The sequence below is a fragment of the Falco cherrug genome, chromosome 5, assembly GCF_023634085.1.
Source record: "Falco cherrug isolate bFalChe1 chromosome 5, bFalChe1.pri, whole genome shotgun sequence".
Taxonomy (NCBI): Eukaryota; Metazoa; Chordata; class Aves; order Falconiformes; family Falconidae; genus Falco; species Falco cherrug.
This window is the reverse complement of record NC_073701.1, coordinates 28145089-28721804: the sequence shown is the minus strand read 5'-3', so window position 1 is coordinate 28721804 and position 576716 is coordinate 28145089. Positions and strand designations below refer to the sequence as shown.

Below are 576716 nucleotides of genomic sequence, written 5' to 3'. Positions count from 1 at the left end.
CGCCAGAGTGGCACCAGCAGGGCCCCAGGCCTGGCAGACAATAGCTCTCTCCCTGCTCTCTCTCCCTCCCAGCCGCATCTGTAGTCCCCAAGACGGAGGAGTCTCATGAATCAAGTCAAACACCCAGTGACAGGCTGGAGAAATCCATTAATATGCACCCGCCGCAGCACGTCGCCAGCTCCCTGCCTCGCACGCCGCTCACCTGCCTGTCTCACCCCTGGCAGGCAGCGCGGGAACAAAGGAGCAGGGGAGGACAGCACCGAAGCGGAGGGAGGCAGCAGCTGGAGACAAAGCTAATTCTCTGGCCGCCATGGGTGTGAGGAATGCTCCCGCTCGCCCTATTGTCTGGGGTCCTTTGTGCTTCTCCACCCCACCAGTCCCCAACTGCACAGGCAGAAATATTGGGAGCAGGACAGAAACGGCTTTGTTGGAGGAAGCCCTCGCGTGCGAAAAGCCTCCTGCCCTGGCCCTGCCGTACGTGCCTGTCTGGCACACGGCTGTGCCCCTGCTGCCCCAGAGCGCAGGTAGGGAGCAGGGGGCTGCGCACAGGCAGATGCACCCCAGGGGGTTGTTATTCTAAACCTACAGGGCACCTGGCGGCCCCCTCCTGAGGGTCGCCTGCTCCTTCCAGAGATTTGGCCCTGCGACACCTGTGGGAGATGAGGAATGGTCACCTGGTCCTGCGGGGGGGGAGCAGTAGGGCTGCCCTCCCCCCACACCACCGATACAGGGCCAGCAAGCCCTGCTAGGCTGCATTAGGGAGCAGATCTGGCAGCAATGACTGGTGTACACTGAGCACCCACCACGCTCCACCGCATCCCTCCCGGCCTCAGGAGTGGCACAGATGCCTCTGCCAAACCTCTGCTGCTTTGTCAAGTGGCAGCCGTGGCCCGCTCTGTGCGAGCCACATCTGTGGCTGCAGCATTACAGCCCCTCAGGTCCTGCAGGGCTGGTGGCAGGACCCAGGTTCCCCTGTTTCAGGGCAGAACCATTAACTGCCAAGCCCCTGGGGGTCAGTCCCCAGCTGCAGCACACTGCTTGCCTCTTCTCCCACCACCCCTGCAAGCTGGCATTGGAGGCACCAGATGAAGAGAAGCCGGGTCCTTCCAATGTAGGGAGCAGGGTGACCCTGTGACACCCGTGCCACCGCCCAAGGGACTACAATGCTGCCTGGCCCCACGGCAGCTGCAGCACATAGGCCAGCTCTAGCAAGCAACCACAGAGAGGTACTGCTCGTCCAGGCATGGCACACTGGCTCACGTAGTCCCTGCCCTGGCCACCCTCAGCTGTCTCATACCTCCCCATTGGCACTGCTTGCACAAGCAACCTTAGCCACACACAGAAACAACAGCAAGGTGGGTATCCTTCAGACAATACGACCAATGGGACATAAGCAAAGAAATAAAGATAAGGTCCAAACCCAAGGGAAAAGCTTGCTCCTGAGGGTGGCACCTGGGACCACAAAGGAGCTCCGGCACGTGCCCGCTTCACTGCCAGGAGGCAGTGCCAGGCGCTCCGGAGCAGAGAACGACAGGGTCCAGGAATGAGCCAGGCAACTCACTGTATGGAGGCTGCTGATGGAGCCTGAAGTGTCTATAAGGGTGACTATATGGGTGAGTATAAGGGACAGGAATGGTAAGGAGGCAGCTGTACACATACAGTTAAAGAGAGCATTTGTCAGTTTTTTGCTGGAAAAACGGCTTCTGGCATTTTCTGGTACTAAGAAGTGCACATCGAAGAGGAAGGCTGTATCCAAAGTTCAGTTTCTCTTCCTATTTGTTGTTGTATTTGGTGTAGTTAAAATAAATTCTATGTAATTGTTGCAAAAAAAGCTCCTAGGGCCATCAACAAGAAGGTCTCCAAACAAGCCTTGTTCAGGAATACGTTTTTGCTAAACTGTAAAATTCCTACTTTAGGAAAAAAAAACCAAACCCAAAAGTAGAAACCATGATATCTAAACAGCATTGCTTCCTTCTTTGGGTTTTGCACTTCACAGTGAAGCTTCAGCAGCTCTTGTAAAGTATACTTGTGCTTTATAAGCAGGAATCATACTGAGTTCAGTGGACAGGAGATTCCCAGCAACTACTAAGTCTCAGAAGCAAGGCAGTCATTCCCAAAGCCACCAACTAAGAAAAGACTTCAACGGCAGATAAAGCAAAAAGCCATATAAAGCAAAAGGCCTTTAACTTGGGCTATGAAAAGTCAGAGAAAAGAGAAAGACTGGAGGTGGACAGTGCGTCGGTGGCAGAGCTCCCGGCCTCTCTTCTCCATGGCTCTTCCATGACACCTCCCTGCTTCCCCGGGCAGATGGGGACATGGCAGCTCTGCTCCCCCGAGCCTCGGGCCTGCACCATGCTGCAGTTCCTGCACAGCCACATTTCAGCAGCTGGTTGCACCAGCCCAGAGCTGAATTAAAGTGACTAAGAGAGCCGTCCTGGCATCCAAGCTGGAGAGGCTGCCTGAGTTAATGAAGCCGATGCAAATGGGATGGGGTGTAACGAGGTGCCTCTGACTGAAAAGCAGGGAACTTCCCCCAGGCTGCCTTCAGCTCCTGCAGAGCACTTGGGTCAGTTTGTAACTTATTAACGCCAACACTCGCACGATCAAAGTTCAGCACATGTTTAGTTGCTCTTCTGGAACAGCGGACTTGAAAAGCCTATCACGCAGGTTTCCTAGGAATAAAAGAGATGTCCACAGAAAACATCCCCTACTCCATCTGCCCAGAGACCTCCACTGCACCGCTGTGCGTTTGGGTCGTGAGACAGCGTTCATTCACCACCCGGCACCTGAGGAGCCGGCTCTGCCCAGCTGCTCGCCCATCTCCATCAGGCCACGGCTCCCTCCTCTCACCGTGAACAACCTTTGCACCCCAGCAAAGCCTGAGAGGGTCCCTGGGTTTAGGAGGGAATTCTCTGCCAGGAAGGCAGATTTATTTGCTTTCTGGTGAGATGAGTGTGCTGTTGGCACACGCACTGCATGTTGTGTGTCCCCTGCAGCTGGAACTTAACCCTAATCTAAATTACACCTCCAGTGCCCTAATTTAAAGAAGTGTTCAATAGACTATGCAACTCGGAAAATGAATTGCTTTGCCACTGGACAAGCAGAGATGGGTAATGGAGTCAGCGTTGCACCTCAGCATCAGATGAGAGCAGTGAGAGTCGTGTGCAAGGGGACCACTGTGATTCCTGCAGCCAGTCTATTGTCAAGCCATTAAGCCCACTCAAGCCAGGTCACCTCCAAAAGAAACTTCAAGATCCCAGGGGTGATTTTCTGTCCGCTGCCTGCTGTGCTGACCACTGCTCCCGAGGAGCCGTTCCTTCAGAGGCAGAGGAAGGGAGAGCAGCCCTGGCAGACGTGGACATGGTCACCCCACTGGTGGGCAGAAAACACCCCACTGGAGGCAGCGAGGGCACGTGCAAAGGAGCTCCATGAAAGGCACAGAGGAAAGAAGAATCTTATGAACCAAAGCAGAAAGGAAGGTGAGAGCCCATCACTGATAAAACCAGAAAGAGAAGCGCTGATGGATGGCACTGCAAATGTAGTCTTTCATAGGTTTCACTGGGCAGGGTAACACCAGAAAGAAAATCAAAGCAACAGAGAAGCTGAGCAGGTGGCATGCTTTGAATCCTGGGTGGCCTGGGATCAGCACTACTTACCCCAGCATACGCCTGTTGCAGCAACCAAGTTGCCCAGTGAAAAGGGGTCACACAGAAATTATAACCACCTCCCCAGCAGCGGAGCAGCCAAACACCCGCTGCTACCCCCAGCTTCCCTGCAGGCTCACAAGCAAAAGAGCCAAACATGTTTCATTTACTTTGCAGCTGCTGCCCAAACCAGTGTGGTAACTGCGCTGGACCTGATACCCAAGAAGCAAACCTACACTGACTTAAAGGATGATGCAAAAGCATGCTTGCTTGCTTATCCAAACCTGTAGATGTCCAGAGAGCATATAGCTCTCTGGTTTAAAGTATTTTCATTTGGATACTTTATAATGAACAGTATCTGTGAATTATTCTTTGTAAGTATCTGTGCTCCCTGAAGGTCAGAGTTAAGAACGTCCAAGTAAAGTTACTGGAAACATTCCTCATTTCTGAGCATTTTATTGGAGTGATCAGTGATTTATCAACCACTTCTGGCACCGGCTGTGAACATGCAACTATTGCTTACTCTGACCCACAGAGTGCCACTATTTTAGCCCTATTAGAAGCAAGATGTTCGTTGCTATTCAGATGGTACCAGCGCCTATTGCCAGACCTGCAAGGACACACCATTTGCCACCTTTTAATCAAAGGCCAGGTTTTGAGGGAATGAAGTTCAGAGCTGATTTCTTACTGTGTATTGAAAGGCATCACTGAAAAATTCACTACATTCCCAAGTGTACTTCGTGTCTGGTGGGAGCAGGCATCCCTTCTCCCTCATGTCTGCAGAAGCAAATACAATTGAAGAAAGGAACAAAGTTCCACTTCTGCAGACACTTACCAGAAGAAATAGTGCATTTTGGCCATCACAATAATTTGTTTTCCCTGCAAAGACATAAAGTCCCTGCTGCTCAGTGACTGAGGAGGAGGGAAAGGGAAACCTTGACTGCAAAGAGGAACCCAGTCTCTGGGAAACAGGCAAAGAGGATGCTGTTAAACATTTCAGGAAACACTAGGGGAAAGATGGGGACAACCAGAAGCTTTGAAAGTTTTGATTTCGCCAAGATAATGAACTGCCTGTTCTAACTAGAGGAGAAATAGCCTGTAAGGCCTCTCTCCTGGAGAGGTTTCCCCTACAGCATTCAGCACTGTAAAGGGCTGTAGAGGAGGGAACACTCTTGGCTGGATTAATATACAAGGTAAAATTATTTTTTTTTTCCCCGGAGGAATTAAACTAGACTCATGTCCTTGCTTCCCTGGCGTTGATAAAGAGTGTTTGAAACCCTCCTGCTTGCACAAGCAGGGCAGGAGCATCTCCTGCTCCAGGAGCACAGGCGCTGCCAAGCCCAGGACCACCCCAGGAACTGGGGAATTGCCCAAGCAGCGTCTTTGTGGGAGAACTTAAATACTTCAGATTCCCTTTTCAACCAGGCTGCTTAAGCTTTGGATCTGTTTTTGTTAAAGCCTTCTTATTTTAATTAAGAAAGTCCTTGTTGAAATGCAGTACCCTGCCCCTTTGGTTACCATTAACATGTGTCTGCTGAGATCACCAGCAAGCCTTCAAGATGCAGCAAGGCTGAACTTCAGTAGTTCTCAAGGAGTAATAAAAACCCTTTAAATGTAGCATGGGAGAAAGATCATAGCCTCAGCAAACGGAGGATCCAAAAAACCCTGAGAAACTCACATTCTGGGTCAATAGCAGCCTCACGAAGCACAGGAAGGGGAGTGCAAAGCTCTGTCTTGGGATGGTATAACAGCAGGCATCAGCGCAGGCTGGGAACAGGCTGGCTGAGTAGTCACCCAGCTGAAAGGGACCCGGGAGTTACAGGCATGCCAGGCTGTGAGAGTTAGCAGTGTGCTCGCATCACAAACACCACAAACCGCAGAGCGGGCAATGTCAGAGGCAGTGTGGCCAGCAGGCCAAGGGGAGGTGATAATTCAACACTGCTAAGGCTGCACCTGGAACTGAGCTGGAACAGTGGGCTACATCAATATTATAAGCCCCAGAGCAGAGTTAGGGCTTCCTGGAAAATCCATTCATTTTGATTATCAGGTGAGAGAAAAAAAAAAAAAGGAGGAAAACAAAAAACACCCCGGAAGTGACAATTTCCTCCCAGTTCCCCTGTCTATAAATGGCCCTACATGACCACATTTAGGATGCGTATCTGAGAAAGCAAGAATCTCTTCTAAAGAAAAGTTTCTTGTAGGAAGAAGACTTGAAAAAGGGAACCAAGCTCTGTGCTGTTCAGAGCACAAGGCCGCGCTGCTGGCACCCTCCCTGCCTGCAGGATGTAAGGAAAGGACAGAAGCGGGGGGGGGTTAAATATCAAACAGATTGCTGACAACCTTCCTGCTCTCCTACAACCCTAGAGCATCACAGCAGGATTCATTTGAGGTGGCATGGACTAATAGGTGGTTTTGACAGGGTAAGGTGGAGAAGATCAAATAGGAGAAAATACAGCTGCACTGAACTGGCTGCGAAATCCTTGATACCCTTTGGAGAAACGCATTGCTTTTAGCCGCCGGGTGCCCACCACCAGTGCAAGCCCAGTAGGTAAATAGACACAGGCGGTGTTTGCAGCAGAAAGCTTAACCAGAAAATAATTTTATCTGTCCGGAGCAGGCGCCTGCCTGGGGCAGCTGGGAGACCTCTCTAGCAATCAAACACTGACACCACTTAAGGTCTAACCTGCTCATGTTGCCTACTGCTTCTGTGCTCTTACAGCTCCTGTGCTGGCTGGGGGCTGGTTTTCACTGCTGGAAACAGAGACATCCATCTGCATTGACCAAAAAGGAGTGTTCAGCAACAACTATTAAAGGCAACTGCTGCCCAAGCAGCACCAACAAGCATTTGGCCTGGCCAGGCTGAAAATATTACAGTTCAAGTAGGCAAGACCCCCTGCTTAGTCCAAGGGGAACAGCCCTCAGTTCAACAATTTGGGCACTTCCACATAGCCTGTAAATCTCAGTTGCTTGACTGCTGCTCATGGATATTTATCCTCCCCTCTCTTCTCGCCTCACATCCCTCTGTGAGCATGCTGTCCCTCCAGCAGAGAACAAAGTTTTTTTCTGGAGAACATCAGTAGTTCCCCACAAGACCTCCCAGACACCAGAGGTGATGGACAGCAAGATAGCCAAGCCTAATCCCCACATGCTACGTGGGTTTTTTAAATCCTATTCCCTTCCTTTTACAGTTTAAGTGGGAGAGACTCAGGCTAGATCTCAGTCTCCATCTGCAGCCTGGGATTATGATCTGAAGCATAATATTTCTTTATGAGCAAATTATCACCGAGACTTCAATGCGCTGTTGGCCTTTTAAAAAACTAAGTGTTTAGTATTTTTATTTCTTTCTGCTTTGCAGTTTATGGCTCCCATAAATCAGGTGACAGGCTGTGGTGCAGAGGGCTGATCTGATCTGTGGGAATGAGAAAACAGGCAGGAGAAGGGAACACCGGCTGAGTCCTTAACCAGGGGATTTCTGCTCCCTGCTGTAAGCATCCCCATGGGAGAGGCAGGGTGCTGCCCACCTGAGGCAACGCTAACACCATGCCAGCCCTTTCTTCTCTGACGCTAGGTTAAAAAAAAATCTTATTTCTTCTATGCTGCATCATGTACTTGTAAAACATGAAAAACAACTTCTTTCTTTCACAGGAGCAAGAGCAGTGATAAATCCATTAACAGTTCACAAACTGTTCCATCAGTACAGGAATTAGAGCTATGCGGGGACAGACACAAGCAAAGCACTGACCCACTACACTGGTAAACCAACCCAACTGGTTGTTGTAAACCAACAATCAAATCTGACCCAATGTATTGCTGATCTAGAGGTCTTACCTTGTAGCAAATGAAGGATGCTGCCATGGTTAAAAGACTACTTCAGAGTCAAAACTTGGTGTTGAACTCCCAAGTCTCGCAAGTCAAAGACTAACTTTTCAAGGACATTTAATTACTCAGAGATACACCAAAGGCTGTGCTATGAAGCATCCCAGCAAGCGACCCATCAGGGAAACCTCCTCCCTCCTTCTCTGTGCTTCCAAATATTATTAAAAAAGTCTGTCCTGTAGTCAGCCTACTCCCTGTCAGGGAAATGGGATCCATCAGCCTTCCTTTCCCTGCCCCTTGCCCCTGTCTTGTGCATTTGGACTCTAAATACTTCAGGTCAGATGCTTTCCTATATGCATGTGTGTGCCTGTTTAACACCTTGCCAAGCAGGCCACCGTTTTCACAAAGACCTTAAGGCTCAAAAGACAAATAATATATAATATTGCAAGAAATTGCTTGGATTTGAGCTTGCAGGGTTTTTGGTGCTAGTTTTATTGCCAGCCGTACTGCTTTGTTCATTGATAAGAACTGGTCTTTCTCCCTACTCTTTCAGTGCTGCCTCGCCAGGGGACACATCGGTACAAGTACTTTGTCCTCCACTGCCTGGAGGATGGGAGCACAGGCAGCTTGCTGCTGTTTCAAGGGATGGTGTGTAGAGCAGGGCGAGAGGACTTCTGCAAAGTCGAGCCCTGACGTTCCTTCTCCTGGTTTGCATAAGCCCAGGAGGTGACATAAGTTCACACAGCAACCCTCCCTTGAATACTCCCACTGTCCCAATCCTTCCTTTGGCATTTCCAAAGCTGGAAACCACCACCGGTCAATCATTGGAAGTCCCACGGACACTTTGTCTACTGAGGCAAAAAGCAATGCCTATCATTGCCCTGCTTTCGAGTGGCTGCCTGTAGCCCAGCTCCCACCACTGGTCCTGCACTCAACCAGGAAGGTTTCACCTGCTACGGAAGGCTGTATAGGAGGCAGGTGATGCTGCCACCCTCAGCAGGAACCCATCTTCTTGGTGGGTGCTGGCAGCTCCGGGCTGTGCACCCAGACTGCTGTCAAAGCTGTGTTACTGACTGGGTAGCCAAGTGCCAATAAGCACAAAGGTGTGGGGGTATGTAATTTTATACGTGTTTTACCAACATTTAAATGCACAGAAGAGTCCCATCCCGCCCCATAACCTGTACACAGGATTGTATGAAAGGTACAGGGAGGAAGTTAATTGAGCGTGCATAAATTCACCTAATAACAGAGCTGGCAAGAGTCTGAGGCGCATGCCTCGGCCCCAGCCCCGGCCGGGCACCTGGCCCTGCCAGCCGGCTCAGTCCTGCTCCGCAGCGGGGAAAATGGCCCCGCTTCCAGCTGGAGCTGAGGAACAGAGGGGAATGTGGCCCAAAGCGCAGCCCTTGCACAGGCCTCAAAGCGCCTGGGAACCTCTAATCCACATGAAGAGCACGCTGGATTCGGGGAGGATGGGGACAATGGTAATTTCAGTCCCTTCCAAGAGTTCACAGAGCAATCTGCAGAGCACACTGATTTACCAGCTGGGAAAGGGAAGGAGGGCAGGCAGGCTCAGGGTGGGGATCCCAAAGAGCATGGCCCCTTCCCAGGGCTCTCGGCCAGCACCCTCGGGAAGGACATGGTCGCTGTTTCTCCTGTTTGGCAATGCTTGAGAGCAGAACATGCAGATGCCCTTGGAAAGGCCAGCGGAGAGGGCCCTCCACGAGCAGCAGTGGGGCCCCTGGGCCAGGTCCCTGCCCTGAACTCCCACCCTGCTGATAGCCAGGGAGAAGCCCCCTGACAGGTTGTGGCACGTAAAACCATACGAACAAGCAGCTAACCATACCGAGGTAGCAGGGGTCTGACTGCCGACACTAAACCACACAAGTTGTTCCAGTAAATCTGAGATCAGATGATAAGCAGCAAGCGGTTAACAGTGGGAGGACATACACACATCCACCCACCCACAGTCATCAGTACACGACTTGGTGTGACAACTGGAGCCAGGCTGTGACATTAAGGACTCCCAGTTGGAGAGTGCAGGCAAGACAGAGCCCTGCCAGCAGCTCACCCCCATGGCTGGGGCTCTCACTGGAAGTAACAGGATTAGCAGAGAGAAGAGAAAGCTTCCAGGCTGACACGGAGTAGGCAAAGTACCTAAGAAGTTCAAGCCATGCTTTTAAGTGAGTTTTAGAGCATTAGAGAATCTCTTCATCAATACTAAGAATCCAGTATTTAAATAAAAATAAAAAAAAGGAAAAAAGTAGCAGGAACCCGCTGTCTCCCCAGGGAAAACGTGTGCTGCACAGAGCAACTCCCAAACACAGACACCAGTCTTGTCCTCCCAAAACCCGGCTGTAAAGCTAACAACTCTTGCACTATTAAAGTGTCAGATAAGACAAACAAAAGTGCCAGCAAGACTCCTGGAGCTTCAATATGCTCTGGGATCACTTGGACACATCAGGTTTTACTTTGAAGGTATCAAGGTCTAGGAGTGTTAAGGCCAGAGGTAAACGTTATCAGGAGTTGCTCTGCCCTCCTTCAGGAACTACAGCTGACAGCTGCAGAAGGACAGGCAGGAGGCAATGGCACCCATTTCAGAAAGCCACTTACTCTCTCCTGCAAAAGAGTTCAGGGAAGTGCAAAATTCACTGCGTGCCTCCGAAAGTCATGCAACTGCTCTCAGAGCTGCAAACGTGCATCTTGTTTCTGATGCAATATTTTCGCCATTTTCCCCTCCAGTCTCCAAGCTGGCTGTGGCTGCCCCTGACGGGCAGGAGAGCTGCCTGCTGCAGAACGTTTTGCCCCCAGATGGGTGCTGGCAGCCTGGAGCCTCTCACCACCCAAGAGCACCTCTCCCCCCCACTGAGTGGGGTGGCACGTTAGGATAGAAAAAAAAAAAAAAATGACCTAAAGCAAACTAAAAGCCCAGGGAAAGTGCGAGGAGGCAGGATGTCATTGCCAGAGCTGGAATTTGGCCTGGGTGCCATGGAGATGAAACACGGCAGATGGTTAAGGTGTACACGGGAAGCGTGCACGCAGCACCTGACTACAGATTTAAGACCAATTAATACAACAAAAGAGAAAACTTGACAAGGAAGCCAGAGACCTACAAAATGAATAAGTGAACCATGAAAAGAGGAGGCGCACTCATCCAAAAAAAAAAAAAAAAAAAAAAAAAAAAAGCAGCAGAGGGTACAATACCTACAGAGCCATGAATAAACTGAAGTTGGAACAGATGGAGACAGAAACAAACCACCGTGTGTATTAGTTGGCTACCAAGTAAAAGAGCTGGCATGGGGAAAGAGCTTCCCCACAATTCAGGGTGAGAACAATAGGCTCTGGTTCTGCAGCAACCCCTTCCCGAGGTGCTCAATGTCCTTCGTATGGCTTAATTTAAGGCTCACAAGCTGCAGCACTCTCAGATACAAAATCCTAACAAACGACTGCGAAAGCATATTCTTTTAAATAATAAACCACGTGTCTCCAATTAAAAAAGCCCAGGCACTATGCAGCAGAGACAGAAGCCTTGCCTGGCAGCCCGTCACACCGTAACAGACACCAACTACATGGCCCTGCCTTGGACCCGACCCGAAACAGATCAGGGGACAACAAACAAGGGCTTTCCAATGGACAGCGACTGCCCTGGAGTGGCCGCAGCCGTAGCTAGCTGGGTAAATAGTAAACCCTGGTGCTACCTTGGAGGCACAGAGGTGACCTTTATCTTTGCAGGCGAGAGCGGCTTCACACACAAACGTTTCCATTGAATTTTATGTCATCGCCTGTGAACTGAAGCCCTGACCAGGTCAGAGATGAGAAAACAAGCAAGGAGACAAGCCAACACACCAAGGGAATGGCAGCAGGGAGAGGTTAGTGTCATGCAATTAAGCACAACGAGAGAAACCCCTCCCTATAAGCGCATTTAAAATCGCAGCCACAAAGACGAGGAGGCAAGCATCCCAAGGAGCACAGGGTGCTGGTTTCCCAACAGTCACCCTTGCTCCAGCCTGAGGGCGGCTGTGGGAAGGCTGAGCCCGGGCAGCAGCAGCCCCCTCCTCAAGCCGGACTGGCAGGAACGGGTGCTTAGCTCCAGGTCTGCAAACACAGGACTGTCCTACCACTCTGTCTGTGATGTAAATCCCAAAGATAAACAAGTCCAGCTCTGCAGACAACATTTATCACCCGCTTTAAAGCGGGCGGCTGGGGGCTAAGCCCCCTGAGAGGCATCCCCCACCCATGGCAAGCTCAGCCTGGAAGCAACAAGCTTTTCATGGCATTAAGTCCTACCTTGAAGCCAACTGGCCAAAACTTAACTGACTTCAAAGAAAGAGGGTTTTTGCAGAGCGGTGTGCTCCCTGAAACCCCTGCCTGCAAAGGCCCTTCTTTTTGTCGGTGGTCTGGGCAGACCCTGGAGCACCGCTGGTTTGTACGGCAGCAGGCGTGCTCGTGCATCAGCTGCTCCGCTTCTTGCAGCACTGAGGAGACACCAGAGCATTTCCCCCCCACCACAACCAAGTTTACAAACCAGTGCTGGCTAAGAGGCAGCACCTGCAGTGAGCTCAAGCTATAAAAAACCCTCCCCCAAATCTCTACCCCCACCTGATTCCCTCTGTGGCTTTAAGCAAATCACATAACTTTTCCTCTTTAGTTTCTGCACCTGGGAAAGAGTAATATTTACCTACCCCAGAAGGGTGTTGAGAGGATTAGTTAATGTTTGCCCAGCATTTTAAAGGATAAAATATTCTGTATTAATTCCTAGCTGCTGAAAAGACTGATATGTATGGCTCTCATTAGCTCCAGTGGAAGATTTTTGCTTGAGTTGGGCTTTACCACTTCAGAAAAGTAGAAGCAAGACGATGTGATATTAACATTTCAAAAAGTGCCTGCAGCATGCGCTGCAAAACCTCCTCTTTTTTGACTACCGCCAGCCTCCTGCTCCGCTGCCTGGGTTGCGGAGGTGCACCTGCACCTGTTAAACATTAAAGCAATGCAAACTCAACACGGGTCCCTGGGGCTGTGCCAGCCGCACTGGGTAACCCCCTCGGAGGGGGTCCCTTTGCAGGCCCTCATGACGGGCAGCTGGCCTCACCTGCGAGATGTCCTCTCATTGATGAGAAGCAGCCGTTGCACTGGGATTGCCCTTCTGCTCGGATTTATCAGCCTCGCCTAGCTCTTATTTGGAAAACAGGAGCCAGCACAGGTTTTCTTGCCCTGATGACTGAGCCATAGGTGAGGTCTGTGTAGCGCCGTGTCTCTGTGCTGGCGGGTGCGTGGGGCGGGTGGGCATCCCCTGCGCGCTGCCATGCCACTGCTCAGGCTGTTTCCCCTGCGACCTGGTACCGGGCAGAAAGAAAAAGCCGTCGATAAGAACTGGGCTCTGGCAGAGCACCGGGCAGCCTCCGCACCCCTTACAACCCAGGGCACACACAGCACTAGGGAAAATATATCTCTGCACACCCCACAAGTCAACCCACGTACTGCTCAGGCCCTTTACCTTCCCAGCAAGGCACCAGCGCCACCGCAACGTCATTGTTCCCTCCCTGTTCTCTGGGCACCTCATTTCAGAGAGTGAGGACAGCGAGGTGCCACCTCTGCATGGCGTTGCACCCTCGGGCTCGTTTCCCTTGGCTGTTTCCCATCACAGCTCTCCCCAGTGCTGGTGTCCCACAGGTGATGGGTGCCCACCCCATCCAGCGGCTCCGCTCTCGCGGACAGCGAGTGGAAATGCCAGCAGCCCCCGTGGGTTCCCAGGACGGAAGCAGCAGAGGAAAGGGACTAGCTTCAGCCCACAGGGTCTGTGGCTTGCTGGGCTAAGCAAGCTGCACCGGTCAGGGCTGTGGGCACAGCAGCCAGCGAGCTCCCACCTCCTGCCAACGCTGCGGCTGTCCCCACAGCCTGTGGGTACGCCCACCCCCAAAAGCAGTATGGCAGGGCTGAGCCCGCGGCAGTGAGCAGCAGGGACAGGGGCACACAGAGCCTGCCAGAAAGGGATTTCGTTTTAACTGCTGGTTTACTGCTGGCAGAAGTATATGGCTGTACAATAAGGGAACGGATGGAGGAAGGTGTTTGAAAATCAAGCTAACCCACCCCCAGATGCATGAAAGAAAAATGCCACCAAAGCAGTCCCCCACTGGCCCCACAGTTTCGGGGAAGGGGAAGCAGTTTTGAAGCCCAGGAACAATGGGGCGACCTTTCCCTCCTTTCTTCTGGCCAAGGTAAAAGACCTCCCTGTGGAGGTGTCCACACTGGGGAAGCCGCTGAATGAGAAGCCCCAGACCAATAAAGCGTCCCTTTGTGCCTGCAAACACCATGTCCAATGCGCTTCCCAACCTCCATCGCTCCTGCCTGCTGGCAGCGCCAGCGAATCTCAGCCCTCAGCAGCAGGTCACGGTGCAAATCCCTGACCATGGGCCGTGGCACGGCCGTGCTGGAGCGGAGAGCTGCCTGCCGGCGCTGCGCCCTGCACTGCCCTTGCTTGCGTGGTGGGGCAGCTCAGGGGGCTCCGTTTTCCGTTCTGGAGGAGACAGCCTACCGCCGTAACTCTGCTTCTCCCATCTTGCCTGGCAAGGACAGCAGGCGGAGGCCGAGACACCACAGACGGCTGCTAAGCAAAATCAGAAGCACAGACCAAAACATGACTAATTTCTAACACATCACAGCCTGGGAGTCATTTTGTTTGTGAGCCTAAATCGCTCTCTGCTGCTTTCATACCGGCTTGTTTCAAGGGTGAGTAAGCAGACAGTGGCAGACATGACTTTTATTATTCCCAGAGCTTTGAAGCTGTACCATTTCACTGTGGTTAGCTGACTGCGTCAGCCGTTTGTAGTGGCACATTTCGAAGAACTCAGCAATGATGCATAGGTAGCCAGACTGAGCTGAGCTGGAGCTCAGCATATTCCATTGGCGGTGTTTCGTGGTGACTCATTACTTGCCCACCCTCTATTATTCATTGTTTTTATCGCATCATTTTATTCAATATTCTCAACAACTTCCAAGAAGGCCCTTTCACAGACAGAGGTCAAGGGCAAAGAAAACAGCTTCAAGCTGTAATTGAACCCCCTTTCTGTTAAATTAGCAGTGCACAAGTTAAAGTGGATTTTGTGATTAATATCCTCGAAGACTAAAGAACGCCACCTGAAGAGGGAGAAATATGGAAAAACTGTTCTATCTACAACAGTGTGAGCATTTCATGTATTTATAAATGTGTATGTACTCATACATATGCAAAAGGGTAAACACAGAGATATGCATCTCAGATGGGAAAGTGAAACTTCGTGCATTTCATAATGACTCATTTAAAACAGCTTATTACGTAGATATTTTTAAAATTTAAAAATACAGCACACATATGCACATTTTTGAGAGAGAATTGTGTGTTTTATTTGCATCCCAGGTTAAACTGCTATGGCACACTTTTTCCTGCTGCTCCAGAGTCCCACATTTCTCATCTGTATTTCTACATTCAACCACTTTAGCTTGAATGGCTGAACATCAAGAAGATTCTTTACATAACATGAAGCAGCACAGTTCGAAAGCAAGTCGCATTTTTAGCGACAAAAGCTACGTCAGCTTCAGCACAAACATGAACCCTTTGTCAATCAGAGGCATCACAGCCAGTTCCCAGGAAAAGGTGGCACCACGAACACCAAAGTCTAAGCAAAAGCTCTGGATTGTGATGGTGGGGTTATTTACACAGACCAGTTCAAATTCTACTTTTAATTCCAGTGCTAAAAGTTTAGGGCTCAAGATAAATCACTCTCTCCCCTTGAAAGGGGTTGATTGCATTTATGGCTCATTTCAGAGCCCAAGGGCCCAGGCCGAGATGAAAGGCTGGGGCAGAGCGGGGCGATGCCCCACATCCCGCGCGGCAGAGGGCAAGAGCTCCGGCAGTGGGGAGAGGAACTGTCAGATTCGGTTCCCAGCAGTGCTCAGCCCTCTTGGGTAACCTCAGATGTGTCATTTAGCCTCCCTCTGACTCAGTTCCTCATTTGTACTGTGGAAATAACACGACTTCTTTATTTCGTAGGAGTTTTGGGCAGACAGCTATCTTTGAATTCACTATCGGAACCTGCTCAAGAAGCGTAACTAAAATAGAGATCAGTTACGATTTAAAGAAATGACACAAGCAGGGGCTGGGAGGAAGGAACGAGATGTACAGTACAAATGCAGGGCGCTCTCCGAACGGAGCTGATTTCTCGTAGCACCTCAGGGTACATTCAGAGGGAGAGCCTTGGCTCCCCGTACAGCATGGAAAATTCCAGGGACCAGACAGTTCCCCCTAAGAGTTAGGGCTCGCTTTGTCAATGCGGTTTCCCTTCTCTCCCTACCACACTCAAACGGGCTCGGCCGTGAGCTGAAGCACAGGAGAGGTGACGGATGCTGGGTTGGGATCCCGACGGGGTTCCCACTCCCCTGGAACTCCTTGGGTCCCTTCGGAGTCTCCTCAGTGCCTTTGCCTCCTGGCTGTGAAGGACCAGCTGCGTGGCTCCCGCATCCCTGAGGGGGGCTGCTCAGTCGCCTGGGGAGGGACACAAAAGATGGGACACCCCCCCCCCCCCCCAAACCTGGTGCACCTCTGCCCCCGCCCCGCAGACCACCGAGTTCCCACTGGATGGGCATTCGAACCCCTGGGCCACGCCAGACTTTTGAAATGGCGCTTGGTTTGGCATGTCAGAAGGCCACGTGATCCAGATTCTTCTACCAAACTGTGAAGCAGGTGCAAGGGCAGGTCCCAGCCCTGTTACACTGGCGAGGTCAGCAAGCTCTGTGGCTGCCACCTAGGGCGAGCGGCACAGGGCTGCCTGGGCCAGCGTGCCTTGCCTGCTTGTGCTCTGCGTCACCACCCCATCACACAGATGTGGTAACTACTGCAGAGGAACGTGCACGGCCGGATGGGATTTGAAGACAAACGACCTTGTGGCCCTGCCCCAACACAAGCGTTTGCTCCAGGTGCCACACGGCTGACCCCAGCCCCCTTCCTCTTCGGCACGTATCGGTGGGGGAGCCAGGGGAGGTAACAATACTTCTCTTTTTTTCACAGGAGACAAAGCTGTGGAAGACACCGATTCCCATGGCAACAAAAGCAGAGAAGAAGTGTCCCAAGATGTGATTTGCTGTCACCATACCCACCTCGCGGCAGATAAGGACAAGCAATAGCTCTGAAAGGAACTGTTTCCATGGGACCCTTCCCAGCAAGCCCACGCGATGACAGCCCAACCGTCAGCCACAGCTTTTGGTGTCAAACAGGTCTGACTGGTAGAGAGCAATGCTGTTTCCCATAGAGAACGCTGCCTGTGTCTCCTCCTCTGGTGAGGAACAGTGCCCTCCTGGCTCCCCTCAGAGCCTGCCTAACCCCAACAAGCCACGCTGCTGCTGCTAATCCACTTACCCAGGCAATTACACTGGGACAGCAGCCTGCAGAGAGCCACGCTCAACTTCGTCCCGGGTTTTTTTTATCCATTGAGTGCTTCCTTCAGCTACGTTGAAAGCTCCTCACAGAGCACACGTTTATGCCCTGGTAGCGTGTGCCATGTAAGTGCATTTCCTTCCGACACTTTCATTTATCATACTTCTCCCCTCCCAACCCTGCCCCTTCAGTTCCCCGGGGAAAGTTAGTGAATTTATGCAGGAACAAAGTCACCTTGAGCTTTAATCCACTCCCCAGCAGAAGGAGTATGTTTGTTGGCAATCACATCCACCCACTCTGCAACTGCATTACAATGCTCACTTTGTTAGCACAGAAAATACTGGCTCCTTTTCTAGTCTTGGAGACAAGCTACCACAGGGGCTGGACCAAAGCAAATGGACTGAGGACAGAAGAGGGAGGAATCTGGTCCTGTACATTCAGAACTGAACAGGTAAACTGAGGTGAAACAGCAGAAGCAGGAAGAAAAGAGCAAATCAGGCAAAACGAGTCCTTCTCTTACGATAAACCCTCCAAAACAACTCCCTGCTTGCTTCCTGTGTAAGAAGTGAAGGCAGTTGAGAAAACTGCAGTCAACAAAGTCACAAAAGACAGGCAGGGATCCTCATCCAACTGATAGCAAAACAGCAGCCAAAGCAAGTGGCAAAGTACAGCAGAACCAGGCACATAAAGCAATCTGGATTTTGCCATCTGGGAGCAAAGGCCAGATTCCCTCAGAGCGAGGGTGGCACCCAGCTGCCGGGGCCGTGGCTCCGTGTTCCCTCAGCACCTTCCTCCGTCCCTCAGGGAAACCAGCCCTGATGCTGCCTGAGCACAGAGGGCCAACGCAGTGTTTAAAAACAGGCCTGGGAGTTCCGGTAGCCCCAAACAGCATCACAGATGTGCACAGAAACAAAACTAAGCAGCAAGAGCCACCTCCAGCAGAAACTCTACCAGCCCTGCACACGTGCTCACCTGACGTTTTGGAGGCGTGCACTAGTTCAGAAGCCACTTGTGCTGGTGCAGTGCTGACACGCCTGCTATTGCAGGCAGGGCTCCCACCTTTGCCTCTCCCCCCGTGTAACGGCTCCTTTGCATTCAACAGCAGGAACCGCAGCTGCCTGTTGCGGTCTGCCTTACTTGTTGCCGTGCCTTGCTAAGCAGTCCTGGGATGAACCTGCTTCTGACTGGAAAAAATGAAATATTAATATTCCCAGAAGGATGCAAGAGTTACAGCAGAGGGCAAGGAGGCTGAAGAGGAGGTGAATGGATAGTTGAGCCAGTCCCGATGAAACTGCCTCTCGGATACTCCCATCCTTCCGGCTGAACAGCACGGTCAGCTATTACCCAACTGCTTTGTCATCTTTGGCACTCGCTGCAGGCAAGCACCAGCTTTTGTCAGCCTGGTGCAGCTTTGCCCTGCCGCGCACCCCAGAGCGGATGAGTGAGTTTCTAGAAACTGGTCCCACCTGACAAACCGTAGAAAGGGTGAGGATGTCGGTCTCTGGGTATACGCATCCTCTTGAGCTAGTGTTGGAATCCAGGAACCTGGAGAAATCAGCCCATCGTGAATACCCAATGCTTTGCTTACCACAGGATAAGGAAAGATTTAAACAGCACATCCAAGTAATCTCATCCTTATCCGCTGTCATTCCACTGGTACGCTCTGGATTACATTGTTACTTGTGCAGCCCACAAGGATGAGAAGTGGTGGCGTACGGATTTGCTATCCTTCACAAATGAGCAAGAACACCAACGGACACAGACTTCACCAATTCACCTACAGGTCCATCAACTGCCACCAGTGCTTTAAAAACTGTTCCAAAACAAGACAGGTTATCCCCAAATAGCTTACCTGGGCTTCTGTAATCTCAGCAGAAATCTTCCTTCTCCTGGCAGTAAGCTTAAACCTAACGAGAGCATCACACAGCTGGCTACCCGCTCCCGCGCCCCGGGAGCACGTCCTGGTTTGCCCACTGCATTTGTTTTCATAGGCACCTGCACATGGTTGCAGAGGCGGTCAAAGGAGACATTCCAGGAGAACCTCCTGGGATCCAGATGTGCACAGGCACGACCGCCAGCGCAGGAGAACCAAAGGGGACATTCACAGCAATTGCCTAATTTCTTCTTCTTTGCATTACTGTAAATGCTCATCTAAGCAACCATCATTTAGGAAGGGCTCTAATAGAACCAAGATGCTTTCATGGGCCCGTACATTAACACACAGCCCTGATCCAGCCCCACAAAACGGTCTAAGCCTGTATTTACAGCCCTCAGAGAACGGTAAGCTGTTTACTAAAAGGATTAGATAAGGCTTGACAAAGATGTAGGAAGGTGGGCATGCTGTGCCTTAGAAAACGTTTGCAATACAGAACCCAAAACAGCCCTGTAGGCACTTTCAGTTAGAAAAGGCCCTAAAACAGAAGGGGGAAGAAACTGCAAATAGGTTTGGCAGAGCACTTCGGCCACCGCTGGAGCGAGGGCAAAATTACACGGAGTAACCAAACAGCAGCGCGTGAGACAGCCCTGAACAACCAGCGCTGTTACTGGAGACATCTGTGGGACTCTCTCAAAAGATACTTTCTCCTTTTATCTCAGGTGAAAAACAATAAACCTTTAAACATGCCGCTGCTTCTCCTCCCACTTCCCTGCAGAAGGGAAAGCTACTCTTCTGGGTTCGGCGAGGACAAGCAGCTCTGCTCTCTGAGGCTGCCCAGCAGAAGCCCAACTCCCCCACCTCTGGAGAGCACCGTGGCACTGCCGGCAGGCAGGCTTCCACACCGCCGCGCTCCAGGCTTCTGGGAAAACCGGGACACAGTATCACTGCTTGGAGGGCAGCTATTGCAAGGACCTTCCCAGATACAAAAAAGCATGACAGGGCTGAAGGACACCAGTTCTTTCATAACCAGCTTGGTCAGTCTGTCACATCCTGGGCTACAGCCAAACACACAGAAATCGGCTCTTAACGCGCTTCCTCTGCACGCTGAAGTGATTTCTACGCTTCTGCTTGCCCAAACGCGGGGCTTCGGCGATTGCAGTCAGTGCCGGTGATGGGAACTGCTACTGATCCACATTTTCAAACAGACACTCAAGCAAAACTCTGCCCCTTAGAGTACTTCCACAGTAGGCAAGTTCTTTGTAAGTAGGGAAAAAAAAAAAGTCACAGAAAAGCAGCAGAAATATGGATTTTTACTCTTCTCAAGGGATGGCATCATAGCACCACCAAACTACTTGGAGTTGAGGGACCAGAACATGCAGGCACAGGGATTTCTCCAGCACTCCAGTATGGCGCTCAGCTCTGGATTTACAGTAAACTATAAAACACAAACACAGTTACGAAGTTCCCCGCTGTGTCCATTTAAACACAGCCAAGCATAGGTGTGGATTTGTGTTTAAAGAAACAAGCCACAGGAGACAAGGCACAGCAGGGCCAGCAGCCACATGGCACATTTAATTTTAAGGGAAGCACACCTGACTTCTACATGCAGATCAACAAATAAATAAATAAAACCAAGTATATATTCTGGCTTCTTTATTTAAGACCATTAATTACACTGTTATGGACATCTCTGTTAGGGGAGCCTCACAAAGCTTCTCGCGAGGCTGATCAGGAAGAGGGCCAAACCGCAGCACATGGGAACACCGTCCCCTTTTAGGCTGGGGTGAGGGGTTGGTTTCGGCATTAGTTAGAGCTCAGGTCTTCACAGCAGCCGAGTGAAAAACAGGAGCTAGGCCTATAATGAGCAGGACGAGAAGCACGCTCAGCAGAACCACAGTGAGAACAGCAGAATAAAGCACATGGAAGAATTAGGCCAGATCAAGTCAAAGTAAGTTTATTCACGTGAGATGTTTGGACGTGATCAGACTGAAAACCCTTCTCCATCTGAGCACCTTGAAAAAATAAACAGAACCCAAAATTCAGGGCCACAACAACAACACCCTGAAGTCATAGGCATGCCTCACTAATTGAGGGTGGCCTCAAAGCACCGCTGCACACTTACATGTGAGCTGCTGGGCAGCTTGTGCTCGCAGTGCTCACAACACATCTGACACTTACCAAGAGGGGACAGAACAGTTTACAGGAAACCATTTGTTACGGGGCCTGCCTCTCCTCCCCCCGACCCCAGCGACGCGACGTCCTTTTCCCACCCCACCTTTCATCAGAAGCTTATCTAGTGCCCAGACGGTCGCCCAAAAAGCTCATCCAGGCTGGAATTTGAAACCACAGATTCTCAGACGCAGCGGCTGGGGCAAACGGTGCTGCCATCAGTTTTAGAACTGAATTTTAGGGAGTTTTGATTCTATTTGTACAGGGGCTAATGAGTAGCTTGGGATGCAGACACTAACCCCAGGGCGTGATTCTGAGAACAGGATGACAGTTTCTCAGTCTCCTGCTCTAATTATACAGGCAAAAATCAGAATGGGAATGAGAAGAGAAAAGGATTCAGGTCCCTCACCAGCTTGATAGCACTGCTTTCCCAAGCACTGAATTTTTTCAAGGGTTAGCAAAAAATGCAAGAATCTCCTCCACCAAGAGACTGACTCAAAAAAAAAAATATAAAATGGAGCAACTGAGTTTCACAGTAAGCAAAGCTGTGCACAGAGCTGTCACTGCACAAGCTGCAATCACCAAGCAACCATTCAATACAGTAAAACCGTAAGGCACTAAATGTTCCACTCATTACAATCAACACATGACTAAAACCTGACATTCATAAGTTTAAAAAAATAATAAAATCACTGTACATTTTGAAAAGGCAACTTTTCCCATTTAAAAAGTTTCAAATTTTCAGCTCCAAGAATTTTCCTGTCCCCCACCCCTGTCCAGGCATTGCTGAGTAGTTAAGATTGAGTGTTTGATCAGAAGTTCTGCTGGTTAACACATACCTATTACAATCAAACATCCCAAGGCATAAGCAGAAAGCAATTTGTTGTGAAGTTACCTGATGATCCCATTAACATCACCAACAAATGTTAGAGGTGTCAGTTGCTCACCGTGCTTACCACAGTACTGCAAAATACTCATATACCGCCACAGTAAGCGCAGTCATATGGTTTTAGTGCTGACTTGCATCTACACCTTTCTCTTCAAGGTACAACTCAAGCTTTAAAACCCTGGAGCCTGAGCCCCCCTGTGCAGCCACAGGCAGAGGAGCACAGGGAAGACAGCAGCACGTGCTCCTTCATGCTATCACAAGTACGCTTCAGTCCCTGCCTGGAAGCCAGCGTCCGAGAGCAGGCGGGTCCCTTAAACTCCTTTAATTCCATTCTGGTTCACCTTTGCTGGATGAGCAACTGCCCCACGAGTATGAAATCAGGGACACCAGCTTCCTGCAGAGGGTCACCTGACAGTCCCATTTTGGTCAGTATTGATCAGACTTCAAATAACAAAGCAGTAGTGAAAGTACTTGTGTCCCATTACTGATCCCCCAAAGCCATTCAAGGATCCTTTAAACACAAAGGATCTATTAAGGCTTATTCTCAGAGATCACAGTAAAGTATTGCACACTATTTGTCTACTTAAATAGTTAAAAACTGAAATCTCATTTCCCAGAGATTAGTAATATTACTATTTTAAAATGCTAAAAACAGATACGGAGGCAAGTTCTCCGTGTGAATCTAATGGAATATGTAACAGTTAATAGCTAGGGATAGCAGAGGTCTGTCTGTGTAGATTTAGCAACAGCATTTTTTTAAACAAATAGCGCACATTCCAAATAATTATTTTTGCCCTTTCTAAAAGCTAAAGTGGTCATAAATTTAGACTACCCATGAAATGCACTGTAGGATTTCAACAGCACAACTGAGCATCAAAATACATTGCAAGACAGCCTCTCCACCGTCAGTTTTAAACACTTGACCTTTGGTCAGGACATCCAGAAATAAATAAGAAAGGGTATAGCAGTGAGACCACCCAACACAAGACCCTAGTGTGACCACTGACATGGAAGTCTGGTAGGCCAGGACAATCCGCCAGTCCCATAGATTGTCTAGCTTAAGTCAGCAGCTCCATGAGGTGGGTGGTCTCAGGACGGGTATTTGGTACTTCACTATTGAGCTTGCCAGAGGCAGGTCAATCAAGTCTTGCAGAGCCGTTCTGAATTAGTTCAAACCTGGAGGATGTAAGAAACAAGTCTCCCAGAGTTTTGATTAGTCAGGTCTGTACAACAGTCCTTCCAGCAGCAAGCAGAAGTCACTCAGCCAGCATCCGCAGGCGCCGCTCATGCAGAAGCAATCTGATCTCCCTCACTATTAATGGTGAAATGAACAGGATTGTTGAACTCGTCTGTGGAAAAAAGCATATCCAGGACAATTAGCACAGAACAGCCATAGCCGCAGCCATCCTGCACTCCAATGTGCGTTCAAGGCCTCCCCAGAAAGATACAGACTAAGAGGAGCAAGGACAAAGTAGCACAGCAGATGGAGGGACTGTGCCTGCCGGAAAGCTCATAAGCTCTACAATTTCAGCTGTTGTGATCTTTTCATAAAGAAGCTGAGCTCTTCACCTCCTCAAAGGTTGTCCTCCTGGCCACCTCTGCCGGCTACCGAAGTGGCCTTTTCCCTTGTTAGCACAGACACAAAGACAATTCCTTTTTTTGGAAGAACAGGTGAATTTTAACACCATTCACCACTGTGGCAACACTGAGGATATCAGGGCCTGAACGATCTTCTCCCCCAGTGGCATAGCACGGCAAAGTCATTTTCATTTTAGTTTCAAGGTCCTCATCACTCCTTCCACTAATCTTCAAGGGCTAACAAACAAGCAGCTTCACTTCAGCTCCCTGAAAACATTAGGAACTACCTATCATGGAGATGAACGAGGCCTTGGAAGTCAGTCAGGTGGTATGAGCTTTAAAAAATTAATTCCGGCGTTTTTAAACAAGTACTTTTGCATCTCTGCCACAACCTCAATTCCTCTTGGGCAACATGACTTCAAAAGGATCCATATGAACGCAGCTGATTTAGACACCCTGAGGCAAAGGCACACCACAATACCACTTGGAGAATGGCATCAGAGTTTTCAGCTGTTGCAGAAATAGATTGCATGCCTAAGTCACAATGTTCAGGTTCTCACAAAAACTTTCTATTGCAAACAACTTTGACAAAGAATTTTTTTTTAAAAAGGAGATTGCTTACCATTACAATAAAGAAATAGAAAACCCACATCCATCCCAGGTTCTCCTGGATCAAAGACACTAGATACTAAATAGAAAGGGAAAAAAAAAAAAATTATTCAAACTGGGAAGATAAGCATGACTTTCAGGCATTACTCTCATTTTTTAGAATTTGTGGGCTGTCGACACTCCATACAGAGCTGATCACAAAACCTTCCAGCTGATCTTTTCCTGTCAGAAGAGATGACGCAGGACAGCAACCCTTCTGTAAAAGACTCACAGTCTCAGCAAAACGAAGACACCATCCTGAAGCTTTACAGTAACTCATAGCAGCATAAAGACAGAACTGAACTACAGTTTCAAAGGGTGACAAATTGACTCCGCTGAATACAAGGTTTTCGCACAGCACACTGGGACATAAGTGGATGTAAGTACTCTCAGAAGAACTAAAAGCTCTAGAATGGCTTATAAATTACACAGGACGCATTTTCAAGAGCTGTGCAACCACTAACTACTTAACCCTTCATCGTAGGCAAGACACTTGAGACCACAGTCTGTTCTGAACTGCACCCTAGTTCAACAGGACTATACAGACTACAAAAGAAAATGTATTCCCTGTTAGCAGATTTATATTCAGATGCTGTACAAGGGCCTCCCTTCTTCACTATGGGGTATATTAGCACAAAACAGGATCTGAATTTCTAACATGTCCATTGTGCATTTGCTGTTATTCACACACCCCCAGAATGACATCATGGTTGTCTCTGTTGAAATAAACGCAATGTTAGAATAGGAGGCAGGTGGAATTTTTCAGAACTAAAGACCCAATTTTTATGATGACATGAGTTTGAATGGTATGTGTGGGGGAAGACAGAAACACTGTAGACAATGCAAGAAGAACACTGAGCATAACAGTGCACTTTAAGATGTCCACAAAGCACTTGTAATTTTCCAATGTTTAATGGTGCTAAACAGCATCTTTCCTACAAAATAGAGACTGAATGATTGTATTTATTAGGCAATCAATGGCAAGTACAAACAAATCCCTCTCCCGAAAAGAAACTTGTATGCCTTGCCTGCATCCTTGGTATTTTCCAGCATTAGAGGATGCCTGGAACAGAACCGCCTCTGATCTTTCTACTAAATCCTCCCTTCCCCAAAGCACCACTGTGCTCCTCCACATAGTTAACACTTGTATTTGAGAAGAAAGAATGTCCCCAGTGGGCACACTGTCAGCTTCCTTTTCTGCAACAGTCTAGTCTTCAGACCTCTGGCAGCACACTGTAAGGACTATCAAAGGCAAGTGGTGCTGGATTTACAAGGTGTAAGAGAGATCCATAGACAAAAAGGGGAACCATAAATAAGAGCAAATTTTAGATTACTTTATAAACACTGTAACATTCATCATAAGTATTCTAATTTTACTCAGTTATACAGCTAAACTTTTCTGTAACCAAAGGTTTTTCTATTATTTGGAAAAAAAATCCCAAACAAACTTCAAAATGTTTTATTTTGACTCTTTGTGAAGCTGACCTTTATTTGCTTTTTGGAGCTCAGGATACGAAAGTCTCTAAAATTCATTTGAATTACGAAAGTCCTGTAACATTAGCACTATGAATACTTAGTTCTTAATTTAATTGCTTCCACTGGAAGCTTAAAACAGACATGCTCCCTTGGTTGTTTCTTAAATAAATAACTTTTAAAAAAACCACACAAACCAAACCAATCAACCCTCTCTTTCTCTCCATGTGACTTTGGAATGAGGAATGAGCTAACATCTCTAACCACACCAGACTCTCTGCCTCCTTCCCCAGACCTCTATATTTTGTTGGTAGCCTCACCTGGCCAACTGCAGCACCAACGCTGCCAGTTCCATCCACAATTCCCGTGACTGTTGCCAGAGCCTCACTGCTGCCTTTCACCAGATCCTGACGCCCCAGGTCAGCAGAAATTGCAGAACTGATCATGTTAGATGGGCCTCCGATGAAAAATCCTGAAAGTACCGAGAAACTAGCCTTAGTGCAAAACAAGCGTGCAGGCAGATTCTCAACAGAACATCTTCAAAACACAGGTTTTCTACCATGCACAGCTCAGGAAAAGGATTAAGTCTAAGGACAGTGACCACAGACTAATTGTGTGTAGAAGGGTACCCTCACAGCTGAAACATGCAGTCATGGAACACCTTGCGTACCTGGAGTACACACACAGAAGTTGCCAACAATCATATATTCATCCCACAGCAAAAATGAGGTCATTAGCTGTGGCACACTCTGCAAGAAATCAGGATGCATCGAACTGCATTCAGAAAGCTAGTTTTGAACAGCATGCACATACAAACCCTCAACATGAATCAGGTTTAGACACATTTCTACTTTGGAGTAGCATACCCCCATGCTACAGCCTCAGTCTCCAGGGGTTCATGCAGAAGATGGAAGGCAGAAAAAAAACCACGAAAGGACAGAGTTCTGAAGTAGGAGCGTTTGAAAAGAAAGGCTCTATTCATGCAAGCTAATCTTAATTCCATAGCACAGCACAGTATGTCTGGTAGCACACAAAGCTTGTGACCTCTCACAGTACACAGGGCATTTGGGGTTCTGACAGACAAACGCCCTCAAATCTGAACTGCAGCTCATGACTTTGCCATATATCCACTTCCTCAGATACCAGACCACTGCTAGGTATTTTAGCATAAATCTGTCTCCATCGTACTGCACCAAGACAGACCCCCTTAGTTCCAAGCCATTATTCTATACAGTCTATATTCTATACTTCCCTTTGTAAGGCAATTTTCCTCCAGCTGTATTCCAAAAGCAACAGAAATTGGGCCCCAGCTTTTGGTCTTTCTGCAAAACCAGCAGAGGTGGCACACAAATGTATTACCACCACCTGAGGTTGGCGTTACTGATTTTTCTGCAATGTATATATATATGTCTACTAGCATAACAGTGACATTTGATAAGATACCTGTAATTGCCATGATCACAGCATTGATAGGTTTGCTGTTTGGAGAACCTGCAAGAGAAAGAGACCAGATAAGTGTGAATAAAACAAATGAACTTGAGAAAGCCACTTATTTAGGATCAGAAAGAAGCATGCAAACATCCAGTTTGAACTGCCTGTTCAGTTAGCTAGATAGCAACAACAATAACTTCTATTTGACTAGATGACTAGAGACGTCTACAGAGATTAAAGACAGTAAAGACCCAGAAGTTTCCTAACAGCACTTTACAGTAGAGCCACCTCTGCCATTAAAATTTTGTGCCCTATTAGGAGACCAGATTTGTGTAGCTCTGGGTTCCAGTCCTTGTCATGCCTCTTTCTGTGACACAGAGCTTGCATTTACTCTCCTTGAAAGTCCTTCTGAAGAGTAAGAGAATCCTCCTGCTGTCTCTCTGGGGAAGGTAGATTAAACTCAAACTCTCCCACCATAAAGTATTCAGCACTTGAATCACCCCTTCCTGAATTTTCCAAAATATTTTTTTAAATACAGATACTAGATCTGGAGGTAGTAATCCAGCAACTGCCTAAACAATGCTGCACAATGAAATAAAAAATGCAAAACCCCACATCCCAATTCCTCCTCACAAAGCCACATTTGCATGCCTACAGGTTCTGCTTCCCTTTACAGGAACAGCTTCATAGTGTGTACATGCAGCAGGTTTTCCACTATAGCCCCTCGGTGATTTTCAGACACTGTTTTCCCCAATATCTCACTTCCAGGCATCACCTGAATTCCTTACTCACCACTTCCAACTTGGGGCCCAACATGGTCAAATTCCCATGTGTAAGGCAAGTTGCAGCCCTTTTCCCATATTCTTGGGGTTGTTATTACTCTTACGTACAACACACTAGGTGCACAAAAAAAAGTTTCCTGGTTTGGCTTATGGAAATTAAATTATCACACTGCAGTAACTTCATATAGCCTGTCTGAGCCCTCTGCATCTGGCTGGACATCAGTGCATTTTGAGCTAAGCACAAGACACCTGGACCTCTGGCTGCCCTGCTATATCTAGTACAAACTTTAAACTTTTTCAGCAGCAATTTTATATTTGCTTCCAATTCACTTTTGAAATAACGAGTGAGCACAAAAGCCCACGAAACGCCACCAAGCCCAACCTTGCTATGTAATGATTACACTTTATTGACCTTACTTTTGAGACTCTCTGAGTAAGCCCACATACTTCTGAAAGGCACACTTTGCTTCTCATGTCCAGCTCTAGCAGTGATTTCTGTCCGCAGATCTCACAGTGCTCTACAAAAGCTTGTCTGTATCACCACCCCACTTTGGAGGAAGACACACAGAAGTCAAATGACATCCCAGTGAGTTAAAGCACTCTGGTACCACAGGACACCATGTCTGAAGACACGAAACTGTTACCCTTAGCAGAGCTCCATAGATGTTTCACAGAAATCAGATCTGCCTGTCTCTTTCTACTCAGTTTTCATGACAGACTCCTTTCAATAACCAGTCACTGAGAACTGTGTTGTAAGAGGCAGGAACTCTTCAATTTCATCACTTACAGAAGCGTAAGTGGTGAAGTGCAAGAGCTTCTGCCTCTTTGTAGCATATATGTACGCCAGCACAGATCTGTCCCCAGATTCTCTTTCCTCTTGCTACAGAAGATAAGATTTCCTGAGATTTCCTGCTCTGTCAGTTGTGGTGTTGATACAATGACAATGCCAAAAATCTCACTGACACTGGAGAAGGATCAGTACCATAACTCACCAGTACAGGGAAATCCAACCACTCAGCTAATTCTTTTCCACCTCATTAACCTGAGAACAGATTTCTTTCTGTGCAGCACCATACTTCAGGCAAAACAAACTGAAAGGCAAAGCGGTTTCAAGACCAGAAAACATAACTGGAAAAGGCTGCGCTCTGGTTTTCTTTAGGATGTACCAAACGAACCTCTTATCACTGTAAAAGCATACTCACGGCTGTATCCAAAAAGAGAGCCTACAGCAAAGAGCAGGCTGATCGCTAGCACTGGGGCTCTCTTCTGTAGCACATCAGAAATCAAGCCCTGGATAGTCCCACCTGCAAATAATAAAAAAATAAAAATAAAAGTCATTGTCAGGCTCAGGATGCTAACACCTTGAACAAAACTCATTTCACCGAGCGCATCGGCCTTTTGCCTTCTCATCAATACTTATTCTCTCTAAAATCCTGGAAACTAAGTCACCTGCTGTGACTGCCCCAGACACAGAGACCACAGTAAAATTAAGTGGCTCAGATAGAGCAGGGAAAACTACTCATACTGCTTTCCCAGGAATTTATTACTTCTTTTTTTCTGGCATGCTACTAGCCAATGCTCCTGCTTTCCTTTTCCTTCCCCTATAGGGCCATCACAGCTCTAGGATCACTACAACTCTGGATGTAAGCAAGCTTAACACTGTTGCTGGTTTCTTTAACAGAAAGTGCAAGAAAAGTCAGTTCTTTTCCACAAGGAAAGTATTAGCACAAAGGGGCCTCACATTCCCTGCTGTCTCACCTACTTAGGGTAGGTGCAACTAATTGTAATAAATGCAGATAACTGATAAAAATCACCTTATGTATCATTGCTACCTCTGTAGGAACTGCTCTGCTGGTAAAAACTAGAGTGTTGAGAGAGCCAAACAGAAAAGGCCACAGAGGCAACAACAACAAAAAAAAAAAGTGTCCTTGAACAGACCAAAACAAGGATGTCTGTTCTAGGAAAGCTAACTGGACAAGGTAATAAAGCAAGAAACTGAGCACAGGAGAGTGGAAGTCTAAACAGATATACAGTATGTTCTTTATTCTGGAGGAACAGGGTCAGATTTTGCAGCCAGCAGAAACAAGTGCAATAACATTTTATTTCTGAACATAATACAGTTGTGTTTACTCTGCTGAGATCTGTGCCGAGTCTGTTCTTAAAAATACAGGACAGAAGGGACAGTATAGAACCCAGTAGGCCCGGATCTAAATTCCTCCTTAAGACTACCTGTCAGAAAGGAAGCAGCAAGCAGCGGGGACACCACTTTGTACACGGCACTTTTCAAGAAGTCCTCGTGAGTAAAGAAAAATGCCTGCTGGGGGTAGTGTCCAAGAATGTGACAATGCTCTTTAAATTATAAGTAAACTCTTTAGGGGGCTCACATACTCTGTGTTTTAGAAAAAATCCACCAACAAACCAGCCGAGCAGCCACATACGTAACTAGACTTCTCATATATTCAGTAAACAGCTAGATCCCACTGAACTTGACTGCTCTGAGCTGCATTATCTGTCCTTCATCTTCAAATGCTAGCAGGGCAACTGCAGGAAGACGTTATTCACTTGTTTACTCACCTATGATTCCTCCCACATCATACCAGATCGAGAGCTGGTCAGCTTCTGCTTCTTTCCATCCAAAATTGTTGCTGAGGTAGAAGGGCAGCCAGAAGAAGAATGAGTAATTCACCAGCTTCAAGCAGGCATAGGCCAAAGAGTACTGGAAGAAAGGGAGGGCCAGCAAGCAGTTAGCACTTGAGAAATACAAACAACATTTCTGCTTCTTCCCATAAAGCTCTGTATCCAGCTACAGCTTTCAGGGGAAAGTACTTCTGCATTTCACGTAAGAAGGCAGCATTATGAAAGCTTAATGCTGAACATCAAAGAGAACCCGAGAACACAAAAATCAAAGTCAAGATGTTATTTTCTTTTCACTGAATGCAATGGGTTAAAAGATTACACTTTCAGCGTAATCTTGAAAGAAAACGACACCAGGCTTCCAAAAAAATGATGGAAATTTAATTCACCTTCTCAAGAGCAGGGAGCCAACTATGTGACATAAAAAAAACCTAGAGGTTTAGTTATCTGTGCATCATGCTGAGAAAAGTTAGGTGAAGTAGTTCCTCTATCTTTTACTGCTCAGAAGGCTCATCTGCTTACAGCACCAGAAGAGAAAGTTTCATTCATAATCCCTAGGCAGGTATTCCAGGACAGAAGATGAAAGGTTTGGCCAAAGCTAAGCACATGCTTCCAAACCCAACAGCTGAGACAACCTCCTGCTTTTGGCTGCTGGGCTCAAGTTCTCCTTAGCTAGGAGATCTCCTTGAGAGCTTTCATGTGTGTGGCAAAGATTTGTTCTCTGGGATTGGTGGCCCAGCATGCAGAGGGACAAGGCACACTATTTCGGTAAGGCCTCCTAATAACACACTGACACAGCAATTCAAGGAACCCACATTTGGAGAGGTAAACAAGGATGAAGACAGAAAACCCAACACGTTAGAGTCACAGCTTTTGAGACTGTCCGTGTATGTACACGCTTGTCTTTGAATTTCAGAAAGCAGATCTTTTTATATATTAAACTCCACAAAAATCACCTCTTCTGAATTTACATTATTTTAACAGATACAACCTCTTTTACTGTATTATTAACTCTTTTTCACTTTCACAGGACAGAATACAGGTACATGTATTGTATCGCCACAATACATGTAAGACACAGGTATGTTTGGTAGAGTTCTCCTGCTGCTGGGTGTGAAAAGTGCACTGTATGAAGTGATATTTATTACAACATGTTTAGAAACTGTCTACCAGACTGAGTGATTAAACATTGAATTTCTAGAGGCTCAGGGGAAAGCTGTCTGTGCTAAAACTCTTCCACCATATCACTCAGCAGGAGAACAGAGGAACTACAGAAAAAATGTGTCAAATAAAGCCTTTGTAGAATCTTGACAAGGCTTTGGAGGTTCTCTCTGTATTTGGTCTCTCACTGATCTGCCATAGTGTCCCAGTTTTGCTTGACACTGATCTGACATCAGGTAAAACTCACAGACTCCGAGGTGTTCATGTTGCTGGGTTAATGCACAGAACAAGTCCTCAAAATCCCAAGTACAGAAACAGCGACATCAGTTGTATAGTGCCTCCTCACGTTCTGGCCAATGAAAACAGTCGCATGTCAACTGAGGCGGCCTCCACCACTAAAAAATGTTGCCTGAAGTACATCGGCCTATTCTTAGCACCACCAACACCAAGCCAGAGTTTATATGGCATTTAGCCATATGGGTATGCTTTCTGTCGCCATCCCTCAACCAAGGTCTTAACAACAGAACAGTGGTTGTCCAACACTTTAAACTCCGACAGTCCACCCATCCCTTCTACATTTTGTGCTGCCTTAATCACAACTAACCGCTTTGCGCATAAAGAGTACCTGACCATACTGTCCATTCAGTAGTTCTGCTTCATGATCAAATCTAGACAGTTCACGCTATTACTGAGCCAGCCACTCTGTCCCCTTTCTTGTATTGGTTCTAGTATTCAGGGAACACACAGAAAGTTAACATTGTTTTTTAATGGCAGCTTAATTATTCAGCTGAACCAAATCCATGAATTGGGCAATACTGCCTGATGGAGAAGTACAAGTTCTCATAAAAGGGACAGGATGAGAATATGTGGAAACTGCATCACCCGGACTTGTTTCCAGTTCATTCCAAAAAAGAAACCTACTTTGCCACATTACATCATGCTGATTAATAAGACTTTTCAGGACAGCTTTCTGCTTTAACGCAACAAAAAACCCCATCAGACCCCAGTATCAGTGCCACAGTTCTGTGTGATGCTCTCCTAGCAGTAAGAATACCATTCCTCAGGGCAGCATAGTCACCTTAGCAAGAAAGCATCTTACAGACGCCTTTGCTCATGGCCTCCCTTCCAAATTCTGCAGCAAAAAGGGCAGGATCTCTGCTGCCCATAGTTGTCTCATTACATACACCAATGAAGCAGGAGTCCAATGGGAAGAGCAACAGGCAACCACACACCCAGACAGTATTACAGTCCACACGCGCACAAGGATAACAGTCCCAGCCCCGAGGTTTTAACAGCGTAAAAAGTCAGTTGTCAACAATTACAACACATATTGACAATGTCGTCAAAAAATGCTGACAACACAAAAAATCAGCTTTACATTTAACAACAGAAGTCAGATCTCGCTCATGAATCTGTGTCCTCACCAGTACTACACCCGGAAGGCAACAAGCCTGGAAAAAGCCAATGGCCTTTGGCTGGTTGTCGGTGTCAGTTGCTTGAATATTCCGGTCGTCATCATCTACATCATCATTGCTCATTAAAGGTCTGTTGGCATCTTCCTCCACACTGCCATCTTCATCTGCTCCAAGCTCAGGGAGTCCTAGGTTTTACAAGGGATATGCAACAGGAAAAACGGACCACAGACTCTTCACCCTCTCCCACTCTAACGCTACGCTCGCTTCTTTTAAGCAATTCTCCCTTCTAGCAGTTCCCTTGCTCTCCCATACCTCCATCCTCCTTTGGCTTAGAAACTCTTCTAGATGGTGTTCTGCAGTGTCGCCAGTTTCTACCCTTTGTCTTCTAGCGCTCTTGAAAGTATTCTGTCTGATCCTGGCGTCGGCTTTGTCTGTTCTGAGTGTCTGGCCATTAGTTGGAAGACAACAAATTAGTGCATTTCCCCCCTTATTTAGTGGTTGGGATCCTCAGCCCTGGCTCCTGAGTACCACTTCTCTTGAGTGTGGAGGCTGGGTGTACTAGCAACTACTCAGACAGCTGCTGCCTGTTAACGCCTCCACTGAAACAGAAGATCTAGGAACTGCACTGCACTTTCTGGGCTGCTGAGTGCTCTAAAGGGCACTCTTTATGGTAGCTTTAGTGCTACCAACTTTATAGCCTTTGCAGACACCTGGGAAAACTCCTCCATGGCCCTGTCAAAACCCAAAAATTCTTTTGTTTTCCTGTTACGCTTTGGCTTGCCTACCATCTTCTTGGAGAAGGATTATATCCAACTTGAGAGCTATTTAACTGGCTGTGGAAGACCTGCAGATGAAAATTACTTTCCCTTCCCACTGCACAGTTAAGGCTTGCCATAGTTTTCTCCCACAATAGCCAGTTCCAGCAGTTTGCCTGCTGCTTCTTTAAAAAAATACTGAATTTCCAGGTGAAGAAAAACTGGTAATTAGGCACACCGTAATGGAGATGTTGAGCCAGGCTGTTTTATTTTGCTTTTTAAAATATCCAGACACATGTATAGACACATGATGCACGCTGGCATTTAGTGTGATCTTGGCGAGTAAAGCATTTGCTCCAAGAAATACACTAAAGTGCAACACCATTTTATAAGAGCCCTAAGGATAAGTGCTGTTGAAATGAGCAATACTTTTAGTACTACATGGAAAGCTGCAGATCTGCTTTCCACGAAGGGACTGAAATACTACAGCCCTCCTTCTACTTACCCACTTCCTTTGGTGATGTCAGGAGCCCAAAGAACACAATGACTCCTCCAGCAAACTGCACAGAGGCAGTCACCAAGAAAGCATACTGAAGATAAATAAATAAAAGATTACTTTTTTAAACATTTTCAGTCTCATAAGTTTCCCTGACTAACGAGGGTTTCCTTACATTCCAGCCTTGTCAGAGAGTAAACACAGCTACAACAACTCAGACTACATCCATAAGACTTGGAAACAAGTGATCTCTGCATCTCCTGAACAGACTTGATTCTATCTAGGCTGAAAGACCACATTGAAACAGTTGTTTTAGTGTACTGAAGTAACAGCAGTGAGGAAGGAGTTCACCCAACACAACCACAGATCCAGCTATATTGGAAGGGACTCCTCAAAGAAGGGTCAAACACCAAATTCAGCACTTTGTTCAATCAGGTCTTGAAAGACCTCCAAAGACAGATCCTCCAGGCTCTGGCCCTTCGTTTTAATGCTTACTAACTACATAGTGAAAGTTTTCCAAACATCCAGTTGGAACAATCTCTGCTTCACTTTATAATCATTGCTTTGTAGCTCTCTCTCCATGCAACCCAGGAAAGAGCCTGGCTCTGATTTCCCAGCAATCTCTTGACAGGCTTTGGAAGGCTGCTCTTTGGTACCCTAAGCCTCCTCATCTCCAGAGTGACAAGCTCAGCTCTGTTAGCCCATTATCGCAGGTCACGTGCTGCAAGATGCACTAGTTCACTTGCATTCCCCATATTCAATGGCTTGTCTGCCATATTACAGCAATATGGTGCACGCCTGGCCTCTTCCCAGCTACGGAAGCTATGCCTCCATGCCTGTCAGAACCTCACCACCATTCAGTAGCAGCGACTTCAGTCATCCATCACAGGTTCTAAACTGAAGAGCACTTCAAGCCACACAAATCAGGAGAGGGTATACGATGACATTAAGGCTCTTCAGTAACATCAGTCCCATTTACAGAGAAGTCTCAGGCTCATTTCTCCCACTTGGAAGGGTCAGGAAAGCAATACCCTTTCTATTTTGCCTCCTACTCACCACCACCAGGATTCAGGAAGATGAAACTGGACACTCTGAGCCTGTTATCTCTCAGAGACAGGATAAGAAGCTAGTCTCCCGTAACCCAATCTGACATGCAGTCCTAGCTAGAAGCCAGACAGCAATACCTACCTCATAGCCATATTTGAGAACGCAGGAGGCAAGGAACGCCCCAAGGATATTTCCCACAGATGCACAAGCACTCCAGAGTCCAAACACAAAGCCTCTCCTGCAGAAGGAGAAGAAAATTTGAAAAAGGCAATGTGGGGAGAGATTACATTAGGAGCAAGACAAATTTCTAACATTCAAGTCAACTTCAACTTATGAATAAAGTCTCAGCATTCTCCCAATCCACTTCAAAGACTCAAAGGTCACTTAAAACACAGAATAAGTTGGAGGTACCAAATAGAGATAAACGAGGAATGTTCTCTCCTGGAACGTCTCTGTTACAGCAGAGGTGAGCTGGCAACGACAGGATTACAAGCTATGGCTAGAGCTCATCTGCAATACCCCAAAGTGACAAAGTTGAACCTACAATGAGTTAGCTTCCATTCAGTCTCTTCAGTGGTAATCAGACAGAAAAAGGTTTTCCAGTGGCATGAAAAACGGCCACTCTGCACTATGGAACTTTTGAAGTTTGAACATCTACCTTTAACATATTCAATTGTGTTCACACCAAGTTGTTGTGTGGCTCCAGGGGAAAAAAAACCAACCCAAACAACAAAGAAATAGTAGTAACAAGTAATGTGTATTTCATCCCATATAACTTTAATTCTGACCTAACAGTTGGCCTTTTTGGTTTAACACTTTTAGCTCAATCTGCTACTCAGCAGGCCAGATAAGTGAGTCACTGAAGAAAACTCAACTTACCCAGCTTTTCCAAACCAATTGCCCATGACAGCAACCACACAGGGCCAACCAGTAGACTGCAGCAAGCCATTCACAACCCAGAGACAGCAGTAGAACCACTTGTTGTAGAAATGCAACCATTCCGTAAGTGTGCCAAAGAAGAATACCTGGTGGGGGAGGGAAAAAAAATCACAGAGAAGAAACCCTGAGGCTGAGAAGAAACCCTGCTGAAAGCCAGGAAGGAGTGGGGTCCTAAAAAAGAAATAACATTTCAGAGAGAAGGTCCCCCACAGGGGTCAGGCCAGAGGCAAGCCTGGCATTGTTTAAGAAACAGCTAAAAGGTAACAGCACCATCTGCCGAGCCACCCCAGCACGGACTCCAGAGCCCAAACACTCCAGCGACAAATGTGCGTCATGGCACTTCCCCTCCTAAAGACTTATCTTCATAAACAGCACAGTTGTAACAGGAGAGGAGAAGAGACAAATACCTTCAGTAACAACGCTAAAAATACAGTAGCCTCTTGAACTGCTATTGTACTGACATCCACAAGGCTCTATGCAAACACCAAAACCTCAGCCGTCATTTATCTTCACAAAATTTAACATAAATACTACAGCCAGGTCTCAAATTACTAAGAGCCATAACCCAAACTAGCCAAAATAAACACGCTTTGTGGCACACTGTGCTTGATGCATGATTGTGGCCATGTGTTTGCAGAACACAGTAGGCCATAGCAGCATTTATAGCCACTGGGTAAACCAAAAGCACTCCACACTTTTACCACTACTTTAATAACCAGAAAACCACAATGAGATAAAACTGATTCACACTTATCTGCAGTGGCTTGAACCTGAAGAACCCTTTTGTTTTGAGTGGACATTCTTCTTTGACACATGCCCTCCCAGTAATTACAAAATAAGTAAAACGAACGCTTAGTATTGTTAGCATGCCCTTCAAAGAAGAGAGCAAAGATTGCGTTTGGAAGCAAAAGCCTTGATGACTACATATGTGGGCTGGGAGAACAGTTATAATACAAAACAGTCTCAAAAAGTCCAGATACACCAATCTCGTACAAAAGCTGGCCACCAAGTCTCTAGACGGTGCCTCAAACTTAGGAATTTCCTTCTGACATGGTATCCATAAATAGATATTTCAGGAAGAGGTGAGTCATCTAGCATAGCTCTATGCTTTAGACAATGCACTAAGTGCATCCAGGACAGTTTTACACGCAAACTTTGTGTCCATTGAGGTACAGCTACAGCCCGTGGGCAGATTCACACAGAAACAGAACCCCTTCTCCCTTAAAGTCAAACCCCATCCAGAAACCGTAAAAGAGATTTCTAAATTACACTCGTATGTTCCGACTTACCACCAGAGCAGAGGAACACATGCCAAAAGACAAAACCCAGCGTAAATTCAGGCGATCCCCAACTATGCCACTGACGAAGAGACCCTAGGAACAAAACACAGCATTAAATAAAGCCACAAGATTTAAATCTGTTACCTGCAAGAATTAAAATAATGTAGAAGGGTCAAGCTGATCCAAGCATTGCTGTTGTACCAACATACAGTCTCATTCTAACCACTTCTTCCACCACCTCATATGCTCATAGTTGTTCATTAAATTTCTTATTTTTAAAAACTTCAGCTGAGAACTCTTGGAAAGATGGAACTAGCCCTCCTACCCGCTGGTGACAGGGGTGTGAGAAATTCTGAAGTGACAGTATTCCTCTGGCATTTGTTCACACACATCTTCACATGGTGACAGGCACAGGCAGAACTAACAGAAATTGAAGGAAAAAAAAACCTGCTCCTGAATTAAGCTTTTAAACTGCATTAGTGCTAAGCAAGTCCAAGAAGATCCTATTCATCCCCTCCAAATGTGGGTGTGATCATCGCAATAAGATTCAACCAAAGCTTAGCAGCTTTCAGTTAGTTTTACTCACCATAGCATAGGAAAACAAAAAGATAGTGTCCAATGTCCCCAAGAAGAGAGTTGCTTCTTCTGCATTTGGAAATAAATGGCTGCTGTTCCAGAGCTACAGAGATAAAATTTTAACAAGTAAACAGGGAGAGGCATAGGTCGTTCTACTCTTTTTTTGATAGAAACCCCAACTGCAAAGCAGAACGGCATCTGCCCCCCCCAGCCTCCCATTCCTCCAACACTTTCAGTATCAAATCAAGAACAATTCTGGCATTATGTACTGCAGAAAACGTCCACTGCCACTTCATTCACTTCTAAAGGGCAAGCAGCAACCAGAAGCAAGAAATATGCATTCCACCTGTATCAAGACAAATGACTGGCAAAACAAATGCTACCACTAACAAGCATGCAGCTGTTCGCTTCTTACACAGAAACACTGAAGAGCATCTTAATTAATAATACAATAAAGACATATTCTGTTTCATGTGCAGTGTCTCTTCTGTACTTATCTTGCTGTCTTCACTACATGAAACTTTGCCTTCAGCAGCAACCATATTAAGAAATCACAGACCACAAACAGAAAAGAATGAACACAAAAGGAACAGGGGGAAGAAGCAGACTGGTTGGAAACTACAGTGAATTCCAGTCACTAATGTTGTTATTTTTTTTGCTTACCCTGAATTTCATTCTCATATGATCAAAAAAAGGGAAAATGACTCAGTTGTCCCCAAACTAAAATTACTGACATCAGCTGAAAATAGCAAGCTTTGAGGATGACTTGAAGAATGAATCAAGTTAATAAGGACAAACTTTTCTTCCCTTCCCACCATGCCCCCATTAGAACACAAACAAATAAACCTAACAGAAACCTGACCTATGGACATGCTTAACTCAAATATCATCAGTTTTAGTTTGATTCCACCTCTCCAGGAGAACATCTTGTACAGACAAGACTACACATTCACTCAGTTTAAAAGACGTAACATAAGGCCTATTGAGACAGCTTCTGCTTAAGTCTCATGTGTCCAAGAAAACTAGTAAATCCCTTGAAAAATACTTTTTGCCACTTGAGGCCACCAATACCTACTTACACCAACAGCTTTCAACTTTTAACCAGAGATCCCTGGAGGTTCCACAAGCTATTAAGAGCCTTTGAAAGATAACAGAATCAAATCTTTTGTCTTAAGGCTTAAATTCATTAAACAACCTCTGCAGAACTCACAAATCTTTAAAGGCTGAAGTATAGATCTAAGCTGTCCTCCTAATAAAATCACACTAGGGCTTACTCACGAAACAACTGCAAAACATTTTTTGTACTTTAAAAAAAAATTAAGTATAAAAACAAAGAACAGCTGTGGTTAAGAAGATACATGAAAGCTCAAAACTGTTAGCATGTGATGACTATGTTCATGCCCTTAACCTGTTCTATCAATTTCTCAAAACTCACTTTACTGTTAGCTGATATAACAACATAAATTGATACCAAAAGGGCCGTTTTTCTTGATCAGACACATACACCTCAACATCCAGCAAACACTAAATCATCTTGGGGCAGGGGGAGGCGGGGAGCAGAGGGGGGAATCAAACCAGCTTCCAAAATATACTAGTTGCTCGAACGCCAGTTAAGGAACTAAATATAAAACATCTTGTAGTTCATTTCAGCATCCCTGATATGCTCACTCCTTTTTGCCATACTATAAAATCCTGAATACATTACAGGCCCAATTTACTGTTTCCACATATCACAAAGAGTCAGCATTTATCATCTCTCAGTCAAACGTTCAAATAACTGATGATTTCTAATGGAGACAATACCCAAGCAACTGACTCCAGAGTCCCTGCTACAATAGATCTCATGGCCAGCAACCAAGGTGTTAATGTAAGATTTCTCCCACTTCTCAAAAGCAAAAGAACAAGCCACTGCTAAAAACAAGCACGCCCCTAAAAGGGCCACGAGTAGGAGCCAGGAGGTAGCTCTTGCATTCCCACTTGTGAGATGCAAGCAGTATACAACTTCCTTTTCTGCAAGCAAACACTGCCAGAACTCTCACCACTTTCACTGAAGTTAGGCTTTTACAGATGAGGGGTACTCAGGATGTTCAGCAAAGGAAGTCAGACCTTTCAGATGCAAGACAAAATGTCATTCTGCAGTATCAATTTAGGATAAGCAGCTAGTTTTTTCAGATTGCTTTCTTCTCTCCTAATTCTAACAGACTGGCAGCAGCATCGCCACCACAAAGCCACAACCAGGGTTTTCCAGGGATCTCTAATCCCATTAACTGCTCTCATTTACTGTCTCCAACACTTCAGAAGCAGGCTCCCTCTTTCCCCCTCCTCTGTGCTGCTGGCTGCTATGGAGACCCTCCTGGGGTCCCCATTTCCATTAGACCACTGTAACTTCTTGAGAAGTTTCTCTCTTGGGACCACTAGGAAAGATTTCACCATCACCTGATGATCCAGAAAACTACAGTTCAGACACCTGAAGTTCCCACCCACATTCTGAGGAGTGTCCTTGATTGACACTTTTAACAGGACGTCTTCAGCACCACAAGCTCAGCATACTGGAAGTTGCCCGTCTTCCTTTGCACTTGCCTATTCCTTGTGTCCTTACCTCGTATGGCCGGAGCTCAGGGGTCGTGCTGTTCAGGCAGAAGGGAGTCCACTGGCTGGAAATGCTGACTTTGACATTACTGAATGTCTTCCTGGAAGCATGGAGCAGGGAATAACTGCCAGAAAACACATAAGCACAGATTGGCTAAATCTCCTCTGGAGGTCAAGTGGGAAAGGGTAGGACTCAAAACAGAGATAATGCTATCACAGCAGGCAGCACAGCAGAGGACTGGCAGTTTTGGAGATACTAGCCAGCAGCAGGAACCCCCAAATTATGGGTAGATACAGAGATTTTAGTAGGTTGTGAAATATGCTCTTGACTGGAAAGGACCTCCTCTATTTTCAAAAGAGGAGGTGACTGTGCAACAACAGTTAGGTACCTCAAGGGGAAAAAAAATAAAGAGAAAAGAAGATGCACTCATCTGGCTAAGCACCATTACAAGTGCTCTTCCAGAGACAGATTAGGTATCAGCGGCAGTATTGCTGTGAAGATCAAAGGGTATCAGCGAGGCAAAGTTTGTAAGGACAGGCAGTACGGTATTCCAGCCTTTGTCAGGTGGCATAACAGACAAGCTTTTAACATACAAGTCTAGCAGACCTTCAGATATGAAGCAGTGAGAGGGTGGAAACAGTACTTCCAGAAGAGTACCCCAGAAGCAACAGCATGTTCCATCAGTCAGAATGGGCATTAAATTGAGTTCTGAGCATCAGGGTTTGCTTCCTTCCTCATTTCAGGTAGTTCCTCCCCACAGCCACCCACATTCACCCTTCTGCAACAGAAAGCTGCTGGCTTGGCACAGTCAGGCTCACCTTTGGTGCAAGCCCTGTTTGTGGTTGGATTCCCCAGGGGTATAGCAAACTTGGCTCCACTACCGCTTGACTCACAGACCGGCCGGTACTACTAGCTTTTAAGCTTGTTTTCAAGGCTCACAGCCACAGGTTAAGACTATTTCCCTACTTTCATTCTCTTTTTTTGGACATGCCCTCACCTCCCCAAATCCAGTGAGATGAATGCTTCTCTGTGCAGAGATACACTCAACTTACCTGAAGAAGGTCAGCAGGAACACAACAACATGATGGTGGGTGCAATGGGACACAAGGCCTCTGTTTGCAGGCTGCCTCCGTAAACTCCCAGGCAGAGCCATGCTCCTGGCAGCCCTATCCCTGCTCTTGGCCACAAAGGCTGGATGGTGCTTAGGTCATTTTTCTTCACATGTAAACAGAAGAAGGTGGGAAGGGAGGAGAAAAGAAAATATATTTGAATTAAAACACATGTATAAAATACCTCTGTGTCCCCCAAACCTCTGGAATTCATCAGGAACAGCTCTATGCCATTCCTTCCCAATTTGTTTCATATTGCTACCCATCTCATGACCTGTACCTCCCTTGACACCTAAGCCCAGAAATGTCTTTTTACTCTCCTTTTCCCAGTACCCTCACGGTTATCCTCCAGCTCACTTATTTTTTGTTCCTCTCCTAGCAGATACCTCTTCAGTGCCCATCACCAAAGGAGTTCCCCCAGGGTCTATCAGCTTCCAGTGTTCTCACGTTAAAGACCATTCTGCACTATTTACATACACAGTGCGCTACAGAGTGGGCATACATAAGCTAACTTTCCACTGCTACCTGGCTGGTCAAAGACTGGTGATTAAGTACCCTTGGATACTGGTGGAGAATGGTTTTGGATCTAACCCCCTCTTTAAAATATTGTTGAAAGAACACACCCAAGAGTGGATTTGCACAGCTGGAAAAAGAAAAGTAACTGCGAGGACAGTGCTGAAGTCCAACAGCTAGATTCCCTGCCTATTCATTCTCAAGCCCTGCATTATAGCTCCATCTGTCACTAACTTTTTAGTTATTATTATTAATAATAATAATTCGTATATTATTATTAGACTTGTGGTAAATCATACTTTCCTGTCCCTACTATAGGGCATGGGTGACATCTGCCTAGACTTCTAGATACCAGATATTACCAGTACTGAGGAAAGGCTATGACAGACACACAGCTTCTCAGTAGTGGCTCATGCCACACTGCTTCACTCCCTCAGCTGTGCTGGTGTGGCTGAAGGACTGTTTCTGCAAACTGAGTCTGGGAAACAACCCTGCTGGGCAGTGAGGTGGTCAACCTCTCCAAACTTCCCTTTTCATCTCTTGGCAGAGATCTTTTCAGCCAGATTTCCCTGCCACAGCTCATAAATGTGACTACACAAACGTGTCCCTGCAAAGAGAGAGCAGCGCAGAGAAAGACACACTGTATACCCACACCACTGCTGAAGGCAGAACTTGATTTTGTTCATGCTAGCTGGCCAAAGACAGCCAACAAATCAGTTGCTAGGAACTGCATTTTCAGTTATGTGTCTTATTTAAACACCACACGCATTCTGAATGCTGAGGAGAGGTAAACTAACACACCACACTGTTCCCCCAAAGAATCAGAGTTGAAATAAGATGTAACATAATGCCTTTGTGTTCTTTTGTGTCCACAGGTGGCTTTTGTAATGATTTGTAAATCTGACAGAAGACTTCTCAAGTTCAGCTTCTTAACTTCACTTGGAGAAATTAAAAGCCATGGCCCAGACTCTTTTATCTGAACTTCTGCTGCTGAAAACCCTGTATTTCATAGAGACTTTCTGCTCTTCCTTCTAATAACTTTTAAAGATTTTTATCAAGACAACTTTCACCGTAAGAAGTCTTCCTTTCCTGTTCTCTCAGTGATGATGCACACCCGACCGACAAACAGATACCAGCTACCACCATGAAAACTGAAACATCTGACCTCCAAAACAGAATATGGCACGGAGATCCTCCAAGTAATAGGGAACCAGCTATTACACCTTTGAAACACTGGAGTCACACTTATCCCACACCATGCTTAAATGCCTCCATTCTCATCCAGGACAAACACAGCAGGTCTATACAAGATCTGAGGCCATCTGCATCTACGCAGCCCAGACGCATTTGAGCCATGCTCCCACCGCTCCAGCTAGCACAGACCACCTAGGTGTGCCAGCGCCTTCTCACACGGACATGCTTCTAGACTTCTTGGGTTCACACAGAGGGAAAAAAAAGCACCTACAGCTGGAGCTGTGGGAAGGCAAGGCTAGCCCCTGGAAGAAGCAGCTTCTCAAGCAGCCTTGATACTACCTCCACCTAAGGTCCCAGGCCATTTCTCAACATCAGTGAATGACAGCTCAGCACCCACACAATCTACATCACACAATGCTACTCCCTTTCAGGCGGCAGTAAAACTGCTCAGGACTGTTCCCTACACCGGCTGCACGAAGAAGATCAAGGAACCCAATGCATTCCAGTATCCCAGCACCACGGGCCTTACAGGCCTGTGAACCACACAGTCTGCTGGCCAAACACAAGAGCTCCTTCTTCCTTGCCTCTCCCTCCCCTCCCACCAGGCAGGTAAACAGAGCTCTCCCGAGGAAAGCAAATCACCGCTGGTTGCGCAACAGAGCAGGAAAAAGTTCCTTGGGGTAATCAGTTCACAGCCTGAAGCACAAGATTTACTACTCGCTTCATGTCAACATGTGCAAATAAAGACCTTACTTGTCTGAGATATCAAGTCTTTTTAAAGCTAAGACCTGGTTGTGACCTTAAAGTGACCTTTTTTTTTAATAGCGTTTACTATTGAAACTATCTGTTTCTCAGAGCTTTTCAATCTCAGCTAGCTTTCTGGAAGACCTTCTGGCAGAGAATGGCATCTTTCTTTCACTTATTTACAGTGTAGAGGTGAATATGAAAGATTTCTTTTTCTCTTTTTTTCTTTCTTTCTCCTCTCCTTTTTGTATTAAAAACTGGCATTCTCCCTAGGCTAGAAGGATGCGCAGCTAAGAGCTCATCCTTACCCATCAGTCTTCTCATTATTTTGAGAATACCACATTAAATTTGTAGTGGAAGGGAAGCAAAAACTAGGAAGCTGGATAAGCCACAGAGCAGCGAAGCACAAGCCTTTAGGAAAGGAAGAGGACTCCTTTTAGGGTGTTAGACTGCCTTGTCTGCTTGTTTAACTCTACTTACCTCCAGCTAACCGATATTTTGAATAAGCTTTTAAGCTTTCCGCATTCTCCCTTATCCCTTCACTTAAGGCCAAAAAAACAACATAAGTTAAAAATGAACGCCCTTTTAACACCATGCTACTGCTCTCCAAAGCTGGCAGGAAAAACCAGAATTAACACCCCTGGGACTTCGAAAGTGCAAAACAAACGAAGTAATTTTTTTTTTTTTTTCCTAATAAACCCCAACACACTCTCAACACACTCTCTCATACCGCCTTTCGAAACAGACCCAAGAAGCACAAGCCCACGCGGGCCCTGGGCAGCCTGGTAGCCCCGCTCCAGCGGCGCGGCCCGGCGCACAGGCCGCGCTCCCGCCGGCGGGCACGGCTCACCCGCGGCCGGGCACGGCTCACCCGCGGCCGGGCACGGCTCACCCGCGGCCGGGCACGGCTCACCCGCGGCCGGGCACGGCTCACCCGCGGCCGGGCACGGCTCACCCGCGGCCGGGCACGGCGCCGGCACCGCACGGCTCGGCTCGGCCAGGCCGGCTGCCCCGCTCAGGCACCGCGGCCGGCGAAAAGGACGCGGCTCCTTCCCCTCAGCGAACCCCGCCCGGCTCCCGGCGCAGGTGGCCCAGCGGCCACGTCCTCAGCGGGGCGGGGTGAGGTGAGGAGCCGAACGGGCAGCGGCAGAGCACCCACCGGCTCCGCCGCAGCCGCCAGCCCACCGCGGCCGTTACGGGGCCACCCCGCCCCCCCCCCCCGCCGCCTACCCCGGGAGAAACCGCCCGCCCCCGCGTACCGGGCCCGGCGGCCAGCACGGCCCTCAGGAAGTCGGGGGAGGGGGCTCTTCCGGCGGGAGGGACCGGCGGGCACGGCGGGAGCTGTAGTCTGGCCTCTCGCCGCCGCCAGGGGGCGCCCTCCGACCCTGCCGCCGCGCCCCCCTGCCCGCCTACCGCACTCGGGGAGCGGGCAGCGCCTGCACCGCCCCGCGCCGGGCCCGCGGGGCTGGGAGCCCGGGCAGGGGGAGGGGGAAGGGGAGGAGGGGGAGGAGAAGGAGGGGAAGAGGAAGGAGAAGGAGGGGAAGGGGAAGGAGGAGGGGGAGGAGGGGAAGGAGGAGGAGGAGGAGGAGGAGGAGGAAGAAGAACTACATTTCCCGCCGGCCCCGAGGGGGTCGGGGCGGGTACAAAGCGGGCGCTACCTGTGCTACCTGTCCCGGCAGGTGAGCACCGACAGGTGAGCGGGCGGGCTGGTCGGGACCCGGACCGCTTCCCTGGCCCGACTGCCGCCAGCTGGGCCGGGGCGGCTGCTTCTCCTCCTTTTTCTCCACCTCCATCTCCTCCTCCTCCTCCCCCCCCCCAGGCCCGCCCGGGAGCCGCGATGCCTTTCCCCAGCTCCAGCGCGGACGATGCCTTCGACTACCTCTTCAAGATCATCCTGATCGGGGACTCCAACGTGGGGAAGACCTGCGTGGTGCACCGCTTCAAGACGGGGCAGTACAACGAGAAGCAGCAGAACACCATCGGCGTCGACTTCACCGTGCGCTCCCTGGACATCGACGGCAAGAAAGTGAAGGTCGGTGGCCGGGGCCAGCCGGGGCCGCCATTGCCGTGCCACCTGCCCGCGGGGGTGCGCGGGGGGTGCCCGGCGCCTCCGGCTCGGCCCCGCTGAAGGCAATGGCCGGAGCTGGCTGCCCCTCCGGGCAGGGCCGGCGCCCCGGGGAGCTCCCCGCGGGATGCCCGGGCAGCACCGCCCCGCTGTGCGTACGCGCCCGCGGAGCTCCCTGGAGGCTGGCTGTGCTTGGGCGGGGGGCGCCTCCCTCCCCTGAGAGATGTGGGGGGGCGAGCAGGGACACCAAGGAGGGAAAACCCTCTGGTTTGCAAAGGCTTCGCTTCGATGCGTGCTTGGCTTGAGGGAAGACAAAGACGTGTAAGACAAACACCGTAAGAAATTGATAGCTAGAACTTACTCCTGTGTGCAGATGAAAAGTTCTTTAGCCTTCTCTTCTAGCCTGAAAAAGCCTGCCCTTTACACAGCTTTGCTCTGCCCAGACCTCCGCCGGGGCTTCTTAGCTCTTATTCCATTCCCTGTTAAAGGCTGTATCTTTCAGTACAGTTGCTGAAACTTTGCAAAGTTTGTCCTCTTTGCAAAGCCGAGTTTACGCTTGCAGCTCTTTGGTCTGTGTAGGTTGTCTTCACAATCCTTCAGATCTAGAGAGAGCAATGCCACGCTGTGGTGTGGTAGTGACCTGGGACAGGTCTGGCTGCCTTCTAGGCAAGGGGTTTCAAAAGCGGAGGCAAACATCTAGCAAGCGGCATTCGCTGGTCTTCACAGCTTCTATCCTTTCTCTTACAGATCCAAGTGTGGGACACAGCTGGTCAAGAACGCTTCCGGACAATAACCCAGTCTTATTACAGGAGTGCCCACGGGGCCATCCTTGCCTATGACCTTACTAGGAGGTCCACATTTGAATCCATTCCTCACTGGATTCACGAAATTGAAAAGTATGGTGCTGCAAACTTGGTCATGATGTTAATTGGTAGGAATCTAATTTTAATGTTATGTAGCTTTTTTAATATGCATATAAAATCTTCCTCACTTCCCCCCGCTACTTGAAGCATCTATAAACTGTATCTTAAAGAAGAACACAGCTTTAGTTACAAGAGAACAGAAAGTGTATCAATTTGACCTAAGCTTAAAAAATTAGGAAAGTCACATCTGGTCCAGACAGGATCAAGCCCACTACAGACAGTGAAACCTTTTCACTTGTCCCTTTCTTGTTGGAATAATGCAGCAAGCTTGCTTTTGCTGCTAGTCTAGCAGGCAGGGACAACCTTACTAAGGTTAGAATTGCAGTAAGTCTGACCCTATACTCACGATGGGCAGGAATTTAGTGGCTCAATAATTCAAGAGGAAGGGGAATGCGCAGAGCAACACAACTCCTCATTCTCATCTTTCCTCTCTGTTCTTTTGATATGCATGCACATTGCTCTGTAATGGGACTCTTGATCAGGTAAGACAGTAGATGGGGACATGGGTTTTGTTGAGCATGAAGTAGTCTGCTTGCATTCCCCCTTGTTTATTCCACTAGCATTCAGGAAGCTTTGTCCCTTGAGGAAAGGAATCGGTAGAAGTTGCTGAGAGTGGAGCTGGTAGGAAGCAGTGTGGTTCTTTCCCCTTGCGTTTCAGGGTATCATTGCTCTTCCCTCCTGCAAAGAGGAAGCTGCAAATGAGAAAACTGGTGTAGTAGGATGACAGAGCCTCTTATTTGCATCCCACTGCTTCTGCCTGTTCCACTGTGGCACTGTGCTGAGAGCAATGCATGCAGCCGCAGCAGCCCAAACTGGCTTTTAAGGACAGGCAGCGCTGAGCCTCACAGCACAGCAGGGATGGGACCTCAACTGCTGCTTGTGCTTCTAGCCATCAGTTACTTCTGCTGTGGTGGTTCTTCCTGTTCTTCCTCTGAAGAAACAAACAACAAATTCTGACCTGCATATAACTGCAGTACTTGGAATGAGTAAGGAGGAGGGGAAAAAAAACCCCATAACTAAACTTCAGGGGTTTTCTGTATTTTCTCATGAATCTAAAGAACAAGACCTAGCTGTATGTGTGGTGGTGGGGGGGTGGTAAGAAAGAAGTTCTAAAGTTGGTAAAAAAAAAAAAAAAATTTTTTGTCAACGACCTACCTTTTTGCCACCTTCTCAAACTGGTGCTGTTTGCTTTACTTTGGCAGGAAGGTTTTGTACATTTCATTACACACAGTCATGTTATACATCTTTCTAGCATGAGATAAAGGGTAAGAAATCTAATTTTCCCATCTGGAACTGAAGGAGAAGGTGGCGGTGGGGGCCTCTTTTTAAGAAGGTAAATAACCCTCAAGCAACGTGATTGAGGTTTTTTCAGGTGTTTCCTCTGTTGTGTGGGCTGCATTCCCCACCCCCACCCCACCCCGAGAAACTGAAGGGGACTTAATGGGAGGGGAGTTGGCTTATATATGCTTAAAATTCAAGATCTGAATCTGATGAAGGGTTGTCTTCAAACTATGAATTAGGCTTCAGCCAAGTACTGCCAAGTACCAGAACTGATAATTCCATGTGTGCTACAAATACTTAAATATAGAAAGGTATTTTATCTGAGGTGTTTCATGACTTTTGACAGATTGATTAAACTGCTTCAAGTAAAATTTTATTTATACATGCAGAAACTTTTGAAGTACATGTTTTAAGCATTAGGGTAGATGGTGTGAATTATTGGATTTTTTTAATCTTAAAATGACTGACTTGTATAAATAGGTTATGTTAAAATCTAGCAGTTGGGCAGATTCTTCCTGGGTTTTAATTGTTGTTTTTTTCCTGAGACTTGCTTTAGACTTAACAACATTCCAGATCTTCAGAGATGAGCATTCACTTTGAGATGTGTCAAGGTAGCCTGACAATAGAAAAAAACATGTGGCTTCTGCTTAAGGTTGAGTGAGGAATAAACCTTTATGCAACATTGCTTTAGTTTACTGTGTGCAATGACTGTAGCTACAAGATTTCCATTTTTAAAAAATATTTCTTAAATGCTACTTAACGTTTAAAAATAACAAGGGAGTAGGGACCTACAGTTGCTTCCAAATCACCTTCTAGCACCACTACCTACAGCAAGCAACTAGATGAACACAGGGGTTTAGTTTTTGTTTGGATTTTAACTCATTTGATGATTATCATTGTATGATTAGCTGCAGTTTTGATCCACATTCTGTGTTTGTGGCTCTGATATGCTCACATCTTGTTTTTACCAGTAACCCCAATTCCTGAGAAATCTGTTGTTTAACAAAAGTGAATTAATGTATTGCACTTAAAGATGAATTTCTGAGATTACATTATTGAGTTACTTATTTGCCCTCTTTTTAAGGGAACAAATCTGATTCACTGGATCAGCGCCAAGTCCTGTTTGAAGATGCCTGCACACTGGCAGAGAAGCACGGGCTCTTAGCTGTACTGGAGACATCAGCAAAAGAAGCTCAAAACATAGAGGAGGTGTTCACATTAATGGCTAAGGAGCTAATGGCCCGAAATACCTTACAGCTTCATGGAGAGAACCCTCCAAACAGCATCTATCTCGATTCCAGGCCAGTGATTGCCAGTCCAAATGTAGAGAAGAACCAGTGCCTCTGTTAAAGAAAGATTTCAGGAAGAACTTGGAAGCTGTCTTTCTTCTGAGGCTGTTTGATTTCATTTTAATCAGTTGATGAAAGTATGCTATGTGACCTCAAGCCACCTCTTGATATCTCTACCTTGCAGTTTGGTTTGTAAGTATCTTCAGAGATTGTTGTTGCTGTTGGTAGCACAGGTTGCTTTGAACATGGCAGCTGACACAACACAAAACTTCTGACTGAGAGGACCTGGAAAACTGCTGGCCATTGCCTTAACCAAAGCAAACTATAAAAATGACTGCCTTTAATTACATCCTTAAATGAGTTTCTGGCTGTGTCAGAAGATAAATTTGTAGCAAAGCACTGCATTGATTTGACCCTTCTAAGCTATGTTGGTTGTTCTAGTGCAAGCACTTTACTCTCTGCCAGTACCTTTAAATGACACGTGCTTGGACAGCCCTAACCCTACTGCTGCTTAAACTTCCATTTAGGGATGGTCCTGATGTCAGGCATGTAGCCACCTGGCCCAGGGAATTTAGTAACATTTGTGAAAGTACATGATTTCACATCTGTACCAATTTCCTCAGCAGAAAAACCTGTAGATGTCCCTGGAGTTTCATAGCAGATGGAATACGATACGTTAGTGATCCCAGCCTTCTTTCTAGGGTGAGAAAAGTTGTCTTTCATCTTGCTCTCTAATTATAGGGATTGTTTCCAGTAGTGATATCTTGCTATATAGACTTGCTAGGAGTAGCGAAGCTTCCAAGGCACCAGTAATGGTCTGAATCAATGCTGAGGGGAAAGGACTTCCCCCCTGACACTCCCCAACCTTGTCTTGCTTTTGATGTGTTGATTTTAATCAAGAGTCTTCAGTAGTTTGTGTGTCGGGCCAATGGCACCTTGAGAGTACAGCTGTAGACTTTTCCAAGGGAGTGTGAAGAAGGGATTCAAGCTCCTGTAAAACTCAGCAAGGGATAAGATGGTTTAATTATGTAACCTCGCCTTAGAGAAGTAAGGGAATGGTACGGCTACCCCTAGGCAAGTATATATGCTACTGCTATGGCGACGGAACGTCTTGGTAGCAGTGGGTTTTGTATTGCTCCTCCCAAACGCAAGCTCTGCAAATGGGGCTCGCTTCTTCTAATGTACTAGAACTGAATGAAGGGTTTAGGGGTTTGGGGTTTTGTTTCTTTTTGCTTTTGTTTTTTTAACAGTAGATGGAAACAGGGAAGGGGATGGAGGAAAGAAATATGATAAAGGAAGCTTTTTTTACTGCAGTCCATGTACCAGGATGTATTGCTTACTGTTAAGCTATGAACCAAAACTCAAACTTTGCAATGGTAAAATACAGTCTGGGTTACATGCAAAAAAAGCCCTGGGAAGGCTGGTATGCTGCTAGCTTACCAAATGGGAGTCTGCCCATTTCACAAGTTCTTAAAAATTAGGGGAAAATATGTAGCAAGTATTTCTGGAAAATCTTCTCTGGGAAACACAAAAAATAAAGCTGCGTAAGTCAATGATTTATAGTCCAGCAAATGTTTCTGTACCGTTAATGCTTCCTCTGGCCAGGTTCTTTGCCATCACTTGCAAAAAGCAGGGGCTAATTCAGCTATGTGTAAACTGAGAGAGAAATCTTCAATGTTGGCCTCCAAGCCTTTTGCTATAGCTTGCTGTAGACAAAGCTTTGTTTTCTTCAGGCATCTTCTTTCTGCTGTTTACTACTTAAATATTTCATCTTTATTTGGTACTAGTCTACTAGTTGCATGTCAGTTTGCATCTTTAAGCAACGGTAAACACCATAACCTTTCAAAGTAGCTGAACAAGTAGCAATCCAGCTTCTAAACAATTTCAACACCTCTTGTCACAAGGAAAACAGTCAAATAGAAGTTTAATATTCTTGTGTATTTAAAATCCAAACTACTCCTGGTCGTAGCTTGTAATGTAGCAGTTTTTACTTTTTTTTTTTAGTATCCACACCTAAGACGGCTAGCAAACTTTGTTCTATTTCAGATACGCAAGAGAGAGTATTTGCTACAAATACTAATCTTCCAGAAGACCTTAACAGAGAAGTACTGTGTTCATCTCATTACACTCTTTCATTAGCCAAGAACTGGAGGAAAGCATTCGCCACTAGAAAATTAACCTTTGTAGGGTTCATTGGGTTTGCTGCCTTAATTAGAGATTACTGTACAAAGTTATTTTGCCTACCCTCAGTATGGAGGCTTCTGCAGATTGATGCTGTTGCAGCACTCTCCAGACTATCAAGCTGCAATAAGGTCTTTCACCACCTCATACCAGCATACTCTTCACACAGTCCCTCTGCTGCCTTCTCTTCTTCTCACCTCATCTAAGGGGTGTGTTCTCTCTCCTCTTCTTCCTCGGCTGCTCTCCACCACTTAAGGTGCAGCTGTGGCTGGTTAAGTTATCTACATCAGCCAACCACCCACCTCTGAAGCCAGCCCACAGTTGTATATTATCAATAATTAACCCAGCTTCATTGCTCTACAATGCTCCCTTAACTGCCCAGCACTGCCAAGGTACAGGGCTCTTGCTCTTCTCACACACATGGAGCTCTTGCAAAGTCAGTCCTTCCCTGACAGGAGGTTGTGCAACACAGGATCGGTGAGAACAGGCTCGTGATTGTGCTTTGAGCAGCACAGTTTCCTTTAACAGGTGTAACAGGCTCCTTCCTACGCTTTTTCAAGAAACTATAGTCTTAAAGGTCTACCCTTTGGGCAGTTGCACTGACTGGTTTCCACTGGGTCATTTTTAAAGCTGTCCTCATGGGAATGAAGAATGAGCTGGAGGAGTTTAACTAGAAGGTTCTTCAGAGTGCATATGAGTAGACAGTATTATTGAGATAATACAGGAAGCTATAAACTTGTAAAAAAATCCCTTCATCATAGCATGTTACTCTAGACTGTAAGATAGCAGCCACTAGGTTTAAAAAAAAAAATGCACAGTGTAACTTCGGTGGTTGTGACTTTCCACATCAAAGAGCAGATGGAAGCATGCAGCTCCAACAATGCTACTTGCATTAACTGCCAGGGAACCTTGTGTTAATGTTTTTGTTCCCTCAGCATCACATGCAAACTCAGTATGCTTCTCCACAGTATCATTAATGCACTTGTACAGACTGCAGCTCATTGTAATGTTGTTTATAAAGCTATTCTTAAAATTACTACTGTCCCACAATTTTAAGAGCTGCATATCCAGCTTGAAGGTGAGCTGACTGTTACATTTTTACCTATTTGGAAGTATTTGAATTTTACCTGTGGCATGTAACTTGCACTGGTGTCACAGACATGCCAGATGAGACCAAAGCAGCACCTATCCACAAAACAGGGTAACAAAAAAACCTACAAGTATTTTAAAAAGGGAGCAAACTCTGACACCTCCCAGACTGGCTTAAAAGCAAACATAACAGCAGTCCAGTGATGGGGAAGGCACACAGCACTGCCTATACGTGGTCAAGCTTTTCTTCATACATAGAGGACAGGCTCTTAGTAACAAAAGTTGAGGTTCTCATCTAATCATCCCAGCTAAGGTTTAAGTGTAGTTGGAAAGGAGACAGAGAAAGCAGTTTTCAGGCTCTGAACAGAGATGGAAAGCTCCATCCTTCAGCTCCCTGTCAGGAACACTTGTGCTTTTGGGCAGGGAACTGACACTTCCCCCAGCCAGATGAGTGCTCTAAGCACAGCCCTGTTCAGAGGTGCCCCTTCCCAGCTGTGGGCTGCCAACAGGCAGATTTTTATACACCTCCGTTCCCAGAACACCACATCTGGCTGCTGCCAGGGGGGCTTTAATACTCACTGCTTACTGTACTGACTCCTGAAGCCATTCTCAAGCATGTTCAGCACTGGAACTACAGCAGGCGGTGCTGGGCTATCAGAGTCCTTTAGAACCAGTTTTAGACAGGCCAAGAGCCCTTTTACCTGAGAGTACTTCCACTTTTAATAGAAACTTAGAATTTGAGTGAGGACTTTATAAAGTCTCTTAAAGCATTTTTTCTAGTGCTGTTATTAAAAAAAAAAAAAAGACAAAACCAAACTTAACTCAGCTGCCTGCACAGGTTCTGTCTATGCAGTCACAACAAGCTGTTGCCAAACAGGTGCAGATTTTGGCTCCACTGCAGGTGACAAGCAGCACACCCATGAGTAAGCAGCAAGTAGGTGCTGAAGTTTAGCATGTTTGCAATCCCAACTTCCTTGCTACCACTGTGTCCATGAACATCACTGCTTATGAGAGTCTTCACTGCCAAGTCTACTTTTGCTTACCTGAAGTGAGGCTGACCATAACTACAGTTTAATAATGCCTCCCCAATGCTAGCATCAGAGTTAAAACTGACTTGATCCCTACAGCACAGTCCTGTATTCTATCTCAGTCCTAAAGGACTACATGTGGATTCCTTCTTGTTTTAAGCTGCTGCAGCATTAATACTGCCATCTATACAAGTTTTGTTCGGAATATGAGACACCCCCATACCTCAGGCTATCCTCTGAACAGAAATCTATTTTGCACCTGCTGTATCAGGGAGGAGTTATTTTGTATTTCATTAAATGAACCAGGTACCCCTTCAGCAAGGCTGCAGTAGACCTTGCACTACAATCAAAATTTGAACTAAAGCAGCAGAGGCTGTAAGAAGCACTCTTTGCTTCTAGGATCACATTCAGACCAAGCAGAATGGGCAGCCATATGCTTACCACAAGATGCAAAATTTTATGTCAAACCACATGTATGTATTCCTGTATAGGGAGTAAAGTCAAGGCACTTCAAGTGAGAGCATGCATCTTTAAGATTTTCATTTTGAAACCACTATTTTGCTGGTGGAATTTTATGGATTTTTACTTTTTTAATCTTGACACTACCCTCATTGGCCTCTTCCGTTTCTATACCTTAGGCTGTGCTACATTTTCTTTAAGCAAGTACCTAAGTCATCACCCTCTGTATTTTTACACTGAAAGCTTGCCTTAGTTCTAGTGAATTTATTCCTGTTCTAACAGGGGAAAAACATAGCAGCTTACTAACATACTTATTTCAAAGGCCCTGCTCTCTTTAGTCATTCCAGTTTGGGGTAGAAGGGTGGAAATCAGCCCAACAGCAAGCTTAGGAACAGGCCTACCACCAGCAAGATGCATACTGGAAGTCACACACAGCAGTGCTCCCCGATGACAAGTCCTTTAACTTATGGAAGAACCACGGCACACTTCAAAGCAAGAGATCAACAGAAACCACCTACCACAATGCACCTGACAACATCAGTCACCTTGTAGCTAGACAGACCCAAAGCCAACCACTTATTTGTATATTCTCAGCTTCCCCTGTTACGACACACAGAAACAAGGTTTAAAAGCAGCAGCAGCCATTGTGCCACACACACCCCCACACAAAGAGTAAAGCATGCCGTTTCTGACCCCTTCTGAAGGAAAGCTGAAGCATGTGCTCTGTGGCTGTTATATTACCTTTTTCCATCTTACCAGAACATAATCTTTGTTAAACTTACATTTGAATACAGCTTTCCAATAGGATGCTAACAACTCACATTCACTATATGTAAGGGAGGAAAGGCTAGCTCTTATTCAAAGCCCTTCGTTTTTCTCTGTTTCTCCCTGTATCAGCTTCAAACATCCGTTGCGCAAATTACATTTAAATCCTTTTCGCCCTCTGCTACTTGCCTCTGGGAAAAATAAACCAACCAACCAATGATGGTTTTAGACTGTTCGGTTAAACTTTTCGGTTGACTATGTGTCTAGTATTTTACTTCCAACTTTATGTAATTCTGCAGAAGAATGCCTCTTTCTGAATATACACAAGCTTAAAGCATGTGGATTCTCAGGAAGTGGCCTGCAGCAATGGTTGGACTGGCTGTCCAAACAGCATTACAACAGGAAACTATCAACAGAATATGTACCACAATCGACCTTCTTTAGGACAAATAAAGTGAACACCACAGTGCGGGACTTACTTCGGAGAAAGCAAGCCATGTCTGTTCCCCACTAAAGGCCCCGTATATTCCTTCAACAGTTCAACTGTCCCAGCTGTCTGTTCAGAATGCATTCCTTATGTTACAGGCTCTGCTGGAAAGGTTACAACCAAGGTAAAATTCTGTATTAGTGTGACATGATCCTGCGGGAGTTAAGAAAAAGTGGCATAAATGCCTTTGTATTTACAGAAACACACATGCACACAAATCAAGCTGAAAACACAGAAGCTTCAAACTTAAAAGAACAGACAGGCTTCTGTTTAATTTTTTTGATTTTTTTTATTTGGGAAAAGTGCTTCTTACAAAAGGCAGCTGCAAAACAATACGTTATAGACCTCAGAACAATTTCTCATTCCATTTAAAAGTGAAAGGAGAGGCAGTCTAGGGGACAAGAGCAGCAGGAGAACAGATCACGGGGCATCCACAAGTCAATAAAAAACAGCAATAATGTAATGCAAGGTTAAAATTCTTGTGCTGGGGCTTTGGTGGCAAAGTAATTTCTCAATGCAAATTACAGCCAGAAACTGCATGACTGCCTTTGTAAGCAGTAACTCACATAAACTGAGCAGCTTTACCAGGCAACCTGCCCAACTCAGATGCCAAGAGGCACGTGTACCTCAAACCAGCTGAGAGGCACAGCTATTTCCTAGCAAAGCTTACAGCTTAAGTGGTTACACCAAGTTCTAAAACTTACAGAGCAATAAAGCTAAAGGGGCTTCTCTGTTATTCCTCTGACCCCACCTTGGCTAACCGGATTTCTGCTCCTGAACAACCCTAATCATACACATGAAAGAGAGCTGGTGTATTAGGGAGTGCCATGTATTAAGTTAAGCAATAGTTAGTTAAGATCACTGCCACAGACTGGGCTGAGACCGCTAAACCAGTTTCATGTCCAATTGGAGGCTAGACTTCATGCACCAAGAGGGGATGAAAGATGGTTTTGTTATTTTAATGTACACAGAGTCTCCCCATCCTTGAGGTCCAACTCTACATTTATCTGTATATACACATAGAGAGTTCTCCTTTCACAAAGACATCTTCCTTTCATGCTAAACACAGTAAAAACCCAGAACATTCACACCTGGTTCTGGTTACACAGTAGTAATAGTAATGTGCAAGTAAACAAGAGACCAAAATCACAAATGAAGATGTGTACATGAGGGGGCTGGAACGGAGCTGATGCCAGAAAGAGTATTTTTATCTGGCCTGAAGTCAGAAATACCAGTACAAAGTCAGAAGAAAGGCCATCAGCCAATTTACATCCCCACTGCATGGCCACTGCTCATTTTTGTATCTGGGCTCTTCAAAATGAGTGTGGAAGTCCTGTAAACACTTTAACCCTGGAACTGGGTGAACTCTGTTGGGTACACAGATGAAGCAACAAACCTAAGCTAACTGTTTGACAGTTAAATTTATTTTTACAAAAACTAACATTTTAAAGATTTATTTCTTGTTATTTGTTTAAACAGAGGAAAAACAACACTCCTGGGGTGGGAGGGGATGGGAGGGGATGGGAAGAGACAGACCCTGGGTAAAAGTTATTACAACAGCACCTGGAATTGATCGGCCTGCCTAGGAGAAACACAGGCACTGCCACAACACCACAGGTAATAGCTACTGCCTGAAGCCAAGACAACAGTCCACATGCCACTGACAGGTGCTATAGATCCAAGTCATAATAATCTTCCAGCTCATCATGAAACAAGTCCCACTCATCTTCTGAATCCGTTAGCTCATCGTCACCTCCGGCTGCCAACAGCATAAGCAACATCTCACCAAGCTCGAAGGTCACCACCTCATCCTCGTCGGTCTCAAACGGATCCCCATTCTCCCGCTCCTCAATGAATTCCCAGAACCGATTCCTTCGCTGGGCCTGCGAATTGAACACAAGTATTTCCCCAGGTGACCAAGCAGCACAAGGTAGTAGTCTTCCCAGAGGCTGACATGGTTCAGTCCCCTGGTGTACTTTCTGACATGCAAGAAATCATGTTTCTCTTCTGGGGAGATACTGACTTCCAGTAGAATTCACCCTTTACACAACCTACTAATGCTAACCAACATTTCTACTTCAGTATGTTTGTGTACTACTAGGAAAGTTTTAAAAATTTACTCTTTCCATCTCAGCCTCCAGCATTCACAAACTTCAGACCACTGCCTCCTTCAAATTCACCTTTACAGAGGTCTAGCAGAAATTAAAAAAGCCAACATTTCCCTCTCCTCTTCTCAAGGCAGCTGATTTAACGCAAAACCCTCTTGCACTCTGTATAGAAAGGACAAAAAACAGCAGCACTGACCCGGCATCTACTTGATGTTCCCACTTTGGGTCTCTGTGGCTCCTCTCGGCGGCCATCAGGGTAGGCATGCTTGTAAAAACAGTTCCCTCCAAACGGACAGCTCCCACGGCCTTCATCAAAATACCTGCATGGCTTGTTGCTGGAAAGGAAAATATCGCAACCCTTACTCACAGCAGACCCCAACCAGACTTCAGAATTGCATTTACCTGTAGTCCAAGAAGATCTCAGGTACCATTTGGAGCTGAAGGCATTTTGTCAGTGTAACACCTATGTGCAGAAATGATGTATTACAGTGTGTGGGCCGATGCATGCACAGGGACACTGATGGCTCGCAGTGCACAAGTTCGTACTACCTTACGGCTACACCACCAGTGTTTTGCAGATAGAAGGGAAAAACGGAGGTCAAAGAACACAGGAACAGCTTTGCGACTGTATGGTTGCATGCATCTGTGGGCCAATAGGCAAGGACGCACTTCACACGTGGTGGTGGAAAGGAGGTGCGAGAGGGCTTTACATCCACACCCTTCTTCTCCGGATGTGCCTTTATCTCTGCAGTCTCAACTTGCCAAAAGGCTGCAGTACTCATACCTCATTGCCTCCTTGTATTTCTGAATGAGTTTCTGCTTCTCTTCCTTCTCTTCCACCCAGTACTCACTTGGAATGACAAAGTTAGATGTGATCCGACATTCTGGGCAGGACCTGGGGAATGAACAGACTGTGCTGCAAAATTCCACATTACAGGGCGCTTTCTCCCCTATATAACAAGTCATGGCATATATCCATCTTTAAAGATATATTGTACCCACACACTTGCTGTATGAGCTTTTCAATCTAGATTCTCTCTTACACATGAAGATAGCCTAAACTCTCTCCTTCAAGAACTCAATGGCAATGGCAGCTGGTCAGCTTGTCTCAGAAAAGCTTGAAATAACACTTCACACAACTCCTTTTTCTTTAGAATTAAATACATTTATTTTGGTATGATTTCTGTATTTATATGATTGGAACTTTGTTGGTTTTTTTTTAGAACAGCCTTTAAATGGAGAAATGTTCTGTCAACTGATTAATGATCTAGGTCAGTAATGAATTAAGAAGCATACATTCTGAACTGGTTAACCTGTTTTCAGGTTCCTGGCTAGATGTCCAAAATGTAAAACAGTAACCATTGGACAACATGCTACTAAATAAATGAAAGTTATTTGCTACCATTACGTGAGTTTTGCAAACTTAATCCTCGTTAACCAAATCTGAGTGTAAATGTCACCCCTAAGAATTATTCCACTTCCAAACTAGTTAGTACGCATTAAATACAGTCTGCATCTGGAAGTCTGTTGCAAGTTGTCACAAGTTACTAAGTTCTTCCACAGTAACAAAGCACAATCGAAATGGGAAAGTGCCTCACTTTATAATCTTGCTCTCAAATTGTTTAGCACTCCTCCACTTGCGGATGCACTTGAGACAGTAGGTGTGGCTGCAGTTGGAGAGGATCCCAAAGCGGCGCTCACTAGGATTAGCTTTCTCATACACCACTTCCATGCATATCCCGCACACCATGTCTTTACTACGTTGGACAGCAAAGGAAAGCTCCATGTCCTTCTCATGAGCTTCAATGCAAGACTGAAAAGGAGAGACAAAGAGAACAACTACAGAGACAACTGGTCATCTGGTGAACCCTAAGCAGGTTTTTAAGCTCAGTTATACTCTGCTGTTTTGCATAACAAACGGAGTATGATTAAGCTGAAAAATCTTCATCCTCAAAAAGTATTGCTCATATAGTGGGGAACAATCAATTCAGAGTTCAAATTCCTTTCTTCACGCACTGCCTTTAAACATGAAAAAGGCAATCTGAAAGACCATCCAGCTTTACTGGGCAAAGAACAAAGCTTTAGTATCTTTAAGCAGACTGCTCTCCCAGCACAGATAAGGAAACTCAACTCCTTTTGATTATGGCCCTAACAGGAAACAGTCCAGTTTACAACAGGAATTTCATTCACTGCCTGACCTGCATGCACCTTCGAATGAAAGGGAACTGGTGATAAGTGATGGTAGGGAGCTAGGAAGCAATAACTTAAAGCTGTTTAACACCAGACAGTTGTTTGCTTACCTTTATGTGCTGGGATCTTTGCGCAGCATCAATTGGATGCAAAACCTGCAGCCCACACATATCACACACATCCCCATGGATATACACGCAGTTTTCTCCATAACGGCATTCTCCTACTGCAGCATAGGGGCACAGCTCCTTCTTCATCTCCACATCTGCTTGCTGCTTTTCATATTCTTCCTCAATCACCATTTCCTGCAAGGGTGCTTCAGCACAGGAAGGAGCAGCTGGAAAGAGAATTAAGGACAGTAAGCAATACATTCAAATTTAGATCACTGGGAGCAAGAATACGTTGTTTTAATGTAATCTTCGGGTAGCCCTGCTCAAGTTATCCAAATAGAATAATATAAACAACCAAGGTTCATTTCAGTCCAAGTTTCACATACTCTCAGCCTGAACTAACAGTTATTTTCCCACTCAAGAAAGCATGACCAATTTCTTCATCCTTCAACCCAGACAAGATTAAAGCTGTCAAAGTTTCAGTGGTCAGATTCAGATCCATTTACAGACTAGGTCTGCACTAGAAAAATCTCACTAGTCCTCACAGCAGCGTAAAGGCATTCATATACAAACTCTGGTTCAGCAACAATTAAGGTTACAAATCTCTCACTGCTTTGAGAATCGATTTCATATTGGCTAAGTTAATAGGCTTTTTCCCATAAATTACACAGTTGAAGCAATAAAGGTGTATCCAGCATTATAAAACACCAGTAGCTCCTTATGTGCAGGTTAATTAGCATGTCACTGTTCAGCCTGAACATCAGACTTTCACTTCTAGACACCCATGCGTTTCTATGAATTATACAAAAGCTGCATCCACTTCTCTCACCCAACTAACTCAATTCTAGGTATCTGCCAAAAAGACTATCCTAAACAGGTATCTGGTCTATCAGTCAGACACGTAAACCTAGCTTTAAGAAGCTGAAATTCAGGGTGTCTTCATTACATTCTAAGCTGGCCTTCAGTTTCGCAAAATCCTAAGTAAACTCCTTTATCTAATTCTAAACTGAATTGAAATTCATATCATTTCCCCATTTAGAGAGCTGCTGTTTAACACTTCTCCCCATGCCTCTTGAACATATGCTTGTCTGTGTCAGCTCAAACAGCCTTTGGAGATCATTCTATAAAGCAGGATGATAAACTAAGTTACAAGACAAAGAGCAGTCAGTTTGAAACTGAAGATGTAACACACACAGAAGGACAACAAAGTATTACTATATTCAGAATAAATACCAGGACGAAGAGAAACTGGACTTCATTTACACAACCAGTACCTGTTACAAGAGTAAAGTCAATACCACTATAAAAAAAGTGTATAACTGTTTTAGGCCATTCGAGCACTAGATTTGGAGAAGCTGTACACTCGCAGTTTTCATCTCCATGGAGCAAAGAGATACAATAAGCATGTGTCAGTCAGCCTGTTAGCTTTTGGACATGTAGAGAAAAAGGAAAAGCAGGTCCCTCAGAGGTCATAGTTTTGGGGGATAAGCGAATATGGAAGATTCTGAAGCAGAGGAAAATATTAGCTCTCAAAATAAGTTTGAATCTGCTTCTAGAACAGTCTCTGATTTTAAAGGTCACTCGCCACTGATCCTGGATCAGTCTGTTTGCTGGAAACATACTTTTCAAAAGCAAGTGAACAAACAGAATAACAAGTCAACTGTAACCTCGTTTTTTGGTAAGACTCCCAAGCAAAAAATCTTCATTACCTCTTCTCCCCCATGAATTCCAGTTAATTTTCTTGATGCCAGTTCACAAACAACCATATACTAGGCTCTACCTACTCTTCTGAGTAGCTGAACACAACATGAAAAACTGAAATCTCGCCCACCCCCCCAATTTGAAATCCTTGTCTCCATTTCAAAAAGAAGTAACAACAACAACCACAACTACCAGTCAGCTTCTATTCCCTCAGCTGTCATTTCTGCAAGTGCTTTTTTTTCTGGTTAACGTTACAGATTTTTGTACCTAATTGATTCACATGATTCTGGAATCTTGTTTGACCCTTACCAGGGAAGGTGAGTTTGATACATCATAGTATGGGGATGGGCAGAAGCCTACTAGACAGACAAATGCAGCTAAGTTTCAAAAGAACCGAGCGATACAGTACTTCTTTTAATGGGACTGGCAAGATGATCTTTGCTTAAGGCAATCCTATATCCCTGGAAAATGCATACTTTGATGAAAGAGGAGGCACATTTGAAGCTTCTCTTAATAGAGAATTTTTCCAGAGTCACCTGCACTCCCCCCCAAGGATATTTTTTGTCAAAACTTTATTCACAAGGGTTTTATTCATAGGACACACATATTACTTGAGGTTCTTTGAGAATAAATGCTTCGAAGTCTCACACACACACATGCCTTTCCAGAGACTGACTTAGAAACCCATATGCTGGTCCACTGAAGGAGAGGGCAGAGCTTCACGTCTTGGCAGAAAAAAAGTACAAAGTACAGAGCTGTTAAACAAACCAACAATAACTACTTAAGTCAACAGGCACAGTACAGCTACCAAATTCTAGCCCAGTCCACAGTACCATCTTTGCACAAAAAAAGTCCAATCAGTTCTTAGTGACTATAGACATCTAGAAAACAAGATACAGATCCACGCACGTCAGTTTTTAATAATGGCTCTAGGTACTTCTACAGTATGAGAGGGTAGGAGAGGGAAAAACATGCAGAAAGCGACACCAGTTTTCCAGTCCCAGTCTTCGTGCTGTTCCAGCACTTCCCCTCAGCAAGTGTTGTTTTTCTATGAAATACAAATTACATTAGTATTTCCATTTCTGAATATCTTGGCTTCCATAACCTAAAGCCCTGCATGCATGTCTCCTCTATCTACTGCACTGTATCGGCTAGTTTTGCTTCCTCTTTGAAAGCAAAATTAGAGAAACTCGCAAGATTTCACTGCCTCAGTAGCCCTGAATCCAACATCCCTGAATAACATTTAGTCTCTACAACTCGGCTGCTTTCAAAAACCACTACCATCCAGTAGGTGGACCCAATCCCTGTCTTCTCACTGCCCATCTCAGTCAACAGGATGTGGTGAAAGTTGATTAACTGATGATTGAATACTGTTTATGAAAGTCTTTGATCAGATATTTAATTAGGAATTGATTAACTTGGACAGTGAACTCAAGGAGCTCAAAGACAATTTATAAATCACATTTAATGAAACTGACAGGTGGTGCTTATTCCAGGCTCCCTGAACAAGCAGGATGTGAGCAGGACCATCCATCCAAATATTCTGTGCAGCTGTGTCAACGACAGTAACGTGACCAAGCTCGGACATCTGGCCAATGTCCTTGGCATGTGTGGACCTTATGGATCATGAGACAGTGCATGTCTGCACTTGGCACAAACTTAAAAGCTTGCACACACTAGGTATGTAAGCTTTTTTGTCTTCACCGAGTATAAAGGTGGGCAAGCTCTGGGACTGGGTCAGAAGCCCCACCCACAGGTGGATGCATCACATAGGAACTTCCCAGTTACCGAGAGACTCCTGGCACGGCTGCAATGGGGCTTCCCAGCCGAAGTGTGGGCCTGGATGATGTTATGAAGGTGGTAATTGGTGATGCATCCTTTTCTTAATTACTGCATCACATCATTACTGTGAAGTGTTACAATGCTCTTATTACTTTTATCATACTGTGCATAATAACTAGTACTGTTTCCTTTTATCATACTGCATGATATTTTCCTTTATTATATTGAAATATAATAAACTACATTTCTTTTTATATTTGGAGTCCATTTTTATTCAGTATCCAGTCATGCAGCAAAACACAGGGTTAAATTCATACTACTGGAAAAACCAGTTCATTACCTTCAATTCACACACCACCTCCTTTCACTCTAGAACACACCTGGTAGCATCAAATGCATTCATCTTGTAGCAGCAAGCAACAGCAAACCAATTCAGTGTTTCTTTTATTTCTGCCTTTCTACTCTCCCTCGATTATTCCAGAACATCTAGCAGCAGTAGCAGCAGAACAAATGTGTAAGTGCGGTGCATCTGTACATCAAACAAGCGATTACCTGAAGAATTGTCCCTATTTTCTTTGCTAGGCCCCAAGGTCATCTTCAAGACATCGTGTTTAGTCCCAAATCAGAGAATCATTTGCATTAGCAGAATGTCTTGTCTCATAGTAAAAGATTAACGTTACAACCCAAGCTGCACATAGCTGAACTGCCAACCCTGAATCTGCACCATTTGTAAGACAACTTGAAACACATAGGCTTCTAGCTTAACTTGTGAAACAGGTTCAACTTTAAAGTTTCCAAGCATCTGTACGTTTCTCCAGGCATTTAACAAGAGTAATCTGTAAGGCTTTAACATATACACTGTGGAACACACTGCACACATATTCCTGATGACTACAGCAAGGTTCTTCACTTTTATAGCTTAATCAAGACAGTGGCTTCAAAAAAGTTTTTAAAACACAGCTTTTAAGAAGTCACCAGGGGAATTAGCATCATGTAGCACTGTTCAGAACAGAAACAGCTGAGTACGTTTGTACATTAAAACACACCAAATTTCAAAGGATACAAAAAAGATAATCTGAAACAAGACTCGGAAGAGAATGTTACTTAATCTGTGGCTGCCCCAAGTTTCCATGAAAATAAGCCTGACCCTCTAAAAAAGAAACAGCTTCAGTAAAACTGAGCAAGCTAAAGGTATAATGAAAACCTTTAACACTTAAATTTAGGAGAAAGCACCAGCTCTCCTATAAGAAGCAGGTGTACTTGAAAGATCTCTGGCTATTCAAACTAGCAATGAATTTATTCCAGTGAAGAGCCACCCAGCCATTAGGGGGGGTCTGAAGCTCATAAAAAGAGGCTCAGGAAACCAGACTTGTTCAGCCTAAGAAGCAGTCTTATTGCTATCTTCAACTACCTAATGGAAAAATGAAACAAACAAGAAACCGAACAAACAAAAAACCACAAAACCAGAGCCAGATTCTTCTCAGATGTTCACAGGACAAGACACAGAAGGCAAGCTGAGGCAGGGAAAAATCCAATTACATACTAGGGAAGACTTTTTCCTTGTGGAAAAAAAGTCAAACACTGCAAAGGTTGCCCAGCAGTTATGGCATTTTGAACATCTCCAAGGACGGAGATTCAACTAAACAAAGACTCTGGTAACCCAACATAGCTGACCCTCCTTTGATCAGGAAATCAACTAGATGAAATCTAGACGTCCCTCCCAACCTAAATTATTCTATTCTGATTAAAAGAGTAAAAAACAAAGATCCTTTGTCTCAATGTACAAAGAAGCTGTATCCCTTATGAGACAAGGTGACATATTAACAGGTAGAAGACAAGTTTTCATTCCTCTGCACTATACCCAACTCACAGATAGACCAAATTCCATAATCAAACTTCTCAACAACACTAGCAAAATGTCACTCGACCATTTCTTTCCTCAACTCAGATCACAACAGGCTCCAGCAGCACCCTGTAATATTGAGAATGTAATCCTCTTTTCAGATGTGAGAATCCAAGTATTGCTGTGGAGACAAAGTAGTATAATCTGAATGCTGTACAACAACTTCAAACTCTTCTGGACACAAGGCGTCCGTTTTGGATTCAACCATTATTTGAGTACTCATGGTTGTAAGCCTTCAGTTTTAGAGAGCCACATAATCAGAAATTACACTAAAGTAAACATCTTCAGCCTACTTTTAAGTGAAAAGTTTAAATCTTTGTGCTGTCTTTCTGCAGGGAAAGCAGATGACAAGTATGCTACCCAAACAGTATGGTCCACATATTGAGGTTCTTCAATCTCATTCTCAACATGAGCTGTCACATGTGAAAGGTAACTAGAATAAATTATTTTCAACCTCTGGTTCAAATTGCCAGGGGATTAATGAAAGCAAGCATTAGGCATCAATTCATTCTAGAGGAACCTGTACGTCCACTGGAAGAACCTTTAAAAGACTGCAAAAACAACAAAAAAAAACCCCGAAACCAACCCACCCCAAAAACAAAGGCAAGATTATCTTTCCAAAGCAGCGCTATGAATTGCACCCCGAGTATTTTCTTCTCCTATCACATATGCAAACTAAACTTCAAAGAAGGATATTCTCCCAAGTCATTCAGAGCCATAACAAGAGGAAGTCAGTTATGCAGAGACTGTCTTTAAGGATAGCTGGTTTTGGAACGTAAGGACAGCAGTAGTAACTGATATGGAATGGTCCAACTATTCACATTGGAATATTCAAGCATAAGTTAAGGACAGATCACGTGAAATGAGTAATAAGTATGAACAGCTGTACTCAAATGCATTAAAATAAATGCATTACATATAAATTGTCAACCCATGACAGAAATTTATTGTTAACCCATGATCAGCTTACCACGTCCACAGTATGGCTGCCCAGGGATAAACTCTACAGCATTCACCCAGTCTTCAGCACCTACTCCTGCAGCTGCCAGATCTGCATTTTCATCTTCCATCTCAGCAATAAATTCTTCAACTGTTTCAGGGAGTGATGCAAAGTCTGAGGATACCGAGGGATAAATTTTTGCATCTGGGTCCACATCAGTCATTTCCTCCTCTTTCAGTGGCTTGGTGTGCTCATATCTAAAACGTTAAAACACATCATGTCAACTCTTCACAAAAAAATACTTCCATTAAGTGGCTCAAGGTACTGGAAATAAACAGATTAAGATGTAAACACAGCATTCAGAAGGAAAACCTAGAAATGGCTTGAAAGAGAAAGCCACTGATGACCCATTATCAACACATGCTTCCACTCGTGTAATCTGTCAGCACTGCTTAAGAAAACAGTAAGATTCTCAATGATTTTGGAAGAAACGGAGCAGCATACACAATTCTTACTTAACTGACATAGAATGAACTTGAGTTATGTCCAAAACTGGTCATGTACCTATTACACATGCGTAGTATTACCAAATGAGATTAATCAGTTCATTCAGCTTTAGAAAGAAAAGACTAAGAGCAGAAACTGCCGTCTTCAGCTACCTCATGGGAAGCCACAGGAAAGATGCAGCCAGACTCTCCTCAGAGGTGCAGCGATAGGGTAACAGTACACACAAGCCAAAAAATCGGAAGTTACAATTAGGTATTAGGGGGGAAAAAACGAAAAATCACTGTGAGAGTAGTCAAACACTGGAATGGGTGCCCCGAGAAGCTGCATAACCTTCATCCTTGCACATAATGAAAACTTGACTGGACAATGCCTTGGGAAATATGACCTAAACTGCTCAACCTTCAGCAGAGCTCCAGAGATCCCCACCAACAGAAATGAGTCTTCCTCTCTACCTGAGCGTCTTTCCTCATTCAGATTTTATGTTGAATTTTAGTAGTTATTTCTAATGCCAGTTTCAACTTACTGTGGAAAACTATGCTCAGAACTCTTTGATCCCCTACCACCCACAGAGAAGTGCTATTTCCCTCAAAAATCTGTCTTCCAGCAACTAGTAGACTACATAGGAAAATAAATTACAGGTGTACCTTTGAAGTCTTAAGACACTTGCTGACTGATTTCCAGGACAAACAGAGGGAATTTTTGGAGATCACACGTAGCTTTTAAACAACTGTGATTAATTAACCGTGTATCAGACTGAAGCCAACAGTGTCATGAAATCATGAAAAATGAAACCATGACACAGCTTGGGTTGGAAGGGACCTTCAAAGATCACCTAGTCCAAACCCTCCCCAATAAGCAGGGACACCTTTCACTGGATCAGGTTGCTCAGAGCCCCATCCAACATGACCTTGAATACTTCCAGGGATGGGGCATCCACAACTTGTCAGTTCTTGCATATTAAAGAAATGCTCCCAATGAAATGTCAGCTTTGAAATCCTAAGGAAGCTATGAAGCACAAATTTGAAAGTCATGCCTTCAGACCTTTATATTAGTGGCCTTTAAAGTGGTATGCAAGCACCCTATGAGGCAAGCAAGACAACCCATTGGGGTGCAGGAAGAAAATACTAGAACTCCTGTCATTTTTTTTCCTAAAAAAATAAGTTTTTTCCTAAAAAATAAGTTTTACTAATATTTAACATAAAAATTAACAGCAATGTCCTCAGTCTGTATGTCAGAGGATCTCAAGTATGGTATGTGCAAGGTGTCCTGAAGGACAAGTGGGTGTTCCACCACACAGTGGGGCAGATGCACCCTCACTTGTTCGTTCACTTTCAGCATACTGCAACACAATGCAGTCTGCTTGTGCTCAATTGAACGGATCGACAGATTATCTTGTTTTACCTAAACTAACCCTGACAAAGTCTGATCAAATAGCTTAAAAAGATTCCTGTGGATTGAAGACAACACTGGTAATGCGAGCAAAAGCAAACAACCAGGAAATGTTAGAGCTAACACTTCTATTATGAGCTCTTCATCAGCCACGCTGCAAAATAAAGACAAAGCCAACTTACTCAGATCTGACAAGAACTTGGGGGGGCTCAGTGTATATTGTGCCTTGGGATATTAGCCAATGGCAGCATGAAGCCATCACAATTAGCAAGACACTGAAAATCTAAACACCCAGATCATGAAGACAAACCTCTACAATTTTTTCTGAGATGCTTCAAATCATGCGATACTCAATCCTGTGCTTTACAAAACTTCACAATAAATGTTTATAAGCCTCTTTTGAGAACTTCTTACATAACAGTGAAAGACAAAAAGCCACATACTATTGGACTACTTGTTCTTTCTGCTGTGGTAAAAGTTACTGAAATAACCTATGGAAAACAACATGGTGACAAAGTAAAACACATTCCTTTGTCAGCAAAGATTGTAGGGAAATGCACAGAAAACACTGCTGAATATTGGAAATGTTTTCTAATACTTGTTTCTTCAGAGTGGGAAGTTTGCTGCACACCTGGATGAAAGTCCAGTTGTTGGTAACACGTCTCAGCTTATGGTATTTGCTAGGTTCTGTTTCAATAATAAACCTTTTTGTGACCCACTAAAGAAAAGACGTACCAGAAGAGATAGATATATTCTCAACAAATTACTTCTTTAATAAAGACAAAAAGATGAACTGGAAGAGATACTTAACAGTCAACAACTTTAATAAAAATTGTTCAAGTGTAACCACTGAAGGAGCTGCTGCTTTCACTGGAATGAAAAAACAAGGATTCCATGGTAAGGTTACAGAGATAGCACCACACCAGTACTGAAATAAACTGAACTTAGAACAAGAGCTTCAAATCACTGTATTACAAAATGTTAAATGAAGTTTTTAAAAAATAATGGAAGCATACTCAATCAACGTTACTGTCAGTAAAAAAAATATTAAGGCTTTCAATGAAAGTAACAATGGGTTTAGACTGTCAAAACATCTATAAAATATTATTTCATATTTATTACAGTCTTTCAAATTCTGATTTTTGTGTATGTTTCATAATGTACATAATATATTAGTAAAGTAGCAGATATATATAACCTATAAACAAATAAATAGGGAGTGCTCAAAAACATTTCACTTATATGGTGGCATGATCAAGTTTGGAGACCACTGATCTACATGATCAAGAAAGCAACAATGGCAGAGAGAAGGCTACAGAGATGCTTATTTTTGTTATCTTTCTTGTACATAGCAGCCATATGTTAAACATGAACGTAAAGCTATGAACTAAATATTAGTGTCATGACTTCATATGGTAATCATGTATTAGAGCTGCTGCAAGACACAATGTTAAAAATCCTGATAAATTTTAAGAAATTGAACTTACGATGATGAGCACACCCCTAACCCTTTGTAAAGCTTTGTTATGCTAGGAGTGCAACAGTTTCCTTTCTTCACATTTTTTTCTTTTTAACAATTTCAGTGGTATAAGTTAAGTCATGTTTTCATAACATAGGGCCATTTGGTACAGGCAACACGATAGAACCTACAGGACTCCACTCCAGTTTCAGTTCCAAGATGACAGTTCAACTGTCAGAGTAGCAATTCCTGAAGACACACACAACGGGGGGGCATGGTGGTGTGGTGTGTGTGAGAATCTTACCTGTTCAGGCTTTTATGATCACTTACCAGACCTAAGTCAGTTCCATCAGTTCAGCTAGTCTGAATGTAGCCTCAGACTTCAATTAATTCATCTACTCATTAACAAACACACAAACCCTGACAACTAGCCCTTTTACAAAAACCAGTTCTCTTCTGGCCTTGCCTTTGCTTATTTATTTGCATAGCAAAGCAAACACTACAGTATTTAGCAAGAGAAGGCAGTTTGTGAAAAGAAGCTATTTTTATAAATTTTTGAAGTTGCAATGAAAGAGGAAAATTAAGATTTACTGGTTTTCTGTGAGCTCTCTACTGAAATGACTCCCCTGAAAGATGGTAAATGGCATTCCTTTACCTGCAACGATCTCCATAAGCACAGCATCCCCGCTGATAATACCTGCACACCATAGCAGAATGACTAGTGGAGAGGTCATGGGAGTAGCGACAGTTGTCTCCTTCCTTGCAAACTCCATGCATGAAATATCTGCAAGACACAAGATTACTGTTAATTAAGGAGCAGCAGTGAAGCTGTAAAAGTATTTCATGACTAGTTATTCTGTAAATCAAGAAGTGGCGTAAGACCAAGTCCCAGTATAAACATACAAGTAAATGTCTGAGGAAGGATGAAACCTTAGCTATTCCAGCAAATTGCACTGCACATTCAGGACCAATGCTTACAAAGATCTGAAAAAAACTGCAAAGCAAACCTTATGCTGGGCTATGACACAGAGAGGAAAGAGGCAAGGACAAAGCAGATAGGAACAAAGTTTTATTTGTAGCCCCTGTGTTCTCACACCAACAAAAACTTTTGAGAAGCCCACTACTGAATCAAAGATTCAAAATCAGCCACACCCTAAACAGTTTTCCTGAGGGCTTTAATCTATTTAGCATTTGTAAATAATTCTAATCAGAAGTAATTTCCTCTCCAAGAATGCAAAACATGTTTGTGATAGATAATTACATCTGACAAAACATAGACGTTAGTTTTTGCCAGAGGAGCCAAATAATCAGTAGGACCACCCTGCTTCAACACTGTGCTGCCCGTCTTGAAAGAACTGCATGGTTTCAAAGCTTTTGAGGACAGTTACTAAGTTTTAGCATGTCAAATAATGGAAGTTTAATTGAGCATCCTCAAACTCAGCTGTTCAAGAAAACCAAACAGTCATTTTCAACTTGTTTGTGTATTCTAGGTTAACATTTAAAACGTCTTTAAATTCAAGGCACCGTACTCACTATGTTCACATCAAAACCACAACTGAAAACACAAGCCTAACTACATCTATCCCAATCCACATAGAAGTCAGTCAAGCAAAAAGAGAAAAAAACCCTAAACCTCCAAACCTATGTAAGAACTGAATCTATCAACATGTTTACTGACACATTGGTTTAGAAAGCGAAGCACTGGCCTCCAGATACCAAGTCAGCTGCAAACTCTGAACTCATTGGAAATACCAAGACCTGGTAAACAATAAAATTTGTTAGGGGTCTCATACAAAACACCACTCAAGAAAAGACTGAGAAGCAGATTACACCAGTCTAAGTTTATCTTGCTGCTGAAAGGGGCAGCCCTGCCCTCCTCCTGTTGCATACTTCCACCACTTACCACCAAAGCCACCAGAACCACGTCCTCCAACCAGCTGACTGGGCAGCCACACAGCAGCACAGCCAGCAGGAGACAGAAGGATCACCTTTCAGCAGTCCAAACTAAGATTAGGATAGCTCTTTATAAAACAGCACATTCAAGCTGATATTCCTAAACTTAAAAGGCATCAAGCTGTTGAAGTGCACGAACTTCTACATAGGTACTTAATCTACTATATTTTTGAGAAGTCAGGTAAATCCAAGGGAACAATTCACCAAAGGACATAAGCAGAGCTACATTTGTAACCCAGTACTGGGGATATTAGAACCTGAGGTGAGTTTTAGGAGGGCTGATAACCCTCCAAGGGCAAAATCAGTGGCGTATTCAAGGTACTAAGAACAAAACCATCTGAAGTGGTTTTATAAACCACCAGCTGATAACTTGCCATCAGGCTACAAACCACACTCAAAACCGTCCACTGCCTGTATACTGAGGCCACATAGTAGCCAGGTAGGAAATGTGGTTCTACATAACAATAAGCGGTGTAAGACCAAGGTGAGGCTCTGCAGGATCTTCTCCCCAGAGAGAGGAGTACCTTAGTCAGGTCTGCCAGGTGGATGTAAACAGCTATGCCATCACACACCAGGAATGAGGTGCTGCGACAATAAAACAAAAAAAAACCCACCCTCCATAACCAGCACTTTCCACTGTTAACAAAAAGGCAAAGAAAAACCCCAGCTCTTTCACCACCCACACACCAGACTACCTCACTCAAAGCCAAAAAACAACTACCCGCGAACTCATGAAACCAGAACATAACTGCAATTTCTGGCTTGCTCTTAAGAAATAAGAGTCACACCAATAGGTTTAAAAAAATCATCCAGGTTGTTGAACGTTTGCTCTTTTAACAAGTGTTATCTCTACCCCTTGCTTATTGCCACACAGCATTGCTTCCCCCATGTGTTGGGGCATGCAATTTCACAGCCACCTGTTGACTCAGATCAGGAAATGGCTTCAGATGTAACCTGACATTCCTTTTGCTGCCCCCATGGTTATTTTTAATCTAGATCAGATCACTGCTCAGCCACAGCACACAGCTACACTGCTCCTTAAGCCAACAAAGTGTTGGGACATCACCATGGCTGAAGTAAGTGACTAAAAGAAAGGCACCAGCCTGGAGTGAAACCTTCTGTTGCAAAGTACTCGGTCAACATAAATACTCTAAATACTTCTCAAAATTAGGCTCTCCCACTGCTGCTTAGACAGAGGAAACTCCAAGTCCCCTTCCTCCTTTCTCAGCTTATGTTAGAAAATCCTCTGCAAATACAGGTTCTGTATAACCCTGAAAGTTGTTGTAATTCATTACATAAAGATGGTAGGCTATGAAGGGAAAAAAACCTGAAACACTCACAAGCTCAATTTAATCCACATGTCACTTTAAAAGGCCTGCAATCCTACACAGCAAACTCAGCACCCTTTCAATGAGAAGGCTGGGGTGGGAGGAGAGAAAAATTTATTTCTCTGAGGCTTACACCAACCTTCCTCTGCCCCCACCCAAAAGGTAAGACTTTTTACTTTAAGGTCACAAAGAATTTAACACCTTACATGTGAAATTGTGCCATTTGGCTGAAGTGTGCTTTGGTCATGTCAAAATTAAACAGAGTGAATTACTTATGGTGAAAGGTAACAAAACTTCTGTTGGAGTGCACCTTTACACACACAGATTATTCAATTTAACTGTAACTTTACGCAGCAGGAATACCAGTCTCTTGTTTCTCATTACAGGAAAAAAGGATCCTTAAAACTGAGAAATACATTAATTACCTGCCTCACTCAGTGATGCCCAGAACGCTACCTGAAATTTGCATTCTGACAAGTAATAAGAACACATATAATTTCATCTCAAAAAAGCAAAACTTGATCAAGTATTGGAACTGATCTTCTCCGACTGCCTGTGATGCTCTCATCCAAAAAGCACTTATTCTGGTAGTGGAGCGCTTTGTCTTTCCTGTTCAGATATACCAGTGTGATTTGGTGAGTTTGCATGGGGAACCAGACCAGAGAACTGACAGGGGTCCAAACCCAGATGATCTCCCCAAATCGGTTCATTGCACAACTGTACAAAACATGAGTGATACCAATACACAAAACCACCACCCAAAAATAGTAATTGCCTGCATTGGCATTTTATCATTGAAAAACATTTCAATTCATGTCTAGTTATGGATGCCTTGATCAAAATAGAATCTCCTGATTTTCATGGGGTACTTAAAAAGAGGTCACAGAAATCAGGCTTTATGCATCCGAAAGTCTCAAATTGTACACAAGATCCTGTGGACATTTTTTGGAAACTGTATAGAGAAAACACTTGCCCAAGGCCATAAACCTAATCATGTCTCCAACTGCTGTAGGGGGATCAAGTGTTACAAGTGCTACAATTCATTTACTAGAATGCCTAAAATGTCCCAAGTTTATCCAGGTTTCAATGACCTTGATTTCCATGATGCTTTAAAGTATAATAACCTGCTGAAGATTTTGTTTTCCACTGTTACATGAATATTATTTCTATTACTTGCCATAAGCTACAGAAAAAGAATTTGTAATGCCTTTATCAAAAAGACAATGCAGTGTTAAAACACATATAACTCCAGTCTAAAATCCTGACCAGCACCAGCTTCTTTCAGATACTCCCTCCTATGTATTAAGTCATTACCACTGTAATCCTATTAGTGAAATCAATACACAATACTTCTTTCCCTAGCTTTTGAAGCTTGCAATGGGTTTGCTTATTCAGGTATGGTTTGTTCAGGTCCACTTAATTCTGATTTTAGGTAACCCCATTTTTGTTTATTAAACGACGGGTTTTGCTGAATTAGAATGTCACATCAGCCAACAGACCTCCCTCAAAATTGAGACATTGCCACAACTGGCAGACAGGGAACCTCAGAACAGCAGCCAGCTGCAGTCATTAGCTTCTTCAGGTGTCACACAGAGACTGAGAATTCTCAGGGAAGAAGGTAGCGGGGAAGAGGCCAGGCACGTTGTTCTAGCACAGGAGCCATCAGCCATGCGAGTGGCCAGTGAAATTCTACATGAATTAGTAGCCTTAAGAAAAAGGAAAAGAAACAAAGTAGGTCTCAAAAGCATTTACCTCCTTGCCCCTTCTTCTCCATAATGTCCTTCAACAAGAAGCTACTGGGAGATCCAGAACAGAGCAGCTAAGAAAGGGGCAATACAAGCAAGCTGTTAAGAAGTTTGCACCCCACACCTTATGACTAGAGCTGCAATGAATTAAGAAGCCATACTTTACCTATTCAGAGTCTTCATATTAAAAGACAGATAATACCTGATCTAGGTTTTCAGAAAGAACAGCAAAAATACAAACATGTAGACCACTTTTCAAAGTACACCAATTAGTTGCTAAGGGTTTTTATTTGTATTCAGGTATTAAATAAACAAGTGAAATGTAACATATCTACATCAACTTGATGACCTTCATTACTGCAAGACATCTGGAAAATGCAAGTACCTGGAGCTAACAGTGTCAAGTCTCTGGAAAAAAAATGTTTGCTACATCACTGCTCAATAAAACCACGTATCCTTCTGAAACTGGAAGGACAGAGAAGCTTGGTAAGAACATTTTTCTTACCATTTCAAACATATCAATAACAAAAGGATCAGAATATTAAATAAAAAGTATTTATAAATTAGTTTTATTCCCCTGTTTATTCCAGACAAAAGGATAAATTATTACACACTACAAAAGCCTTGAACACTGCTGAACCACAGAAGCAATGCAAGAAATCTATTTTTCATCATCTCTTAAGGAACATGGTACATTCCTATGTTTAACCATGAGATTGCTACACTTTAGCTGCAAGAAAAGCAGAAGGGTAACATCTGCAAAACTAGATGTCTAGGAAAAACTCAAGTCCTTCATCTTAGTCATTGTGTCTCTCACTCAGATACCATCCCAAGGATATCACGCTGGCATAGTAAAAATCATTAGTGAACTAATTTACCATAACAGGTATTCAAAGGAGCGGCAAGAACTGAAACAGCAGTATTACTTCACCAGCCATGAAGTGTTAAGTCCTTATACTGAAGAGACTATTTCCCCGAAGTTTTTCAGGCAGCATTTACTGTCACCCATATGATGACTGAAGTAAATAAAGCCTATGAAGAAACAGAACTGTGCTGTTACTCAAAACAGAAACTGCTCTACCTACTACCAAAAAAAAATAATTGCGTTTTGAAATTCAACCCCTTCATCTCACAGTTAAATCCTCAAGCTCATTTACAAATGTAAATCAAAATTTAATAATAAATTTATTTGATTGAATACAAATGCATCCTATTAAAACTAAACTTAGAAAACCAAAGTTATTATCACACATTCCCAGAAGCTCAAGTCAGGGTTGTTATTTTCACTTTGAAGCCTGAGAAAAGCTATTCTGCCTACAACCTGAATAGCCCTGTAAAAATATGCAAGCAAGCAATGGGATAACTAGGAGGATTAGTCAAGAAGAACAAAGAATAGAGACTTTCATTAGGTCCAAAGCTGAAATCTCACTGCTGTTTAAGCTCCCATTAAAACAAATTAACCATTAAAAAGAAGAGTAGCTTTAAGTTCCCACTAATCCTGTTTGTAAATAAATATATTCATTAGACAGACTCACTGCATGACACATTACAGACTCGCTCCACTGCACACTACCAAACTTCACTGCTTCTGTAATACAGCAGTCGCTATCTTCAATAAATTGATTCATTGTGTTTGTTACCTGAGAACATCTATCTATCTATCTATATCTCTCCCCAATCCATTTCACTTAACTGAGCCTTTCGATCTTCAGAGGCATTCTATCTAAAGGGAACACCAACCTATACCCTTGCAGCTCACTTAAAAGCTGAGCTAAGCATCATTCCCGGTCATTTCCTCACCACTGGCCTATGTTTAACTACCACACATCAAATATTAACCCGGCTATTAACAGGGAAAACTCTTTATATGCAGAAGTACTCAGAGCTGAGAAACAGTGCTTCTCATCAAATGGATACATTAACAAAAAAAACCCAGTTACCAACAGTTAACAGGAATGCTTTAAAAACTGCAGGGCATATTTAACAGCACAAGAGAGACACACAGCAAGCAAGTTCCCTGCGAAAGCCAAGCAACGGTTCTTAATAGAGCTCTTTCAATCTGCAATTGGCACAACTGGAAAAATACGCAGACAACAGAGCTTCTTCCTTTCTGCCCAAGGGATGCTCCTTTTTGCTTTCAAGTGACTTGGCAAGTTATTTGCCCAGGGACATATTCAGGTAAATGTAACTTACAATTTTATTAATAAAAAAACCCCAAAAACAGAAGATGGTTCTTGATGCTAATCTTAGACTACCGCTTGCTTTCATACAAACTGACAAATGTATTTCTGTATTCAGAAAACTGGTTTATATTCCTTTCAGCCTGCAAACAGAACAGCAATAAACGTTTAAAAATAGCCCATCTGGCAAGCTTTACAATATGCAGTACGATTTGCATAATCCCATATAAAGATTTATCAGAAATACAGTTTAAAGGAGAAACACAAATAGAAAATGACGCAGCATATAGAACGTTAGTGTAACACAAGTAGCAGCACTCCTCACATTTCGCAGCCTATCACGACTTTTTCCATTCTCTGGTTTAAGAAGTTATTGTTCTATCAGTCACGAATTCAGTTCCATTTTAAAATTTTATTCAGAGGGGCCAGAACTTTAACCGTTTCCCATTTCCTGCTTAACCGCATTTTCTGGAAGGCGGTTGCAGGCCTGCCGTCCCACAGTCTCCTTCACACCGACCACTGCGGTCGCATTGCCACACAATGAGGAGCGGCCCGCGGCACCGCACGAGGGGCCAGCACCGCTCCCCGCCCCCGCCCGCCGCACGGCAACGGGTCAGCGGCCACACGCGACCCTCACGGAACACCCCCCGTCCCGCAGGGCAGAGGCGGCAGCCAGGCCGCAGCCCGCGCCGCCCCGGGCCCGGCTCGGGGAGCCTAGGCCCGACGCGCGCCCGACGAGGCCGGTACTTCCGCAACGGCCCGCGGCAGCACTACATCCCCCACAAGGCCGGCCGCGCGCCGCCTTCCGCCCGGGGCCGCCGCAGGGCGCGGCGCGGCCCGGCCCGGCCAGCTGCGCAGTTTGCCGCAGGCCTCCCCCCAGGGCGCCGGGCGGGGCGGGGCAGGGGGGAGGGGGCGCTGCGGCCCCGCGCCGCGCGTACGTGACCGTGGGGGGAGGGGAAGGGCGCGGCGCTGAGGGAAACGGCCGCGCGCTGGGGGGAAGGGCGGCCGCGGGCCGGAGGGGGAGGGGAGAGCAGGGCGGCCGCGGCCGCTCCCGCCCGGGTTGCGGACAACGCGTACCTGCAAGTGACCTGCTTGGTCCAGCCGCCTCCTCCCAGCCCCATGGCGGGCGGCGGCACGGCTGCAAAGTCGAAAGCCGCGGCTGTCGCTCCCGCGGCCGCGGCGGCGGATGTTCCCAGGGCCGCGGCGGCCGCCGCGGCGCCCGCCGTTGTTCCCAAAGCCACCGCCTCCGCCATTACTGTTTATCCCACACAGCGGCAGCACCGGAACTTCCGGGAGCGCATCCTTCCGGCCGGGCGGACGGGGCGCAACCGGGCGGCGCCGGGGACGGCCGGCAACGGACAGCGGGGCGGCTGAGGCGCGCGTCGGCTCCGCCCCGTCCCGGCGGGGGGCGGGCACCGCCCCCCAGCCTAACAGCGGCTCCGATTGGCGGAGGGGAATGCCTGGGCGGAGCGTGCGGGGAGGGTGGTGCCGCGGCCGTTGCCCCCGCGCGGCCTCGGCAGCGTAACGGGCGTTTGGGCCGGGGGGGGCGGCGCCTCGACTGCGCCGCCGGGGACCGGGGCCGGGCGTGGGCCGGCAGGTGGGCCTCGGGCTGCCTCGCCCCCAGCCGGCCGCGAGGAGCGGCAGCGCTGGCCTGATGAGGTGCGGCCTTCAGGAACGGCCCGCGGCCGGCCGGGGGACGCCGGCTGGGCTGGCCTAGTCAGCGGCGGGAAACGGGCCGCGCACCTGCCGGAAGAACGCGTAACGGCAGCGTGGCGCCGGCTGCGGGGGCGGGCGAGGGGCGCCAAAACCCGCCAGGGCCGCCTCGGGAGCCCAGACCGAAAATTGGCACTAGGCCACCAGAAACTTCAGTCTGGTAGTTTGGGGTGAGAAACAGCACGCCCTTATGCCGTAATAAATCCTGGTTGTGCAACTGCCGTTTGTTGTCCTTGTGTCCTTGCCTTCATACTGCCAGGAGTCTTAGGCCAAGTATAAGACACAGCCCAAAAAGGCAGAGTGACAAACAGGTACGCAGGGCCAAGGTGAAGAGAGAAGTCTGGCAGTGCAATGTTACTGATGCTGTGCATGTCTATTTGAAAATAACAAACATCTAAGCCAAGGGGCACTTGAGAAAATACTGAAATTAAGCCTTTGTTCTAAACGTAGACAGTAGGACACTATCATAGGATGGCAGGACTTTAGGATGTGCACTGGGGAGGTTGGAAGAGGTAAACCTGTGTCAGGCTGGCTTGAAACAATGACTTAAATGCCCTCAAATGACCTTGAGCAATGAGGTAATGTGAATGCACTTGCTGGCATCCTTTGGAGCGTGCAGAACTGTGACCTGGGCAAACAGAACTCTGAAAAGGAGGTGAAGTATACATACCGATTTTAAGGCACCTTAAACCAAGATAAAGGTATGCATCAGAAAAAAGGATTGCCAAAAGTTGAACTTGAAAGGATTCAGCAGACAGATGTCTGGCCACAGAGACATTTAATTCTTAGGAATGAGCATGGTTGGTTTTAAGGAGCTGGTATCACATAAACACCCTGATCCAGGTTCTCTATGCAGCATTGATAGTCAGAAGCAGCAACTGACTCCATCTTGAAATTAGCAGTATAGTGATCAATACCAGGTAGTTTGTAAATTCAGTTCCACAAATCCCTGTTATGAGAAAGCCGGCATGTTCAATGGAAAACTGAGCTACAAGAATCAGGAAGATCTTTTTAAAAAGTTCATATTAAAAAGAAGAAAATTACCCTCTGCACCTAGCTCTATCACACAGCATTTTTCATACAATGTTCAATACTGAAACATTAGTTCAAAAACCACACCAGGTTTGTATGTTCACTGTTACATTCTGTTAGAAACAGCAGGAGAAAAATACATTTCTTATTAGGAAAAAATGGAATTAAATACTTTATCATCAAGCCATTAAAATAATCTGGAAAGTTGGAACCATTAGAATGATCATGAAAATCTGCTGATGAAAGTGCAAGGATGTATCTAAGCCTCTAAAGATGGGTTAAATCAATAAAGAGCGATTTTGTCAGGCCTTCATATTGGTTACATTGCTGCCTTACATAGCAGCCCTGGCAAGGCAGCCTGTGCCAGGCACCGTAGTTCACACAAAGGTGAAATAAATAAATGGTGGAGTGTGTCCTGTATGATTCTGCATGTCCCTAGTACGTCTCCTGGGCACTGGCAGCCTAGAAGCAAGCCTCAAAACAGAGGAACACATAGAAGCAAATTCCAGCCTTCAGAACCGTGGCAGGTTATATAGACTCTTAGAAATCAGGTACACAGGGAAGGTAAAATACTGACCCAAGGCAGACGTGCCAATGTGACAGCATTAATGTGGAGCTTCTTATTTCCCTAATGCATTCAGTAGTGACGCCCCTGAGAGAGAAAAGGTTTCTGGGGAGATGGTAACTCTAGTAGGAATCATTCACAGATGAAAATGCAAGGGTGGCCTGAGAGCACAGCTCCCAGCAAGCAGTAGGAATTTGCCATGGTGATTTCTTTGTTCCCAGCCGCTACCATTTTACCCAGCAACCTGTTTAATATTAACCTCTACTTCTGAGACCCAGAGGGGGAAGTACCAGTAGCAAGCTCTGTGGGTCACCGCAAGCAGACAGGGCTACAGTCAGCTAACACTGCAGCAAGCAGAGGAGCAAGTTATATGCAGCCTCCATGGTTTCCTACAAAAACTGTCTCCAGCTGCTCTGGGGCTTTCTCTTCTGCCAGTCACCCATGCACTGTAGTCCTGACTGCTGCTCAAGCCCCTATACCAACATCAGCCATACATCACATTTCAGAAACTTGCCGGGAACAGCACAGCCAGCTTGCCTCTCAGGGGCTGGCCAGGTACCAAACCGGCCCATTCTCTTCCTCGTTCAGCAAGCCTCAGTGGCTTTTCTAGTAGAGCAAACCCCCTTGAAAAGTGCTCATATAAGCTCTTATTTTCATTGTAATAAACCCAAAAGACAAATCCAATACTTGGGATGCACATGAGACTTCAGGAATACCCTCAGAAATGTGCTTCAGCGGCCCTGTTTTGCCTCATGTTCATATTGGAGAGCTGAGCTAGAAATCCAACAGGCTGATTTTCCACTTGGTTTGAGGAGAAAAATGGCAAATCAAGCAACACTCTTACCCCTGACTTACCTGATACATCAGACTGAACTGGGTGACCACTGAATAAGATCATCTTGAGATGATCTTGATGTTGAGAATTGGAAACTGAGCAACCAACTTGATCACTAAATCGTCTTGAGCAGTAGCATGGCCAAAAATGTGATAGCCCATATAGGTTCCTATAGTACTGCAGTCTTTCCAAATAGATTTCACTGAAAGTAAAATGATATCATTATAATTTGTGTATATTTTTTTTAAATGTTATTTTCCTACATATTTTCTTTTCAGTACATCTGGCTACCCATCCCCCCCAGGGAAAAGATACCATTCACAAAATCTTCAGCATCCATTTATGGTATCTAATGATGAAATCTATCATTCCTGCAATTAAATTTCCTCCAGACCAGGTAGCAGAAGTCAGAGGTGGATTGTCTTTAACTCAGGAAGCTTTGTTTGAAGTGGCCTTGAATGTGTTTAGTTGTAGAGACTGGAAGGATGTAGAAAGTAAGATGACATTCATTACTGCTGAGTTAAACAAAAGTTGCAGGAAACTTCTTTTGAAAGGGACAAGTGTGAAGTGCAAGTACTGCATTAACAACCTATATTTTACAGTTTCCTGATTAATGGATTGCAGTAAAACCAGTTCCCTGACACTGATTACTGCAGCAATACACTAGCAATTACTTCAGCTAGTTTTATGTTATGCATGGAAGCTACACAGAATCGTGTCTGTCTTTTATCCTGTAAATCAATTCCTTCATGGGTAACCATTTAACTCTGAACTCTGTTTTTTTCTGCATAATATAAAATCAAAATACATGTAATATCAGTGCGTTAGATCTCAAAATATCATGGTGTTTTTTTTTTTTTTTTTTTTTTGAGGAGACAAAGATTTATTAATTTCAAAGTCTTTGTCCAAAACCACCCTAGAACTGCTAGAACAGATTGTCTTTACAGTAGGAGACTACGATAGTTTTTCTCTGTAAACCCAGCTTGTGCTCTCAGTGCAGCCAGGTGTCTGCATGACATAGAGTATTGTCACAACTGTCTTTAGACCTACAGATTTCCTCGCTCGGGAGGCCGAGAGCTGGGTAGAGCTGCTAGAAGAAAGAGCTTAACCACTTTGTTTGGCAAAGTTGTGGGGGAGGCATGAATGCAATTCCTCTGCTTTTTAGGAAGAAGTACAAAGGGGCTCAGTCTGCAGAGGCATTGTTTTAGTGAGCAATTAACTCACTGATAAAAAAAAAAAATCTAACAGCAAAGGAATCTGAAAAATGAGAAAAGTCTTCAAAAGAGCGAGGGGAGGAATCTGGCACCATGTGAACAAAAATAATCACAGAAGCTTTCTTCACCCCGTCATGAAATGGACCCCTGCACCCCAGGCAGCGAGCGGTTGCAAAGCTCAGCTGCTGCCTGTGGTTAATAATAAATGGGCTCTCCCAGGCAGGAGCGCCTGGCTGCGCACCCCCATGCTGCTGCCGCCCCTCTCCTCCCGCCTTCTCCCAGGGCTGCCCAGGCACTGCTCTAGCACCCAGCCAGCCTTCCTACGTGAGACGGGCGCCCAGAGGTAAGAGACTCGCCAGGCCATTGCTCCGTGAGGTCAGATGTGCTGGATCAGTCACAAGGGGAGATGAGCAGGGATGGTTTGGAGGAGGGACGAAAGGTGGTCTGTGATAAAGCTGCCGGAAATTTGCACTAGGACTCTGCAAAGTTTCATTACAAGGTGGAAGGTCAGATGGGTCTTGCTGCAAAACTTGCCAAGCTTCAAAAATCTTCCCACCAGCCCCGGCTGATTGTTGGCTGGGTTTCCAGCAAACACCAGCTAAGTCGTATTGGGTTTCAGGTGGTGACCAGCTGGGTTTTATCCACCTGCCAGCACAGCTTGGGCACTGCTGGCTGCTGTGCTTCAGAGTTTGGGGAGCTGTTAAAATTCAGAGCACAACTCGAGCAGCTCAACTGATCCTTGGTGTAACCTTGTTGGCTTAATGAATTTATTCCAAAGCTGACTTCGCCCCGGAGAGGGGTGTGTACGCACACGGCGAGTGATACCAGAACATTGAACTGCTGAGCTTAGCGCTGACTGCACAGGCAGAGGTTGTAAGCGTTAAGACCGAGCTTCTGCCACTTTTGTGCCATGATAGGATTCCATAAGTAAGATTTTTGTTTTTAAAAAGGGTTTGGAAAGTGGAAAATCTTACTGTGCATTGTGTCTAGCCAAACCAGTCTCTCTTTCCTTGTGTCACACTACCCAAGCTGTCCTGCATAGCTGGAATTTTTAGATTTGGGCAAAAATACTCTTCCTGGGTATAAGATATCTATCTAGCTGTAGCGCCACACACTGTACTGAGACCAGAGCCATGTTCTGCTAAGTGTAACATGAACACAGTACTGTATTTTAATTAATTTTCCATCTAAATTAACAATAGGTACAAAGGACTGAAGAAAGGAATCCTTTTCTTCTGGTGAAGGGGTGAGGAATGGAAAGGCTGGAGGGATGTGGCCAAATGCCCAGTGAAAATATGTGAAGCAGCCAGGCATTGAGTGAAACTGCCCCGGGGCCCAGACCAGTCTTAACGTTTGCAACTCTCTCCCCCTCTTTCTCTGTTTGGAAATGAATTTAATTAAAGTGAATAGGAGTTGCTAAGAGACCAGAGGAGTTCTGGAGTTTGTTGCCAGGGCTGAATTGCCACTCTGCTTCCAAGGTTTCTGCTAGGAAGGATGATGTAAAGGGAGCCTACATAAAGCACTCCCAGCTCCAGGGAAAGCTGCTCTTTCCTCCTTGCACAGTCTGGTTTACCAGCTCTCAGCTCCTTTATTTTGTGGAACTGCTTGTTTCCTCCTAGACACCAACAAAAACCAGATTCATTTCTTTATAGCATTCCTCCGCCTGCATCCGCCTTGTAGATTTCTCCTTGTGATCTTTCAGATTGGAGGTGGCAGTAGCTGAGCCTGCAATCTGTCATGAGCAAGTAGCTTTGGAAATTAAAACGTTGTCTACGTCTAAACTCTCTCTAGTTCATTACTCTTCATCCTTTCCACTGCTCCACCATGATTTCAGCCCAGCATCGACAATGGGCCAGGCAAACCTTTCCAAATCCATTTCTGCAGCTTAACATTTTGCTTTGACACCCTGGCTCATGCTTGAAACACTAGAAGTCTCCAGACAGTCTGCTGAGCAAGGGTTGTTTACCTTCCAAGGTCAAGGCAAGCAATGATAGTTTAGCTTCACCAGGTCACATCATTGCTAAATTACTTCTTTCATATTTACTCAATTTTTGTTATCTCAGGACCATCCATATGCACAAGATGATTAGGAAGATTACCTATAGCCTGGGAAGACACTTGCCCACTGTGGCATGTGGGACCACCCAGGTGAGAAGATTTCTGCATGGTGAGTAGTGTATTCTGAAAAGGTTCCTGGGTGGAAAGCATTTTCCTCATCTGAATGCAGCAGGGACTTTGCTAGCAGTGTTCTGGGATCAAAGAAAATAGCAACACAGGTCTTGATGCACAATAGTCTTATAATATATTGAGTTACTGTGCTATCCTTGGTGTTTCCACTCTTTTAAAACATGTTCTTTGGACATGGTTGCAGGGCTCAGTTCATTCACAGTAATGTTCATTTAAAGTAATGTTACTGGAGCCAATGGCAATACAGCTGCAAAAATGGTGGCAAAGGAACACTCAGTGATGATGATGAGGATTATTATTCATATTAACAGTAGAGATATTTTGCAAATATTTGACTTACATAAAACACAGCTTTAGTCTTCATGAAGTTCTTTGTGAACTCACCCCAAAAACAGCTGAAGACGAGGATAAATTTATTGTGAAGATGACAATTTGCCTTTTATAAAACAGTTCAGTAGTTACTGTAAATACCTGTACAAATAATTAACTTTTCTATGTTTATCCCCAGGTGCTTACGTCAGAATTCAGCCCTTCGTACAGGAAGCCCTGATGAAGGGGAGACCAGTTGTAGCGCTGGAGAGCACCATCATCACACATGGGATGGCCTATCCTCAGAATCTGAGGTGGTGAATTTTGGTGTTCCTCATTTCAACAAGGTTGTAAGAATGAGGCATATAACTGGTGGATCAGTATCCTTAGTCAAGCCAAAGCCCTTGTAAGAGCAAAGGGAAATGTCAGGTTGCTAGGCATGCAGAATATGAGCTCTGGTGTAAAACAATTGTATTTGGACTTTTGAAGATACATACGGGGTACCTATTTACCTCCTTATCCAACACCTTACATTTCTGGCTTCCTTGAAAATGTGGCAGCAGATAATGTCATCTCTTGCTCTAAGAGAGACCTACCAGCCTTTTTGGCTGCATGGTTTGTACAGACACTGAAAACACACTGCAGTTTCTTTTGGTATCTTTTGTAATGTAAAAAGGATTGGAGCACAACAGTGAAATCTGTTCCTCAGAGCAGTTACTGTGAGAGCTGCAGGTCCCTCTTGCTGCATTCTGTACCCTGTGCAGAATGCCCCATCCCTGTACCCTTTATTTATTGATGTTCAGTAGATTGTGTTTCATTGAGTTACAGTGCCAGCAATCATTGCACTCTCCCCTCCATCCTTGCTTCTGGAAAGCAGAGGAAGGTTTCAGTATTGATTTTCCATCTTTTTATCTGGCCATCATTCTGCCTGACATTCTGTCTTAGGATGAAGCTCTAAAAATTTGGTTTTGGGGAGGAGGTAGTTTCAGTAGTCAAGAATTGCCTAGCATATATACGGGTAGCTCAGAAATGGAGAAGAAGCTGCTTTTAAAAAGGATAGTGTAAGCTTTTAAAAAGCTTAGAAAGACCTAGTCTGCAGCCCTACAGCATCCTCAGGCTGCAGTTTTTTGGCACTGTTGTTATTCTATATCTAACTGCCTGTATTGTGAAAAATATACCCCGGTCATTTGAGCAGGGCTTGAATTACCTGGGGTTTCTGTGAAGGTCTGTGATCTCAGAGAAGTAACAGGAAATAGATTTAAAAAGGTCCTATTTTGAGAAGATCCCTTTTTTCAGTAATCTATTGTACAACCAGATTGGCCTGTAAACCAAGTGATTTTTCTCAAAAATGAAGCACAGAGCTTAGACATTGCTGCCCTGAAAATAGGAGCTCTGTACTTCCGCAAATTCAAGTGCAACGACTTCTGGCATTGTGAAGATACAGAAGAGGAGCTGGACTTAGCTGAAATCACAAGAACTGTATAAAACTGGAAACTGGGAATCATGACCATCAAACATGGCAGTTTTCTTGTCTGATTGTTTGCCTCACTAATTTTGTGATTGTTGCCTGGTTTATCTTACTCTAGCATGGCCAGAGAAGTGGAAGAAATTGTGACAACAAATGGAGCAGTGCCAGCCACTGTAGGTATTTTAAGGGGTCGAATCCATGTGGGACTCACAGATGAAGAACTTCAGTTCTTGGCAAGCAGTAAAAATGTAGTTAAAGTGTCTCGGAGAGATCTTCCTTTCGTTCTCAGCCAGGTATGGTATGCAGACTTTCTATTGTCGTGTTCTGTATACAGCAATAGTATGGTGCTCTCCAGCTTCAAGCTACTTTTTAAACCTCTTGAAAACATCTTATTGGTAAGCTCAAACATGGTCCTATCTAGAGTCAAAATACAACAGAGTAAGGGAATAGCAGCCCTGAAACAGGGCTCCTGAAAAGTCATTCTGGATTGGCTGGCAAGCCATGAGCACTTGGCTAAGAATATTCTTATTGGCATGATAAGGCATCATCATGTTACGTGTAAACTATGTGACACACAGGCCATCACGAGCTTAAGGTGACACTAGCTGCCTGTGAAGCCGCCTGGCTGGAAAGCCCTGGGGAGCAAAGGCCTTTGCTATCATCAGGGAAGAACAGCTTACATATCAGGGACGATGATTCCTCTGTGTTTTTGCTGAATAGAATATTTGTATCAGAATTTCACTTGTCAGCTGGGGAGGGCAGGCTGTTGTGACATTGCTGCATGTGAGACCACAACCAGAGCTGCCTGCACGTGGTATTCTCTGTGTCACCCTGGGTGCTGACCATGACTTGTCCTCTGACAGGGCTTGTCTGGTGGCACGACCGTATCTGGAACAATGATTGTTGCACACAAAGCAGGAATCCCTGTGTTTGTGACGGGTGGCATAGGAGGTGTCCATCGAGGAGGAGAGAACAGTAAGAAAATCAATACATTCTAGTTTTCTCTGTGTTGCTACTGTTTTATTTAATTCCATCTTTCTGTTTTCCCAGTCTGTCCTGCAGTAACTGCCTGTTCAGAAGAGTAAGGTTATCATTCTTGACTGTACTGTGGTTATTTTATCCCCAGTATCTCCTTTCCAGAAGCTTTAAAATACTCCTCTTGAGCATTGGTCAGTTGTTGAAGAGGGTGGGAGTTTCTTTTTATCCTTTGCTTACACGGGATTTTGTGGATATTTGCTGATGCAACAGGAGCTGACTGTACCTCCCACACTTTGTAGTGGCTGGATAACCTGATACTGGCTACCGAGCAAAGTGTTTATTGACTCTCTTTTATCTGAGGAGAGGGAGAGTCTCATCACAAGAGAAACCTAGGCCCTGGTCCATGTCAGAGGTGCATGCTCCTCTCTGGAAAATGGCCCAGCCTTGGCAGTGGAGTTTGTGACCTTTATGTACATTCTTTCTTCTTAGCCATATATATTCCTATCACAGCGTATGTGCACTGCACTGCTGGGTGCCATCCCTTTCAGATGTGATATAAATTCCAGACCAGGAGGTTTCTTGAGGTCAGCAAAGCTCCTATGGCATTTTTTTTTTTGCCAGTGATGTCAATACCAAAATCTAAATCTACTGAAGTTATATTCCATCTCCTTGAATTTTGTCCTTGCTGCATGACACCTTCTTTCTTTTCTACCAAATTTTTGCACACTGTTTATCAATGTGGCAAAAGAACTGAGAGATACAGCGCAAGGCTGCACCTCTGCCCACTTTGCGACTTCTTTTTGTCGGTATCTCTTTCAATCTCAACACCTAAAGGCATGTCTAAACCTGTAATATTTGTTTGTGGATCTAAGTGGTTACAAAAGCAGGCAGTGGCATCCCAGGCAGGTACGGCTTTTGAGGAGGGCAGATCACATCAGTTTGAAGTAGAACACAATCACCAACACAATGGCTGCTTGTCCCTTGACAGCTCTGGATGTGAGTGCTGATTTGACAGAGCTAGGACGAACTCCGGTTGCTGTTGTATCTGCAGGAGTCAAGTCTATCCTTGATATTGGCAGGACACTGGAATACCTGGTAGGTAGCATGGGCTGCTGAGCCTTGAAAGCAGATGATGTTGCACTTTCTGTACAGAATGCCCCATGGTGTTGGGGTAGGTATTAAGCCTAAGATTTTTAGAAATTACTGTTGAAAGGATGTGAAGCCCTATTTACAGTTTTCTAGCCCTGGGGCTGTACAAGCACTGGGCTGCTCCCTAACATGTATCTATCCAGGCCCAAGGGGCTGTTCCAACAGCTGTTCTAATTGATGCCAAAGGCAGCTCTAGCCATGACCTCTTTCTCTGGCATTAGACTTGGTTTTCTGGGACAATGCTCCAGAACTGGTGGATCAGGCAAGCTAGATCCATCAAACACTAAAATAAAATCAGAATTAAAATGAGAAACTTTTTAAGGTCTGGTATGTTGGAAACCAACAGGGCTAGCACTTCAGGTGACAGCCAACATCAATACTTCTCAATCTCAAAAAGAACTCATTTATATTCCTGTCAGCTCCTGACATGTCTTCAGATCACAGGTTGTTACCTTGGACTCAGTATTGTGCTAATGACAGCTGCGTGGCTTTTGATCAGCTCTGAGCACAAGCAAAGGATGTACGTGTCTCCTGTGTCTCAGTAAGCCAGATTCTGTCTAACCAGTTACTGTGTCTGGCTCTTTGCTTTGAAAACTGTTGGTGATAGAACAGAATACAATGGAACATACAAAAATAACCAAACCCTGTGCTAAAGAAAGGCAGTTTCTAGCTGGACAGAAGGAAAAAGTTCCATTCTTTTCGTGGGTCCCTTTTCCCTCTACTGATTACCTACTTGTACGGCCTCTACTACTGCAGGAGACGCAGGGAGTCTGCGTGGCTGCCTTTGGAGAGTCAAGAGAGTTCCCAGCCTTCTTCTCGCGCCAGAGCGGCTTCCATGCACCATATCACGTCCGGGACGAAGAGGAGGCAGCTGAACTCATTGGTGTGTTTCAGAAGGCAAAGGCCTATATAGGACCCTGGAGAAGAAGGACACAAAAATCACCTCGGATGAGGCACTTATTTTTTAACTTTGGAGAAGAGTTTGCCCCAAAACACAAACTATCCCACTTACCCCGCTCCAGCTTCAGTGCTTTGAAAATAAAATAGCAGGAAAGTTCAGTCTTTAGAGCAAGTTTTTTTAGCTAGCTGCAACCACCTTGGCATGCTCATACATGTTTTGTTCACAGTGGTGAAGTGGAGGCAACACGTATGTTAATGTGTTTACAAAAATACCGTCTGGGCCTGCAGAAGTGGAATTAGTGTTTTTTTTTAAAAGAAAAAAAATATTTGCCCCTTTTATTGTACAGAAAGAATTGTACAAACATTATTGTACAAAAAGAAATAGGCAAATGTAAATTGATTGGTATCTGGAAAAGACCTTGTCCTTGGGTCATCTAAAAACAGGAGCTCCAGCTCTGTGGGTTCTTTGACCCCATCCCCACTCTCCTCTGTCCTTTTCCTTCAGCATTTAATTTATCCAAGGAGAACCACTAACGATCTGCCTGTCCTCTCCCAGCCAGTGCTCTGGGGCTAGGCCTGAGCAGCGGGGTGCTGATAGCAGTTCCCTGTCCCCAGGAGCGAGCTGCCTCAGGCCAGGTCATCGAAGAGGCCATCCAGCAAGCTCTTGGCGAAGCCAGGTGAGAAGCAACTTAAGCCCTACCCTTGGCTCATCCTGTGGTCTTGGGGAAGTAAAGGACTTCAGGGACTCTGCTGCAGGGCTATAGCACAGCTTAACCTTGGGCATGGGTGAGCCCACAACATGGTTCCAACCATAGTTTTATCTAAACTGAAGCTTGTTTACAGGACTTTTTATGGTATTTGGTTATGGAGATAAATTATCTGCTAGCAACAGTGCTTCTCCTCTGATGCCGTTTCAGCTCAGTCCTTCTCATCTGCAGGCATTTTCTTTACATTTGCAGGTCCAAAGGGATCACAGGCAAAGAACTGACCCCTTTTATGTTACAGAAGCTCAATGAATTAACTGATGGGAAATCACTGGACTCCAGTATCCTTTTACTGAAGGGGGGGGGGGAGGGGGCGGTGGGGGTGGTGGGGAAGTACTCCAGTGTGCTTCATATCTGTTCTGGTAATGCTTGGTGGAAAATGCTGTCACTTTATTGACAGTCTAGCAAGGGGAAAACACTTCAGTATCTGCAAACAGATGAGAGCTTAGTGGCTGCATCCTGCTTTTTCAGGAACACCCTTACTGTCTTCATCCACTTTTGCATTAAAAACTGGAGGGCAGCACAGCAAATGGTCCAGAGCCCAAAGAGATCCCTCACATCTCATCACCGAGCTTGCCTGCTCCGTGGTAGAGTTTCAGGACATTGTCATCCGTGGTAGGGTTGCACACTGGAAGGTACCAGGGCTTCCCAGAGCACTGCTCTGTACATCACACTGCCTTATCCAACCCTTCACACGGGTGCAGAGTAAGAGAAACTTGGAAGGAAAACTCCCCGGGTGAGCAGGAATTCTCTTGCACAGTCAAAAGAAAAGCAGATCTACTGGGTGGGATGCCAGTGTAGGATCTGGGAGAGCCAGGTTCACATCCAGGCTCTGCTGCCAGCCCTCTAGGAGGCCTGGGTCAGTCAGGACAGATTGGTAAAGGTATTTTTGGATACTAGAGCTGTATGGAGCCACAAAGTGGGGCTTTCAAAGCCTCTGATGCTCTGATCCCAATGAAATTGCTAAAAAAATTGCTTATAGAGACTTGACAAAAATCTCAGTAGGCATCTCTTTCTGGGAAAGCTGTCCAAGATCCTCTGAGATTTTTAGACTCTTGGCTCTAGTTTAAGCACTTCACCTGCTCTTTTCTCTGTGAAGCCTTTGCTTCCCAATCTGTCAAATGGAGATGGAATTGGTTCCCTATCTGTCAAACGGAGATGACAGATTTCCTCTCCAACACAGGGGGAGGAAGGTGAAAAAGCTTTAAAATTCAGAGTGTTCATTCAGTATTGCAACCCAGTATGTGTGCCCCCAAAGGATTATGTTATAGAGCAATCAAATCAAGTCTCGCAGCATGTATTTTCTGCTTTCTCCCTGTAGGTAGTTCTTACATAGGCTTCTGACATATCAGTCTTGCTGGTACTTTTTCTTTTCCTCAAAGAAATGCCAAACAGACCTTGCACTGATCCAGAACAATGCCAGAGTGGGCAGCTGCATTGCGGTGGCCCTGAGCAAACTACAGAAAGCCAGAAGGAAGGGTCACCTGCCTCAGCAAAAGGACACAGCCCCTCCTCAGCCAGTGAGTCCCCTGCTGCTCTCCATAGAATGCCTCTCTGCTGACAGCACAGGATAAATTTATATCTATGCCCAAAAGTAAAAGGTGACTCAGATAGAGACTAATCTTCCTGCTTCACACTGGCAGACATTCTCTCTTTAGTATTCTTTGCTCTTCTCAGATAAATATCCTCAGTCCGCCTCCCCCTATCGACATTTACAGGGAAAAAATATTGACAGCGGCCTATTCCCCTTAAGTCTTAGACCATCAAATCCATTAAAACTATCATCACCTTTTCACCTTTTACTATGCCCTTACATGCAGCCTCAGCTGTGTTACTCTGAGTCCCAGGGAACTCGTGACTACAGGAGTAGATCTGGAAGAGGGTGGAGGAAGATATTTTGAGCTGCTGAGCCATACACATTTTATAAATATCTCTTTTTGTTGGCCTCCTGCTTGTCATTGCAAAAATTACGAGAGGTACAGCATATCCCAAACAAGATCGGTTATAACCCTAATATTCTATTCACAATCTTGGATTTTTTGTGTGTGCCACATAACTTAACAGGAAATCTATTTTAGGTAGTCTTTAGAGAGCTGAAAAATTTTCTAAAATTCATTTTCAGTAGGATGTGTCAACATAAAAGAGGGCTGTGACTCCAGAGGCAATAACCCCACATGTGATGGAATGAGAAAAACCATCTGTATATCCCCAAAGAATCTGGAAACTTCCTGTTTGTGGAGCTGTACTGCTTTTTCTGGCTTTGTAGGACAATAAGACAGTGATCCATAAAGTGTCACTGGGTACAGCAGTTTCTCCTGGGAGCTTGCAAGAAATGAATGCATTTTTCTGCCCACTTTTTCCTTTTTTTTGCTTTTTTACACAGCAGGGCTTGAATGTTTCTGAAGTTTGGTGTGTCAGAAATTGTCCCAAGAGAGATGGCTTCAAGAGGACTGACATGACCAGACGCATGCAGCTTCTTATGTTTCTCTATCAGCACACAGTGAAACCACCAGCACCCATATGTGTATACAGTAACATCCCACCCGCCATGCTGGGGCTGGCTATGAGCAGGCATAATTCAGAAACCAACACAGAAAAGAGATTTCAATTCTTTCTAGCTGGAATTGTACAGACATGTGTCTAGCCATCCAAAATAAGCACAGGCCTTCACACTGTAAATGGGATAGCTTTCAAGAGGGTGGGAAAAGTGACTAGGAGAAGCAATGAAGACTTTGAAACTTTTTCTTCAAGCCCCTTCCAACCACTTTTCACTTTTTTCTTCCCTCTCAAAGGTGGTGATTGGAGGTATCAACATTGACTTTATAGCCAAGGCGCAGAACCCTGTCATCCTGGTACTGTATCTATAGCAGTTTTCTTAGCACCACTGCCATTTCTAGCTACATTTACAGGAGTGCCAAGCCAAAGAGGGTGGGTGGGGTGTGGGGGAAGGTGGTATACATGCATGATATTCACATATCTGTACGGACACATGTGCACTAATGTGGGAGGCGTAGCACTCCATGTTCGGTGTGTTGGCTAGGTGGGTAGTGGGGAGATACATATTGACCTACTCTGTTCCCGTGCTATCCCTACCACTCAAGACAGGTACAGACTAATGTATCATCCTTACAATCTCCAGATATGACTCTGGCCTCTACGGTTTATGTTAAAGTGCCTTGGAGCTATTCTTTGATGCCGTAAGTCTAAAATGTTCTTTTTGCAGAAGAGCAGCCCAGGGCACTCTTGAAGCACATGTGCAAAGAGCTAGAAGAAATGGGTGAAGATCCTCACTGTGCTATGACAACCTCTAATTCAAGGACATACCCTATAGGGAGGAAATCCCCATGTAAGAGCCAGCTCTGGCTGACTGGGACTCTCTTAGCTACGGAAAGCAGCATGAACAGGAGTAAGAGTCTCCGTTTAGAGTACCCACAGTCATAAGAAACCTTTGAGAAAAGTAGTACTGACACAGTTACAGCCAAACAAGAGCCAGCTTCCTCAGTCATACAGGATTTGAGTCACACACAAAAAAGAAAAAAAAAAAAAAGCAAAAAGCAAGCTTTAAAAAAATAGAACATTTTAAATGTTGCCAGACCCTCTCCCTCTTCATTTGGTTTGACTAAGAACCAAGAAGCTAAAGTGGAACAAACCTGGGAATTTCCCATTCGCATGGTCCATACAATTCTTATTAAGCTATATGAAGTACACACAGGGGTGGTGAAGCTTGCTCAGAAGTTGTTTTGTGTCTCAACTTACTCTATGCTGATTGCTGAGGCATGAAACTCCTGTTGTTAGATGGGGCAGTCTGTGAACACCTCTCCGTCAGACAGGGGAAAGACGTGCTGGGGAAGCTGTCCTTAAGGAATTTGGCTATCCAGTGATACAGAAGCAGAGGCAAAACAATATTATAATGGTCAAGGGTGACACGTGCTGGGGCATCAGCTACAAAGGCTTGCAAAACCCAAAAGTTTAACTACTTCAGTTGTGATCTAACTGCTAACATACCCCATTCTCAGCTATCAGGACAAGGAGCTAAGCTGTGTCCAAGGGTGGACAGCCACCCTTTGATGTGTCAGGCAGGAGAGCAGATCTCTGGACCACCCACAGCACGGTAAGGGGCCAAGGGCAGCTATAGACTCTACTGGGAACAGCTGACGGGGGGAAAAGAAAAAGGACATTTTAATGTTGCATGAAAAAGTGAGGCATGAGCTGCCCTTCTGTACAGCAGTGAACCCTAGAGCTGATGCGTCCATCGTGGCAACTTCCCAAAAGTTAAGCTGAAGGAGGATTTGGGAACTGACAAATAAAAATGTTCCCACTGACAGCTTCTGTGGTTAGGCACAGAGGAAGAGGCGCTCTTAACAGCATTTCTTTTAGCTGTTAAAGACAGATTTTTTCCAAGAACTCAGCACCTAGGAGGTCCCACCCTTATGCATGCTGGATTTGTTGCAGAGCACTGGGGTACCACTCAGGTCTCTTGCTGTCTCACCAAGAAAGCAGCTGTATTCTGTCCTGGTTGTAATTCCCACATGGCTTTCAAGGCTATCCAAAAGCAAAGCGCTTTATAAGTGACCTGCAGAGAAGGATGCATGGTCTTGCTCAGAAAAAGGTACTGGAAGAAACATCACAGTTATAACTCTCAGAGTACCCAGAATTTGAGCTGAGTCTCTTTTTTACATTAGACATTCAAACCCCTTAGGACATAGAAGAAGGTTCAAGAAACTCTCTCAGTTCTCTGAAATATTGCCAGAAAGCATCAGCCCAGTCTTGTTTCAAATCACCTCAGCAAGCCCATTTTCACGCAAGTTCTTTCATCTCAGCCAGCCCCACCTGAACACAACACAGAAGAGATACTCAAGTACCGCTTAGACTTGGGGTTACCAGCTGAGCTGGCAAGGTGCGATAAGAGCCAGTCATTTATTTTTCTTAAAAAGCAGGCTGCTAGTTTCTTACTGCACCTACCTGCTACTTTAAAGAGAGATTTTGCATCTTCATTTCTTTTAGGCCCTGTGGGGTTGTACAACAGCAGAGATCACAGCTGGATTCCCTGAGCGGGAGTCTGGTGCGCCTGCTGTTAGGGCAAGGCTTGGCTTAAAAAACCCTGCAACTCTGCCTTTGTGATGTGTGTGGGACTAAAAAGGAAGATCAGCATGCTAGACAACAAAAGGAGCTCATGAGTATTTTCAACATTCCTGCAGGCATCAGTTTTGAAAAACAGATAGTGGAACTGCATAAAAAAAAGAGTTTGTGCAGTTTGTGCTCATTACTGATGGCAGTTAGTACCCTCTTTTAATATTGAAATAGGGGCTAGAGTTCAAAGCCATGTTGTTAGACTTGCCTAAACAAGCATCCTTGCTTTTTACTTTGGAATTTTTAGGGTTTTTTTCTTCCTTGGCTGCCTCTATTATGGATAGTGAGCTTCAGAGTTAAAATAGCCAAGCTGAATGCTCGCAAAATCTGCAGCACTCAACAGGAGGCAGTTGCAGATATCCATTCCTGGCAGTACCAGTGGCAATTCCCAGGGAGCATGAGCAAGTGTAATGGAGGGGTACTTGGGTTAATGAGGAGTGACAAGTAGTGGAAAGACGGACAGAAGCCATAGGTTGCTTATATACAGGCAGTTCTGCTCAGGTGGTCTGGAGAACTGCCAGACAGAAAAGCAAAGGCATCGAGAATTAGCACAAAGTCTTACAGACTACGGAACCGGGGAGAGTCAGGGCAAACAAAACCAGCTTGGAGGTCAGAAGAGAGTTACGAAAGAGCGTATTTAGATGGGAGAGCAGCCTCTTACAGTCATAGCACTGGATGCAGAAGAAAGCATTGTGTGCGAAGGACAGTTGTGCAGCTTCACACACAGGCAGAAGAAGGGTCCTTGGGAAAGCTTCAATATGAGTTTTGAGAACGCCCAAGACCAGTGATGGGTTGGAGGCAGGATGTTTCTTACTGTGAGTTGGCAATACATTTACTTGTTTCAGACAGATAGTGGTGTGTACAAGCAAGAAAAACATATGTGCAGGGGTATTCTGGTGCACCTGGGCTAACACAGGGTGGAGAGAGTCTGGGCCAGGAGCTGCCATGTACAGGCATGCACACTCCTCAGCGCTTGCCACCCAAATGCTCAACATACTCTTGAAAGCTCTAAGTCATCCAGAACTGTGAAGATCATTATAACCATCAGTGGCAAGCTGTCTTCAGAAATGGAAAGCATGTCTCAGGGTTTTATGAAACAAGAGCTTCATCTGATAGTCACATGAAGCCCAAATTGATCTGAGCACTTACTGATGTAATTTGTCTGGCAGAAGAATTAGAAGGAGATGGGTAAGGGATTACCTGTGTTCTGGCAATTTGGCTGTTTGTGACAGGCTGACAGATGAACAGAGGAGTGGAAGGCAGATGCAAGAGAAAAAGAAAAGGTGATAACCACACAGGTGGAGAAGAAGTGTATATTTGGTGTGGGGTATGTTTGGGAAGAGACAGTTGAGTGAAACAGTATCCAGGCACTGAAATAGATCTTTCCATGAGTAAAGTACAGAGGCGGTACTGACAAAGATAACAAATCTCATTTTACCTTCAAAAATGAAAATAAATAAAAAACCCCAAACCGCTTTAGGGGAGAGGTAAGTAGCAGAAGGAAGGTAAGGAAGGCAGCTGCAGTGCCCATCAGGTCTGGGTCAGCAGCTCTGGAGTCCTAGCACTATTGTGAGCAGGCAAGTTCAGACGGCTGCTCGTATTGACTGAAACACTCATTAGTATTGTTCGTATATAAACTGAGAGGTCTTAGCAAGTAAGACCAAGCGAGAAATGTATAGGGAGATTAAGTGGACCTCCCTTCCTAGGAAGCAGACCTTTGTCATCAGGGTTGAAGTCTTTAGATGGCTGTAGAATTTGTATTGTCCTAGATGCGGTAGCTAGATGCCTTCGGCTCCCTCTAATTGCTGACCTATATTTCAGCAACATCAACTCCACTTCACATGTTAATGGAGATGTAGCATCTACACCAAGCAGCCCTTTCAGTTTTGCCAATTAACAATTTATTCTTCCAGGGCGGTGGGCAAACAAATGCTGGAAGAGTGAGACGAACCTTTGGTGGCGTTGGAAGAAACTTGGCAGGTGCCTAGTGCTTGGGTTTGCCTGTGGGTGCATGCCAGCTGTGAGTTGTCCTTTGGTATTCCTTCAACAGCAGGAGCTCTTGAATGCTGTTAAGACCTGGGGCACGTTAGGCAATATACCGTTGGGCAGACTGCCTGGAAAAGGCAGGGGCCATTCCAGAAAATAAGGGGAGGGAGTTGGGATCAGTAAACGAAAGGTCCCCGAATAGTTAACTAGCGTACAGCACAGTGACCCCAAATCAAAGTTAAATAAACATCAGTGATCTCCAACGACTACTGAACAGTGTGGCCCTTGGCACTGAACTGATGCCAGGTTAGCTATAGTTGCAATAGAAGTATGTTTTGAGCAAGAATTTGAAAGGAATAAGCTTATTCAAAGATGATCATCTTTGCCCCATGGATGAGAGGAACTGGGGCACAGGAACTGCTGTAGAAGAAAAAGGGCTACAGTCCTTTGCAATAGGAAAGGATCACACTGTACCTGGTGCTCCACCACAAGAAAAAAATACCTGTGACACCCACTGAGGTAGAATTTGTGGTAACTTGAAGGGAGAGAGGAAGGGTTTCCCATTAATCCATTCAGGTTCAGTTCTAGTAAGATAGCATGGTGGGAACAGCAGCGTGGGAAGGCCAGCAGCAAGAAACACTGTATGCAAAAGCAATGTGGAAAAGCCCACATGCCTGTGGTGGTAAAGGAGATGATGCCGGGGAAATGCAGAAGTCTCTTCCCCCTTCTTTTTTCCTCCACTCCCAGATGTTCCAAAAAATCCAGAGAATTCAGAGTGACAGTGCAGCAGACAGATGCAGATGGCCCCACTCAACCCCAGCCAGTTATTTGCAGCAGCTGTGGCTGAGTTTTATCCCGAATGTCCTTCTAGACAGGAATTGATGGGCATTAAGTTTTGCAGGAGAGGACTTTCCTACAGACATTTACCCTGCACACGCTGTCACTGTGTTCACAGGGCTCTGCTGGATTTAGTAATATTTTTTGTTTCCATTTGCTTTTCAGACTGCTTAAGCCGTCTTGGACAGACTCCTCTCTTTTTATCAGCTGTGGGGAAGGATGAACATTCAGAGTCCGTCCTGCACTACTGTCACCACATGGTACGTTGCACAGTAGTGGCACCTCAGAAGCATGGAAGCAATGACGTTACATAGAGGGGAAAATCTCCTCAACCCTGGCAGACATAAGAGCCACTTTCCATCAGGTTAAGAGTAGGAATAATTCAGTGCTCCTTTAGTTACAGGCAATTAGAAGGCAAGGACCCACCCTGCAGAAGACAGGCTAGATGTATGTGGCCTTTGGAGCCTGAACTGTGGGGTCTGAGCTCAGCTCCAGAGTGGTGCTTGAAGGAGAAATCATGAAAAATTCTACTAGGGCCTAAGCACAGCCAGAAATATGAAACCCTGACCCTGAGGACAGACAAAGCAATGCCCAAATCAGTCTGGTTTGGGTAAAGCATAAGACAGAGAAAAGCTGGAACTGGGAGCTCAGGCTGGACACCTCCCAAGTTCAGAGGAGTAGTGTCCTCCACATCGCTGCACACCCCTACCCGTGCACCAGAGCAGTACCTGGCTGGAGCAGCAGCTTGTCCACCGAGGCCAGGGAGCCAGGGGCAGTGGGAGCTCACCAGGGGCAGCAAGGCAGAGCATCATCACCCCAGCGGGGAGCAGAAAAAGCCAGGAGGGCAACCCTAACCTAGGGCACCAGGCACCTCCATGGTGGAGAGGCAGGGCTGAAGACAAGCCAGGGGTGTGGGCAGAGCCCTCAGGTGGGGCTGGTCAGGGCCATTAAGGCCTATTACTGCCCTCAAGGCCCTGGTATCCAAATAGAACACATGGGTCCATAGTTCTGCCTACCTGAGCAACTCAGTAAATGAAGCGATGAGAACAAGAACTCTTTTTTTCATTTATAAAGGCTTCATAGCACCATGCCTATAATTCCTCCTTTACCCACCACAGCACAGCTTGTGCCATCAAAGGGAGTGGTTTCCCAAGGGAAGATGGACTTGGTGGCCAGCTGCCATGCAATCCTTGCCTGTAACAAAACACATTACCAACAGCATTGGAGAGGACCCTTTCCTTAAAACCTCTGACTTCCCTGTGAACTACTGGGGCTGACGCGTTCCTTCATCTACATGTATATTCCATGAAATGCCCTGAGTTCTCTAAGATGATCATTCACAAGACCCACGGAGGAAGGACAGGACACCTGTAGCTATATCTGTGACACTGTTGTAAAAATGGCCCCAAGGCTGCCCTCAAAATCAGGCTGTGCAGTCAGTGAGGTGGCTAACGTAACCACGAGCTGAGGTGTGCCACCAAGGCATGCCATCATGTTAGTAGGCCATCAAAGGGTCACACCAGCCACGGCAATGGATGACGGGAGTAGGCAGGGCTGCAGACCACTCTTCCATTATGCCAGAGACACAACCTATGGAAGTGCATGGCAGAGACCTGTCACTTTCATTTACTAAATGTTTCCTGTAACCTTGTTGTGTTGCAAATACAAAAAAAAAAAAAAAAAAAAGCCATCTGCCAGCACTGTGTAGACCGAGATACCTCTGCAATGTTGCTAATCTCAAGGGAGAAGGGAGGCTGAAGGGGTAACAGCAAGCTGGGCTGCTGATCAGATGGGCCCAGGGAAGGAGTGAGCCGAGCGTGGCAGGGAAGTGAAGCATGCTCCGTGTGTAACTGTCCTCCCTGTTTTAGGACATGAGCGCTGTCCTTCAGCTGGAGGGGAAGAGCACAGCCACTTACTGTGCAGTGATCACTAGTGCTGGGGAGCTCAGCATCGGCTTGGGAGATATGGACATCCACCACCAGATAACAGAGCAATACGTATGCATCCATCTGATTTGTAAACTTTTTCTTACGAGCAGGTGTGTGGATGTGTGACAAAAGGCAACGGGTAAAGCTGTACCAGGAGGGAGTGGGTGTGCAGAGGGGACATGGGGAATCCTAAAGTTAAACCCCTTTAACTTTGACCACTGAGACAGCAGCAGGGTCAGCTACCAGAGCCCTCTATTGCTGCTGACCCAAATGGAGCTTCTATCTGTTTCTGCTTCATACAGTATCACCACTACTATCATCCCTGACATGTAGACCAGTACCCTCTTCGTTAAGTAGTCTCAGCTAACCCGTAATTTTTGGCGCCTTAAAGCCAGCAATAAATCCAGTCCACCTGCAGAAATGGTGGACTGCATTTCTCCCTTTAGGGAAAAACAAAAAAAAAAGTGGGCAGAGCACTGGTTAAACCAAGTTTTCCTGTTCCATCCCCACCATCCCTGTTGTGTCTACAGGCTGAGTCGTATCAACAGGCACCGCTGCTCAGCACATCCAAACCTTCAAAATGTCAGGGCTAATGGAAGCGGTGATTAAGGACTGATTCAGTGAAAGCCCCATTACTGCACCCTCCTTCCCTGCTAGTTCTTTTATCAACAGAACAAAAGCCTGTGCTTCGTGACTGACAGCAACATGGAAGTTAAGTGCAATTTACTTACCAGTGGCATCCCCATGAGGTGGAGTCTTCCTAGGGAAAAACACGGTCATTGCTCCCACTTCCATCCCCACCCTGCCTCTCCCAAGCCTTGGCTTGGCACAGAAAACCATTACATGACAGATTAATTCTCCCGAGCTTTACGAAACAGCTGTGGCCAGTGGAAACTCTGAACCAGTCTGCTGCTGCGAAGTGCATTCTGGCAGCCCTTCTTTCCACCAGGATTAGCAGAGACATGGGAGGGATTCTGCAGGAGTGCCTATAGCATTGCCTTGGCATTCAGGCAGCAGTCATGCAGCCTCAGAGCGCCAAAGGAGGGAACAGAAGCTCCCCACTCTACTGCTCCACTGTCCGCCATCCCTACACCATTGAGTTGGACCCAGGAGTAAAACACTCTGATGAACAACCTGTCTGAGGAGGCATTGGGCCCAGAGGACATCTAAATAACCTGCACAGCTAGCAAAAGCATAGTCAAGCAAGGCAGAGCACAGGGGATCCTACAGTGGCATTAAGCAGCAGCGTTCCCTTTCCCTGTACAGCTCTGACTGACCCACAGGTGCCAAAGTGGTATAGTGAGGACCAGCAACTATCTCTCTCTGCTGGAAGGGTCCTGCTGGTTGAGTTCAGCTCTTAATGTCAGGAAGCAGGGGAAGGAGAAGAAGGGGTGGAAATGAGACAAATGGAAAAATCCGTTTTCCTTAGGAAATCAGTCTTTTAGATTCGTGTCTGCACCCAAGGGCTGCAATACAAGTGAAAATCCTACATCTCGAGTCTGGCCAGCAATCATTTTGTCCCTCTGCAGTGACTCAAGCTGTCTCTACTCTGTGTCCTGGATTTTCACTAGGTGTCCCAGTTCAAGGAGAACCTGTGCCAGGCACCCCTAGTTTGCATTGATGGAAATGTGCCTCTTTCCACTATTCAGTATGTCTGCCAACTAGCCAGAGAGCATCAGCTAGCAGGTAAGGAGAAGTCGCCCAACCCTGGCCCCGTAGCTCCTAACAGTGTTTGTGCCAAGACACTTTGGAACACCCTGAGTGCTCTCCACTGCTGCTTGCTGGAGATGCCCGGTTATTGTCTGACATGCTGTGTTATTCAGCACTCCTTAGGGTACCCTGCTACTCGGTTTCAAATGGATGAAACATTTCTGCTTTCTCTTGAGTTTTTCTCATTCTGCAGCTAAATCACATTTCCTGTAGCTATAGCCCCTGGGCGCTGCCAGAAAGCCAGGGAAAGCTGCTCCCTTTGCCTTTAATCTTAAGGCAAGCAAAATATGTGTGCTTCTGCCAGTTCGAGTGGCAATATAGTTTGCTGCTCAGAATAAGCACTAAAGCATCTTTTGAGAGGCTTTATCTCCCATCCCACTTCCCATAAACCACCACACCCCCACACCCCTCTGCCCTCCCAGTGTCCTGGGGACCCTTCACAAAGCTTCCTATTGGATTTATGCCTTCATTTTAAAAAGCAAATCCTAAAGGAGACAGTGTTCTTGAAACCTGGCAGAGGCTCCAAAACCAGCCAAGAAGAGTAACAAAACTGAAGTCTGATTATATCACTCCAGAGCCAGAAGCAATTGTCTCGTTGCTGAGCACTGGAAAGGAAACCTTGGGGGACCTGGTCCCAAGCATGGGGGAAACAGTATTTAAGTTTCTAATAGATTACAAGTATAACAAGCCCAGCTGTGCAGATCATGCTAAGCCTTCTACACTGCATCTTGCTCTGACATAGAGATGAACCACTAATGAATTAATTATCTAACCAATCGCAATGTTGTTTTGAAGTGTGCTATGAGCCAACAGATGAGAACAAGGCCTCTAAGCCATTCCTCTCAGACAGCTGGAAAGCGCTCACATACATTTCCCCCAACCTGCAAGAGCTAAGAGCAATAAACCGGACCCTTGGGAACCCTCTGCCAGCAGGTATTGAATACTCAGAAGGGTCAGTCACACTTTTAGATAACCTAGATCCTGGAGAAGAGCATTTTCTGCTCCAGCCCCCATTTCAAGCAAATTGGGTTATAACACAGCGGGAATTCATAAGCACTCCTGGTGTCTTCCACCTTACAGCCATCTCTGCGTGGTTTGTACAGCCCAGGCTGGCCTGATGATCTATTAGATAGCACTGTAGGCCTAGGATGGCTTCTTTTCCAAAATCAGAGATCCCATTTGCCTCACTTCATCAGCTAAATGGGAACAATCTCTGGTTTGTAAACAGATCTCTGAAGCATGGTGCTCTGAGGGCACATGTCCCAGCAGGATCACCCTTTGCAGAAATGAAATACTCCACCACATGCAGGTGGAAATCCAGCAGCATTAGGAAAAGGAAGTCATGCTTCAGGACAGGGTTTTGATCTCTACTGACACATCTTTAGTCCCATGAGGGGTGGTTTCCTCAGCATAAGATAGAGGTATGGTATGGTATGGTATGGTATGGTATGGTATGGTATGGTATGGTATGGTATGGTATGGTATGGTATGGTGCATGGTATGGTATGGTATGGTATGGTATGGTGTATGGTATGGTATGGTATGGTGTATGGTATGGTATGGTATGGTATGGTATGGTATGGTATGGTATGGTATGGTATGGTATGGTATGGTATGGTATGGTATGGTATGGTATGGTATGGTATGGTATGGTATGGTATGGTATGGTATGGTATGGTATGGTATGGTATGGTATGGTATGGTATGGTATGGTATGGTATGGAAGTCTAACGTTGGAGAATTCCATATTTCCCATGATTTAAAGAAAAAAATATACATCAACCACATTGCAGAAGTGCTCATAAATAGTAGTAACAGCGTTCATAAATAGGCTGCCAACCCACAAAAAGACTAGTTGAGGACCCTTGCAGTTATACCACAGTTTTTCCTCCTCACTTTCTGAAGAGCTGCCATCCAGCTTGGAGGATGTTGTCCAGACTGCAGTGGCCTTGGCCTGCCCTTTGCTGGCCCACCTGCACTGTGTGGTGGTGACCCTCGGCGCTCACGGCATCCTCCTTTGTGGCAAGAGCCTAGGAGGGAGCATCTTGCTTTGTTCAGGAGCTCATGAACAGGTAAGGGCACAGAAAACTAACTGCGAGCTCTCAGTTGCTTCTTTCTTGGACCATATAGCACCGTTGCTATTTCTGGTGGCATGGCAGTAGTCCTGGGGAAACGTGGCATCACTGCTGGCAAATGTACATCTTTGGGGGGTGGAATACACAGCTCTGAAAGAAAACCGAGTTGTCTGTCTGTATACTGCTGGCTCCTAGTTTGACCAGTGTTTATGGTCAACTAGTTTTAAATGTGCTTACATGAATATTTTCAGGAAGCTTCATTTAAATCACTGCTCTCTTTCAAACTGTTAAAAAAAGATTACTGCCTTTTTTTCCCCCCTTTTCTTTTTTTGGCATCGTGCAGGTCTGGATGGCATCAGCCACATCAGGCCTTACCAGCTTGGGCAATTCCCACTAACTTCTCTCCCCTCCCCTCACAGACTGCTGCTGCCAGCCTCTGTGCCACCCACTACCCCGCCATCCACATCAGCAGGGAAGAGATAGTCAACGTCTCAGGAGCCGGCGACAGGTATACTGCTTGCTACTTTGCCTTCGTCAGCTAGATGTGGAAGGGCCATAACTGAATTTCTTTGAAATTCTGCTGCAACGGCAAATGACCTTTTGCTGCTTGAGGAACAGACACTAAGGACACAAACCTGGACTGGTTATGGTGATTCCTTGCAAAGCTTGCTTAAAATGTCCCCCTAAGCACCTGGGAAGCCAGTATTGCCATTATTAGTTTTGCTTTTCTTTAAGGTCCATGCCTTTCATGGCAATCTAGTAGTTCTGAATTAGTCCAGGCTGAGCTGCTAAAAGCAAAGTAAACCACCTTACATCAAAGCTGTCTTACTAGCTACTTTATTTCCACACTTCTCCAGTGGAAGTGGGACTGACACTCAGTAGCTAAAACCGTCCTATAAAACATTTCATCAGGTTCTGCATTCGCCTCTGGCGATAGCTCATGCTTCAGAAGAGCGCTGTATAACCTGCCTGGCTGTTCACACAACACTGTAAGTAGAGGTAGGAAATTACAGGTAATTATTCCTAGCCCCACTGATCAATTCTCAGTCTGTCAGAGTAATATTTTATTCTGCTCCTTGCTAACTTGTCAAACTATATGTAGTAGTCAGGGTTTTTTTCTTCTTGCTTTGTACACGACAGTAATTGATTGCCTTTCATTGCCTTGGGCTAGACCAAAAGGCTGCATGTGACAGATACTGTTTCCCTTTGTTTTGCTACTCTTACCTACCAATAACTCAACATAGCAACACTTCTTTTATCTTTTATGGTTGGGCAGAATGAAAAGTCTTTTTTTTTTTTTTTTGAAACCTGTAGCATTTCCAATATTTGAATTAGGATCAATCAATAACTTTTTGCCCAGCTAGTTAACCTGCATAATGCCAGGATGCACTCCTTGTGTCCCACATCACCACTGAGATGAGTCGAGTGCAACTGCAAGTTGGTCTTCTCCAAAGAAGACCGAAGTGTTGCTGGGACCAGTATGTGTAGCAGCAGAGAAATGGGGGCTGGGAGGAACCTCGGCGGGGTCAGCCTGCCCCAAGGCAAGTTCAGCTTTGCTCACTGCTTCTAGCAGATGTGCCCAACCTCTGCCAGCCCCTCCAGGGACACAGCCTCCTCCCTGCATCATCTGCTCAGTACACAACTACCCCTTACCGCAGGACAAGTTTTTCTAGAGGCTAGTGTAAACTAAACATCTTCTTTAGGGTTTCCTTTCCCTTTTCAAAAGCTTAATTTAAGGGAAGACCAAGGGTGAGATAAAGTATGCCACTGCCAAACACCTCCACTGAAGGTGGAGTCGAACAAACTTGACATTTGTTTTTTGTTCCAAAGCTATCTGAAAGTTTGGGGCCCGTTACTGCTCCCATTCCTGAAGTAATATGGGTTTGGAAATCCCATTTCCCAGAGTCCCCAAGTGTGTATGGGAATTTTCATAGTCCTCTTGTTTGTACAGGGGTTTCCTCCCTGGTAACCCCGGCTGCTCCACTGAGCTGCAGAAATCCCTGTTCTACAGAGTAGGAGTGGCAAAACAGGTCAGAAATGCCGGGACACTACATTGACATACATGTCACCTCCTCAGCATATAAACTGGTGAAGTCACCCACGGCCAGCCTGGTGGCACTTCCAAGGGACTATGCAGCAGGGTGTAAGCCAGGGCTGTAACCCGTTCACAGTTCAGCCCCCGTGAACCCTTGCGCTTTTGAAGCACTGCTCAGGGGACACCGTGCACCCAGAGGCAGTGACCAAGGGCACCTCGCGCCATGCTCTGACCCTGGGGCTCTCCTACAGCTCTGGAGACGCTGCCCAAGGAGCTGCGTGTGTGCAGGGAGCAGCAGCTGTTTGCTCTCCACACCTGGCTGCTGTGACAACATAACACTGCGTGCCTGCACGTGGCATTGCTAGGGGATGCTCCCCCAAATATTTACTCTAAATTTCTGGAGCTGTTGAGAGATTGAATGGTTTATGGGAATCATAATCGTCTGTGCCTTTGTTATGGATAAAAAGATGTTGAGGTAATTAGAGCACACACACACAAAGAGTCTTTTTCCCTTCCCTGTAGATTTGCTCATTAATCCTCCATGCCATCACACTTTCCTGTCCTTCCTTCTTCTCAGATATTATCTTATCCCTCCTCTTTTACTTCTCCTTTGTCCTTTCCTAGCTTCTGAGCATCATTACTGTATTTAGCCGTGAATAAACAGCAGTTGTCCCCAGTCAATCACAAACACCACCCTGCATGTATCCATGCCTCAACAGAGCCTTCCCCTGCAAGCCAGGCAGATGGCAAGGTCATCCCCTTCTCTTGACGGCCTCCTCGGTGCCTTGTGAGGACCTGTGGGTGACAGCTGTTGTTCCAAACACTCACATTGTTTTCACAGGGAAAGCTCAAATGGAAAGCCACAGCAAAAGTTTACTAAAATCTGAATCTACAACCTCATTTCAGCTTTGGATTTCTCATTCCAGCTGTGTCTGTTGCTCCTTTCACATACATATGGAAACTTTAACTCTCTTCCCACCCATCCCTCTGGGGACAGAAGGGAATGTAACGAGGTACCAACAAGGAGCAGAGAAGTGACAAAATGATCAGAGAGCAAGGGAAAAATAGATTATTCCCTTTTTAGACTCCTTTCTTTTCTCCTGCCTCACCTGGAAAACTGGGAAGAATAGAAAATGTGGTGGAATGGGCAAGTACCTCAACTTCTCAGATGAGAAACAAATAAGATGCTAATAAATAACACTATTTGCTACTCTAAATTTAAAAATAAGTACAGAAAAAGCAAAAACTTTTCCTTATAACCTCACTCCTCCTGTGTGACATATTCTGCTTCTGTAAGTGTTGGTTTAGGTGCAAATGAATGCTCTTACAAACGAATGGCCGAATGGCCGTGTTCCTGAGAGCAAAGCTGATCCCCCGGTGTTCAAAACTGCCTTTCTTTCTTTCTCTCCACAGCTTAATGGCAGGAATCCTTGCAGGGATGCTTGCTAAACATGACACAGACACCTGTGTCCGGATGGGTCTGCTCGCTGCTAGCTTGTCTCTCCGTTCCTATGAGCCCATCTCCCCAGCAATCAGCACTTCCAGTGTTAGCCAGGAGCAAGTCAAGAGCAGGAGCTGGCCAGAGGTGAAGGTATGGAAGATGGACTAGAGCACCATGGCTTTCTCATCGATCACCATCTTGCACTGCCAGCATTGCTATTTCCAGGAACTGGCCTGTGTTTTGAGCTTTGAGCTCAAAAGCTGGCTGCTGACCAGATAGACTTTCAGTGCACGCTACCTTTCAGGAGGTCAAGTGTCAGTGGAAGGCATTTGGTGATAACTTGTATTGCACTGTTCACATTTATGTTTGTCTGCTGTTGTTTCCTCTTTTTTTTTTTTTCTTTTTCTTTTTTTAATTTGGTGGGTTACAGCAACCTCAGCTTGGTTCTTCTGTCTGCTGCTTGTTGGTAGTGTATCTCACTCCCTCATCTAATGTTTTGGTCTTGAGTAAATCTTCACAGAAGGAGGCCCCAACCTAGGGAACTTCTTTGTAAAGAAAAGCTGGTTTCTGGTCTTTCAGACCTGCTTCCCTGAACCTTCAGTCCTTCCAGACTTTCTGTTGAGGGAATTTTCCCTTTCTCCACCTTGTGTCACTGCTGTCTAGTATCATGGTAGCTCCTCTGTCATCAACTCCTAGATCTTCAGGACCATGTCTCTTTAGGTGGGCCCAGCAGCAACATCCTCTCTTGCTGCTTACTCCTGGTTTCCATCCAAGAGGTTCAATGGACCATAACCTGTGGCCAGGTGCAGCTGGCAGGCACATAACAGCGTAGGACAACCTCATCAGTCTTCCCAAGCCAGACAGCAAAAGCTGCCCTTTCTTGCTCTGAAGTGCAATGCCCCTGGAGAAAGCAGGCAAATCTAATCAGAAAGGGGTAACCAGGGGCCAGCTGGTGGCCTTTAAAAGATGACTGCCCCTTGTTCCACATGCCTCCCGCTGAAACTGGGGCTTCCTTCACCCTCAGCCCAGAATGTCAAGCCTGAAGCAAAAGTCAGCAAGCCCCCCCCACCTCACCTCCATTACTGACCACCTGGAAAACCGCTGAGCATTTTGCAGAGAAAACTTCCCGCAAGTGGCTGGCTGGAGAGGAGCACTGGCAGGGATGCGATCCTAACAGAGCACTGCGTGCTAGGACCAGAATGTTTAGTCACACCTTCCTTTCCCTCTGGAACAAGGTGTCTCCTGGTACCATCGCGGAAGCTCAAGCTAAGGATATTGTTTTGAGGGAGGAGGGGAAGCACAGCCCTTCTTTACAGGTGGACAGGCAAGCCATGTAGCTCAAGTGATTCTGCGAATTTCGCAGTGAGTACACAGCAAAGACAGGAGCAGAGGCAGACCTTCCTTGTCCCTCTCCAGGCTAAAGCTGCACGGTTATGCCTCTGCCTTTAACCCCTCCAGCATCTTCATTGGCAAGGACGTCTACACTTAGATAATTTTATGCAGATTAAGTCTGGTCCACAGCCTTTTGAAAATTAGCTAATGTAGCCAGCTTAGCTATGGAAACCAGGTTCTCACTCTTCTGTTGTGTAACTCATCTCCTTCTAGATATCTTCCAGCCCCTGAGTGACTACACTTGAGGGTGGGAAGACACCAGCTCTACCTGTGGTTTTCCAGTGTTATGCAGGACCATCAGTGGCCGACAGGGGAGTAAGGGGATGGCAGTGGGTGAGTGGCCAGAGACCTCTGTGTGGGTCTTACAGGGATCCTTGCTGGCTCAAGGCTGCTGAGCCATTCCCACGTTAGAGGTAAGAAGGCCAGGGACCACATGAACTCATCCTTGGTCTACAGGGGAATGCCCACGGTGCAATTACAAATGCCAGAATGATGTCAGGGGGAGAGCAGGACAGAGAGGGTCCAGCACAGGCTTCAGGTACAGTGTCTGTGAAACAGCCGCCCTCTCCCTTACAGGTTCACACCAGCGGTGGTGTCCAAGGTCATCAACACAACAGCGATGCATAAAAATATCTGTGCTTTGCTAGTACACCTTTGCTGTCTATACAGAAAATAATAGCAGGAGGTGTGTAGAAATCAGCTCTCTGGTCTCCTGCCTGGTCTCCTGCCTTCCTTTTGCTCACACCCAGGGGGGTGGGCTAGCAACTCACTACACCCTCGAGTCCTTCCTCCCACCAGGAGGATGCAGCACAGCAGGCAGGACCACAGACAGCTTTCACACTGGAAATCTGGTCTTGGAGCAGTCAGAGGTGGTGGTGGCTGCAGTGGTGGGACTGGTGCCCATCCTGCCCAGTGTTTTAATTCAGGGCTCCCCACTGGCTAGAAACCATGACAGCATCCTACTCAAATGCTGTGTCCAAAGCCAGCATTGTCAGCCCTTCCTCAGCAGGCACACAGAGCAATTTTGAATGAAAAGCTTCTCTCCTCCAGCCCCGTGCATGTGCCCTTTGGTGGATGAAGAGACAGGGCTCAGTGGAAAAAGACTCTGGGGTGACCCTTCCCACTAATAAATGGGGCCGAGGGGAAGGGGACAGCGATAGACTATCACTATCTATAGACTATCACGATAGACTGTGACTATTTCTGCCAAGAGGGTGCTGATGGGGAAGCTGTGATGTGGTGAAGGGTGCCATCCCTTCTCCATCCAAGAAAGATGCCAAATATGGACAAGTATTAAGGAGCAAAGGCATTCCTGATGGAGCAATGAGGAAAAGTCACCTCCTCTCTCCCAGCACGTGATGTGCACAGGATGCAACTGCCGGCACCAACAGTTCAGTAAACACTGAAACTCATTAAAATTAATTTCCAGTGGAGTTGGGTCTTGGTGCTGGCTGTTTTTTGAACCTGATTGATAGTAAGCCTGGAGTACAGACTCACCTTTCCTTTCATACAGAGGCCACCCATCAGCTGACTAAAGCTTGGTCAGGGCAGCTCTAGTGCAGCCCACCTGGGTGGGCTCTGCTGTTTAATAAGAAGTGAGATCCCACTGCAATGGATGGAGGCATTAACTGGGTGTCTTTCCTCTACCCAGACCACTTTCACCAGGCTCATAGCAACTCCTTCTTACCTCTGAGCCTGCCACCTTCCCATCAGATTTGGCTAAAACTGGGCAAAGAGCTGAGAAGGTACGAGGGGTGGGCTGGAGAGCTGACAAAGCTGTATCTCATCAGTGCTACCTCCTCAGGCAACCGAACTGAAAATAAAACGGCTGCCTTTTCAGAGACTGAAGGGACTCATTTTGATCTTATACACCCCCTCTCCCCCTGCCACGCACAAACATTCACCGGCAGCCCTTCCCTTTACTAAGACCTTGCTTGCAAATGTGATTTAGCTAAAAGACTCTTCGCTCAGCGGTGGGAGATGCTGCATGCAGGCACACGTGTACCCATCAGCAGGGATGGGGTGGCCGTGGTGGGAGGGTGCTGGGGTGTTTGCGAGTGCAAGGGTGGGGGATGGGGGCTCACGCAAGCAGCCGGGTTTGTTCACAAGTAGGGAGGTGGGACACAGCAGGGGCGGGCGAAAAAGGCTGTGCCCCTGGGATATGTCCCTGCCCTATAAAAATGGCTTTGGCTGGATCCAGCGGCAGGGAAGATAGGCAGCTTCTGCCTCTGTTCCTGCCTCCAACAGCCTTGTCTGGGCAGGTGGACCCCGAGCAAAGCCAGGTCCTGAGGATGAAGGTCCAGGCGCTGCTGGTTGCTGCGCTCCTCCTGGTGCTGTTCTGTTCAGCCCTGGTACCATCTGAGGCATTGGGAGGCCAGGCCGACACCCCAAAGAGGCAGCCAGGAGCTGGAGGCCCTGGAGAAGATCCTTGGCCACCTGGAGATGGAGGGGACAACCTGCCTGGGAAGGGCTCAGACAGGAGCCGCACCCCAGCCGGTGCATGGGAGGTGATGGGAGAGGCCCCCCCTGGATCCAGGTCCCCCAGCAAGGCCATGGCCAAGCCCCCGCTGGACAGTGGTGAGCAGGACCCCCCCGGCAAGCCCCAGAGGGTCCCGCCACAGCCCTCCCGCAGCAGGAGCCTGGGGCTGAGCCATCACCTGAAGGGCTACGGGAAGTTCAACGGGGACACGGTAAGCACAGCGCAGCCAGCAAGAATGAGCTTTTGCATGGAGGGCTTGCAGGGGGACCAGGAGTGAGGGGAGACACCAGCCCCCCACTCCTGACCGTGGGGCAGGCAGCTCGGTGAGCCCCTTCAGCTGACCTGCCTGCAGGGCATGGAGGGGCTGTGCATAACGGCGTTATGAGTGCCGAACAAAGAGGATGGGACCAAAGAAACAGGCCCTTCCCTCTGCTTCACAGCTCTGCGGGTTCCTCCAGGGCGAGCGGGCAGGATGTCATCAGCCCCCGGTGCTTTTTGTAACAGGGAGCCAGCAGCAGCTCTGGTAGGTCTGTGCAGCACAGACAGCGAAACCAGGCAGGACAGCCCCCAAACGCACTGCCTTGCTGCAATGCAGAGAAAGGAGAGCATCCTCCCGGCACAGCCCCGCGACCCGAGCTGCCAGCAGCTTCACCGCCCAAAGGCTTGCAGCTGTTTGGCCATACGCTCATGCTAGGCAGCCAAGGCTGGGGCCTTGGCAGAGCAGCACTGGGGTGGCACCTCCCCTCCAGGCCGAGGGCTGCTGCACCCACACCGACCCATGGGCTGCCACTGTTTGCCCTCACATTGGTGGTACCTGCCTGAGCAGCTCAGCCAGCTCTCCAGCTTCAGAACGGGGTCCCCCATGCACACCTGAGCCCCAGCACCCCCACACACAGCCTCACTGCCTGACAGTCCCTGTGGCACTGTGGGGACATAAAAACCAGGCAGGACTAAGTGCAGCAGGAGCAGGTGCCGAGTGTGCCATGACCCTGCAAACATCAGGCAGAAAAGCTGCTTTTGGGCTATTCCTCGTGAGCCAAGTGTGGAAGTACTTGGTCACAGCGTGGCCTTACAGCACTGCTTGGCTTGTGGTGCAGTGACACCCAGCACCTGGTGAGGCTTAGAGCAGAGCTGATGGCCATGCATGCAGGTGACAAGCACGTCAGGAGGTGAGCACAGATCTGGCTGCACTTGTCCCCCTGTACTGTCCCCAGAGCTGAGGGACAGTCCTTCTCCAGCCCCAGCAACACTCCCCTGCCCCCAGTCTCGCATTCACCGCCCCACCAGCACTGCTATGAAGATCTCCCAGCTCAGCACCATTCCCTGACACCCCCTGCTGCACCGATGGGCACCGCTCCTCGCAGCGCTGCCTGGAGGGAGGCACAGACCTTCACTGCCCGTGGGAAACCTGCTCCACAGGCTCAGCACTGCATCCCACAAATAAGCAACTTCTCATTTATCAAACCCAAAGCAGCTCTGAGTCTGCGACACAAGCAGAGCTTGCCTTACCCAAGAAGTACCGGGTGATGCTCTGCCGGGGTAGGTGACACTGCAGCAAGAGGGTAGAGGCAGTGGGGCAGAGGCTGTGTCATGGCTGTGGGGGGCAGCTGCTTAGCGTGCTGTCTGCCAAAAGTGGTAATGAACTGCTCCTGGAACTACTCCTTCGGGCCCCGACTTCTCCAGCTCCTTGCATGAAGCTGTTGCTCTATAGCCTGGTGAGTAGCTTGTCCTGCTACTGCAGGTTTTACTGCATTATTTTGCTGTTTTAAATGGAAACCAAACATCCACCAGCAAATGCTCATCCCATCATATCACATAATCTTCTGCAACTTGGCTTTGCTTTCTAACAAGAGCCTCTCCACCCGGCCCAGCTGGGGGAGATGAAGAGGCTCTTTTGAGCTCAACTCACCCCCCCCCCCCGACATCACACCACTGTCAGCTTGAGCATCTGGAGCCAACAGCCCCTGGCAAGCATGGTCCCAGGGCTGAGCAGTTCACATCACCCCAAAATAACTGACACACTGACTGTGGGACATGCACACCCCAAAAGGAAACCTTCCAACTTCATGAGAGGCTGCTCTCGGGCAGCCCAAGCTTGTGCAGTAGGTACTTCTTTGGGGCTGCGTATGGCACGGGCTCCTTGGGGCCAGGGCTCTCAGCAGTGTGAGCACAGTGGTGACACCCCTGTGACTGGGAGGGGGTCCTGGGCCAGGAGCTGGGCAAGGCTGGATGGTGGCACAGTGGCCACCACTCTCCCTCCCTCCACAGCACTCCTGCCGCGGCATCCAGTCCCGGCCCTGCCAGAAGCCCCCAGACTGCAGCGGCTGCCTGGGGCTCTACACCTGCAAGCTGCCCGCTGGCACCTGCGACCTTAAAGCTGTCTCCAGGCAGAGAGGTAGGTTGCAAACCCCTCGGCCACTGGTACCGGGCACACACCCACCCCCGCAGCTGCCCACGACCACAGCCCTGCGGCTACACCCCTCCAAACCCAAATCAGACCCACCCTGGCAGGGCAGGGTCTCGTCCCTCGACTGCACAGGGCTCCCTGTCCTGCTGGCACGGGCCACCATCAGTGATGAATGGACAACTGTATGGTGAACGAGGCGTTCCCGTAAGTACCTGTAAGAGCCGGGATTTGCCCAGTACCCTGAGCTCTCGCAGGACGCCGACAGCCTGCATGGGGAAGCCAAGGAGGGGTATAGGGTTCAGGGTTTAGCCAGCGGCTTGGGTGTCAGCAAGTGCAGCTCCCCTGGGCATCACAGGCCCCACAGAGCTGCTCACATCGGCATGTGCAAGCTGCTCGATTACTCAGGGACCAGCAGGGAGCAGAGGTGGTGGCTTGTAACATTTAACTTTGCAGAGTGAGTGTCGCGGTTCTCCAGTACCCTTTGGTAAATCCGTACTGCCCCCAAACTGGCCTCCTGCCTTAGCACGTTTGTCTACACCCATGCACACACAGTCATGGAAGAGAAACTCATCCCAGGCTACTAAACAGAGACACCAGCTCTGGTGCAGAAGACCACTGGCTGTGGGACGTACAGGCAAATATAACGCTTTGGGTATTTATAGCATATATATAGTATATCGGGCATACCCAGCATACAGGCTCTATTCATAGTCTTCTCTGGCCACCTGCTGTCAGCAGCCTCCACAGGAGGGCACACGGATCTGTAGTCAGACAGTCTTACGCATTTCTTCACAGGTGGGTTCCTCCCAAACTTCCAGAGCCCTAAGGGACGCAGGGTCCTTCTCATCCGGGGGCAACACCACCTGATATAAAGCTGGAGAGGCTGTCCTGCAGCTGGAGACCAACGCTTTCTGTCCCACTTTCATTGTAAATCCTCAATGACACAGCTGCTCATGTTTCTTTCATTGCACTCCTCATGCTGCTGCTTTTTAAGACCCTCCTTGGATTCTGTACGCTATGCAGGCTTGATTCCCACTTTCCTGAGAGCTGCCAATGAAAGCACTGAGCGGCCATAGAGCCCAGTGCTGGCAGAGACCGCGTGGAGCCCCCAAATGAGATAAATGGGGCTATTTCACCACCCTTTTTAATTTGAGCTATTAGGATATTTCTGTAAATGCTGCCAGTATCTCAGCATGCTCACACATGAGTTCAAGCTGAGCTAAGGAGCTTGTGAGCATCGGGCATCCCGGGAATCCCTCCCAGCTCCTTACCACAGCACCCACTGAGGAAGGCGAAGTTCCATGCTGTTGAAAATGTCACTCAAGAAGGGGAACATGGAGCCCCGAGGAACAGGCTTGGCAGCTGCGGGCCACGTAGGACACCTGCTTCTGGAGGCCTGAGCTGAGCCACAAGATCAGCTTCATTTAGCACCCCAAAAAGCTTTGCAGGCATCCTGGCTGCCTTTGCATGTGTGGGTGCATCCCAGCTTTGCAAACCCTCATTTTGCTACCATTAAAAATAAAAACACCTTTTAAAAAGAGAACCAAAACACAGCATTTGATTCACCTTGAACTCCACTGCAGTTTCCTTTGGTGGGCCACCACTGCGTCCTGTGACAAACTGGGCTTTAAGTAGTGCCAAATTTTGCTCAGCACACCCGAGGGGCAGCTCCCCATACCCTCCACCTGGTCACCCCTGTGGGAGCCTGACCCTGGGGAGGGGGGTGGATAAATGCTGCTGGCTTCTCCGACCCCCTCTATCACTGCTTCAGCTGTCCCTGCACATGGGTTAGGGAGCACAGAGCTGCAAGTGCTGCCTACCTCCCCCCTGCCCCTCGTGGCATTACTGCTCTTCAGTATTTATGGTGCTCATCACAGAACCACAGAAAGGCTGAGGTGGGAAGGGGCCTCTGAGGCCAACCCCTGCACAAGCAGGGCCATCTAGAGCCATTTGTGCAGCTTACCTGGTCCCCAGATAGTAGCAGGTCACAAGACATAACAAGCCCCTCAGTGAAGCACCCTCTCCCCAAGCACTCAGCCCTCCATCTCTCCACGCACCCAGCTGCCTGCTCCTGCCACCACCCATCACAACCCACATCCTCTGTCCTTAAACACAGCACAGGAAGAGGCTGCAGGAAACTTCGGAAATGCAGGATTCAAAAGATTCAGAGCAGCACTGGACCCACGCTACCGTGTGGAGGTGAGCCCCCTTGAACCCCACTACTCGTCAACAAGGGGCACACGGACCATTTTCAAAAACTCTGGCAGCCCTGTGTAGCCCAGCGTAGCATGGCTGCCCACAGCAAAGGTACCCACACGCAGCTCTAACCCTGCAACCCCCCAGGCCCTGGGGAAGAGATTCCCCTTCGGGCCATAGAAGAGTTACCCTCTGGCTTCCTCTCCAAAGAGCAAAGGAGACCCAAGGATGTTCCAGCTGCTCTTGACTGCCTTCACAAGTGGTGCAAGGGAACAGCTTTTGCACCAGCTGGAAAAGCACCCTCATCCCACCCTCAACCTCCATGCGCCTCCCCAACACCTCCTCACCTCTCCTCCCCACTGGAACAGAGAGGCAAGCAGAAGGTCCTCCCTGCTCCCTAGCCGGCAGCACAGAAGGTAGCAGCAGGTACTCTCCCCTTGTCCACTTCCTACCATGGTTCCCAGCAGCAACACTTGAGCTGGGAGAGCACATCCCACTTTCAGGAAGCGGGTTTCCCTGGCAAGACCCTGCAGATGAGCTCCACTTTGGGCTCCCCTTGCAAGTGGCCAGGCTAGGGAATAAGGCCATCCAGGCTGTGAGGCTTAAAGAGAAGCCAAAGGCTTGGCCAAGCCAAGAGTTCAGCTTCTAAATGTCCTCTCCGGCTCACACTTGGCACCAGGTGGGCCAGTGGGCAGACACGGCTTGTCCCCTTCCCCAAAACACCAAGGGTCTGCTGCCTTTTACACCACTTGCTTTTAATTACACTGCATAAGGAAAGACCTCTTCTTGTGCCAGGACCCCCTGGCACAGCCACCCGGGAGCTGGCTGGCCCATCAAGTCCTCAGTAGGTTTAGTGGTTCCCCCTCACCCTTCTCCCTTGCTTGGAAGCTCCTCCTGGTCAGTCCACATCATCCCTGCAGCCCGCAGCATCCTTACTTTGCAGAGACCTATTTCCATACCTCTCTGTTCCTCCCCTCCTCCATGCCTGAGCTTTGCCGGCTCAGTCCCGTGGGAGTCCCACTTTGTCCTCCTGCAGCATCAGGCAGAGAGGAGGCAGGGCAAGAGTCATTGGTTAATAATTGTTCTAAACCCAATATAAATAGAAAAATACAACAAAACAAAGAATTGACTAGCTAAGAGATCCAATCTGCTGGGATGCCTGCAACGTGCTAGTGCAGAGTTCAGAGAGTGCTTGGTCCAGTGCATGGTACTGTAGTTATCCAGAAACCTGTCCCGGCAGCCCCGCAGCCATCAAATCTTCCTGTGGCACCACACGTCTGTGCGAGCACGTCCTGGCTGTGGTCAGCTCCCCAAAGCTGTTGGCTCCTGGGAGCAGGCTGAATCGGAATGGTTGATAATAGTCTGATTTATTGCTGTTAAATGGTAAAGCCATTCTCTTCTGTGGAATGATGTGCTTTGCTCTTACTTTTTGTGGAGGAATTTCATTTTGCTACCTGGAGAGACAGAGAAAGGAAAACGGACTCCTCACAGTAACAGGCAAAACAAGTGTCATTCCTCACCACGACCAGCTGAGGAAGCCTATACAGAGAATCACTCCTGCTGCCAGCCCTGGGTCCTTACCCACAGCCACCCGCCCTGCAAAGCTGGAAGCAAGTGCCAGCAGAGCAGGCCGTAGCTCTGCCCACCCCCTGGAAGCAGCGTCAGACTGGGACTCTGCCAGCCCCACAGCACACCCTCCAGAGCCCACTTGCTCAGTGATCCTGGAAGGTGAACTTATTACTAAGCTCACCTGGCCAAAGCACATGTGGGTAAGAGGCAGGGCACACCAGCCCCACAGACACTGCTGCTCCTAAATGGCCAAGAAGAGGCAAGAGGGCCAGGGATGTGATCTGAACAGAAGATCAAACTCTCTTAGCCATGGCGTCCAGTGACTTAGCAAGAACTTCTAAGCTCAGCCTGGAGCTCTCATCTAGCTCTCCTTACAGCAGAACATGGATTCAGCCTTGGGATGCTCCTGGGCAATTCCCACTGCTGATCCCTAAATGCAAACCTGAAGGCAATGGAGACTGTGTCACTCCCCCCGCCAGGACATGCATCCACCACTCACAAGTCACTGGCTGCTCCGTTGCCTCCTTTGGAAGATGGAGACATAGCCCATGGCCCAAATCTTTGGTTCTCCATCAGCCTCCAGGTCAGTGGCAGATCGGGGGCAGAGCCAACAGTGTGCCAGAGCAGGGATACACAGCCAGGCGCTGCTCACTCACAGCTCAGAGCACGGCAGTCAGTCACCAGCAGAGCCCTGCCACCCTTTGGCAGCTTCTCTGCTGCCAAACCTGAAGGCAACAAGAATCCCAAGCCTCATGAGAAGCCAAGGGGGGTGCTGGTTCCTTACCTAGGCCTTTCAGGAACCTATTGACTCCACTCTGCTCCCCACTGGGAAGTGTTTCCAGGTACTCCTGAGCCCGTACCTCAAACAGTCCTGCAGAAAGAAAGAAGTTAACAACTTCTATTTTGTTTCCCTATAAATAGAAGTCAGACTGCCCATCTGAAAGCGTACTGCCCCAAGCTTACCAATAAACTATTGCACACAGAGGGAACAACTTACTCCACCTCTTCTACCAGCTGAGCCCAGATCTGGGACAGGAGCTCCCTAACCCACTGCAAGGCTGCCTGAGTTTTTGTACCTCACACAGGGAGAGACAAAAACTCCGTTCATTCTGCTACAGACACAGCTAAGTCCAGAGAGTGAGATCAGCTGTGGAATCATCACATGGGATGTACCACCCTGTAAAAACTCTTTGAATCAGCCATCTATTCGAGTGTCCACTGCTTATGAGTGCTTGGGAGGAAACTGCTGAGGCAGGGATGAGAAACTTCAGTTGCCTGTAGAGCCCTCAGGACTTGGGATAACAGGAGTGAAACAACAGAAGCAGCTCTGGGAGGGACACGAGCATTCACATTTTCTACTAGCCAAAAAAGCCATAACCAATACAGCCAGTTCTTCCTCTAGACACGGGAAGGGGACATGAGGGACTGCAAGAATAAATGTTGTTCAAGCAGTGTACCCCTTCTATGACAGTCCTAATGAGAATTCAATGTGGAATGAGGAGGCACACACATGGAGGATACTGCTTATGTCCCTTACTGCAGTGGTGAAGGGTGCCTGTAACCCCAACCTTGATAAGAAGCTACCAGGTCACACACAAAAAGCCTCCGATCTTCAGCAGCCCGTTCCCAGGCACTGTGCAAACATTACGCCTCACCACCTTCCTGTGAGGTGATGCTCCCCTTTGGGAAGATAAGGAAACAGAGAGAAAAAAAAATCCCCAAATGGCTTCCTGAAGGCCACACAGGGGTGTCAGAACAAACTGTCAGCCTATGCTAGCACTTCCCTGCCGTGTCCCTCCCAGTGTCCCTGCACAGACACTGCAGTATCTAGCCATGGGGCTGGGGCTGGGGCTGGCAGCTGGTGAGCATCTCCTGGCTCTCGCAGGAGCAACAGCAGTTTCCGCAACAGCAGAGCCCCTCACCTCTGACTCCCTGCTTCCGCAGCTCCCGCTCCTGAATGAAGCCCCCGAACATCTGTGTCTCCATGAAGACCTCCAGGAAGTGTCGGAGGCTCTTGGAGGAAACGGACTTGCGGAAAGCCTCGCGCTGCAGGGTCCGCTCCTCTCGCTCGGTGGGGGTCAGGAAGAGGGAGTAGTGGCCCACAATCTCCACAAAGAAACGAACAAAGGCCTCAGACACCACCTCATTCAAAGGGCTGGTCTCTAAGGAGAAAACAAAGAGGCAGCGGTGAGGATAGTGCTGTAAGGACATGCTAGGAAAAGCCCTGGGTACAAACTCCCTGGGTTTTTTTCAGATCTGACATAAGCAGAGAAAGCTGCTCAAGAGAGACAGCATCCTAGGAAGTGCTTGCCATGGAAGAGGACTGGGCTGCTACTACTTTGAAAACCACCAAGCTTTGTCTTGGTGCTCACTCCCCCCCAGTGGGATGGGGGAGAGTATCCAAAGAGTAAAAGTGAGAGAACTCGTGGGTTGAAATAAAGACAGTTTAATAAATACAGCAAAAGCTGCACACGCAAGCAAAGGAAAACAAGGAATTCCATTCACCACTTCCCATGGGCAGGCAGGTGTTCAGCCATCCCCAGGAAAGCAGGGCTCCGTCACACATAACAGTCACTTGGGAAGACAAATGCCATCACTCCAAGCATCCTCCCCTTTCTTTTTCTTCCCCCAGCTTTATATGCTGGCCATGACATCATATGGTATGGAATATCCCTTTGGTCAGTTGGGGTCAGCTGTCCCAGCTGTGTCCCTTCCCAAGTTCTTGTGCCTGCCTCAGTCTGCTGGTCTTGAAAAGGCCTTGACTGTGTAAGTGCTGCTCAGCATAACTAAAGCACCCCTGAATTATCAACACCGTTTTCAGCCCAAATCCCAAACATCGCCCCATACTAGCTACTGTGAAGATAACTGACCCTATCCCAGCCCAAACTAGCACATTCTGCACGCTCCCCTCCAACCAAGAGATGCTCATACTGCCCCGCAAAGAGCTGTCTCAGCCCTGTCACCTGTGAGCCACACGGCCACCTCCGAGCCTGCAGCTCTGCCAGTGGACTGTCCCCAGGAGGAGCCTGCATCTCTCACACTGGCAGCAGCAGAGAGGTGCCTGTGGGTTCCCCTTGAAAGGAGGACAGGTGTTCCCTGCAGCCGTAAGGGAAGGATGGACAGAGCCAGGAAGGGATAAAGTACTGTTTCTCTTCACCCAAAGAGAGCTGACCCCGGTGCAATGGAATATTTAATACAGCTTCCACCAAAATCCTGACCTACCTCCTATTTCTGTGGTGTTAAATTCAATACAAGCCTAACTCTCCCCTAAGAAGCGACAGGAGAAAAAGGGGCAGGAAAAGACTTTGAAAAAGGTGCAGGAAAAGGTTTGAAACTGAAAGGCACCATGCTTTACCCTGCTTGCCATTGACAGGGCCCTCCTCCTTGTCACTCGCCAGCTCATTCCTCTGTTCCAAAATGTGTTCTAGGGCAGCCTGCAGCTTGCGGGGCAGGATGGAGTCCTCATCTTCCATCTGTAAGACAGATCCACCTCCTCAGGGCCTGGGGCCGGGAGATGGCTGGCCCCTGCCCTTCTCCTCACCAGCTCCTATCCTGTCCCCAGCACAGCAGGGGGAGCGCTAAAAATAAACTGTGAGGAGAGGAAGAGGGAGAGGGAGAAGGCGTAATATGCTTGGCATGTTCCCAGCACCTCCCAGTGCAGGACTGTGAAGAAGCACGAGAGGACGGAGAATGGGGGTGTCTTTTTCCCAAATATTCCCCTATTCTGGAAGAATTTCAGGTGTTTGACCTGAGAGGCTACCGGGCAAGGCTCATCCGTGGCCCTACCATCTGCCTGGGAGCATTCGCAACACCTCAGAGACTACATATCTGAACAATGCTGGCATGCAGTCAGGTGAGCACAACCCCTGCTCAGCTCTTCTCAGGCACGATTGCGTTATGGAGGCATAACAAGTTCCCACAGAGCAACAAAGCCAAGGAACTGCTGGTGGCTGTGTTCGAGCTCCAACCAGCCCCAGCTGAGACAGCATGATTTAGCTTAAACCTCCCAAAAAGAGGTGCAAGGTGAAGCGTATCACTGCAGCTAAGGCAGCTGACAAGCAAGAACCGCACTGAAGGAGTGGCCTTCACCCACACACCACTTCCTGCAGCAGGAGGTGCACTTGCCCCATCCTATCCATGGGACCTGAGGGACGGCAGGACCAATGCAGCCAGTGTTGCTCAGCAATCTGCCAAAGAGCTCTGGGGCAAAAATAGCTTCCTGGGCCAGGAGTATGTTCACTCATCTATCCTCTTCCCTTTAATATCCCATTGTTTCTCTCTACAACAAAGTGAGGTAAAAATCGGCAAGCAATCTTGTCTGCGGAGCAACACACAGACTCCTGTGTACCAGCTTCCTACTTGGGACCCACCCAGTGCAAGGAGTGAGGAACCACAGGCTCACTGGGCAGGAATGATCTGACGAAATCATCAAGGCTCCCTTTCCCATCAAGGCTGGGTATGCAATAGGAGATGTGACTGACAGACACAGGCTGGCAGAGCCTGCGCTGCTCCCCAGCAGACAGCGCTGAGCTGAGGCTTTCCAGCTCTGCCCTCAGCCTTGCAGGACGCCACTTAAGGACCCACTGTGCTCAAATGATAATGAGCATGAAATGATAATGAAAATGAGAGATAACGGACAATGATTTGGTCTTTAACAGCGGTGGTTTGGGATGCCCATATTATATAAGTACACAGTGACCCCTATAATGCTGCCAGCCACAAATCCTGCCTCAGTTTGCGCGGGGAGTAAGCAATCCATCCAGCCAGGCAGGTCAGCAAACAGAGGGAAGTAAGGTGTGGTGTAAAAAAGGGGGAGAAGATGAAGGATAGGCAATAGCCCTGCTCACCTGTCTCAGAAACCGGTTATTTACAAGGTCAACGACGAGGACCTAAGAGTGGAAGAACAAGAATAAAAAGGGAACGTTGTTATTTCCATCGTCGGAGTTCATCTTAATCTGTAACTGCCCTGGAGGAAAAACTTCAGCGCTGCCCCTACTCCACCGACCCACCCCTGCAGCTGGAGGAGGCGCCCAGCATGAGCCCAGAGCGGAGCCCTGGCTGCAGCTCTCTGACACCATCGCCACGGACCGCAGAACAGCCGGGACAGCAGGAGGCTCTGCTCCGAGGCCCGGTCAGGGTCAGAGCTCCATCTTTTCTCCCTGTGCGCTGCACCACTGTCCCCTGGGTGGGCAGGGAGGGAGATGCCTCCCCAGCCACGTTCAGCCTTGCTGCGTTCACCTTTGTGCACCGTGAATCCCATTCTTAATCATGTATTCCTTTCCTTAGGCGCCTGTGCTAATTAAAGGGGCAGCTATTTGTAGCAATCGCATTTCAAGCCTAGCAGACCTTGTGCTCTGCCCCTAGGCAGCACTGTGCAGAAACTAACAGAAATTTTAATAAAATCATCTCCTAACCACAGCAGCCCCACGGTGGGAGATCCCAGCCCCCCGTCTTCCCAAGCTGCGGCCAAGGCAAAGCGCAGCCCTCTGCCTCCCTGGGGGACATCTGCTTCCTCCCCCACCCCACACTTGCAGGAGCCAGAGGACGAGAGCTCGACTCCTTCACGCTACCGGCTGCCAAAGCGGAGTCTCAAGAGCAGCCTTTCTGCGACAGGAGACAACTCAGCCCGCTGGAAGCAACGGAGACCAAGGCCGCGGTGTGGCTGCAGGGCTCACCTCCTCCACCGGCAGCTCCTTCAGGCGTGGCAGGGAGCTGGAGAGCAGGCCGATGAGGAAGGGGGTGGGCGAGCACACGATGTCGATCATGGAAGGGGGCAGCACGGGGATGTAGGTGTGCTGCCAGGTGAAGGGGTACAGCAGGGCCACCGTGGCGTGGCAACACTTGGAGAGAGTGCTGGAAGATGAAAAACAACCAAGGGCAATGGCCGGTCAGTCAGGAGATGAGTGGCGTGTCCTAGAAATCAAGGCTCTTTCAATCGTTCCCTGAGTGATCTTGGTAATTCCTAGGGGCTTTCCCAAATTTCTGATCCCGTTTATCAGCTTCAGGAGCAATGACCTGAGGTATGAGCCCAGGTTATGAAAGATGATCCTGGCCCACATGCATGTGGCAAGAGATGGGTCCCACTGAATCCGGCATCTGCCACTCCAGTGCCCTGATGGGAAACACCAGACAGACACAGGGTCTTCCATGCCACCGCCTTTCACTACAGACATTGGTTTATTCTCCCACAGCATGCCTCTGTGGCTGTTCCCATGGGAAAGCCACAGTTCCGAATGCACAGGGGCACACTGTCTAGCACAGACTGCACACAGCTGCGGGGTGCAGAAGATGGCTCCACCACTACAGCAGCTGTCTGCTGGGCTGCACTGGGGCCCAGTGACCTGCTGGCTGTACTCTTGGCCTCATCAACACAGCTGGATGGCCTGCTCGGACCCCTGGCAAAGCCCTGGGCACAATGTGCAGCCACAAGGTCTCCAGGTGTTCCTTGCAGGTCGTTCAAGCCATGGTCCACTGCTGCCCCTTGGCTCGAAACCTGTGCAACATACGTGCTTTGACCCCGGGAAACCCTTAGGAGGAATAATTGCATGCCGGTGGCATCCTTTTCTATGCATCCCAATCGTACCAATAGCTCCCAGCAGCCACGCCACAGCACGGGGGAAGGAGGAAAGCAATGGCCTCCAGCCAGTGCTATCCAGGCACCCTGCAGCCCGTGGAGCTTGCCAAGGCTACTCAGAGCCACGGGACAGTGAAATCATAGGAGGGGAGCACACAGCTGGCCTCTGTAGGAAGCTGCCTGTGGCTCACAGGACCACAGCCTTCCTTCTTCCCCCTTCAAATGCCACCAGTGGCTCAGCTCTAAGCACCTTTGCTGATGACTTCCAGTAGGGTCCCATCCAGAAAACCCATCAGCTTTCTGGCAGGAGGCAGGCTGGGTCTGCAGTCAGACACAGCAGAGCTCACGGCAGGGCACCAGTTACTCATCCATTCTGAGTCTGGAAGCATTTGTATGCATCAAGCGAGAGGGAAGGCTCGCCACTATAAACCCTGCGTATAATGTAATTTTGTTTTACTAGCATCCTGGTCTCAAAAGGCTGGAGGAGGGGAGGGAGGCTGGTGTGGCCGGGAGGAGTCACATTGCAAGGAAAGATGCCCAGCTGGCTCCTGTTAAAGCCCACAGGGGAATTTACACTCAGCAACCCGGATCTGGCAGTTCATTGCTGAATTGAGAGGGAAAGGGTTTAATGGGTGTGGACTCGAGTTCACTCCGAAAAGTGAAGCCTGGTTTGCCTCCCTCCAGCGAAGTCTGGTAGATTTCAATCTCTGTGCCGTTACACTAACACATGCTGAGCAGAGTGGCATGGCTGGGCTACAGCTCACTGGCTTTCATCAGGTAAGTTCAGTTTAGCAGAATACAGTTGGGGTTGCTGGTACATCAGTGTGACCATATGAAGTAATCAGGCAGCAAACAGTGTTAAGCACATGATGCTTTTTGGAGGCAAGTAAATCCCAGGGGAGAGGCCAGAATCTGCTTAACATGAGAATTTTATCTGGGACTGCAACAGGTAGGGAATGGGCGCCCGGGATCTCTGTGCTGAGAAAGTCTCTTTACAAGATGGGGACAGTTTCCTCCCCCTGCGCTCCCAGAGGCTTTTTTTTTCTTAAGGGGATACTCTATGAGGACCCTTCAAAGGCTGTGTCACAGACTGGTAACTTTAAGCCTTTAAATGGGAGAAAATGCTCAGTTCCACATCCTTGTTTAGGAACGTCTTAAAGTATCCCCCTCCCTTCTCCGCATTCATTCTGCTGGTTGTCCCTCTGTCACTGCTCTGAAGCTGTGCCTGCCCTCATCACAAGCCTATGTCTTGCTGTGTCTACCACACACACAAGGTAGATAATGAGTCAAAACAAAATGAAAATAATGAGAAAGCATAGAGCTAGTAAGAAACAGGAAAATTTACAAAAAAACATCCCAACATCAAAAAAACCAGAAAAAATGCAGGAACATTATCAGAGAAGATAATTTTTCTTGTAATCTTTCATACAAGCTAATCTTGAAAGGAACTGCAACAAAAGTGAATGTGCCATCTTACAAGTGCACTCCAAGTTAATGGGATCCTTTAAAAACTGTCTGCTTCAAGTTTGTGCTACTTTTACACCCATCCATTCCAGGCCATGTTAGCAAATGCAAAAGCAGGGGCTTCTCTTCCCCTCTGTTACTGCAGAGCATATTTTCCACTTCTCAATTTCTGACTGATAATAGCTCCAGTTAAAACAGCAGCAGCAGCATGGAGAAAGTCAAGAGAACTCCGCCCTTCATCACTTGTGCAGAGCACTGTGTCATTACTCATGGCCTACCACTGGACTTACTCCTCTTTGAGGAGAGGTTGAATGTGGAAGCATTAGGAGTTTCACCTTTGCCACAAATCCTCGATCTTGAAGGCACATCCAACTTTCCTGCCTAAAGCTGGATGTGTTCCCAAAGGAACTGACTTTATAGATAGCACTTGAAAACCAATGGAAAAGATCTCTGTGATTCCAGGTAGCTCCACAGAGGAACACTGAACAGCTGAAGTACATGGTTATTTATGGCATGGTGAGATATTATGGCATGCTCTCTCCTACTATATTTATGGTGGCTTGTTCTTCCCTCAACCCTGCTCTCAAGTCCCAGTGAGCACACATGGTACGTGAGAGATTGAGTGGGAGGAAAGATGGCTGAGGTCCAGTTAGTGGAAGTCACAGACAGAGCTGCCTAAGTCTGAAATTGTATGCACTGCACCACGCAGTGGGAAGTAAAGACAGCTTCCCTTTCCACCCTTCCATCTGCGCCTGCCTCATCGCCTCCAGGATGAACCCTAGTGATCTCTGCTCTGAAACATTCCTCACCGTGGAAGGCATTTTCAGGGTACAATACTGATAGGGTTGAGGACCGTGAGCTTCCTTTGAAGGCAGAGCAGTTAAGGGATGGACACAGAGGAGGTAACATTGAGGTGTCTCTTCCACATGTGATGCAGTCAGACTTGCTCTGCAGATAGCCCCAGGGAGCTGCAGTTTGCCAGGAGCCCAGCAGAACCTCCGTCCTTTGGAATGACTCAAGCCTAAGCTCCCTCCTTCTCTTGCATAGGCACTGCAACGAGCACTGAAGGACTGCTGATTCACACCATGACTACTGAGCCCTGCAGAAGAATCCCATATGATAAATTCCCTTTATGCCATCTGTGTGACCATGTGCTCTTCAGTCAGCAGTGATGGGGGAGGCTGCCCAAATTACACCACAGTCATAATGTGGCAGGCACCTGTCTGTGAGAAGGTGAATATGGCCACTGAAGTTCTGGCCACTGCTCAAGCTGGACGCCGCTTTCTATGAGATGTGCACAGAATCAACCACAATTGATGTGCACAACACAACCAGAACAGTTTAACGCGCTCTCAACACACTGTTTCAGTGTCAGTCAACATTTGAGGGCTCTTAAACTAAACAGGCAGCCAACGCCTTCAGGTAGCTACAAGGTAATGTCCCTGCTGAAATTCTGATATCCCAGGACGCTTGCACCATAACCATTACTGCTGCCACTGGAGTAACACTGATCCAGGGTGCTGTGTTTTGCTTGGCACACTCCTGATGCCACCAGGAACGAAGAGATCTACCCAATGTGATTGCAGTGTGCTCTGGGGAGAGGCCACAGACGTTCAATGCCAGTTGTTCAAAGGGGATACAGACACCACTTTTTAAGGCTTTTGGTTTCAACAGTAATCCTTACAATATTGTGTGGGTCTTCAAAGTACACTTTCAAGACCCTGAGCACGTTTTCATGTGTTCATTCAGCCTTCTGTAGGGAACACGGCTGAGCTGCACATCTGATATCACTTGCACAGAGGCTTGCAGGAGAGACTGAGGTATCACTAGTCGAGAGGTTAAAAAGTGTTGACGTACACAAATAACGGTGTCAGATCTCTCCCTAAAGGGCTGCACTGAATATAAGCTGACACACGGGTATCTCTGGCTGAGCACTCCCTTGGTCAGAACAATGATATTACATCAATTCATGACATTTGTTTGCTTGAACAACAGGCCTTCCCATCACAAAGCATCATCTGCAAAATCCTACACAGAACAGCCTATGAAGCTGCTGCTTCCTGGTAGCCGCCTTGAACACAGGGGGCCAATACAGAATCTGAATGCAGCAGCTGCAACTACACAGAAACTCGCCTTCCTCTACTGGGAAAATTTACTCCAAAATACATGAGTTACTCCAATTTACATGACTGGCTCTAAAAAGACATCTTGACAACTTGCAACAGCTCCTAAGGAAGGATACTGGCTGCTCAGTTTGGTTGTTTCCTCCCGAACTTTAAAGTGACTATAGGGTTTCCAGCTTTCTGCTCCAAAGGCAGGCACCTATGCTAAAAAGCCCCCCAGGCCAAATCCCTCTTTGGGTTTAGGAGACTTCACGATTTCTGAAAACCACAATTGATTCAATTCAATAATGCCAGGCAGCCCTTTGCTCCCTGTGCTGACCAAACTGCTGAAAAAACGGTGGTATTTGGCAATTTAAGACAGTTTGATTACGTGCTTTTTTTCTTTTCTTTTTTTATAAGCTCTGTTACAGTAGGATTCATTTTACAAACACCTTTGGATTTCTTACACTGTGTCACAGCTGGATTTACTTATGATGGATCGCAGATCTGGTTTACAACATTTAACAGGCACAGGAGCTTCCAACCATTGCCCCACAACTTTGTGCAGCATTGCTGCAAATCCTGCCAGGAGGATGCCACATTCCACCAGCTGTGGGGACTGTCACTGCCTCCCACTGATGTGGCAGGTTAGTGCGGGTGGAGAAGTGAGCACAAAGATGCTCTGAAGAAACAATGACACTATCTGACATCCAAACTTCATCTTTGGGTTTCTTTTTCTTCCTCACCACAATACAAAAAGGAGAAACCTGGGAGGCTGGGATTCACGGTCCCAGATTTGTTTTTGTAGCACACAGAAAATGCTTCTTCTTGATGATTAATCACCTTTTACTGGGGATGACCACATTTAAAGTGTCTACTCTAATTCTTTCAGATCTGCCTTTGATAACAATGACCACTTTGTGTTGTTGACACAGCTGTGGTTTCTGGCAGGGACAGAGGCAATTGCTCAAGTTAGTCAGATCTACAGCAGGCTTTTGAGGAGATCTGGAAGAAGGATGCCTTGATTTTAAGCCCATGCAAGTTTTCCTGATTGAAAAAGCCCTCTGAACCTAACACTCCTCCCCCTCAGGCCAGTAAAAACTGCCCACTCTAGGCACCTTGTGAAATTAGGCCACTTTTATTTGGAAATGCGTTCTAAAAAATGGTTCTACGGTGCCTTGAACCACATGCCAGGCAGCATCACTTGGAAACAAAAGCAGCTCTCTGCTGCAGTGCCTAACCTGTGCCATGACCTCCACTGCTCCAGGACTAAAATTCACAGCGAAGGAACGAACAAAAGCTAGGGAAGATTACACAGACCAACACGGTTTTAACAAAGTCATTTTCCTGGGTTGCGAGGCAATGTCTAACTCCAGTTTCCATAGCGATGGGAGGGGGAACCCCACCCAAAACCTAATAAACCAGATTCTTTCCTTTTCCTCTGCCAAGCTTTGGATTGACATGTCTTTAAAAAACACTCAATGTTCATTCTAAAGATGGAAAACACAAAGTATTTCACTTGCTGTACACTTGTTAGATGCATTTTTTGGCTCAGCTCAAAAACATTTCACAGTCCACACAGTATTTGGCAAAAGACCTTTCAGCTTTCTTTTCCCACGGACTGATTTCATAGCAATTAAAAGATGTAAATAAACGGCATACATTATTTTCTCTGTCACTCACACCCAGACACACCTTTACACACACATACAGACACTGATAGTGCCCACACAAAGAACTACAAAGATGAATGATAAACGCGATTTATTATGCATCTTTCACCATGTCACCTGCACTCTCCCTGTTAATCCATCTCAGCTGGATTATTTCTAGCATTCCTAACCTCTGAGCAGTTTCCAACAGCTGCTTTTATCATTTTTTTTCTTCTCTTAAGCTATTGCCAAAAAGGTTTTTTCTTTCCTCTGAAACTGGCATTTTAACCCTAAAGTAAATACTTAATATTCATTGAGTTCAATGTTTCTGTCTCAGGAACAGTATCATTTGGACAGAAGATCCTGTATCTACAATACCATCAGTTTTCAAAACACGGATTTTCCACCAACAAGTAGAAGAGACTGCTGACCTTTTGAAAGGCTCACCAATCCAGCGCACTCAAGTCACTGGACTGAATTAGAATACAATAGTTTACTTAATTATTTTGTTTTCTGTTTTTCAAGCCTTTACAGACCTTTGGGTCATTTTCAAGTTTTTTCTCCACAAAAATGAGCCAGAGAAACTTCATATTTTGTTATTGGAAAAGAGAAAGACTCTTCCACAATTTCTCAGAGCAAAGTCTTCTCAGAAACATCAAGTATTAGAAGTCTTGTAGAGAGATGGCAAATCCACGGTAAATATTTGAATCTCAGCCCTGTGGCCTAACAGACTCTGGATCTTTAAAACATAATAATCCTTTTTTTCACAGAAGGTGGCTGTTTATGGTATATTTAGAGATTCTAGAAACTACGATTCTATAGCTCTCTCCCATTCTCTTTTACAGGTCTGGGCAGCTGGGCTCATTCTTAAGGACCCCAGATATATGGACAAAAGATACATGGGGAAAAAAAACCCAGCACAAAACCCATTGAAGTGCTCTGAAAAGAGATATTCTGTAACATACACCATGCTTAGAATACGTGTTGGTGTGCTGTCATACAAAGATGTGATAGGAAAAGATCTGGTAAATAAAGGTTCATTCTAAAGTGATGCTTTAAAAAAAAAAGTTCCCTACCATTTTTACTCTTACGACCCAGCCCTCATGTAGAGATTACAATGTCATCTGTACCCTTAACAGTTTTTCTCAGAATATAAAATTTGTCCTACAGAGGAGGAGAAAAACCTTTGAAAACAAAGCCAGTCATCATAAATTATCACATAAATCATATATGCTATGTAGAAATATAGCATGGATGAATTATCTTATTTGCAATGCAAGTCTGGATGCTCTGCATGGAATGTGTGGCTTAAGTATCCAGAATAATAAGCATCTATGCATATAATATATCAGTGATAACAAAGAGGCAAATCTTGTCTCTGACCCAAGGCAGCTCCCAAAAACTGCAAGCAGACAGTGCTGCCTGGATGCTACGGCCTCCCTCTCTCCAGCCTTCCTATTCCTGTAATGAGGATGCCTGAGCCCTGTCTGCAGAGAGCCCCAGATCCCTGCAGGATGAATTTTTCCCTTCGCTTTCCTGTTGAAGGGGCCTCCCCATTCTTTGCCCCAGAGCTGCAGCCTGCTGCCTGGAAGTTGTGAAAACAGACAGCTTAGGGGCATTGTACACTGCTGAAACCTGAGCGTGCTCCTAAGTGTCATTACTCATCCAGGCAGCTTTTCTTTCCCCAGCCTTGTCGAACCCTCCTCTCTGAATCCTCAAGTGCTTCAAGGGCTGGAGAGCTGCCAGCCACCAGCTGCACAAGATCTTAAAGAAACCTGGGCCTATTTTCATAATTCAGGAGAACAAACAAAAAAATTTAAAAAAGCAAATTGAGCAGACTCAAAAATAGAAGGGGGAAGTCCTGTATCTCATTCCCCCTCGCTCTATCCTTCACTTTCATCCCCCCCAAGAAAAAAGGTCTTTAGAAATCAGCATTAAAACACAAGCTGAAGATTAAGAAGATTTTGTGACATCAGGGAATAAGCCAGAAGGGACTGTGATCTCTGCCCAAGGCTTGATCCTTGGAAACTCTAGCACAGCTCAGTGGGAAACACTGCAGCATGATGGAGCAAAAGGAGGGGGGTTGCTTCCTTAGCACCAGGTATCTACTCTGAAAATGTTTGGAGAAAAGGGAATTTGGTTCTCTTTGGGGACAAGAAGCAGCACAGTCTTTGCAAGCTGCAAAACGAAATTATGGTGCATGGCCTAAGTTCCCCACTCCTGGGAAGTACAGCCCTGCTCACATCAAACACAAAGTCGGAAAAGAGCAGAGAAGAGAAAAAGAACAAAGCAGAGGGATTAGTCACTGCAGTCTTCTCAGCCTCCCTTCCCTGGCAGCATTTTGTTAAGGAAGTGCAAGGGGGTACCTAAGCTTGTCTGCGATAAAGATGACCCTCCTTTCCAGAAGCAGGGAGGCAAAGACTCTGCTCAGATGCCGCACGCTGAGGGATGTGAACAACGACTCAAAATCAACATGCTCGAGCCTGGAATCGAGAGGCCGCCGCAGCTCGATGACCTGTTGGAGAGAAAAAAGGCCACAGGTCAGCTCTTGCTGCCCAGCCATGCTGTGGCAAACAAGGAACTAACAGGTATTTTCACAGCTAACAAGCCTTACTGACTGTGCTGGCAAACGCTGCACAGTGTTAAGCCCTCAAACACCATCTTTCCAAAGACTTCCCATAAATCCTTCTTCCAGATGAGGAAGATCCAGAGTCCACTCCAATGGGCACAGCATGAGACCAGCCACAAGTTCTCCCCACTGGACTGAGGACAGAGAGCTCTTCATAAAGAGGAAAACTAGTTTGTGTCCAGCTGGGAGTGGTTTCCAGCCTTTCTGGCATTCATGCAGCAGAATGGCATGGAGCCTTTCAGATCTGCACTCTTACTTTTACAGTTATGATTTATTTATTTATTTTTTACTGCAAGAATCTGGATGCCTAGCCTACTGACTACAGATATTTTACATCTGTTACAGAAGAGAACAGCCTGTGGGCATTCTGCTTTGTTCATACCTACTTAAGTAATTCCTGTCACAGCACCTTAGCACTTCATACTCCTTAAGACCGATGCTTATCTAAACTCTTCTTAAAAGCCTCCAACACCACACATTTCATAAATCCCACAAGAAAATTACTCTAGTTCCAAACCACCCTTACCAACACCAAGCCTGCAGCTGAAACATGTCAGTGGCAAATTACTTCAACTAGTTGTTATCTTACTAACAGTATAAACTCAGAACAACTGGTCACCTTCCTCTCTGTAGGAGACTCCTTGTGTAGTTACAGGTTATCATCATGTGTCCTCCTTTGTCCTTTGTTTTCTATATTAAACAAACAATTTTCTCAAGCTTTGCCTGTATTTTCTAAACCACTTAGTAAGTGGAACTACTCTTCTGGGGCTTTCTCCTAGTGTTTGTATTTTTTGAAAAAATGATACTTCAAATATAAATTTCCACCAATGCTGGAAAGTAGAAAAAGTGCTTTTATTTATTATCCATCCCTTCATTTTCTTTCACATTGTGGGAGTTTGTCTAAACAACATCATACTGCTACTTCTGCTCATTGTACGGCCCACTATGCCGCCAGATCCTTTTCTGAAGTACTGTGGCTCACTCATTTACTTCCATGTTACATTAGACTATTCATTTCTTCTACCCAGCATTTTGCTCTTGTCCATATTGAATTTCAGACTAAACCTTCAACTTAGCAAGGTCATTTTGAATTTTAATCCCTTATTCCCCAAAGTGCCTGCAACCCGTCCCAATGCTGTCACTTACCCATTGCATAAACATAGGGTTTATGCCATCAACTAGATAACTAGTGAATCATAGAATCGTTTAGGTTGCAAAAGACCTTTAAGACCATCAAGTCCAACCGTTAAACCAGGACTGCCAAGTCCATCACTAAAGCATGTCCCTAAGCACTGTATCTATGCATTTCTTAAACACCTCCAGGGATGGCGATTCCACCACCTCCCTGGACAGCCTGTTCCAATTCTTGATCACCTACCCTTTCAGTGAAGAAATATTTCCTAGGATCCTAGGAAAAAACAGCCAAAACATTCTCACAGCCTAACGGCACACCTCTGGGACTCTGCTCCTCAAGTGCAGATTTTGCAGTCATTTCATTTAGTTTGGACTGTTTTCAGTTTGGTTGAGGAGAATGGCACCATCCAGTGCCATGCTAAAAGCCCCCAGACACAACCTCTCTCAGCTCGCTGCCCAACAGGACGAATAGCAAAGACTACCCTCAGTTTGGCTCTCTCCATGTTCCCACAGTCCTTCAATGCTACGCCCAAAAGCACTCTTAAAACCCTCCCAGCATCCTCATACCACACTGTGAGATGCAATACGTACCCTCACCCCCACGCTGTGCAAATGCCATTCTGAAAGGCTGCAACATTGCCCTTGTGTAGTTTCAGGTATTTTTTTGACCAGAATCCCGTGTCCTGACCCACACAAACAGTGGTTCTGTATTAAGGACGCTGGAGCACATGCTATGAACCCTGTCTTCAGGAAGCCAAGTATGGGGGTCCTTGAGCAGATCCAAGGTCATATGCTGGGCAGCATGGGGCCCGCCAGCCTGTGCCACTTGGCCTCAAGGCCAATACCTTATTTCATTCTGCCATATTAGCATGGTTGTGTCTTTACATTAATTTTTACCATATGATTTCTCTGTCGATTCTGAGGTCACTGAACTCTCTGTGCCATCCCCTCTGGTTCCCTATTTTACTCCCTAGCTTCCTCGCACAGTTGCCAGACAATCTGTCCTTGAAGATCTCCAGTGCTATATCAAAGTTCCAACTTCCAGTTGCCAGTCCTGCACCATGTGCTGGCCTAAGTCTTGCTCTCTCTAGGGTGGTGTCTTTACCTCGGTTCCTGAGCCTGGCAAGAAGTTCTTGACTGTAATTGTCCGGCCCAAAGCTGGGAAAGGTGCCTCCATGACACTCCTCATGAGAGGCTGCACCAAGGCTGGGGAAATGCCTCGTCTTTTCTCAACCTCATCCAAGATCTGAAATAAAGGCATGAAGATACAAAAAACATGTAAATCAGGAGGAGGGAGGCAACACCAGGAATTAAGTGCACCAGCATCTGCATTCTCTCCTTAACCCAGCATTAACATGGAGCCTTGAATCATAAGGAAGAAGGTAAAAGGTGCATCTAAAGACCCTCTGTTTCCTTCAGCAAGAGAAACCCAGCTCCAGTGAGGTTACTGGAAAGCTTGCAATTTGCAAACTCCCCACCACACTCAGTGTCAGGACTCCCTGCCTTTTAATCTCTCAGCACTTGTATTCTGGTAGTACTGCTGAAAGAAGAAGGCAACAGCTGACAATCTAGTTTTCTTTTCAACTGTGTTTTTCCTAGGTGCTGGAATTAGCATGTGCTTGCCTTGACACCACTGTTTCAGGCCCTTTCTTCAGCTACCACGTTCCCTAATCCCCATTCTTCTGGTGTTGACTTCACCTTCAGGTCCCTCTGGGACTACAGCACAAATTCCCTTTCTTTCCCCTCCTCACCTTAGAGAAGAGGTTGAAGCATCCAAGGCGACTCACAATGCAGTAAACTTCTGGGAGACGCTTTCCCTTCCCACTGGGCTTTCAAGACAAATGCAAATACACACACAGAAACACCAAAAAAATGTCAGTTACAACTACTGCAAAGAAAGTGTGATCAGTCTCTTAATTCTGCAGTTTGCTGGTTGGCTCAGAAACTGGCAGACGTTTGACAGCATGCTGCTGCTGACAGTATCTTAAGCCTGACTCAATCTCTGGTATGCTAGAAACAGTGGGGAGAAATGGGTACATCCACAGTATGGTGCCAACCTTCCCAAGGCAAATGACTAATGCAGGGCAGACTGCTCTACAGAGACAACTCTGAGCCTATAGGACCAGCACAGGTTTAGACAGCTCTTTAGTAGCTATGTAAACCTAAGGGAGACAAACCGTGTCTTCAGCTTAGTGGTGAAACAACAGTCCATGGTCATAATGTTAAGTGCTGGTGTAAGGAGAAGACAATAAGCTATGCCTGGAGCAGAGGACGGTACTCAGAGAGGGACTTTGGCAGTGAGAAGAGCAGAAGAGAGCAAAAGCTGCTCTGTTGCTGCTCTTTCTTTCCACACTGAAAGAGAAGAGCAGTCAACTTTCCACTTTCCAGAGAGGGTGCCAGGAACACCAACCCCACAGAAGGCAGCATCTCTAGGAAAAGAAAAAAACAGGGATAATTACCAGCAGCCTTCTACAGTATCCGAATCGCCTGCTTCCATCTTCTCCCGTCAAGACAAATGAGAACGTCTCACTGAAGAAAGAGAAGCCAGAATGACAAGAAACCCATCACCCACATTAACAGTCTTTGACATACAAATCCAATACACCCACAATATTTTTGCATTTCCAGTACACCCCTCTCAGGGCTTTGCCCAGTTTTCTACTGTAACAGCTCTCATATTTAATTAGCTTGCAAATAAATCTGTTTCTTATGAATCAGGATACAAAGTACAGTACTTACCTGGCAAACTGATGGATGGGGGCCCAGTCCTTTGCATCAGGGAAGCAAAACTGGGGAATAGCTTTCAACTGATCTTCTGCCTCACGCATGAATTTGAACGAGCGCTCAAGCTAGCAGAATAGAGAGAAGGAATGTTTCCAATTAGTCATGTGGGGATGGAATGACTTCAAATATTTTTCCTGTGACAAATGAAGAGGTGATGACAGAGGCTAAGCTTCTGCCTGGAAGATATTAAAATTTCTGTGATTCTGGCTCACCTAATCTTTACACATCTTAAAGTAACTCTGTGCCCCCAATTCCGCCAAGCCCTGCATCTGCAGCACCTGCCCCTGCTACACTGTGCCTCTAATTGGGACACATCTTCCAGCAAGGGGTAAGAGAACTGAAGTCTGAGGGGAGCTCTGGTTACACCCCGTTTACAAACACACTGTCACACTGGCACTGTTTCACCCATTCCTTGTTCCCCATTTTGAGCCAGACTATTGGTGAAAGCTGTGCCTTCCCTTTAAGAACGTATGTCTTCTCCCAAGTGTCAGTTTTCTTTAAAGAGAAAAGGGGCAGAACGGGAACAGCTACATAAAAGTCATAGCCAAGGGCAGCAAAAGATCTAAATCAGCTGCTCTTTCAACAGTGAGAAATACCATGACAATTCTCAGGGACTGACTGCAGCCCCTCTTACTTTAGTCTCACTGAACACTGACACAGCACAGTGGTTACTGATATAACATGTGGTCAACAGAGAAGCTGTGGCTTCTCCAGCTGTGCAAGCACACCATGCTATCTGAGACATGTCAGCCAGACCCTCCTGATGGGCACCGTACCTTCAACGGGAACTGCTGGGTAACCTCAGGGACATAGGCAGCCCCAGCCTGCTTCTTGTGCAGTGACACCACTACGAAGTACTCAAACAGCTGCCTCTCTTGATATTCGATCAAGTCCCGTTCCAAGGTTTGGTACCGTGGGGTTTGCTTCAGGCGAGATTTCACATGCACTAGGCGCTGGCTGTGAGCTATGAAGAAAAAAGATTAGAGATTGTAACGATCTAGCTCTTTGCACAGAGCATCAACAGCGCTTTGCAGAGACTTACAGATAAACTCAAAACCACCTCACTGCATTTACTTTGTCAGTGGCTGAGTAAGAGGCAGGAACCATTTGGAAGCTGCGCTATAAATATCAACAGAGACAGGGCATAATCTTTCGAGTGCCGTCACCTTGAAGAGTTCTGGCAGCAGCAGGATTTCATGGATAGCTTTTACAGCTGAAGACAACGCAAACGGAGATCCATATGGGACATGGTGTAACAGGTAACGTCTGGGCACTCATCCTAGCATTCATTTATGCATCTTTCAAAGCCAACAGTTAGGTGATTGATCACCTTGGTGCAGAGGAGGCTGTGGGTAGCAATCCCCATGGTTTCACAAGACCAGCACTTGGGTCAGGTTAGGGTTCCACTGGCTGAGTAACACTGGGAACTCCCAGCTTCAGTAACACAGGCTGGGCTGTAGGCCAACAACAAAAAAGTGTGACAAGAGGTGCAAATGAAAAAGGCTGGCTCGTGCCAGTTCTTCCTGTGTCTAAAACTAATCTCTCAGGACCATGTTTCTGCAAGTTCACCCAGGACAATGGGAAAACAAGAAAAACTGCCAAGCAAGCTATAACTGCAACACACATGAGCTGTGGGACAATAAACATTCCAGCATGGAAAGTAATGAAAAGCTGCCTGCTGAGAAGAGACCAGATGAGATTCCCTAAGACCACCCCCTTGCTTTGTTTTACAGTCGCATCCAAAATTAAATATCCATGATGTCTCCCTTACCCCTACTACAAAAGAAAGAATTAACTACAAGCAGAGACCACAGCACATTCTCACAACTGTGCTTTTTACGAATGCGAGTGGCAACGCAACGTTTTGACAGAAACAACCACACAGATGCTGCAGGAACTCCAAATACATGAGATGTCTGCTTGGCAGAGAGGGCTTCCTGAGAGATGCTATATACTTTAGGACAGACACTTGACCTTTTGTCTGGTAAAGTTGTGCCACTCACAGACTATTCCGGATAATGTAATTGAAAGCAATCTTGAGGTGCCTTTTAAATCAGACAGCGTAACAACCTCTGGACAGTTGAAGCCCTCGAAAGATGCCTCAGACTCCTTTCTCTCATCACCTATTATGTGATTTGCTCTAAGGCTTTAATTCTTCAAAAGTTTTCAGAAGTGGTTTCTGGTTTACCAGGGACTTCAAAAAGAGCAGTGTCACAGCAATGCTGAGTGCTTCTGAAAAGCTTGCTCAAGCTCTGCATTGTTTATATCCTGTGCAACCTACTAAAGATATCAGGATTTTACTGCTGTCATCATGGCAGAGGTTGTCTTTGAACATTTTTCCTTCCCAAGGGTCAGCACTTACGGCTCTGACATGCAGTCTGATTATTGCTGTCTGATGATTTACTGTGTCTCAGATGATGTACAGTGACTTGCTAAGCCGAGGTAACTGGATGGTGTGTTTGGTCTATTAAGTAAAACATACAAAATTGAAAGCGCCAGACAAAAGAGACTTGCTAAGTCATCTCACTTTCCTATTTAAAAATAGGAAAGTCAACAGTTCAACAAGGCATAAAGCAAAATACAGGTGTAGCTAAAGCAAACAGCAAGTGCCAGAGCTCCTGTTCACACTTATGTAGGCTTGCACAGTCACTCAGACCCACATATGGATCTGAATATTGTTCAGTCCAGCGCTGTCAGATTTGAGATGACTTCACACAATCTCCATCATCCCCTCTAAAGGCAGTCCCTAGCTGCAGTTACACAGATGTTACAGAGAAACATAGGATGATGCACACGATTTGCTATGGCAACCAGTAACAGACAAGAGTTTGAGTCTTCCTGGACACATCTAGACTGTTTTTCACAGCTACATCTGAACACAGACTATATTTCACAACCTCGTTTTACAAGACGGTTGCAAATGTAATTTCTGTGCAATCTGGGAGCAAACCCTCCCTCCCCATCTCCAGCGTAGCCTGAGAACCTGTCAAAAGGTAGGTGGTGGCAGCAATTTTCAGCTTGATCTTGCTAACACAGCAGTACAGATGAAAGATTTCCCAATGCAGAGGAGTGTACGAGTATACAGTCACTCTTGTATGGGAAGCTGTGCTCACAAGAGGGAACTCATTCTGAGGTTTCTGTTCTAAAAACCTGAAAGAGGGTAAGAACGAGCACTCCTAAGCACAACACACTGTAGTTGACACAGAGCTCACTGCTGCTTATGCCTGTCTTTTCAGCTTGGGAACTGACCTGCGACCCAGATCAGGTGTGCATGTGAGTCAGGAAACTTTGGAATCTGAAGAAGATTCCATCTTGCATTCTAACTCTACAGGAAGGTTTCAGAAGAATATTATAGAGACCAGTATACCATATAGCTGAAGTAAGCAGTGCAGTGCTTTATCCCAACTTGGCCAGCGCAGAAGAGTTTAACTAGCAATAAATCATAGACTGCAATTCTGTTTTCCAAGCTAGGCGGTCTGGCTGGCGGTTTTTCTCCCTTGGTAAACATGTAGTGGGGTTTCTGAACACTCTGTCCCATGCAATACTGCTTCTGTCAGCCTGGTCACACATCTGTGACTGTGTACTTAGAAAAATCTCACTGTATTTCCACAGTGTCCAAGCCATCTCCTAGGAAAGTCAGTGCAAGGAGCTTTAATGGGAAATGGAACAATGTTTGGTTTGGACTCTTCTAGTTCTCTGCCCATGGATTTTCTTCTGTGGTATTGAGAACTTTGTTTTCTCACTGTGTTCTGAGTGAAAACAAGCTCCTTTTCCGAAGGCAGAACACAGAGGAGAGCTCTTGACCCAGGATCTCAGTGCAGAGTTGGTCAGGAGCCTTTTGCTCTCATCACACATTTGCCTTACCTTTCAGCTTCTCTTCAGTATCACTGTCTGATTCACTGTTTTCATCTGTAACTAAGAAAAAAGAAAGGGGAAGATGAATCAAGTAAAGCCTGTTTATAACTGTGCATTTCTTACCACTGGCATGAGAAACCCAGGCCTGGCAACTTCAAGGAAGACAATATAGATCCCAAGGGATTTGTTCTTTTCAAGGGTGCACATACCCGCAGACATTTAGCTTACCAACTTTGGTATCTTCCCATTCATTCAGGGAATAATAAAAACACCAACAAATTAGATTTTGCCCAGCCAGGTGAGCTGCATAAAGAATAAAATGCCAGAGCAGTGTTTTATCCAAGTCTGTATAAGCACAACACCAAGGCAAATTACTGATTAATATGCAGTAGTTTGCAGGAAAAGGGATAAAAAAATAAGCAAACAAACAAAAAAAACCAATTTCCAGACTGAATCAGCCTCAAGGTCTATATGGCCCAATAGCCTGTCTCTGTCAAGGATGCCTTAGATGCTCATCTGGGACAGCTTCAGAGAGGAGTATAAAAAACAGTATAGAGACAAGTCTGGGATGCTTCCCCTGAAGGTGCATATAAACACACTCATCCATTCTGCAGGTGTATATCCTATATAAAATAGGATAAACAGTAAGAAGCAATTGTGGGAAATAAATAATGCTGGTGGTCACCTTTTGCTGGCAATTAGGGTGTTTGGGAAAAAAGTACTGTGTTGGAAAGACATAATTATAAGTTTTACAGAGATGAGATGTTTAAAAGTAATGGCTCTGAAGTACCTGAACACTTCTGGCAAGTTGTTAATTGACAGTGGAAAGCTGAAAGTCTCAATCTTACTACGATGGAGATGGTCCTACAGTCAAGTCTAGAAAGCCTGATTCCCAACTGAGGCTATTTGTTTATTGGGATGCTGAAGGAACCACGACTGTTGCAAAATCTGCTACGTTCCATTGGACAGTTCACTGAAGTGACACATTCCCACAAAATATTTTGATCTCAACAAACGAGACTTTTTGGACAGAACATTCCTCTCCAAAGCTTCCAGCCTGTTCCAGAAATAAACATCAAAAAAGGGAGACATTTTTGGTGCGACCTATAAGGTTATCATGCAAAGCCATGGAATGAAAATGAAGCAAGAAAACCAAAAAAGTTCTGTTTTAGTGAGTCTTTTCAACAGAGGAACAGCCTTTATCTTTCCAAAAGAATGGGTGGAAGCCCCAACTCAGTCTCACTCTGGACTGGGAGAAGCACTAGAAAACGTCACATAAATCACTAAGCCTAAACTCTAAGTCAAGTCCTCAAAAAATCTTAGATATATGATTCAAAGTTCCTTTACCTTTCCCTGAATTGCTCTCTGTAGACTGTGATAGTCTCTTGACACGCTTCTTTCCCCTTCGTGCCTCATAAATGGCATTGATTTTCAACACAAGCTGCTCCGCAAACACAAACAAACAAATGTTATTTTCCTCCCCAGGCAAGAAATAAAGTTAGAATTTCATGCAGAGTGCTCTGTTTCCCATCCCTGGCCACACTGAAACTCTTCGCTTGACGTCCCAGAACTGACAATTACCAGCATCTACCTTGCACAGCAATCTGCACCTGTGCGGCCAATGGCCACACTCTGGTACAAAAGCAGTACAGTCATGCTGGCACAGCGGGAGCCCAAGGTAACAAGCCCTGATGAAAGGCCAGGTCTTTCTGCACTGTGTGACCATACAAACTTGACAGTGCCTTCCTGGGCCTCTCCATACAATGGTCCATACTCTAGGGAGCATCAGGTGGTGCCCTGGGAACCTGTCCTGGTCTGCAGGTTTGAAGCAGAAAACTGGTTGGAGAATGACAGCAAACTTTAATGTCTTATGCCTTTAACATCTGCTGTGAGATGTGCTGGAAAAGCCTTCATACCAAGCACGGGGGAAACACATCATACAAGGAACACTGAAGAAATTGAGATGGGTAGGCATCAATGGTGCTGAAGTACCTTGTACTAGTGGTTTTCTTTGCAAATCCTTTAATCTCTGGCCCCCCAGCTGGCCAGGAGAGAAGACACTTCAGTTTTGGGCATAGCTGCGCTTAGTGGTTCATTCAGTGTCTCTGGTCTCCCTATCTGTCCCTGAAGGAGAGTGGAATTGCAGAAGGACCATGCCAGGCTTCCCCAAACCTCCCTGAGCAGAGCTGACTCCTTGCCAAGGTCGCAGGCAGAAGCAGGAGGACATAGCCACAGCATTCAGATTTATTCCAGAAAGTCTGGGATCCCTGCACACACGTGCTGAGAGCTCAAGGTAGAACAGGTCCACCACACACTTGGTCAGGGAACTTTGAATCCAAATGTTTAAGTGAGAGGCAGGATACTCTGGTGTGGAAGTACAGCCTCCACCCAGCTGCCCAGCTCAAGTCTGAGGTTGATCTTGCCACTGACACAATGGATCAATCTGTTCTGAGCTTGCTCTGCACAACTGCTCAGTGGCACTGCCTGGTAAATACATACTTGTAATCCTCCCTTCAGTTGACATAAAGTATGTGTGAACACACTGACAGAGCTCAAGCACATGCACAGACGTGTCAGCGTACTGGGAAAGAAAACCCTAGACATTTGTAGTCTTTGGCTCATTCCTGAAGAGCTGACCTATACAGAGAGGGCATTAAAAAAATCAGATACGCAAACATGAACACAGATTTGGCAACCAGGAAACAAAGAAGATACACAAACATATCCCTTTTCCCCCAAATGAAAACAGTGGGTTCAGAAAAAAACCCACCACAGACAGCCCCTGGTAGCCTCTGCTTCTCCTGCAAAGACTAGGATAAGGAATTGTGTTTTTGAAACATTCAATAGATAGACTGCTGCTGAACCTCATTTGGACTGAATACACTTCCAGCTAGATCTAAAAGAAATAAAATTGAAATGGAGTCATGCTGTATCTAGATATGAAGTAGGAAACATTGCTCCAGAAAATGCTCTTGACTACAGAGAACTCCTTGTGTCACTCAAATGTTAGTATTTTCATTGTTCATCTACAATCACACCCTACCTTGAATTACAACCAACCAATGCATCCATAAGACCTAGCAAAGAACAAGATTGCCAGGTGGGAACATCACAACACAGAGACAATTTCTGACTGTTCCATCCACGAAGCAAAGAAAGATATATGACGGGGTACATCTTTTGCAAAAACACTAATTGCTTTTTTTGCCTCTTACAAACTTCAAGTTTTATCCAAAAATTAAAATGCCTTTTTTCTTCTTGTTATTATTATTCTCTCTCCTGATAACTATGATAACTCAGACAGAAAAATAACCGCTTCAAAACTTGCAGAGATGTTTGTGAGCCGCCTTCTTCAGGCAGAAAGGGGGTTAAACAAGTCAAGTCAACCGCCAGGACAACAGCTTTGTTGCAGGAATGCCACACTGCAAACTGAAAAAAACCATTGTCTTGTACTCACATTCCTGTCTGGAATAAACATAAAAGAGAAAGCCCTAGATTTACCTTGGGAATCTTCCTTCTCCTCTTCCCATTCTGAGGGTCTCCCAAGGAGAAGAAGGTGTCATCTGGACTGCTGGGGGTCGAGGGAGGGCTGATTTTAGATGGTGACCCAGTCCCATCACGGCTCAGTTTTCGAATGTCTGGCAGTTTGAAACTCCGCCGCTCTGAGTTTTGTCGGAAAAAAATGGGCTTGGAAAGCAACTGGAAATGGAGGAGAAGGAACGAATGAACACAGTACCTCTCGTACCTTTGCTTCATTGCTAACACTGTCATGGCAGCAAATCCAGTGGGGCAGCCATAGCACTCAGCTGGCAAAACAGCCCTGAGAACTTTCACAGATTTCTGCACATGCAAAGAACTCATCCAGCTGCCAGGCTAGACCAGGACTATCTTGACCAGCAATTTAACTATCCCATATTCATTCCAGACCAGAACACAATCTCAGGGGTTGGCCAAGAAGCCTTGCTCCAGTTTGAGAAAACCCACAACTTCTCAGGACTTGTGTAATCCAGGCTGGAACTGTAAACAGGACAAGACTAACCAACCAGCCAACCACACACATTTGGGATAATCAGCAGCAACACAGAAGCAGTGAGACCAGACAAAACGCACTGTCAGTATGGCTGTCTTTGACAGTAGCCAGAATTAGATATTTCAGATGAGGGTTCAAGAAATGCCATGATAGACAATTGTGGAGACTGGCTTCCTCCCAAGCTCATTAGCAAGTTCAGTGGGAGCACAACAGATATTTAAGCACCAAAGTTCTTGAAGTCCATGTCCAAAAACAGCACCAGAGAAGCAGAAAGCTCAGCTGCAGTTGCAAACCCGTTAGTTGGCAAGAGAGCTGCAGCACTTCTTTTCTGACTGATGCAGATCACAGCCTTTAGATGTCAAAGTACTGTAGTGTAACACAATTACTCCCATTCAGCCCTTTACTAAGTGTCTCCTACCGGGAACCATATCTACAGTGAAAAGCATTCCTGTGTAACACTGCAGCCCCCTTTCGATAGCAGAGGTGGGAAATCAGGATACACAGATGATTACAAAGCTCTCCGAGGGAAATCGACTCCACCCTAATGTTCACAGACCCTTGCAGATCCTCATCTCACTAGCAACAAGGAGAAGGGATTGAGAACCACAGAACAACTTTAACTTTTAAGTGTTGAATTATCCAAAGAAACCTCAGTTGCTGATTAAGCTGGTTGGAAAACAGCAACACATCAACAAACACTGCACATCAAACTTCTGAAAACACTGGGTAACAGCTCTAATAATAGCTGCATGGAGAGCATAAGAAAACCTTTTGGTCAGGAAAACCATGTTTAGATCCCCGTTATCCACTCTGAACCCAGCTGTTGCCAAGATGACTTCTGCTGTGACATAGTCCCTGCTGTTCCAGGCTTGGACTATCTAAACAGACAACAGGAACCAACCAGAACGGCTTGGGAGGCTGAGGGCAAGGCTGGCCTTGGTAAGCCCTGAGCTCTGAGCAAGAAGTGCAGTCTGATGCAATAAATCCCCCCTCTTATCACACTGTACTCTGTGGTAAAAAACAAAAAGGAAAAAACCCTAACATGATGAAAGTCATTGACAAAACTCCACCTTTTCCACACAGGGCCTGGATTTCACCCAAAAACCTTCTGAAGCAAGAGAGGTGGCCACTTGAATCAAAGTACCTTAGTGGGAGTCCCAGGTACAGAAGAGGTGGGTGATGCTGGGAAGGTCAGGACACATTTCTTCCCCAAACAGCGGCTGTTGGTCTCAATGTCTTCGTAAGGGTTTTCCTTCGATGGTGGATCTGCAGCAAAAAGCCACAAGCAAGAAACTGTAAGTGCAGAAAATCCTTGAGGTTTGCCATAAAAATCTGTTTTGGGATCTGCTGGCCTTCTCCCACCTCCCACATCAGACCAAAGACCTGTTCTCAAGCATTCCTGCATTGCTTCATTCTCTCCATAGCCCTAGAAGTCCAGCTGCTTGCTGGACAGTGTCCAAACCCTGACACTGACATACGCAGCCATAGGAACATGTCACAGATACTACAGATGGAAAAGACCTAGTGAGTCCTCAAGTTCGTTTCCCTGTCTTCAAAGGAGCTGTGAGATTCTCATGCACGTTGGCCCATAGCTGTATTTCCTTCTTTCCAGTCTTCTGCTTAGGATTGTCTAAATGAAACTGTGAGCTGAAGGCTAGCATAAAGGTCCTCTCTCTTCTGTTTAAACCTCACATTTACAGGGACCTCTGGTCATCATTTAATTGGGCTGAAGCAACGCACTGCTCTTGGGCTGACTCTGCAGGAAGATTTAATCCCTTCTCTGAACATAGATGTTGGTCACACAACACAGGTTTTCAAACAAATCTCAGGTGCCCCACTTTAGAAAGCGAGAAGGATTCGCCTCATCTAACCCAGGCCACCTAAAAGTCAGGATGCTCTCCCTCTACAGGAGGCGGGGTAGGGAGGGACACTGCTGAAGTAACGTTCAGCTCATTCTTACCTAGGATCCCCTCAAAACCACAAGGCTTGAATGACCACACAGAGGTGTCACTTTCCACTGATTCTGGAGATGAGGCACACAACTAATCTGAGTTTTAAACAGCCAAAATTACATATAATGTATTTCTTAAACCCCGTTCTTCAGCAGTGCTGGGAAATGCAAACATAGGCATGTTCAAAAAGGACACACAACTCTGAAAAAGCAGGTTGTGACATCTCCATCCAAGCATCTAATAAACCAATGACAAAGGCTTAGCCCAAGCACCTGTATGGGCAGGCAATCTGTTACAAGGTTTCTCTCTTCATTGCCACCATTTCATGCCATCCCAGTGGACAGCTGGGGCTCCGAGCAGCTGCCTTTTTCTTACTGTCATGAATGCTTGGCTGAGAGCAAAGACTGGAGGTTGGTGATGCTGCAGGCCTCTGGAGTGGGCACCGGTAATGGCTGTAGGATCTGTCCAACTGCTGCATTCCCACCTGCCTGCAAGCAGGAGTGCAGCGGAAGTCTTCAGACAAGGACAGAAACCCAAGTCTTTTCCAACACTGTCTTCTACAGTGGTTTGATGATGCCCATCACTACAGTGGTGGATCTGAATTCACCAAGGAGAAGGAAAGCATGTGCAACACCAGCAAAGCAAGTCTGCATGAACATCCTGTAAGCAAACACGCTCCTGCCCCTGAAAGTGACTCCCCTTTCTGTCACATACCTGGACAGATAGGAGAAAAAAGAACAAGCTTGGGTTCTGTTGCCTACCCATCCTCAAACTGCTCAGCAGCACATCCAGTTAGTCTCAGTCTGGAAGAAACACCATTTCCCTCTTTTTGACAAATAAACCTTCTCATCCATCTGCCCAGTACAATTTACAATACTCCAGGTAAGCAATGGCAAACAGGTAAACAGATGGTGCACGCAGGGAATCTGTGTGACTTCCTGGGAAAGGGAACAGTTCTCCCACCAATAGCTGAACCCCCTGTAAGTCACACATATGAATATGGGGTGTATGTACGTGCTTGCATGCCGTGATGGACACACATGATTATCTGTGTGTCAGCACTAGTGTCCTGTGGCTGAAGGTTCTTTTTTGTTCCCCCTCCATCGGTGTGGTTCTCATATGTTGTTTTGTGGACTACACCCATCTGTGGTCTTGTGAAAAACAAAACTGCAGCTTTCTTTATTATCCCTGTCGACCCCTTTTCCCAAGCTTTCATGGTAACACCACCAGGACTGCAGGAACCAATTAAAGTTCACTGACTCCACGCAAAGCCTAAACATGCAGCAAGAAAACAAAAAACCAAACATGCCCCATTAGCTGACAATTATCCGTAACTTTGTTTTCTTCTAAGCTTTGCAACTAAAAGCTGGAGGGGAGAGAGATTTCAGCCTGGTATTTGAGTTCCCTGCAAGCTTGGGACACAGGGGTTTGCTTGTGTTTGAATGGATCGATTTGCCTATACAGCCACTCTGTAACGTTATCCATGTTATTCCAGCTGATGAGGTGACCCTTACACAGTGGTTTCTGAGACCTCCCACCCCGCCCCAACACAAAAAAGTCCAGTAGCTGCTCAGGCACTCCCTGTTCCTTTGCCCCCCAAGTAAAGAGAAGAAAAAAAGCAAACACAAGGCTTCGAGCTCCACAAATGAGGCCAACAGCTTCAAAAAATGTCAAAAAGGATGGACTGGCATCACCTTGTCTGCCATCAGTCCCAAAGGAAAAACAATTCCTTTAAGAGATCTTTCTCATCAGCTATGATCAGATTTTATTCATATCCAACTAGTAATGCCTGGTCTACTCCTCAGAAAGCACAGCTCCTCCCATGCTGAACAACACAGACCACCTTTGTAGGATTACAGCTGCACAGCGTGAGCTGATACAGCTATTCTCTTCCTATTCTGTTAAAACACAGCCATGAGCTTTACACAGCACCAGCCTACAGCTACTAAAACTTATTAGGGCTTTTTCAAGAGGGACGCTTCCATTCTATGTTCTGTAAAAGGCCATCTAACTCACAATATTCAAAAACACCATATAAATGGAGAGGGTTACAGGAAATAATCTTTAAAATGGCATTGATCTGCTGCTGAAGTTAGAGAATTAAATAAAACTCAGTTTCAAAGACTGTAGGACCTGGTTTCTTAATTTCAATGGTACCTGGAGCCATACACAATCCTACTTCTGAACCGTGGAACTGAATTCAAGCCTATGTTTTCAGACTGTTTGCATTATCTCAGCAGTAACAAGCTCACCACCGTGGACAGACCAGAGCTGCGAGAACTAGTCTAGATGACAAAAGGAAGACAGGGGAGAGATGCCAGCAAAAAATTAAAGCTGGTTCCCACATGTCTAAGGTTCACCTTTGAAGCTGATGTGTTTTGAAATATTCCATCCATTTTTCTTATCACTTGCCAATAAACCGCATAAAATGTGTCTTAGTTTGCATTTGGATAATAAACATACTCCATTCAGCACCTGTGGTGAGTGCCTGTTGGCCACGAGTCTTCTCAGTTACTCAGCATTAGCAGTCAAATACCTTCCCTGTCCAAAGCTCCTACCCAGTATGTCCTGTCCAAAGCTCCTACCCAGGATGTCTTCATAGACGTTCTCCTCAGATAAAGTGCGTGTGAGGGCCAGCTTGGTCTGCGCGTACCAATCCACCCGGCCATTCTCTGACGATGACTGCAGCAAGTCTTCAAATTCATATGACTTCCTGCACCATTGATGGGAGGGGAGAAGGAGCAAAGAGGAGGGTGATACAGTTAACTCCAGCATTTATAATCAAATCACAGCTAATTCACTTCAACATGCCACACGGTTGACAAAATGAATTACTGAGAACGTTTCACAGCCTCATCCCATATAAGGCATGAAAAAATGACCCTGAGATTGGTTATTTTTATCAGCCACACAAATAAAGGCATTTTGGGGATGCCGTAGATAATCTGGGTTGTCACGGCAATAACACACTGTGAAGATGCGAGTGTTAAGTGGCACATCCTGCAACACTGCACAGAACCTTAGGGCATGAGCGGTCCATTTACAGCGCAGATCCCACCCTTGGCAGGAACAGAGGCGGCCCAAAATCAGCTCTCTTTGAGCAGTACAGGAAAGCAATACTCACATGCAGGATGGTAGAAAGGGTAAAAGCAATTAAGTGTCCTCCACTAACAAACCTGGAAAGTTTCAGTTTCCTTCCTGCACCCAAGCCAAGAATTTTTAGGTGACAGTTTATGCAGAAGTCACTGGAAACAGCTATGCATTTTATGCTCCCTACCCCAAAAGTGTGACAATCATGTGGGAGGGGAGAAAAGGCAAGAAAGCACACCAGAAGAACATGTAGACATCAGATTCAGTCAGAGGAATAGGTTTACTATGAACAGTGAAAATGGTGAAGTAGAATCTAGAGATTATCATTCCAGATGGAAATTATCATTCCAAACTGCTGCAGCTGTAGCAGTTTTGTAATGAAATAGATTTTCTGCTAAAAAAACCAAAACCCCAAACCTCTCAATCCCGGGCTTGAAGGTTAAGCCACATAATATAGTGACCTTAAAGCCCAAATCTGCCATGACTTATCCATTCACAATTATCCTGTGAAGTTGTGCTGGCCACTCATACATTCTCAGAGAGATGGCTGAGTGCTGGTTATGGCCAGCAAGGCTCTCTGGGGATTGGGGATTACGGGTGACCAAGGAAGATCCATCCCTCCCAGAGAGATACAGGAAGGCAGGACTCCACCATCAAGACCAACACCTTTGTGAAACACAGCCCGAATACCTGTGGTCAGCGTTGTTCTTGTGCTTCCCACTCCAGAGCCTCCTGCTGACAGCTGACGGGGGAGGAGAGGAGGGTAGAGGAGGGGGAGGGATGGATGGCAGAGGGGGTAAGTTTCTTTTATTCCTAGCTGCTGGCACCCAGTCCTCTTCCCCCTCATGTTTGAAAGTCCGCCGGGGCTTTGGCAGTGGGTTGATGAAGGGTTTCTTTTCTGGCACCCCTGGCTCTGTGTACACATTCTCCACTGTGCAGTCCTTGGATTTCACGTGAGAAGTTCTTACCTCTTCTAGGGTCCCAAAAATCGGCTCACTGATTTCAGAGTCCAAGCCAAGAAGCTTTTTATTGAGCTCAGCCCCACATACGCTCTCATGGCCCTCAGGAGCAGTGTGACCTTGTGCCGCCTTCTCCTGCAAGCACTGTGGGGAATAGTAAGTACCAGGCAACTGCGGCTGCAGCTCTGCTGAGCCATCTTTCAAAGCCTGCTCCAGCTTCTTTACCTGACTAAGCACTGAAAGATTCTCCTTCTGGACCTCCCACTTCCCACCTTTCACCTCTTTGCATTTTCCAGGGCTGGATTCCACTTCCTCATCCTTTTGCGCTTCCCCCTTTCGCTCTGCCGCCTGCCCTGTGCCTTTCTGAGTTCCTGCTTTCCGTTCATTCTCTTTGCCTGCTCCTTTGCGTTCCAGTTCCCAGTTCATAAGTCTCTTGGTCTCCACTTTCCGAGTCACCAGTGCTTCCCCACTTGTCTTCTCAGTTACACAGGGCACCTTGTGCTCCTCCTTAAATCCCTGCTCCTCCTCTCTGCGAGGAGCACACTGTGTTTCCTTTTTCCCTTCCCACTCTGAAATTTTGTCCTTGATGCTGAAGGACTTATTCCTCAAGCCAATTTTTCCAGGTGACCGTATACTCTGAGTGCCTCCTATCTGTCTCCTGATGATTTTACTGTTTTCTTTAACATTCAGATCCACAGACGGGTCACTGATGATCATTTTGGGACTAAGCATGTTCTGCTGAAAGCAGTCTAGCCTTGGATCCAGCATCAAGTTCTCCAAGGCTCCCAGTGGGTTCTTCACCACAGAAGAAACTGGTTCAGCTTCAGGTATTAAGCCCAGGGTGACAGACGCACCTTCAGAACATCTGTCACTCAAGAATCCACACAAAGGTCTTTCTAATTTCTTCACAGCTGCTATGTTGTTTATATCTGCAAGCTTGATCCTACACACCAAAGACAAAAAGAGAAGAAACATTCACTGCCATTTTTCACCCCTGGTTTAGTCCATCAGCTCCACAAGCTCTACTTGTAAAGCTGGTAACAGCAGAGGATGCTCAAACCAAGCACTTGAGAGATGGGCTTAGTAGGGAGGATGCTCAGGGAAAGGTCCTTCTAGCCAGAACACAACGCTCCCCTCTTATTACAGCTAAGACACAGTTTGAAATGAAGCCTTTCTTTGTGGCAGAAGTAGGTGGCAGGTGAGAGAGGTATTTTTTTTGTACATCAGACATGCTGATACCAATGAGCATTCACCAGCATTTGTGTGTGTGTGTGTTCAGAAGTGCTGTAGTTTTGGACATTGTCAGGGCATTAAGCAGGTCCACTGCAAGTAAATGCAACATGGACCATCTGCAAACAGCAAAATTGCTGCTGTTAACCAGAGGAGAAAACACATGATACAGCTGGCATTCCTCTAGCGCCTGCTCAGGGGATCTCTCTTGGTCCATACAAAAGTTCTCTAAATGCATATCAATGCACAAAGACTGCACTTTTTTTATTACACTCCAGTGGCCATACCATCCTGGGCCACACATGAGCTTGGGCTCCCATGTACCCAGACACACTCCCTCAGCCTAGAGCACTGATGTAGCACCTGGACAGCAGATTCAACACTCTCAAAGCAAAGGATTAAACGTCTTCACTGTTTCAGTCCAAACTGCACCAAAAATCCTGAATATATTTAGTTTAGAGATTTCCAAGTGTGTGATATCACAGTATCAATACTGTGACATTTCATCAATATAATAAAGTTCCAGCTGAACAGATAGTTATTCCAACACAAAATGTTTCTGAACCAAAGCGCTTGGCCATGTCTTTGGGGTTTGCCTGGGCTTGGGAAAAAGCACCAGGACAACACAGGGTAGTTACCAGCACGCAAAGCTACATCATTAGTCCCATTTAACCATGATCCCAACCGTGAGATTCAACTTGGAAAATCTGCTCCATTAACTTGAACTTATCAAGCATGCCTCTTCCAGAACTCAGCGCTCTTGTAAGAGCATTCATGTGGATACCCTGTGTGCTGGCAGGCCTCGAGCTTTTTCCCGAGTTAAGCAACGCTGGCAGCCATTGCAGACTCAGTTGTAGTGCAGGCTGAGTCTGGGATAGGTTTCTGAGCAGAAATGGGACCTGAGCCAGATACTGTCCTTCCCTAGCCTCACAGTTATTTAACTCCTGGCTGTCTCAGTGACAACTTTGGTTAAGACAACAGCTGTGGTTAAGAGCTGGCACTGTGAACACCATGGCCTTTCCCAAGGAGCAGGGCATCGCAGTGCCGCTGGCGGTTGGACTGCAGAGTAGAAACCAAGGCTGGACACTGGGAAAAGCCTGCAGTGGGTGGGGACAGCAGGGCTTGTCTGCCCAGTCTCCAGCACCGAAGATTTCAAGCGCAGGTGAGGCAAACACTGACAGGGATATCATCAGCACAAATGGCCTTGCCTCGAGGCAGACCTCTGTGAGTCTAGGACATTACCAGTCTGACTGCATGCTAAAATGCACAATGTCACAGTCCTGAGATGGTGATGAAACCACCCAAGATCTACAGGGATGTGTTTTAACATGTGAGGAGAGAGGGACAGTGCAGAGCAGAGAGAACGTTTCCCTCCTTTGGTTTTCTTTCTGTTAAGGCCTAATAAACACAAGCAAGACACTCTGACACTGAAACACAGAAAGCTCTCACCTCTCAACAGACTTGCAGACACTGCTTTCAGACTTGCTGCTCACATCGGCCGCCTTGCTAGCTGTCATCATGTCAGCACACAGCAGGGCAGCAGCTCACCTGCAGACAGACACAAGGAAGAGGCGTTGCTCTGTGCTCAGCATCCCTCTCTATTCCTTATACACACACACACGCATGTTTCTCCTTGAAATCCAGAAAAACTGAAGTGAGACAAGACATCTCTCTGAGGACACCCCCAGTTTCCTCCTCTGCAAAATGGAAAGAGGGTTGATAGAATTACCGCTCAGAAGCCCAGGGAGGAGTCAATGGGTTTTGAGGGCAAAAATTATCTTTGATCCAATATCAACTGCTGTGCCATGACTTGAATACAGAGCACGCTTTATGAAGGCTGTAACTGTTGCCAAAATCTCAGCAGATTTAATTTTTTTTTCCTTCGCATAAAACTAAAACAAAAACAATTTTAAAACTGCCTGTATTACGGCCACATGACCAAAGTGATTCCTGTGCATGCAACACTATCACAACGTCCCCAGCTTGGGACAGAAAACAATTTATGCTGAAGAGACACTGTGCTGCAGCCGCTGGTGTCCTTCTCTCTGGTGGGCCACATTAGGCTGCTACTGATCTGACTTCAGAGGACAATGCCTCATGGGGGTAAGATAAATCAGTCACAAAAATGAGTCATTCTGCTTGCCTCATGATTTCTGACATTCATGGAGGGACAGTCTGTCTCTTTCTTTTGAGTACTGCTCCTACCCAGTCAATGCAACAAACTTTGTCCTTTTTATTGCCCCACAATACTTGTCCTTGTTAAATAAAAAATAAAATAATTACTCTGTTACTCTACAGCACCACCTTTCCTCACGTCTCGGGGTGGTCTGCATGCTCTGCAGCACTGCAATGACAAAAGCTCACCACCTTGTAGTATATTTAGAAAATCTGAAGACTCTCAAATCTGTCCACTTGGCTGGTCCGCCAGATGCTGCTCCACCATGCCTAGCACTTGGCAAGATGAGTGCCTCGGGAAATCTAGTAGGTTCTTGTCGTTAAACATATAAAACCCACCACACCAGAAACAGTAAAGAACAAAAGGATCTCTCATTTCCACTGTTCAAGTATTTTGGGCAAAGAGGGGAAAAAGAAAAAAAAAATATTTAAAAATCAGTCTTGTTTGTTCGCAGTTTTCTCTCCTTCCCTTTATCCCACACTGGCAACGTTCCTGAGGCGAGGAGTGAACTCTGGGTCAACTCAATGTGTACACACTCAGGGCAGCTCATTGCTAACCATTTAGCAGATTCTCTTTCCCCAGACAATAAACCCCTTTGGCTTCTCTTCCTCGTTAGTAACTGGAACAAACACTCACTTTACTTCTAGACACAGAGCAGCCTTGCAACGCTGTCAAGAAAATTTACCGGCCTTAGGAACAAAATCTATTCATCCATCCGTTAACTGTTATGGATTGAGAATAACGAAAAGCTAATGATTGCTCACTCCCTGGCCAAAGAATGACTCACCCAGGCAGCCAAAGCAGATTCCTGCAAAACTGCAACAGAGGCTGCTCTGCACTTGGCTTACAACATCCTTAGAGCAGGGATGGTCTCTTCACTCATCATTCAGTGCCTCGCAAAGCAGGGTCAGTGGCCGGACTGGCTCCTCGTCACTGCCTTTAGCAGCAAGAAATAGCACAGCAATGGGAGTCGGCATACACGCAACCCCTGTGGCTTTGCTGCCACACCAAAAGTTCACTTAGGATGAGTTTCTCTGTCTTGATAAACTCACACAATTTTCCCATCAGGAAACTCCATCTCTGAGCCTTTTCCAACAGCCCCTAACAAACACTGCCTTGACAATGATCATCTAAGTATGAGGAAATGTGTGCTGGTGCTCAGCATAATCACGTACCTGATGCACCTCCTGCGGGAGAGGCCAAAAAGGAGATAATACAGAATAAGACATGGACTTGTTTCTTCATCTGTAGTGGATGGAACAGACCCCCATCACCCTTGGTGAGCAGAAGCAAGGCACAAAGCAGTTGCTCAGTGCTGCAAAAAGTCTCCCATGAAAGAAGCACCAATCAGCAGATCAGCATGACTTGGAGCCAAGGCCAGAGGGACATCTGTCCCCCCAGGCACTATGTGTGGCAATAGTAACGAAAGCAACATACACTAGGCAGATTAAAGAGCGGGCCAAAAGCTTCCAAAGCAGCAACACATCAGACGCTGCAACATGGCAACAACCAGGTACCTACCAACACACCCACTGACAACACAGGCCACTTAAGGGGGTAAAGTACCCTAGGAGAGAGACAGATTACTGTGCCTTCACCCTTGAGCAGCAGGGTATACAGGGTGTCCTCAGCATCACCCAGGGGATTATTGTAGGATATCAGCTGGCCCTGCCTAGAAGAGTGGATATTTATCCAAACACACTGGAAGACATGAGGGGGGAAAAAAGAGTCACCTCTGGAATAAAATAGCAGAAAACAATAAGGTACCCTCCAATTAGTCTAAGAGTCAGATAATTTGCTTGGGGTTGATCCCAAGCCCAAATGAACTTCAGAGGTGATGGGATCATCTCTTCCATTAATAAGGTCACCAGAAACAACTTGCAGGCCTGACCCACAGGCATTGCTAGCACCTGATGAGGAAGCTGGGATGGCAGTGATGGAAAATTGCCTCCAGTAGGAAAACAAAAGGTAGTTGATCTCTGCTGAGGTTTGACTCCACGAGACACCAAGAGCTAACATGACAGTTCACTGCAAAGGGCAAGGGGAGCTCCTGTTCTTCCTGCCTCCCCATACCTCTGCTACGATCAACCACACGCCACTCTGTTTGCTGGCTCAGGCTCTCTATGGAGCACCTCTGTGACCTGCTATAGCTTGCTGAGAGTTTTAGACAAAGCAGCTAATGGAAGGGGTCCAACATGTACCCAGTCTGGTAGAAGGGAGGTGATAAGATTGTGTGGACAGGAGGGAAAGAGGGAAGGAAGTGGAGAGAGAGAACTTGAGAGAGTGTGTGTAGGGATGGGGAAGAGAGACTTGCCAGAGGCTCAGAAGTGTCATCTGAAATGCTCTGCTTTCCTGCCTCGTGCAATGTGACCAGGTCCCTACAAACTGCCTAGAAGAAACTGGAGTAGGGCCGAGTTCAGTTAGCAGGCAACCTGAAAAGGACATACATACATCAGTCTGGTACTTCTTGACTGATTGCTGCTTTCTCTAAAAAACACACAAGAATTTTCTACCAGCAATGCCCCACAGCAACCCAAGCCCAGGGCTGCTCCTCCTGGCACGTACATCCTGGAGCAGCATGGCCATAAACAGAGAGAGAAGATGCGGAGCCCCATTTGGAGAGCCTTGCCACTGCAATTTATTCAGTAATGCCTGCCATTGTTTGGGGGGAACAAAGCTGTCATCTGGTATTGTTTCAAAATTAAACTGGGAAAGGAAGGACAGGGGAGGAGGTGGGAGGAAAGAGGGAGGGGAGGGAGCTCTCAAACCTGTTGGCCAGACCCTGGGAAGGATGTGAAGTCTCCCAGCAGAAGCCTCTCGGCGTATCTCCCACATGCACCCGGCCTCACAATTCCCAGGGCCATGTGATAGGGGCTTCCTGCTACCAAGTGAAGCGAGACCTACCCCGACCTCTCTCTTCCAAACAGAGTTCCTGCCTGCTTTGTGTTCGCAAAGAGGCGTTTGTTTACTGATCTATCATTGGCATGCAGGAAACAGCCTTGAAATGAGCTGTAATCATCCGTCTCCAGCAATAGCTGTTTGGCTTTCTTCTAATTTAAGTTTTCCTCCCGCCCCCCCTTTCCCCAATGCCCTCTTCCCCACTTCCGATCAAAACGCTTTTGGATTACGCACATCTGGTTCAGGGCACTGGATACTATGCGACGTTTCCAAAGCAACCGGTGAATAAAAAAGAGGTGCTGACAGTAGGCACGCTCCCACCCCCGAAGGACAGAGAAGCCTTCTAGAGGAATAAGAGCTAAACTCCTTCAGGGAGAGAAAGAAACCAGCTTTGCCCACTGCACTTGGTGCAGCCACCAGATGATACCAAAAGCCAAAGGAGCACCAAATGCCCTGTAGCCTACATCATCAGAAACATATACAGCCAGCACATGGGTCACACACACGAAGTCTTGCACCCAGGAAGGTGAGGCTGTGATGGCAGCAAGCTTACCAAGCCTCCTTTCTTTGCTATTTCAATTGTGGGGAATAAACCAAGCCTCCCTCAAAGGGTCTTGTGGTTTGAAGATGGGTATTACTATTGCTGCATGCTGGAGGTCATGTCTCAAGATTTTCTTTGCTCTGTTTACTCTGTACCTCACACAAAAACTGGATCCAAGTCCGTAACTAGATACTAGCCACACCACCAGCACCTATAAACAGTAAGGCTTCACAGCACCTCGGGCAACCCACAGCTGGTCAAACTCTCGTCCAAGAAGAAAAAAAGACACACTGCGTTTCTTCTCCTTGGTGCTCACAGAAATGGTCTCTCCAGTTAACTTTCATGAGTAACCCCAAGCAGCCAGCCAAAGCCTGCAAGTAACACCTCTCCGCTCCAGTGCTTTACAGAACAAAGGACGCAACATACAGACAGCGATGAGACAACAATATATAACATACATATATAAAGAACAGGAAGGATACCAAGAAGACAAAACACTAACAGGAAAATTGTGAGTAAGGGGGAGCCAAGAGTTAAAGCCTTCAAGGCTCCCTCCCCCAGCCCTGGCTCTATTTGGAGCCTGTTTCCCTTTGGGGGAAGCAGCAGAGTATTCGTGCTTGTGCGCACACACAGAGGCCACTGTGATGCCCCTGTGCACAGCCCCAGCACCAGGCAGCATTCCTGGGCCTGGGTATGAGCACACTGCCTTCCCGAGGTCCCCAGCAGCAGCGTGACCTGAGGAGGTGAGCCCCTGCAGAGCAGGAAGGACACTAGCCAAGCAGAGACGTGGCTACAGCCAAGAAGGCTAAGACTAGGCTTCCTTGGCAAAACAAGATGCTTGCAGTGGGGGAGTCACTGTTTTGAGGTGCCCAATGCCAATCCAGCAGCAAGACAAGGGTTTTCTGAAACGTGAGCTCAGGGTGTTTGACCCAAAGCTCTGTGACATGTGCCATGAGCCTTCCCAAGCTGATAATAGCAACAGTTTCTCCTCAGAGGACTTCCATGAAGTCCACTTCTTTCCTCTCCCAGCCAGCCCTCCAGATGAGTGTACCCCAAGGTCTGGGACAAAAGGCCACCTCCACAACAGCAGAGCTTCTCAGTAGCATTCAGTGAAAAGACAATTCAACTTATGCATGAGAAAGACTTTTTTTACCAAGAGGGTCACTGAGCACCAGAGAGGCTGTGGAGGCTCTATCCTTGGAGATACTCAAAATGCAACTGGAGAGTGTTCTGAACAAGCTGCTCTGTGTAACTCCACTCTGAGCAGAGAGCTGGACTTGGCCATCTCCAGCGCTGCCTTCCCACCTCAGCTACTCTACCACCCTGTGCTGGTCACAGTTAGTTCGGGACAAGGTGAGCTGTCATCTCTTTGCAGGCACCAATTGTTCTGTCCTGGCCACACAAGCCTCCTGTGGGTCAGAGATTAAAGACACTAACAGCAGGATCATTCAGTTCATCACACTCATAATGGGGTCCTAATCGTAGATAGTCAGGCCCAAGTCACTTATTAAATAAAGAAAAGCAGAATAAACTTATGCAAACATATTCATGGAGGACCAGTGACTGGGAAGCTGTAAGCTCCTACAGTATCTTTTAGAGTTAGATCCCACACAGCCTCCTACACCCCTGCCCTACTCTGTCCTAACTTGTCCCTTTGATCTATCATATCTTACACCACAGGGCTTACAATGAGGTCAGGAGAATCCCATGTGTCAAAACAAACTGTATTTTCAAAAAACCCAAGTGGAATCAACGTACTGCAACCTCTCTCTTTGTGCATGCACCCCATGTCAGAGGAACAACGCTGCAATGCAAGGAATGCAGAAATCTGCAGTGTCAGCATTCAGCCTGTGTGCAGAAAAGCTGTGTTGTGTGTTATGTTTTTAATTTTATTATATAATTCATTCTACTGACCTTCTCCCTCGCTAAGCCCACAGAACAAACACTGCCCACTTATAAGTCACTAACCTGATTTAAAGGATTACTACGGTTAAAGGGACTGCCCTGTTTCTCCCTCTCCCTGGGCCCCTGCTCCTCCCTTGGCTGCCGGCAACGTGGTCTCATCCCTGTCCTTGGTAAGGGACATGCCTGATCAGATCTAAGTTGCCATTGACTAAGGGTGTGCCTACGTTTTCCTCCCTTCTTGCTCCTGCTTCCTTTATCAGCTCCAATGCTTTTAAAGCCCTTTCTGAGCTAACATGGGCTAGCAAGCTGGCTAGTTCAACTTACTAAACCAGCAAAGAAATAAAAGCAGGGAAAAGCAAAATGTTTCCTGCTCAGATAGCGATGTCAAGTCACCTGTCATGGAAAACCTGATGAGCGCTGAAGCACATGGAAGGGAGGGGATGAAATCACATTGCTGGGTCAGATACACTCGATATTTTGCTTTCTCCCTCCCTTCAAGGACATTTGTTGCTTACCATATAACCATATAACTAGCAAACTGGGCTGCACAGGCTACAGGCAAAACTACAATTTGTTCTTAGTACAGGGACAAGCAAGATTTCATTTTTCAGGCTTCACAAGCAGCTGTGGGGCCAGCCCCATGGTCCCATGTCTGGCACCCAGGCCAGGGAACACAGAGCTGGCAGCAGCTCTGCTTTCAGGGTTTGTCTGACACGGCAGTGAGCTGGGAAGGGCAGGTGAGTAGGTTCCCAGCCATTTCTCCTTCATTACCTGCCAAATTAAGGAAGAACCCCCTGCAGACATTCATTTCACTTGCTACATTACCCAGATCCACCTGTAGAGCTGCTCCCCTCTGTTGCACTGAAGCAGATCACAGATGCACAGATGACTGTAAGTGCCCAGGCAAGCCTGCCAATTATTTTCAAGTTTGACCCCACCTTCCAAAAAACTTCGCTGTTCTACCCCCACCTCTGTCCTCTCACCTCTTCACACTAGATCCTTGTTACATACCATCTTCCTCACCTACTCCTGCTTGCCCAGACAGCCTGGGTTTAACTGTCTGAGGTCACGATTCGAGTCCCAGTTCCCTCACTCCCTGCTAATGTCATGCCCACTACCAGCTGTCCCAGCCAGGCCCTCTCTGCCCCTCCCCATCACCACTTTCTTTGTATCCCTCTCTTTCCAGACTTGTCCCCTCAAATCATTGCTTAGCCAGTCCTTCTCTACCCACAGCTCCTCCAAATACCTTCCTGCCATCTTAAGGACTTTCTGTGATGGGTTCTAGGTGTAGACTCTTCTTCCCCTCACTTCCCACTCCCTGCCCAGACTAAGGGCTTTCCCAGATCTACCCAGCCCTCAGCCTTGCCTCAGTTTTCCTTGTCCACCCCTGTCCTACCTCCGTGTCCTACCTTCTGCTCCAGCAGAAACAGCCTCCCCTCCACACTGCAGACTCAGGAAGCCTCCACCATTCAACCTACTACCTTAAAAGCTGCTTCCCTACAGCATCCAGTGTGTGTTTGGTTGTTTGTTTTACTTGCCCTCAGGCCTAGTATCACCAAGAGAAAGCCACCTGACACCAGACTGGCTTAAGCACCTTTTTTCTGCCTGCCCTTACGGGGCAGAACTTGAGCAGCTTGCACAATTCCCCAGGTTTTAGATCCACTACTGCTCTCTCCTGGCTACCAAACACCCTAAACTCCTGGATACAGCTTCTGCATGTCCATAGTGCTTATCTAGAAGATGCTTCTCCACACGGATGGTCTGCACCTACATGCTGAAGACACTGGACTCCAAACATGCATTTCCATTGTCAATATCCTGAGTGGATCCCACACTTTTCCCTCACTGCATACCCACGCATGAACAGTGCAGCAATGATGTCTTCAGAAGCAGAACGACTGCATCTTTATGTCCAAATCATTGACCTTGACTAGGACTGAGGATCTTTCCCTTTCTCCCTAGTCCGGGCTTTGCCTCTACTGGATGCTAGTAAATAAAGCAATTTCTGCCTCTATTCTGCTATGGTGCCAGCGGGATAACTGACGGCATGGGAAAAATAAAGTCCTGGCAGTCTGGTCCCCTGTTTCTGGGCAGATTTATAAGGTCTTGCTAAACCCCAGAAATGTATTCTGTACTGCTGGTCAGGTGGCCAACCTTTGGCTCTGAACTGCAGGTGGCATGTATCCATCCACATATGACTCCCAGGCTGGGGCTTTATCATAGGCCCAGTGTTAGGATTGCACTGGCAAGACTCCGCTTGGAAAGAAACGAACCCTGGTGGGTCACCCTGGGTCTCAACTGCATCCTTAGGCCATCCCTGCTCTGTTGTAAAGCAGCTGGACCTCTGAGAAACTACTCTCACCTCCTGTCTATTACTGCCTTCCACCACCCATTTGCTGCAGGTTGCAGGCCAAGCTCCACAGGGATAGCTCCAGCATCAGCTGCCTGGCACAGGGAGTTGGAAGGACAGGACATTTGGGAAGAAGGTAACTACTGAAGAAGGTAGTTGCTAAAAACAAAAACCTCTGCTGACAATGTGCCAGACGACATTTTCTTCTCACAGAGCCTTGGAAAAGTTAAGGTAGAGATGACATAGGAGTGGCCAAGGACAATTCCTGATCAAAACAGCATGTAACACTTCTGTTTCAAAGCACAGGATTAGCCTTCATAAAAGACAAGCCTGATGTACTTTCTAACATAGGGGAAATGGCACATTTTTCTCACCTAGCTTCACTCTTTGAAACAGCTGAAACATTTTGGCTGAAGGCTTTCAGAAGTAATTCAGCCAGAGGCAACGCTCAGCATGAAAAACTGCAGACTGAAACAAAAAAAAAAAAATGACCTGAGGACAGAAATAAAAAACAGGGTCTCACAATGTGAATTGTCTTCTGTTAAAGGTGGGGCACGTTGCACCCACTATTATTAAACTCGTCCCACATTTCCTATTGTCTTATTTTCCCTTTGTTCCTCCCTCTAAACACATAATAAACAAAAAAAGCTCAACAACTCAAAGGGTATTCAACATCCCTCCAGTTTCCTTCAGGCAACCACACCCTCAGCTGGAAAACACAGCATTTCCAGGGTTAGCAGCGAGATGTTACATGACCATGTCAAACAAAACAGCAAGCTCTTTTTCCAATTCACTGCTTGCAAGCACAGATTAAGTCCTGCAGGTGTAGAAGGTAAATACCGTTATTCTTTGTGTGGCAAGTACGGTTTGTATTACTGCTTAGAGACACAATGAGTCTTCACTCCGGCAGGTAAGTTAACAAATACTATGAAAATATTAACATGGGAAGGAAGAGAAAGACTCAGTTACTACCCAACTGGGCTGCTAAAACGAAGTCTAATGACAACGTTTAGTGGAATGACATGTTTCAGGCTAAGTTTTCTACAAGGAAGTAATGAACAATTTTTTTTTAAAAAAATACAATTCCAGATGGAGAAACCAAGACCCTGGGAAGTGAAGGCAGGAGTAGAGGACAGCTCTTCTGTGATGGTTCTTGGCAATACTAGACCATCTCCTTGTGTTTTAGATCTTGCATTAGTGCAAGTCCACACAGTGGGGTTCCTCAGCCACTTTCAAACTGGGATACTATTTACTTATGCTTTGCAGCCTAATAAATGAAAATTCAGTTAGTTTAAGTCAAGGCTGAAGAAGACATTAGCGGTGAATCCCACATTACTGAAGCGAACATGAGCTTGGTGATGACATCAGTGGAGCCAGTGTTTCATATACCTGTTTTCTTTGGCTTTGAAACTACTCACATACAAGATGACTGTAGTCAATATGGACTAAAACAAAAGAAATATGGACCAGATTTACACAAGCACACGTTTGCCAGCAGTACTATCAGCCACATGGAGAGGCAGGATTCCTAGCAGATGCAGTGGCTTCAGTCCCCGACAAAGACAAAACTACATTGGCAAATGCACGTTTCTACCAGCGTAGCCAACTGGTGTAGATACTTTCTCTCCTTTAAGAGGAATGCTGTGTTACAGATACACCAGTCCTACTACAACAGTAAATCACTTCTAGTGTAAAAAGAATTGGAAAGAATTCAGGGTTATTTTTACGCTTATAAGAAACCCAAACATTTGACAGTATAGGAAACAACCTGCCACTAAAACACAGTGTTCAGCTCATGAACCACACTGGAATTAATTTTCGATGTGGTGAGATAACCTCTGCTATTCTAGCATAAACAGGACCCAAAGAGGTCCCTTCGAGGAGCAACTCTGCAAAAAGTTTCCTGGCAGGAAGACAAATTGTCTCACATTCAGAAAGGAAATGAGAGCATTAAAACGAAGAACCTCAACTTCTTCCAAAATAAGTTATCATCAGGGAAGACAAACAGAGCCTCAGCAAATCTCTCCTTCGGTGGCCTTCACCCTGCAGGATGCTGGCTCTTGCCCCTCCTGATGAGGATTTAGCACACAGCTTCCAGAATCGCCCATCGCTACAACCTTGGGGCACCATCTGCAGAGCCCTGGTAGCTGCGTGCTCCAGCAGACCTTCCTGTACAAGTTCCGAGTCCATGACCTGCCACTACAGTCTGTCTCTATTAAGCATCATCTTTTGAACGCAAGCAAAAAGTCACCTGTAGATTCCTTTCTGGTTCCGAAGACCCTGCCTTGCTCAACGTCCTCTTTCCTCCCACCCTTGCTCTCCCACGTATCTTAGCCACCACAAATGCAGGACCTGCTTATTGCAGATCTTATTCCTTATTGAAATCTTTCAACCACAGCACAGCACACCATCCCCTCATTCAGCTTTCCTCAGCAAAAAGCAGGGCCCAGGCAGCACGTGAGCCGCCAAAGATTTACCCATCACGGGGAGGAAACCTGCACAGCTCCAAAGAAAAACCTCTGCAAAAAGGGCTTGCATTTATTTATTTTTCCAGGAGGAAAGCTGCTCTCTGTGGGTGTGTGCGTGCATGTGTGCGTGTGCTTGTCAGGACAATAGGAAAAAGGACATTGGAGCAGAGCTGCCAGGAAACAGTCGGCCATCTGCCCGTATGGAGAGCAGTTTTTCCTTTTCTTTTGTACTAAGAGGAATGTAGCTGAGAGCCGCCATCCGCCCGCGCTGGGAGGAAATCTGAGAGCCTGTGCTCTGCCAGGGAGAGGAAGGTGGGGGAGGGCGCACGCCCGGGCCGTGTGGTTAAGCGGTCATTGCGCTCACGGCCAATAAAAGTGGGGAAAAACACCCTAACCAAAACCCCCAAATCGTAGGGAAAAATCGCTCTTCCACCGCCACCCTTTCACTCTCACATGCGGTTTGATACTCTCTCCCCGGGTGATCCCGAGCACAGGAACAGCTGACGGGGCTCGGCAGAGGAGGGTGTCAGAAGGGCAAGGGCCTGGGGAAGAACAAGGGTTTCCCCCTGCGCTGACACCTGGCATCCCCGGAGGAGAAAGCAACACAAACAGAAAACCAGCCCACATCCCTTGTGGCTTGTCGGCCTGCGCCCTCTCGGTAACCGGGCACTTGGCAACCTGAGCACCAAAGAGCTTGAGGAAGGACCCTCTGCTCTTTTGGCTCCCCAAACCACCAGACAAGGGTAGAGCACAAGAAGCAAACCCATTGCATATAACCATCCACACATTCTTCCCCAAGGGCTTTGGTACAGCTTCTGACTACAAAAGAAAACTATGTAACAGGAGGGGAAAGAGATCTGATCTCCTGGTACTGTCAGGCAAAAATGCTGGCTTGGTGGTACATTCTTCCACCACCTTTGTGGCAGAAGAGCCCTAGGGAAATAAATAAAGGTAAAATTTTCAGAAGTGACTACATGACTTTGAAGTTTAAGACCCATTTTCAAAGCCAACTGAGGATCAGATTTTTTTAAAACAAACACTGTAGAAGTGGCTAACATTTTCAAAGAACTGTAAGCACATGTTCCTTATTCACTGATTGCAACAGGGGAAGTTGTCTAGGTATCGCTAGGAAAATTGAGAGAACATCTATCTGCATCTGTGTGTGCCTGCATAACTTGCAAACTGGCACTTATCAGGTGCCACATCCAGTTCCCCACAGCCAGCAGAACTCGCTAACATGGGAGATGTCCAAGATTACAGGTCACAGGCCTGGAAGAGGGCACTTCCAGAACTGATTAATTGAGGCATGGTCTAAAGAGGTTCCACCTCCCAGCAGCTTGGAAGATGGACAGACTGACTCAGTGACACTCTGCACCTCTGCATGTCTAAGTCAGATCTGGACTACCACCCACACAACCCAGTCCCTTTTAGAAACGAGACTCAGGTTTCCAGACTCTGTTGTGACTTTTTAAACATTTTACTTCTCATAAAAACAAAATCATTGGTGTAGCACACCTGTTTGACCTGAAGAAAATTCTTTGGCTGCTTCTCCCTTGGATGACAGACAACGGTAACAAGTATAAACAAAGCAGAGACTTGATACAAGGAAAAATCTTTTTCACCATGAGGATAACAGCTCTGGAACAGCCCTGCTGTCCTCATCTCCGGAGGTTTGCAATACCCAACCAGACAAAGCCCTGAGCAAGCTGGTCTGAGCTCAGTCCTGAACTTCTTTGAGCAGGAGGCTGGAGCAGAAAGATACCTCCTGCAATCCCTTCTAACGTGGATTATCCCATGATGACCCGTCATTAATTACTGTAAGAGAACATTCACTCTCATTTCCTCTGTGGAAAACAAACAAACAAAATACAAAACCTGCAAAAAATACTCCCCTTCAAAACACTATTAGTAGGTGCCCCACCCCCCAATATTTTTGCTTTTCTCCAAGTGACCATCAAGTGAGCAATAAAAAATGGCTGCTAAAACAAGATAAACAGTTACACTATCCCTAACACATTTCCATGGTCTTTTGTCCCTACTAATTCTGTAGTGCCTAACCAACTTCAACAGTTTGGTGGAAGCTATTAGGGAGGCCACAAATCCACCAGCAAGGCTGCCTTGGCAAATACTGACAAGTGCTGTAAATTCTTACTATTAGAAAAAGAACATATTTTCTTCCCAAATTCATTCCACTTTCAGAGAGATCAGGATACAATTTTTTGAAAAGCTTAAAGTTATTTCATAACTAAATTAAAAAAAAAAAAACAAAAACAACAAAGAAAACAAAACTGAGAAATACTGAAAGCATTTATTTGGACGATGTGGGTTTTTTCTTTGCTGAAGCATTTCTTTGGGTTTCTCATAGCAGAAAACCTAGAAAATAGCGAGTATCAAACAAGCACATATTGTTCAATACTGTCTTCCAAGGGATGTGCTAAAGGCAGTACATACTCTAGAGGACTTTAATTTTCATTGTTTACTTTCTTTCATATATATCAGACTGTCTGATAACTGAGCAGAAGCATAGCACCCACGTACAATTCCTCCATCAAGCCCTTACTTCACAACTGAAGCAGAGTTTTTCTTACAGAAGCTTCCAACCCAGAGAACGTGCATCCAAGTTTTGTATTCCAGGGTAACCACAAGGGTATACTCCACCCAAGATGCTTGAATGTTGTCCTGGACTGGGCCCCAATACTGTTTATTGTGCACAGGAAAAACTCATTACTACAAAGCAGCCAGCACTGAATGCATTTCACAAGGGCGCATTTTACAGGACCCAGAACAAACTATCAAAGTAGGAGTCTCCTGGAGTCAAACCCTTTGCAGAAGCCCTTATCCCCTGAACTATTCAATAAACATCATCCCCTTTCATCTTAAATGCTCATAAACATCTCATTTCCAGTCCAATGCAAAGAGAAATCCTAGCTGTACTGAAGATAGCAATTTGACTCCAGTGATTATGGTGTGGCTTGCATTTCACCCACTAAACCCTCCACACTCATTTCTGCTCCTCACCAACACAGGTCTACCTACAGAACCTCAAGCATAGCCTCCTCAGCTCAAGTCCTATCATAAAACCTCTCCAGAGAGGACAAGTCTTACAGGTCCTCCTTAAAAAAATGCAAGTGTTTCCCGCCAGGTGAGAGACAAGGTCTCTCACAGTAGATGACCAGCACTAGGAGAGAGGTGACCTACTAGGTACAACACCCTGGTGATACACAGGTTCCTCTGTGAAGTTCCTATCCCCACTGCCCCAAAAATCACACTCAGCTCTAAAGGTCTGGCTCAGGAAAGAGGCTGTCCATAAATGCTTTTCTCCCTGCAGAAGATGGTGAATTCAACAAATGCACGTTCTCTAGCTTAGACACCCTGTGAGCAGGCCAGTCAGGTATTCCTCACCAGAACCACCATCTTCATGCAAAGGTAGAAGCTGCACTACATTGCTTCAATTACCATGGCTGAACACAATGGATCTTTTGATAACTAGATTTTCTTTATTGAAAAGAATGTCTACAGACATTACTGGCAAACTAAACCTAAACTCGATCTTTTAGGGGAAATTCCCCAAATATTTTCTTCAATTAGAAGAAGTGCAAGAAGAGCTTATGTAATGCTATACTTGATTTACTTCTTGGCTGGTAAGAAAAATATTTGGCATTCAAGTAGGCGTTCCTCTTCCCATCTCTTCCACATGTAATAACTCAAACATTCAGATTTAGTTAATAAAAACTGTCATCCACTTCTCCAAGTGGGTTCACTGCATTCATATTAAAAAGAAAATAAGACAGAGGAGAAATTTTGGCACTAGAAATAGGTTAGCAAGAAGTTATCTTTGCTTATATGCCTTCCCAAGCAAAAAGAATATTAGAGATACATACTGTTTGTAAATACAGTTAGCATACAAAACTAAGAAATCACTTTTCTTTAGACCTTCTTCACACAAATCTGACTTTTTATGACAGGTAAAAATGATATGAGTAAGAAATCAGTCCTACAAGTCATATCTTTGGCAAGACTGACCTTTCAAAATATCGTACACTGAGATAAGAGTAAGCAGTTTATATGGCAAAAATACTCCCAGATACCTCAGATCAACACAATTTTCTACACAGGACCTAAACTGGAACAGTGGGCCAGTCCACCTCAGCTAAGTCTTGATGTCCACACATGAGCTACCGCTCTTTAATACTTGCAAGAGATAATCTGTGCTCTAGAAGTAAACTTTTCCTGGGACAGCCATCTCACAAACTCTGAACCGTCCGGTAAAGGCATCTGTTTCTCTTACCTGATCAGAAAGGGTCCAAAACCTAACTTATTTGGGCAAGGTGCACTCACAAACCTGAAATACAGCTGTATAGTTTCAGCAACTCAATTTGCATAAAGCACAAACAGGTTTGAGTGTTGCTGGATGAGTAAATTACTTGTGGTTTCTGATCAACTGAAACAATTTTTGCCAAGTTCGATCTAAATTTGGTATGCCAAAAAAACCCCAAGCAAACCAACAACAGAGAGAGAAACTTCCAAGAAAATGTTTGATGTAATCTGAAGGAAGCTTACAAGAGTCAGGTTCTTTACTGTGAAATTATATGACCTACTTAAATTTAGCTAGATGGGGGGGTGTCTTTATGCAAATTTGCTTTATTCTGCATTCAAGGATTTCATGGTAATTCCTACCAAAGTCTCCTCCACTGAGAAATATTGTTCATAAGTTTAAAAAGAAAAAAAGTTACATTTGCAACAGAAACAGTGAGGCAGCTGAACTTCTTAAGTTCTTCACAAAAAAAAAAAAAAGGGTTGTCGATTAAAAAAACCCAACACCTGGAAACAGGTAATTTTTTTTTTTTACTTAAAAAGAGAAAGAAAAATCAACATAATCCAAGGTCAGGCTTGATATTTCAAAAACCAATCTTTACCAGGAACCTGCAGTAAAAATAAAGTACTACTACTGAATGCATCCAGAAGAGGGAAAAAAGCTGGTGAAAGGGCTGGAAGCCATGTCCTATGAGGAATGGCTAAGGACTTTGGGCTTGTCTAGTTTGGAGAAGAGGAGGCTGAGGGGCAACCTCATTGCTCTCTACAGCTTCCTGAGGAGGGGGAGTGGAGAGGGAGGTGCTGGTCTCTTCTCCTTGGTACCCAGTGACAGGGGGTGTGTGGATGGTTGAAAGCTGCCCCAGGGGAGGTTTGAACTGGACATTAGGAAGCACTTCTTTACTGAGAGGGTGGTCAAACACAGGAACAGGCTTCCTAGAGAGGCGGTCAACGGCCCAAGCCTGTCAGTGTTTAAGAGGCCTTTGGACAACAACTTTAACTTTCGGTCAGCCTTGAATTGGTCAATCAGTTGGACTAGATGATCATTGTAGGTCCCTTCCAACTGCAACAGTCTATTCTATTCTACTAACTATAATAATAAAAATCCAGTGGAAGGCTGCCTTGAGCATGAATGAGCAGAGGGACTGGGATCAGCATATGTGAATAGTTTGAAGAACAGAAAAGCTAGAATTTTTATTTCTACAGCGATTGCTGGTCAGAGCTGAAGTCCTTCACTGCTCTGACAATGCAAATGTCTGTTTCTGATAATATTTCCTCATTTCTTTGGATCAGGAAAATAATTTTACCCCATGCAAGCAAACATTAAGCAAGTGGGACATGAAGCAATATATTGCATGTCAGAACAAGTTAGTTTAAAAAAACCCAACCCCATTGAATTCTGACAATGTTTTATGAAATTTGTGCCTTTTAGAGGCAATCCTATTTTTCCTTGAAATACACCCAAATGTCTTTCTTTGACTAGTATTGGAATTCAGGAATTTAACAGGGGAAACCTTGGTTTCCTACTGAATTTGTGTACACTAAATCATCCTACAAGGAAAGTTTCTTACTTAGAGGATACCTAAAAGGCAAGCTTCAGGACAGAGTTAAGTGGCAATAGCCATGAGTATCTTTCACCAACACAAGTACAGGACTGTTGTATGTGAGAGGTGACACTGTGGCAAAACTTCAATTTGGAGTCACTCATCACAATCTCAGGGGACAGAGGCAGAAACCTAATGCAAAACACAGTTATCACATGTTGATTTCCCAGTAGGAAAACTCTCAGCCTCTCTCACAGTTTGACAAAGCCGAAAAATGGCAGCCAGCTAGATCAGGGCTTCCAACATCATCTGGAAAAAGCTCAATACCTTACTCATCTCTTTTCAGTAAGAAATTCTCTTGCAGAATCTGACTACAGATTGCCGCACACACAGCCTAGCATAGCAAGGCAGGGAAAAACAGATTCTCAATTACAGCCTGATCCCAAACTCCCTGAACTCACGGAAAAGCTCCCATGAACTTCAGTAGGCTGTAGAGGATGCTTCAGGGTCTGTTTTGGCCAGATGCTGATTTCTGAAGTGCTACATGTGCTGAAGAAGACACCCTTCTCAATTTTACTACGAGGCATTTATTTCCCTTTGCTACTATGCCACTCCAAGCTCTGGATAACCCAAGACTCCTCTCTTACCCAGAAGAAAACATGACGCCTATATTCACCGCATGCTTTGCAGCTGAAATATGTTGTATTTTTGTGTGTGGAAAATCTACACATCTTCGGGGGGGCTTAACATTTTTAAAGGAAAAGCTCCAACAGTCTGAAAAGTCTCTGGGAGCTCTTTCTTTTTTAATTTAGCAAGGTAGTGTTTGGCTGACACTAGCAAGTAAACTCATATTTTTAAAGTGCCCTCACAGTGCCCTGTGAAATTTGCCATTTCCCTCCATGACAGTCAGCACTATCTATCACGAGAACATAATCCCCTAGGAGACCCGAGCCCCTTCGCTGCTCTCCTCTGCAAACAGATGTGTGCACGTTCCCCAGCTCTGAAAGTCACGGCCAGCTTTTGGCAAAGAACTACAGCAGCTGCACATCTGCAGACGGGAAAAGCTTTCAGCAAAAAATACAGAGGGGGATCTCATCCTCCCCCCCGCCTGCAAAGCAAGCTCAGCATTTGTTCCTCTCCAGATGACACCCTGATGGGTTCATTTAATCATTCACATATGCATGCCTATTCACAATGCTAGCAAAATACCAGGGCTGTGACAGCATCTCACCTGAACTGCTCACAGTAACACAGCTTGTCAGCAAGCACTTGGCAAGAAGTCTCACAGGAAATTAAGAGGAAAGCAATGTTCAAGGACATTGCTAATATAAAATGATTCTGCAGAATACAGCTGAGTGTGAGAGACACCACTTGTGATGAGGAAGACACCTAAGCAGGTGTTTAATTTTAAGCTTATGCTCAAAGCCCACTATCTTCAATTAGATTGCACGAAGCCCAGCCTAACTTCCCTGAGCAGGAACGATGTACTGCACTGGCAGCCAAAGTGTTCTGCTGGGTGGATTTAAGCATGCGCTTAGACCTACACGTCTGCTTGAACAATTTGCCCAAGTGGGGGTACCATACAGAATATTTAAGCATAGCAGGATCACAGAAACACTTCACCACTTTAATTCCCGAAGGGAAATTTAATTAAAACACAGAGCATCTAGCCATTTAAAATTATTGTGGTTACAAAGAGCAGTAAGTCCTTGCCCTCTGAAACAGTCTCTCTGGTGGATTGCCGGAGTCCCCAGTAAGTTTCTGGAAACACAACTTAGGTGCCTGAACTTGGTCAGGAGCCATCTGCTCTCAGGGATCTGCAGGATCAGGAGTCTCAGTGCCTGGCAAGGTCCCACCCAGAACTCTTTCATCCACTTCCAAGTGAGGTGGCACCCTTCCCCACTCAAGCTGCCCCTAACTATCATCAGCTCTCAACTTCTGAAGTGTCTGGCCCAGATTTTCAAATGAGCTCACAGCCAAGCTTTTCCAACTGCTTCTTTGAGATCAGATTTGCTCCCAGGCACAGTCTCCTCCTGCACGGGTATCTAACCAAGGCAAGACCCTTCCAAGCAAGGCCAGAACCCCATATCCTGAACTGTTCGGCAAATCTGATAACTTACCATGATGCTTAATGAGGAACTGGGCACAGGAAAATACAGCTGCCAGCACCTACTTGCAGAACCTATCTGTACACTAGTCTCAATCCAGATCAATAGCTCTCTACTGTACATGTGCTAAAAGGAACAAGAGCAGTGAAACAAACCTCCATCAGCATTAGCAATACTATTTTACAGAGGAGACAAGGCAATGCTTGCTGCAGTAAAGGATGCCACACTTGAAAACAAATGCCCCTCTAATGGCTCACACAGTGGCATCTGCCTTATTAGTGGCACAGCACCAGCAGCAACTCACAAACCTCACCTCAGGCATCAGAGAGCGCCAAATAACAACTAACTTACCCGTCTAGCTTCCTCCCTTTTGCCTTGTACTCTGACCTTCCATCATGCATCTCAAAATGATCCATGCCTCATACCCACACTTCTAGGTGAAGCCTTGTCAGTGATGCACGTGAAGCCAACTGCGTGAAGAACCCAGGGGATGGCTAGGCCCATCTGTTAGAGGCTTTTCTCTGCGTGGGTTGGTATTTTTATTTTAACTCCCTCTGCTTCTGGGCCCCCTCTCTTGTCTCTTGCCCCTCCCATCTCCCTCTCTCTGCTCATGAGGACAGAGTTTCCATCCTGGCTCTGGGCCAGCACATGTACGGGCAAACGCAGCGCTCAGGAAAAGCCATCTTCTGCTCCCTTTCATCGCATAAACACTGCCAGTTCCCAGGCCAGGAGCACAGGGCTGAGCAAGAGCTTCGGCTGCAACGCAGAGGGGACTGAGGACCAGCAGCTCCTGCCCGGGCTGAACACGGTAGCCTAGCTGCAGGTCAACTGCCTCATCTCCTGTCCCCCTTGCTTCTGATGAGCAATCTGAGGCTTTACCCCAACTACCCATGAGTCGCTTGTCAGACGGCCGACACAGATCTCTCGCATTCAGTGAAGGACACGTGTAACAGCACATAAACAGGAAACATTCAGCCAAATGTACAGAGGCATACTAACTCACTCCTACCAAGTTTAAGTGGTAAAAACTGACCTTTAATCACCACTGTAACTATTAAATCTGCCCTGTTAAATCCCCGTATACCAGCTGCAGCTGGTTTCCCTAACCTGGAGAGGGGAATAAGCACTGAAACAAAGGATGAAGATTATACCAGCACTCACAGCGTTCATTCCAGTAGGACAACTACACTTTCAAGCTTCTAACTTCTCAACTACAATTGACTTCCCCTCAGCTTTACCATGGGGCAGCATTATTTGCAGAAAAGATGGGAAAAAGGTTCTTAATACATGTTATCTGCATTAAAGAAAGGAGTCCTAGGATTTCAAACCTCTTGATTTCTCGTGAGCCCCCTTTTGAGGTCTTTGTTGCACACACATAGTGCCCCACATTTGACCAGCAAATATTTAGGCAACATTTACCTCAAAACAGTACAAACCCAGGGGGTTTCAGCATAGGATTACCCTGGCCATCACACCAGGATTATTCCAAGAGCACTACCTCTGTTGGCAACTGCAATGTTGACAGCCTGGAACCACATGATATGGTTCAGAGCTGCTCAGAGCCATCTCAGCACAGGAGGGACAGGACCATCATGATGGCAGAGCCCCAAAAGGTGTTTCACTGCAGGTTCTATGCCGTGAGCTCCCGGCTCAGTAAATAACATGAGCTGGTAAAGACTCACATAAGCAGCAAGCAAGTATCCATTGCTTCGATCAGGAACCAGACTGGGGATTTACGACTTTCACCTCATCAGTCCCATGTCTACAGACAGAGTACCTTGTCCCAGTTGGGTGGTGAACCATGTAAAGGTTGGGACAGATCTTGAATAGGTCTGGCCTGTAAGACCTGAAGTATTTACTTATGTAAGGTAGCGATGATGCCTTTTCATGCTATATCGACAACAGGGACCTTCAACTTGTCCTCAGCCTGTTCTGTGCCAGGCTTCCACCCGAGGACACGGTCCTCGGTTGAAAATCCAGGTTGTAGAGGGTCAGCAGCTCCAGGGACTCTAGCTTCTTTCTTCTCTTCGGCACTCAGGTTCAGGATCACCCAAGGTGCCTGCAGAAGCCTATATTTCAAATGCACAGCCTTCATGAAGTCAGGAGCCCGGAGTTCAGTCATACAGTGTACACAAGGCTGACCACAGACACAGAGAATGAAAAGTGGTCTTCACTAAAACCTGGGCTGAAGCCACCAGCAAATGGCATGCATATTCACGCATTTCAGCCTTTGCTTTCATTTCCAGTAGTTGGTAAAGCTGCTTAGAGGTGGAAAGGAGAGAAAAATCCCATAAGCAAGATGTGTGCTATTGTGCTTTCTACTGCACTTCAGAGGTGCAATCAGGAAAACACTGTCTCTTCTCCAGCCCGGAGTAAAACAGTGCCTACAGATCAGTACCCCTCCGATGCAATGTACATGAGCTCTATCTAGGCAAAACTGAGCTCACTCATTGTCAGAACTCAAATGCAACAAGGAATTTCTTTCTAGCTATGTCCCACTCCCTTCCTCCCTGTGGAGAGCGTTCTCAGTCTTAAGGAACTGCGATGCAAGTTCATTAAAAGTCCTATTTCAGCATTTCCTTCATAGTAGAGGCCTCTTCCAGCCAGCTCTTGGGATCCCGCCAACAGACATATCAGCCACTAGTACTTAAATCCTTCCGCTAAAAAAATGCTTCCCCAAAGAGCTTATACCCCAGTTCTGGATGCCTATGAGAGCTGATCATCACAATTAACCAGCTTCAACAAGAGTTTAAGAGAGGTACTTCTCCTCTCTGATGGGCTTAATGATGCACTACAGAACCTTTTCTCCCCTTGGTCTAGCCTCCATTTAGGAAGAAGCAGCTTCAGCACAGTTCCAGTCAATAAATAAATGTCAGGTGCTACAAAAGGAAGACAGAACCAGCTGCCTTGGACAATGCATTTGGGGGCATTATCAGGCACTTGTGAAATGCCCAGCATCTCTCCATGTTTAAGAATCTGGCTCTTTCGCGTCAAGGTCTCATCGGCAAATATCTTAAACTTGAGGCAAGGTTTGCATTTGCCTCTGTGCCCCCTGAGCACCCAGCAAAACAGAGGTTTAATTGCTATCCATATGAATTAGCTATTACAGCTGATATTCAGAATAACGCAACGGAAAAGCTCCAGCTTCCTACTGAATTAAGACCATCTCTATACCCACAGCCTTTCACTTAAGTGGTCTTTATTTATCATCTCCTTGTCAAAACAAACATTTCTAACACATAAATACACCAGGCATGGGAGACAGACAAGCATATTATAAGTGCTTGACAAAGGATCTAAATGCCCTTCTTGTTTTTGGAGAACAAAAAGCATCACATGGTTGTGTTTGCAGACAAAATGTCCTAAAAGATTTCCCAAGGCAACAAGCTAGGGACACTACTGAAAACAATTTGGGACACTCCATGCACACTTGTGGTCTACAAGGACTACTATACTTGGGGATCTGAGCTGATAAACACAGAACAACTTCTGTGTTGACTGTTGGGACAGGGACACCAAAGGCCAACCTGGGCTTCAGCATACAACCTTCTCATCCACAGGCAGAGAGAGGTCCCAGCTGAGCCATAAATCTTTAGCCTGCTTTTTACATCTCAGGTCACTCCAGCGCCTTGTTTTCAGTGTTTTCTCTTCTGTTTCTCAAAGAGGCACTGTATTACCCTGGGAAATCCTGTGGCTTTCCTCTCATTTCCATACTTAGCATTTTCAGTTGTTTCCAAGTCTGTCCCAACATGGTAGATATCCATTCTCACATGCTGAAATACTGTTTGGATTATTTTAAAACAACCAACCAAACAAAACAAGAAAACCCCAAAGCCAACCACCACCAAACCCCATAAACACTACCCTGATGACAACAATTCAGAATGTAACACAAGGGTCGAGGAAACACATTCCTTTCCTCTGGCAGGATGCAGTAACAACTCCCTTTCTGGTGATTCAGAAACAGAGCCTGTACACTTTATTGGCCTTTGCTACCACACACCAAGAATGAGTGGTCAGTAAGGTGGCAGCCAACACAGAAACCAACTTTTTAATCCATCAGCAACACCAGCAGCTCCCCTCCCAGAAGCAAATGAAAGCTCCATGGAAATCCCTCTGCCCCTCTATGCTCTCAGCTGAGCTCCAGGTCAGAGATGCTCCTTTCCAAAAGGAACAACGCTGCCTAAATAGCAAGGGCAAAGGTGGTGGGGAACACCTCAAGGTCAGGAACAGCTCCCACACAACTTGTTGACCTGTCCAGGAAACAAACTGTGCTCTTGTAAAGAGCAGGGACAAAGCAACCCATGCTTAGCATTCACTACCTGCTCCTCTGAGGCTCCAGTGCAGCCCCAAGCAGTCAGAAAGCCATATTGCCCCCTACACCATCCCTCTTCCAGCACCGAGCATCAAGAGCAAGGCTTCTTGAAGACTCACAATCAAAACCTCTGAAAGAATCCCCAAACCCTTGCATAGTTTACCTTTCCGTTTGCATTTGACACCCTGGGACCACAGACGCAGACAGCTCTAAGTTCTTTCCTGTTCCCTTCCCAGCCACTGTTCCCATCCATGCCTAACCCATTAGCACCCATCATCCCTGGGTACCACAGCAAGAAGGCAAGCTGGCGTTTCTCTCCCCAGGACAGATGAATATTCTCATGGATCCTAAGCAGGAGTCAGAAATGCCACCCTTGGTCAATGCATTTAAGGTACAGGCTGCACGGCCGTGCAAACGTTTTCTCCTGCCGGAGGCAAAGTAAGAGAAAAGCAAGCTATGCAGAGCAGAAAGAAATGCAGAGCTATGATCACGGAGAGATTCAGGGCTTTGCTGCAGCTGAGGACTCTGCTGCTTGCTCCAGGAGGGCCCGGGTTTCCCCCAGGGAATTTGCTCAAAGTTTCGCCTTTTTTGTTGCCGGAGACCGAGGCAGGGCTGAGTTGACCCAGGGGCCCCGTGCCGGCTGGCTGGGCTGCCGCTGCTCCTCTACGCCATCGCTCCCGAACCACTCGGGTCGGCTTTTCAGCAGCTCCCCACGTCCCCGCGGCCCTTCTCCCACCCGGCCTCGGCCGAGAGCCGCCCCGGCAGCCCACCCGCACCCGGCGGGGGACGGAAGGGAGCAGCAGCCTTCCCCGTCCCGGCGGGAAAGCGGCGGGGACGAACGGCGGTACCCTCAGCGGCTGGGAGGATGGGGGGGGACTCGGCTCACGGCCCCCAGTTTCCGTCTCTGCAGCGAATACAGTACCGGGGGGAAGAAAAACCGATCGGGGGGGGGGGGGGGGGCGGGGGCGAAGGGAAAAAGCGATAAGAGATTTTTTGGAGCGGCACCGATCCCCCGCGCCCCGAGAGACGAGCGGTCTGCAGGCGGCGGCAAGCTGCCTCCCGGCACCCCTGCCCGCTCTCCCCGCTAACGCCCGCCGCTGCCCCCGGCCCGCTCCGCGCCCCCCTACCTTCCTCGGCAGCGGCAGGGGTGGGGGGCCGTGTCCCGGCATGGCGGCGGCGCCCAGCGCCGGGCTGGCGGCGTGCGGACGCGCGGCTGGGGGCTTCCCCGCCCGCCGCGCCATGCAGCGCCGCGCCGCTGCCACCGCCCCCCGCCGCCCCGGCCCCGGCCGCCCTCCGGCGGGAGCGCCGCCCCGCCCCGCCGCCATGGCAACCGCGCCCGCCCCCCGGGAATACCGCGTCCTGCGCCGCCGGCCCCCGCCCAGGGCGGCGGGGGGCTGGGGCTGCGCGGAGGTGAGGGGGGCAGCTGCTGGCAAGGCCAGAAATAAAAATAATTAAAAAAAACGGGGGCGCAAAGGCGCCTTTCTGGTTGCAAACAGAAACACCCGAGGGAAAGCGGAAAGTCCCGACTTGCCACCAAAACAGCACCAGGTACACCAACAGCTTCCCGCTGCTGCGGCGAACCTGTCACGGCATCCGATCAGCTCACAGACGCTTCACGGGAGAGCGGCTGGCCAGGGAAACCTCAAGTCTGCAAAACAATTTCCATCAGCTGGTCTGTTCACCTGTGTGGGGCCATAATCCAGCTCCCTGTTAGCACAGATGTGCTCGGGTCAGGTCTGAGCTACCCATTAAAGCCAGGGAGGGATCTGGATTGGAAAATGAATTAATTCTTCCTACAGGCTTTTTTTTCGCAGTGTACATTAAAATGGAAATCCCCCTCGCAGAAGTGTGCAAATACACCCAAAGCTGGGAGCCAGCTGAACTCCTGGTGTGAAAGGCCACAGCTCCCAGCCCAAAGCATCCCCGCACAGGACAGCGGCTTTCCTGAATCGCCATGATAGCAGCGCAAGTTGCAGCATCACCTCTACGGTGGCTGTCTCCTGACACAAACTCTTTGACAGGCTGTGCTCACACACACCAAACCTCTCAAAGGGGGAGCCACAGATGATGTTGTCAGCTGCATCCTCAGCAGTGGGTACATTAGTTTCGATTTTTAAAAGGCACATGTCCTTTGCAAAGGAAATGAGCAATCCTCTGTATCTGTGTAATTACAGACAAGGTTAACACGTTGCCAGCTGATGCAGGAATAAGCAGGAGACCCAGCACTGCCATCAGCAGACCTTTTGTGGGGCAGAAGGCCCAAGTTCCAGAGCAAGCCTGGAAAGTGAAACAGCTTGTTAAGTCTACTCAGCTACCATCACCTCAGGAGGCTTTTGCTTTTAGTTTCTTTTACTAGTATGGATGAATCATCATGTGCCCTCAAAGACATTACTCAAAGCACTGATTACTTCATTAGTACCCTGCTAAGGAAACCACTAATAATCACAGCACTTCACCTGCCAACATATGGCCACCACTAGAATGCCACAACTTTTGCTTAAAAATAAAAGGTCATTGCTAGCTTCCTACATCATGGAAGAAAAAGGAGAGACAACCAACACCTTACAGTGGCTGAAATACACCTGGTGTGTGTCAGCCCCATTGCTTCACCACACCAGTCTGAACCGGGGTAGGCTCAAAACCAAGAGGGCAAGAGCCCACCTTAACCATCAACAGGGAGGGAGGCATGAAGGCCTCCAGCCCTAGCAAGGGCCCTTTCCCTCTCATCCTCCTCCGGTACGCCCAGAGCCCAGAGCCCAGAGCCCAGAGCCCAGAGCCCAGAGCCCAGAGCCCAGAGCCCAGAGCCCAGAGCCCAGAGCCCAGAGCCCAGAGCCCAGAGCCCAGAGCCCAGAGCCCAGAGCCCAGAGCCCAGAGCCCAGAGCCCAGAGCCCAGAGCCCAGAGCCCAGAGCCCGACGCTCCCTGCGAGGCGGGAACAATCACCTCACAGCTCGCCGAGGCGCTCGCTCCTGCCCCTTTAAGGGGCGGGCCGCCACCGCCCGCCGGCGCTGATTGGCCCGCCCCCCTTCCCCGGCGGCCGTTGGCGGCGGCGGGCGGACCATGGTGGCGGGCGGCGCCGTGCGGCTGCTGCCGCTCCCGCGCCCCCTCCTCGGGTGGGCCGCCGGGGCGAGGGGGGCGCTGCCCGGCTGGGCGGCCGCGGGGCGCGGCGGGCTGCGTGCCGGGCGCTGGGTCGCGGTGGCCTTGGCGGTGCCCGCCGGGACCGGCTGGAAAGAGAGGCCGGGGCAGCGGGGGCCGGTGTGGGCGGGGGAGCGCGGCCCAGAGCGGCCGCCCCGCGGGCTGCTGCGGCGCGGGGGGCTGGCGCTGCGGCTGGCGCTGCGGGCCTGCGGGTTGCTGCTGCGCTTCGGCCCGCTGCTGCTGCTTTACCCGTTGAGCCGCCTGTGGCCTGGCCTGGGTGCCCTGTGGCTGCGGCTGCTGCGGAGGGCAGCCGAGGCGGCTGGCCCAACCTGTATCAAGCTGGGCCAGTGGGCCAGCACCCGGAGGGACCTCTTCTCTGAGGCCTTCTGCGATGAGTTCTCTAAGCTGCACGTGGAGGTGAGCCCACACCCGTGGGGCCACACCGCCGAGCTCCTCAGGAAGGCCTTTGGTGAGGACTGGACGGGAGTCCTCAAGTTCCGAAGCCGGGAGCCGGTTGGCTCGGGCTGTGTCGCGCAGGTGTATAAAGCCTATGCCGACCTCACGGCTGTTGCCGGCTGCCAGGCCGAGGAGCTGGTGCGACGCTCGGAGTTAAGGTCTGCTTTTGAAGCGTGGGAAGTGTCAGGCTTTAGAGGTCTCCTCAGGTGGCTGAGAAGGAGGAAGAGCCGGGAGATGTGGGGTGAGAGGAATGGGGCGGAGCTGAGCCCAGCAGACTGCTCCCAGGGAAGGCCTGCGAGCCGGGTGTCCTTCATGGAGCAGATGGCCAAACCACTCCTGAATGCAAATCCTTCATCAGCCAGGCATCTCGTACCTGTAGCTATTAAAGTAAGTCAAACGTGTCTGGTAGATGGGTGAAAACAAAGCGTGCTGGATGAGGCCAATCCGATTTTAATTCCCATGGAGATGGGTAGCTGGCTAGGGCCAGGTGGAGTGAGAAAAGTGATGCTTGTCTCCATTGGTGTCTTTTCCTCAGCATTTGTGTTCCAGCCAGCTGTGATCCAGACTTGCAGTGGCCCCAGCTCTTCCCTGCCGGGAGAGCTTGTGTACACATACTGCCTATGGCACCATTTGACATGACATGTGGATACCAGAAATGCCAACAAGGGCCCAGTTTACATTAAAAGAATGAATATTAAGCTTCATTTCACCTTCCAGACAATGAAAGCCCTTCTCTGCTCACATGAAGAAATCTGGAACAGATAAGTTCTTTCCAGCAAAGTTTATTTACAGAAATCTTGTATTTGAGCTGTGCCAAATACTAGTCAGTACTACATGGCAGGGACAGGGCAGGAGCATGAAAGCAGTAGAAAATGGCATTGGGTGAGACCGTAGTCTCCAGCACAGATATAGTCCATTTGACAATTATACAGTGTTTCTCCACAACTTAATCCATGGCAAATGTGAATTTTTTTTGAGGACTAGCTGGGGAAGCCTTGTTAGCTCCAGTCTAATAAGCTGGGTTTTGTCTATTTGGAATGTATCACTTAAGATGATTGAAATGAAGCGTTTCAGGAGTTGATCCTGCCACTGTTCGTTCTTGTGCAGGTTCTGCACCCTGGGCTGGTCCACCAAGTCCAGATGGATCTGTTTATAATGAAGATGGGTAGCCACATCATTGAACTTCTCCCTGGATTCAAGTGGCTCAGTTTGACAGAGATTGTCAAGGAATTTGAGAAGCTTATGATTCAGCAGGTGCGTGCCATGCCATGGTCCCCATGTACTGAAACAAAACTGCCCTTTGTCTTGCTTCTGGCTGGCTCTAACTCTGTTCTTAGCGCTATTTTTTAAAGGGTTAGATGAAGGCTTGCTTATTCTTTATTCTTGTCAGTCGCATAATGTTACTGTAGGAAAGTTTATATGCTTACAGCGTTAAAAAGCAAAGCAATTAAAAAATCTAACAATCTTTATTAGATGTAAAAATCTTTTTTTAGACTTTGAGTATGTTTTCTCGTGAACAGCCCGAACAGCCAGCTAGCCATAGTCACAGTCCTTTTTGCACCATTATGAAAGACGAACACTGGTGAGAGACCTCACCTTAGGAAAAGAATCCAAACAAGTGCACAGATGTGTTTTTTCTCTTTAATCCTATGCATATGTTTGCAATCTGTACTCACTGGTCATGTTTGTTAGTGCTGAGATATATATACAGGCATAACTAATGTACTTTCACATAAGTTATTAATATGTTTTATGTTGTATTGTCATCAGGCTTATAGTATTGGTAAAGTTAAGCTTTTCAAATAGATCTGAAAAGTCCTGATTCGCTAATGTCTTCTAAAGACACAGTCCTGAAACATCCTTACTACCAAACTTGCAAAGATTTCACTACAGGCTTAATTAGGCTTAGGTTTCTATTAAAACAAACGATTACCTGCTAATTCTATTTTTGCATCTAGACTGCAGAGTCTGAAGTCTGTTACGAGCTTTTGAAAGCTTTAATTCTTTTCTACTCTTGCAAAAAATCTGCACAGTAAATCCATGTTGTAAACTGTTGACTGTATTCAGAGGTTACTCGAGGTCATTAGTACCAGTTTAGTCCAGCAGAGTTTTTGGTGGATGCACTGAAGACTGAGAATCAGGAGAGCATCTGATATGCTTGTTGTAATTTCCTTTCATTTCTTTTTGAAAGAACAAGAAGTATTCCTGGGGTATTTCTCCTTGCTGGATGAGGGAGGTGAGGCCTCCTTGAGCAGCAGCAGTGGGCAGGAAAGATACCCTTGTGTCAAGGCATTGGATCACTGAAGAGCTAGGGCCAGGACTTTACACAATGGGGTTTTTTGTATGTGTTCATTAAATTTCTTCCTGCTATGGCTGCCTAACTGTAAAACAAGGCAAGGGCTGCAGTTCTTCTAGCCTGTCTGCCTGCCTTGCTATTTGGACAGTAAGCTTTGGTTCAGGATCTGTCTTACCCTTGAAAATGATGTAGTCCTGGTCTTTTTTGAGACACCATGCCTATAGTAAGAGTCACATGTACTTTGAAGGTGCTGGGTTGTGGGCCATCCGCTACTTAGTCTGTTACTCTATTCTTCCATCAGGAAAGCCTTATAGCTTTGAAGAAGCATGTAAGAAGCACCACTCTATTTTGTTTTCATTCTAGCTTTTGGACTAGTTTTGTTGGTATTGAGTATTGCACCGTACGGTCATATCCTCATACAGGATCCTGAAGATCTAATTCGAACTGAATCTAGTTTCCAACCTCCTTTTTTTTTTTTTCTCCCTTGAGATTGACTTGCGCTATGAAGCCAGAAATTTGGAGCGCTTCCGACAAAATTTCCTAGATGTTGATTTTGTGAAGTTTCCAACTCCCCTTTGGCCTTTAGTAACGACAGATGTTCTAGTGGAAACATTTGAGGTAAGAACTGCAGGGTCTGGGATTGGTGGTAGCAGTGAGAAGGCCTATAAGAGAATAAGCCAAGGAGGTGTTTTTTTGAGGAGGAGTGATCAGAGGCAGAAGGATGTTTTCTCTTATTTGCTTAAAGAGATCGCTGTCCTTCCTCAGTGTCTCTTCCACTCTCTTTGTTTGTAAGCAGTGCATCCCAGAAGACAGGTGGCAGGCAGCTCCACATAGAAGTGAACACTTGGCCTGAAACCAAGCAGACCAGCAGTGTGTCCAGCCACCATGTGCTTGCCTGTGCTTGCAAACCAACACCATGCCTCAACTCTCCTTTGTGGTGGGTCAAAGCAAGGAGCTCAGCAATCTGACACTTTCTGATGCTTGCCTCACTTCCCTTTGTGGATGTCTGAGTCACAGACCAAAGCTACTCTCAGCCTTAGGTTTTGTGCTGTGATCCTGGCAAGAGTATTTCTGCCCCAGGCTATATCACACCCCCTTTCCAAAAACCAAACACTTGCTTTTCTCATCTTCTCCATCACATTAGGTACAGCCTCTATCGAGCAGGTCCTTTCTACGGTATTGTCACCTTTCCTCAACTCTTGGCATCTAGGTTAAAGTATGGTTGAAGGTGGGACACAAGGTGTGTTTGACTCCAGCTCTGTCTTTTTCAGGAGAGTGAGCCTATTTCGCACTACCTGCATGCGGACATTGCCACAGAGCTGAGGCAGAGAATTGCAAAGATGGGCATGGACATGCTGCTAAAGATGGTAGGCACTTGGCTGAGGCTAGAAGTAAAGGTTGTTTTCCTGCAGAAGTTATTCATTTGGGGTAATAAGACAATATGGCAAAAGAGAGAACCATTTTGCTTCCCACATCTCCTACTGCTCTCCCCATGGACTCAGATATATGGCTGTACCTTTTGGAGATGCTAGGTATCTCGTGGTAACCCAGGACTTGGGCCGTTAGGGCACTGTGTAGCTCCTGAGCTGGCTGAAGGAGGATCTGTACCTCATGTGCAGTGTAACACGATCTGAGTAAAGCCTGGGCTAGATACACCACTGCTTTTGACATGGAGATTTTTCCACTGTAGAAAGGCAATCTGCTTGCACGCAGTAGGGTCAGCCTATGCAACTTGATCAGTGTATTGCTTAGGAAACCCACTAATCCATTTAATGAATATTCACATATTACCCAAGTACTGTGAAGTGCAATGTAATTGGCAAATACCATGTTCTCTGCAGAGACTATGGATGCAACTCACAGGTAAAACAGCTAGCTAGTTTCTTCATTTATTGACTCCTCCTCCAAACTGCCTTTTTTAAAGAAAGAACTAAATACAGAGTAAAGAAAACAAACTTAGCCAGATTGAGCTTATGATTCAGCTTCAGGCTGTCTAGTTCTTCTGTGGTTGAAATAATCACACATGATCTGGGAGAGGGTGACACAATTGTCTTGTGAGGAGCCATGAGAACTAGCAGGGAAGAGTTGCAAAAGAACCTCACAGTACTGAGTGCGTGGGCAGTAAGTGTCAGATGAAATTCAATTGATAACTGCAACGTCATGCTAGGCTGGTGGCGAGGCCTGCAGTTTTGACTCCATGTAGTATAACAGACTCTGAAATAGCTCTTACCACTCTGAAAAGCAATGCTGGAACTAGAATAGTTTTATGCTAACACTGGATTCAATGGTTAGGAGCAAAGCAAAACCCCCAAATTTTAGGAGTAGAAAAGAATTATAGAGCTAAGAAACAACATTATGGCTGTAAGTATAACAAATAGCTGTTTCTTGAACGCTCTGTGCAGTTCTAGTCCCTCACTGTCCAGGACTCTCCTTTCCAAGGGCTGTAACAGAACTAGAAGAGGTGCAGAGGAAGGCAGCCAGGATGATTACTGGTGTGGAAAGACTTCCATACTGGAATGGTGAAATAATTTGACTCTGACTATGGAAAGCAGGTAAATTAGTAGTTTCTGACAGATATCTATGCAGTCATGAATGCCTGAGAGTGAGTAATGGATCTACGGTGTATGGTTTCTCAAAACAAGACCAATGAGAAGGATATAAAATTATCAGAGGTTACTTTTTCAGGCAACACCTAAAAAAATCTTTTTTCACACAGCTCTTTTTACCTGGCAATTGGACAAATTCTTAGGAGAAATCCATGAAAGACAAAGATAACCTCCTTGGGGCAGGAAGTTCAGCAGTCCCAGGTGGCCAGGAGGGTTGGTGGGGAAGTTTTCTGTGCTTGCCCTCTTGCTAGTCCTTTCTGGTGCTGAATGCTAGCAGAGGCAGAGAAATGCTATATATTTGTTTCCTTATCTCTTGTTTTCCTTACTTTTCAATACAGTTGTAATGTGGGTTGATGTCCCAGACCAGACAAACTTAACCATTCACTATAACTCATGCCACTGAATGGCAAATGGCCTATTCTTACTGCATTACTCCTTGCCAAGGCCCACCAGTGTGCCCCCAGTTTAGGGTTAATTACCAAAGAGCACTCCTGTTCCCTGCTGGGACTCCTGGCTGTGCTACCTGATCTCTAGCAAAGACATAGGATTGCTTCATACAGCTCTGCTGACTCCCCTACAGTAGTACCCATGCCATCTCAGCACAGCTGGTCTTCTGCAGAAGCCATTTGCTGTGTTGCTGCCTAGGGTGGTGCACATTAGTAGTGACAGTGAACGGACCAGAAACAAACCTCTGCTGTTTGCCTGGGAGTTTTGGCAGGGGCAGGTTTGGTTGGAATGAGCTGCTCTAAGAGTTGTCTGTCCTCTAGGTTTTTGTTGACAATTTTGTCCATGCTGACCTGCACCCTGGGAACATCCTGGTTCAAGGCATGGCCCACGTCAGCACTAGCTGCAAGGAGCAGACGGCCATCGTGGACCTGTGTGACACTCTTGTGGTGGAAGTGAAGCCACCCCTGAGGCGGCTCTGCCTGGTGCTGCTGGATGCAGGGATCGTGGCGGAGCTGCAGAGCGCTGACATGCAGAACTTCCGAGCAGTTTTCACGGCTGTGGTCCAGGGCCAGGTGAGGCCTCTGTTGTGGGGCTGGGGAAGGGAGACAGATGGGAATCCTGATAGCCAAGGCGATAGTTTTCTATTTCCCCTTACAATCCTCCGTAAGAGGGGAGAGGAGACTTGCTAGCCTGGAAGCTATACCAGACACAGGGATAAGATAGCTGCAGCAAGGGGGCTGCCAGAGTGGAGTGATTTCAGTGACACAGGAGATGGAAGGTGTTAAATGGGAAGCGCTTGCCGGCACTCCCTGGTTAGCAGTACTTCTGGTGCATGGTAGGACTGCCTGGGAGCCACTTGCAGTTGGGACTGTTGCAGAATCTGCCAGGTTTTGCTAGAGAAGAGGAGGGGATGGATTAACAGTTTCCACAGTTGCAGACAACTCTGGAAATCAAGAGAGACATGGTGGTCTTCCACACGTGCTCCCTTCTGCAGCCTTGCTGCTGGAAAGCCTGTACGGCATCCTCCATTTGCTGCTGTGTCAGCATCTGTAGAGAAGAGGAAGCAAAAGAGGTGGGGAAAGGGTCTGGCCTCTGCCAGGCTCCTCTGTATAAGGTGAACTACTTTGTCCTTCTTCACACTTTTTTAAAATGAACTCTCAGATGGACTAGGGAATCCAGTGGTGGTGTTTCCTGTTCATTTTGAGAACAAGCATCTGTGCTTATAGTTGCATGTTGCTGTTTCTCAGCTGTGAGTTGGATGGTCCACCAGCATATCTCAAGGGACATGTTTTAACTCGGTCTGTTCAATCTGCCGAAGCATACCGAGGAGTCAGTGCTAAACTGCGTGTTCAGGCCCATCCTGTGCTGCCAGACTTCTCAGACACAAAGCAAAAACTGCAAACGTTTGATTGCAAGTCCTTAGTGGCTTAGGCTGGGTGTAATTCATGATCTACAGGTGAAAAACTTCTACGGTCTCTGCCAAACCTGGGCCTCTGGCTCTGCGTTGGTGTCAGACATGTCTTCCAAGAAGATCTATAGAGCCTCTCACAAGTGAAGCTTGGGTATGGCTCCTCCCATTTCTCAGCAAGCGTCTGCTGTTGCAGAATCAGCTCACTCTTCCTCTGCAGTTTGCAAATGGAAGGTTGGACTTGGCCCACAGGGCAGGTTGATATACTTTACACCATTATCTCCTCTGCTAAGAAGAAAATGCCAATCCTGTGGGTTTTACTTCCCCCCCGAAACTTCTGATTGCCTGAGAGATCTTTGTTGTGTTCTACCCAACAAGATCTGCAAGATACCAGCTAAGATTTTTGGACTGGTTCTGCTCTTCCTGCACCCGCTTCTGTTGCTTCATTGGGTCTCTGTTGCTGGAAGAGGAAGGCATAGCCCTGAGAGTTCTCCCCTGCCTCCTCCAGGGACCTTCGCAGCAGAGCCCTTCCAGGGACGATGATGTGCAGCTCCCTGTAGGCCTGCTGGCACCAGTGACCAAGTTCTGATTCTCCTTTTCAACTTGTCTCACAGGGGGAGAGAGTGGCAGAACTGATCCTTCATCACGCCCGTGCTAACCAGTGCCAGGATATTGAGCGATTTAAAGCTGAGATGGCGGAACTAGTGACCAAGGCCCGGGGGAACACCATTGCCCTAGGAAAGGCAAGTGCACAACGTCCCACCCTCACTTACCTGTAATTCAGTGCAACTTGGCTTTCAGAATGGTCCGTGTGGGAAGGCCGGCTCTGATCTCATCAGCACCGCCAACCAGTACTGGGTGCTTTTGGTCTCCCAGGCGCAGCAAAAATCCATAAAATACTTTCTTATTTCCTCCTAATTGAAAAATGTATTTTGTTCATGTGGGTGTTGTTGGTGGCGTGTTTTTGGGGGTTTGTCTTTTTGTTGGGGTTGTTTGTTGATTTTTATTTTTTTTTAATCGAACATCTGCAGCTCCCTGTGAGGAGTTGCTGAGCCTGGAGTTACAGCTTGGATCCTGTTAGCTAAGGCCAACCTGGGCACTTCAGAGAATGTAGTGTGGTGGGACTGAGTGAAGTAATGCATGTTGTGTACTGCTGTGAGGTCAGACGTTCCCAGCCTTTCTGGGCTAGCGGGTAGGCAGAACCACAGGTCACAGCTGAACTCCTTATCCCAGGCAGGGTGTGAGGGGGATCATACCTTGATGCTGGCTGTTGTCAGCCCAATAATCTTGTCCCACCACTAGAGCCAAATGCTAACAAACACTTAGAAGAATCCTGCCTGTCACGCACATGGCTCAATCTTCTTGACCACAGTTTTTTTGATCAGTTAACTTCTTTTGTATTCCAGCTTCAGGTGGCAAATCTCCTCTCGAATGTCTTCAAACTATTGATGACCCATAAGGTGAGGTCCTGTCACTGTCTGCCTTCAATAGTTGAAAGTTCATTTGGGGAGGGAGAACTACTGCGAACATGAAGGGCTGACAGGGAGCAGGACTGTGACTTCTGAAATGAACTGCTACAAGGGGAACTGCAGGAATGCATCCAAGTGTTGGAGACGTGCTGTTTCTCAGGTCTTGATGCACACCCTACCAGGACCAATTTCTGTTTTGTTGGGTTTTGTCTTAATGCTGCATTTAATGGTTGATACTATTTACTAAAACGAATGTTTTTGTAACGCAAAGTTTTTCCTATCTTTTTTTTTTTTTTTTTTTTGTCCCTTAGAAGCAGAAAATGAAATTTAATATGTGTTCCACTTGTATATCACTGCATGCTTTCCTCCCTGGACCTATTTCTTGATATGGGGTTATGTAACAGCACCAGGCCATTTTACTGGTTTGTTAGAGGCCTCAAAAGTGAGAAGCTGCTCACAGGACAGAGGTTCCTTCTTATAACTGATACTGTTTGAGGGACAAGTTTCCACAGTTGCAGACAACTCTGGAAATCAACAGAGACATGGTGGCCTGAACTAGAGTTGATGAGAAGGTTGTCGGCAGGCTGGGCAGCCCTGTGGCTAAGAGTCCCTCTAAACATTCCTTAGGTAGAGGTTTTTGTCATTAAGCTGGTTTCTAATAACATGAAATGTGATTTAGGCTCTTATAAAGCAAGTTCTTCCAGCTCCATAAATTCTTCATGCCCTGGTATGCCTTGAAACCGTCGTGGTGTCTGGCTGGGAACTGGGGGGCAGTTTGTTGACATGCAGAGCAGAGGATAGTTTCCTCTGTGATCTGTGGGGGTCTTTTGTGGCCATTCAGAAGGTGAGCTCCCCCTCACACAAATGCAAGTGTTCAAGTATGTTAGATACCACCGCAGCTTATAACTACACTAGCAATAGCGAGCACTTTCTAAGCTCCTGCTGTTCCAATATGGAAGAAAAAAAATCCCATTCCCCTTCTGGGAATTGAAAAACAAACTCTCAGGTTCCCTTAGGGCCCTTGCCCTGAAACTGTTGTCTTATTTTTGGGCCTGCTGCTGGATTTCAGTGAGTTTTGAAACTCCCAAGTGATGGAGTTGCAGTATAGTTTCAGGTGTGCATATCTTCTCTCCAGCCTCTTCCCTTCCCTTTCAGCTTAGCTAGAGCTGGTACCTCTGTGGAACAGGCTCAGAAGAAAATAAGGTCTGCTGAGACCATTTAGTCTCTTGTGGTTCTAGGTGAAGCTCGAGAGCAATTTTGCTTCCATCATCTTTGCCATCATGGTTCTGGAAGGACTTGGTCGTTCACTGGACCCTGAACTGGACATCCTAGAGGCAGCTAAGCCACTGCTCATCAAAACTGCAGCTTCTGTCCTTGAATAGACTCTTGTGACTGCTGCCCTCTCACTGTGCAGGGTTACCTGTGCTGTCTGTGAGCTGACAGAGAAAGAAGCTGAAGGTGAGAAGTCACACGTATTTTGGGGACACACCATGCAGTGGTTACTCTCCATTAATGTTGCCTTCAGTTGTTTCAGCCACGCACCAGGCATGGGATGATGAGAAGGTCTATTCCAGAAACTAGGAAGGCTTTGCACAATTTGAGAGTTCTGACTCATTACACAGTTTTAAGAACTAATGTATTCTGGTACTTTTTAAACTGACATATCATGTAGTTTAGGTGCACAAGATCACTGCAGACTGATGAGAAAAGCTGTCTTACTTGTCTAAAAGTCTTTAAAAAGGTGTTCATTGATCAAATCTGTTTTGAAATATATCAGGTTAAATATTTATAATTTACTGACTTAGCTGTCATAGTGGTGTGAGAAATGATGTTCTAACGCCACCTAAGCAACTAATTCAGTCTGAAAAAAGCCAGAAAATCTTTTTGTCTTTTGTACTTTTAACTTCTACTTTTATTGTAGAATTATCCTGAGATCTTGCATGGAGTGGTCTGTTCTTAGTCATTTTGGATGATAAAAACAGACCAGTCAATTTGATTTTTTTCAAGCTTCCATACTCCAGCACAATACTATAGGAGTTTGGATTATAAACAGCAAAAGAAAATATTTGCCTAGACAGAAAACCTAATTCTATAATAAAACCCAACTTTTGGAAATATTTGTACTGGTCTTTTTTTTTTTTTTTTTTTCCCTGAAGCTCAAAAAAAAGTAGGGTTTTTTTTGTGTGCGTACTTCCTTCCTACTACCCTCCTTCCTGCTCCCCTAGTCTCACTCTAGTTAACTCAAAACCTTAACTAATATGCAAATTCTTGAGTTTTGTTACCAATAGTTTGCAAAACAAGGAGTCTAAGCATTTTCCTAATGGTTAGAAAACACATTGTAAATGTTTAAAATTAAATAAAGCCAGCAAAAGAGCTAGATCATACATGGCTTTTACAGTCAGTTATTTTAATAGTAGTATTAAAATTATTTTATGGCTGTATTTTAATAGTGAGAAACACAGTCTATAAATGATTGGAAATACTGTAACACTAAATATGTTTCCAGATATACTGTATGTGAAATTGCAGCAGCACAGGGTGTCTGCAGTGGTCTGTTTTCAGATGGTTAAGCAATGAAGAGAAAGTATATCAGCAGACAAGCTGCTGTTTTATGGTGATTATAAAATAATGATTAATGACATACAATTAAAGTCTGAAAAATAAGTTTAGATTCTGCTCAATCTATTTCATGTACTTCCCATTAATCATTTCATATTCCATTTCCAAATGTTTAAGGACACAAACAGCAGTAGAGTTTAATATCTTTTAAGTTTTAGGCTTGTTTCTCTAAGTCCAGTTAGATTTAAACTCATAACTAGGTACACTGTTGTCCTAACTAGCACATGATTTTGCATAAAAGAGAACTCAAAAAAGAAGAAAAGCAAGCTCTACATTGAAGAAATTCTCCATGTGCTGCCAGGACCCACTTTCCTGCAGTCATGTGCGTGCCCCCTCCCATTTCCATCCAGCTTGGGGGGTAGAGGTGGCAGGCACACCACGCTGCAGCGTGTGCAGCCTGGGCTTACTCTATTAGTCACACAGGACTTGGGCAGTCACCCATGTTCTTGCTGAGCAAATTTCAGCCAACTTTCCCAGATGCTAAACAGCATTTAAACCAAATGACAAAATGCCATTTTTAAAATGCAAAATTGTGCCTCGCAGGTAATTTCCATATATGCAGTAAGTTAGAATTTTTTTCAGACCTTAACTTAAACAAAATGTCAAAGCCTTTACTTGTATTTAGGTTCATCTTTCCTTTTCCTTTTTTTTTCCTTTTTTTCTTTTTTTTTTTTTTTAAAAAAAAACCAACAACCCAAAAATCTCAAGACAGTTCATGCATATTCTGGATCCTAAATTAAGAATACCCCTTTTAGCTATTTTACCTTACAAACCTTAGAAGAGTTTGTAGACATCTGGATGAGAAACTTAACTTTAACTGTTTTTTTGGGGAGAGCTGTGAAGGCATAACCTCTCAGTTATCTCTGGAGGTATGTAGTCTGAGACTTACTGCTAAGAAACTGCTGGCCATTCAAAAGATTTGGCGGAATGTCAAAGGAGCTCCCTTTTATAAGTTTTCTTAATTTTACATATTTTTTTTAAAGAAACTGCTATTATCACTGGTGCCATGTTCCTGCAAAAGGGGTGAATTTTTATAAAACTTACACTTTTTGCCAAGTGATGTGCCAGAAAATGCGTAACATGTCTCTAAGTGTACACAGAATGTCAGGCAACAACATTTAAATTTTGCATCTAGTTTGGTTCTAGGTATTAAAACAAGGTATTGCAAATACTATATTTTAGCACAGTTTTATGTAAAATAAGAACATCCTTTGATACAGCTTTCAATGTTCCAGCAAGTAAATTGTGCCAAGTCCATTCTCCTTTTGTAAATACCCATGTGAAAAGAAGTTACATTTCTGGCTACCCAAAGCTGATAATAAATAGCATTCTCTGTGACACAGCCACTGTATTTTGTATCTCTAATGATATGAGGAAAAGGGACAGCACTTCAGGATGTGAAAAGCATAACCTCCTCCTCCCCTTTGTGAAAGAAGGCACCTCCACTCATCAGAGTAAGATGCACTAAAACCCCTCTTCTCTCCTTTCCTGTTGCAGAAAACTCTCTTGATGGGCCTTATTGTTTCCTTTCGGGGGAGGGGAGAAGGCCATAGCTTGTCCGTGTGAGTGGCTGACACCACATGCTTCAGTAAGGAAAGTCAGTAAAGCACTTAGAAACAGGGGAGGCATGAGTAAGTTACACTGTGGACTCCAGGTGGTAACTATGTTTTTACCCTATAGCCTGAACGGGGAGCTCTTCTTGTTATAGCACTGCTGGCTACCTTGGAGTCTTACACAATTTCTTAAGTGTCAATTTACCAGTTTGCTTGTCGTTGTAACATTCTCCTCCTTTGTTCATGGTGAACAAAAAGTCTGTTTATTCTGACCAGGCACCCTACCGGCCAAGGTATCTGAGTATGTTCCTGACATAAGATTACCTGCTTTTGGAGACTGCCAGCCTGAAAGCTCGTAAGGCAAAACAGACCCCCAAGCCCACCATTGGGTTTGGTGATTCTCCAAAGACATGTAATTTGGAGAACAGACATTTTTCTCATCACAATGCCTAGAAAGGGTGGCTTGTCACCAGAAAAGCATCTTCCTTTTTGCATTTTGGGCTTCTATAAGTCATTCCTCCTCTAGAGGAATGGCCTATGTATTCCAAGGAGTATGTACACCCTGACAGTAGATTGTCTACGCTTACCTGAAGCCTGAGTTGGAGAGTTCCAAACCGTCTTACCAGGTTTTCTGAAACACCTCTCCTGTCACTGGATCCTGCCCTGCCCTCTACAGCAGTCTTGGCAGAGAGTAGCACAACTCTGTCACATGTATGGAGACTTCTCTGTAGATCTCTGCAACTCGTGTGCATGGGACGTTTGCAAGAGTCAGTTGTTAATAATGGAAACTGCAGTGGATAATATACATTGTATTTTAGCATGTACATTTTCATTGCTGCAGGTGTTTGGGTTTTGTTGGGGTTTTTTTTCACATCCATCTGGTGTCCAGCTCTCCTTCCCCATTATTTCATTGACATAACATTGACACGGCAAGGTAAGTCATACAACAGCATCACGTAAACTACAATTCCTATTTTATGTGGTCCATGACCTTAAAGAAATGTGGTCTTTTGGCACTGGTCTGGAAGGAACACAGCAGGACAGAAAGTTCCCAGAATGCAGCAGTGGAAGCCTTTTCAGGCCTGGATTTAATTTCCCTGCAGGCTTGTATTAGCAGGACATAACCTGCGCCTGCGCCTCCACCGCTTCACTTGAGGCACTTATTCCCAGGGCATTTCTCCTGACCTTCGTTCTTGTTCTTCACCTCCTACACTATCATATGGCCTGTGCCCTCACTTAACAAATTCCTTTCTCTGTCATTTACATCTTGAAAGCAGTTGCAACCTGATGCCCCTCTGCCAAGCTATAGGTCTTGTGGCCATTGCATCACTTTCGTAACTCCCAGGTCCTCTGTTGCTCCACTCTGGGTTGCCCCATTACGCTTCCACCAGCCTCAGACTCACTACCCAGCACTACAGGTCCTGACTCCTTGGAGTCCCGTGGAAAGAGCCAGCCCCTTCCAGATGCCTTTGGAGCAAAAAGCTGGCACTGTGGCTTTGTCTCCTATTAAATACCAAAGCAGCTCTTGCTCGCCGAATTGGGTCTGTCGGATGGGTCACTGCACATGCTTAAGTTGGAAGAACAATTTGACAGAGGTGGACTAGAGCAGTAACTCCAGAAAGAAAGGCATGTAAAGGACAGAGCAGTGAAAATGCACTCTGGCTGCAATGAAAGGGAGATTAAAGACCTCTCCAGGAATCATAATTCCACTGGTCACAACTGCATACAAGCACCCAAGCTCCAGCACACTGACTCACACCTACAAGATACAGATCGGGTCTGTGAACTGCTCAAGGGCCTGCTTACCCACTCTGCAGCTTCCTTACGCTAGCACTGATGCCTGCAGCATTAAAGATTCTGTTCTCTGAGATACTGCTGGAGGTCACAGAGGTTTTGGCCACCTTTTTTCATCTTCTGCTGTGAATGGTCTCTGCTCTGGAACACTCCCCCTTTGGCAGCTTGGTGCTGGTTTTGTTGCCTGTCCTGCTCCCGTAATACTTGTTCCAACATTTCCTGCCGTGACTGCATTCTGCTCCTGAGAAAATCCTACATACAAAGAAAGACATTACAATAGTACAGCCAGCTTTCATGCTGAATTTCTTCTGCAGTTATCATTGGCAGAAGTCAGAAATTGGTATAATCTATGGAAGTTCATTCCTTGCATGCAGAAGTACTCCTGTGGCAGAGAAGGAGAATTTTACTTCCCATCTTTCATTCTTTATACATGTGTCAAAAAATGTTACCCTTTGTTTATTTATTTCTGAATGATATACTTATATTGGATATAAATCAGGTGAAAGACAAATACTCTGGATGGCGCCAGTGCTGCAAACATGGTAGTCAGGAAAAACATTTCTGGAATTGCCCTTACCAGCCTTTCTTTCTCTTGTTCAGAGCTCCTTTCATTGTGTTCTGCCTGCAACTCCTCTCTCTGCAAACGCTGTGTCTTCAAGAACTGTAGCCTCTGACTTGCCTTCCTCTTCTCTAGCAAGAAGGATTCCTTCCTGCTCCTCTCTGCCCCAGCAGCCTGGAGCAGTGCCATGTGCTGCAAAGCCCTGTCTTTGTGCTCCAGCTGTTTCTCCAGCCCTTGCAATGTTCTCTGACACAACTTCTGCCTGTTTCCAAAACAAAATTTCTCAAATTTCTCAGAACGAAAGAGCAAAAAATGAAAAAGACAGTGCATAAGACACAAAGCAGATATCCTGGCGATCTGCACTCAATATTCCAGTACTCTTTCTTAGGTTATGACGGTTAAACCTGTGTCCTAAACAGAGGTGGCAAAAACCCCAAATGAGCTGGTGCCCGATGTCAGCTAACTGCAGTCATCTGTTCACCTGACTACATCACCTAGTGTGGCCCTGGAGACCAGGAACCAGGGAACTGGATTATCCAGGCAGGGCTGTAGGGCTGATCTGGACAGCTGCGTGGTGATGTGTGCCACCCACACATGGTAGAGCCACAGGGCCAACAGAAGGGGGTGGGTAGGGCAAGGGGGCAAGGACCTGCTAAGCTTCAGTGGACTGTGGGGCCAGGGCCAGGGAAAAGAGATTTGGGAGGCATAAGGACTTTGGGTCTGAGGACAAGACTGAAGGGAATTTGCCCTTGGAGGTAATGCTAAAGGTCCATGTGGGTACTTGCCCATACCTCAAGATCAATTTTATTCCCATTAGTAAACCACTGTGACCGCTCTGCAGAGACTAGCGTAAGGCACAACATGTGATGTTCAGAGACTGAATGAGAGCACCAGGGAGTAGACATTACCAGCCTTCCGACATCTACTACAAAAAACAGTTAGCTCCCAGGTATCACCTCTGGTTGCCCCTGCGCAGCTGGCGTCGAATGCCATCTGCCTCTTGCTGCTGCTTCTTCTTCAGCTGCCTATGTTCCTCTTGCCACCTTTTGTGCTCCATCTCGGCTCTGTTGAAGTCCATCTCTTTCCGTCTCTCCTGAGATGCACCATTAAGGATTGATTTCTAAGAGAAAAAAAACCAAACGGAACCCTTAATCTCATCAGTATATTTTTCTAATGTAAACTGTAAACCTACAAAACCAGAACAACTTAGTCTTCTAATGTCACTCTTGAGCTCTGGAAGCCACACTGGCTCATGAACGTTATAGCGTCACTTCCCATCTGTGCACATGCTGAGTGTGATGCTAAAACCTGTACAAAATATTAGGCTTAACCAACAAAGGGGTGCCTGAAAATCCAATTTTTAGAGCTCTTTATAGGTCAGTAGGCTGTGTTGTTCTGGTTGTTCTGGTGTTGAGCCAATGCTTAAAACTTCCAGTCTTTGTAAAGTCAGCTTCTGGATTGGATAGAAAATACAGGTTCTGACCACATATGGTATTACAGATTGCTTGTGAGATTTTACGAGAAATATCTGCCTCCTCCTGGCCAAACACAAAATCTTCCTGGAGTTCTGTGCAGGCGTACTAACTCTCCACTAACTGTTGTCAGAGATCTCTACCCACGGTCAAGCAGTCTTTGTTTTCTTCAATAGCAGCTGCATTTCTGTGCTGGGCAGTGTTCCTAAGTTGCACTTTTTAGTGCAGTGTGCTGTGTAAAGAGATGAAGGAGCACCTACAAGGCTTCTTTTCACAGCCATAGTGAAATACTGCTTTTGTACTTGCAGTGCCCTGTATGAGGGAAGGAGCAGGGAAACATCACCAAAACTCAGACATGCATTCCAGTTTACATTGCTAGAGCTGTTAGGGGCTGGAACAGAGTTTCCACAAAACATTTTCCTCTCTCAAATGCATTCTCCCTTCTCCTGTTCCCCCCATCTGCAATTAGCATGTTCCTGCCATTAACTGCACTGCAAACAGAATGTCTCCTTCCAGTTCTTTCCTGAGGACACCTCTAATACCACAAGCTGGAAAACACTGTGGGACCTTCAAATAATCCCTGCTGGTCTCGTGTAGCATTTTGACTGATTTCTCTTAACCTATTGATCTGTATGGCTTCCTAGGAACAGTAAACACCTTTGTTCTCCAATGTATTGCTATTCTTTGCGAAAACTGTACCTTGTGGGTGGTTTATGTTTAATGACATACAGAGGGAGAGATCAAAAAAATGAATCGAAGGCGGTTTATAGGTGGGAAGTGAGCAAATGTTGTTTTCCAGCAAGTAAAGGACCAGCCTAAGGATCAGGAGACTTGAAGTTCCACCCCAGCCCTGACAGGCACTCTGCTATGGGATTCAGCTGACTACCTAGACTTTCTCTTTTTTAGCTTTCGATTATCTGTAAAAGAGGAGTAGATTTTTTGCTATCTAATAGAGCTGGCTGAGAGGTTTATTTATAGAACATTAGATCTAAAATAAAAAACTCTTATAAAAAATGATGAGCTCAAATACTAGAAGTGCCGTTCCTGTACAACACTGATTCTCAAGTGGAAACCTTATGTTTCTATTTATGCATAGCCATTATTCTACATAGTCATAATTTTTGTTGCAGTAAAAACCTTTGAGAAAGAGATCAAAGGAGAGTATATTCTCACATGGCATAAACAAATCATTTGATCCTAATAGCTAAATCTAGTTTGGACCAAATACTTACTGTAATGCTTTTGTCTTTTAAAAGATTTAGAGGATTTGTGGATCTCCTAGTCTGCACATTGGAGGCACTGAGTGGTCTCTGTGCACGTAGAGCTGATTTGATGGTCAGGCTGTCTTTCTCTAGTGATTGATTCACTTGGTCAAAGAAGCTTTGGCGCCTGAAAGGAACCAAAGCACTGGTTCCGAGGGAAGAGCTCCTTTGGGAATGCTGGATTGGAGCTTCTGTTGCTCTGGACTCAAAAAGACCTTTCAAATAAATCAGGGCAGGGACATAAGAGGTTATAGGCAGCTTATAAAAAGAACACCTTTTTTTTTTTTAAAAAAAAAAGGTTTTCTCATATAAAAAATATTCAAACATGACTTTTATAACATTCTTCTCTGAGGAAGTGGGACATTTTTAGTCTCCATAAAACATGCCCCAGCTTTCAAAAAATAAGTCTGCCATTGCAATCAAGCAAGAGTTTTGCCTAGTAACACAAGATCACCGACTGTACTTACAGCTACCTCGGCTAAGGGATTGCTTACATGGTATTTCGCAGACAGACATAAGCTGCTTCTGCCAATGCTCTGAGACAGGAGAAGTTAGTTTGGGCACAACACTGTGTTAGCAGAGCTTTTGGGTAACTGAGAACATGAGCAGAGTTTGCTTGCACCTTTCTGCTAAAGACAGCATGGACCTGAGTGGCAGTTGTTGCACGGAATGATGCTGGAACACCAGCTGGGAGGAAATGTGCACTCCTGTTTCATTTTTCATTCTCCCTCTACTGGCAGTGACACAGAGCAAAGCAGTAACAGAGAAAGCTTTAGGCTTTCAGAGTCATCACTTAAATGTCTGTAATTCTCACAAAATAGCTTAAATGAGAACAGCAACAATTGATTAAAATCATGATCCATCCCCTTTTGGATCATAAGGGAACAAAAGTTTACTCAATGACATTATAAAGCAATCAATTTCAGCACAGATAAGAGAAGGAGTGTTTTGCAGAACAGTCCCAGTGAGATCTTTCTGGTATAGGCAGTCATAGTTAATGCTACAGATTATTTTTTAAAGTAAGGAAATTGTATAATAAATAATATTTATAGTGAGCATTACAAGGAAGGTTAAGAAAACCCAAAAGCTGCTACTGCAGTAGCTGTAAAAGCCCCAAGCCCCCAATGCCTCTGAAAATATTTTCATCTTGAGAAACTTCAACTTCTCAAGCCATACTACCATTAATACCTACATATAATACTATGTAATGGTGACTATATTCACAGCATGGCATTATGGTGTCTTCTTTTGAAACATCAAGAACTATGGCAGCAGATTTTAGACATGATGGCCTGCAGCACTGATACTGTGTGACAAGTGTTATGTTTGGATAGAAGAGCTACAATTTTAATACCTTGCTGGTGTTTAAAATTAACCTTGGTTTCAGCATCTTGTTGTCTGCTGTCTGCTTCTTCCTTGTGGACTACCTCCACTAACCAGCTATCTGTGTTGACAGCAGCATCAACCATAGTGTGAGCAATCTCTCTCTGAGGACTCTAGAAATAACAAGAAATGCAATCGTAATCCAGATCTGATAAGGAAAAGGTTAGTTTCATGAATTTACATTGTAAGATAAGTTGCAACTGAAATTTAAGAAAGAATAACAGCTCTGGGGGAGTTCTTTACTAAAGAAACAACTCTTAAGTAGAGTAATTTCTGATCACTTTGAGGGTTTCTCTACATCTTCAAATGACCTAAAACTGGCAGTACTTCTGCTTGGAAGGGTCCAAGCTGGTACAAAAGAGATCAGGCCAGAGGAGCTCTGGTTGAAAGACAGTCACCTTTCTGGCACATGCCAGAAATCAGGATTCTAACCCTCGCAGGCCAATGGAGAAAAGCCTGGCAGTATCTGGTGCACATTAACCTCCACCTTTCTGATCCTCATCCAGTACCCTGCTCACAAGCAGTAAATCAACTACCGAGGATCACAAAAGCCTCTTTTGGTCTTTGACTGCGAGAGATGACGCCTTTAAGAGGGTGGAGAAATATCTTAATAGAATTATGCCAGGGACTGCCTTGATATGGAGCAATCCTTACTGTAATCCATATCTGGTCTAAAGTCTTCTGTCTGACACTTTTTCCTGCCTCTATCTCCTTCACGCAGAGGTAAGATGTAGAGGAACTGGGCTACGCAACACTTTCATATTCTGCATCCATGGAAGAGGTACTAGGAGTCTGCTCCTATGACAACTTCTCTTTCCCCAGTCAAAAGATCAGAAAGACAGCACAGAGCAACGTCTCTCCATTCTTTAGCAGGCATACCTAAAAGCCAGGCCCAAAACCTCCAGTAATTTTTTGGCACCAAGAGCAGAAAACCTGAGGTAACGAAGCAGACATTATACAAATAGCAGACCACGTGTTAACAGAAGAGCCAGGGTGAAGCACTTTTTACCTTCTTAGGTTCTGTAAGCTCATTGTCCTCTTCCAAACAAGACTGAACATATTTTGGAACATCTTCTGTCTTCAATCTCTTATCTTCCTTTTTCTCTTCCTCTCTGGAAACACTTTCTGGAGATGAAATCCTCATTTCAGACAGTTGCTCTTCTATTTTCTTGCTGAGCTCTTCTTTAGTCAGGCTCGATCCTGGGATGAAGGCGTCTTCCTGCTGCATTTTGCATGTGTGTTCCCAGGCTGCAAGGCAGCAATGGGGAAGCAAGGTACACCTACAACTGCACTTAGCACATGGCTGAGTCAAATACAGACCCCTTGACCAGCAGTCCAGGTCTGAGTGACCTTGTCTGTAATGGCCTGAGGCTCTATAACCCGGTGTCACAACATATGGGTAATCCAAGCTTGACTCTACCAACATCTGCCTGGCTGCTAGAGGCATCTGCAGTTCTAGGATGATGCGTTCACTTAAGGGCAGAGGAATCTGCAGAGCTTGGTCAGAAGACACCTCCTTAGTCTGCCCATTCCAGAAATTCACAAGCACTACCCTTCTGTTGTATGCTGTGCATATTAGGAGGGGGGGGGGGGGGGAAAAGGAGGCAAAGAATGTATTAGCATGTTAACCTGTGTGATTTATCTCTTAGAAAGCAGGAGATAAAAGTAACAGCTTATGTTTCAGACAGTTATGTAACAACTTCCATGACTTTTTCTTTATAGGTTTAAAATTTGACCTTCTTTTGAACTTCCTATGAAGACACAGCAGATAGCAGAATTCTTGCTTGTCACAGCGAGCCAGGATTTTGCCCTGCAAAAGCTGGACACCAGACTAACAGATAGGCAGGTGAATACTCATGAGGGCCAGGAACATTTTTTTCCTTGCGCTGGGAGGATGTTTCCCCTCCCCCCCCCCCCCCCAACTTTTTAGGAAGTTTCCACTCACAGAACAAAGCAAAGGCTAATTTTGTGAGGTGCATTAATTCTTAATTCTAGCACTTTAAAAACACAGGCTTAGTGCCAACAACAAAAAAAGATCATGAAGAGAGCCCAGGCAGCAAGTGGTGAATCCTCCATGACTGAGACTGTCCTCTTTTCTCTACAGTGACCAGCAACTGTGGCAAGTCTAGGACTATTAAGAATACCAATACCCGTACCTAAATGTGCCTCCTTGTTCTCCATAACCTTTAGCACAGTGCCTGGGCCAAAACGTTCAGCTCTAGCCTCCCATGGTGCCAAGACCCTGTCTCCCGGAGCAAGAGGCTGTTGCCTGGCATCGTCATAGTGGAGAATGTCGTAGAGAGGCGTTTCCTGCAAGCAGAGCTGTACCTTGCCTTTCAGACTGCGGCTTTTGTCAAACTCAATTAAAAAGCGTTCCCTGGAGGCCTACAAAAGTAAAACATGCGGTTTGCAAGACAGACATCTGGGTCCAATTAACAGCCAAACATAAACGCTAAGAAGGAAGTGGCAGAAATCCCAGGAAGCAGAACGTGATCTGGGAATGCAGCTTTCCTCTTCTACCAGGTTTCTCACTGTGTCCATATTGGATTTTAAAAGTAATTGAAAAGCGGGGCTTACGGGGCTGACAGCCTTTCCCTTCCTTTCATTATGGACTTAGATTTTAGTATGAACACAATTAGTACCCTAAGGCAGAACTTTACCAGGAAAACCTCCCATCAGAAAAAGAGTAGCCCAAAAAAATTGCTATGTATGATGCAGTTTGTTACATAGTAATCAAAATGATAACAAACTAGTAAAATGTGGTAACTGTCATGAGTTTAAATGTTTTATTTTAAGCCTTCAGCAATGGATGTGGGGGAAGCTCTATTGCTTAACAACATGGCTTCGTGGTAGATTTGGCAGTCCTGGGTTAATGGTTGAACTTGACAACATCAAAGGTCTTTTCCAACCTAAATTATTCTATGATTCTACTGAAATCTCAGCCTTCTCTTCAGCTCTATGAGTGCACTTACACAAACAATGCCGTCAGCTAATGTCACTTATGCTTTTAGCTGTCCTGATCTGTTCCATCCCGCACTGGAGCTTACAGCCGTCCTCACCTATACTGGCATCACTATTTATTTAACTAACTTGCAAACTGCAAAATGAACTGGATTTTTAAAGAAAGCCTGCAGGGGGTGGATTTTCTGTCTGGCATTCAAAATCATCTCACAAATCCCAGGCGCATAGAGGGAAGAGGACAAGGAAAGCTCTCAGTTTGGTAAGGAGGAGGTGGTCCCTGGAGGCAGACATTTTGGATTACTATTATGCTTTTTAGCTAATTAACTTTGCCGCTAGACTGCGCAGAAGTAGACAATAGGGATAAGGGACTTGTTTTGTTTGATTGTCTCTGAATGACAGCCTACTATACTACTATAACTACTAAAATGGATCGCGCTCCAGGCTGCTTTTGCTCACAGTAAACAGCCAGTCATCCTCAGGCTGGGATGAAATGGGATGTGGGGAGACAACAGCGGTTATGAAGTGCACTGTCTCACAGGAGAGCCACCCCACAGCAAGGGCATGGGACTGACGAGGCATGGGAAGAACAGGGAAAAGACACACAGATCCTCTTACAGCACAGTTCCCAATAAACAGCTACTGTTACCTCTTGGGCAATGTGGCCCAGGTAGTAATGGCCATCAGCTTCTCTCCTTGCCAACACACGAGCCCCCCTCACGAGACTAGAAGCCTCTGGGGATGAATCAATGAAATTCCTTTTTGCTAAGGATATCAAGGGCATACAAAGGGAATCTGGGTTCCACGCACAAACAGGAAAGCTGTGGAAAACAAAAATACAAGAAGTAATGAAGACCTTGGCAACAGAACTTCTGCAACTTGCTGCAACAGAAACAAACTAAATCCACATGTGACACCCGCCCCACCACACAATAACTGCCTTTGTTTCCTAGCTTTTTTCTTCTCTGCATTTCCAGTGACTCACCTATAGATTTTGAACTTACTCTGTTACTGGACATCTTGGCAGCAGAGAGCCACAGGGATCTTTATTAGCTGTGTGACAACACTGGGCATATAAGTTAGACCTGGAGCTTCCCTGGAGGGAGAAAGGTGGAGATGGAAGCAGAAGATAAGCATGATTTTTGAACAATTAAATCCTTAAACAGGAATATTATTTATAAAATTTAAATTTACTTTCCAGTATATTACATCTCTCTTTGTTTTAAATCTTCCATCATATCTTGCGATAATATGCTGTTTATCTGTAAGCTCATCACAAATGGTTTTAAGAAATCAAGCTTGGAAAGAAATATTAAAAATACAAAATACAAGAACTATATGATAAAAAAAACCCCTTGTGCTTCCGCTGCTTTCTATTCAGCTGCTAGATATGTAGCAGGTATAGCAATGTTTCTTCAGTTGTGGTGGGATATGTTGTTCAAAAGACAATGGGTCATTTCAAGTATACATAAAGCTATAGTAGATATCCATTTTAGTCCATCTCTGATCCTATCATCATTTTATTCTACCGTGTAGGAGGCACTAGGTGTGTGATTCTTCAGAACAGTTTTACTTTCTTACTAATTCTTATGACTTTTATAGTAAAGAGCTTTGAACCTGGAAAATACACCAGTTTCTCAGGACAAGGCACAGCTTGGAGAATGGAGAAGCAGAATGGAAACAGGGTAGGGGTTCTGGAGCTGCCTCTCGCATCCCCAGGTGCAGGTGCTCAGTGATGATGCAGGCATATCAACCCTGCTGGCTTCCTCCCAGTCTGTCTCCCTGTGACTCTCAAACAGTAGCTTATGGTCAGCCAGTGGTCATCTGTGTATTCCTTCTTGTACCCTGCTTCTTACGCAGCTTTCCAAAATCCCCAGGCAAGCAAGAGCTGTAAGGTCAACGAAATGATCTGAAATCAAGGAAGAATGAAGGTGGGGATTGAGTCTAGGAAGACAAAATTGCCTCTGCAGGTCAAAGCCAGCAGTGGAGACATCTGGCCTGAGTAGGATGGAAAATGTGAAATATCTGAGAAAATGCCATGGGGAACAATATGCCAGGGACTACAAGGGAGAAAGACAAAATGCAAGGGAGTTGGGAGGTGGAGTCGACAACAAAACTATGAACCTTATATTAAAGTGTTAAGCTTTTATGGAAAAAGATAAACTCATGTTGCATTAATCATGTGTTAAGTAAAAACAGCGGTTGAATGGTTTGCTGCTATTCTCTGTGAACTGTTGCTGAAAATGCATTAGGGCTGTTACGAGACTCAGAAGAGCAGGAAACTTAAAATCCCTTAAGTACAAGGGCATCCACAGGGTAGACAAGCAAAAGCTCTACTGTTTCAGCTGACGATGTCATATGTTTGGGATGTTAACAGATTCAGAAGATTTTGTTATTTATTTAAAATACAGAATTTGACCACCCTCACCTAAGAGTAAACCAACACTGAAGTCTGTGAATTGGGATATGTTGTAAGCAAAGCTGTACAGTCACCTAGCTAAGAAATGTAAAATCAAAGCAAGGCATTTGTTTTTTCCTTCGGGATCTTCACTTTTACCTGTCAGAAACACTTCTTTTCAAGTGCTGGTCTGTGAAGTTCAATAAAATCGCTTTACAGGGCAAGCTTTTCCCTGCAAAAGTAAATGGAGCTAGACCAAGACATACCCAAATTTGACTCCAAGTGTTGGCAATGATGCCTTTTGCTCAGGGGCTATGTGAAGTGCTGTCTTTCTTCACAAGCAGAGATTTAAGGTACAAGTAACATACAATTAAAGGGTGTTTTCCCTTTTTCCAGCTCAGGATGTCAGGTACAGCCTGTCACAGAGATGCCAAACCTATTTTAAATCTTCATCCACAGACTGCTTTGTTCACTAGCTGCCAGGCTAAACAAGGTTACTCTTCCAGAGGGTCACCGAAACTCTTCCCCATTTCTGCTTTTGAAGTGTCATCCCATAAAGATTCAGGAGGAACTGATGAGTGTGCACTAATTTTATATTAGCGGCATACCTTTCCAGGAGCAGTAGGGAGGAGCCTGATTGCTTGAAAGGACCCCCCCGATTGCTTGGCTGCTTTCTCCGTTATGTTTTGCATGTTTCTTTCATGAGCACCTGAATCTCTCAGAAGACACGCAACATGTACTGGATATGACTCGTTCTCCATAAGAAGTTGGCAGGTTTCCTCTGACTCTTGCTCTGGGAGTCAGTGATCAGACGCACCGACTGGCAGGCTGGGTCTTCAAACGCCACAGCCCAGCCGCTCCAGCTTTCGTGCCATTCCCAAGCCACAGGGACCGGACCCGGCTGCTGCTGCAGCGACGCTCCCGGGGCGAACGCCTGCCTGGGCAGCTGCAGCGCTCCGCCACCTGCGGCGGGGAGGAGGAAGAAGAAAAGCCCACTCACACGTGCAGGTCCTTGCTAACCTGGGAAGTTTGTGGAGAGGGTGGGACAGGCGTGAAATTCTTTATTGGGCATTTGTGTGTCCGCCGCTGCACTGCCTGTGGGGTGGCCGGCCCGCAGCGGGGCCTCGCCTGGGCCCCCCGGCTAGCGCCCTCCCGCCCCCCGCCCGCCTCGCCTAGCCAGGGACGCCACAACGTCGCAGCAGGCCGAGGCTCCGCACCAGCTGCTCCTCCAGGAACGTCCCCGCCGCGGGGGAGAGCCTTCGGGCCCGCGGCGCGGCGCCGCCACGGCGGGAGGGACGCAGCCCGGACGGCTCCGGCCGCACCGCGCGCGTGCCCCGTTGCCAGGCAATCAGGTGGGCTGGACCACGTGGGCCGCCGAAGGGAGAACAGAGAGGCAGCTTATTTCTTTACCCCCTTCCCTAAACACGAGCAGCCGGCGTCGCCTTCGTCCCCGTTGCCAAACGAGCGGCTTGGCTCGGGAGGCGGCCCGCTCCCTCCTGTGCGCCCTCCGCGGGGGACGCCAACTTTTGAGGCTCACGAGGAGCTCCCCGCCGGGGCATTGGTGCGGTCCCGCCGCTCCCAAGTGCCGGGGGAGGCGGGGGGCAGGGCTGCCCTCGCAGCCACAGAGGGGCGCTCCCTCCTGCGGCCCCTTCGCCCCTCCGCAGCCCGGAGTTGGTAGGCGCCGGGGCGGGCCAATCGCCGCGGCTGTTGTTGGGAGGCGGCAGGGGTGACATTGCGGGAGCGGGGGGGCGGCAGGGCGGCCGTCATGCTGGCGTCGCTGGGGCGGTCGGCGGGGCGGCTGCTGCGGACCGGGAGCGGCGCGACCGGGCTGCGGCAGTGAGTGGGGCGGGCGAGGGGCAGGGGCGGGCGAGGGGCGGGCGAGGGGCAGGGGCGGGCGAGGGGCGGGCCGGGGGCCGGGAGTGACACGGCGGCGGCGCGTTCGTTGCAGCGCGGGCGGCGAGGTGCACATCCAGCCGCGGTACCGGCAGTTCCCGGAGCTGACGCGGGCGCAGGTGATCCGGGGCGAGGTCCTCAGCGGCTTCATGTGGTTCTGGATCCTCTGGCACTTCTGGCACAGCTCGGACATGGTGCTGGTGAGGCCGGCAGGCGGCGGGCGGGGGGGCAGGGCCGGGGCCGCGGCCGGGCTGTGACCGTGCCTCTCTCCCAGGGCCACTTCCCCTACCCCGACCCTTCGGCCTGGACGGACGAGGAGCTGGGGATCCCTCCGGACGACGCGGAATAGGCGCCTGCGGGTGCGGGCGCTGCCGGCGGCACAGCGGAACGGCTCTGCCGCCCCTCCCGGCGCAGGCCCCGGCCCCCGGGAGCGCGGCCAGGCCGGGCTTTGCGTTACACGGCAATAAACACAGTCACCAGTCCGCACGCGGTCCGGGTCGTGTTTTAACTTGGCTCCGAAGGGCCCGGCTGGGATGCAGGGCCGGGGCATCGTGCCTGGCCCTGCTCGCTGGCCGCCCTCAAGCCGTACTGCCAGAAGTGCCCGTCTTCCAGCAATTACTTCTGCACTTCCGAAGGTAAATGGCCCAGTTCTCTGCTGTACAGAACGCAGGTGTTTGTGCTGGTTATTGCCTTCACCTGCTCTTGGGTAGCTGAGTGCTGGAGTCCAGGTAGTCTCGTTTTGGGAGTATGAGCCTGCAGTGTAACTACTTTTTGGTGAGTTGTAGCTTAACTGCTGCCAGTTCAAAACTACTTTCTTTGCTGTGCTGTAGACCCAGCATTAGCTAACCGTGAGGACACATTCCCTCTGTGCTGAGAGACCTGTGCTGTTGTCCCCTTAAAGAACTGAGGCTTTTGCTGGTTTCTGTTTCATTACCCTGTCTCTTAAGCTGCTGTGTTCACATTATGGCTCTAAAACCAACAGCTTCAACCACTGCTGAGGGCAGCATGGGCACTGTGTCAGGGAGGTCCTGTCCCTGCTCTTAGCAGTGGTGGGGGAAAAAGAATAGGTTGAAAACGTTCTCAGGATTCTGTTCTGCTACTTGCAGGCCCCTGGAACCAAAGCTTTAGCTCCTCAGTCCTAATTTCAATAAACGTTAACTGTAAACAAACTCTAAGTTGTATTTTGAGTGCTGTAGGATTTCTGGAGAATGAACATTACTGCTTTAGAGGTAGGGTACTTGAATCCACATAAGCTTCTGTAATGTTTTCGCAATACGTAAGGTGCTGCCCCTAAGAAATAAGGTGATCTGTCCATGTTCAGTTATTTAAAGCTTACCTACTGTGGATTCATGGAAGAATCCTGTCAAAGCTCTGCCAAATAGCCATTAAAATGGTGGGGGGAAATAAAACTTGTCCATGTTAGAAACACAGAGAAGCTAACTTACAAGATGTTTCACTGAGATCTTGTCACCAGAAACCAGCCCATGTAACAGCTGTCATAGAAGGAGGGGAAGTTACCCTGAAGAGAACTCAAGACCAGCTTTTCCCAGGGGGAATTGCCCTTGGGTATTACCAAAGCTCAGAATAATCCTTGTGAATCAAAACCCTCTGCAAAGGTAAAAGTGCCTCAGTGCTATGCGCAGCAGTTCAGGAGGTAGCAGTCCAGCGTAAGGAAGATCAGTTACTCTAGGCATTCCGGGGTTGGTTGGTTTTGGGGCTCTCCCCCCTGCCCCCTTTTTTCCTTCACAGAGTTGTATTCTAAAGCAACAACAAAGTACATTTTTTCACACCCCTGAACCACCTCTGGAACTTCATGGAGAGGAGTTGTGAATTAAGTGATAAACAATATCCTTCAGACCTTTCCATGCAGTCAATCTTTATTATAGCAGTATTCTCGTATTCACATCAAGTACATAGAACTTTTTGCCTTTTTTATAATACAGAGTTCTTTAAATAACTTTACACAGAAATAGTTTTCTTCAATCTGAATTCAGCTATCAAATTTTAATATGTTTTAAGTCTCCATGCTCTCTAACCAAACTGGACAATATTTCCCATTGTACAAATTTACATGAGAAAAACTCCAAAGTACAAATGAAGGGAGAACAAAAGTAAAGGGGGAAGGAACAAACAAGAAAAGTTGTATTGGCAATTACAAGGGAAACTTGAGAAGGAAAGAAGGGGAGTTGCCATGACCTATGTAACAGGAAACTGAAAATAAACATTTTGTTACAAACTGAAAAAATAAATACAAGTTTCAAAACAATTACTCCATTGCAGATTTTAAAAAGCAGCTATGGAAACTTACTAACCCAATTGGTTGTTTTTTTTTTTAATTAAGCAGACTGAACCTTCTACTTTGCAGTCATAAGCCCCTTGCAAACCTCTGGTGGTCAAAAAAAATACACAGCTGAAAAGGAATGTGTTAGCACAGAGTTTAAATTGGTGGGACATACATTTCATTGCACTAAGGAACAAACAAAAGAAATCAAATCTGTATATAAATTTCCCTTTCTTCTCCTTACTAGATACTTTGCTTCTCATAAACAAGCCTCTGTACTATGAGGTAATGCCATTGTCTTGACTATATATAAAAATAATAAAGTTTAAAGGATATAGATGTGTGTATCTATAAACTTTAAACAAGCCAGTCCTCTCTCACTCCCCCACAGGGTCCAAGTACTGAGTGCTACACCTTCCATCGCTTTTCAATGAAACGTGTGCCTTGTGCCTCTTGTGGAAACCCCCCCAAGAAACCAGTGCACCTTTCCTAATCTAGGAAAAGCAGCCTGTGCTCAAGTAAGACAGACAGTGCAAGTCATGCACAACAGATTACAAACACATAGACCTGCTCCTTCAAAACAAGGCAGTCGCAGAAGGCAACAGTGGCCAGCCTGCATGTATGTTTTGACAAAGGGGAAAAGGGATCCAATCAGACAGCTGATGACTGATTACTTTTGCAATTGCTGAAGAAAAAAGTCACCTGCCCAGCCCTGGGGACCATCACCACACCTGAAATGAAGTTAGAACTGCAGGTCAAAGGGCCAGAAGGGACACTGCACTTGCAGCCGGTCCCAAACAGACCCTGCTCTAGTGGCACAGGTCAGCACTGGATCCCAAAGGGTTTTCAAGGGTGGCAAGAAGTAGCGGGCAGGACTTTCCCCAGTCCCAACAAATGAGATCAGAAGAAAAGCAACATTAATTGGGGTTGCCAACACATGCAAATTGGCCACTGTCAGGTTTCTGTCAGTCGAGGAGAAGTGGGGGGGAGGGCGGGGCAAGAAGGGGAGGCAGGTAGGACACAAGGCTCATGAAGGAATGATGTGCATTTTTTTTTTGTTGGGTTTTTTTTTTCCCCTAAAGGTTCACAGCTTTGAATAAAAAAGCACATTTATTGCACTTACATTTGATTTTAGACAGAGTTAATTTAAATTATGCCCTCAGAACCCCCACTGATCCCAAATAACCCAACACCCAAGTTTGGTCCATTTTGCCCCCTAGACCCAACATCCATGCCCAGATGGTGCGATTCATTTCTTCTCCTAACATTCCACTGAACTCCCAAACACACAGACAGACTTTCTTTTCAACTAGGGTGAATACAGAAATGCAACACAGAATGACATTTATCAAAACAAAACCCAACCATTTTCCCAACCTGAACAAAAAAGAAAACAGTTATTTTTTTGTGGTTTACTTGCTCAAAAGTAAATGTCACACAAGGCTTATTCTAAAGTAGAGCTGCTGCAAAGGTGACAAACTAGACAAAACGACCTGACAGGCCACTGTTGGCGCTTAAGGAGCTGGATGAGCTGAACACGCTGCTGCTGTGATGCTATGAAGCAAATACCTAGGTAGTTTAGAAGTTTCTAAACCCTCCCATCAGCTCCCTTCTCTTAGGGAAACAGTTTCCTTGTGATTTAATAAAAAAAAAAAAAAAAAAAAAAAAAGGACAAAATACGATCTTCTCACATGTACTTTTAGTGCAGAATTTGGGGTAGGTAGAAGGATTCCAGATAGTTCCTGGAACATTCGTAAAACGTTTTTACACTTTACTTTCTAAAAGGAACAAAACCAACTTAAAATTGGTCTGATTTTTCATATGAATTGTGCCTTTAGACATAACTTTATGATCTACAATTACGTCCAAAGTCTTGCCCCAAAGAAGAAAAGGAAAAGATCTGAAAAAGCACTAATACCAAAACCCATTATTTTGTCCTTTATGGACAAGTAGATTAAATATGACACTGGTACATAGGTACTGCCAGAAGTCTGCGTAACCGGTTTGAAATCTGAACAAATTCAAACAGACTGGTTGTCCCTCAGCTGACAAGACACCTACCATCTCCCACAGCTGATGTGCAATACAGTATGCAATCACTGAATTACAACTGCAAGAGGCCCGAGGAAGAACTGAGGAAACCTGCTGATATTCCAGAAAACAAAATCAATTGTGGTTTCTGGGCCAGGGAATTATTTGTATGGTCTGGTATATATGGACTTTCATTACATGAGTACTCGCCATCAGTTTCTCCTCATCTAGCTGTTGTTTTTCATCTACCATCTCATTCCAAGATGCTGTGACAGTGTAACTTTGGGCCTCTTCGGAGCTTTCCATTACCTTTCTTTAACAAGATCTTTGTGTCTCGCAAGGGGGAGGAGAGATTATTTGTTTTTAAAGTAAATTAACCTCATTTAACTTTTGATAGAGCAGATTTCAAGCAGCAGGTTTACTGTAACTTAATTAGGTATCCTTCAATTCCTAGCTTTGAAATGGTTAACAGGTATTTTGGGAAATGCTCTCTGCCCTCCTTGCTCCTTTACAGAAGTTTATCAGCTCCAAAACTACCTATCTACAGTAATAGCTATATACAAAACTACTGCATCAGAAGTAAACCAAAGCCACTGTTCTAGTTACAAAGCACCTGGTTTACATTCTGTTGTACTTCTTAAGGTTGTAAAGGCACATGATCATTTGGCAAACTGCAAAAATTGTTTTGGGGGATCCCTATGTAAACCATTTAACAGTGTCTTGGTAGCTCGCTTTTCTAAAGAAAAGAGATAATGCTAGTTTTCATCATAATTTGTTCTCAGTATACTCTAATTCTGCATTTTTTAAAGTTTCCTCCTTCCAGAGTTTCGTAGTTATATGCTGCTGTCATGGTGCTGACTTAGTAACTTCTGTGTTAGCATCCATGAAACTTAAAATGCTAAGAAACAGTCCTAACAGCTTTACTCTGCTCTGCTCTTCCGGTAATTTTATTGACTAGGTAAGACATAAATGAAGCAATGGAGAAAGATACTTAAAATGCATGCCAAAACAAAAATGAAGTGCAAATGCATATTAACAAGGCTACAGTAAACAGAAAATTTGTTTCATAAACTTCTATGTAAAATGCGTAACAGAAAAACCAGAAAATCCAGCACCTTCAAAGTGATGCCATTAACAGTCCACTCATGCACCTGCTTTTTAACTGAACTTGACTGTACCTAGAAGCTTTGCCTGTCAAATTGTGCTACCGGTGATACTTTTTTCAACAGACAGAAGACACGTTGTCTACAGTACTATGAATAGTTTGTGCTACACATGCTGCACTCACAGTCAAGAAGGGAGTGAAATCTATAGGCTGCAAAACTGTGAAATGTCTACATGCTTCTTCCCTAAATTTAGCCCCTCCAGCCATCAAAACTTCCACTTGAACTTGTTCGCGAGGTTTCTGAGGATCTGGCTTCCCCAAATGTTCTGTAAAATGCTGGATACATTTACATGACCAGGCAAACACAGAAGCAAACCTATCTACGCATGATCTTCGATGTCTTTTTTTTCTCCTGATTTGGGCATTTGTGGACAGATGTGGTATTTATCAACAGTCACCATTTCACTGATTTTATGTCACAAAAGCCAAATTCTGCCTCTAATGAGCACATACTAATCTAAGCAATGTTGAGTGGCTATGATAAGATGGCTGTATTTGGCCTCAATCAGTGTGCATCATCAGCTACTAGACCACTCAAGTGCAAGAAAAAATGATTTTAGGTAAGCATAAAAAGCAGAAGTGGATTCATTTAATGACCTGCATGAGTTTCACAAAAAAGAAGTGACGGGGTAATTGTATCTGGGGCCATGTAGGACTTAATTCATGCATAAATTACTTTCAAAATAACCAGGCCTCTATACTCGTAGTATTTGGTTTAAGCTCCACTACAACGTTCCAGTTCCAGCAAATACGCTGCAGGAAACAATCACATACTGACAGGGAAGATGCAACAAGGGGAACAGGGCTCTAACTGGATGGAAAATGAAAGGCAGAGGGGAAGGTGTACATGTGGTTCATACAGACATGAATAGCTGAGATTGGATACTGGTATTTTTGCAAGTAATTATTAGATACTAGACACTGTAGAGCCAAAAGCAGTATGGCTGTCTAGGTGTTTGCCCCAACATGCACACACAAAAATACATACTAATATTTCCATAGTATGGTATGTGCTTGTGGTTGGGACACCACAGAAACGCTTTAGAAATCTGGTGTTATGGACATGAACTGGTCATTTCAGTTTACCTCCTTCATCGCACTGCTACACAGGGCACTCAGTTCTTGCCTACTCTTATCTCCCCATTCACTAAACAGCTACAGGGAACCTTTAGGACTGGTTCTGATGGCATGCAAGACATCCAGAAAAACTCCTGAAGGAAAAGATTTAAAAAAAAATTAAAAAATAATCCTAATTATTTACAAAGCAAATTTCTTCCAAGTTTTGCCATGAGTATTACGTGGGACCTCTTACGGACAAACACACATTACTACAGCTAGCTGGAGGGAAACAAACGTACATGAAAACCAGTAGAAATGCATCCTGAAAGGACTTCTCTAAACAGCAGCCAAACAACTTGCACATTCCTCAGGGAAAAAAAAAAAAACCCACAAAACAGAAAAACAAAACTACAAACAAACCAACCCCAATACAAAAAAAAACCCCAACCCCAAAAAACAACAACCCAGAGATCATGTGTTACTTATAAAGTGCTTTGCATGGACAAGGATAGCAATTTTCCTTGTGCTTTTCCTATGGGCTCAAGAAGCATATTGTAGACTAATGGGTAATGAATCTTCACAAAAATAAGTTCATTTTAAGCAAAGACAGAATGAAATTCCAATCAGTTATATTTTAGCAGATAACCTTCTGCCAGCATAACCCTGTGGAAGGAAACCAGGGCTTTTAACAAGCTCTGTGAAACAAATGAACCACCTGTACATACTTGCTCCAGTAACAGTTTCTTTTGAGAGAACACTAATTTCCAGTATGCCCAATACGTACAAATGAGGCCACACCTCATACAGGGGCTGGAGCAATGCGTGGGGTGAAAGGAGAACGAGCAGTGACTACTTCACCGTCTGGGAGCCTGTATCTGTAAATGCTCTCACCTGCCTGCTGACCCCAGTGGCCCCAGGCTCCTTCCACCTCTTGGGTACTGTGGTATTGGCCACAGATGGTCACCAGGGAGCACTGGATTTCACTGGTCTGCACACCACCGCTCGCTCATCAGCTTCTCCACACTGGAAAGTGGCTATTGCTACTATTTAAATTCCTGCCAATGTCAATAAGGAAAAAAACCTTACAGCATCTGAAGACCCACAGCAGACAAGAAAAAAATAATTGTGCTTTCTTTTTTTGTTTTGTTTTTAAACGCATCCTGTACACAAAATCAATTCTATTCATGTACCAACATGAATCACTTCATTTTTGTAGTGACTATTAAGTCATTCGCTATTGCTGTCTTGCTAATGTTTGTGGAATTAATATGGAATACACAGTATTTCAGTTATAATTCCCACTTCAGATTAGTCCGGTCCCTATAACCCCAGTAAATATTTACTGACAAACAAAACAGACTACCAGCAACACCGCAGAACTCCAGGGTTTTAAAAGCACGTTCCACTACCAATGTGCATTTCTCCCTTCACCTGGGAACAACCTTCCACAGACAGGAACAGTCCGATTCTCCTAGGGAGGGAAGGACAGTATCCTCACCCAATACATCCATGTTTAGCACAGACACCACATTCACACACATTTAACTCCTTCATTTATTTGCTAAGATTTTTTCTAACACCCCCTCCACCTGCCCCCAGCAAGAACCTCCCTGCTAGAGGGGGGCAATTTCTCCTGCCTCACCTGGAGTGGTACAGGGCAGACAGGAATCAAATTCTGAAAACTTCTGAGCTTTAATCTCTTTCTAATGTGGTCTGACTTGCCTCTGTACAAATAATTTACATGTAATACCACATACCAGAGAACTCTGCAAACAGATCACATCACAAGATACTCTACTAGAGGTAAACGATGTGCAGAACTTTGAGTTGTTTTTTCCCTGACTGGGTAACTTGTCAAAAAGCTACCAACCATTTGAAAACCAGGATTGGAGGACAGGAAAACAAAGCATTCTAATGGAGATACCGCCACCTTCATCCTAGTTTGCAAAGTGTACAAAAGAGAAAGACAAATGGAAGGGAAGAGATGACAGGGACGAAAGCAATGAGAGGAGAAGTAGTCAGCGTGGATCCAGCAAGTACCGTTTTGTTTTGATCTAACAACTTGCCATTAGGACAAGATGCTCCACATTTACACACACACTTATCAGAGGACGTTTAATTAGCAGGATAAAAATCCTTTAAAAAAACCTCTTGAAAGTACCAAAACATAATTTTCGGAATGTCTAATTCTAGGGGGTTTTGTATTTGTATTCAATTCAACCTGAGAACTTTTTTCCCCATTTATGAAAACATTACATATTGGTAAGGTACCTGGCATTAACCTGCACCCTCATTTAAAATAAAACTTTTAAAGTAGGTACATACACCATTCACAGTCTGTATCAGCGATTCTTCTACAGACTTCAGATGCTGTGGTAGCATCTTTGATAAATACATTGTATCGTATGATACAAAAGAAAAAAATAAAAGAGGACAATCTTGCTACTTTTGTTTTTTTTCAACTTCAGTTTGTTGCTGGACCAACAAAAGAGGGATCTACCTAATCCTTCTAAAGATGTTTTATATGCACACACCAAGAAAATACTGGAAAAGGAAAAAGGTTAAGGTTGGTGGTGGTTTGTTTTTTGAAGTAGTAATAAAGAAAATCTGAAAAAAGGTGCAGCAGCATCCCCTTTTCCTTCAGATTAACCTCTTTGCCTTTAGAGTAACATCTTCTACAGCTCCCATGACCCCACACTTTTAATTTTACTGGCATAAACCCCAATAATATAGACAGATTTAGGTGTTTGACATTGTAATACAGTGAAAAGGGGATACTGCATTGTCCATAAATCAGTGAGTACACCAGGAAAAAAAAAAAGATCAGAACGGAGCATGATTCTTTTATATTAGCACTCATCAGATTTTCAGCCTCTGATGGTACGTTGTTAGAGGGAGAAAGCCGACCGGCAGACCATCCAAAGCAAGTCTCTTAAGTTGCAGCAGCAGTTCCATCCCCTTATGCCCGAGCACCACAGTCAAACCACGAGGGCCCTCTCCTCTCTCCTGGGAATGATGCCAACGGCACAGGCAGCCACTGCGGGTCTCCGAATGCACGTGGTAGTTTGTGTTGAAGGAGAAACACTGGCAGCAGAGGATTCTGGTTCCCAAAAAGGTACTTTTTCCCATTGTGTTGGACTGGCAGTTCCATTCTGCTCCACTTTTAAGCTTATGGGTATCTTTTTCTAAATTACTTTAGGTTTTGCAGAGCAGAATAGAGTTTTGATGTTAAGAAACTGTAGGAACACAAGACTTAAATAACAGAGTGGGTGCTGCCATGGTGCTGTGGCTACTTGAACGCTGCAAATTCTCCTGTAGAGGGAGGACAAGAGCTTGGTTTAAAAAGGTAATTTCAGTCACTAAATGGTCAGAGATTTTCTCCAGACTAGCTGAACATTAGGTTGAATGTAAAAGATGTTAAAAAATGCAAACTGTTAAAATTAAAGCATAAAAGAATACATAGTGAGAGATCACTGAATACAGACCCAGCATATTTTTTTACTGCAAAAGAATTTCTTGCAAGCAAGCTGTACCCATTCTTCCCAAGACAAAGGTCTGAAAAGTTCAAGCAAAGTCTAATTCATCATGCATTTGAAAATAAAATGTATCAGTTTAATTTCACTTTAAACTCCTTATTGCACATATATCCTCCTGAAAAGCAACAAGTGTAATAAATGCGTCAGACTGCAATCTGATTTCTATTCTGGTGTAAAACTGGTTTAATAACAAAGAACTATTTGACACACCCGTTAACCGTTGAAGACTATATACAGTAAAGTGCCTGAATATTAAATCAGTACTAAAAAAACCTGCCAGGATCTGGTTTAGAGACCAACGTAACAACCTACTGTGGAAAAATAAGAATGGTGAGATTGTCTATTCACTCCCAGAGCAGAAATCAGGCCTTGCTAATAGGGAGCACAACAAATAAAGCAACCCCATGCTTCCTTCACAATTATGAAATAACCAATAATTCTATGCATTGCTTTCACATGCAACGACCTCCTGAAATTCTACATAGCTTATTTAGTGTCAGCATGCCATGAGATAGACTGGTAGTCCCATTTCAGAGATGATGAAACTATGGTATAAAGTAAAACAGCTGTCCAAAGTCTTACAAAGTTTGCCAGAACACCAAATAGAAGCTGAATCTAAGATATTCATTCTTTTAACCTTATACTTCAGCCAAAAAATATCCCTGCCATCCACAAAGAAATTGTATTCTATAGGATTTTTAGGGAGGGGTGTCCAACTATCCTTGACCAAAACGACTCAGGAGAAAGAGGAAAAAAAGAAACGTACATATAACTTCCCTGTGTTGGGTTTCACATGAATTTTGGGTTAGTTTATGCCCTCAGAGCTCTCCTAATAATGAAGGACTGATAAGCAGGCATAAGAGACCCTTTGTTCTGTTCAACAGAGGTGTGCTGAATGCCATTACATCCAAACAACTGCTCTGCTATCTTGGTGTCCTTCCATCCTTTCAAGAGTGAGTGTTTTGTTGGCTTTTGTTTTTCTTAAGATTCCTATTCCAAATATTGGAAACAAATGAGAAACAACCCTGCAAACAGAATTTTAGGCCGACAGCATTAATTCCATGGAATGTCTTGCTCTATGAAGAGAACCAAGAAGAATGATCAACAGTCTGCATGAAGAGGGGGAAGAAAAGGCATCTACAGGACCTGCCTGGTAGGAACAGCTGATACGGCTGATCTAAGGGCACTTGAAAGGAGGGAGAGAGCAGAGGTCTCTATGCATCATAGGAAATGAGAAGGAAGTACACCCAAGGTCTAAAAGTAAGGGCGGCTGGCACAGGGGGCTGTGACATTCCTCAAGCTCTGTGTGTCTTGATAGACTGTGGTGGTAGGTTTAAGTTGTAACAACAAAAGAATAAAAAATTCATGATGGATCTAATTGTCTGGTTTACTAGTTCTACCAACAGATAAGATACCCTTGCTCCAAAATACTTTATAATTTTTCTTGCTTCTCTCTGACTTTCACTGATCTCCCAACTCTCTTCACAGCATCTTCTAGAAACATGCCTTTTTAAAAAAATATTTTTCTTTTAAGAGAAAGACAAAAAAAGTAAGCAAGTATTGCCTGTGAGGCTAATTTTTAAGAATGACATTCATGCTTAGCTACACTTTCAAAACATGCTCTGCTTAATTTATTTTTCAGTCTGCCTTCCTAAACTGCTGATTAAAGATCAATTTATAAACAAGACATGGTTCTTTCATTACTCATCTTGTCCTTCTGCCCATTTCTGGTAATAATTCAGCTTTTAATAGTTGTACAGGGATTTCAGAAGATAAAAGATGAACCATTAATTGGGAAAAGGCAATGGAAAAACAGGATCAGAAGTCAAGAAGCATTTCAGATAGAATGGTAGCTGTAAAAAGGTGATTTTCAGACTTTTCTGCCATTTAAATAAAACCTTAGCAAAGACATTTTCTTTGACAAGCTAATGCTAAATCTTCCCTTTCAAAATTCAGGTGCTAATCCGATCTCAAATCAACAGGCGACCCAAATAGGCAACATGTTCACCCAATAATGAGATTACGTCAGTTGAGCATGCATGAAATGCAGTCACCAGTAACAGCTTTCCCTAGATGAGGAACGCAGGTGGCTATCCCTATCCACATACAGGCATCTCCCATCCTGCTACGTGTCAACAGGACTTCCTGAGCAGCAGCTAAAATGCTTTAGGTCACCCCTTTCTATTCTGAAGATGCAAAATACCTGTACCTAGTTCTTTCATCTTCTGAAAGAAACCTCACCTACAGGAGAGGAAGAGAGAACACAGGCAACCTCTTCACGAGACTTAGATGTATACAGATCAATGAAGTAACCTGAACTGTGAATTCACCGTTTGCTAGCAGGACAGGAAGGTCTTGCCTGAGAGCAATAAATGCACAAAACGAAGACTGTTTCAGGCACATCACCCACGATGCTCTGCCCTGCAGGAAGAGGATCATATCGATTCTGCCCTGCTAAGTCTTTGGACATAGTTCTGTAATGGCCAATGCTAATCTAAACTGGGACTACTGCAGTCCCACTCTCCCTCCTGACCCGAGCTGCAGAGCAATGACCTGCCTGTTGTGCCACACAGGCACTATCTGGCCCTGAGGCAAGATGGCTCAAGCAGCTGACCTAGCAAATGCTAGCTCAAGCTGGTGGGCAAGGAAAGTTTTCCAACCAGTTTTTGGAGAGCTGCTCCGTTAATGGTGGGGGGGATCCACTCAACTGTGCCGTACCGACTTGTGAAATTGGAGACCATCTGCCAGTACAAGGGTAAGGCACTGAGCCATGGATGCTCCAAATGAGGTCAGCTTACCCTAAAGCTATGAAACCACATACTTAGCAATTTGCTACGTGAAAAAAAAGCAATACATTTTTATTAATTGTGGGCCAGACGGCTGATGTGCTTTTTACCAAGCAGAACTTCAGATACTTGTTTTGACTGGTAACAAATTCCTTTCCAAAGGATGGACAGCATTTGAAAATGTACACTTCTTAAAGAACCCTTTCCAGTTAGCTACTAGAGTTTTGTCATGCTCGTCACGTGCAAAGCAAGTGGAAACTATTTTAAACACATACTTTCAAAAAATGATGATCAAAAAAAAAAGATGATCAAATTCTTTCACGTTGTGTCCAAATAATATATTATAGGGGCATGTTCTGAGCGAACCTACTGCCCCTGATTGCTGGAAAGATTTAAGACAGTTACCGATCTCTACTCTCACAAATTTCCAAGTTACCTGGATTCGTGAGGTTACTAAGGCATATACACAACACCTTAACTGTACTTCTTATCCTGGGGTAGATGCCACATTTCTCAGAAGAATCATAAGGAGAAGAATGGTTCCCTTCCAGGTCCATGCCAGCCTTGTCTACTGAAGCAGAGTGTAATGGACTTATCAGAGGGAAAATCCAAATTCCAACACTTTGCCTGGATTACATTCACAGACACAGAAAAATGTGACAAAACCGCAGCTGGATCTTGCGCTGAGCTTTTAGTATGGATACCATCCACTGGCTAAGTAAAAATCTGGAACATACACTGATGTGGATCATTAGTATCCTTGGAAGAACATAGCAGTGTTTAGGAGAATCTAGTCCTTCTAAAAGGTACTGAGATAGATTTTGTTTCTATACTGAGATGCAGGGAAGTAAAGAAAAGGAAGAATCTCATATAGTTTTATAAACTACCACTGCAGAAAAGCCTGCAATCCTACAGACCTGTTTTCAGGACCAACAGGCATCTGTTTCTAAACCATATAGTCAAGTTGCATCTTTGAGAACAGACCCAAATCCACAGGTGTATTTAGGCATCTTCATCCTACATACGTTCCCAAATCTCACTGAAGCCACAATTACAAACTACAGAAGTGAAACCCCTAAATACCTTTATGACAGAGGTTAATGATCCACAAAATCCAGCCTTCTTTTAGGCTTCATAAAATGCTTAGTGAGATGCTAAGATCACATTCTGGCCATGGATCCCAAACCGTGCTTGATGTTTACAAACAGGTGACACAGGAAGAAGTTTAACGCACTGACCATCCAGCAGGAAACAGGGCTGCTGTGTCTGAGGATGGCAGCATTTTTTCCCCCCATCACTGCAGTTCCTATAGCACAGAAGAACACTCTTAACAAGGAGGATAACACTATTCTAAGGAATAACTTGTTTGAACTGATCTGGCAGTTCCTGAAAAAGAGTAAGCCTGGGCAGGGCAGTGCTGATGGTTCTGCACTCTCCGTAACTCCTCAGGTGGATAAGCCTTTTGTGTGTGGGATGCCACATTAGATCTAGATTCTGCAGGAGACCCAGCATCATCATCTTGCTCTTACTGACAGGGGCATTGTAGCCTGTACTGGATACCACACCCCAAAGCTTAAGAAGCATTCCTCTTCACTGTCCAGAATAATAATTAAAAAAAAGTTGGTAAGAGAGGAAAAAAAAATTAAAACCTGTTTTCATTTTCAGATAAGCCTGCCAAAATGAGGTGAAGCTATCAGAAAGATGGGAAACAGATTTTCTAGAACAATAACAACTTCCATTCTCCATAACTATTTCCATAGAGATAGATTTCAACAGCTGAATTTTCTTGACTAACAAAATGAGAAAAGTTCATTCCCAAACTGTTTCAATAGCAGACACTAAAAAGACCCCTAGAATCTGGGCAGAAAATGCAGAAATTTTCTCTTGCCTATATCTCTTCAAGTTCTCTAACTCCACTTTCTGCTTCAAAAGGCTCAGATGCCAGACAACAGAAAAGAAAACCTTGAATTCCTGGTCTACTTCAAAAACCTATTGCTAGCAACATGCAAACGTCTCTGTAAGCATGTAAATCAGAAGCCACTAAGAACACTCCTGGCCATTGAAGTCCTAACAAGAGCAGCAATAGCTTGCTTCTGATACAGAAGAATCTGTGAAAATTAATAGCTTAGCAGTTTAAAACAAACAAAACTACATAACTAATTTAAAAAAAAAACACAAGAACACAGTCAATAATAACGTTGTTTTTATATCTGACATCAAAGACTGATATAACCTGAACCACTATGTTTCACCTGTTCCAGAGGAATGCTCCTGAGAAAAACAGAATCTTTAAAAGTGAGCTGACAGGATCCTGGTAAGGTGTCTAGCTTTCTTAGCTAGATATCTAGTCAAGTGATTCACTTTTAGTCAAACTAGCAGCATTTTTTGTGAATAAAACCCAATGCGTCACTGAACAGAAGCATGTTCAGGAGTATTCCTAACAATATTGAAGTAATTAAAATCTTTCATCTAACAAAATTCATGGTGTAATACTGATTTCCATGAAAACAACTGCTTTTTCAAATCCTCTTTTCCTATTATGGGTGTTAATAGCCTTTTTCCCTTAAAGCATTTGGTTATGCTTGGGATTTAAAATGTTGGTTTTAATTTTTAAATCCATGCTAATTAAAGGATACAGGCACCGTTACCAGTTATATTCTTGAAGTTCAGCAAAAGCAGGTTCAGAATTCCATATGTAATATAACATTTTGAGATGGTCTAAACTATAGCAGATCAGAGTATTCAAGGAAAAATAGAAAGTAAAAAAAACCCAAACCCCAAATAAAACCCATACCACCACTCCTCTGCAGGAAGACATGTTCTCTAAACAGCACTATTTTAAACTTCAGCATTCAAAATGAGACACACATCACTAAGATCTTTCTTTGGATTCTGTGTTGTATCTGTTCACTTCTGCTGACCACAAGAAGTTTTGACTGTGTTCAGCCTCGAAACTAAGTTTATTTTTCCAATTGTTTCCCACATATGAATAGCATTACTAACTGAGGAATCTAAAACCTATTGCTCAAATATAATGACTTCAACTGAAATAAAAAAACACCCACCATATTTTAAGTAGACTAAAATCAAATTCAATCCTGAGTAACTAACTACAAACATTAAACTAGGCAAAAATGACACAGGCAAATGAAAATGACACCCGACGACCTTAAGAAGATTTTTTCTTTTTGCCTGTTTTGAAGTGACCTTTCCCATTTCTCTTATGTGACCTTATAATTCTTGTGCCAGCTTTTCCTATGACAATCATTACCAACACAGACTTTATGTTTGGGACGTTCAAAGCCCAGTGTTAGGAAGTGAGTCTTCATTCCCTCAGTAAACCTTAAAGACATAGCCAGTAAGAACTGAGAGCGTACGTGTGTGTTGGACTCACAGGAACACACCAGCACACGACACACAGGCACATCCTTTCACATTTCTTTTCAGCGTACTGGAAACCCACCGTATCCCCCTGCTTGGATAGGCGTTTTTGGAGAAGCACAAGCATATAGACTAAAATCCTCTGTCTGGAAGCCAGCCCGGTTTAATGAGGGCTCAGATGCACTGCGGTGAATTTTTGGCAATGACCGGGCCAGAAGCTCAATGGAGGCAAGAATCTAAAACAGGTAGAAAATAAGCGATCACGTTTGTTGTTGCAAAGTTGTAACACTCTCAAAATCAAAGGCAGAACCATCAATTAACTACAGAAAAATATTTATGCACATATTTAAACAGAAACTTTTAAAAACAGATTACTGCATTGCACTCTGATGTTCACATCCTCAAAAAGTTAAAAAGGACATTTTGGGAAGAAACTGTCTCGTTTTCCCGATTAAAAGGGCATACTGATTTCCCTCTGTAAGCATAATGCATACAGTTACCTTTTATGTGCCTCCTTGTTTACGCACTAGTACCTATACCTACCATCGCTGCAAATGAACAGCCTTGGCAGCAGTTCGCTTACCACCACCTACCGCAGAGCCAGCAGGGGGAGCGCCTTGAAAACGCTTGGTTACATTCACAACAAAACCAAAAAAAAGGTCACCCCCAATCTTTTAGAACCCAAACCTTCCTCAGCAGGCATGATAAATCAAGTTGTTGTGACAAAACTATCAGTTTCCCTTCGTCAAGCCTGGGGGAGAGCAAGGAGGGGGTATAAAGATTTGGATCATACACCAAGTTCTAAAGTTTGTGTGTCTAATTGAGATTATTAAATTTCACTGTCTCCCAGTTTGAAACGTTCTCTAACATGATTTTTTTTGAACTACAAAGGTCATTTTAATACCTGCTTTGAATTGAAAATAGACTTAAAAAAACTTCAATTTTAAATTAAACAGCACTAGCCAGGCGCTGAAACAGTACTCTCATGAAGTCATGCTATAGCACTAATCAGAAACATTTTGAACTGGCCAGTGAGTTCATAACTGATTTTTATTTTTAATATTTGAATTGTAAAGTCTACTAAGAACTGAACAGGAACATATCTCACCTGTGGAAAAAGGGGTCTCTCATCTCTTTTCTTTTTTAAGCATTCTGCCATTAGTCTCTTCATAGCTTTTGGACAGTTGCTCCGTACTTTGCTGAGGTCTGGAGATAGGTATCCTCGTCCCACCATAAAAATTATCTTTATTTAATAGGAAAAAAGATGAAAGGGGAAGATGAGGATTCCATAAAACTAAAAGTAACAAAAGATTAACATTTTGCTAGACCATTTTAGTCCCAGCAGCAAGTTTTCTGCTACCGGGAAACATTATATGGTATTGAAATTGCGAAGTTTCTTAGACTAATGCTTGCTAACCTATTCAGTACAGAGAAAAAAAATATCAGATTTTTCCTCCTCCTCCTCAGAGATATTTCTGTGCAGCCTGAACACTAGTAAATGGTTACCATTTATAGCAATAACCATCTAAGGAGCGGTTCTTCGGTGTCAAAAACTGTTACAAAACCAAGAATAAGCAACTCTGTGGCAGGAACAGAACGTCTGAAAATAAATATTCTGTAAAAATAAATATTGTGTTTTATATTAAAAGTCAACAGCAAATTCATACTGAAAGGTATTTTAAGAAACACACGGACTTACGGCCTCAAGTTGCACAGGAGGTTCAGACCGGGTATTAGGGAAAATTTCTTCACTGAAAGGGCTGTCAAGCATTGGAACAGGCTGCCCAGGGAGGTGGTGCAGTCACCACCCCTGGAGGTATTTAAGAGACATGCAGATGCAGTGCTTACAGACAGGGTTTAGTGCTGGACTTGGCAGTCCTGGGTTAACAGCTGGACTTGACGATCTGAAACGTCTTTTCCAAACTAAATGTTTCTATGATTCTGTAACTTCAGATATTAAAACCCTTACCTTTTGAGAATAAATTCTGTCATATACTTCACCACCACAAAAGCTTATTCTTGACATCTGACAGCCTTCCCCACCCCCCCGAAAAAAACCCCAAAAACACAAAAGAGAAACTGCCTCTCCTCTGCGGAAGACGAAACAGACAGGCTTTGTATTTTTACAGTAGTTCCTTTACCATGGAAAGTTTATGTTTCACCTAAGGATAAAACTTAACCATAAGACAAAGTAAACTAATAGAAAGCAGGAAAGCAAAACAGATACGGCTAATGTTCTCTTGGGTATATTAATTTATTATTTTTTTTAAAATCAAACAAGGTCAGATGCAATGTGGTTTGAGTACTGCAGTTGCTCTGACACTAAAAAGCCCTTTCAAACCAGCTGGTCAAGGATCCATTCATGCTGCAGCAGATAATCGCTACCTCTTCTGTATACTCAGACAGACCCAGCAGGTGCATCACACCTTGTATTTAATGAAATGTAACTATTTCATATCTTGACACTGGGAAAAAAAACCAAACAAAAAACCAACAAGAGAAACCCCCCACATCTCAAGCAAGCTATACATGTTATTTATACTAACACAATCCTTGTCCTTTTTAAACTTTCCAATTCGGTTGCATCTGTGTTGGCATCAAGGAGGAGTATAAAACTCCCATATGGTTTCTTTATAAATCCCCATGTGCCAGAGTTGCATTTCGTAGTAAAGACTTGTCTACCCCATCCTTTACCTCTGCTGCAATGAGACTTACCATCACCTAAAGTTACTCTTTTCTAAATATTTACACTACTTAACTTGAAATTTTTCAAAATTCATTATTGGTTATGTTTCTGATACTCTCTTCACAAACATACAGGGATTAAACTTTTATTGCAACTGGAGAAAAGAGAATTTCACTACAAGAACACACCTAGTCTGTCTAGAAAAATCTGTTAAATGAGAGAAACACTCTGAGGTATAACAAGAACACAATGCTTTGTTCACCAAGAATCTCGGTTGTCTTCATAGCAGCTGATGTAAATGCACCAACAGAGTGAACAATATTTACAGCTTTTCAGACAATAGACTGGGAGTGACAAAACTCAAAGACATTATATCACATTTTATATGTTGGCTTCACTTGTAATTTAAAATTTGTTTCAGCACTCAGTCGTAAGCACCCACATGACTGGCTTCATCTTTCAAATCTCAAAAGGTAAAACCAAAACAATGCCTTAATACTGCTTTTAGAAGGCCACGTCCATCTGGCCAGGACTTTGGATAGTTCCCTTATTTCATAAGGCGAAACCAATTCAAAATAATAATAATAGAGTCACTAAATCTGATGAGTTGGGATTAAGTATTCTGACAGATATGGAAGCAGCCTTATAAAATGGCATTCACAGATGAACTGTTGCTATGGTTGCAATTCTCAAGTACAGACAGTGAAAAAACAAGGGATGTGGACACAGAAACAACATAAATATATCACTGCCCAGACATGGAATAGTTTACACCAAAGATCTTGATGCATAGATACTTTTTTCAGACTAGACAGAGAAATAACAAATCAGATATGCCTTCGCAAATGTGCCTGTTCTGTGGAGATGTAATACAAGTGTGTGGTATCATTAGACTTAAGGAATATTTGTTCACAATTAAGTGATCTTCTTACAGGATTCACACATTCTGGAAAGTCATATACTCTTGATAAATGCCAATATCCTGAAATTCAATTAGATAGCACATGCATTTTTCAAGACTGAAATGAATATAAAACATTCAGCAAGATGATTGCTGTTCCATTTTGTCAATCCTATTGCTGAACTACTGTTCCATGCAAGGAGAGGAGAGGGAAAAGGAAAAAAAAAAAAAAAAAAAGAGACAGAGAAATAATTGAACATATGGAGGATCATTTTGCCTTTGCAGAACTAATCTAAACTAGATTACTATTAAGGAACCTGCTCTCTCCCTAATAAATATCCTGGCAACCAGCTCAGAAGCTGAAAATCTATACTTGAAGTAAAAAGCAAAAAGAAAAATACCTCAAGAGACGTAAATAGGTACTACGTGGCTGAGGCAGATCTAAGGATCGCAGAAATGTCACATCATAACATGAGAATCAGAAACACAAATCAAACACACAAACCATCAGAACGTGCGCTTTGCAAGGCTCAGTCTGTTTCAGGCCACAGCTGACTGAAGTCAGTCCCTTCCCTTACCTGGTCCCTGTTGTTGATGTTTGAGTATGGTAACTGTCCAGTCATCAATTCATAAAGAACAATCCCAAACGCATACACATCCGACTGAAAGCTATACGGGTTTTTATCTTGCATCCTAATAACTTCTGGTGCCTGTACCATAAAAGGAAAGAATTATTTTTTATTTCACCACACTGGGCTGCACCTTGCAGACCAGGAACAAAACATGGACTTGTCCAGAATGTAACAAGTTGCAAGGCCCACTCTTGGCTTCAGATGTTACTGGGTCCTAATATAGACTGGATGTTGATGTGAATCTCAAAATCCGTTGTTTTTTTTTAGCTTGGTGACCCCTTTATTCCTCTATGGCAGAACAAAATGACCTTGTCTGAGTCGAGAAGCTGTTTTGAAACTAGAATTGTAACAACACTGAAAATAATGCCAACTAGCAAAGCCTTCAGGTTTTTCAGGGAGAAAAGGAGAAAGTGGAGTTGCACAGGAGGTCGTAACTATACTTTTTGTTACAACCTCTGGAGAGTAACCACGTTTGGATCCTTAAAACTTGAAGAGCGTCTTACTTTTAGCTGAACTAGTTCCTTTGCTCCTTTGCAGGATGTTTTCCATGGCTTTTCTCACTTTCTCCTCAACCCTGGATTAAGCCTACCTTTTTGCCATAGCCATCATTTTGTTTTCAGTTTAAACCTCATAATAAGGGATGAGAACTTTGCTGACTACTGGAAAACATATGCTTAAAGAACTGAAAAGCATTCATTTAGTATTCTTATTACTGCTTGTCTTTTCCAGCTTAAGACAGCTTGTATATGTCAGTGTGCTAGAGGGATAGTCTTGGAAACTTTGGCTGAAGGCAATTAAATTTATTGAAACAAACTCACCACTTCGCCCTTGCTTACCATCCATAGAATAGATCCAGACAACTGTTCAAACTGATGGGACCCACTCCATCGTGATTTCACTGTAGCTAGACCAAAATCACCTATTTTTACTGTGAGGTCTTCATGAAGAAAAATATCTAAAGGGGGAAATGTTAAGGAAAAACAAAGAGGTACTGATCCTGTCCTGCAAGAAGAGTAAACAGCCACAAGTTTGCAACATTAACATTTTTAACCATCCACTACCACTGGAGAAGATTTTCATGTAATACACATTCTAAGCAGTCAGCATGGTGAATTATGGTACTTAAGGGTTACATACATCATGACTGGGCCAGTGCTGAACAGACCATGGCACAGGTGGTTTTCTTGAAATGCCAAGTACTCTCTTGAAATAGTAAGTATAAGAAAAGCTGAAAATATTTAATGAGTGAACTGGCACAATCTTTCATTACATGTAGAAACCAAATGATGCAAAATCTTAATGATATCACAATAAAACTTGCTATGTTGCTGCAATCACATCAATAGAGACAGTAAGTATTCCTTACTTGGCTACCGGTGATATTAACCCTTCTTAGTGAAATTTCAGCTCAGCAAATGTTCACACATTAACTGCTTTTCACATCAGTAAGTTCACTTCTGGCAGAAAAAAAACCAAGCCAGGAAAGCTGTCATGTTCCACAATCATAAATTCTAGGAAAGGATACTATTACTCTTGAGGTCTCTGTGGATGATTGACTTGGCGTGCAAATAACTAAAAAGGAACATCATAGATTAGGTGGGTTAAATGATATTTCACTAATCAACTCCAAATTCACTGTATTACTGAAACACAAATTCTGTAGATATTCAAACTGCACATATTTATCAAGGTGGCAAGACTTCAGTTACCCATGACAGTTCCTGCAACAGTCACAGGAAAAAAACAAAAATAAAATAAAGCTTAGATTTCCAGCTCAAACCTGATGCTACTAAGAACGAAATAAAATTTATGCACCACTTCTGCTTTTCACTAACTAAATACTCTGAATAAAAATAAATGAACTTCAGTAGTTTTTGACATGCCATTCACTGCTGAAGGTTCTGCCTCCTAGCCTTAATGGTGACTGTCAAGACACTTTGCAGGCTAAGTCACAGGTTTATGTAAGGTGTTTCTGAATTATGGGAGCTAAATGTGCTTCCCAGTCTCAAATGTGTACTCCAGTATGCTGATGGCTTTTTAGTATGGGACTGGAAAAAGGATCCCCTAATTTCAGACTGGATAAATAGATTGCAGGGAACAGAGAGGAGAGTACTTGCTCCACAGCATAGATGTAGCCTAAATTAGGCAACTAGCCTCCCTTGGCTCTTTGCTTAGTCAATGAGATTGGCACAAACCTGCTGGAAAAGTCCCAGTTTACATCTCTGCCTTGAATCATGCTCATAAAACAGCTTCTGCATCCCCAGTACCTACAGAGGGAGCCCAGGGAGATGAGCAGGCTAACAGAAGGCTGAGACTGCTTGCTGCAAAAACCTCCCCACCTCTTGACTGAAAATGTAATAGAATACTTGGTAGAAAACCAGCACAATGAACTGCAATCATCATAGCGGGTTTCCAGCTGGAGGGTGATTTGTCTATCTTACATCAGTGTTCTGATTTTGACACACAACTTTGGGCTAGTTTTGTAAATTCTAACTCAAGTCAATTGCCCTCTATGGGAGTAAGGATTATTTACAGTCCTTAGAACAAAATAGGTATGTTTTTCTCAAATGCTGAAATTTATTATCTAGAGAGCTACAATACTCCTAAGAAAAGGAGGGGGGAAAAATCAATTCTTTTTGCTAACAGGACTGTGCTTTCTGTGTTATCTCACAGGACTCTGTCCTTTCATTTGCTGTGTGTTTCTTTTTAAACTAGTTTTGTGTAGGAGGTAAAACATATCTGCACTGAAGATCGTAAAGCCTGGAACAGAAATCTTTGCTTAAAAGATTGCAAGTTTAACTACACTGTAATTGTCTTTACTATCTTAGACCATATTTTCTCAAGAATTTGTATTTTCCTATGTTCCAAAAAAAGAACGCGAAGTCTGTTTTACAATAATAAACACTTTACCAAATGCTCTGATCATCAAGGCAGGACCCTGGGCTTGGCAAAGCAAGCAGATAGCTGGCATTACTTGCTGGTGTGAGATGTGAAGAGGGTAAGTAAACATTGCCCCAATGCTCAGATACGATACTTACTCCATGCCTTGTGCAGTCTGTCGTGCAATATCAATTAGTTTGATCATTTCAAATTTGGTCTCAATGATGTGTAGATGGTGATATAAGCTGGACCCCTCACACCATTGCGTAACAATAGCCAACTGGGGTTTTGTTGAATAACCCATAAAAAGCAGGATATTCACATGTCGTGTTTTCCTGTTGAAAAGAAAAATCAAAAGGAAATCAGGTGGATCAGGAAATCAGGAAAAACCCAGGCAGATCTATCACAATCTGAATATGTATTTCCAAATAGAAGTTGCTGGGTCAGTCTCAACTTCTACTAAGATAACACGATAACCTGTTGCTAGATTCAATTTAATGAATTATTCCAGCAGTTAGTCTTTCTTATCATAATGACATGGAATAGCAACTCTGGGGTAAGCTCCACTTCCTCTTGCTTTTGCAAGCAACACAGCACACGACTGCTCGGAAGATGCTGTTACCACTAGGCCCCCATGGAACAGTGACAGTTTGCAGGCTGGTCTGCTTTTGTGTAACCCCAGTCCAGCTATGAGATGTTGCTCTCTTAAGGAGGACATCCAAAATGAAATTCCAGTCTCAGAGGATTCCAGAAAGGACAACCCTTTTGTTCAGAAACCATCAACACACTTCCTTGACAAGGCTTCAGTTTTTCTTAGTGTTTTATTGCACAAGAATTTTGTACTCTCTCCGGAGCCAGCACACAAGAAAGGATGGAAACAAGTATGAAAACTCTATCTCAATAACGTTACGATATGAAATTGTTTCCAAACAGCACTGGGAGAGACTGGAGTTCACCACAGAGATCTGGCCAGATTAAATTAAACCTATTTCAAAGATGAAGCAACTCCAGACAGAAAAGCTTCACAACGAACAATACAGAGAAGATTATCTCAGTAGATATCCCAGCACATTCAAGGCCCAAAAGAATCTACTGACGCATTGTGAAATCTGAAAGATTATCCTCACCCTCCAGGAAAAGTCAATCACATTCTTATTGCCATCATGGCATCATGGACATGAAGAACTAGATACCTCCAAACGTACCAACAAGATATCACAAAGATGAGGCACCTAAGAATTCTGGACTATTTCCTAGCTTTCCCAGGGGCTGAGGAGAAATAAAGGCAATCTTCTTCCAACACAGCTCGGTTCTGAAGGCAGTCAGCTCCCTGCTGATGAAACCTGGCAGATCAAGCTTAAAACCTGTGGTAGCTTCTTAAAGCTATGCTACTGTGGAAGATGGCTCTTTATGTTTTCTTATATTAAAAAAATAATATGGGAGCCTAGATTGTGAACCCCTTTGTCCTCTCAGCAACGTAGACTAGGACAGTTCTGTATTATGAGACTGTGCCTTTCCCAGGTGCAAGGATTTGTCAAGTGATACTGAGGGTAACTGCTGAGTGAACAAAACTCAAGTAGTTTTTTGCAAATCCTACCTCAAAGTTCAGAAAGTAATGATGAAGCATCATCGAAAGGGTAAAACTACAGGTAAATCTGACTTGTCTGCATCAAATGACAAGACAACTATTTACTGTAAGTGCTGAAATGATCAACAACAGAAAAAGACTGGACTCCAGCTATGAGACTGCCAGCAGAAATCTGGGCTAGGTAGGAAATACAAGATTTTTTATTTCATGCAAGTTCTCCTGAGCAGTTATGTCAAAAATATGCAGAGATATCCAAAGTAGCATAGCCCAGAAAGCCTCTATTTCCACAACTATGGGCTTAAGAGTTTTCAGAACTAATATTTCCTGGGGAGAAAGGCTGACCATCCCCTTTCCACTGTGCAGCTTATTGGGGATGCTCCTCCAGCACAGGCACCCAGCTCAACACAGCAGTCTTCCAGAGGCAAAAGCCTTCTTTCTCTTTTGTTTCTTAAAGCAAATTATGCTTGAGACTGCTCAAGATTGTACTTGGATGCTAATGGTCTTCCCCAATATTCTATTGTATTGTGTAGACTGATCCTCTTTTAAGAGCTGAGCCCAAGACAAACACTTCCTCTGAGAAAGTACAAGTAGTCGACAGAGAAAAGGAAATCAAGAAGTGACTTTGAGAACTACATTTTAAAAAACGCTCAAACAAGTGGTACTGAACAGAAACTATTAAACAACAGGTAGTGTGGGCAGTGCTGTAGCTCAAAACCAACAATTAGTCATGCTCTCCTTCAATCTCAAAATGCGGATGAGGAAAGAAAGGCCTACAAGCTCACACTTAGGCTTGACTGTGCCCTTGGGGTAGTACAAGGGCAAAACTCGGTGCTGTCTTGAGGGTTTGGACATACATATATTTACAACATAGGTGTGCAGGCAAACACATACAGGGGAAGGAAGAACTAGCAGCAGATACAAAGAAATATCTTTAAATGGCAAGTTGTATTTTCTGCCCAAAGTATCATCACTGAGGAATAAGAGCAATGTGTTCTAATGGAAATCTAAAATTCAATGATTAATGAGGCATAAATCTACACACATTTTGTGCCATTACAAATATTCTTACCTGAGCACTCCTACTTCATTTTTGAAAGCCTGTAACTGTTGAGGTGTGGGTGCCGTAACATTCAACATTTTCACTGCCACATCACCTTTAAAATAGCAGGTTTTAATAAGTGCCATTGACACATACTCCTCTATTGAGAAAATGCTATATAAAGCACCAGAGATCTTAAAATACCCTATTTTCTAGCTTTGTGAAATAAACCAGTACAATACTAAAATAAGCAAATATTCCATAAAATGTATAAACACTATTCTTATTTTACTCTGAGAAATCCTAGCCAAGTCAAAACTTTCCAAATAAACAATTGAAATCCTCATTCATCACGTTGAGTACTTCAGACTTTATAGTAACTGTTTCATCTCTACCCTAATACATACTTAATTCAGAAGAGCATGCAACAGTTGAGTTTCTAAACAGTTTGATGTTCTAACATTACCTATTTAGCACACTACTTATTAAAAGTAATGTTTACGGCCCTTCAGTGGACTCTCCCCAGTATCCCCCTGTCTCTCTCTCGTACTGAGTAGCCCACAGCTGGACCCAGAGCTCCAGGTGTTGCCTCACCAGTGCTGAGGGAAGGATCATCTCCCTCAGCCTGTGGGTAATGCTCTGCTTAATGCATCCCAGGATATCATTAGCCTTCTCTGCGGCATGGGCACACTGCTGGCTCATATCCAACTTGGCATCCACCAGAATCCCCAGGTGCTTCTCTGCAAAGCTGCTTTCCAGCTGGGTGGCCCCTAGCAGGCAATGTTACCCGCTTAACAATAACTGTTTGCCATGACAGCCACATACCGTGCCACTTTCCTTTGTAGACTGTTCCAAATGATCCAGATCCTATCCTTTGTCCAACTGTGATCTGGCCATCTGGTATCTCCCAATCATCACTTGAATCCCGTCGACCAAGGGTTTTCTTTTCATATATGCATAAAGAACAAAAAAGGAAGAAAGGAAGTGCATTAATGGCTGCGAACACAGCTCCTTTGTTAAAGATTTGGTATCAGCATTTCATATCATTGAAGTCTTAAAAGAACTTTCTTTTTCAGATATTGCATTTGACTCTTCAAGTCAATTATACACAAAAGCTCAGCATGCAAGTATACCAAATTATTTCCTGGCATGAAATATTTGCCACAGGCTTCTGGCAGTGTTAAAATCAGTAAATACTAAGAAACTCTTACGAAAAAAGAAAGTCTCATTTATTTTCCGATTCTTATTCAATCATAATGCCAATTGTGAATTAAAAAAATGCAAATATTTTAATGTATTACATTATTACACGTTACATTTGAGAATCACTAGAGAACTTTCAAGGTTCATGAAACATAGTGGAAAAAGTTAAGCTGTTATTTGAAGGGAAACTGGCATTATAATGTGAAGCACACCAAGACATATGGGTGCAATGAAGTAAAAGTGAGAGTAGTCAGTTATTGAAATGATCTATGTATCAGTCACACCATTTTAATATTCCATTATTTATTGATTTTAAGTCCTTCATCATTACCATATTCATCTTCAAAATAATTCAGAAGGCTTTGATGAAAGAAAAGTGAGAGGAACACGGTTGTGCAGTATTTCTATACTATGAATATACCATACTGTGAGTGAAAATAGCTGATCTTTCCCTTACCATTCTATTTCTGTCTTCTGAGGATGAGGATGATTTCCTTTCCCGCTGGGGTCCTGGTGATTTCTGTAATGCTTTCACATTGGTGAGTGACCCAGGCAAAGAGGCTGGAGGCGTTGCAGACAAACCTGCAGTTGAACCTAAATTTCAGAAAGAGGATAATTCTTATCTATACGAAGTCAGCTTACGAGAATGTATTGATATTAGGTGCAAGAATTGTGTTTAAGATGCAGTATCTCCAAACATTAATGTAAATGTTAAGAGGGAACAAACATATACTAAGAGTATTGTCCTAATATTAGATTAGTGCTCAAGGCTTAGATTTCAGGAAGAGACAAGTCTATAGCAAACATCCCTGTATACCAGATAGTTCCCAGTCCCTGGTTCATGAATTATCAGAAGGACAATGTCTCTTTAAGTAGAAAAAAAATAAAATTTAATTCCACCAGTTTCTTTGAGAGGAAAAGTAGTAGCATTTTAATTAGCAGCAGCTAACTCTCACATTTCTTGTAGCTAACCTTTTAGGGACCCAATAAATAGCTGCAATCCTGTACTTTGGAATAAAATTGACTAAATGCAAAAAATTGAGAAGTTTTCTAGTTGAGTCTCCAAGTGCCACCTGAAAACCATTTGGCTGTTTTAAAGCTGTTAGCAGAGAGCTCTTATTTAAAAGTATTAGACTGTAGAAAAGATTAAAAAAGAACAAGTACTTTAGTTAGCTATTTGAAGCATATTCTATTAAATACAAAAAGAACAGTACATCTGTAGCCTGTATGTTCTCTAAACAAATCTATGCAGGAAAATGTCACTAACAGAGCTGTGTTTCAGAGCCCCAATGGCTTTCCAAATAGAGCACTTCAACTAGACACTGCTTTTTAAAATACACCATAATTATTCATAACAAGGTTATGCTGACCCTCCCAATACAAAGGACATAAAATAGGGTCAACTGTTAATTAAATTCACGCTGCTCTGCTAAACAATGTATGTCATTGTACAAGGCCTCCAACATTCCAATGCCTTCTCTCACATCAGTGCTCTGGGAAATGGCAGAAGATGATACTCCTCCTCCTATTCCTTCAGAAGCCCCCTTCTTACCAAGAAAGTGTCTCTTAATGCCAACTTGAGTTCAAAAACTGACTTTGTGACTTTTAAAACTGTTGCTCTATTTCAGTCACTCAGAGTACGCTAATTTATCAGACTACATAAATCCATCACTGCCTGTCTTCACTGATAAAATCCATACATTTCATACAAGTGGAAGCACAAAATAATGACATATCAACACACAAAAAATGGGACACAGCATCCATGAACTTTGTCCCACATGCTAAAGCAAGAATAATTAAGTATATGGGGCATCCTAACTACATTTACAGGCAGCTCAACGCCAGTGACCTGAAGGATGGACTTTTGTTCATGTTACGATCACTGTGTTGTCATATGTTTATTATATTATTTGTCTGAAATCACACATATATGGAATTAAATGCATGATGTTCCCAAAAAATAAGCAATTTTCCAAAATCTACCATGTTACAGACTTTCTCTGCAATAGCCAAGCTCTACTAGAATGCATTTTCTTTAGAGTTAACTGAAGTCTCCTACTTAAATTTTAACACCATGATACAGAAACACTAGCACAATAATCACCCTTCACCAAAAACGCTTACAGCATATGGTAGAACATTAATCTGTTCATAATAATACCAGATGGCCTGTTTTCCAAGTTATTAGAGTAGAATACTTCAGATACTGTTGGACTTAAGCCATTAGCTTGGACTCTGAAGTTGTATGTAACGTGTTCCATTCTGTAGCCAGTTTGCTTGTTGGGAACACCTGCCTTCTTACAAAGACTTCTGGAAGAACTTTACAAGTTCATAAGGTGAACTGCTCTTGATATATTCTGAAACAAAAGTCTTTGAAACAGCCAAGATGGTAGCATTTGAAAACCACACTACATGCACTGAACTACCCATTTCTACGTGTATACGTATAGACACAAATATTTACATTTCATGCTATTACTCAAGAGTTGGTTTCTCCAGCATATGAAATCCCACAGTCTTTTGGGATTTTGTGCAATACAACAGATCCATTGACAACTTTAGGCCTGAATTACCTCCAGAGTCAATGATGTAAAATTGGAAGAGTGTCTTATTTAACATGGTACAGGACACAAATACTGTTTCACTGGAAAATTACTAACTAAATAAAACCTACGTGGTCTAAACCATCTAGGGCTCCAATGTGGTATCTATCAATAGCACATTCTCAAAATGAAGTATTTGTTGAAAGCTAACACGACATGTTATTTGAAAAGCTTGAGACCTAACAAGATATCAATGGAAATGTTTGTAATTCACATTTGATTTCCTAGATTACTTTTCAAAACAAAGAATATTAAATATAGAAAACTATTAAAGCACTGAACTGACTTAAACTAAACAGTCAAGGAAATTCTAAGTTAAGGACATCACTTTGTCTTTAAAATCACTACAATGCAATCCAAGCACCCTTGTTTAGAAAAATTGTATTACGGTCCACACAAAAACCTCAACTATGAAATTCCTTGCTTTTGAAGATTTAAGTCAGATTTTATTTATAGTAATTTTCAAGCGTGTAAAGGTGAAAGTGAGTATGTGTGAAAAGCACATTCAAAGCATTCCAGCCAGGCCAAGCAAAAAACAGAGGTGTTCTGATAAACTCACACACTTACATACACACGGTGTGAGGGTGAGGCACAAACAGCATCTGTGGTTTTACTTATTTTGTTTGGGTGAAAACAAGAAAGAAGAGCCCAACTACCTCTGAACACTGGGCCAGGCTCAAAATCAAACACTATTTCACTGGGGACAGAATGAAGGAGGGGACTGGGAGTCCGGGATTGGTATTTCCGAAGACAGCGCATCAGCTGGTTCAAAGGGGCTGTTAGAGAGAAAGAGACGGGCAGGCAGAGACAGAAAGACAGACACATAGAAGAAATGAAAGAAGTCATGGGAAATAACTAGGATGCTTTGACTCCTATTCATAGATTGCTTCTGTACTTGAAGGAAAAAAAAAAAAAAGTCAATTACTAATAACACTGTTTCAGGACTGGGAATAGCCAATTGTTTTCAGATGCCAAGCAGACAGTTTATGATCAAAAGTTAAAACCAACATGATAGCACAACATTTAAATGCTGGACAAAATGGGCAAAACTGTGGAGAGCCACACCTATCAACACACACAAAAATAGCTAAAACTGGCAACTTTAAATTAGTAGGCTTGCAGAATTAAAGGAAATTTTGTTTTAAAAAGCGTTATATTGCTGGCATAACAATAAACCAACTCCATCAAACACAATGCAGTAGGTAGGTACCATCCCACCAACTACCAGATTTGGATGGGAGAAAGAAGGTCAGTGATAGCCCATAGCACAAAACCTTAGAGATCAGGATAGAGTGTATTAAGGTAATTCAGTCTTAATGGCCGAAGCAAGATGTAATTAGTAGGAGACAACTGTGTTAATGGTTTGAAGTTGGAGAACCTGTCATATGCCTGCTCTACTTACTATTTCCTTATTTCTATTATTTCTATATCATTATTACAATCATAGGAAAAAATACAGCACATAAGAAGCCCTCTCAGGACCTTGACAGTCAGTGGGAGAAGTGACTTAATAGGCTGTACATAACATGAAGAGAACTAAATCTGGCACTACTTCTGACTTAACCGTGAATTAGGACTGTGTGTTACTGAAGGAATCATAAAAAGACCTGGCTTTAACATAAGGTCCTAACAACCTGGTTCCAAAAGTAGCACAGGCATGCAGTACAGCAAAGCAGCATCTTCAGCAGGGGTAGAGGGGGAGAAGAACTGGAGTATTTCATGCTGCTTTAGGATGCAGCAGTTTGTATGGAAGGTCCATCTGCCATGTCGATGGTTTTCAATTAAAACCCCCATTGTTGCCATGGGTGGAAAGGTAACAAGAGGCACAAAAATCTTTGAGAGAGAGTTGGGAAGTCGTAGCATATCTCTGTGCAGCCATGTGAGTGAGTGTGTGCATGTGAGAGCAAAAAAAGTGATGGTGCAAGATAATTTTAAAACTAAAAAAACTAGACACCACTTCAAAACTTTTCCTCCTTCTGTCTCCCCCACTCCCAGAATGACCAGCAAATGACTCAAACCTTTGTCAGACAAATACTAAGGTCATGGACAAGCAAATGCAAATTTATTTTTTGTTCTAGTCATATTTTCCTTTGTGCCTGTGTTTCATACAAGTAGAACAAAGGGAAAGGACAGTGCTGTTGTGTAATTAAACATAGCACAATAGCTAGTTTAAACACTACTTACCTCCCTCTCCTCGTAAACCCTGGTCTCTAATCAAGTCCTGTAAATAAAAAAAAAAATTAAAGTGTTTAATTTAGGTATTAACATTTACATTCCAGAATCAATTGAGATTGATCAAATAGAAAATCCATAAACACATATGTTGTTCATGAAATAAAAGCTGTTTCCTACCCTGGCTTACTAACAGCAGTGACTCTAAAGAACTATTTATAACAACTACCAAACTTTTCAAAATTAGTTGCTTTAAAACAGCATCTCTCAGTAGTAAAGCGAAATGTACACCACCCAAAATAGATGCTGACATGAAAATATTGATTTTAACACACAGTTGGCCAAAATGCATAAAGAACTATCGAACCAAACGTTCTAGTTAGAGTGTGGCACAAATTATTTGTACTGTCGTATCAGAAGCTGGGACATCAATTTCCTGTACATCAGTCAAATGAGTTCTGCTTCATTTTTTGTTGTAACAAAGCACCTCATTTGCATAGTCAGGTGCACTCTGTTCTTCTCAGAAATGGCAAACTGTGAACTTGCAATCCACTGTGACCTGAGAGTATCTGTTACAACATACACAGACTAAAACCAGGCTACACTACGGATTTTTCTAAGCAGAAAAAACTTAGAAAATTCTAGCAGTTTCCCTCTGTATGTCCCTTTTCACCATCAAGTGGTTTTTTTTTGGTTTTTTTTGGTTATACAATTATATTATTCCTTTACACATCTGCACTGCTGCCGAAAGCACTAGTCCTGCTCTCAGCTGCACCACTGCCATACACCATATGCAAATGTCTATGCAGCCACGCTCTTAACAGTCAAGTAACATTTCACCTTTCGCTCAGTTCACATGCAAAATAGATTTTGTGCCTCAGTGTTCAGGCAGACTTCAAGACTGCTCATCTAACAAATGACTAATTTCTAGAAAGTAGACTTCAGGGTAAAATACAAGCCATACACATTAGCAAAATTAGAAAGAGGCTGTTGTGACCAACATTTTGACAAGACCTAGCCAGCTTTATAGCTAGCATCAACCATTTTTATTATTCAAGATTCAGCATCCAGAAATCTCAAAAATGTGGAAACCAAGTTAAGTGTAGCAGTTTCTGAACATTCCAAAAGAATGCTCAGAATAACATCGATGAGGCTCTTGAAATCCTAAGGAACATTCAGTACATCTGAACTCAGCTTACTGCAATAACTAGATTTTCTTCAATGCCAGAAATATTACTTGCATTTCAAACACTAAAAAATCCCTCTCTGACATATAAAGAAACATGCTTAACAAATAGCATGGTTTGCAAGAGCGGTGACTGACTTCTGTATTCTTAACACCATGGTACCCTTAGCAGCATGAGCCTTGCAAACAACAACAACAAAAATAGCGCAGTGGTTTGTAGCAGAACATTTCTTTGAAAATGAAAGGACAGGATTGTCCAAAGGCAGTTTCTGCTTTTAAAGAACGCGTTAGTTGCATCTTACAGCTCTGAATAGCAAAAATGTTTCAGGCGGGATCTATGAAGATTCTGACAGATTACCAAAGATTATCTCAGAAACACAGCGGTTGCATGTACACGATATATTTAATGCACTGATATTCATAAGGGAGAAATCAAAACTACTATAACTGATCGAAATGTTATTAATACTTACATCAATATTGACTGGCTCGATTGTATTGATGTGAACATTGGGAGCTGAAGAGGATCGGTCACGTTGCCCAAATTGATTCCGATGGTCTTCATCTGCTGGTCGGAGGGGCTGTGGGATTGGAATGGATTTTGAAGGAGAAGGACTAGGGAGAATTGGTGGTCTGAGAAACAAAGTCAAGGAAAAAGAGGATTTAGGTCTACAAATGGCTTCAAATACTGCATAGTGGGTGTGGTAAGTCCTTTTCAACTATAATAATACATACATTAAAAAACCTGATCTAAAGACCTGTGCATAAAAACAATTTATGATGAATGATCTCTACTCCCTTAAGATCAATTTCAACAACCCTCTGCTGTACAAACTACCTAATTACATGGCTGTGAAGTGCTGAGTTAAAACAAAACAAAACCCCCTAACATACCATATCAAACTAGTAATAATAAATCCTGATCTGAAAAATTCATGTAGCCCAACATGCACTGCAGATAGCAAGATACTCTGCAATTTCCTCACTTCAGAATTAACGCAATACACTCTTCTTAATGGCAACCTACTGAGAACTAAAAATGCTTAACATCCCACATCAATATTACAATCAGAAGATGTCACAAACCAAACTGTATGGATGGCATTATTGTTCAGTGAAGACAGACTGAAAATTACACACTGGTCAGTCAACATAGTTGATTAATATTATGACCAATGTAATAAAATATAATGTAATAAAATATAATGTAATAAAAAAAATAAACATATCACCTCTTAACCTCAACCTTTAAGAAATAACATTTAAAGTGTTATTTACAGTGCTAGTTAGGCAATGCAATAGTTTTGACTTAAAAGATAAACGTTCAGACTACACAGACAAGTTTTCTGAAGAAATGCAAATGCTGTCAGTCATAAAGATAGATAAAGTCTTTAATTTATAGTATCATGAATCATGTATTAAAAGACAAAACATCTAAACACTTGCCTTTTCATTTGTAAGAAGACAGAATGTCACTACTTTGGTTACCCACTTATTCAGTTGAAGTACAATAAATGGGCTTTTATCTCTTAGTCAAGTCAAAGTCAGTCACTGTTAAGTGTAATGATTCGATTTAATGGATATAAGGCAAAAGGTCAATGAGAAACATCTACCACCTTTGTCAAAGAAAACTTCATGTTAAAATATATGTGATATCTGACAAGGTTTTTAGAACTTACAGAAAACACAACTCCTAAGAGAGAAGTCCTCCAGCCATTTAATTACTCATGAGTTCATTACCATACCCACAAACGCAATACCCACAGGGAGAAACTTCAGAAATAAACCATACAGAAGCATATATAACAGCAGCAGGTCTTGGTGCTGACTCCCCTAAGCGAATGCTCCTTGGCCTCTCCAAAGATCTTTAGGGGCAACTAACATTTTCCACAGGATCTCTTGACATTTTTTCAGAAATGTTTCAGAAATGACTATTACCCTACCTTTCATTGAAGAGTTTATACAGTTTGGCACTGACCCCAGAACTCAATGCTACCTGTATCCTAAGTACCTGCCATCTTTTCCTTCCTGGCCAACAATCTCACAATTGAGCATGAGGAAACAAGAGTACTTGCGAGTTAATTCAAGTAACAGTCTAATAAGTCTTGTAATAAAATTCTTAGATTATGTTTGGGAAGAGGAATAAAAGTAGGGTTAAACCCCCTACCTAAACTGTTTTTAAAAACAGTTACCTGTTGTCACATGACAACATATAAACATGCATATAAATACTGCAGAAATACTGGGAAGCAATGAACCAAAACTGTCAACAGACAAATCTCTGAAAGGGCCCTGAACATTTAAGATGATGCTCAGTTTTGGAAACATTTTTTAAATGCAGATAACATTTTATATATATATATATATATATATATAAGCTAAAGTTTTCATACATTGCTAACAAGCGCCTTCGGGTAAAATATTTTCTATTATAGATGAGGAAGTTCTGAACTCTGAACATTTTTGTAAGGACTATCATGCAACTGGAACCCACATCAGGAGATGGGACACTGCACAGACACAAACATGGGACTTGGCTGACATTCTAAGGCACTGCATTTTCATGTTAAGACAAGTGTGCCACATGGTGCACAGAAAGATTTCACAAGAAAAGCCTAAGAAGTGTTTCAGCCAGACCGGTACTGTCATTGTCAGGATAGCAAACTCCTGCTCCAACTTCCTGACAGCTCTCAGTAATAATGAAATTAAGGGAAATGCGTTACAACAAACATCAGATAATTGCACTAAGAGTGACTGTGAGCCAGCACCTGAGCTGTGCCACACAATGAGAACGAAAGCAATCAGATTTTCTGTGATCATGAGTAAGCCAAGGGAGAGACAACCAAATTGCAGAAATATTGTTTCAATTACATTCCCCTTTGAATCATAAATGGTCACCTGCTAACGGAATCTGCAAATACTTCTGTATTTCTGGTCACACGTCACCATGTCCACCATCATGTTGCTAGCACGGGCAGCACGCTGTGTCATACAATGTTTGAAAACCATTTGAATAGCTTTTTCTACTCATTAAATTCTAACAGGGAAGTTCAGATCTTCAGAAAGTAACTACAGGCTGATAAATCTCTTCTTTTGGAGTCTCTGAACTGTTATTGGCAGGGTCTCTGGGCTTTAGACACCAAAGAATCCAGAGATGGGAATCTCATAAGCAGTTAGCAGTGTGCTCCATCTGTACAATCAGGATTTCACTATGGGTGTCCTTGGGACACTTACAAAAAAGGTAGGTTATTTTTGCTAAATGGGAATTTTGCTTGGAAAAGGTAACTAGTTTGTTTGCTGGCCAAAGATGGCCTACTGAGATAAGCTCAGAAGATATTATCACCAGCCTCTGCCTCTGTGCAGCAAAGGCTGTATCTTGATCTGCACAGAGATCTTGATTTACAGAAAACATGTAATCATGAAGAATGCAGCAATACTCTTTGCTACCAAAAGTCCATTCTTAACAGCATTGCTAAATTTTATTTACTCCAGGAGTGTAGAAGGGACACTGGAGCAAAAAGGACCAGCCATCTTCATTTGGAAGTGGGTGACATTGTCTATTCCAGGTGAGTTACAAAACTAGATCTGTAAGCTATGCAAACTTAGTACCAACAAGCATGCTGCCAAAAAAGAAAAAAAAATAATCAAGAGGACCAGAAAACAGCTGCTGCGAAGCACTGTTTACTGTGTCATACATGTGTGTCAGGCATGGTATGGCTGGGGCTTAAAGAAGCAGTAGTTTAAATACCAGGATCTGAGTTTCTGTTGCTCCTCCTGTGGCCTTTGAGTAGTTAACAGTCAACCTGCTAGTTAGAGGAGAATTTCTACAAATAAGATCAGTATTCTGACTTATTAGAGAGGTTATACCACCTCATCTTGCACACTTTCTTCCAGCCTCTTAGATGTGGGCATTCCGTTAAACGACTCTCATCTTCCGAGACAAGCTGATAAGAGTTGTCAAATACTGATCTAATATGTTATAACCTTTTCTGGCAGTATGACAGAACATGCTTTTTCCTTGGACCCTGTACTTGGGATAAGCATGTTGTTCCCTCCCTTTTTATCAAGACCAAACAGAAAGAGGTTTTGTCAGGAAACAACAGTAACGCAGGTAGATGTACCATGTGCCAATCACAGCAAATACCAACATTCACTGTTGTACAAAACTGGGTCCATGGGAAAGAGGTAACAGAAAAGTGCCCACACATACTACTTTTATATATAAACCAGCAAATTTTGTAAAATCATATATAATACTTCCACCAGATCTTAAAACTTGCAATGATACAGGTTAGCTCACTTTAGAAATAGGAAAGAACATTTTAATACAGATTTTCCTCATTTTCCTTTAACTCACCAATATGATGTTTCATAGATTTAAGAGCTGGTCTACTCAGGAAAGATTTTTCTTAAAAGAGGTAAGCTTGGGCTTCAAGATTTTGGCTTAGATTTTTCTTTTGCTGTAGTTCGGCAAATACTTAAAACGGAAAATTCATGTACACTTAGCTTCAGCTATGGAGGTGGCACACATCCTCTTTTAAAATGACAGCATCTCTACTGGATTGCCATTCTTCTCCCCCTCCCAGCTCGAATGAGTGCATCTCAGTTTAGCCACAAGGCTCAGTGCAGTACACGCTATTCACCTGGTAGACTGCATACTCATACCCGAGCCAAACCTACTTCAAGCTACAACCCATAGGTACCAAGGCTTTTTTTTTTTTCTTTTCTGTTTACACCAGAGTAAACTACCTTTGTTTTTTGTTACTACCATTAATGAAGAACACTGTGCATTTACATTTTCAAGCAGTTTCTAAGGACTGCTAAAGATCTGGGATACAATGGCATTTCTGTGACACTAGCAAGCATGTAAACTGCAAATTTTGGATGCCAAACATGCTCTAATTACTGTGGTACTCCACAGATACTGCCAGAAAAACAAAGTTGTTTTTTTTTCTTTCCCCATCTCTGCAACCTGGAAATACTCAATAGCCCCAAATCAAATGTTGACTTGGAGAACAGGATAGCAGTGCAACTTTATAACCACAAACTAGAGAAGATCATCACACTTACAGCATCCTGTGAAATCACTCTAAAAGCATCACGGGACAGATCTGTAACACTCATAACTTCATAGGTATTAGTGCATTCTTCTATACCACGATAACTTGTTTTCATCCATGCTGGCTTGTAGATGAAAAAAACCCGCCAGGATTATCACAACAGTGCATTTATACTGGCCTTTGGGCCCAGATCAAAGCTTAGCAATGCTTTCCTAAAATTTCTGATAGCTTCATATGCAGCAGGGGCTATCAAGAGAATCCACACAGCTGTCATTAGTCCTCCAAACCAGGTTTCAGTTCACTAGCATGCTTTTGCAAATAAAGTTTAGGGGAGCAAGAGGTTTCCCCCCCCTTTTGTACAGACTAAAGACGGTTTTTCTAAAGATTCTGATACCAGGCCTTTTCTGCTCAGCAAGAATGCATTTCTAGTTGAATAATGTAGGAAGTTTGCTAACATTTACACGGAGTGACCTGGAAAAGATCCAGTGCCAGAATTTTTAGGGGAAAAGTTTGTAATTGTTTTATGCAATAAACCACAAAGCTTTTGCTCACTTAAACACATGGAGATCTAAATGCTGTTGTAGTACTCAGTGCAATATTATAAGACTGTCTTTGTTTCCTTGGCTTTTCAGAAGCTTTTCTAGACATTTAAATATCTCCAGCTGAGGCAGAATGATCGGTGAACATTCGGGAGACAGAAAGGAAAGCAGACTTGTTTAATCACAGGCTGGAGCCTGCTCTAAGGCAGGGACTGGCAAGCTTCCAAGAATGGTGCATGAGACAGTCCCGCTTTCTCCCTCAAATTCAGAAGATCAAGCATGTTGGGAACTTCGTGTTTCAAAGAGAAGAGATGTGGCCAGCCTGCTCAGTAGCAGTGTTCTGCCTCAAGCAAAGCAGCCACTTTCAGTCTCCACTGAGTCCTACCTGCCTCGGTGCTATTTCAGTCCAACCATGCGCCCCTTACCTCCCACTCCACAGGCTACTTACCCTGCTATAGTACCTGCCTCATGAGTTTGCTGAGTGTTGCCCAGCATCACAACATCAGAGAGAACAGATGGAAGTTGAAAAAGACAACTCCAGAACATTTTGAATAGCTAATCTCTCCCCTTTTCATAGCTCTGCAAGGTCCTGGGAACTGGGTTCATCGAAATTCTGTGCTCGTATTTTACGAGCAAAGATACAAAGGAAACTTTATGATAGTGCAATGAATGAAATGAATACAATGTGTTCTATACAGTTTGCGTACTTCAATTTTATTACAAATGGCTATTATTAGGGAGACCTGCACTTAATAATTCTTTCCAGTTAAGTGCAGATTATAACTAAAATGACTGCTTTGGCACAACAGGATAGTGCAAACTGAAAGAATTAAAATGGGACAAAAAACCTAATGTGGAGGCTGGACACATTTTTGTAAGGGGTTCAGAAATCTGAAGGTGGGACCATATGTGCTCCCTTGTCTTGGGGTGGAATGTTCGGAGGGAGACAGTCTATGGCTTACAGTTGGAAGAATGAAAGGCTACAGGACTGGATTGCTTTAGGATGTCACACATGAGCAATGTGAAACAAAGTTCTCCAGCACGTTTAGCAGCTTTTGCATCATGTCCAATGGTCTCTTCCATTATGTCCCTTTCTCTTTCCAACTTCTCCATTTGATCCCTTGACAATTTCTCAGCATGTCACACACGCCTTTGCTCTTGAGCTTGTCTTGCAACACAAACTCTTCCTTTCTTTGGGCACTTTGCCTGCCGCTGGAATCCCTTCAAAAGGCTAAAGATGAAGAAGGATGCTTGCCTTCTCTTTCCTCATGTTTACCAATCGATTAGTAACATCCCTTCCTCTGTGGGCTGTGCCATGCAAGATGCTAGGAGAACAGAGAAATCAAAGGAACAATTATTGAACTAGTAAGTGTTAATAAAGCGCTAGTTCCTCATATTTGCAATCCCGCTGCCCAGCTCTCAAATTTCAATCCCCTAATCTTTCCCCAGATAGGATAACCTCAAACGTAAGTCTTTTTTTTTTTTTTTAATTCCAGTTGAGCTGTTGTCTCATACTGTAGCAGCATCCTTTAACAAAACTGTAGGTAAGTATATGTTTTTATAGAAAAGGCCAGCATTTTTTTCTTAAAAAAAAAATCAGAGAAATTAATATTTCCACAATTATGTCTTTAAAAAGCAGAGAAGTGTTATTAAAGAAAGGCAAAAGGATAACTGGAGAAAGGTAAGGACAGTGCTATATGCTCATGCAATAGCATTTGAGGTGCTTCTGGAAAAGAAATACTACACACACAGATGTTTGCAGAAAATTGTGTGACTTTGTAACATGCGTACTAGTTATGAACACCAGCTGATAATCACAAACCATTTTCAAAATACACAGAATTTTGAAGGCACGATGTATGCCTTTTTTTTTTTTTTTTTTTTTTGCTTTAACAAAGAAGTGTACAGCAAGGAAAAAAAGCAGAAAGCTAGAAACCTTTTACAGCTCCTGTAACCACAAACATTTACAGATGCAACACTCAGGAAAACTCCTTACACTTAACTGGCAAGTACACTTAAATGATAATATTTTATATATGTGAATTTCAAAACCTCCAGGCATTAACCAGATTTGTTCCCAATTTTTTTGTTTCTGTTTTTACCTCACAGAATTAAAACTGCCTGAAGTAGTACATGTATCATTTAAGATAATCCATCCTTCTTGTATCCTCATAAACTGGTAAGAAAGCACAAATAGGAGGTAGGCAACTGAGAAGTAGGAAAATTTAGCGTGTACCAATATTAGCATTGGGGCTGTAAAACGCCTTTGGCATTCACAGGCATTTAACACAGTTGGTATGAATAAGTTCCTTCCCAGGTTAATAGTTCTAGCCTGGTTATATTTTCAGCTGTGACATGAGAAAGGCAGAGCCCACTTATCTTAGAGAACCACAACAGCAGCCTTGCCCACAGCGTGCTCTACTAACAGCCATGGGATATAAAGGCAACATCCACTACCTGGAAGAGGCACTTTTGAAATTTACTTGAATCTGCACAAAACAGTATAAATAATAACATTACCTCTCTTTGTACTTACCAAATGAGGTTCCCTCTGCAGGACTGTCAATCTGTTTTCCTGGGAAGCACAGTATTTGATCTTTCATAAAATAGTCTTGACTGTTCAGGGAATTTCTCTTCTAGTCAGTGTCCACAGGTGTCTGCGTAGCTTCCAGCTGGGTTTCTGCTTTAGTTTGGGCACAATGCTCGCTATTCCATGAGAGCCTCTCTGCCAAATTCACTTCATCTCCATGCAGCACATATGTCCTAGGAATGTTTTTCTGAAGGCTTTTGTATTTAGTGTTCTTAATAAATCTGCATCAGGTTTCTTGACTTTGATACACATCCTTGAGTTGCTCTTTCCTGGAGATTTGTTCAACTATCTAATGCTGGGTGGTGTCAGTGATCTCCCAGCTACTGGGAACATAATCTAGGTATGATCACTTGTCTCTTCATAGAGGGTCCAGAATCTTTGTTGCAAATATAGGGGATGGAGGTTGTAGTCAGTTTTAGAAGTCTAATTTTACAAAACCTGGGTCTGCCGCAAAAGATGCTATATCTCAACATCTAAACAGGAGGGAGACAGCTAGTGTGGACGTTACTAAAGCAATAGGTATGTGGAAAAACTACTGAAGCAGTATTATGAACCTGCAATTGGCATCTGCTCACACTGATCTTATAGTGGCGTGGCTTACTCTGAAACAGAGGTATGTCAATGTTACTTCAAGGCAAATAAATTGTAGTTTGATAACACAAACTGAAAGAATTTGTGAGGATATAGTTTTGGCTTGTATTAACTTTTAAGTATAAAATCTTTCCAGTTTAGACCAGGTCAAATCTACCATGCAGAAGAAATCAGTTTAACAGTTAAAGCCCCGATTCTACAGATGCTTATGCATGTGTTTAACTTTGGCTCATTACTAATTTATATCATTCATGTGAATGAAAACATTCACTTCTTTGAAGTTAAGCATAGGTGATTATATTTGCATGGCAAGCCGGATTACAAAAATGCAGAGAGTTGCAAAGTAGTATTTTGAGTGTTTCTAAGCATATAATACTGAAATGTTATTAAACAGCAGGAATAAGGTCATACCCAACAGAATCTGTGGGGGGCACTGAGGGGTACGATCCAGATGCTGGGGTGGTCTCTCCTAAGGGGGCCTCCTCCTGTGGTATGGGGTGATGTTCAAAGAACTTGGAGACAAACAGCAAACTGTGAGGCAAGAACAAAACAAAAACAACCTAACTTGTGCAAAACCCAGAAGCTTCACAATATAACACTCAAAGATTGAAAGAAAGAAGAAAAAAACCCCAAAATCTCCCCCCCCAATCAAATTCTAAATTTTAAAATAAAGACTACACTAACACACTAATCTGCAAGATTAAAAATATTATTACTTTGAGAAAGGATCAAAAGATTATGCCTTAAACACACCTTTGCAGAAAGTAACTTTTTAATCTTTTGGTTGAAATTGCAAACATCTGGCTCCAAGAATGTACTATGTATACTTCTATGTTGAGCACACAAACTTATTTTAATGTTTGCACTGATACAATGCCAAAAACCAAATGCCAAATGGATAGAACTATGTTATCCATAAGTCCTGAGCACAAAATCCAGGAATGCCCAAGGAAACAGTTACAAATACCAACATAAGCAGAAATTACATTTATTCTTGGGGGAAAACCTAACATCTTAAATGATTCCTTATATAAAAGTCTATTTAAAAGACCTAATAGACTCTGCTGAAACTAATAAAATAGAACACAGAGCCAGCTTATACCAGATCCTTAACCTACATCAAAGACTTACACAAATAGATCAATAATTAAATTCAAGAACACATGACTGTTTGGGACATTCTCTTTTATGTTTCTTACCTAAGCACCAAACCCACTAATGGATTTGGTTTTAATCACTGTAAAACCAACTGCAATTCCACCATATTGAACTAGTGTCTCAACAGTTTTTCTCAGGTTGAAGAGAATAAACCCCCATTTAAACCCACATCTAAACATTTAAAGAGGGGCCTAGCCATCACGTAATAAAGAACCAGTTTTGACTAAGAATAACAACTGTGAACAAAGAGAAGTCTGTCTGATACAGTCAAGTGTTCAGCCACCCCGTTCATGGTTCAAAGAAAGCATTTCATAGTCCAGCAAAAAAATATGAACTTGTTGTCTGAGCTAGCACAGAACGAATACAAATTATGCAGTCTCACAAGAACAGCTGAACTCCTATATTTTTTCAGGCACCTTCTCTGACTTCCTGAATTACAGATTTAACATAAGAAATCACTAGCAGCTGTAAGCTTAATAAATGGCTCAACTTTAAAACCAATTGTGATTACTTACTCAAGTTGGTCATAATTAACACACATCAGTGGCACTTCCGTACTACAGCGCTGGTGAAATTTGTAGCCACATGTCTGGCACCGGAATCCCTGGAAAAGCAGCTTTCGACAAAAGTCGCAAAACGCTAACGTGAAGAACGTTTTTCGTACCTATATTGTCAAAAATAATCATAATTAGTGTCCTTCTGTGAGCCTAAGATAGGCTGTTTGCTTTTACCTCCCTCAAACAGACTTACAAGCCTCTTTTTTGATGCTGGAGCTACAGTTTCATGTATCAAACAGATTTACATAAAAGATTGTTTCCTTTTTGAAACAGCCTTCATGCATTAAAATTTTCTTTCAACTGTTTATTGGAATTAATGCTTCACTTCATTAGCAGTAAGAAGAGCAGCAACAAATCTGAAGCAAAACAGTGCACTATTATGCTAGAGACAAACATTCAGAATTTAATTGGATACAACCTATAAAAAGAAAAGCTGCTGAAAGATTATCTCATCTTCTAATTTTTCCAGGAGCTAAATGACATTTCTATCCAACACTCACAGGACTTGAAATACACATACAGCTTATATGCTTGGTTTCTATGTAAGGTTACATCTACAGTTGTAATTTTGACTACTGAAACTCAGAAACATTTTAAATCACAAAAGGGTGAACACTTTATCCCCATATTATGGGGGGGAAATGATTTAGTTTAATTTTCAAATTCAGCAATACTTGGCATTAAAACACATTCTAGTAGTTGTATTACTACATGTAATAATCAAAATTTCAAAAGCATATAAAAAAAGTTAAATCTACTAGACTTTCACGTGACTAGCCATATATAAATTAGCTTGTTTGAGTGAAACAGATCAAGCAGCTTGCAAACGGAATTTTGTTTTTTTAATCTAAAGAAAAGGTCTTTCTTCTCAATGTGACAAACATTATTTCCAGGATTTTGTATGTAGCTGGAAATGTTTAGATGGATTCTGTTTAGCAGCTTCCATTTACTTGGTGCCTTATCAGGTCAAAACATATTTGTGCACTAGCATCATTGATGATGTCAGCTCCGCTCTGGGAATAGTTAGTTCATTAGTTAATTGCTGCTGCAGAGCCAGCAGGGAGGCCCAGAATACATTTTATAGATACAGCAATACAAAAATAGTAGATTATTATTACAGCTCTGCAATGCAGTGCTGATTTAAACCCCCTACATTTATAGATTTTAGAGGGTGTATTCCATCCATATGTGAAAGTTTTAAGGGCAATCAAGCACTAACATCACTTATTTCAATTACAATTCTAATTCACTTAAGCTATTGTGATTAAAAAGTCCATTTGCAACCCCCACCACATCCTACAGATACAAAATATTATTCAAAATTGTTAATCTGAATTCCAAAGTACAAAGTTGATTTAACCCTACTCAACATTTCATAAAAACCAGTACATACAAAATTGTGTGTTGTGAGTGGCACATTCTCCAAGACTTCCACATGCAACTCCTCTCCCGTGAGCCAGGAAATGTCAGTGTCCCAGCCAATTGGCTTCTTCTCTCTAAAGTGTAAATAAGCCTTTCATTAGCACCAGCGCACAAGCCCTTACGGGTCTCCCTGCTGAAGATGTAAGACCAGGTAGAAAGTGTGGGGGCTTGCTACCCAGTCTCTAACTGCAGGAAACTTCAAAGGCAAGACATTAAGCTCAGCACATACCAAGGAGAGCACAGCTTCCCTGGACAGACTGCATGAGAAAAATGCACTTTTCCAATCAGCTCCAGTAGTGCCCGATTCCTTGGTTCCAAGGTGACAGATACCTTTCTAATCAAATGAAGTGCTTGCGAAAGTACCTGTTCTGTAAGAGTTCCAAAGAGATGGCCAATTTTATGCAGTAAGATAATCTACAAACTTTTCAGGGATGGAAACTCAAATCTTTTTCCTTCCATAGGAACTCTATATTCAGCTATGAATGCACCATAACCAAATCAAATAAAACCAAAAAGTTAACAAACCTATTTAATACTTGTTTGGCTAGTACAAGTTTGATTAACAGGTGTTTTGCCAGCAGTCTATAAGCCCATATTATTCTATATTATACCTATTCTTGAAGCGATTAAATCTTTTTCTAGGTGTTTGCCATTTTTTTTTGACATGTCTTCAAGGCACAAATTGCTTTAGTGCAAAGTATCACATCATTCCGAACTTTGAAAACAACTTCCACAATGCTGGATAGAATCGGCCATACTGGGTAACTCCAAGACGAGATCCTAAGAGCAAAAACCATCACACACAAACCATACCCATCTTGTATTCTGTAAACAGCACAGCATTCTGGAATAAGACCTCTCATCATCAGAGCTTTCTTTAGGCTGTCTCGGACTGTCACTCCACACCTTGCTGGAACCTAGAAGTCAAATATAAAAGAAATCAATTAAAACAAGTTCTAACTTATCCCCCCAAACCAATGCAAACATTTTGACCCTCAAGTGTTAAACTTACTTTTCATGATGTTTTACAGAATGCTTGGTAAGAATTTTTCAAAATGTTTTTGTACTGTGAAGAATTTTATTGGTGAATAGTATATAAGCAATATAGCTCAGCTAGAAGGGAGAACAAGTTCTACATTTCTATTAACATTTGGAACAAAATCTTTACCCAACTCCAAACTTCCAACTCTTCTCAACTTGAAGAAAGTGGAGACACAGCACACAGATAGCTAATAACTATGCACATTATAAAAAGTTCAGGCCAAGCTGCAAAGTTATACAATATACCAAGTGGAATTTAAATAAAAGAACTAACTTGACTGCACTGAAAATACCATTATGATAAAATGTAAATATTTTCTGTTTCTAAAATAGAAGATAAGCATGCAAACAAGTAAAACAAAACCATCATCTGAATCAGACAAACCTTCTCCTTTCAGTTTAACTTAAAATTGCAACTCTACAGACACTTCCTATCTGAAAAACATATTCCTCTCTTCTGTTTCACTATTTGAAAAGTTTAAATATCTAACAGGACGTGAAGTATGGAGGAGCACACTAAAACTAGCCAAAGAACCGCAAACTATGCAAAGTAAAGATATTTTCCTTGCCTCTATTCTAGCTGTAGGCATTTCCTATAGGAATTAGTATATTATACTATTAAATCACAAGTATACCTAGAGATATAGTGTCAAGCCATAAAAACAGAACAATACATAATCTGGTGATTAAGTGTAGTTAAGGTGTTGAGTATAAGTGATTTACTATTTCTAGAACTCAATAGTGAAAATATGTAACACTAGGTGGTATACACACTGGGACATCTCCTATAATCATGGACAGCACCTCGAACATGAATCAAGAGAAAAACTCACAGACTTAACTAAAAAGGTCTCTCTGAATACCTGGGACTTCTAGCTTGCTAGTGGCCTAAGCCAGAGCCCTCAGTAGCCAAAAGCAGTCTCTTAATCAGCTTCAACTGGCTTTGGATTGGAGCCTAGTTTTTGCTCCTTGCACTTAAATTTCCATGGGTATTTAGAGGCCCTATGTCCTACTTAAGGATCACAGTGAAAAGCAGCAGTCTATTTCAAGGAGCTTTGTGAACACCACTTGAGGTTATGCTATATATTGCATTTCTAGAACTCAAACATATGCTCTCTCAGAAGAGACAAATAAAAGGAATATTTTGTTTCACAACCTTCCTCCCATAAATATGGAGTGCTTCTTACAGGATATTTGTGCATTTCACGTGGTCAACACAAACATTTTAAAAAAAGAGGATTTCTACTAATTCCTTGGAAAAAACATCCCATAGCATACTGCTTTACAGTCTTGATATTCAGCCTTAAGTGACTTGGTTTTACACATTCCATTACTTCTAAATGCATCTTTTTATTAATCTAAGTAATTTCTTCCCATCCTAGAAGTTAACACTGTGGCTTTCAATCACTTTTAGGTCATTCCTCCAGCATAAAATAACCATAATTGTTAACTAATACCTGTCACAAGTATTAAGAGAGAGTCTGGGAGCACCTATTTTCATCAATATAGTCAACAACTTTCCACTGTAAAACTCAGTACAGTCCTCTGTTGCTCAAGTCTCTACCAAACTAGTTGTCCACACTGAAACCAACTGTTCGCAGGGTCATTCTGTGACCAGTTCCCTGTCCTCCCGACCCCTGGCAACGTGGTTAGCATAACTAGCGCCATTTTATGAGGCAAGCAGCCATTCTCTGTGACCAAGTGGGCCAACATATGCATTCTCTTTCCCCTCATTATCAGGCCCTGAAGGCCCTGAGAACCAATTCGACAAACAGATTTCTTCTTCCCCTCCTCCTCATCTCAAGGTTCCTGGGTGTCAGGCTGATGAACTCCTTCCCCTGCTGGCCTTGAAGGTCGCAGGTACCCAGGGCCACCAGGCAGTGGCGATGGCCCCAGCACAGAATAGGGAAGCGCAACAGCACCCAGAGCACTGTCCATAAAACCAAGCAGTTACCAGTCCTAAGAAAGGAACATGGATTGGAGCTGCTGCTGGACAGTGAGACCCGGGACCTGCCAGTGGCCAGGGATGCCTCCATCACCCTCTGCTTCCTCCAAGGATTGAGAGAGCGACTCATATTCTTTTACATGAATTTCAAGTCTAGATTATGACTGTTCTATTGATACAGCAAACCATATATTAAATATTTAACTTCATCTGCAGAAGGTCCAGATGATAAATTGTATTATAAATTCTGCATTACACTACTTATAAATTGTACAATATTGATTCTGCTTGTCGAAAACCTGTGCCATTCTAATCATAAATTCTGTGCTATACTAATCATAATATCCTGTTGAGAAAATAAAGCTTTAATTGCAGCTATGATTTAGTGCCATCATCATTCTGCCAAGGATCCCTGAAAGAACCTGTCTGCCCCCTCAGTGTTGGGTGACAATTTCTCCCTGCCTCCAGTATATATATTTAAAAATACAGAGTAAGTATTTTTTCTTAAATTCTTAATTCTTAAAATTCTTTAAAATTCAATTAAAATCTTCGAGGATTTCAGAGGTGTACTCCAACCTCCCACGCAACAGGAGCAATCATGAGCCACTCTGATGCAGCAAGCGTTTTTCAGCTCAAGGCTATTTCTCCTCCGAGGCTCCTGCTGGATCGAGGTAGAGCTCCCACAGACACTTCAGGTCTACCTTTCCAGCACCCTCAGTTACTTCATCAGTGATATCCACAGGGGAAAAAGACATCCAAATACTGAGAGGTGACAGACAAACCATGGGGGGAAAAGGGGAATGAAGAGAGCCAGGAAAGCGGTTGGGTATGAAGGAGAAATGGGAACAAAGACACAGGACAAACTTAAGAACTGACCCAGGAAAGCACGTGTATACTGGGAGAAGGCACTGCTATCAGCAGGTTGGTGGGAAACAACCAAGCAAGACAGAGGGAAGACAGACTGAAGAGCTACATGAGGCAGAGGGTAGGAAACAGATAGGATAAAACTACCAGGTAGGGGAGAACTGGTTGAAATAGCTGAGGAGGCAATGAAGGCACGTGCTGAACAGGCATACTGTGATTAGGAGAAAAGATGGCTCATTTTGGACAAGGAGCACCAGGGGGAAGGGAGTGAGTGCCTAAGAGAAGCGTCAGAACTAAGCGTAGAGGGAGAGGTTCAAGCTTCGGCAGAAAACTTCAAGGCAATAAGCATTAAAAGAAACCAGGGTGGTAAAATCAAGACCCAAGTCACTGAATGAACAGGACAAGGAGGAAAAGCCATGCAGCAGAAGGGTAACTAACATTAAAGAAGAGATGAAGAGAAAAAGGGAAGGAGCCTTATGTTCACTGGAAGACATCTTCCTCCAGCACTGATTCTCCATAAAGGGTGACGACACCCTCCAGTACCTCATGAAGCAAAGATCTGCATTAGGAACCTAAAAGTTCCAACTCTCTGAATGAATTACACTGGCGTAAGTAATGCCATGTCAAGGGAATTTTTAATTTCTTTTTGCTTTTAAATTTTGCTGAAAACAAGATTTGTGAATTACAGGCTTCCCCTTAAGAGTTCAATGAAGTCAGCAAGGCAAGCGCTCAAAACTTGGGAAGTGTCAGATTAAAGGTTGCCTACAGCAATGCAAGTGCAACAGGACTATGAAAAATGTGCCACTTACTATTTGCTGTTCCTCAGTGTTACTTCCTTAAGTCCACTACACTAAAATCCAACCCATATTTATGCAACTTCCAATTAGAAACACAGATAGAACATTTGATCTCTTCACCACCATTTGCACCAAGATCCAGTTAAACAGCTAGGCAACTGTTTTGATTACTTTCAAAAATTACCAGGATCCTGAATCAGCATCACATTTAGAACATTCTCTTACAGAACTCTTGAGCAGAGAAACATAAGGCTAAATTAAAAGAACTAAATACTAGAATAAATCCCTGTAGTATTGATTAATCATTTTCCCAGACTGGTACAGTACGGTCTATCACCATCTGTGCATGTAGCCCTTCAGCCCCCTCCTTCAGTCCCTACCAGCGCCTGCTGTAAAGCAAAAACCTCACCCTGCAAAGCATTCCCTCTAAAACCTCTCCTTCCTGCAACCCCCCCATCTTCTTCTTGCACGCAAATCACATCAGAGTTAAAGAAGAATCCTGCTCCAAAAAAGTTATTTGGAGAGCGACTCAATCTAAATAAACCCCCCAAAACAAATTATTTTTTTCCAGCTAACAGATAGCCTTCCCAAAGCAGACATTTCAGAACAGCTTCCTACTCACACCCAGCCAGAGGGAGAGCATGTGGCCCTGTAGCCTGGGAGCACACGGAGCAGGAGCCCTGGCACGGCACAGTCCCCCAACTCGCTGAGCCCCCAGGCTGCCTCCAGGACCCATGGCACGCAGGCAGGCACCCAAAGTGGGTTTATCAATTCCATCAAGAGTTTTGACAGGATTCCCACAGAGCATTTTAACTGAATCACATCAGTGGGTTTTTTTGACAGTTGGTTCCTCATGAGAAAATTTCTGATCTCCTCTAAAATACACAACCATATGACTGTAATCCAGTAAACTGAACAAAGTTTGCATTTTACTGAAACAAAGAATGCCTAATATTATTGCAAACCCATTTTGCCCATGTCCATCCATTACCTTTTGATTCCTCTGTTTTCTAACTGAGGGAATCTATATATGTTTCACAACAGTCACCTCCTAGAAATTCATGCTACTGAATCAGGGGATCTGTTTCCAGTAATTGCTAAGGGTTTTCTTTTTAAGTTGCTTATATACCTAAGATTCGTATATCAAAGAATGTTTAGGTTTTCATAACAATTTGAAAGTTGATTCAGCAAACCATTTTCAAAAGCAAAGAGCATGAAACAGTATGGGCTGTCCAATACTAAGGAATAGTACAGAAATGCCAATACAGACCGCAAGATGTATTCAGTGCGTAGCTTAATAACATACCAGAGGAAGTAATTTACTTGTGCATCTTGAATCAGGCAAGTAGTGATTCAGGAAGACACCAAAACACGTGCTCAACTTTGCAAATGTGAATTCCCAAGGAAACAAATGAAAATTATTCCAGATTACAAAAATTCTCAAAGCAGTCTTACTATGTAGACAGGTTAAACTACAGCACTTAATTTTCTCATTTCATTTATTCATATAAAATATTTCTATGGACAGTAAGTATTCATAACAACATTGCTGATACATATTTAGTACTGCACCCACAAGCATTTAACCAACGCATAAATCATTTATTTCTGTAAATCAGGTCATTCCCGATTCAGTAAGAGATTCAGGGCTACATCTCTAAATAACCCTTACATCACTCTTCTAACATCAGAGCAGAAACTGGCATAGTCTCACCGAGTTAAAAAAGCTTCCTTACACTACTGCAGTTTCCAATATTTTACAGCAGTGAAGAGACTGAAGACACTAAGAAGCACTTCAAAAAATCAATGCAAAGGTATTCTCTGAAAGGTTGAACCACTCTGAATAGTTTGTCTTGTACTTTTCAAAAACAGCTGGTTCTGTTTTTTCCTCAGCCTAGCACTGTAGTTCAGCTTACTTCAGCATTAGAGCTTCATAAAAATTCTAAACAGAACAGAGTACTGGGTACAATAGCGAGAATATTCCAAGTAGTATGGATTTTGAACTATCACTTCAAAGTACTGACTGACTTACCTCAACACATACACCTTGAAAGATCACACTTTTGTCCCCCCTGCTACCTGTATGACTAAAAATTGCCAGCAACATGCGCACAGAATTCAGTGTGTTGGGAGAGAAATAAGCTAAGCTATCTTTTGGCCAAATAACTAGTTTTGTCTTCCGACATGTTTGGATTTTTACCAGAAAACCTAACATGAGATCCACATTTAGTTTCTCATCTTAGATATGAAGGACAAACTGTTTAACCAAAACAGTCACCCACTTTTTACAGCACTAACAGATACAATTAACCCTCTCTGTGGCAAAGAGGACATAAGATGATGCTAAACATCACATCCTCTGTGAAATGAAGAACATGGCTTTCAGACACAGCTGTGTGGATTTCAGGGCATGAAGCTCTGACCAGCTTCCAGGAGAAAGCAGCATTCAAGAATACACATTCTCAGTGGACCGCATTAATAAGGCAAATGGGAGACAATTCCATCGCATTAAATCTTGTTTCCAAGGGAAGCTGAACAGAATCTATCCATTTCACAAAACTTACCATTCCATCAAATGCATCCCCATTCAACTTACAAACACATTGGTGACCAGCACCCACTCAACACCTCCAACGCAGTTAAGGGGTACTCATTTGCAGAACACAATGGACTGATGTATGTCAATACAGAACTGTTTTCTCTTGAGTATACCATCACTAAACCGCACTGGATTAAACCTGCAGTGCCTAGTCAACAGCAGCCTCCGCTGTCATTTTTTAAGCTTTTGAGGGACAGCTCCCAGACTGTTGAGAAGAACACTGATCATTTACAAGGTGATAGTAGACAGCAGGATCACCACCTTAAAATCTTAGGGTGAATACCAGTGCCAGAAGTTGTGAAGACTGACAGTGACCCACTAATAAAAAAAAAGTTTGGAAAATATTGCTTTAGACTTTTAGAGTCTAAATTTACACTTAGAGAAATGCTCGTCTAGAAAAATATCCACAGCCACTATACGGGAATAAAAAACCAGGACCTTGAGGTTTCTGTTCAAGTGATGAAAAAGTCAGCTGGCTGCTCTCCAAACCGAAGCCCAAACGCATTAGAAATATAAGTCACAAAATAGTTTAAATAAATCTTTCTAACAGGTCAGATGCAGAGTCTACTTGTGCAGCATCCTGCCTCAAATGATCACTCTCCTGACACTTAAAGGCAGGGGGGCAAGTAACTACTGCAGAAAGGCGAGAACTCACATCCCTCTCTAAACTGTTGCAACTGATCCTAAACCCAAATGGATACTTCCATCTCCAGGTAGTACACACATTCTCTACAAATATTTAGTTTACTTAAACAACAAAAGAAGCCATTAATTTATGTATGACTTACAAGACATGGAATTAAAACTTTTTTTCCAATTATTTTCAGATTTGTGACCTGCATTCCATCAAGTGTCTGCCTAGCACATCCTGAGGTAGAGGAAACACACTCCAAACAATATTTTCCTCTACCATCCACTAGTTTCTACAGACTTTGCATCTCTTAAGAAATCACTAAGCTGACCTCACTCGAGGAATACTCTTAAAAAGCAGTGATCAATGTCGCACGAGGCATTCCAGGCCACAAGCCATCAATTTTTTAATGGCAAGTTTTCAATATTGTTTGACTTTGCAAACTAAGACTGTATGTCAATAAAATTGAAGTAGATTAGTATGTGTGGAAAAGAGAATAATTTACTTTGAATTTATCCAACACTGAGGTTAGCCTGCGTGGTGGGATAACCCCAGCACACAGTTAAGTACCACCCAGCTGCTTGCTCACTCCCTACTCAGTGGGATGGGAGAAGTGGAAGGATAAAAGCAAGAGAACTCCTGGGTTGAGATAAAGACAATTTAGTAAGTGAAAGAAAAAAAAGAAGGGAAAATTTTTCCTAGTGATGCAGAAGCAGTCACTCACCACCTGCAGACTGGTGCCCAGCCAGTCCATGAGCAATAGCAACTTTGGAAAAACTTCCCTCCTTTTTATTTGAGAGGATGATGTTATATGGCATGGAATATCCCTTTGGTCAGTTGGGGTCAGCTGTCCCCATTGTCCCCTCCTCAGCCTACTTGCTGGCAGGGCAACGGGAAACAGGGAAGGCCCTGACCCTGTGCAAGCACTGCTCAGCAACAGCTAACACACTGTTGTGTCGTCAGCACTGTTTTGGTCACGAGTCTTAAAACCACAACACTATACAAGCTGCTGTGAAGAAAATTACCTCCGCTCAACCTGAACACCAGTACAGTCTGCTGTAGCACTGCTGTTCGCCTTGCTTCACTGAACATGGCCCAAAGACACATTCTTCAGGCTTTCCTAGACACGAAGGACTTACTCATGGTAGCTGTAGGGTCTATATCATTGTACAACTCGTGTGATAGAATAGAATTTTGTTTGCTTACTGACAGTCTAAAAGAGGTCTTCCATAAATTTCTTCCCAATGAAAACTGATAACTTAAGTCTGATTTGATTTTGCCTTTCAGCAATAGGACAGGTTGGCTAATAGCTCTCCTAGATGATCAAAGCATTAAAAAAAAATAAAAATTCAAGTGAAGTTTACTTGAAAGTAAACTACCATTTACTTCATTCTACCAGACTGGTTCACATGATGCATACAATTCCAAAGCATTCAGATACATTCAGCAAGCATCCAATGGCATAGGCTATAAATAAGCTCTATTTCTGCTGCATGTTTGATACGGCATGGGAATTTTTAATTGTTTTTTATTAGAAAACCTCATCATGTTAAACCAGGTGTGTAATTAAAAGCAAGAAACTAGTTTGTTCAGCTGCCTGAACATCCCTTCTCTGAATTTCCCTTACACTTGACAAGTGAAACTGGTAGGACAGCTTGGATGCCTATAGAAATGCAGTGCTTACCATGCGGTAAGCTTGAGGCACAAACTCAACAGCATAAACTGCAGAAAGCAAGATGCAGACCTTAAGCCAAAAGAAACGCATTGAATACCAGATTCAAACCCAGAACATTTGAAGGATCCCAGTTGTGCATGCATGATGAATTAATTTATGCTAAGAATTTAGGTAGGGTAAAAATATCTGATTCTTTCAGTCTTCTTGACTGCAGAGAAGACCACATGATCACTTCTCTAATTAAAAGGTAGATGTACTAATTAATCAAGGTGTGACAAGAGTGAGAAGCCTGAAATAAGAGTTGTCCCCATGCACAGCATTCACAATTTTATTTAGTTTCTGCAAATCTTAAAAATACAAATTCTCTCTTTTAAAAACCCAGTCTCACATTTGCATATTGAGAACTTTCATTAACTTTCTAATACATATGTAACTATGACACTTTATGAAGCATATCAACACATAACAAATTGGAAAAGAGCTTTCCTGATCCAAATTTATGCTAAGCTTTTACACAAATTAACTTAAAAAAGGCAACCAAAAAACACCACACAATCTTCTATAGTTGAACACAGAAGAAAGGGAAATTTTTTTACCAAAGAGTTATTGTTTGTTTAGAAGCTGTCATAGAAGTTTTTATACTTCATGCTAGGTGAACACACACAATGATTTGATCCTATCCTGAAAACACACAGTGATTTATTTTGATCCTGTCCTGAATCTGCAGACAGCTGAAGTACTTGGAGGCCACCAAGCTTTCCCAAAGCTAAGAAGCACCTGCTGCTTCCCCCACCCCTGTTTCACCGTCACTACTCAGACCACTACAGACAGAAGTGAAATTCAAAACAACCAAATTCACTTCTGGTTCATGCTCGCAGAAAGCAGGTGCTGGAACTGCAAAGAACTTGCTGAACAGAGCAGCAGAGACTCCACACCACCCTTAGAGCCACTCCACCAACACAGCCAGAAGACAAGAAGCAAATGTCTCCTCTGGAACCTAGAAGTGTATAGCAGACAGCAACAGGCTACGTAGAGATTAAGAGCAAGAAACCTCACCACCTGATGCATTTCAACTGCCCATCATTTCTTGTACCTAAACACCAATTTTCTAATTTTCCCCAATCCAGCATACCATCATTGAGGACTGCTCATCTGCTTTCAGACTGTTTCTTCCCACACTAAGTACTTGGCTGGAAGAGATTTCTCGGGTAATCAAAATCACTCAGGGCTACCAAGAGAAGCAAGTTATACCATCTTGTTCATAAAGTACTTGAGTTAGAAGCCCCCCTACCACATTATCTTCTTTCCTACTAAACTTCACTACATCATCAGAAATCTCCTAAGACTGTTCCTCCGTGCAGTTATGACTAGTTTTAGCTATCTGTTTCCGTACCAGGCCTTGTATTAAACAGCCTTTCTCAGAAGCCTTTATTTCCTTCAGTGTAAAGTTAGAGAGCTAGCATGTAGCAGATTTACAGACCAACACAGAATATCATTACCTCACACCCCATATAACCATGCCTGTGGAGTTCCTTACCCTAAGACACAAATTTCTACTATTCATCATGTAGGTTTAATGGAGACTGGACAGAGGGTTTCCAAACAGAAAACGCTTACACTCATAAGACTCCTGAGTGACAAATTGCTCAATTTGGAAGACTACTTGGGGAAAGTATCATACGTGCCTGCCCTATTCTTGTACTCTTTCACGGTGACAGAGAGACACTCCAGATACATCCACAAAACGTTTATTCCATTCTCAAAATGCTTTCCTGCAAGGGACCAGCCACAACTGATGTGCCACATGAAACCTGTCTAAAAAGCCCTACTAATGTCTTACGGTCTACAGTAAACAAGCAATTCAATAGATGAAATTTCTAAATAATATTAACTTTTTTGTCAGCTTTTACAGAGGAAGGCAAAAATTGGTAGAGTCCTTGCAATTCAGAATGGGGACTTTTTCCTCATCCCAAGCTTATCAGTTTAAAATTGGCAGTCCCAAAGACACTTCACCCAAGTGCTCAAAAAACAAATCCTGCCCCAAACCCTCACAGAAAAAAAAGGGAAAAAAAAATAATCACACAACTAGAAGCAATCCCCAAAAATGCTCAAATTTTGTCCTACATGTAAATACCATATTCCTGTAATCTTTACACTCACAGAAAGCTGTTTATGCTCATTGCCTGGAACTCCTCTTTTTTAGTTAGTTTAAAACTTCTCCACTGGCTTCTACCTCTTACATTAAACTGAAGTTATTCTATTGCGATCTTTAATGACTTCTTCCCATACCTCTGGATTACTTATTAATCCTTATTCTCCTTGCATTACCACCCCTTCCCAACAACCAGCTGTGTGTGTCTTTCTGTTAATGTGTATGAGTGTTGCCTTCTGTTTCTTTTCTCTCTCAGCTTGCAACTTCAATCATACAGTCATATAAACTGGAGGAAAAAAAATAATCCTAACCAACACCACAATTATCTAAACATCCCACAAGGCTGTGTTCTCTTCTTGCTCCCATGCATTCCCTCAGAAATCTCACTGGTAAACATAACCTATGCTTTTATGCTGACACACTATCATCCACGTCCCATTCAAGACTATCTCCCTTGCACCAAAAGCAAGCCTCAACATTTAACATAATCTCCCAGACTTCCAGCAGCCAGCTGAAGGTCAGAGTTCTTACCTCTCTCTCCCATCCAAAAGCTCTCCCTTAATTAGCAGTTCTGTTAACTATCCACCCTACAGCCATTCAGATTCCCAACCCAAACAAGCTTTAAACTAATTTCCCCCTAAATTCTCCCACCCACAGTTTGGATAAGCCTCATCAATTTGTTCTGCAAAACAACTGATGATCTTAGGTAGCCTTTTACCATCTTGCACTTTTATTATTTCAACATCCCTCTCTCTGGCCTAGAACAAAACAAAACAAACCCACCCGCACAGACTTATCCTGGTCACATTTATGCAGAATGTTTCTCCAAAAGACATTTAACTTGCTAGTTGAACCATGCCGCTAAGGAAAGAGGAAGTATATGTATTTCAGGCATTTATCTCTCTGCATTATTGGTGATAAACACTTACCCCCCCTCTAGAGGGGGTAAACGATCTGTTGTTTTTCTAGAAGGTTGTTCAGAGAAGGAAACTTCTCTTCATCCCTTCCCAGGCTGACTACAGAGGAAAACAATCTTCTATTCATGACAGTACTTATTCATTGATTCCCCTCCAACTAACCATGCCAGCTACTTGGATTTGATTTCAAAAGAAGTTATGCTCTAACCTTGCTGTGTTGCTGGCTGAATCAAGATGCTGACTTCAACTGCTAACTGATCAGGAGCAGTAGGCTCTACCATGTACTGGCTATGCTTTCCAGGAAGCACCTTCAAACCTTTTCCTACACTAGGAAAAACTTCATCCAACACGCTGCTTTATCTGAACACATACAAAGAAACGACATCACCTACACTACCTATGCACCAAAATCACTTAACACTGATCAGATCAATGTGTTCTCACTTCTTTGTTATTCCAGTCTCCTCACATTGTATTTATAACTGGGGCCAACTCAAACAGATCTATTTGCTGGATCCTATACACAAACAATACTACTAGTAAACAAAAACCACAGACAAGTAACAAGGCAGTTGCTAGTCAAAAATGTAAGTATATCCCCCTCGCCCCCCACCATCTCCTGTGTTTTTAACAGCTCCAAACAAGTAGCAGAAGGCTGCTGCAGTACTTGGGACTGCTGCAGTGTATGATCAACGATAAATACGGAGATTGGTTCTCCATTACCAACTCTATTCCAGTCACTTCAAATTAAGTCAGTTCAAGAACTGTTAACTGCATTCCCAGATAAACAAGGTCACTCTAGTATCTGACAAGCTTCTCTGCTCCTGAAGTGGGTCTGTGGTTGGAGGCAGAGACTGAAAATATTGTGATACTAAAAAAGATTTCTTTCAGAAGTAGATATTAATTGAAAGCAGTTAAGGTTGGGGTGGGGGGAAGCTTCGTGCAACACTGCAACTTTCAACATCTCTCCTCTCCCAGCTATGCACTTGGTTGTAGGACACATTTTATCTTTATTTTAACAGCCATATGGCGACTTGGGCAGGGAGGAGGCCCTAGTGGCAGGTACCATGTATTTTCACAAGGAATCTCCCTCCTGCTTCAACCCATCACATCTGAATAATGCTTGAAAACCCTAAACTACCACCACGGCTACGTAAGCAAATGGCTCAGTTAATGGGCACAAATGAGACACAAGACACCTGTTTTTAAACCCACAGGTTATGAAGGAAAACTAAAATGTGTGCAATGCTTTCTATCCACTGAGAGAACAAAGGAAGCCTACTGCATCAAGTAATCTCAGTGTCCACTGAAAACTGCTAGGTGCTTTTTAGGCTAGCAGCCTATCATCTGACTACTGGCAGTTAAAACTGCACTGTAACTACAATTCCTTCTGAATTGGGTTTGCTACTGGAATTCCCTTAGTTTTCAACAGACTACATGTAGGATCAATAAATATTGAAAACAGAGTAACTACATGAAGAGTTGCCATACAAGGAATTACTTTCTCAGTAACATGAGCAGTTTGAGGTTTCAGAGAAATTACCTTCAGCTCCAAGGCCAATAACCCCAGCACTAGGAGTTCCTGTAAGTACTATTTCCAACCTCCAAACCAGAGTTAACTTACTAGGTCTAAAAAAAACAGTGCAATCCAGCAACACAACTAGATCCAAGCAGTATGTAAAACTGAAGTAAAAAGAAGTCAGCTTGCAGTACCAGCTGACCAGACCCGAGCATGTATTTCCAATTGCTTATTTAGAATAACAAATTCAATCAAAAACAGGTCTCTCCTAGCAGAGCTGGAGCCAACCTCCACCTTGCTATACAGCATATGAAACTAAATCCTGTCAACCTGAGTTTCTAGCCAGTAATTCCGTATGTGTAGCTCATACCTCCATGCATCTGCAAGCATCTGTCTGTTTCTTTATGTAAAGGCATCTACAAACTCACATCAGATCTGAGATAAAGGGACTTGCACCTTCCTTCCACCACTAGCCTGTCTCCTACTCTTCTGTTGGTACCACACTTTTTTTTCCCCCTTTTCCTTTTTTTTTAAATTACCACAGCACAAGACTACAGATCTTCCTGAAGCTTTATTCTTAGTATCCCACATTTAGCAAGCTGGAAACAAGCTGCAGGGCTAGACTGGTAAGACTCTGGTGGAGACCCGGGGACAGGAGCAAGAGCCTCTCCCTGACTACACCCAAGTTAAACCACATTTGCCTCTCACAGCCAAGGAAGAACGTCCAGATTCAGTGCTGGAAAAAAACCTCTATTGCCCTGCAGGCTGTCACTGAGTATACTGCTAAGTGCTACAATTCCTTCCTTAAATGACAACACCTACTCAAGCTACAAAGTTAACCTTTATAGTCAAGGCATGACAAGACAAGCTGGCACTCTTGAACTTTAACCTCCCTAGTTAAATCTGCAAGCTCCTAAGGAGCGTGACATACCACAGAATCACAACATCCTCCAAAAACCCCAAAGCTTAGGGGTAGAAGTGAGAAGAAATGCTAGTCTGGCAAAGCACAGTCTCACACATGTTGAGCATACCAAGCTGATCTGTTACTATTGCTTAAGAACTTAAAGATGGTTGAAGTCAACTTGTTTTACTTTGAATAAAATGGACCAGCAACATGCACGAAACTCTCTCAGATGAAGCAAGACAGTTCTGTACTGGCTGAAAATTTTACTACTTAGTTCACACTGAAATTCAGTTGTCTCTTTCCTAACTTGAAATCAGATTTACTTATTCAGAAATAATTTAAACTTAGTGACATACATTTCAACATCAAAAAACCCCCCACATTCTTGCCTACAAGTTTGATGTAGTATATTCCGTAATTACAAACTATTCTTTATAGAAAATGATTCTTTCAAAAGTAAAACAGAGCTCAGACTTAAGAAAAGCCTTACCACACTTCCTATAAAACAATTGAAGAGGAGATGAAAAAGAGCAGGAGAGTTAAAGGAGCAGAATAATATGGTAGATGAGGTGAAAATAAGAGTAGAAATATACTATACGGCTTAGAGAAGAGGGTGAGATAACACATAGGAGAGACTGAAAAGGAAATACACTGAACAAGGCAGGAAGTGATATACTGTGACACACTACAGGAAAGAAACAAAAACAACTTTTGGGACAACACCATCACGGGGGCTGTGGCTACAATAGCTAGAGAGAGTGGGCCAGAACACACAAAGACAAAAACAGAGCCTCTCCAAAATCCAGTACCTTCGTGTAGAGTAATTGTAAAGGAATTAAGGCAGGTTAATTAACATTGATAATATACAGCTGTGGGCTGGCTTCAGGGGCAGTGGGTTGGCTGATGTGGATAATGTGCAGCTGTGGCTGGTTCCTGCTAAGTAGTTAAATAGCTCTAAGGGGTATAGAAGAGAAGCTCTGGATGAAAAGAGAGCCAGAAGAAACAGAGGGAGGAGAGAGTGCATGCACCCCAGATGTAGGAGAGGCCCTGGGAGAACAAAGGGGCCTGGATGAGGAGAGGCTGGCTGGAAGAGGAGCCCAGAGAAGGAAGAGGCTGGATCAGCAGAGGCAGGAAGCAGGGTGGACTGGCCTGAAGAGGATGAAGAAACAGCACAGACAGTAGACAAACTTTTGAAACTCTGCGGGGGATCGGTGGCTGTGCAGGGGCAAGGCATGGGAGCTACTTATTGAAGTTAACCTGGTATGTGATGGTAAAAGCCTTGTTACAGCCGGCTAGTTTTGCTAGTGCTGCAACACCTTTGCACCAACCAAATTTCACAATGCAGGTAGTACTACATGCCTAGCTATACCTCACAGGCAGACAACAAGATCACCTTGCTTAAGAATGTACCTCTGCACTGCCGTCATAGTTGACGTTAAATCCTCATATGCCAAAGCTGACATTACCAAACCCCCATTCTCTAGGTTGAAACCCAAATACTACTTACAGTCTTTAACCACATGTTTAACAGTTAAGCAGTATTAAGAAAAAAATTCAGATTAAAACTGTCCTTTAATCTATTGTTCACACAAAGTCTTATGATCTCTTTTGTTCAGTGGGACTGGGGAAGCGGAGGGATGGACATTATTTTCCCCCTTTCTCTGGAACCACAACTCCCCTTTTAAGTGAAGGGTATGCACCACCTTGCAAAACAGAGCCTAGACTATGGCTTGTCAGTAATTTCACATATATGTTTGCAGTATATTATGGTAAAGCACATATCAGAAGTTCTTCAATTGGTAGCTCTTATCCGATCAGAAAATCCTGCTTATAAGGGACAATTAAATAGCCAGCAAAAAGTCAACTCTTCTTCCATGACTGCAGGAATCACTGCAACATTGTCAAAACCAATAAATAACAGGTTCTAAGCAGTTTGCGGGCAACACTTCTTGACCTTCCTAACAGCGACTATGTCCCTCCTCTAGCCAGTTCTCTACATCGGGCCTCATAGCATCAAGGTCCCAACATGAAACACTCACCACACTGAGTGGGGAGGAAGAAAACCAACCAACCAAAACCCAAGCAATTCTGTGCAGCCCTCCTTAGATGCAGGAAGCTGGGACTTGCTCTAAAGCGTTCACTGCTGCTAGTAACTGACATAGAAAACTTTCCCCAATCTTGCCCTGTTAAACTATTCAACAATTTTGTATAATACAAGAAACATAGCTTCTTGCCCCCTCCTAACCACTGTAAAACAGTAATAACTATTTATCCAAGAAAGCTGATTTGAGAAAAAAAAAATTCTTGAAGTATCTTCGTTGTTACAAAACTGAAAGGTTTTTATTCTGGATTATTGCTCTAATGGACATCTTTGTGTTTAACTTGTAGAAAACATTCAACGTATCAAAACAAGTGTGGCAGAGCACAAATAGTGATCATGACACCTCTTTGACCTCTACACAGGTATTTTTTCAGCTCCTAAATTAAGTTTTACATACAGAGGGAGAGAGATACAGGAAATACTGAGGTTACAAGTACGTGAATAGAAACTGACTCACCACAGTCCTTTGCTTGTTGGGCAGGAAGACTCTAACAATAGGCTTCTGTGGAGACTTAGGGTTATTCCGTGACATATCAGCAGGGTTTTGATAAACTGAAAGGGATGAAGGTGCTACAGAGAGGCTAGAAGAGGAAGATGATGCAACTGTGTCTGTTGAAGCTGAACTTGAGACAGAGAAATCAGTTCCATTCCCCATGGATTCCAATAACTGCTGTTCTCTCTGCTGTAAAGCATCTAGTTTGCTGGTGTATTCTTCATAGGCCTGTGAAGGAAGAGCAGCTGTTTTAATGATGTAGTAACCTCAGACAAAAACAGAAATCTAAATTCAGAATGATCATGAAATAAACTCATTCTAAACTAACTCAAATTTCCCAGGAATATGAACAAAATGATAGGGTCAAATTTTTCAGTAGGATGCAAAGAAGAAATGGCTTTCAGTTCATTAAATTAAACATTCTGAACCAACAACCAACTCTTTAGTAGATTAAATATATACAAAGATAAAAGAAATCATAATTCACAGTTTCAACACACCTGCACGGTCTAATTTAAAACTACTTTAAAGAAGAGAGCAATCTTTGTAACCTATGTTAGCTGCATTGCCGAAATACTGTGCTACAGTTAAATACATCTCGGGCAATAATAAAGAGAAAGCTGAAATCTGCTTTTTACCATCTGTATCTGACAACCGACCTAGCTCATTGCTCACCATCCTTCACCTCTGGTACTGTTCTTTCATTGTAAATAGTATAAAAAACTATTTCAGTTAGAATACAACTACGTTTGCCCAACTATTTTGTAGTATTACAGAGTACAAGTTTGCAGTATTACAAAGTCATTCATAAACATGTAGAAGTGATCCTTTGAAATAATTTAACATCTGTATGAGTTTATACATAAACTTGGTGGAAAATCAAATTAATGTGATTACTCATTGACCAAGTTTCTTAAATAAATAACAATCAGTAACATTAAATTTGCCTGTTATGTTTTTATTAAATATAGCCAAGTTAAACAATACTGCCAATTTGTTTGTATATATTTGTTTCCATCAACTTTGTCTTTGTAACAAGAAAATTTTTGATCTGTACCCAAGTATCACAATTATTTCTGCACCAAATAAATTAGTACAGAGTATCTTCAAAAATCTGAATCAGTTAAGGAACGTGTGTTTCATGCTATATAAGCATGTCATTGTTAATCAAGGACGTGTTCAACCTTTACAGACAAGAAACAACAGAGATATTACAAACCTAACATCCAAGCAGCAGGGAACAGAATTTTCTATTTAGGTCTCCAGAAAGACCAAGATCTATGCCAAGCTGCATAAATTTTCAATGCCACAAAGAATATTTATTTTAGGGAAAAACACTTTTTTTTGTAAAAAAAAAAAAAAAAAAAAAAGGAAAAATTTGTTTTCTTTAAGTTTTCTATGCATAATATGTTGCTAACTAAAGTTACAGGAGAACTGAACCGACGAAGAAGTCTGCGGGGTTGCGGGGTCTGCATGAGGAAAAAAAAATATTAAAGTTATGAGAAAAAATAACCAGCATTCAGTAGTGCTGCCACAACTTTTTTTATTATTTTTGTTTACATTTTACTATTAATTTATTTATCTGGGTTGTATGCGCAGGTTCACCTAACCCAGGCTGGTTTTGTCAAGTAAACAATGGTTGGCCCAATCTTTTTTATGGAAGTTCAGAATCCATCAGAACGGACCTATGTAAAATGTGTCATCATCCCCACAGAATTAACAAAGAGAATGATAATTTGACAGTGAGGACTAAGAAAAAGTATTTTAAAAAATGGTGCTGAACATCACTATTTCTAATTCTAAATTTTAAGTCTTTCATTTTTAATGGATGGACATAAGTTGCAGGAAACAGAGAACTAGTTATTATTTCTTTTCAGATGTCTAGCGTTTCACAAATAGACCCCAAACTTGGAGACTTAAACCCAAAACATTTTCATTCTTGCCCAATTCTACTGTCAGAAGTAAATTGAAAGGCTCCCCAATTATAAATAATGGCATTTTTTTGGCAGTACAGTAACACAAGTGTCCCTCTCCTACTTCTAGGATCAACTTTTCATGTAAATTCCAGTAAAACCTCCATGTGGCAAGAATTATTTTCAGTAAACAAAAAATAAGAAGCATAAACTGTTACCATTTCACCAATACTTTTCTAAATACTTACTTCCTTTTCTCATGAACATTGCAAAACATTATTTGAACACATGCAATGTTACGTTGCTTCCGGATACTCGAGGGCTTAGTTCCTTCAGAAAATTACACACATCTTTCAAAATATTCAATCCTACAATGTTTACGCTAGCAGCTTAATCTGTTAGTAATGTAAATTTGAAGTCAAATGATTTATCTTAAAAGAATAAACAATGAACATGGAAAGATGGGAGCTGCTACTGGCTTTGGGTTCTATACCATTAAATTCTGCATGAGCAGCTCTATTTTTTATGAATACAAAAGCTCTCAAGCAGTATACTGTTACTCAATGTCACAGCAGAAGATCCCATAACAAAACAGTAGAACTAGAAATGCATCAGTAGACTTTAAATACATTTTTCTTTTTTTTTAAAAAAATAACTTTTTATACAGAAGGAACAACAGTACATGCAGCAGAAAGAGAATACCTCCAATAAAATCTCATTTTCACAAAGATTAAGTACTTTGGTGAGACACTGGTTTCAGCTGATGACTAGCACCCATAGACCTTACTCAGCCAACAGCACCAAGTCAAAACACAGAATTATCCTATGGAGTTAAATTGAAGAATGAATTGAGTAGAAGAATCTAGAAAGAAATATATTCAGTTTACATATTCCCATTAAGAAGCAAATAATGTTCTACAAGAAAACTTTAATCTTGCTTTCAGCTTGATACAGAATCACAGGAGAGAAAGAAAAAAAAAAAAAAAAAGAGGATGGGGGGAAAAAAGGCTGGAATGTATCCCTGGAAGTCATGTAGTCCAAACACTTGTTTAACACAGAGCTAATTTTTAAGTTCAATCAGGTTGCTCAGGGCTTTAATAAAGCAAGTTTTAGAAGTCTTGAAGGATGGAGACTCCACAACCTCTGGGCAACCAGTTCCAGGGCTCAAAATACACTCTTGTGATGACAAATTTTCTCTTTCGAAATTCCCTTGATGCTATCTGCGATGTTGCCTCTTTCCCTTTTGCTGTCTGTGCATGTCTGTAAAGACTCTGGCCCTCTCTTTAGGTTGCAAGAGCCTGCAGATTCCTCCTTAGTCTTCTCCATGCTAAACATCGCTCTGCTGCAGTCACACAAATAGTAAGCACATGGCTTGCTCTCCATGCTGGTTAGGCACTTGCTAACGCAGCCTAGGCTGCAGTCCAGCCTGCTACTGTGAGGGCGAGTTACTGGCAGCTCAGCTTGTTGCTCACCAGTGCTCCCTGGTACTTTTCCTGCAGAGCTGCTACCAGCCAGCTGCCTGCCTGCACCAGTGGAAAGCCACCTTGTCCCAGGTGCAAGATGCTGCATTCGTCTTTGCTGTTGTACTGCTTCTTGTCATGAGGCTTCTGTTCAACTCCTCCAGCTTGTTTATCAGTTGCCAAAACCAGACTGTCTTCAGTAACATATATTTCTTCAACAAATTTGTATACTGTATCACTACAGTGCTCCCAATTTAGTGGGAATTTACAGTATTTCACACAGTTAAAGAAGAAACAATATTTGAAAAGCTGAATATTAGATTCAAATTGGCACATCTTTTCAGTCTACACATAATTCTATGGCTATCTAAAATAGAACAAAAAGTTAATTTTAGTTATATTGTGTACCATATAATATAGTCTCATACAAGTAGTAATACTCCTGAGGCTTCAACTATGTAAAAAGTATAGAAGCAAGCTGCCAAGTCCATCTAAAGCATTAGAAGTTGGCATGTTTATATAAAATGTCTGTATGTGCCAAAATACAACTGCTACTCACTCAGGAGGAGCAGAGCAGAAGTTACTTCTTAAATGTTGCAATCTATTGACAAAATAAAAACTGACCTCATAAGTCAACAGAATTTACATGACATTATATAGATGTGCCGAAAGAGTTCTTTTGACATGATTATGACAAGAGATTTTCTCAAAAATGTGGGGGTTTTTTAAATTACTTTTAATTTTTATTATACTTGAAATTTCCTTTCCTGGGCCATAACCAAGCTATACATTCAAGAAATATCATCTAGGGAAACAAAAAGCAACAAGTTAAATATTTTTTTTTAAATGAATCTGGGACAAAACCGAGTAGCATAATATGGTTTCTCCTTCTCCCTTGCCCCCTACCACATATCTGGTAAGAAACCCAATCTAAACCAAAGGAGACCCAACTGTTTTTACCATGCTCTTTCCTTTCCTCAATCAATTTTAGATAATATCCACACATTACAAGACTCTTAAAAGCCTGAACTACAGTTTCCTGGTCCTTGAAACTGAGATTGTGTTTCTATTTAAGAGACGTCTGACCTTTTAGGCTGTTCATCAAATGCAAATCCCACTAAGTTAAATGGGAGCTGAAGATAGACAGCAACGTACGTCAGGATTTCTTCATTTAGTAAGACTCCTAAATCTGTACTTAGTCTAACTTTAGACACTCCAGTTTTGGTCCAACATATCTGATCAGCATCTGTTAGAAGCCTAGTAAAAATTAATCTGAGTTTCCCCAGAACCGCCACGTTTCCTAGTCCCTATATCCAGAGTCAGCATTTTCCTGGAATCCCGCTAACAGTCTGAAACAACCTGAGATTCAGCACCCAGATCCACTTCAGACTGTACCTGCCTGCTCTTGCAATAAGCATACTTTAGATCAGCAAAGAAGTAATCTTTAATTAATTAATTTGAGCTCCTGTGTGGATTCTTCAGATATAGAGAAATAAGAAATGAAATACTGTCCTGAAATTCAACAGCCAAACTCCCAAAATGGCAACAGCAAGGTCTCTGAATAAAACACATTTAATAGTCCAGGAAAAGAGAAATCTGGGGGGTGGGGGGGGAAATCACAGTAGTTGGGGACAAACATATCTCTACCCCCACAATTCTCATTTGAAATTGCTTCCAAGCGTAGGAGTAGGAAAGCGGATGATTCCTTGAAGGCAGTACTCCAAAACTGACAGTTTTAGAACTTACTGATACCACTATCATTCTATCTCTGCATTTGTGTACCGTTTTATTTTGCATGGAGTCTGAATTAAAAAACCCGACAAGACACCAAAAAAACCCATCAGGCAGCTTACTTATACCGTTAGCTGAAGTAACCTACAGGTCCAGGACGCAACCTCAGACCACACAAAGAACTGTTTACATGCGAATGGGCTAATAGTGTTCAATTAAGTTCTCACAGATGAAGTGGTTGTAGATAATACTGTACACACGACTACGAGACAAGAAGGACACACAATGTATTTTGGAAGTTTAAATAAGGAAGGTATCCCTGAACAGTCATTAACTGTCTACAAAGGCTAACAAATCCGATTAATTCGTTTAAGCATGATCCCTCCCTTCTAAGTTTGAGCTGACTGCTTTTGGCCAGTCTGGATCTGCACAACCCATTTCAATTTGTGAACACCATTTGTTGTCTGTGCCAACTGCACAGATCTTTCTTCTCTCTAACTCAGGTTGTCTTCTTCGTCAGTACTTTGTTGGTAGAGATGAAAAAAACCAGAAACTAATTTTGATGGCCATTGTAGAAGAATATGCAACTGCATATTTTAACCATTTTTGCTAACTGAAACCCAGGTTCTCCCAGTATCATAACATTAGACTTCCTTGCAGAAAAGATTTCCAATATTTACTATGCCTAGACAAACCCTTAAGAGAAGGGGTTTTCCACAGTGAATCACAAACTGTATTTTGGGAAACAGCACTTCAAGGACAGATATAATGCACTAAGAAATGATGTGGGAAGACAAAAAACATTTGATGTTTTCAGCTGCTGTGATACAGAGTGCTTACAAAAAGTATGGTAAAACCTGCCAAGGAGCTCCTGCAGCCTCTTTTCCAGAAGAAAAGAAAAATGCTATTAATGATATTTCTACATGTACTGAGTCAAGCAGTTATTTCAAATATTTGACAGTGATTTCGAGGGGTCTGTTAGGTCTGAGATATATGCTCACACACAGGGGATGGAGGAAGTTAAGAACTCCGACTACCTAAGAAAGAATTTTAGCTACAAGCCATTTTTAGATTTTAATACAGCCACTGCTTACTACAGTTATTATTTCTTCCAGCCATAACAAGCAGAGAAGTTTTTCTTGTAATCATGTTAGAGAACATTGATAAGATTCCCAAAGCTATTACTAATTATAACAATTAGAATAAAGTTGCGTGCTTAATGATAAATGTTCTCTTCTTTCTTCTGTTCATTTTTTTCTCTGCCCCTGTACATTATACACATGCTCAGAAGTCTCTCTGCAGCTTTGGTCTCTTCCCTCAGCCCCTACTTCCCTGCCCTGAGAGGAGAGAGACAAGCTACTCACTGCCCTCCAACTTCACACTACATTTTCCACTCCTAGGCAGCTGTACACAAAGTAGCCCACCCAGGCTTGCAGGGCTTACTCCCTGTGCTCTACAGTCACTGTGGAGTGATGGATCAAGGCAGGGAGATAGCCCTGACTCCGAGTACCCTCTCTTGCAGGAATAATTAAATATATGCTGAACTCAACATAGCACATGTCAATCACTTTCAGTACTTCAAGAAATCCATTCTTTCATAGTCAACTGATGAAATATGATGGCTGCAACAACAGCTGTCAAGTTTTAAAGTTCTCTATGTAAAATGCAATGACACCCTCCACAGAATTTAAAAAAAAAAAAAAGCGCAAAAAAAAATTTTGGCTTTTCAATCTCAGATTAGCAAAGAAACAAAAGCTTCTGTTTTCTTGAGCAACTGTAACTAAGGCATAAATTCCTTTTTTACTTTCAAATGATGTGTATGTTTCATATTCATTGCACAAAAAATTTTAGTATATCCTTTTCAATGTTCAATTTTCAGAATTAATCTCGTTCAGTTCTTCAGCTTTCTTATGCGTGCTTCTGCTCCCCCCACCCCTTCCTTTCCACTTTTAATTGCAAAGCAATTTTGTTGCCAGGTTCAACCATAATTTTACTTGACATGTCCGCAGAGGCAGCTCGAACACAGGCCAGGAGCCAGCATACAGGGTGCTCCAAGTTCCTTGAACGTGAGCAGTTAGTAAGATGCCTAAGAAATGAAAGATAGAAAGCCAGACAGGAGTACAAAAGAATGAACAAATCCTATTGTGCTGAAACTCTACACACCAGTAGATGGATTGATAGCTGTCAAGCTTTTCATAGGTATACAAAAAGCCGTAGTTTTGCAGAAAGCACTACAATAAACCTAGATGTTTACAACAGTGAAAGGCAATATGGGTGAAAGCAAAAGTGTTCATTTGCAGGCACTTACCTAGCAATTAGCTTTGGATAATTCCAACTTTTGCTGAGAAGCAAAAAACATGCTTGCTGATAGCACTCAAGAGATGATCAACAGGCACAATCTACAGAAGTCCGTAAGAGTCACTCACATTTTATGGAAGATGCAAAGAGATCAGAGCAGTGGGAAGGTTTTAAACCCGGTACCAATTGATGAAAGGACTGAGAGCAGCTTTGTGGAGAAGGTCGTGGGGGTACTGGTGGATGAAAAACAGACCATGAGCTGGCAATATGCACTCACAGCCCAGAAAGCCAACTGCGTCCTGGGCAGCATCACAAAAAGTGTGGCCAGCAGGTTGATGGAGGTGATTCTCCACCTCTACTCTGCTCTAGTGAGACCCGACCTGTAGTACTGCATTCAGCTCTGGAGCCCTCAGCACAAGACAGACATGGACCTGTTGAGGCAGGTCCAGAGGAGGGCCACAAAAATGATCAGAGGGCTGGAACACCTCTCCTACAAGGAAAGGCTGAGACCTGCGGTTGTTCAGCCTGGAGAAGAGAAGGCTCCACAGAGATCTTATTGCAGACTTCCAGTACCTAAAGGAAGCTTGTAAGAAAGACGGGGACAAACTTTTGAGCAGTGCCTGTTGTGACAGGACAAGGGGTAACAGTTTTAAACTAAAAGAGGGTAGATTCAGATTAAATATACAGAATAAATTTTTTACAATGAGGGTCAGGAAACACTGGAACAGGTTGCCCAGAGAGGTGGAGACCCCATCCCTGGAAACATTCAAGATCAGGTTGGACAGGGCTCTGAGTAACCTGATCTAGTTGAAGATGTCCTGGCTTATTGCAGGGATGGTTGTACTAGATGACCTTTAAAGGTCCCTTCCAACCCAAACTATTCTATGATTCTAAGGAAACAATGGATAGGCGATCCAGTCCAAGTAACAGACTAGCAAAATTACCCATACAGATTCTGGGTAAAAGCAGGGCAATATTTGCACTTTATAGCCAGAAATGAGATTGGGGGGGGGGGGGGGGGGGGGGGCCGGGAGAGAGAAAAAAGGATGGGTAGAGTATAAGTTACATTACCTTCTTGTTCAAGCACTTCGGAGATAGTACACAGACCCTAGCATCAAGACCTAGACACAGCCTGGCCATGAAAGCTTGGGGATCATGCAGAGAAGTCAGTAATAACGGCCAGGTACAGAAATTGAGCAACTGGCATGACACTGCACAGCAGCTCTGTACATAGGAAGTTTGCTACTTCTAACAGATGTATTCAACAAGGTATGCTACCCACATGTATTCTACATACTCTCCTGTTCTTTTTACTCATATAAAAACTACTGTATTTTCTTAGTTCCGCATTTCCTAGAAGTAAACGCATTCCTCCATCACACTACATTCAAAGCTTTTTAGATATGGCTCTGTCATTTCATGTTGTGACCAGGGTTGTTCAGTCCCTTTTTCTCACAGGGGAAGGAATACAGAATGTCAAAACATTAGCTCTATCAGCGACAATTAGGTTCAGGTAAATTGCTGCAAAGTAAATTCTGACAACAGAAAGTATCCCCTATACTTGACCAAGCCAAAAGCAGCCAAAAAGGTGGGAAAGGCACAGAAAGGAGGCACTAAACAACTGCTGCTAGGTTGAAATGAACAGTCAAGGGTAGACAGTAATCTCGCTTTTGACTGTATCAGGTACTCTGTAACACACTACTTTTTCTTTCCTTCATAGACTTTAGTTTTACTACCGGAAATCTACACACTAAACAAATGACAGGTTTGTAGCATTTAATGCTGTTCAATCAATCCATCTGGGGATGATCTAACCTATCTAACAAGCATCTTAACAGAAAATCCTTCTCCTCTCTCATTCCATTGTCACGGCTTAACCCCAGCTGGCAACAAAGCACCAGACAGCCAATCACTCACACACCCCTTTTCTGCCACAGCAGGATAAGGGAGAGAATCAGAAAAGTGAGAAAACTCATGGGTTGAGACAAAGACAGTTTAATAGGACAGAAAAGGAACAAAATAATAATAACAGCAAAAGAATAAGAAAATACAAAACAAGTGATGCACAATGCAATTGCTTAGCACTTGCCGACCCATGCCCAGCCAGCTCCTAAGCAGCTGCCCCTGGCCAGCTTTCCCCCCAGTTTATAAACTGAGCATCACATCATATGGTACAGAGTAACCTTGTGGTCAGTTTGGGTCAGTTGTCCTGGCCACATCCCCTCCCAACTCCTTGTGCCCCCTCCAGCTTTCTCACTGGCAGGGCATGAGAGCTGAAAAACCCTTGACTTAATATAAACACCACTTGGCAACAACATCAGTGCGTATCAACATTATTCTCACACTAAATCCAAAACACAGCACTGTACCCCAGCTACTATGAAGAAAATTAGCTCTATCCCAGCCAGAACCAGGACACCCATTTTCTAGGTTCTTGGCTCACAGCTGCAAGCTCTCGCCTTCCCTAACCTTAACCACAGCTTTGGGGCTCACTGGACTTCATGATGACCAAGTTCAATCTACTAACTGGATGGCAAACTAATCCAACGAAACCAGAATATTTTCCTTCCAGGTTAGTGACTGGAAGTGGCTTAGCCACTACCGGTACTGCAAGTACCTGAACAAAGGAAGCGGAGGAACCACACAGCAAACAGCTGGGGAAAGCATTTCAATGACGGTGGACTCTTTTTCACAGGACTTGCTGTCTCATGGGATAATTCAACTGAAAAAGCAGAATCCTGGTCACTTCCATCTTCCTCCCAATGGCTTAATGCTCCCTAGCCAGTACCAGCACTACTTGTCGCAAGACGTGCTTTGTGATCCAGCAGAACTCACTGCTGCAGAGGAACACCCTGCTCCGTCTTGCAGCGCTTCTCTACCACGTTGATGAGCCAGAGTTTCATCTCAGTGGCACATGGAACCACTGGACTTTCAAATCTACTTTAAGCTTCATGGTTTGTAGTCACCAAGTATTTCAGACTTACCACACTTTTTACACTCCTGTAATAATTTCCTAGTGTATATTTACAACTGCAAATGTCCTTTTCCCCATCAATGAACCGCAGAATAACCAAAAAGTTTCCAGTGTAGGGATCTCAGTTTTAATTTAGATTAAAGCAAGTGACAAATGGCTGCAATGAACAACTTCACTACCTGAAATCCACACTTAGTACAGATTAAGCTCATTATTACTGCAATTTGATACACACTCTAATGAAACCAACATACATGTGGCAATATTAAGTCCAGACACATGGAATGAACTGGTTCAAGTGAAAATCGAGTGTATTTATATTATATACCACTAAGTGGTTAAAATAGTGATTAGCACTTGTTCAATACTCCCATTTCACATCAGCAATAAGTAAAGCAACTATGGAGGGCCTCATTTGACCTTAACTGTTAAGGACATTATGTCAACATTTGTATAATCAAGCTAGTGCCCTGCTCTGACATATTAAGATAAAACCTAAAAGTACCTCAAATAATGAGATCTTTATTTTTAATTACCCTGTGCCTTCAGGCAGCAATTACAATTAAAAAGACTACAAAAGAAATCTGGTTGACCTCCAGTTACTTCAATACTTGAGAGAACCAAGAAAAGGGCAGGGTTTGGAGCAAGTGACACCCATTCAATTCCTAATAGATGTAACCTATGCATGCAGTCCTTTTTTATCCTCTTAATGGTCCTATGTCAATGCAACTTTATGAATCTGGACTGATGAAAGAATACACAAATTTAATTTGTAGTTAGTTTACAAATTAAACAGCTTAAAAATATTACCCCACCCTACAATTTTATATACTTCTTTAAGAAGTTCCCGTCTACTAACATAATTTTTTAGATCCTACATGATTATTTTTGGAAAAGAAAAAAGTCAACTGCTTTAAAAGCAATGTTAATCTTATGTTTTCATGTGTATGTGTATATGTTTGCTTTTAACAACAGAGCATGACTTTTTCTATTATACAATCTTCCCCCAGCACCAAAAAAGCATGCATTACATTTCAATTGCACCAACATAATTATTAGACCATGCCAGTGATCTTCCCCTAGTGATGCGTATCAGGAATACCATACAGTTCCTTTCTATCTCCAGGAAGTTACGCTTCTGTTGCACAAGGAGAACATTCTCTTTTATTAAAGGTATTCTCAGTTTTAACATAAAATGGTTCATATAAGATCAAGATAACACACCATTAATCTAACCACAATCATTTGAATGTAAACTTACCTCTAAATATATTGATGGTGGGTTATGCTCTCCTCCAAATTTATCTAGCAGTGCCTCTATATGTTCTTGCGTTAATTTAATCATCTGTTTGATATTCCACACCTAAAACAGAAAATTAAAAATTTTTATAATCAGAAACAGCATAGAGAATCTGTCCTAAAACAACAAAAAAAATACATTTCCTTGATATTTAATAACAGAAGTCCATAATAAAAAATCCTGTTCATCCACTGTCAGTAATACACAGCTTGCTTCTGAGATAAACAGAGAAAAATTAAATTTGGTTCTAAAATTCAGGGACCATTGAATTAACAACTTCAGAACAGTTTATTTTTCATGTTTATCAAAATTGTAAGAAGTATTTTCCTTGGAAGACTTTGCAATCCAATTTATACAGTACTACAAAGTTTAGTGGAGGAGTTAGTCTATCAGACCTTAAGTCATCTGTGTAAACAATCACAAAACCAAGACCTGCTGTTCTATTTGCATGGGAATAGGATGTCTTGATCTTAAAGAGCACCTTCTATACCCTGTCTTCTATACTCTGTCTACCCTGCAAGTTTTCTTACAGACCTCAGACGTGATCTGTATAAGACATTTATTTCTAGTACACAGGGAAGACTTATGGCACTGCACTGTGAAACATCTTGGGTTTACTCATTCTTCATGTCTTGAAAGAGTTAGTTTTAGGACTTTGATACTATTGTAGGTGAACAGTATTATGAATCCTAATTTATACCTTAAAAAGCCAGTGAGGCACAAACCCAAACATTTAAAGCAAAATGCTACGCTGATTTAAGAAGCCACTACAGTTCAACCAAAGTCAGAAATTTATAGTGGGGTAACGGGGAGGAAGAGAAAAGAATCTCTTCTTCATAGGTAGTGTTATACAAGCTATTTATCAAGAAGAAAATATTACATCAGAGTTATTAGACCAAGGACGGAAGAAATGAAGATAATATAAATGGTGCTTCTTCCAAAGCTTTTTTTTCTGCTTCACAGATGATAATATGTATAGCCTTAAGACCAGGTCTAGATTTACAAATTTTGACAACCTACCTCATCAGAAAGATGATGCACATAACTTTATATTCTAAAGTAGATTGGATCCTATTACTGGTGCCTAAGCTGGATCAACACAAGTTTTACTGTGAAGCTTGAGATGTTCACAACGAAAACAAACTCTAAAATACAGAACTCACATTTTGCACACCACCTTATTTACCCCTTCTAATTTTAGACATCAGTTATTTACCAGCGATTTCCTAAAGTAAACTAGCAATTGATTCACTTGTAGCCCAAGTTTAGAACAGACACTAGAACAAAGATTTCATCAAGAAGCTACAGTCAAGCAAAAATAAGTTTGCTCAGGGACAAGCAATCCAAACTACAAAAAGTGAGGGAAGCAGGGGAACACCAAAGAGAGAGTGCTATTTCAAGTATTCTGTATGTAAATTCCCTTGAGGCAACTGTGGAAGTCAGCTTGCTTCTAAACTCACAATCTATCACGTCGAAGCTAGGACTCCCAACCAGCAGCGAAGAGAAGGTTTTCTCTATTTTGCTAGTTCTTTCCAAGATGGCAAGTGCTGGTTGTATGCTTGGTGAAAGAACAAGCTTGAATCAACACTATTTCAATTAACCTGTTCAATGTAAGAGTTTAGGATGCTTAGTTCCTGTGTAACTGATAACATGCTGTTAACCTGGGTGTGCATATAGAAAATCCCTGGCAAACGAAGGAATCATCTCAGGATTGCCTTCACAAACAGGTTTCATTAGTACTTAACACAACGTCTATTACTTGGTCATTCTGACAACTTTACACACTGAAAGTTTTCATCAACATACACTGTACCACAAACAATATTGACAACTTACTATACTTAAATGCCTGGCAATAGGGAAGGTGGGGATGAAAGTTGCTTCACGGAAAGTAACCCAGAATTGCAGAAAGGTTGAGGTTGGAAGGGACTTCTGCTGGTCATCTCGTCCAACCCCCTCCTCAAGCACGTTGCCCAGAAGCACAGATCATTTTTTGAGCATCTCCAAGGATGGAGACTCCACAACCTCTCTGGGCAACCTGTGCCAGTGCTCAGTTACCCTCACAGTAAAAAAGTGTTTCCTGATGTTTAGAGGAAACCTGCCATGTTTCAGTTTAAACCCATTGCCTCTGGTCCTATCACTAGGCACTACTGGAAAGAGCCTGGCTCTGTCTTCCTTTCACCAACCCTTAATCATCTTTGTGGCCCTTCACTGGACTCTCCCCAGTGTAGCTGTCTCTCTCATTCTGGGGAGCCCAGAACTAAACACAGCACTCCAGGTGTGACCTCACCATTGTGCTAAGTAGAATGAACCCCTGCCAGATGAGTTTCCAAATACTTCTTTTGAAGACTGATAGTGAGTAACTTCTTTGCTCATGTTTTCTATTTTGTGTCCATGAGCACAACCTTACTTCTCTCTTCTATTACAGTAAAGATACAGAATAACAAATATAATTGAGAAACAATAACATGCACAAGGGAAGCATGTTATTTAGAAGATGTGGGCAAGAAAATCAAACAGCCTTTAACATGGGCAGAAATCTTCCTGCTAAGTTAACAGCATGGCAAGAGCAAAAACTGAGTGACTAATGAAGAAAATTTTAAAAAAATTAAACTTACTGCCAGGCTATGGAAAAAATGTCTCCACCTGAAGAAGCTGAAATTAGTCTAAAGGAACACAACGTTGCTCAGAGAAGCTGAAAACAATGCTCTGAATTACCTACTATACACCTGTGCACTAAAGAGCCTTTACACAAGTGAATCTTAGAGACAATACACATTTCTATTATCTTAGAAAAGCTATTCACACAGTTAAAAGTATGCTGAAGGCAGAAGGAAATTTATCAAAGTCAACCATAGCAACAAATCATTACTTGTTGCTCACAGAAATGGAAAACCTGTTTTGTGAGCAATATTTATCAAAAGTCTTCTGACAAGCTGGAAAACTTTCACAAATCTAGTATTGACTAGCATATTCTATGCCTAATCAAGTACGCAGAAGAACACATATGCCAAGGCAAATTTCCAAGCTTCACAATTTCCCTTTAAGTGGCAACTTTACTTATTTTTACTTCTAGAAAATTTACCTTTTGGCTTCCCATATCAGTGAATATGCTTATACACAGTTTTTGCGGTCTGGAGCAACCCTTAACTAGCTAGCCCCTTGAGAATCAACTCCTGTGGAAGTATACTGCATCCTACTATGCAGGATCTACAACTACTTCAACTGAAGGAACTCAAGCCTTTTCCTAACTGCAATTTGAAATTAGTGCTCTGTGCAAGTGACCTCATGCAACTCAGAAACGTGTGCTTCTGCACAACACAGTACCCACAGGTTCTGCCTCACAAAAAATACACCATACCTGTTGCACTTACACAGCCAGCAGAGCCAGCCTGTCTGTTCCCCTTGCAGAGTTGCTTGTTCCAATAACTCATCTCAGCTAAGTTTGCATCATGTGCGCCAGCGCAGCCTTACAGACTTTGAGACAAGACATACGCCAATCATACCTGTGGAAGAAACCTGAAACACTAGGTTCTTAAGAATTAAATCTTCTGAGTTCAGTAGTACTCACAGACATACGGGTTTCTTTCAACTGTGCAAATGAAACCTAAGTGTACAAAAATTGCCTAGGATTTTAGGAAGTGTCTCACTCTCCATAAGCACACACATTCCAGGACAGCAGCAAAGAACTACCAAACAACAGGGACAACAAAAACATGAAATGTAGAATCCTTTTAGCAGTTCTAGATCAAAGAGCTTGTTCCTAGATAACAGAATAAACCCAAGCTTTTCAAGTTAAACACGTACACATTAATACCATTCTTTCCTCAAGATCTCACAACAATCCCTTTATCCACACTTTATTCACACTTTCTCTAGAATAAGAGAAAATTGCAGAAGGCTGCTGGTCATTAAGAAAGAACAGACATAGCTTTTGATAACCCTTATGAGCACTCCACCACACTTAGGAAGCTCCACACCTATAGGAAACCATAAAACCACAATTGCCAAGTATCTCGCAGAAATATAAAAAATTATGCCAGCCTAAGTGACAGTTGCTAGAAGTCTTAACGTTTTCTAAAGTAAATCTGCAATGTACCTAGTACCATCCCACATCAAGTCCAGTCCCTTCCCACAATCAGCAGCAAGGTTATTTGAGACACATTGTTTCATTGTAGCTCCACGAAAAAGTAATGAATCCTTTACAACCTGGGTAACCTTATCATTTTTTTTTTTAAAAAAAAAAGCCTCAAATTAATTATTCTGTCCTGTGTGGTTAGGTTAAGGTTATTCTCTGTCACAAGAGATTAGATTTGATTCTCCTTTTAGTGCTGCTGATACAAGGAAGCTGACACAGGCTAACATGGACACAGGCAGCCAGAAGACTGGAAATATTCCAGATATGCTGGAATATATCAACTTGTATCTGCCTATTGTGGATAACTGTGCATTAATTTTGCAAATAAGCACTCCCTTGCAATGTAATAAAGATGATGACCTATTTCAAGCCAGAGGCAAGCCAGATACAGTAGAAGCCTAAATCCATTCTATTCAGGGAAGACTATGGCTCCACAAATGTGAGCCTATAAGCCACAGTTATTTCTGCATCTTTTGCTGCTTGTCAAAACATGCAGTGCCTGAGACAGCACAAAACAAACTATCTTTTATACTTTTTGCACCTGGCATCAGTACTCAAATCTTACAGCACATCTCAACTCTAAGCTGCATGATTCACATTTGGTAGAAGACACCTGAGAGTTCAAATATATTCTGTAAAGAAAAAAAAAAGCCATTATTTGTCCAGGCACAGTATGTTCTGCATTGATGGAGGATACTTTGATAGAATCAAGGTAATTAAAAACAGAAATAAGAAATTAAGCATTTAATTTGGAAACTGTTCTATAAGGAGGCCAAAATCATCAATACCTATCCAATACTATTCTAATCAGTCCCTTCGGGCTTCTTTCTTACACAATCAATTCAATTGTTCGGTCCACTGAACTAGGGTCCACTTTGTCAGAAAATGCTTTAGAAAGCTGTCACGCATGAGATTGTTCATAGCTAGACTAACGTCTTAACTAACTTGATAGTGAAGCATTAGGGAGAGAGGCATGAGGACATATGAAAGGGGTTAATAACTCAGCACCTCACCTCACCATTCACATGTCAAAATGCAGAGTTTGCATTTTCCAGTTTCTTTCCTGAAAATCACTCTTATCTCTTCCTCATGTTGCTATTTTTTCTTGAGATACTTTACACCCGCATCAAGCTTGAAATGTTCTAGTTTATTACAAAGCTTGTTCTTAATTTTCTGCATTGCCTGCTGGAACATGCACATACAGTGGGAAGGACAGTCCTTTCCTTCTTCCTTTACTTCAGCCTCTAGATCTTCTCCATCTCTCAGTGGAAGATTCTCTCAACTCCCACATCTGCTGTGTTAATTTTTCCATTTTTCCTACTCTGCTGGCTTTTCATGTCTACCACATTTTCAATGCTGTAGTTAAACTTTTTATTAAACAAGTATGAAAAATACTATCAGTTGAAAAACTACTGAATTGAAAAGCAGCTTGCAATGGGTTTCACGTACAAGTTTACACAAGTGACATAAACGTAAGCATTGAGGCTGCCTTTCCTAGTTTATTTTCCCCAACTTTTTATTAATGTTGGTGAATCATTTTTATCACAGCTCCTTTACAATGTCTGAGATATGAACTCTGACAGTGTTATTTTCTTTGTTGGCTAGCTAGACAGTTCAGAATGGGTGTGGTTAACATTTACAATCACAGAATAGTAAGTTATGGACAATATCTACAGAAGTTACTGTAGCCAAGAGAAAAAGGATCTGGTATCTCTTTTTCCACAAAAGTCTATGAACATATCTTTCTAGGCTGGTCAAGAATGGCCTGGTGAAGATGTGTAATAGTATATTCAAGAAGGAAAATCCTCAAGAAGAGGTACAACTTTTTTTGTACCATCATGTCTGATGACTAAGATCATAACTAGGTCAGCTAATACAGTAAAGTGATCAGAAGGTATCTGTTGTAAGCACAACAGTTAGTAAAATATTAAAAAGGTTTAAAGATGAAAACTATTTTTGATTTAACAGACAACATTTTTTGGGAAGGAAAGGCCAATTCTTATCCCCCTGTAACCAGCAGTGCAGGTTTTCAACTGTGGCTGTTGTGACACTGCTCCTGTTAACCAGTAAACCCCACCAAACCCAAACACTCAACAACTCCCTCCCTACTCCAAAAACCTAGGAAGTATTTGACCAAGCTAATGCTCAAGTATCAGAGTATCATCTTTGAGGAGTTAGCAGCAGAAACTCTATTGACACAACCAGCAGTAGACTAACCCTGTGATTCCAAAACAAACACATTCAATAAAAACTTGCTTTCTTTACTAGAGAACTTCCACCACATAAAATCCTGGTATTACTTAAGTTTTTATGTAATATTTGTGCATCTCTCATTTATTTACAAACCACCAGTTGTAACTGAGAGCAATCTATGTCTTTTCCTTTGTTTATTTCTAAACATGAATGTAATTGCTCATCATTCAACCCTACTCTTAAAGCAGAATAAATAGCCTTTCAGTCTGGCTGGCCTTTGTCTCTTAAGTTGCCTCTTCTTTAACAAAAGGAATTCAGACTTCAAATGTTCCTTGCTTCTTAAAAGCATTTACAATTACTTTTTTTAATATAGTGATAAATTGTAAAGGATAAAGCTCAATAAAGTCTACCCTTGAAACACAACCAAGCAGTTTGTCTAGAAGAACAGTCAACAAGAGCCTCTGGCAGTGGTTGCTTCACAGCTTACACCAACCTAGAAGGTGGGTGCAACTATCGTATTGTCCTTGGCTATTTACCCCTGCTCCCTTCCTTACGCTTTCTCCAGAACTTAAACCTTCGGCTGAACTATTTCAGCATGCTAAACAAGCAGAAAATTGTTCTCTTTGTCAAGGTTAGTTTTCTGCCAGTCTAGCGTGCTCAAACAGCTTGGCAAACGACCCAGTGACCACCTAAGCTGGGGAAAAAAGCCACCTTTCCTCTCCACAGCCCACAGTTAGATGGATTCAGGCTACTGTGAAATAGCAGCCTTCTTGTTTAAGTTTCAACTCTCTTTCATTCCCCCACTTTTTCCATCACCTGCCATCTTTGCTGCTTGCTGCTAAGTAGAATTTTCCTCCAAGCACTATAAAAAGGAAAGTTAACAAATGGTTTCTACCGCAGTAGAACAGCAGTGTGTGAAAAAATAAGAGGTGCCTGTATCCTTCATTTAAATCATTAACCACCAGTTGCACAGCTTTCTTTGATCTAACTGAATCTTTAATTTAGTATTCCATAAGGCTTTTGTGTTGCACTACTACTAGCCCTTTTGTTCATTTTGGTACTTAATTCAGTAGACATGAGGATCATACAGAGATCAAGTTCTGGTACAATTCACTGTATTTACATTTATGAACTTAACTTCTCCCTAGACTGTCACAGGTTTTAACCAAAAAAAACCCCAAACAAAAAAACCCCCACACACAACCCCAAAAAAACACAACACGAAACTACCCAGATTTTCTAACTCATTTAAGAATGCAGTTTTGCTTTAGAGATATAACTACCACAGACTCTCAAAAACTGTTAAATCCATACGGCAGTGAAGTTCAAAAAAAGACAATCATGCATACAGCAGACTATTTCTTTGCACACCTTAAGCTTAAGACAAGTCATATTTGCGATGAAAAGCAAGCAGCCAACCAGCTAATTACAATAATAAGAAGAAAACACTAGTCAAGCAGAGCTCTTAAACGGCTTGGATCACATGAATTAAAATGACAAAACAAATTAACTCAGTCTCAGCTGAACTACAGAACTTACTCTGCTCTCTCCTTGCCAGAGCACACAATTAATTAGACTATCCAGAAAAGATAATCAGCACCTATTTAACAGTTAGTTTTCAATCCATAAAATAACTTGTTACACACTTCACAATATTCCACCACTAAACTATTACTACACAGTGCATGTGTTTCCTGACAGCTGGTTAGAAAATGTAGACAGCTGGAATTGTTAGTCAAATACAAATATATTCTGTTTGTTTAGAAGTACCTGTGATCCAATAAAGTAACTAAGGTATCGCATTTTTTATCACAAACAGGTCTCAAAACCTAAACCAGAGCAAATGTGATTTGCTCCCAATCACAGAGAACAGTCACAAATAGAAACTGCCACAGAAACCACATTCTCCTAAACGGCATTCTATGTTCTACTCAGCAGACCATGCTGCCTTAGTAACCCTAATACCAACATGAAAAATGAAACAATTTTAAACGCAGAATTGGTTCCTTGCCACTCATTGTAGAGTTGGAGAGTTAAAAAAAAAATAAAAATAATCCAAACCAATAAACAACAGCTACCATGGTAGGATGGTGAAAAGAACCATCTAGTTTAGAAAACTGAAAAAAAACCAACACTGGGAAAGATGGAAAAGTACATTTAACACCAGCTTTACTAATAAAGATACTGTTTAAGGGGTCTCACTACAGAACAGATGAAGATATTAGAGGTGGTATACCCCTTTTTGTGGTTAAAAAAAAATGAATCCCAGCCACTTAGTTAAGCAACACATTTTTAAACAGTAAGTACATTTTCTTCATTAACTACCTCACTTGCTTGCCTCCTAGAAAAAAGGTTTTAAAGCAAGTTGGTACCCTTCCTATGGAAATTGAATTGCCTCTTCACACTAAATTTTGTGCAGGTATACTGGGAAAACTCACCAAAATATTTCACTTGATCAGAACCTTGGAAAAACAAAAGCTTCCTTCAGTGCCCAAACACACTCCCTATGATCTCCTGAATTCAGTATCAATAGTATGCAGAATTAATTTGGTACCAAGCACTATACCTGCACTGCATGACAAGCTTCATTTTGAAGAGAGCACAGACTGTTTTGTGATCTTCAATGCTCACATTGGTTGGGGAGTGTCATGGTGGGATGACAGCCAGCAGCACTGTTCCCTGAAAACTAACTGAACTGAGAGGACCTTTGGATAATGGGAATTAAAAATTAGATCTTTGGCTGTTTCACCCTTTTTTGCTAGGGTACATGTTAATAAAACGTCATCAGAAACAGAATAAAGAAAGGCACTGTTACTGCTCCTTCAAAATAACACAAATACTAAAAAGGTGAAGTAACAAGCCAAACACTTGCAGCAAGGGATTTAAACAGAAGAGGGAAAAAAAAAAAAAAAAAAAAAAAAAGGCATGTAATTCTGCATCAAGCAGCCTTGTTGGTAGCATTAGCCACAGAAGAGGAAATCAGTTGCATAAATATGTATTTCATCATTTTGGAAAGAAGCTGTGCACAGGAGGGAAGATGAGGAGGATTCCATTGTACACCCAAAAAGTTCAAGAGCAATTGCAATAAAAAAGCCAAAGCAAAGAAGTACATATCCTGCACACTGACTTCTGCATCCTCCTGCACTAGCTATATGAAAATAACTGTGTTCACACACAGAGATTTGTGAACAGTTGAAAATTACGAAAACCATCTCACACCTCAAAAAACTAAATACTGTCTCTAGAACTCTCATGGTCAAAGCTGCTGGAAAAGTATACTTAATATACAAGAAGATCACAGAGGACCTTCACATCGCTGGCATACTGGCAAAACTGTGTCATGTAATCATATTTCGGTGAAAGCTATGCTCAGAAGCAATCCAGCATGGGAAGGTCACAACCATAAAGATCTAACATGTCAGGATCCAAACCTGGCAAGTCCAGCTAAGGAAGCCTCAGCTGAACAAGACTTCTCATCCAAATATAAAAAGTGAAGGCCTATACAGTTTTATGGGACAAAGATGATCTTAAAAAAAAAAAAAAAAAAAAGAGAGAGGGGATAGGGGAAACCACCATACTACCACTACTCCCCCTAAACACATTCCCTTTGTCTCCTACCTCACAAGAGTTTCAGAGCTCATTGGGTGCTGAATGTTGAAGACGTTCAGTTCACTAAGCTTGCAGAAAAATAACCCAGCAAAAGTGATGCCAATTTTCTTCAGCATTAATGAGCTGTATCAACTTCAGAAAAGACCTATGTGGTACTAAGTCAGCACAAGGGAGCAGATCTGGCTGAGCAGCCTGACGCAGGAAACAGCAAAGGCTCTCCCTCTGGGTGGCAAAGCACCATTTGATTGACTTCAGTGTAACTGCAGTGACAGGGAGCGGCATCAACCGTTAGGGACTATGGTTATGACACAGCATTTGTACTACACTGTACGTTACACCACCCTTCAAAAGCAAGCGATGCAAACTGAAAATAAAGCTTATGTACAACTTACACTTGGCCAGAAAGTTTCTCCAAAACCAGTTTCTAATGTAAGGCTGGACTGGAAGAGGATTAGCTATTTCATGACTGTTTGAAACCTTTTATTGCTTCCCTTGGAAGTACAAATAAAATTATATTCCCTTCTAATTGACATTCCCTCCAAAATATTTCATGCAAATCTTCTATAGATAAAACAATTAATAAAACAGAACTACAGACTTACTGCAAAGTAACAAACCAAAGTGGAATATTGGAGCTTTAGGGAAATTGTTGTTTTCCAGTTTGCTTTAAAAAAATGTCTACAGTATTTTTAACTGCATGCAACAAAAGAATTGTCTTTCCTGGCTAAGAAGCGTCAAGAGGGATATTATTAGAACAGCTTTAAAAATAAGAGGTCTTTTGAGTTTAACAACTACAACAAAATACAAATGGGAATAGCATTGGTGGCTTAAGTTAACAACAAAAATTAACAAAAAACTCAGTATCAAACACTTTGTACCCAATCAGTCTGCAAATATCAACAGACAAGAAACAAGCCTCCTGAGATATCAAAACTTTTGAGAGGAAGCTACTACTCTATCAAGCAAATTTTCTGTAATCAAACAAGCTACCACAGGACAGAGCCGTTAATCTTATTCCCTTTTGGGAAAGACATCATAAGCAGAAATCTCTTTAATATCCCCACTAAACTCAAGTATTTCAAGGCTGTTGTCTAATGTTCGATCTACATTGCCACAAAAAAATCATAAAAAGCCTAAGGAAAAAAAGACAAAATATTATCAAAGTCATCAGTTTTTCTACGCCTGGATGAACTTCATTCCCAACATGTATTTGCCTGTGGAGGTGACAGAACCTATTATTGAACATTTTACAAAGAAGTTCAGAAAGTCTGTTTTTATGCTTCACTATACTTACTCATAAAGAAAAAGGTCTAACAGTAATGCGAAACCATCTCCTCTTCTACCATTTAAACTCACTACCACTGGCAGTAATCACCACAAGCCTGGAGAATGAATTATTTGCATTCTTTGCATCAGATTTGACAATTTCCATTTCTTTTTTAAACAGCTTGAGGGTTTTTTTCAGTCCTTCCTCAAAGCTCTGACTTTCCAGATTTCAGATCGCTGTTATCTTTCTTCTCTAGACTGACCTCAGCTAGCCTGTGCTTTTCTTGAAGCTGTGACCTGAAGTCAGACATAGTATTCAGCTAAGGCCTTTCCTGTGTTATGCAGAACAGAAGAATTATTTGACTTCTCTTTTGAAATATACTCCTGCAGAATATTATTGGATATGAAGCATAATGTAGCTAAAGTTTAACTCGTCCTCACAATTAAACAGGATGTCATTGACAGGCTATAAAGTTAGCTCAATCACTGAACAAAAATGCAATGAAACATAATTGAGATTCAACATCAAACGTATTCCCAAAACTACAAAAGCAATGAAGTAAAAAAATGCTTGCAACATTTCAACTTTCCAAATAAGTAGCACGTTTAATTGTAAACTCTTCAGAGAAAGAGAAACTTAAAAGGAAAGTTCTTCTAGTACTCAGCATGATAGATTCCCTAAATGCTATTGCGACAAAAACCACCTCAGTTTTTCTTTTTATGTTACTTTATGAGAACCTACTACTTACTTTATATCATAAGGTTAGAACACCTTTTTGTTCTATGCATTTTATTATTCTTCTTAAATCATTTTGTAAGATTAAGGTTTCTAAATATATACCTAATATCCATGCAGGATAAATTTCAGCATTGTCACCTAGAAAATGATCGACCGTTGAACAGCTCAGTGAAGCCCTCACTTCACAACCTCCAAAGCTATTTTTGTCTTCCAAAGAGAAGTTCAGGGCACAAAGCTCCAAGTACAGAAAATCCCATTTGAATTATTTAATATTGGTGTAAATAATCTCTAGCAACAAGAACAAGAGCCTTTCCTCCCAGCTGTCACACACTCCTTACTATATCAACAACCCTGTAATACTCCAAAAAGCTTCCATCCAAACAATCTCTTGTCCTGAGAATTCATCCTGGGGAAGAAGCCAATCTACGTGCCTCTGGACACCAGCACTTATCCTAGGCCTCCCAACACCAGCAACTCAACGGTAAAGCAGAAGAGGAAAATTTCTGCAAAATTCACTTGCCCCTACTCTTTTCAAATACTATCTCTCCCATAAGTACCCATTTCCTAAATGTACTATACGAGTGCACAGGCAACTACTCTCACTAATCTGGAGTACAAAAAAAAAAAAAAGCTTCAGCAATTATTACACTCTTATGAAATAACTTAATTATTAATCAGCAGTTAGGCTACTGAAACAACCTCTAAAGCAGTAAATTCATTATTTGATCAAAAACTGTCCATGAGTTGAACAACACTACTTAAATTTGTTTTTCAAAATCCCAACCCTGAATTTGTAAGTGACACTGACGCAGTTGTAACCAACACAGAGCACTCCATTACTATCTTGACACAGAATACCTCCTTTACCAGAGTGCTCCAACTTAAAAGTTTGTGTAAGACTACTTCAAGGTCTGTCAGAAATTCTTGTCCATTCCCCTCTTTTAGAACTAGAAACTGAGTACAGAACTGAAGGTTTTCCTTCTGGAAATCAGGGCTGCAGGGAATGAAAAGATTTCCAGGTATTTCCTCAAAATAAGTGAGATGATGCTCCTTGATTTGCTTTCACAGCAAGGGTACTTTTTAAGCTTAGATTTACCTTGTCTTGAAGGAATGAACCACAACACTAGGACATGTACTTGCATTAGAGCCATGAGTCAGTCAGAAGCACTTCAGTATTTTTCTGACTTATGTCACTTTGCATTTACACTAAAGGTTGGCTTGTTTTAGTATTAAGGATAGTTTCCATTTTAACTGAATCAGCAATTTTTTGGTCTTGAACTTTATTAAAAGTACGGGCTTAGATGAAGTAATAGGTGTACTTACATAGTAAACAAAATTTAATTACTGATGACTTGAGGAAGCACTAGCTAACTAAAGAAAAAAAACACATCAGAAAATAAAAATTCTACCACCAGCTCTGCCCTAGACCTGTGTGTTTCAGTATTTCCAATGTATGAGAAGTTTGCTTTTAAACAATACAAGAATACCCTCAAACACTTTCTAACCTTGAACATATGCACCCATACTTGCAACGTACCAATCTCTCTGGCTGGCAGGTGTTCCAGACACCAGACTGCTCCTCTCCCTCCCTCCCTTTCATATAGGGATGCAAGATATTCAGGGCGGGAGGAGAAGCAGCTATGCTATGTAATTTAGCATTTGGAGTCAAATCTAATGACTGACACAGGCTAAAGCATTTTTGACAGCCAAGTGACTTATGGCAGTTTCACAAACACCTCCCTTGGTAAGAAAATTGATTTTTAAAAAAACATTCTTGCCTCCTGCCATGCCTTCCCCTCCTCTCTCTTGCACTGCAGTTTATTTACTCAGCTCAGCTGTATTGATACTACGGTTTCTAGGGCCACAATATAAACTAGTTATTGAAATAATTCCACAGAATCTGTTTTTTGGTTTTATGGCAGAAATAACTGAGAAAGTCAGTTCCATGCACAGCTGCACCAACACAATCTAGGCGTTAAGTCAGCAAAACGCTTATTAACGTAATTTTGGTGCTGAAAGAAAGCATTTGCTAAAGCCCACTCTTTAGGTATTTAGGTTTCTCAGCCAGTTGAGAGTTTCTCCTTACTAGGGAAAGTTAAGATTGAACTTGCATAACTGAAAGCATTTGATCACCCTGCTGGTTAGGTGCAAATACATGTATATTGCTAAGTTTTGCCTGCCTTCAGCAAGTAAGCCAGTAGCTCCTCAGGATGAGGGAATCAATCTCACCTCTTGCTAGCACAGACAGGAGTAGACTTCCCTATTTCTCCTTTCTGGCCCTCTACCCAGAATGAGCTCTTGTACTTGTCAAACTTCTCTAACTCATTAATTCCACTATAATCCACTATGCTATTAATAGATCAAATGCATAAAAAGACAGTCTTTTCCGGGTTAGCTGGGAGTCAAACTGGATCCCTCTGTGAGCTGATGATTGAAGCCAGCTCATTTTCCCTGCAAGAGGCTCTCCCCCCAGAGCAGCAAGGAGTTGTGACCTGGTGGGCTCAGCACCTCACAGGGACACAAGACTCTGCCCACAGAGGACAGGCCCGGTACTAATCACACAGGCACGCTCAGGAAAGCAAAGCTGAGCTGAAATAATCTTCACCAACTAAGGCTTGAAACAAGAAGCAAAGCTTCTGGCATCCGTATTTACCTCCAGAACAGACCTGATGCATGGCATTTGGCAATTTGTTCTGACTTTGATGCCTATGGTATTTGAATCTGCAAAATACCTTGCATTGTTAAGGCACATTTTAGCCCACCTTCTGAAAACGTTTCAGAAGCATGAAGAACTTACACTTGAACCCCAGCAAAATAGGGAGCACCACTCGCTCTCCGTGGGATCGCGATGTTAAGTAACGTGCCCCCAACACGGGAAGCGTGAGAGAGACACACGCCAGAGGCCCGGCGCCCCCAGGGCCCGCACCGTGCCCCGGCCGTTAACGTCCCCTCAGACTCCCCGTGCAGAAACGGTGAGCCAGGCCAACGGCCACCCAGGAACCGTACCCACCCCGCTTTTAAAATGTATTTCGAGCGTTTCAAAACCACCGGGGGAAACCGGTTATAACCCCACCCCACCCCCCAAACCTTCGCCGGCCGCAGCCCCCAGGTAACAGCGAGCGTGACAGCAGCGGCGCGGAGCCGGGCGCGTTTGAAACGAGGCGGTGACCGCCACCGCCACCCTGCCCAGCCGGAGCGCGGCGCGGCGGGGGAAGCCACAGCCCCCCCGGGCCCGGGCGCGCCGCCTCCTCACGGCGGCACGGGCCGCCCCCGGGACGGAGCGGGCCCGGGCCCCGGGCGCTGCCTGCCGGGAGCGAGGCCGCGGCGAGACGCGCAACCTCCCCGCCCCGCCACTGCATCACCGGCGGCGGCTGGAGCCAGCGGCGCCCCCGCCGCCGGAGGGGGGAGAAGGCCGAGGCCTGCCCGGAGCGAGGATCCCCGCCGCCACCGGCCCCGAGCCTCGCCCTGCCCCGCGGTGCCCCGGCGAGCCCCGCGCCGCCGCCACCGCCCCGTCCGGACCCGCCAGCGGCCCCCGGGTGCGGGCCGGCCGGAGGGGGCGGGGGCGCGATCGGCGGCGGGGGGCGGGGGGCCGCCGCAGCCGCCGTGTGGCCTCACCTCCTCCGGGATGGCCGGGTCGCCGCTGCCGCCGCTGCCCGCCGCGTAACAGGCGCCGAGCGCGGGCGGCGGCGGCTCGGGCTCCATGTCCCCGTTGAAGAGCGAGGCCCCCTCCGCGCTGCTGCCGCTGCTCAGCGCCGCCATCTTGGATCGAAGCGCTTGGGCGAGGGAGGGGGAGGGGGGAGCCGCGTCCCCGCCGCCGGGACGCCCCCAGCCGCGACCCGTAGTGGGAGGGGGGAGGGGGGCGAGCGCAGATCCCGGCCAGCTCCCAGCGGCCCGCGCCACCGTCACGTCACGCCCGACCCGTGACGTCACCCAGAATCGCCACCACGGCCACTGCGCATGAGCAGTCTGACGTCACCGGGAAACACCCTGACGTCACGGCGCGACCACCCGTCGCCCTGGGAACTCGAACGTGGGCTCGGGCCCCGCCCCTTCTCTCGGCCCCGCCCCCTGCGGCGCAGCGCCCCCTGGCGGCGCGACTAAGCACTGCGCTAGGAGCCGGGGGCGCGGAGGCTGGCGGCCGGCGCCGGCGGGGCGGGAAGTGCGGGGGGGCGGCTGGGAGCGCGGAGCCCGGAGGCGGCCCGCGGAGACGCGGCCTGGCGGGGGCCGAACACCGGGATCAGGGAGCCTGCGGCCGGGTCCCGCCACGGGCCTCAGCCATCGCCCGGAGTGCTGCCGTGCCGAAGGTGCCGAGCGCTGAGGCGCAGATGGGCTCTGGCGCGGTGCGGGCTGAGGGGGAGCCGGCACGGGGGCGGGGGGAGGGGAGCGCCAGGCCCCCCGCTCGGCTGACAGCATTTGGCAAGCAGCGGTGTGGCAGCTTTGAGGTAAATCCTCACGGACACGTACCACGCAACAATGACAGAAATACTTCCCAAAAATCACGTTTTCGTCTGAAGATGTGGTACCTGCGCCGGTTACAACTGAAACAGTGGATTGCTGATATTGACAAAACACTGTTTTCTCCATTGAGGGCGTTTAGGCCCTGAGCTGCCGCAAGCGGGTGCGTTATTTACATCGGGTGCTTTGGGCGAGGCGAGGGTCCGGCCATGAGCTCAGGTGAAACCGGGGGCCCTTCCTTGTCCGTAACACCTCCCTCATCCTCTGGCCAGCCTTGTCCAACCTGGAGGTCTGGGAGCAGATCCCAGTTCCTCAATACGAGTGGCCATCCCGTCTGCACCTTGTTTGCGTGCTGGGACGTGCTCAGCCTTCCCCGACAGTCTGGTTTTCCAGGGGAAAAAAAAGATGGGCTCCCACAGCCGGACCTGTCGTGGGCTGCGGTCATTTGGAGCAAGTGACAGAGGAACCGGGGTGGTAGGTGGGGTGCATTGGGAAATGTTGCTCCTTCCACCACAGAAATGAGGAGGAGCTGGAGCCGGCGGCCACCGCTGCCCTACAAAGCCTGCTCCCCCAGTGTCCCCAGTGCCCACAGCCGTCATTCCCCAAAGTGGCACAGTACTCCCATTTAAAGTAAAAAATTTACCTGTGTGATACCTCTGGATGCCACAGCCATTGAAACGCCACTTACACACAAAAAGCATTCACTAAATCAGGTGGTTTAAGTTGCTTTCTTGCGTAAAAGGACTTTGAGATAAATACCAAATCTTCAACGGTATTTTAATGCATTGCAAAGAAAAGCTAACTTAACAGCATTTCAGAGAAGGTGAAGGCTGTTCTATCACAACCTGATATATTTTATGGTAGTCAATTAAAATACGAAGTTGAAACATGCAAGTGCAAACATCCTTATCTTTGTTTCACTTCACCTGTGAGTACATAACCATACAAACTCCTAATGTAATAACCATGATGATGGATTTGAAGTTTGTATTTCACCTCTCACACTGAGGCCATCGGTGTGTAAAAGCGTTTCAAATTAAGTTTGGTACTGGCAGTGCTGTAACTGGTAAATAAATGCAACATCTATTTACTGTATGTACACAGCAAAAACACAGTGGAGTCAGGAATACCAGACCCTGTGGTATGGAGGGAAGGAACTTTGGGCATTCATTTAGCTGAGGGTCTTCACTGTTGAGTATTAAACATCTCCTGAACATATAAGTAAGCAAAATAATCTAGTTAATATTTCAATGGATTTTAATTTATTATCTGACAGGCTATGCTTTCCTGAGATAGGAGCCTAGGTTTTCCTATGACTGGTGGCCTGCAATGCAGTCAACAAAAGTCAGAATCAAATGTACAAACTAAGCAGCTGGCCACATTTAGAAATTTCTCTACAACAGCTACATTAATGAAGAGGATAATTATCAGCAATTCCTGCTATGTGATGGGAATGTGTAATCGTCGTGAAAAAAGCACACAGACTCTGGAAAATAACACACATGCTGAGGACTAAATGCTGGGACAAATTTCTCTGATCTTTGAAGGAAAAGGTGGCAGAAGTAATACGAGATGGCTTTCCCAGCACACAGGCTGCTGTGGAAAAGCCAACAGAGTAAGTAATATGGGTTGACTAATGGAGTAAGTCCGTTCATTTCAATGAAATTTATAGCAAGGGGTAATTCAGTCTCAATGTACAAAACGCAGTCATAGCCCTCGTTTTATTCCCCAAGCAATTTATGTTCGGGGCATAACTCTAGCCGTGGAATTAGTAGCCTATCTTGCAATGCCTTTCCCAATGTTTTTAGTAATTTTGCGTGTCGCCTTTGCTCCTGAGCTTCTGATTTTTTTCAGATTTCCACTCACATAAGATACATTTGCTAGATTTTCTTATTACACTTGATGTTCCGCTTGAAGAGTTGCAATTTTAAACCCTAGTATTGACAACTGATGACAGATCTGGGAACACAGCAGAGTTACCACCCCAAATGTCAGATAAAAGTGTTCCACCTAAATTAAAAACCATCATACTAGTTGAGAAGATAGTTGTGTAGGAAGGAGCAGAAATCTACTGTTCATGCTATACTTTCCTTTTGTCTGGGGGAATCCACATCTAGTGATATGTACTCCTTCACAGGGTGGCATCTTTGGTCTCTCTGCTTAATCCATCATGATGAAAGATAAATCATTAATAACTGTGACTATTTCATGGTGATTTGAAATCCTGTCTACTGATAATTGGTATCGTCAACATCTTTTAGAGAGACTAGCTTTCATTATCAACATAGGTCAAAATTAAACTTAACCTAGGTGTGAAAGACTGGTTTCTGCTGTCAGCTCTGTAGGCCACGTAGAGCACTGTCTGGTTGATTCCTACAATGCAGCATAGCCAGTTTATCTGGTATTGCAGCAGGTAATGCATACTTGTAAACACAAAACCTGCCACCTCCCATCAAATTCTTAGTAATGCACTGGGATTTGATCCTCCTCAGAATTTTTTTATTTGAATTTAGATCAGAAAACAAGTCCAGCTGTTAAGAGACAAAGACTTCAGCTTAGATTGCCCACCACCAGAACATTTGTCTGATCTAACCAACAACTGAACTTCCAGAGATCAATGTTTTAATGAGTCAGTAGAAAAAACTATGTAGATACTTGACAGCAACTGTCTCATTGTGAGCATTTGAACACATCTTTATCCTTTTCCCCCAAAAAAGAATTAATCTTAACAAGATGCTCCAAAATGCAAATATCTAAAAGAGATATTAGATGAAATCCAATATTGGCCTCATTTATTATATATTCTTTCAATAGAAGACAGTATCTAAAAATAAACCCCAGCTTTCCAGTTTCTTAATGAAGAAATTATATAATTTGCATATTGGTATGATAATAGAAACTTATTTTTTAAAGTGGTGTGAAAATTCGACACCACTTAAACTCTGGATGTCTAAAGTGCCCTCAAAGTTTGTCAAAATTTCCAAAAACTACTTAGCCTTTTCACACACTGAAAAGACAGTATTTGTCCCATTCATTTTATCACTTACGCTTGGCCCATGTACATTTGAAAATGCTGGATTAAAATGTCTATACCATGAGAAAATAATTACAGATTTTCTAAAGTATGTCAAAATATACATATCACTTTAAAATGCTGTAGTATGAAGAGAAAGTGTGCAACCATGCATCGAAGGCAATGGTACAGTTTATATGTCAGATTAATTCTCAGTCTTAATAGCAAATATAAAGATGTTGATGGAACACAGATACTAATGAAAACAGTCATGCTCCCTGTTATCTTGGCCAGAAAATGGGAAGCAGAGCAAAAATTAGGCTGTTGTCCAGAGTTCAGTCATCTTCTGATCACTAGTCAGAAAAATACATACTTAAGAAAATTACTTTGCTTTCCAGGAAAAGAAGATATTTTTTGAGGAAAGAACCTAGAAAAAGTTTTTCACTTCCCTTTAGCACCTTTACATGTTTATTATCCCACTCAAAAATATACTGTACCTCTTGTGTTTCTGGGGATTGCTGTCTGATCGCTCCAGTGTGAGGCAACAGAGAAAGCAAGGCTGCTTTTCTTCCCCACCCCCCCCCACCCCCACCCCCCCTTTATAAACAATACTTGTACAGACCATATGTATTCAATGTATTTTTTCCTTTGGTAGCTTCCCGGGAACCAGTTCAAGAGATTTACCATTCTGTGACACTGCTGAACCTGAAACATTCATACCTTCAGTGAGGAATTAGGTTGTATTCAGGTGGTGATTTGAACTCGGCAGCTGAACAATCTCATTTGTATTTTTTTTCCGTTGATGGAGACTTCATAGCTCTTTGCCTTTGAGTTAAATGCATGAGCAGAGTGATGAGCATGGGTGGAGACTAGAAGAAGAAAGGAGGTAGTGAAAAAAGAAGAAATGTGAATCCAGCAGGTTAACTCAGTTTTTATTCTACCATTAAAAGCAATGTTGATCTAACAAGCTTTCTTTTATATATAAATCATAGTGTACTCTGGATATTCTTGTAATGATACTGGAAATACTTACATAGTTCTCATTTTATTCAAGCATAATTTATTTTAAAGTCATTATTTATAAAACTCTTGATCTTTTCTTCCTAAACCACAGCCCAAACCTTCAGAAAGTAAAAAGCAAAACATTTTCCTCTGGAGGCAATGTGTGAGAGGCACGGGGCAGGAGAGGTGATGGGACTGGGGCATGAGAGTGACTTTACATATAGGTCCCTTCTGCACCCAGCACATTGTTCGGCATCGCAAGAATAAAATGCAAACCCATTTCCTTGCTTATGTGAGTAGTGACTTCAGGGTCCAGCAATGTATGTGCAGCATCTCAAGGGGAGGAATGGGGAAAAAGATTAGATGGAGAGAGGATGTAGTAGAAGTAGACACTGGAGAAGAAGATGTGGCTCCCCTAGGAAATGAGAAGCAGATGAAAATAGGGAAGCAAAGGAGTAAGGAGCACTGATTTTCCTGCCTGATGTGCTTTACTGAAACTGGCATGAAATCTTACATTTGAGATTAGTCAAGACCCTCCTGTTACCTTGGCATCCCTTATCATGAATGCTTTAAAGCATTGAGCTTGTTCTGATATCTAATTTCTGAGTCCTTTGTGTTGGATAGTGATAAGCTGATCAGCTTTAAGGACTAAATAGTTTTAGATTCCTCACATTATTATTATTCCAATGTGAACAATCACATTGCATAACTCAGAACCATCCTATTTAGGGGAAAAAAAAAAAAGTTAATGCAATCGAGTGAGTTCCAGGAAAGGGCAGAGAAGGATACCACCTCAAACAACTTACTTCGCTGTTCAGAAAATGACTGTTCAATTATGTTCCAGTCTTCGGATTTTCCTTCATAATACCCAGGCTAGCTGAGCTTCCCCTGGCCTGAATACCTGCTGTAATTTGATACTTCAGCACTTCACAGGTGGGTTGGTAGCTCTCTACATCTCTGATCTAATGACAGTTTAGATAGTAACTGCACCTTTCAGTTTCTAGTGTCTTTACGGAGCAGAAGTAGTCCATTAGCACTGGTATTGGCCAGGAGTAAGGAAACTTTAAAAGCTCAAAAAGGCTAAATCTGTAATATGAATAAACTACAGAAACTGCAGCTTTGATGTGGAGCAGAGAGAACATGATGACCAGTCATGGTTTTTCAGGGCAATACCTCATGTTGCTGGAGTTTTAGAAGTTATTGTTCTTCAGTGATAGGTCAAATAGGACAGGTAACCTTTTTAAATGAATACTTATATTGTAATATACACATACACATCTTACATATTTAAACATAAGTGTCTTTTGCTGACAGAGTCATAATCTGTCCTTGTCTTTTAAGCTTCACTACCACTGAGACAATACAAGCCTCAAGACATTTAGTCTTTCCTATAAAGGCAAGCTTCCTGCCAAGCATATAGGAATTCGGACAGTCTCCAAACCATGTTCCTATATTCTCATTGTTCCTGTGAGTATGCACTTGACCAAAGGCAAAATTTCTGGTGCAATGGTCAATGGTCTCTCAACACCTTTGATGCTGTGGATTGCTTGAAGCTTGTGGTTGTCTAAAGGCCTTCAGATGTGATTATTCCTTTTTAATATAATATGACTTCTCTCCAGAAGGCACATTTGTTTTGGTAAATGAATACAATTTCTGTTACCTCCTTCTGGAGGAATTCTGCAAGAATAGATCTTCATTTTATCTTATTTTTAAGTGATTTGCATGCCCGGTCAATACCCTATGATCTGTCCTCAGAGGGCATTAATGTTTATTAATAAACTTGATGATGCTATCAAATAACTTGAGTTTGAAAATACAGAGACACATCACACTGTTGGCTGTATTGGTGTCAGGCAATGGAGCAGTATTTTGGCAAACATCACAGCATATAATCAGAATGACTGAGTGCAAAAGCAGGAAACAAAGAGGCTGCAGTGTTACTTTCTAGTTGTCAGTAACAACTCTGACATTCCCTAGCCTAATTAATACTTTTTGGTTTATACTGTTCATTCAAAAAGCATTTGTGAAGTTTGGAGCTTGTGAACAACACTCAACCTGCATGTCAGTTGCACTGAACAGATCCAGGACAGACAGCCAAGAAACAGCACATGCTGCCTCACACACAGCCTGCATATCAATCGCCTCCCTCCCCTCATGCAAGAAATGTCATCTGTCTAGGTGGCATCTGCACTGTCTCATTCATGGGCTCCTCTCCGATATAAATGTGCCAGTTTGGACAAGGCAGCTGAATTCTGCTCTAGGTTGGAGCTTTCATGTAAATGCTCCTATGCGTACAAACTAAATGTAATACTAAGTAACATCAGCTGAAACATCAGTCATATCTCTTTTTAAATAACAAGCCAGCATAAACTGACATCTTAGAAATAATTTTTTAAAAATCGAAAAATATATAATAAACTTCCCTGTTAACTAGCCAGCTCAATACTGAATGCAATACCCTCACACCTCTCAGACCATCTCTGTCATTGCCTGCTATTCCCCCAGAAGTACTCTGAGCAGCAGCTTGATGCTGCCTGTCACACACAGGCTCTTTCACATGCAAGTACAGAAATCAGCAATGTTGCACCCTGCCCATCATAGTTGCTGCCTGTAAATAAGACAGCATCAGCCAAATGTCAGCACAGCACACTTCAGTGGTAGTGCTCCAGTCTCTCAGGAGCTGAGGCTTTCCGTAAGCCACCTGCCGCTCTCTCCGCCGCAGAAACCGATGCATGGTGACCAGACAGCCTAATATTATTCTGATCAACACTGAGTGTCACTGGGGAAGCAGCTACTGCATGCATAGGCATGACAGAGTCTCTAGAGAGATGTTTCATCAGTCCTGTTCCAAAGAGACCACTATTAGTCAAAGGCTAAAGGGGACTACAGCACTGTATGCTGGCACAGAATTTACCTAGCCATTGTGCAGAGGTAAGTCCCATCAATACCAGCTGGAGATACCCAATATTCACACAGCCTCCAAAGTTAGAGCACTTCTGTACGTGCTTGAATCTGGAATCACATTTTAGACATTCACTTTTGAAAGTTGAGGGCCAGCTCACCCCATCCATTTTTATCCAGGCAAGACTATAGTGGAAACTGAGGTATGTGATCCATTTGCAATTGTATATTTTGCAGGGACACATCATTGTGTGAGGCAGTAGAATGGTTTTTAGACTTTCTGGACCTTGTATGCTGTTTGCCTCTAATATCATTAAAAACCTGTTTACTGAAACAGCCCATAAGGCAAACATCAGACCTACAGAAACAACAATTGAAGTGGGACAGACCCTCTGAACTCCATGAAATATTTACAAACAGCTTCAGGAGCCCTAGGATGAAGTAAAGTACTTTCAAACATAGACATAAAACCTAGTACATATAAAAATCCTTTTTTAGCTCTTGGTGAGATGTGTTTTCACAGACCTAGTTATGATATGAGAAAATGTATGAGGTCATCCGTTTTGCCACCTCCTTTTTCAGGAGAGATGTGGTCCCAGTGCTATGTTTTTTAACACTTGGTCCGGCCTAGCTCTGACTGACTCAGACAACAGAAGCCAAACCCACTTCTTGGGAATCTTCTCAATTTTTCTAAGTATTTCACTTTACAGAATTTCCCCCAGTATTCCACCCAGAACAATTCAACACAGTATGTATAATATATCACGATACTTAGATGTAATGATCATTATCCTGTTGATTTCATATTTGTCCCCTTAGAGAACCCTAAATAATTTCTCAGCCAGCATGGTAATGTCCCTCTAACATCCGTCTGCAGTCACGCTTCTCACCATTGACACACTATGGCACTGCTCTGCTGTGACTGAGCCTTCACAAGCAAATTCTTTCAGATGTTTCCATGTCTGTTCCTTCCTCTCTGTACTCAAGGCCTATTATTATTACACTTGAGGAAAAGGACAAAGAAAAGTGAGGAGGAGAAAAGTGAAAAGGCAAAAATGCCTTTCTTCATGCTACCCCAGCTGTGCAGGCATAGAAAGATCCATTTATCTGGCCCACACACACCATTTAAACTTTACCCTTTTTTACAAGCGTAATTTATAAGGGTATTGTTTTCATTCCTGCTTCTTCTTATATGTCTAACAAATCTTTATTATTATTATTACCTTTGAGTTTTCCACTGGTTTTTGGACAGTTTAGAGAAATGATGCTGCCCCTAGAAAAGGTTAAATAGGAAGAGCTGCTGCTCTCAAAAATCTCAAGATGTCAAACAGAGAATGTCCCCTTGACGCATTGTTTCCAGGATGTACCCTCAACGTGTCACAATCAAACAGTTACAGAGAAGAACTAAGTTTAAAGGAATCAATCTGAAATCCCCATAGCACTTGTTTTTTTGCATCTTATCATTTGTGCTTTAAAAGAACGAAAAAACCCCAAACACACAAAACACAAAACACAAAATGAGTCATTCCCTCATCAAAGCAGCCTTTCAGATTCATGAAGCTTTTCCAAAACATATAGACTTTGTTGACTGTTGTTTTTTAAAATGATCCTAAAATAACCTTCAGACTCAAAGTGGTAGAGGAGTACATGCACAGATAACTTTAAAATTTCAGAAATACTTATGTCTATGAAATATCTGTGATTTTATTAAAATTATTTTTACTTTCTGACCAAATCAATTTTTTTGCAGCATTTGAAGTCTGTAACTTCTAAAGCAGAACAGTGAACACAGTAACTTACCACAGCTTATTTTATGTGTTAAAAATTCCATCAACTGTTGCATATAATCATCTCTCTGAAATAAAGCTCTAAAATACGCAGAGATACAAGTCCTACCATAGCCTTCTTTACACAAGGTTCTCCTCCCCCTTCCTGTTGCACAAAAAGAACCCCTGAAATCGAGCAAAAACAAGGCACAAGTAATAGAACAAATAAAAAACCAACTAAGACATATTATCAATGTCAAAATAACCCACTGTCTTTGTTCCATACAATTTTACAATTTCCCCTTTTTGTTTTTGAACAGCTAGTACCAGGTTTGCCATGTTCTGCAGGGCCCTTGCAAACATGACAGCAACCAAGGTAATAGCAAACAAACAATACTGCCAATTGAGTGAATGGATGCCAAAAAAGGCTGAAATTTTCTCAGATTTTGATAACATGTTGCTGCAATGGGGTGCCTAAAATCCACGAAGCACGTACCATCAAAATCCTCACAGCCATGTCCCTGAACCAACAACAAAAAGCAGTGGCAATTTTGACTCACATTCTGAACTGCCTACCAAACAAGGTGATTTAACTCTTCAATGCTTTCCCTGCTGTTACTCTGGATAAGAGAAGAACCGCCGCGACACGTTCCCATCATAGCCTCCTACTACATTAGTATCTACAGAAAGACAATTATCGACATTCAAAGTGTAAACAATATCAGCTTCTTTTGGATTAACATTATACATAGGTGGAAGGGCACACCAAACAAGAACTGGTTCAGTCAAAAAGTTCGAAACATCGCATGCCTTCTCTGAACATACCTCGGGGTCATTCCCTTCATTCCTTCTCTTTTTTATGCAAAGAGAAACACTTTTACCATAACAGAGAAGCCCCTATTTACATCTCTGAGCCCGGACATAAACCGCAGCTGTATGCTCCACCAGGCTCAGGGCAGAAATCGTTCATAGAGTTACATAGCTATATATCACTACAAGCATGCAGACACCTATTAAACACTAGATAACCATGTTTACCTTTCCTAGTCTCCTTCACAATACCCAGCTGTTCTCTCATCTCTTGTTAGGTCAAATAATTCTCCAGTTTCCTCTCCTATCTCTCTCTTCAGACATTCTCTATCCTCCCCTTTTTTGCTTGTTAATTGCGAGGAGGCAAAGGGGGTGTGTAGCTGGGTGACCATGACCTGCTTTAAGTTACAATCAACTAAACACTGAATACAGAAAAAAAAAAAGCATGGGAGACATAAGGCAAACATCAATAAGGTGGTTAAAGATAATTATAATAAATCCTGTAATACTTTTGAGTCATGGCCCAAAGTTTCCCAGCCGTGAGAAGAGACCAAAGGCATCCCGCCCCTGGCTCTGTTGCAGATCTTTGTTTTAAGGCTTTTAAGTTTTGTATACTTTTGTAAATTAATTCACAGTGGTCACTCAGATTCACGTAACACATCCTATCAAAGTCTTCACACTTGTGTCCCTGTGCTAATAATAAAAATCAATAGCAACTCGGTTCTGTAGCAACATATGATGGACAGAATCAACATCTGTTAATAAGCCAGAAAAAAAAGAACAGTATTTGTAGTATTACTTTGTTTAGCAAGCTAGCAGCCTAATTTACTAAGCAAGTTAAGAGCGTGTACTATTCTTACAGAAGAGATTAGAGAAGCAAAAATGTGTTATGCTGCATTCCAAAACTCAGCCTGAGAATTACAGTCTGCTGTGAGTTCTGCGTTACAATCATTTGACACATGTTGGGGTTGCAATTTTGAAAGTTGCTCGTTTACAATTTTCATTGGCATTATCACAGCTAGTTGTTTTAAAAGCAACCCTTGAGCTTCCTTATGTTCGACTTGTTGCAAAATATTCTGAAGCCAATCAATCAAGTTAGTATTAAAGTCAGTGACTCTCTAGGACCCTGCAAGACTGTGGCAAGACTCCCGCATCCTGACTGCCTTAATAGCCATCTCATTCATTTGCAAACAGTTGTCCCTGGGATACCTTGCCTGAGTCACAGAATCGGCACAGTTAATTTTCTCCAGCCAACTGCTCATAGTTAACAGCAATTCCCCGATTAAGGTTTTCAGTCAAGGCCACTACACATAGCTCACAAAAATCAAATAACCACACATATACTGTATCAGTTAGTACCATACAAAGCAATAACTTCCAATCATGCAGTGTGAGCGTATAAGGCTCTGCCATCACTTCAAGAAGGGACATAGCAAATGTGCTATGAATCCTCCCTTCCCGCACTGCTTTGCTTAACCCTTTAACAGCCTCGTATTGCACAGGCTGCCACTCTGCAGGTTGATTTGTCTGACAAAATACTGAACATGCCATAGCGACTCCCAAAACCCATCACTGAAGTGTTTCCCACTTGCATTCCTGTCACCAGTCCCTCAGACTCCCTTTTGCCCTCCCCGAAAATACAATCAATGCATCAGGAGAGACAAGGGGGTGGGGGAAAGGTCTAGCTCCTTTTCCAGATCTATAGGACCTGGATCAAAAGGTTTATCAGTGTCAATAAAATCATTGTCCGAGTTGTCCTGTTCCCGTGCTTGCTCCTGTGTTGTGAGGGTCGCTGCAATCAGTGACAGAAGCTTTGGGGGCAGAGGAGGTGTGGACAGAATCGCCATCGCTGATGGTGTCTTGAGAAGAGTCGCGCTGTCGGTGGAATTTACAGCTTCCTCTGGTTTGGCACCGTTAGTAGAATTAGTCCACACTTGGCAAAGAGTAGTCAGAATTTGCCACCAAGATGCTAAATGCATTCCCGACACAGAGTTCCCCTCCGCGGCAGCATCATACAATTGGCTGCTGTATGTACACACTTTCATTCTTTCAAAGTCTCTAAAGTTTCTTGGCTGCTCACCTATCTCGATGCATACAGGTGTTATCCTCGGGGTTTAGGTTGTCCGCCTGGTCCAGACAGCAAGACGATCGTTCAGCCAAGCCGTCTCCTCCGGAACGCAGCCCTCTTCCACGAGCTGTCTTTTTTCCGTCCTTATTCTTCCAAGGCTTCGGAACACCCCCATAGGGGTCACCATTTGAGGAGATTGAGGCACGGACTCCCTGATCTGACTAGAAGACCCTTTATGAGTCCATATACGTCTCTTTCTGGGGACGAAGCCTGATTCCCCGTTACAGATTTCCCACAGCTCACCTCTCAACTCCGGAGGGATTTATGGCTGGCCGGCTCCCGCTTCCTTTCAGCGGATCATTCAGAGTTCTGTGGGATTCGCTGCATGTCGCTCAGTTAGGCGATTCGAGAGTCCTTCCACATCAGATCCTTCACCGGATCACGTCGGGGTCACCAATTTGCGGCAAATGAAGAGACGGGACGCAGCTTGATGCAAGCAAGATGTCCCCTTTATTAGAGATTTTCTTACAATTATATACGTTTCTACCTTCTACGTATTACACACTGATTGGCTAAATCTTAAGCGTAAAAAACGCTGATTGGTTGATATTTAAGGCACACTGTTAGAACAATAGGAACTTATTAGATTATCTTGACATAGCAATAAGTTCTATTCCAAGGTTAGGGAGTTTCTTTCTACGCGGCTTTCTTGATTACATATCGGCGCCATCCGTTCCCCTATCTGGCTACTTGTTTCTCTGTCTGTCTGGTTGCCTCCTCAACTGTGACGGCTCAGGGGTCTGCAGTTAGCTTGTTCCTTTGCTCCCAGGGCTTGTGCCCTACAAGTTCTAACAAGTCTCTATTCATCAGGCTATCAGTACTTGGACTCTTGTCCTTGAGGCCTTGTCCTACATTCTCCTGGGGTATATTTCCATCCTAGAAGCAGCTTACCCTCATGACAGTATTCACCAAGTGATCGTTACTCTAATTTTACTCTGGAGGAAACGTAGGCAAGTAAGACAAAGCATTTGTCTAAAACCATAGAGTAACTCAGGTGCGTTTCGCTGACCTATGTAAACTAAACTCTTTCCACATTAGAAGAAACTTTTTTCAAGGTAATACTTCCCAGAGCAGAGCGCATACATTTTAGCACACTAGTACCTTTGCCAGAAAGCAAGACTGCTCTACAAAGACTGCGTTAAAAAGCATGGTCATATGCACGTGAACTTCTGCCTGTCTGCCTGCAGGACTTCCAACAGTCAGAGGTTCTAGCAATAGCTGCACTCCTATAGGACTCATACAGCAGCTGGGTCAGCCTGCTTACAAAATATCTTGTGATTATCAAGGCAGTACTCAGCAGCTATGACTATATTATACCAGAGTATAATTAAAGACAGAGTTCAAGCACTGTAAAGTAAGGAAGCAGTAGCACTTAATCAAGCTGTTCAGGACTGGGAGGAGGTTAAGGTTTTGGCTCTCAGTTAGTCCTTCGTAGACTAGCAGACCAGGTTTATTCCAATGAAAAATTAAAACATCCATCTAAACATCTGCTGAGGACAGTCAGCTTCCACCCTCAGGAAAAGAGTGAATTTTGTAACAAGACATAGCACCATTTGAATGGTGAAAAGAATCACTGTTAGGGAAAAGTAAAAAATAAGTATCAAATTGAACTTGATTATTTGTACATAACATGGATACACCACTATACCAATAGCTGTATAAAGCATAAGTGTTCCCATCCTTGCCCCCCAGAGTATGGCCAAAACGCCTTCCCCTCCTAAATACACATTGCATTAACACTTGGCATGATGTTTCAGGATTGACTTTCCAATTTGTCTAGACCCTGTAATTCACCAAACGTGGTCTTCTTCAGGCAATGTCTGTTCCTAAATGACAGAGTACAGGTTACAGGGGAGGTAGGAAAGTGCCTATTTCTATCGCAGCTATGGAGAGGAGAAGGCTGTTATTTTCTGAAACAAAATAGTTAAGCTAATAACACTCCCAGCAAGCAATGGATTATCCTAATAGTAGGATATACTCCAGTAATGGCTGAATCATCATTATTTTATGATGGGGTCTTAGGGAAGGGGAAACAGTCATTTTTGGAAAGACCTAATTAAGATCATGAAAAATTATGCAGGCAGACCTTTCTTGTGCTCATATTGCTCTTTTTAAAAGTTACTATTTTTTTGGCTCCATCCACTTTGCTTTTCTAAACACCGTCCAGAAAAGAAAAAAAACAATTCAGTCCATTTGTTTCACATCTGCTTATTTCACAGGCACTTCCATCGGTTTCTCTCCCTTTTTGGATATGCTGCTTTATCTTCCCAAATTATGTTCCCAGGGTGATGCTTTGATTCTAGAGCAGGTTTGCTCTGACAGATTGCAGACAAAGGAGATCATTATAGATGACTCGCCAAACAAGCCTTTTGCTTTCCTGTTCATGACATGAGCCTCTCAAAATCCATAGCTAGATCACCAAGCCAAATTACCCAGTATTACAGTGCCGAGTCTGTATCTGTGTCTAGCAAGGTGGCATGCTAAAACACAGAATATGTGTGGCATTCACAGCCCCCAGTATGTTCTGTAGATGCTCAGTCCTTAGGTAGGCTAAATGTGGACTAAGAAGCATAAGCATGGCCAGTCATGCTATGTAAGTATTTTATATATAATTATATGTATATTCATAACCAGGTCTGCCCACATACACACACAGTTTAAGACCATACATACTTATTGTACTGGACCAGGACCATAATTCACTTTTTGATGCATGCACACTTTCTCTTTCTTGCATGTTTATACTATAAAAGATTTAAGTGTTTCACAGGAACAAAAAAAGATGCTGTTGATTTTTCACTGTAAACTGCAACAAAAACATTTTTATTGATCTTCAGTTTAATTTCAGAAGACATGAAGTTCTTGCCAACAAAGCTGTTGCAAGTACAATCACCAGCTGTCCAAAGCTGCTGCAGTAATGCTACCGGAGTTCAGGACTGCTCTTTCTTTCCACCAAAACAAACAACTGAGGAGCTTCACCCCTCACAGCCACAGACCTTTCTACTCAGGCAGTTCCCTCTCCTACCTAGTCTGTGGCTCTATGCTGCCCTTCCTCCTGAAGAGGAATTTGAGGTAACCAGACCTCTTGCCTGCACACGCGTGTCCCAGGAACCAGTACTTCTCAGGTGGCCCATCACAAGCCCTCTATACTTCAGTGCCAGTCAGGTCACAACCCATAGACAACACAAAGGACACTAAAATGCCTTAGGCACGTTAGAGTTGAGCATAAGTTTTAAGTTACTAAAATGACTTTGCATTAGAGTAAGAAAGAAACGTAACACTACACTACAGAGCAGATACATATTTTCCTAACTTCTATAGCATTTTGTTGACTGTGGTAATAACTCAGGTGCTTCTCCCACAACACTGCAGATCTAAAATGTGCTTCTCTTCAAGCTTAGAAAAGCCGGTAACAGTAAGGATACTGAACAAGAACTACACAGCTCACCAGAAACAACTTTTAATACAATCAGCACCTTGGTGAAGTACAGTTGTTGAGCTGTTACTGATTTATGTAGATCCACTGACGTCAATGATCAGACAGACCCCTTCAAATACACTTCAATTTGAACAAGCTTGGTTTAGAGATGTCAGTTAGTACTGCTCCCTGTTTCAGAATGCCTCTGTACACAAAAATCAAGCATGCCCCAAGCTAACTGGGCAAGTAGCTCCTGCTGCAGTCACTCTACATTTTTAATAGCTCTTCTTTACTACATCAAGGCAGTTCCTCTAAGCTTACATGGTCTGGAAAGTAAAAGACGCTGTTTCAGGGCACACACAGGCAAGATGCACACATGGCCAAGCAGCACAGCACAGCGGCATTCTGTACTTTCTATTCCCTGACAGGACTGATGGGTAAGAATGGTAGATGTTTGCAATCATTAATATTAGCAATACTGAAGAAGTGATAAAAACCACACACTGCATACCAGTAAAACTGTTCGTCAAACTATGAAGTATTTCATACATGTCCTCCAGACAATCAAAATAAATTCACAATCCTTTTATTACAGTACATTTAAATACTGTATTTTAATTAGTAGGGGGTCTCAACCTGGAAAACAATTTGAGCCTTCATATTTCAGCCTCTTCTGTTGCAGTATCTAAATATTCAGGGTACAATGAGACTGTCGTGGGGACACAATGGACCGTGAAGTATTGTCCAGTGCAAAATGCAGAACAATGGGTTCTAACTTTAAAAAAACCCAACACTAAAGCTACCTGAAGTTAAACTCACTACAATACACAGGATGACAAGCAGCAGTAGAAGCAGGAAACCTTTTTTCTGTGGCCACAAGCAAAACAGCATTGATATTAATCCAGGAAAGTAAAACAGACAATGAAGAGCAAACAATTTTCCAGATCCAGAAGAACTGAAACAGCTACAGGTGTTTGCAAAAAAAACCAATGAGCACTTTTTTTTCTTTTACTATTGTTTTTACTGCTTGGATAAGAGAGGGCTCTGACAAACATGCTACGACAAAAATTCCAAGACAATAAGGCCAAACACCCGAGTGCGCTCCCAAGGTGGACTCCAGTATTCACAGTGTGTTTCTTGTGCTCCACATGCAGCTCATGTGCCAAGTCCTCTCTAGCTGGGAACAGAAACCCTGGGTTACAGCTGTTCCCCAGCTTTTCCAGAGTAGTTCATTCTACTGTCCAAGTAGTACTATTTCTTCTTGAGAGCTCTCTTTCCTTCTCCCTTCTTCGGTTTTTCCTTCCCACGGAGCTTTTTCAATCGCCTCATCTCCTCCTTAAAGTCTTGATGCTCATCCCTAGATGGGGGAAGAGGGAAAAGAAAAAAGGAAAAGAAAAAAGTTTACTCTGTTTCTTGGATGTGAAAGGTTCTTTGAACTGTATGATAATGAAAAAAAACCCTCAAAACTTTTTTTTAACAGGGAAGTCCATATTGAAACTCACTGCAGTGTACTCAGTATTACTGCTAACAGTAATTTTTGATTGAATAACATGAAAGATTTCCTCTGGTACTTCCAGAACTAACGAAGGTTGCCCTTTTCAACAACAAATCCTATGTGCATATATATATTAATATATTATTTCCATTTCATTTATTGATCCACTGTGCTTAAATGAGCACTAAAATATAAAAATCAGCAAGAATGAGAATTTCCCCCTTCTCATCTGGCTCAGCAGTCCAGCTGAAGCACATTGTGCTTCAGTGCTAGAAACTAAGTTCAGGTCATTAGCTTCTAAGAAAACAGGGGCATGCTCAGCAGTAATTACAGTACATGACACTGCTCTCAGGTGACTTCAAGAATGAGTTATGAAGAAAGTATCAGCTACTGGTAAAATCTTAATAGGAGAATAAAACAGAAAGGAGGATAAAGGGGCTGGCAGATGTAATGAGCCCTCAATAATGTTCTAGTAAATCCTGTTTAATCTCTGTCCCTGTATTTTTCAGTGCAAAGGTGTTTTTCATAAGTCACAACTGCATCCTAAGTGACCTAAGATTGCTGCACTGCCATTTTTAAACACAACTTACCTAAAAATTTTAAACCCAAAAAGCTTGCAAGTTATTATCAGGCCTTATTATACATGACTCTTCATTACCGATTTCTGACCAACAAACCTGATCCTCTACAAGCTCTCTGTACACAAAGCAGCTTAAGAAGGAACTTGAGATTAGGAGGGGAAGGAGAAGAGTAAAGAACATTATCATGCCATTGAGGCTTTCTGTGTCAACTGCTATCCTAGAAAGTGTTTGCACACCCACCTAAATGAAGAACATCCTGTGTGCAAACCTTGATGGCTAGTATTGTGACACTAGCAATAGAAATTATTCTGCTTTACTTTATAGGGTTAGCAGCCTTGCTTTTAAGGGATTTCTTTAGTGGTACCTGACTAGAGTGCATTTGACTCCTGCTGATGTTCTTTAGCAGTGCAACTTTTCCTACTCAAGACTTGGGGAAATTCATTTAGAAACTAGACAACCGGTTTGGATGAAGCTGGAATTAACAAGATTATTTAAACCACAGACGAGTTTATTTTAAAGGACAGAAAGCCCCTTCAGAATAACACAGACTTTGCTTCTCTTCTAAGTTTCACTTATGAGCTGTTGAAACATTGAGGAATACATGGTAAGACTTTGTGCATTTTTTGTGTTAAGGTAACGTCACCTCTTTGTAGCACATTTGTTTGCCATATTCAGAACTACAGATACATCTCCTGTCTGTAAGGAAGCTCTCTTCCCTTCCTCACAAACCAAAGCAAGTACTGTTTCTTGTATAACTGGTTGCCCATAACTACACCTTAAGTCTTTCTCACAAAAGGTTCTAATTATGGTAAAAGTTACTTAGGCAGCAGTCACTTATTTTACTCCCCTTGTCCTCACTGCAACAACCCAGTGCCTATTTTCATATGCACCATATTCTGAACTAAACATTTTTCTACGCTCCTCTTTTCCTGGAGGAAAAAAACTTAACAAAAAACTCACACTCATTCCTTTCCCATCTGCAGTCCTGCTCCCACCCTATAAAGGCAGAGATTACCTGTAGAGACCAAAGTAACGGAGTTTCTTCATGAGGGCATAGTAGGTGTTGTGAGGAGGGTACCAGCTGTAGACCTCCTTCCGCTTGGCCAAAGGCTGCTCACTGAATAACTTCACTACTTTCATAGATTTTGAGTCAGTTGGCCTGACAACTTCTCCAAATATCTGAGAACTCAGCCGGGCCATTCGAAGGGCGTAATTAGAAACATTGGACATTTCCAAAGGAATAGTGGGCACACATAGACAGACACACCTTCCTGCAAAAGGAAACACAAAAGAGCCACAACTAGTATCATTTGAGTATTGCAAGCTCTCCCAGAATTAAGGCAAACAAAACAACTCATTGTACACTGATCACATGTTTGAAGTCATGCGTTCGTTGCATGAAATCAGTCTAATTCTTAGTACATAATCCTCCATCTAAAGAATATCCACACTAACTCAGGTACAATTACCAGCCTAACTAGGACACTACAGACAGCAATACAGACTATAAAGGTACCTACACTGAACCACAATTTACCATGGCTAGTTTATTAGCAGATCCCATCCAGATTGCTCAAGGCTACTTTAAACTCCAGTCACAGGAACAATTACAGTGTGAACTCGGTAAACAATGGTGGCCACTGCAATCCCTCTGACTTCCACACAAGCACTAAGTAAGACACCACTTAAACTGAGGAAGCAACCTGGAAGGTTCTCTCACAAAATTTCTCACCCCATTTAAAATATTGTATGAACACTGTTATAGTCCATCCAGCAAAAATTGCCTATTAATTAAAAAAAATTGTTTTTCCTCAATGTGAAGCACACAGATCTTTCCTATCTCAACTCCCTTCCCTTGATCTTTTCCATCAGCTTTTTCTCCATTTTCTTTCCAGGCTTTCTTAGTATCTATTCTTTTCAAGAGAGAAAAGAAATCATTTGTCCATGCTAGATTCTTTTTTTCCACGAAAATCCCACATCAGGAACTTCCTATTCTCTTTCAGCTGTCTCCCACCAAAAGATACCTCTGCAAAAACTTTGAGGACAAAACTTATTTTTAGACCACCAGAGACAACATCTACACGCTTGGAAAGGAGGATGTAGAAGGGTCCTACCCCTTCCCATTTTTTCTCTTCTTTGCATGTTTACCTACTCTTGCTTTGCAGGATGGGATGTAACAGACAAGAATAAGAGTCCCATAATCCTGTATTTGAAGCTGTATGCTGTCAGTACTGTGCCTTTTTGAGTAAGTGATGACATAAGTCTCCAGAGAAATTAAGCAGGGTTCATTCAGGTGTGACACACTTTTGTTAGTTTTAAATTCTTGTTTTAATTCAGCTGATTCCAGAAAATGAGTATAAAAAACAAAAGAGCACAGAGCAGGGACAAGAGTAATCAGCACAACAGGGCTAAGTCCATTTTAGTACCGTAACAGGGAGCCTATTGTTTAAGAACACAAGTCTTGAAGTATTCTTAAACTCACTTACATACATCTGCCCACAGGAGAACCTGTTGTACAACAGTCTGCTTTGATTTACTCTTGTTAGCAAAGCAGTAAAAAGGAAGCAGGAGAAAAAAAAATCAAGCATGAAAACAATATAAGTAGCCTGAATCAAAGAGGAAACGGAAAGAGTAACAGAAGGAAAGGCAAAGTGTCAGAGACCTCAAGTTAAGGCAGCAGGCCTAGTGTGAGAAGGCAGCACTTCAACTTGAGCATCTATTACATGGGGAAATGACCACTAAGTCTTGCTAAATCATCCATTCCAGAACAGCCAGTCCTAATTCCTACATTCAGAGATAAAGCAAATTGTCCCCAAAACTCTCCATTGCATCATCACTCTGAAAATATCACTAGACTCAAACACAAAGCTTGCTTAACCTCTTCCAGCTGCAGCCTTAAAAAGGAAATACCTTTAGCTCCTAAACAATGCAAGCCAGTGGTCCGAAGGCCCTCTTTTGAATCGTTACAGAAATCGAAACAGCCCAAGCCAGGGCTAGGGACCCCCACTAACCCTCGCCAGCCTAAGAACAGCAAAGGCTACAAACTCCCAAGTGCCAGAGCTATCCAAACCCTACTTTATGGCAGCTTCTGATTCTGTGAGATGCTACCAGAACAGTTTTGTTCCTCTCACTCAAAGCAATGATAACTTCATCGTCAGCTACTGGTAATTAATATATCCAAACCAAAAGTAAAACCACCACCGCTGTGCTGCTTCTTCACCTGCCCCCATCGCCACCCAAAGCCCTGCTTTCCCACCCCAGGCCGGGCGTTTTCCCCAGCCTGCTAGCTTGCCTCACACCGCTCCCTGTGCGCTTAGCACAGGCCAGAACCTTCCGTTCCCGTAATTACTTGTAATTTTACCATGGCCGCAGGGGGAAGAGGAGGCTGCCCCGGGCCGGGTCCGGCCAGAGGGGCGCCCGCGGCCCAGCGCAGCCCTCGGCGGGCCCTGCCGCCTCCAGCTCCGCGGCCCCGCTCCCCCGGGGGCAGGGGGGAGGCCCCCGCGGGCTGCAGCCGCACCGCGGGGCAACCCTCGCCCGCGGCTCCCCGGCGGCAGCGGCCCGCGCTACCGCCCGCCAGCCCCACCGGCGGTCAGGGCCTCGGGAGGCGGCGCAGCAAGGCCGAACGCCCCGGGGCGAGGGCCCTGAGCCCACCTCCCCCCTTTCTGCCCACCCCGCCAGGGCGGCGAGAGCGGACAGCCCTTGCCCCGGCAGCCGCTCACCCCCCGACCCGACCCGACCCGACCCGGCCCGGCCCGGCCCGGCCCGGCCCGGCCCCGCGCTAACCCGCGGCCGGAGCTCGCGGCGCGGCACGGCACGGCACGGCTGGAGGACGGCGGCGGCAGCGGCGCGGCGCATGCGCGGTGGAGCCCCCGCCGAAGCGTCGCAGCGGGTGACGTCCGGCTCCGTGAGGCGCGGGGCGGGGCAGCCGTGGTGGCCGCCCGCTCCCCCCCGGCCCAGCTGCCCCGGGCGGTGCTGGCTCCCATTTCCCTGCACTGAGCCGGTGTTTGCCGGGGTGCTGGTGGCCGGTGCAGGTCCCCTCCGCGCCCCGTGGTCAGTCACCCTCACGGCCCCGAACGTGGGCCGGGGGGGCCCGGGGGGCAGCGGGAAGCCCGTGAGGCTGGGCCGCAGCCTGCTGCCAGCCCCTGCCGAGCCACCTCACGGGAGCTTTCCCGGTGCTCGCGTTATGCTAATTTTTAATCAGTGCTAGGAGGTGCTAAATCAGACTCTGCAAACGTCTGAGTAAATGACGGTTATGTGATTACAGTTACAAGCCGAACGTGTAATGCTATCAAAGAGTGAGGTGGGGTTTGGCAGGCTGGATCCGTTTTCCAGAAGAGCATATACTGATGGGCATTAAATATGTTGTTAGTGATTCTTGACGGATTTTCTGTCACCTTTTCCATACTTACCTCAGGGGGATCAGCCTCATGGCCTAGGCACCCTGGTCACCTCACTTGCTCTTTTTTAACATTGGCATGATCTTCTGTAATTCCCTTTATATTCCAAGATTTATTAAAAATTAGCATTCCTGCAATCTCTTTCGCCTGTTTTTCAAAGATAGTTACACAAAAGTTCTCTAGGTAGCCTGATTTTAAAATTTTCTAGTAGATGTTGTTTACCATCTTCATTACTCACCAATGGACTGAAAAGTGCAGCTTGGTTGGGGTTTTTTTTTGGTAAATAATAAAGTGCCTCTTCCTTAATCTTGCTAAAAGTGCAGTAGAAGTTTTTACCATTTCTGCCACTTCTGTGCTATTTTACCATCTATCTAGTCATACACCTCGGTGTTGCTGCACTACACATTTTACTGTCTGCAGTCACATCACTCATGCGTGTTCTGCAGTCTTCCTTTTTTATATACTCCAGAACACATTTTCCTGTATTTTTGCCTTTCCACGTTGTTCTATACCATGCTTTTATCTTCTGTTTGCTTCACCCTGCTGCTGAGCCAAAATTGTCCTTCAGCCAAAATTGGCCATTTTGTTAGTTAAGCAATCATGACTTTTAGACAATGGAGTAAGATTATAAGAATTCTCATTTACATTTCTAGCTCTATTTTTTAATTGTATTTTTTTCTTCATTTCTCGTATCTCGATGGAGATAGTCTTTCTGAAGTATCTCAGTGTGTGTAGGAGAGTATTTCCGTATTTCCCTGGCTGGGACTATGGTTTTTCGCTTGTTATAATCAAATTGTGATTGCTGGCTCCTAAGCAACCACCACTTTTTTTGTCCCATGATTAAATTATTTAAACATTATGAGTTCCAAAATACTAATGCCATATAGACTGGAATAGCTTCTGTCATAGAAAATCAGTTTTAGGAAACCTAATGAGACATGGCTGCTGGCTACTTGGGACTTTTCCCTCGTACAGCTCCAAACTGAGCACACTTTTTGTACACTGGAGGAATAAGCAGCCTGATTCTCTGTAGCCATCTCCACTCCATTCCACCTCAATACAGTTAATTGGGACAAGTTCCTGTCTCTGCATCTCTAAAGTATGTGGTTAGCCTGTACTGTTACCTTCTCACATCTTCAAGTTTCTCAAATTTCTTTATTTGTTTAAAAGGATTGTGGCAAAATATTATTCCAATTTGGTAGGTCATCCTGCATGTTTCAGTAATTATGTGAGTTTGTTCTCATTTCTCCTCATCAATGAAAATAGCCAATTCTTCTTGCACGTTACCCATGCTCAGAAATTTGGCAATACAGACCAAAAAAACCCCATCTTCCTCTTTCCTGAAAGTATCGATTTACCTAAAAATGGACCCAGTAGCATGGTTCTGGTTCCATTTCTGGGTTTCTGCAACATTATCACTCTGGGGTCTGATTGTCTACAGTTACTCTGCTGAGTAACTGCTCAGAGACATTTAGTGAATTAGGCTGATGTGAGAATTATGGCTGTTCCTGACCAGGGCAGTAGGAAAACTGACCTTCTCATTGGTAGTTACATATCACAGGTCTGGATCACTAGGATGGAGTTACAACACAAAGGTTTTCTCTTCAGAGACCCAGTGTTGTTGCCTGCACTTTGCAGGCTCCAGCATGGCTTTTTGTGGTGTGATGGAAGCACACATATGTGAACAAGTTTGCATTAGTTAATTTCTTCTGCCTTTTTTCCTCTAAAATCAGTAGTTTCTCCTGTCAGCCATGCAATAACATGCAAATATTGCTAAATCTGAGGTCAGCAATAAAATAAAAATGTGCATTCACTCACAAGTGCATATTTTTGTTAATGCATCACTTATTACTGTGGTTATGAGGAGACTTGCTTGCAAGCACCCAGCCAGGGTTAGTGTGTTAACCAGTAAGGTGGCTTAGAGACACTCGGGAAGGAATATCGAGGTCACAACAGTCAACAAAGTGATAACTCAACACATCTACAAATTTGCAGAGGCGGAGCGTGGTCTGTTTTGCAGTCCATGTAGCCATAAATGGCTTGGGCACCTCATCTGAAGGACTGTGTCTCCCTAGACTCTACTGGGGAGTTTTAGCTCACTGGGCGATGTGCTTCACGGGTGAGGACATGTCCAAGTCACTCTCCCTGAAATGATGCCCGTGGTGAGAACAGTTTAGACAGGTCGCTCTAGCTGACAAGCAGTGCTGTAACAGGCATCCCTGGGAATAATTGCCATCAGCAGTATGCTGGTGGCTGCACTCCTGTTCTAGTTGCTAGTGCATAACATTCAGGATGACGGTTGAGCTGCTGTCCAAGCTCTTCATTATTGTGCTTCTAGTCACAGAAGGTATTTCTTTGCCGAATTTTTAATTATTGCCGTGGGGAGGTAAAAGGAGTAGAAGACATTTGTGTTGCACTCCTGCATCCCTGTGAAGCTCATCCACCTTCACGCTAGTGCAGAATGATGGGGGTCGTTATGGAGATGGGGTGCACAAGACCTAGACCTCCAGTTCCTGGAGCTGGTGTATCTAGACTGCTATGCAAAGCCACCTGTCTAATCAGATCAATGTAATACTGTTTATGTAGCTCTCTGTGTGTCGAGTCTTTTGGACACGTAAAATGAACATCCCCACTCTGAGGTTTTCACAGTCCAAATTAGACTTGACATGCTAAGGGATATTAACAACAGGGAATGAAGGAAGAAACAGAGGCTGACAGAAAGAATGGGCTTGTGATGAGCTGAATTCTTTGGACATGTTGTTAGATCCTCCTGAGCTTTTTGTTGTAAATAGAGCAAAGTGTTTGGACTTCTGTCATGGTTAACCCCGTCTGGCAGCCAAGCACCACACAGCTGCTGGCTTGCTCCCCCCCCCCCCCAGTGGGACGGGGAGAGGATCAGAAGAGTAAAAGTGAGAAAACTCATGGGTTGAGATAAAGACAGCTTAATAGGTAAGACAGAAGACATGCACGCAAGCAAAGCAAAACAAGGAATTCGTTCACTGCTTTCCATGGGCGGGCAGGCAGGTGTTCAGCCATCCCCAGGAAAGCCGGGCTCCATTACACATAACAGTTACTTGAGAAGATAAACGCCATAATGCCGAATGTGCCCCACTTCCTTCTTCTTCCCCCAGCTTATATACTGAGCGTGACATCATATGGTATGGAATATCTCTTTGGCTAGTTCGGGTCATCTGTCCTGGCTGTGTCCCTTCCCAATTTCCCGTGCCCCTCCACCCCTCTCACTGGCAGGGCCCAAGGAACTGAAAAGTCCTTGACTTGGTATAAACATCACCCAGCAACAATTAAAAACATCTCTGTGTTACCAGCATTGTTCTTACACCAAATCCAAAACACAGCACTGCACCAGCTACTAAGAAGGAAAATTAACTCTAAGCCAGCTGAAACCAGGGCAACTTGTCAGCAATTATTTAGAAGAAAATCAGTTGCAGATGGGTGAGTGAAAGAGATGAAACCCTAAAAAGGAGTTAAAGGAGAGTGAGTTGACATGCAAGTGGGAGACAGCATGGTCGTTCTCTGTATGGGGACTATTGTGAAGGAAAGAAATCAAGAGAATAGAGACACATGCATGGAGCACAATCAGGGCAGCAAAAAAAAAGGGCGAAGGGACTTCATGAAAAAGTACAGGGAAGGCCTTTTTACAAATAGTTGGCAGTAGTTTGGTCTGGAATTACTTTATTTGATTGATAATGACCTGGAATTACTTATCTGGTTAATTCCTGTTCTGTATGTATTTTAGTTATAACTGAATGTTGAGTAGCCTCCAGGCAGGTTTTTGACAAAATGCAACACCTGAACCACTGTGAGTTTGTCCTGAGAAGGCAAAGGTATACCCAGAAAGAAAACAAGATCAGGGTGCCAGTTTGCTCATTGGTGCTTGTTTGTGGACACTTACGAGGAAAGAGACTGAACTTGCTTCATTTGATCTTGGTAAATGAGGCACATGAGTAATTCGTCTATGACACAGTAACCAACTTTACTCTTGAGTCTTAATGCTTAGAACTATCATCTTATGCTGCAAGATGATCTCTAACATTGTGTTGTTGTAAATATTGACATGAGGGAACAAAATCATCTTCATCTGAGTCAAGCAGAAGGACCCTCTGAGCATCTGATAAAACTGCATTGGCTACACGTGTGTTTAGAATACATTTGTTATTTATTTTTTATGTGATCATGGTCAATTGGTGAACTTCAATTGTATTCTGTTGTGTAGCAATTCACACTGAGCCATGGAGATGTCTAGCAGTGCAAATCCCTCTGCAGAGAATGTCTTGTATTAAGAGACTGATGCCTTTGGGTGTGCATTTGAAGGATATTTTGACTTTAACTCATCAAACTAATGCTGCAGAGTGAAATCTACAAAGATGCAGCTATTAAATACTGCTGCTCCAGCTATCTAACACTGGAAACACTTGGGAGAGAGATGCAGCATAAGAGAAAAAATATAAATTATTTTTCAAAGCCAGTTGGCATCTTGGCATTGCTTTCCCAGACAGCCAGGCTGTTGAGGCAGCTTTCTTGCCGCCTGGGGAAAGAGAGCAAGTGCTCTTCCTCTCTCTTGCGATGCCCTTGGACTGATGCCTGAAATGGTATTGACGATTCTCCAGGAGAACTGCAGCATGTCCGTTTTTAATGGAAGACGAGCTGTTCAGCGTAGCAGGGGGTACATGAAGCTGAACAGGCAAGTGAGGGGAGGATGCTGTAGATCTCCACACATATACGTTGTTGTTTAGACTGACTAATTTGTAGTTCAACAATATGTCAGAATAAATGATCAGTGATAGATTTAAATGAAGTACTTAAGACTGAAGAGAAGGAATGTTTCTTAGTGGTTAGATCAAGGGACTGGGAGTGAGAGTTGTTGAATCTTGGGGTTTTTGTAGCTCCATTACTGACTCACTGGATGACCTTAAGCAAGTTAATTAACCTATCTGCCATTTCATCCCGCTGTAAACTGGGGAGAACAATGTCTGCTTCAGAAATTGGTTGTGAAGAATAATTGATTCTTAGAAAATGCTTCAGCTTCCCCCTATGGAAAACATACTACAGAAGTAGAAGTATTGTTGTTACTTTACCAACAACATGCACGTAAAACTTTTAAAGGCAACAGTAACAAAGATGCACCTTTCTTGGCTGGAACAAAGTATTGCAGGGGGGAGGAACAAAAGCAAAAACAGTTAAATGACAGAATCGGCTGAAAAGAGAAGAAATAATGGAGGCACCTGGCTCACTGCTGATAAAAGCTCTTGTAGTTTCTCTTCCATCATTCCTTGCAGAACTCATTTGAAAGGACATTCACTAAGGTTTTCAAACAGGGTCAAAACAGCTGTCCATCTCTAACTCTGTTTGACCAAGTGTAAAAATGAAAAGGGAATAAAAATGTTCCAGCAATGAAATTTTCAGGAAGACATCAATCTCTTAAACAGAAAATCCAAGGAGAGTCGATAGGTCTGTTGGAGTTCACATTTCTGTTTCTGCATGCTGAACTCTTACCAAGATGCTGTCTTGAATTTAGATCTCTAGGGTTTGTGAGCTGTTGGCTTCCCTGAGTTTTGGCAGACTTTGATATTGTATATCCCTGTTGACCTCTATGATGCATTCTAGTGGAGATTTCTCTCCATGTTTTCCTGGTTTAGGTCCCTCTTGTCTTAGGGTATCTCAGCTAGTGCTGATCACAGGGTACATTAGGTCTTTGGGAGCACTCTAGATGCCCACTCTTTGACTGCCTCTATTTGCAAGTCATTGGGTTTTCTGGACTCCCGGGTACCCAGTCGTCTCAGTAGGACTCTTTGTAGACCTAAACACCATTGATCAGCCTTTCCTCCTGCTGTAGTCTTTTGGAGGCAGAGCCATGGAAACAAATAACTTTTTTGGTTTTAGTTTGGAGTTCTTCTTTCCAATCCTGGTGTTACCAAAAATCATAACCAGGAAAACTCTCCAAAACAAATGATAATTTAGAAAATGACATTGGTTTGTTGTGTCACTGGGTGTGTGTGGGATCTTTACCCCTAACATGCACACTACGTTACTCGAGGGGTACACACTGTACATAGTAAAGTACTTGCATATTCATAGTACATTACATATTCATTTTCATTCATGCATGGGATTAGTTAAAAGTTTCTCACTCCTAATGCAAATTAGTACACATACTCAGATGTCACTGAAGTTTTTTACCAACGATGCATGCTTCCCAAGTGGGGTTTTCCCCTCTTTTGGGCAGCTATTTGAGTTGGAGGTCGTGATCTGCCATTACCACAATTACTTTTGTCCTACTTTCAACTAATTACCTGTGGATTTCAACACCTTATCTGCTTGCCTCCTCTGGTGGCCAGCACTTTCTCACTTGGAGGCTTCTTTCTGCATAATTTAGATAATGCTGTTCTTATCATTATCTGTTCTTTGTTTCCCAAGGTTGACTCCCTTGATTAGAAGTCCTTTCATTCATCAGTTTTGATGACTTGAGGGGGTGGGTCAGCTTAACCTAAACATTGTACACATACTTGTTTAATACATGGTTGAACACTAAATCAGAGTTTAGTATTTCGGGAGTTTAGGTGACACTAATGGGTGACATGAAGCTGCCACTTATTATGTCAGGGTAGCCCCAGGATACATGCAGCGACCTTGTATAGCAGTAGTAACCAGCATTGCTCTCTGTTTCAGAATTTGCCTGTCTAGAGGAACATAATCCATCTTGCATGCACTTCCCAGCCTCAGTTTCTTCTGGACACCTGTTCCCTTTTTCCTGAGAAAAATACCTTCTTCAGATTTTATTGCTATGAGTCCCAAATTTCCTTTTCTTTGTTTTTGTCCTTGGGAAATTTTGTTCCCTGGTCCATTTCTCTGGACACAGTTAAGGGAATGAGCGTCTTGAAAGCTGGTCTCTTTAACATACCTGTTGGGCAATCAGAGTAGGCTCCTCGAAGCTTAGTACTTCCCATTGTTTCTTGTTTGGTGGGTGCTGAGGAGAGGCCTTTACAGCAAAGGTGAATGAATTTCATGTCACAGCACTTCTCACTAGAACAACTTCAGAGTATGAGCCATAACAACAGTTGCAGGTGACTGAATACCTGAAATAACTGTCAAAAACATACCAAGCTCCCCATTTTCCCCTGCTGTGGTGGGTACTCTGCACCAACTACTCTCTGAAAGCGTTAAGAACTTTTGTTGTCTGTTTGCTCTAAGCAGGTGAGGCTCAATCCTGTTACGTGAATGGCTAACACAGTATTTGAAGCCGGGCTATAGTTGTTGACATGGTTTTAGAGATTTCCTACACTGGGATTACTGGAAGTGCTGGAGATGCCTTGGAGTACTCTTCTTCCATCAGTTAAGCAGATAAGCAGCTAACTAGTACTGAGCTTCCAAATCCAATTGTGTCCAGCCTGGCTGGAGTGGCCCCAGTCTGCCTAGTTATGGGCCAGTTCTGCTCTGAACAAGATTTCCAGAAGTGGCAGCAAGGGGCTGTGCCTGCAGAACTGAGCTTTCCGTGACATCTTCAGAATCGCAGGTACTGTTGCCAGCATGCAAGTCACTGGCAAATGTTCAGCTGCTGCGTGGGATTTCCAACCATAAAATCCTCCTGAATACAGCTCTGACCCTCAGTCAGGTATATGGGGAGGAAAGCAAGTCCATGTCGTGGCTGGACACTCCAGAGTGGCATTTCCCTCAAACATGTTTGCATCCATTCACTGCACTGTAAGCACTGTTGCTGTAAAGCACTTTGAGATGCCCAGCTTCTGAAAGGTGCTCTAGGAGGGAGACATCAAGCTGTAGGCTTCTGTAAATGCTTCATTTTGTGTATCAGATTTAGCGGTATAATGGATTGCAATTTTCGATGAAAAATAACAATGGCATGTGAAACTAACTGCTGTTGTGATTTCAACTGAGCGTTGACAGAAGAAGAATAGTCCTGAAGGAGCTGCTGCCCCCTCTTACAAAATGAGCACTGGTAGCAATTCTGCTGAAATGGATAGATTTTCTTTCCTCCTATTTCCTTTATTCTTTGTTAAGACTAACAAACCAATAGCAATTGCATGGAAACTAGGTCTTCTTGCTTAGGTATTCATCTCTTCCTGCTGTGTGTTTCCCACCTGGAGCTGTAATCCTCTTTTTGTGCTCTAATCAATTCCTCAACAACCAATTGCGATATAGCAGTGCTAAAGTTTTGGGTAGGGAAATGAACTGCACAAATGGATGAACTCTGAAGAACCAAATACTTTATTTTCATGGGGATATTCTGGGTGATAATAAATGAGGAGAAGCATGTTGAAGATAGCAACATGCTTATGTCTAAATAGAGAGTTTATCATCCTAGATGTCAGCTGCTTTTACAGAGACACACAATGTATATGTATATATCTATGCACATTTTTTCTTTTTTTTTTTTTATTTTATTTTAAATTAATCTACTTTGCTAGGACTTCACAGCCAAATGGAATACATGAAGATTGAGGTCTTATGTCTGAGTCATGTTCCAAAATGGAGGAGTGCTTTTAGAGAATATAGTTTTTCTAGTGATCTTATGATCTATGAATTCTGATTTTTAACTAATCCTTGTTCTTCTTTTGTGACTAAAAGAAGCAACAAATTGAATTGGCAGCTGGGAGCCAATCACAGATGTGATACACTCATTACCAAGGATCGTGTTATCAGTCTACAAAGACTGTGGCTCTGTCTTTCAGTGGATTAGTTCACAAAACACTGCTGATAGAACCCATGTCCAGAAATCTTTCTGGGAATGAATGACGGGTTTTGAAATCTGTCAGAAGCTTAGGAAAGGTTGTGCAGCGTGACTTGCCGCATCAAGCAAACTAACAATACTGCAGATGCACCTTTGTATTAGATTGCTCATATGAACTAAGTATTGATGCACTACAGCAAAATCAGATTTATTCAGGCTTTAATATATTGAAGATCAATGTGTTAGATGTAGCTTTAAGAATAAAAGTCACTTCTTACCAAATATGCTTATTATTGGCAGCCAGAAGCCTGAAATTTTGCTCAGTGTCAGTACTCTTTGGCCCTAATAGCTCATCTCTGCCACCCTGGATTTGTCTTGCTATTTCTGTAAAAGTTGTAAGATCTATGAATTTTAATGAGAAGTAAGCACAGGGGGGCTTGTATGAAACAGCAGTCCTCTTAGCAAGGCATTTAGGGAAACAGGTCTGCGGGAGAGAGTTCACGTGAAACCTAGTCCAACTCAGAGGAGAAGAAGCTGTAGGATATGAAGATGTTGACTACAAAGTTGGCAAGATAATAAGCAGGATGCATAACAGAGTGGCTGCTGCGATCACAGGGTGTACCAGATTGAAGCTGGATCTCTGCTTGTGAAATCAAGGGCTAATATATGTTTTCTATTGTAGAGAGATGAATTTGAAAGAGCCCTGAGGGCTAAAGATAGCCTGTGTGCTTTGGTTGAGTTGTCTTCTAGCCCAGCATAACTCTCTCAGCAGAGACTTATGTGTGTGCAACTTCAGCCTTTTCTTTTTCTTGAATCTTTTTGTGATGCTCCTCTGGCATTGGAAGCACTTGAGCATTTACTCAGGCCTCAACAGAGACAGGGACAAGGCCAGCTTTCCTGAGTCACTTTGGTGCTCAGCTGTGAGCGTGGTACATGTTAAATGTAGCAGGATCCACGTTTAGATCCTACCAGCTGGTTGAAAAAGCTAAAACTCACGGCAACACCTTTAAAGGTGGAGTGAAGTATCCAAGTTAGTCTGCAGTTTACCACACTGCCCATGAACACTCAGTCTGTGTGGAGGTGGTGCAGGGATAATGCGGGAATAAAGTCTTCAGCTGACTAAGTTTGCCTACCAGGCCTTGCCTTCAGTAGCATATAGCTTTGCTAAACTTTAACTGCTTGGATTTTGGGCATTTTCCAAGCATGATGTGCACGTTAAGCAGTTTGAGGGAGAGTTTATCATTTACTTTAGAAAAGTTAATCCTTGTTTTGTCTGAACTTAAAAATGTTCTTGGAGATGTTCTGATAAGAAGCAGTGGTTATCGTACATACTTAGCTGTGTCCACAGTGTAGCCTGAGATTGGTAACAGCGATGTGGTTTTGACGGTTGACAGCTAAATAATACAGAGTAAGTTTTCACAAGAGGAAGCAATTTTAGTGGAAAGCCCCCAGTAATTTTTTTTCGCTTTGTCTTTGGGAAAACAACATTATACTGTCATTCTTTTTAATTGGGTATTGTCTTTTACTTGCCTGTGTGTGAGGCCATTTGGTATTTGCCATTCCTTCAGCTATATTGAAAAAGATTGTATAGGACTGCTTACCTCCACGTCTTCCTGCTTTCTGCCCAGCAATTCATTTTGCTTCCTCCAAAACAAATCTGTTCTTTTGATGTAACACTCCATTCATCTCCTGCCCCCCTGATTAATTCTGTCTCAGCTCATGTGTGCTTCTCCTGTTCATCACAACTTCAGGTCACTAAATCAAGACTCTTAAGAAAACACCAAAATAAAAATTGCCCATGAATTGCTATTCACTTGTGTCCTGTGTTCATGACAATACATGTTCAGATCCTACTTTCTACACAAACTGTTTCCATTCATGGTAGATGATGGATGAACTAGGACTCTGCAGTGCCGATATGACGGCTGTTTGGTGAAGAATTTGGAGTCTGTATAGTGAGCCTAGCAGACAAATGCAGGAAGGAAAAATCATGGTCACATAGTTAAGGCATTTGAATTGAAATTGAAGTTTGGATTTTATTTCGCCCTTTGTGAGAGTTGCTATTATGAAGCTAGGTGATTCAAATACATGACATTCTTCCCAACTACTGTCCGTGGGGTCCCCATTTTCTGTGCATCCAGTTTCAGTCACCCATGCACTAATTCAGAGAAATACTGCCCACTGTGTCTAGAGCCAAGGTGACTGGGAGCTGTCCTCTGAGGAAGGAAAGTACTAAGCACTCTGAAAGTTTTCGTTCAAAGCTTCTTTAATTGAGCCCCCAAAATACACTGACATGTTTGAAAATATTGGCTTTTATCTCTGTTCCTCAGCAGGGAGCTGTGCAGATAAATTCATTGGTGTTTTTAAAAAAAACACCCCCAAAAAACCCCAACCCTCAAACACTACAATGGGAGCACCACTATAGAAAAGCCCATGAGGAAATTAATCATTCTGTATTCAATGCAAGATCTGGATGCTCTGCAGTAAATGGTACATGCACCACACATTGGATGATAAGGATAAGAGAAAATTTGTATAGTGTTCATTAAGTGAGCAACATCCATCCTTTACGCTGAAAAAAGCAGGAGACCCATGGAAACAAAAATCATGTAATTAAAGATTGTATCATAATGTGTTTGCATAAGGGGTGAATTAATGTTGCATGGGTGATCTTAAATCTGGCAGTGACTAACTTGCTTAACTTTACAATACAAGTGGGTTTTTTTAGAGAGAGCAAAACAAATGCCTTTGGGAGTTGGCAGGGGGGAGAGCAGAGAACATCCAGCTAGGTGCTGGTGTGTGCAGCTAGATACTGGTGTGTGCACAGCTAAACACTGGAGTGTACATAGCTGTCTGCCTAATCTCTGTGTCGTGTGTGTGTGTGTGTGTACAGCTAGCTTGTGTTTATGCAGCTGGCTGATGTTTCCCGCTGAAAAGGCCTTTTGTCTTATATATAAATTAACAGCTGGTTTAGATGCCTGGGGTTTAGATGACAAACATTTATATGGTGTTTTGAGGTCCAGATCTTCCTTTAGAGAGTCTCTGCTTGGTTCTGAGCCACCTGAACACCCCAGAATCTGTTTGATTGATGGCTCAAGTGTTTGTGGGAGTTACTGTAAGATGCTTCTATGGGATAGGCAGCATCTCTTAGGTCTGTGTTAGCAGAAGGGCTGGCATGCTGAGGATTCACCCACACCAGTATCCAAGGTGTATTGGAATGATAAAAAATATTAGTAGACATCATTTGTTATATCTGTGTTTGATTTGATTACTGTCTTGTATTTGAAATCCTGTAATTAGAGCAGCAAACTGCCTCCAGAGCCAGTGCTACTCAAGTAATGCAACACTAGTACGAGTTCCTTTGGCTTCAGTAGATGGCTCATTGCAAAGAATGAAGGTTGGAGCCCGTGTGAGTTAAACATCGTCTCTTGGGAATTGAAGACCACAAAGAAAGAAGGAAGGTGCCGAGGATCGTCTCTCTCTGTTGAGTAACTGAGTTAGCAGCACAGATCCCTAGAAATAAGCAGCACTTGCTCAATCCCCTCCCCCACTAGATGGCACTGAACTCTTTTCCTTTAAAAGAAAAAAAAAAAGAGGAGGAAGACGAAAAATATGGTGGAGGTCATTTTGATGTTAAAAAAACCCGAAGAAAATCACATTGTAATTGGTTGACCGTTAACTTTGCTCTCCCCCCCGTCTAGCCCAAGACCCTGCCTGTGTGTACCTTGGTGCAGGCGCTCTCGCTGCTTTTGTGTCTGAAGCTTTCTTGGAAGGCGGTGGGCGGTGATGGTAGCTGGAGGATGCTAAGGAAAGCAGAAACAATCCTGGGAGGGAATGGAGAGGAGACTGGCCCTATCTGTAAGATATAACAACCGTGGGGAGGTCTAGCAGGCAGCGCATGGCTTGTCACAGGGAATTTGCTCGGAACAGACTTGCTGGACTCTGCTTCTCTGTCCCGTGCTTTCAGACATTTTTCCTGTGCACCCATGTGCTTTAGCTTTCCCTCTGGATCACTGCAATTGTAACCTGCAGAAAGGAAACCCTCAGCTTTTCATCCTTCAATAAAACTGCATTTTCACTCCCCGATTCATTTAAGACCCATGAATTACCTCCCTTTGCCAAGATGCCCTTAATTCACTGTCGGGAGCAGTTTCCATGTAGGGTGCCCAAGTGTGCCTTGAGGTTTGTTGTTTTTTTTTAAATGCCTTTCTCCCAGCTTACACTCATCTGAAGATCGACAAGGATTGTTTTTTTCCCCCCTGTGGTGAGGTGGGGGTGGGGTGGGAGGGAGAGAATTTAATAATGATCTGTTTGTGCTGAGAAGGGGCTGCCTATGAAAATCCCAGGAAGAGACAGAGGAAAGGTTCCTAACGCCTGCAGTAAGCAGTATTCTGCCCCTCCTGAAAAGAAGGGATAACCATGATGAGGGAGAGAAATGTTTAATTCTAAGAGTTAAAGTGGAACTCGTCTGAAATCCAACACTTTCTCCTACATTTATGTATTTAAGGTGACTTGCAGGAGGATATAGATTGCCATCTGATAAATGCAAGCAAAAAAATAAAAATGCATAGAAACTGCCGCTGAAATGTCTTTTGAGAGAAAAAGATAAAACCTGGAACTGCATGCCAATTTTTTGACTTTCAAACACTTGTTTAAGGACAAGAAGAGGGAACAAGTTTGGCTTCTCCAGGCACAAAAGTCCCCCTGCCCCAAACTCTCTTACTGCCTTGGAGTGTGACGGAAAAACCTGGCACCTGGACTTGCCTGGGTTCAACAAAATCTTGATTCTTTGCACTGTAATCCTAATGTTTAACTAGAAAAAAAAATCTAGCTATAATTACATTATATGTTTTTCCTGTCCCTTAACATATTTTTGGTCAGTATTGTGAGAAAACCAGCTCTAGTAGCTGGATCCTCCATTTTGCTTTTACTCTCAGTCTTCCAGTTCTGTCTAAACTCCCAGTTCAGACAGGAAACAGTTCTGCCTTCCAGTTTGGTTTAAACAGAGAATAAATGTAGCAGGCTCGCGCTTAAATTGAAAATCCAACAGTCCTATCAGCTAAATAACACGTTCGGTAGAATTAGGCTCGTTCCCTGTTCCCGTCCTTAAGCGTGGGACCTGATGCTAAAAATTGGCAAACCAACCCAGGTGTGCTCTCATCTCTGTGTGGGTCCAGTACAAGAAACCTGTTTGCCATCTTCTTATAGAGGCCAGCAGCTTTTTGACCAGGAACCTCTCAATTTTATCTCTGAAGAGGAAACAGGTATGGCTGGTCCAAGCCCACTATAAAATTTAATTCTTTTTATCTACTGACATGTAGTTCCTTGAAAAATCCAGTTATAGAAGTGGATCCACCTGTGCTATTTTTAAGAACCCTTAGATCCTTAAATATTTGCCTCAATTATGAACAACAAAGGGAAGTTACTGCTAAAAAATTTTTAACCAGTGCCTTGTTTCAATAAAACAATTAACTTTATCTAGAGCTTTCCAGATAGAGTTAATATTCATAACATAACACTGAAATTTTGCAACAGAGCTGTTTCAGTGTATGCAGGTGACCACAATGTCTATGATTTGGGTGACTGACTTTCCTTTGCGAGTTTTGTAATCATGCGAGGGGGTTAGACAATACAGCGCATTTCAAACCAAAATCGGTTTAATGGGAGAGATGCCCTTCCATAGCTGAAAAATCCCAGCTGACTTGGGGCCTGTTTTCACCAGGTAAAATGGAAGAAGTCATCTTTTTTGATGATACAGTTTGGTTTGGGGCCAAAAACTGGCATGATCCAGCCGTGTGGTCTTTTTTTCGATGCGGCTGTATTCCACAAGAAAATCCGCTTGTGTATTTCTCATACACAAAGAGCTACTGTGTCCCGCCTCTGGTGTCCCCACTGGAGCAAGTACAGTTTGTGTGACTAGTGCTGGCAAAATCCCAGTACTCCCTTTCTGGGGCCAAGGGCTATCACCAACCCAGAGGCTCCAGTAAAGGCTGTGTTTATTTCCTGCTTTGATGATAGAGCTTGGACTTCAGGGGCCAAAAGCTGCTAGGATCCAGCGTGGATGTAGATTTTCGCTGCACTGGTTTATGGAGAGGCATCAGGCTTTGGACTTTTTGGTGCAGTAGGAGCGGCTGTGTTGTTCGCTATTCATGCTGTGGAGTCGCTGGTGTGTGGGAGCCAAACACTGGATGGGGCTAACTAGATTCCTCTGCCAGCTCCAGGATGCTGTGGTACTCACAGATCAGGATGTGCCAGGATGGAGAGCTTTTTGATACAAGGGAAATGGTGGTGCTTATTTCCTTTTCAAACAGTACAGTTCAGAGTCTGGAGGCCTCAGTTTTCTGGACCACACAGAAGGTCTGGAATCCAGGGGTTTTTTGAGCTCACGCTCTGCGTTATGTAGCAGGTTGGGATTTTTTGGTGCAGTAAGGAACAGCTCCTCTTGTCTTGGATTTGGTTGACACAATGTAAGGGCTTGCGACCAAGAGTGAGCAGGATCCAGTTAAATCCAGGTTTTACATTTTCCCCTCTTAAGAAAGTAAGGCTTCGACATTTCCTGCCTGGGAAGTGGTGCAGTTTATCTTTAAGGAGGCTAGAGAAATAAGAAATGAGTCTCACGTTGCATGGGTGACATCACTGGCTTTTGGCTCAGCGCTCTGTATGCTCTGTCTGTAGGCTTTAGCCAAGGCTGCAGGGCTCGGTGTTTGAACAAGGAAAGATTCCCAGGTGTACGGAAGATTGGATTCACTCTTATTTGGGTTAGAAACGGTGAAATGAGATTTCTAAAGCTTGGGGACTCCAGCTCGCCTTCTGTTGCACTTGATCTCTACAAGATGGGTGAGTTATTCCCATTAGAGAGAAAGGGAGAGGAAATTTAAGGAGAAAAAAATATGTCTGAATACATAACTGCTGATGCTGGGGATACGATTCGTGTGAAGCTGCTGAGCTAAAAATCTCAGCTCCGACGTGGAGATCGGGCCATATGGCAGAGAAATGGTGCAGACCGAAAGCTGTTGACAACAGTTAGGGGCTGCTTTCCTCTCCCCGTGTAAGGTGTGTAGCTTTTTTGTGCGCGCCCCCCCTCCCCTTCCCCACCCCCCCCCCCACCCCCCACCCCCCACCCCGCCTCCCGGTTTGTTTTGGTTTGATTTCCCCCGACCTCCCTCCCCTCCCCGTTCCTCAGCATCCTCCCAGCCAGCCGTAGCCCTGCCTGCCTGCCTTCATCTTGCAGATGGCTAACGTGCCGCCGTGTTAGGAAAACTGTGCACAACACATCCCAGCGCCGGGGAGGAGGAAGCCTTTCGGATACCGGCGGAAGGGGGGGTGGGGGGGTGCGTGTGGAGGAGCGATGCCGGGGCCGAGGGCTGCTCCCGGTGCTGCCTAGCGGAGTGCAAGGCCGGCGGCGGGTCCTGCCGGGCTGGGCTGCCCCCGCCGCCCCGGAGCGCCGGGGAGGGAGGGAGGCATCGCCGCGCTGCGCTGCCGGGCTGCCAGCGCAGACCACAGAAGCAGGCGAGTGAATGGCAAGGCTGGCAACGAGAAGCCGAGGTGTTTCCGAAGCCAAGATGTCAGTGACTGTCGGCGAAGTCTGCTAAGGGAGAGCCCCGTGCGTGCGGCGCGTCCAGCCCCCGCCGGGCAGGTTCTGTTTCAGGCAAGATTTCAACCGGCGGCAGCAGCAGCAGCGACAACAGATCGCTCCCCCCTCTTGCTCCCTCCCCTTCGACCCCGCTTTAAACCCGAGCAAGTGACTGACCGTCCAGACGATGATGCTCTTGCTGAGCCACTGACAAAGAAAAGGCAAGTCACCCGTTCCTGAAACGGGGATAACCGGCTGCTTGCAAGCGGGAGATCTCTAGCTGTTGAACTTTTCTGTCCCGTGATGATGCTGTGGTGAGCCTGCTGGTCTGAAAGCCATCTCTTCTGGATTTCTGAGCTGACCAGATTGAAAGAGATTAATGGACTGATCAGCTGCGGCTCTCAGGTCTCTTCAGGGCGGTATATCCCTTCAGCCCCTGCCGCTCGAGTGCTTGTGGTGAGGGGAACAAGACATCTTTGTATAGGTGGGTCACTGGCTTGCTCCTGTTCAAGGTGGAAGGCTGCGCTTCTCCTCGCCAGGTCTCCTCCACAGAGAAGAGGCAGATGAGACTCCAGGACTGCCTCCAGGGCAGAACTTTGTAGCGCTGTCGGCAGTCCTCTGCAGCGTGGATGTGAGCCACAGGAGTTGGGGATGTTTGAGGCAGTCTCTGCCAAGTGACACCTAGCAGCTGCTCCGGAGGTTTTTGCGTGGTCTCACACTTCAGGGCTTTGCCAGTTGTGAAGATGTCCATGGTGTTTCTGTGAGGCTGAGGTATGGCTGCTGGAAGGTTACTGCTCTATGCTGGCCTCTCTTTAGCTCTGTGTGCCCTGGGCATGCTGGCTGTGGCAATCTGCTCTGACCATTGGTACGAAACTGATGCCAGGAAGCACAGAGAGAGGTGCAAGAGCATCACCACTAAGAGAAATGATCCTGGCTTCATTTATAACTCCAACAACAACCTGCCTCTCAGGGCCAGCAGGTCTAGGTTGGACCGCTGGGAAGGGAAACTCCTCTTGGCAAGAAACAGGAGGCAGATCTTTGCTATGAGCGCAGTTGACGAGTGCAACAGACAGTACAACTCAACCAACATGGGGCTCTGGAGGAAATGCCACCGACAAGGATTCGACCAAGAGCTGGAGGAGCTGATTGCCAAAGGTAAGGGCTGTTTTTTACCAAATGAACATGCCAGGCCCTCCTGGGCTAAGCAGAGGCTCAGCAGAGCCCTTTGGGCTCACAGATGGGAGCTGGCGTCTCTAGACAAGTGCCTCTTCTTGCGATGGGTGAGCTGGCCTGGCTAGGCATCGCTTCCAAAAGGACCACCAGGGCAGTTCTCCCATGGGGTCTCTACTGCTGAGGCATGGGGTTTGGGAGCAAGAAGGCGGGGGTGTGAGCAGACACACCCCAGAATGTCTCTGTCATGTTGCTGTCTCTCTAAGCTTAATGTAGTCTGCCCATCACCATGGTATCAGATTATTTTCCACATACAAATAAAAAGTATTAATAAAGCAGACACTGGATTTAAAAAAAAAAATGTTTGACCCTGGTGACTCAGGCAGAGTACATATTATTTTATTGGAGGCTACATATGTCTGTATTTCATCCTTCCCTTACCGAATGCCCCCAAATACACCATTTGCAGTGCTCACATGTAGGCTTTTTCTATCCTCAAATGGAGAGTAAACAAAGAGAAAAGCTAAAGAGCAGGAGGAAACCCAGCCTGCTGTTTACACTGAGCTATGTTTTGGAATATTTTCAATGTCTACAAAATATTGTATGAATTTATTAGGAGTGTTAGAAAGGAATCGTGTTCTCTTGGGGTGGAGATGCATCTGCTTGCCTGTAGCATTTTTGTGCAATGTTTTTTCTTGTCTTTTGGTCCTTCCTCTTTTTTTCCCCAAGGTACCAGTTCAAGGTGATGGTCAGTTTGCCTCAAATATTTCTTTGATGTGAAGTATAGGAAGGGGAGATGGGCGTAAACCCCAGCCTAAACATCTTGTCTACAAAAGATGTATGTTTTTGCAGGATGACGAGGGTTTCAGTAAAGGATGACAGCATCTTTGCTACCACAGCATGATTACTCTATACAACAAAATAACGTTTCCCTCCCATGGTTCCTCTGTTGCATTCACATGATTTCCCAGTGGTTTATGTCCATTGCAGTGAAACCATTGCTTCTTGCACCGTGCAATCTTTAAAAATACTTGTTTTCTAAGTGTGTTCTCTGTCCCAAACTCCCTTGATAGCCTGCATTAATTCCCTCTTCAGACATTGCAAGGGGAATTATTGCTCAAAGCTAATTATTCATGAGGGATATACTCTCACATGTGTTTGCCAATGTATACATTTTGTTCCATATGTTTTAAAAGTGAGCAGTCGAGGTGGGTAGCATGGTATAGACTTACACTGAAACAGTGCAAACAGGTGGTGTACCAGGAAACCTAGACGGCTGGCTGGGATCCTGCCAGTGCTGCTAGTGACCCTTAATGCCTAGTTGCTATGAAATGCTAGTTGCCTATGAAACGAACTGATGGCTTCAGTCCCATTTGTAATGGACAAATGAACATGTCCAAAGCTTCTCAGCACCCCGGCACCCTACTGCTAGTTTCAGAGGGAGGGATTCCTCTGTCTAGGTGAGAGCACAGACGTGCTGTGCTGGCCGCGGAGAGCTGGATCGCTCTGCCACGTGTGCTCGCTGTGCTCGGGGCATAAACAAAGAAATTCAACCTTGACAGCAGGCGAACGTGTCACCGGAGCTCACCTTTGGCAAATAGAGTTTCAGTTATTAGGGAGGCTTTTCATTTTGGAATAAGTGAGACTTGTTCCTCTTTCACCGCCTGCCTTGTCCTGGGTTCAGGAATGTCCGTTCTCCTGCCAGAAACTGCTGAAATCGCCTGGCACTGGGTTATGTGTAATGGCAGCTCTGCTGAGTGTTAACCATAGAGAAAATGTGGCAACTCAAGCTGAGGTGGTTAAATGCAGGAGAAAATAGTCTTTGAAAGGTTCTGCTGTAATTTGTGTTTGTGTGTGTGTGTGAGTGTGTGCATATGAGTGTGTGCATGCGTGTGTTTTTGTGTGTAGTGAACTAATCCTAAATATACAACATTCAGCTGGTAGCAAGGGATTCCTGGGCTGAGGTACAGTGTGCATTCCTGCACACATATTCCTGGACATATGTGTCTGCAGATGGCCAGATAGCCACTTCGCAGAGTCGCTGCCCCAAGGTCAGAAGTGCAAATTGTACACATAAGGGAGGTATGTGCACATATCAGTGTGTGTCACTCCTTGCCTTCTTTAAAGGTTTTTTGGTACCCATTTAGCAAACTTCATTGTACACTGAGAGAAATATATTAAAGGAGGGAGGGTTGTAACACTGAATACCAACGTTATAGTTTGTTTGATGGTATTTCTGGAGTGAGGATCTACCTATGCTATAACCCTCAGCCATGATGAGGAGTCACACATTTTAGTGCTAACACTGTAGTGGTGTGTTCCTATTGCACCTCCAGATTAAAACACAGAAAAGCAAGTATAATGACAATTCGATAAAATAAACTGACTTGCTCAGAAAACTGGAGATATTATAGGATTGCTTGTCCACTTTATGATTTGTTAATTAAAAAGAACTGATGGATTTTACTCTTCCTTTACCAAATGTAAAATACTCATCTGTTAAAAATCCTTGCATGCTGGAGTCACTGAATTAGAAGGAGCCAGCTTTACATGGGTAGTCAACTAGTGTCCCTGTTCCTACTTAAGGCCAGCTACCAGACTGTTTCTTTATGATCCTCAGCTGTATGATGGAAGTGGAATAAACACATCTGCCGTCGCTGTCCAATGTTGAGAACAGCCATGAGCTCACCACGAGGCAGGTATTCCAGGTTCATCCGGGCAGCACCACCTTGTTTTTCTAGTTTTTCTTCCATGGCAGACGCTCATCTGGAGTTAGGGGTTGCAGGGGTGGGTGCCTAGGCAGAACATGCCCTGTGCAGGTATGAAGAGCTACACATGTTCTCTCCCTGTAGTAATCAAATACTCTGACTGGGGTACATATTTCTGTATAGATTAAATCTCTCTCTGTATAAGCTCCAGGGCAAATACCATATAAAAGGGATGTTATTGGTACATAGGCTTTTTATTCTCCCTCCTCTGCCAGCTGTTAATTTAATCTAGCGCACCTCTTCCGGAACTGGATAAAGTAATGCAGGTTCTGGCCCCAAATATTGTGTGCAATGCTATACATAATTGAATGTAAATGCTATTAAGGACTGGTGTATTTTTTTTTTCCAAGCTGGACAGGATCTGAGCGATCCAATTGTTTTGAGACAGATCCTACATTTTTCCCTAGGCAAAACTTCCAGTATTGAGAATGGTAGGTTTGTCTATGAAAGGATAATGAAAAATGGTCATTAAGAGCCTTACTAGCTTTGCAAATACCCTGCAGTTATTCTGCTTATGAACTCTGCTGAAATTAATATAAGCTGCAGGCAATCGCTTGTGGCAGGATCAGGCCCTGTGGTACTTGGCAGTATTCTGATGCCAGTGGTTTTAAAAACCAGTTCTGTTTCTGAATAGGCTGGGTCACTTCTGTAATTCTATTCAGTATTTATTAGTTTTTACTTTCAGGCAAATAAATAAAAACCTTCATGTTGGATTTTCCTGAAAAAACTGGAGGTCTGTTACTTCAGATTTCTTATGGATAGATACAATAGACCAGGGGTCCTCAAACTACGGCCCCTGGGCCAGATACGGCCCCCCATGGTCCTCAATCCGGCCCCCGGTATTTACAGAACTCCCCTGCCCCCCTCCCCGCCAGGGGTTGGGGGGGAACCAAGCAGCCGCAGATGACTGCCTGCCACTGCATCCGCGCACCGGCCCCCTGGTTAAAAAGTTTGAGGACCCCTGCAATAGACACTAATGCATATACAAAATACTGGGTCCTATTTATATTTCTTCTATCCCTTTTTTTATATTTCCATAGAACCCAGGTGCATATTTCAAACAAGACAATTAGATAAATAGGCAATGAACTGAAACAGATTGTCACAAGTAAGCGTACTCGGGGAGAGGCAGGCAGGCGTGAGACCAAAGGCCTGAAGAATATTCTAAAGCTACATCAAAATTAGGCAGTAAATCTGTTCTCTTTGTTATGAATGAAAAAAACCTCACAAACCAATACAATCAGAAACAACAGAAATTACAGTCAATGCATAAATTATAGGAGTTGAACATGCAAATCCAGGGCTCAGTCTTGCTAACTTTTACTCACCTGAATAATCTTTATTCCTGTAAATGGGCTGCTTCAACTGAGGGAAGGCACTCTTGTACAGAAGTACCAGTAAAAAAGAAATAGCTTGCAAAGCTGGTCCTCTGATTCTTTTTTTTGCATCTGATCAAGTCTTTTAGCACCTTGGGACCAGAGTTTGCCTCCTGATCCCTAAAGCCTTGCAGAATCAGGAGATGCTGGCTCTGGGTTTGTTCAGCACTATACTCTAAGCTTCTTCCGATTTTCAGGTGTCTGTCTAGTCTCCTCCATGAATTAAATAACACTGATGCTTAAGACACCTTTGAATATAGTGTTCCCTTATCCTATGAGATGCCTGCTTACTACTGAGTTTCTAGCAAAAGCAGCGTTCCTGCATCCCACCAAAAATCCCAGTGAACCAACCACCTCCACCACAAAGCTAGCAGAGATTTGAAATGCAGGCAGGTGCCCATTTGTGGCTGGGAGAAGGCAGCTTGTGTCCTGCTTTGGCAACCAGCAGCTCATAACTCCTTGTATATGACTTGTAGTGACCCAGAAACAAAACTTGAAAGCCAGAGTCTTGTTTGCATCCTGCAGGAATGTTGCTCAGATGCTTTCCTGCACTAGTCAAGAGGAAAACACGAAACAAAAAAAAGTAATTACATAATTTAATTTAAAAGGTACAATAAAGTAGATGAAGAAGTTGCACAGTAACCAGAGTCTGTTCCATTTATACAATTACTACTCAGAGGACCTTTCATCTCACTTTTGGAAGACTGCCAATTAAACCTGTCTGGATGCGGCTCTGCTGCCTGCCATTGGAATCCAATTCTATTAGAAAAAAATAATATTTACAATGACCTTATTATTTCAATCCCTCTTTCACCTTCCTTCTTTCCCTGAGATCCGAGGACATCGTAGTAAATCGTATTTTTGAAACATTTTATTGTGAGTATACTTAGCCCATGCCACCACTGGAGAAAAAAAAAAAAGCAAGTAATTCCTGTGCAGTCTACCTGTACCCCAAATAATATGCAAGACTTCTGGGATGAGATAATTCTCTGTTTTGATTTGTCGGATGTATGGCACAACTGAGGAAGAAGGCTTAACAGGACTACTCTGGCCGTCGCTAGGGATTATTTATACACAATTGGAAAAGGCTGAAGAGAGTCTACTTGCAGCTATCTCTAGGAGTAAAAAGATGTATTTTTATAAAACTGCTTGCAATACTTTGCAGTGTTGTAGATTTGACTTTTAAAATGCAATGGTTTTGCCAGGTCAATTAGGACAGCCATTTTTTCATGTAACCTTCATACATTAAAGAATCCAAATACTTTGTTTAAAACACGTGCTTGAAATCCCAACCATTTTCCAAATGGACTCACTATAAAAGAGACTTTATTGAAGTCTTGATTCTGATCCTAGCAAAGTCAATATTAAATGTTTTATTGAATATGGTGATGCAGCAAGTTCAGGCCTTTAGTGTTTCCTTTGAGGATAAAATTGTCCCTGGATAGAAAGGCCACCACAAGGTCTGTGCTCCCTTCTGTCACAGCAGAGTTCTGCTGGAGGGAGCCAGTGAAATTTAAGCAGTAGACAGCCTTTGAGTTGAATCTTGGGCTGCCCAGGTATTTAGCCTTCACCATTTTCGATGCTGTAATTAGTCTGTCGATGCAGATTGGAAGTCAAGCAGCTGCACATTTCTAAGATACAGCAAAGATATCCTCTTGTTCAGAGATTGTCTAAAATCATTTAATGGATGAAATCGCTGGTGTTTCATGCATGTCAGTTCCAGGAGGATTTGGCCCATTGTTTCTTAAATAAGCAATTTTAATATTTTAATTGCATCAAACTTAAATAGCAATTCATTAAAAGGTACCTTTACCACAAGTAATGAGAACCTGACACATTCCTCTGACACATCTAAGATAATTAGTTTGACAATACATATTTGCTAAAAATACTAAGAACATATATGTGATTTAACAGAGCTGCAACTGTTTTTAATCATGCTGTTTTAAAGGGCAAATTTCAATCAAGCTGTTGGCTTTCAAGCAAAATTGCCAGTGAAGACAAATGGAAATTTTGCCTGAGTAAAATTGACAGGATCGTGCCCTTCTCAAGAGGAACTGATATTTGCAGAGCTGCCTGCAGGACTGCATGCTTAATTCCTGTTCATCTAATTGAGCATCCAAATCCTTTTGAGAAATCTCAGCGTTTTTATCCTTTCTGCCTATTGCTTAAAAACTTTCTAAAAGGTGTGGAGGAAAGGTTTAATAGGAGTGCAGATGTGTTCTGTTTACTCTAAAAATAAGAGAGATTATTTTCCTTAAATAGAGGTGAAACGATCTGAACTATTTTGTCATCTTCAGCAATAAAAATCCATATTAATATTGCTTTTTCTAATTGGAAAATGTCTTTCGGTGCACTCAGAATAACTTCAAGAGTGGAATTAGTTCATTAACTCTTGCAGAGCCAGTAAATGAGGAAGAAGACTTCATGTTTTGTAGGTTCTGCAAAAATAATGACAGTCATTTATAATGCAAGTTACTTAATGGCTCGTTGCTAACAAGGTGTTGCTGGAGCCCTTGAGTACATATTCACCTCTTTAAAGAGCAAGAGAAAGAAATGAGATGGTCTTTCTTAGTTTTTGAGGAAATAATAAATTAAGAATGTGGATTCCAGAATCCAAGTGCCCTTAACAGACCATTCAGAATAAAATCCACTTAAAAAAAAACGAATATAAACCAGAATATTTTTCTGCAGGAGAGAAATCAGACTATAAAATGGAAATTTCCCCATTTTCTTTCTCATAAAGCCTAATTCTTCCACAAATAAATATTCAGAATTGCCCAGCTGAGCCTGCTGAAATCATAATCCTTTGTAGATAACTACCAAAATAGATGGAAGAAAGGTAGTACTGCCATTAGGGCAGGGCTTACAAAGTCAGAATTCTGTCTAAGCTCTGCCATAGTCTTTCTTCATGACCTGAGGCAAGTGACTTAATCTCTCGTACCTCAGCTCAGTAGCAGTATAATAGGGATTTCGTTCATTATTATTAATACCAGTTAGAGTTCTACCATAGGATTTATGAGCCTTAATCATGGATCAGAAATCATGGATCAGAAAAATGTCTCTGTCCTTTTGACATGTTGCTGCATTTTAAATATTGGCAAGTAATGCAGCCTTAGGAGAGAGTACAAGGAGACGACAAGGTAATTATGTTCAGCATGACCGGTAGCAGTTTTAAAAGACCTGCAGGCTGACCACATTTCTGTAAGCACCACAAAATGTGTGATTCCTAGAAGAGTTGTAAAGAAGCATGAGGAGGAAGAGATGCAGGTATTCACAAGATGGTCTTCCAAATATTGAGGGGTGGCACCAGAAAAATCATGGGTCATGTCTGCTTGAGAAATTAGTAAGTAGGTGGATGGGGTTTGACCTCTTTGGTTGACTGTAGGAAGAAGTTGACATTTCCTTAATGAAGACAAGTAGATTACGCTAATGACATAGCTATTGGGACAGCAGTCTACAGCTGCCAAGAGAAATGACGTGGTCGGAGTGATGTGTTGGGAAAATGATATTTCTAGCAGCATCCTGAATGGATGCACGGAGGGCAAGATCACGTTTGTAAAGGTCAGAAAAAGAAATATTGTTGTAATAAAGGCATGAGATAATGAGAGCCTGGATGGAAAAAGAATATGCAAACCTTAGACATCCTCTGGATCAACAGATGTAGTGAGAGACATGAGATGAAGAATGTTGCTGCAGTTGTTAACCAGAACAACAAGGAAACTCAGTATTGGCTACAATTATAAAGAGGGGAACTGAAGAGAGCATATAGTAAAGAATGGAGAAGAACAGTAGGAACTCTGTTTTAGCTACAGTAAGATTAGTTTGATATCTGTATGTCTATGAGGGAGTATTAGAGAGATTGTGGGTATGGACCTAGGGAGACATGTGTGTTACAGGAACGAATGTGAAAACCTCTGCATGGAGATGGTAGTGGAATCTATGTTTGTGATAAAAATTACCAAGGAGTAAAATACAGAAAAAGAAAAGCCCCATGAACTTCTAGCAGAGCTGGGGGAAGAATAACACCTTTTGGAGGATATGCAAAGGGAGCAAATTCAGAGGTAGTTGCAAGAGAAGTGATTAATGTCATGGTAGCTGAAGAAAGACACCATTTCAGATTAAAACAGCACAGGAGACTACTGAAGGTAGCAGATATGCTGCAGCAAATGAGAACAGAGTATTTAGACTTTGCTGAAATTTGCATAGTACGTTAACCAGAGACTTTGGCAGCAGCAGTTGCAAGGGAGAAAAAGTTGCACTGAACTGGTAGGGCGGACTCCAGGTGGCGTTCGTACCTGGTGTATTCAGAGACGTTGGTGATAAAAGGGAGGAGAGAAAAAGACACAGTATTTAGAGGGGAAAATATGTGTTTTAAGATGAGAATATTTTAAGAAGAAAGAGATTGAATGGTACTTGTGTTATGAGACTAAAGAGGTAGAGGGGCATGAGAGGTCAAGGAGAAGAGAGAACAAGAGGACAAGAAAGCCATAAGGAAAGCCAGGAGATAGGGTAAGACTGGCTCAGTGGGAAATAAAAGAAATGAGGTAAGAGAGCTGCATAGGAGGTTTTTCATCTGTGGGAGAGGAGAATGAGAAAGGAGTTGTAGCTGGGGAAGAGGAATCAGAAAGCGAAGCTACTGGAATAGGAAGATCATAGTTTGCTGTTTTTCTCATGGAAGAACTGGGTGAAATCCTGTGTAACAGCTGAAGTGGGGGCTGGAGGAGGCAGGAAGGTCTGAGGAATGAGCCAAATGTGGCAAAGAGGTGACTATGACTGTAAGGCTGAGATTTAACTGAGCTGAGCTACAGTAGTAAGTCTAGGAAATGAGCAGAACTGACTGGGGGAACAATGGGTTTGTAGTGGAGAAAGTTAGTCAGGCAGCAGGGCTCCCACTAGAGATGCTCTGCTGTGTGAGACATGGCAAAGACCAGCTGGTATGGGTCAGTTCAGATTTGGGATAGCGGGGCAGGAGTAGATAAGGGAACGCAGGACAGAAGGTCTATGAATGAAAGAGTGCAGCGTGGATAACATCAGTATGTGGAGAAAGGAAAGAAATGATAAAAAGAGTGATAAAAGACTTGAAAGCAGGCAAGAAGTCCTTAACACCACTGATCTGAGAAGATAGAAAGGCCAAGCAAGCTTAGTGTGAAGGTGGTGGCTGATCGTTGTTGCAGAAGGAGCCCAGGGGGTGGTCCAAGCAGTGGAGCAGGAGGATGGCGGGAGAGCACTAGTATGAAGCCCTGTCTATTTGGTGACTGACAGGATCAAACAGGGTTGTAGACTGAATGGAGGAGACACTAAAACATAAAGCTTAAGTGGAAGAGAGGTCACTACCACTTACTCTGTTCTATAATTTGTCCTGCCTTCATGCTGCGAATACATCCTGTATAACCTTACAGAGGTGTCAGTGTGGTTCTCTACAGCAGAAGTCAGCAAGTTTGGCTAATGCTTGGAACAACCATGCTCCAGTCTCAGATCGAACCTGCAGTGCACATAAACAAATACTAACTACAAATTCAGGATGTTTTCCACAAAGTGGAGGAGATGGAGAAAGGTATTTACAGAGCTGAAGGACTTTTATGGAAAAGGTCTTTTCAGTCTGTTGTACCACCACCTCAGTGCTTCTGCACTTAAAGTGCTGCAGTCTGTCAAATCAATGTCAGGCCAGCCAGGGAGCCTTGTGTCAGAAGTAACTGCTTAGACCAAGTGGCAGCCTGGCACATGCCAGGTACTCCTCTGCTGGGCTCATGGTCAGATTTCTCCTTACTGAGTGGCCTGCTATTGTCTGTGCCCACTTCTTTTTCTGACTCCAGTGAAGGTGTAGCCTTGGAACAAGCTGAAGTAGCCTAACATGCTTTGGGGTTGCCAGAGAAGTCAGAAAACTAGTGCTCACACCCCGTCAAAGCAGAGCTGAGAGGATCTTCCCAGTATCCCCACCTGCTTTTTCCAGCAGCTCTACCTCAGTAGTCCCAGGAGGGACTCTGCACTCAATGCTGAGAAGGAAACTTTATGTCCCGAGCTGGGTGATAATCAGCATCTCTTGTCAGATGACAGGGAACACGCTTGGGCTCTGAAATGCCTTCACCCCTCTGTGCCACCTTAGTGTAAGTGTCTGACCTACCTGTTCAAAAGTGCCCTGTGATTCTTCTGTTTCTTACCATAAGCATGCAAGCTGAAACACCATAAAGGAATAGAGGTTCCAAGATGTCCCATGTATATGGCAAAGCAGGTCCCATGAAGATATCCCACAGACTGTGTGAAAGTCACAGAGAATCTCCTGTTGCAGCCCTTATTTATTTCTGAGACCTTTTGTTGATTTTAAGTTTTAACAGGAGACATTTCAAAAAAAGCTTCCTAAACGTATTTCTAGACTTCCTAATAGGATGAAACAGTTATGCTAATGTTACTGGGTAACAGAAGCTATTTAAAAAGATCTTTCTGCTTAAATATGAATGCATGATGCTTGCCTCTGTGTCTCCATTAACCAGTACATACCTTTGAATATAGAAAAGAGCCTTTATAATGTAGATACTGTTGCTTTCTGCCCAGTGGGCATTTAATGAGATAAATACTATAACAGAAACAAACAAACAAAAGAAACAAACCCATTTTTCAATCATATGTCAAATGTGTAAAGTAAGGTCACTAGACAGGCTTTGAAGGGGTCTGTTGATTTATGGTGGCTGATAATCCAATTGCATTGCTTTGTCATAGGTACTTAGGTGGTTCCCATTGAGAGAGTATCTGAATACTGTACTTCTTGATCTTTAACCATAAAAGACTTCTGAAGAGTGGAATTATCCCTGTTTTATGCAGAGGACAGTTGCCCAACAATGCAAAGATCCTGCAGGACAAAAGTTCACATTGGAAAGAAATTTCTCATTCTTAGTCCCTAACTGCATGAGCTGGTGTTCAGTGTTGAACATCATCGCTTTTCTATTCACTACTCCTCAAGATTACCCAGTTTTGTTCATACGATATTCTGTAATGCTTAAAGAGAGGGAGGGATGTTACACTGATCAGAGAGACAAAGGAGCCAGCTAACGGGAACAGGAGAAATGAAAAAAACTCAAATAGCTTAATGGGCTCAAATTGGGAAGTTGGATAACTTCCATGTCAGACTTCTGAAAGATGTGGTATGTGACACTGCAAGTCCAGTAAAAAGGATTTTCAATAAATCTGTCTAATTAGGATGGTACATTAGAATGAAAAGTAGCAAATCTATATTTAAAGAAAGGAGAAAAAGTTGTCTGGGCCACAGTGGACCTTTTAGTTTGATCATAATAATACCAAGCAGAGTTTAAAGTAAGTTCTAAAGGAAAGATTAATTAAATGCACAGGGGGAAATGAAATAAACATGCAATGTATGTTTTTTTTATTTGAAGTGTGCGAAACTACCCTGATATATTTTGCTAGGAAGATAAGTGGGTTTTGAGACAAGGAAATACCTTAGACCTAAGCTATTGGGAATTTGGTAAAGGGTTTTATAATCTGGCCCTAAAGAAATGGTTTGTTACAATGTTAATTACTACACAATTTACAGTGTGTTTAAGGAACTGACCAAAGGAAAGCAACGAGTGCTGAGAGAGTGAGGATGAAGGTCAACAGCAGAGTTCCTGCAATAGGAGACCAATCATATTTGATAACATCATTAATGATGTTGGACCAGGGTCTGTAAGGGAGGTGATAGCTCTCGTTGGGCTGGGCACAAAGGAGTGAACTTGAGACATTTGCTGCTGCCACTGGAATGAGATATTGCCAAGAGAAAGAAGGTCTGGAATAGTATATACAAATAACTTGGTAATGTTGACGACTGGGTGATAGGAAAGATGCGAAATTTCTTTCAATGTGAACTTTTGATCCTGGAGGACATTTTTACGGTGTTGGGAAAATACCCTCTGTTGCACACTGGAATGCTGGTCCCCCAGACATCCAGGGTGTGTGGAGACTGGGTCTCAGATGGCTTCCTCCCTGTCCAGGTACTGCAGCGGGTTTCCTTTCAGAGTGGGAAAGGTGCATACCTGAATCTCACCCAATGTGCAGCTGGGATGTGACCACAGAACACACCTCAACAGGGACAAAAGCTTCATTAAGGTGCACCTATCACGAAGCACAGACAGAGAGTGGTGTAGCCACGACCAGGAGAAAGGCAGATATGACTGAAGAACAGAGCTGGCCAGACATTTTGAGTAAAAAAATGTTAAAGTCATGGGCAAAGTGTTAATCAAAATTTCTCTGTTATAATCTTTGCTGTTCTTGTCAACCAGCTCAGAGAAAGAATTCAAAGCAGGTCCAGAGTGGGGTTATTAGTGTCTGGAGAATAATGGAAAATGTATTTTACAAATATAATTTTTATCCAGAAGAAATAGGATTAAACACAGGAGAGGGGAAAGAAGTGTTTAAGCTAAGGACAACATTAGCAGACAAAACAGTGTGAGAGGGCCACAAATATATGTAGGCTGGAAGCTGTGCTGAAGTGGGGCTCTGGAAGAAGTGATGAGGCCACAGCCCTTCTAACAGGTTTTAAGGAAGAAGATGGACATATTTTGGAAGAGGGATTATACTATATTGTTGTGGAGTGGCATGCAGGAAGGGCTCTGAAGCCCTGCCAGCTCAGCCAGGGAGCAATGGTATCCACCCGTCAGAAAGCCCCAGCCTCTCCCAGCTCTGCACCCACCACGACTGACGCGGTTCCCCCGGCAGAGCCCCGGTGGGAACACGCAGCCACCCCGGTGCTGGGCTGCCGGCCGTGCCCCGCTGCCATGGCTGTACCAGCCGGCAGCAGGGAGCTCCTGTGGGAGCTGTGCCGGGGAGAGGAGCTCCTGCGCTCAGTGACGGAGCTCCAGGAGGAGGTGAGCAGGCTGAGGAGCATCAGGGAGCGTGAGAGACAGACAGACTGCTGGAACCGCACCCTGCCTTCCCTGGGACCAGACCCACAGGCAGACGGGCCGCACGACACGGAGGATTCCCCATCCTCTCTCCGCCCGGCCAAACACCGCGACTTAAGGGATGGGGGCAATGGCGACAGGCTCCTGCCCGGTGCAGCAGGTGCGTCTCCTCCGTGACCACCCCACCTGCCCAGCTGCCCGTGCACAGAAGCTACGAGGCTCTGCAAGTGGAACTGAACAGTAACGAGGATGATGGCTCATCTAGCATCGAGGTTTCACCAAGGTTAACTCTGCCTGTGCCCTGCATCCAAACTGCTTCCATAAAGAAAAAGGACGGGTCAGTGCCATAGGAGACTCCAGACTCCCTTCAGAAGGGAACAGAAGGCCCAACGTTGCAGACCGAACCCACTTATGGGAGTCTGTGTCCCAAAAGACGTGCTAGTGTGGAGAAGACGACTGTCGTGGCTGAACAGAGGAGAGCGTTTTTTGGAACTCAGGAAAAAAAAAAGAGAATTTATGACCTTGGGAAGGAAGGTCTGGCAATTCAGGAGGACTACAAGGAGGTTGTGAGCTTACGCAAGGAGAAAATGAGAAGGGCTGAAGCCCAGCTAGAACTTCATCTGGCTACCACCGTAAAAGACAATAAAAAATGGTTCTATAAATACACCAGCCACAAAAGGAGGCCTAAAGAGAATCTCCATCCTTTATGGATGTGGGAGGAAACGTGGCAACAAAGGATGAGGAAAAGGCTGAGGTACTTAATGCCTCCATTGCCTCAGTCTTTAATAGTAAAGACCATTTTTCTCTGGGACCCAGACCGCTGAGCTGGAAGACAGGGATGGGGAGCAGAATGAAGCCCCCATAATCCACAGGGAAATGGTCAGCGACCTGCTACACCACTTGTGTGTGTCTAAGTCTATGGGGCCTGACAGAATCCACCCCAGGGTACTGAGGGAGCTGGCGGAAGTGCTCCCCGAGCCACTTTCAATCATTTATCAGCAGCCCTGGCTTACCGGGGAGCTCCCGGTTGACTGGACGTTTGCAAATGCACAAAGGGCAGGAAGGAGGATCCGGGGAAGTACAGGCCTGTCAGCCTGACCTCGGTGCCGGGGAAGGTTATGGCGCGGATCATCTTGAGTGCCATCACACAGCACATACAGGACAACCAGGAGATCAGGCCCAGCCAGCATGAGTTTATGAAAGGCAGGTCCTGCCTGACTAACCTAATCTCCTTCTATGACAGGGTGACCCGCTTGGTGGATGAGGGAAAGGCCATGGACGTTGGCTACCTAGACTTCAGTAAAGCCTTTGACACCATTTCCCACAGCATTCTCCTGGAGAAACTGGCTGCTCATGGCTTGGACGGGTGTAACCTTCTCCGGGTAAAAACTGTTTACTGACTGGACGGACGAGCCCAAAGAGCTACATCCAGTTGGTGGCCGGTCACAAGCGGTGTTCCCCAGGGCTCAGTATTGGTGCCAGTTCTGTTTAACCTCTTTATGATCTGACAAGGGGATCGAGTGCACCCTCAGTAAGTTTGTAGGCAAGACCAAGCTGGGCAGGATGTTGATCTTCTTGAGAGTAGGAAGGCTCTGCAGAGGGTTATGGACAAGCTGGGTCGGTATGCTGAGGCCAACTGTATGAAGTTCAACAAGAAGTGCCGGGTCCTGCCGCTTGGATCACAAGGTCCCCGTGCAATGCCACAGGCTTGGGGAAGAGTGGCTGGAAAGCTGCCCAGCTGGAAAGGACCTGGAGGTGTTGGTTGACAGCCGGCTGAACACGAGGCAGCAGTGTGCCCAGGTAGCCAAGGCGGCCAACAGCATCCTGGCTTGTATCCAAAACAGCGTGGCCAGCAGGACCAGGGCAGTGACTGGTGACTCTGCCCCTCTACTCAGCACTGGTGAAGCTGCATCTCGAATACCGTGTCCAGTTTTGGGCCCCTCAACTACCAGACGGACACCGAGGTGCTGGAGCGTGTCCAGAGAAGGGCAACGGAGCTGGTGAAGGGCCTGGAGCCCAAGTCTTATAGGGAGCGTCTGAGGGACCTGGGCTTGTTTAGCCTGGAGAAAAGGAGGCTGAGGGGAGACCTTACCGCTTTCTACAGCTGCCTGGAAGGAGGCTGTAGCGAGATGGGTGTCAGTTTCTTTGTCCTAGTAACAAGCAATAGGACAAGAGGAAATGGCCTCAAGTTGGACCAGGGGAGGTTTAGGTTGGATATTAGGGAGAATTTCTTCCCTGAAAGGATCGTCAAGCATTGGAACAGGCTGCCGAGGGAAGTGGTGGAGTCACCATCTTTTAAAAAGACATGTAAGATGTGGTGCTTAGGGACATGGTTTATTGGTGGACTTGGTAGTCCTGGATTAATGGTTGGATTCAATAATCTCAAAGGTCTTTTTCCAACTACATGATACTATGATTTTATGGTATACTTGCCTGCTATGTGAGAAAAATGAACATAGTCCTTTCTAGTGCTGTGTCCTCATGAAACATGCCATAGAACTGTGTAAGATTAATTTATTATTACTAATAATTTGTCTTTTTTCCCCCAAGGAAGAGCATATTCAGCTGTGTATCATGCGGGACCCGATGGAAAGAGTTGGGTCACTGGGCTGCCTGACACCAGCCATGGGTGTCTGGTGAGAGGGAAGCAACCTAAGACAAATACAGCTGCACCGTCCCATCTGCTTTGTCTCTTTCACCTAAATTTGAGGTGCACTTTGTTTCCTTCCTGTGACACCCCACACTTTCAGGAAGGACTGGGGATGAGGGCTGGGTGCACTTAATTCTCATTTTACATAGCTTTCCTTTAGATAATACCATTAATAGGGTCTTTGTTTTCTGGCTTCCTCCTGTGATTTTATTTCATGGTGTCTTGGCTCAATGACAGGAAAGGCCTTTTTGATTCTTAGCTATTTGTATTCATAAGCCAGGAGAATGCAGATCCTTCAACTTCTTCAGTAAAATACTTTATATAAAAAAAAGAATTTCCTTACTATATTTAAACGTTTGGGATGGCTGGCAGCAGTGGAATTAAACTCTTATTTTCATGTATTTAAATTACCATGAGATGTGTATTTCAGTTCACAAAATGTTCAGCCATTTGGTTGGTGATGCTGGGTGAGTTTCCTTACAGTGGGAAGGATTTTGCTACAGGATCATCCAGCTTATGAGGGCTAAAGGCACCTGCTCCTGGGCTTTGTTCATTTATGTATGTAGCAATGGACCACAATTCTCACAAACATTTTGAGGAAAGGTCTTGCTAGGAACAGAAAGGCTCCACATTACTAAAGGTCTGGGTTACATTGTCTGGGTTAGCCCTTTGGGCTATAGTTCAGCTCCAAGAAAAGATGGAAGTAGGGCTTCCTCAGTTGGTATGGAGCAAGACAAACTGGGATGCTCCGCCTGTTTGGGTGTTCAGGGAACCTTGCCTGAGACTCTTGAGCAGCAAAGCTGCCTTCTGTGTTCCTGGAAGAAATTGTTACCCAGCTCTGTGACTGAGTACCTGGAGAAGGAGAGTTGTATCCATGGTGGATCAGAGAAGGAATTTTGTTTTCTACTTCTGTTGAGTAATGACTGCAGCCTTATGAAAAGCAGTCCCCATTCTGCTCTGGGTGAACTGGAAAGGGTGATGGCAGAGAATGAGGGATGGAAACTGGAGGTTGTTGGTGTTGCCTCTATGGACATGTCACATACATGGAAGCAGCTGAATGTGAGGTCCTTTGCCGCTGTGCTGAGCTGCGTGAATGTGAGACAGCTGCTTTTTAGGACATGTGTCTATGGCAGATGGACACAATGCTAAACCACTATACGCTGCAGAGGGTTTGGAACAAGGGCAAAAATAAATAGTTTTCTGTGGTCATTTATGTACACTCAAGACATCCTTTTTCTATGAATTAATCTTTCACATCCAAGAGGGAAGAAGAACCGTCTCTACCTGGTGTCCTGAGAAGTGTCCAGTTTTTAAATGCTATTCCTTGTTATTCGTTGATCCTGGTGGGAAACTGGGAGAGGTAGCCACAGACTCCCTTCAGTGGCATCAGCTTTGCGGGGATGGGAGCATAACAACACTGTCTCATACTGACCACTCAATGAAGTCTATATTTCCCAGTGATGAAGTGGCTGCAGAATGAGCTTGTGCAGTGTCTTGGCCTCAGGACTTGGAAACTTGTGTTTGGAGAAAACATGGGGACTTGTTTCTGATCAGAGAATCACAAAATGACAGATTGGTCGGGGTTGGAAAGGACCTTCAAAGATCATCTAGTCCAACCCCCTGCTAAAGCAGGCTCAGCTAGAACAAGTTGCACAGAGTTGTGTCCAGAGACAGTGAATGTCTCCAGAGAAGGAGACTCCACAGCCTCTCTGGGCGGCCTATTCCAGTGCTTTGTCACCCTCAAAGTAAAGAAGTTTTTCCTTGGATGGAAATTCCCATCTCACAGTTTGTGCCTGTTGCCCCTTGCCCTGTCACTGGGCACCACTGAAAAGAGCCTGGCCCCATCCTCCTGGCACTCGCCCTTAAGATATTAGTAGACACTGATAGGATCCCCTCAGCCTTCTCCTCTCCAGGCTCCACAGGCCCAGCTCTCTCAGCCTTTCCCCACGAGGGAGATGCTCCAGTCCCCCAATTACCTTGGCAGCCCTCTGCTGGACCCTCCCCAGCAGCTCCCTGTCTCCCTTGAACTGGGGAGCCCAGCACTGGGCACAGCACTCCAGGTGCGGCCCCACCAGGGCAGAGCAGAGGGGCAGGATCACCTCCCTCACCTGCTGGCCACGCTCCTCCTGATGCAGCCCAGGGTCCCACTGGCCACCTTGGGCACACGGGCACACGGCTGGCTCGTGGGCAACTTGCTGTCCACCAGGACTCCCAGGTCCTTCTCCGCAGAGCCGCCTCCCAGCAGGTCAGCCCCAGCCTGTGCTGGTGCGTGGGGCTGTTCCTCCCTGGGGGCAGGACCCTGAGCTTGCCTTTGGTGAACTCCATCAGGTTCCTCTCTGCCCAACTCTCCAGCCTGTCCAGGTCTCACTGAATGGCAGCACAGCCCCTGGTGTATCACCTGTATCACCTGCTCCTCCCAGCTCTGTATCTTCAGCAAACTTGCTGAGGGCACCCTCTGTCCCTGCATCCAGGTCACTGATGGTCAGTTGAGCAGGACCGGACCCAGTGCTGACCCGTGGGGAACACCACTGGCTACAGACTTCTGTGCTGCTGGTCCAGCCCTCTGAGCTCTGCCATTCAGACAGTTCTCAGCCCAGCTCGCTGCCCACTCATCTAACCCACAATTTGGGAACAAGGTTTTTAGACAGGAGGTTTCATGGGGAAAAGTGAGGCAGCTTGTTTAAGTGTCTTTAAGGGAAGGAGGGAGAGGCTGCTTGACTGGTTGAAGGGAGGAGAGGTGTATGTCAGTGTAAGGTCTGGCCTTGCACTGACAGTGATGTCATTACAGAGCTGGCTTCTGCTTTCCCCCCAACCTTTCCTTCTTATCCCTGCAGTTAGGAACCATGTCCTGTCCTTAGCGATGTCCCCTGCACTCTGTGCTACACCAGAACTGGTGGCACATCTTTCCCCTTCTTGTTCATCAGTTACCGTTAGCATCCCACCTGTGACAGCAACTAACTGCATTGCCAGTGCCTTCAAATGAAGCAGAAGCAGCAGGAGCAGATGAACTCTTCAGCACCAAAATCTTCTTTTCCTGTGCATGTCTCTAAGAATGCAAGTACAAAGAGAGAGAAAGGGGAAAGAAACAGGGTTTCTCTTAGCAGAAAGTTGCCCCCAGTGCTGAGGCATGGCCAAGTCTTCAGGCTCTTCAAGCTTTGCTTTGCCTGCTGCCAGCCTTCCTTCAAATGAAGGGGTCGTGGCATCCATTGGGTAGTGTTATTATACTTCAACCAGGGTGTAGTTTTTGGCTGGTGGCATTAGGATCACTGGAAAGACATGTCTTTAAAAGACTAAAGACTCTCCTCTTTTTTAATGTGGTTCATGGCATTTTGGAAGTTTCTGGACCTGCAATTTGAGGTGACCTCTTTGTGATTGCTGTGATGGCATGGTACATTGTATCTGTCACCTAGAAAATTGTTTGAATGTTCTTCTTGGGCCCAATGTGAGTTTGGCATTGAGATACCTCTGAGGACTAAGACTTTTGAGGATGCTTGTGATAATGTTCCACTGCATGTCTTTAGGGTCGATGTTTAGAAATGAGATCCAACTGTCCAGCTCTCAGAGGGCACAAATTGGCCCCATTTCTACCCACCCTGGTGGCACCTCATAGCAGTGTAGGACTTGATCCCAGCTCCTATGGACCAGATACAAGCACTCCTCTGTTCTTTTCAACACTTCTTTCCAAGGTTTCTTTCTGTTCTAAAACGCAGTTTGACCTGCACCCTTCCTCCAGAGCAGGAGTGTTATGATTCTGCATGGTGTTGGAAGAAGCCATAGAAACTTTCTGGCAGATTTGGTGGAGCCTGGTTGGTAAGTGGGTGGGAGTCCTTGAGCTTGTCTTGTGCATCTTGGACCCTGTCAATGTGACACTGTATTAACCAAAGCCTTTGGGGTCCACAGACTGGGCTGCCTATATGGTGCAATTTTACAGCTGTAACATTTATCACAGAATCTACCCCATAAAGCAGGTCAGTGCTCCTGAGTTTAAGTTTTTAGTTGAGAAAGTTTTGCTACCTGTCACAGCTGTGGCAATGACCTTCAAAGTTGACATCACAGTTTAGGCATCTGGTGCACAGATACTTGAACCAGAAGTTAGAGGCAACATGTGAAAAACTAGATGCAGATGGAGGAAATAGTTCAGGAGTCCTCTCTATAGTCATTAAGAATTTCCTTTAGCATCTGGCCGTTCCTTTTCAAAGTCTAATATCAATTATTTTTCCTGTGTTTCTAAAGGCCTGAGAGCTGAGAAGTGAGTCCTCTGACATTTCAGTAAATTGCTGTAAAGAACATGGAGAAAGTTTTCACATGAAACATACAAAAGCCAGAGTTTACCCATTACAGATGCCAAGCTGGTTTCAAAGGTTTAAGAAGGCATATGTCTGCCATTCTGTTTGTTTGATATTTTTCTGTTGCTATATTGTCTTTGTAGCTTTTTCATCTGCTAATTGATATATGGTTGTATATACTGGTCTTTCAGCTGCACTTGAGTTTTGTGTTAGACGCAGTACTTTGTTTATTCGTGATTCTTGTAGTTCTATTGAAGAGTTTAGGAATGTAAGACAGAGGTATGTTTGTAGCTCTCATGGCTTCAGAGATAACTTTATTGAAAGGAACCAAGGGAAAGCAGAGATGCAGTGAGTGCCTGAGCACTCAGGCAGCCTGAATAAATGACTTGGCAAGGTGATCACCGGAATCTACCTTTCATCTCACTGCAGCAACACATTTCAAGCTGTGTGACTGTTCATCTTCAGTGGTGAAGGGGAGGTCAGTGTGGGAATGGAACCACTGGGACTGAAAGCTTGGAGCTGTGGAAAAAGAAAATGTAGACAAGATTAGAGAAGACTTACTCAAAGAGATCTGTAGAATTGAGGAGGAGAACAGAAGCACTGATGAGCAGAGACAGCAGTGGCTAGGGGAGTAGCAGGTCTTTTGTTGAGTATGAGGGCCAGCGTATGGCCTTGAACAAATACTGAAGTGATAGCAGGGACATAAAGACCATGTTTCCCCTTTGACTCTTAGCACACTGTCAACACACACACAAACTCTCAGAGCGTGTTTGTGGAAGGTGCAGGGAGACCCTAAACTCCAATCCTGCCTGTGAACCAGGCTCACTGTGAGATTTTTCTGCCAAAGATGCATTTGGGTCCTTGCTGTAGTATGGACAGGACGAAGGCAAATCTGTGACCTATCTTGTGAATCTTGAAAGGGTAAATTCATCTGCCCTTTAGGTCAGTGCAGAGCCCCCCTGGGGGCAAGTCTCCCTGGGGGCAAGCAGAGCACTTTTTCCTCCAGAAACTGAAGCAGGAGCCAGAGCCCTTTGGAAAGCCCTGCATATAAATATCTTGTTTAGTTAGTCTAATAAAGGTATTACTAACAGTGCTGCTTGGAGGATTTATTGGGGGATTTCACTAAGACAGCGTTAGCAGTGGAATTATAGTCATTCTCTGGTAAGACCTTGTCAATGTGAGAGAAAATAAGGTTGATCCAATCAGAGATATTTTACAGGATCAATGTAATATTCCTTTGCATAATCAAAACTGAAGGATTATGGGCCTGTGCTGGGAATGATGAAGACACTTGACAGATCACAGCCTCATTTCTTCTCATTGTCTTAACTGGTGAAGTACAGAGAGTTTTTAAAAGTGTGCATATATACTCCTGTATCTTAACTAAATCAGGGCTCCTTCAGGCCACAGGTGTTATTTTCAGTCTATTGCTTTTAAACAATATTTTGGGCTACATACATTTTTCATAGCTGAGCCATACTGAAGCATCTTAGTATGACCTTGAGACAATTCCCTCTGCAATCCAGGAAGCCAATGTACATGAAATGGGAGAGGAGGCCCCGAGGCAGGCAGAGGGGAGGAGAAGACAAATCAATATATAGCATGAGCCTTATAGCCCAAACCTCATAAGGGACCCTGAATAAGTTTGTGTAATTGAGCTTTTGGATAACACAGCAATTCCTCCAAGGGCATATGAGTGGTGCAGATGGCAGTGAATTCAGGAGGCTCAAGAGCATACTGTGGTATGCTGAGAATAATTTATAATAAAACAAGACCTCCTCATTGATTACACTACTACCTTTGCAGTTTTCAAGAGCCCAGTACTGCTCTATTGCTTTAATGACAGCTTTGTCACACATCATGGAGGCCCTAAATCCCTCTACTGGCTGCAGTTACCTAAGTATCCCCCTGGCTTTAGTGAGGCTTCTTCCGCCGAGGAAGAGGAGCAATATGTTTGATAGCTTCACTGCATTTGACTGACTCGTTCCTTTGGATTTGTGGGTACATCTCAGTGAATGATGGAAAGGAAAAATGGTGGCTGAGGTGCAGAGCAATAACTCGGCTCACAGATAATATCAAGGACCATTCAAACTCCAGTCTTGTGGTTTCAGGTGACTTCAACAGCAAAGCTGCGAAAGTTATTTGGGGAAGAAAACCCAGCTATTACAAGTGACATTTAAAATTAGATGGGACACAGCTCTTGTGAAAATACAGCAGGGATCAGCTTGTTTCCATGAGGGGCAGGGACAGATAACTGAAAATGTCCCTTCTACCATCAAGGGCAGAGCACAGTCTGTGTCAAAGCATGCAGCTTTGCTAGGCGGTTGTGAGTAGTGTGTACAGAGGAGTATGTGAGAGGATGCAAGAATGTTGGAATTAACAGCTTCAAATGAGCTCAGGCCAGTGGCAAGACCTCCAGGAGACTGGGGTCTCTGTGGCTTTGCCTTGCACCAAGCAGCAAGGGAAGAGGAAGAAGAGGTAGGGCCAATGTAACAGAAAAATATAGACAGGTCGTAGCCTCCAGGCAGCAGCAACACCTGTCAAAGTTGCCGTGCTGGCCTTGCCCTTGGAAGCGCATATTTGGCAATGCAAGTCTTCCACGGCCATTGCTGTGGGGTGATTTATGGAGGAAGACTGGCTTGATGGCTCCTCTTTGCATTGCCCAGTGCTCCCTGTGCTCTGTGACGCGTGGTGGGGAAGCAGCCATGCACCCTCTCCTTATGCAGACTGTGACCCCTGCAATGCTACACCTGTGTGGGCTCTTGCTGCCCATGGGAGAACTGCTCCTGTTTTGCTGACAGCTGTCTCCATAGGATCCGTGTAACCCTGCCCTTTGTGTAAGTCCTGGGACATCCTCATGGGTCTAGCACCGTGGGCGGCACTGACACGACAGGCCAGGCCTAGGCTGTCAAAATCATTAAGTGAAAGTAATCACAGTGGCTTTTTTTTCTGCTTTCTGTCTCAGACGTACCTTAGGCTACTACAGCCCTCAGATGTATTTATATCCTTCCAATTCATGGGTGCCTGTCAGTTCTTCTGTTGGTGAGCCTGTAGAAAACCCATATTAAAAAGAGGTTAGGAGTTCTGACTTAAACTGAGAAAAGCATGAAAAATCAGAGCAGATCCATGATGATAGTCTGTTCTTTGTTGTGTAAGTTCACGATGGACTCTTATCTGGGGTTTTCACTCTTAACTCACAGCGTCCTGGCTTTGGTGAGCCTTCTCAGATCATGGATATTTCTGGACTGCGTATTTCCATGTTAGTGGATCCATAGGCATATGATGAGTATGCTGGTGTAATCTGCATTTTAAAGTAGTCTTAAATAAGTTCTTATGTCTGCAGCTGGGCTTTGAGAGGATCGTGTTCCCTGGAGTTAGCCCAGGGCAATGTGCTGAAGATCACACATAGCTTTTACTCTGTTCTTGCTCAAGGAAAACTGCTTTTAAGTCCAGGGGAGCCAAGTCAGTCTTACTGAAGTTGGAAGCAAGCACGCCTTTGACTTCAGTGGAACACAGACTTTGCCCAGCATTAATTTTTGCTTGTGAGAAGACTTGAGGGAAAAATGGAAAAAGGCCTTCTAGACTGAACCCCCCAGGGGCTTACTAATCACTCCTTCTTGCACAGGTTCACTGCCATGTGAGTCCCCTGAAATACTTCCTTGAGTTGAGCAGGAGGTTTGCCTAAAGAAAATGACCTACCTACAAGGCAAGTGCCATGTAACACTTGCTGTTAACATTTTATTTGTTGGTATAATAAAAGCATGTCAACAATTCAGTCTTGCTAAATTCCACTTGCTTATTTGGCTGGGATATTTTTCCTAAGGAGGGAGTAAAATTATGTTCATTTGTTTCTTCACTACGCTCCTGGCAAGAAAGATTTTGTGCTTGGTCTGATAAATTTTCAAGTGAAATTTTTAAGGTTGTTAATTGAACTGCTGCTCAAAAAAGTCCAAAGAAAAATAATCTGAGACTTCATATCAATTCATATAACTACTTTTACAAATGAAAATGTTGGGTCTTTCCTTGAATAGTCCAATATGCCTCTAATACCGCTATCTCTGCAGAACTCATTTCTTCTAAGAAAACTGCAAATGTAAATGTTCCATTTCAAAATATGTCATTCACAAATAACTAATATAGATCTTCCTTGATGCACGTTGTGTCCACCAAATAATTTCCATTGCCTTATGCTTGTTACTTTTTCATTTTTCCCAGAGGCATTTGCAATCATTGCGAGTCACTTTCCATTTTGATTTGTAGCCTAAGCAATTGAACATGGGCGCAAGGCTTCCGTAAGAGCTGCTCACTGCAGTTAAATGCAACCCCCATTAAAGAGCAGGTGAGGTCAGGCTTTTCGATCATAACCTCTTTATGGGGGCCGATCTGCCAGGCTGTTACACAGGCTGAAGAAGCATACCACAGTGTTCATGTCACTGAAATTTTTATACCATCCCATCACAGTAGCATCTAAACACAGATGTGCACATCTCCACAAGGAAATACAGTTCAGAAACTGTCTGGAATAGATATGTCATGTATTATTAATTACCCAGTTGAAGTATCTATAGTAATATTTCTGCTATGCCCTCTGCAACTCTGTTTCCCCCACCCTTTCAGAAACCTCGTTTGAATGTTATTATTTATCTTAAGTCGCCTGGTGACACTCAGGCTTGAGAAGGTTAATTCCTGTCGTAGGTAGGGAAAGTTTGACACTTCTGTGTGTGTGGTCCTTGCCGTTATGTGGGCTTATTCAGCAAAATGGCTGATGCGGGCAGAAGATGTGTAAATCAGCAAATGCTGCAAGAAGAGCACTTAATTGAAGCTTTATCAAGTGCCTGCAGAGCTGACCTCTGAGCAGTAGCTGAACCACAGTTGGGATGGGAGCGAGCCAGCAGCTTTCACTGATGACTAAGCCCGTGTGCTGGCAAAGGATTTGCTTACAAAACTTCCTGCTTTACCCATGGGTGGCAGAGCACCGCATAGCTAGGGGTGACTTAAATCATTCTGCTTAACTCACTTAAATTGTTCCTTTCAGCACAGATTCATAGCTCTCAGTACACTTTGATGACTCTATAGTTGTGTACGGGGGATTTAAGTTAAAGCCAGTCTGCTGACTGTCCGGGTCAGCACAGTGCTAACGGCAAGGGGGGATGTCAGACCGTATGGCGACATGATGGCATGTTCAGGCCTGTGAAGTCGTTTCTTGCTGGTCTGGCACTGGAAGAGAAGTTCCGGCATGTTTCCTATCCCTTCTGCGTAAACCTCTCCTTCCCCTGCATGTCTGCAGCTGCGTATACACAGACAGGAAAATACCGAATAGTTGTGGATATTTGCCTATTGAGAAATGGATCCTACCCAACTACACAAGCATACTTATGACAATAAAGCCCTGAGGTTGAAGGCAAAAGGAGAAAGGACTGCGTAACATTCCACTAAACTGAAAATAATGAAGGACCAAATTCATTTGGAGATAAAACTTAAACAATCTTAACAGGTAATTGGGAACTTACTGTCAATGTTTTACTACATGTCCGCAAAAAGCATGGTGCTATACATGAGAAAGAAGACCATATTGTTAAAAATGTTAAAAATAGTTACTTCACTATGAAGGAAGTAAAAGCAGCAGGAAATAAACATTGTGAATGTGCCTGTTCTCACATACAGGAAGAAGAAAGGGCAACATACTGAAATACCTGGAAATTGAAAACTAGGAATGGTAAAAGCTAAATAGGAAAAGAGGTACAAGAAAGGAGAGCTATGTGTAGCCCAGTTAATATAGGAAGCAAAGCTCCAAAAGTTATTAAAACCAGACACTTCAATTAAATTATTATTATATACTCTATAATATCAAAGCATATTAATGATAGAAATGCTAACAATAGTATTTGTCTTTTGCAAAATGGAAATTATTTAAAAAAAAGTGGAAATCAAGGATATGTTTAATAATTATTTTTATTCTTCTTTTGGAAAAAAAGCTAGATGAGTTATTCTTGCCATATGATGACAAGAAAATACTTTCTTCTCCAGCAGTAATTTAGACTGACAGAGCACAGTTAATGAAATCAGTTATTTGAATGTAATAGATCTGAATAATTTGATACCAAGCATTTTGAAAGAACTAAGGAAATTTCCACACTTAATTAATATAAACTGTGATTTTTAGAATTTATCAGGATACTGGTTAAATATCAAAGACCTAGGAGAAAGCTGATATTCAAACTCCTGAAAAGTGTAAGCATAGCAATACTGGAAAGAGTAATGTAGGAGCTAAATGTAATTGATTAATAAATTAATAAAGAATTAAATGCAGATATCCTAACTAATACTAATCAACATAGATTTATAACAATAGATCTCATTAAACTAATATTTGTTTATAAAGGTGCTAGTGTTGATTGAATATTCCTTCTCTTAGGCACTTGATTCAGTACCAGATGACATTTTGATTAATAAGCTACAGAAACCAACATGATGCATATTAAATGGATTAAAAAGCTGGCTAAATTATAGAGTTTAAAATGAAATTTTCTATACATACAAAACAGATTTCACAGGGTGTTACAGGTAACAGCTTTTTGCATTAGGCTAATTACCATTTTTATTAAAGAACTAGGAAAAAACCATGACAAGGTGATCCATAAAGTATACTATTAATAGTTTGAGGAGTGATAAACAGTAATGAAAACCCGGTAACTCTGTGGAAATGATTTAGATCTCTGTAAAGTGGATGGAAACAATGTGTCCTTTAGGTACATGTGTTTGGGACAGTGAGATGACAAAATCAGATGTAGTTGATCTGTCCTAGCATCTGTACTGGAAGCAAATGATGTACCTCAGCTGTGTCTCAGGCAACATGTCTCGGGGTACAGTTGGCCCAGACATCATCCCTGCATAGCATTCCACTGGGCTACAACGGCTTCATAAGGCTGATAATATATTTGTTTTGCAATTATGAAAGTTTTGTGGCTTTTCCATCTTTGGCACTCACACAGTCAGGAAAGGCTGAGTCATTGGAGAGGGTTCAGGGCAGAAGCGACAGCGCGGCTGAGGAGAGCATGCTCTGTAATGCAAGGCTTAAGGAGTTCAACCAGCCAAGTTTAACAAAGAGAACATTGAGGGGTGGCTTTATCATAGGCTATAAAGCTGCGTATGGAAAGACAACCTGCTCAGAAAGGACTCTCTATCTGGCAGGCAGATACCGGGTTCATCACGAGTGGAAGGCTGGGGTTAAACCAGCTGAATTCAAATGAGATATAAGGCTAACAACGGTTACTGCCTTCCCTGGTTAGCGGGGAAGGCATTAACCCCAGGAACAGCTTGCTGTCAGAGGTGGTGAATTCTCCATTGAAAACTCTTTGAAAACTTAGATTGTATCTTCCTAACAGAAATGAATTCAGGAGTCCCATGGCCTGTACTCTACTGGTTATCTGAGTGAATAATCACAGAGCTGCCTTCTGGGATCATAATTTATGATCTAACATTACACGGAAGCTGCAGCACTGGAAAATGAGTGCCTGACACCAGGAGTTCAGATTTTATGTGTCAGCCAAGGGGTTTTCTGGCTTTCCTGAATGTAGATCAAAACTTGGAGTATTTTATGTGTCTTAAGTACACAAAGCCATAAACGCATCCATGTCAAAGCACACATCCTTGACACACTTTGGGTAACTGGCTGGATCTTTGGCATAGCAATGCAATAAACTAGGAGTGCTCTTAACACAGGGCCATGTTCTGCTGCTGCTCCAAGATCAAGCCAAGAGGATTTTATCAACTTCAGCAGCATTTTACTGTAGCATAACTCAGAGATGAGTTTACCCTGACAAGTCAGCACTGCCAGTTGTCCCACAGGAAGGAATATGGTGGGTGATGACAGGAGCAGGCAATAAAAGAGGCAAAGAATATAAGGGAAAGATAGTGAGGAAGGACATATGGAGGAAAACCATCAGGAGCATGAGAGAGGCTAGAAAGCAGAAAGATGGGAAAGCTGCATTTTAAACCATATTTTTGTGTACAGAAGAAATAAAGGGGGAGAAGTATTGTGCAAAACCAGGGAGATTTGCGAGAGGGAGACCAGAAGAGACAGAGCATGTAAATAAAGGATGGGGAGACAGAAAAGAAAACAGAAACATGTTTTTCAGTCTTTGTGACCTTCCGTTACACATACTGAATTATTTATTCTGATATTTGCTGGTATCTTCCTGCCAGCCATTTAGTGTCACGATATAAATAAGAGCAGAACCCCGTTACTGCTGTTCCTGGAGGGATTTTGATGTTCAACAGCAATGGTGCACCTCCCCCCACCACCCTGCCATTAGGCGATTATGAATTATATGCCGAGTGCCTCTAATAACGAAAGGGAAAGGGCTGCTCAGCACATTTGGAATGTAAATCTCATTTTTTTTCTCTTTTGTAGGTCATGAAATGCAGCCCTCTTCTAAACCCCTGTGCTCAGATCACAAGCTCCTGCTGCACACAAATTCCTCAGCCTATCCTCTGCAAGGGTGACATTTCACCCAGCACTGAACCCCCAGCATCCTGTGGGCTTGAGATAAGATTGTTGTTATTATTTTAAACACAGACATGCTGCATCATGTCACTTAAAAAGTCCTACGTAGATGTTATACCATATGGGAAAGCAGACTATTAAAAAACCAGACATTTGCCATATTTCAGTTAAAAAGGAAAAACTTCATTTATGTTTTTCCCTAGGCTGCAGATAGTCACAGGCTGCAGTTGGCAGGGAATGAGCACTTCCTAGCCAAAACTTCAGAAGTTTTCACTGCCCAGCCCCTCTGAAGTAACCCATGTAACAGAATAAGCCCTTTTGGGCTTGTTTAGCTTCTGAGCTTCTACATCTCCTGCCCATGTCATGTCTTGGCAGAAGCAGGTTCTGGGCTGTTGCATGAGGAGCCAGTGGCCTCTGGAGAAGATAGTGCCATGGTTTTGCTTTGCAATAAGTGAAAAGGGAGGGAAGAATTTCTTAAACACAGATGAGCTGAACTCTTTGCTTTATGACTGGGGTCATTCAGTTATAATTGAGGTCATGGATGATCAGTTTTTGTTTCCTACTTTACTGACATGGGACATGTGGTGCAGAACCTCATTTCATTTCGGAAGAGTGAGCAAGGGACGTAAACAGTTAAAAGGAGAGGAGGCAGGTAGAAGGGAGAAAGAAGTTAAAATTACTTGGTGTTTGTTTTGCTTTTGGGATAGACAGTTACTGTCTCTGGGGAGAAATTAACTTTTCTACACCACTTAAATATCTCTTAAACCCTGAAAATAGAGCTCTGGGAGTGACATGGCGCTGAGGCCTTGGTGCTGGCCAATTTCACCTTATCGTATTTGCTCAGGATATTTCCATCCCAGCAGAGTCACGTTACTGACAGCTCCACACAAGCTCCAAGATATTTCCTTGCTTGCAAATTAAGTTTTCTCAGCAAGCCACCCTGCTGCTTCGGTTATCACCACTGGAGAACGGGTGTCCTAAGGGACTCAGAACAGACTATGCAGTCTCTCACCCATGGGTTTTAATTTGACCTTGTTCACATCACTAGTGACCAAAAGTTATTACCATAAGTGGCTTACGTGAAATGTATTGGTCTCAGTCAATTATTAGCAGACAGTTGTCTGCATTAGCAAACCACCATCACAAATGGTGCTTTTTTGGGAAATCTTAAGCAGAGTGAGGGTCAGTACAGCTGGACTGAAACCTCAGCAAAAGTGCAAGGAGAACAGGCTTTATGTTTTTCACTTTCCAGAAAATGAAAATAACACAAGCTGTAAAATAGCTGTATAAACTATTTCAGGCCTGCATAAATAGAGCAGTCTCTGGGGCTGCTCTGACTTAAGCATGGGATGATCCCACTCCCCAGACAGCCTCCATCTTCAGAAGATACAAAGGTGGCATGAAACCTTTCTGGCAGCCTCTGCCCCCATCTCTGCTGAGGCAGGGCAGAAGCTGGCAGCCCAGGCTGTACCCAGCACATCGTTTTTTACCTAATGGGCAGATGTGACAACATGCTCAGCTTTGGTCTATGCTCTACACTGTGGAGAAATAGGGTCTGTGTCTGCCAGGTTTTCCCGAGCCATAGAGCACCATCAGATGTGCTATGACTACCCAGAGGTACTTGGCTTTGTTGGGGTACAGATGGGGTGAGATGCACAGCCAGAGCTATGGCCCAGGAGGAGGGAGAGCAGTTGGGCCCTTTTGCTTGAAGCTACAGGCAGCAGATTTCCAAGCTGGGGAAGGCTTGCAAGAACTGATCTTGCAAGTCAAAATAGCTCATTTTTCTCAGAACCAAATGACCAAAGTAGACATTCTGTTTGAATCAACTGAAAGCCTCTGTTTTAGTAACTGAGATACTTAATTTTGATTTTGTTTACTTATTAATTTATTTTGGTAAGCACGTATTGCCTGCTGCCTGCTATTAAATCCCCAGAGCCTTCCCTCTTCCACCACTCTCCTCTCCCCAGGCACTGACAGTTGTACTGTGCAGGAAATGTCTCTGCATACGGCTATAGGGAAACAGCAGTGGAAAGTTCCTTCTTGGAGGCTGACCCTTTGCCGTTACTTAATCACGTCTTTATAGCTCTCCTTACAGTGGGGGAAAGCTCTGTGCCTGCACTCTGGCTACTTCTGCAGCAGTGTGTAGTCCTGCAGTCATGGGTATGAATTGGATCCTGCTGTCTGGTTATCCTTGTAGAAACACTCCTGCCCAGCGCCCTGCGTGCTCTTCATTGGGGTGCTAAATGTCTCACATGGTTTCCCCTGTGGCAGTGCAGAGCAGAGGCCAATGGGGCTCTGCTGCTCTTGCTAACTGGGTTTTTAGAGTGGGGCTGTCTTTGTTGCAGCTGAACATGGGTTGCACAGAGGCGTTTGTGTTCCCTGACCATCAGCATCATGGTAGTGCCAGAAGGGAGGTGGTTTGGTGGCAATGAGGCTTTCTGAAAGGGGTTCTCCAAAAGGAGCAGAAAACATGGGCAGGAGTATCTTGACAGACCTCAGTGGAGCTGCAGCATGGCATAGATATACCAGGGAAGCCTGCAGGAGCTGCAGCTGTCCATTAGCATCTGCTGACACAGCATATGGCCCACATGACACTGGCATGTGGTGCCAGATGGGAACCGTTGAGGTACAGGTTATCTGGGCAGCTGGGGCATGGGAGAGCTGAAGCAAATAGTGGTTTTGGTAAATGAGAAGGGCATCACCAGACTGGTGCTGGGGATGGTGCTGTCAGCTTATGGTAAACTCTGCTGATGAGAAAAAATATGCAGCTTCCACCTTCCAAAAAGCAGAACCAAAAGTAAACCAAATCCACCCTAAAAGCATTACAATTGAGCTTCAGCATGATATTTCTACCAAGGGTCCCAGCAGAAGACCTAGTCCCCAGTTAAGGACAGTGTATCTAATTTTAGGTTGCCTAATGCGATAAGGAAAAAGATTGCCTCAAAGCATAAAATCTGAACAGTGAAAGAATTATTGAGATATTCTGTTTTCCTTATTTTGCCAAGAAACTCAGGATGCCTTGTCCATGATCACACAAAAATCTGAGCTAGAGCTGGAGATGTGTCCAAATATCTTGACTCCTAGTCTTATGCTTTAGACATAAAAGCATCCTTCCTTCCTAAATAGCTCAAGTAATGGTCTACCCAGGGAACAAAGACAAATGTAGACTCTTGTCTCCAGTATTATAGATCTCAATAAATCCTTGGGTCAATGTAATCAGACATATGGAAAAAAGAAAGATGGCATCTCTATGACATGGTTGAATTACTGACATTGCAGAGCTGATCAAATATTTTTTTCATAAAAGGTAAGGTTATCATTTTAGGGAGAATCAAAGGCTCTTGTGAATTTTTGTCAAACATAGTGAAAAATAGTCACTATAGTGTTAGAAGGTAAGGAAAGGTCAAGGGAAACAAAGGGATGAAAAGTAATTTATTTTTTTTCAGCAAAGAAATACCATTGTGGAAATGATTAGAATGTTTAGTATTCTTAAAACAGACTTTCATTTTTTAGGGAATATTTCTCAAGGAAAAATTGATCTAGTTAAAATTATTAAAAATCAGAGCTTTTCATTATGGTTTGAACAAAACATCCTGGGTTGACCTAAAATGATATTTTTTTACTTACTATTTTGCTGAAAAACTTAAAAAATTTTATTCATGTTGATTCAAAGTATTTTTTCCTGATTTTTCCATTTATCCAACTGTATCTGATGAATCATTCTTTACTAAACCAGTGTATTTACTTTTTCTAGCTGGCTCTTCCACACTTAGTTTGACATTAAATATTTTTGGTTCAGAGTTTCTAGTTTATAATTTTGAATGTGAAAAAAGGCAAAAATAATTTCAAAATTAAATGCATTAAATTTTCATAATGCGTAACTTTATTATTGGTTTGTAAATATTTCATCCCATTTTGGTTCCTCTAAAACATCCTCTAGCCCATTGACTGTAGCAATGGGTCAGGTAAACATCTTGACCTCTATCTACTCAACTAAAAACCCTATAAATAACTTCCGTTGATTTCTGTACTCTGCAGCTATATGTAGTGTCACAGCTAAGAATGTCATTGCACAAAACTGACAATTATCTTTTTTTTTTTCATTTTCTTTTTCTTATTAGATGGTATATAAAGTGCAAAGGCAAGAAAAGTCAAAAGGAATGTCTTCATTCGAATAAATGTAAAATCCTGCTGCAGACAGAAAAGTGACTTTGGAGAAAAATGACATCACCAGGCTCCATATTTATTCTCTTCAGTGGCATCCAGATCAAATTTACTTGATTTTCAAGGTGATGTTTCTAACCAGCCAGCCCTTAAACTCAGATTGGTATCTGAAAGTCAAGCTGCATTCCTTCTGACTCATGCATAATCATCCTTAAAGTTTCTATAGACAGGATTTAGCTGACAAGCTGGCGTTTATCATAAGACAAAAAAGATTAATCCAAGTCATTCATCCATAGCTAGGCTGACTCTTCATCATTAATTGGTTAAATGCATGCTATCTGTAAAGCAAGCCAGAACACGATGATCTGAAGAGCAGATCTCCTAAGATGGAGTTGTTTTTAAGTAGTGCTTTCCCCCACCACAAATGCATTTCATTTTAGCAAAGTATTTCCCAGACAAACCCACTGGTGCGCCCCTGTGATACTAAACTTGGGAGAAATCCCTTTTGCCTTCCTTCCCATCACCCACCTTTGTGCCCATCCGCTAGCTTCCAAAAATCCGCTTTTGATTGTGAGGTCAAAAGTGGGGACACAAGAGAGGAATATGTGGGACTTTGCTCTGCAAAGTGATCAGCTCTCCAATGGAAGATGTGGTTAGATTTTGGGGTTTCCAGCTCCAGAGCTCTCCTTGTTGACCATGATACCACATGGGGTTTGGCACATGACACTGAACACCCTCCTGAGCTCCTTGACATGTGCATTTGTGCATTTAATGTATGTGTGTGGCAGCCTGACATGGCCTGTGACAGAAACTGCCAGTGATTTGTGCAGCAAGCTGCCATCTTCCATCTCTTCAGGGTGAGGTAAGGATGCAGTTTGAACTTGCTTTGGGATCTCACCTCTTTTTAATGAGTGTTAAATCTTGTCTTAAATGTTATTTTAATCCACTTGTCACGTACTTAGCATGCTGAGCAGTTAGGTGAGGAGGAGGGAGCTGGGCTGTCACAGGGTAAGCAGAATATCTCTCTGCTTGGGAGGGGTCTGGTCCTTCCCCTTAACCACACCTACGTTCCTCACTTCTAATGACGAATGTTAAAGGGAAGAGCGGATGTCACCTGGCTTTTGTCCTGTCACCAGGGTAATTGTAAGAAACTGGAGGAAGTGTATTCTTCAGTTTGAAGGAGAAGTGATCCCCGTTTAAGTAGAGAGAGGAGCAGGTCATGCTTGTAGGAAGCATTGCTTTGCAACTAGTGCACTAGAGCAGGAGAGTGGTGGCTGGTCTCTATTCCCTGATCTACTCCTAGGCCACCTTAGGAAGCAATTTCATCCCCCTGAGCCTCAAGCCTACACATCTGTTACTGGCAATAGAGGTACTTCCTTTGCAGGGTGCTTTGACATCCATTAGCAAACAGTGAGCTATTAAAGGAAGGAGTATTACTGTCACAGTGCTATTAGAGTTACTCAGTTTCTGTCTGGAGAAAGATGAGATTTTGTTGGCTTCTGGAACAGACGTGTGGCTGGGTTTTATCTCAGTAGAAATGGCTGTTGGCTATCGCCTTCAAATACCTACTCCCCTATAGTGGCTCAGTCCAGGGCTTCTGTGTTGTGTCAATAGTGTTTGAAATGCAGAGGGTGTCCCTTTGGAAGCTGCCAGGGCTTCCTTTGGATTGCATTCGTGACACGAGATGGTGCTTCTAATGGCCTGATGCAGTCTGCTGCCTTGTGGCATGACAGTCTGGGGCTGAGCAGCCTTTCTGCTCTGCCTCCGTACTACTATTTTTCCTGCTCCTTTGATCCTGCTTTTCTCTGCTCCCTTCTTTTCTGTCCCTTTCCCTAGTCCCATTTTGTTACGATTACACTTGTCCTTTCAAGTTAGCCTGTTACTTAACTCAGGTTTCATCCCCTGTCCATTTTTGCATTGACCCTGTGACTTTCCATGCAAACTGTACAGTGTAATTCATTAAGTTCCCTATCATTGAAGAGCCAGAGATGGCCAGCATGCAACAGTCCTGGCCTCCCACAGCAGGAGCACGCAGGTAACTGCTTTCTCAGGGAGCCTCAGGACAGTAAGTGGGCAGCAGTCAGTGCAGGGAAAGAGAGAGTCCTCCGTGTACTCTGATTTGTCCTGTGTGTGAGTTGGGTGATGTGAGTTGGGTGACTTTGAGTCCCCCACTCCAATACTGTTTCCTCACTGTCTTCTGAATCCCCTGTCCATCCATCCACAAGGCTTTGTACCATGTGTCTCCCCTACCATGTGCTCCTGTAACTGCAGGCTCATCAGCTTCCTTCACCGTGCGAATGCAGCTATACATAATCCAAGGCTACAGAGGTTGTATATAGTGACAGATGCTGCTCCACAGTGGTCTCAGGACTGTGTGATTGTGGGATTTGGTGGTCCTTTGCTGTCCCAGGAGTAATCTCTGTGCACACAGAAACTAAACAAGGATTTAGCCTAACCAATTTTTTCTTCAGGGGGAAAATGCCGTGGAGACTTTGGAAAATACATTGAAGCCTTCTTTTCTGGTTATTATAGTGTATTCTGATGCTCCTTCTGCTGAGGTTTTCTGAGCCCGTGAGCTCTGTATCTGTCTACTAATGGAAAAAGCAAGATCCGAAAATAATCTGAAACTCACGCTACTCAGAAAGAAGTGAAAACCTGCAGATCATCTCTGAGACTCGAGATAAGACATTACATGTTAATTTGTAAAACAGCATGTTTGCAGAAAAGTGACAATATAGGTTTGAGCTGCATATATGGAAGAACCATATCGCAGCTCAATGTGGTAATAGATTTACTTTATACAGTTCTGATGCATTCACACCTAAATCCATCACATGCAGCCTCGCACAAAACTTTACTAGCAGTGTCCTGACAAACTGAAAGGAGTTCAAAGAGCAAAAAAACCTATCGGGATGGCTTCAGGATTGACTTAGGTGGAAAGATTAGAAGTGCTAAATGCGGGTAAGATGATAAAGGCACAGATGTGCTAAGAGACGACAAATATTTGGTGGGTGTTAATGCTAAGAGGAGAAGAATTACTTTGTGTGATTCAAAGGGGTATATCATGAGAAATGACACACAAGGAAGCGACAAATTAGTCTGAAAATTACAAAAAACTTTCTGTTGTCAAAATGCATAGTACTAATTTTATCTTCAAGTTCTGTTGTCAGTAAAGTATCTACAGAAGGAGATAACAGGCCCTGGAGGCAAAACTTGGGAGGCTGCATGGAATCAGCCTGCACCAGAAGAGAGGTGAACTGGAGATTACCCATTCATCTGTCTGAGACAACTTCCATCTACCACACATTTTGTTTCTTCTGCACTGTCAGTTTATGTTATGTATGTTCTGCCAAACAAAAGTAGGCCAAAGTAAAGTGTTGACTGCCAGGTAGGAGATTATAAAGACTGATCAATACTAGTTACTTTTACAAGAATGAATATTATGGACAGTTGTGGAGGTAACAGTCATTTGCTTCATTAGTACCACCAAAGAGGCCCTCTAATGCCACAAAAGCTGTAGGGGCTTGTTATCCCTTTCACATTTATGAACTTCTGGCCTGACAGAACAAGATGATTAAGAAATAATAAAAATAGCATCTTTGCAAATGCACTGTTCATTCAGTCTGTCCTTTTCTAACCCAATACACCTAATTTGCATATTCATTTATGGCTACATGGTTATGACTTCCATATTTTGTTCCTGGTGAGGGTATGCATTTCAGGAATCTTGTTAACGTAGCCCAGTTTTGCAAATGTTTTATCCAAATATCTAGTCTGAACATTAAAATCCAATGAGTTCCATTTGTGCCTTGCCACACAATTAAGAAGAACAAAGGTTGGCTTATTTTTTAAAGGTGAAACTCTTCCACGGTACCACTTCAAAAATCTCTTCATTGCCTGAGGCCCAGCTCCCCTCTACCTGTAGCGTGGCCTGTAGCAGGAGCTCCCGTGTGCTTGGGGGCAAGACCTGTGTTCCTTTTCATTTTGGTTTCTTCCCCAGGTAAACTTTGGATTGCTTTCATTTTGTTAATCCGCAGTACAGCAGACTGTTTACATCCAAAGACAGCAGCTCTGGATCAGACCCCTGCTCCTTGCTTGCTAAATATTTCTGGAGGGCATTTTCAGTGGGCGCCAAACATGCCTGGGCACCGCTGCAGGGCTGCGGGTGAGGACAAAAAGCCAAGGAGATGAGCAGAAGGATGCCTCAGCCAGCTGGTGTGGGAAGCATCTGGAGGAATGTGAGAGACAGAAGTGCTCATCCTCCGAGCGCTGTTGCAGGGGTAGAAATTTTAGATACTTTTCTCTTGCTCTTTGTTTGACAATTCGCTTGTTTCAGTGGCTGCTTACTGCTGGAGTGGGAAATACATAAGGCCTCTAGATATTAATTGCTTCTGCCAGGTGAATGCTGTAAATAATCCTGAGAAAATTTATGGGGGGATTTGTTTGCCTTTTATCAGCTTGAAGTTTTTTTGAGGGAAAAGGAAACCGCACTTTTCACACAAGCCCTCCCGCTGCAGGGCCGGGTCCTGACTGGGCACTGGTGGTACCATTGGCAGCAGCTCCAGACCCTCAGGCCAGTGACCCCTGCTGTGGGCAGCCACCGCAGCAGCACCAGTCTGGGTATGGCTCCTCTATATCTCCACGGGGAAAACAAGCTCCACGCACCACATGAGGCTGGTGGCAGATACAACTTCCCCTGAGCAGAGACGGTGTTGGCCAGATGCACTAACAGGCCTTAACGGCTGAATGGGCACCACCTGGGGCCTTCCTACACCCATGCCTGGGGAGCCATTTTAGCTCAGTTCTGGGACTGTTGGCCATTTCCTGAGCTCTGCTGTGGGGTAGTGGTCTCTAGCCTCATCTCTGGGGTGTGCCATGGTCTTGACTCATTCCTTGCTGTGCTGATGGACCCCATTATCACCTTCCCACATTTGGTCTTGCAGGACTGTGCCCCTCGTGAGGTTTTGACTGCCATTTGACTAAGGTATGTGCTTGGTTGGGCTCTGTAGTGCATGTTGGACCTATTTTTGTGCACCTGAAATCCTCTGTGGTTGCTGGGAGCTGGTGCCGGGTTGTCAACCAGGGTGCTGCGGCCTCTGCAGGCCAAGCTAGCAGTGAGGGCTTCAGGGGTGCCCTGGCCTGGGCATGGTTCTCCGTGCAGGCAGGTGGTGTGAAGGCACACAGCAGTTGGTTGAAACACCACAGTGGTGAAGGGTGAGCAAGGCAGGAGCACAAGAGATGGTGCTGCTTGTGTGCCGTGGAGTGTGACATCTGTGCCACCTCCCTCAGGTGGGCACCTCCCCTGGTCTGGGAGGTGGCATGGGACTTGCTAGTGCTGCAGGGGCCTCCCCCATGTCAGCATGGCTTGAGCAGCTCTCAGCTGTGCAGCCTGAGAAAATGAAATGCCCCATTAGCTTGGGGGTGATGTGGTCTTTCCCTTTTCCTGGCTCTTTCCTTGGCTTGGGGAGACTTTGCTGTTGGTTTGTGGCATCATCTCTTGGGAGGAGCTGTGGGAGTTTCTTACATGAGCCACCTAATGTGGTGATGTTCACCTGAGAAGTGCTGGTGCTTGGGCTGGGTGATGCACTAGCACAGAGTTGGCTTGTAAAGCAGCAGTGTGTGATCCTGGTAATAAAACTGGCTGCCTGTGAGGGAGGCCCTGTGCTGAACCCCTGCCTGGTGGGTGCCTGAGGTTGGGCAGGGGTGGCAAAGGGCTGTCCTCATGCAGGCTGGCTCTTAAACTTTTTTATTCTCAGTCTGGGGAGGCTGTAGCATGGGGTGTCTGTCTGCCCGAGAGCTTCCACTGAGGCTGTCCCCGTGCTGGCAGGCCACTGGCTCCAAGCCTGCGGGCCTGAAGGGGCCCAGGGCCCAGTGTGACCAGGCCAGTGGGGCTGCTGAATGAGCGGTGAGGGGAAAGTGATTCATGTGTGTCTGGTCTATGTATGAGTAAGCAGAAATAGATTTAAACAAGCAAGGACTTTACTAACACTTTCCCAAGAAAGGTCCTTGTTAGGTGGCCAAATGGATCAGGAAAAATGAGTTCAATTGAATTAATGGGACTGATCACATTCTTTAGTATGTGTTGCTTTTCCAGTTTGCAGGCTTTGAACGTGGGGTTTGTGACTTGCTAAGACCGGGCAGGAATTAAGAGCTCTTGCACTGCATTCTTCTTTAGGTCTTCACCTAGCAAGTACTTCTGTGTTCAATTCAACACCTTTGTGTAGTTTCCTCTACTGCAGTGACACTGCTTGCTGGGGCAGTTGCTAGCACAGGTACCAATATGCTGGCACAGAGCCGAGGACTGGCCAGTCACAAGAGTTTTTGCTTTGCTGCAATCTGTGTAATTATTCAGCTTGTGACTTGGTTGGCAGTACTGTTTGTGTCAGCATGTAATTCTTTGCTGCCCTAAAGTAATGGTCTTCAACCAATGGTCCAGGAACTATATCGAAAGATTTGTGAAGGTAGTGAGAAAAGTGAGGCTAGTGTCATTGGGCTTAAATTCATTATCCAGGGCTCCATATCTCTGTTTGAGATGCTTATAGGTCCATGAGTTTTAAATACATTGAAACCCGTGGCTCTAACAGCTTTCTTACCTTCTGATGGTCCCTTACATAATGTAATAGCAACACTTTTTTTCCCGCGCCCCCCCCCCCCCCCCCCCCCCCCCCCCCCCCGAGTAACAAACAGCAAGAACACTAGCTCACACATTTGTAAAGCAAACTAACACCAGGAGGGTATAATGGTAGCAGCCTAATTTAATTGACATTTTATGTATTATAAGTGAAAATATTAAATGAACCCTATTACAAAATGTATCATATTGTGTGAGAATTTAGGGGATAACTGCTACTTTGTGCAAAATGTTGCTGAGAGGAATATTGTAAATGGGGAAAGCATTAGAAAGGCTGTCTTTTCCATGCAGGTTTTATGTCCAAGGTCTAAGTTTTAGTGGTTTTGTTCATATCTGAATTTTATACTGTGTGTTACTTGACAACACCAACTTCAAATGAGCAAAAAATTCACTCTAGCTCTAACATCCCCCCACCCCGAGATTTAAAAACAATACATGGCTGACAAATATTAGCTTAATTTTTATTTCCTTCTGGTTATATTCAGGGTATGTTTTTAGCTGTCTTCCAGGAGTATAACTGCTAGCTTTCTGGAGCTGAGCCTTTAAAAGACAAAATATTGTGTGAAGTTGCAGTTGGAGCATAATACAGAATTTGATGCTACTCTAAGTACTATGGTCTTGTCAAAAAAGATCATTTTCCCCTGGGACATACTGTTAAAGCTGGGGTTTGTGGGGTGATCATCTATATTGTGGGAGCTTTCTTCAGAAAAAGATCTGATAAATCTTACTGTGAAGAACTGGAATAACCTGCTTTTGGATTTCATATTTGTGTGAAGCTTGCATATCCAAAAAGATGAGGCCCATGTGACTTTCAGCTTTATTTTGGGTGTTTGAATTTATCCTAGATGGCATATAGGCACTGTGATGGTGGATTGCACAGGGGTATTTTTATTAGGCAAATGCAGTAAGAGAATAGCTGTAAAATTTGTCTAGACAGAAGAAGAGGGGGACTAAAATAGCACAGTGGAACATGGGCAGGAAGGAACAAAAGATGAGTGTGTGTTTTGTGGCAGGGGGAGTACACATGGCTGCTTATACATTCAGGGCAAATCATCAGGAACATGTTACCACTGGTTAAGAAATGTCTTGAGGACAGATGGGAGTCCCAGGGGTAAAAGCTGTCTGAAAAACGAGAAGGCAGTTGTGGAAAGATAGTCCCAGTCTTTTTAAGTAGCTTTTTTTTAGGTAGTTTGAGAGGCTCATTTTCTTTTGTCTTTCCTACATTAAATTTCAGTGACATCTTCATATAACCTTAAAGGGGTTATAATGAAATCCTAATTTTCTAGCTGTTAAATTTAAATTTTCAGTAATGTTTCCATAAACGTATATGGTCATGGAAAATTGCAGAAATAAAAAAAACACAACATGGAAGACTTACATAGTTTGGTGATGAAAGGTGTGTTTTTTCTTGAAGGCAATGATCCCAGGATCTCATTCACTACTGCTCTACACTTGTTGGCAAGAGGTGCTTCACAGCCCATGGGGGTCTTTGCTGTTTCAAGCCTGGACTCTGTAAAACTCTCATTGCTCTTGGGCAGAGTTCTGTCAGTTCTTTTAGTGAAAAAATATGAACAGTTGTAACCTGTGTGAGAACAGATATTAAACTGTCAGCATTTAAAAATCTGTTATAAATATAGAAGAGGTCAAAGCACCAGAGTACCCCAGAACTGTTGTTAACTATTGTTTGGCTGCACAGAAATATTTTACTCTGCTAATCAGAATAATACTGGGTGGGGGTCAGGAATCAAAGGACAGTAAAAACTGGGACACTGGGATGACTGGCTTGAAGTTGAATTTTTTTCAAAGCTACATCAGTAGGGCCAGATTATAGAGCTTCTATTCATGTTCAGTAGTAACCCCAATAGTCACTTTCCTTCCTTCTGACTTTACGCACAATTAAAAGGGTTACTTCCAAGAGCCAGATTAATGGTATCAAAATCTGGCTTGTACCTTGATGCAAAAAATAGAGGGAAAGACAGGAGATCATCTAGCTCTCCATAGCTTTAGTAAGAGGAATATTTAGAGAAACACAGAGGAAGTGATTAATAATGAACTGAAATGTAAACTTTTAGTTCAGTACAAGACAGAATAGATTGTGGTGATAAGCTGTGGAACTGTATTCTGAGATAAATGGTAAACACTGGTTGCCTGAAGCTCTCAATTTGTTTGAGAAACTGCTTAAAGCTATCTTCTGTAAAGCAGTTTTATGTATTAAACTCCTGGAGTGCAGCGTCAGGAAGGGAGCAGAGGAGCACATGGTCCGGAAGGGAGCAGAGGAGCACATGGTCCGTGTTAGTGTAACCCCAGCACTTGATGCAGAGTTTGTTGTGCATGCTTTGTGGTACTAGGAAAAAACCAACAACTTTCTGGTAAATGTGCCCTTTCCAGCTCTTGGAGTACTACAGGGAAGATGGAATAAATTGCCATTTTCTGAATTTCAGAAAATCATGCTTATATTGGAAGCTTTTTAATATTAACACTTGGAGCATAAGAATATGTGTAAAACTAATAGCTTGAAGGCTTGCATACTTCGTTGGGTGTGGGCAAAGAAAGTGAGTTTCAAAGCACATCCTCAAGTGAAAGATTTGGTATTTGCAACCTAAATCACACGGCATTGTCTGTTTCCTGGGAGGGCAATTCCTGTAACCACCCAACTGTTAACTGCAAGTGTGAGATTAAAAATGTATGCTGTCTTTGTCAGCTATTTAAATTGTTCAAGCTAGTTACATAAGGCGAAGAAATTTATTACATAAGTTACACCATGAATTGCAAATTGTTTACTTAAGTTGTGACAGTCATAGTTTAAAATGTTTGTAGGCCAAGAGTTAGTCAGTGAAGACATTTATGAATCATATGAATAATGAATAAATTTAAGATTTTTTTTGTAGCCTGTTAGCAGACAATTAACAAAAAAAAGGACAAAACTTGTCAAAGTTGTATTTAAATTATTCCATCTGCTTCAGATTAATGACTTAAGCTGAGTAGCTGTATTTGTACTATTGACTAAATTTGGCAGTTTGTATCTTGTTGTCGAATTCCTGAGTCATCTAGACTTTTGAATATTTTTCTGTATAACTGTCATTATAGTGAGAAAATAAAGTACATTAATAAGGCTTAATTAAAACATGTATATACACATATACTCCTGTATACAAATGAAAGTACCAAAATGTCTGTGTTCTCCTGATTGAGCATCAAACACTAGTACTTTGCAGTGCAAATTCTCTGTAAACTTAAGCCTTTTTTCTACATTAGTACAGCTTTTCAAGCAGCTTGGTAATGTGTTAGCAATTGTGCAGAGAAATGACCAGAAAATGTTGGTGTCTGAATTTTTGTAGTTTTTCACACTTTTTCAGTAGAATAGCTTGTTCCAGTTCTGGAACAAAAATAAGCTATATTTATAGTGGACAATTTGCTTCTAAGACAGTGGACTGGATTTTCTACTAGTATGATTTTTGAAGGAGAAATCTTGCATTTATTGCAATAATGTGAAAACCTTATTTAAATACAGACTACCCCTTGAGTCTGTGTTCTAGGGGATCTTGTTAATTCCAGTTAAGTCTTCTGCTATGGGAAGTTTGTTCACCGAGAAGCTTTTGTGTCAGGTGTGGGTAGTGGGAGCCACCTGCCACAATGACAAGAATCTCTGTGCTCTTTTTCTAACATGTGGGTGACTCAGCTGGCTGAACTGTAATTCTGTGATCCCATGGCCTGTGGGAAAATGTGGGGTCTGGCTGTGTCCTTCCTTCCCCTCCACCCTGGCCTGTAAGAACTCATTAGAGGTGGCTGAAGATTACTTGTGCTGACAAGTGTGGCCACAAGCTGTGGCCTGGCTCAGCTGCTGGGTTAGGTGAGATTATCAGTTCATGGATGCCTGGACCTCCCTTTTCTTCTCTTGGCTGAAGCTTTTGGGATGGTTGACAAATGCAGGGGTGATGTTTTCTTACAAGAAAAGTAACTCTTCTGGGGCTGGAATGGCTCACAGCAAGTTGGCTGTGTGTCAGCAGAGCAACATTGAAGTTGTCCTAATAAAAAATATCCCCTAGCTCTGTCACTGGTCACCTGTTTGATGTAGTTTGGTATCTTACAGGCACCTTGTGGTAATTAATGAACGTTTAGTGTTCTGGAGGTCTTCCAGGGGAAAATATTTAATAAGTACACAGGGGTGCTTTTGATATGCCCTTCACTGCATAGCAGGAAAAGATGTATTTTGTTGTTTCTGTAATTGGTGGGCATCTTCTTGGGAATGTGAGTTGCATGGGCACTGCACGCAGAGCCTTTAAGGTTGTAAGTGCTCTTCATCTTATTTAACTGAGATGGCTGGTGAATGGCTACCCAGCCTGGCAGGGGAATGTCTTCAGTATGTGACCCATGTTAAAACAGATGTGTAAGTGACATATGTGCTTTGAAATGTGGAAGTGGCTTCTGTTTCACTCTGAGTTCAGAGCCAATGAACCAAGTCACCTGATGAATGAGGCAATGGAAATATTGAGAAAGGTCTACGTGGGAGATATAAGTATGGGGAAAAACAAGAAAGAGAAAAGTTGGCTTTAATGATCAAGGTGCATGGATCCTGCCTCCTAAGATGTTATGGAGTCACTCGAAGCTTGAGAATCTAAACCTGAGCAGCTCCCATCCTGCTAAATCATTGTTTGTTCAGGGAAATAAAGCGGATCAGCACAGAACTCTGATTTCTACTGTTACTGGAGGTGAGTTGGGCATGGAGAGGACATAGTCTGTGTCTGGTCCTCAGTGTTGCTTGTATTTCACCTGGACTATCCACCTATCAAACATAAAGTAATTTTAAACACAACTGTTCCCACTCTGAAAGTCAGTCCTCCTCCAGTGTTACCTTACTAGAAGTACCTATGTTAAGCATAAGGGGACAGGGAATATTTAACTAGGGAAGTATATTGATTTTCTTTTTTATCCTGCTACTTTCTAATCATACCAATGAATTCAGTCCCCTCCCGCAATAAAACAGTTTGCAGGTTTTGTTTCCACTGAGGTTGTTCCCACCCATCTTGACTAACTTATTTTAGCAAGGTAAAATAAAACTCAATTTCCCCTAATATTGGCATTCCCTTCTTCCCTGCTTTTGTAGTATTTTGTCTAGCTTTCATCATGATTGAAATAAATCTGTAAAACAAAACAACAAAAAATTGAGGCAAATCCATGAAGCTGGAATCACTGTTCCAGATCTACAATAGAGTGGAAGAAGCTGCAGTTCATTACCAGGAAAAGTAATTTCAGAATAATTTTTTACCCTTTGGAAGAAAATACTAATTAAAGTATTCCCTGTTGCTCTTTTGTACAAGGCAGCGTAGCTCTGGTGCTGTACAGAAGGCTTTGAATGGCTATACCGAGCTAGTTGTATGGGTGGGGAAAGGTGGGTATAGTGGAATGGAACGGAGGCTAAAGGTGTTTGATCCTTCTTAAAATGTTAGCAGAGTAGAGAGTTCCTCAAATAATACAGTGTGGTCATAGTGACAGAAAATACAGAGGAAAGTTAAAATGTTGAGTTGCTCATGTGTTTTCCCTTTTCCAAGAAATCCAGATAATTCCTACTGCCTTCTCCTGACATATCTGTCGCTAACTACTGTCACTGTCTGTAGCTAGGCAGAGTTTCCGAATCAGAGTAGTCCTCGGCTATTGTGAGCAACTGCTCTGTATAATCCCAGCCATAAATGTCTTGAGCTACATGTGAAAAAGTAGAATTTTTGCCCTTTCCTCTTGGCTCTCACAAAAACATAGGACTGCACCTATGTTTTTGTTGGGGTTTTTTTTTTTTCATTTGGCATCAGTCTTAACTTTTTGTTCTTTCTTAGTTGATAGTCTTGCCCCATTGATGTGAGAGTTCTTTGCAGCCCTTCCCTTCAGAATGAACTTTTTGAGTCTCATTAGCTTTCCACCTCGTCTTAAAACACAGAAGAGGATGTATGTACCCTTTGTCTGTCCCTTAACTCCTTTCTGTACCTGCTGTTACTTATTTGCCTCTACAGGCTATTTTGGGATTTAGCATAAAGAATATGCTATAGCCAAGTGAATTCATGTTTTGCTACAGCTGTTGGAGAAGATCCTTCTTTGCTGTTAAAGACCAAAGAAAAACAGTGGATGGACTTTAGGTATTAAGTGGTCCAATCCTTTCAGGTGTAACTCTTATTTTAATGAACCTGTTGCCTGTGGCTGCAGTTGGTGTTTGCTAACATCCCACACTTGGATTGTGTTGTAATGACTTCAACTACTTTGAAATCAAGGTAGACCACTTATTTGAATTCGGTTACTACAGTGGGACTTACAGACAGTACAGAGAAACTCTGGCGATGCCAAGCCTTAAGATGGACCCTGTGTACTCATCCTAACCAGTGTGAATTAAAGGCAAAATACTCGGATGATGTCTGGGTACAAATAACAAAGGCTGGAATAGTTCCTGAACTGTTTACTCAGACACTTGCTTCAGTTTAGACTACTGATGGGAGTGTTCTGAGTGACCTGAGAGAATTTGTGTGAGTTTCTGGGCAATCAGAATTCTCTCATATATCATATTCCCTTTCTGGATGCTTCTTCACTATTATCATAACTAGCTCACTACTTAACTGCCTCCAGCTGCAGCTCAGTGGTATGAATCAAAAAATTGAGTGGTTTATAAGCTGAGGAAAATATAAGCATCACGCTCTCTCAAATTGATATTTGACAAGGAACAGGGCTGAAAAAGATCAAATAGTGCTGCTTGTAAATGTATGAAAGAAACAGGCAGCCACCTTGAAAAGAGATTTGTCTTCTTGCCAGGGAGTCATGGGGAAAGAAACCAGCACAAGCTGCATCCACTCACCTGAACATCACTCAGCCATAGTTAGTTGTGTGATAGTTTTGTAATATAACTTCAGTTTTCCGTGGTTTGTGAGCTGTTCTGTTCAGAGCTTTAATTCTCAGAGGATGGGAATTTTTGCTTTGCCTTTATGGTCGGTGGTTACTTAAATGCAGAATTCTACTTGTGAAAGAATACTAGTCATGCCAGAGACTATGTATTGGAAACAGAGAGAGATGCAGAAGGGGGAACCCTTAGTGGTGCTGCATTCTTCTGCTCTCCTTAAAATAAAACCCTCTGATCTCCAGATGAAGCAACTAGCACAATGGTTCATGTTGATTGATACCACTCAATAAATACACTTGACTTCTGCAGAGAACATTAGTTAAGCAGCCCTGGCAGAGCATCAATGGAAGTTAATTTTAATGGTAATTTGGAGCCTGACTTATTTATCTTTTAAAATGCCTTTATACATAAAATAAGTTTTTATTGCTAACTAATTTCATAATAATCTGGTGTGGGTTCATGCTAAATAGTGCAGGTCACTAAATTTTCTTTTCTGGAATAGGGAGAAGCTATTGTCCCCTCCTAAATACTCATGGCTTGTGAGTGTTGTTTTTAGTTCAGAGACATGAACAGCAGGGCTAAGGAACCAAAAGTTAAACCAGTGAAAGGGATACTTGTTTTTAATCTGGCAACCTTGCAAACAAGCTGTGCTTCCTCTGATTGGGTATTTTATGACACAGGAGACTGGGTCTGCCTGCCAAGACCCACTATGTAGTCTCTGGCAGGACAGTACTTGGAATTTTCCTGTTGCTTTCCTTCTGAGTGGGAGCAGTATAGCCCTAACCCCAAGGAAAGATGCTTTCAGAACCTTCCATCATGCTTTGACGTGGTGTGGCAGAGCAGTATAGCTCATGTGTGGATATCTCCTCTCCCTGCTTAGGACTATCTGACTGCATTCCTGATGCAGCACAACTGCAAGTGTGCATGTTCCTGCAAGTATGAAGGTACCAATTTTTGACAAGGCAGTCTAGTGATTATCCCTGTCCCTTCTAACATAGGCTGAGGATCCAGTAGGTATCAATGTTCTCCAGATAGACATAAGTAACAGACTATATCTAGCATAGCTTAAAAAAAAAAAATCAAACTCCTTCTAAAGTCTCTTAAGAGTATGTAGTGACAGGAGTCTGCTCTTTTACTATAAGAAGTGAGAATACCATCCTTCAGCTGTCATGCACAAAGGCCACATGGTATTACTCAATTCACTTTATGGCATTAGGAGTAATAGCTGAGAGGAAATCACGCTCAGTTTGATGCCCAGAGGAGCGTATTTGGGTCTCTGGTTCTGCAGTGTCAGTGGTGAGAAGTTGCAGAGCAGTCTAGTGCTGAAATGCTGCAAGTATTATGCTATTGCCATGGGTCATGTGCAATCATTTGCAGTAAACCCCTTTACTGATTTTGTACTTTGTGGCATGGAATTGGGGATGCAGAATGATCAAAACCTCAGACTTAATTTGTCCTAATCAGGCAAAAGGCATGTGATTAAGTCAGAGGAGCATGTTGTGGCTCGAAGAAGACTGTACAGGCAATCTGCAGCTTACATGATCATATACTACCTTCCCTGTGGACCTCAAGAACATACATATTCTTGCTTCCTCTTGGGGCACAGGATGCTAAGTCTTCTAAACAACCAGGACTCTTTCAAACTCTTTTCTGCCCTGGTATAATACAGGGTTGTCCTCGAGGAAGAACTCCTGTGGGTAGGTGAGACACATAGTGGAGCGTAATGAGGTCATGTGGGTAGGTGAGATGTATGGTTGAACATGAGACAGTTTTACCTGGTTATGTCTTTTCTTGGACCTTGTATATTGGTAATATATACAGCTGTTTTTTTTAAGGTACATCTTCCCACCCCAGTATAAAATCAGCTTATTAGGTATGTTACTGAAGACTTGAAACTCTTATGAAATGGTAAAGGAATTTGGTCTGGGACAGTTTTAATTTCATGACTGCACAGTTCCTGGCCTCATGGGAATGTGGTCCAAGACTGAGGCTCCTAGGCACTGCCACAGCACTGCTGAAATACAGTAAATGTCACCAAGTCTGTAGGAAATATAAATGGAGAACAAAGGTATTTTCTCTTGTTCTCTCCTTATGATGACAACCTAAGTGTCCTTAAATATTACACTCTGTGACATGGACTGCTGCGTATTTTTCTTTAAAGTAACTAATTGTCACACAATTTCATAGCCAAATCTTTCTTCTGTAGCTGAAAAGCTGTGGAGGAATGAATGAATACTGTTATTTCTCATTTCTTAAGGTAACTTAGTTATTTTTCTGTAGGAAAGATGTTTGCTGGGAGGTGGGAAATAGTACCTATAATTTTCTGGTTTCTGCCTGCTGAGGGATTCTGGGCCACTTGCTCACTAATTTTGGAAAGATAATTTTTAAACCTCTGGGATTCTGTATTGCAGAGGTATCTCTTCTTTAATGTAAACTATTACAAAGTGCTGACATCCAGTCTCACCCCTGTGCAGGCTCCCGGCAAAAGCTTCTCTCTTGTGTGGATGAAGTCACATCGATGCAAGTTCAAGCTGTTCACTTTCTGGTATCCCAGGATTGGAGTATTTACCAAACCTGTATCTCTGTACTGAGAATGGTTATACTTGTATCCTGCAGCTGCTGTAGGTATCTTTAGAAAAGCTGTCTAATCCTTAAGGTGTAAAATCTATCACATTTGCAAATGAGTTATACAAAGACGCAGGATAATGTTATCTATTCCAGAAATTGGGCTATTTTGTCTTTTATTCCTCTCCCTTTTTCTTTTAGAGCTCTGGGCTGCTAGCTCCTGTTTGCTTGCCTGTTGCACAGTTGTGTAGCTATAAGCATAAGTACTGTAACCCATCCTGTTAACCATGTACGTTTGGGTGCTATTTTCTTCAGGCATGATCATGCTAATCAGTTGCCAGAGGAGGCCGTGTTAGTGTTTGCTTCTAGCTGATTCCAGCAATGGAAACAAATCTATTGTATGACAGTCTGGGGCATTGACTGTTCTGCCAGAGAGTCTGGCTCTTGTCTACCCTCACTGCATTTCTACTGCAGTAGGAGACTAGCTTTTTCCTTCTCCTTCCTAAGTCTCCTTGTCCTGGGAGTTCTTCCCTGAATCTCAGCCGTGTACCTGCCACTTTAATCTCTTGTTCCTTTTGAGTTAGGGTGTACTTAGAAATATTTTTGCTGAAATTGATTTGAATATAATTTGCTCACTGAGATTGTACTGCAGTTTCTTCCTAGGGCTGCATTTGGCTCTTACCCTGGTGGTGGAACATCTGGGCAAGATCAGCTTGCAGCTATATCTCTTTACCATGATTTTTGTCACAATTGTTGTAATTAAACCTGATATTGCGGAACCCTAAGGGATAAAAATAAAGCTAATGGCATGTTTTCTTAAAGGTTTGGATGTTTTCCAAAGAATGTGTTTTCCATTAAGTTGACGTGTTCTTTTTGTACCCTTCATCAGAGTGGCCGATGGTCCAGTGGAGGCATGTTAAGAATCCTCCTGGATCTTCTTCACCTGATCCTGCAGTCAGTGAACTGAAGCCTCATGCTTTTGTAGTCTGAGAGGCTGAACATGGCCCCTGACAAAATAAGAAGAAAGAAAATTAGGGAGTAGGTTAACATCTTGCCAGTCATTCTCCAAAGCCATGTTGTAATTTAGTGTAGGAAGAATTCCAGATTGTCATAAGATGCTGGTCCCTAACTTGGGACAAGCAGTGATTACTTGCTATCTGCATTTTTATTGCCTTAATTTTTAATTGGGATGTTTGGAGGGGTGAATAGAGCTCTCAAATAATTTTATAGTTAATAGAATGATGGATTAGAGTCTGCATTTAGACCAATTGCAGAAGGTGTTGATTGTAGTGTCCGCAGGTAGGAAATAGGCCTGACTTTTTTTTGGAGGGACTAGTATGTGACTTCATGCCAGTCAGCAATACTGTCTTTATTAAATGCTTTGAGATATTATTGAGAAATAAACTGTGCAAGGTATTGTTAGAGTAGTAATTGGAATAGAAAGTAAAGCATTAATAGCATGCAATGGTCTATAATAACATTTGGATCTAGAATTACTTGTACAGATAAAAATAAGAGTTCAGAAGAATATAGGATGCTGAATCATAGATTTAATAAATTCTAAAACATTACAGTTAAAGAATTGTATATTAAATAAAATGAGCAACTAGATGGGCAAGGAAGGTATAAAACAGGAACAGCAAAAGTTTTCCAGGGCACATATTCTGTTCACTGTATTTGTATGGCATTTTGCCTCATGAGCACCTCTGTCCCATTGGGCATTATCAGATTCTACTGAGACACAGGCATTTCTTACTCCGCTCAGACTAAGAGTAAAGACTAAAAGAAGATAAATCTGGAGTTGAAAGTGTCAGAGTAAATGCCTGTTTACATAGCCCCTTCCTTACGAATGTGAAGTAATGATCAAAATGTGAAATTCCAATGTGGAGTTAAAAAGCTATTTTGTACCTTGCAAGTGGTGCTAGAAGTGCTGTCCTCTCTGGTCCCAAGTATGGTGATGGGTCTTTTGGGATATGGTTGACCCTCTCCCCTGTCAGAATGAGGATCATAAAGCAGGTCCTTGAATTGTAAAGGCCTGAATAATACTAAGGCTATAAGCCCCAGTGGGCTGCTTCTGGGCTTTCAGGCATAGGGGTGGTGGGATGAGATAGATAGTGACAAATGTCTTCAGCAGTGTGTTGCTTGCCTTACAGATAATGCTTGCTGCTGTCAATACAGTAATATTAACTAATGATGTGCAGTACATTTTGAAGCATGTCTTTCAAGCTATGAATCCTTGACAGACAGCAGAAATGTTCTGGCCAGGGCAAGCTGGACTAAATGTCTTACGCTGCAGTGAATGGAAGACTTTCATACTGTGACCCTCTCATTTGATTTGATGCTTCAGACAGGAAGATGCGAGAAGTGCTAGATTGCTCTTACCAAATTGTAAGAGGATGTTATACGCAAAGGAACATTGTACCACAACACACTCTCAAAGCAAAGCAGTATCTACCTCTTCCTGCAAAAAAAAAAAAACAAAACCCCAAACCGAACAGCAGCAGCAAAAGCTTGCGCTGACCCAGCAGTAGGCATGTGTTTACTGGATGAGACGTTTGCATCTACAAGATGCGAAGAGTCTTTCTCCATTTAAATACGCACAAACTCTGGGTCTAAGTTCACATGATTTTACAAGAACCTGTAACTTTCGTTGGCATGTTAAAAAAGTAATAGCTACTAGAACTACTTGGATTTTCTTTACTTTGTTTTGCTTCTCTGTTTCATAAGCGGGGCTAGCTTCTGCCACTTCTTATTTCTGCATTAAATGGCAAATCTTACACGTGTCTTAAAAGAAATGACATGAATCTTAGCTATTGTGTTTGGAATCTAGATGCCTTTGGGATTTGGCTAGAGCAACTTAATTCCCAGTTGAAGACTCTGCTGGGAATAGGTCTTCTCATTACTAACTTTTTTGTAGCTTGGAATACCCTGGTCCTCACAGTTTTGTATTGGACGTAAGCAAAGGGAGGATTGGGGCTGGAGGTAAGCTAGTCACTTCTCAGTTTCTGGCCCCCTCTACCCCCATACAAGGGCATTTATCCTTTCAATATTTTCAGCCACTGAAATGTGTTGCTTATTTGGTGCAGAGTGTGTGTAGTTGTGTTGAGATTTTAGACCTAAGTTGTTGACTTAAGTATGTTTCAGTGCTGCCAGAACTTGATGCTAGCACCAAAAATGAATTATTGTAGCATTTGTGAAGACACACTTAATGTCTAAGCCTTCTAGACACAAGGACATACGATGGCATTGCAAAACTCATCACTGAATAAATAAGGGCACAGTCTAGTCAATTGGAAAAATATTTTTTTATGACCCACCAACCTTTCCTATTTCAAATAGTTCAAGAATCATTTCCTTCTGTAAGGGAGAAACCACTTACAATTTCAGACAGCTTCAGAGAGATTAACAATATCTGTGGTTCATAGGTTTGAGTATGACCAAATTGTGCTTTAGCTCATCTCTGTTTTTTACGGTACAGTTGTTTGTCTTACTATCTTCTTTATCTTCTCCTCTCCCCTCTACTTGTGTCTTTCAGTTTGTTTGACTAGTCAAGAACTACTTCTTAAATATCTACAAACATTTAATTTCTTAAGGCCTATATTTGATTCAAGCCCTGATACGCAATAGTATGTCCAGTTCCAATAGTGTAGGAAATGGCCTTGCAAGGAAGGGGCAGTCAGTTGTGAAATCTTTTGTCCCTGTGAATGCATACTCCTTTACAAAGGAAGATGGAGCATCCTTGTAATTTAGTGATGGTGACCCACTAGTTAATAATTTGAACAAGGAGAACCCAGAAAAAGACTTTGCAGGGAAGGAGCATGGTCAAACATGAAACTACTCCTTGTTTTGGTAGAGCCATTATACATGCTAACTTTGTTATTTGGTGGTCTCTACTTGCCAGTAAACAGTCCCAAGGTTTATTGCAAGGTAGTTTTTTGTCCATCAGGCTGCATAATCTGAGTAGATATTCAGTTGGTAGAGTTTATGGGGCAAGAGACGTTACAAACTTACAGGGTAAACTGCTCACTTAGGGGTGATCTTGTCTGTTAGCTTTACATTGCACATATATTTAATAACTGCAGGGCACCTTTGTCTGGGAAGTACTTTTTTGTGTACAAATTGATATCTTGAAAATGCCTTTCTTCCAACCACACTACCCTAACAGTTATTTGAAATAATTAGAGTGGGGACAGCATAAAAAAAGGCTAGTGAAACTTAGGGAATCCAGAAGTTAAGGTTGTAGTTAAGTGCTTTCTCTAGCTCAGCAATTTGTGGGGCTAGCTGTAAACTAACAGTATGGAGACACAGAGAAGGGCTTATGATCCTCTCACTTTGAGAAGTAAAGAGGAGTAAATGCATATAGAAAGGCATATTTATGTAGTAAAACAGCATATAAAATAGCTTTCCAAGGTACAGAGATAGGCATCTTCAGACTTCACTGCATGTGATCACAGATCCTCAACAGAATTGGTGGTATCAGTGGACCCATCCTGATTTTCTTCTTGGCAGTCTGGGACCAGCTTCCCAGGCATCTCTCTGAAATAGGTTTCAAAGCTGGTTCAATAAATACCAAGCTTCATGGGAGTATTTTTATGAGAATCAAAATATATATGTTCATATAAAAGAAACCTGTCCATAGCATATCCTTTGCTATGCTTTTTCTTTGGCTTAACAGCAGTGCTGAGATAATGCTTTGTTCCATGAGCTATTGGGTCATCAGTAAGTTTTTACTGGTAATTGCTCTGTCAGTGACTTCTTATTGATCACTTAATTTCTGCCTCCAAACAAGTAGGAGCAAATATTTTTCAGCCCTTTTAGCCTTAACTTTTCATTCGTGCTCTGCTCCCCTCTCCCCTGTGGCCAGCCCAATGCAAATAGGTGGACAAAAAGATTAATAGAAGCAAGGAGATGTCTTCCTCCTCTCAAGTGCCCTGTGGCTTGGAGACTGTTATTAATAGCTGAAGTAAAAAAGTGTTTCATAACCATCCTCTTGCTTCAGCTTCCTTGCCAGCCTCCTTTCCTTGGTCCCTGGAGAGAATGTGTGAGCTCATCACTTTCCAATGCAAATTCATCTTTTGGTCTCATACTTGGATTTTTTTCTTATCATGGGTGGAATATTTATCTTCTGCCAGCTGGTTGCTTTAAGCAAGCTGCTGTTTGCTGGGATATCCAGAGACCATGTGGGGAACAGGTATGGCAACAGCTGCTCAGGCACTTTCTTCTTCCTCTACTCTGAAAATGTTGGTGTCTGCTCAGTGCATGCACACACGCCTGTATCTCTATCTTTACTCACACCGTGGCTGAAAAAGAAATCTAGATATTTTGCTGTGGAAACAGAAGTTGAAATTGATAAGTAGATGTTTGTCTGAAATATTTGGAAGTCCCATGTATGGAATCTGGTCACCATAGAACCCCCGTGTGACAAAGCTCTTGTGTGCATCTGGACATTCATAAGCTTCATGGATTTCTTCCATTTCATGTGCACTTTGTATCTGATTATTTTTCCATATCTCCGGAGATCTAATGCCATCTCGCTTTCAGTGCTGATCCAGGTTTTCATTGCAGTTGACCTAGGAAAAATGGGAATGACATACTGTCATTTATTACCAGATTTCTGTATAGATAGTACAGTATGTTGGATCCTTTCAACCATCCCCCCTCCTATGTTTTCGCTGGGGTTTTATGAGACTTCCTCACCAGCTGAGCGTTGTCTAACAAATTTTACTAAGCTAGAGGCTCTGATTTCATTTGGAAATCAAGTGAGATGAACTGTAAAAGAAAAATGGGAGGAAAAACAAGCAGGAAGGTTCTGTTTGTCACTGAAAAAATGTTTGCTCACTTTCCTAATGAAAATCTTTAAGCTGTACATTCTGTTAATGTATTTCCTGGGTATGTGCCATTTCAGGGACAAAGTAATATTTATCTTATGAATGTCTCATCCTTTCAGTGGTTGCCAACTTGGTGAATACAAGCAAGCTCTTCCTTCAGGTAAAACAGAGGATACTGTTATATTCTGAGTATGTTTTGCTGAAGCTACGTGTTAATTAGTTTTTCTGGTAGTCAGTAAAGCCATCTACATGTAAAAAAGTGAGTTTAGGTGATACTGTAGATTTCTGGCTATTGAAATATCCCTTTGCCACCAGCAGCCTAGGAGGCTTTTTGCACTTTACCCAGCAGGGAAGATATTGGTGCCTAGTGCACTTGTAAGTACGTTTATAGTAAGTACAGTTAGCAAACTGTTATTTATTTTCATGCAGAAAATTGGATCTGAAGCAGAACCAGTTGTGAAACTTGATCTAATATGGTTGATGGGTTCAGTTGGGAAAAAACACTATGAATTTAGGAAAAATCTTAGTGTTTTAAAATTCTCAAAATACATTTTTCAGACTTTCAATTTAATAACAGTTTTAAAAGGTTTTTCTTTAAAGGTGTCAGAATAAATTACACTATTACAGTTTTATGGCTGTACAAAAGTTTTTTTTCAATTGATCTGAAATTGTCATTAATTTATCTTTTTCCTGGTGTCACTGTTCCTTCCAATTTTTCAAGTTGGCCTATGAACCCAAACCACAAACTATTTGCCCACCTGTGTGTGAGTGGCTGGTGTGAGCAATATCAGTGATGGCTGCAGCTCTATGGAACTCGACTGCAGATCGGTGCTTCTTGCTGTGGTGGCTACTCTGTATGCTTCTACAGTCTTGGAGATCAACCACCTAGGTAGATAAAGTGTCTTTACAGGTGGGTCTCCTAGAGCTATGGTCAGTCGGCTGAATTTCCTTTTGGCAGTCCTTACTAGGATGATTTTAACTGTAGAACCACAACACAAGCCATAGGCTAGATCTACATTTATAAATAGTGTGGTACGATGGAGGTGAATTTGTAAGAAATAATTGGTGCTTAGGACCTATTATTCACTTTGTGTGCGTTTCAGGGAGGGGATGTTACTTCAGACTGGCTCTGCTCTTGTACCATTAGTTGAATGGTACATCTTCTAATTTCACTTTATTTGTGGAGATTCTAGTTGGCATGGTCTTACAGCACATCATGTTATGAACCAAAGCATGGTAATTTTAAGAGGTGATCAGGAGGTCATTTTCAAAAGTGCACTCCCAATACATGCTGTGTTACTGTAGACATATTCATTGTCTCTCTCAATACGTGACCCTTGTGTGTGTCTGAATGGGGAAGGGGACTATCTCACATCCCTCTCTGACTTCTATGCAAACCTGTTAATGGTGAGTAGAAGCTGATAGTGCACCTCTACCCACTTGTAGAGGTAGCAGCTAGGAGCTAGCAACTTAGTCTAAAACCCAAAAGACACAATCCCCAACTCATCAACTGAAGTGAGGCATCAGCCCAATTTCTTTGCAGCTCACAGCAAGCAACAAACAGTACCAGAAGTTGTTTCACTTTAAGGGAAGTAGCAATGATTCCTACTGGCAGCCCAAGTTAACATCAATTCAGGATGATGCCAGAGCCAGCCAGGAACAAATATGATCTGTTCTAAAAATTTGGCCCATGCTGCAGCTGAAAATCTATCTTGAGCTCCATTAATTAGAACATTGGCTTCTATTTATGCATGCATATAAGTTAATGAATATTCATCAGACATGTTGATTAAGGTGATGTTATTTGCATATTCTTCCTAGATTTGTAGACCTTTACCCTTAGGTATTTGTGTATTCAAGATATTCATGTGGCATCATGGGAAATACTGATTAGGTATTGAGGGAAAAAAATTCATAATGAAGGTGGTCAGATGGTTGAACAGGTGCTCAAAGATGTTGTGAACCTCCATTCTTGGAGGTATTTAAAACTTGACTGGACAAGGCCCTGAGAAATGTGAACTATCTTTGAATTTGGTTTTAGCTTTGAAGTTGTTCCTCCTCTGAGCAAGGGCTTGGGCTGGTTGACATCTAGAGGACCCTTCTAATATAAATAATTCTACAGTTAATGCATTTTTGGCATTAATGTATTTAGAGATTGGCAGAAGTGTCTAACCAGTACTTTCATAGTTAGTATTACTCCAGAGGTAATGAAATAATCCTGTTAAGTGTGTTGCAATACTTCCTAATGACGGCAGAGGCTTCGCTAAGAAGATAGCTACTCATAATGTGTTCTTTAACTAGTCAGCATATCTGACTGAAATTCTGTCATAGCAGCTGGTCAAGGCAGAGCCTAATTTCTCCTCCTACCTTCCTCCAGGGTTTAGTTTGACCAGTTAATGCATGCTGAAACTGCAACAACCTTGCCTGCATTAAGGTACCTCCAGAGGAGTTCTGATGATTAATATGAAATGATTTAAGAGACTGAGGGTAGCATGTACAGCTGAGGGTGATAATTCTTAAGTTGCACCAGCCTGAATGGCCACAGCTGGTTTGTAAGCTACATAAAATGGTACTACAACTTAACAATGAACTCTTCAAAGGGAGACAAGACTTCTATATATAACAGATATATGCCACATGCAATTGCTTTATGTAACCTGATCCTAACCCTAACTAAAGTTTCCAGGGGCTATAATCATACTGAAATGTTATGCTCAGAAAAAGCTATAAACTTTCTCTGCTTTACAGATTTTCTGAAGATAATGTGAAACAATTAGAGGCTAAATAACTAATCTACATCTTCTGTCTGCTTGATATGGATACAGTCACCCAACTGAGGGAACAGTAACCAAACCATGGGATTAAGGCAACGTCTCATACAGAAGGCAATTTCTCATAATGAATAGCAAATACATGTAGTGAGTGCAGTTTGCAAGCCAGAGGCTAAGATTCCTTTTACTAGGAAATCTGTGTGTAGTAATTCTCAAACAGATTTGTAAAAATTAGAGCTAACACAAAGGGTGAAATTTATGGAATAAATTGCTTGCTATGAACAGTTCATCCAGAGGTATCTGCAACACAGAAGAAGGAAAAACTGCCTGGAGGTAGCAAAGGCACAGAACATCCACGTCAGTCTTTTCAGGGAAGCTCATCATATCAAAAGCCTTGGCAGGAAACATAACAAAACATAACATAACAACTGTACAGCTGGATCCTTCTTAGAAATCAACATACGTATACAAGAGAAGAATGGGTACCACTTGGTTTCAGATTTGAGTGTTACGGAAAGTAAGGGGACTGTCATGTCAGTGCTAGCTTGTTGTGAAGTCTGGAATGGCCATGTCATAGTTCATCCTGAGCAAGTAAGGTGCTGGCTCCATGCATCTGTCTGAGATTGCTGATCACTCTTACCCAAGGATTGCTGCAAGGAGTCTGTGTGGGAGAAATTCTCATGTGTAGCTGTGAGCCCTTCAACTACCAAAGGTGACTTATTCACAGGTATTGGACTAATCTTTACCTGAACCTTAAGGATGGTTCCACAGTCTGCAACCCTGAAAGTCAGGAGGGAAAAAATGTGGAATCTTGTAGCCCTCATTGGCAAGAGGGAAGTATAGTCAGATAAACCATGTAAGTAACTCTTCCGTGTGCCATCTTGGGCTGAATCTGAAATATTACTGACACTTGCCTAACTGCTCTCACAGATAACCAGTTTCTTGAAAGACCATCTGAAGGACTATTTTCTGTTGCCAGATCTCAGATGAGTCGGTCTGTGTTATGCAGAAGACTAAACTGTATGACCACAGTAACAGTGCAGATTCCTGAAACTTGACAACCACCTTTGTAAAACTCAAGCTGACCTTGCAGGGCAAATGCCTCTGGGCACTTTTGAGATGCAAATTTCAGGACTGATGTGACTAATACCCTGCTGGCATTTTGAATTTTCATTCTATTTCTTAAATTAACCATGGGCAAAGACTTTGTTGGAGTAGTTTGAAAGTGTTGAAATATTATTATGCTTAAAGGCAGGGGAGGGGAGGTCTTGGTGATGAAGAGTGTTTACACTGGCCCAAAAGTCCTGAAAAAAGTTGTCTGTTTACCCACCAGACAAATACAGCGTGGATACCAACAGCATGGCCTTCCTTTTAATTGATCTCCACTCTGTTGAGCCTGGAGTGGGAGAATGGTTCAGTCCCCCTCTGCATTACCAAATGGCTTGGTGCCTCTACCAGGATAGTGTTTACAGCCCTAGTAATGCAGTGGGAGCTGAGTTTGACTAGCGAGTGAACTAACATCAGGATATTAGGACAGTTTTGAAAATTGAATAGAAGAGAATTGCACAGTGTTTTCGGGTCATATTCCTGCTATAGCACAGTTTTTTTCCTTGTAATGAAGAGAAGAAATGTTACATAATGATAAGGTGGTAGTATGGAGCAATGCTCAACAGATATGGGAGTGAACTGAGCAGGTAAGTGGATCAGTAAGAGGAGTGGTGTGTTTGATGCCATGAATTAGCTGCTCTGGATGAAGCCTTGTCTACTTATCTCGATTTTACTTGGCATCTGAACTTTTCTAGAACAGGGGCTTGCCAAGCACAGTTACAGCTGCTGAATCCTCTGTGAGTATCTATGCTTATGTGAGAACAGTAGGGCAGAGTTCTGCTCTGCATGGTTCTAGTTGCATCTTTCAATGATCCCTTTCCTAGCACTCTATTAGAAGTCAGACACTTCTCCTTAGGATTTTCAGCCAAACATTTCTCTTTTTGATCAGAGGAGTATGGAATCTATAAGTGGCGCAGCTTTGTGGTGGTTTTGTGTTTCTTGTGGCCAGCTGTAAGACTTGCTATGGCGGCTGCATAGGTGAAAAAATCATGCTCACTGGTTTGCTTTATAAATGCCTTTCCCAGTTATTTGAGCCAAGTGCAGAGTTCACCTGTAGTTGCATTTGGTCTTTCTAAGTTAAAGCTGAAAGCTGGATGTGCTCCATAAGTTGCATTTACCCTATTGAAGGGATGGAAGGGAAAGTGGTGTGGTTTTTCTTACTCTTTCTTCCCCTCCCACCCCAAAGACCAGAGTGAGCATAGCTATTAATTCATCTGAATGTAAGGGTTTCTTAGGGTTTTTCTGAGAGGACTTTACAAGAGAGCAGTAGTTTTGATCCTTGCTGCCTTCACCGACTCTGCTCTCCCAGGGGCCTCCAGAAACTGGGTGCTTGAGGGTCTTGAACCTAGTTCTTTTTGTGTGGAACAAGTAGGGAAGCATCATGAAGTATGAAATTCACTGCTATAAACTCATCCTTTTCCTTATTTTTATTGTTAGGTCCAGGCAAACGAAAGCCTTTTTCTAAGTTTCAAAAATCTAATTCTCACTTCCGGCTAGATGTATGCTGATGCAGTTGCATTAACGCAGCAGGGTTCCTCTTCTACACCTGTGAGAGCAGGTTTAGATAATAACTAATGTTTAAATGCCAAGCTATCACAAACATTGTCAGTTTGGGCCATAAAAAACTTGAAATTCCTGGTAAGATCCTGCATGCTTCTCCTATCAGCAGTGGTCATGTGGATGAAGATGGCTTCATGCTCTCCCTCATAGTTTCTGCTGTTCTAGAGTCTGAAATAACTGAAGTGCTGGAAGCTAATAGAAGACAGATCTAAAACACTCTGAAGAACATTTTCCCAAGTGTAATAAACTCCAGTGTTCACAGGAGGGTTTAACAGCACAAAGCCAAAAGGGCCCATTAGCTCATGCAGACTGACCTCTACTATATTATAGACCATTGTGTTTCACTTTAGGGCTTTATTGAGCCCAATAACTTGGATTAGACAAAAGTATTTTGAACCCTGTAACAACAAATTAACTAGACTTACATATACCAGCAGTGAACCTATGCTTAATGCTTCAGAGAAGGGTGAAAATACAGGAGCAGCATCCTTGACTGTCTCAGCTGTGGGTCTGTTTCCCTGTGTAAGACAAGTAGTGAGGATAATTCCAAGGTGCAAGTGAATTCACTGTACTCTACTCAGCCCTGTTGGGTGTGTGCAGTGGTCAGCCCTCATATTTCAGAGACAAGCAGGGAAAAAAGGAGGACATATCTCACTATGTACGCTGAAAAGCACTTTACCTTCTGGTCCCTCCAAACTCTTGGTTGGAATCATGTTTCTTAACTAATAGCATGTTATTTAGAGGTGGGAAGGAACAGTGCTGGAATATGTTGTGTGGCCAGAAAGGCAATCATAGAGTTTACTACTAAAATTCTGCCTGTACTTCACCCACCACTGAACCATTGCCAATGCAGTTGTACTCTTAGTTTTAGACAGTCTTTAAATGTAGAATTGTAGAATTGGCTAGGTTAGAAAATACCTTTAAGATCGAGTCCAATCTTTACCCTAGCACTGCCAAGTCCTCCAATAAACACTGCCCTTAAGCACCACATCTTAGATGTCTTTTAATGTTCCAGGGATGGTGACTCCACCACTTCCCTCGGCAGCCTGTTCCAATGCTTGACGATCCTTTCAGGGAAGAAATTCTCCCTAACATCCAACCTAAACCTCCCCTGGTCCAACTTGAGGCCATTTCCTCTTGTCCTATTGCTTGTTACTAGGACAAAGAAACTGACACCCATCTCGCTACAGCCTCCTTCCAGGCAGCTGTAGAAAGTGGTAAGGTCTCCCCTCAGCCTCCTTTTCTCCAGGCTAAACAAGCCCAGGTCCCTCAGACGCTCCCTACAAGGCTTGGGCTCCAGGCCCTTCACCAGCTCTGTTGCCCTTCTCTGGACACGCTCCAGCACCTCGGTGTCCGTCTGGTAGTTGAGGGGCCCAAAACTGGACACGGTATTCGAGATGCAGCTTCACCAGTGCTGAGTAGAGGGGCAGAGTCACCAGTCACTGCCCTGGTCCTGCTGGCCACGCTGTTTTGGATACAAGCCAGGATGCTGTTGGCCGCCTTGGCTACCTGGGCACACTGCTGTCTCGTGTTCAGCCGGCTGTCAACCAACACCTCCAGGTCCTTTCCAGCTGGGCAGCTTTCCAGCCACTCTTCCCCAAGCCTGTGGCATTGCACGGGGACCTTGTGATCCAAGCGGCAGGACCCGGCACTTCTTGTTGAACTTCATACAGTTGGCCTCAGCATACCGACCCAGCTTGTCCATAACCCTCTGCAGAGCCTTCCTACTCTCAAGAAGATCAACATCCTGCCCAGCTTGGTCTTGCCTACAAACTTACTGAGGGTGCACTCGATCCCCTTGTCAGATCATAAAGAGGTTAAACAGAACTGGCACCAATACTGAGCCCTGGGGAACACCGCTTGTGACCGGCCACCAACTGGATGTAGCTCTTTGGGCTCGTCCGTCCAGTCAGTAAACAGTTTTTACCCGGAGAAGGTTACACCCGTCCAAGCCATGAGCAGCCAGTTTCTCCAGGAGAATGCTGTGGGAAATGGTGTCAAAGGCTTTACTGAAGTCTAGGTAGCCAACGTCCATGGCCTTTCCCTCATCCACCAAGCGGGTCACCCTGTCATAGAAGGAGATCAGGTTAGTCAGGCAGGACCTGCCTTTCATAAACTCATGCTGGCTGGGCCTGATCTCCTGGTTGTCCTGTATGTGCTGTGTGATGGCACTCAAGATGATCCGCGCCATAACCTTCCCCGGCACCGAGGTCAGGCTGACAGGCCTGTACTTCCCCGGATCCTCCTTCCTGCCCTTTGTGCATTTGCAAACGTCCAGTCAACCGGGAGCTCCCCGGTAAGCCAGGGCTGCTGATAAATGATTGAAAGTGGCTCGGGGAGCACTTCCGCCAGCTCCCTCAGTACCCTGGGGTGGATTCTGTCAGGCCCCATAGACTTAGACACACACAAGTGGTGTAGCAGGTCGCTGACCATTTCCCTGTGGATTATGGGGGCTTCATTCTGCTCCCCATCCCTGTCTTCCAGCTCAGCGGTCTGGGTCCCAGAGAAAAATGGTCTTTACTATTAAAGACTGAGGCAATGGAGGCATTAAGTACCTCAGCCTTTTCCTCATCCTTTGTTGCCACGTTTCCTCCCGCATCCATAAAGGATGGAGATTCTCTTTAGGCCTCCTTTTGTGGCTGGTGTATTTATAGAACCATTTTTTATTGTCTTTTACGGTGGTAGCCAGATGAAGTTCTAGCTGGGCTTCAGCCCTTCTCATTTTCTCCTTGCGTAAGCTCACAACCTCCTTGTAGTCCTCCTGAATTGCCAGACCTTCCTTCCCAAGGTCATAAATTCTCTTTTTTTTTTCCTGAGTTCCAAAAAACGCTCTCCTCTGTTCAGCCACGACAGTCGTCTTCTCCACACTAGCACGTCTTTTGGGACACAGACTCCCATAAGTGGGTTCGGTCTGCAACGTTGGGCCTTCTGTTCCCTTCCGAAGGGAGTCTGGAGTCTCCTATGGCACTGACCCGTCCTTTTTCTTTATGGAAGCAGTTTGGATGCAGGGCACAGGCAGAGTTAACCTTGGTGAAACCTCGATGCTAGATGAGCCATCATCCTCATTACTGTTCAGTTCCACTTGCAGAGCCTCCTAGCTTCTGTGCACGGGCAGGTGGGGTGGTCACGGAGGAGACGCACCTGCTGCACCGGGCAGGAGCCTGTCGCCATTGCCCCCATCCCTTAAGTCGCGGTGTTTGGCCGGGCGGAGAGAGGACGGGGAATCCTCCATGTCGTGCGGCCCGTCTGCCTGTGGGTCTGGTCCCATGGAAGGCAGGGTGCGGTTCCAGCAGTCTGTCTGTCTCTCACGCTCCCTGATGCTCCTCAGCCTGCTCACCTCCTCCTGGAGCTCCGTCACTGAGCGCAGGAGCTCCTCTCCCCGGCACAGCTCCCACAGGAGCTCCCTGCTGCCGGCTGGTACAGCCATGGCAGCGGGGCACGGCCGGCAGCCCAGCACCGGGGTGGCTGCGTGTTCCCACCGGGGCTCTGCCGGGGGAACCGCGTCAGTCGTGGTGGGTGCAGAGATGGGAGAGGCCGGGGCTTTCTGACGGGTGGATACCATTGCTCCCTGGCTGAGCTGGCAGGGCTTTAGAGCCCTTCCCTGTGAACTGCTGTGGAAACGACCATGCCATGCTCTTGCCAACGCTCTGTGCCCTGTTTGCCTGCCCTGGTCTGACAAATAAACATTTTCCACTTTCTTGCCAATGCTTCTGATCCATGAAAGCAGCTAAACAAAAGCAGATAGGAAAATGTATAGGAATGCAAGTTTGTGATTTGGGGCTTTTTTAAAAGATTTTTTGCACACTAGTTGTTTTATTTTTAAAATACTATTCTTGGTTTGAAACTTTAATTCTGGGCATACATTTGGTGCCCAGATGGTGCAGACTCACACAGAAGCCCATCACGCTGTTAGGGCAGGCGGATACATATGTAAATATTTTGCCTTTTTCCCCTGTAATATTTGGCTTTGTCTAATATAATTGCTGTCAAAGGCAGAATGTGAAGAATGCTTGAGAGGAGCAAACAATGAAGACCTCAAATGTTTGTATTGCACTAACTTTGGAAGATGGTAGTTTACTGCAATGTAACTAAAAATTTTCTTTCATGGACTTTCTTATTTATGCTGTGAATTTATGGTGTATGATCTGAGTTCATGCCAAGTAATATTTTACAATCTGAGATAGGAACTTCTATTTCTAGCGGCATATTTAACTCCTTGGAGTTGTCAATATAAGGCTAATAGCTCTGCTTTTTCAGTTCAGGCTAACAGTATGTGTTCTCTACCTGCATCTTGGTGTATAGGGTTTGTTCTTGTTTGTATAATTCATTGCTTCATTTAATTTATCCTATTGAGTGCCTATCTTAATGTATTTTTAATACATAAAAGCATTTCCAGCATAGCTGCTTCTCTGATCAGTGGCAGCTAGTAGTAAACAGTGTGGCCAACCACATTAAGGATATCTATTTAGTTATTAAAGGCCTGATTCAAAATATCATAATATTAATGGAAAAATTACTTTCCTGAGCTTTGAATCTGACTGCTTGGAGAGAATGTCTAATAAAACCAGTTTTACTTGAGGATGCTGGCAAAAGGTGTGTAGGAAACCTTACCGTTTTTCATGAATGTGAGAACGGCTGCACTATCACACATTTCTGATCAGATGTGAAATTTGGCTAGGCTATAATTCATAGAAAGCATCAGGCTATGCCAGACCCATTTCTCCAAGGGCGCTAACTATGTAGAGAAGGTGCCAGGAGATCAGGGCCTGGAGGTGTCATTATTGTAGAGGAAGGAAAGTGGCTGTAAAAGGAGAATGTAATAATGTGACCAGAAGACAAACAGAAGCAGCACATGGTGCTTTTTTCTGTGGAACACAGATGAATTCCTGACTACAGGGGGAAAAAATTGCCCAATTCAGCCATTTGTGTTACCATCTGAGGCTCATTGTTCAGAGGTGCCAATAAATTTCGTTTCTGAGCCTGCTATGAAAGTGTTTGGTTACCTTCAAGAGATATACCATAGCCTGTCACATATCCTTATGTTTGTCTGGCTTCTTGGATGTGGGGTGGAAGGGGAAAACTTGTACATTATCTACATATATAATTTTTCCTGTGCTGTTTTTTATTACTGAAGGAAAGCTCAAAGATATTTGCTTTGTGTATCTCCTGGAGTACGGGCACTGAGACGCATTACTGCACAATAAGCTAAGACATGAATTTACAATTTCTACAAAGTAAATATTGGTATGTCTGCTACTAGCTCCTGGTTCAGAGAAAAGTAATGAATGAAGAGGCCATTTGCCGCATATTTATCTGATGCTGAAAGCAGGCACTCTAGCAGCTACTGTGGGGCCTGTTGTGTATCCTAAGTTTGGATGTGAGCTTATCCTATGGGTAGCCTGTGCTTGTCATGGGCCAAAGACAGCATTGTCACAGTGGACTGATGGTAGGGATTGCTTTACTCCTATCCTTTGACTGTGGTTGTCAAGACCATCTGGTCTACAGTTGGGAGGATGTTGCATTCATTTAACAGCACTCTCTCTTTTGCATGTTGCCCTTCCCAGGAGCAATTGAGCGGTGCACGTACATCAAGTACCACTACTCCTCAGCGACCATTCCCAAGAACCTTACCTACAACATCACCAAGACAATCCGCCAGGACGAGTGGCATGCCTTGCGTAAGTGTTGCTGGCTTTCTTCTCTGTTCTCCTCATGTGTGGATTAAGGGAGGTACTCACTGATAAATGAGAACAGAGGCTTTGACTGACAACCTACTCAGAGCCCTCTTCTCACATAGTTTGTCTTTGTAGCAGGCTGATCGATTTGTTCTTAGGACCTACATCTGTTTCTGCTGCTGACTAGAAATTCTGCTGAGGCATGAGAAAGTGGTGATGGGGAAGAGGCATTTGTATGCAGAGATTAATATTGAGTTAAATACAAAAATGAATAACAAAATCAATGCCCTATTTTTTAATTCAGTGGAATGCTCTGTACATGAAAGTATTCTTATGCAGTTCGTGCTGCTGCTGAGTATGCTGCTTCCAGGAGAATTCATTGCTGTCTTTTATTGTAGACTATGTCCTGCTGCCAGCAGCTCCTGAGTGAGTGTGGCATCATTCCTTTGAAGATCTAGAAAGAGAAATGCTGCACCCTTTAAGGCACAGAGAAGGAGCTTAGTCCTCAGTGATAATTGTAGCCAGTGGTCACCAACTTGTAACACTTGCTGAAGCAACAAGATCTGACAGGAATGGAATTGCCTTGGGATGTATTGGCTGGCCTTAAAGCTTTTCTCCTTCTTATCTTTGAGATGGAAAGGAGTTTTCACTGATAAAATGGAAGAGGTAGAATTTTGTGAGGAAGGATGCCATTGCAACTCGCCCTTGTTACTACATAGTCATGGGGACTGATTAATGTCCTGAGCTCTTCTGTCTCAGTAGAAGCAGTTAACAGCTCCTTGAAGATGGCAGGGTTGAGGGATGCTGATTCAGACTGAAAATCTTGAAAGGTGGTAGTGAGTAGCTACTGTCCGGACTGGGTCAGTTTGAGAAATATGTAAGACCTTTGGCGTTCCCAGGGCTTTCAGATTGATTCACTCCTGCACTATGTGGCTGTTGCTTTGGGAGGGTCCTTTTAAACTCTGGGGAGAAGGTGTAATGATATTGTTGACTTCGTGCTTTGGTAAGGTCAGGCCTGGTTTGAGACTCGTTGGTTCATGTAGGCCTGCCTGGTCAAATCTGGTAAAGCAATTAAGAAAGTTCTAGAGGGTCTTCCTAAACTCCTCTAATTTTTTGGGGAATGCGTCTGTATGGATAAATACATATTTTTATTGTGACATGACAAAGAAAAGGAACATTGAACTCGTGCTTCTCAGAAGGCTGTAAGAGGCTGATCTTGCAAAATACTGTGCTATGCTCTTTTCCTGAAATCAGAAAATCAGGTGGTTGCGTTCACTTCAGGTTTTCTACTACTACCTGTTGTCTCTGCTGGCGTCAGTTTTATGTTACCATTGTTCATCTGTGGGCAGAAAGAAATGCACTCCCACCCAAGACATCTTCTGTATTAGTGTTCATAAGGGCAGTAGAAAGGGTCTTTGGTTTATGGGATTATTTTTTTTTGTGTAGGTATGCTTTTGCCACTGTTGTGAGCCACAATGACTTTTCTGCAGTCATCCACTGGGAATCTCACTGTTTAATGTAGGAATTATTGTCTTAAAGAAGTTCATCTTTATGACAGCAACGGCTCAAGTAAAGGGTTATTCTAAAGCTGTGTTTGTATCCACCCCCCCACCCATCCCACCACCCCTTAAATATAATTATTGATATACCTGGCTCATGTAAGACACTTTGTGTGCATTCCTTTGTGGGATCAGCAAGTTCCTGAGCCTGGTGTTTTGGTAGCTGACAGGAGCATTCAGTAGGCCATTTGTCAGTCTCCAAAGTGGCTACACTGTGCTCACATATTTACATATCTGATTTGTTTGAGGCACTTTCAGGGTGAGGCTCCTTGTTCCCTCCCTGGGGAGGGTACACAGAGTGTGTGGGTGTGCATACGTATTTCTGATCCAGATTTTCTTACTAGTTCATAATTCAGGTAAGTAGGTAGATGTGGATAGAACTGACGTTTGAATCTCCCTATCTGAAGACAGGGAAGGAGAGAAGTACTTTGCTGAAGCTCTCTCTTCTCCAGAGTAGTTAGGTGCAATGGTGAGTGCAGTGGGGCTAGCCACCAGAGGATCTGGAGGTCACCGCATCTAAGAGTGAACTGAACCTGTATGAGCTACGTAGGAACAGCAACCTTGCTGGTCTTCTCCAGAACATCTGCTTTAAAAGGCAAGGGTAGTCCCAATCTTTTCAAATTGTGTTTTGGTTGAGAAGGATGTTCTCCCTTTGCAATGGAGTAGACATAAAATGGGATAAGACTCTAAGTACCTTCAGAGAATGCCTTCAGAGAAAGTCCCTGTGACTTCAGTCACTACCTTAGCAGCTGACATAGATCTGTACCTGCTTAATCCAGGGCACAGTCACTTCAGCTTTCCACTGCTCATCCTGAGTGTTCCCAAGTCAACCTGGCAAATATTTTTCTCTGAACAGTTTTCTATTCAGAATTTCACTTTTGCTGAGTGTTGTGACAAGCACCAAAAGGAGCAGGGCTCAGGCCTGTTGCTCTTCCTGCTTTTGCCACGGGTTGTTTCTCAGATCTGTAGCATGAGACGGGAAAAAAGTATTTCCTGATGAAACACTGGAGCAAAATGGCATCCTGGAGAATTTCAGAGAAACTGGAAAGGTGAAACCAGAGTGTCTGGTCACCCTCCTAAAGAAAATGCTTCTTCCAGGCTGATGCCACTGCTGTCCTTTGCCATATTTGTATTTCAGTAGTGGTTATTTTCCTTCCCTGGTTCATGGGTAGCAAGCTGTGGTGCCTGGGAAGGAAATCTGTTGCTTTGCCTGTTCAGTGGGTGGGGAATCAGAGGAGGAAGAGGGCTCTAGCCATGCCCAGAAGACTGCTTTTTCAGACTGCTGGGCAGGACTGATGCTCCAGCAGTTTCTCTTGAGTTGTAGGAGTGGGTGAATGGTATTTAATTTGAGGCTGAGGACCCCATGGCACCAGTCAGCACAGAAAGCAGATATTCTTCTAGCTGTGCTGTCGGTTATGCTAGAAGAGACCAGGGGAGCAGCTGGACCTGGAGGAATGGTTGGAGCTGACTGCATCACTTCTTATTTTATGTTTTTTCATTCTGGTTGACATTTTCAAGATGGAGTCTTTGCTCCAAATTGATTGCTGATGGCAACAGGAGCTGGTGAAATAGGTCTTCACTTCCCTGCAATCACTTCCTCTCAACTATCTCTGGTTAAACAGGGGTGGAGGGAAGGATGATTGTAGTATTGCCAGCTCTTGTCTGTCAGGGGATAAATGTTCATCTAATTAAATAAAATTAGTTTCTATATGATCTATATGAGGGGACGGGAGAAGGGAAGGAAAGCTGTGTCCAACAACTGTGAGCATGACTAAGTGTCTCTTTGTGGAAGATGCCAGTGTAATGATGTGGTTGAGTCACTGTTAGGCATTTATCCTGTCACATTTTGGCCCCATGTTGTGCACAGAAACTTGATCCATAGTTCTGGTTTCTGAAAAACTCCAGCAGCATCACTGATGCTTTAAAAATGAAGGTATATCTCATTTGAATAAAAATCCAAGAAAATCTGAACAGTTCTGTATTTATTCACACATTCAGTTCCATGTGTTTTATGCTATTCTCCCATTGGTTCAATTTCAGTATACTACAGATTTGTGTTCACAAAACATGGGGAAAGTGATCATGGCAGGGGTTTGAGCTGTAGAGTATGGTACAAGCATTGGGAGAGGTGAGAGGCATTTTCAAGTGATGGAATAAGCACTTTAACTAGATGCTTGTACTTTAAGAAAGTTAACCATAAAAAAGAGACTATCTTGATGCTATTTTTTTTCTTGCCTCTAAAACTTCAGGAAACAATTATCTGGTATGTTACGGCAAAGAAGGTGAAAGGCTGCATTTGCTTTGAAAACTACCACCAAGGCAGTGAGGGCATGTGCTCTATTCAGTTTGGTGTCTTCCAGGAATCAACAGTGCTGTTACCACTCACAGCAGCTTTGGGGAAGAGACTCAAAGTCCAGGGACTATTTGGTCCACTGGCTTGCTCCTTGGAGCAAGACGGATGCCTGTTGGGTTGATACTGTTTTATACCATCAGAAGGATGGTAGGAAGGTAATTCCTGGTTGGTGGGTGTTTTAGTCTTGTTTTGTTGTTCCCACTCAATAGGCTATAGACAACCCAGGTTCTAAATTGTTCTTCTGCTGCAGTCTTTAAGAAACAACTATTTTGTGCAAAAGGGTAACCACAGCACAGGAGTTAAGTGCAGAGAGGAATTTCTAAGTATGCTTAAGCCAGCTACCTACATTTCATTGTCTTGGTGGGAGAGTTTTAGGATTAGAAACTTGTTTTGAGGAAATCAAATAGTACAGAAAAGGGAGGAAGATGCAAATAAGAGGAGAGGGATTGTTTTCATGCTTTCTTAGAGCCAGTCTGGCATGATGATGTGTTATTTTTGCCTCTATCTTCTTTTGTTTAGACCTTATGCTTCCTTGCTGATTTTTACCTTTGAACGTACTTGTATTTGCCATGGGATGACTTTGTGTATCCATTCCTTGAGCAGTTTCAACAATAACAATGATGTAGGTACTACAGGACCGGGGTTAGTCTGCTGTAGGCTTAGACCTGCCTGGAGCCTCACAGGGCTGATGCTTCTGCATCACTCTGCAGTCTTCCTCACTGTGGTCTTGGCAAGGGAAGGAAAAAAGGGGGCTTTTCCAGGTCCATCATCTCCCCAAGACAGCTGAAGAAAGTATTGTGGCTTCAAAGCATTGCAAACTGCCAAGTTGCTGGCATGTGTTCTTGGAGAGTGAAATTACTCTTTCTCTCAGAGAACAAGTCAAACATCTGACTCTTCCCTTTTTCCTGCCTTGGTAGCTGAAATAAGACACGTGCTGCACGTCACTCAGAGCATTCGTATAGCAGAGCTCCCAGTAGCTTGCATTATATTGTGTGAAAGTCTCCATATCAGGAGAGAGATGAAAAAGTTTTCCTTCTCTCCAAAAGCTTTTTTTTTTGCTGACTCGCAGAGCCTATCATGTGAGGTAGATAGCGGGTCTTTAAGTCTGTTATTTTTCCTTCCTCCCTATACATCAAAAACCTGTATTTGTACTTTGGATTAAATGCAGTCACAAAAGAGGGTATTTCTGGTTTTCTCCTCCAGCTTGCCATTGCCACCTAGGCCTGTCTTCCACAGCAGCCGTGTTTTGTGTCTAGGAACACAGTGTGCTGTATTTGGGCAGAAAGTGGCTGGAATTGCTATGGAAACTGATCTCTTCCTGCATAGCTTAGAAATTGTGTCACCCAGCTGCTTCAGAGAGAACAAGTTCACAAATAGGTAGATGATGCTTCCTGAGAAATGGTTAGAATTTCCTGAGGTTTTTTTGGAAATGCTGCTTGTCTGGCACTGTGGGACCTCCTTTGCCTGTCTTCTACCTCCCCACTTCTACTGCAGGACCATAGGATATGGGCTCTGAAATTAAAGCATTGTCATGGGGAGCTGCACCGTCAGGAGAAGAGGAACCATAATGCCTTGTGTTAATTGGAACAGTAACATTCATCTGCGCTGTTGAAAACTGCAATAATCCTGTGTTTGTGGTGGTATGAAAGCCATTTGCATAAAAAATGAATTCTAAATTCAAAAGTAATAGCCTGGCACATTCTGAGAGGAGCAAGCATTGGAGGAAATTAAGGATTTCTAGAGGATGTGGAGCATGATAATATTTTAATTCATATAGCATCTATGCTGAAAGCTGAATGGATTTTATCAGCCTTAATGGTCCAACCCTTGCAGGAGATTAAGGCTTTCTTGCTTAGGGTCTACAAAGCACTGAAATACTTCCTTATAACCAGTAAAACTACTGGGGGAGGGACCTGGAATAATCTCCTTTTGTGGAGGTCAGTTATGGTACTGATAACAGAGGCACCAATTAACACTTTGAAAAACACTGTAATGTCTGTACTAGTAATTTCTACAGGCTTCCTAAGCCTTCCTCATTCCATGGAACAAGATGTTGAGATTTGCACAGAAGCTCAGTTGACAGCTTAACAATGCATTAGTAACACCAGTAGGCTCATGGGCTTGACCCTGCCTGCTTTTATAAGCAACAATAAATATTTCATTGTTGTATCTGTATTAAGTGCTGACCCAAGAGAATTTTTGCTTTTGTGTTTTTGGTTTTTTTTCCTTCTTGGGTACTACTGAAAGTGGTGTTTGAAATAAATACGCAGCATCCCACTTTTCTTGCTCCTTTCTTCCACTCTCTTTCCCATACTCCCTTGGGTCTTATTCCGTTCCTATCTTTCTCTACAAGGAAATGCTGTTTCATTTTTAATTAGTTACTTTGACCCCCAGATGGAGGTATACCCTGAAGTATGACACTGTCCCACTGGTCAGTGCCATTTGGCTGACAATATGATGTCATTCCTTAATGCATTGGTTATTAAAGAAGACAGGGCATCCATCCTGGAGGTTAGTCAGGCAGCAGGTGCTCACATGCCTGGAGGTCTGATGTTGTTGGATCTCCATCATATTCATTGTTCCCATAGCTAATGACCAGGTGGTAGTGACAGACCTTGTCATTTCCCGCTCTCACTCTGCTGTAGGGTTTCTTCATATCCTGTTACTTCAAGCTAAGATATAAAAAATGTTTTTTTGGCATCAAAATCTAAGACCCATTTTGAAATCTGTAAGGGATTTTATTGCCTTCTGCTAGGCTTCATCTTAGGATCTGTTAATATGGCTGTGACCTTAATACCTACACTAAATAGCTCTCCCAACTCCACATTACTACTTATTTCCCATACTACTTTTGCTTTTTAGGGACACAAGAGCAGGGAAGGAATAAGGGAGGAGGATGGTAGACTTCCCAGTCCTGAGCTGACAGGGGTGTTTGAGTAGAAAACATGGCCAAGGGAGGAAATGAGGGCAAGAAAAGGGGTGAAACTATACTGGTGAGTTGGGAGAGGTAATACAAGGTGTTACTGAATACTGAGACTAGGATAAGGGCTGGAGTGGTGGACTGGAATAATTTGGAAGGGCAGGTGCAAAAATGGCCAAGCTCTCTGTGTGTGTTGGAGGGGGACAAGGAATGAACAGGGAAGAATCCCTTCCAAAGCCCTGTTCAAATTGCACTGAGTCAGGAGTCTTACTGTACATCTACTGCTAACACACCTGTGAAACACTGGCAGAGGGGAGGTCTCATCCAGCTCCCTCAGCCTGCAGGCTCTTCCCTCCCCCAGCTCATCTAACAAGGGGCCCAGAGGTGAATCAGGAGAGTCTCGTTCTGCTGACAAATCACTCTCCACTCTTCTGAATCAGTAAGAAACCTCATGCTAGAATTCCTGCTTTTGCAGTTTGTTGTTTCTTTTAAAGTTAAGGACTTAAAATCAGATGAGCACTTTTAAAGGTTGCAAATACAAGCATGTAAAGTTAGGAGATAACACAGTTCAAGCTGCATGCTTGGCCTTAATTTATCTCCTCTGAGCACATTCATTATCAAGTCTTTAATTACTGTAATCACATACTGAGTTTTCCACAGGACCCCTGCCATGTTCCATACATTTGGGATATTCTGTTTCCATTCAATGTCTTCAATGTTTGGTTTCTTTTTCATTGTTTAATGTATGGTTGCCAGTCTTTTTATTGGAGAATATACAACTCCTGGTCCAAAGATAGTTAACCGCTTGATGAGCTTTGCCACATTTCTAAATATTGTACTAAATCATGGCATGTTAAAGATAAATATATTAATATCTAATAACCTTTTGAGGTGGGCTACAATTTCCATTTTAGGCCTGGCAATCAAAGTTAACTGGTTTGGGTGGGGTTTGGATGTCCAGTCGGAGAAGATGAAGACTTGGGTTTTACTTGGGTTTTACAGTAATTAGCATTAAATAGCCTTTTGTATGTTCAGAGCAAAGCTCCCATTGACTTTCAGAGCAATGGTAAGTGCTCTGAACCCTGTAAATCAGACTTCGTATGGTCATCCAGCTCACACTGGGTCAGAGTAAATGAGGAAAACATGGCTAGGGACCACTTCTAAAGAGATTTCTTAGACTAATTACCCCAAAAGACCTTGGTGTTAAGTGTAGACAAAAGTACTTGTGTAAGAGGGAGGAGGAGCTGTATGTCAGCTGCCTTGATCTCAGCTCCAACTGCATGTATTCTCATCTTTCACACCGAGGGTCACATTCTTGTATTTCTTAACTTTAGCATGCTTGACTCGGGAGGCTTCAAAATATTTCAGTATATTGTGGTTTATTTTATATTTGTAAGCGCAAGCACTTGGATTCACCTTGGCTTAGGCAATGTTTTTACATTTAAGAGTTGTCTCCCACTCTTATATTGGAAAAAAGAAGACTTGTTTTTATCTTCATCACTGAAAAGAGTCTTAGGGCATATATAGAGCTGTTCTGAGTGCAGAAAAATTAAGAGCAAACCCCCTCCACCCTTACTAGTGATTGCAAAGGAGCATTATAGACATTTTGCCTGTTGCAGTGTGGAGATGCTGACAGGTAAAACATACCATTGCTAATAATTTGCAGTCATTCAGCCAGTCAAAATATAGCTTTATTAATATGCATGCAGAGCTCTGTTTCCCTTCCCTTAGAGACAGAGCGGGAGAGATGGGCGTTTTTCTATGTCTCTTGGCTAATCAAGAATGATGCCTTGTGCATTCCTAGGGTGAGAACACAGGAAAGAACAAACAGGATGATCTAATGGGTCTCTTCCATCTGACTTCTGTAATTTTTGATTTATATACCAATTTAATGCCTGGTTTATGATTTATATCCCGGTTTATTTATACCCCCGTCTGATGCCCCACCCCACACTGTTGGCAAGATGAAAGCCAGCCAGTTAAATATTTCAAGGTGATTGCATGCCACGTGCCACACACAGTATGTTATGAGAAGTGCTTCCTTGCTTCAGTGCAAGAAGAAAGACTTAAGTGGAACATCTTGGAAATTAGGTTATTGTTATTTGTTCACAAAGCCATGCACCATCCACAAAGGAACATCACAACAGCCAGCATGAGATAGATGCCAACGAACTTTGAATCAAACAACCTGACTTTGACCCTGACACAAGCTGCAGGCTGAAACATGTAGGTGATTTTAATATGTTGATAGCTACTAGGGAATAGTTGCCATTTTAATTACTGTTTTGCAGTGATGTTCTTTGTACATTGAATTACAGAATCCTGTTCATGTGTCCTCACAGCATCTACATTCAGAGCCCATATCTTCTGGTCCTGCTGATCTTCATGTACATCCTCCTACTTGCTACTTTGAAAAGGTCTAGAATGTGTCAATATTAATGTTCAAAAACTATAATGCAGCTTTACATCCTCAGATTCTTATACTGTTAACTGGGCCATGATTATTTTGGCCACATCAGAGCTGAATGTAGTTCTGGAACAGGAAGACTGTATCAGCCCAAAGGATTTGTCTTAGGGCCCATCCCAAGACTCCTTAATTGGCTGGGTGAATCACAGTTTAGCTGTTCAATTATTCCCTGCCCACCTTCAGGAACTGATTGCACAGTTGGTGAGGGAATAGGAAATCAGGAATATAAATCAACAACAGGTATCTCCTGTGGGACTTCAGAGTTCAGTCTCGCAAATCTCATCTGGCTGCTCTGGATGTAGGTTATATTTAATGGAGCTTGAGTCTGCGTGTCCCTCTGCATCACTGGAATTATGACAGCTAATTTGACTCTATCTGCTGCTAGTGTGTGCAATTGATCAATGGCTCTTTCATAAATACAAACTCTTTCATATCTCTGCCTCCATCAGCTTTGTCTTTTCTGGCTTGCCCTTTGCATCCCTGTTTCTTTGGGTTTTTTTTCCCCCAAAACTTAATTCTCACTTAAATATTCTGAGTGAAGGAAATCGATGGAAGAATATCACTTACTGACCTAAGAGGGGCTTCTTTGCAATACACAACTCAGGCTGTAAATAATTCAGTAGAGTCCCTGTCTTTTTTTTTTTTTTTCCCTCCCATAAGATTGGGTTTATTAAAATTTCATGGGAGGGGACATGGAGGTGGCTGAATTACTGGTTTTATCTGATAGAGTATTTAGCAATGCATTAGCTTGGTACTAGCTACTCTTCACTCATCATCACAGGCACATGGTAAATCAGTCTTCCTTGTAGAATCCATTCTGCAGCGTGATATAATCGCATATTTGAACATGATGTAATGCCATTCCTTATAACTCACTCTCATGCCTGATTATGTGCTGTGGGAAGAAGAGTGTTAAACTGCCAAGGCAAGGCTTAATCTTTTTTTCCAGTATCTGGTGGAAGTCAGTAGTGGCATGAATCCATATACACATAGGTACTAATCAGAATGGAATAATAGGCTGCAAGTGTTTGGTTCTGCTTATATTTATACCAGAATAATAATTCTACTGAAACAAGAATAGATATTTGGAGATCAAAATAATGCAAAATCAGCATCTGGGTGCAAAAATACTCAATAGATTTCAGAAAAAGTGCTCCTTGAGATTTTTACCCTTTTTGATATTTCAATGAAAATGAAGAGATCCCACAATTATGCTTTTATTAATGCTGCTGGTGACAGTATGTAGTGCACCTTCCATCCTAGCATCTTGAAACACTTGGGCAATGGTTTTCACTTGGTATTCTTCTGCCTTAAACAGGGTGCCACAGGAAGAACGCAACCCCAGTACGCCCATTTCACATCCAGAAAGAATTACAGAGAAGTTAATTATCTGCTAAATGTCATGCAGAGAGTTAGTGGGAGAGCCAGAAACAGAACTTGGGTCTTTGGACTCCTACTGCTCTAAGTGCTTCACAATGATGCCTCCTATAGTGCCAGAGATTATGCAGCATATCTCCTAGAAAAGACTGTTGCAAACCCCTATATCAAGGATAATTGTTTTTCTAAATATATATATGTATAAAAATAATAATTTTCAAGTGAAGACTTACTGTCCAAACCCAGAATCCATTGCATATGTTAGTGGTGATTTTGTCTTAGAAATGGTTCCAAACCAACCTTCAAAGGTTGGTCGTGAATTAAGGTGTACGAAGTGGTGATTCCTCAGCATCTGCTGAAAACTGGGTCCTTGGAAATATCTGAGAGTAAACAACTAGAATAAATAATAATTTCAAAAATTATCTCCATTAGAATAAGCGTAGGTGACATGGGTTTTCTGCCACATATGAATTGGACCCTAAACCAGTGTCCTGATTGTCATGACAACCTATAAACACAGCAAGAATAACATCCTGCTACTCGGAGTTTTACCTGCAAGTAATCTTAGCTGTCATTTTATTTCAAAAGTAATCAAATGAGTAAATTTTGACAAATAATGATCAGTCCTTTCACAGAGCCATAAAATAATCTGGAAGAAGAAATGCACACTGAATGGAAAACTGTAGACAAATAATTTCCAAATAGCCTTCCTGATATGGCCTGAGAGAACCTGTCCTGTATGGCAAATTCTCCTTGGCCAGCGGAATGGCCACAGCTGGCTCTGTACCTCATCCCCTAAGGGCTTGGTTGAGGAACTGATTAACTGGACAGGTATAGTCCTGCACCCTGATTACTAGCTGTGAAGCACCCATTGCCAGGGTATATTAGAGCTACCTGTGATTTATTCCAACATAAACTCATGTTGGCCTTTGTCTTGTTTCAGTAGTGCCTTCATCCCTCCCAGAACTCAGCATATCGGGACCTATGTATTGACTATCTCTGATGTATTTTATTGCTGTTCAGGCTTTGCATGAAAGCAGGATTTCTATTCAGTAAACAAGCCTTGGCTCTGACACTTAACTCTTCGCTGGAGCACTAGCCCTCTGTACTGACTTCAGCTGATGAAGTGGAAAAGTCTGTGGTGACAACACTTCCAGGGAGACCCAGATTTTTTGTATGGAAAGAGTTGAGACTTTTTTTTTTCCAAGAAGACAACAATTCATGCAAAAGCTTTTTGTAACAGAACAGGGCAGAGAAATGCAAAAACTACTTGATGGGGCAATAGAATTAGCTTTTCAGAGTAGTCTTCCCAAAGTTTTCCAGGAGGAATCAGTCATTCTCTGAAGAGCTGAATTGACCGCTGTGCTAGGTGAAACTTTTTGACAGACCAAAGGTAGCACAGGCAGCAGCATTTTGAAAATCTGTGTGATGCATAGATGGATTAGATCAGTCGATGTATCTCTTTGGCTGTTAGTTTGTAGGATTCTCTGATTAATGGTTCTGGCCTTGGCTTTCTATGAGAAAGCTTCCCCTATGCGAAAGAGCAGAGTTCCAGAAGTAAATGAATCTCCATTTTATGGCAGTCACATGACACCAAGTGTAATTTAAGGATATTCTTATTTTATCACTGTTGGGGGAGACTCAGTATTTTACTAGCCAGACGAGAGAGGCCATTTGTCATCAGTTTATTGGATTCATGATAAGTGTTTTGCTGTCCTTTTCTGACAGAGCAGGAGAGTTGATCTGTTGCTGTAAAAAAAAAAAAAAACCCAACAAAACCAAAAAAAAAACCCCAACAAAACCACCTACAAAAAAAACCCCAAACCACAACTTAGAGAAGGCACAGTAGATACTGTTGCGGGGGCTAAGACCCTGTAGTAGGGTCTGGGAGGCCCCTAAACCTGGTGGTGTAGCCCTCAGAAGAGATGCGTTAGCTGAAAGGGTCCCACCTGAGTGGGGGACCAGGGAGAGCTAATCCACAGGTAGTTATGACCTTTAATAATTGCAAACATGGCTGTGAAGTTGGCAGAAGGAGCTTCAGTCAAAGAGGACATAGGTAGGATGTTGATGTGGCCCCAAATTATCTGCAGAGGGCTCTGACCCACACAGCAATCTCATGTTGGTGGGCTTGTGAGGGGAACTAGTTTGGGGCAGACAGCCACCTGCTTTGACAGCTGTCTTCATTTTAGCAGTGATAAAAAGGGAAAGACACCTGGTTGGTGACTGCTTAGTGGCATGGCTGGCAGCTGGAGGAACATTGCTGCTTTCCAAGCCTTTTTATTCCTATATTGTAGGCATGAGTAGAGAAGATATTCCCAGGTGTAGGAGCAGGACTCATACAGCCTTGGAGAGTGGTAAGTGAAGGGAGTAACTTTGTATGACTGGGACAGTTTGGTGTGTGGCTTTTTGGTTTTTATTCTGAGGATGCAATTGGATCAGCTTTTAGTGGTACCTTTAAGAATATGAATAAGGAAGCCAAGATGATGTGTGTAAGCACCTGGGGAGAAGCTAAAAGAGGAAAACAGTCTAATGGAAAAGCTGCTGGAGGAAATAAAAATGCAATGCCTAGATGCTCTTCTGTGAAAAGAGAAAACCTCTCTCCTCTGTTTGTTATGCATCAATGTGGATGCATTAGATTCATGAGGAAATCAAACAAATTCCTGACATCGCTGGCACTGCTGAGACAATAACTAGAAACTGTTGCCTCTGTCACTTTCCTTTTGCAGCAAAGTCTTGATAGTGAATGAGACTGACATGAGTTTGCCATCACTCACTCATTACTTTTTGAAATTTACTTCTCAGTCTGTGTGTCGAGCTCTTGGCACAACCCTGATAAGTAACAGAAAGGTTGAGCAAACAAAGTGAGCCTTTCCACAGATCAATAGAGATCAATCTCTTCATTTTGACTGAATGACAAAACAAAAACTGCAATTAAAAGTATGTTTGATGCCAATAGCTAGCAGGCAGCTCCCAAAACCAAAGTACCAAGGGACACATAGGAGAACTCTTGCCTGCACGGTATTTATACTGACCCCATCAGAGGGATGATGTTAGCACAGACATGACAGGTAGATATGCCTCGAGGCATGTGTGTGGAGGATCCTGGCCAAACTATTTGACTAGGGCTAGGTTGGTTTCCTTGTGTCCAGTGGTCCATGACACAGGCTGCAGTGCCATACAGCTTTGAGTATATGTTTGTCCTGAACCATAGCATCCAGGGCAGAGCTGCAGGTGACATGAAGATGGGACTATACGGTGGTGTTAGTCAACATCTAAATGTAGATTAGTACCTGATCACATGCAGCTGTCCAGTAATACAGCACATCTGGTGCACTGACTTACATAAAAGTCTAGGAGTGGGATAATTTGTTTATTTAAGTGTCATTAGATCATTTAGTCAACCATGTGGGACATAGCCACACCAGTGCACTGAATCCCAACAAACCTTACAGGTATATCTCGAAGGCAGCATGACTAGACTGTAGGAGATTCACTGGGCTCAATTTCCTGACTGACTGCTGCGTACTGAAAGGCTTGCTCACTGTTGCTTTCAAGTATCAAAACACAGGTCTTGGTGAAGTAGTTTTAAAAGGTCTGTCAGTATCCAGTATTGTCAAGAAAATAGTTGTCCAGGTAAGATCACTGGCTACTTAGAACACCAAGTTATAAAAATATTATTATAGGCACTGCTAATATATATGCCCATCTTATACCCTCCTGTACATGAATGGCTGGGATGGTTATACAACAGGTGGTATACAAAAGTAAGCAGTGTAAGTAGAATATTACTGCTAAAAATATCAATAGCTGATGCTTGAATTTCTTTTATGAAGGAGTGGAAAACTGATTTTTTCAGTTGTCCTGAATTCAGTGTGGTGGTGTTTCTCTTGCTGCAATGCTGGCATCGTCAATAAAAGTAAATGAGACACAGCTGGATGTGACTGTTCTGGTGGACCTCTAGTGTGAATGAACAGACAGTAGGAACAGAACACTGCAATAAGATGAGTTTTCTCTTTTTTTGGGGTTATACGTGTTTGGGAAGGCTGAAACAGTGTATTGCTTGTGAAAGCAAGAGTCTTGACAGCACCAGCTAAAACCAGGCTTAATGCAGGCAAGTACTGGGCACTTTTCCCAGGTACAGCTATACCGGTGTGCTTAGTTGCTCTGTACAAACCCTTGTTCTTGTAAGAGTTGATCCCTTGTTCATGTGGTGCACTTTCTTGTCTTCAGACAGGTTTGCTGCTGTGTCTTGAGGCTTCCCCTGCTATATTGCCCTGCTTTTCCTGAAATTCAGTACTATTGCAGCTGCAGCCGCGCGGCTTTACTCCCAGGGCTGCCAGTCATCTCGGAACATATCTTGCTTCAGTGTCATGCTCTCCGAGGAGGTCAGGTCCTGCACACTATTGTCCATCTGTAGGGTGCGAGTTCAACTCGTGGCCCTCATCTTTAGGTCCTTGGCTTTATCCAGCCCCTAGTTTTGGGGCAGAGAGTCTGTGTGATGCATTTATGTGCTTCTCATCATACAGCTGTTTAGAAGCACTTTGGCCCCTGATGCAAGTGTGTTGTAAATGGGCCTGACAGACATGGCACTGAGGACTTGTTGCACCAGTAGATCTCATTGGAGAGCAAGAGCCCTCTGGAGGGAGCTCTTACTCATTTGTGAAGTGGAAGGAAGGTAGAGTCAGTGATTTTGGCTTGCTGAAGCTGAAGGCATGCAAGCTGCCCAAGGAGTAGGCTAAAGGTGCTGCTGCGGTGCAGCTGGAGTGGTGCAGAAGGGCCATGGGCCTGCCTCCAGGCCCTGGGAAGGGAAAGCTGAGGCTCAAGAGCTGGCTGCATCCTTGCACTCCCCTTTTTCCTGGTGGTGCTCCTGTGTGGGTCCTTCTGGGGGGGTTTACCAATGTGAAAGCCTATGCCTGAGATGTACTGCTGCTGAGTCGAGGAGAACTAAAGAGCTGCAAAAAGGGAGGTCTAAAATCTTATGGAGCAACATCACGTGGAAACCACAGGAGGTGGAATATTTTCACTGTAGCATCAAGTAAGACAAAATCCCAGCACCTCAAGCAAACAATACCAAGCCCTGGGTTGACAGAGCCACCCTCCTGTGAAGCCTTAGCTGTTGTGGCTTCCTGCTCTGCCAGAGCTGCTCTGAGGCTGCTCAGAAACAATTACCTCTCCTCCCTCTTTCGGGAAATGACAAGGGGTGGGCTGGGGGAAAGGTGCCAGCAAGCACAAAGGGAAGAGAGAATAGAGAAAATTTGATGTTGAATGTATTCATCACCATCTATTCTAGGGTCAGTTGTTGTCATTTTGTTGTATTAAATGAGGTGTTATTTTTAGTTTTCCAAATCCATATATGGAAATTATTCTCAAGTGTTCCAGCTTTCATCCTGTATAAAAAACCAAACCCCTAACCTCATCTTGATAGCACTTATTGCATTATTTTTGTGTGCTTTTTTTTACCCTTTTTTCTTCCTGCTACAAAAAATTATCCCTTCTTGCTCCCCTACCTTGGCTAATATTACTGGAGATGCAGCAAGAAAGCACTATTTAATGTTTCACTTGTTGCTTTACCGTTCTGTTAGTTATGGGGGAAGTGCTGGTGGGTTAAGAAAAGGCTTAGCTGGCAGCCCACCCACTTCCTTGTGATTTTTCTTCAAAGAAGAGTCTGACAGAGAAGAGTTGTTCTGTTGCAGATTTGCTGAGTTCAAAGCCAGTGCCCTACAGATACAGCTCTGTGATTAATCCTCAGAACTGGCACATAAAGCTTATGCTATGCTAGTGCTACTAATGTTAATGGGAGTCAGGCAGCTTACTCACAGTGCAGTGCTTTAAAGGGTAATAATTTACCCAGAAAAGTCCTGAGGCAAGAGAAGTGACAGTCGTTTATTAATTCTTTTGTAAATCCTTTTGTCTATGGTGCTGGCATCGCTTTCTATCCATTTCTGTGTCATGATATTTTGGTGAGCCCTGGGCGTTGAAATGGGAAGGCAGGATGGTCTTGTTCCCATGTCCTTGAACTCTTTGGTGCCAAAAGCAGGTGTGTATACTAGATTTCTAGACTATATTTACAAAGGACAGACAAAAACCTCATCAGCATATTTTACACTGTGGTGCACATGCAAAATTAGTGGCTATAGAGAAAAATGTGACTGTTAGGCAGCCATTGGAAAGCACACGGCTAAAGCCGCACTGTTAGTGTTGATGGAAAGCAGTCCCGTATCTGGAGTATGGTTTTGACATCAATGAGATATTTACTTGTAAAAACATGTGCTTTTTCAGAGGGAAATGAATTGGAGCACCTGATTTTGAGATGTCTGACATGAAGTATGTTTGAAAGGGCCTGCCTTTCAATGGTTGGTGGAGAAGGGCTCAGCATTCCTCAGCAGCCTGAGTAAGATTGTCAGCATCAGGCTATGGTTATGTGCAGCAATACTTCCTAGTACAGGCAGCTGCGCAGCAAAGGTGTCCCTTTGGCAGGTTAGTCTGTATTTACTATTTCTGTTAGATCTCAGATTTCCAGTGAAGATGCTGCTTTCGCACTGGAGGAGAAAACCTTGGCTGGGAACCAACTCACGGAGAAAAGATTGTACCTTAGTACTGGATTTTTTTTTGCTACATCTGAAAAGTTTCCTCCATGCATACAGTGGATGTTGGTTCCAAAAGCAGAACTATAATTCTAGGATAAATTAACATACTGTGTTGATTTCTAAAGCAATTGGACTATCTGGCATCCCAAATGACCCTGAAAGTCACAGGTAAATCTTGAAAATCCTATATTTTGTTTCCAGAGTAGACAAACCAAACTGATGGATGAAAACTATCTTTGTGATTCTGGTGTGACTTTGGGAGATATGTGGCAAGTGGCAGTTAAAGTCAAAGGACCTCCTGAATACTGAGTTTCTGTCTTGAGATGAGTAGTCATAAATACAGCTACACCCGTAACTTGCATCGCAAAACTTGATTCCTTCAGAAATGGTGTTTGAAGTAATGATCTTGCACCATGAGCTTGTGTATCAGTCTGGGGGAGCAGGTCATTCATTAGGTAGAATTCCCTTTCCCTCCCACCTGCTAATAAACATTTTGAATTGTTTCTTCACCTCTTCTGTTGTTTTCCTTCCTTCCTATATGAACCAATTTTATATTCTTTCTCACTTTAAATTATACAGTATCCATATGCATATCCCTGTTTCTGTATGCAACTATAGGATTTCCTAGCTGATTTCTTTCTTTGCCTGCTGTGTTTTTCATAGCAATGAAGCTGGTGCCAGGTACCTCTTGATAAGAGAATTTTTAGTTATTTGATTCATGGTATCTCAGATACTTGGGTTCATTTCCCTGCCTCTGTCTGTGGTGACAGTGAAAGGATAGAGAAGAGATTGAGTTTTCTTTGATCTAAGACAGGTGAGTAGTGGCAAGCTGACTTCTCAGCAGGATGAATGGGTGAAGAGCTCTAGATAATTCTCGGTATGAACTATTTAAACTACCAGCTGGAGCTGGGCAGGCAAAGTTCAACTAAAAGCACACTGTCCCTTCTTCATTTGCTTTCTGGCACATCTCACAAAGGGGTGTAGGGCACAACCTGGATGATGGTGGCCCTTCATGGGGCTGGCAGGGGGGCTTGGGATAACATTTGGTTGGCAGCAGTTGCTGCTGGAGCACGTGGCTGCTGTTCTAGGTAGCAGCCTGCCTGGTATCACCTCTTAGCAAGTGTAAAGGGACTAACAGACCTCAGTATACTCTTGTCCCCTTTCCCTGTTTTCAATCCTGAAACAGCTACTTTCAGATCGCCATGATTACTGAGGGCTGTTTTGGATTTTGGAGTGGGTTAGTAATTTAAAACTCCAGTTTAGCTACTAAAAGAGCATGATTGTACTGCAGGCAAAATCTTGTTTATTCAGGAAACATAAGCTTTACTGTCTTATTGAGTTTACATAGGTGTTTTATGTGCCCTAGCAAGATATTTGACAGTGTCATCATCACGTCACGCCATTACTGTATAAAAATGGAGTTCCTGAGTTTAATTTTTTGTGAGAATGCATTACAGAAATCTGGGGTAATCCAGAATTTTTAGAAAAATGATGACTGCTGATGTTCAGAACTCCCTGTAGACGAAACATAGGAAAAACAAATTGTCTTTCAGGAGAGGACTGAGGACTGTAATTATACAAAATAGCATATACTTGCAATGAGTTGAATTTTCAAATTTACGTGTTTAAAAAGAAACGATACTCATCCTTTCTCCAAATTGCAGCATGAACTAGTTAGTACTCAGTTTGGGTTTTTTTCCATTATTGACTTTTAATCCACAGCAATTAAAGAAACAAACAAATTCCTCTATAGCTCCCTAATCGGATTTAAAAGTTACCATGCGAAAGTCACAGCAGTCACACTCCAAAATCCTTTCTTTAAAAAGTCATTGTGAATCCTTCCTATAATAGTCAATATGGTTATTAAATTCTCATACTCCTTCCTGACAGCCCTGTTCCTGTGCTTTCATTGGCTTCATAATGTCTCTGACGTTTGGTTATTGGGTATTTATCCATTGGATGTGGGTATTTTTTTTTTTTTTCACTTAACACGTTTCTCTAAGCGAGACAGTTAGCAGTTTGCTGCTAGAAAGTATGTAAGTTCTTGTAAAGTACTTATGTGGATGAAACATGCCTGTGCACCTCATCTTTGCTCTGTTTCCCTCATGTTCTCTCTCCATGTCTTTTTCCTCTGTGGAAGGGCAGACTAGCACCTTGCTAATAAGACTTGCAGCATGTAGGCTGGGGTGTTTTCCCGGAGATGCTGTCCATGCACTTGCCCAGCATGAGCCCTCGATGCCTCTGGGAGGCAGGAGCTATGTGGTGGTGGCCGTGGCTGGGCAGGCAGGGGCTTGCCTGTGCCTGAGCTGGGAGGTGACTTGGGCTTCTGCTTTCTTCCCAGCTAAGCTCTGGAGCACACTTACGACAGTTTTGTTCTTCAGTAGTTTGATTACAAGTTTTTGAGCAAGATCTAACGTTGCACAAAATATAATGTCAGCATCCTGCCCCCGTCCCCGTGCTTTTAGTTTAGGATCCTGTGGGCAGCAGTTACTCTGCACGCGCTCCTGCCTGGGGCTGCTCAGGTCCTTCACGCGCTGCTTTGGCAGCTCTCAGACTGCGTGGCTCTATCTTTAGAGCTGCAGAAAGTCCAGTACCGCAGTGTCACAGCATCCTACAGAGTGGGTGGTACAGCAAGCCGTGATCGGAATTTGAATTTCTTGCAAATTATGTCTTGAGTAGGAAAATTTGTCTGAGTTCATGAACCTCAGTTTTAGAGGTGCATTAACTATAGAGAGAGCTTTTGACACATGCTTGCTGCAAGGTCTTAACAACGAGGAGGCTATCTGCATGATGGTATTACTTTCTGTAATCTTCTGATGTCATTTCCTTAACCTTGTGCTAGTTTTATCACAGGGCTATATCTTTTGTTACCTTCTACTTAAAAAGAAGAAAATAACTAGTTAGTTATTATTCTAGTTGAATCACATAATAAAACTCAGACACAGCTGTCACACAGTTCTAGTATCTGAGGAATATCAGCATTACGAACTGAACGTTATTAGCATATTTATTAATGGTACACAGTATTTATTAACAGTAATGCACAGATATTTCACTCTACGTGCTTACATTTCTGTTTTGGTGTAGTTAATATTGAAAAAAGCTTGTATTTTCCAGTTTATGTTAAAAATATTGATGATAAAGATTAAGTTTCTTTGCTGTTACTGTGTCATGTGTCACCTCACACTGCCTTAGGGACAAACTTAAGGCTTCACTTTATTAATATCCTTTAAGTACACGGCAAGGTGGATGTTCCCAGCTAGTATTGATTAATGCTGTTGATTCTTGAAAATTTCAAAATGCTATAGTAAACATTTGATGTAAAATTTAAATCAACTTGTAAATGCTGAAATAAACAAATAATTTTTCACCTTCATATTTTTAGTAACATACACTCCCTAGTGCAAAACAAATAACATGCACTGTGCTTTATAAATTCACATCACAAAAGTAAATTATTTTCATAATCGCTGCGGATTTTATTCACTGCCAGGATTAAGACCTAATGGCACAATCCACACAAATACCCCTGGTTCCAGCTGTGGCTGCTCACAAATAAACAAGACTATTTCAGGTAGCAGAACCAAAGTGATGGGTGCATGTGCTGATGCAGTCTGTCTTTGGGAAGTCCTCAGCAGCAGTGAGCTGATGGATCTCTGGTTGGAAAAAAACCATGTGTTTTTCTTTCCAAGGAAAGCAGCAGCTGCCACCCTCCTCTGGGACTGCATTCTGCTCTGTCCTAAATAGTGTGATACATTTGACTGGCATTGTGCTTGCTCAGGATTCAGTATGATTCCCTTAGTCAAGAACATCTCAGTAGTGGTTGTGGTGTTTAATAAATGCTGCACTGGCCTCTTGTCACAGATCGCTCCCCAGCACGGATGTGCCTTTTTGAAAGCTGTTTCCCAACTTGTGGCCCTTCTTTGAGGGGAATCAGAACAAGACGCATCAAGTGTCATCCAAAGGGTGTGAGAAAAGTTTCCATGCCTGATCTGACCTTGTGGTTATTATTTGTTCTACAGTCTTAATTGGCTTTTTAATGTCTGGAGAGAGGAGGGATGCTCTCTGCTCAGTTAGAAAGAACGTTGACCACTGGAGAGAGATTGTCTGTCCCAGAGATTCCACTTGTAGGGGGTGGTGAAAAGAAGAGCCAGGTGGCTTTTGAAAGCCATTCTCAGTGCTCTGCTGAGCTCACATCTAAGTTCTAACTTTCTGGGACCAGCATGTATTTTGGTTCTTTTGAAACATGTGAAGTTTCACTTTCTAATAACTTTCTGTAGTCATCATATTAGACCATAGACCAGATTCAACCTTGGAGAAAGCAGGAAAAACAGAAGTCAGTTGGCCCACTTTATACAATGTCACATCTGCCAGAGGGAGCTGGAGTCATGCTGTGGATGGAAGCATAGAGATGGGGCCGTGCACACTGTGCCTATTAGCTACAGCCCTGCAGGGGACAGTTGGAAGTTTTCTTAGCTGGTCCATTATCCTGGAGGAGAAGAGGAATTGATATTTACTTGACTTTGCACTGGCAAGCTCCTTAGCTGATTGCTGTTAATTATCAGATTTTTTGTTAACCCTTTGGTAAATGAAGACAGATTTTGTTTTACATTAAATAGCTATGAAGAATGCATAAGAAATAACTCTCAGCCAGGGAGTGCCCAAGGGATTTATCTGTAGTCAGGGGTTTCTTCAGGACACTTGATTTAAAGAGGCTGCTTGCAAAAAATATCAAAGGTGTTTTGCTTGGAATTAGTTAAGTGGCTAGAGATAAATTTAGAAGTATAGCTCCTTACCCACAGATACCAGTTCAAGTTCAGAAGTGTGTGTGGGTTGAGTGTTCTTAAAAACAGTCTGTCTGAAGCATTTCTAGTCTATTCAGACAGAAATTTTTAGCTACAATCTCAGTGGTTCTAGGCACAGGCTGATGTTGCCCTTTTCCCAGTAATGGGAGCCTTCAGTGTCTGAATAAACTCTTCTTCAGTTTCCAGTGATCTCCTTATGTTGCAATTGTCTAGCTTTCCCTATGCCATAAATATTCTACAGAACTTCCCTCTCTTATTTTTTTTTGTTCTTCAGTACTCCCTTTTCATCCTACAAGTATTTGAATGTGATTTCTCACAGGGCAGCACAAGCAGAGCTGTACTGACATCTAAGGATATTCACATGGGTTTTCTTCCTCACAGTTCACATCTCATTTAATCTCCAGAAGGAGAGGTTTGTCTTTCCCACAGAACCTACCTAAATTAGTCCATGCAGAATGAGACTGCCTTTCTTTTCTCCTGCATTTCTGCTATATCAGGTACTCTTCGGTCCTAAGTATCCTCTAGTTTGAGGGGTGACAGTCATACCAAGAGGATTCTTGGTGTTTAGTCCCCAGTGTTCTGCTCATCACAGGACTGTGGTGCTGGTATTTTGTTGTTTCAGCAAGAACTCAAAATACTCCAGCTTTTCCTTCCATGTGATTTGATTGCTTGAGTTGAGGTGTAGCTAATAAATCATGCCCCCTCCACCTCCCCACCACCCTGAGGACTACTGTCTTCAGTTTTCATTCCTGATAGAATGCCTTTTTCCAGTTATTCTTGCTTACTGTCTCTCTTCTATCTGTAACACACATACACAGTCATATATATGGGACTGAGGGCAAACTTGTCATGTTGCCTAGATGTCCCATGTGTGCAAGAGGTGAATATAAATAAATGTTTGGTGGTTATGCAGTTACTAATGCTGACTATGGATGCTGTTGTCTGCACTGAAAAACTGTGGAAGTCAGTGCAACTGGATAGTTTGAGAACTTGACAGTATCTGTAACTTTCGTCACATGTATATTGACATCTTACACATTTTTGCTATGCCTTCTAAAGGTATAGTGTCCTTAAACGATTGGCTTAACACTGATATACAAATGCTGTCAGTGAGAATACAACATCTCTGGATTACCCTGTGCTCAGACAAAGAGCCAAGGGCCTGAGTGTGGAGAGAGGTGCTTTCTCTTTCCATGAACTTCTCAACCATTTCATGCAACTACCTATGCAGTCGGCACCTTGTAGCAATCTCAAAAGAGAGGCCAAAAGCTGAATGAATCCAGAGACTGTGCTGGTCTCAGTCTGGCAGATAAGCTCCCTCCTGGTCACAGCTGAGATGAGTTCTTGCAAGCTGCCACTCCGTGAGCTGTTTCTGCTGTGTAAATAAAATGGGGACTTCTGTATGGCAAATTTACACCCACACTAAGCTTCACAGCATTACTGGACAATCTTTTTTTGGTATCATCCTGTACTTTCTGCAGGTATTTATGTTGCTAGGAGAGGTTATATTAATTTTGCTGGCTTACAGAAAGAAAAAGGCTTCATATATATAGGGAGAGAGGGACTGGCTTTGGGGGAACTTTGCTCTAGATGAACCCCAGAAACTGGCTTCTGAAGAGGGTTTCTGAGCAGTCTCCTGAAATCCTGAGCTAAACATGGGTTTAATTTTAGGTTTTGCCCTCCCTACCCCCCACCCCCCCAGCAGACTGCAGGAGGGAAGAGCGACTTTTCCTTACTCAGTGTTTTTGAGCAAGTTGGGAAATCGAACTGGTAATAAACTCCTGCCACCTGAGTGGCATATATGAGGCACCCTTCATATATGGGTATATGAATGATGTCTTCTGAAAATCAGGTGGTTTTCTTATTTTTCATATACCTCATTTTTTTAATCCTCTTAAAATACAGTTTGACTAGTGAAAACAGGCTTGGGCACGTGTATGCCATGCATATTGGATTTGGCTCATGAGTACTCGTACTCAGGATCCTGGAACGGCTGCAGTTTTTGAGGCTTTTAAATTATGAAGAGTCAGCAGTATTGAAGGAACTACATAAGAGATAAAAGTGTCATGGCATGAAGGCATCATCCATCTTTTCACTTGTTTGCAGCTAGAAAGAATCTCATCTGTCTGAAAGTTTTTGGCAGGCATTCTGGTTAGTGCTGTTAAAAAAGACATGCGCAAGGAATTACATTAAAAAAATAAATTACGTGCCTCATTCAAACTTATTCATTGTAAACTGTTTCTGGACCTTTATAATAACATGAGAGAGCTTTCTGGCTTTTCACCAGTCTCTGAAAACTGACAGAGCTCATCAAATGCAGGGAGGAGGAGAGCAGCACAGTGTGGTCTTGTGCAAGCTTGCTGTGGCCCAGGTTGTCTTATGGGAGGCAGCAAGTTGCCATGTGTTTTTGTCGTTATACAGATAAGGATGTTTGTTACTGACGTGATCTTTGTAGAGAAGGTGCCTCCATTTTTGACATGCATACTCTTTGATGGAGAATATCAGTTTCTGGTATGCTATCACTTCCTTCTTGAATTTCTTTATTGCCAGTAGATTTTCTTTTTTTTGTCAGATAGACTATTTTAAACACAGAGCTGAATTCTTTCCCATTGTGACTTTAATGCTTCCTGCTGTGATTTCACAGCCAAACCTAATTTACAGTTGTTGAATGTCAGTACATACTTATAAAAGACACACAGAGAAAGAACGGGTGAGTGTGGAAATGCTAGATGAGCAGGGTGGTATTTTTGTGTTGAACCAGATGTGTGTTGAGGACTGATGGAAGTGACTGTCTTCCACTGAAGGCTGGTCTCCGTTGTCAACTGCACACTGAGGATGCTGCTAATGCTTGGGAATTCTTAGGGAGGAACCTGGGTCCTAGGTGGTCATAATATTTCTTCTCTTTTTTTTAAGGTGCCTACATCAGAAAGAGCAGTAGGATATTTTTTTGTATTGTATGTACAGCTGTTTTGTACAATCCCCCAACAACTCAGAAACTGTGAACAGGTTTAGAATTAAATGTGAGGGGTGGGAGAAATCTTCCATGTTCCCAGGGGGCTTTGAGCCTCAAGGTACATCATCAGATCATAAATTAATGAAAAACTTTTACAGTGTGATGCCTCTTTAAAGATTTGACATGCAAATGTAGTTCACAGGAGTGACTGTCCATAGCATGGTTAAACAGAGCAAATACCTTTGCTAGCAGCTAAGCACAGAAAGCTGGCATTCTTGAATTTGCACAAACTACAGTGCCTTCTTGGCTGAGATGTGTGTGTGGGAAAGTGTTTGCTTCAATGACTATTTTTGACCTATTTTGTGAATAAACAGGACTTATGCCTCTAGAGCTTTCAATCTGGCAACTTTCAGTAGCGCTACATTACCAAGGAGAAGAAAACAATTATTAATAAATACACTTGAATAGAAAAACTCTCCTGCTACAGCTTTCAGAATGCTGTATTTAAGCTGGTTTTGTGTGAATTATGCCTCTAAGGCTACCTTTGTTTAAACAAACCTTCATTATTAATAAAAATCCGATACCAGGGTTTTGTTCTTCAGTTCCACACAGCTTGTTGGCAATGAGATAGGGGACTGAAAGAGCTGTAAAAGGGGAATCTGCAGACAGAAAAGGGACTGAAAGAGCTGTAAAAGGGGAATCTGCAGACAGAAAAGGGAATGAAAGAGCTGTAAAAGGGGAATCTGCAGACAGAAAAGCATATGTGGAAAAAAAAAATAATCAGTGTTCCCTACCTGCTTGGGTTTTCCTACTGAATTTAAGTTACAAACAAAAACAATTGCAAAAAATCTTTAAAACAAACCTTTGTTATGAATAACAATGTGGTTTGGTGGTTGTTTTTTTGTTTGTTTGTTGTTTTGTGTTTTGGTTTGGTTTTTCAGAAAGACAGGAAGGACACTTACCAGAAAGAGGTTAGCTAGTAGCTACTTTGATGTGCAAGGCAGAATGTGGTTTAGTTTGTTCATTTTTGTGTTAGTGTAGTAGAAAAAAACTGGTTTGCAAGAATAAAACAAGTGGGTAGTATAACATCACACAGAAGAGAAAACATGAACTGGAGCCACTTGTTTAAATGAATCAAGTTATAACTGCTCCAGTATGATTAATAAGAGGGATTGGAGAATATCCTGACCAAAAAAAAAAAATTGTTTTAGCAGTAGAGTGCTGACATTTCCCAGTAGTTCTTTTGTAGTGTTCAGGCAAGAAGTTTTGGGGTCTTGTTTTTTCATAACTATAAACTGCTAAAACCTCCCAAACTTCAGACAAATGCTGAAACTTCTTTAACATTTATTTCTCCAACAAAACCTCTTTTTTTTTTTCAAGGAAAGTGAATGCTTTCCACATCACTTTTTCCTAAAAATCTAATTATCTCTTTAAAAAGATGTTTCAACAGAAATTTTTTGACAGTCTCTGAGAAATATTGAGTTAAAAGATTCCCATTTTAAAATATAATTTTTTAACAGTACTTTCCAGCAAGCTGTAATGGCATGTATAAACAACCAGATGCTCTGAAGAGCTAACAGGGGCTGCACGGATTTTGTTTAGGATGTTTTTTTTTACCTTTTCCTGGGTTTTGGTTTTAAGGTGGTCAAGATAATACAGCACCAGCCTGAATCCAAGATCTTCTGTACATGTATGGTGCGGGATCCCCCAAGCAATATCAATGCTATTTATTCCATATGGTGCAGCGCAGTGAAAAATCCAGTGGATGCACCTTGCATGGAGACAGCAGAGCTACCTTCCTGTGGCACTGTGCCTGTGCCAGAGAACCCACTAACACTCACACCTGGGCTAGCCTGTGTCCTACCGCCTTTGATGTCTCTGTGTGACACTCTGCGGCATTTCTGTTTCTGGGTTTAATGTTGGATTCAGCTTGGGTCTCTCCATCCCTGGTGTGGATTTACTCTGAAGTCTTCTCCAGTTAAGCAGTTCCTAGGCTCCCATATCTGAGGCCTGTCAGAGCCCTTAGTTACCTCTTCTAGATCACCTCCTTGCCTTTCCTCAGGGGAGTATAGCAAGCCTTACCTCCCACTGAGCTCTCCTACACATAAGCTAATGCCGTGCTATTAGTGCCACCTTCTTCCCCAGAGAGTTGGATGGAATAATGGTTTTGGGAAGCAGGGACTCCTGGCTTCTCTTCTGGTGCTGACAGCGTTCTTCCAGTGGCTTTTACCATCTCAGCTGCTATCTCTGACTGAGTGTCTGCAAGGTTAAAATTGAAATGATAACACTTCCTTACCTGACAGGCTGAAGGCGAGAAGTGGTTGTAAGGATTAGTTACCTAGGGGCTATAGCATGCCAAATGTTATTAATAATGCAAAGCGAGAAATGTTCTGAAACAGAAGCAAAATTTTTGCTTTTTTTCTTCAAAGGAGAGATTTACCAGAACACTAAAGACCTTGCTTTCCAGTCAGGTGGATTAGCTGATGTCTTATGGCATTACAGAAGTACATGAAACAGTGGGAGAGTGGCAGGTCTTGAAGTGTCTCCCACATCTGGGTCAGTCTGCACTGTTCAGCAAATCAGTGAATGAGAGAAGATGACTCCTGCCCATGAGATACACCTGCCAAAAGCTTCCCAGGTTGTTTGCTTAATATTTAGCATGTCAGGGTTTTGCTCAGATAATTGCTTATACCCTTCACTTTTAACAATCTGTCCTAGAAGAGCCAGCGGAAGCCTGAGAGAGGAAAGTACTTGTGTCTCTGTGTCTGTATAGGGGTGAGCAGAGATAGGATGAGGGAAGGACGACAAAGGACAGAGAAGAAGCCAAAAAATATGTCGAATGAGATAGAGGGGAAAGGAGAGCACAAAAAAGAGAGAAGGAAAGACAGGTTCAGTAGCACAAGCTAAATATAATCAGTGAAGGGAATGAAAATTGGTTGCAAAGGATGGAATGTCAGAGTACAGGAGACTGCAAGGGAGGGTGAGTCAGGGAATAAAGAGGAAAGGAAGACAATGAGTTTATTATCTCTTTTATCTGACGGTATTGAAAGGGGTGTAGAACTCACCTGATGGAGAGCCAGCAATTACCCTGCCGCACGCAGGCCTCTACTTAAAAAAGTGGTAAGGAAATGAACCTGATTTCTGATCAAAGGGAAACAGCCCTCTGCTCTGCCATTGTTTGTGTCCTGGAGCAGTTTCTGCTTCTCTGCTGGCTCTCCACCTTCCCAGCTGAGCTGCTAGCATGCCCATCATCTAGATGCTAGTATTATGCAATGTCTAGAGAGGGGGTCTTATCCATGCCAAGAGGGGCAATGTAACAAGTACTGGAAACGCTCCTAGGAAGCAGCTAGGAGTGGATTGCTTAATTGGTTTTATTTGTTAACAAACCCTCAAAACCTGCATGCTGCATGCCACATCTCTGTTTACACAACATCTGGGAGACAAAAGGGGTTGGGTTCATGCCTATAAGCTACTTCCTTCAACACTGACACCTGTGGAGGCTTGGGGGATTTCTCTGCTGCAGTCCCCCGTCACGCTCATTAACACTCTCTGCAAGAGGTAACATGCACTTCCCTGCCCCTCCTGTAGGTATTGCAATCATCCGTGGTCCTCGTTTTTGCTGCTGTAAGTAGACAATGCAGTGCCAGGGACCAACTCCACTCCTACCAAAGCCACTTGTGAATTGGAAGGGTGCAGCACACAAGCTTCAATCAGGAAAAAGCAGAGAAGATGACTTTGTAGCCTGACAGGATTCAATAGTCTGCTCTGGGGCTATTGAATCTTTTTTTACCCCAGAAGCCATTTCCAGTGCAGCTCCTTGTGTCCCTGGCACATTACTTACGATGGGACTAGACAAGACAACACACTGGTCTGGTACTGGGGAATCAGTCTCCTGCTCCTTTGTTTCTCTTCTGTGGCTCCAGCAAACCACTGCAGCAATCTGGGCATTGATGAAGAGGGTCCCTGTTCCTCATTTTTTCAGTGGGATAGTAATGTAGTAGAAATATAGGGTCAGCTGTTGATTCCATCTTTTTATTGAATTTTCAAGGATGAAGAACTTTAATCTCTAAGTCTTTAGCTTACATCCACCCCAGAGGTAATGGGTGTCAATCACTATAACTTGATAATCTGGACAAATATCACTGCTATCAGATCCACCACATTTTAAACCATGCTGATAACATACCTTGCTGGCAATCAGGGTAGAAACAAGTGAACCAGGAGCATACAAAAGAATTGCCTTCATAGAAATGAGCTGGAAGGAGAGACAATATGCAGGCTTGATTTTAGTCCAGATTTTATCACCGATGCCTGCTGATGTGGCTGCGTGCAAGCCATGTAACTGCAGCACCTTGGCTGTTATCTCTAAAATTGGAATAAATATTGCTTCCCTGATTGATGTTATAAATTATAAGGCACTTAAATACTATGTAAATGAAGGTCCTGTAAATAATGCAGAAGTGTAGATGGGCGTAACTGGCAGAAGATGAGTAGAATGAAAAGTTCAACCTGAAGCAGAATTCCAGTCTGCTAAGTGAATATATATGGGGAGTCCGTAAACTGTACTTATTTTGAGTGGAGCTATATGGTTAGACATAAATCTGTAGCACTAAATCATTTTAAATATTCATCTAGTTGGTTCAGTTTAATTTTCTGACAAGTGAGTTGTTATTTAAGAAATATGTCCTTAAGAGTATGCCTTAGGTTCAGACCCTATATTTTGGTCTAGGCCTGCTTCTAAAGTGTAGGGACTAAATTCTGCTGTCAGGTACATAAGCACAGCTGACGGGGATATTGGTGAAAACTGGAGCTGTAGAACTAAATTTGCTACTTAATAAGTTTTTCACAGCAGCAGATTTTAAAATTTTAAAAATATGTTCTTTTTTTTTTGTTGAATAGAAACAGTATTTGGTGATAATGCACTCATTTCTGCTAAGTGAACTCAAAGACTGAAGAACTTAAAATACTCTGTAGTTTCCAGGACTGCACCAACATCAAACTGAAGCTACGGCTCTGCTTATGAAGTGGATGGGTGGTGTGACAAGCCTTGCCCTGTGTTGAAGGGGGAGCTGAATGACCTCAGAGCCTGCCAGGCCCTGGCAAAGAAGCTGCAGTTGTTCAATGTATCACAGCCGATAGAGCCCAGTTATAAACCTGCAAGTGATAAACACAGTCTGTCATGTAGATGCAGGTACATGAAGCATGGCAGTGGGAAGCACCCTCTGTGAAAGCTGCCAGCGGTACACCAAGAAGAGATCAAAGTTTTGCTGCTTCTATGTTTCACTGCAGGACTTGCCATTTCATTGAAAACTTCCCTAAAGGGAAGCTGGAAAAATCTAGCTGCGAGTGTAAAGGGCTTAACTGTAGGCAGTCCTATGGGAATGTGGTATGAGTATAATCTATGAACAGCACCCATATACTCTGAATAATGTTGTTTTAGGTGTGATGGTTTCATGATATAATTGCATCAAGTCTTGTAGGAAGAGGTAGTGTCTTGCCCTTGGAGAAGGGGGTTTTGTACCTGACAGGATCTTGGTATTTCTGTCAGCTGCTCTAGCAAAAAGAACTGTGTTTTCCATTAAAGTTTTCATTGCTCTTTTACTGTCACAGGCACTTTAGAAAGTCCAAGGAACAACTAGTTAGATCAGTAATATTTATGTATGGGCATAGCAGAAACCAAACTGGAATTACGTTGGCGTCTAAGGCTTTGGAAGAGCAGGGAAGTAGAGCTGTGTTTGCCAATTGTTCAAAGGCAAAGGAACAATAGAGGCAGGTGCTCTGCCTTTTTTCCCTGCAAACATCGCAATCTTGAAAGAACAAAAATAAAAGAGTCTGTTTAATCCCAGTGGTAAATTGCTAGCATATTCCTCTGCCTGATTTCTTACCTACATTAATATAATATGCGGTGGTGGTAAAAATGCAGCTCTTCAGACTGAATTTCAGATTATGGCTGGACAGCTGGAGAGAAGCGCTCTGAATAACGGTTTTATGGGCACTAGTGAAATTCTGGCTTTTGAATGTAAAGGGAGCTCTGAAACACCTGTATAACTAACTGCGAAAGCTGATATGAAGTGGAGTCAATTTTTTGGCATGAAAACTAAGATTTCACTTTGCTTTTTATTTTTGAGGTTTTATATTTTTCTCATATTTTTGAACTTTCTCAAGGGATATAAATAACATTTCCATGATTTGCTATTATGCTGCGAGGTATATGTGGGATAGAGACACATTAAATGGGTGTCATTTAAAGCCTTTTCCATGGCTCTTTGTTTCCAATAGGTGTAAAATTAACCTGACTTCAGCGCATTATTGAAACACCTGCACAATGTTGGATAATGTCTTTGCTGCCCTGGGAATTGGTTTTTTCAGTTAACAGATGCTCCCTTTGCTTGTTTTGAAGCTGGCAAAGATAACACAAGGTAGGACCTACGTAAACACAGAAAATTACTCTTTCAACGTTTCTTGGCAGCAGTTGTGGATTAGATACACTCCTCTGATACAGAGGTAATATTAAACTGAAAAGTCACGTGATGCCAATTAAACATGTATGTCAATTGGCTTTTGTTCAGTAATTTGTTTTTCCCAGTGCATTCCAGCATCTTTAAAAAAAAATAAAATATCTGACACTAAATGAAAAATAATTAGCCTTGCACAGTAGTGTTTCCTCTCCTACCATGAGCTTATGTTTTTTTCCTTTAGGGTTACTAACATGGCCTAAAATAGTCATCATTTTGTCTTTGATCCTTTGGACATAATGATATGACATAGTGCAAGTCAGATAACTTGCAGCCATGCAGAGCTTGAGACAAGAGTTTTATGCCACTTGGAAGGGAAGTAGCTCTCTTTTCCCAGTGGGATGGACTCTCTCCTACAGCTTTCAGACAGTCTGAGATAAGAGTTAAGATATTTTTAGATAAATAAAGGCTATTTTTAAGTCTTTCTCTCTCTCTCGGCTCCCTCTGAGTCCTCTGTGGTTGGGGTTGTTGTAACTAAGGCACCTGGTGCTTAAGCTGAAAAAAGAATGAGTAACACAGTCCTAGCAGCACTTTAAAAAGCTCTTTGTATTGTTCCAAAAAGACCTTTTTTAACATGTAGTATATAGAGAATATATGATAGTATAAAGTTTTGGAAGTAGGCTATGAAGTCTGCTTGATACAGAATAAAGACACTGTGCAGTTCATGTTTTTGTCACTGAAGAAGTCCTGTGATGTGCATATTTCTCTTGGCAGTACGTTGTTTCCTGTCCACTTGTTCCTACCTCTGTACCATCTCCTTAGTGGTATCAGTGCAAAAACTTGGTGTCTGTAGAATGAACCAGATCAGGGAGCTGATTCCCCTTTAAGAGGACCCGGGGGGGGTTGGGGAAATGCTTATTTTTTCCCATGGATCAGTTTCCAAGGCCAGATCATTAGAGCCTCCAGCACATGCAATGTGTAACAGGGCAGTGGTGTGAGAGCAGGAGAAAGTGGCTTTGTGGTGTTGGGGCAGAGCTGCTCGTGCACGCTGGCTTCTGAATTGGTGGTGTTCTGCCATACCTGCCCACCGTTTTTCACTGGGATATATAATCAGATGGAGAAGGTATAAAGACCCATACCAGAATGTGACAGTTTTAAATTAAATGAAATTTTGAGCACACATTATGGAACCACTTTCAGTAAAGGATTGCAGCCACTTATTCCCAGTAAACTAACACATTTACTTTCATCCCTACGGGCCAGTAGCACACAAAAATTTCAGCTTAGCCTTCTGCATACCCTCTGCCAGGCAGACAATAAATTCATTTAATCTCCTCCCTGAAGCTATGTCTTTTCCACGCTTTTGTTTGTGTCTATTAAATATGAAGGGACATATTTACTTGAGGTGTTTTCCAGTCCATATACTCCAACCTTCAAAAGGGGCAAAGCCACAAAGCCTGCTAGGTCAAGGCACTGCCCTCACGCCAGCGTCAAGTCTTTTCTTTGTGACACGAGCAAAAGGCCAGTTAAGGCTGCAGAAGAGGAACACCATCCTGTAGCTCTCGCACATATCCAGGTTTTTGGTGGCTAATTTGTCTTGTGATCACCAGGAGACTCGGTCTGTAAGTTTGAGCCATGCTTAGGGCAACCTTTTGACAAAACCTGTAGATATTCCATACAGCCTGTTTTCTGTAAAGAGTCATCTGAGCTGTTTTTCTCTGGTGAGAGACCCTGAAATAATCATCTGACTTAACTTGACAGGCATTTGTGTACATGTATGCCATATTAACAAATATGTATATGTATGCTAATGTAAATAGAGGGAGAATGTGTAATAAAAGGTCAGATTGTGCTGTATATCCACAAGAGGGTTTTATTTACTGTTGCACTCCATAGATTTTTTTTAAACTATTGCTGAGAGCTAAAAGAGCCCTGAGCCTGGTTTAGGCACCTTCTAAGACTGCTGTAAATTTTGGCAATCTTTGCCACTATCTTCATCCTCCCTTTGTTTTTGTGGGGGTTTTTTTTTGGTTTTTTTTTTATATACCTTTCAGTAAGAAGAGAGTAACTGTAATGAAAGTCATTACAGCTTTCTCTTTTTCCTTCCTCTGGCTGCACACCTGATGAGACTCAGAGGTTGTATGGATTTTTTTTCTAACCAGTTGCTGTGATTGCTTGCACCTTTGAGGTACGTGAGGCTTTGCATCTCATCCCAGCACAAAATCCAGAGAATCCTTACCCTTGAAGCCTGTTTTATGAGATCTGGTGTAAGGTTTTCTGTCTGGGAAGCTCACGATCATGTGGAGACCCCTCACACTCTGTGTGTAGCGATGCGGGTGTGTTCCTGTGTGTTGTGGTCATGGTCGTTCTGTTAATCTCATTCCTCCACCAGTTTTGAGATTTATGCTCTCTCTTGTCTCTGCCCTTTTGATAAAAGGGACAAAAAATTGATGGCTCATGAATAGTTGGAAATTTTCTTTAGATGGTCCTTTAAAATGTTAATTTAGATTTTCTTTTTCAACAATACGCCAGAACCACCATTCTTGCATATTTTATTGTCTTTTCAAACTTCTTCAAGCCTGAGTTATGTAGAACTTGACTGATCACTGTTTTACTAGCATGTGTATTTTTATAATATATTGAAACAATAAATGGATAAATATGTTAACAGGAGAGTTAGGAATGAGGAATGTGTGTGAGGGGGTGAAGACACAAGCAGTGCACCTATAAAGCCTTTTGTAGAGTCAAGTGGGGTCACTCTTTCCATCTCTAAAGCTTGCTTGGAGCTGTGTTTGTGCTGAGCATGGGCAAAAAAGAAGTAACATCTACCTAGGAAAGATTACGTAGGCATATGCAGGCAGAGGAGGAAGTGTGGGGACATAGTTCAAGTTCTTTGTTGTTTTCTGGGAAGTCAATAGCCTAGTCCCAGATAACTGAAGAATTTTCTTTTTTCTGCTTTTCAGGCTTTGCCTTTTATGTTCACTGATCACAGAACTTCTTTTAATGTTACCTTCACTTCTTTGTAGGCAAGTCTGCTGACCCACAAAAGCAATGAGGCTGGAAGGGTTAATGCTGAATAGGCAGGTATATTTTTGCAGAAGCAAGACTGGATATTGTGCAGGCAGTAAAGGTCTGTGAGGCTCTCACCCTAGGTGCAGCAACGAGCTGCATTTGCTAGTTGTGAGTCTCAGAAATCAGTTTTCTATATGAAGGTGAAATGAAATCTCTAGCACCATGTTAATTTGGGATTTAGTACCATTCCAGTAACTTAAAACAACAGAGCATAACCAAAGTATATGTGCAAGCCTGGTTCCTATGCACCTATTCATCCAGTGTTGATCTTGAGGATGAAAAGTAGTTCTATAAAATCTTTGGAATCACCACTGTATCCTAAAAATACTTTTTGCTGAATGAAATTTAGTAAGATGTATGAGGCTGTTTCCTTATGCTTTTGTATAGCAATGTACTGATGAGATGCTTATACTCAAGGTCATGGTCCCGTTTGCTGCTGGTTTATGTTAACTCTCTGGATCTTCAGAATCTCAGATAAGGAAGGTGCTGGTCTTCAAACAAACAAACAAAAGAGTACTATGGGTGCAGTTTTAGGAGTTCTAGAGCTCTGGAATTTGCATATGCTTCTTTAATCAGAAATTATTAGAGACAGCTTTAATAAAGTACCACACTGTGGTACAAAGTCAGTTTTATGATATGTGAGCAGAGCATCGCTTACTATTTGGGATAAAGACAGCGTGCCCTATGCTGTCAGATATTTCTACCTCATGTTGCTGTCTGAATTTGTGTCCATTGGTCCTGGTTCATGTGGGATCTCTGTGTGAAATGGAAAGCTATATTTGCTTGGGTGCATGCCTGGTGAGCTGTCTGAACAGAGGGGAGGAGATCTTTTTGAAAACAGCTGTCTCCACAGCCTCATACCACTGCTCATGGCAATAGCAGGGGTTGTCTTGCTGTTCACCCACACTGGCATTTTGCTCGCAGTCCTTGGTGTTACTGCTTAGGCCCCAGCACAAATGCAGTGTAATGAGCTCCATTTTGACATCTGTTTATTAAGCTTTAGACTGGCTTTTTACCTAGCATGAGTCAATGAAAAGTACCACGAGATGGCACTGCACTAGCTCTGCTGCAGGCAGTGACAAAAATCCTCTTCTGAAGGGAAAATCAGTGCACTTCACTCACAAGGCAGTGGGTTGATAGACCTTTCCACCCCATGCCCACAGTATTACTGCTTCACAGCCAAGTGAAAGACCGTATTTTTGCTTCCCCTGGCAGCTGGTAAATGAATCTGCCCCCTAGCAGAGCGTGTTATGCTAGGTTATTCTGCTGGGGTACAGGTGGAGAGAAGGAGAGGGTTTGCAGAGGAAAATTGAGAGGTGGCAAAGGTTGTTTTGAACCAATGCTTGTTGTACTGCCAGGCCACTGCACTGCGCTGGCTAGAGAGAAGGTGCTTCCTTCCATCGGCACTCTGTTTCTTCCAAGGCTGCCCCAGCAACATATAGGCAGTGTCTTCTCAACAGGTGTTTCGTCTCAGAAAATTGTCTGCAGTCCCCTTTTGAAGGGGCTTTGTGCTCTCTTCTTTGTGTGCTTGTGACCCTTTAATGGTGACTTTGGTTGTTCCCTCCTTCACTGCCTCTTTCCAACTGGCATCTTTAATTGCTCCCTCTTTTCCAGTTTCCTTGTTGCTTCTGGTATGAAATGATTTCACTTTGCAGTCCCCTTAGCAGGAACCATAACAAGGAGTCCCAGAGTGCCTTTTGAGCCATGTTCTTTTTCTTAACAGCACAGGGCTTCAGTCTTTGTCCTATTCCCAGACAAAGCTGACTTTGCCAGTGGAGCAAACCGGGGACAATGCCTGTTGCTGAATAAAACTTTGGAGCACAAGTGTAACAGCAGAGCAAGGAGATGACCAAGTGGTGCCTGCCTGCTCTGCCATGCGTGTGCCCTACCGTGCCATCTGTTAGCATTACCCACGGCTAATCTGTTAATTTTTCAGGCCATCTAATGCTATGACTGTATTAGGTCTGGGAAATGTAAGTCCCTTGATTTTTTAGTACAGGTCAACTAATATTTTCTGTTCAGAAAAAAGTTTAAAACTAAGAACTGACCTCCAGGTCCCTGAGCAACAAGCAGTTGAATTTGGGCTCGCTACCCCCTCATGAGTTTAATGGAATTTTCTCCATTTCCTGCAAAGGATGCAAGGTTGTAATACAAAAGCTAGATGACTTACTCAGGGCCATCCAGACAACTAGTACTCAAACCGTGAATCTTTTTTGGTTCTTGTGCTTAGTCCTTTAAGAGATGTATCACTTTAAGGGCTATACCACCTATGTTAAAGTGACCTGCACACACTCCACAGATGTTCACTAGTAAATGTACTGACACAGAGAGTAGGACTGCCACCCTCATACTCTCAATTCAGTAGATAACTCCCCTTCTCTGTTGTCTCTTTTCCCCCTTCTTCCTCTCCTATGTTCCATCTCTTTATAGTCCTTTGTCTTTCCACACCTGTCTTAAATCTTCTTCCCTCTTGTTCTTTGGTTTCCTTCTCCCCTTCTGCTACTTCTCCTTTCCTGGAGATGGTCACCCCTGGGTGTCGAGCAGTGGGAGCATCTCCCTGGCTGGTCACTTTGCAAGCAGCTGTGCTCTTTCATTTTTCCATCCCTTTTCCCATTTTTGGGAACAGCAGCATGGACAGAAGGCGGAACCTTCAGCAGAGGGTAGCAGACAGGGCTCAAGCTGCCATGTGTATGCACTAGAGGAAAGCCAGGGAGAACAGGCTGCATTGGAAGGGCAGGTATGGATGTCATTTCTCACCACTGATCTTTTGCTCTGAGAGAGGGAAGGAAGGAAGGAAGGGTGTTAAATCCCCTCTTCTTCGCTGAGCCTGTCTTACTCACCCAGCTTTGGGCAAGCTGGTTCCAAGTAGCCCAGCTGATATGTTACTAATAGTCACCATGTCCACAGGCTGCCGCCCCAGCCTGTGCTTTTGTTTCCTGTACTGTGAATTTTAAGCTGCTGCTTTCTGCTTGCTTTTGGAAACTGACAGAATGTTTCTGTTGCACTTTGTGACCTGAGCTTTAAAGGCCATAGGAAACCTCTCTCTGTCTCGGCGAAGTCAACTGCAGGGAACAGAAAGGCAGATGAACCAAGTGGGAAGATTTGGGAAGGGGTTTTGCTAGCTTAGAAATGGGTTGCAGGCTCTCCCAAGCATGTACCTTCCAGACGTGCCGAGAGCCTTCCAAACCCGTTGCGCTCCTCTTTCAACTTTTGTTTTAAATAAAGGCAGGGGAAGGAACCTCTCCCAGTGTATATGAACTCCTGGAATAAAACTGGGTACTTTTTAATTTGTTTTCCAGGCAATTTTTATTTTACAAACATCCAGGGACTATGGATTTTGCAGGGTGGTGCACAGTGTAACTGACCTCATAACCTTCCTGTTGGATTTTTCAGCCACTGTGCCTTTGCACTCTCAAGTTGGCCTCTGCATCCCTCGACAAAGGAATGTGTGACAAAGAAGCCCTTTTAACAGCTTATTGTGCTGGACAAAAAAGAAAGTGCAACCTTCCTAAGATTAGTGGCTTTAGCTAGGGAGAGGATGGCCTGCCAAACAGTGAAGAAAAATATTGTGTGGAACATACTACATGATTCTCTTTGCCTGATTCTTTAGTTGTAATTTCACTATCGGTGGGAGTGTTTCTCTCTTGGGTACCTTTGCAGAGATTACCCATAGTTAGCACTTACCTTGCCAAGGCAGCCTGCAAATATTAATTAAAAAGTACCAAAGAAGAAGAGAAGCAAAACCTGTATTTTGGGGCTAGGGAAACAGAGTCACATATAGTTTAGACATTTTGCACAATCTCATAAAACAGATAAATTGTAGAGCTAGAAGAAGAAGCAATTAAAAGCAAGTGTGACTGCATGGCTGGTGCCAGCTTCTCTGTAATCATGACAAGATGATAGTTGATCCCTAGCTCCCAGCTCTGGAATATGGCACTTGATATTTCCTCTCTCACCACACAAACTTGGCGGAGATTCTGGAAAAGTTGGCAATCTTCTGTCTACCCTTTCTTGTCTTTATTTCTCACAGCAAGCTCTGTCTGCCTACATATCTGTTTCTCAAGGAGGGATTGCTTCAGAGCTATTTAGCCAGCCTCAATCAGAGCAGCTAATAGTTGTTTTCAAATAGGTTCCTTGTAGTCCAGCTGCAGTTTGTCAGATTTATTCTGTTTTAATGTGTTGTCCATTTATCTCCTGCACTGTGTAGTCCCCATTGTGGAGGTGCCTCCTGTTTGGCACTCTTTCATGATTTGTTGCCTCTTGAGCCTGGTGGTTGGAGTGTACATGATGATCTGTGCTTGGCATCAGTCCCACCCGGCACCGTGGGGTACTTTGCAGAAGCAGCACTTCCCTCAAAGCCAGAGTGTTACAAAATCTGTATTGAACCACGCTGTCCAGAGCCAGTGTGTCCAGAGGTGACCCAAGGCAGAGGACAAGTAGGCAGCTAGCCGAGATGGCAGCCAGCCTGTTTCCTGGAGAAACGGCAGGAGGTCTTCCATCCTGCCCCTGCCTCTGCTTTGCAATGCCTTTTAGGAGTTCTTCCTGGACCTGCACTGCTAGCTTGTCCCTTGGCATACTTTATCCCAGCAATGGCTCCCAGCCCTCTCTGTCACTAGGCTGGTCCCCCTCCTGGCAGTCTACTCCACCGGCCCCAAAGCAGAGCAGTCCCTTTGCTCTAAGAAGTCACCCTACAAGCAAAGTCCAGGCTGTTCAGGCTGCCAGGGAAGGGACAGGGGGAATTGAGAGAGGATGACAACTGCTGTGAGATGTGACATCTCCTCATTGCAAAAACACACAGCCCCCACCTCTGCTCCTGCCCCACTCTTAGCATGAGGGGAGCAGAAATCCCTGCTCCTTCTGATCCTGCCCTTTCTCTGCCCTGTGTCATGCAAGATTGGAGCTGACTGCCAGCCCTGCCCTTTCCTCCTCTTAAGCCCTTTCTAGCAGCCAGGGAAGCAGGGGAGAGAAAAAGAGGCTTGTGTGTGGGAAAAGGTTGGAGGAGAAGACTTTATTGCAGAAGAGGGTTGGAAGTGACAGCTTAGGGGGTCTCAGGTTAGATTAAGCGAAGTGCTGTATGTGAGAGGATGGAAACAGGAGAAGCGGGAGGGCCAAGAAGGAAGAGAGACTGTATGAACAAAGAGGTTCCCTAACACTCCTTTCTGATCTCTTGGCCCTGCCTAGATCCACCATCTCCTGAGAGCCTTCAGCTCACTCCCAGCCCTCTTCACCCCTCTCATAACCACTGCTTCATAACTCCCTGACTCAGAATCTGCTCTGTTGCTGCTCCAAATTTAAATTTTACCTACGAAGCCAGGAACCTTTGAACAAGCTCTGGCCTGGTGTGTATCCAAACATCGTTCTTTCTGTTCTGTGTTGTGTGTTTATTGCTAATGTTACAGAGCTGTGTATTTTAGAAAGTTGTACTCATGGACTTGCTTCCTCTTCTAACTTCTGAGCCATATGTAAGATCTCTGGTGGGGAAAGCAAGGTCATTAGCAGCTGCTATTTGGAAAAGATAAAGTATATTTTAACCTCTGCCTTGCAAGTGCCTAAGGTTCTGATGCTGGGTATGCAAAACAAATTGAAACCAAAAAGCTTCCCTCAGTTGCTTAAGGTCTGAGAAAATGTGTTTCCTGCATTGCAGACAAAATGGAGGCATTCAGAAGGAAATAAATATTAAGAATTTGAAAAGTAGTAATGGCCTAAATCCCATGCTTTAGCAAAAATGCTTCTTGTTGCCACCTGGTCAAGTTTTGCAGCAGAAAAAGTAGTATCTGTTGTCATGGCTAATACTAGCATTTTGGCTTCTCATTCTCCGATCTCTCCTGATGCTGGCAATGTTGAGGTAAATGTTCAATGGATGTTACCATCTCTTTCCTGTGCAGTGCTGCTTTCTGATTGTCCTACTAATATTTTGGGACCACTGGCAATTCACATAAATTACAAGACTGTTCAAGCTTACCTGTGATAGTCCACAGCAGCTGTGAAAATATGAGAAATGTAAGTTCTGATCTTCTCTAAGGACATTGGTGCACGTTCAGAGTTCAGCCTGTTTCAGGACCAAGTATTTGATCCAAGTGGGCCAGCAGCATATTAGCTACTTTATATAACTAAATGACGAAGGATGCAGAATCCTTAAAAATGGCTTGTTTTCCTTCAAATGCTATATAATGCTGATATTAGAAAGTATGTTAATAAGCAAGCAACCTCCTTTGCACATATGAACCCAAACATCATAACCACAAATCCCCAAACTTTAAAATAGCCTGATTACAATCCCTTCCACTAATCACTCCTAAACCCCCCTGGCTTTAGGTTTATCATATTCATAGTTTCTCAAGTCATTATCACATCCTCCAGAAAATATCCAGACTTCACATATAAGATACCAGCAGGAAAATACCTTGTAAATGCAAAAAATGCAAATGCATTAAAAAAATTATCTTCTGATTGTTCATAGAGCAATAAAAAAAAAAGCATAAAACCAAGCTGGCTGTCCATTTATAGGTCACCTTCAGGGTTGCTGAGCTGTGATGAAAGGTATTTCTTCCCACTTGATAAGAATAATGTGTTTATTGCATGGGCAGAATGCAATTTATGAGCTCCTTAGCTATTTATTTCCTGGGGCTTGAATTGAGTTGGGTCATATTTGTTCTCCAGTTTCACACCCTTGTTTTTTTAAAGGAATTAATTGATCTTCCTATCTGTGAAGAAAATTATGAAAATGGGTCCACCTGTGTCTGCAGGCAGCCTGAAACCATAGCTTGTGGACATGTCAGGAGCTGTCTTGGTAGAATGCAAGTTACTAGAATTTCAGTGGTAACATCATGAATTGCTGCACTGCTGATCAGTGTGCGATGCAGTAAAGGGATGAACATATTACTAACAGATGCTTTTTTGTCATTGTTGGTTTTTTTTCCTCTGCAGTGAGGAGTGGAAGCTGTTTATTTCAACTGGTGTATCAGGATCATCTGACACCCTAGAGAGGAATTTTCCTACACAAAGCCAGTTTTAAATATTCCTTAATTTTGGTCCTGTCTTTGAAACTCTCCCAAGAGATACCTGATAGCACATGTATGAAAGCAGTTTTAACAGCTGCAGAATCTGTGGCTGATGCTTTGCTTTGTTGTCTCAAGTACATTAGTACTTAGTTCCAAGTTAGATTAGTATTGTACTTTGTGAGTGATGCTTTAGAAAATATCACTGCTTGTTTGTCCCAAGTTCAGCCCTTGATATCCATGTTTTATGGATGAATAAGTACTTTGTTGTCACTTAGCAATGTTAACTGTTGCTTTAGTCAAGATGTTCTTGTGTATGGTTTTCCAAGATTTTAAATATTTCATAAAGCATTTAATTTATTTTTTGTTGGTAAGTAAATAAAGAGACAGTGGTGCTTAAAAAATTACTGAATAGTAATCCAGTTTAAGAATCAATTCTTTCAGTCGAAACTAGTAATTTATGGAAGTGACTTTGATGCACCTGTAATGGCTTTGAAATTCTCACAAGAAAAAAATCTGTTAGTGAAAGCATATTTTATAAAAGATCCATTAGCCCACTATCTTTCTCTTGGTCAAAAGAATGGATTTTTGAGTGATAATGGCTCTCAAAAATATGTGCCTTGTCTTTCTTACATCAGGTTCTGTTTTAGAGAATTAGGTAGTCAGATACTGGCAGTTTGCTGAATGTTTTGCTGTTCCTCATCCTTGAAAAGTGTCTGTTACACTAGCAAGTGTCAAAATCTGTGGATTCTGTTTATTGCCCTTTATGAAACACTTATCATTGTGCTATTCAGGGACTGTACATTGATTAAAAACCAGTAAGGAAGCTGTCTTGGAGGAGTTGGTGTGACTTGTTACGCTGCGCATGTTACAATGTAAAGCATTATATAACTAGGATGTGGAATGGACACAAAATAATAATGGTAATAAAAAATAGTGATAAAAAAATTCTTTGCAGGAAGATGTAAAATAGAGCTACTTAAAACTGAACCACCTAGGGCAGTAACCATACCAGAGCTGGGGCAATATCCATGCTCTGACTTGTAGCTGTATCCTTATGTTTAATTCCCTCTGATCCCACTTCAGATGCCCTGGTGGGTATTCCCATCCATTTTGCAGAACTGAGCATGGCAATGCTGGATCCTCTTCCCTGCTGTGACACTTCTCCTTCAAGTGAAGGAAGTACCGGTATCATCTGCACCATGGAGAAAAAGGGTTTTATTGGTTTGGGGAGTAACTGCCTGGTTGGCCCAGGTCTGTTTTTAAACAGACCTTCTTGAAGCAGTTCTTTAACTTGTTCTTGTCAGTGACATTTAACTATAGGAAATCGAAAACATCTTTATTTTTTACAAGTGGCTTCAAGCACAGTTTTTGATAAGACGGTGGTTGTACCACTGGTGAGTGGAAGGTCTGCAGCCCACGCTGGGACTGGAGCACAGGGTCAGCAGCACACCTTCAGCTTCTGAACCTAAAGCAAGGTACTCCCCTGTTCTGGCTGGCTCGTGCAGGGGCTTTATGGACAGGCAGTAGCTTCCCTGTCACCAAAACTGCTTCTTCTGCCTATGCCACAGCATCCTGCAGTCTTGTCCTGGGTACTTGGCTGTCAGGGTTTTTTTTGGGAAAAAACCAACCAAACAAACAAAAATCTCTACAAAAAGATGCCTTGGTGAGCAAAATAAGTTTGATAGCATCATGTAAAAAGTCCTGCAAACATTGCTTTATAAATTGAAAGGTGTTTTTTTTCTCCAAGAAATTTTGAAGAAAGCTTACTTTCTAAATTAAAAGTTCATTTTAGAACTTTTTATTTACATCTGGTTTTGGAATGGTTTCAAATGTTAATGTTAGTTACCAGTAAAATTAAAATGTTAACTTCATCTAGTTTTAACAAGAATACTGATTTCTGTGTGTATTTGCAACATGGTAACACAGGGTGTGTCACACGTTTACCTTTCATAGAGCTGAATCTAGTGCTTGAAGTTCTTTCCAGTTTAGTATTCCTGAAATGAAAATAATTGATGACACTGATCTTGTCTGGATGGGTGATTAAGATCCTAAATATTACATTTACCTTTTTAGTTCGCACCCTCCTATTTTATTCCTACTGTAGAATATTAGCCCAGCATGCTGTAGAAATACCAGCAGTGAAACAGTTAAGGAAAAAAACATAAATCCCGGTGCAGTGGAAGGGTCCCCTGAAATAATGTCTACTTGACATAGTTTCTGACCTTATGCCTTTGCTTCCCCCCTACCCCTGCCTCGGTCCAGTTTTTCATTAAGATGTAGGAACTGGATCAATGGGCTGAGGGCAGGTGGCGCTTAGGTCCTATAGTCTTGGGTGGAATTGACTGTGATGATGAAGTGGACCCTCATTTTGTATTAAAGGCTGATGCTAATCCCTCTTCCCCATTAAGAAACTGCCACCAAAGAGCAAACTTATTTCCTTGTGTTTTGACAGAAGATGAACAATTGCATTTGCAGAAGCAATTTGGGAGAGTGTAAAAGCTGGCAGCACAACTAGAGGTGTCTTTCAGTGTGCATGTTCACATGCAGAAGCTTTGTCTTTTTTATCAGCTTTTTCCTGACCATGTATATCCATGTGGTCTGGTGTATGTGAAAGGACAGGCATACAGGGCTGCAGGAGTGAGTGCTTGCAAATCACTAGCCAGGCTCCTTTGTTTTTTGTTTTTGGGGTTTTTTTTGGTAGTTCTAGACATGAAAGATTTCTCAGTGGCTGACAGCAAATATATCTTCTTCAGGGAGTATGGCTGGGGGATAGATTCTGATCCCTTTCTGCCTTGTGCCATGTGTGGTCCTCTGCATCACTGCAAAAGGGACTTCAAAGTACCACCATTTTGATGCTGCAGTTACTGCATGCCCATGCAAACAGCTCTGTCTGGTGCCAGGAGACAGCCTGGTTTTCTTTTTAAACAAACTGCTTTAGCATTTTGTTATACAAGAAAGAACTCCACAAAAATCCCTGAGAAATCAGATGTGAAAAAGAGTTTGGACACAGCTCTGGTGGTAAGCGTTGCTCTGCAGCCTACAGAGCTGCTGAGTACTGCAGATCGCTCTTTTCTTCCCCCTTCAGTAGGAGCCACCGAGGGCTGGGCCATTGGTCCAGCTTGGTCCCCTTTTGCCACACGGTCCTTGCAGCTGTACAAGACTTCTTTGTTCTGTGGTCTGAAAGGCCAGATGTGGTCCTTTCCACCTCTCGCTGTAGGTGACGAGGTAGCTGTTTCATGCATTCACTTGTCATAGGGAAGTTCTCAGCAAGTGGTTATGCACAAGAGAAGGCAGACATGCTTGCACTATACATGAGGGCATATGGGGAACTGCAGCTGTGTTTTGAGGTGTGTGAGTGTCCAAGGCAAGCTGTGCTTGCACTAGAGTTCGCATATTTGTGGCAACAGACAAGGCTTGGGAGATGTGATTGATCAGGACTAAACACGTGGAAGACAAGGGATGCAGTCCTGTTTTTTCACAGCTCTGGGAATCAGGGGGCTTGGATTCTGCTCGCAATCCTGGCACCATCCTCTGCAACCATAACCCGGTAGCACAACATCTGCGTGCCTCAGTTGTCCTGTTGATAAAAAAGGACTGCAGCTTTTTGCTGTACTGTGCTGATGGTAAGAAGAATTTAACCTCTTAGTATTTGCAAATGATTTTGAGATCCTAGCCTGAAAGCTATTATATAAATATAAAATATATTGTTATGTTTTGTTGCAAAACAACAAAAAAATGGTTTTAATTGTGCATTCTTTGGGCAATCAGTTTCTTGCAGGAATACAAATAAAGATCACAGCTTTTCACATCATTTGAAAGAGGCTGTTGACAGCAGCATGACAGAAAAATACCTTAGAAAATTTAAGCAGAGTCATCTCTGCAGAAAACACTTCAGGTTTTGCCCTTTTATCTTTCCTTTGCAATTCTAAGTTTCTTCCCCACATGCCCTGCAGATAGTATCCTTTCCTGGAGGGATGCCCCCCTTCCTGATACTCCAATCTTCATTTTCTCACATCAGTGGGTGTATATTAAGGAGTGGGTAAAAGGGGGAAGGACGTTATTTGACAGCTAATATTGTAAATGCTGTCTAGCATGGTTTGTATATAGAAACAGCAATAGCTACTGCTGCTGTGGTTTTGTGGCTGCAGGGAAAATGCAATAAATAGGAATTTCAGAGGAAGATCTAGCAATGAAGAAAGGTCCTGAGATTTCATTTGTTCCTATTGTGCTACCATTGTTATATCTCCCTTCTCATGTTACTGCCATAAAATGTAGAACTTAACAGATCCTGGCATGCTATGGATGTACCATGTGAAGGCAATATATGTACCTGTTCCCATTAAAATTCATCTGTATGATCCTCTGTGGAAAACAGTGATGTTGTGTTTCATAATAACTTCCATTTCAAGATCTCAAAGCACTCTCCAAAGACTAATTGCTCGTCTTTATGCTGCCCTGTGGTAAGTTAGCGTTATTGTTTTCCTTTAACAGGTGAAGAAGGTGGGATGTTCGATAACCACATAGTAAGCCAGTAGTAAAGCTGAGAAGAATGCACACTTCTGACCTTGCTTGCTTTATCCACTAGGCTCTACTTTTTCCATGCAACCTCAGCAGTGTCTGCTAACTGCACATCGTTTACTGGTTCCCTTGCTCAAAGCTCCATGTATCCCTTCTTTGCTATTCCCTTCTGTCAAGGCACCCAAGCATGACAAAAACTGCAGAACACATATTAAGAAACAAGACTGTAAGGGGATGAGATGCAACTTCTTGGGTTATTAAAATAAAGGAACGCATTTAATGCGTGCCCTGGCAGTAGAAGGATAGTGTTCTCCCTCCTTTGCATGTGTAGGCTGTGTTCCTGGAGAACCGTGGAGGAAGCTACTGCCTGACTTCATAAGCTGCCCAGACGCAACATGTAGTAACAGAATATAAACCCAGTATTTTACTATAACTCCTCTTTCAGAATCACTGAGGAATATTTGATTAGCCAGGAAGTTGTATGATGTGGCCTGGAGATGTCATGGGTGCACTCGTAAACTGGTCGGTTGCCTTTTCTCTGCCTGTCCGTTGCTGCATGTCTGAAGGTAGGTGGAAAGGACAGTGGGGTTTCTCAGCTGGTTAAGAGCTCTGTGTGCTTATTACTTGCTGCCTCATTTTCCCCAGGGATACTGTTTTTTGGGGCAGTGCCAAGATACTTCTCTGTGAAGCATTTTTGAGGGTGAAGCCAAGGGCTGTTCCTTAAGCCTTAGCACTGTTCTGACTCAGGCAGAGCTTAAGAGGTGTTTTTCTTACCTGAGACTGTCGTGGGCTGGCCTGTTACTGCTGGAATGAACTGTGGTATTTGCACATTTAAAGGCAGTTCAAATCACAATTAGTCTCTGTAGGGTTTTCTGCCGGAACTTCCTCTCCTCAATCCTGAATGTTATATGTATTGTTTAGTCTGTCCATAGTCTCTCAACGTGACCTATGTCGCATTCTCAGCCCTGAACTTCTCTGCATAATCTGGTAAGCAAAACATCTCTCTGACTGCCTTCTCCACTTTCTTGAACCCAGCCAGTCATTCTGAAAATGTCACAAACATTTCTGTGTGATCAAATGCATATATTTTGCTAAACAAATCTTTCAGCACCTCTGATCTTCTCTCAGCTGAGGTTTTCCTGAAGACCACCTACATTATCTGGGTGATAGTATTCTGTTCCTTCTGTGGTTACTTGAAGTTTGACCCTTTAGGACGATATCCTTAGTAGGATGGGAAGTCAGTAGAATAAATTAAAAGGAGTTTTGGTATAATCTAATTTCTATTTAAGATAACTAAACTGAAATCTGTTTCTCTGACTACAGTGAAACAAATTACAGTGGGAGTTTTCAAAGCTTCTTCATTAGAAGTCCCCAATTTTTTTCCTTCTGATGAGCTCTGTGCCCAAAAGCCCATCCACTGCCTCCACTCGGGGTTTCTCTTGTGAGATCTTCTGCAGCTTTCTATCTCTATTACACCATCTGGACACTGGCTCATCCCCTGACTTGCAACATTTGAACCTGGGAAACCTTTCAGTAGAGGCAGCTGTGATCTGGCCAGTCTCCTGCTCATGCTGATGCAGTCCCTTCTGTTGTTTTTTGTTTAATTTCACTCTATGAAAAGGTTTGACTGCATCTGCTGACAAGTCTGAAAGATCGCCACCATTGGTTTTAGCATTGTGGCTGATCATTTTCAGAGTGCACCTGGTCCACCCTTGCATCATTTGCTCCTTCCCATGGTTGAACTGGAGAGTGTCTGGTTCAGCCCAGCAGTGCTGACTGCGCCTCTGTAAGGCTCTGCAGCTGCACCCCTTATGCCTACTCCAAATTTTTGTTCATCCTAATGTGTAACTTATCTCAGTGAATGACTATGAATGCAAAAGGGTTAACAAGATGTGAGCCTAGTCTGTGCGTACATGAGATACTGAATCTCAGATGGTGTGCTTAATTACTCTGGCCAGCTCTGGGACCATCCTGCTCCAGAGGGAATTAAATGAGGAATGGTGTGTCAGAGTGTTCCTTTTCAGTCTCCCTGGAGCACCTCAGAGGTACAAGCTCCACAATGCATCAGGCTAGCTCAAACACCCCCAAGACAAAGTGTCTTTGGGGTGGTGTCCAACCTTGAGGGTCCCAGCTGGGGTTTTACACACTCTGCATGCCATCAGGGCTGCAGTGGGAGTGTCTCATTACAAGTGACTCCAGGACACCATTTTCTTTGCAGAAGCAGTCAAATTCTGATCACGAGCATGGCTATAATGTTCACAGCTCATAGAGCCTCAAATGTGTGAGAAGAGGTTGCTCTCTGGATTTTACTGTTAATCTGGATCCCTGCTGCTCGCTATCACATGCCTGGAAGCGCGCTATCTTGGTGGCTTGCTTGGCAATATACTTGCTCCTGGACAGAACTTACTGGGCTGATCCTCTTTTGCTGTCAGGAAGGAAAACCCAAACCACATCCACAGGATGTGTAGTCTCTATTTTTGCTTCTTGCATGTGTCTCTGCACAGGGAGGCTGAACATCAAAGGAATGCAGATGGCCCCATGGCAAGATGAGAGCCAACCCCAGATGGTGAAACTTAGCCTTTCCCAAGGAGTTATGGCTTGGCTGCAGTGATTGAGTCCCCAGTTGGACCTGCTCTTGCCTGCAGTGCCAGGTCTGGTAACCAGCTGTTAGGAGAAAGCTGGCTGTTGTTCTTTGCTCAGCAGGGTGATGGCTGACATGCACGTGCCTTGATGTACTTCCACATTCCCTCCTCCCATAACTGCCAGAATTTTTAAGTGATAGAAACACTAGAGAATGAATTTTTAGCAGGGGCTTGTGCATTTATCATTGCGCTTAAGGTTATCAAGATGCTTTAAAGTCTTGTTTTCAGATTGGTCCTGGGAGGCATTCTGCATTTGGTAAAGGTTCATCATACTTGGTTTCTGGTCTTAAATAAAGCTTTTTCTTTTCTTTTTCTTTTTTCTTTTTTTTTTTTTTTTTTTTCCCTTTCTTCCTTTTCCAAGCAAAGCTAATGTAGTTATTCCTGAGAAAATTAAACGGGAGGATTGGAAGTGTCTTTTAGGTGGTGGTATTTTCTTAAGCTGTTTTAGAGCAGAAATGGCAGATGTTTGAAAGTTGTGATTTAAGGTGGAAATGCTCCTCATTGAAGAGTGATGTGTGGCCTTTTTCCATAGGAAATTGAATTTGATTTTACCACACTCTTAGCACTGGAAATCATATACTGAGCATACACTGTAGAGTGTTTTTCCTGGGTTTAAGTGTGCACCGTACATGAGTGAATAACTTCACTCTGCAGTCAACTGGCTAGGCCTTAAAAGGGCTTTAAAAGCACAGGCTGCTTTTCACATGGCTTAAAAAACTTAAGGTAAGAAAAGTGTGTCCCATAGTGCCTGCCTCTCCACTAGTCAAAATGCCTCTGTTGCCTGGGGAAATGCACTCAGCTCTAGAAGTGGAGAGGGCATGAATCCTATTTCCAGGTCTGTGCTTCACAGTTTTCTGTGCTTCACAACTCCTATTTAGTGCGTCTGGCTGGTGCCGAGCTGGCTGGAAGTTGAGAGCTGCGGTTTGTTATGGAACTTGTTGCCACTGGGGAACAGCAAATAGCTCTGATCCAACAGTGACTGATTTTTATTCGACCAGTTTAAGGAGTTTTGAAAATCCCACGCTGAATGTATAGAGCAGAGGTTTTAGTAGGCAGACTGAGACAGCCCCGGAGGATGGCTGTGTGCCACAAAAGTGGCTTGACTGAGGTTAGGGCCAGACTGAAGTCCCTGGTCTCCTCAGAAATGTCACTACCGAGTCTGCACACACTTTTCAAACAAAATTTGGTGAGAGAGTGAGCACCATTCTTGTGTTTAGTAAACTAGTTTCTGTATTTTTGGGAGCTTTCTCCCTGCGGAGTAAAGATTATCTCTTTTGATATTTTGCTTCTTTCTCATAAAGCAAGTAGATATAAACACTGTAAGAAAGTAAATGGAGAAACACACATTACATTTGAGTTTGAATGATGTCATCTTGAGTCACGCACAGAGTGCTGCCACAGAGTGTGTGCCCACTGCCCCAGGGGTGTCAGGGTTTGTTACAAGGCCATGAGAGGGGGATGCTCTTCGATGGGATTGCCTGAGCTGTTTGGTGCACCTTCGCTGGGCCTTGGGCAGTAGTGGGAAAGGGGAATGTGTGTCACTGCAGGCACACGTTGCTGGCTTTGTCCTCTGCAGGTTAGTCAGCTGGATCCACCCACACCCTGAGTGGGACAGGCAGGGCAGCAGCTGTAAAATCTAAAAGCCAGCAGACTCCTTCCCTGGCAGATGGAGCCTGGGGGCACTTTGCAGCCAGTCCTGGAAGGCGATAATCATGAGAGGGATAATGGCTTGTTTCGGGTTAATAGATCCTGACAGCCTAATTTCCCCTGGTGCAAATAAAAGGGAATAAATCTTACAAATACTGTAAAATCAATAGCTAGCACTGAAGGGGCTGACAACAAGATCCTATATCCACAACACATTTTTTTTGTCAATTGTTCATTTCACATTTCAAGCGAATAGATTCCCTGTAGCTTTGCTAGAGCCAGGTAATCCTCCATTCTCCTTCCTGTCATGCCCATCTCTTCAGTGCTTGTGTTTTACTCCCTCATTTTTGAGTAAGGAATCTGAAGCCTTGAGAAACTGAATCATTGAAGAACACTGCCTTGCCCAGCGAAGACCCACAGCACTATTGATTTTCAGGGGACCTTGGAACCTGCTCTTCCCTCTTGTTGTAGGTGGGCACGGCTAACCTGGCTACAGGTCTTTATTTGTAAACAGCTAAACAACTGTACCCTGACCCTCCAAAATAACCCAGCCACAGGAACCTTTGTGCACCACTCTGTGGCTTGTGCTCCCCAGAGAATGACTGCAATCTCTGTTATGTTAACTCTGTCAATATTTCAGGTCAGTAACATCACATTTCTTTGTCTTCCCAAGGTCAGAGTTTAAGATTTGTGCACTGAGCAGCCAGAAGCTTCCCCAGATAAATCTCTGAGTCCACTGAGGAAGTCTGCAGTGAGTGTGGATTGGAAGAATTAGAGAAATAGGAGGTCATGAAATAGGAAGTAGTTAAACAGTATGTATGCCTAAATGAATGCTGGGGAAAGCATCACTGCACTGCACTGAGCTCTGAGTTGTTGGACTGGGGTGAAGCAGGGAATGGGATTTTCCTGTGGATCTGCCTTGCTGCTAAGTGGTGGGAGCTTGCTGAGAAGGGTTGCTGCATCCTTGCTGACTTACGCTTCATGGACAGGAGCATGAACTCCTCCTGGCAAAATAAGTGTGAGGGGGACCTCAAGTTCCAGTCTTAAGGAACTCCTGGCTCCTTGATCTGGCATAAGTATGGACTGAACAGCTCACCCAAAGGAAAGTGCATGCAAGCTTGAGGAAGAAGGCTTAGACTAGAGTATTTTTCTTGCTGTTGGTTTCCCTGTGAATGAAGATCAGTGGGAGGAATGGTTTCTATTCAATACTCTTGTGGACCCTATGTTAAAGCCAGGGTAGAGGAACTACCTATTACACAGTTTTCAAATACCAGAGATTATTTAGGTTGGTAAAAACTGTGGTGAAAAGCTACTGTCCTCTCAGAGTTAAGAATCACACAAGGATTTAAGAGAAGCCTCTGTGAGTGGTTGATCCAGCCTCTCAGTTACAGGGCTTTGGCTCTTTTCTGTCAAGATATGTGCCTTTGAGCTTTTACTCGGCGTTATGTCCTTAATTTAAAGGAAAGAAAATTCTTACTTTTTTTGTTTTCTGGATACAGACATTCTTGGGCAGACCCAAGTGAACATTTCTGCTCAGCCTGTTCCAGCTTCCCACTTTTTCCTCCCTGCTGAAGGACACCCAGAGACAACCTGCGTTTCATACTTCAGGGCACTGTCCTGGGTCACACACTCCCACCTCTGAAACAGGATTCCTGTGTGATGTTGAACATGCTATCTCTTGGCCCCAGTTTTTCTTCTGTTAGATGACTCCTTCCTTCCATTTCCCTTTTCTGTCTCTTGATCATGTAGTTTTCAGGCTCACACTTCCTCCCTCTATGTGTGTAAGTGCAATGCCCATTCAGTGATATCCTTTCCTTTGCTGGCTGTGGTGGGCTGACCATGGCTGGATGCCAGGTGCCCACCAAGTTACTCTATCGCTCCTCTCCTCAGCAGAATCGGGGGGTTAAAATAAGCTGGAAAACCCCCTTGTGGGTCAAGATAAAGGCTGTTTAATGAAGCAGTAGCAAGTCATGCACGTGGAAGTGAAAGAAAACAAAATATGTTATTCTCTACTTCCCATCTTAAGAAGACAAAATGTCATAAATAATGAATGCCCCCACTTTTACATCTGAGCTGGCATCATATGGTATGAAATATTCCATTGGTCACTTTGGGTCAGCTGTCCTGGCTGTGTCCCCTCCCAAGACCTTGCCCACCCCCAGCCCTCTGGTGAGGGGTCAGGGGGAGGTTGGGGAGACAGCCTTGATGCTGTGTGAGTGCTGCTCAGCAGCAGCCAAATCCCTGGTGTGTTATCACCAGCTCTAGCTACCAGTACAAGCACAGAGCTATAAGGGCTGCTATGGGGCTCAGCCAGACCCGATACACTGGCATTTTAGTTATTACATTTAGAACAAAAGTACTGCTGAAAGAAGTCTGTAAGGGTTTCTTCACAGATGCTTGAGGTTCCCTTTGAAATTTTCTCCCCCCACAAGGTGTGTTCTGTTATTCCTTCTCTCCCTGTTGCCATTTGTAGTGCTGATGATCTGGTGCAACACCTTTTCCACCTTTCTGTTACTATCCAGAGGCTGTGGGCAGGCATTTTGCATAAAATAACTTAAGCATATTTTTAAGAAGCAGATGTATCACTTGTGTTACTATATCAGGCAAGCGGTGGCTAAAATTGCTTTTGGAAAGGACTGGTCATCCTGCTGCTTACTGTGGGCTCTTTCTTCCCTCAAAGCAGAAAGGAATCTCCATTCCCGATCTCCCACCAAGAATTCTGCTAATATCAAATGATACCAAATGCAGAGCAACATTAATGAAAGCCTAATTTAAATTGTACAGGTAACAATTTCCTTGTAACACCTTTTTGTGGAAAAATCAAGAAACTGATGTGTTAGTTCTACATTTCCAATGTGAAAGGTAGACAAAAATCAACATGCTGCAGGCAGTCCATGTTTACAGAGGAGAGGTTGATATCAGGCTGGGCAGAGAATCCCCTAGTGACTCCTATTCATAGTATATGTTTTCCTCTGTTGGAGTAACTAATGAAATACTAATAACATTTAACAATAATGATAATAATAGCTGGTTCACATGTAGGTTTTTTCAGTCAAAGATTACAGCACTCTCTTTTTACTTATGTATTTGCATTTTGAAGATAAATAAGCTCTGGACAGTAAAATATTTTTCAAATGTCATCCAGCAAATAATCAGTGTTGGGATGGGATCACTAGTGATGTACTTCAGTGGTTACAGAGATGGTTTTGTGGAGGAAGGGTCTACTGGTCAGGAAAATCAATCTGTAGTCGTGAAGGCACAGAAGTACTTGGGGTCCTCAGGCAGGCTGGGGCCTCTTTGTGCTGTGCAGACAGTGGGAAATGTTATTCTTGTGCCACGTGATTTTTCATGTCAGTGGAAGTGTTAGAAGGAAAAATACAGGCCCACAAATGGAAGTGGGCTTCTTGAGTTCCCATATTTCTGGGAGATATGTGCGGATTAACACTGTGCGTGCACAGCTGATGATAGTCCATGGGTCATGACCCATGAATGGAAGCCTTCCTGGATACATCAGGCCTTGAGACATGGAGTGAGAGCTCAGGTACGTGCTTTTGGCAAATGTGTCTTGTAGCACTGAACCCTCCCTCCTGCTTTGGAATCCTGTAGCCCAGACACAGCAGGCTGGCATGCCGGGAGGGGGCTGGTAAGCTGTAGCTTGTGTAAGTGATCAAGAGGCAGAAGAGAGACCATTTGCTGTGTGAAACTTGGCAGATGTTTTGAAGTCATCTGTCTTGAGTAATATTCAGCAGGTCAGTGGCAGAGTCAGAAATAGAAACCAGGTCTCCTGAATACTGGGGCCACCACCATATCTCCAAAACCATATTGCCTTTCTAAAGTTACTTCAGAAGTATGCCAAGGGATCTTGCACTTTTCTACCCAGACAGCTCTTTGATGTGGCTAGGCAGGTGCTCTTTGATCATGGCTGCATATTCAAAATCTGTGACAGGTCAGTTTTACACAATAGTTAAAAATGAGTTTTTCATGTGGTGCGGATCTTCCGCTACTGCAGGCAGAGGCAGGACTGTGATGCTAGAGATGAAATGAGTTGGCTCTTTATGCTGCAGCTTTCAAGGTGACCTTCACATTAAAAGACACCTTGAACCTTGTAAATCAGGAAGTTTTATCTATTTATTTGTTTGTGATTTAGGAAATGCAGTTTAAATATGTGGTGCTTTACAGACGCCTAAGAGAAAACCTTTAGGAAGCTTCTGCATGCGTTCTGGCTCATACACTATGCTACATAATGATGTAAGATCATGCAGACTTGACTGGTACGGAAATCAAACCTGGGAGGATTTGTAAAGCAAGAACCTGAGCCAAAGTCCTCTGAGGTCAGTCCTCTGGGGTTTCAGTCAGACCCTGCATGTGTTTTTCCCTCTCCTCACCCCAGCATTGGGTTCTAACTACAGCTGTGACTGGCATCTCACCATGGATCTCCAGCAACTTGTTCAAGCTACGTACTAACCATATTCCTCTGTAGAGAAGACTGCCTTCATAGAAGGATTTTTCTCTGGTATGACACTTTCCTATACAGCGTCTTTCCTTTAAGGCCTCCCATACACTCTCAAGGAGGCCTAACTGCAGTGAAGCACTAGGTATTGCATGAATAGTTATGGCTATAATTTAAAGGGTCACGTAGCTTTGCTATATCAATAAGAGTGCAACAGTGAAGAGCAGGCACGATGGTACCTCGAACACTACAGGCAGAACAATATGGAAAGTGATGATTTTTCCTTCAGCAGTGAATGTGATGCTCAGCAACCTTTTCACATCAGCTGTGGGGTTTTCAGTGATGCCTGGTATTGACTGCATCCCCTGCGAGGTGGTAGAGGCTGAGTGCAGCCTGCAGGCATGCTGGGGAGCCTGAACTCTCCTGCCATGCTACAGCTACATCTGGAGCTGGTAGTGATCAGGCAAAACCTGGCCTTTTCAGTGCTGCCCTGCCATGTCCTGCACATCCACAAAATACTAGTCATTCAAAGATTGTAGCTTGGGATGACTTACGTGCTATTTCTAAATACCCCTAGGACCTGGGGTGTGTGTATAAATGTATTTCATATGTGTGCGATTCTGGGATTTTTCTTTTTTTCTAAAAGAAGGTGAACTTGGTGCTGCAGTAGCAACAAAATCCATAAAGAAAACTTGAAGTGCCAAGAGAAGCTGAAACAATGCTTCTGGGACGGGACACCTGTTCTGGTGCTATCAGGCCAAGTGTACTCACCTGAGTGGGAGCTCATGTATCAATGGCTTTTGCTGACTTGAAACCTCTTTTTTACATTTTAAATAAATGTTAGTCTTTATTTGGCATTTATTGACTATTTAATATTTAAACGTGCTTAATAAATCCTGACATGAAACCACTGTTATATGACCATGGCACTTCTAGTCTAAGCAAAGGCAAGCATCAGCAGTAAAAAGATAAAAAGACCAAAGCAGGGACAGTGTCCATACAAAATCATCGTTCCTTGTCTCGGTAAACTTGTGGGCTTGTCTCCACACTGGCAGCAGCAGGGCAAAGGCTCCTCTGGGAACGTAGTGCTGCACTGAGCTCTGGTGTCAGACGCCACCCCCTTGACCATGGCAGCGAGGAGGGCCAGACAGCGATGGCTCCCTCTCCGTGGGTGCCTGGTGTCTCTCACTGGGCGTAGGGCAATCTCTGCTGGGGCACTGGCAGTGCCCCCTCTGCAGGGGTGTAGTAGAAGACGCTGGTGACGCTGGCACAGCATATTTCGTCACTTCACAGTCTCCTCACAGCTTTCATCTCTTGACCTGACACTCTCAGTGGTTCCTTCGGACTGCCTCCAAGCTGTTATTTATCCCTTGCTGTCAGGAGCCAGCTTTCTCTTCTGTGGCTCCATTTAGGTAGAGCTCTTCCTGAAGGCAAATCCCTCAAGCCCCCATGTACCCACTGCTGCATCTGCAGGTCCTGCTGGTGCAGGTGTTTCTAGCATGAACTTCATAGCCTCTTACTCACCCTGCAAACATGGACTGTCCTGGGAACTCTTTTTTGCAGAAGATCCCCCTTAATCTAGATTCACTGGAAGTCCTGGAAAGATTCCTACAGCTTTTCTCCTGCTGTCTGTTGGTGTTTATCTGAGTGCTCACACTGGCAATAAATGGTCAGCTCAACAGCCTCATGGTCTAGAAAGTGATGTGTTTCTGTGCTAAAGCAGTCCTGAGAAGGTTTAAAACAAAACAACAAAAAAAACCCCAAACCCCAAACAAAAAACAATATAAAAGAAAAAAATATTCTGTAGGACCATTCTGCCTTTAATAAGTTAGTTCTGTTATGCAGATCTACTCAGTGGGCATGAAAGATTCTCAAATGTAGTGTAAGTACCAGAGAACTCCTCTATGAATAAAGATGTTGAAATAGCTTTATGTTAGGAAGCAGCTCTGAGCTGTACAGCCACAGTGTGTCCTAATGGCTGGTCATCACCTTTGTTTTCCACCTATGCTTTTCTAACATACCCAGCGAGTTCAAGTGTTCAGTTACGCATCTTAGGCATCAAGACGTGCAGTTGGCGGTTTGGAATGGCTGCTTTCAGGCCTCTGGAGTGCAGATGAAAAGCTCAGTATGAAAGGAATAAGATCTGTCCCATATAGCTAAACAGTGGGGTGGAGAAATCTTCATAGCTGTTTGCAGTGGATGCTTTGTTGGTGTTAAACTGTCTGTCATAATAGAGCCTGAGCAGATATCATATCCAACTCATTCCTCTTTCCTTTGGGACTAAACCTGGGCGGATGGGAATGACAGGCTGCAGTGGTTTCCCCACTTAGGTGGGCCCCAAGGCTTTGGGGTGTGCTGCATTCTGCAGTGAAGGTGAAGCCAGAGAGAGCTAATTCAGATGTGGGTTTCTACCTTTTTTTTTTTTTTTTTTTTTTATAGCTACTAGGAAGTATTTTGAAAGCAGTATCTGTCCTTGCTCAAATCCAGTGATGAGTATTTTGCACCTGGTGAATGTTTTCACTTATGAAATCTATTGCTCCTTTTGGCTATTCGGTGGAGCCTAATAAGCCCTATCCTGAGAGCTATTTAGCTATGTCCTGATGCGGGGAACACTGATAGTCAGACTAGAGAGTGTGCGTTCTGCTTGCTGAGCCATGTGCTAAACCACCATGCTGCAAAATATACATCCTGTCTTCTGTGCAGATACACAGTGAGCATACATAAAAGAAAAGGTGGGGAGAAGCCCACAAGGTAATAAAGTGTTTAGCAGCCAACACCAAAGAAGCTCTGTGGCTTATCTAAGAATGGGATGTAAGAAACTACTCCCTGCTCTGGGAGAAACTGTTGTAGTGATAATGAAAATGTTATTGGTTGTTAAATGTTGTGAACTATTCAGAGCACCAAGGAAACCTCTACCAGTTTTGAAGTCCTTATGCCTGAATACAAACCTTAAATCTAAAAATCCTCGGAGGTTTTGTAGAAGTTTAGATTATGATTTTGAGGTCCGTTTTACAGATTCAAATGCCTGTGTGTCTGGAAGGGTCTAGAACTTGGGCTGAACCTTGTAGCTTTGAAGGTTCCTTACACATTCACAAAGTTTTTTCCCTGCTTCTCCCCCCACCCCGCGATCCATCAGTAGTTCCTTTTCTTTCCTATGGTTCTACAGCAGGTTCTGCCATGTGCTTTACACTGTATTTGGTGTAAGTCAGAATAACATCCTGAACTATGATAGGTTTGGAAAAGCACTTGACTTTTTAACAGTATTTTAAGAGGGAGTTCATAAGACTGTTTCCCCACTGTGTAGCTACAGTGGGAAAACAGAAGTTATGAAGGAAATAGAGATTGGTACTGGCTAGCACCAATGCTTAGTCAGAATTACTATTATTACAGCCCTGATGAAATATTGTAGTGATGGTGGATGTGTGTGAATTAAAGGTAAAGAAGCACTGGCGCTGATGATGGGAGCAGGTGTATAGATCCATCCTCATTCTCCACTGAGATCTTTTTCAATATGTGAATCTGACCTAAGCATGTTAGAAGGCTCTGAGATGAATTTGTTCAACATGTGAACTTTGATCATGTGCAGAAACCAGTATGGATGTCCTTTGACGCTCCTTCCACACCACAGTTTACTATTTCATTGGCCATGTACACTATTGCCTTCTTCTAAAAGTCAGCAGTGGGGTTCAAGGCTCAAAGAACCAGAGACTGTAAATCATAAAGGAGGAGGAACTTATTGTCATTCATTCCTGTGTTAATACCCGAGAGCAGTGACAGCTTGATTTTGTTTATCACAGGTCTTTGTTTTCCTGATTTCCCCCTACTTCTGTCAGTAATTTTCTTTTCAGACACTATGTCCAGTCTGTCATTCCCTCTACAGTCTTGAACCCTGGCTGAAAGACCGCGACACCTGGGAGGATGCTGTTTAACACCCTGCTATTCCAATTGCTGGTCTGGCTGACTCTTACGGAAATTTATCACAACTGAAACTGACAGGAAACAAAATGTGCTTATGTTAATATTCAAAGACTCTAAAATGCTTTTTCCTTAAATACATGCTGCATATGACTATGATACCTTTTAAGGATAGTCTTCAAAATATTTTGTTCTTTTTTTGATTTGGTCTGGGAATTGTACTGCTACTAATTTATGAGCAGAAGTCGTTGAGTGGTAGTAAAATGTATTCAGAAACAATTTGGCATTTTTTTTTTTGTTCTTATTTATGCCTCCTCCATACTTTACACAGGTTTTTTTTTTTTCTTCTAAGAATGATTTTGGTACCTTTTGACAAAATTTGGTTTATGATGAAAGGTAATGCAATCTGTCAGACAGACTTCTGGAATGACAGACTTCTTGCTTTCCTCGGTCTAAGTCTTTAAAACACTCTTGTTTCTTCTCAGCATTTGTGTTCATCTTGGTCAGAGAACTGAGGCAGTTCCATGGGAATAAAGTGATTTTATGCTGTATTTGTGTAACAATTGTCTAGGAAAGACTTTTAATAAGCACTTCATAGGTGAGATGTGTTGGCACTAAATCTTTGCTCATCCATATTGACTAGGAGACATAGTTTTAGGATTAGTCTGTTCACAAGGAAATAAAAAATATCCCAGACTATCAAACTCTAAATAAATTATTTACTTTCAATAAGTCACGTAAATCTACAAGAGTCAAATTCAGCATCCATTGTAGGTAATACAAATTTCCAGTTATGTCAGAGGTCATTGCTTTGTGTTGTTAGTGATTTCAGTGGAGTTTTTTTGTATTTTTCCATCACTGGGCTTTCTGAAAAACCTTTTATGGACCCTCTGTGCTTTGTATTAAATAGGGAATAGGCCAGTTGTGGTGGTCTTTGTTGCATACATAGACTTCATAAGCCCTAATATTGTTACAAGGAATAGAATTTTATGTTTTTAGCACGTGCCAGAAAAAAAATGTCTTTTTTTTTTTGTTAAAGGTGCTGATCTCTCCATCTGTCTGATAGGTGATAACTGAGATATCTGGGTAGCCAGATACTGAACTTGTAATGTCATGGGTGTTGGAATTGCCACACATCTGGTTTTCACTCACACCTGCCAGGAATGGGGAATCTTTGGCGTGCATGCTAATGGATGACTTGCCTGCCGGGTATCAGTTGGACAGGGAAAGGCTGGACATGCAGAGAAAGAGGGAAATATGGATAAAGATTGGATATTAGCATTCTTCCTCAATTGTACCACTAGGGCTTTGGGGTGGCCTCTGTCCAATGTTTGGTGCACCAAAACACCACCAATGCGTGGCATGTCTCGACCCTGCACTCCGTGGCAGACATGGATGTGCGTGGGCCAGCAGGTCACCACTTCCTGAGCAGGGGTTTCAGCTCTGAGCTAAAACGTCCCTAAAGGTGTCCCTTTTGTTCGTGTCAGGGACTGACTCCGAGGAAGGAGGTGGAGGGACTGGTAGCAACAGCTTCAACAGCATTAGCAAACGTAGTGGGGTGGGAGACCTCTGCAAAACTTAACGGTTGAAATAATGTGAGTTGGTTGTTTTTACAGGCCTGACTCTTACAGACTTGCCCGCCTGCCTTTGCTCAGTTTCCACAAGCTGAGCTGATAGGATTTTAAACCCTTTCCTCTGCATAGATTTCTGTACTGTCCCTTTCCTTGATGACTCTGGCACATATAATTTCCAAGTCTTCTAGGCCTCCAGGGACAGTACTGGTCCTCAAAAAGACCACCATGTAATCCTATCTTTTTCCAAATTTTCAGCTTTATTATTGCTCCAGCTGATGGCTTATTGCCCTGGGACATTTGAAATACTTAACAGTCTGTGAGGGATTCCAAGTCGGTTACCCTTCAGCTCACACATCACAAGACGTGACAAAAATCAATAAAATACTGAAAATATTTCTCTGCATCAGTTTTCTTGTCCTTTGGTATATTCCTTGTGTTTTGGATTCTCTTGCAAGACCAGTATCCCTCCTTTTTCTCTGTACATGACCTCTCCTCTGCAGTGGAGTGTCTGTGGCATCTTCTTTCTTTTAAGCAGGTGATGAGCAAAACCTGCCTTTAAAACTTGCTGTCCCACTTGCCAGTAACATCTTGGCCAGTATGGTTGACTGATCACATTGCCCCACCAGCTTGCTTGTTGTTTAATTGCCAGCTTATCAAAGTGGATGTTTTTTCCCTGATCGACTGTCATTTTTTCTTTTGTTTCTCCTAGCAGAAAATGATCACCGTTTCATGGTTCTTTTTCAGTCCAGTCCTGCCAACCTTACAATTTCATTTAATGACAGAGATCTAAGAAGAGGAAAGTAAGCCTCTTGTACAAAAGCTGCAGTTTGAAAGCGAGTCTCCCATACCAAGCAGAGCTCTGATACAGAGGAAGCAGATTGTCAGCTGTTGTTAATAAAGTAAGAAAACAATTCAGAGAGCCCACACCAGTCTGAATGAGTGTGGAGGCCTAGGGGGGTGGTATGCAAGATTTGCTTCCTTTTCCATTTTACAGTCAACTACAGGTTTTTTTTTTAGGATAGGGACATATCAGTATGCCTTCCAGCATTATATTCCCGTCCTGTTTTATTGGAATTTTATTTGGTGATGGCTAATGGAATTGAGCACTGGCCCTTTTCTTTGGAGCTGTTCAACTGGGCACGTAGTGGTTAATGTGAAGGGACATAACAGGAGAAATAAATTTCATGATTGCTGCTGATGGCTGCCAGAGTGCTCCAAGCACCCCAAACCCAGCGTGTACTCTCATTTCTGGAGGAATAGCTGGCTTCATTCATCAGCTGCTTTGTATCTGATGAAAGAAAGATGTTCTCAAAGAATGCACACCTCAAACAGACCGTGGGATTTGAGGCAATATTTTTGCTTCAAGGCCTTCTTTGGGCCATGAGGAGACAAAAAACAACAGCAAGCGGGGTTAGTGGAACAGCTAACCTTTGTTCTACATTTTCAGGAGCAAAAAGGTGGTCATTGCTCCTAACCTTATCGCCTATTCCTAGCCAGTGTTTTTGTTAACTCTTAATGTTTTCAGTGTGCATTTGCCACAGCATCCATCTTCCTGCAATGCTCTTTTTTCCAAGCCAGTGAAATAAAAGGAAGAGAAAAAAGATGCTTTAATTTCTAGCCAGAGGGGAAATTGTTATCTCTAAGATGAGTTTGGAGAATGTAAAAATGTGAAATGAGCTAGCTTTGTAAGGGTGCTGGCTGCTTATAAATGACTCTTTTTGCTTCTGGTGCTCTCTGACACATCAAGAGCTTTACCTAGAAGTCTGTACATACATCTGGTAGTGAGAAAATACTAAGTAAGCAGGAGCTAATGTTACAGGGAAACATCCTCTGCTCCTCCTTGGGCTGCAACTGTGTGAAGAATGAACAGATATTCTTTGGTATCCTACATTCCCTTCATCTCTTCCCTTGTTTTGTGCTGGCTTTAATATGGGCTTCACAATCCCAGACACTAGGTCCTGTGCTTTTCTTCAGAATGAGGACAGCACAGGCAATAGAAATGCACATTTCTGCCTTCCACCAGAGCACCTCCATCCTTAACTAGAAGATAAAAGGTGAAAAGCTAGTTTGGTTTTCAGACCTGATTTCATTCTTGCGTGGCGGCATTGGTGTCAGATGACTGCGCTGTTTTCTGTTTATGCATTTTACTTATCTATTTTCTGGACATGGAGCTCAGTCTGTTGTGAAACTGTTAACTGCTTTCTCACAGTTGACCAAAGTGTCATTAAAGCGGAACAACTTTCATTTTGCTTTTATTTTGTGTTGAGACGATACAGATTCTTTCCAGTGACCTCAAATGAAAGGTTTACTGTCCCATTACCACTCACCTGACCTGTGCAGTCACTCATTCTTACATCATCTTCACGGCTAGTTAAAGGGTTTTTTTGTATGAGGTGATGCTGTGGATGCAGAACAGTTACAGGGAAAATACAGGGTGAACTCATCTTCTGCTTGTATAACAGAGAAAGAAAGCAAGTCAAAAGAATGAAAAGATTATAAATTGAAAAAATGGGGGTGAACAGGAAAGCCTGGGAATGGGGTTCAGGTTATCCAGATCCTTGTGGGACTTAGAACAGGGGTTTGATGTGGACTTTTCTCTAGTGCATTGTAAGAATAAGCATTAATACCAGGACACCTGCAAAGCTAAAGGACTTAATAACCACAAAGGACATGTAGTTTGAGTTCTGGGGACCACATTTTTTCCACTTCACCTTGTAGGACACTTTCATACCTATTAAGTTCAGGGTAATGTGTGTATAAAATGCTCTTAAATCAGTATTCCCTATTTCTCCACCGCAGGCATTTTACACCTGCTTGATACTCGTGATGTGTGGGTGCAAATCACTATACAAGGCAATCAAGACCTGTACCGCTTGAGGATTACTTCAGTAATTCACAGTTTATTTCAGTTGCATTCATGGAAGTGTACAGGTTTTTACTTAACACCTTAAGTTCCTCAAACCAGAGTGTGCAACTCCCTGGGTGAATTGTCTGACTTTAACTTCTAGAAGCTGTGAGTTCACATCCTTGTTTGGGTGTGTCTTTCAGTCAGAACATGCCAAAAAGTCTGTTTTCGTCTGTGTGAAATGAAGGACTAAATTCCCCACACGCTGTTATTCTTATCAGCCCAAAACATGCTGCACAGGACTACAGCACTTCAATGGCTCTTTGTACTAAGGGAGAAAACATATGAAGTCAAGTCTGATTTTCCAGAAATGGTGCATGCATGAAGACAGCTTTGCTCCGTATGAGGGAAGGGGATACACTTTGAACTCTCTATCCTTTTGCTTGTGTAGTAGGCATCCCCTTATACTGCTGTTCCCCTACACTTCTGTGTAGACCTTTCAAGGAGCTGTAGTACTGAGTTCCATGGGATGAGAGTATTTGTCGGCATATCTGCAGCAGCCCAGGAGATGCTGAGTGGCGGCATGCATCTAGTCTGCAACTGGCAGAAAGGAAGCAGTTAATTAGACTTTTTTATGCCAATGTCAATATGTTTCTATTACAATCGTGAGTCTGTGTTGGTACCCTCAGGTGGCTAATTTACATGAAATTTCTTGTGTGCGTTGAGCTTTAAACAACATCCCGGGTAGCCTAGTGAAAAAGGTTGTCATTGGCTTTTATACAAAAGATTGGAAATTTGGCCCCTGTTGGGACCGTGCTTTCAGCAACAGCACAAAAATATTAATACTTGTCTTTCTCTCCCTGTTAATAAACAAATCTTTATTGCTGTTTTTTCCCCCTAAACAAAAGAAATGCTCTAAAGCATTTAAGACAGACAAAGCCAAGATGTGCTATTTATAAAAAGAGCTAAGGCAGATAAAGAATGATTTATGATACTCATAGAGCACCTTTCAGCCAGCTAGGCCACACGATGTCTTGCAAACTGATTGTATACACTCTGAGTGTCTGTGTGTGCTGTGAGATAAATTAAAAAAGTCTAAGTTTTTCCAGAAGTAAGTAAAAGTAAGGTACATCACTATAACAGTAGTTTAACAAATCTGCACATTCATTTCAAGGAGGCAGAACAACTGAACAGCAGGAAAGATAAATGTACTGTAGTTGGATGGGTCTTGAAGCAGCACTAAAACCTTTACTTCAGTGAGCAGTGATGTGTTATGTTACTAATGATGAATGGCTGGCACTTTAGGTATACCCTGTGCTGAGCTTTGGCTACCCAGAAGTCAGGGGAGCTGCACCAATTTATGCTGACCCAAGCATCTGGCCAATTCTGCATTAAGTTTATTCAGACTAAACGAATTCCTGAAAAACAAGTGATAGCTGTTTTGGCAGGAGTGGGAAAGTTTTATTGGAGAAGATTCCCTTGCTATCCTTACTGCTCTTTCTGTTCATTACACAACTTTCCTAGAAATGAACCACACTACAACTCTTCCCTGTGGTGCCTCACCTTACTGATTTTCATGTCCAGATGGGATCCCAACTGAAAGAAGCAGCAGTTTCAGTTGTAAGGAACGTTGTCATTGAATTTTTCCACTTGAAACATGGTAAGCCTCTTTCACCGTGGGCCCTCCACTCTGAAGGTGGTGGTTACAAATCCAAAGATGATGGATGGACCTGCCATCACTTCTCCCTGTTTCAGTTTTCTTCTGACATTGGAGAAGTGCCAGCCTCTTCCCCAAGTGCTCTCCTTTCCCTGTGAATTAAGGATCTCATATCACTAGTTGCGTTAACAGCTCCTGCTGCTCTGCCCTTTGCAGATCCTCCTGCTCGCTCACTCTGTGAGGTTTTCCAGAGCATGACTTGCCTTTGGAAAGGTGTCTTCAAATTGTGCCTCTATTTCTGCATCACTATGTTACTGTTCTCCAGGGCTGGGACCCTGTATAGCCACAGCAGACTGTAGAAGCTTTGGCTTTTCTGTGCCAGGGTGATCCATGGGCGGCATGTATGGGGTGCATCCTCATTCTGTGCTTACTTTGGGTGAGATGGTGGTACAGGAAACCCCTCATCTTCCCAAAATCAGAAGGATTAATGCATTCAGTGCTTGCAAGACCCTTGTTCAGTTCCTGCTGTAAGCCAGACGTGAGGTTTTCTCGTGCAGGTTGCTTCATCCTGCATTTCATTGATGCTGGTTAGCAATGTCTGCTGTTCATAGTGTGCTTTAACACCCCCGTTCTGCAGGCTGAATAACTGGGACAGAGTAAGGCTAGATGTTTTTTTTTCAAAGATGTATGGCAATCAGTCGCAGAAAGAAGAGGAGCACCTGAGAATCCAGACTCTGTTCCTGTAATTGCTGGACTGACTCATGGTTGGAGAGATGTGAGGTAGTTTAGGAAGCATCAATGTTCGTGATTGCTTTCTGGTCAAGTAACCCAGCTAAAGAACTCAGTTTACCACACAAACTTCAACAAAAAGCAATGAGACATGAGTTGAATATCTTTCATAGACCTTAAGTGCGGCTTCTTTCAAACCTTTGGCATTTGCAGTGAACAATGTGAATGCATCTATTTCCACACAGTAACTGAATGTGCTGCTAGAAATAAGGAAGATGCAGAAGATGAGTAGAAGCTTATAAGGATCCTGTGATCTTTAATCCTCATTTAGTCCAGAGAAACAGCTGATACATCTGCTTTTTTTGTAAGGTATTTGGATGATGTGCTTTTATTTTGTCTTAAGAGATACAGTCCTGATAGAATTAAAGGTGACAGATGATCTGTTGAGCTATTGATCTGTTGATTGATCAAGCTATCACATGAATGCTTGTATGACCTCATCAATGAAGTGTGTGAACTTCTGCTAAGATATTAAAAGTGAAATAATGTTAATAATCTTTTCTCCCATTCCACATGCATATATGTCTGAGTATGTTGCAGGAGCTAAAGGCACGATTTGGAACTCTGTAGAAAGAAAGGCAGTTATAGAGATGTGTTTTGTGTTCAGCTCTGAATGTGGGTAGACCTGCATTTTTAATGAATATGAGTGATGGCTCTAGTAAATAAAAGTTGTATGCCATGAGCCTCCTTTTGCTAGACAGTGGTGTAATTGCTTGGGTGCAGTGCAGTTATCTTGGAGGTTACAGTGAGGTCCCTTGAACAGCTGCTGTCGGTACCATGAAAAAAACCCCAAACTTTAGCAGAGGACAGAAAAATTGAAATACATCTCGAACTTAATGAGGAGTGTTCGATGTGTACGATGTCTTGACTTTAATAATAAGTAAGCAGGTTCATTTTATATGCACTGAAGCTTCTTCTAGTTATGTGGCTGGATAACTAAGCACAACTAGTTGTCACAGTCAAATATTGGCGTCATTGATACTTGAACCATAATAGCCAGGTATCTCTGATGAGGTGGGATGTAATCCTTATAGCAGCAAAAGGATATAGACTACATTTTTCCTGACTTCATTATTTTGGTATTCAGTAACCCTAAGATATACAAAATGCATATTTTTAAATCCACACTGATTCAGTCTTGTCCCCTGCCAGCAGAGAGAGGACAGCGGTGCTTAATAACAGGACAAGGGCAATAGGCACAAACTGAAACACAGGAAACTGTCTAAATATGCGGAAGAACTTCTTTACCTTGAGGGTAACACACCACCGGAACAGGCTCCCCAGAGAGGCTGTGGGGTCTCCTTCTCTGGAGACATTCAAAACCTGCCTGGATGTGACTCTGTGCAACCTGCTGTGGGTGAGCCTGCCTCAGCAGGGGGTTGGACCAGATGATCTCCAGAGGTCCCTTCCAACCCTGACCGTTCTGTGATTCTGTGAAGGGAATGAGCTGCTGGGGGGCAGGAAGGCAAGGCTGCCTGTTGTGGAGGTGGACTGTGAGATCATATGGGTGTGGCGTTGGCAGAATACTTGCAGTGTTAGCAGAAGAAAGGTCTTTGATGTGCTTCCTTCCTTCTGCAAGCCTATGTTGAAAACACTGGGAACAATGCTATTTATTTTGGTTATAAAGAAGACAGCACACCTTGGAGTCATCTGTATTCATGCTGTATGGTTTTATCACTAATACCAGCAGCCTGGGTAGGAGTAATGGACCCAAAGGGGCTGTGGAGGTGGAAGGAAAAAATTAACCCTAGTGACCATCTGTCTTTGATCTGAGAGGAAGGACCTTGGGCCAATTCAGAGTGGTTAAAATAAGCAGCGGTAGGATTTATGTAGTTATGGTTGTCTAAAATACAGAAGTAAGGCAAGTTTTATAAGGAGAGAATATCTTTTATTAGATCACCTGGTACAGCTGGAAAAAAACAAATAGTTTTTTTCAGGCTGAAAACTTGACTCTCTGTTTCTTTCAGCTGTATCAGCTGGTCTAACAAAAGATATAATCTCTCTCTCTAAACCTTGCTTCAGGGATGGCCCTGTACACTCCTGCCCTGCATCCTCTCACAGGACAATGTAACCGAGAAGAACAGAGATGCACTTTTGCCTGCCTTTCATCCCACAGTGCAGCAGGTCCTGTCTTCGGACTGTCCATTGGTCCAAAGGTGACCAAAGAGCATCCTGCACCTTAACACGAGTCCAAGTTTGTGCCAAGTTATCAACTGACTTGCTTTGAAGAAGGAGACTGGTGGCTTGAGAGGTAGCTAGTGTGGAGTATGGTTTCTGTAGTACCCAATTGCCTAATGGTTAATATTAGATTCCTCAGTTGCTAAAACAGGTACCCATCATCTCTGTTGGGAGAGACCTCCAATATATTCTGCATTCCCATCCAGCTAGGAGAAGTCACAGACAGTGAACATGGTTAGCCACTTTCCTCTGGACTAGTTGTGAAGACCTTCCAGGTGCTGTGACCTTCTTCATGAAGTATGACAACTACTTGCAATAGCACTTCAATGGCACTTTCCAGCTTCTGGAGCTAAAAGGTGGTAGCCCAGGTTTATAAAAGGGTTTATAAATAAAAAGTTAAGTAGGGAAATTCTTCTCCTGCACTTTTGTCTAGACATCACAGACTTCTAAAGGAGCTAATAAGAACATTCTCTGATAAAGAAGTTCTCAAAGGAAATTCAGACATCTGTTTGGGGAGTGCCTTTGATACATCATCTAGTAAGCTCTGGTAGAAACTTTTGACCTCAGATTCCTCACAGTAAGTTTCTGGATCTCCGAATAGTTTATTTCTTGAACTATGTCCTAGACTGAATACCCCAAAACCCCAGAAAAAATTCAGGCTAGAGAGGGGCTGGGTGCTGTCAGAATGGGGACAGAATTTCCCTACAAACAGTGAAGTTAAAAGACTCTGGTCAGGATAAAAATCAAGGGGCTGCTAGTACACCACAGAGCTGTTCCAGCAAATAGTTTGTGTCTGTATTTAAAAGCAATAATAAAACAAATGTACTTACTTTTTTACTTAAAAGAACCTTAGAAGATTAAAACTGAGGATTAAAGTGATAGTTTTCATTTGTCAGTATTCATATTGTTTGACCACGATGCAGTTTCCTCCATTAATGTGGTGTTAGTGATTTTCATTTTTGCCTATACAGTCATTTTCTGCTCAGTTTCAATTTTAGATTTTATGCTGCATCACAGAGATGCAATCGCCAGAGCAGATTGTTAATTTATATTTAAAATGCCTCTACTGTTATGTTTCTTTTTTTTAATTAACATATAACCCCATGGAAACAATTCTTTTGGGCTTGAGCATTGTATAAGTCCTTCAGAAATGAAATTGTAGAAGTGTGACTTCCAGTATTTTATTAATCTAGGAAATTGTTTGTTTCCTAATAAGCTCAGTACTATCAGTAGATAAAACTCAACAGCTGCGCCACTGCAAGTCAGAAAGAAACCTTAAGGTGTTCTTTGTACATTGAATATTTAGAAAGCATCCATCTGAATCTCTTAACAAAACATTTTACCTATATTAAATACACTAAAAAGGCTCTTGGCAATTTTGAGATCACTATAGACAGTTGCAGAAATACTTGAGAAGCCACCACTGCTTGCAACTATGCATCACTGGGAGTAGGCTGGAATTAACTCTCCAGTTTGAGAGCTTAGAAGTGACTGATAACCTCCACCTTTACTGGACACCAAATTTTTCTAGTCATGGGGAACAAAACTTTATAGTTGAACTCTATTTTAGACCATGTATGTTTCAGAATTCATTAATGACTTACGTACATTTTGCAATACTGCAGTATTAAGCGTAGTGTAACAGAGGTGTACTGCTAATGCCAAATCTATCCCAATTTATACTGAAGCAAAGGTTGTTGCTTATTTCTCTCATCTTGGCAAAAAGTTGCATGTTATCAAATGAGTGATACGATTTGATTGTCAGGATTGAACTGGCTTTCAGGAGTGATGAATATGTGGAAAAAATATTTCTTGTATTTGGAAATAAGTGCAGGATGAAAACCTAGTTGCCTTTTCTCTTCTCTTCTTTTCTCTTCATTTATTCTCATTGGAATAAATGAAAAACAGCTGCATGGAAATCACAGGAGTTTTAGGCGTATTATGTTAATACAAAACAAAGATAAAATCAATTGTATCTATCAAAAAAACCCCCAAACATTTAGCAAATGTGATGTACTAAGGGGAGTTTTAAAGAAAGAAGAACCATTTTCCTACAAGAAGATGGAGAATTTTGCTTCTACCATACACGATCCTATGGGGTTTTTGAGGGTATACATCCTGCTGAGGCATTGCAGATTTAACGGCAGGGGGCTAAAATGACACAGGCCTGCTGATCCATGCTCAATTTTAAAATACCCGTTAACAGTCTACTCTTTACTAGAAATCTCCAGAATTAATGTTTTACATGTGCAGGTAAAGACTAAAAGTCAAGAAGCTGTAAAAAGAATTGGGTACATTTGTGTCAATGTATTTGCATTAATAATTTGGGAGCAATCAAGACTGAAAAATTTGCAAACAGGTGTGAACAGTCAGGCACATGCCCATGGTTGCTGAAATCTGCCTGAGAAGCTGCACTGGGAAAGTGCTAGAAAGATGTACCAGTTTATCCCCATGTGGAATGGGTGCCAAAAATGCTTCTCTGTTGTACAAAATTTTGAGTAGAACTGAGCAGAAAAACCTCTATCAAGGGTTTTCTTTGATATCATATTTGATTTTGGCCTAAACTATGTTTTTGGTTTTGTTTCCAGAAAATATACGCTTCCTTACAAGAATACATTTATGTTTAACAATCATTAGCCAAAACCAAGAACATGTGGACAAGCATTTAATCCAAAACTGACTTTTTTTTGAGGTTTTATCTTCTCATGAAAGTTTGCATTACTAGTAGAAGTTTCTGATGAGAAAAATCTGTTTATTTTTTGTAATTAGACGTGTCCATAGGAAAAAAGCTAAGCAAACCATGTTTCAGTCTCCTGCAGTGTTGTAGAACTTGGAGGCTAAAGAACTCAGTGAGGAGGTTTGCCTTGATCTCACCAATGTGGGACACCACAGTTTTGGGAGCTTTTGAAGGTATGGTTTATGGGGAGCTGCCAGGACGTGTTAGTAGACTGTATGCTATGAAAAAATCAGCATCTTCTCAGGATGCCATTTTAAACCTTCTGTGTTGCTGACACTCTAGTCTAGGCAGTGCTTCCTGGGAAAATGAGCCTAAATTTGTGATTCTCACCTGGATTTCAGCATGGTAACCAAGACACTGAAATAACCAAGAGACAAGATGCTGTGGTCTTTGTCTCCTTTTCTGTCTTCCTTCTATGTTTCTTTGTAGAACAGGGTTGGTAGGACTAACTAATAGTGCTAGGTCAGGATGTGGGTATTTTTATATTGTTGCTGCAACTGTCTCACTATCAATGGGCTTAGTTTGAGGTCCTCTTGTCTCGGCTTGTCCACAAGGTTGAAAGTCTGGAATCAGACCCAGCTAGAACTTACTTTCAAAACTCAAAATACAGAGGTTGTTGGTACTGTTGAATGTTCTGTGTTTGGTCCTTAGGGTCTGCAGGGATGTGGCTGGGTATATGGAGCTCATGTTACCCTCTTCCTCCCACAGGTTTTCAGGATCAAGACTGTGAAAGGACTGCTTGGGAGGCAGAGAAGGGCTGGTTGGAAGACCAGGCTCCATTTCCCAAGGTTTTGGGGTTGAACTTCAGCCAAGAGAATGTTCTCTGTATCAATTAGATTGTTTTTATTACTGGTTATGAATATTATCCTTTGAGTTTTTGCTGAGCCATCCCTCTGTTGAGCGTGCAGTTGAGACCAGTAAGGGAGGACAAAGTGCACGTGGCAGTTACAATCATGACAAATCTCTGTGTACTGTGGTTCAAATTGAGGTATGTTTCTGTGTCTTGTAGGGGTGCATGGTGTGTTTTCTGCATGTACACACGTCTGACAGTCTGCAGCATGCCTGCAAGAGATGCAGTGTGAGTCTTGCAGGCCTGGGAAGGAACTCAGAGCTTCATGCCTGATATGATGTGTTTCCAGTTTCTGCCAGCAGTCTGTGGTGAACTATGACGGTGCTGTGCAGAAACCCCATCACACAACGGGCCAGTCCACTCCTATACCCATCACTTTCTGCCTTTCAGCATGCTGGTGGCTGCCTGGCATCATACCTAGGTAAAGGGAGTCCTGCTGTAACCTGTGACATTCAGGGACCATACCAAGTTTAGAAAATCCAACTATAGACTTGCTTGCTGGTGCCAGCCTACTTCTTAAACCAAGTAGTTTGATAGTTGATATAGGCAACTCCAGCCTGCTGAGAGTAGTAAGTCATTGCTGTTGATAGGCATATGGAATAAGGGTTGGTAGGCCTTGATCTTACTAAGGTTTTATATGCCTGTAGACATGTAGGTCCATTGCCATCAGCGCTCTTACCAGAACTGTTAAGGAGCAACCAAAACTGACGTGGAATTACCCTTCTATTAGAAGTTAGCCATGCTGACTGAGGACATGGACACAAGACATGCTGGTAAAGCCTGTCATCCTGGTTTGAGGATGAAGGGAGCCATCTTTCAAACTGCTGAACATCTCTTCAGAGAGGCTCAGCACTCTTGTCTTCCATTCATGTCTTTGAGGAGGCTCAAGTGTTTTCAGGAGACACTCAACACCTTGCAGAATTAGGCCCAGAAGAGGGCTACCTGTCAATCTGATCCTGTCCTCAAGCAACAGAATTGTTGAAAAAGAATAAACTCTGTCTGGTTCTTCCTGTTTCCATTTGTAGCTATAAATATATGTGTTCAAATGATTTTATGAATCTGATTGTGAGTGGCAGCTGAGAAAAACTCAAATGCCTGGATTTTAATGCAGTTACTTCATCAGGAGAGTGGAAGAAGAAGTAATGAAGCCTGTTAAAAGGGAATATTTCTGCTGCTTGTTTTGCTTCATAAATATTCATGAACACCCCCATCTCCTTTCTTTGCCCTTTGACTGGTTGTATTAACTGGGAGCCATTAGCTGTGGATGAGGCTTGAACCTGATAAAACATTTTGTGGTCGTCAGATGCATTATTGGAGGAATTTGCAGACACAGATACTCTTGACATTCGCATCTGTTCCATCTAATTATTCCCAAATTGAAATCGTAAGCCCCTCTTTGTGACAATGCAGTATTTTTCAGTAGAGTTGATTGCGTTTTTAGAAGCAAGGGTTTACAACTTCAGCCAGAGAACAAGCAAGACACTGATGAAATTTCAGTTTTTCTTTGCAGTATTCCTAGTGATGTCAAGTAAGTTTCAGAAAGCATATATGATGTATGTACAAGCCTATGTGATGTATAAAAAAAATTAGTTTTTGTGTCAGCATTTTATTAAGGAGGTCAGAAGACAGTAGCAGAGAGCTTATTCATTGCTTTGAATAAGGGCTGAATACCTCTCAATCATTCGTTTGGGTAGTAAGAAAGTATTCCTTTCTATTATCAGGAGTGAGTATGCCATAGGGAAGTTCTAGGTCTGAAGTAGCTTCATGCTTGGAGGCTGCTAAGGAGGTATGCCAGGCCGTGCACTCTGCACTCCCTCGGTGCGGCCCGGGAGCTCTGTCAGAGGAGACTGAACCAGTCACCTAATGGTGGCCAAGTAGTCACGAGGAGGATAGGGACACAGCCATAAGCAGTTTAGCTATTTGGATCTTTAGTGTGAAAAATAGTCGTTTGAATCAGTAGTTCTGTTTTATTCCCTTTTTTTCCTTTGTCCTACTACCCTTCCCCCCACCCCCCGCCGCCTTTCAGGATTTTTTTTTTTTTAGCTGCTTTTTTATTTTGGCATGTCTCCACAGCCTGATAAGTAATACCTGCTGTAAAGATTGCTTTTGTGAGGTAAATACCTGTCCAGCAGGAACCAGATGAAATCAGCAGCTCATTTCACAAAGGATGCTAGATGTTGAGTAAATGCTAACAGATTTTGATCAGCTCTCGACTAGAGAGGAAATGCTAAACTGGAGGTGAATGTTTTCTTAAATGGCGTGTTATGTTATTGTGCTCTTACTTTCTCTGCGTCCATTCTCTGCATCATTCACCCACAGACTGTGGGACATCACCAAAATCAAACATGACATCCCATAATGCTGAGAATAGGTGGAAACCGATGTTGTTCTTTGTTACAGAAGATTGGCTTTGGGGATTTAAGGATGAAACAATAAAATGACCAGCTGCTTGCCTGAAAGGAAGATCCAGTCCATATCTCATTAAAAAAAAATATTTTAAAAATTATTTATTTACTGCAATTACTTACAGACTGCTGATTCACCGCCACATTTTAATTTTTATTCTCGACGCACACACACTCACACACACACCACTGCAAATACGTTATAGAAAAGCTGCAAATTACAGGATGTCTAATTAGAAACCTTTGAGTAAAAGATGACAAAGAATCATTCACCATGGAGACAGAAGTTGCTTGCTGGTTTATAGCCAGCTAAACAATGCTGGAAACTCTGATAAGCTATTCCTGGGGAGAGTAGGAGTTAGCCTGTGTGGAAAGCAGGGAGCTGGTACACAGCATGCCACGGAGGAGCAAAGCTGTCTTTTCTTAAAGAGGGAGACCTGAGACAAGGGTATGTGAATACAGAGTGGTGAATGTATGTGCTACATCTTAGATCTGTTTTACAATCTGATATAGTGCCTGTTTCAGACCTCTGAAGAGAGCAGAAAACCACACTTTGCTTTCAGTGACTGTTGTTAGGTCACAAGCGAAACACATCTGTGGTTTCTCTGTAGACCTGGTCATCAAAGATGATCTGGAGACAACAGACCTGAATCTACATTACAAGAGTACTAGATTTTTAAATGCTCAGATAGGATTTTTTAACTTCAGCTGCGAAATCCAAATGTTTGTTCTCAATCTGTATTTTCTCAGCCCTGTAGAACTGGCCAGGAAAGGGATATTTGGTTCAGGCTATTTTTACATGCAAGATGTTTGTCACTAGCAGAAAATTCAGCGTGATAGGCAGCCTCTGCGTAAGACAGTCTGGGGACAAGAATAGCAGAAAACGCTGCAGATGAAGACTGAGGTACGTTGACAGTGATCTGTTGTTATGAGTAGAAAAATTGCACAGTGCATGACTGGATAAAGCATGTAACATAAGCTTCTCTATCCATTTTGCAGATATGCCATTCTGAAGGTTTTAGACTTCTGCTTTTAGCAGAAGGAGTTCCAAATTCTTCCACATTTCTTGCATTTCAAGAGCTATGTAGCAACTCCCATTCACAGCCTTGTGAGCTGTGGGCATGCATGCTGTTGTGACCATGGGATGTCACACATGGTAATGTTGCACCCAATGCAGTATCACAGTGGCACTGCACACGAGGTGTCAGATCCACCACAGTACTGTGTTAGACATCTGCTTTCCTCAGAGGCAAGGGAGGTATAGAGACTTTAACTAATGTTTTGATTTAGACTGTGTTCAAGCTAGGGACCAATCTGATCATCCAAGACCTGCCTTGCTGCAAAAAACCCTAAAGCAGCCAAACCCCAAAAAAATGAAATGTTGCTGAGAACCTACCTGAATTACTGAAAGAGGGAATAAATTTGTCAGGTCTGAAAACCTGACAATATCCCTACTGTGAAAACATTTGGGGTTTAAATTTATACTTTTCTGCTCGAAGTACACGTCCGCCCCTTTAGAAGTAGGTTTTGATTTGCATTTGGAAGTGATCATCAGGCTTTAACAATGACATCAGAAGTCACTGAGGGTTATTTAAAAGAGTTCTTATGAGAACTAGATGAGATCTGGGTTCTGTTTCAAATAGGGGATGTACATCAGATTAGCTGAAGGAATAAGTTGACTATATTTAAAAAAAAAAATGAAACAATCCAAGATACATTGCCATTCTGAATTGCTGAGCAAGCACCATTAACATACAAAAGAACAGTTTTGATAATATCTACACTCAGCTTTTAACTTCAAATGCTTGTACCCCTGGATTGCTTGTTCCTTGCAACTGTAGAGAAAATGTTACTCGGTATAACAGTAAGCCTTGGAGAAATATTTTGTCATTTGAAAAGCCACAATTATTTCAGCTGATGTAAATGAAAACCAGAGCAGTGATGTTTCTTGATCACTGGGACCTCCTCATGAAAATGTGAGACGAACCTTGGCTATATGTATTTCTCAAGAAAACTTTGCTGACATGTATCACGCAGGGAAGAAAGCACAACTTCTTTCAACATACCTAGACTAAGCTTCAGTTGAATTTGGTTCTGGCTTTTGGTGCAGAGCTGCCATTTTGTCTGGTCATCAAAGAGAAACGGTTGGCAGAAGTCACTCAAAACTTCTCAGCAGCATATGCAAAATGGGATATTTTCATTCCCAGAAATCTGAATGTGAATTCATTTATATCTGTGAATGTTCAAGAGTCAAAATCTGCACAAAGCTGTATGAACTGTACTTGCTGAGACTCCTAGGAGTGTCCTCACATTCACATGCCTCCTTCACTTCATGTGCCTGTATTCAGCAGTACCTGGTTCCTAGCACACCTTCCACTGCGATTATGCAATGTGGAGCAGGCAGCATGGAATAAGTGATCAAAAAAACTTGACCTGGAAAACTCCCCCACTGGGCTGTGTATTTATAAGGAGACTGCAGGAAGGCTCAGCCTAAGCCCCAGTTAGTGGTAGTGGTCTCTAGGATGGCATCCTAAGCACAGGAGGGGATGCATTGCATCTGTCAAGGGTACCAATTTGACAAATGGCAGTATGTACATGTTGCGATGGAACATAAAAACAAAGGGAAAATGAGGGTTTAGATAACAAAAAAATTTCAAACACAGTCTAAAAAACTGCGAGGAAAACATGGTGGATTGCTTCTGTGTAATTAGGCTGCCCTGTGAAAAGAGTTCCTGGACAGTCGTACTTACAAAGCAGTAGTGGGTGATACAATTCTGTCAGTGCTGTTTGATCAAGAAGTTCCTCCGGGATAAGTGGTCCTACCATTAAATCAACGACAACAGTGATGTGTTGAGCTAATTAAGATACAGACTTTCTTTTCAGCAGCTTTTGCTTTCCCAAAACTGCTTCAGGTGTTGGTAAGGCAAAGACAGACCTTATTCAAGCTGTGCAGGCAGGACACCACTCCCTCCTATGGTCAAACCCAAACTCACCCTAGGAGCTGGAGAACACTATCAGGGAAGAGTCTGTAGACTGAAATTGCTCCCACCCCAAGGTCCCAACAGATTAAAAACCTGCTGTGTGTTTGTCCGCGTTCCTGGCTGGGCGTACAGTATTCTGTAGAGAGAAAGAACTTGAGCCAGGTAATTAAACATGTCAGCTCTTTATCCAGGAGAGTATTATATTAAATTATGTACAGTAAATATTTTTGGAAGGTGGAATTCTAAAGAGAACTTATTGATTTATGGCAAAGGGCCAAGCTGTGATGGGGTTGGCAGACGTGTTCAGCATCCAGGGCGAGCCTGGGTATGGTGCGTGCTCGGGAGGCGCAGTGAGCCAGGCATATTGGCGCAGGGGGAGGCTGCTTCGTGCTCTGTGACTCTCCCTCTTTTTTGCAAGTGCACAGAAAAATTGTGAGCACCCCTCGGCTTATTGTATGCCTGTTGAATCAATAATGGTTTTGTAGAAATGCTTGATCAGCACTACTGCCTCAGCTGTTCTTGTAAATCGCAACATTAGCAGGGCTACCCGGCCATAGCAAGCAAGGGTGGCAGTGAGAGGAGGGCAGAGAAAAATGTCAGCGATATGGATGGACTTGCCAATGCTGTCAAGGACTGGAGGCGATAAACAGGCAGCTAGAGACGTCATTTCTGCTCCCCAGGGAGACCGGGGTCAGACGTTCATCATAGCTCTTTATTCCAGCGGGAAATGCTATATGTGAGGCATAGGTGGTGTACTTCTGTATATTGTGTTCTGTCAGGGCTGGTAGGTGCGCTTGGCTTTTTGATGTTCGTGGGCTCCCAGTGCTCCTCAGAGGTGCTTTGCATCTCTGTGTATAGTCAGATGAGCCTGTCAATCGTCTGTAATATAAGTAGAAAGTCATCTAGAAGTCATGCTACGCTAGCAAAGAATGGGTTAGGTAACCTGAAGAGATTTCTTATTTCTAATATCTTTGTTTTACACCCTGGGGACTGTTTGCACGTGCGTGTTTAACAAAGGGCACAGATTGCTTGCATGGCATTGTAGGAATGTAGTGCTACGTATGTCTGCGTGTGGCCATGGCGCACACAGCATAATGATGCTAACTCACCTTGTAGCTGTGTGATCACAACATGGTGTACTACAGACGCGTGTGTGTCGGGGGGGTTAGGCAGGAGTGCAAATGTATTACTGTATAAGCATGGAACATTTACCATCATATTTACTGGCTGTTAGAGTAAGATGCATGTTTCAGTAATAGGCATGTATGTTAGCCATGCATGTGTAGATATGTCCAAGTCTGTGCTTGTAGGTGTCTGAGTTATAGGTAAAGATTTCACATGAAAGATATATATTTACGTTACCCATTGCATACATGTGTGTTTGCATGTGTTCTTGTATTTTTCAAAGATAAGCACTTAGGTGGGGCAACCTGCCATGTATGGTGGAGTTGTAAGAAATCTTATTAGGCATGCAGGTGCATTTTTATTGTAAAATATAGAGACATATGAGTATATTTTCCTAAGGTAATTTTCATTTTCTTTTCTGCTGGGAAGTTAATACTGTTTGTGATAGTTTCTCAAAGGAAGAGAAAGTTCCGGTGTAGTACAGAGTATGGCATTATGTTCTCTGCAGGGAGCCATCAATTTGTTATTTAAAGATGGTTCTTCATTTTGCAGCGTAAGGTCATTCCACGTCTAAATGATGAAAGTCCATTTTACTCATAAAGTTTTTAAAGTGCCCGGTGCCTTTCCTCAGCTGAAAAGAGCTATCATTGGATCTTTCTGTGCATATCATCAGAAAAAAAATGAACTAGGCAAGCAGAGAGCCTTCTGTACTGCTCTTTTAGTGGGTCTCATGTATCCAAGGGGGCTCTTCTCTACTTAGGAATGTTCAGGGATTTGGTGCAAAGAAATGTCATACTGTTTTTGGAATATTTTTTAGTTTTTCCAAAGCTAAGGTGAAGTTTCCCAAAGACACACTTTTGAAAAGATTTGTCAGTATTACTTGCTTGCAGTTGAAAAAATAAGCAACATCAGACTAGACTTGAAAGGTAATACATGCAAATTCGGAGTATGTTTTCACTTACATAAATAAATGGTGACTGGATATGCAATTAATCCAAAGTTTGGATGCCTAAATACCACTTTGCAACTGCAAAGGCATATGCATGAAAATGCTGCAGTTTGAGCATAACTTGAAATTTTCACTTCATGTAGTTTGAGCTGTCGCCTTGAAGTGCATGTCCCTTTCTCCCATCTCATAGTGTAATAATGTATGATTTACCGAGTATCTTTTTCCAAAATAATCTCTGAAATACTTTCTGCAGTTTGATTGAACATTCTTGGACGCTGCCAAACAACCCAGAGAAGATTTGCATTTCCACTCTCCCTCTTCCACAGCACAGTAGGCAAATGAGTCTTGAGGTCATATTTAATCTGCTGACTTCGCTGGAGTCATGCCAGGTTAGGCCAGCTGTGAAAATTTGGCCCCAGGTCACTAATGAGAGCTCTGCCACTGGAGCTTCAACCTTGCAGCAGTCTTATTGACACTGCTGGCACTTCTCTAATGCAGAAAAGCATAAGAAAAATTTTGGTTATGATGCAGTTAAACCCTCTTTAATTTGAAAGTGATTATAATCAGTGGAGAAAATCCTGTTAATTAGGCAATTATATACTCCACTTCTCTTCCAGCCTTCCTCTTTCTTCATTCTCCACCTTGTTTTCCACTTTGGAAATCAGAAGAACAGACATATTATTCTTGGCTTCTAATTCTAAATTCATTGCCTGGGTCAACCTCATTCCAGTCAGCTCACCTCTCCCTTCAACAGCAGGATGATTTAAAAGCTCCACCATACCACTGTGATTATTTAAAAGTGAAAGGTGACATTGTGTGTGTTTGTGTGTGTTCTTGTCTTTCAGTACACCCTCTCAGGACATCTCAAGTGTCTCTTACAATAAAACCTTCTGAGATAAATTGACATCTGTTTCCATTGCAGTTTGAGGATGACTATGAGTGAAACCTTTACTGGCTAAACATCCAAGGCTTTCCTGTTCTTGAGGTTATTAACTGGTATGCTAGATTTCAGTCAAAATCCACATAGATGAAAAAGTATACCTCAGTGTAGCACATGTGCAAGTGTAGCTCTATAAAGAAGGAATAAGGTTCTGTCATCACAATCCTTCTCATCCGTTGTGTCCCCTTTCATTCCACCTTGGTTTGTTTGATATTGCTTATCTTGGGGAAACAAAGCTATGTTTTACTTTCTCTAGTGGCGTCACTGCCCTTAACCCAAACCTGAAAACCCATGCTAGCTCTAGGGTTGTCTTATTTTTAATGCTGTAAAGGTACCCCTGGGGCTTCATGCAGTGACCTCTGGGTTAAGGAAATACTGGGTGTCTTAGCATTTTTCTAGAATGTTTTCTCAGTCTCTGCTGTGAGGGTTGCTTGTGAAGCAGAGACCAGACGGGTAATCAAAATCAGTAGTTATGCATGCTTGTTAGAGAAAGAGGCCATCAAGGCAGTACTTAAGGGGAGATTAAAGTATATCATCAATATAAATAGATACATGCAAGGTTGGAAAGAGAGAAGGGAGGGGAGTGGGGAGAATCTGCAATAGCTCAGCATTAAGGTTCTCAACCCTTCCCCGCACCAGAAGTGGGATGATGCACAGAAGTGGATCAGGAGTGGGTCGAGTGAGTGGAGATGGAGAGGAAGCAAGGGGGAGGCAGGTGGAAGCTAAGAAAGACTACATGGGACCTGTGGAAGTGGAGTAGGAGGGGTTTTGACATGTGAAAACAAGTTTTGGAGCAGGTGGAATGAGTGGGAATGGAGCAAGAGTGGGTAGGGCCCCCAGTTGCTTAAAGACCGCATTCATATTTTTGACAGCTTTCCTCTCTTTTTGGTGTGGGAGAGCACTGTCTTCTCTGGAGCACATCTGGAGGTGATGAGAGGATTGGGAGAGGCAGCTAAGCACCTCCCAGCCCAGAAAGGGGAGAGGGCAGGAGACATTTCAGAAGCATTTAAATACTTCACTCTCCAGCAAGGAACCAGACAGCAGGATGCCGTCAGGTACCACGCTTCTTGGCAGCAGAGCCTCACAGCATCGTGTGTGGTGACAGCGTTAAAAATGTTTGTTTCACAGTTTTTATTTTCCCGCTGCCCGGGGGTGGTTCCCCATCATGTGGTTGGGTGACAGTTAGTTGGCCTGAGGCTCTCCCGACTCCCAGCAGCAGCACCAGCTCCTCCTGCCCACCCCTGCAACGGAAGCAAGGATCGAGGGTGGGACAGAAAACAGCTCAGCCTTGGAGCCAGGGCAGACCTAGATATATCTTTGTCTCCAGCTTTCTCCATAGCACCAACTCAAAATGGGAAGAGGCTTTAGTAAGGATTAGGAGGGCTAGTGAATTTATGGAAGCCACGTGGACATGAGAGGGAAGGGGTGGAGGAGCAAGGGTGCAATCTAGCCAGGCTCGTCTCTCCTGGGACTCTCTCAGATAAAGCAAGAGGCTGAACAGCACATAGCACAGGGTCATGTGTTTTGGATGTAGGACTAACGTTCCCTTTATTTATATTCATGAGTGCCCTGTGGTGACAGAGGTATTCAGAAAACACTGAGCTGTTTAGCCATTTATCTTTATGTCTCTACAGTCTTAAGCACAGCTTATTGCCAAAACCAAAGAAATCAGAAAAAGAACTGGGAGAATGTTTAGCTCCAGATAAAATATTCAGTGAATATGGTTCATTTCTTTTAGCAAACTGATTCTGATTATGGCTAATATATTCTTTCTGAGTATTATCCGAGTAGTGTGGGACTTTACGCTCAATGAAGGTTGCTGCTATCTACTGCATGACTGACTTGTCCCTGGAATAGGTTTTCCAGCGGTGCTTTTGCTCTTTGACCAGATATCTGAAACATTTTCAGTAAGAAAAATGCAAAGGGAAAATAGGGAATAACAAATTTCTGTTGTCAGTTTGGACAATGTCTATTGAGCTTCCTGGGGTTTCAAACAAGAGATTTAAATAACAAGGCAAAAAATAACAATACAGCACTTACTAATGGTTCAGCAGTGTACCCCCTGCTTTTATGCATATCTCCAGTGTGGGTGCTGCTTGGGCAGCCCACCTGCAGTGTGTCACATGGCATGTGTCCTGGCAGCCAGGCTGGAGCCCACTGTCCCAGCCTGGGTTTCTCTTGGCACGTCTCTTTCACAAGCATCCTGACTTGCATGCAATATGGCCGATCAGGCTGTCTGGAGAGACGCCTGAAAATAAAACACATTTATTTCTGCTGCTTTCTGAAGAAAAACACACCCTACCCCAGTGCATCAAAAAGAAAAAAAAAAAAAAGGGGGTGGGGGTGGGGAAGAGGATGGCAGTGGAAAAGAAGAGGAAGGAAACAGCACATTTTCTTGCTTTCCTGAAAGCAGGGGCTGCTTTTGACCCCTGGTTGAATTCTGTGTTGAAGGCAGTGAAACAAGGATGCTTCTGCTGGGCTGCTGTTGCCATGGAGACAAGCAGAGATAAGAGAGGCAAAAGACTGCCAGAGACGATGACTTCTGAATTAAAAAAGGGTGTTCCTGCCCTTCGCACTCCCATAACCCAATTCCTGCTGGTTTTTGCTCTTCACAGGCTGTGGGTGTAGTAGCTTTGATGGAAAGGGGGAGGCAGCTCTTTACTTATCTCGTGGAATGGTTATTTCCACACCTTTCACAATCCAACAAAACAAATACAGCTTTTTTTGTCTAGCACTTGGTCAAAAAAAAAAAAAGAAAAAAAAGAAAAAAAAGACTGTGTGAAATTGCTCTTCCCACCCCCAAAACTCTCCACCCCCCTGGAGACTAAAAGGAAGTATCATAATTTTAATTTGAACTATCGCTTTCAGCTCCAGTGGGTGGGTGGAGGTGGGTGAGAGCTGAATTTCTAATTTCTCTCTCTGCTATCAAAAATGAGTATGTGGATCAGGAGCTGGCGAAGTCCGTTACCTGCCTCTTCCTGTTGGGTGTGTTTGAGGGAAGAGGAGGAGGGGGAGGCAGAGTACGGTGTGTTTATCCTTTATCTCTTCCTCAACTTCATCCTAGATTTACAATTATTCTAGACAAGTTCTTGATGTTTGGTTTGTTTTGCTTTTATTAAAATCATATGTATTTCACATGTATGCCTCTTCTGTCTTGTGCTGTCAAGGTTAGAAGGAGCTAGGAGCTGCAAAAACAACAGGCAAAAGGGCAAAGTCACCTTTCAGTATTATGTAAAAACAGCGCTTTCTTTTTCCATTTAGGCTTCTATACTGTTAGACCTTTCTGTATTTTTCCTCTTTTGCCACACAATATCCCAGGTTGGCCCTTTGTGCTTGAATGCCAGGGCTGGGTGGAGAGACTCAGTTACTGACCTCTGACCAGGCTGCCCCTGAATACCAAAATCTTCGATCATTTCATTAGCATGCAGCATCCCGTAGAAAAGGATTTTTAGTCTCAGCCTTCATCCTTCCTGAAGCTGCACTCTGCTGAGAGCCAGGCCCGGACTTCCCACCCACAGCTTCAGCCAAATGCACTCCTCCAAACCCTGCTTCTCCTGTTTCAGTCCCCACACCTGCACATCTCTTGAGTGGGTATTTCAAGTAGCTGCCTGGTAGGCAGCACACAGAGTAAATGCTGCATTAATACACATCATTTTAATAACCCCATAGGCCCTGGCTTAAAAGACCAAGGAGACAAGAAAATTGTTGTACCAGAAAGCAAAATATAACAGGTCAGAAACAGAAGTCTTCAAAGTTTTGCCCTGTTTTCCCAGGCCCTCAAATGGCTTAAATTTTCCTTTTTTCACCATTTCTGGTGGGACTAGCTCCAGTCCTATAAAAATGCCGTATCTGGGTTGAGAAAAGATTTCCTTAATCTTTTTCAGATCTTTGTTTTTGCATTCCCTAGTCTGTCTTTTCCTACCCACCCCCAGAAATCCCAGTCCCAGCCTTCTCTCCGCGAGCACTCTGCGGCAGTTGGTGGTGATGGGATAATCAGGACTGGTGACATTTGGTGTTTAATTCTCCCCAAGGCCTCTGAGCTTCACTGTCCGGTAGCAGTTGAGAACATTTGTTATCTCCCAGGCTTGGGGCCCAAGCAGGAAATAAGTATTTTTAAGAGACAGACATGCATTTGTTATTGACATCTGTTCTTGTTTTAATGAGGAGAATTAGAAAGAAGGAGGTCAGGTTTCAGATAGAATTAAGTTTCCCTTTTCTCCAGCAGGACACCCCATTACAAGTCCTCCCAAAGACACTGCTGAGTCTTTAGTAAAAGAGAAGGAAATCATTTACACATCGATAAAAATCCAAAGAGCGGTTAAACACTGTTCCCTTTGCCATCCCACTCTCCTGCCTCCCCTTCTGCCTAGGTTGGTCAGTAATCCTTCCCGAGTGAAACAAGCGGTTTTCTGTTGAATCACAGGTATAATTTCTCCACCTTGACTCACCCAGTGCTGCTTTGAAATGCAGGTCTTTTTCTGGTTTCTTCACAGAGGTCCTTCTATGAATGTTTCTCTGTAATAAAGAGACGGACCTAGGACTGAGATTGATGTCTGTTACGATAATTCAATCGCTGGCCTTTGATGATCTATTAAATCAGCCTGTGATGTCTTCTGATCTGCCTCTTGCTGGAAGGAACCCTTGCAGCAGTGGAATTGCTTGCTGCCTCCGTTAGTTTTTACATAACCTGTACATTTGGAGGTCAGTTTGGCATGGTGTTCTCTGGCTCAGCAGGTGGCCTGCACCATTGAACTCATTTGATTTTTGAAGGCTTTAAGTCAAGAAGAATAATTGATAGAAGACTTGGGGGGGAAACAAAGTTCCTCCCCACTTATTTGTCCTTCCAAATGGGAAGTGTGGGAGTGAAACAATGAGTCCCTGCTCCTTGTCCTTGACCCCTGTGCACTGTTGCTCCCGTTCCTTTCATTCCCCTCTGCTCTGACCTTCTGCTAGGATGGAGTATTTTTTTTTTTTTTTTTTTTGTAAAAAAACTGCCATCTGAAGATAGGCTGCTGGCTTGTACTCGTAACTGTGAGATAAATGCCTTTGGGTAGCATCTCTGGAACAGATACCTTCCCAGTGCTGATAAGCCTGACAGCAAGGAACACACTGTGCTGATTTTTCCACTTTCTAAGAGATAAATTCCACCTTTACCTTAGCATCATTTCTGCTTCTCTCTTCCACCTTTGAGAGAAGTCTGGGCTCAGCTTTGCAAGTTGGTGGGTGTTGTTTGGGGTCTGTCAACATGGGTGGAGCAGTTTGGGAAGTCTCCCCTTTCCCGTTGCGAGTTCAGTGGCTGGGAGAGCCCAGCCTTGCCTCTGTTGCTGCAAGATGCAGGGTGAACACATAGGAAGGTGTTTCCTGGCTTGCTGGTTATCAATGCTTTGGATGTAGAGGCAGCCTGAACCCAGAAAGCTTATAAGGTGAGGCACAGTGCTGTGTGCATGAAGCTGTGTTAGATACAGAGCCATATCACCTCCACCAAGGGTGCGATTGTTTGGATGTCTCCAGCAGGTTCTTGGACTTGGGGATAGTAGGGAAGGGAGCAGTAGCTGGAGAGCGATTCTGCATGGAGCAGCTGGTTTTAGAAGCTCCAGACCCAGCCAGGCTCGACACACTGGTGGCATGGAGAGGCTCCTGTCCTCTGCCTGGTACAAAGATTCCTGGCACCAGGAACACTACAAACCATGATGGAGGTGTGCACCTCCCCAGAGTCTGTGTGTCAAGTAATCTAGTCCAGAAGGAATAACGTTCACCTGAAGTTAATAAACCTATTTAGACTTCAGCTGGCTCTGTACAGAGACCCTGGCATGTCTTGGTATCACATTCCCGACTGATTTAGTGAGACTAATTTTGTGTTATCTGCGATAACCCAACTTCTCCCCCATTACTCCTGATAGCAGAACATTGACTGTAGTTCAGTTTCCATGAGGGATCATAGACACTGAATGGCCTCATCACCAATTAGGGATGAAAGGTGTCTCTTCTTTGGCAAGTACATCACGACTGTTTAGATCTCATGAAATTAGCTAGGGAACACAAGTGACATCACTGATATACTACCATGTGGTAGACAGATGAAAGACCCCATTGCAAATATAATAAATAGGCAGTTTCACTTGCAGTAGCTACTTCTGTGCTCCATTCCTAGCTCTTGAGGAGAAGTTGCCATTGACATTGGATAAGGATGTGTGTTTGTGTGATGTATTGATGTTCTTTTGGGCTAAGAATGAAATTATCAAACTCATTGTGCTCAGTTAAAGTGTGAATTTAGGTTCCCAGAGGCCAGTGTCCTGACTTACAGGGCCATCTCTTTTCTGTAAAATAGCTCTTGATGAAAATTTGCCACTAAAATCTATCTGTCTTCAAAGAAATATAGTTCTCAACTTGTACTGAAATATTTAACTTGTCAAGTAAATAGGTTGTATTAAATAGAAAGTAGTTTGATGCTGGGTTTTAGTGGTTGTGTTGTGCCATGAGAAATAACTTTCTTTCTAGTAGTGACGCCTCCTGCAATACTACTAGAAATATGGAACCCCTGTGATATTAATCCTGAAGATCTGAAAATGGCTGTGCTGTAAAAGGAAAATAGCAAGCTTTAGGATCCTCCATGTGGTTAGAAAAGCCCTTTGCCTATACAGCACAGGGCTTATTTAGTCTTTCTGAACAAAACACTAAGATGCATTTTAAAACTACGCATTATGGACTTGTGTCAGTGCAAATAGGACAGCATTCGCTCTGCTATTTGAACCCCTCTCCTTCTTTGGGTATGTTGCCAGTTAGGGCTAATTACAAGGGACTTACCACTCTGTTAGTGCTCAGGTTTATATCACGGTAGCTACCATGTAAGTGAATCAGGTTGTGTGGCTGAATCAGCTTTACCCTTGTTCTACTTCCTACCTAGCCCTTAATTTCAGAGTGCCTTTCTTCACTCTTGCCACCCAACTCACCTGCCCCATTAGCTCTCTCCCCACGGTCTTCTCTGGCTTCCTTTTGCAGAGTCCTTTTACCCTGCCAGTACTGCCTACAGCACTTTGCAAGAATTTTAACATTTTGCTGCTTCGTCTGGGTCGCAGTTGTTTTTCATTTGTCATTATTTTTGCAAGGCTATCATAAACATCATTTGTCAGACTCTAGGAGACAGGCGTGCAGGCAATAGGATGGAAATTACCCAGCTTGGGTCAGTCCCTACTGAGCGCCCATCGCAGGGCAAGAGAGAGGCTTCACAGTGGGAAGCTGAAAACCTTTCTTATTTCACATGCAGTCCTTCAGCGTATTTTCAAAGAGCCTTGCCTTGCATAGCATCCTCTCATGTTTCCTTTTGATATTCTCACTTCCCGCCTCGTATTTTATTCTACTGTCATATCAAGGCTGTGTGTGGTGCCAGCTCATTCTGAGCTGTCATTACTGTAGCTGGAGAGCTGACACCAGAGGCCAGTATATGTTGTTTTGATCATGGATTTTATGTTACAGAGGTACGTTAGCAGTATTGGGTGGTAGGTCTGCCGCTAGTCTGTGAAATACGGTTTCTTAAGGAAGCTTTTGAGGTGGGCTGAGGCTGTTTTCAGGACAGCTGAAGAAAGGGGCAGGACATACTGCCTCTTTGCCCCCTCGTCTCTTTTGGGGGCTGACTGTTAGAGCTGCAAGGTGCACATGCAAACTGAAGCTGCTTATGGTTTCTTTGGCAAAGTCAGAACAGGAAAACAGTATATTTCAACTACATAAAGGCAAGGCAGGAGAGCAGGGGCAAGCATAATAAAAGTGACTTTGTATCACTTACCTACCAGCTTAGAAAGCACACAGTATGGTGTTCTCATTCAAACACTCACGAGTGGAAATGGCATTTAGCCTCTTGTGATACATGTTCTGTTGTGATCTACTTGAGCTGGACTACAGCAGGACTTGTTCATCTTGCACTAGGTGTAATTCATAACACTGACCACTTCTCAGCTACTGCACTACGGGTCTTCTCAGTCTCCCTTGCAACTGTAAACACTATTTTAACATAAAGAGAGTGGCTTGTGGACTTCTCATTCCAATTTGCCATGCTGCACCAACTTCTCCAATTGCTGAAGAATGCATTATTTCCTTGCGACAGCAGCAGCAACTGCCTACTGAGGAAAAAGGTAATTTTAAGAGGGCATGCAATGTATTTTTAGGTGGGGCATATGTACACTCTGTGAACAGGCAGCTCTTTGCAAAGAGCTGATGCTCAGCAAGACACACGTGGTTTGTGGCATGTCTCTGGGGAGCCTATGTGCTGGAGTTTGCCACTCTGTACCACAGTGTCACAGCTGGTATTCAATGTTTTGGGGAGACTCACTCAAAAGCCAGGAATAGAAGCAATACTCACTCTAGCACTGGGAAGTGGAGCGCTGCAGTGGAAAAGGAATCCCTAGGCCAGAGTTAGAAATGCTACAGCTGCTGTTCTTTACCGTTTAAAATCAGCAAGATCTAAGGGCTGGGTTTCAAGAGAAATCCCGACATCGAGGGGCCTGATTCACTTTTGAATTGGTCTGGCCTGGAAAAGAACTAACTATTTTGAAGTGAGTGCAGCTTAAATAGACAGGGGAATAGTACTGAAATCTTAAGCTACTAATCGGACCAATGTATCAATGCCAACTGTATACTAAAAACTTCCCAGTATCTTAACACAAACTCCAGGTACAATTTCCACTATATACAATTTCCACTCTCAAAAGCAAACCAGCCTCAGATCCAGCCTGGGTGTCTTTGACCAAGCATGTTGGTCTGCCCTGCTCAGTACCTCCTACCCAGGGATAAGCCAGTGCTTAGCAGCAATGCACAGATCCAGCAAAACAGGAAGCTTGTTGGGAGATATCCCACCCCTGGGAAGGACTTCCCAGAGCAGCTGGGCTGTCCGAGGTGCCTAAAAAGAGCAGAGTGAGACTTGGGAAGGCAGTTAGGACTGGCCTCATCCTGCAGCGTGAAATTCTGGACATAAGTTTCTTGGCTGCTCCACCAGGAGAGATGTGTTCTGCATGGAAAGGAAGGATCCTCCACACAACTGACAGAGCAGAGAAAGCCTTGTTGAGCTATATATGTAACAAGTGGTCTGGAAGCAGGACAGCGTGTTTGCATGGTGGCTACACCTGCTAGTAGGGTAGTTGGATCTATATAGAGCTTGACAGAGCCAACTTGTGCCTCTGTGCTGATGTCCAGTATGTTTGCAAACCAAATGGTCTACTTAGAGGTCATTAAAGTGGACCATGCCTTTCTAATGACCTTGTCACGAGAAAGAACTGGAGCTGGAACTCCTTCCCCAGTTGTATGGTCTAGTTAGAGCACTTCCACAGGATTTGTCCCTGCTGTAAACAGGGAACTCTCAGTCTCACTGTGTAGCAAGGATCTTCACATCCATGCACTCAGAGGAGGGGATTCCTATTTTTTGCAAAAAAGAAATAATGATGGCATGTGTGTGCATAATATATAGCTATTTAGCATCTGAAAAATTGCTGATTTGGAACTTACTCTCTTGCAGTTGTATACAAGAATAATTTTAGTTCACATTTGAGGCAGTTTACAAAGTGCAGGACCAACCACTTACGTACCATTTTTTTGCCTGCTGCAAGTCATCGTAACTAAACAGGTTATCATTTTGAGATAGAATGTATTTACAGAACTGGAAAACCAAAGTAGTTGTAAATGAGTTAGGGTTCTAAGAGAGCTAGGACATGCTGTATCTTTTCAGTATTATCTAAAGAAAATCACAAATTTGGTCTTTGGAGTTTGGTTCATCCTAATAGGACACAGCAGGATAACTTCAATGAGACTTTTGAGAGCAGTTTCACAATCAGAGGCTTCCATCTCTGAAGACCTAAACTGGAACGATAAAAGCAGTTGTTTTAATGCCCCCACAGGGTGTGATGCCGTTATGCTAATTTGCACCACAATGCCAAAGACTCTGCTTTAATAACAATAATGTCTTAGACCAGTGGCTTAGTAACTGCCTTTTAAGATGCAGTGGATGAATCAGGGATTTGGGAGCAAGTAAAGAAAATTAACTTTGTCAGCTTATCCTTGAGTGGAGAGTACCAAATCTTTTTGCACTCACAGGCAACTTCAGAGGTGGGGGAACCTGGAAGAGGAGAAAAAGTCAAAATGGAAAGTTGAGTGCAACTTGCACATGCTTTACTGACTCCTGTTGTCATGCCTGTCAGTGACAGAAGACTACTTTATTCCCTCTTCTGTTTAACTCTAGGCGATATAGTCATCACCATAGTCATGATGTGTCAATGCAGTCTTCTTTATTTAGAGACCATTGTCACTGACACCAACATCTTTCTGTTTTCCTCCTGCTACTCCCACCACATTGTGGTCAGAAGGCAGAACATGGTGTCTGGGACCCAGAGGAATTTGGGCCAGAGATCACAGAGACTATTCCTATGGCTGTGCTTCCAGGAGCACCGAGTTCCAGTGGCAATTACAGCAGGGGCAATGGTGGCCCTGGTGAAAATAAAGGCATTTTTTGCTTTGTTGAGGCTGATGGTAACATTTCTGGAATCAAATGGGAGCTCTAACAAATTGCTTTTTTGTGTGTTCTCATCAGATTTTTTCCATTACACATTCCACAATGCATGGCTAGGTGTACCCAATTTTCCACTGCTGACCACCAGCTGCAAGTGATTGCTAAGGCCTGTACAACTACTTCTGTAGAGGAAAGAGGCCAGCAAGTCTTTGTAACCACATGACTGGGATAAAGTTGAGTTGCTGGCTTGTACTCACACGTCATATTTTAGGCACAAGGGACATAACCAAAAGGGAAAGACTATGGTCGATAGCCACCAAGTGCAGCTCAGAGCTATCTGAAGTTGCCAGAATTATGATAAGGTTACGAGACAGATTCAGAGATGTTCTTGGCAAATCTCTCTCTCAGCTGTGTACAAACTGTGGGTTGAATGCCCCTGGAGTCCAGGTGTCCTTTAACACTCCCTTGTTGCATCATGAGCCGTTTTTTTGGAAGTGATTCCTTTCCCTTCTGGTTTGTTTCAGGCTTTTTGTAATGATCACTTGCCATATTGTGCATTAGTTAATCTCAGTTCTTTTGCAAATAGACAGATGCCAACAACACTGAAGTGCAAATTGCGCTGGCTAGCATTTCTGCCTGCACTTTGAGTATGACCATGGACTGAATGGTATGGGCAGGGAGACAGCCCATCAACTTTGGTGTCGGCATCTCCAGTTGAGGGTACAAGCCCATTGGCAAGGCAAAGGTTACAATGCTGGCATCTGAGAGTCACAGGAAAAAGGCTTGGATCAGATCTCCGCCATTCTCCCAGGTGTCTGCATGACTTGTTCTGCCCTACAAGCCCCGTGGTCAGCCTAGACAGTCTGTTCCCATGGTGAGCCCTCACTGCAGACAGTTTCCTAAGGTCTAACCTGCGTCTTGCACGCCACAATCAATTCAAACTTGTTTCTTGTTCTGTTCCCTATGAACAAGAACTGCTCGTTGCCTGCCTTTCTGCAGTCACCTTTCACATGTCTGAACACTGCTGTATCTCCTTTCAGCTTCCTGGACGGTAAATACCCTGAATTTCCTTTAAACTCTGACCCACTTGGTCATGTTTTCCAGATGTTTGATAACCGCTGTTGCTTTCCTGGTTTACCTGTGATATGCAGATGGTAGACTTCTATCTCTAAGGCTGTCAGCATAGCACTTTTCACCAGCATTATCTCATTTGAAATAAAAGACATGAGTAAAGCAACACTCTGACCCACAGCATCTGTACACTTCTGTTGAAGGAGTGAGGGTCATTACTGTCACCTAATGAATATTGGTTTTAACTCAGATTGCATCAGTCCCTCCTTCCTATGCATTGCTCACTGTGTTAATCATCAGAACTGGAGATAAACAAGGTCTCAAGTGAATAAGCTTCTTGGCTCTGTTCTTGTGGACTCCTGGGAGATGATGATTTATCCTCCATATGATATTGAGGACTGGCATCTGTGAAAAATGAAATGACATGAACAACAAAAGGACAGATTTGTCATTGCATAGTTACCTCTTCCTATGTAAGTGCATTTGGGAATACTGAGCTGGGTGGTTAGAATTAAGGAAAGGAAATTAATCTTAGTAGTAGGACTTCTTGGTGTGTAAAGCTAGCTAGTTATAAAAAGGGCATGAAGGCTTCGAAACCATAACCCAGAGTAAAATAGGGGGGATTTAGACATCAGCTAGGCTGCCAGTTATGTCTTTTGCCTCCTTCGCAAATGTTTCCTGTTATTTGAGGTTGTGACTCCATAGATTAATGCAAACAGCAGTGTTAATAAAAAGATTCTCAAATGTTTCTTTGCAGAGACTAAGCTTTTGTTGGAATTTGTCTGAGTGTGACCTATGGCTGGCCGTCCCGTGTCAGCCATATGGTACAGTTAGGAAGTGTTGTAATTTTGGAACTACCTAGAGAAAAGCTACATGAAAGCTACATGTTTTAGGACAAGAGAGTAGTGTTAGGGTAAAAGCTGGAGTAGGAGTTCACTTAGAATTTGGGCTGCTTTAACAAGATGTTGCTTTTATGCAAAAGTGTGCTGTGCCATGCTGTGTGCATGGAAGCAGGGAGCAAGAGCTTGACTCATGGAGAGAAAGAAGCAGAGGAAGAAATGAGGGAATTGGCACTTGGGGCCAGTTGTATTTCTGTTGCAACCTTCTGTTTTGCTGTCAGGATTTTACACTGTGGTCCACACAGGCACAAAACATCCACCTATGTGGAAAAAAAGAGAAGCTGAAAGTAAGACAGAAAAGAAGAAAGACTATTGTTTCCCATTGTGGAAAGGGGGAATGATAACTTTACTTTCTTAAAAAGGGATTCAGTCTGTGAAACTGTTCAGTTGCAGGACAGATTTTATTCCTTACATACATGGACGGTTTCTGTCCTCTCATCAACCTGTTCCACATGTTCAGATGGCTGTAGTCAGTGCCCTGTATTTCGGTTCTTTCGCTACATTCAGAGGCAGCTGAGGGTTAACATTTCCTCTATAAAATAATGCCCTTTTCCTACATCTGCTCCTTGTCTTTCAGAAGGTTCTGAAAGACAAGTTTTCAGAGTGCTCCCATGCCAGCAGAGAGCTCAGCAGTTCTGGGATTTGCAGGTAATGAAACTGCATCAGAGAGAAAACACTACAACAAAGAAGAGTCAGGTTGAAATACTTGGGTGGTTCTGGTCTTTCTTTAGTTGTCCAGTGTCAGTGCCACCGTCACTGTATGACATGGTGTCTGTCACTTATGACTGTCACTGTATGACAGTGTCAGTGCCACTGTCACAGTACTGAGCTGTACTATAGCCATATCTGGCTCTTCACAGAGGTATCAGAAAAGGCGCCTGCTCAGGAATGTGCAGCCTGAGCCCCATGGCAATGCCCCATTGGGGACTGCACAGAAAAGACAAAGCCACCAGGTGAAACTGTGCATGTCTGGGAGCCCTGTGGGGATGGGGCTCCTCCTGGTGTCACCCTGCCAGGAGCACCGCTAATCTAACTGGGGCAGGAGGAGTCCAAGAAAGAATGAGGGACAGCACTGTTTGTTGCAGGAGTCCTCTCCATCCTGTCATGTCCTCAGCAGCCTCTGGCTCTCCCACTGCAATTCCCTCCGGTTGCTTCTGGTGATGGGGAGGTCACACAGCCCAGGGTAATAAAGTGATGTGCTTGTCTCAGCCTCTCACCATTTTATAGCCAGGAATGCATTTGTAATGAAGTGCCAATGGGTGCCACTAACTACTGTAGAGAGGCTAAACTGCTTATCTGTGGTTTTGTAGGTCTCATTCAGGGAAAATCTTCTTTGGCTTAGTTTGTGAGGGTCTGTGCTTCTAGGATCAGAAGGGCTTGGGCTTTGTCCTCAGTGACTGCACAGTTTTGTGTGGCTGATATGTGTAGTATTGGTGACAATGGTGACATCCCAGGAAGCTATAGGTTGTTGGGGAGGGGTACTCTGTGCTCACACAGAGTTTTTTACAGCCTGTATAGGTCCTCCTTGTCTGGCGTAAACTCAGTGCTCATCCTCATGGGTTCAGCTGTGGTTTGTGAGGAGATGGGGTGTGTGAACATCCCAGCTCAAAAGGCACTACAGCAGCAAGCGCAAGAGTCACATGCAGTGAGCCCAGCCATAGTGTCTGTGTCGTTGCTCTGACAAGTTTGCTTACCTTGTCTGTCGATCAGGGAGCAAACAGAAGTGGCTTAGAGGCAGAATCCCCTGGGTGAGCTTGCCTAGTTTCAGTGTGATTGGGTTTTATGCATGGAAAAGCCAGTGGATCAATGCAGGGTACATGAGGTCAACCTCCTCCATCATGGGAAGTCTGAGGACCTCTGATTTCCTGGACTTGCACACCCGTATGTTGCAGCTGTCTCCCCTGACCTTCACCTTCCAAGAAAAATTGTCACTTTTGTCCTGACAGATACAAGGAAGGTCAAAACATAGCACACTCTAATTTTGTTCCTATTAACTTTATGTCTTTCACCCTTCTTTTCCCCAGGGTTAAAAAGAGGAAAGACGACATCTGAGAGATGGCTACTAATTTATTTGTGTAGGGTGTTTTGTTTTTAAGGTCCCTCCCTATTATCTGCCTTCATTACTTATTACTCAAGGGAGTGTTTTCTATTACTTAACAGCTACTCCTTGAAGAGACCTCACAAAAGCCTTACTCATTTGTTTAACCAGGAAATAAATTGAAGTAACCCATCAAATTATTTTTGAAACAAGTAAATTGATATTTTAAAATAAAATGTTTACAAGCTTTTTCTTTCTTGTGCTTTCTTTCTCCTCTGCAGTTTATGATTTCCTGATCCAATCTCTTCTTTCCTGACTTCTTGCAGGCAAGAGCCCCAACTACCCAGTGTTTTATTTTCATTTGAAGGCCTCTATAAAATTGCATGTTACACTATATGGTCTTGCTCTTGTGTGACTGTTTATAATCTGCTTTATGGACCTTATCACCATCCAGTCCTTTTATTCCCTTAAGATAGGTGTTGAAATTAAATTCCCTGCAAAGGCTTCTTCATTTTTGAAGTTTTTTTAGGGAAAGTTTGTTTATTCTTTGCATTTTCTTAATTTTTATTTTGCTATTACTTCTCCTTTGTGTTCAGATAGTGTAAACCAATTGGTCTTTTCCTCCAGGTTTCCAGCTTTCAGTCCCATGCAGGGGGAAGTGGGACTGAAGTGGGCAGCAGGATGAGGCAGGGGAGAATGTGATTCTTGCTTTGTTTGTACAGCAAGGTGTCATCCGTGTAAAGTCAGTAGCCATCTACTCACGGGGAATGATGTGCAACCTTCTCACCGCATAAAAAAGCTCGTATCATCCTGTTCAGCAGGCACTGAACAGCACAGTGTGGGCTCCATCTCGTGTCGTATGCTGCAAGCTAAACAAAAGGTCTCCGGGTCCCAGCTTTGCTAGAGATGTATCTATAATGACTTTTTAAGGATGTGTAATGAATGGGAATGAAATCTGCTTAACTCCTTAGCTCCTGGGCAGCTCCCTACTCCTGCTGTTTTCTGCTCCTGTCTTCTGAACTGGCTTGCAGCATGAAGGTCTTTAACTGTTGCTGTTGTTCTTGCTGCTGGTTGGACTAGGAAACCATTCCTAGTTTATTGCAATCTAAATAGGAGACAATATCTTCAAAGTGCTCAAAAAATGTACTCCTTTAATTCTTTGGCTCCCTAATTAAATATGAGAAGCTCCGGTGTTTTTTACTAGGTTTTTCCTGCCTCAAATAGCTCTGCAGGTGGCCTTGCAGATTTTTGTTTAAAAATGGGAGGGGTTTTGCTGAATTACATATTTAGACAAGAGTGTGCTTGTTGGTTGAGACACTGGACTAAGACCAGTTGGATTTTACTTCAGACTTTGCCCATGCTCTTAAGTGCATTGTTTGCCCATTTTACAGGCATGCTTCAACCCTGCAGTATGTAACAGGAATTTAGGTGTGTTGAAAACTCACTTATACTGTGCCCAGGTTTAGTGTTGCCTTGTAATGTTCTGATCTGCCAGCTAGGGATAAGAGTACTTGCCCATAAATGGAGAAATGCTCCAATTTACCAGCCCAAGAATAAGAAATCGGAAGGCAGCCATGCAATAAGAAAACTGACTTAAGAAGCAACTTTTTTGTTTGTTTGTTTCCTAAAGTGGACGCTGTTTTTCAATTACCTTCAGATTTTTGAATCCTAAGACTTGATTTTCACCAGCCCCTGCCCAATTATATAGCTATGCATCTTGCATATCGGCCGACTTTCGAGAATTAGGGCTTCACATAAGACAGAGTAGAACAAGCAAAGTTGTGAGACTTACGATAAAATCAAGAGAGATGGTAACACTGATGTTGTAGAGACAGGGCTTCATTTGTTCCTATTTGTAAACTGTTTTGTGAGCCTTGTATGATATGAGCTATAAAAAGAAGCGTTACTGTGCCATGTGCATCACCAAACGATGCACCACATGTCTCTTCAAAGTGCGTGTGAAGTGAGAGCGTGGGGCAGTGAAGTATTTCCATCTCTATTCACTAATGATCCCTGAGCAGGTGCTCATCTCCTAGGCTGCCTGCACACAAACTGCTTTGTTGCCAGACTAACTCCTGTGTTCTGCTGTTGTGTTTTTAATTTAGTAACTGCAACAAGATGTAAGATTTCTCAAAAAAGAAAAGAATATGACTAAGATAAGTAGTCTTTGCTGCTGTTTCAAGTATTATATTCACATTTGAATCCAATATGTGTAACAGTGATTTTCATCATTATAGCACTCCAAAGGTGCAGATTGTTAACCTGGGATGTATCTCCACAGCTTCCACTACCACCAGTGAGATTTACAGGGTTAAAACTGAGTGTCCATTGACCTGTAAGAACTGAATCTTTGCACTCGCAGTGACACTAATTCCTGTAATTCCTAGTGTGGAAAACCTTCTTGAGGTGTTTTGCCCATTTCATGACTGAAGAATTTGTGAGCCCACACCTCCTGTATGTGAATTTTGGGAGTGTCAGGGGGGGAAGCCTGTCTGTCATCTTCTGAACAGAAGGATATGTGGAAGGGCAATGAGCAACAGGCCTCAAAAGACTTTGGGACACGCATTTTTTCTAGGCAACAACTGCTGCAGTTCATACAGATGCTGCCACACTGGCTTAAAATAGTCAGATAGGGTCTTCCTAGCATGGCATCTGCTTGGACATCAGTGTGAGCTACAAAGCCTGCCCAAGAGGCTGAGTAAACACTTTCTAGTTAACAAACATTGAGCTACTATAGGTCGGTGCTAATATTACCCGTTAAGTTAGAGATGTCCACACAAATGTAGATATACCAGGCTCCTAAGGAAGGAAATTGGTTCATGGTGTTTTGCACAGGTAGCTTCTGTTAATTCCTTAAATGACTGTAGATTGGAATATGGTATCAGCAGAAAAGAAAAATCTCTTTTCCTTCATTCTTCTAAATGGAAAGCATCAGGCAGTTCCCCCGCCTCTCCCCTCTGGTACTCTCCTCCTCTGTTCATTTTCATGCCAGGTCACTTCTTGCCAAAAATCCCATCTGCTCATCAGTGGCATTCCAGAGCAGGAGGTGCTCTGGGGACTTGATGTTGATTAATAGCCTGAACATCATTCATGAGCCTGTGTGTGAGAGGAGGAGGAGAGGGAGGCTGTGCCAATCAGAGCTGAACTAGTAAGATTTTGGAGGTTCCTCTCAATGGGTCAGTGATCACCACATATCCTTTCCCTAGGTAATACATGTTTCTCTATTGTTTCCTCAAATACAGTCTTCACTCTAGTTTGAATGTCCATAGAGAAGCAAGGGAGCTTCTGCCTGGGTCAGAGGCAGGCTTCAGAGTCAGAACAGCTGCCATGGAAATCACTCTGGTTTTTATTATGCTCATTTTCATTCCATTGTTCCTAAATATTTGCTTAAGTGCACATGGTAGAAAAAAATCCTGCAGATATATGTGCACCCACTTGTGTCCATCTGGGGAATTTCTCTTATCGTCCAACACCCGTTGCTTGCCTTTTGCACTCCCTACAAGCTTTTTAGGTGGTCACCTTGTGTGTAGAGCATTCTGAGGTCTGTGTCCCACGATATTGCACAGTGGGCTCTGGGTACTTGACACTAGCATCCTCTGTGATCCTGCTGTACAAAGGATACCTTATGCATATACCTTTTTGATTTTCCTTATTTAGCCATCCAATTTAGCTTTTTCAGTTTTCCCTATTTAATGAACTAGATTAGGTTATAGTCCTTATCTTTCCTTAATCATTCTACTGAACAGCCCTAAATTGCCTACTTTCCTCAGAGCAAAGTGCTCTACGTCTGAGTATAATAGCTTTTTGTCACTCTTATCATCCTGTTTTCAATCTTTGCCTTTTCCCCATCTCTGGTCCATTTTCTGTGTCACCTCTTCCTTTTCTGTCTCTGTTGCGAAAGTCTCCTTGCATTCCTCTTCCTGATCTGAATAAGGGGTGGGAAGAGGTCTTCTTCAGCCATGTCAGTACATCCGTGACAAGAGACGTGAGAGTCTGGCCCACAACCAGTAGTTTTACTTGGAAGGAAAGGCACAGATGGAAGTAGAGACAAAGAGATTTCAGTCTCCTCAGCCTCTCCAGGTAAATCCATGCCTGCCCTCCCCTGTGTTTTCCATGCTACCTGCAAGTGTCGCTTTCTGTGTTTTCTCTCTATTGATGCTCCTTTTTCCAATAGTTTGTCTCCTTAACAGTGTTTCCCCCCCTGCTTTTCATTCTTTTAATCCCATCTCTATTCTTGGTTCCTTCCCCTTAGGGTCACCTGCTCATCTTCCTTCCCCCCTATCTCCTTCTACTCCACTTCTTAATTTTCCCCCCCGCTAACACCCCCCACCCCCACCCCACCCCTACCCCTGCCGTTTTTACTTTCTATCAGGCTTCAAAAAGTACCGGCTCTTCTGGGTTCTTTGTTCTGTAACGATTTCATTTTCCATTTGCTCCAGGAAAAATATAATCAGGTACAATGCAGGGAAATCTGAGGAGACATCCATTACCTATATTTATAGTAGGACATGCATATACAACATGAGTGAGGAAGAAAGAAAAATTGTATTAATGGTCTCTGCTGCTGCTGAAACACCTCTCAAACTATACATCTGGGAAAAGATCACATCATTTGGAAAGGGAGATCTCTATTGCCTCTTCATTAGAGTGACTGGGATGAGTTGGAAAACAAAACTTGGCAAGTTCTGAGTTGAGTCATGTTGTTCTTAAAGGTTACAGTGGAAGTGTGGTTTAATCAGCAGATCAGTACAGATTATGCGTTATTAATTAATTAATGTGTCCCTTGGCATGGTAGAAGTAAGCTGTCCTCATCTACTGGAACTGGCTGGTGAGCATGGGGCTGATGACAGGGCAAAGGCACTTGCTGGCTATGTGGGTTCTCATCTGTCTCTCTGGCTGCTGACAACACCTTTTGCTGCCATCATAGCTGCTAAAGTGTGCATCGCCCCTTACTTTAAAATGGAGAGAAAAAAGGTAAAATGAGGAAAAAATTGCAAAAAAACACTGAAATATCTACACGTATACATTGATTTGGCTCCATTCACTCAGCAAGGTGATCCAGTCTGACCATTGTCTTTTTTCCTCTTCCCTCTCAAACTTGCGCATGTTGGTGCCAAATTTGTTTCAGAAAGGTTCATTTAATGGAGAAGTCACTGCTATTGTTTGTATTCACTACTTCCTCTAAAATACAAATCAGACTTGGAAGGGATGTCTTGCAAGTCTTATAAGCAGCATCTAAGGGAACTGCAGTTGTTCAGCCTGGAGGAAAGGAGGCTGAGGGGAGACCTTATCGCTCTCTATAACTACCTGGAAAGAGGTTGTATCAAGGTGGGTGTCAGTATTGTCTCCCAAGTAACAAATGATAGGACAAGAGGAAATGGCCTCAAGTTGCACCAGGGGAGGTTTAGATTGGATATTAGGGACAATTTCTTCACCAAAGGGGTGGTCAAGCATTGGAACAAGCTGCCCGGGGAAGTGGTTGAGTCACCATCCCTGGGAATATTTAAAAGATGTGTAGATGTGGTTCCTAGGGACATGGTTTAGTGGTGGACTTGGCAGTATTAGGTTGACAGTCGGACTTGAAGACTTTAAGCATCTTTTCCAACCTGAACAATTCTGTGTCTCTGGGCCTGTGTGCATCTGTGCATGCCCACTGCTTGTGAGGCAAATGTTTACAGTCCCATCCTCATTCCTTTCTTTGAGATATTTTCCAGCCACTGCATTTCCTTTGAACCCTGGTTCTTCTTAATCAAGACTTAACATTTCCTACACAAACTTATTAGCATGGAATTAAAATAATGTCATATTAATGTTCCAAATTAGTTACATGTTAACTTAATAGATTACGTGTGACCACAGACTATTTAGAGGCATCCATGACTCTCAAATAATTTCATTTTATCGTTTTGTTTTCTAAAGTATCTCCAATGCAATCTCTTTTATGGCAGAAAAAAACATGAGAACATAATAAAGTCACAAGTAGGGATTAATATACAATTACAGAAAAGTCACTTGGTTTTGATCGATAAGGCTGTGGTAGGAACAGCACACAGTTATATACACCAGCTAGTATTAGAAAATTGAAACAACCATATTATTATCCTAAAATCAGATTTCCAGAATTCCTTATAGATCACGGAAATGAATGCTGATCAAATTCAGGTTGAGCAGGGCCAAGGAAGAAGACGAGCTCCAGAGTTGAGAGTCTTTTGTTGGTATGTCCTAAAGAAATCAGCTCAGTCCTGATGTTCTTACTTGTCAAAAGACCAGCGAAAAGGTTGCATAGCTTACAGGCTAGGGACAGGAACCAAACCAAAAGCATTCCTGGGCAGAGGACTGCCTTAATTTACTAGCCCACAGGCTATTTTGAAGCTGCTTGACACAAGTGAAGGGAAAAAAACCCAAACTACTAACCCAAACACTGCACTATAGCGATTCTGGTTTGTGTTTTACATTCCTTTTTCTTCCTGAAAATGTTCAATATGGAAATTGCTTGTTTTTTCTTTCTGTGGATTCATTTTTTACTTCACAAGAGGTACAATTCTTAACACCCCAGGTACTGTGAAGCAAATACCCTGCAGACAAAAACAGCTGAAGAGGATATCTCCGTTCAGCTGTCCTTTCAGCCATCCTCAAGCCAGGATCTGGAGTTTTGGAGGCTGTAGACCCCAAACATTTTGTGCATATCCAAAAGGCTTTATACAGTCAGCATGTAGGCGTGTCGTTTCTAAGTCAGAGTCAACATTTTTAACACCATGTTACTCTCACTGCCTTTGGTCCCTCACTTCCAAAACAAAATAAAAAACAAACAAACAAACAAACAAAAAAAAAGGAAAGTCATTCCTATGCACTAGTTTCAGTCTAAGCCATTTATTAAACCCACTGGTTTTGCAGTGGTTTGAGATGTGCTGCACAGAGAAAGCCTTGATTATTCACAGAACTGTTGGTAGCCTATACTGTAGGTTTATGTTTGCCTCCTCCTTCTTAATTTCATTGAAATTTCCATCTCCTGCTTGTCACGCTGTCTCCTACATGCTTCTGGTGTGCCCTGCCTGGTAGAGAAACTTTGCACATGAACCTGAGCAGACTGTACCACTGGCTAAGCAGCAGTGCACTCAGCTTCGCTCCGTGTTTGATGATTTAAATCCTGTGTCTTCATACGCAGTGGATAAACACATGGAGATGCCAAATTCCCATTTGCTGCTTGGAGCTGCAGAAGGCAGCACTGATCCCCCCAGAAAAGGACACTGCGCTTCCCAGTTTTGGCAAGAGGCAATTTGCTGTATACATCTCGGTTGAACTAAATTGCTGATGCTTCAAGCAGCCAGACGCATAAGCATGTGTGTGCGCACATGCACTCCCTTCCAGGACTTGACAGTCCATGCTGTCAAGAGATTAAATTATACTAGTGGAAAACGGTGTGAGGGAAATAGCCTGAGACAGATTTTTCAGATATTGACCAGTTTTCTGTGAGACCTGTTAGTGTTAATTCTCTGTTCTTTCACTCCAGTGTTTTCCTCGGTAGCAGTTAGGTGCAAAATGTAATGAAGTCAGCATTTTTGGGGTGACATGTCCAGAGCATTAGCTGTGAAAAGCAAGTCTCTTAGATTAGTCCCCAGCTCAGGAGAGTTGTTAGGGTTCTGGCTTCTAGAAATGCTGAGCAGTCTGAAACACAGGAGAAATCAATGGGAGCTGTGGGGCTTCAGCTTGTCTGCAATTCTGGCCCTTGATGTACTGCTGATTTAGCAAAGATTTTTTTCTGGTCTGTCCACTAGTAAACAAGATATCATTCCCATCCTTATTACTTTTCCTCCAGTTTCTGCCTTTTTTCTGCCCTCGTGCAGGCTTCCCCTTCTATTTTCTCCTCTACCTCAGGTGTTTCCTGTTACCTAGCTTTTACTGTCTGAAAGCTAGGCTATTAAATTAAGCTGGTTTTGAGGCTATCTGGACAACCCCACCCCATCTGAGACAACTTTTTACGAAGGAATAATTCATTCTTTGAAAGTGCCCCCCCTCTCTTCCCATTGACTATAGCACAAAGAGCAGGGTCAGATAAGACACCTGAAGTTAGGGGCGATGAATCCTGCCCAGTCTGCTCTCTGCACATCCATTTCAAAGCATCAGGCACTGTGTAGCTCCAGCCAGATTCTGGCATTAGGTCCCCAAAGGTGCTGAACACCTGGCACCAGAGGGTGCTGATTTGGCTCCCTTATGGGTGTGGAAGCTGAAATTACTGGCCTGCAGAATAACAGGCCGCACTGGAGGCTCTATGTGGCTGGCTGACTGGGTTTCTAAATAGGCTGGCTGGCTCCCCTTATGGCTCCGTGGCTATAGAAATACCTTGAATGTTGTTCTCATGCACTTCTCTGGGTGCAGGCTGTGGGGAATAGATTGAGTGGGACAGGAGAGGTAACAGGCAAAACCAGCCAAATAGAAGAATAAAGACAAAGTAAAAGAAGGGAGATATAGAATAGGAAAATAAGGGGAAAGAGGCAGGGTGGAGGAAGAGAAAAAGAGAAGCAATGAGAAAGAATGAAGGTAGGAATAAGAAAGATGGAAGTGAGATCAGGCAAGGGGATGAGGAAGGTAGATCGAGGGAGTATATGAGGGAAACTGAAGAAGAGAGAAAATGGGAACCTGACAAAGTACAGGAGAAATGCTTATTAAGAGTTAATTTTCTTCCCAGTGGAATAGTCCTGTTAGGAAAAAACAGTCATCTAACAGACAGCATGTCAGCTTGAAATAACACAAAAATTAATATTACACTGCATATGATTTACTAAATTCCATCCCCTGGGGGACATCTGGTGGAAACAAACTTTTCGATTTGTCAGAATGAGGCTTTCTCTTTGAAGGTAAATTGTTCTGTCTTTGTCTTGTGTACCTGGCGGTGATTCTTAAGCTGACAAAAGCTCACGCTGGGGAGAGGTAGAGGTGAGAGCTCTTTCCTCTTATCGTGCTTGTGTGCTGCGGTGGAAGGGAAGTGGAGGGGCAGGGGCATAATGAGGGAATCTGTGCAGATTAATGCTTCTAAAGAGAAATATCTGTAAGGGACTGCTAAGAACAGAAGGAACTGTATGACAGACAATAAAAGACATGACATGTAATGGAGAAGTATAACCCATGAACAGGAAGAGAAACATGTCACCTTCCCTTCCTATCTTTTCATCAATTAATTCTCTTCTGATGTTTGTTGGTTTACTTCTCTGGCTTCCCCGGAATTTCTTTATGTTCAGCTCCTTCTGTACGTTCCTTCTGCTTCTGTTTCCCCATATTCAGCTACAGCCAAAGGCCCTTTTCCAAACCTTTTCCCCTTACGTATCCCTCCTGCTTTTTCACAGAATCTCTGCACATAACCGGTGTCTCCCTTACTCCCTTTTTCTCTTTCTCTCACACTTGTCTTTCTTACCCATTTGTGCTCTTTTCTTGGACTTGTCTTCATTGTCCAGCTGTTATAGGTTCTTGCTCTGGTGTTCTCCATAAAAGCCATGCAGCTGTGAGTGCACAGGCTTAGTCATGAGAGTAGCAGTGCTTCTCCTGCAGTCTTCCCACTATACTTCTTTCTCGCCCAAAACAAAAAAACCCAAACAACCAAACCCAAGTTCTGCTATGAGAGGCAAGAAGGCTTAGTTTACCTTAACCCTAAGACCTGAGTCATAGCAGGTTACAGAGAGTCAGGGTTGGGTTTGCACAGCCTTGCTGAGACCAAGGACCCAGCAGCTTATAACAGTCAGCCAACAGCGTGTAGAAAAATGTTTCCACGTTCTGAGTTTGAAAATCTCTCCTATTCACATTTTTTAGATTTGTACCCTTTTGGTTCATTGAAAAGTTTCCTTTTTCAGAGTCAAAGAGCTCAAGGCCAAATAAGTCAAGACACGGTATGGAGGGACCTTCTGTAGAACACAGACTATTCCATTTTATTGACTTCCACTTGCAAGGAGGGTAATAATTTGTGTTTGGTGAAAGCATATCTTCCAAAAAGGCATCAGCTCTTCATGTGAAGAAGCTGAGAGATGGAGAAGTTACTGCTTCTCTTGGTAGTTTCTTCCACTAGTTAAATACTTGCAGTATAATTTGTGCCTCATTTCTAATTTGAACGTGTGTTGCTTCACTTTCCAGGCTGCATTCACCCATTTTTCCATGGCTGTGCTTATCCACAGTTAACCTTAATCTTCTTGAAGATCTCTGTTTTCCCAGTTGCACCCTCTTGCTTTGTAGATGTGGTCTGCATTCCTGGGTCCTTGACATCTTACTCTATATTTGGCTGAATTAAAATATATTCAGTTTGAACAGGTAGAATTTAAAAGTGATCCATTTTATTTTATGTCTGCTCCTCTACCAGTCTCTGCAAGCTTCACCTCAAGTATTTTGCATTTATTTCCACGTAAGTGGTGAGATGTAAAATCATGTTCTATTTACTCATGATCTATGCAGAACCTCACACCAAATCCTCCTACTGAATGATGATTGCCTGTTCATTGCTCCTCTTCGAGATTCCTCAGACAGTCCTCAGTCATTGAATAGGTACTTTATTGCTAATGTGTAATGCAGCTTAAATCACAGTGATATGAGGTAATAAGTCACAAGCTTTACAAAAGCCAAAACTTTTGTAGGTATTCATTTACCTTTGTCAACTGAGTTTGCAATTTAGAGTATGAAACCATATTGCTTTAAAAAGATTTTGTCCCCATAATCCTGTGTTTCTTGGCATTAACTTTATGGATATTGATTAATTCTTTAAGTATTAAATACTGACTTAGCACTCCTGTGATCCTTCCTGGGAGTATTGTCAGCCTCAGAACCCTTCCTTCTCCACCTGTCGTTTTTGACTTTTGATTCAACATTAGGAGTCTGCCGGTCACACTGAGTTCCTCGATATTCTACCATGTATTAAAAATTAACATAAGGAGGCCAGGGGTGTCTGTAAACTGGTTTTTTAAGAATTGTGGGTGTAGGCTGTCTGCCCTGCAGAACTTGTCCCTGGCCCCAGTATGTTCATTATGTACTAATGGAGTTAATTGTTGCCAACATGGTTCTAAGACATTTTGCTACCTCAGCATTAACAATTTTACCACGTTTAACTAGTACCACACTTTTCACTTTTCTTCAGGTTCCTTTTGTTCCTGGAGTATTTTCAGACACTTACATTTTGTCATTCTTAACTCTGTCAGCCAAGCATTTTCCCCTAATGTCTTCAGCTTCCCTTATCAGTTACTTACGCTCCATAACTTTCATTTATGTTGACTGCTACCTGTAACTGCTGCCTTACATTTTGCCATATGGTGCTTCTATTTCTAATTACTGCTTTATTTGCCATCAAACCAAGCATTGTTTTCTTATCCAATGTTGTAAGCTTTCTTCACTGTGAGACTAGCATTTTGACTGGTTAATTAACTCTTCTTGTATGAAGTGCTTCCACTTTTCAGTTGCGGTACCTGTCTAATTTTCGGTCCTTCTCAGCTTCACTTGAATTTTCTTCAAATTCCTTCTCTTGAAACCTTAAGAGTATTTGCAGGCATCTGTGTACTTTGTATGCATGTGGGTATGTATACATAAGTATTACTAGTAGGTTCTGACCTTTTATTGCTCTTATTGATTGTAATCTGATCATGATAGTGGGTTTCCAGACAACTGCTGGTTTTCAGTCCAGTGATTATTTTATCTTCTCATAGGAAGAAGAGAGAGAAATGTAGTATCTTAATTTAACTTTTGTTCACCATTTCTTGTTTTCATACTATTCTGCCCTCCAGGATGGGGTTTGTTCTTCTGAACATAGGCTCTCTTAGTCTTTAAAATCTCTTTTTTTCCCCTCAGTGTTTCCAGTTCTGTAACAATTGCGCTTTCTGGAACTTACACCTCTGATTTTTTTCTGCCAGTTATACCCTTCAAATTTTTTTCTATTGAATTCTTCCCCATGCATAGATATCATGGTTTACTATAATGAAATTATAATATTTAAGTGTTCTTCTTTGTTCTTTTCTTCATACATCCTGATATTTAATTTGTCCTGAAGATTACCTTTGTTGCACACTGAACTGTCCATGGAGTTCATAGATAATTTAGAAGCCAGTAATGTGTGCAGTGAGTTCAAATGATTCCTTTTGGTACCTTGCATTTTTCAGCACCGAGTTTCATTTCTCATCTTTGTGCTCATTCATATATCTTCACCAGGTTCAGCTGAAAGCCTTTGTCATCTTCTTCACTCTTGATTAAGCAAAATAAATGGCATTATTTAGAGGTTTAATCACCTCCCGCTTCACTTCTTTTAATAGATCCCTACTAAACATGTTTATGTAAAGCACTAAAAAAATATCCCAAATCTCAGATCTTTTGCCATGCAATGCTCTTGCTACCTCAAAGACAGAAAAGAAATTTTTTGAGATTCCAAGTTGTATTATGGAGCAGTGTTAAACTCTGCTTTAAAATCCAGAGTTAGGAACCATTCTACTGACCTGTTGTTCACTGGCTGGGTAGTGCTGAAACCCCCTTCTCAGCCACTAAAAGCCTCTCTTCTTCACTTTATTTTCTCTTTGGAGAGATGTCCTCCTTTCTCTTAACAGTTGATTTCAGAGGAGTTTTGATAACAATGAGATAAACAGTGTCAAATCAACCAAGAGCATTTTCCTGTTAATACACTGAATAGACGTTCTCACAGGAGGTCATCAAATATTGATTTGTCATTATGAACAATTTGGACCAAATTCAGCTCTTGGTTACCTGACTTCAGCAAAGTGTATTAAGATAGCAGGAGTAGAATTTAGCTAAACGTGCTGGTTTTATTTTCATGTGTGACTGCCTTCAGCTAAGTGACAAGTAAGGAGCCTGCATGAAAAATTCCTGATTACACATGGTGTCGCTTCTCCCTGCCCTGCCCTCCGCTTCCACCATGGCTGCAATGATCGGCTAAGTGGTGCTAGAGCGATGGATGTCATCCTTTGCCGGGAGTGTGAATTGCCATTCAGAGAGGAAAGCACTTGCTTTTAGTCTTCCTTCTTTCCTTGCTTGGATTTATGTAGGCAATTGTCAGCAGGACACTTTTTGGATCTGTGATTGGGTCTGCAGAGGGCTTTCTCTGCTGAAAGCGGCGACATGTATTCAATCAATCACTGTTATAAACAAAGGACATTGGTGTAAGCTAGGTCTCACAGCTCAGTATAACATAACTGACATTAAAAGGAACTTTAAAATTTGATTTGAGAGGGGTGGGCTATTTATGGGAATGAAGCCTGCATGCAAATAAATAGTCTGTGGAGTATCACTGTTGTTTGCTCCCCACACAGGATGGAGAAAGATAAGGAAAGGAAAGTGAGAAAAGTACCCCCTGGCACATCTCTGCCAGCTTTCAATTGCAGTCAGGCAGAAAGTCCATGCATGCACCAGTTCTGATGAGCTTGATAAACAAATCTATCAAATTTGCCAAGTCTGTGGGAATCCCAGGCTGTCTAATGGTAGATGGAGGTAGGGGTTGCAGCAGGATAGAATTTACTATAGCTGGAAGCTGAAATACAATAATAATATAGTAATAAATATGTTGCTGTTCCAGCAGAGAGAGCAGAACTACTGGGGCTGCATGAAATTTCAGTATAAAAGGGGCAGCAGTGGGAGACCTGAAGGATATTTAGCATAAGGCAGCTGGAGATATCCAGGAGTTTAGGAGATGTGGCAAATGGAGGAGACTGCATTCTGTAAAGCACAGTAGTCCAAAACTCAGACCACACATTACATTTAAAATGAAAATGATATATGTTTTGGTTAATGTTATAATTTTATCATAGTGTTTAGTAACTGGATGAAATATTTGGCCTCTCTGTGGAGTAATATCCTCTTTAATTTACCATCTGCTGAACATGCAAGCATGTATACACATGTTGTCCCAACCATTCTCTTTTTACTTTCTAGGGGAATTAATTTCGAGTCAGGAACATGTTAGGTGATATTGTATCACCTTAAAATTTTTTTAAAGATGTGCTTTAAATTATGCATTGTCTGTGCACCCAGTCTGTGTACTGTGTGCCAAATGTGAATGGACATGCTTATCTGCGTGGGAACTAAAATCACACCAGAGGCCACTGTGAGGGTCTTCAATTCAATAGGTGGATGAGGGAAAGGCTGTGGATGTTGTCTGCCTAGACCTTAGTAAAGCTTTGACACTGTTTCCCACAGCATTCTCCTGGAGAAAGTGGCTGCTCATGGCTTGGGTGGATGTACTCTATGCTGGGTAAAAAGCTGGCTGAATGGCTGAGCCCGAAGAGCGGTGGTGAATGGAGTTAAATTGGGTTGGCACCTGGTCACAAGTGGTGTTCCCCAGGGCTCAACACTGGGGCCAGTCCTGTTTAATATCTTAATCCATGATCTGGATGAGGGGATTGAGTGAACCCTCAGTAAGTTTGCAGATGACACCAAGTTGGGTGGCAGTATTCATCTGCTGGGGGGCAGGCAGGCTCTGCAGAGGGATCTGGACAGGCTGGACTGATGGTCCAAGGCCAATTGTATGAGGTTCAACAAGGCTCAGTGCCGGGTCCTGTACTTGGGTCATACCAGCCCCACACAGCGTGACAGGCTGGGGGCAGAGTGTCTGGTAAGCTGCCCAGCTGAAAAGGAACTGGGGGTGCTAGTCAACAGGTGGCTGAGCAAGAGCCAGCAGTGTGCCCAGGTGGCTAAGGCGGCCAACAGCATCCTGGCTTGTATCCAAAACAGTGTGGCCAGCAGGACCAGGGAAGTGATCAGCCCCCTGTACTGGGCACTGGTGAGGCTGCACCTCAAATACTGTGTCCAGTTTTGGGCCACTCACTACAAGAAGGACATTGAGATGCTGGAGCGTGTCCAGAGAAGGGCAGCAAAGCTGGTGAAGGGTCTGGAGCCCAAGTCTTATAAGCAGCATCTAAGGGAACTGCAGTTGTTCAGCCTGGAGGAAAGGAGGCTGAGGGGAGACCTTATCGCTCTCTATAACTACCTGGAAAGAGGTTGTATCAAGGTGGGTGTCAGTATTGTCTCCCAAGTAACAAATGATAGGACAAGAGGAAATGGCCTCAAGTTGCACCAGGGGAGGTTTAGATTGGATATTAGGGACAATTTCTTCACCAAAGGGGTGGTCAAGCATTGGAACAAGCTGCCCGGGGAAGTGGTTGAGTCACCATCCCTGGGAATATTTAAAAGATGTGTAGATGTGGTTCCTAGGGACATGGTTTAGTGGTGGACTTGGCAGTATTAGGTTGACAGTCGGACTTGAAGACTTTAAGCATCTTTTCCAACCTAAACAATTCTATGATTCTAAGAGTGTTTGGCACCAAAGTTGTTTTGACCTTCTCTCAAATATGTGTTAACTTAAACACGGGCATAAACAGCTGAGGAGAGATGTGATGTGAGTGCTCAATGCTTGGTAAGTCTGACAGGAAGAATCAGCAGCAGCTCCTGCATGCAGTGTTGTGGAGGCGATTTCACTGATATGAGCAAACTCATGTTGATGACTTGGGTGAGAAGACAGAGTAAGAGAGGAATGGACAACATGACATTTCAATTACATCAGTGTTTAAAAAAGATATTTAAGGAAGGAGATGGAAAAGGATAGGGAAAACAAAACAACAACAAAACAAAACAAAACAAAAAAGTCCCCAGGAGCTCCATGGCTTTAATCTAACCTTCAGCATGACTGAAAACTGCACAGGCAGGTGAGCAGAATTATTGACGTTTGAAGTAATTACTTCAGCCAGCACTGCTATCAAAATTCATAGTGATTGATTTCCCACTAGTCAGCTTATCTCTCCGAGAACAAGTTCACTGGAAAGCAGCTTATAACCCCTTCCTAATAAGCCATGGCACATCACTGGAGAAAATGGCATCAGGCTCATTTTGTTTTGCATTCACTGCTGTTAAAGGATGAATCATTCAAAATTTTAAGACACCAGGCTGTTTTCTTCTCCAGATGTCCTAGGAATACAGAGATCTGCACTCCCCAAGCAACCCACCCTTGTCCTCCTAGGTACAGCGTAAACTGAAGGGCACTTTCAAGCTGTATTTCTTTTGGTAATGACAGGGAAAAGTAGTATCTGAACACACATGCAGACCATAACTTTATTTTTAAAGGTGGCTCTCAAATATAGAATATTTTCTGCAGGCTGGCTGAAAGCTGGTTAAATCAGGGCACTGGAGGGTATCAAAGAGGGGCCTTCCCATAGGCCACACCAATGATATTGCTGTATATGCATTGAGCAGCATCAGCTTATATCCCTGTTCTCACTATCTGTGGATCCAAGTCTGAGTATGGGGTAAAATCTTTAAAAACAGGTTGGATGAAGGTACAGGCTCTGCTGGGGCTGTTTTCACCAGAAGACCTAGAAGACATGATCCATGTCATCACAGTTAGCTGCAGCAAAGGACCACAGTGTTGTGATAAGAATGTGATTAAACAGCTCTCTTGTCCCAGATATTCTGAGTCACATTAGGGAACGAGGAATTACTGTCCATGATACTACATCAAATATTCAGGCAAATGCAGCCTCCATCCCACCTCTGGACATTGGCACATGACTTACAGAGAGAAGGTCTGTCAAGCCGGAGTTGGAAGGGGTCTTTTTTCCTCCATCCATTTTTTAAAACAGCCATGAGCTGGAAAACAGCAGCAAAGACATGGAGTTCTAGCACTAGTTCAACATCCAGAAGAGCTTGGACCTTTACCTTTGCTTCTTGTCCAGCCCCTGCTGACTGGCAGCCCTCTACTCCCACAGATCAAAGCACAGGAAAAAATCAAGTGAGGGACAAGTGCGAAGAGGCTGAACTATCAGTCTCCTGGGTTTTCATCAGTCTGTGTCAGGAGGCGCATAATCTGGAAGTGTTTTTCCTTTTCCTTTTGGCTTGTTTCCCGTGCATACAGCCAGAATGCTTCCTCGTGCAGATAGCTGTTTCACCCTGCCATCTGGCAGGGTGCATGCACACGGGACGCAAATGGTGCTATTTGTCAGGAAGCAAAAGGTTTATTTGCCGGATTGGTTTTATGGAGGAAAAGAGAAGGAAGAAAAGGGTGCAGGAAAACCGTTTTGTTCAATTGGCAGGAATCAGAGCTGGGTGAGATCATTTGTTAGAGCAGAAGTGAGCTGCTCCTCCCAGGACCCAACAGCTCTCTGCTTAGAAGCCATGCATGAGAAGGAAAGGTGAAGGCAGGAGGAGCTGAACTTTCACGGACAATCTAAATGGCAACTTTTTTAGAGTTTTGGGAAGATTTGGGCTAGCTTTTCCTTTCACTATTTGCCCATTTAATGAACACTTGTGTTTTCTGGTCTTTGGTGGCTAATACATACGCAACGTGTGCAGGTGGCTGACTCCCTGTTGGTATATCACTTCCCTTGACGTGCCTTTGGGTTCCCAGCCTGGAGCCTTTCCGTTTGCACTAGTGAAGACTGACAGGGTAACACTGCAATGGCATCGTGCTTCCAGAGGTATATGGTATCCCACGGTACCCCATCACGTAACACCAGTACAACTGTGCCTCTGCCGTATGGTCAGTGCTAATCTTGCACCCTGCTCTGTGCCACCCTTTGGGGCATAGCTGAGTCTTACTTGGTGCAGGGTGACCTGGGTGAGTCTCTGCTCATCCTCCCAGAGCTCAGGCAGCTGCTCAACATGAGCCGTTAGGAAGAGCTGGTGGTGGGTTTTCCTTCTACTGCCTCGGCAAAAAGCAGTACTGTTGTGTGTCTGAAGTCTCTGTGTCCAGGAGGGCAATGGAGAAGGCAGTAGTATTCTTGCCAGGGAAGCAGGCAGTGCAGAACAGCAAGGTCTCTCAGGGACAGGCTCTGGCCTCTTGGCCTGCAAAGAGGGAGTTAAGAATGAAAGGCAGAGAGATCTCCACCCAGAGCTCCTCAAAATCCATCCAGCTCCTCATCCAAAATACCTAAGTGTGTCACAATACATAAACACATTGCAGTTCTTCTCTGGCAGCAGCAGTGTCCACAGCTCCTTTCACTGATCATCTGTACTGTTTGGGCAACCAGGAGGGGATGAAAAGGTCCATAAGCTCCTTTGCTAGAAAGGCCTTCAACATGTGGTGGTCCTAGTACGGAAGCTCCAGGTTGTGCAAACAATGTATCCTGGCAGTCCCAGGTGGCCTGTGACTCCTCAGATGCTGTGACGGTGTTAAGGGAACCTTTTCTTCTCTCAACCGTGCACCCATCAGACTCTAGAAACACCAGAGGCTCCATGGATTCCTGTGTGTGCTTCTCATGGATTTCTTCACCTGTGTTCTTGTGAGCTATAGGGGCCTCAGGCTCTGTTGATATGTACCATTGCACACACCTCTGTTCTTTTGTGGGCCTCATACCATGGTCTGCAAACCAGTATGTCAGCCCTGGGGTTTGGACCACTTTCCTGACAGGCTTCTGTGCTCTTTTTACCCTTCTGGGTTTCCAGTGCAGTGGGCTACAGCAGAGACTGAATTCCCACATTGCCCTTCTGGCTTGTAACATTGTGCTTCTATTTCAGTGCCTGGCTCCCTGGTCAGTGTATGGTGATCCTCGTGGTCCACGGGAGACTGGCAAGGGTGGGGGAGCAGATGGTCACAATAGCACAATGAGGTTATATGAAAACAGCCTTTCACAGGGACACATTTTTCTTGGATGCATAGTGATGACTGCACCTTGTCACAGCTAAAAAGGAAGCTAGATAAGGATCCAACTGGCTTCCCTTGCAGGATGCTCCCCCTTTAGCCCCCCAAACCTTCAACATCTTTCTTGCATGTTTGTATGTCTTTCCGCTTGTCTGTCTGTCTGGGCGCTGCGGCAGCTCAGCTCTCTGATTCCCGCAGAGTCGGGAGGTGAAGCGCAGAATGCAGACCGGATGGTTCCCCCGTGGGGCTGGAAAGCCTCTCGCTTTCTGTAATTGTTTCTGACGTTTCACCTGTCACATCCTGAGCTGCTTCTGGGGGGTGATAAAATGTTTAGATCTCTGAACGTGTAGCCAGTACGCTGTGTTCCTTGTCGACAAGAGATCAAAGATGTCAGAGCTCTGGAAAAGACAAAAAAGAGAGATTGAAAAGCAAAATATATGATAGAGAGAGAGAGACATAGAGAAATATAAGAAAGTAAAGTAGAAATAGGAACAATTGCCTAGAGACAGGTGGACAGATGCCTAGCAAACCAGATAGACAGACGGCTGTGGCAGAAAGACAGCATGCTCCTTGCTGTTCTTGGGCTGTAATTATCAGCTATTTAGGCAGTAAGCCCGGACAAACCAGTTATTATCAGTATTCAACAGCTCTGAGGTGAAGCCCAAAGCAATTAATGCCCTTTGAGAACTGAGGACTAACTACAATGAGCACTGATTTTAAGCAGAGTGTTTGTGGGGAGGAATGGATTAGGACTTTTTCATTATATAAGGAAGGGGAGGGGGAATCTGCTATAGAGGAGGTCCCGGTGGATGAGCAAAACGGGTATGAACTCAAGCAGAGCTAGAAGCTGTGAGCAAGGGGCAACTGCTGATCATATCTTCTCTACAAGCAGCCCCTTTTCTTTAGAGGAGAAATTGCTGTCTGAACTGATAGAATCCTAAGAAAGCAGCAGCACTCAGAATTACATAGCCAGGAGAGCAGAAAAAAACCTTGGTCTGTGAAAAGCAGGAGCACCTCATTCCTGGGTGGTTTTTTTTTTGGTCTTATGTAACTATAGCATCTGAAAAGGAGGCAAGCCTCATACCATGGGATGGGGGGAAGGAGAGAAGAAGGTATGGATGGAGGGAAGTGCACTTTCCCGGGTGGACCGCTGTCGTTCAGGAGCAGGGCTCACCCCTCCCAAGTATTCATTCCTTGCCTTAACTAGAAAACCATCCTCTTGCCAGTCTGGTTCTACAGTGATGGAGGACACTTGGCATGGCATTACAAGTCTCTGGCCGCTTCAGTTTTTCAGGGAAATACAGAAGAGTATCCCAAAGGAAACCTTTCAAAGAAACTTCTGAAAGACTGCGTAGTCTGCAGTTTCGTATTTCAGCACTAGTAGCTATATATGTGCAGCTGCTGTATACACAGGCACACAGACCTAGCTGCGTGTCAGGGGTCTGATGCTCGACTGCTGTAAAGCACTCTAGCTCTGCTGAGTCAGTGAAGCGGTGCCGATATGCCCTTACTCAGGGTCTAATCACTCATGGTGTTAGTAACCAGCCAGGAGCATCCTGGCTTGCGTGATGGCTCAACAGCTGGTGCTGGGTGCTCCCGAGTCAGAAACCTTGAGAAAACATGAAGTCCCAGCACAGAGAATTTTGTCTGTCAAGGCAGCCTGAAACTCAGATTTCCTCCTGACACTGAGTGGCCAGCCGCTGCTCTTTGGCTTGGAAAATAAAGTGTGAGCAACTGAGATGAGAACTTGATGGAGTTGTTACACTGGGATACTTTCCTCTAGATCTCAAGCATGCTTGGGGGTGAACAGCAGAGCCAGCGGTTTGTGACTCAAGATACACAAATTAATAGTGTATTTCGGTGTTTCTAATTAGCCCCTCAAGCACAGCACAGAACCTGCTTGGAAAACCCGAGCCTGTGAATTGCTGCTCCACTGTGAAGCCTGTTCTGATAGTGAGAAGGAAAGTGTTTTGAAGGAACGACATATGTGAAAAAGCCATTAATCCTCCCTAAAACTCCCACATTTTTTGTTATAGTCTCCTGGAAAACACCTCATTTTCTACTTTGGGCTGTATTTTTAATGCAAACTTGCTCTGTGAAATTTTAGAGTATAGAAACAGCCAGCATGCAGTAAGAGTGGCAGGGGAGAGAGAAAAGAGGCAAGAGAGAAAATCCATTTCCCTGAGATCTGAAAATATCGAGAAGTGAGAAGGTGGCTGAGTGAAAGAGAACTGGTGGCTGCAGCTGCAGTGAAGGAGGCTCTTTCATCCCACTGTGGTGAGGCTGTGCAGAGAGGGGCCTGGTGATAGCAGATGTTGTGGGGGCAAAAGCAGTGAGGAAAATATTTCTTTCAGCAATGCAAGTTTCAAAAGTTCTTCCACCGTTGCAAGCAAAGCACCCATGCCAGGAGGCCCACTTCTGATTTGCAGGAGCCTCTACCAGGATCGAGAACCGAGCAGTGTGCAGCAGCTGCACAGCTAACCATACCTTACTGAATAAATCAGGTGGCTGACACTTACTGAGTGGGGCATGAAGAAGTGCAGCCACATGTCAAAATAGGGTAATTAAGGTAAATGTTGGAGTTCTCTGACCCACTTATGTATTTGTTCAACCTGCAGCTTTTCTCGAGAGCTACGCAGAGTCCCAAAGCAGAGCTTTAAAGCTGACTCAGTGAATGATGCTGAGGTTTGTTTTCCTTTTACAGCTAGCAACATCACTAAGAATCAAGCAAACTGGGGAGCGGTGGAGGCACCATGTTCCTTACACCACTGGGCTAGGATCAGAGCTGCACTCTGTGCTGTGCAGCCACTTGTCAGAAACCCTTTAGGCTTTTCTTTTTACAGAGTGTTGGAGATGCTTGAAAATTGAGTGCTTTCCCACACTGGTTTAATCTTTATTTTATTATTTTTTATTTTACCACATCCATTGCTCTCCTCCAGATATTCTGAACACAGCTAGAAATTTATAGGGCTTAGTGCTCATTTTCTCTTTTACTTTAGGTCCTGGCATGGTGTCAGTACACCAATTGTGATTTATTAGGTTCGTGCGGTTGCCTGACCAGTAAAACAGCTCAGTGTGTTTGCTTGTGACTATTCCTCCATTAAATGGACTCCTGCCTTGCACAGCAGCTGCATGGGAGTGTTCCATTTCTTCCTTTGAAGCACTTGCTCTAGTCACTTTTTGAGGAAGATGGCATGGCAAGGTGACAATTAGCTTTTTGTGATGTAATAGTTTCTGTAATCACTACATTGAGTTTTAGTGTGGCGATGAGAGAGCTTTTTAAAAAACACACAGTTAAATGTCAGAGGAGAGAAGGCCTGTGGAAGATGTTTGGAAATGTGATACCTTCTGGATGCCTCACCAGAGCTTCAGAAACCGAGCTGAGGCTGTCCTGGGTTAATCCTGTGTAACTTTGTGCTGAGTCTGCTGCGTGAGGAGATCAGATTCGGGAAGTTAATATTGAGTGTTGCGGGAATGCTCATGTGGTACAAACATGATAAAGAAGCTGGTACATTGTGTCTCTTCTGTCAACTTTGTGTCTCCATCTACCGAGTTTTCAGTGCTTTAGAGTCCTACAGCATTATAATTCCAGATTGTGCAGCATTTGCCTACTTTGGGATTTGATCTGAAACTCTTCCTATGTACACTGAAAAGCTTGATACCTTTTGGATCACATGGTTTGAAGCATTTCTTATTGATTCATTCCCCTGCAACAAAATGGAGGGAAACCTATTGTGTTGCTGTAAAATAAAATAAAATAAAAATAAAATAAAAATTAAAAAAAAAGAAGGAAATGTTTGGAGAAAGCCTTGCTTTTTTTGATCTCTGGGGTTGTTAGAAAATCAGGTTCAGAGCACAAACAGCAGGTGCCTTTGTCTAGTCTGTGGCAAATAAGGATGGGCATAGGGGTGGGAAAAAGGAATTTACTTGGAAAGAAAAGTAACCATTCCTCCCCCCACCGCGATTCTGCCAAGCACTTTAAAAAATAATTTTTAAGAGCAAATTAGGAATGTGTCTTTATTCAGTGGGCTGGATAATGATTTTAGATGCTGACTTTGCTGGCACTTTGGCATCATTTTTTCTCCAGCCTGCCCTGCTCTAGCTTTGTTTGGAGGGAGGGAATGGAGGCTCCCAGTAACATCACTTGGAGCTCGGCTCCACTCCCTGTCCCTCCCCCTCCCCTCCACCTCCCTCCCCTCTTGCTCTGCCTCTTTGTGCCGCATGTTCCCTTTTCAAAAAGTAATTTCATGGCTCATGCACTTAAGATTCCATCAGAAAGTCGAGTCTTTGATCAGGCAGACAGACTCCCTGCTGGGATTTCATTGGCAAATCACAATTCCCTTAATTAAGACTATGTGTCTTTATATCACTAAACTGATTCCAGCTGGGTCCCTGCTCATTTTACATCCAGATTTACCTAGACTATGGATTTTCACCCCCTGCAACTCTGGAGGAACAAAAAACATTTAAAGACTTTTCGTTCCCAGCTTCTCCCACCAGCTGCTTCTCCCCACCAGTGCAGCAGTTGGTGTGGGCTGGGAACTAAATCTCTCCCTCAGTCTTGTTGGCACCCTCCACCGAATGGTGGTATGAGCGATTTGCTCTGTTTCTCTCCAGCGCTTGGAAGCTGGAAGCCACTAGTACAAGGGGTATTGAACTTGCCTGGTTTTTTTTTCTTTCTTTTCAGAAGCCACATTTTTACTGAGAGTCAAGATGATGCCAAGATTTAGCGTAGTTTTCTCTTCCTTCCTGGCTTGCTTTAGCTATCAACTGAAGATGAAGCAGGTTAAGAGTGCTCACTTATGGTAATCACAGGTCCTGTGTGGGAGGGACTTTGGTGACACTTCTGCTGTGCTGGGCTTGCTTGTTGTGTTAGTCATGCCAAGGCGAACGTTTCTCTAGAGACACAGTCAATGAGTCCTGACTTTAAAGTGTGTGGTCTGCTCTGGCCAAGGAGATAACGCTGGGGGGGGGGGGGGGGGGGGGTGGGGTTCAATGGCCAATGTTTTTTTCCTTCAGTCATATGCATTTTCCCTTCCTCCTCCTTAATTTCCTTGTGTCCTCTGAGCAGTGCCCTGACACTTTCTCTAGGGAGAGGAAACGTCCATAGCAACCCACTAACAGAACTAATTCCAGGGATGGCAGCTAGCACGGCTGTGCAAGGCAGCACCCAGCCTCTGACCTAAGACCCTAGCCTGTATCACGATGCCTGTCTGGCAGAGTCAAGGAGATTCAGGGATGGGGCTTCTCATTGCGCCAGCCCCAGTGGTATGGGTGCATTTGCCAGGCACCAGAGAGAGAAGTCTGGCCTCTCTAGAGTGTTGTCTGGAGCAAATCCTTCAGTTTTTTTCAAAATCATCTGTGGGGAGATGGCAGGGACTAACAAACATGCCCACTGTTTGAGAAACATCCCCACAAATGTGATTGCAGGTGGATGCAGTCAGACTCTGCCCTACATGTTGGACATGTATGGCTGTCCCTGTGTGGGCCTCACAAGATGCCACCCCCGGGCTCTGAGCATCCCTCCAAGTGACAGCTCTGCGGCCAGGAAACCTGGTTGCTAGCTGATCAGCATCAGATAGGGCTACAGCACGTGGGAGGCTGTTGGCTGTTTATGCAGTCATGCTTAAAATTAAGAAATAGCCAGCAAACAAGGCAGCTTTAATGGCTAGCGAACCCTGACCTGGCATTTCCTGAAGCCGAGCTGCCCACTTAATAAGTAAATCCAAAGTCTCAACTCAGGACACATCCTCTTCTACAGACTGATTCATCTTCAGAATTATCATATGGAATTCTTTGCTTGAAAATGCCTACTTAATTATGTGCCAGCAGAGCTTCAAACCCTGTCTCAGGGATGCGGTGACTTTGTAATGGGCCATAGCAGAATCTGACTTTAAAGGGGTTTCATTTTAAGGAGCTGGCATATTTCCAGCTGTTACTCCCAGCAAGAAGAGGTTTGGTTCAGTCAGACTACAGCCTGAGCTAAACCTTATTTAACTCTTCACATGCTAATAAAAATGTTCACTGATACAAAACTCTTAACAGGACTTTGCACCTAGATGGATCTTTGATTTGAGGATTCCAAAGCTCTTTTAATAAGAATTGCTGATTATGACTCTATGGTAAGACTAGACTAGATCACAAGATGTTCAGGATCTGTTTTGTTTGAGAGACAGAACAAACCTATCACAAATGTACAGAAAGTACATTCTGTGACTAGAAAATTAATTTTATGAGCCTTTATAAATAATTGGATAGTTTTTTTGTTGTTAAAATTAACTACAAATCTCATACTTCGTAGAATGTTAACATCTATGTTTTTCTTGTCCCGAATCATCTTATTGGAATGCTAGAGATGCATTAAACTTATATATAGTTAAAGTTAATTGAAATCTTGCCCATAGGCTCTGTGTAAACAAATTAGGATGTAATTAAGCTAAGTAGTTAATGATTGCTGTGTCTGGATGCTCTGTTTTTTTAGGGTCTGGGCCAGGTTCTGGTCACTTGGAGTTGCAGACAAAGGAGCCCAAGCAGTTGCCATGTTTCCTCTGTGGTTTATTGAACACAGTGGGACAGTGGGCTGCAGGGACTCGAAGGCACTGGGGATGTCCCTCCCCTGAAGGAAGAGGTCTCTGTTAGCAGGAGTATGCCGAGACCCAAAAACCTACTGTGGGTTGGGGGTGGCAGCTCCATGGCTGGGTCTTGGCTGCTGGGAGAATGGACCCTGAAGCACAGAGACACTGAGACTTGGCTGAGCATCCTCTGCACTCCTTGCAGTAATGGTAGGCTCATTCATAGAGCCCCTAGATGAAAATGTTGATCAAGGTGAAAAGCCAGTCACTAGCATGCTCTGGGGGTGTGACACCACAGCAACACAGTATACATGTCCTAAAAAAGCTTAAATTAGAAGGAGCAATGTAAAGCTGGTACTTCAGGTCATCAAGCCATTAGAAATATCAGAAGGTAGGATTCTCATCACACAGCTCATTATGTGTGATTTTTAAAAAAGTAATTAAAACAAGCACAGTAAGAAAATTGCTAAGCAAAACATCAAGTGGTGTGACAGTTAAGAGTATCAGTAACTTACAGGTAAAAATAGTAGAGGACAATATCAAACAGCAAAAAATCCAGGATATTCATAGCTGAGTTTATGCATAAGAGAAAGCAACTGCATTGAGGTAGGAAATGCAGAGATAAGGCACCCAAACTGTCTTACCTCAGCTCTGGAAAGATACCACAAAGGGAGAAAGTGGAAAATCTGTGATGTTGCATTTTATCAACAATTTAAATCTCATCTAGGACCATAACGAGTGATGTCACTCTTGTCCACACGGAACTGTAATCATTGCATCTGGCCACTGACTTCCCTAATGTTTTCTTTTGACCTGATAAGGAATGTGATACCTGTCTACAGCTTTTCAGATGTCTTAAAAGTCATTGGGAGGGTGTTCAGATGTGTCAGCCCAGAGAGAAAGAAAGGAGATGGGAGGAAATTATAGGGGAATGTTAGAAAGGGAAGTGAGGTGTGTGTTATGAGAGGAGGAGCAAAAGACAATGAAAAAACAGAGTGCTACAAGACAGAGAAGAGCAGGTAGAGAAAAGAAGGGGATTTGCACCAGAGATGGGAATAGAGGGACAGATAGGAAAGACGGGGAGATAGCTGGAGGGGGCAGGTTGGCAGCTGTAAGGGGAAAGGTGGTATGTTTTCTTAAAATAAAGATAAAGATATTTGCATGCATTGGACTTATTTTTTTGGCTCTCTAGATGGACAGGCCTCAGTTAAAGAAAAGATGAATGGGATCCTGGAGCATGATAAAATGCATCCTACCTTTTGGCAACTGAGAATTTGGCAGGATAGGCTCTTTTAAGGGGCATATAATTGTCGTCAGAGGCATAGCTGTCTGCCTTCTCCTCTGCTGCTAATAACTAAGGGAAAAATCATGCCTGTAGCCTAGTGGAGTACAGCAGAAGTGAATCCTGGCCCCAGTGTATGTTGCTTCCTGATAAAGTGCGAGTTTTCTGGACTTTTTTTCTTATTGCACATACATGAACACTACACGACTAGGAAGAAAGCTGTTATTTCCCAATCAAAAGATGCTTTTTCCATCTATCACAAATGTATTTACTGTATCCATCTCCTGCTCTGTACCAGGCTGAGGCATGTGTTTTGATATGCAAATGCAGCAGAAATGCTTGAAATCTTTTCATTACCTTTCAGTATTTCATACTGCATGATGAGATCAAAGAGGTTAACCAAATTAGAAATCTCTTAACCACAGCTTTTTGGAAACGTGCAACTGTTAGCAATGCACAGTGGGCCTTTCCCTCCATTTGTTCCTCCTCCTTCACATATGTACCCATCACAGCTTCAAACGCCGTATCAGATCTGGAGAGACCCATTAGGATGTGAGCAAACCAGTCAATGCAGGCAAACTGAAAATCTTCTTAAAAGTGAGAAATGCACTACAAGGATTTCAGATCCCAAATAAATCGAATCACTCGTGTGTAGGCACAAAAATGAAACCATATGTCATCTCAGAAACAAAGTATTTGAGAATTAATTCTGGTTTTACTCACCTGTCAAAGCTTGGCTTCCAAGTTTAGCCTTCTCATTCTTGCCAGGGATATTATTAGCCCTCTGCCACTGCTCAGGTGCTGCACTGATGGACAGAGCTGTTGAAATAAAGGGCTTTCTGGTTGGAAAAGCAAAGCGAATAAAACAGCATGGTGGAAAGGCTGCAGGTGGCTTTTAGAAGTTTTTCAGCAAAATGAACAACAATTTATTTTGGAGCAGCCAAGAGAATTTTTGGCTGAATTGAGATGCTTTGATTGTCTTACTTAACCCTTTTGAATCCTTTCTTCTTTTCCTTTTTAATGTAAGTGCAATTTTTAAAAAATGCTGTTTGAAAAGTCAGAAGTTCTATTATAAGAAAAGCCCGTATGAGACATCTTGGGGTTTTTATATGGAACATGTCAACATTTTTAAAGTGATACTTAAATTTCCCTCTTTTGTAACATCTCAAAAACAGTAGAACACCAGAGCTGAGCAGATAACTACACACACACTTTGTTGCACTGCTTTTGGGGTCCTCTACGGCCTGAGAGCCACAGGGGCTGGCTGCTGCCTGGGGGGGACAGCACCTCAGCAGGCCTGAGGGCCAGCCAGAAGGTCGGCTTAGGGGCAGGGTCTGCACGGTGATTTGGGGAGCCCCTGGCCAGGCCTAGGCCTGGCTGTGGTGTGGCGAGGCCATAGCACTTGTGGGGCAGGGGCTGTCACCCTGCCTGAAAGCAGCTGCCAAGGGCAGGAGGTCAGCTCTGGTGGGCATCTCCCTGTTTCCCACCACCAGCAGCCAGACTGTTTCTGAGCTGATCATGTAGATTTAACGTAGGACCTTGTTTTTCTCAAGTTCTTAAAGAAGTTTTTGTCATGAGGGGCGGGTGATAGTACATCTGCCCAAATGCCTCAGCCAGTCCTGACTTGCATGCTACCATCCTTCAGCCATGGCTGAGCCCTGCATCAACAAAAGCAGCCTCAAGGCTGCTCTGGTGCTGCGTGAGAGGAATGGACTGCCTACAGCACATACGTGTGCGTCTCCACATGCAGCACCACAGCACCTGGGCAGTGTGAGGAAAATGCCAAGGCAGTTTGGTGGTCAGCTTCCAGCTTGTGTTAAAAACATCTCTGATCTACATCAGCATCACAGACTCAGCCTTTAAGGCGAACACATAAAGCAAGCCGTGTAGTAAGGTGAGCCTTATGACTTTTTAGTAAGGTGAGCCTTATGACTTTTGAGTGCAGCCACCGGACCATCACCCAGTGAAAGAAACAGGATGGCTGTGCCTTCTACAAAGAATAGTTCCCTGGGTGGAGGTGTTATAACACCATGCATCCTATGCTGGTATTTCTAGGCTTGGAAACTTACTAAAACTCTCTTCTCGGGAAATGAAGTATATGTTCTATGGAGCAAGTTTTGATTGCTTAGCTATCTGGTCATTTCAATATGCTTGTGAGTAATTAAACTTTATGTGGAGCTCCATGGAGTTGCTCTAGATTGCCATTAAGTCAAGGATCTGACTAAGTACAGGGTTATTTCTTTTTTCTCAGTAAAACTAGAGAGTCTGTTTCATGGCAAGTTCTTCCAGATCATTGAGTAGTTTTGTGAAAGTGCTGTCAAACATGGTATTTATTAGGGTTGTGCACAAATAGCTAATGTTGTGAACACACTGCATACATATATTAATGTCACATTCAGGTTGCAAAACATTTATAACTGTCACCTCTTTCCCCATCTCTTTTTTTGCATGTCTCCAAACAGATAATCAGCCCCACTCCTGGCTGATTGATGAGGCAGGTAGGGTAAAGTCAGATGGCAGCCTTCATCCTCATGTGGCTGTGCAGCCTGCAGGCTTCAGAGACTGTGCACAGGAACTTCAGTGGTATATGGCAGTGGCAATAATCTACCATTTGGGATGGCAGCTGAGAAACACATGGTATGAAGCAACACCACCAGGGTCTTTTGGTGGTGTTGAGGGAGGAGTTTGTTGATTTTAGGTGATAGGATCATCTTGTAGATAGGATAATCTTGTAGAACAGATAGTGACATTCTTAAGAATCAGGGCCCTTCTATCCTATTTACCATGCCAGCATCGATCCCTTCAGAGACCTCAAGATACATGCCATGGCCTCACACCACTCTGTCGGACCCTGGAGGTACACAGAGTGCTGCCTGCAGGACTTTGCTGTATTAGCAGCACTCACTGTTTTCCTTAGCAAAGATCGAGGGGTGCTTTCCATGAAAAGGTAACAACAGGCCCTATGAGACCACATACAGCTGCCAGTTTTTTCATCCTCCTACCCTGACAGTCAGCACGTGGAGGCTGTTTAAACTGGCCAACTTCCACTAACATGCGGTCATTTATCAGAATATCTCCCACAGTTGTACCAGTTTGGCATAGGCTTTTGTAATGATAGCAGCAGCAGGAGTGCTAACGCGTGCTGTAGAAAAATCTGCTGCTTCACCAGTGCTTCCACTGCGGCTGCCATGAGGGGAGCCTGTGCAAGGGTAGGTCTTTCCTGAAAAAGTGCGAATAGCAGCTCAGCTTCTTAGCGGCTTGGGAAATCAGAGAAGGAAATTAAACCCACTGAGGGGTGGGAACTGGGTGCTGGGGCAGGGAGGCCCTCTACAAAACTGGGGTGAGATGACTTGAAGAGAAAACTTTGGATGAATATCTATGGGCTATTCTGTGTCACCAGCATTGCTACAACAAGGCAAGGGCTCACTCGGTCCCATGCCATGTGTGGAAACCTTACCTGCTTGCAGGGCTGTGGCCAAATAATGACTAAGTCTCACATTTTTTATTTGATGAGATCAGGTAGTCTCACATGCCAAGTTGGATCCTACCAGTTATTTTAGATGAAGTAATGTGTTGCCAGAAGCAGTCAGAGCTAAGTATGGTACTGCCTTTGGAAGTAACTTCATGCTGTTCCTGAAGTCTGACAGGTAAGTGACTTCAGATCAAGCATGCCATAGTGAAATCCAGCGTGCTCTCTGTCACAGCTGCTGGACACCCTGCACTTCTGACCCCCATCATCATCCCAATCCCATAAAGCATAACCCCTTGCAAATGTCATGCTGGAAGCAGTCATCTGTACCCTGCAGTCACATGAAACACCCACACATGGTCCAGCCTTGGCCACGGTCCCCTGCCTATCAAGTGGCATTACTTCAGAAAGGTCTTAGGCTTCACACTCCCCATGAGCGTGGTTAATGCAGTGATCCAGCAGCTACCCTACTATTATTTCTTCAGCAGAAAAACACTTCAGGGAAAATGTCTCAACAATAGTAAATCTGACTTTTTCATCAGGCTTACTGTTCCCAGTCTGTGTAAAGACCCAGCTTTCGGAAGCTGTGCTTTCAGTGTCAGCCCACCTCTGTCAGCAGCTGCTGACCAGTGGCTCAGGCTACCCTTGCTGAGGGAGCATTTTGGAGTTTGTTAGAGCTCTTTCGGGCTCCGCATTTGGCTCTTTGTTTCTCGAGATGGCAAGAGTATGCTCCATTGCCTCTCAGTTGCAAGCTGGGGTACACTTATCTAGGCCCTTGGGCTGCCTCTCTGCCTGGTCTGCCCAGAGGATCCACATTGTTGTAAAGAAAATTCAAATAAACCATTATATTTAAATAGTAATTTTGCATCACTGGTTAGCCATGTAAAACAGCTGTACCATTACTAGACAGGAGTAATTATGTACACATATACAGCAACTACACCTCCACATTTTCCACCAAGGCATCAGTAAACTGTGGTAAAAGCCACAGACCTGTGATTTCAGCAAAAAAAAAAGTAATTTCAGTGTTGCTGAAATGGGGATCAGAAAGAAAGAAACCGATCACACACCACTTACCTCACCATGTAGCAATAGCTGTGCCTGGAAGCAGAAACCAGACGTACCCAGATGAGAACATGATTGTCTGTCTAACAGTGGGGGTTAATTAACCACCTGAACAAACCGCTAAGTGTAACAATTTTCTTATCTTCATCTTATCACATGATGATTGGACCTCCTTCTGGAAGTTAGTTTTTAGCCAGACATTATGGGATTCAGTATAGATGCAATTTGGGGAAGATGTATGGTGTATGATACATGCGCTGAGTAGCTGAGCTAATCTGTGAACTGTCAGTGACATTTTGTGCGGAGACACCTTGAAAAGTAAATACAAAGACGCTCCACAAAACAATGTTACAAAATAGTTGTTTCCCTAGGGCTGATCACACTGGCAGAAAGATTGAAGATACCTTGTTAGAGCAACTGCCGTCCTGTGACATCTGATGCTAACCAGATAGTTTGCGCAGATTGAATGCCGTGTCCCATTTCCCTTCTGCTAAGACTTTCCCCAAATTTGCCATGTAAGGAGAATCTGCTGGAAGGCATCTCAGGCTAGACTGGGCTTCATGGGTGCCTACGGCTTTTATTCCAAGCACATATTTGCTGGGGTACTCCAGCTGTGGATGTGCTTTTCCTTTTTGTTGTGCGTAACATCTGTGCAGTGGGCTTTTGTTTGGCTGGTTGGCGGTTTTCTCCTCCTTCCTCCAAGCTGCTTTGGCTGCTTACCCAGCCTTTTACCAAATTGCAAATTTATATTCCTTCTGCTTTCGGCAGGCCCATATGTGGAACTGTCAAAATGTCACTGGCATCAATTGTGAAAGGTTAGTACCACGTTATAGTCAGCGAGCTTATTAACAGGGAAATGATTGAGTTTTGGAGAGGGGGAGGGAAGGACAAATGGAATCCATTTTCCAGGCACCTGCTTATTTTACTAAACATTTCTTCTTGTCACGTATATATTTTCAGAAAGTGGATGCCATCTGCACACGAAAAAAATTAGCTAGAGACCCCATGAAGAATGAGGCTGTTCTTTGTGAGATCCCAGCAAGCTGGGAGGGGGAGATGGAGAGACAATGCGAGCAAGTTGGCCAAATTTGTTCTGGTGTTCAGTGACTAGATATGTTTGTCTTCACTGACCAGTGACTAGAGACAGGATCAAGCTGCTAAAATTGTATCTGATGGGAACCCAGTGTCAAACCGGGATACTGTGGCTCTTGGTTCCATGATACCAGCTTGGCCCAAGAAGTAGTCATGATGTTTGGTTGCTCTCCCCAAATTTACAGATGCCTCTATACAGGTGAGATCTACCATTTTGCTTATTTACATCTCTCTTTTCTCAGACTGTATTCAAAATCACCACTGAAAAAAATTCTCATATCCCACTGCAAAGCTTTTATCTCTCCAAAGCATTTTTAGGGCTTCTGGTACCATCATTGCAGAGAACCTAGCTCACTATCTTTAATGTATTAATCCTCAAAACGACCTGATGAGATGAGACTATCCCAGTTTATGAGAACTGAGGTACAGAAAGCCTGACTTTCTTGCCATAAAGTCTGAGAGACAGCAGAGAGTAGTATCTGCATCTTTACAGACTCCCTGCTAGTACTGAGATCACTGAACCATCCTTCTCAAGCCTTGTTTTTCCTTTGGATTTCCTACCTTGTTTTTTTAAAGTCACCCGAATGTCCAGCTGGAAGCACTGGACCTATCCATTAGAGAGGCAGGAGGAAGAGAAGTGCCTGGACCCTACCAAAATTTTAAATCTGTATTGTGCTGTTACTCTCTAAAAAGAGCCAAAGGACAGTGTAGGTACTTGTCCTCTGGGTTTGTATGGAGCTGCTGTCTCACAGCAACCACTGCCTGGCTTTTGGACTGTAGCTCACAGCCAGAGCCAGCTTGACCTGGATTCAGACCAGTGACCTAAAGGTGAAAGCCACCAGAGTCCATAGCTGAGCCTCTGGGACACCAACCCTCCTTCACTCTTGATTAGTCTTTTTTTGACATGGCAGAAAAGGCCCTTGATGTGGCCAGTAATGGACTGCTGGGGGGTATTATGTGGCTGACCTCTTCTGTAGGGATGAGCTTGAAAATGAGATGGAGAAAAAAGGAATTAATATTAATAATTGGATTGTCCTGGCGATTCTTCAGTGGCAATGAGGCCCATTGTGCACTGGAATTACAGTGCCTCTTTGTTGGTCCCTGAATGCTGCTGGCAGGTGAAATTTAATTTCACCGCTGGTGACAGAAAACCAAGAAATGAGGATTCTGCAGCAGACACAGCCAATGGGAGGCCCCTCTCTCATGAGGCAGGAACTTCCCTACTCCCCCCTACGCCCCTGCCCGTCCCTCTGTATGCAAGCTGATTGCCAGCACTTGGGATGTGGGGCCCTGGCGTGTGGCAAGGCTGAGCCTCAGGTTGGTCACTTCAGGCAGAGAGGAGGCAAGGATGGGCAGGTGAGGGAAGGAGGTACGGAGGACATGCATGTGATGTGGGGGTATTGCCTTTATTCGTTCCCAGATTTCCACCTCTGTGTGTGTGTGAGCTCTACTCTGCTCAGGAGGCTGCTCTTGCTTTTTATCCTTCTTGCTGCTTTTGCTGTGGGAGAGGAGGTAGTGCTGTGCAAAACACTAGGTCCAAATCTCGTATAAGGTTTCTAGGATTGTGATGGACTGTGCAGAGTCAGAGACATCAACACACGTGACAGAAGCATGACGTGAACCATGGACCAACTTGTGGACATTTCCTCCTGTTCCAGGACTTCTTTCCAAACCCTCTGAGTGCAGCCTCCCAAAACCCCACTGACTCCTCACTGTGAGCTCTCCTCCTGTGACACCCTGCTCAACACCACTCATAAGAGCTGTGCCTAGGTGGATTTCAGGGAGGTGCATGTCCCTGTTTTCTAGGTATTTCTCTGAAGGCACAGAGCTGTCTAACAAAACTGCAGAAAGTCTGATTCTCCAGCTGGGACTAGGGGCCCTGGTGATGTCCCCAGTGAGGTGGCCATTGTGGTGGGAGTGTGCAGCCCCTTGGGCATGGGAGCTACGGCACCAGGACCAGGCAGAAGACATCCCACTTGGCCCCATCTCAGGCTGCAGGCTCCAGAGGCCCTCCTGCAGAATATCCAAGCTCAAAACCCAGGTTTTGGGCAATTAAGCAGCCACCCCCCTGCCTCTTCCTCATGCCAAGCGGAATTTTAATGTACTTCCAATTTCTCTTTTTAGCACACACAAAGAAAAAAGAAAAAACATTAATAATCATCTATAAGAGAAGTTCTTTTCAGACAAATGGAGAAGCATTCAATGCTGATATGTATTTTTCCCTACATTTAAATGGTATCTATTTAAATGCAGATTTTCTGGTTTCCTATGTGGAGCCTTTCAATTTAAATGTTAATAGGAGAGTAAACTTCAAAATCAAAATTTCTCTATAAGGGAGAGTGTTTTCTCACCATTTTAAATGTCTTTCTGTAATTCCTCCCTCCTTCTCCCCCATCCTCTTTCCTCTCTTCCCAACCCCCAGCTCCCAGCCTCACTTGCATTAAACGGTCTTTTTTAAAAACAAGAATACACCTTTCAGAGTTCCTGAATTAAAATGTTTAATGCTGGATTCTGTGGAATGAGTATGTTTGAGCAGAGTGCTGGGGCACTGATAAAGCAGGGATACCATCTCTCCACCTCCAGCCCTTTTCATTCTGGCCATTTGTTAAACCTGCTGCTCTGAATGCTTTATGATGGGATTATTCTCGGGCTTGTGCTGCATAATATTGCACCAGTGGTTGGGGCAGGGACTGAAAGGGAAGAAACCCCCTTAGGATAATCCTTTAGTTGTTCCTGAAAGTGAGCAAGACTTTGGTGGTGGTCTGGGATGAGCAGCGGAGGAGGGAAGTCAAATGCAGAGGGAAGAAGGTAAAACAGAGGAGGCATTACCAAGTCTCTCTCTTTCTGTATTACCACGCCTGCTTCTCCTGTGTTCCATTCCTCCAGCTTCATTTATCTTCAGTAGGAGCTTAGGATAAATCTGCATTTTATAAAAGACCCTCAACATTGCCTGATACTGGGGTTTTACATACAATTATGTTTCTTGCTTCCTGTCACACTCCATTTGTCTTCTTTAATACAAACTTTTCTTTAATTTTCCTCATCACTCTCATTGATTCTCCATCTGGTTTTGTCCTCTCTTCTCTCATCATCAAAAGAAAAAGGGAGGAAAAAAAAGTATTTCTGTTTTTTCTTTTGCTTCCTTCTGGCTCTGATGAGCCCTGGCCACCTTTGCAAGAAGTGGTTCAAGAGATACTAACTGCAGATTAAATTTTAATAAACTTCCATGTATTTAATGGACATATAGATACTGTGATGATGGCTGGCATATAAAAAGCAGAGTGTAACAGTGTAGAGTCTGCACTTTGTGGAAGGACACTTTTGTAAACTGGACAATAAAGCCATTACTATATATAATAAGATATAGGGTTTTCTGCATCCAAATTATTTTCACACAACTGTTACTGTACTCTGTACATCATTATTATCTGGATGCCTCTGAAGAAAAAGTGGTGAACTGGCTTTCACGGCACCCTTGGGAGACAGGAGAAAGTCTGATTTTCAGAGGACAGCTTTGGAGCACCCGACCCTCCCACTGATTTCAGGGAAATCAAACTCACTGTGATCCTCACTCTAGATGTTCAGACCCTTGCAGGTAGGGGTGCTGGAGAGACCACTTGCCCCCAAGGCATCTCTAGGTGCCTGTGACACCCTGGCAGGGCTGTGTGGTGAAGCTTGTCCTGATGCCCTGCTCTGCATTTCCTTCTGTGCATTGTACCTAGTGGCAAGGATGAGTGGAGTAGGTCAGTCTTCAGTGGTGTCAGAGCAGTGCTTCTCACCAGCACCAGAAGCACTTTACAACAGTGTGTCACCTTGCCCTGAAACCCAGAGCCCATCACAGCTTTATTCCAGACCATTGGAGAATACAGTAAAACTTCCATTTAGAAAGCTGGGCTTTCCACCTGGCCTTTCCCACTGCTGCCAGTGCTGGAGGTGCTGGCACAGGGACATGGTGCCTCACATCCTCCAGGAACAATCCCTCTGGCCAGACTTAACGTGGTTCCTGAGGGTCTGTGTTCTTTCTCCCCAACAAGATCATACTTGTGGTGTGGTGGCTCAAAGGAGAGGTCACTTGAACTGAGGTGACCAGTATAGAGAAGTGTGTACTCCTGAGTTCTTCAAGGGAACAGAAAGGGAGAAAAATGAAAAAAAAAAAAAAAACCAACCCCAAAAAAACATAGCTCTGATCTGATAAAGTCCCAAAGTTCACATTGAAATTAAGCAGAAGCCATTTTATTATACGTGCCTCAAATTCTTCAACACCTGCATAATCCACAAAAGCTGTGTAACGAAAAGCCTCTTGGCATGGCTACAACTGGGAAATGTTTGCTTTGTGTGGCCTCACCTAGCAGGAGCAGGAAGGATTAAAATTATGAATATGATATGAAGAAGGATGGCCAAAACTGCAGGTGCCTCAGACTTTCTTCCCTGTTTCTAGGGAATGAGAGAGGGAAAGGAGGGATGAAAGGGTTGACTGGGCAAATTACAAGTTTAACTCTGCTGGGACCAAAGCTTGGAAACGTTCCTAGATGATCATATATTGCAGTGCTAAAAGCCTGGATAGTAAAACTGGAGAAAGATTCTTTGAGATTTGCTTTTGAACATCACTGAATAAACAGAAGTTATCAACTTCAGGTACTTTCTGAGAAAAAAGATCTCTCCAGAATCACAGAAGGGGAAGGAATGGCTTGGAGTAGGGCAGGGTAGGGTAGAGTGGAACAATGCTTTGGCATAGGCTCAGCTACTCTGGCCCACTACATCAGGGGATGTAAGGGCAAAGCTTTTGTTTCCTTCCTAGCCTGCTGTCACTCAGAGCTGAGTAGCAACACAGCAGATAATAAAAAATCCTTTTTCCTCCTCTCTGGCTGAAGTTTCTTTTACAGCAGAAGGTGAGGTAGGATTGGAGCAAAAGGCTGAACCCTTGTATGGGACGGTATTCACAGCCATCTTCCTCCCAAGACCTAGCATAAGTTTTCTGCCTTCTACAGCAGAACTGCATCTGATGTGTTAAATTTCTGTTGTGCAAATGCCTCCTCTATGTATTGACCTCTCCAATATCCATATCATAATGTCTCTTGAAGACAAATCCACCTTTTCTGCCTCATGAGGCACTTTTTCTCTCACATTTTTCCCCTTGCACTTAAACAAGCTTTGTTTCTTTCCTTCTCTACAGCCTCCTTAAACCTCTCCCGTACTATCTAGGGGTTCTCCTTTGTCTCCTATCTGCTCTACACAAGCAAAAGGCAAAAGCAAAATCAGAACTTGATGTTAAAGCTTCAGATGGTGCTTTCAGCCACTGCAGAATTCCCTAGGCCCCTGTAATTTTCCCAAATTCTGGAGGAATTGCTTTCAGACAGTAACACACCAGCGTGTGACCTGGTCTGGGATGCCCCCTCCCTCTCTGGTGCTTTATAAGAAAGTTCACTGGTAACAAGAAATTGCAGCATTGTGTGGAGTGTGCTGTTTGTCAGCATGAACCTGTGAAGGTACCAGCCTTGGTAGAAGACAGGACTTCGGTTCTCGTCTAATGGACTGCTCACCTGACTCTGAAGTTGAGGGATTTCTTGTGAAGGAAGGCAGGTTCAAGTGCCAGCCGTGCACAGCTGGCCCCTCCCTTTTGTGATTGTTTGTTTTAAATAACTGTAAGAACACTTAAGAACTCTAACAGAAGAAATCCAGATAGATGGTCTGTCCTGACAAGAATAAATCATGTGTCAGGATATCCATTCTACATGTGTCCTGAGGGACATCTTGGCTAGCACAGACCGCAGCCAGTTTGTGAAGCTTCCTATTAGCATTTCCATATAGGCAAGTTCATACATGTTGGCAACCAAACACTAAACACCTCGCCACACAACCAATAAACTCTAGTGAAGAGAAGGTAACGGGTTTTTCTGATTTAGGAGAAGTTATGCATGTACCTTATAAACACCATTGTACCTCTTGTGATAAGAAGGCTCACCTAAATTCTTTAGAGTGCCAGTTTCTCCTTTTGTGAGGGCCTTCTGCTGCTCTTTCTCTCAGCTTTGAGAAGGCTGTTTTAGTATATGTGTTTGTGACTTGCGCAGTTCCGAGTCACCCTCTGGTGCAGAGTACTTACATATAAATATAATCCACTGTTGTTGAAGTGGGTTGTACTCATTGTGATTGCATTAGAGTAATCTTTACGCTGAAGACTGGATTGCCACATGATTCAGTAAAAGGCACTCAGAGATTTTAACTGAGTCTCAGGCAAACTAATACATATTTCTTTTCTTATCTCTCCATACCTGAAGTGGAAAGAAAAGATTAAAACCTCACCCTCTACTTGCCAACCTCATCCAAAATACAGTCTTAAGCTGTGTGGAGACAATTGTGAGAGCCAGAAGATGCCAGTCAAAATCACCTGCATTAATACTTACTTGTTCATTTGTAGCTGGGAGCTGCTAGGGTTGGCCTTCAGTAAAAGTCCAATTTTACATCTTGCCCCCCTTGTAGTGTTGGGGTGAGGTAAGAGAAGGGATGATGTCAGAGAAAGGTACTTCTGCGCTGCTGGTTCTTTGTAATAGAAATCATTTGAACGAAGATTAGTGAAATCTGGTAAATTGTGCTCTTGGGCTGTGTGCAGTTCTTGAACAATTTCCAGTACGTATATTTGTTTGGAAAAGACAAAAAAGGAGTGATTTAGACTCTCTCCAGTTACAAATGTTTTTAATCCCTGGTAGAGACAAATGAGAATGAATCTAGTACAGGAGGGTATAGATCAAAGTGATGTGCAATGAAGGATTATGCTGAAGAATTATACTCTCCTAGTGTATTTCTGTTTATGGTAATACTATATTCTGAGATTTGGTCCTGGAGGGGCACAGAAATAAATTTGTGATTTCCTTTTTGGTTCCCCTGTTGTTGGGACTTCTCAGGAAAGAGCAGTGCTATACCCAGAGTATCTTCTCAGCTGTTCTGGACATTCTGGATAGAGACTTCAGAGTCCTTATAGTCCCTGTGAACTTTTGTCTATTGGGAGGAGAAAGGAGGAGATGTAGGATGCGCTCTCTGAAACACTATTTGCAGCAGTATTGCACTTCTTGATGGTCTGATAACAAGCACTGTAGCTTGATCTGGTAACAAACTCTTGAGAAAACAAAAGCAGTGCTGTGTGGTTAAAGGTCTGCCCAGAAAGCCTGATAATACAGATTCAGTTATACGCTCCTCCACAAACTTTTCACATAGCCATGGGCAAGTTGACTACTCTCATCTTGTCTTGGTTTCCCGATCTTTCACAAAAGGCTCATATTTTCCTTTCTGTATGTGTTGTGAGGAAAGAAATCTCCAATATTTTGGAAGTATGATTAAACTCCTCTGTGGGAAGGAAGATAGAGAGACATCAGCAGGAAGACCGAGCCCTTGCTTAGGAAGATGACTTGCAATTTCAAGGAAGAGGACAGAACATCAGAAGTCAAAAAGGCATATTGAAATTTTCAAGAAGTAACACTGATTCAGAACATGTTACATTTGCAGCTGCTTGGGTGTGAAACTTCTTCCATGATGTGACAACCAGCTCATTTACTTTACTGCTCATAACAAATACAGATGGACAGATATCAGGGTCAAATGAAGGGCAGGGGCATTTGCAAGGTGACAGAGAGAACCTTCCACCATACACTGCTTGGAAATAAATGGATCTTAATCAGCTCTTCTGCCTTTATCTTCAGAAAACCTTTAGAGTTAATATTCTCCAACAAAACACTAAAATGCTTTTAGGAAATGCATGTTGTTTTATGAGAATCTCTATTTTAAGGAGGTTGTCTAAAATGCTAATGTTTATTTTTTCATCACGATTCACAAAGCTTGTGGCTTTCCAATTTACCATTTCAGTTTCAGTCATGGGAACCAGATTACTTCATTCCCTGTCCTTTCTCCAATGTTGCCAATCAAGAAATTTGTTGTTTCCAGCCTACATGGACATGATATGATGCCTGCACTCCTTGCCTGATAATCCACATTGGTTTTGAGTCAGGATTGAGTTCCCTGCCTATTACTTGCAGCAGCACCTGTAGCAGTGCTAGGCATGGAAAGTACTCCCAAGGGGAAGATATTTACACACAGCTTTTAGTCTGTAAATATAAAAAAGAAAATGGGATGAAGACGGTATCTCTAAAACATGAGTGGAAAGATAATATTGCGCATTCACCCATAAGTGATGGCGGTATCTAAACCCATATAGTAAATCATTGAAAGTACTGGTCATGCAGGCAAGGCATTGAAAATAACTTCCATATTGTAGGTTTTCCAGAACAAGCAGTGTAATACCTTCCTTACTTGCACCCTGTAGCTACATTTCTGAAGGTTTGTGTTACTAGATGGTGGAGAAGGGGGATTCATAGCAGCCCTGAAATCTGTGCCCTTTGCTGCAGTGTGAGGACTTGGGATGGGTATCCAGGAGAGGATCAGCTGTAGAACCAGCTAAGTAGTGCACATGAGTGAGCTAAAATAAGGGATGTCTGCTGTTGCAGCTCCCATTTGGCTGCATAAGATTGAACAATGCATTTTGCTGGCATAGTCGCTCCTTCACTTGATTGGGACTGTCATGCTGTGATCCTGAGATGCTGCAGTTACTCAGGTTTTCAAAGGAAGAAAGATTGTAGAGAACCATTCATTTCATAGTCTAAAAATAAATAAAAGCAATTTCAGAAAATTTTAAAAAAACACACCCAGGATGCGCTGAAATGTTGTAAAGTAGTTACCTGACAAAGCATGACCCTTTTTACCTTTGCAGCATGTATTCAGGAAAGGTCTTATCAGTGCCAATCAAACACAGACAAAGCCCTATCAATTTTTACTGATGAGCTGTTTATTTATATGGCATCATTCGTTCCTAAATTAGCAGAAGGAATTTATATATTGCCTCGAGTAGATAGTGCAAATCTTTGCTTTTCTGCTGTCCTTTCCACATCAAGCACCACGCCAACAGAACAGTAATCATAAAAAGTACCACTAATAGGGTTTGTGCTCCTGTTCTCTTGCCTTCTCCTCACTAAATAGCCTGAGGGTAATGATTCAGTTACATATATTACATACCTTTCCCACAAATCAATCACTCTGAACAGATTTGTTCCCAGCACTGACCTCAGCTTCATGTGGGCTCTGACAGGTGAGGAGCACTGGGAAGATGCTGTTGGACAAGTGCAGGCTGTTTATGAAACCAACTTTGCAACCCCCTTTCCCAGCACTGCCATTTGCAAGAGCTGCCCTCGAGGAAGGTTATGGCAGGACAAAAGCCAAGATAGTTTTGAATAGAAAAGGAAGTTTATATTTTATTTATTTCAGATAAGACCTTATGGCTGGGCTTGCGAGGAGCAGCTTTGCAGCTGGCCTAAGCAATGGTAATCTTAGACTAAGCCCACTGAACTTGCAAGATTTCATAAGGAATTTAAATTTTGATTTTTTTTATATGTGGTATTAAGTGTCTGTCAGAGGTTAGCTTTCTGTTTTTGTCAAGAGATAATGTAAGCCCAGAGTTGAGATGCTGATGGATTTTGCTGTTTTGTTAGAAAGGGAATTTTAGGTTCCACCTGGAGAAGAGGTCAAGTGAAGCAAACTTCAAAACTAGGCCTAGAAATCTTGGTCCTGCTACTTCAACTCTTCTGTTCAATGACAAACTCACACTGATTTTAGTGGGGTAAAAAAAAGTTTCTCAGTTTGGTATGTAGGATGTGGGAATGCCTGTGATCCTCTCTGGGATCTATGAAAACTGGCTCCATCAGCTAGTCATTAGCGTAGGTCCGAGAAGTTACTGACATCTTGCAGCTGAATAAAGCTATTTAAATTTAGCTCATTAAAAGCAGGTTGTTAGGGTATGTTTCCATTAGGACGAGCAAGTGCTGTTACCTACAGTCAGCAGTTGCAAGTTTAAATGGCCGGGTTTTGTAGGGCTGACACAGACAGCTGTGCAGTGCTTCTGAGAGACGTGTTGTGCTGTTATTGAAAATGGCATAGGAAACAGTAAACATTTTATGGTTTTATATATCTTTCAAATTGAGCCCAGGCCTTCATGGGCTGAAAAGTAGGAAGACACTCTGCCATCAAAGATGCTTGCTAACATTTACTGCTTGTTTTAGAAAGCACTCTGAGAAATTCCAAAGGAAGAGACTAGTGTTGCCTATGGGAAGTATGAGTTTCTGCAGGAAATGCATTTTTTTCCTGCACTAGACTTCCTTGAACATATTCAAATGCTTTGTAGGGAGTTTCTATTAAGTTTTTTTTGTCGACAGTCACAAACCTAAAATAAAAATACTAATTTCAAGATGTGTATCATGTTAAAAGGACCCTGGTCACTGGTGGGCTGAAGGCCTGGTAATCTTTACATTGTCACAGGGACTCCTTGAAAAAACGGTGTCAATCTACAGGAACTGGTTATAGTTTCAAGGGAGGGATAGAGTTCTGCAACTCAATCTTGCATAAGAACTGATGTAATGAACACAGCCCTGACTAAGCTGCCTTCCACTGGATCAAATAATTCTGTCCCAACACACCTACAGATCTTGTAGACACTTAGCATTTTGGGTAAGGAGTTTTGTAAGTCTCTGACAATGCTGATTTATCACTGTTCACAAATTTCACTGAATCTGCTCTGCTGGTATTGGTGGTCCTTTTGCTCCACTGTGGGAAAAAGGTAAAAAAATAACAGAAATTGAGAAACAGTCAAAGGGCAGCCAAGGAGAAAAGCTGCCACAGAGACTGGTGGATGATTCACAGTTTTCAAATCTTCCTCCCCCTGTCATAAGCATTCTGTTTCTTGTAAGAAAGTGAAATCATTCGTATGCAAAAAAAAAAAAAAAAATTAAAAGAAAATGTTTCAGGAGGGAAACAAATGTTTGGAGAACCGACTTGGCTGGAATTTTCCCTGCACATAGACTCTTGACATATCAGTGCTTAAACTTTCTAAGCTTGCATGGTGGGGGACAGGGAACAATCAAATGTTAGTGAAGATGCCCTCATCTGTTCTGTTGAGGGTGTAAAGATGCTCTTTAGCTCTCATAGTCCTTGCTATTTCAGTTGCCAGGTGGTCTGCCTGCCCAGATTACACATCAAAAACATCTGTGAAAAATTTCTTTTTCCCTCCAGCACATGCAGAGGGAGTCAGAGGATCCCAGTAGTCCCATTCTTTTTGCAGATGGCAAATACGTGATGTAGCCAGGCCTAATTTAAGGGTTCCTTACATTAGGTCCTGGGCATCTTTTTCCTTTATTTATGAGATAAATAGAGGTCAAATCCATGCACCCATATCAGATGTACTCAGTCCTCACTTGCAGAGCACAAAATGCTTCACTACAGTCCCTGACCTCCTCTTACTCTGAGTGCTCCCCAGAGCACTCAGAAATGTCCTCACCAAAAATCATCTGACAAGGTCACCATATAGATACAAGAAAAGACAATAAAGTGTCCTATGCCCTAGCCATGTATCTGCAGTGCATTTATTATCTCTGACACCAGAACATCTGTGTGCCTCATCATCCTGGAGGTACCGGGTTCCACACACACCACTGCTGGACAGCAAGGCATCATGGCCCAACTTACACATGGGAAGTCACAGCCCAGAGGGGCTCAATGACTTGCCCAGGATCATACAGGGGATCAGAACCAAGGTGGATTCCCCATCACGTCTGCACTGGAGCAAAGCATAGAGACTGCTTTGTATATCAGTTTGAGCAGGTAGATCCATTGGATGCAGTAGAGTAATGGATGGAGATGAGAAGGCTGGATTTAAACAGATGCTGTGCTACTCAGACACTAGAGCTATTAGGTACAGCATTGCACTGAGGCCATTTTACAACTTTTAATTCCTGAGCAAATTGTCACAAATCACTTGGGAGCATCTGCACTGAGCCTTGTTGTATGGTGAAATAGTCACCTGCTCTTTCTCCCCAGCCCAAGCTAGTTTCTTAATTTATGGATCGTCCTCCCTCTGAACCATCCTTACTCAAATCATCCCATGCCAACACACACTAAAGACCTTGCAGATCAGTAGTGTTTTGGATTGAGACTGTTACAAACTTCTGATGATGCTAATTATTCACTGTTCACACACATACTGTTTTTCTGTCTTTCCCACTGCAGATCTGCGTAGGATGACAGCTGGCTTCATGGGCATGGCTGTGGCCATCATCCTCTTCGGATGGATTATTGGGGTGCTGGGGTGCTGTTGGGATCGAGGCCTTATGCAGTATGTGGCGGGGCTTCTCTTCCTCATGGGAGGTAAGGATGTTGGTGTTTGAAGAAATGTATTTTCCTCGCTGTTTTCATGTTTCCTCTTTCCACACGTCCCTTCTTTTCTAAGTTGCTGAAAACATGTTTTCAGAGTTGTTTTAGGTGATCTGGACTTGGTTTCATCCCAAGCTCCTTCTGGTGGACATCAAAGATAACCCAACCATAGTTACATTACTTCTGTCACATAGCAGTGTCCATAAGTCACAGGACTGGAAAGGGCCTTCTGAGTTGTTCAGTCCAGTGCTCTGTTTTTGCAAGTAACATTGTCACCCTTGAACTTAATAAGCTTAATAAATTTAGTAATAAAAATCTGAAGATTGTGCAGATGTTATTCCCACCACATCCTGTTTCACCACAGTGGGACTCTTTACTTTGGTAACTAGAAACCGTGCTCAAAATTTTAACATGTATTTATTCCCCATCAGTTGTTTTGGAGTTGAATGTAACCTTTAGTTTATGTGTCTCTCTTCTTTCTCTAATGTATCTATCACATTTGCCTTTTTCATGCAGGGTCACACTAGATACCCACAGTCGTCTTTCAGTTGGATAATACATCCAGGCCTTTCTCCTCCTTTGTAATTTCCTACTGATGATATCCCAATTTACGGCAGAGGTTCTGTTTATTACTCCCCAGGTACATGCCCTGGCACTCTATGCTTTTGAGCTTCTTCCCCTTTCTACTACACCAGCCCTCGAGGTCATCCAACATTTCCCGTGTAATGTTCCAGCCTTTCTTACTACAGATGCCATCCGATTCTGTCAGCAGGTTTCATGACACGCAGTTACTTGAAATGAAGGATGTGAGAGTCAAGTCCCAAACACAGCGCTGGGTGAACGCCTCATAGTGAACAGCACTATTTCTGTTCTCTCTTTTCTCTGCTGGTGTTTTTTGTTCAACTGGGGTTTTGCCTCCCAGGCAGATCATAGTGCATGTGGTCACCTGTTCACCTGTTCTGTGGTGTGACACGGCTGAGTGTATGAATTACAGGAAAGCTTCTTTAGTCCCAGAAGAGGAGTTAAGTGCTCGGGTAACAAGTATTTATGTTCCAGTGCTGTTGGTGCGGTAACATAGATATTAGCTCTCTTGGTGCCCCAAAACACATTTGAAGTCTACCAGTACCTTGTGCGAGCACACACTGGTCTATATGCAGATGTCTGTAAATGGTTTGTTGTGGGTGTCGATACTTTATGGGCAATGGGTCTGCCAGAATAGCTTGGTATTTCTTATGTAATTAAAAGCTTAGTTTGCACAGGGGCCTATTTTGCTCCATTATACTCAGGTATCTGTGTGGATTTCATTTACTACAGTACAACATTCAGATTAAAATATTAGGACTGTACTAAATAAATATAGAAAACAATTTTATTAGGAATTAGCTAAGAATTCTTTACTAACTGGAAATCTTCATCATATATGGGGGAGTTTCTAGTGCAGCTACAGAGATTACTTGTTGGCTTAATGTTATTTGTCAGTGATTTGAAAGTTGGTTGATAAAAGTTTTCAGGTGAAACAAGACTCAGTGTAACCATGCATAATGGGATGGGTCACTCATAGCTCACAAAACCGTCTTTTGGTATGCTCAAACAATACGTATTTCAGCGGAGACAGATCCAAGGTTATGCAACTGGGAACAAAAAGTGTCAGTCATCCTCGTAGAATGAGAGGCTGCCTCTCAGAAAGCAGCAGCTCTGAAAAGGTCTCTGGGATCATGGTTGCTGGGAGCATCCAGTTGCACAGGAGCTCTCAGTGCAATGCAGCTGCTAAACGTACCTATTTTGATGGGAATGCGCAATAAGAGCAGAGGTGGGGCTATCTCTGGGCAAAGGACATCTATTTCTGGACATCCTAATCTGGTGTCCATACTGGAGAAGGACATAGAAAAATTGGGAGATGTTTGCAGAAGAGCTGCAAGAATGACTCAAGGTCTGAAAAAGAAGAAAAATACAGCATGCCGCAAAAAGGTGATTGCTTGAAACTGTTTAACAGAAGGTTTGTAATTGACTGGAACACAGTGTGGAAGTACCTATGCAAGGAGAAGTCATCTGATTGTAGCATGCTCTTTGCATAGACAAAAAAGTCCAGTAGTTGGAATCTTAAACTAATTGATATGAGAGGCACTAGATTTTTTTTATCTGTCAAATTCTGTCAAGATGTGTGATATTTTTAATAAAGATGTGTTGGGAGGAGATCAAACTTATTTTCTGCTCCAGCAGAGACATGTGGATCAGGGTTACAAAAGGTTGATCTGTTTCTTGTTTTGCACAAGTCAGTGGCAACTGCTATACCTTTCCTGATTTCTTTTAACAGCATATGTGCATAAAGTAACACCTACAAACTGAAGCAGTCAGCTAAAAAAATACACAAATAGACCATCTAATCTAAAAGTCAGTAGCTATCCATGTTTTCGGACTGTGTCATATGTTGCATAGTCATTCCTTTTACAGCCAATGAATCTTTTAATTTGAACCTTTTTATTCCTGGACAGAGTTTGAATACAAAGATGTTACTTCTATGATGGTGTAAATGCTGTCTACATTTCATCCTGCTGGTCCTCAAAATGCATGGAGCTAGTGTGCCTCTTAGTTTTGCCTAGCTTTTTCTCTGGCCTAGTAACAGGAAAAATGCTTTGGGAGGCTTATGGCATCTGACCTCGCTGCAGATGAGAGTTAAAACTCAGACTGTGTTAAAACGGTAGCTATATAATCAGCCTGAAATCTAACTTTCCTTTTCATTTGCAATGCCGCTTGTCTTGGCTATGTTTGTAGCATTTGCTCTGTTTTAATTTCTAGACAAATAGCTCCTCTGTAATGCTTAAACATTCCTGGCTTACCATATCTATGGGGTTTGTCCCTTATTGCCCATAATTCTTTGACCAGGAAATCTCAGTGGAGCACTGGGAAATGTGCTATGATAATCTAACAAGACCAGACGTGGTTTCCTTGGACCTCCGGGTTTTTATTATCTTTACTGAACAGTATCCTTGCTAGCCCATGTGGCGGTGCCTAATAAGGACTTGCTTTAGCGTGCTTGATCTGATTTCTCAAGCAAATTCCTGAAATAAGTAATTTGTGAAATGCAGGCCGTTATCTGGTATTAGCTCATCTGGAATCCAGGACATATAAACTGTGATTTACACTGTTATTCAACATGTTTTGTAACAAGTAAAAAATTATTACAAAATCATCTTTTTGATTAGTCCAGATGTATCTATATCAACAGCAATCACAGGTCTCTCGTGGCTTCCAAAGTTGTTCTGCAAATTTTTCTGTATTTATTGTAGAATTTGTACTTGGATTCCTTATCTTGAACAACAGCATTTGCCTGACCGTAGTAGAATATTTTTTTCAGTCCCTCATCTTGTGCAGAGCCAGATGGATACTGCAAATTATGTTTAGTATTTTTGACCTCATTTTGCATAATGGTACTGCTGCATAGCCTCCTGTACCCAAAGTTGCAGTATCTGTTGTAGTTTCATTTTAGTATTGTCAGTGTGATTTTATCCTGCAAGGTGGGAGAGTTTCGCTTCCTGAGAGTTTCTCCATTTGGAATTGTGCTTTTAAGTTTCACTAAGACTAGTTCATTTTATGCATCTTATTTGAGACTGTTTAATTCTATTACAGAAGTGGGTCACACTCAAATTATGCATAACTCCACAAGCACATCCTCTTGCAGCTTCTTGCGTTTTCTCTACGTGCAAATTATTGAAAATCTTTGTACCAGTAAAAGCTCCATACTGGGCATGTCATCCAGTAATTTTGTAATTTTATAATCATTTCTGGAGCCTTTGAAGCATCTGTAACACTGCTTCCAAATGTCAGAGTCCTGTGGCAAACCTGATGTTTTCATGCTTATCAAGTATTTGGTAGTAGTCTAAAAGGAATTCAGTTAAACATTTACCTGAGGAAATGCATATGGGGCATTTTTTACATTGTGTTTTGATGAAAGTTATATTTACTTGCACCAAAACCATGCCTTTGGTTTTTGAAGTCTAGACACGACCTCCTCATCAGTTCCCAGGAAGTAGTGCTCGCATTTTCTGGCTCTGAGTTCTTTTGAATGTATTCAAAGCTTTAACTTGTTTGGGTTTATTATTATGGCAAACCTGTCAAGTCATTTGATTGGTGTCTTTACTCCCTCAACAGCAGCTAATATTACTGCCAGGTCAAGGTCAGATTTCAGGTTTTCTTCCAGTTTCAACGAGTTGAGATGCTATGAAGTGCCACACTGGAAGTCTACCAAGGCAAATTCCTGTATCAGTTCTTTGGGTTGTTCAAGAATATTTTCTGTTTCATGATAAGCAGACAAGCTAGATATCCATCTAACTATTGGGGTTTTCCGCCTGCTGACCAACATATTCATTCATAGGATCTTCCTGTTTTAGCACCTCAGATTCTGCTAGGTGGATTGTCCTTCCACAGCTGTGCAAACCCAACCTCACCACACCTTCTGGTATTGTACTCGCTTTACAAAAGCAGCTTTTAAATACAATCTCTGATAACCTGTTGTTTCCCAGTTCAGCTCTGATTTAATTTCAGTCAGCTGTTTCGAAACATCATGTGGCTTGATTTATTTCTAGTTTTGAGGACAGGGCTGACTTTGTACCTAAATGCCCCAAAACCTTTTTCCTCCTCATCAGCGCCTGCTTGGGGAAAGTGGGGTGGCAGGGCCGCCCCGTGGTGGCATGCTCCAGTGCTTTAGCAGCGGTTGCCTCCTTCCCTTCCCGACCTGGTACACCTCCTTGCTGAACTGCTGTCCCTTGTCCCAGCTGGAAATATAAAATGGCATTTCCAATACCTTGTTCTGGTGCTTGCTTCAGCACAAAATCACCCCTGGCCAAAGCTACATTACTTGCCTCTGTAGATGTATTCAAAGACCCACAAAGAAAGAGATTTTATCATCCTTATCAGAGTTCTGTCCTTCAGCCACACATTCATGTATTTTCCTCTTGTAAGTCTGTAATTTGTACTGAGAACACATTCCAGTGAAATAGTTAGCGGTTTTACTGCATGCCTAACAAGGCAGCCCTTCAGGGAGAGACTTCTGCATTGTCTTATTTTGTTCCAAATTTACTGCAAATAAATGCGATAAATCATCTCTGCGCTTGTTTACTGTTTTACCTGTTCTCTTCACTCTTATCTGGTCTCTGCCAGTTTTGTCTTGTGACATGCACTTTAGGATCACTTTAGGGTTTTTTCCCATTTTCTAAGTTTCCTTAGAGAAGCATGTAATTTTACTAGCCTTGCAAATATTCATTACTCTTTGCAAAGTCAAGCATGTTTCTTGCTGTAACCTTGCTTTGAGCCAATTATAAATTTTACCATTAATAATTCAGTCTCTAATTAGTCTATTTGAAAATTATTCCAGCTGCTAAATGCCCTTATTCATGTGATTTAGCTTCACCATGCAGATCTGTAATAAAATGATCTGTAGTCTCACATAGCAGCTCATTTCTTGTCTTTGCCTAGTGACATTTTTGCATGAAATACTGGGCTTGAGGCTTTGCTCGGGAGTCTGAAATACTTTTTTTTTACTGGCACTTAAAGGCCTGGAAGTCTTGCTGCACACATACAGCAGTGCTATGGAGTTTTCCCTCTGATTTTCTGCCCTAGCATTTACTTTCAGAAACATCAGGAATTTCTTTCATCCTCTCCTCCTCTCTCCTCTCCAGTGATGCTCTGCCAGTCTGGGGGATTTGAGCACCATTTGCCAGCCCACTTCTGCTGGTGATTTGGGTTTCTTCTGACCCACCTAAGAGTGCTGTGGAAACATTCCTCTTTGCAGCTCATCCATACTCACAGGAGTTAGGTCAGGGTTAACAAAAGCTTCAAACCTTTTCCCACAGCAGAAGTGAACACCTATTCTTTCCAGTGCTGGCTGCTGTAGCAGAGATAAGCAGGCAGGAAAGATGTGTGAGAGGGAAGAAAAATTCAAGTTATGCAGGTGTGCTGGCACAATTTAATGCTTTATTTCAGATACACAAGAAAGGATGTTTATTAAAGAAATAAAGAACAACCCACTTAGAATGTATGAGTACATTCTGCTTTCATAGTCTAATCCAGGGAGAAACAACCTTTTATAAATAATTTCCATCCTTCTCCCTTCTCAGAAGTAGTTCCAAAATATTCCTTCCTTCAGTCCAGGGGTAAGTCAACCAACTGCTTTATTAGCCCTGCAGCCGGAGGATGAACTGACCATTTACACGTGGTCACCTTCTCCCACCCCATCCGTGCCACGTTTCACACAGGTCTGTCACAAGGTGCCGGGGGGGACAAGGACACACTCAGGGCTTCGTGCCAGTGTCTGCTAGAGCCCAGCAGCTGCCAGACCACTACTTGCTGTGGCCAGGAGCTGACGACAAGGCTGATACTGGGGGATGCAAACCCCATCAGAAAGTGGGACCTCAAAATAGGGCTTGGGAGCCCATGTGGCACATTTGTCAGTACAGATGTGCTGCACACGTCTGTATCCTCTGTCACTCCCCACCTCCATGGACAGTCTGGTCTTCAAACTCCCCAAGCCTGTGTGCTGTGCTTGCTTCGCCTGTGCTGTGCATATGTTAGTAGATGACAACTGAGGCATCTGTGTATTTGCAGCCATGGATCGTTACCAGCTGTTGAGTCATTTGAGTCCCAAATTTAACTCACTGTACTTTGAAAATAGCACATAGCGGTAGCAAATAAGAGTGTTTATTCTACACAACTGTGGTCCTGCCATCTCAAAATAATCACTCCACTGCTGAATAATTTAGGAAACAAAAATGGAGCAATTTAATACAGCAAGTGTAAGGCAAAGCTCTGTGATTGACATCTCCTAGGCAGTTACAAAGTACTTGCATAGCAGCTGCCAAGAGGAGGCAAAAAGAAAGATAAACAAAAAGAGAAAGTGAAAGACATTCTTCGGTGTTCATTTAGAAATACAGTGTGTCAAACAGGGCACCTAGGATTTCTATTTCTCATCAATAATCAAGGCCTCTACCCATTCTTCAGGATGTTCACTTGTGGTGACATGGAAGTTGGAAAATACTTTCTGTGTTCATATTTATTTTTTTTCCTTTTCCATAACATTCTTTGAAAATCCAGTTTCTTTTGCTTCTTTCCCAAAAGGAATAGCATTAGAGAGTTTACATAAAATCTTTCTTTATATGGAAAGGCAAATGCATATGGGTGTGCACAAGTGTATGCATACAGATCTTAAGGAAAAGCACATCACCTTTATAAAAACAGAAGTCTACAATAAGTAGCGGTTATCTGAGCTGTGAAGCTTGGCATAAATACAGTTTTCACAAAGGCATAATACCTTTTGTCAGTTTGGAAAGTATTTATAAATCAAAAAAAGTTAGATTACTGGAAACGGTGAGATGCTGATCAAGTTTTGATCCTACAGGAGATACTAAATTAGTGATGACTGCAGAAGAACTTAAGAATTCAGCAAAACTCCTTGCAGACCACTGTAAGAATTTATTTATGCAGATTGACCTCCAGATGGAGACAAAGGCTGGTTTGTATCAAGAGGTGCCATAAATTGGTTATGAAAGTCTTTGAAAAAAGCCTCAGTGTGACAAGGTCAGCGCCCTCTCTGCCATGCCTCCCACACCACACACATACACTCTTGTTCTTACTTGCACTTTTGGTTACATTTTGCATTATGCTTTAAAGTGATTTCAGGCCTCGAATTGGAATGAACTTGAGTTAATGCACAGTGTTAATGGGTTTTAAATGTTTAAACCTCTCTAAGGCTCTTGATTGTTTAAAACCCTCAAACAAATTACAAGGGTGTTGTGGAAGGCAGAAAAGGAGCTGACGGAGGTCTTTATGGACCTGTGATGAGACCCAGAGCTCAGAGCAGCCATGCAGGCTTTGTGCCTTAGTGCCCATCAGACGGCAACACAACAAGACCAAGTGCATGCATATTAAGGTAATAAGAGCTAGCCTGTTTTTATAAATGACCTTTTTCATCACTTACAGATGTCTCAGTCCCTCTGTTCAAACAGGTCTCTCCTGCACAGATTGCAGTATCCCTCGTGGGGTTGCAGATCATGTTCCTTGCTCCCATTTTAGGCTATCTTTCTGGGGCCTAAAGAGTGGCCCTTCTTTTCTTATGTATTTCAAAACCTCAACACTGATGGATGCATGCATGTCCTGATACACGTATATGGACATAGATCCACTAGACATATATACATCCAGTCTGCATACGTAGATAGGACTGGAGGTGCTTCTTCATCCTGACTGACTGACCAACAGTAATCAACCTTTAGAAACTGGTATCACTTTCCTTTTGAATGTTATCTAATTTCCTATTTTCACTCAAAAAAAACCAAACCCCAAAACATTAGGAAATCATCCACGCAGACATACACTCCCCCTTGCCATTTTTTGAGGTTTTAATATGATGCCAAGGTGGCCTGTTTAACATTTCCAATGTAGAAAGCAGTTGCCCAGCTGACAGCATGACAAGGTTCACAATACATTATACTTAAAAGGCAGAGCTAGGGTAGCGTGCTATGTCTTTACTTCTAGTACTTCTCTATGCTTACTGGTGCACTGAGAACACATTTTGCATTTATTTATTTATTAATGCTGGCACCCATTGTGAAAAGGAAATAGGAGTCTCTGGAAATACGAAAGATCGCCTACTTTCACTGTACAGGCACCCGTGTGTCACTGCGTACCAGCCACTGAAATGCTCTTTTATAATCTTGAGTTACAATACTCCTCAAGGGGAATCATAACACCCATCTTTGCATCTCTTAGAGCATAAGTTCAAAAGCAGAGTTATGTCCTTCTCACTATTTTCATTAGATACTATTTTTTTCCAGTACCTCAAGAATTTAGCTGATTCTTTAGGTCAGTACTGGATGACCTAGCCCTGAAAACCCAGGAACTAAGAGTTAACACCTCCTTAAGAGAATGGCGCTGGGATACAGAAATGTTTTTTTTTTCAAATCAAAAGCACAGCTGTACTGCAGGATGTAGTCATTTAGAAGTGGTTGGGTTTTTTCTCTTTTCCTGGAAGGAAAGGCACAATGAGAGAATTCATTGTCAACTCCATAGCATTTGATCTCCATGGAAACATTATCAGCTGACTTCAAAGTCAACCTTCAAATGTGTTGGATTTTTTTTGTGTGTGTGTGTGTGTGGCTCATTTCTGATGCTTCTATATGTGCACTTGAATGCTGGGGGGAGAAATACCAACACAAGCAATTCCAGTGACAACCTTGTACCTGAACACAGAAGAGCACTGGCATTTAGGAGAAGGAGAGGAAGGGCTTCATAATGAAGTGCAGAGATCTTATTGTCTGGAGAAAAGACAAGGCAAGCAGTGTATATGTACCTATAAACTCATTGTTTTTCAGTCTTAAATCAGTCTCCCTGAACTTGGCATACAGTAAATTAAGAGTCAGCTTGCTCTGGCTTTTCAGCAAAAAGAACTGTTCATATTCCTCTGTGTGTTCACTTAAAGTCAGCTATACTGACTTGTAATTTCTCCCTTACCAGGATGGGAGGTACTGACAGAAGCATCAGTACCTTCTAGAGTTACGAGAACAGAAAACGTAGCATAGTCTATGAAGGGTATGTAATCTAGTTTGCTTCTCAGGGATGTCAGTAGGTCTTTGGGGGGCTGACAGAAGGTGAATTCAAGTAGAAGAAAAGTAGAGGAGACAGATCCAATAGAAATACAAGACTCCCACCCACAGCTGTGGAAAACTTGTTACGTGTATTTTAAAATTCTGTGGTCATTCCTTATCCTTTAATAATATCACCAGCCACTGTTGCTGGCTTCTGAATTCCAGTGGCAAGACACATCAAGGCCAAACGAAGAAAATGAAAACAAAACTGGCATTTATTCTTGGGTTGATTTTTATTTAAAAAAAAATGTTTGCAGAGTTGTTTGCATGCCTGATGTTGGCATCAAAGAGGAAAGAAGACTGTACATGCAACAGAAGGAAGAGTAATACTGGCACGATTTGCTAGACAGAAAGAATTCTTTACAGAGAGGAAGGGGAGAAAATTTCTCTGTGTGGCAGATCTTGTTAATTGCAAAGGCTGAAGCAAGGTTTAGATTCACCTTCTTGGCTCCTCTGGTGGTCAACTTAGAGAAACAACATTCCCTTTGGACAAGTCACTGCTATGCGTTCTTTGTCTAATCTGCCTGGACAGAGTCCAACTGGCCACTTAAAATTCCATAGAAAAAGCAGCTAGAGCTGGCAGAAACTAGATGAGTGGGGCCTTCCTCACTTCTGCTCAACCTGGCTCTTCCAGGGGATACAGAGATGAGTCATGCCAAGTCATGCCGATGTACTTGTGTGGGCTACAGAGGCAGAAGAGATATTTCTTCTGCAACAGAAAAGATTTCAGCATGTGATCCTTCAAGGCAGTACAGGGTCAGGGTAGTCTGTTGCTCACAAGCTTTCATGTGAATGATGTAAACTTCATAGAGGTGGCCTGCACCAAGTGGTTCTTGTTGACAAGACAGTTACATCTTATTTTGATTTCTGGCTATTTTATCTCAGTAACTGTATCACTCAGCCCGTACAGAAAGAGTTTTTATTTTCCTGGCAGGTTAGCTTAGGAAAACAGTAGTACAGCCTAAAGCCTTTTGCAAGCAAAGATCCTCAGTTCACATTCAGTACAAACAACTGAAAGCTGTACAACCACAGAGTCTTCTGGTCACTTGAAAAATGCAATGGATAGGCTTCTCTCCAGCACCTGTAGGGGAAAATATCCAAATCAAGTAGCCATCACCAGCACCCAGAGCTCCCAATGGCTCCTTTAGCAGTGCCTTCAGCGAACAAAAGGATTAAAAAGGCATGCGAATAACTCTACCCTTTCAGCCCTGAAAGTATTCCCTCTAAGAGTGTTTTTAGTAGCACACACTAGGCAACATGGAAGAAGGCTACACTGAGTTTGTTTGTGCTGTGTCTGTTCTCCAGTTTCACTTGTCTTGAAGAACATCTGTCTGAAGACTTTTCAGCATTTAATGTTTTCTATAAAAGAAAGATTCCACAAGCCTTCTGAGGTTTCTTCTGAGAAAGGTTCAATTTTTGACTAGAAGAAAAAGACCTTACACAGAAAGAGGCAGAATAACCTGGCTGCTTAAAGACCAAATGTGGTGCGCGGATTCCCCACGCTATGGGAGATGTCCTGTGGCAAGGCAAACCCAACCTGACTGCACAGGTTTCTCTTCAGCCCTGGCAATGCCTAGGCTGGGAAGCACCTGCCTGAGGTACAGTTTGGTATTAAACTTCTGTGTCTTGTCATCTGGTAAACCTGAGATGTGACAGAGTCACTCGAGTTTGCTCAGATCTCCAGTGCCCTTTTCCATTTAATCTTTTAGCCTCTTCCTGGGCCATCCTGGGAGGTTCATACTTCAGGGGATACAAGAAACCTGCTGGTAGACTCCCCATGTTGCCAAGCATCATGCTTGCCAGCACAAGGATGGGATAGTTTCACTAAGCATTGATTAGGATGTTTCTTCATTTTGACATTAAGAGATCCTCTTCCTTTCCCTTCTGCTCCCAGTAAAATACCGAATCACACACCACTACTACAACTGGCACAATTTTTGCTGCCTCCTCTGTTGTGGCTGCAAGTTGATGAGACATTATGTTTGCTTGATGGCTATAGTCAAGTCACTTTATTATTTCTAGGTTATTTTGGGTGGGTCATAGGAATCACCATTGCTAAAATAATCAGAGTTATTCAACTCAGTTTTTGATCAACTCTCCAATTTCTCACTAGTCCATTTTATCAAAATAACATGCCTTTAGCTAAGTTGTGTTGGGTTTGCCTTGCATGCTAACTCATAAATTCAGATGGTGCCTGCTCGTAGCTGGTGCTCAGTGGCTGCTGTAGTGCACAGCATGGGTATCCACTCCCAGTGCAGTCCCATGCACCGTGCACATGGGATGTGGTAGCAGAAATGTCACCATGTGCAAATCTGCAGGGTACTATAATGTGCAATACAGCCTGACAGTTGTATCAGCACGGCAAAGTGGAGATCAGCCCTCAGCTGCTGTAGTACTGTTCCATATACTGATTTACATGAGCCTGAGGGTGGTACCCATTCAGTGTTTGGCAGTTGCGAAAGAGGATACATAGTCCTCTGTTGCCATAACATATTATGGCTTGTGCAGTGGCCATTCAAAGACAGGCACCGCCGCTGAAGTAACACACAGTGGGCGCACAGCTCTGGTGTGGTGTGGATGCCGCTGGTACATTTTGAGGTAGGAGGCCAAAGGCCAAATGCAAATCGCATTCTGACAGTGGCTGTAATGTAGTATCATAGCACCACTGTAGACTCTGCAGTGTACTCTGGCTAATGGTATGAAATAAAAATGCATTAAGTTCCAACCCAGGTGGGTATGTGGTCTCACAAGGACACTGCACTAAATCTCCATCACCCAGTCAGACTTCTCTTTCCATCTTGGCTTTTTTTATAAGGACAATTTTACAGTAAACCCCTTGCTATTCTGCAACCTACTGGTGATGCTGCAAGCTGCTTCTGCTGGTACAGTACATAATTAAGCAATAATTTATATTCTATGCATGTATGCACAGAGCAATAAAGTGTTCTCAAGAGCTGCGTGCTGCTGAGGCGTTTAATCCGTGCACAGAAGGAGTTTACTGCAAAGCTGCTCCCTCCAAAAGGCTTTTGTCATCACTGTGTAGGGAGGGAATTCAGTTTATTCTTTAATAATTTCATTTGATTGTGATATAATTTAAATAGCTAATGGTACACACTCCACTTTAGGGTCAGACCTCATTTTATTTGTTTGTTTGATGTACAGACCTCATTTTATTTGTTTGTTTGATGTACCTTGAAAATAGTAAAAGCTAGTAGGGCAGAGAGAAAGTAAAGATAATATTGTTTCACTTGTGAGATTTTTCCCCCATAACCCTATAATAAAAAACTGATGATAATTAAAGCACTTCTTCCAAATACATTAGTGGCCACAAATTGCCATCAATAGCAGCTACTAGAAATACTTTAAAAGGTGGAGATTTGCATTTATTTGAGAATTGTGTGGTTTCAGAGGACATCTTTAAATCCATACCTTTGTGTTTCTTTTTTTTTATCTACTAGTGCTTGTAAGTAATACTTGGTATTTCTCTTGGGGGGGGGAGGCGTGGGGCAGGAAGGGGAACCACTAAAACCAAGAAAGGGAGAAAAATCAGGGGGTTTTGGTTTGTTTACTTGTACATCTGACAGCACAGTTTGTGAGTCATTTTTGCCTGTTGTAGAGGGGAGAGAGCAAGTGTCATTCCATCACCTGTGGAAGAAATGTTTTCCAAATAATGAGAAAAATGATTTGTAGAGAGGAGGGTCTCAGAGGCTGACTTGGTGCCAAGATCATTTTTTACTAGCTTTTTGGATTTCCCTTGACTTCAAATCATCTCTAATATTAGGGATGAGAATGTTTAGATGAAGTTCATGCTAGCAGGGTCTGTTTGTGCACCAAAACCACCAAGGCTCACCTTTGTTTGCAGTATATCTAAGAAAGGTAGCAATTCTTGTCTCACAAAACACTGTGGACCCTGGAAAATCCCTCAAGCTCTATCACTGTGGAAGCCGAGCCAGGTCTGTCGATGAAGGATGTGGCTTCTGACATGGTTCAGGATTCAGAGGGGCACTAGCATTAGGCAAAATTAAAACAGATTAGGTATGAGTGGTTGGAGCCTGTTTGTATTTGAATCGGTTCACCCACAAGTAGTTCTGCTCTCCTGTGGAGGCGAGGCTTGAAAACTGTAAATGGAGGCATTGCAGCCCCTCACACAGCTGGGCTGATTGAAAAGAGAAGGGAGTTTACCAAAAAGAAAAAAATTTCTAGCAGCAGAGGCCCATGGCTCTGCTTGATATAATCATGCTTACCAACAGCTACAGCAAAGGGCGCTGACTCATCAGCCACACCGAATTAGGCTTTGACCAACAATATTACCTGTCCCAGCTATCCCTCTCCTGACCGTGTCTGCCCCACAGCAAGGATGGCAGTACCCTGATCTTATTCACATATATAGCAAATAAGTTCATCTCCGTCCTAAACAAACTTCCGGTCTAAATGGAAGAGACATTCAGTGTAATGTTTAATATTCTTCTTCTGTAATATATAAGATGGAAAAGCGCAAGATAGCCATGAGGTATTTAATAGCTCAGGTGCTCAAACCACTGTTGATCATCAGCCTGTTAGCAGGACAGGCACTGTCAAAACCAGCCTAAGAGGAAGGGCAGCTGTCTGATAAGCAGTCAGGACAGAGGTTTGACTTCATGTCAAACAGCATTTTCTGTGGCACAAACACAGCTTTACATGAAATTTAATCTCTCACCTGACTGAAGCATTTTGCAGTGACACATGAATTTTCTTTGTCAAAACCACCACTGTTGCCTTGTCTCATTCATTAGTGTTTCACTTAGGATGACAACGTGTAAATCCCAGCACAAAGAACTTTGCGCATTCTGCTCTCCCCAGCTGCTGAAGGAGGAGGTCTTTATCTCCCCCATCTAGCTCGCATACCAGCACATTCCTGTTGGTCTCTTATTACCACCTGTCCTTCACATTCTGTGTGCCAGTGCCATGGCTGGACCCACCAGACTTCAGGTCTGTTCATCTTCTTGGGCCAGTTAAGGGAAGTGTTTTAAAGTTTGTATTGTGGCAGCTGCCTGGGGATGTGGGGCATTAGTACCTGTGTAGGGGGCACCTCACTGATGGCAAGAACCTGCCAGGAAAGTGAATAAGGGATCAGTTTATTTTCTGGGGAGGAATGGAATCTCAGGGTTGGGAATGCTTGACTTGCTAGTCCTGCTGGCTCTGAAGCGCTGTGTCCATAGTGCAGGCAGGAGTGATAGCCTTCCTCCCCCTGCCATCCCAGCCTCACGTCTTCCCTGGACCAGCAGAGGCTACACTTTGAAGTGTAAGCTCAGTCTCTGCATCCCTTCCACCCATGACTCTTTCACTATGGTAGCCAACAATAGTGCACTATGCAAGGATGATCCTTTTTGTTGCCAGTTCATGAGGAAAAACAAACAGTCATGAGGTAGTAACTGTACTCAGTAACCCTCCTGGTGAGAGACCATATTAACTGCAAGTGGGAACTTCTTGCTTGGCTGAATACAGACAACACATAGGACTCATATAATGGCCATAAAGATTCCTCCAGGTGGTATAAAATGGCATTTTTTGTGTCTGTAATGAATAGCACAAGGGAGGCTGATAAACCTGTACCATACAAGACATCTTGCAGAAGCACAGGGGGGTGACTGACTCAGGACTGTGCTATGCATCTGCTAACGTTGTGCATGGCAGTCATCATTTGTCGTCGTGGGATTAGCACATTCTCCACCGAAGGGGCAGGAAGGGGACATCCTTTTTTTAAAGAGGTCTCATGCTCATGATTTGTTTTATTCTCTGTTGTGGTTACTCGTTCTTCTTTATTGTTCATTTGTTATGGGGCAGAATACCCCCAGCAAGGTGGAGTGCCAGTGTATTGGGCACTGTTCAAGTACAAAGAGTAAGCAACACTTGCTGCATTGAAGAGCTTGTGATCAAAACAGCGAAGACAAAGTGTGAAATCACAGGGAGTATTTGAAATCCAAAGTTATTTCCTTCCCTTTTGTACTTAGAAAATGCAGCTTCAGTCTGGCCACACAGATTTTCCCACCCACCTCTTTTAACGATCTTGTATTTCAAAAAGAACTGAAATTATCATGTTCTTGCTAGCAAAGAAAGGCCTTTCATGTCATTTTCTATCCACAGCCATTTGAAATGAGCCACAGAACGTGGTTCAGAGGACAGTGGCTCTGATGGATCCTTTTTTTCCCCGATCCCACACTGTACTAGTCATGTAGATGTGTCACAAAGAGAACAACCGCACTCTTGCCAGATACCTTGATGTTACTGGATAACCTAAGTAATATAGTGAAACATGGAAAGGAGTTTGTGGTTTCTAATCAAACCGCCTGATTTTTGAGGAAAGGATTCTGTGAGGGAGACTTCCCCATTTATCCTGCTTTGTGCTTTGAAGTAGCATAGGGCATCTCTGAAGACAGCTCCAGAACCTGGGATCTCGCAAGGCTTTTGCAAAAGTCCAGAGCACTGATTATAGACTAATTGGGTGCTAGTGAGAGGCAAGAAGGCTTTTTTTTTATTTAAATAGGCATAAGTACCTACTGCAGCAGCTTGCTGGTCCTCACCGGTTCCCTGCGGCACTACCATAATATGAGTACTTACGAATAACTTGGGGCATCTGACAGCTATATATAACATTAGGGGAGGCACCCAGAGTTCACTTATTCCCTGACCTTTTCAACAGAGACGATCTAAGAGCAGGACTCCACAAGACATTGGAGTAAAGACAGTCCAAATAGACAAAGCAGTGCTCAGAAGAGGGAACAGAGAGGGGGCCATGATGGTGGTCTCACAGCAGGTCCCTGATAGAGATTTGCCTGCAGATTCTACACCTGTGTGATGTTCCTACTAAGTAAAGGAGGTGGGTATGGTGGTGTATATACATTCCTACAAATGCCCCCAGTGTCTGAGCCTAATTCCCGGTGAATTCACCACATAATCTTACCTGTGTCTTTGGAGTGGGGAGTGTAAAATCCATTTCTTCAATGCAACTGCAACTAGAAAGATCAAAGAAGCAGAGAAACAACTGGAAAAGTGTTGAAGGAGAGAAGCAGGAGCAGGGGCAGAAAGGAGTAGGAGGTAAGGGCACCAGAGCTTGACACTAAAACCAGGCTGGCTGTAAGTGCTTTGGAGGATTATGCTTTCTTAGGGATGGGACCAGGAAGAGTAGGAGATTCCTCCCTAGCAGCTGCTAGTGCACAGATGCAGGATGTGCTGCACAGGTGGCACACACAGCACGCTACTGACCTGTGCATGAACAGCAGGACAACACATGGGACTGACCACACGTGTTACTTCAGCACGTCCTGTAGGTTGCCTTCTGTGCCCAGGGCTCTCCAGGAGATCCAGGGAGGCCCACATACAGAGGAATTAGAGAGGAAAAATAAACTAATAACTTTAGGTTGACTTTAGTTGTTATCTCTTGAGACAGGTGCGTAGTGTCTGTAGCTATCCATTATTTGGTGTGTGGGTGGCAACTGTGACATTTCAGGAACTCAAGTTTAGCTTTGATGAAGCTGGAGGCCAAAGATCAAAATTAGACTCATCTGGGTGGGCTAAGGTTCAGTCTCATCTGATACATGTGTCTTTCCACAACACTTACCACCTGACAGAGTTATAAAGCCTGTCCTTGCAGTGTTCTCAGGAAGAAATGAAATATTGCTGCAGAGATGGAAAACAAGAACAGGATATTTTAAAGATTTCCCCAATAATGCAGAGGGCACCTAGACTGAGACTGGAGACGTGCAGAGGATAGAATCTGAATTTTATGAGGGATTTCAAAATTTTGACAGTGGTATTTAAAAGGGGGGTATATAAAGAAAGTTTTTAGATTTTGATATAAGAAAAATCTGAAAAAATCTGCCAGGACATTTCAAATGTATATTTCAACAGAGCCAGAATACGTGAAGTATTTTGTAATATTTTCTTCTATAAAATCCATCACTGAAAAATTGAAATTAAACAAAAATACCAAGCTTCCCCCCCCCAAAAAAAAAAAAAATAATACTGAAACATGATGACTCACTCTGTATTTGTCTAAAGCAAAATTCCAGAAAAATCAATGGTTTCATGAAGCATTCTGGTTCCCAAGAGAGTGCTTGTAATGAAAAGACCGTTCCTGTGGATGTTTCTCCATACAGCTCTGTTCAGCGTCAGATCAATATTCAAGGCTCTGGTGGCACTCAGTTCATTCCCTGTGGAGCTGCTAGACTAAGCCACTTTCTAGACAAACATCTTCCCCTAGGTATTTCCTTACTGCTTGCACCAGCTCTTCTCAGGCGACTTGGAAAGTGGTATGTCTATCACTCTTCTAACTTCTCTTTGTTTTTTTCCTCCCTTCTTCTCCCCTTCCCGCTCTCCTCCAGGAACCTTCTGCATCATTTCACTGTGCACGTGCGTGGCTGGAATCAACTTTGAGCTCTCCCGCTACCCCCGCTACCTGTACGGACTTCCCGACGACATCAGCCATGGCTATGGCTGGTCCATGTTCTGTGCGTGGGGGGGCCTGGGCCTCACTCTTATCTCTGGCTTCTTCTGCACTCTGGCCCCTTCTGTCCAACCTGTCCCCAGGACCAACTGCCCCAAATCTAGACCTGAGAATGGGACAGTGTGCTAAAACAAATAGCAAACAAATACACACACACACACACACATATATATATGTCTATGTATATGTATACCTATACATGCATATATATGTATATATAATTATATATATATAATCTCAAATTAATGCCAGTGCCAAGGTAAAGCTGAGTCCAACACGGCACTCACATGTCCACCGGACTCTGTGTTGCTTCGTTCTTTCTCACAGCGATGGGAAAGCTTTTCTCTCACATGGCTCTTCCATCCGACTCTTAACTTCAGCATCATACCTTAGAGGTCGAATGAACATATAGTTGCACCTGCCCACTGCCATTTGGGAAGGGGAACAGGGGGTCCGTGTGGGGGATCTGGAACCAGAAATCTGTACAGGACATGGAGGGTGGGTGGGAGGACAAAAGCCTGTCCATTGCAGCCAGAAGGGAAAATGCAAACAGCAAGTGAAAGAGCAAATCATTTCAGCCACCTCTACAACATACCTCCTCAAGGTCATTCCCAGAAACCCACCCACTTTCTTCTTCTTTCTTAAAACAAAATGACAGAAGCCTGCCCTGTCATTGGTTTGGGGCTTTTTTTGGGTTTTTTTTGTTTTTCTTAAAACATAGAAAACAAAATGGACAGAACGTGTGGGGAAAAGCAGAAAAGCATTTTTTCTCTTTGCCTGCCAAACTTTAGAGAGAAGCAAACAAGTGAAAATATAATAATAATAATAATAATAATAATAATAAAGAGATCTAACAAAATAAAAACAGAAAGCAACAACAAAAAAACCAACTCCATGAGGACATCTCAGCGGACTTTCCAACAATGCGGTTTTAATCTTCCAGCTGCCTTACATCCAGGCTTACAACTGAGGCTGAACTGCTAACGTAAATGCAGCAGAAGGCCTTTTGAAAATGCTGTGATACATGTGTGTATAGATTTTTCTTCCCTCTTCTTTTATTTATTTTTTTTTAAGAAAACAAAAAATTTAAAACATTGCAATGTGATTGTCCACTAAGTCATCCATGCTGTGTTTGTGGCCCAAGACTGAGGCACCGCAACTACAGAAGCGTGAGGAAAGCTGTCAGGTCTGAGACGGCATGTCTCCTCTGGTGGATTTCAGGATGGTTTTTTTGTTTTCATGGAGCATCTAAAAAGTTCGGGATGGCGGATCCAGGGGAAGACTGACCAAGGAAAAGGGAGGTGGGGGAAGCCCTGACAGTTGTTCTTCCCAGATATCTGCTGGAGTGGGATTTCATCGAGTTTCCATTTTGGATGTTTAAGACAACGGGGCAAAAGCCATTGCCGAGGAGGAAAGGGCAGCTAATTTTTATAAGGGAGAAGTAAGAGACGCCTCTCATTGTGTTCATGTATGACAAATAAGACCTTCCCACATCTTGTCTTTGGAAACTGCCCTGGTTCACTGGACATCTCCACTCTCCATCTGGGAGAACTGTGCACAGATGGAAGCGAAAGGGTCAGATGCAGAGAACAGAGATCCATTTCCCATAAGTTCAAGTGTTGTATGATATAATTGCGAATCTGCAAATGTGACTTTCTCTCTTTTTTGGTCTTTCTCTTTTTCCTGCTGCTCCTCTTCTCTTTGTCTCCTTTTCCCCCTCACTCTGCTCTTCCCATTGTTCAGGTCATAGGTCCCAGAAGAGCTAAACGAACAGCTAAGTCTGCAGAGGTGGGTGAATGCCAGTAGAGGAAGCGAAGTGTTTTGGCTGTGAGGGCAGCGGGTCTTTGCAGGGAAACAGTGGCTGAGCAGAAGGTGGGGAGGAAGGACCGAGGGTGTAACCAAAAGAAGTCTGAAGAGGCAATGGCTGAACGGCCGTATCCCGGAGCGAGGGTACCACTGGCAAATAAACATATAGGCAAAGGGAGACAGGGCAGAGAAAAAAGGCCTCCCCAGAATCAACCCAACCCAACATGCTCTTGATTCAGGGACAGTACCAGCAATCCTTTCTTACACGATAGCTGCATGCCATCGGTCCTCCTTTGTCAATAAGAAGTCATCCTCTATATCTAAAAATATCTCTCCAGGAGGCGGCAACCTGTTGAGACTGTGCCTGCTACACAGAAATGAAGGCATTAATTTCCAGGTCATGCCATTTAAACAGCTGGCAAGAAAAAGTATTTTGCTTAGTTAAAAAAATCAAACCAATGAATAATTCTTATGTAATACAATTGCACAGCCATTTTCCTTCCAGTCCTGCTTCCCCTCCCCTTACACTTCGTGTGATAGTGTTGCTTTATTAATAGTACCCAAAGAAATGAAGTTTATGGAGGGCATTTTGGAGTAGGGTAGATTTGGGTTTCTTTCATTCTCTCTCAACTACCTGGCTTTTGCTTTCTCATGTCTACAAATTCCCCAAACATGCCAATGCCAGCTGCCAAGTCAGTGTGTTGCCACTGAAGTGCCATCCTTGGCAGCTGAAGTTTCATCATTTCATTCTCCATTAGATGTGACCAGAGAAAGTATTTATTTGTTCATGTTGAAAATACAAGCCTTTTGAAGCTTCCTTTTTAAGTAGATTGGTTTATTTCTTTTTTCCGGAAAGATTTTCAAATAGAGTTGTTTTGGAAAGCTTTGAAACCGTTTGACTGTGCCTACTAGGTAAGGAGGCTGATGAACCATTGGACAGAAGAAGGAAATTAAAAATAAAAACAGCTCTTGGAAAGCTAAATGAAAATTGAAAGCAGAAAACCAGTAACTAAAAACTAAAAGAGACCTATAAAGAAATCTGTGATTTTTTTCAAAATTTGTGAAAAAACCTTCTCATTAAGATAATAATGCTTTAGGAAAATAACTGTTAGATTAAAACAGCTTTGAACGCAAACTTTGTTCTTCCTCTGCAGTGCTGAGTGTGATAGGATAGTTGTTTCATGTGAATACAGGTACCTGGAGTGACCCAGGCAAACTAAAGGGCGGAGGTATCTAGCTGGAGTCCACCATCAGGCCCTGTGCCATGGAAAGCAGTATGACAGCGTCTGTGATGATGTACCTTTGCATGGTCCGTGACTGTTTACAGCGTGTATTCTTTTACAGATACAGTTTTGAAAGAGGGCTAGCCATATGATTTAAAGAAATGGAAATAATTTTGCTGTTTTATGGCCTCTCAAAGTTTTCTTTCTGCAGCTGGCATGAAAATAGTTCTGCCTTGATGAAGTGTTCTCAGATGATGTTGGCTTACAAGCTGTATATGAGCCTGTGTGTTTGTCTGTGTGGCAACGGTGGAAGAGGGTTATGATTATTTTTATTTAGAACAGAAGAGTGTTAACCCTGGATCTTTGGGCCAGTTCTGTGATTTTCTACTTGCTATAGCATAGGCTCTGTAAGGTCTGTGTGGCTGTGAAGCATCTTAAAAACTATTGAAGTAAGTGTCTGAAGCAGCAGATGATCATATAACCTTAATCTCAAACTGGATGCCCAAATATTTCTCCAAACACCAGTTCTCTCATCTCTGCCTCAAGTAAGGGCAAAACCCCCTTGAGATATTGTGAATTTCCCTCCGTGCTACTCAGAGAACTGGAAGGAGCCCTATGTGCTTTGATACCCTTGAATGGGGCACATAGCCTCACCATGCTTTCTGTTGGCTCAGACTCTTCTTTAGAGCAGGATTGACTCAAAATACATCCAGATTCAAATTTGCAATCATTAGCGTCTCCGTCTATCCTGAGACAGAACACTCACATCTAGTCTGAGTTTCTGCATTTTGGGGAGGCTTTGAAATAATCTTTCTGAACAGAGATTCAAGCTTTTTGACTAGTGTGTCTTTTCTAGTTGGAGGAGCAGCTAATTAGAAATCTGCTAGCTGTGATCCTAACGTTAAGGGGCTTGATGCTGTCCCTCAGATCTGCTCTGGCAAAGTGCCTAAGCATGTGCTTTACTTGGAGCATGTGACTAATCCCCTTAACTTTGATAGACTTATTCACATGCTTAAAGTTAAGAATGTGTTTTCCTGGATGGTGTTCAGCTTCCTGCAGAGTCCAGCCCCCGCTCTTGTTTTCCTATCCCCCCTTGTGGATAAAGTGACACTGCTGGCCTAGCCTGATGTACCAGTGGGTGATTGGTCTCCCTTTCCATGAGGTGGTCACACAGGATCCTGTAGCTGGCAGGCTCTTTCCTGCACATGGCCTGTCATGTTGCACTGCTGGGACAACACATCTCTATGCTCCAGAACTTCACTGCAGTGAACACAGATGTCACGAAATGCCAGTCCTAGGGGCGCAGGATGAATTGGCTCAACCACTGCGATCTGCAGGCTGAGGTTTTGTGTGTAGTGACTCTCGCTTGTTGTGCAGTGAAGCTGTCCTGTGACCGCAGCAAGTTAGCTACAAGGGGTTCTGCTGTCCATCCCCGCCGGGGCACTGCATACATGAGGGGGCTACATGGCAGGAGTCCATGTGCTCTGTATCTTACGGACTGTGTAGGACACCTTCTTCAAGCTAAAACTGTTTGCCTGTTAAAATTCCTGACTCATACTGGCCGCCTGTATATATCATCTCTCCCTTCTCCCTCTCTGCAAACACAGAACTGATCTTCCCTAATCTAAACAGTACAGTCCCTGCACTAGTTGGACTTTTTTTTATATCTTTCATTCCACTCCAGGGACAGTCACAAGTGGATCACAAACCACAAGTGACCAGAGCAATTTCTTTAAAATATTGCTTCTGAAAAACGTCCATTACTTTTAAAAGTGTTATTCTAGCTGCAGTAACAAATGAAAGGAAAAAAAAAACCCACAGCTCTCAGAGTCCTCTAAACAGAGGATCCTCATCCTTCCAGGAGAGAATCATGAGAGCAGGTATTCTGCTTTCCTGTAGATGCAAGTCATTTGGGACCATTTTTAGCTATGGCATGTTAGCTGTGCAGTTCATTGGACAGTGGATAAAAACAGCGTAGGTGAAAGAAAGAATTGATATGCAGGGGGTATCTCAGATTCCCAAGCATTCTGGAAGACTGTGTCTCCGTGGTTGTCCATTTACCCACCATGCAGCACCTCCAAATCAGGCTCATCCCTGGAGCCCCACTGATAAGCAGAGCTCAGAAAAAAAAATCACTGTAATCTGTCCTTAATTCCTGAGTGCCAAGCTAACTGCCAGCAGTGAAATGGAGAGGAAATAATACGTTACCAAGTATAGTTTAAATAAAGACATACATTATTCGGGCTCTTTCTTCTGTGTGTCTCTACATAGCCCTATAAGGGCTATAGGAGTGCTCAGACACATTCACACAAACCAACACTGCATTTCCTTGCCCCCAGGTTTTTCAGTCTTTCATGGCCCGTACTGCTGTGCTCAGCCAGCCAGCGAGGGAAGACTCAAGGTGAAAAACTGAGACAGCTCTGAACGATTGCCAGGCACCACTGACAGACAAGAAGTAAAAAGTGTGCATGAAGCACAAACAGCACGTAAAGATTAGTGATGAATGAAATTCCAAGGTCAGGAACTGAGTTTCAAAAAAGCCTAAAGTTTGACTGCAAACTCCAGGCTGGATCCATAAGATCTTGCTTCTGCCAATCTAAGCTGAAAAATCATGAAACCAGAGCTTAGCTCAAAACTTACTGTTTTCAGGTACAGCCAGGAATATAATGCATCTGTTCCATAGTCTGTTGAAGTCCGTAGAATGCTTCCCCTTGGCTTCAGGAGGTTTGGATCAGGTGCCTTAGAAAACATTTTAGTGCTGTCGTGATTAACACTGAAAGTGAAATGTGTGCTTACACACTCACAATATCTAATCTTTGGCTTTAGTAAGAAACAGTCATCAGATGTTACACACACACACACAATTTAAGGTTTCCTGCCTGCCTGCCCCGCTAATACCCCAATCCTACAGCTTTTTTCAGAGCCATAGTTAGAGACTGCAAACTTTTTAAAACAAATGACCTACTGTTGGTGCCAGGGGCTCTGACAACTCCCTGTTGACATCTGTGGGAGAACTGGAGCTTGATACAATGGTGTCATTTTAATTGCAGTTTGCCTTGCACGTGTTTAGATCTAACTTGGAGAAAGAGGCTAGATGACTGCCTCAATATATAGGCCACAAGAGGGAAATGAAATGCTGGTCACCTCTAGTAAAGCACTCCAGAATCACAGATCAATTGTCCTTCCTTGCTCAGGGAAGACTTGCAATGAAAATAATGGAGGCTTAGATAGGTTATCTCCAAGGGAAGGCAGGGGACTGGAAAAAAGGAAACCAAACAACAGTTGCTATAGGTCAAAATTGACGGCATTAGTAGCATTACATGAGGACAATCCAATGTCACCTGTAGTATCAGCAGCAGAAACTGTCTGTCCCTCATAGGATTGCATTTTTATATTTTTCCTTCACTGATTAGCACGCCAGCAGAGTGGCTGAAAGCGACTTCAAAAGTTTTCTCGTGTAGGGCATATACACACAGACACCCTCACTCCCCTCCACACCCAGACAAACACACAGGTACATCCCACGTGATGTGGGTGCTAGTAACCTGTAAACATGTGTACTAGAGAGAAAATACACAGCAAAATGAAGCATAATAGTTTGTTTTCTATTAAATCAGGAGTTACAATGCAATTCAGATGCCATCTGCATCCATGTTAGGTTGTGTGTGCAGACTGCATGGAAACTATCTGATGAAGAGACATGGGGAAGCATAATACAAGTGGGACAAACTGGTATTTGCCATCAAATGTATTAGAATATTTAGGAAAGAGTTGCCAGTGTTGTTCTGATCCCACAGATGCAGGGAAAGGAAGCAGCTAAGACACAAATATGTGTTTCTTTCTGCCTATCTTGCCTTTGGGCAGGTACCTCCAGCAGAAGAGGAGGCAGTGAACAGCTCAGGGCAGAAACATCCTGAAACACTGCAGCAAGACTCTCCAGAGCTGACCATCAGTGCTCTTCAATACAGGGTTCCTATAGAACTACTTCTGATCCAGGCAGTCCCGAGCTTGCCATCCTACCTCCAAAAACACAGTTGTGTCCACAAGTCCTTACTGTCTTCTAGTGCCATAGACTGTGGTACTAACCACTTATTTGTGATATATACGGGTGTCGCTTTCTGAGTGTGTAAGGCTAAGGGAAAAAAAATCTGAAGTCCCATCAGAAGGACAGCCTTGGTATTCACAAGACTGATTCTCACAACCTGGTGTTGCAAGGTGCTTCTCAAACACAGATGGCCTCAGTCACAAGAGAAAAATCGCACCACATCACCTCCAAATCAGAAAACCTTTTGATCCCCTAGTGTAAAAATCCCACTGTGCCAAGAGGCAGCACCATGGCAGGACACTACTCGAGTCTTATTTCTGTTCTCTGCAGAGGGCTTGTGCGGGCTGTGGCAGCATGAAGATCGTTATTGCTGCTCGGCACAGTAGGGAGCTTCACAGCCCTGTGGCTCTGAGCCCTACCTGTGGCAGCAAGGCAAAGGAATACCTCTGTACAGGCAATTCCTTCCAGTGGCCTTGTTATTTTGCCAGCTGGTCAGAAATACCCAAACAGTGAGAGCGATTCAGCGGTAGAAGAGATAGAGCCAAGTCTTCAAAAAGCTGTGTGACCTGCGGGTTTTGCCCCAGTTTCAAAGTGATGTAGACACCAAGGAGGATGAATTAGATACAGTTCAATCTCCTGGGGCCAGCCACAGAAAAAAGCCTCAGCATCCAATTCCTCCTTAGACAGTGAACAGAAGTAAAACACTAAATGCCTTTGGTGCCTACATATATTTTTTTAAAAATATACGCTCCTAATTTGCTTAAGCTCTTGTGACATTTTATCTCAAGAATAGTTTTCATCTGACTGTAAAGCATAAGGCTGTATTTTTTTGTGAAGGGTTATTCATTAACAATATAGATCATAAGAAAAAGGCTTGAGTAATCAGAACAATAAAATAAAAGTGCAGCCTTAGACTATTCAGTTAGGGTGTACTGAATTATTTATAACTCCTGGGCACCAACAACAATCACAGACATCTAATTTAAACTGTTACTATTTTTACTCGGCAATTTCCATCACTTAGAGTGTTTATATTCATGTATTTGTTGTTTGATCTTTTGCAGGACAAAATTTCCCCTACTTAAACAGAAAAGCATATTTGGGGACTTTTGAAGATATTTTTCTGCAGTAACTTTATTTTTCTGCAGTAACTTAAATTATTTTAAAGCATTTTGAGGCCTAATATGACAGACATTAGAACTTTCAAAGCTGTAAAATGTACCTAAAATGGGCTTGAACTTTCAGTTCTTTCTCAAGTAAAATTCCCTTTGATTACAGGTCATTGGAGTCAATGGGAAAATTGCTTCATTAACAGCTGTAAGACTAGGTCCTATTTATTGTGTATATGTGGTGAGGGGACTTATGTGAGGGGGCTGTACTTATATGTCAGCCCACTTAAGGATCTTTTGCGTAGACACAGGAACAGTCACTACTAAGTGTCTCCAACTTTATACCAACCTCTTTTTGCAAAAAACAGCCATTATACATGTGTGTGGCTGAAATAATGCAGTGGTAAATCTAGCCCATAGGCTGACACACATATACATGTATATATGTATATATATGTGTATATATATTTGTAAATTTATGAAAAATGTCCATAGCTTCATGATTGCCTGAAATAACCTGAGGTTGATGTACAGAATTTCAGGCAAAGGACTGTTTCTTTTTCACAATCTTCATATGTATCTCAGTTTTAAATGAAAGCAAAGTTAAAAGTACTATTTCCCAGGAAAATCCTCATTCCACCATTGTGCCAGCTGGGGAAGGGTACCACACTAAAGTCAGCAGCATGCACATCCACACACATATATCCAAGCATAGGACTGGGTCTCGAGGGTTTTTTAAGGAAAAGAAATGGACTGGAAAAGCCACGGCAGAATTTCTGTTCCGCATTAGCTCTATCAACAGACTCACTCACGCTTCATTAAGAGGCCCTTTGTACAGGTGCCGTTCTTCTGCACTAGGTGTACGTTCGTGAGGAGCACCGTTGTGAACGAAGTCAAGCTACGTGAAGGCCTGGATTTTCTGACCTGCACTCATCCGCATTAACCTTAGGCACTTAACGGAGCTCTTCATGTTAATGGGCTCATCTCCTTTGGTTTCTTGTGTAGTTAATAAAGAAAGACAGTAGTTTCTAGATGGTCAACCAGTAAAAATGACATCGAAGTCAGCTTTAGAAGTTCCCTCTCACTCTGCAGAGTGACCACTCACCTATCTTGCGTGGTCCCAAGATCTTAAAAGATCTTAAACCGTGGTGAGATGAATCAGGGACCTAGTGCAGAAGAACATCCATATGGAGATCAGCCATGGCCCTGTGCTTCAGCTGCATGGCCTGGCTGACCATGCAAAACAGAGGTGTTAATTGTGGAAGACTGTTGGAACAAAAGGAGATGTTCATGGCAGCCTTCCCCTGCCAAATTGCAACATGACTCCAAATGATAGGGCTCGCATCAGCCCTTGGAAATGCACGTAAGGTGAGTTCCTCGAGGTAGTCTCCAGGCATAGACTACTGGGTGCTCCATTCAATGCTGGAGATCAGAGATCTTTGGTCTGAACTCTTCACCTTTCTCTGCCAGTCCTGGGCGTTGCTAAAGCAGTTCAAGGAGTGAATTTACATCCTAAAAGTTTGAATGGCTGAGCTGTTTGAAGGTTACTTTCTTGCTCTGTCCCCAAACTGGCCTGAAAAAAGTCATCTAGCTGGTAGAAATAATCATCAAATTCTCCTCTAAGGTACACTCTGTGTAGTTTCATATTTTTTTCCCTATGTTAATAACTGCTTTACAAACTGTTTACATGGAGATTAAAGAGATTGCAGTTTCATCCCTTATTGTTGGGATTATAGTTGTCCTCAGAAAAAAACAACCTGAGGACTCAACAGGAGAATGAACCGTGACTGCATTATTCAGAAAGCTGCTCTGACAAGGCTGAATGTACATCTCCATCTCATGGTGAGAGTCTCTCAGAGCCAAAATTTGGAATCACATATTAAAAGCAAGTCTGTCTGGAAGGACCAGTGATTTAATCCAGTATAAGAATTCAGGAGGTCTTACATATTCCTATATTTTACCTGAATAAAACAAACACAGTCAGAGGAGTGGGAGAATTAAACTGATTTCTGTAAACTCCAGAGCTAAGTGAACTTTGAATGTTGTGCCAAGGTGTGGTCACTACTATTTATTTCTACGGCTAAATGTAAGTCAGTAACTTGATAATCTTCACCCATCTCTCAGAACGACTTTATTTTTTAAAATACTGTTAAGGTTATGACAAGAGGGACTTTAGCTGGCCTGCAGGGACCTGTAAAGTACAAATTCAATACTGTGTACCAGTACTTAGGGAAAGACTTTAGCGAGAATGGGGAAGATAAAGCTGAGTTGCAGGGATCAAAAGTTATTTTTCAGCATGGCATCACCTTGACCAAGCTGTCCTGTTTCATCCTGACATTCCTCTCCTGTTCTCCCTTTCCCTTTTTTGAGGAATCAGACATGTGCCCCTCTCTCCCTCTCTTCCTTTTCCTCCCTCTGTGTGAGAATATAGAGATGCTTCCTGTAAAGACGTTTTTCTCTAAATCCCATTCCATACCAACTCTTGCATACGTGACTGTTTTGTTATTTGAGATGTCTGTGAAAAAGAAATAAAGGCTTTAAGGGTGAATTCTGGAAATAAGGAGCTTGAGAATAAATCAAATTTAAGGATGCAGCACCATTTTCTGCATGATTTTTCAGACTGTTCCTAAATTCTCGTCATTGCCCTCCTGCCCTTCCTCTCTGTGAGACAGATGAGGAGGGTTCTGGGATGTGGGACTCTCAAAGGTTGCTCGTTTCGTTGTCAACTCACTGTGCCACATAAGGGTTTTGCAGACTTTTCAGAGTTTTACTGTCAAAGGAAACCTCCTTTTCAAAGGTGATAAAGTCAATGTGCAACACTGTGTGGGAGGAGGCTCTAAAGGGTGATTCTGTCCCAGTTCATCTTTCTTTCCCGTATCTTTACAACAGCGCTGCGTGTCCAGCCATGCACACTCTCCTCGCTGCCAGGCTGACTTTGCCAAGGGTGCAGCTTGCCAAGGGAGGCCTGCCTGGCCCCTCAGCCCCATGCTGCACTTGGATCATCTTCTTGGATAATCTTCCACTTTCTCTTAAAACAGAACCGTCTCACCTGCTAATGAAAGCCATAACCTGCTCCTGCGATGCTGCAGCAGGGAGAGAAGGCACAGCCTCCCGTGGGACAGCAGCAATGCCTGGCACTGGGGTGATCCGAGGCAGTAGGGAGGAGGAGGGATGGAGCTCACATGGCCACCTCACATCAGAGAGCTAAAGCATCACCTTGCCCTGCCAGCTCCACCGTGCCGCTCACGAACCACTCAGCCAGTTCAGAGGGTGGGTCTGACTCCTCGCTGACTCAACTCCTATGGCAAAACATGGCCAGGCTGTGTGAAGGTACTAGCGTTTTGCACAAAGGTCAGTGAGAAATGAGACTCGCTGGACTCTTGTCCCCACACAGCAGGTACATCTCAGGCAGATATTTGCTCTTTAGGATTTCTTCTGCCACAAGTAATATTCACCCTAGTCATGAGCTGCCACACTGGCCAAAAGTTTTTGGAAGGTTCCCTTTCCTTGGCTCCTTCATTGGTCCTTTTTTCCTTAAGAAGCATCTTCTTGCTCAGAAGAAATTAAACAACTCCCATAACCATCCTTTGGTGATGACAAAAGTCACAGTCACCACTGTCTCCAATTGACACTTTGAGAGGCTTAGGATAATAATTCACTTAAATGCTTGTGAATTGAAGTACGTCAGCCCTTTTCTAGGACTTTCCCAAGTAAAATGAGATGACTGGTACAAGACATTTGTCAATGAGATGCATCTTGGCCAGATGTTTATGTTTCCTCTAAGTGCAGTACACACGTATCAAAGCTGGATTAAAAAAGACCTAGAATGCCACAATACTCAGGCATAATCAGAGAAATGCATTCATACGTTGCATTTATCTGGCATATTTTCTCTTCAGAAAATTTTACAGGTATAAGTCACACCAGACCTGTCTCAGGCAGGTTTGTATTATAGCCATTGTAGAGATGGGAAGCCAAAAGCCTGGCAAAAGACCTGATGCTTAGTGGTTTGATGCCCCCTTGCAGCTTCTGCTAGCTGCAGGTGGAGTCTTCTGTTTTCAGCACTTCTTAAAATCCAGACTGTAGCTGGTTTATCCAAATCTGCAATGGTTTAAATGTGAAAGCCAGGATTAGAACACTCAGGATCCTGACTTCATCAGAGCACTGCTACAGAGCTTTGATCCCACAAAGCACTTGCCCAATTTCGAGCATGAATGTCACACTAATGATGTTATTGCCATGCTTAAAGCTAGGTACATGCCTAATTGCTTTGCTAGGTTGGGAATTACATTGAAATATATTAAACTAGCATATTTAGAACATCCAAAAATGTTTCAATTTCTGGAATTTTTCAGGCATTGTCAAGGATATTTGAACTGTGTATGCAGCCGCTCAACCAACTGGACCACTTTTTAGCCAATTTGCGCAGAGTTTAATGCATATAATAAATAAAAAAAATAAGAGTTTGTGTAGTAACATCCAGTTGTCAGAAGTAATTGAGACTGGCATGTCCTGTGAGGTTCAGACTTCAGTGCTGCTGCAAGAGGCAAAGTGGCTCCTGCAGCCATCGGTGCTAACGATACATCAACAATAAGTGACTATTACGTTAGGCTGTTCTGGTAAGATGTGAGTGTGGTGGCTAATTTCACAAGTAATGTGACATCTTATCAATGTATTGTACTTTTCCATTTCTTCCTGTAAACTGTTGCAGGAGAGGTGAACAGAGGTTGTTTAAACATGAAACAAACCCAAACTTCTTGTTCCTTTAATCCAAGGTGCTAATCTGCAGACCCATGGGTGTTCATGTACATGCATTGGTGTTTGCTCGACCATGGCCCTGAAGGATCATTTTAGTGGCAGCATTGAGATCAGGGAGCTAACAGGGGGAAAGAACAAACCCCTGTAACTTCGAAAGACAAAAGTTGCAGAAAGCATCACAACTGCCGAAAAACTGGCTACATATTACAATTTTCCTTTTGTTTTGATTTTGTTTGCTTTTGGTTTTATCCAGATTGGCAAAGAATACTGTATTTCCATTGATTAAAATCTTGTCTGGTAACTAACTAAAGAACTTGTTCATGGAAAATTTAAAAATAAATAAGTAAACTGTCAGTTGTGGAATGTAAACTGATTAAACAAATAAAAAAAATCATGTTGTGTGTTTTAAGCGGCTGTGTCTGCTTGTGTCAGGAGCAAGGCTGGACACCTCTCACCATCCCCAGATGAAGGATGAAGGACAAAGAGCAGAACTGGAAGGTGGGTGGCCTCTGAGCAATGGGGTACTGGAAATGCTCTGTTAAAACTGTTAATAATAATGATTGGATGGCTTCTGATCAGAAACACTGCAGGAAACATTAGAAACACAACCAGTATCTCAGCCTGACTATTTATGAAGAGGGTTTTCTGCCAGTCATAGAAGGGATTGATTCCTCCTGGAGCCTTGGGAACTGCATGTACTCTAACACCATTAATCCTTTCTGGAGCCACCTAACATGTCGAAGTCTGTGGCTTGATTGAAATGTGTAGAGACATCGCAGTAGTTTAGCCCCCACCTTCCTCCAGTAAATAAACAAAACCAAATATGAAATACAGCCTTTCGGGTTTCCAGTGCTCGGCTGTAAAGGCTTCAGGAAACCTGGCAAGCACAACGCTGCACTGATATTAGTGCTTCCTCATTGCACTTGTATCCTCAGGACAACAACAGCGAATTAGACATACATTTTCTATGCAGCCTTGAGTGTGCAACTAAAGCCGGGCTGCAGGTATCCCAGGTTGAACATGCAAGGATCTTTCATAACAAATGTAAATGTAAAAAAACCCTACCCCAAATGTATAAAAAGAAATTAAGAGGAATGGGCAGAAGTGCTTTCAGCTGTCCCAGCAGAGGAAAAGCAGAAGAGTAGGTCAAAGAGAAAACCACAACTTTTTAATTTTTTAATCAATGAGTTTTAAATTAATTTGCCTAGAACTAAATTGTTTCAAAAAATGCAGGCAAGGTATGTTTAAAATGTGATTATTTTGTTGGGTATGGTGTTAAATATTGAACTTGTCTGTTTTTTTACCTGATTCAGCAGTTGTACCTATCAAGATCTGACAGTCAAATATAAGAAGGCACCTAAAACATCCTGCCAGGTGGCACATTTTTCTAGCTGATGGTTCTTCCCAAGCTGACTAGTTTTTAACAACAGACTTTGGGCTGTAGCAACAACAGTCTCCTGCAGTTCTCCGGGTGGACTCCTTCCTGCCCCCAAAGAGGTGCTGTCTAAAATATCAACTGCAGTAAGGAACCAAATGAAGGGTCTGAATGGAGAGGCATAAAAGGGAATTCTCTGTCAAAAACCTCATTGGTACTAGCATAAATTCCTTCGCCTCTTCCCTGTCACTAATGGCTCAGTGACATCAGAAATCTTGGGAATATACTAAACTCAGAACTTGGAGGATGTACCTATTTTTGCCACATTTTGAGTGAAATTGCTTGTATTACCAGTACTTATGACCTGCCTGCTCCTGCAAATAAAGTCTGTGGGGTGAAGCAGAGAGCAGGAGGGAGAAAGAGCCGGCTGGAGGCTGCTGAAGCTGCAACCCTCCCAAGGCAAATGAAGAGTGAAGGCTGTACAGTGGTGTGTAGGCACCATGGGGGATTAAAACTCATTTGATTAAAAGTCTCTTCTTCTTGCTTACCCTCGCCTGTGCCTCCAGGCACAGCCACCCACCCAGCCGTCCTCATCTGCTTACTGACACCTCTGGTTTAGCAGTAAATGCTGGTGGTAGGGGCAGCTCAGGTCTTTGCTCTCTGCCATCAGCAGAGGCAATGCGATTCATTGGTGCTAAAAATGGAAGCGTGCAGATCTCGCTTTGTGGCAGGGGAGAAAGCAGGTGCTCTCTTTTGTGGCAGCAATGGCAGGGAAAGCCTCGGGAATGTGGCCGCTGGGACAGAGGGCTCAGCTGCTCAGTGCTTGTGCAGGGAAGGGGAAGAAGAACGTGAACTGAAGGAGCTGGCTGCTGCTTGAAGGTAGAGCTAAAGAGGCCATCGTGGAAGCGTCTGCACTGCAGAAAGAGAGTGGCCTCACTTCAGGAAAGATTTGTACATAGAACGCCAGGTTTGCATTAGCTACACGAGGGCTGAATTTTAACCCCCCAGCGTACTGGTGCTCCCTGCAGTGCCTGGGCTGCCCAGCCCTGTTGCTGCAGGCTCCACGGTGCTTTTCCCGCTGCTGCTCACTTCTTGGGGTCCAGCCCTCTGGCACAAGGGGAGATGCCATAGCACCACACAGGAGCCTGCAGTCCGACTAGACAAAGCAGGCAGAGAGCAAGAGAAGGGAAGACTCATTAACTTCGCCAAAGAAGACATGGAGAACAGAGGGATTTGAATAACTCAACATCACACAAGCTGCCTGTGGCAGAGCAGGGGCTTGCTGTGCCCTTGTTAGCTGTCTCAGTCGGGAAGGCAAGGGCTGAGGCTGCCTTGCATGGACACTGCTTCCCTGCCATGCCGGCACCCGCACTGGGCAGCTCACCATTTGGGGAGTGTAGCAGGAGTGCCCATCTCTCATGTCCAACTCCCACTTCAAATTAGCACTATCACACCCAAAGATACCTCCGTCTACTCAAGACTCCACCTAGTCATGAAGGGAAGTAACTACTGACTGACTTAGGAAAGAAAGTAGTGAATATTTTGAGAATTAGGTTTAGGAAATCTACCTTTGGCTTCTTCTGCAACACAGTGGGGCCTTGGCAGATTGAATGGAGGGACAGGGGGCAACAACTCCAGCTCTTCAGAGCAATGAAATCCCTTGCTCTGCCCCTGAGCAGCACATCAAAGCACAGCTTTCCCTTTGCTTTGGGTATCTCCTAATGCTTTGTGCCCACACAGGAATAAGGACCCTCTCGCTGAAATACAATTGCTGTTTCAGAGGCAGGATAATCTCATGGTAACCTTTCTTGTCAGAAGCGCATGATAACTGCAGCAGACCGGGGCTGCATGGGGTGAGGATGCTGGTAATGAAATGCTTTCATAGCTCGACACTCATTATTCCATTACCTTATTGGGCTCTTCCCCAGGGGCCCTCTAAAGAGTCACGGCTGAGCTCTTTTCCTGCAGAGACCAAAACCAGGCCACCTAACAAGCTACATTTACTAAAATTTTCACTCTCCCTGCTCAGGGGGAGTGTGGTCTTGTTCATTTGCATCAGACAGAAGTGGAAGAACTATGCCAGCTCAGCTATGATTTTATCAGCCTGCTAACCCATGCCAAACAAAGCAATCGGCCTGTCACCAGCCAGGAGTGACAGAGGCTGCTGCCACCACAAAGCTCAGCACGAAGGGGCCATACTTGCCCCAGGGTCCCCAGCAGGCTTCAACCGCCATCTCTCTGCTACCCTGCATCTGCTGTCAACTTGCAAAGGTTGAACACTGACCATTTCTTTGCAGGAAGCCGCACTTTCCCTTTGACTGCTTAATTCCCTGCAATTTCTTCCCATCCTCAGATAAACCCTTGGCCTTCTCAATTCTGAAATTCAAAGTGGTCATCACTGGGAGCGAGGACCTCACCTGGAGCTGGCTGCTCAGAGTGAAGCCTGCCTTAGCCGCGATAGCAAAGCCCTCTGACAGAGCTCAGCTCTTTACCAGGAAATGAGCCGGTGGCCCAAGGGCATGCCCAGCAGCGTGAGAGCTGTACTGCCCACAGACACAGTCGGAGAGAGGTCACAGACACTAGGCCATCATCTTCCCCTGCTCAATACCCCGGAGACAGCCCTTTCAGTCAGAGGTGGTGGTAGGTATTTCAGGAGGTATTAAACAGGAGAACTGGAAGCACTAGGCATCTTGCTTTGGCTTTTGCTCACTGTTCACAGTGTTATATGGCAGAATGCATGCCAGAACACAAAGGGAGAAATAAGCCGTGCCATTAGAAGAATGTGATTTGGAAAAGCAGAGGCAACCAAAGGGTGAGAGAAGGGAATAAAATGCACAGGTGAAGTCTTTATAGCGACAGTCAGCACTGGGAGTTGGCCATATGTATTTGAAACCGCTATGCACAGAAAGCTGGTTAGTACTTCAATGCCTTCTGATGGCTAAATAAACTTCAAGTGAGCACACACATGCATGTACACATGCAGACACACGTGCAGCCTCAACTGGCAGGTAAAACACAAAACAAAACTGAATATCAATCTTCACAGCAAGGCAGATTTCCTTCTCTTCTGTTACGTTTTCTTACAAGCTTCCTGCAAACCTGTCACAGAAAAGGAGACTGAGAGTGAAACAAATTGCTCTGTGCATTAAACAAAGCCTTGACTTTTCAGTTTCACATTTGGGGTGTCTCCAACAGGCTGCAGTTTCTGCTTCATTTAACCTAGCTTGTTCCCTTTTGGAGTTCTCAACCCACCATGTTTGTGGCAAGAAGTACCACGTGCTGAGGTTTATAAGGAGCTTTCATTCAGAACAGGTGACTGCTGAGTCCTCCCTTCTGTCAGACAGAAGTTCACGCATTACCTTGCATTTCTCATCTCTTCCCAGCTGCCAATTTTCAAAATTAGAAATCTAAATATTACTGAGACTTCTAATGTTCCATCAAACTTGTTTGCAAGTAGCCAGTGGATTCAAAAGTTGATGTGGACAGATGGGAAGACATGAAGTGACAGAATCTTCATTTCCTTAGGAAACAGGTCTAAAAACATTATGTTCAAAGTTCAGCTTTTTCTGTGAAGAAGCAGTTTCCTGGGAGGCCCAGCCAAGCCAGTGGACACAGGTGGCAACAGCAGCTCTGTGTCCTGGGTGACACTTTTGCCCATCACAGCTGTCATTGCTGTTCCTGCCTAAGGTTCATCTCGTTGGCTCTTCCTTTCAGCTGGGAGGCTCTGTGGTTTTGAGATCTTTGCTCTGGGTCTGAGCCCTGAAAAAGGAGCCCACCAGGGGGGATGATACAGAAACACTCGTGGTTGGAGCAGAGATCCACGTTGTCTGAGGCAGGACCTGAATGCTCCCAAGATAAACCTGGCAAGTTGAAGCATATCTGAAGAGACGGGAAGATGCCCTGAGCGAAGCTGTGTCTCAGGATGGGCAGCCAGCCAGGCTTTCCTCCCCCCCCTAGCTGTAACAGCGCCATCCTGAATGGCCTTGCAGGAAACCTTGCAAGCCACCTGTCTGCCTTGTTTGCCCACCAGTAAGCAGGGATGGAGGCTAACATCTGTAAGAGCTTATTGTGAAGGCTACTAAGGTAGTGCTGCTAGAAAAGTTGCCAGGTGGCATAGTCCCATTCTGTACAAAACAGTCCCAGAGCTGCCTTTTCACCATTTTGCCAGTAACAACAAATTAATTTTCACCAACCTTGCGACTTCTCTGGAGAGCTAGATGCGAGTCACACATTTATTAGTAACATGCTCACCTATTATTGAACACAGAGTGTGCTGATGCAGCCCAGCGGCTCGCAGGACTCAGTAACAGGGGTGCAGGAGGTCACGCACCAGCTTCACCACCCCGTGTGCGTGGGGGGAGGGGAGCAGTGCTCTACCCCCAGGCAGTGCCGAGGTGGCTGCCAGTGCTTGGCCTCCAGGCAGCGTTCCCAGCCAGCACTGTGGATGGCTCTCGATTGTCCTGTCAGGCCTTTGCTGATAAGTACTTAAATTGAGCGAGTTCATCCCATAAAATTTAAGGAAGAAGCAGGAGGACAGAAGAATGAAAAGCAATGTATTTTTCTTTTAGCACTTCTCTTTTTCTTATTTTCTTCTGAAGTGTCAGCACCTTAAACAAAAAGCCTTTTACTGCCTCACTGCTGCCTGCATCCAGTCACAAATAGCGCACGTTGCTGGAAAGAGGCCAAGGTCTCAGCTGGCCAGCACCACCCTCAAGGGTGTCACCTCTGTGCAGAGCCCTTCGTTCTCCTTTCTCTCTGTTTCTCCTTTGCTGTCACATTCGCTCCTGCCTGCTCAGAAAACACTCGCCTTTTGCTTGCAGAGATCGGAGGAGGTTGAGGGCAAACTCCCGAGGTCTGCTGTTTAGCTTCCATCTGATCAAAAGAATGGCCAGGAGGAACGACGTTACTGATTTCCAGTTTCTCACAGTTAATTTCCAAACTTATGAACCACACTGAGAGCTGACAAAGTACAGCTCTGTCCCTGCTTCCTCCTGCAGCCCCGAGGAGGGCTGGCTAGAAAGGGATCTCCTACAGATTCTGCTTCCTGGGGAGTCCCCATTAAGCAGTGTGAGAGCGCTGGAGATCAGAAACTCCTCTCTCAAAAAAAGAAACATGTCTTCTCCTCAGCAGCTCCAGGCAGAGTAAGGGTACCCTGTCACCGGGCCGAGGGAGGATGGAAGGGGGTCTGGAGTGGGACCTGCAGCCAGGCACAGATCACTCTCAACCACGTAGCAAATGCTAAACCAG

General features: G+C 43.7%; 11 protein-coding genes and 3 long non-coding RNA genes across 25 annotated transcripts in view; 6 read left to right on the top strand and 8 right to left on the bottom strand.

Moving 5' to 3' along the window:
* Nucleotides 1–11990, bottom strand: part of LOC129736153 (uncharacterized) — an 18389-nt gene extending 6399 nt beyond the window's left edge. Inside the window, exon 1 of the long non-coding RNA XR_008732376.1 lies at nt 11745–11990. This is a non-coding gene — a long non-coding RNA (uncharacterized LOC129736153). The remainder of the gene's footprint in view (nt 1–11744) is intronic.
* Nucleotides 11991–20677: 8687 nt separating this feature from the next.
* SLC37A3 (solute carrier family 37 member 3) lies at nt 20678–45572 on the bottom strand. 3 transcript variants are annotated; one of them, XM_055711284.1, is made up of 15 exons: nt 45422–45572; nt 41655–41817; nt 40612–40726; nt 38023–38115; nt 37446–37529; nt 36097–36242; nt 35359–35455; nt 34180–34264; nt 32929–33104; nt 30284–30425; nt 28912–29013; nt 26940–26987; nt 25817–25968; nt 23998–24063; nt 20678–23146 (listed from the first exon to the last, which is right to left on the bottom strand). In XM_055711284.1, exons 2-15 carry the CDS (start codon nt 41753–41755, stop codon nt 23054–23056), a joined length of 1500 nt encoding a protein of 499 aa, XP_055567259.1. In that variant the 5' UTR covers nt 41756–41817; nt 45422–45572; the 3' UTR covers nt 20678–23053. The 3 variants fall into 3 exon arrangements, with proteins under 3 accessions (XP_055567259.1, XP_055567260.1, XP_055567261.1); XM_055711285.1 differs by lacking the exon at nt 45422–45572 and adding an exon at nt 44893–44917; XM_055711286.1 differs by lacking the exon at nt 45422–45572 and adding an exon at nt 44643–44857.
* Nucleotides 45573–45743: 171 nt separating this feature from the next.
* Nucleotides 45744–51276, top strand: RAB19 (RAB19, member RAS oncogene family). Of its 2 annotated transcripts, none has more exons than XM_055710757.1 (4): nt 45744–45841; nt 45982–46194; nt 46975–47158; nt 49516–51276. In XM_055710757.1, the coding sequence occupies exons 2-4, from the start codon at nt 46000–46002 to the stop codon at nt 49779–49781; spliced, it is 645 nt and encodes a 214-aa protein (XP_055566732.1). In that variant the 5' UTR covers nt 45744–45841; nt 45982–45999; the 3' UTR covers nt 49782–51276. The 2 variants fall into 2 exon arrangements, with proteins under 2 accessions (XP_055566732.1, XP_055566731.1); XM_055710756.1 differs by having other exon boundaries at nt 45744–45855.
* Nucleotides 51277–55993: 4717 nt separating this feature from the next.
* MKRN1 (makorin ring finger protein 1) lies at nt 55994–78422 on the bottom strand. Its single transcript, XM_055710755.1, has 8 exons — nt 78102–78422; nt 70474–70602; nt 66494–66720; nt 60138–60364; nt 59436–59650; nt 58622–58732; nt 58034–58172; nt 55994–57612 (listed from the first exon to the last, which is right to left on the bottom strand). The coding sequence occupies exons 1-8, from the start codon at nt 78275–78277 to the stop codon at nt 57400–57402; spliced, it is 1437 nt and encodes a 478-aa protein (XP_055566730.1). The 5' UTR covers nt 78278–78422; the 3' UTR covers nt 55994–57399.
* A 1076-nt stretch (nt 78423–79498) lies between these two features.
* Nucleotides 79499–82915, bottom strand: LOC114014726 (uncharacterized). Its single transcript, XR_003558346.2, has 3 exons — nt 82708–82915; nt 81190–81371; nt 79499–79686 (listed from the first exon to the last, which is right to left on the bottom strand). It is a non-coding gene; the product is annotated as an uncharacterized LOC114014726 (long non-coding RNA).
* Nucleotides 82134–107639, top strand: LOC102057389 (uncharacterized). 5 transcript variants are annotated; one of them, XM_055710748.1, is made up of 19 exons: nt 82136–82726; nt 84447–84550; nt 85079–85196; nt 86466–86640; nt 87211–87322; nt 88314–88420; nt 89231–89357; nt 89931–90051; nt 90334–90419; nt 91534–91658; nt 92931–92990; nt 97182–97248; nt 98257–98351; nt 99960–100088; nt 101591–101705; nt 102525–102662; nt 103635–103801; nt 104224–104312; nt 107253–107639. In XM_055710748.1, the coding sequence occupies exons 1-19, from the start codon at nt 82434–82436 to the stop codon at nt 107446–107448; spliced, it is 2424 nt and encodes an 807-aa protein (XP_055566723.1). In that variant the 5' UTR covers nt 82136–82433; the 3' UTR covers nt 107449–107639. The 5 variants fall into 5 exon arrangements, with proteins under 5 accessions (XP_055566725.1, XP_055566723.1, XP_055566729.1 ...); XM_055710754.1 differs by having other exon boundaries at nt 82140–82726; nt 84447–84531; XM_055710749.1 differs by having other exon boundaries at nt 82141–82726; nt 85079–85193.
* Nucleotides 107640–116488: 8849 nt separating this feature from the next.
* On the bottom strand, nt 116489–176658 carry DENND2A (DENN domain containing 2A). 3 transcript variants are annotated; one of them, XM_055711509.1, is made up of 20 exons: nt 176522–176658; nt 152228–152326; nt 149280–150491; nt 148058–148212; nt 144692–144813; nt 143019–143216; nt 140865–140958; nt 139527–139577; nt 136439–136626; nt 135618–135727; nt 135338–135407; nt 134630–134707; nt 133984–134124; nt 131482–131630; nt 122999–123176; nt 122171–122212; nt 120679–120796; nt 119246–119485; nt 118108–118194; nt 116489–117208 (listed from the first exon to the last, which is right to left on the bottom strand). In XM_055711509.1, exons 2-20 carry the CDS (start codon nt 152296–152298, stop codon nt 117177–117179), a joined length of 3336 nt encoding a protein of 1111 aa, XP_055567484.1. In that variant the 5' UTR covers nt 152299–152326; nt 176522–176658; the 3' UTR covers nt 116489–117176. The 3 variants fall into 3 exon arrangements, with proteins under 3 accessions (XP_055567484.1, XP_055567485.1, XP_027655174.1); XM_055711510.1 differs by having other exon boundaries at nt 148085–148212; XM_027799373.2 differs by lacking the exon at nt 176522–176658 and adding an exon at nt 171431–171591.
* A 1758-nt stretch (nt 176659–178416) lies between these two features.
* On the top strand, nt 178417–189328 carry ADCK2 (aarF domain containing kinase 2). The gene is made up of 8 exons (XM_005435058.4): nt 178417–179370; nt 180091–180237; nt 181769–181897; nt 182551–182646; nt 184653–184904; nt 186355–186483; nt 187147–187200; nt 188448–189328. Exons 1-8 carry the CDS (start codon nt 178453–178455, stop codon nt 188589–188591), a joined length of 1869 nt encoding a protein of 622 aa, XP_005435115.2. The 5' UTR covers nt 178417–178452; the 3' UTR covers nt 188592–189328.
* A 376-nt stretch (nt 189329–189704) lies between these two features.
* LOC114014723 (uncharacterized) lies at nt 189705–204397 on the bottom strand. The gene is made up of 10 exons (XM_027799372.2): nt 203816–204397; nt 201814–201905; nt 201459–201630; nt 200008–200236; nt 198861–199417; nt 197823–197964; nt 196439–196683; nt 194691–194854; nt 193753–193996; nt 189705–193427 (listed from the first exon to the last, which is right to left on the bottom strand). The coding sequence occupies exons 1-10, from the start codon at nt 203966–203968 to the stop codon at nt 193230–193232; spliced, it is 2196 nt and encodes a 731-aa protein (XP_027655173.2). The 5' UTR covers nt 203969–204397; the 3' UTR covers nt 189705–193229.
* Nucleotides 204398–204902: 505 nt separating this feature from the next.
* On the top strand, nt 204903–205582 carry NDUFB2 (NADH:ubiquinone oxidoreductase subunit B2). Its single transcript, XM_055710682.1, has 3 exons — nt 204903–205043; nt 205156–205300; nt 205375–205582. The coding sequence occupies exons 1-3, from the start codon at nt 204973–204975 to the stop codon at nt 205447–205449; spliced, it is 291 nt and encodes a 96-aa protein (XP_055566657.1). The 5' UTR covers nt 204903–204972; the 3' UTR covers nt 205450–205582.
* Nucleotides 205583–206955: 1373 nt separating this feature from the next.
* On the bottom strand, nt 206956–295357 carry BRAF (B-Raf proto-oncogene, serine/threonine kinase). Of its 3 annotated transcripts, none has more exons than XM_055710679.1 (19): nt 295024–295357; nt 279425–279526; nt 267752–268015; nt 250963–251066; nt 250121–250223; nt 248686–248834; nt 247424–247543; nt 238706–238865; nt 237059–237095; nt 232726–232862; nt 231891–232008; nt 231096–231180; nt 228597–228773; nt 227084–227130; nt 226395–226513; nt 225505–225636; nt 222448–222582; nt 221422–221575; nt 206956–214948 (listed from the first exon to the last, which is right to left on the bottom strand). In XM_055710679.1, the coding sequence occupies exons 1-19, from the start codon at nt 295165–295167 to the stop codon at nt 214926–214928; spliced, it is 2310 nt and encodes a 769-aa protein (XP_055566654.1). In that variant the 5' UTR covers nt 295168–295357; the 3' UTR covers nt 206956–214925. The 3 variants fall into 3 exon arrangements, with proteins under 3 accessions (XP_055566654.1, XP_027655172.1, XP_055566656.1); XM_027799371.2 differs by lacking the exon at nt 295024–295357 and adding an exon at nt 289413–289622; XM_055710681.1 differs by lacking the exon at nt 295024–295357 and adding an exon at nt 274886–274977.
* LOC106630866 (uncharacterized) lies at nt 214904–216545 on the top strand. The gene is made up of 2 exons (XR_008732301.1): nt 214904–214982; nt 216159–216545. It is a non-coding gene; the product is annotated as an uncharacterized LOC106630866 (long non-coding RNA).
* Nucleotides 295358–311471: 16114 nt separating the features above from the next.
* On the bottom strand, nt 311472–316819 carry MRPS33 (mitochondrial ribosomal protein S33). The gene is made up of 3 exons (XM_055712335.1): nt 316761–316819; nt 313993–314248; nt 311472–312258 (listed from the first exon to the last, which is right to left on the bottom strand). The coding sequence occupies exons 2-3, from the start codon at nt 314205–314207 to the stop codon at nt 312153–312155; spliced, it is 321 nt and encodes a 106-aa protein (XP_055568310.1). The 5' UTR covers nt 314208–314248; nt 316761–316819; the 3' UTR covers nt 311472–312152.
* Nucleotides 316820–333220: 16401 nt separating this feature from the next.
* TMEM178B (transmembrane protein 178B) lies at nt 333221–570455 on the top strand. Its single transcript, XM_055712386.1, has 4 exons — nt 333221–334806; nt 400363–400476; nt 538893–539030; nt 557032–570455. Exons 1-4 carry the CDS (start codon nt 334425–334427, stop codon nt 557280–557282), a joined length of 885 nt encoding a protein of 294 aa, XP_055568361.1. The 5' UTR covers nt 333221–334424; the 3' UTR covers nt 557283–570455.
* Nucleotides 570456–576716: the final 6261 nt, after the last annotated feature.

Coding starts and splice junctions, on each gene's coding strand:
- SLC37A3 (XM_055711284.1), bottom strand. CDS start 41,755: ATGGCTCTGCCTGGGAGTTTACGGAGGCAGCCTGCAAACAGAGGCCTT. Junction 40,727..41,654: donor TTCCTGCTGACCTTCTTCAG/GTAAGTTGAGTG, acceptor GTTTTCTGGCAG/TTATTCCCTGCTCCATGCTT. Junction 29,014..30,283: donor TGATGTGGGAGGAATCATAG/GTGAGTAAACAA, acceptor TATTATTTGCAG/GTGGGACTATCCAGGGCTTG.
- RAB19 (XM_055710757.1), top strand. CDS start 46,000: ATGCCTTTCCCCAGCTCCAGCGCGGACGATGCCTTCGACTACCTCTTC. Junction 46,195..46,974: donor TCGACGGCAAGAAAGTGAAG/GTCGGTGGCCGG, acceptor TTTCTCTTACAG/ATCCAAGTGTGGGACACAGC. Junction 47,159..49,515: donor CTTGGTCATGATGTTAATTG/GTAGGAATCTAA, acceptor CCTCTTTTTAAG/GGAACAAATCTGATTCACTG.
- MKRN1 (XM_055710755.1), bottom strand. CDS start 78,277: ATGGCGGAGGCGGTGGCTTTGGGAACAACGGCGGGCGCCGCGGCGGCC. Junction 66,721..70,473: donor GCTTATGGAGATCGTTGCAG/GTAAAGGAATGC, acceptor TTAACGTTTTAG/ATATGAGCACACCAAGCCAC. Junction 59,651..60,137: donor AAAGATCCCAGCACATAAAG/GTAAGCAAACAA, acceptor TCTCCTTTTCAG/TCTTGCATTGAAGCTCATGA.
- LOC102057389 (XM_055710748.1), top strand. CDS start 82,434: ATGAGAAAAGTCTTCAAAAGAGCGAGGGGAGGAATCTGGCACCATGTG. Junction 87,323..88,313: donor CCATCGAGGAGGAGAGAACA/GTAAGAAAATCA, acceptor GTCCCTTGACAG/CTCTGGATGTGAGTGCTGAT. Junction 97,249..98,256: donor CGTTGGAAGAAACTTGGCAG/GTGCCTAGTGCT, acceptor TTTGCTTTTCAG/ACTGCTTAAGCCGTCTTGGA.
- DENND2A (XM_055711509.1), bottom strand. CDS start 152,298: ATGATGACAGCTAGCAAGGCGGCCGATGTGAGCAGCAAGTCTGAAAGC. Junction 135,408..135,617: donor CCCATCCATCAGTTTGCCAG/GTAAGTACTGTA, acceptor CTCTTTCTTCAG/TGAGACGTTCTCATTTGTCT. Junction 131,631..133,983: donor TGCCAGGCTCAGGAACCGAG/GTAAAGACACCA, acceptor TCTCTCCAACAG/GTCATCGAGCTGCGGCGGCC.
- ADCK2 (XM_005435058.4), top strand. CDS start 178,453: ATGGTGGCGGGCGGCGCCGTGCGGCTGCTGCCGCTCCCGCGCCCCCTC. Junction 179,371..180,090: donor TCGTACCTGTAGCTATTAAA/GTAAGTCAAACG, acceptor GTTCTTGTGCAG/GTTCTGCACCCTGGGCTGGT. Junction 186,484..187,146: donor ACACCATTGCCCTAGGAAAG/GCAAGTGCACAA, acceptor TTTGTATTCCAG/CTTCAGGTGGCAAATCTCCT.
- LOC114014723 (XM_027799372.2), bottom strand. CDS start 203,968: ATGGAGAACGAGTCATATCCAGTACATGTTGCGTGTCTTCTGAGAGAT. Junction 196,684..197,822: donor TAATTTTAAACACCAGCAAG/GTATTAAAATTG, acceptor TTTATTTGAAAG/GTCTTTTTGAGTCCAGAGCA. Junction 194,855..196,438: donor TAAAAGACAAAAGCATTACA/GTAAGTATTTGG, acceptor TTTTTCTCTTAG/AAATCAATCCTTAATGGTGC.
- NDUFB2 (XM_055710682.1), top strand. CDS start 204,973: ATGCTGGCGTCGCTGGGGCGGTCGGCGGGGCGGCTGCTGCGGACCGGG. Junction 205,044..205,155: donor GGCGCGACCGGGCTGCGGCA/GTGAGTGGGGCG, acceptor CGTTCGTTGCAG/CGCGGGCGGCGAGGTGCACA. Junction 205,301..205,374: donor ACAGCTCGGACATGGTGCTG/GTGAGGCCGGCA, acceptor CCTCTCTCCCAG/GGCCACTTCCCCTACCCCGA.
- BRAF (XM_055710679.1), bottom strand. CDS start 295,167: ATGGCGGCGCTGAGCAGCGGCAGCAGCGCGGAGGGGGCCTCGCTCTTC. Junction 237,096..238,705: donor TCGAGCCAGTCAATATTGAT/GTAAGTATTAAT, acceptor TTTTATTTACAG/GACTTGATTAGAGACCAGGG. Junction 228,774..231,095: donor AATGAAGTAGGAGTGCTCAG/GTAAGAATATTT, acceptor TCTTTTCAACAG/GAAAACACGACATGTGAATA.
- MRPS33 (XM_055712335.1), bottom strand. CDS start 314,207: ATGTCCAATGTTTCTAATTACGCCCTTCGAATGGCCCGGCTGAGTTCT. Junction 312,259..313,992: donor CGTTACTTTGGTCTCTACAG/GTAATCTCTGCC, acceptor TCCCCCATCTAG/GGATGAGCATCAAGACTTTA.
- TMEM178B (XM_055712386.1), top strand. CDS start 334,425: ATGGCTGCTGGAAGGTTACTGCTCTATGCTGGCCTCTCTTTAGCTCTG. Junction 334,807..400,362: donor GGAGGAGCTGATTGCCAAAG/GTAAGGGCTGTT, acceptor TGCCCTTCCCAG/GAGCAATTGAGCGGTGCACG. Junction 400,477..538,892: donor GGACGAGTGGCATGCCTTGC/GTAAGTGTTGCT, acceptor TTCCCACTGCAG/ATCTGCGTAGGATGACAGCT.